General features: G+C 43.2%; 1 protein-coding gene across 1 annotated transcript; it reads left to right on the top strand.

Annotated features, from left to right (window-relative positions):
* Positions 1-99,894: 99,894 nt before the first annotated feature.
* Positions 99,895-556,243, top strand: OLFM2 (olfactomedin 2). Its single transcript, XM_078659181.1, has 6 exons — positions 99,895-100,214; positions 277,818-277,967; positions 369,914-370,069; positions 435,977-436,196; positions 488,983-489,089; positions 555,405-556,243. Exons 1-6 carry the CDS (start codon positions 100,086-100,088, stop codon positions 556,077-556,079), a joined length of 1,437 nt encoding a protein of 478 aa, XP_078515307.1. The 5' UTR covers positions 99,895-100,085; the 3' UTR covers positions 556,080-556,243.
* Positions 556,244-576,716: the final 20,473 nt, after the last annotated feature.

Raw genomic sequence — 576,716 nt, 5'->3', positions numbered from 1 at the left:
AATCTAAAATGTGTCGTCTCACGTCTATTTTGGATGCAACAATGCATTGCTAAGATAAATAGTGCAAAAAACACAAGAGCCTTGAGAAACAGCCACTCACTCTCCGACCATTCACATGCTCCTGTGATAACTTTTTGCCATGTCATTAAATAAACACCGGATAGGGCAACCCAATAATCCACCAGGAGACTTGGTATGAATTTTTACATTTACAAAAGGGGCTCCTGAAGGAACAATTTTTGCGGGAACCAACTTGACAAGTAATAAATAATGGCTGGTATCAGATGAATCATCCTATAATTAAATTACCGATTTTTTTTATATATATTTTTATTTGCAGTTAGAATACCACACAAACACAAATGGCAAGTCACAGTTAATTCTCCACACTCCCCAGCATCCCCCACCCACCCCCCCACTATCCATAATGCAAACATCATACACAGTATATCTGGAATAGCCATCCGCCGCACATAATACATGGCTGCAGCAGACTCCGGCCCCCCCCTCATAGGTCCCCATAATGTCCGGTCCCATGACCCACCGCCTAGTAATGAGAATTAGGGTCTAATCAGCAGGAGTAGTGATATGTCAGCCTGATCCCAGACCCCCATCAGGGCCATGATACTTCCTCCATTTGCCCCAAACTTTGTAAAACTTTTGGGGGCAACCCCTAGCCTTATAGGCCACTCTTTCAACCGCCATGTCATATCCATCCCTCTCCTCCAGTCCCCCACCTGGGGGGGCGACGGCTCTCCCCAAGCCCGCGCCAGGTCCCGTTTTGCCACCACCAGTTCCAGCAGTACAAAGATCAGGTGTTGGCAACTCAAATCCACTTCGGTGGGTATTCCCAGTAACACGAATTTGGGGTCCACCGCAAGCATCACCTCTAGCACTCTGCTCAGTTCCCCCAGTATCTGCGTCCAATAAGTGTGTATGATGGGGCAGTCCCAGATGTTATGATAGAAGGTTCCTCGTTGATGTCCACACCTCAGACAGCAAGGGTCAGTAGCTCTACCCATATGATGTAGCCTGACTCTGTCATAGTAGACCCTATGCAATACCTTATGTTAAATGAGGCGTAGTCGGGATTTAATCGCGACTTCTCATGGTGCATCAGCGCCGCCTCCCAGTCCAGTGTGTCCTTCTCGCCCAAATCCTGTTCCCAGACTGCTCGTAGCCTCCCCAGCCTATCCAGTGTGTTATTATTCAAGGTCCTATATGTCAGGAATACTAGCTTATCGGGTACTTGCTCTTGCAACAAGTGCCCTTCTAACAGGGCAAAGTCTGGCAATGGGGAGGCGAGGGCTGCCTCCGCCTTCCAGACATATCATGACTGCGCATATATGATGAACTGAATAGGGCTCAGTCCATACTCCATCTTCAGGGTCCCATATGTTTTAAGCTCTCCCTTTGCCACTAGGTCTCCCAACGTCAAAATCCCAATATCAGCCTACCCTCTAAAACCAGTGAGTTTATGGAGTTCCCTTAACCAGTAGCATGTCCATATTGGTGTCTGCTTGGTCGGTTTACGCGACCACCCCATCATCTTTGTCGCCCTAGCCCATACTTCAATAGTTATCTGCGAGGCCGGGAGTAACCGCCTCCTTCTGACCCCACCATATAGATTGTGCAAGCTAGTGCGATGTGCCATGGTCGCCCTGTCCAATCTATACGTCGGGTGATCCGCAGGCGCATGCAGCCCGTCATTTATCAGTGCTAGGTGTTCAGCCTAATAATATGCCTCTACATCCGGTAACAAGATCCCCTCCATTTTATTGAATCCTTTGTAGCGTGTCCAGGGCTATCCTCGGTTGTTTCCCTAACCATAGTAAAGCTTGCAGTTCTGCGTTTATCGTTCTAAATGTCTGTCTGGGGAGAGGGTATTCATTCCGTAGAGCGAACAGAAATCGAGGCAGCGTGATCATCTTGAACATTGCCGCCCGGCCTAGTATCGTTAGGGGGAGGGTCTTCCATCTGGCAGTATCCTCTGCAAAATTCCTGATCACTCGCTGGATATTTTTCTGATAGGAGACATGTTTGTCGGTAGTCAGGTAGATCCCCAGGTTCGTAAACCCTGCTTGGGTGACCTGGAGGGCGCCTAGCAACGGGGGCCAGTCCTCTTCCGAGTGCGGGCTACATAAGATCGGTTTGTGCCAGTTGATCATGGATCCCGAGAAGGAACATTATCTATCTAGGAGTTTAAACAGCGCAGGGACTGTGACAGCCGGGTGGGTCATGTATAGGAGATTATCTTCCGCGTATAGCAAAATCTTCTTCTCCTGTAGATCATCCTGTGTTATTTGAAAGACCCGTACCTCCTCCGTTTGGTGGACCTCGCAGGCCACGACTTCCACTGTGAGGGCAAATAACAATGGAGACAGGGGGCACCCCTGTCGGGTCTCCCTCCAGATGGGGAAATCTTCGGACAGTATCCCATTCACTTTAACCCGGGCCCTAGGGTCCGTATAGAGAAGTCCTACCCATTTCCTGAAATTGGGGCCGATACCGAATTTAACCAGGGCCGCCTCTAGGAAAAATTACTGAATATTTAAGATGTAAAAAATAATGTAGCAATATGTGTCTAAAAAGGCATGCTCTGTGTGAAGCAACGTCAAAGGGGAGAAGGTTATTTTGCTAAATGATATTTGAGTGCTAAATTATTGATAGTGGTGGTAAACAAACATATGGTCAGGATACAAGCGCTCACTCATATTGACCACATATGCATTTGCAATGGTCTGTTGGTGTAAGTAGCCTTAGTGATGTAACCACGCAGCCAATAAATGTCCATTCAATAATCTTTATATTCATTATGATGGATCAACTATGTGGGGACAAATTTTAGCCAGAAGGTTCGTTGACTTTTGGGTTTTGTTAGGCAACAGTATGTGAGACCATCCTCGGGACTAAGGGCCTGAATCCCAAAGGTAATTTACTCTTTTAAGCAAATTACACTTTTTGGCTATTCCCAAAATTTGACTGTAAATTTACTCCAAAATTGTAACTTTGACTCGAACTTCCACAGATAATACATCGAGTTGTGGCAAAGAATGATATTGCAGACCAAGAAAGGATGAGCAGTTAGGTGTGGTGAAGAGGGACAAGGGTCATTTGTTACTAAAGTTTTACGCCGGTGCATGTGCGACACAACGCAACCCAAAAGACGGAGTCAATTTAAAGGTCTCTTTTCGAGGACCTTAGTTGCATTATATTTATTTATTTATTTGTGTATTTTATAAAGCGCGCAGCGACCCCAGTGGGGCATCCCGGCGCTAAAAAAAGGCTCTGACAACAGGGGGGATCAGGAGGGAAACCGAAATAGGAGGAAAAGAGAAGGGTTTTCAGGGATTTACGAAATACAGGTTCTGTTTGGGAGGAGCGAAGAGCTAGCGGGAGCTGGTTCCAGTGCTGAGAGGCACAAACCGCAAAGGTTTTTCCACCCGCACAGGAACGTTTAAGTCGGAGGGTTTCCAGCAGTAGTAGGGAATTGGAGCGTAGTGACCTGGATTTAACGTATGGACGTAAGGTGGTCTTCAAATGAGCCGACCCAGTGCCCTTAGATGCACGGAAGGCCAGCGTCATTGCCTTGAAGACGCACCTTTTCGCAATGGGTAGCCAGTGAAGTTTACGGAGATGTGGAGAGATATGGTGTCTGACGGGGATTCTCTCCACCAGCCGAGCAGCGGCATTTTGGACTGTCTGTAGTTTGTGACACAGGCCGGCTGTGATTATATCACACGAGCACCTGTGCAAACCTAAGTAAATGATGGCCTAGATGTGGATGCATAGGGGCTGTGGAAGGAGAGAGTCCCCCATACATATTGAGCAGGGAGTTACACATTTTGCATTTTTCCAAGAGAGACAGTGTGGTGATGCCATTGCGCCCCATGGTGGACACATGGAGTAGTGACTGTGGTAGCATTCCTTTCAACAATCACTAGCTCCTGGGCCCCTGATGTGTACCCGTAATAGTATCATTAAATACCTAAAGACAGCCCTGAGCCCGCTTTTGATGTTTACCAAGAAAGCCACCGACAGCTATGCTCCTGGCAGAGATGCGACCATCTGCTCAGCAGTGTTAGAATTGACAAGCTATCAGGCTGAGCCCCTTGTCTTAGTAATCAGAGATTTTCTCTACATGAACCCTGCTCCCACCCACTTTAGATGTAGAAGGCAATTTGAAACCATGCAAGGCGTAATTGGGCATTGAGACATTCACTGGCGACCCCACGAGTGCTATCACTTTACGCATTTATTGAAGCATTTATTTAGTAATTGTAGTAGTCTGTGTTTAAGAGCCTTCAGGGATAGGAAGTGAACAGCGGGAAGTAATCCCCCCACACAATGGCAAAAATACAAAAATGTAGGCGAAATGGAAAGGATTTTTGTGACACTATGGGGTAGATGTGCAAAGCCTTTTTGAGGCTGCAAGCAGTCTGAGTCACAGATTCGGCCAATTCACAGAATCGGGCCGATTGCGAACACAACGAGGCATTTCCAAATGTCCAAACCCCAAATTGCGATTCGGCAATCTGTTACTGAATTGAAATATGGGTTTGCAAATCGATGTTTGGAAGGGGCGTGTTTAGGGCATCCCTTCCAAATACCAATTCCCATTATTATGGATAAATGTTTAGCAACCAAAAGGCGTCACAAAACATTCACACTTTATCGCCAATACAAAGTTGGTGGCCACCCAGTCGCAAAAGGAATGGGGACACCTTCCCTTTCAGAAAGGCCGACATTTTTGGGGGGAAGAGCATGTAGTGGTCCTATGGACCAAGGCCTGATCCTAACAAATTAATGCTAAACGTTTCATTTTTTTTTCTTAAGCGCGTCCCATTTTTATTTTAAGGAAAACAGACTGGTTAAAAAAAAAGATTGCTTTATTTAAAAGGAATCAAAGACATGGTGCTCTGCTGAGCCTAGCAGGCCACCATTCCTGTAATGGCTGCGAATCGTTGTGGGTCGCAAATTGCGACCTCGTTGATATTTATGAGGTAGGGCTATTTGCGAGCCACTACAAATCTCTAAACGAAACTCAATGAGTTTCATACATTAGGAACAATGATTTCCAAATTGCAATTCACAAAAAATCGCAATTAGGAAATCTCTATTCATAATCTTTGTACATCTTGTCCTTGGTGCCCTCAGCCAGTACATGGGTTTTGACAAACAAACGGACCCCTTCCCTGCCATTGGTGTATTTTCATATCTGTAGTTAATAGTTACATAGCACTTCATAAGAAAGGACATTTTTTCAACAATAATACCTTTTTGTGAACCATACTTTCCCAAAAAAATGCACACTTTGAATGTGGCAAATGTGTTGTTAAATGATCAAAGGGAGGTGAAAGTGTTGGAGTGGAGGTTCCAGAAAGGGCCATTTTCATTGGGTGGCCCAACAGCAAAAGAAGAAACAATCATTGACAAAGCCAAGAGCTCTTGCAGTAAATTGACTTTGTCAATTTTTTTGTTATGTTCAGCTCGGTCTGTGCAGGTAATCGCAGTGAGCAGTGGGGCAGGAGGGAGAGAAGTCAACAAACGAGGGAATACGGAAAATTAAATAAATCCTATTCTGTAGTTTGCCAGCATCACCCCGTGTCCTGCCCCACCCCGCTTACCTGCACGGACCGCTGCTAGTTATGTTGCACAGCAGCATGGTTGCTGTGCGGCACGACTGAAAGTTAAAAAAAATGTTGATGATTTAGCCAGCACTGGCCACATCACAGTGCTTTTTTTAAATTGATGGTGGGGAGGAGGGGTTTAACCAGATTATATAGCAGTGCTGCTCCTGTGCAGCATGGTGAAACTTTAAAAAGAATACGTGGACGTGGCCAGTGCAGGATACATCCTAGTGCTTTTTTATTGCTGGCAGGAGGAAGGTTGTGGCAACAGGCAACAGGGAGGATGGAGGGTTATGTGGAGGAGGGCAACGTGGACAACAGTAGAAGGGTGGGTGGCAGGGGCAACTCAAACAATTGGAGGGCATGGGAGGGGCACATCAGGTGCAAGGGACAGCAAAGACACAAAAGGGAGGGTGCAAGGTGCAACCCAGAGAATGTACGGAGGATGGGTAGTGTGGGTAACACAGACATTAGAGGGAGAGTGGGTTGTAGGGGCAATATTTACATTGAATGGATGGAGGGCGGGTGGGTGCTCAACACAGACAACAGAGAAAGGGGGTCAACATGGACAAAAGCGGAAAGGCAGGTGGAGGGCTACATGACAGACAGCAGGCGGCCAGCAAGCAGGAGGAACACAGAGGTGGGTGAGGTAAAGAGGGAGACAGCTGAAAAAGACTCACTCGTGTACTGCTTAAACATGAAGAAAAAAGTAGCACCTAAAAATGAGTAGAGGAAGGACACAAGTAATGCGACTATGCTTCAGGGAAGGGACACACACACAAAGAGGAAGGAATCCTATGTCAGCTGACCAGTAAGAAACAAGCAAATGAGAGTGACTTTACCGGTTGCAGAGATAGCACATTTGTACTTTTGGTCACGACTAAAAGTTCTATTTTTGTTTTTGTAGACCAGCCAATCAGACAGCGTAATTTAGCAAGTCCTTAAAGGTTACCCACCTTATTCTTCACAAAAGGTCCATAACTCAAACCACGCATACACTGCTGATGACATGATAGATGGTATCACAAATGACATGGATGGCATCACTAGTTACATTATAAGTTACCTTTACATTCATATTATCTTTGACATTACCCCAGATATTTATATGTTTGGATATATGTTAATTTTTTATGATGACGTATGTTGTTTGCTATTTAATGGTATAATGTTGTGAGGTGATAAGCACCACATTTCAGTTGTGAGTTATGGTTTGTAAGGGGAGAGCATAAGTTCCCACCCTAAATAAAATGGCTATTTGCAGGGATTTTGTGGTTTTGTTTAGTAGTCATGAATTCACTTAACTTCGTTTTTTAAAGAGCAATGTTGAGAGGTATTAAACATATTCTGATGTCTTATACGCAGAAAAAACAATAACTTATCATTAATAAATATTTTTTCCCCATGAATTGTTGGATTGTTCTATGCACTTCATACCCATTTGTTATATACAACCCATCTGCACAGTTCAATAGCTGTGTGCAGTGGGGATCAACTGCAAGTCCTGGCCTGCGGTTGGGTCCTAGGCTCAACAAAGTGCAAGTCCAACTTTGCCAGCAGGGTTGACAGCAGGGTCTGGCCTATGCCCAGGCCGTGCACCCAACCTCTTGTGCACCCAATCGCCAGTGAAGAAACCCGTTTTTCACAACTCATCTCTAATGAAAGCGACCTCATTGCCATGGCACAGAAAAAAACATTCTCAATACCCGGTTAGTGAGAGAAACCCTCACCCTTAATTTATGCTTGTACTAGCCGCAGCATATGGTTCTTCACACATCATTGTAACAAAAGCGTTCCCATTGGGCTCATATGTTTCAGAAACTCTTAGGGCCTCATTTATGAGGTTTTACCGTAGGGCAGCGGCGCAGGCCTTCATGCTGCACTTCCCTACGGCAAAAAGAAAGGGCAGAAATGCACTGTGCCTGTCAGATACGGTGCATTCCTGTCGTTTTCCCCTGTGCCAGCACACAATGGGCTGCCGTGCACCAACGCAGACACCTTTGCACCATGTGGCGAGGAAGTCCGTGTTACGAGGATGATTATTTTTGACAGGAAGTGAAACCTTCCTCCACAAAAACAATCACAAGAGGCTTTTTTCTCTTTCTATGTGTGCTAATGCAAAACACAGAAAAAAAATAAAAACGAGGAGAAATAAAGATATTTCTCCTTGCTGTGCCTCCCTTACGCCTCCCCTAGAGAGCCGTAGGTTTTTGGCACTGCCTCAGAGTTACGATTTTCTCGTAAATCTGTGGCAGTGTCAAAAGGCCATGGGTGTTGCTGGGAACGTCCCAAGCAACACCCACTGCAAGCCCCTTTAACGCAGAAGACTGCATTTAAGGGAACAATATTTTTGAGGAAGCATTAAGCCAAAAAAGTGGCTTAGTGCTGCCTTGTAAATATGGAGCAGGCTCCTGCGCCACGAACGTCACAAAAAGTGACATTCCGGCAGCGCAAGAGAATAAAAGGGCACATTAACCAAACACAATTATTAGGATGACCTTCTTTGCCAGCAAATGAGATGATATAATTCTATTAAGTGCTTTCAAATAACAGCTATCAATTGGGATGACGCCACGCTCGTGAGTGTCTTCAGGCAGGTGCCACTGTTTGCAGGAAAGAAATGCAAGCAGTGTAAAACCGTCTCTGGGGGCAAAACTAAAGAACGGTTAAGACAGGACTGCCTGAAAGTGCAATCAAAGCTGGAAGAAGGAAGCAATGCAGAGACACATCTGTGGTCCGAGAAGGGGAGCCCCAAGGGTCATCTGATATAGACAGGAAACTCTAATAACAAAATGAGGGTGAAAGTGCAGTGTCAAGCATATAGGCTCAGTGGGTAACAATCCCTCAGGTGGAAAATAAACTGAAAGCAGTACAATTCAAAGTCTTCAATCTCTGGCTTTCTTTTAAACAAAAAAGAAACAGGACAAAATGGCCAAATTGGCCAGGAGAGTTTCTACCATCTTGGATTGAGTATTGAAATATAGATTAAAACCGAAAAGACTTGCAACTTGGGTTTTTTCAAGAAGAGCACATGGGGTGACTAATTCCCAAGAAGGAAAAGAGCTGAAAAGAAGAAGGTAGATCTTTCAGAAAAGGATCGGTGTTTGTTCCCTAAAGAATGGGGCAAGGTAACTCGTGTGTACAAAAAGAGAGGCAACGGGAGTGTAAACATTTTAAAACTATCCCACCTGCATCTTTGACTTATTTCTTGGAGAGTTCAATGGATGCAGGTGGCCATGAAGAGCATAAACATGTGTGATGCAGGCGTGCTACACCAGTGACCTACTTTTTACAAAGGCTCAGATGTGGAGTCCTAGAACAGGGCACTAGAGGTCAAAGCCATCACCTCAGAAATTAGAGGGGGCGAGCCACTGACAGCTCGAGTCAGCCTGGCTCTGGCTCAGCTCGATGTGTGTTGGAACCTCGAGCCCATATAGAGTCTAGCTTTCATGTGGTTTGTGCGGATCACTGAAATTATATCGACTACCAAAATATCGAGTAACTAAAATATCGAGGAAAAAATACCGAGGGACATAATATCGAGTTCCTATCTTTACAAAGGTAAGTACAAAAATATCGAGTTTAAAATATCGAGTATTAAAAATATAGAGAGTCAAAATATCGTTTTTTTTATATGTCTTTAAAATAATTAGAAAAGTATTGTAATAATAAATATATTTAATATAAACATTATTAAAATTATTAAAGAAATGTAACATTATTAAATATTTAATGTAACTTTAAAAAAATATAAAAAATATAATACATATATATATATATAAATACATATTTATATGCCTTTAAATTAAATTACAACTAATATATTAATAAATATATTTAATATAAACATTATTAACATTATTAAATACATGTAACATTATAAAATAATTAATGTAACTTTAAAAAATATATATATAAAAATTAATACATATATATATAAATACATATTAATTAATATAACATATATAATAAATTTACTGTAGCATAGCAAAAGGTTTAAATTTAATGTAACCCTCCAGTGGGTGCTAAATTAGGGAGATCGTTGGATAGCGTAGGGGTAAAAATTACTATTCCCACTCCAGTGGGTGCAAGAGTAGGGAAAGGGTTGGATAGCGTAGGGGTAAAAATTACTATTCCCACTCCAGTGGGTGCAACAGTAGGGAAAGCGTTGGACAGCGTAGGGGTAAAAATTACTATTCCCACTCCAGTGGGTGCAAGAGTAGGGAAAGCGTTGGATAGCGTAGGGGTAAAAATTACTATTCCCACTCCAGTGGGTGCAAGAGTAGGGAAAGCGTTGGATAGCGTAGGGGTAAAAATTACTATTCCCACTCCAGTGGGTGCAACAGTAGGGAAAGCGCTGGATAGCGTAGGGGTAAAAATTACTATTCCCACTCCAGTGGGTGCAACAGTAGGGAAATCGTTGGATAGCGTAGGGGTAAAAATTACTATTCCCACTCCAGTGGGTGCAACAGTAGGGAAAGCGCTGGATAGCGTAGGGGTAAAAATTACTATTCCTACTCCAGTGGGTGCAACAGTAGGGAAAGCGCTGGATAGCGTAGGGGTTAAAATTACTATTCCCACTCCAAAGAGTGCAACAGTAGGGAAAGCACTGGATAGCGTAGGGGTAAAAATTACTATTCCCACTCCAGTGGGTGCAACAGTAGGGAAAGCGCTGGATAGCGTAGGGGTAAAAATTACTATTCCCACTCCAGTGGGTGCAACAGTAGGGAAAGCGCTGGATAGCGTAGGGGTTAAAATTACTATTCCCACTCCAAAGAGTGCAACAGTAGGGAAAGCACTGGATAGCGTAGGGGTAAAAATTACTATTCCCACTCCAGTGGGTGCAACAGTAGGGAAAGCGCTGGATAGCGTAGGGGTAAAAATTACTATTCCCACTCCAGTGGGTGCAACAGTAGGGAAAGTAAATACTTCATATATATATATAATTAATAGAAATATGAATAGCAATTAAAATTAATTACCAATACCAATTAATTTGTATTACCAATTATATTTTATTTAATTAACAATTAATAATTAATTAACAGTTATAATTAATTTACATATTTAATTAATTATAATTAAATTACTTCCCACCCTATTCCCCTAAAAACCCACAACCCACTACAGAAAATTATTTACTAAAAATTAATTTTTTATCAATTATTCAATTATAATTAATTACCAATTATATTTTATTTAATTAGCAATTATTAATTATTTAACAATTATAATTAATTTACATAATTAAATAATTATAATTAAATTACCTCCCACCCTATTCCCCTATAAACCCACAACCCGCTATATAAAACAATGTACTAAAAAACTTTTTTTATCAATTAATCAATTAAAATTAATGACCAATTATTTTACAATTATTTACCAATTAATACTTAATTAACAATAATTATTATTGTACATATTTAATTAATTATAATTAAATTACTTCCCACCCTATTCCCCTATAAACCCACAACCCGCTATAGAAAATAATGCACTAAAAATTATTTATTTATCAATTATTCTATTATAATTAATTACCAATTAGATTTTAATTAATTAACATTTATTAATTAATTAACAATTACAATTACATTACATGATTAATTAATTATAATTAAATTACTTCCCACCCTATTCCCCTATAAACCCACAACCCGCTACAGATTTATATTACACAATTATTAAAAAATAATAAAAACTTACCTTATTTTCTATCTAGTCGATATTATGTCTAGTCTATATTTTTGATTCGATATTTTGGCTATTATTATCGATATTACTCGATATTTTTGTAGTCTATATTATGTCTGGTCGATATTTTGGCTGCTCTATATTTTTTACTCGATATTTTGTCCAAACGATATTTTGGAATCGATATTATGTCTGTTTACCGGTTTGTGCATGCCTGCCTCCTCATTCCACCCAGGATGTAGCGGTGTGGTCAGAGCTGCTGAGTGTGGACCTGGGGACACAGGTTTAGTCCTGGGCGTCGACTCAACAAGCTGCGATGCTGGGCAAATTACTTAATCTATAATTAACCTATAAACAATGCTTGTCTCGTTGTGTAATGTAATGGTGCTACTCTAGAGCACTCAATATTTAATGCTGTTTTTTAAAACTGCAGAAAAGTGCACTTAGAGGTAAAAACATAAGGGCAGATTTACGTTTCCTGGCACATCCTGCAAATCAGCAGGGAGGTGCCAGGAAAGATGCGTGATGCAAGTTTACCCTTGCGCCCCCACAGATATGCTGCATTTACAATGCGGAACATCATGGGGCAGGGATAAACAGATGCGTGTCGCATCTGCCTGCATTAGGTTGGCGCAGTGCTGGAGTTGTGTCGTGGGCGTGACTCAACTCCAGCACTGTTCCAACCTAGCCTATCCTCAAAATGGTGCGTCACACCTAACTCCTGCTTCAAGCAGGTGCAAGGTTTTGAGGCAGCGGCGTTGGAAAAGTCACTCAGTGAAATCTTGTAGATTTCACTTAGGCACTTTTCCGAGGCGTTCCTGCGATGGAACGCCCACCCTGCGCAGGAACGCCCACATAAAACCTGATGCAGGTTTCAAGTGGCACATGGCTTTACAACGTGATGCATTTCCCGAGATGCGTCACGTTGTAAATAGGGCACAACGTGGCGCATGGTTAAATCCTCGTCACAAAAGTGATGCAAAGTTGGAGCAAATGTGGCGCACGGGGCTCGTAAATCTGCCCCAAAGTCTTAACATAAGGAAAGGCAAATAGTGAGCCATTAGCCTGCTTATATGTACAAAGAAATACTAGAAAACATGGATAAATTACGGCTTCCCCACTTAAATTGTGTGATCTTAAGCAAGTATTTTATTTCAACAAACCTTTTTTATCTTCATTATCAGACTACCAATTGTACAAAATCATCCCATTTAATAAGTACTTCACAGTGCTATAGTGTGCTTTATTAATGTCAAAAGGAATGCACTTTTTTGAATTAGAAGTAGACTTTATTATATTTTATGTGGTTTGTTGCATGATTTTTACATAGGGTATATTTTCCAGGGCTTGACTTGTAGATGGGCTCTAAGATCCGAGCAAGGCCCTTGGCTCGGCTAGCTCTGTTACTATGTTGGCTCGCTCACCTCTATCAGAAACAATAGGCGGTACCAGTGGCATAGTGCCCAGCACTGTGTTGTCTAATTGTTCTTTCTTCTTCTATAGCACTCTCCTTCTTTAAGCGACCCAGGCAGTTGATGAAGTACAGCTTGGGGCATATTTATGAGCCCCGTGCATTTCCGGAGAGCCACTTTGCGTGGCTTTGAATGGCATCATAGATATGGAGTAAGGCAAGGCAGCGCAAATCAGTGCGTTGCTTCACTCTGCTCTAGGGAGGTGTTTCATGGGCGTTGCGATGGGTGTTCCCTGGGGATGTGCCAAAACCTTACGCATCCCCAGGGGAGGGTCAACGAGGAGCAATTACTTTATTTCTTCTTTCCATGTGTGCTGCATTCCTTCCCTTTCATTTTGACATAGGGCAGCGCAGGAAGGTGACTTGCTGTGCTACCCTTTGACAAAACCCCATGAATGAGAGCCCTAGAGTCTACCCAGAATATACATTGGTTCTCTTTGTGGCTTCTACAGTAGAAGAATCTTACACGAACAGACTTTAAGCCGTACATCGAGTACAGTTAAAGTCAGGCGAGCATTCAACATTGGACCTCAGACACCCTCCCTCAATAGTTGTACCTTGCATTGCCAAGCTGTACCTTGTGTCAAGTTCAGTTAGTCAGGAAAAGATATGACATTTGGCCTCTGCCAAATTATTGAAACAAAAAATGTCTTACGTGTCATAAGTGTTATAATAAGTGTCCGTTAGGAAATTGGGGGGGGGCAGATTTGGTTAAAAATTGGACTGAGCTAATGAGCCTCATATTACAAATTATCATTGAATACAACAGCAATATAACAAAACCTGGCACAAAAGTTTGGGGAATCTCACCTGCTTTTAAATGCATGACTCAGAGGACAAATGCAGTTGGGGCATCCAATATATTGCCACATGCTAAGTGCTTGCGGTGTGCAAAATTATACTTCAACCAGCATAGTTGACGAAATTTCAGATTTGTTGCTAAAATGTAAATTACACATCTTGTGAACTGCTCTGTTTTCTAAGCGACAATTCTCCTGCTTAAATTCTAGGGGGCATATTATCGCCGTTTTAGGGGCAGAAAACTGTCGCTAAAACGGCGATAATGGGCTTGATAATATGCACTATGGAATTCCAATTGAAGCCCATGTTAGATGTCCTTCACATTTAACATGGGCTTCAATTGGAATTCCATAGAGCATATTATCAAGCCCATTATCGCCGTTTTAGCGGCTGTTATCTGCCGCTAAAACGGTGATAATTTTATCGCCTGTCTTGATAATATGCCCCCAGGTTTTTATAGAAATGTAGTAGGTGAAGGATATCTGGCATGTTCACTTATTTTACTGAAAAACCTCAACAAAAATAAACTTACAGAAAATTGTTCACCACACAGCCTGTTTGCAAGCATTTCACCACGATGAATATATTTGCAGATTGCATTACACTTGCACATTTTTTCCCTTTGAATTCTGCTAAATCGTTGTCCCGAAAGATCGCCCACCCACGCACCAATTAATTGCAATTTGCAACCCTACTTGGTACGTTCTTACCAATTTATTTTATATGCACCAGGGGGCAGTGTTGCGCAGCGAATTCACAAATGGTCAAAATATAAAGGAAGTGAAGGAGCAAAGAAATAAATCTTTCATAAAGCCGGAAGAAAATTGCATTGTGTATTGATATACTTGTACTCCGAGGTGAACAATGTTTTAAAGAGAGGAGAGGCAATGAAACCTGTCAGTAACAGAGGGGAACGCCGGCTCGTCCCTGGAATAAATGCCAGTTTTCTTAGCCCAGCCGGCAGCTAAATCATGTTTTAATCTCGAAAGCTGCAATAAACCTGTTCGATGAGATCCCAATCGACCAAAAAGCCAGTTCGAAGGGGGAGGGTCGGGCTGTGCAAAGCCATGCTGCATATGCTTACCTTAAGCTTGATTGATATGAGTGACGCGGCTCGAGTCAACCCCCTCCCATCAGACTATTTGTACAGTGATTTAATTCTGACAGCCGCCATTTTTCCACATGCATCCAAATTCTAGTAGATGTAGACGCTTGTGCAGGGATTGATTGACGCACGTGCCAATAAAAAAAGGCCTACGTTCCCTTTGTATTGTTTTTGATTATCCAGCTGCTATCATTCATTTTCGTCAAGTTTTATGTCTGTAACATGGCTTTGTTGGTTGCACGCCCTTTGCTGAGATGAACGTGTCACCTTAAGTTTATAACTTGCAATCCCGGATCTCAGTCTCGCAGTCTTGTGGAGTGAAGCTGGCGCGAGGGCTGTCTCTTGGCGCTAGAATGAGGAGCGACTTAGTATGAACTAACAACATATAGAGAGCTTCATCCAGTAGAACCTGAGGACTGAATATAATAACCTTTTGTGTCAAGAGTTCTAGATAAGGGCACTATAATTATCTGTGGCTTGACCTCTGTTTGAAGGACAGCATCACCCCATCTTCTCTTGACAGGCTTCGAACTTTAACCAAATGTAGGGATGAGACGTTGTGCAGAAGTTGGATTGTTCATATAGCAGAGAAATGGGTTTGAATCCTGGCTTTGGAATTTCACCAAAAAGGGCATATTTTTTAAAATAAAAAATCTGATAGATTTTCACCTTTTGCAACTAGGATCTCAGGAACCCTTCCAGATCATTTGTGTGCTCTTTATGCTGTTATGAAACTATGGGTATTGCAGAAAAATACCACAAGATTTATGCGCCATCTTGGAAGAAGGTACAACGGTCAATTAGTGCTTGAAATTTCACACAGGTAAAAACTAAGGGACTTATTTACAAGCTCCTGGCGGAATCCGTACATCACTTTTCCCTTGTTAAAAACAATGCAAAAATGGCGCGAGAGGCTTGTAAATAAGCCCCTTGTGCTGCCAGTACATCACTTTTTGTGACCAACCGGCAGCGTATTTCTCTGACCCATATTTACAAGGATAGGAAAAGCCGCACTGCGGCACCCGTACTTAACTTTTACCATGTTAAAAATTATGCAAAAGTGGCGCAAGAGGATTGTAAATAAGCTGCTACATGTTTCTTGAAGATACAAGGGCAGATTTACAAGCCCCTTGCGCTGCCAGTACGTCACTTTTTGTGACCAACCAGCAGCTCATTTCTCTGCCCATATTTACCAGGACAGGAAAAGCCACCTTGCGTGGCTTTTCCTGTCCTTGTAAATACGGCCCCTTTACACGCAACACTCTGCGTGAAAGGGGAGTTCCATGGGTGTTGCTGTGGGTGTTCCCATGCAACACCCATGGAACCAGACACGTCCAGATTTACAAGAAATCATGACTGAAAATGCGTCTGAATGCTACGCCTCCCCAGGGAAGGCATAGGGAAGCGCAACGAGGAGAAATGTATTACTTTCTTCTTGTTTTTCCTCACATAGAACGAGGAAATGACCTCTAATGATTGTTTATGTTGTTAAGCAGTGGAGAAGTGTGGCTCAATGGTTAGAGCGGCAGACCCTGATGCAGAGGTCTAGCCAGGGACCAGGGTTCAATTTGTCACCTCGGCGGGTCTTGACCTCAAAATTCCACTGACCTGATAATTCTCGCCTTGGTGCCTATTCCAATCATGGAGTCCCACTCTGCATCTCTGGGCAATAACTTGCTTAATCTCCACAACAGCCCCCACAACGCTAAGGATGCCGGGCCTCCACCTTGGGGGTGCCCAGGAGTGGACACCTCACAGGGAAAGCCAGGATGGGTTCCACAGCAGTATTCGTACAAGCGCCTCGAGACCCTTGCGGGTGAGTGGTGCGCTATACAAGTATCAATTTACATTTACAAGAAGGTGTCCCTTCTTGTACATAAACAGTCCTTTAAATCAATTACATTTTACATGTTCTATGTGTGCATATGCAGCACACATAGAAGTTTTAAAACGCCATTTCTGATTGTTTATGTGCAAGAAGGGACCCTTCCTGCACATAAACAATCTCCCCACGATGCAGGCATCTTTGCACCATGATGCAAGGGTGCTTGCGTCGGCATATGACAGCAGTTTGTGCAGCAGTGCAGCGGGAAGCACAGAGATGCAACACGTTGTAAATATGTTGCAACTCTGTGCTTCAAAATGAACGCAGTGCGGCGCAGCAAAATGTTCAATTCACCCGGCTGATCAAGAAAAAGGACATATGTATGGAAAGAATTGAAAACATCAGTGTGCTTCGTCCGGCCTTGTAAATCTGGCATCAGGGTACGTAAGGCAATTGGTGGAGTCGAATCGGGATTCTCCACTGATTTGCCCTTCCCTCCAACCCCATCTGTAACAGAATTTTACATCAAAATAAATGCAAGCATACTCCAAACCCTTCTTTTTAACAGATTTTTAAGTCCCTACTCATTGCACAACCTCACTCTTCAATGTGTAGTGTCGCTCACTCGATGTAACAAATGACCACATTAACATGACATGGCATAGTATAACACAGCAGTGTGTAGTTTAGTGCCCCATTATATAAAATAACATAACACAGTGTAAGTTGACTTAACAGAACATTTAAAATGTCTGATAGTGTAGCGTAATACGACAGAGGATGAGAGGATGAGAGAAGAGACATGAGATCAAATTGAAAATGAGGCAACAGATAGGGCAATGAGGATGAGACTGAAAGAGATGAGATGAGATATGATGAGATGAAATTAGAAATAAGAGACTAGGCAAGAGAAGAGAATTAAAATAAAAATTCACAGCGTCATGGCTAGGCCTGGAAGGAGTTTGCAGAGTTTTACTCATCGGAACTCCGCAAAGGGACAGAAAAATTCTGCCGCACTCCGCGGAGTTCCGCTAACAGCAGAGCATGTTAAGTTATGCTGCTCGCGCTGATTTTAAGCACTGAGAGTTTGTCCCGCGCTGTAAAATCAGCGTGAATGGCACTCTGTGTCATGCCAGATGGTGCTCAGCTTTTTGCCGCTCGAGTAGACATTCTACATAAGCAACAGCTTCTTCAACACTAGTGGCAGATTTCTCAACCACTCGCATTAAGAAATCTCACCGAGTGGAAGTCAAGTGTGACTTTTCTCTAGCGAGCGCTCACTAATTTACAGTTGGCAAGCCACGTAAGAGAAATAACTCCACTCTGCATAGCTTCATGGAGTTTTATGGAACTCATCTTTCCACATGGAGCGCAAAGTGGGCAGTAGCGGTCGGCAGTAGGTGTTTCTGTAGGGCGGTGATGTGGGCGGGGGGTGGGGCAGGGTTGGGGGTAGTAATGTATGGATTACGGAGTATTACAGGTAAGTAAACATTTAAATAAATAAAACAAATTTCGATGCGCGCACTGCATCACATTTGGTGATGCAGTGCGCGCAACGAAATTCGTATTATTTATTTAAATGTTTACTTACCTGTAAAACTCCGTAATCCATACATTACTACCCCCCCACCCTGCCACTCCCCCTGCCCACGTCACCGCCCTACAGAAACACCTACTGCCGACCGCTACTGAAAGTGGGCAAAGCTCAGCGAACTCCAGCGGTGGAATAGAATTCTTCACCCACCCCTATTCATGGCATAAGAGATCTGTGCTCAGAAATCTGTTGATATATGATTTGAGATGAAGTGTATTTCGGACGAGTGGCTTTCATATGTATAATATTCTCCCATTTATTTAAAAATTTCCATTTTGACTCTAATGATTCTAACTCAGTGGAGCAAATAATACAAATATGGTGCCTGCTGCTATACTGTGATAAATACATTTAATTGCAATTTCTATCTGATCAATGTGTAATTGGAGATTTGTCAAGAACGAATAATAATGGAGATCAGGGAATATTCATGGCAAATTAGTAGACGTTTCAAATGTTATGGTTTTGACAGCTTAGTCCTAATAGAACTGTTGATGGGGCGCATGTAAAGCAAGTAAAAGGCATCTGACAGAATCACAGTTAATAGAAAAACAGCTAATTGTTTAATGATGAACACAAAATGGCTGACTGTGATAGGGCAAGTCGGAAAAATAAAATATGAATTATAAATGCAATTCTTGCTCCCGTGGCACTTTTGGAAAACGTAGGGGAGTTAAACTGTAACCCTTATTTGGGGGTCAGTTGAATTTTCATAAAACATTTTTTGTAGTGAACAAGCTGAGTGGCGTTTCTACTCTCCAGGTGCGTTTGTGAATGAGTTGGGTAAGACTCGTTGGGGTTTCACTGCATGTCTTCCATCTTTTACAAAAGGCATTGAGGGTATCTGCTGAGGTGGCGGGTTGGGCTAGTGGCTTAATTTAGTGCTATTGTAACTTTCAAACGATGAAGTAGGGGGCATTAATGGACTAGAATCCTACACCCATCTCCATGCCAGTACATGTGTGCACACTGAACATCGCCATCAGAATATAGATGGGGTGCAATATTTAGGGCAAAATAATAAAAATTAAATATTGACGGGGAAGTAAGCCTAGATGTTCTATTCTATGCCTAACTCCACGAATATGTAGATGTGGAGTTAGGAACAGTAACTCTGTACTGTACTATATATGCTTATCTTTTGATATCTAGTCCCTCAATATTCTGTCCTCAATATTCTTGTGCCCTGATATTCTGGTGGTCCATATTTAGAAGTACAACCCAGTTCAAAGACTGCTCAGATCCATTAGCTTATGAGTCCATTTTAATTCAAAGGAGTGGAATCATTTAAACAAGTTCCTTGTGGAAATGTACTTGTTTATATGGATTTTTAAAGACCCCAATATTCCACATAATACTGCGTGAAAAAAAATAACTATTTTGTCCCAGGGTGAGAACAATTCCCTCCTTCCATTTCCAGTGAAACAATATTATGCCCCTAGGTTTCAGCACTGATTCTTAGCAGGGCCTGACTGGCCGTATTGGGCACCAGGCATTTTCCCGGAGGGCCTGAAGGGTTGGGGGCTGGTTTTGAAGCAGTGAGGGCCGGTTTTGTTACTGGGGGTGCAATATCGGCCCCCTGTAACACAAGCATTGGAAATGCAATAGGTCTCGCATGAGGCGGTTTTATACATTTTGGTTATCCATTCGTTGTGGGCAAGAGATGGGGAGATTACCAGTGACGGAGGGCAGGGCGCAGACCTTTGCAGCTGTGAGCGCATTCAATTAATGAAAAACAAAAGAAGACACGGCCGGCCGGCCGTGAAACTGAAAGCACGGCCGGCCGGCCGGCCGTGAAAAAGCCTTTGATGAAGCAGGGGGTAATTAGGGGAGGAGAATGGCTGGGCTGAGGCAGTGCGCAAAGCCTTTGATGCAGCAGGGGGCGGAGCAGGAAGAGCTGCTGGCGGCACCAAGCTGACGATTTCATGCTGTGCACGCGCATTTTAAATAATTGCGCTTGCGCATTGAGTTAAAAGTACACATGCACTGCATCAAATCGCCAGTCTAGGTAAGCTCTGTTTAAGCCCCTATAGTCTCGCTCTGCTCAATGCGCATGCGCATTGACAGGCGAGACCTAAAAAACGAAGTAGTGCTGCTTCTTGCTAGCACCTTCCCCCCGCCCCCTCCTCCAGGCCTGTTGGACAGAATTGTCAGGACTGATTTGTGTTCCAAGTCCAGCCACCATGATTCCTAGGCTTGAGAAACATTACTTGGCTGTACTTGGCTCCGAGTCTGGTGCACTACTTTGCTCTTATTTTCTTAGGGAGTTTTAACCTGCGGGTGGGCTCACTTGGTAGGTGGTTGCCATTTGAATCTTTCTCTATTTTGGAGGATCACACTTTCAAACAGCTGACCTCCCATTCCACACCTTCACCGTGCCATGACCAAGAGCCGGTCTGTGTCAAAAAAACACTGAAACACATTTTCTGTGTGATCCTGTCGAGCACTACCTAACAATAAAATACTATTGTCTCCGCTGACTGTTTTCCTAAATGCTGACATGGAAACTGCCTACACTACCATTGAAAGCACATGGCCTCTAAAGATTATTGTCAGCATTTACTGCTGTGCATTCCTTCCCTTTCTCATGACTTTATTGGTTCCTTGTGAGTTTTGCCAATCACCATTAACTGCTACTGTTTGCTACCTAACTCTTCTCAGTGACTTGGAAATTACCCCCCAACGACAACACGGCATTAACACCCAGATCAATTCAGGAACCACAGCATTGCAACATCATAAGCATTCGTACCACCCGTCTGATCGTGACTCAAAGGGTTTTACACAGGATTACATTATCTACCCTATCACTCAAGTCTACAATAATATCATCCATTTTTGTTGAAAATTAATTTGAGCTACCATGTCTTACAATTTACAGATTCTTACCATTTGTACTGCATCTTCATACATATGTTTGTCAATTTGACTGCGTAAACAAATGAAATCATGCACATTTTCCACTTACTAATTAACTTTATAATGATATATGAATGAACCCAGGTTCTGTTAGGGTTAGACGCGCTTCCCTTGGGCCTTATTTATGAAGGCCTTGCGCCGCCGGTGCGTCACTTTTTCCCATTTTAAAAGTGACGCACCAGCAGCGCAAGGCCTTCATAAATAAGGCCCCTTGTGTTTAGATATCATGGTTCAGACGTTGTCATGGCAGGAGCCACATTTCTGCTTCTCAATGCCTCCAACACTGAACTTATCATGGTTATTCAACTTGTCCCTCTCCCACTCAATGCTCTTAAAACTCCTTAAAAAAAGAGCTCTAAACCAAACAGGGTTGCTAAAGTTGAACTGAGAGTGACATTGTGAGTATGACTGTATGTTACATCTTAAGACTAGGAACATATCTCAAAAGCCAACAATTTATTAGCTACATATATAAATTTGACCTAGTTTACAAATGTTTAACCGGGCATAGAAAATCTTTAGGGCAAAGACCAGAGCCCAGCTATTCTGTATAATGCCCACATTTAGGCCAGAGTGGTGTTCCTGGGAGAACCCTACTCAGGCTATGCCACAGCCCAGTGTTCCATACCTTGGATTGCTGTACAGGAACACCAAACCTGGCTTAACAGAGAGAACATATTTTCCCAGTAACACAACCAGATCTTTGGAGCCAGCAGTGAGCACAGGCTCAGGTTGGGCCCTACTTCACCTTTGCAATGGCAATGGAGAGAACAGGCAGTGCTTTCCAGAGCAGTCGCTACCATGCTCCTCATCCCACGGCATACAGAGTGCAACACACTGTGGCCCCGTGAATCCATTACACCATCTGCTCAGAGCATGAGGTAAATAGGAGCATTACACTTATTGGTTATTACATATTTCAGGGAGCTTAACTTATGGACCCTGTTAACCCATGGAGATAAATTGTCTGGAATCTATCATTCTGGTGCAAGTATCTCCCCAAGTAAGTGAGTAACTCAAAATTATGTTGTTATGGCTTCTTAATATCTGCAGAAAAATCACATGGTATTGCCACAACCTTTTGACTGATTACTATGGTTGAAGAACATTCTGGAGCAGATGTATCATTTTTTCATGCAATGCAACAAGCCACATTGCTGTGCTGCGCTGTGTGAAAGGGAAAGGCTGCAATGTGCTGTATTTACCATTATACAGCACATTCCTGTCCTTTAATAATGCTTGTTGACATTTGATTACCTAGCACCAATGCAGGCACCCTTGCGTCATGTTGCAAGGGTGCCTGCTTTGTAGGCATGATTGTTTTTGTGCAGGGAGGGGCACCTTCTTACACAACAACAATCCTCAGAGGCATTCCCCTCTTTCTAAGTGTGCTGAATGCAGCACACTGCAGCACACCTAGAAAGAGGAAACTGCAAGGAGAAATAACAATGTTTCTCCTCTTTGTGCCTCTAATGGGGAGACATACAATTCTGATGTAATCTGAGGTCTACCAAAGATGGTAAATATGTGAATGTATCAGAATCCATGGGTGGATGCATGAGAACACCCACGCTGACCCCATGGAACGCCTCCCTGTTATAGAATAACGCAGGGCACTGATTTCCTCTTCCTTGCGTTACTCTAGATTCCTCAAGCCACTCAGGAAACTAAAGGTGGCCTTGCGTGTCTTGATAAATCTCATTTGGGTTTTGTGTTGATCTTGCGTCCCCTTGCGCGATGCAATGTTGATGCAAAACCTTGATAAATATGCCTATCTGTATATTCGCAGTCAAAGCCTACAATGACTTCCCCATACCTCTATGTCCCAGGCCTCCTGTGCTCTCTATTCATCCCATAAGACCTCTAAAGAGAACTAATATAAACTATTAAGTAATCAAATTTCTTGATTAGCACATAAGCCATTGGGTGGAGAACCTGTTAGAAAATCCATACGAGCCATTGTGTAGCCATATACACAATAGTATGCTATATTATTCTCTGTACTGCTTTGCAAAAGCAAGATCCAGTCCCTCAATAATGCAAGGGAGGGAGCGATCTGTGCACAATACCTCACCCTCTCCTGTAAATTTTAGAAACACAGCCTTTCCTCATCTGCTCATTTATTAAGAATGCCTCTGTTCCTATATTTTATGTTGTATTTTAAAAGTCTCGTATTCATTTTGCATGATTCTCCAGCCCTCTCCAGTTTGTTTTGCCTAGTTGTGTGAAATCTACCCTGTCCCTTTATTAAGAGAAACTCACACTCTCCTGTTTATTATATAAGGCTGTTCCAGTCTCTACATTCATTTAATTAATGCTACCGCAGTCAATTTTATTTGGGTAGGTTGTCATAGTTTTTTATATGAGTGTTTGGATAGACTGTTTTGTGGGGTCATTTAAACCATGACAGGCAGTCTCTCAGCCCAACAGTCTATTAGTGCTATGGCATACCATTCCCTATTTAAAGTCTGTTAGAAATGGGGTTTCTAATTGGCAGTGGTTTGACCCTTCTCTATGTAGAGACCAGTACTCTAGTCAGCATAATTGTAGTACACACAAAGTTTACCTGTGCCCACCCTCTGGTAGCTTGGCTCAGAGCAGTTAGGCTAAACTAAAGAGGCAAAGTGCAAAGTATTTGTGCACACACACACACACACACACACACAATCACACTCAGTAACACAGTGAAAACACAAAGGTACTCCATGCCAGTTTAGAAAAATAGGCAATATTTATCTGAGTAAAATAAGCAGCGAGGTGTCAATTTCACAGGGTCATCGTCACACCACAGAACCACAAGTGCTGCGGTGGAGTTGGGCGCCATGGACGTCGGTCACTGCGTTGAGTGGGAAACTTGGATTTGGTGCAGGCAGGCAGGGGTGCAGTGTCGGAGAGCAGCACCGGTTCCAAGGTCACACTCAAAGTCGATGTGCCTTTTTCTTCATTTTAGCACAGAAAACCCACTTCTCAGGGACCAGAAACTGGATTTGGCACACCTTGACATAATAGGGCTCTCAGCAGAGCTGTCCATGTGCCGCACGTGAAGTCTTGGATGGCATTGAGACTTCCAACAGGAGGCAAACTCAACTCAAGCCCTTGAAGAGACTTTATAAAGCAGAATGCAGAGAGCAAAGCCCAGTCATCTCACTCCCAGACAAAAGGCAGTTGACAGCAGGCCAATACAGCAAAGCAAGCAGCATAGTGACAGTCGCTCCTGGCAGTACACTAGCTCTTCTTCTTGGCAATCCAGAAGTGTTCTGAGTATATGGTGTCAGAGGTCCAGTACTTATGCCCATTTTAGACTTTGAAGTAGCGAGACTTCAAAGGAAGGTCTTTGTAGAGCACGAGACCTTGCCATTCCTGGCCCTGGATACAGACACACTACAGGGGGTCAGGGGGAGGCAGCTCTTTGTGTGGAGACAGGCACAGCCCTATTCAGGTGCATGTGTTAACTCCTCCCATCACTCTAGCTCAGGAAGACCCATAACCCTGGAGATGGCCCATCAAGATATGCAGAGCACACTTCAGCTCCCTTTGTGTATGACTGTCTAGAGTGAATATAGAAAGCCCAGCTGTCACCCTGACCCAGACTTGTATTGTAGGAACAGGCAGAGACACTGAATGGTTAAAGTAACTTTCTAAAAGTGACATATTCAGACCTGTAATTTAAAAAACAACTCCACTAAAAGATGTGTTTTTAAATTGTGTGTCCAGAGAGATCAAACACCAATTTTGTATCTGTTCCTAATATGAAGATAGACTTGCAAAGTGTTACAAGGCAGCTCCAATGCTTACCTATGGGAGAGAAAGGCCTTGCTGCAATGAGAAACAAATGTAGCAGTTTTTCACTACCAGGACATGTAAATCTTAAAAGCATATGTCCTACCTTTTAAATACACTGCACTCTGCTGATGGGGCTATGTAGGGGCCTGCCTTAGTGGTGCCTTACATGTAGTTTAAGGGAAGGTTAGGACTGGCAAGTAGGTAAACTTGCCAGGTCGACATGGCTGTCTAACACTGTGCACACAGGTTTTGCTGTAGCAAGCTTTAGACATGTTGAAAGGGCTACTGATGTGGGTAGCACAGTCAGTGCTGCAGGCACATTGGTAGCATTTGATTTACAGGCCCTGTACACATGTAGTGCACTGTACTAGGGAGTTATTAGTAAATCAAATATACCAATCAAAGAGAAACCTCTCATATTATGTTTTAGAGGAGGGAACATGTGTACTTAACATTGATTAGCAGGGGTAAAGCGCCTAGAGTCCTATAAACCAACAAAAGAAGGTCAGAAAGATAGGTGGAGCAAGCCAAAATGTTTGGGGTAATACAGCAAAAAGGGCCAGGTTACAAAATGACTGACTGCCAGGCGTGGAGATGACACCACCCTGGTGGGGATCAATGTACCCTCAGTGGAGTTGTGGTAATGGTAGTAATGTTTACCCAACAGCTACCATGTTTGATGTGCCCATTCTGCAAAGTTTTGTTGTTAAGACAAACTCCTAATGTTCTAATGTGCGGGAGCCCTAACTGGAACCACAAATGTTTGCCTTGCACTTCCCTAAGTCAGCTGTGGCAATCGTTACTTTGGCCTGAAAGCCATGAAACACATGAAATGCAAATTTGTAATTTCAGGTTACAATTTAGCTCAAAATGCATTATATCAATTATTGAGGACAGGATGCATTTTGCCCTACAAAATCATTTAATAAACCCAAAACAAGAGTCGCTCGTGTTCTGTTGTTCCTGTGTATTTGCAGTAAATATTTATAAAAAATGAGGCATTCTCATAAATGTTTTGCTGCAAGTGGCACACAATAATGAACACTGGCATAATAGTGTAATTTCAGGAATTTTGCACAAGTATAACAAATAATTCACCAAATTAAGCAAATTATGCCAGTGTAATTAAAATTTCACCCACACCTACTTGGATTGTCATGATCTGTTCTTTTTTTCCATGCATTGGTACATGTAATTACCAGCCCTTTGTGCGTAGACCTTGCCCTTCTTTCTGTAATTTCTTCAGCTCTATGCCTTCTCAATATCCCTTGCTACTAACACACACACATACCCACCTCCTGCTGCATCACATCATTTTTAATTGCAATTCTCACCTTGCATTTTAATGGTATTCTCACTCTTTAGGCGGTAACAAACCCATTTTCTTTCAGCAAAGCTGTCACCAGACCCCAGATAAAGATTGTCAGCTCTCACTAATGTGGAAGAATTAAATTCTTTATCAACACACATGAAACCGATTCTGCATTTCATTAAATCACTAGGCAATTAATTTATTATAATTGGATCACTGCCAACTTCTAGAAAGAACGGTGCCTCTTAACACATTGCAGAGAAATTTGAAGCCTTTGAGAATTTCTGGTGACACATGGGCAAAAAAGGAAATAGAAGGTTGAAGGCACTAGTCAAACTGTCTTTTAACCTTTTAACTATAATAGACTGATTTTTGTGGACAGATGCTGCTGTTGTATTACTCTTTACACTAGTTCACTGCTAACCAAGCCCCAATGCATACGCTCTGACAACTAAAACTTGTAGAAATTGACTTACTCCTAAATGACTTGTATAACTTTTTATAGTACTATTGTGGCAGTTTTTTGAAGTGACTTTGTGTTCATATCACCCATAAGCATATTGGTACTAACCGACAACAATTTTCATTCTCAATCTCAAAATGACAACATCTTGAATTGCCCAAAGAATACTACTGTAAGGGCATACGATAAATGAATTATTTGAAAATGTCTTAAATTGTTATCAATCAGGTAATTTGAAATGTCATCATTGATGTCAGAAATTATGTCATAGAACAAATAATGAGTTTTGTCATTTGTGAGGTCAGAAGCAGTGCATGGCTGGGGCACAAGTTATTTTGAACGCTGCTAACTACAACAGGTGAATTTCTGTGTTTTTTTAATTTAAAACCTTAATGTTTTTTCAGTGGATATCTAGTGTTTTTAAACATAAAGTAATAAGTAATTTTATTTTATTTTATTTTATTCATTTGAAGAGTGTCATATAACACGAACAAGATCCTTTCGGGTGACAGAACACTTTACAATAATAACAAAAGGATGTTATGATACAAACAATGAGCGACAAACATATAGATGGAATAGGTCATGTAGGCAAAAGTTATATCAGCCAATAATAAGAAGAACAGACAGGAACACATAGGCCCCCATTAGGATGGCGGGTGGACTTTGCCCACCCGCCACCCTTGCGGAAAACGTGGCCACCCGCAAGCTGAGCGGCGGTCCCGCATTGCATATTAGGATGCGCCTGCCACAGTGGCGGGCGCATCATGCATTTTTAACATTGTGGCGGGCGGTGCTCTCAGCAACGCCCGCCACAATGCTAAAAATGCATGTATGCATTTGCATACACAAAGCAGCAGACACCGCGCGGTGCCTGCCGCATTGTGTATGCAAATGCAGGGTGGTACCACAGGTACCCCCCATGTGCACCCCCCACCCCCCCTTCACCATCGGGGCACGCAGGGGGCCCCTGAAGTGAAGACCGCATGCCTTTCCGTGGTGGCATTGACACCACGGAAAGGCATTTGTTTGAGCCCATCATAATATGGCTGGTGGTGTCTAATAGACACCGCCACCATATTAAATGTTTTCCACCCCGGTCGAAGGCGACCGGGGCGGAAAAGCGGTGGACAGTCTTTCCGTCCGCCGCGCCCCCCCCCACGCCATCCTAATATAGCAAGGGGGATCCACCCCCCATCCTAATGGGCCCCATAGTGTTTCGAAATGCTGGCATGGGCAGAGTCCGGTAGGTGTCAGAGTGCTGTGTAGATGATTAGGAAATGGAAAAACAGCACAGATCTCAATGTTGTGTGCAGAGGTGGGATAAATAGAATGTCAAACAGGCAGGTAAGTGTCACGTCTGAGGAGAGAGCGTTATGGCCTCAACGTGAGAGGAATCTGTTGGCTAGTATGAGTTTCACTTTTCTGAAGATTGGATGTGGAGGGGTTGCACCTGGTGGCTGGAGGAAGAGAGTTCCAGATTTTAGAGGCAATTCCAGAAAAGGATTGATTGTAGGTTTTATTTTTGTTCAAGGCATTAGACAAACTGTCTTTTAACCTTTTAACTATAATAGACTGAGGGGACGTGACCCGCAACTATCACTTTTAAAAAATGGCCGCTTTTTTCAACTTGATTGTCGGTGAGCATGGGGCAAGGAGCTCCGAAATGCTTTTGACTGAGGCCGAATAAATAACTTTTGAAGCACCCCACATGGCATCGTCATTCCTGGCTTGCTAAGGAGTAATTTACGAATATATTCATATATATATAGACACCAACTACGCCCGACCCCACCATTATTTACTCCTGATAACATTGATATCAGAGACGCCAATCGAACGGGAGGCTGCCTGGAGCCAGCTACTAAATCCGAAGAGAAAACTGAAACAGGAACGACCATACCGAAAAATAAGACAGAAGGGGCAAAGAGACTTACGAATCATGTGAATAAAGAACAAGACCAACTCCAAAGAGAAGAGCCGACAACGCGTCCAAATACTGAGCCTTCCCACGCGGAACACACAATGATGCCGAATGAATTACACATTGTAAATGAGGAAATAGATAAGTTAGGAGATACCAACCGTACTCCACCTATCCACAGTTCTATGTTAAAACCAGGTGGAACCTCAACCACAAAAATACGCCTACCTTCACAAAAACCAGATAACGCACACAACACCTCAAGAAGGTACGGAACGGACGGCCGAACGGAAGATAGAAAGGATAAGAAAATGACTGAGGCACTAAGAAAAGATCAAAATCAGAGAAAAGCGACATACAACACCCGGACACACAGGCCAACTGTCCTTAAGAGACCAACCAAGAACCAGAAGGCTATTAAGGATCTCCAGAAACTAGTCTGCAACATGACTAAAGTCACAACTAGTACTCTACAAGCGATGGAAGAAATACTGGAAATGACAGCAAGCACCCATTCTATGATCACGAATATTCAAGATCTTGTACATTCAATACATAGAAAGAGCAACGAGATAGACACGTCACTAGCAAATAGGATCAACCGACCAAATAGGACGAAGGCCTTGTCGAAGGCGGAAACCCTTGCCTTACTCCGAACATATGATCCATCAGATCCTGCGCAAGAAGAGAACATCAAAACAGTTCCGATAGATCCTAACAGAACGGCAAGAAAGAAGGATAGGAAACCCAACCATAACAACTTACAACAAATTCAGCTTAACTCCGAATACGAAACACTGAACAGTAATAACTCTGGGAAACAACTGACCTGCCTCCTACTAAACTGTAGATCGGCCACCAAACATGCATCAGACATAGCAGACCTCATCATCAACAAGGAAATTGATCTGGCAATACTTACAGAAACGTGGCTATCGGAATCATCATCTCCAACTATGGATCTCTTAGTACCACCTGAATATAACATTGTGAGACTAGATAGACCAAGAAAATCAGGAGGAGGAATTGCCTGCATTCACCGGGCAGAGATAGCGGTCAACCAAATACAATCTGACCCTCTAGAATCTTGCGAATACTTAGGACTCAACATAAAATCAGCAACAAATCAAAGATGCAATATACATGCGTTCTACCACCCACCAGGAGAGAACGCGAAGTTCATAGAACAGCTAATGGAGATCATTACGACCAACTCTAATAGGAATGCCAATAACATATTCTTAGGAGATTTCAACTTACACTGGGATGACTGCAACGACAAACTAGTCAACACGCTCAAGGATTTCCTTGATGAACTAAACCTTAATCAAGCATGCACGCAACCTACACACTCTAAAGGAACTACACTTGACTGGATTATATCAGATAACAAAAATGCATCAATCCTCTCAATAACACCATGTGACTGGTCGGATCACTATGCAATAACATTCCGGATACCCATAGTGAAAAAGGGCAAGATGGTTCAACCTGCCAATGTCAAAAAATGGATTCGAGACACAAGAGAGGCTAATATTGAGCTACTAGTTGAAAGCTGTGAGATAGAACTAAAGCCACCTAGCAACTTACAGAATGCAAATGAGTTGACAGAGCATTATATAACATCAGTCGGGAATATAGTCAACAAGACCTTACCACTAAAACTAAAAAGAATAACGGAGAAGACGAAAAATCCATGGTTTGACGGATCACTGAACGAAGATAGGCGCAAACTAAGAATGGCAGAAAGGAAATGGAGACAACACCCATCAGCCCTCAGAAAAATTAGAAGCCAATACAACAAAAAGATCATCAACTCCAAGAAGGAATTCATAAGATCGGAACTGGATAATGCCAAAAACAGACCACGGAAACTCTTTGAAATCCTGAAACAACAATCAAACAAACTTTCCAAAACTGCTCTTCAAAACGTAAAAACATCCCTAAGTAGCGAGGAATTTTCAACATTCTTCACGGAAAAAGCCAAAACGCTTGAAAAAGAGCTACTAAGCACAGCGAATAACCTCCACATACAACCTCTGACTGCGAATGACCCCAACTCAACTACATTGGGTAACAAAACAAAAAACAAGGCAAACTGGAACACGTTTGAACTATATGATCAGAACACGATCGCCAAAACGCTATCGAAAATCAAACCTAACAATCACTACCAAGATCCCCTACCCGCGAAATGTTTAAGAGAAATTAACCATATTGTGGTTCCAATCTGGACAAAAATAATAAATGCATCATTATCACAAGGGACCCTTCCAGACTGTCTAAAAACTGGTCAAGTTGTTCCATTGATCAAAAAACCGACTGCAGATGCTACAGACCCGAATAACTTTCGACCAGTAACTAACATCCCTCTATTGGCCAAATTCATTGAGAAATGTGTGCAGGGACAACTGAGCCAACACATCACTAAGTTCTCCTTACTAGATGAATGCCAATCGGGATTCAGGTCAGGGCATAGCACGGAAACAGCGATCCTCCACATTGTTGATGACGCACTACAGGCTCTTGATCGAAATCAAGCATGCCTGCTAATTCTCCTGGACCTATCATCGGCATTTGACACAGTAAATCATAAAGCATTACTGGCCAGGCTACAGGACAGGATGGGAATATCTGGAAATGTGCTGAAATGGTTCGAATCTTTCCTACGGAACAGAACTCAACGTTTCCTGGTTAATCAATCATTTTCTGCATCATCCCCTAACTCAATCGGAGTCCCACAAGGATCAACATTATCCCCTGATCTATTTAATTTATATGTCGAACCTCTTACAACAATTCTCAGAAACTCACAGATGTCGTATCACATGTATGCGGACGACACGCAAATATATATAAAGATCGCCTCCCTTTAAGACATCGAGCGAATGAATGAAACTTTAAAAAGGGCACTGCATTGGTTAACCATCAATCATTTGAAGCTAAATGCTCAAAAAACAGAGTTCTTACTAATCTCACCACCAAGATGCGTTACGGAAATAAAGGAATGGACCAAGTTGGTGACCGCGCTTAACTGCTCCCCGACTCTAGTCAATTCAGCCAAGTCGCTAGGAATTACTCTAGACGAGAATCTTGACATGAAAGCTCACATTAATTCTATGGCAAAAAGCGCGCGCTTCCACCTGAACTACCTAAGGAAATTGAAACCATTCATCTCTGAAGCAGATCTGAAACTGGCAATCCAATCTTTAGTCATCTCTAGAATTGAATATGGTTGCACCACCTTAGCAGGTTTACCAAAAACGTCCACAGCACCACTAAAAGCTTGCCTCAACGCTGCGGCGAGACTCATCACCGGATCAAGGAAGTTTGACCACATATCCCCTCACCTGAAAGCATTAAACTGGATACCCTATGAGGCCAGAATCCAACTAAAGATAGCATGTATCACCCACAGAGCACTCCACCACAAAACTCCTGGATACCTATCTAAGAAAATTGAACTATCAGGAGTTAGCAGACCGGCTAGAAATGCCAAAGAACTGGTGCTACGTCCAGCCATATTCAGAAAGAAAAAAACTTATGACAGAGCGTTCACAGGAGCTGCCCCCAGAATCTGGAACTCACTCCCTCCAAACATTAGGAAGATTCCTAATACCGCAACATTTAAACTGAAGTGAAGAGCTTCCTAATGAGTAAATACCTCATATAGACTAGCGAATTCTATCCTCAAACCAAATACTACCTCATAAGAAAGGGAAGGACTGACGGGAATTAGTTGAAAGATAAATGTTGACTCGAAACTGAAGACTCTCCTTTGTAACTAATATATATACCAATTGCTACCTCATGTCAAAAGGAACTCATATAGTTACCTCACATAGTAAACTATATAACCGCTACCTCCTATGTACGACGAAATGGACAAATGACATAACCTATGCTGTTTAGTGAATTCGTATTATAATCGACTAACCTGAGTTGAATGTATGTATATGGCAATCCATATTGTGCCAGTGTATAGTAACCTGAGTGGAATGTATAGTAGTTAAATAAGCATCAACTATAGCCATATATTTATCTACCTCATAGCTATTTGTTGTCTAATGGTTAACATCTTATCAATACTTATCCTACTTCTATGTGAAGCGCTCTGATACCCACGGGTCTTGTTCGCGCTATACAAAACTTTCAATAAATAAATATATATATATGGAAACCACCAACTTGCTCGGCCATACGCAGTCCCCCTGCCTCTCACTGCTGGTGCCTGCCGTGGCGGACAACCACCATTCACCAAAACAATCCTTTCCAATCGAAAAAGAAGGCGGCACACCATGCATCCAAAGGGTTTATTGTGCACAAGGAACGACGCGTTTCAGCCTGTCAGCTTTCGTCAGCGGCCATTTTTTAAAAGTGATAGTTTCGGGTCACGTGAAACTACACACCCATAAGAAGTGAAAATTGACCTGTAGTTCTTTATGGTTCCCCATATTTAGATACCAAGTAATGCCTTTTTAACATGTCTTTTTTAAAAATACATCGTGTACTCCATTGCAATTAATAAAGGTTTTGTTAGCACATACAATTTTGTAAAACTTTATGCACTTCATTTTATATACACTGTATACATTTTTAAGAACTTGGAATGTACAAGTTTCCAAACCGATGCCTTTTAATTTAGCCCAATTGGACACTAACGCATCCAAAATTGCTCCCCGGTGGGCTATCTCACCTATAATGTGGAGGGGAACTGTTTACATCTCATGTCTTTGGTCTATACGTTTAAATCGTTTTTCACCTGACATTTTCACCTAACTATAACCTCACTTTAAACTTTGTTTTTCTCAGTGCTATATACTTCAACAAAGCCTGTATAACTGTGAACAGTGGGCTAGTGAGGGATTCCTGATCATTTACAACTGTAAGGAGATAGGTAGTTGAAGACCTTTTCATTGTATGGGTATAGAGCCCAGGAGCTGGGAGATCTGTATCATTGAGATGTTCGCAAGAAGGGTAACATGTGAAATAACATGGCTTCCCGCACCCGCCATGACAGCATTATCAGCAATTGAACATAATCTCAGTGTCCTTCGGTGCAGGTCCCCTAGGCAGCATGCTAAAATGAAAATATCTGGAAGATTAATGCAGTCTGCCTGTGGATTTCAGTGGGGAAATGAAGTAAATATTATTTCCGTCAGAACGGGTCTCACTGTGTTGGTCTTAATATAGCTAGAGGTGCAAGCATCTGAAATGCACTAGCTCATCATTTTGCACAGGGCACATTTAAGGATGGCCTATTCCGTACGTGTGAATGTCCTTTATTTATAAAAATGACTATAGTGGGTAAACAGTTTTTTAACCACTTTCCTAATTTTCAGATGAGAATAATTGGAGTTTGCAATGAACAGCCATTATAATGACTGTAAATATTAGCCTTCCCTGAAGACAAAGGAGAAACTTCACATAAATCGAGTGCAAAAGTTAAAACTATGAAACTATATATAACAGATTAACAAGCAGGAAATGATGCTATGAAAAAGCAACACATGCATGGCTGCACTTGGGGGCTAAAATCTGACAAATTAGTCTGCTGGCTTGTTTTTATTGTTACCACACCACTGTAATAGGAAGCTCAAGCTACTGACCCATATTCACAAAACAAGGACAAATGGCCAAGTCAGACATAACACTCACGATTACTTCTTTCAAGACTCATAGGCCAGCTATGGGATCACATTGCCTCCAATACAATTCTTACATAAAATAGTGGCAATGGAGCAGGATTCAGATGCTCTTGCATGGCTTAAAATCAGCTTCCATTGCTGCATTGGCAGCCATTTTATGGGATTGACAGAAGCCATTAATAATCAACAAACATGCCATCTTGAAGAGTTGGCAGTATAAAGGTTACAAGTTATAGAATTGGAATGCTTAAATTAGTTAATTATGTCTTTCATTTTATGAAACCATTAGCACGTACAAGTTCTACTCGACATTGATTTTGTGATAAAAATTCTAGCTTGTTATGGATTTCCATCTGTTGTTTATAGTTACACACCATTTAAAGATGGCAACAGCCTCAACAGCAAAGGACTTGCAGACTTTCACCCCTTTTTTAGGTTTCATCTGCACAGCGCTTGCAATGTGCTAGTGAAAGCTGTTGTATCTATTATAAATCTTAAAATGTGCTTACATCCTGCCCTTGCTTTTCATTGGTTCATGTGCTTGCCAATTACTTTTCCTCCATTTCTGTTGGCTGTAGCAAACTATTTCCTGTTGTTCCTCTTTGTGCTTCTCTGATCAGTCTCCCATCGGCCAAGTATTGTGTTCATCTGCTTTGATTGAACTTCTTTTAAGCATCTCAGTCTGCTGTCACTACAAGAGCTACACCCTTGCTTTAAAGTTACAGTGCTGTCTAGGGGCAGGCATGGCAGAAGTGTAGACTGCCAACTCTGCATTGGCCTGCAATTAATCCTATAGAATCTCACTTGCTGGGCGCCATCTGCCCATGGCACTGCAGGCATGAGATGACTGAAGGGCGTTGGGGGCCATTTCTGCTGGTGAAGTTCCACCATACGACTATCTGACCCTGGTGGTTGCCCATGAGCCTGCGGAGAAAATGGCATCTCTGCCTCACTGTTGCATCGGCAGCCAAGATGTGAGGATGTGAAGATGTGCTGCCTGCTCCTGGTATCAGCACTCAGATCGGAGAGCTGGAGCTGTCTGCAACTGAGCAGTTCTCCTGAGGTGTCGAGCTGGGTTGATGATCTGACCGCAGAGAGCCCTGAACTGGAGAGAGTGGTCAGAACCAATGGCGGACTGGGTGAGTTCGGCTCGAGGTGCCGCAGGGTTGACGGAACATGGTTCTGCATGGCCTTCGGTGCCATCCCGCTTCCCTGCGCTCATTAGAATATGGCTGTCAGCGCCTTGAGAGCGGGCGATCCCCCTGGGCTGGATGGCTGCACCAGACTCCTGAGCGCCAGAGGCCGTCAATTTTGGAGCAAGGGACTGGAGACCCAGGGCGCTGCTGTGGGAAACGGGGTCTGGAACGGGGCCAGCCGGAGTACCTACCCTAGACTCCAGAAATGCTTGGGTGGCTGGAGGCTTTTCTGCTCACCCGAGGTGGGCCACTCTAGATGTTGATGGTTGAGATGGGGTGAGGACTAGGTTCCCTGGGGTCTGGGATTGGTAGCTCAAGGTAGGCTCCACTAGGGCATTCTCCCCGATAGATGGGCCATGCTTTCGTTCCCTCCATTCCCTTGACACTACACCACGTGGTGGAGCACTAGCACCAGAGGATAGCACTAACAGTGCTGCAAGTGGGTCCTACAAGAGCGCCACAACCCCTGGACTGAGAGTGCAAATACTGTGGAGGTCCCTCACTTGTGAGGGTCACAGAGGAGAAAGAGCCCCTGATATACTGAGGCGGTTAACATTGGTGACAAGAAGCCGTCCCCAGGCACGTGGACAGTATAGGAATGGTCACCCAGTAGCAAGGTATGCTCCTGAGTGGCACATGCCACATACTCAGCAGGGCCCTCATGCATGGCCCCTGTCCCAGCTTATGCTACCTCGGAGACCGGGTAGGGCCCTCTGAATCGGTGTGCTTGGTGCCGGGGAGAGCCAACATTGGTAGCAAGAGGCTACGCCTAGAGGTGCAAACTGTGCAAGCTGGGCACCCTGAGGCGAGGAATGGCACTGAGCGCCTGAGTGATCGCTGACTCATGCATTCCAGGCATCACTCGGGTCCCTGGTGGAGCTGGGTGGTGTGTGAGTGAATGCCCCTACCAAGTAAGGTGGGTGTTGGAGGACACTTATTGAAGTGTCGGAAATCGGTGTCTACCATGAACAAATGCAGGGCCATATCACTGGGACTGCACTCATTGCCGGCAGATTCACAACAAGATTTGTCTGACCTGGAGGCTCCATTGGACCACTATCCACCCACCTGGATAGGATAGGATCACAATTCACTCTCCAACATAAAATAGGAAAGATCTCTGTTGAATTAGGCGTTCTCCGTGCAGACCATAAAAAACTGGCTACTAGGCAGTAGCGGCTGCTACCATATGCATCACTCAGCACCAGCTCAACATCAATCAACACCACCTAAGTATCATTCAGCATCATCTATGCATCAACTCCGCAACAGCGCAACACCACCTTAGAACCACTACAACAGCACTAAGCACCACTTCAATCTGCCCTTGGAATATGGCATCTATTCATTCTTCCCTAGTGTCTGTCCGCTGCTCACATTACAATTTAATAACTAGCTCCCAAAGTCCAAACTCCCATTAATTTTGTCCTCCACACAATAGCAAAAAAAATATAACAAACAAGTTTTACAACACATACAAAAAATATGCCACTATTGCAAGGACAATAAATATAAAAAAAAAGTTTTATAATAAATGTTTTGCATAAATAAGATTGTTCAATTGTACACAATGTCTTCTTGGTGATATAGAAAATAACAAAAAAAAAATGAAAACACTTTTACATTAACAATTATCAACATGCTGCCCAGCAGCTATAATACTCTACAACATAGCTAACAACCGTTAGCATAAGCCAATAGCTCTAGCTAAACACGTATAAGGCCCAAAGTCGCTTGTTTAAATAGAAGATATTTCAGCCTAGCAGTGCTGATCAGAGTGGCCTGAAGTTAAAAACGTGTTCTTTACTCCGGCCAACCACGCTTTACGCCGAACTTCGAGGTTCTGTTCTGGCATAATTCTAAAACGGATCCTGTTCACCCATTATAGTCCTGGATTGTGCTACAAAAGTCTCATATACCGCCATAATTGTATTGTATATTGCCAACTTCAGTGGGGAAAAACGTGATATTCTCGTGACTTGTATTCAGACTATTGTTGCTCGAGACTAGTGAAACGTTGCTCTGCCTCAGGGTCACTCTGTGGGGCATATGTACAAGCCCCTATCACCATGGGAACGTCACTTTTGGTAACGTTCCCATGGTGATAGGGGCCTTATGTACAAGGCAGCGTTAAGTCACTTAGCGTGGCTTAACGCTGCCTTGTACATAAGGCACCCTTTCACACTATGGTTAGCGTGAAAGGGGCATGCTGTGGGTGCTCCATTGCAACACCCATTGTATTTGACTCTGCCCCCTATGTACAATGGTGGCGTACATAGGAGGCAGCACCAAATTTAGGACCAGGAAAACCCTGGTCTTAAGGTGGCGAAACTAAGAGAAATGCATTATTTCTCCTCGTTTTTGCTTTTTCCATGTGCGCTGCCTTGTGCAGCACACATGGAAAAGGCACAATGCCATGGTTTGTTTATGTACAGGAAGGTATCCCTTAAAAATACCATTTTGTAACTTTCGTGTGTGCTGCATGAAGCAGCACACATGAAAGTTACAAAATGGCATTTTGGGATTGGTTTCATGCAGGAAGGGACACCTTCCTACACATAACCAATTCCTCCCCTGCACACAGACGCCCTTGCACTATGGTGCAAGGGTGCCTGCGTTGGCGCTAAGTTGTGAAACTTAGCACCATCGCAGGGGGAAACACAAGGCTGCACCACATCCTTGTAAATATGGTGCAGCCTTGCGTTTCCAAAGTGGCGGAGAGTGTCTTTAAGCCCAGGAGGCTAACGACACGCTCCGCCACTTCGTAGTATATATGGCCCTCTGTTTCTAAATGTGCAGTGCCCTCTAGTGACGCATGTGATACAAAGCACGTATTTCTATTATATTTTCGTGCCAGCTGCATTCACTGATTTATTTATTTATATCCTTTCTCTTCTCCTATAGTCAAATGTTTTTCCAAGTGAACCATTATGTCGACCAAAAGCACTATTGTTCACTTATTGTCCGTTGATGTGTCGCTCTACCAGTGTTTGAAAGTGCTCTGTATCGCGTTCGGCTGCCGGCAGTGCTTTCTTCAAGTGCTCTCTCTAGGAACACACGTTTCCACTGTCCGTCTGCTCAAGCACGCTACATTTGTTTTAACAAACTCTTTATTCTGCCCATGTTTACACAAACCTCCCTGCCCCCGCATATTACTTTCCATGATCTCCCTACTCTCCCCTCCTGCTTTACACCACCCCCTCATATTGTTGCCCACCAGCTACAGTATCTCCTAAAAGCCTGCGGAGGGCGCTACGTGTGGACATTTAAAGACAGTGGGGTAAATTTACAAGCCTCTTACGCCAGATTTGCACCGCCGTTGTGTCACTTTTGTGACGCAGAGGCAGCGCAAAGCCAGCGCCATGCTGCGGGCTATTTACTACGTGACACATCTAGGGAGATGCGTCACGTTGTAAAGCCCTGCGCCACATGTGAGCTTTCCTGCACAGGGGGGCGTGTTCCGGCGCAGGAACGCCTCTGAAAAGTGGCTACGTGAAATCTACAAGCTTTCACTCAGTCACTTTTATGGCCATGCTGCGTCAAAACCCTGTGCCGGCTTGAAGCAGGCGTAAGGATTGACGCAGCATGTTAGGTATAGAGCACCCCGAGCCTTGCTGGAGCTGCGTTGTACCTGCGACGCAACTCCTACAATGCGGCGCCTTTCCGCGGGGGGTTGCAACACGTTCCTGCCCATCCGTGCGCCGCATTGCAAATGCGGCGCATCAATGGTGGAGCACTGGTGGGCAGATGCGTCGCAACTCTTCTGGCTAAATCTGCCCCAGTGAGTCAGTACTTAGACACTCTCAAGAGGCATTAGGGCAAACATATGCCCAGAAAGGATCATGTGTGGATGCATAAACATTTTGAAATGCGGACACTCAGTTACACAGTACCATAAATTGAGTAATCGGATCCTCCGGCATTTACATCGATTAGAAGGGACACTTGGGACATGATGCGCTATAAAAACAATTTATTATCCTACAAATGGAAGACGTGCCAAGATGGAAGCTCTTCCAATTTGTAAGAATGATATGAGTGTTTTAGTGCAGAATCCCATTGAGAATTTCATGTGGAAACCTAGAGGCAGAGATGAAAATTATAATCATGATGTCAAATTGTCAGGGGATGATCAATTAAAAAACAGCGAGTATTTTGTGGCTATGTCACAATGTCACGATGCATATTGCAGAGACTTAATGAAATGTTGCCCATGTTTAACCACCCCAGTGTACCCTTTTCCGAGAATGGTTCAGCATTTTAGTCTTTATATGTTCCCCAGCACTGTATTTATTCTCTCGTTGGAGTTGTCTTACGCCTAATTGGACAGAAGACACAGATACATTTACATGAAGGCTGGGATAAGGGGCCCTAGGTGATCCAGACTGTCCAATGGTATAAGCTCTCCTTCGTCACCAGACAGTAATTGCTCCGACCTCTGATTTGACATAAAACTTTTGACAGTTGCATAAATTACAATTCTTTGTTCATTTTTCCCTCCTTTTCTCTCTCCACCTTTTTTCATTTTGTTTCTTCTTGCTTTCTATTTGTCTTTCTTTGCTCTTTTGTCTCACTTTATCCACCTTTATCTCATGTTTCCTCTTTCTCTCTTTTACCTCATCTCAACTCCTTTCCTTATTTATTTACTTCCATTTTTCTCACATTCGATTTTCATTTTGCGTTCTTTCTTTCTCACTTTCTATTTTTTGCTTCTTCCTTATTTAATGTTTCATTCTTTCCTTCTTCATCACTTTGGGGCAGATTTACAAGGCCCTTGCGCCACTTTTGCGTCTTTTTAACATGGGAAAAGTTGCTCAAAAGTGGCGCAAGGGCCCTGTAAATAAGCCCCATTGTATCTATCTTTCTTCCCACTCCATTTCATTTTCATCCTTTCTCTGACTTATTTTATCTTTCCTCCACTTTACTTTTATTTTATTTTATTTCTCTTTCTTTCATTCTCACTACTTTTCTTTCTTCTTCCCAGTCTGTCGGTCTTTCTTTCTCCCTCCTTGTCTCTTTCTCTAATGCCATGTCCTTCTACCTTTCTTTCTTTTCCTCCCTACCATTCTCTCCCTCTCTTTTCTCTCTATTTTCTTTCATACTCTGTCCCTTCCTTCTACCCTTCTTTTTAACTCCCCTACTTCGGTTTTATTCTTTTTACTGCCCTACTCTTCTCCCTCGCTCCCATCGTCCCTCACTTTCTCGATTCTTCCCAACCTCTTTTTCTTTCTATCTTCCACGTCCTGTCCCTTTCCTTGGCTTCTTCCTTTCTTTGAGTGTTTAGCCTCTTAAAACAACGCTTTATGGCTCCAGAGACATACTTATTTTAGAAATGTATGAAGCCTTTGTTTTACTTGCCAAACAAATATCGGTAATGATCCTAGTTATGGGTGCAATGAATGCTTGGTTTTTCATCCACCTTTTACCTATTCTCCCCCAAGGTGGACCAATTTCAAGCCTACATATCAGGTACACAAATTGTTATCATAGTTCTACCCCATTTACCTAATCTCTTCACTGTATATAAAACCTGTAACAACACGCTATATTGCCTTACTTAAAAAAGAAGACACAGCACTTCAAGAGACTTTCAGTACCTCATATTGCACAACTATTCACCAAACTACAACTTACAACAAATAAACTGATTATTATCAATCACATAGGCGAAACCTAATGGATTGACAAATGTTTGTTTTATTAGTTATTTCTGTAAAAGGGAATTATTCGCTTCTCATCTAAGAATGCTTAAATAAAATAGGATTTAAGAGTGCAATGCCAACCTCCCACAAAGTATTATGATTAGAGTTTTTCCAAATATATCAGAGGTGCATATCTTCACAGTATCGATTTTAGGGTTAGTAACTGTTGGGCAAGGTGAGCACATTGGTATATCAGCAGTTAACAAAATGTTTAACTCTTAATATTGAATATGGCACCACTATTGCAGCACCGTTTTTTTTAAAGAGGGGACTCATTGTTTGTTCTGACCAGTCTCCATGCAAATGAGGAAATGGCCTCTATTTCATGGCTGTTGTGTTCCAACCAAGCACAGTGATAATTGCTGAGCCTTTAGAGTGCACAATGTCTTGGAGTTTTCCACTGTGCCTTCCCAGAGTCCAAGAAAAACAAAATAAATTATGGGTCTGATTATGGGTTTGGCAGTCCTGGAGAAGGCCACCACACCAGCGCCCCGCTCCAAGACCACCAAACTCGATGGCTGGCCCCCACCAGATAATGAGTAATCTTGTGGCCTGACGGGTGGTCCTTTGGCTTTCCCACGGCTGTGCCTATGAAAAAGACACAGCAATGGGAACGCCAAAGCCTGTTCCTGTACGACATGCACTGAAAAGTACATGCAGTGGAGGAAAGGGGGTGACTGTATACACGGGTGCACAGCATGTGCCCCCCTGCAAGCACCCCTCAGACCTGAGGCAACAGGGGCCCCTGTAGGACCTTCTTTGTTTCCTCACCGCCATAGTTTTCATGGTGACTTTACCACCATGAAAACTGTGGTGGTGAGCAAACTCCTAATATGCTCGGTGATGCCACATGGCCACCACCAGCATATATGGGGAAACTTCCTTTACAGAGCGGATGTTACAATGCATTGCCATTACAACACGGTTGTAACAATGTATCTACCATTACATTGCAATGCCATTACAACGCATGGCATTACAATGCATATGCTTTTACCACGCATGCCTTTACAGCGAATTTCGTTGTAAAGGCATGAATGGTAATGAATGGTAAAGTGAATGGTGGAGAAGTGTGGCTCAATGGTTAGAGCGGCAGACCCTGATGCAGAGGTCTAGCCCGGGACCAGGGTTCAATTCCCCTCCTCGGCGGGTCTTGGGCTAAAAATTCCACGGACCTGATAATTCTCGCCTCGGTGCCTATTCCAATCATGGAGTCCCACTCTGCAACTCTGGGCAATAGCTTGCTTAATCTCCACAACGGCCCCCACAACGCTAAGGATGCCTGGCCTCCACTTTGGGGGTGCCCAGGAGTGGACACCTCACAGGGAAAGCCAGGATGGGTTCCACAGCGGTATTCGTACAAGCGCCTTGAGACCCTTGCGGGTGAGTAGTGCGCTATACAAGTATCAATTTACATTTACATAAAGGAATATGTGTTTTACATGTAAATATAAGGTAAGTATAGGGTTTAGGGTGAGTTTGGATTTTGGGGTGTAGAGGTATAGGGTTTGGGGTGCCAAGACTAATTTTAGGGTTCGGTGGATTTTGGTTTTGGGGTGCCAAGGGTAATTTTAAGTTTTAGGATGGGTATGGATTTTGACGTAGTAAGGGTAATTGTAGGATTTAGGGTGTGTTTGTGTTTTGGGGTGGAAGGGTTAATTTTAGGGTTCAGGGTGTGTTTGTGTTTTGGGGTGCCACAGGTAATTATAGGATTCAGGGTGTGTTTGGGTTTTGGGGTGCCAGGGTTAATTTTAGGGCTCAGGAATGTTTGGGTTTTGGGGTGTTAGGGGAAATGTTAGGATTCAGGGTATGTTTGGGTTTTGGGGTGTCAGGGTTCATTTTTGCGTTCTGGTTGTGTTTGGGTTTTGGGTAGGGTTGGGCATAGTTCGCGAAGTAGCGCTACGCTTAGCTACACAAAGTGCACTTCGCACTACGCAAGCTACGCGTAGCACTGCGCAAACTGGGTAGTAGCATGATCGCTCTGTGCAAGATGTCGTTTTCAATGATTGCATAGTGCAGACAAGCATCCGGCACTGTGCAATCATTGAAAATGCCATCTTGCACAGTGCGAGCTGTACTTTTCTGCCGCTCGAGTAGATTTTTACTCGAGCTGCAGCTTTCTCAATGCGGACCGGTAGTTTCTCATCGTGAGCGGTCGCGACATTGCGTGACCACTCGCAATGAGAAACCTGACTTCCCTGCGTTGAGAATCTCGCCGGGAGGTTTATTTTCCACGCTCACGATCGGGAACTTGATGTTGCTGATCGCGAACAAGGAAAAAGTCTTGCTTGCTCGCGGTCGCCAACTTGACGTTGAGAACCGCGAGCAAGCAAAAAATGACCGCTGTACTATGCTACGCATGTTTGCACTGTGCTACGTGCAGTTCGCGTAGTGCGAAGTTGCACAAACTTCGCAAGCTACGCAAGCGTAGCGTAGTGCTTTGCCCAGGGTTAGTGTTGGGGTGCAATAGTTAATTTTGGTGTTCAGGGTGTGTTTGGGTTTTGGGGTGCAAGGGTTAATTTAGGGTTCAGGGTGGGTTTGGGTTTTTGGGGTGCCAGGGGGAATTTTAGGGTTCAGGTTATTTTAGGTTTTGGGGTGCCTGGGGTAATTTTAGGGTTCGTGGTGGGTTTGGGTTTTGGGGTGGAAAGGGTAATTTTAGGATTTTAGTGGGTATGGGTTATGGGTATTGGGGTGGTAAGGGTAAGTTTAGGATTTTAGGAGGGTATGGGTACTGGGATTGTATGGGTAATTTTAGCTTTTTAGGGGGTATGTGTGTTGGTGTAGTAAGTGTATTTTTAGAGTTTTAGAGGGTAAAGAAATATATATAAATATATCTATATATATAAATATATCCAAAAGAAACAGGTTTGCCCATGTAAAAAAGCCATCACACAGGGAAGTTTGGTTCCATTCTTTAATGTGGACTGCAGGCATATCGCGCTCTCTCCTTCAGTTCATTCAAAGCCAAACATGTTTCGGGCAGCACTCTGCCCTTGGTCACTGGCTGAAGCACAAGTCCCGGCAGCTTGCACATATTATTTAAACACTCAAGACCCGCCCCAGTGGGCGTGTGTCGCCTTGCCTTATGGTCTTGGAAGTTCTCATTAAACCACAGTGGGTGCTGTCATGTTCATGTGCAAATTAAAAGTTTCTTACCCAAGTGGGTTACCTCTGGGGAAAAACGATCCAATGTGCCCCACTGGGGCGGGTCTTGAGTGTTTAAATAATATGTGCAAGCTGCCGGGACTTGTGCTTCAGCCAGTGACCAAGGGCAGAGTGCTGCCCGAAACATGTTTGGCTTTGAATGAACTGAAGGAGAGAGCGCGATATGCCTGCAGTCCACATTAAAGAATGGAACCAAACTTCCCTGTGTGATGGCGTTTTTACATGGGCAAACCTGTTTCTTTTGGATATATAAATATATATATATGTAATCTTTTTTTTTTACTTACCGTAAACACTTTTACCAGGTGTATGCCGTTACCATGCTTGCCTTTGCGTAGTAATGGCATGCGTGATAAAGGCGTATGCGTGGTAAAAGTTTGCGATGTAATAGCAATGCGTTGTAACAACACTTGCATTGTAACTGCGTTGTAATTGTATGCGATGTAATGGCATGCGATGTATCATCCTATATTTGTATATTAAGGCCTCTGATCACTGTGCCACCGCCACAGGAGCATGATCTCCAGCACTTGCAGTGGTCCTGTGGCAGTCCCACCACTGTATTCATATTACTGCGTGTGGACCACCAATCTTGTGGTCCAGGGATAGCCACCAGGGGTTCAGCGGTCGATCAGAAACCTAATTTTAATCATTGACAAATACCATCATAACTAATCATATCGCTCCACAACAACACTGCAAAACAAGACACAGATTTCTTGACTATGTTAATTACGTTAGTGAGCAGATTATATCACTCATCAGCCCTATGGGTCGATTCAGGGCTTAATTTGAGCTGGTGGTTGCCAGTGGGGGGGCACTTGCACTTATTCTTGGGGAACGGCACTTATTTAGCTTTATCAGGAAACCATCACAAACAGAAAGCAGGAACCTGCAAGAGGAAGAAAAAGGGACTGGGACTGTCTGATTGTGGATTAAAGACTACTGGTCTTAGTATTCAGCGCACCAGCATTTAAGTCAGCAGCTGCCAGGCACCGGCACTCTTTCTTTTACAAATTAAACACTGGGTGGATTAGGTCTCGTTTGTCACTGAAATGTGATTATAAATAGTCCAGCAAAATAACTAGATTTGCTCTATATTTCAGGATCTACATTCCCCATTCTCATTTTTAGGTTTAGCATTCAAGACCTCTTATATGTACTTTAGTATATAATTATATGCATATCTACTTTGTGGGCTCTGGAGATCAGACCTAGGATTGTCTACTTCCGCTTAGGGACTTTTTTTCTATTCAATTGCCTCTATTTAACTGCCTTGCTAGAAAACGACTAGTAGAGGCCAGTAAAATACCAGTATTGCTTTCTGCTTGTTCAACTGTCTCTATTTAACTGTCTTGATATAAAACGACCAGTAGAGTTCAGTAAAGTACCAGAATTACTTTGTGCTTAGTGACTTTCTTTTTTTTATTTTCCTGGCAAATGCCTCTAATTAACTTTATTGATAGAAAACGACCAGCAGAGGTCAGTAAAATACCAGAATCATTTTAGCATTCTCTAGATTCCAGTCCATAGAAATTGTCTTCCACAAGCACCTGTAGACAATTTTTTTTCAAATCTTGTATGTTCAGTGATATGACCACCAAAGGCCCTGATTTTGTATTAAAAACAGAGCTTTGGACTATACCAGTTCCCGCTGAAAGGCAATATTACTCTCCATGTGTCCCCATACCTGGTTTATTTTACAGCCCTCTCCGCTTAAGTCAACCTCCATTGTGCATGTGAAATACTTTTCTGTTAAATGTAGCTTTTTGTGGTACAGATGACGTAGTTTGGTTTGTGATATTAACACTGTATATCTTTTATATTACTGCTATTCCAAAATAATATATAATGTGCTTAAGTTTAGGGTGTTTTTTTAATATGTAGGGGTGGTAGGTCTTTGTGTCAAAAGTCATATACTTTTTTTATGAATTACTCGAGTTGTAGCTTGGCGAGATACTTGAGAATTGCTGAAACTAGTACCTTATTAGGTTTAGATAGACCCAAAGTAATATATGTCTCGGACTTGTATTTTGCTTTCAGCCCTGGCACTTTATATTTTACATATTAAGCATTGTAGGCTTTTATTTGGGATTTGTGTAGCTGGCATGGAACTTGCATAAGCAGGTTTGGTTTGCGTGTTTTCTCTTCAGCTAAATTCACACTTATTGTGCTTGTGTCGCTATAAAGGTGAATATTTTTTTATTTAATTGCAAATAGTTTGGAGATAATTCATTCAAGAGAATGAGTATTTAGAGTATAGTTTTTTTATCACGTTTTTTTACGTTTTTTTGGGCATTTTTAAAAGTTTGCTTTTAGCTCCGGCACTTCATGTTTTACAAATTAAGCACTGGGTGTAGGCAGTGCTTAATTTGTAAAACATGAAGTGCCGGTGCTAGAAGCAAAGCAGCAACTGCCACGTTCTATTCTGCAGCCACATAAGACCCAAATAAAGGCCTACATCCAATTGGTTAAACATGAAGTCCTGGGTCTAAAAGAAAAACGTTAAAAATGCCAAAAAAGCACGTCAAAAATGAATCAAAACACTAAAAGTGCCCAAAAACATGTCAAAAAGCGTAATAAGACACTACCCCTAAAATACTCCTTCCATTAAATAAATTGCCTTCAAACTATTTGCAATTAAATAAGCAGACTTGCTTATGAAGAAATGAAACAAACAGCAACTGACACGTTTTTCTCTCCAGTACTCAGTCATCATACAGTTCCGAATTAAAGGCCTACAGAGCCAGTGCTTAGTTTATGAAACATGAAGTGCCGGGGCTAAGTGCAAAATTTGTAAAAATAAACAAAAATGCGATGTCAAAGTAGACTCTAAATACTCATTCCCTTGCATGAATTGTCTTCAAACTATTTGCAATTGAATTAAAAATAACTCACTTCTATATCAACAACCACAAACCTGTCTATTTGGCCACATTAGACTTTCTTCAGCTCTATCTGCCTAGATGCTTCCCGAAAGGCATGCAACCTTTGATAGAAATACGATAAGTGTAAATGCAGATTAGGAGAAAAGCACCAAACTCTTATAGATTTCACTGCGTCACTTCTATGACCCTTTCTGGCGTCAGAACGCCCCCGCCGCTGCATACATTATACCATGACGAGCTGAGCTCGTCATGACCACACTCGTTTCTATTGACCTTCAGCACAGCAGGGGAATATCTCAAGCAGCCCAGGTGTTAAGGGAAGGAGTATTTAGAGTGTAGTTTCTCATTGCGTTTTTGATGTGCTTTTGGGCATTTTTAAAGTTTTGCTTTTAGCCCCAGCACTTCATGTTTTACGAATTAGCCAATGGTTGTAGGCCTTTATTTAGGACCTATATGGCTTCAGAGTGCCAGAGCTTGGAACTTGCTACTTGTCTGTTCTTTGATAGGCAAGTCCGGTTTGGTGCTTTTCCCTTAATCTGCATTTACACCTATTGTGTTTGTATCAAAGGTTGCATGCTTTTTTGCGGAGCAGCTAGGCAGAAAGAGCTGGAGTAAGTCTAACGTGACCAAATAGGCAGGTTAGCATAGATTAGCATTATAATATTGCTCTTTGTTTAAAAAAAAAGACAGTAAACTCATCAATATGGCGCGATCGATTGGCATTGCCAATGCTTGTTAGAATTGTTGATAGTTTAAAAGAGGGTGTCATTGCTGCTAGGGCGCTCCATGGACTCTGCCACCCCCATGCATTGAGTAGGCTTAGGCAGAATTTTGGTAATTCAGGGTTACTTTTTGACGCAGAATTATGGAAAATTACGCAATTACTCCTGCTTGCATAATTAAGAGTAATTTGTAGGGGAAGATCCTACCACAAGAGCACATTTAGCAAGCACAAGCAGCTGCTCATGCAAGCCATTCATGTTATGTTGCACTAAACGCTATTTCCTAGCGCAAAATTAATCTTTGCATCCATTTTGAATGCAAGGGTTCATTTTTGCTCTAAGAAATAGTGCTAAATACAGAATTACTCTTCTTATGCAATTCAAGTGAAATCTCATGGAAATCTGCGTGATTATGCTACACAGAATTATGAGAGTTACGCCCACCCCTGGCGTTGAGGCTACCCCGATACGCACTTGGGACATCAGCACCCATGGTTAGTGGCAGGAAAAATAAATTGCAGAGACATGGCGGCAAATTGTTAAGTACCTGAAACGTTGCCTCTGCTGTCTCCTTGGTAATTTGATGTGGTGCATAAGGATGCACCAGGTGCAATAGCTCTCCACTGCGCGCGCCGCATTATTATTCACAGCGCGGTTTTATGCAGCACAGCCCTGCGGGTCCCAGAAACCTCAAACCATCTGTGATTGTGGAAAAATGGGTTTATCTGATCTATTGATGTCAGGCTGTGGGTGAAGCCTTAAAAATTGGTCCTGGCAGTCCGATGCTCCTCGCAAATAATGTGATTATTTGATTGGTGCAGCAAATCATTACGCACATCGATTGGGAGCCCCACCGCGAGGTCTGTGTGACAGATAGGTACCAGGCCAGACACATTTTTACATGACAGTTATCATCTGAAAGTGACAAGAGAGCGGACACAAAACGGCATTTTATCAACGAGGGGGCAGGTATGAGTCATAATATTTAATCAACAGATGGCCCCGTGTCCTGGAGATGCTCAGCCTAACAGATTATGGTCGAAATGCCGTATAGCTTGATTTCCCTCTATTTGTTGCATACTGCATTACAATAAAACATGACATGCAATCTCCGTCGTTAATAAGTCTACTGCAAACGAAATGACGATATGCTAAACATTTGCCTGCGTAATGTGCTGACTTTAAAAAATATTGATTTCCACTTATTGCAGATATGCCCCAAAAATTCTTTACAAGCATCTACAAATCGTTTTGTTTCTCCCATGTGACTCAGACGAACATCCTTCATAAGTTATTTATACGTGCATTGCTTTTGCATGCCATCCAGCATTAGAAAACAGACTCAACTGATTTATTGTAAAATGTCCATTTAAGCATGATCTTTTCAGACATTCTCATTCTCCCACTAATCTTATTCCCCTGTAAACTACCTTTGTGGGAATGGTACTTTCTTAAGCCATATTTATGTATCCCACCAGTAACAGGGCCAAATCCGGATGGGCAATCCAGCTTTTGATTGTTCAAGGCAGGAAAAAAAAATACTATCAGTTTCACTACAAAAAGAAATTGCTGTCTTTGAATTGAAAAGACATGTAAGTAACTCTAAAATGCTGAATAAGGAATGAGGACACCATAATTAGCACCTCGTTTTTCTGAAAATAGAAAATGCACCAAAACTGAAGCCTAAAGCAATAAATAGTGTCTTATTGGCGTTCAGAGATTAACCCTTACACTTAACGAAAACCCTACTGCAGAATCTTGTTTTTGATTTATGTAATTTTCACTCCAAGTTAACACGGAAGACAATGGGCAGCCGTAAGTGTCCACTATGAGATGTTTTTAATTGTGTTTATTATACTGCTGTTAAAATACAATTATTTCTAGCAAATATAATTTTAAGTATTATTCAATTTTGATTTGCTATTTTAAGATGCCTTAATTTTGATTAACTTTTTTTTACGGTAAAGACAGCCAAGAGAGCCTTTACTTAGTTATTATGTACATGGTCACGATTGCTGTAGATATAAAAACCTGCATTCTTTATCATGCTACTTATAAGCAGGGCCACTGGAGTTATGTGGCAGAGGAGAGGCAAATTATGTGGCATGGTTTACTAAACTATGCAAATTATGAGGCGCAATGTGGCACATTTTGTGATTGTATAACCTCATTATTTTTGCATTTATATGCATATTAACTTTATATGAACAAACGTTTCACCTCCTTAGTACTAGCCTGACACCCTAATACAGCAATCAGCAACAAGCATATGATGAGTCACCATTTGCAAAGGGCCTTCCACTGCACAGCAACACACATTGCTATGTTTTTTTAAATAACTTTTGATCCGTTTTAGCCAGAAACATTTTTGGGGGTTAAAATCTGCAGACTATGCAGCAGATAATGGTTTATGTGGCAAGTGCATCAAACCTGTAATTATGCAGAAAACATCCCCACCGCAAAATAACATTTTTCGAGTGGCCCTGCTTATAGAGTTTGCCAATCGTCATTATTTATTTAATGCATGTAATGGATTTCTGTTATCTTTTTCCTGAGGACTTTAGATAATTAAATGAGATTGCACTGTTTATTATATGAAATTCGAAGAGAACACGAATAAGACAAGTCAAAAAGGAAAAACAAAACTGAAAAATAGCCTTGATGAAAGAAGTTAATAATTTACATTGTGTCCTATTCAGTTGAACTTATGTACACTGAATATAAAACAAAAAGTCATGCTCAGTTGCAGCCACAACCCCAGAGAAAAGAAACTATTATGATGGCAAGTCCACTATTCTCTGGCTGTAATCCACACATGATCCCATAATAACAAAGAACACTGAAAAACCTGGTACTTGAGATCAGAAGAATATTATCTTATGTAGAACATTGACCTGACAGTAAACAGAGGATGTGACACTAAAATGTGCTTCAAGCAAAAGATCCTGGGTGATATCAAATGCAATATTTGTGGCTAGAGTCGGAATATCAGGCGCCAAAGTTCTTCACCATCTCCAAAGAATATGAGATTAATTTGAGTCAAGAATGAGTTAGAGACTGTTCATCTTCGCTGCCATTCCTAGGTCTTACTGCATCTCCAGAAGGATTAAAGTATTATTAGAACATTGGAATATTGAGAGCACGATTGAAGATAATGGAGTGACTCAGGACCAATAATGGCTGGTATAGGCCTTTAGCTCCAAAATTCAAGTGTTTGTCTTTCTGTTTGTCCCCGCTTAGTTTAGAATACTCTACCTTCAGTGTAGGGAATGGTCTAATAGCCTTATGACCCTTCTGCCTCAGGTTGCACAGTTTGTTGAAGGCCCTCATCCTCGTTAGAGGCCCTTGTCAGTGGCTCAGACCCAGGTTTCGGCTCTTAACCCCTTCGCTGCGGCGGCAATTCTGCCGCAGCGCTAGGGGGGAGCGCGCGGCGCTCGCATGCTCGTGACGGAACTGCTCCGTCACGAGCCTCGGGTGAGCTGTGCTTGCGACGGAGCAGTTCCGTCACGGCACCGCCCGCTCAATAGAACACGCCGCGCAGGAGCGGCGGCCGGGCCGTGACGGAACCGCTCCGTCACCAGCACAGCCCACCCGGGGCTGGCGACGGAGCGGTTCCGTCACGAGCATGGGAGGGGTTAAATAACCAGAATAGCCCTCAGCAGTGAGCAAACAAAGCTCAACTAGTGTGCATGTAACAGTGAAACTCATTGAGTGGTTAACGCATGCCAGAATCTCTAAATTGTCGTAGAAAGGACTGCTTTATAATGAGAAACTATATATGGCACAGGATATTAAAACAAGATGATGAAGAGGGGAGCAGTCTAGTGGCAATTAGAAAAAAACACCCCTTAAAGCTTTGCAGATAATGTCTACCAACAGTGATCAATGCGAGGCAAGAAGCAGTGTTACAATCACCATAAGGGTATATTGTGAACCTGTTGTGTTTTACAAGAGCCTGATGATCCAGCAGGTATGTTATGAGAAACTCAGATTTGTGTCTTCATGCGAGCTGTAAATGAGCTCCACTACTTCCTAAAATTAAGATCCACAAACTGTTTCTCTAAATGTAAAGTTGGCTCAAGGCAAACAGGACAAACATGGCAATGTCTAAGGGCTTTATTAAGAGGTAGGATGGTAATGTGCACCCACCCAAAAAATGCCTCTTGTCCCTTTTGCACCCGGTTTGGTTTTAGTGTAGCTGAAGGCATGTTCCCCCAATGGACATGATCTTTCCAGCAGATTGCACGCGGAATGCAGATATTGCATCGATCCAGGCATGTGAGTTAAAATGTATTTATTTAAAATATTTATAAAGTGCAATGTGACCATTCTGGTATACTGGTGCTGGTGGAGACTCACCGGGACATAAGAGAGGGAGCAGGATGGGGGCAACAGGAAGACTGAAACTGAGATAATATCGAGAGTGATAGAAAATGCTGCTAATAAGAGTGCTACAGTATAAGCTGACATTACTTCAGAAAGAGCCATGTTTTCAGGGCTTTTCAAAATTGCAGAAGATCCGTCAGGGATCTGATGGGGGCAGGAAGCTGATTCCAGAAGTTGCCTGCCCTCATTGTAAAAGGACATCCACCATACCTGAATTTTGGAATGCACACAAGGTTGGTGGTGACAGAGGGAAGGCACCTCCCAGGGGAGTATCTTTTTAGTCTGTTTTGTAGCGGCACTGGTCCACTATCCTGAGGGCTTTAAAAATAATGCAAAGTGATTTTAAAACTATGGGGCATATTACCAACAACTAGCGATAATTATCGCTATGTTGGCTTAGCGGCAATAGTTTTATCGCCGAGCTGCGGCGATTTTTATCGCTTAGGAACCTTGCTATTATCAAGGTTTATCTCCTAAGCGATAAAAATCGGCCGAAATGCATGAATATCGCTGAAAAGTCAGCGATATTCATGCATTACCGAGCTAATGCTCTTAGCCATGTTATCCACCTACCATTGGATAACATGGCTAAGAACTGCTCAGGGGCAGGTGTTAGCTTTTGGAGATATTCGCGCTTAGCGCGAATATCTCCAAAAGTTGGTAATAGGAGATAGCGATGTTAGCGACTGTTTCCAGTCGCTAACATCTTGGCACGCCCACTTTGCAAGTCATTAGTGATAAATTTCCCTGACATGCGAAGCGGGGCCCAAGAAGGTCGCTATCTCCTACTAGCTGTCGCTAACTGGTGTTAGCGACAGCTAGGTAATAGGGAGATAATTTTATCTCCGCTTTCTTGGCTTTTAAAGCCAAAAAAGCGGAGATAAACCCCCTTGATAATATGCCCCTATGTGTTGACGCAGCAGAAGCCAGTGCAGATCTTTCAAGGCCATGGAAGCAGATGATCTCCTGGGTCTATTTAAGGCCAACTTGTTAGCAGAGATCTGGACTCTGTGCAAACTATTTAAATGGTACTCTGGTGCACCTAACAAAAGGGCATGAACATACTCCATTCTGCTGAAATTAACACTGTGAATAATGAGGGTTTAATCATTGGAGGTCATCAGTAATGAAAAACAGAAGTCTACATCTTTATTCACATGTGTTTCCATGGACAGTTTATTATTAAATGTAGCTCCTAGGTTACGTACAGAGTCAGAAGAGGATAACTCTACATCCGAGAGCCAGAAGTTCTAAGGCATTGCAGTCGGAACTTTGCTTGTGGAACAATACAGGAGCTCAGTTTTATCCCCGTTAAATTTAAGGGAATTAAGATTGAGTCAGCTGATGAAATCATTAATACAGTTATGAAAAGCAGTGAGAAGCGCTGGATGGCTGTTGTCTAGGGACAGCATTGAATTTGAATTTGAATTTAAAAAGCTTATATAGCGCATCATACACCGTTACGGTTTCATGGCGCTTTTGACGGCATGCAGAGCAGACAGGGAAAGATCATTAGTGTGGAAAGGCCTGAGCAAACAAAAAGGTTTTCAGGCCCTTGCGAAAGAGGGAATATTGTTTTATCGCTCGGAGGTGGTCAGGCAGGGAGTTCCAGAATACAGGAGCCAAGATGGAGAAGTTGGAACCTCCCCATTTTTTCCTAGTGAAACGAGGGACCTGCAAAAGGGACCGATCGGACGAACGAAGATGTCTGACGGGAACATAATTAGTTAAAAGGGAAGAAATGAAAGCAGGGGCCGTTCCCTGTCGTGCCTGAAAGACCATGCACCCAATCTTGAAAAGAGATCCCCTTCAACAATGGTGTAGAATGGTGGAACCGGGGAAGGCCATACACCAGCCGGGCTGCTTGGTTCTGCACAAGCTGGAGTTTGCGTAGACTATATGCCGGGATGCCGTTGTACAGGGCATTGGCATAGTCTAGCCGGGAGATGACCAAGGCAGACATAATAAGTTTAAGTGCCAAAGGGGAAAAGAACCGGGAGACAGCATTAATTGAGTGTCATCTGCATAGTTCACCACACTGAAATTATGAGATTTAACGAGAGTGATCAGACGTCTCAGATAGATGTTGAATAATACCAGACTCAAAGCTGTACCTGGCGGGACTCCTTGAAACAATAATTCTAAAAGTCAGAACACTAGGGGGAAAGAGCAACTGCCTGAGAAGACTCAGATAGATAAGAGTATATCTATTTTTGTACCGTGCCACAATCATCAAAAGAAGCAAGTTAATCCAAAAGTGTAATGTGGATCACCATATCAAATGCGGCTGAAAAATCTATGTAGATCAGGACAACCGATTGGCCTCCTTCAGTCCGCATTCTGAATTGGTCCAATGCCATAAACAAGGCTGATTCTGTGCCATGATTTGGCCTAAAGCCAAATTGCTCTCTTTCAAGGAGAAGATTGTCCTCCAAATAATGAGACGGTTTCCGGTTTACAAAATATTCCAGAATTTTGACTAGATATGGCAGAAGAGAGATAGGCATATATTTACTAAGGACTCCTGGGTCTAGGGAAGTTTTCTTATTTTTTCTTTTTCTTTTTTAGTAAAGGAGTAACTATCACCTTCCTCCAGGCTAAAGGGACAATGCTATAATCAAGTGACTGATAGCAAACTTGCTTTAGCGATGGAAAGAGTTCATCTGCTATTTAATTTCCAGACCCAATAATGCAAAGGGTGCAGAGAAGAGCAGAAAGAGGTAGATATTGCAATGGTATAGAAAAAATCCTCTGATGAGGTTTCACACCATTCCAACTTGCTCCCGTACCGAGGAGTATCCTTACTAATAGGGAACGTAACCTCACGACTGGGATCATATGATGAATGAGGTATGCAAATAGTCCGCAGGGTCTTACAGATCTTGACATCAAAAAAATCTCAAAGTTTATCACAGAGCTTCTGTGAGGAAGTTACTGCATGACTCAAGCTCTCTGGATTGGCGACATTATGAACAATGTCAAAAACATTTTTTACTTTTTTAGGGCGGCCAGGATGGCATGAGCATAATAGCTTGCTTTAGCCTTTCCAATCACTCTTCTGTGTTCATGTACAGGAATTTTTTACGTTTTTTTAATCTTCCTCTTCAAAGAATCGGTGGCACCTCATTTCTAGTTCTTACAGGCTTGTTTAAGAAGTGTCAGAGTTGCATCACACCAGAGGGTAGAGTGAAATCTTGAGTGAGTGAGGACCAGGTTGGAAATATTCTCAATCAGCGGTTGCAAATAAGTACCGGAGGAGCCAGGAGGACCGTAACAGAGAATGCCAGAAACGATGCAACCTTTCTCATTTTTAAGATGAAAGCCCAGCAAATCAGGACCTGAGAGTTAATCAAGAACAAAGGTGGAAAAAGTTCCAGCTTTCCTTCAATATTTTAACAGCTCCACGACCCTTCTTTTTGATATGGGGATTATGGAGGATTTTAGGACCAGGGGACATGGCAGGCCCAGTTCAACAGCCAAATCAGGGGATGTTCAGGATTCAGTAATCAATAAAACATCCCACTTGTTGTTTTGAGTCAACAGATCAATCTCTGAGGTGTGTTTCACCAGGGATCTTGCATTGAGCAATCCACAACACCAAGTGGACTCACAATGAAGTCAATAAATAAAGGAGTGGGAATATGATTAATACATGCTTACCAATGTGCAGCAGTTTGTCCCTGCAATAGAGGATTCTGGTGCTCGAGTTTTTTCGGGGGTCGGTAGGGAAACCGGCAGCATGGCTGGAACTTTGCGTGAATAGTGCTTGGACGGGCGCAGACGGCCTTGCCTTTAGTGTGCCACTGTATTTCGCGCTGCACGGGCGCACCTTCATCTCCTTTAATTAGAAACCCCCTTGGGCGACTATGCCTTCATACAAGATGGTGGCCACTGGTGTCTTGCCTCAACTGGTGAAAATGCTTTAGTGCCTCACACCGTTAACACAGCCAACGTAATGAGGAAAAAACAATACTGCATTAAAAGTTTCATGTTAAAACAGTGTGATTTCTAGGCTAAGAGGGTTCAAATGAACTTGTGCAAATAGCAACAATTAGCAGCAGAGCAATATTTTCAATAGTAGCATTTCACAAGTGAGGTAGCCCCATGAACAGCATTTTAGCTGGGGCCACTTTTGTGTTCCACACCCATGTAAGCTGAGGTGAGTTTGGACTGAAAAAGCCTAACCCCTTCGCAGCGGGGGTAATTCCCCCGCTGTGCTGGGGGCGCCCACATCGCCCCCATGCTCATGGCTAGCTCAGATCGTCATGAGGCACAGTGCCCGTGTGCTCATGACGAGCTGAGCTCGTCAAGACCACACCCGTTTCCATGGAACGTTCAGCACAGCAGGGGAATTATCCCCGCGTGTGAGCGTTCCACGGCTCATGATGAGCTGAGCTCGTCATGCGCACACGAGCACCGTGCCTCATGACGAGCTGAGCTCGTCATGAGCATAGAAGGTGTTAAACACATGATGCTATTGTGCTGATATAACACGGAGGGAAGCTGGCATTTCAGTTTTGCCAAACTTCTCCACTTAAAAAAATTATTCCAGTTGACAAATTGGAGCATCTCTTAACATGGCAGGTGGTCTTCCACTTAGAGGGTAGGTGGGCCATCCACAATGCTCTAAATTGTCTCATAGTCTTTTCTATGGAGCCAAAACCTCACCAGAGTGATGAAGGTAAAGTCATTTTAAAACAAAACTATAGGAGCTTTAATAAGCTTAGTATGGGCCCTAGTGAGATGCAGAGTTGCGGATCACAAATCTCAAAGCATATACTTATGGTTCATATATTTTATCCTACAGCCCTGGTTCTTTTAGTGTCCTTTCTTACTAATAAGTCTCACACTGTTAGTTGTGGGCAGTTTAGGGCAGATTCTATTGTGCCACCTTGTAAGGTTCTGCACGGCTCTTCTCACAGCCTTATCTTATTTAATCTCTAGGTTGCCCCCTTATCCAAGCCGATTAGATCTTTCGGCTTCCAAGCACTTTTCTATGTGTACGATACTCAAACCATTGTCCCAATATCAGATGACATACCTGAGCTGGATGAAAGGTTCACATGCTGTATGATCTATGAAAACAATTGGATGAAAGATAATTGTTTGAAGCTGAATGCCGACATGGCAGAGATCCTGATTTTCGGAGCGTAAATGTAGGTATGGTATGAACTGAGGTGGCTGCAAAACTCTGGCCTTATGAGAGATCTGTCACACCTCACATGAGAACTGTGAGCTTCATGCGAAGATCACTGTCCCTACAGTTCCTAGGAATCCATTGGTGAAATATGTCAGGCCATGTGGGCATAAATTAATATCTGAGTTCTTCCATTACATTTGTCCAATTTCTTTATCCCTTCCAGTTTTGCAATAGTGAGCCACTAGATTACCTAATATATTTTCAAGCCCTCGTAATACATATCATATACACGTACACATGTTTCAGCTTTTGTTGTTAAATAACATCATCCGCAGGCCCAGGCAACAATTTAATGACTACGACCGCAGAGACCAGAGTTTCAGTACATTCGATACGACTGTATGCCTCACCAGCAATAGTAACTTTATTAACCAGTCCTTCCAGTTCATGAAGAAAGCACAAATGTTGCCAAGAATACAACCTTGATTTAATAGATTTTCAAACGTTGAAAAACCCCTAGCCTAAGTGTTGACAAGGGGTAAATAACATGTTGGCTTCCTGTAAGAAACTAAGTTGTTGGATGACCAGCAACCACAATCCTTGTCATGAGCTAACCCTAAATTAATCTGTGCTCAATCCTCTGATAGCTTGGTGCAGACCTGTCAGCCTTAACTTAGAGACTATAAGTAAAGTCTTGTGCAACACTTCAAACAGTAATAAAGTGAAAACACCACACAAAAAGAATCCCACACCACGTTAAAATAAGAACGACAAAAACCCAATCAGTAGAACCAGACATATGCAGTTTTAAAGATTTAAGTGAAAATAGCACCAAAAAGCACAATACGCCAACCGTGGACATCTGGTTGCACTGGATCAGGATAAAGTCACAAGTTCAGGCTGATTGCGATGGAGTGTGGACTAGCTACATAGAACCATTGAGGCCCTCTGAACAAAGTACTTTTGTTGGAACTGGCCCTTTTTGCAGGATTATCCCTAAACTTTTTGCTTCTTCCGCCATTATTTTTCCTGACCCGTGGCTGTTGGCAATAGGACTCTGCACACTTTACCACTGCTGATCAGTGCTAAAGTGCATATGCTCTCTGTGTAAATTGTTATTATGATTGGATATACATGATTGGCATATTTGTAACACCAAGAAGTCCCTAGTAAAGTGCACTGGGTGTGCCAGGGCTGGTGATGACAAATGCTACTAGTGGGCCTGCGGTACAAAAGGGGGTGGTGATGGACGGAGCATCTGAATCAATCAAACACTCACACCCAGTCAAAAGATCTGGGTTTAATCCATCACCGTTCTTTAGCCCACTCTGCCACCCCAGTTCAGACATTGCTATATGCAAATCAGTCTGACCCTGTGCCTCATGGGAACAGTCCAGCCTGAACTGCCAAGCCATATCTTCCCTGGACCGGAAACAAACTTCCGAGGACCGGTTTCTGGCATTCCAGCCGTCTTCAGCCTGGCTTGCTTGAATCCAGTGGCAAAGTGAGCAAGGGACTCATGTCTGAGCATACCCTGCCACACTTGTGGCAGCAAAAAGCGGTACAAAAGGGGGTGGTGATGGATGGAGCATCTGAATCAATCAAACACTCACACCCAGTCAAAAGATCTGGGTTTAATCCATCACCGTTCTTTAGCCCACTCTGCCACCCCAGTTCAGACATGGCTATATGCAAATCATTCTGACCCTGTGCCTCATGGGAACAGTCCAGCCCGAACTGCCAAGCCATATCTTCCCTGGACCGGAAACAAACTTCCGAGGACCGGTTTCTGGCATTCCAGCCGTCTTCAGCCAGGCTTGCTTGAATCCAGTGGCCAAGTGAGCAAGGGACTCATGTCTGAGCATACCCTGCCACACTTGTGGCAGCCAAAAGCGGTACAAAAGGGGGTGGTGATGGACGGAGCATCTGAATCAATCAAACACTCGCACCCAGTCAAAAGATCTGGGTTTAATCCATCACCGTTCTTTAGCCCACTCTGCCACCCCAGTTCAGACATGGCTATATGCAAATCAGTCTGACCCTGTGCCTCATGGGAACAGTCCAGCCCGAACTGCTAAGCCATATCTTCCCTGGACCGGAAACAAACTTCCGAGGACTGGTTTCTGGCATTCCAGCCGTCTTCAGCCTGGCTTGCTTGAATCCAGTGGCAAAGTGAGCAAGGGACTCATGTCTGAGCATACCCTGCCACACTTGTGGCAGCCAAAAGCGGTACAAAAGGTGATGGATCAAGCCCTGATTTTTTGACTGGGTAGGAGTGTTCTGCTTAATTCAGATACTCTGTCCATCACCACCCCCCTTTTTGAATCGTTTTGGCCACCATAAGTGTGGAAGGGCATGCTCAGATGTGAGTCCCTTGCTCACTGCACCATCAGGATTCAAGCAAGCCGGGCCGAAGACGGCTGTAATGCCAGAAACCAGTCCCCGGAAGCTTGTTTCCTTTCCAGTAAAGAATTGGCTTGGTAGTTTGGTCTGCCCTGTTCCCATGATGCACTGGGCCAGGGACAGACTAATTTGCATGTAGCCAGGTTCTGAACTGGGATGGTGCAGTGAGCTAAAAAACGGTGATGTATCAAGCCCTGATCTTTTGACTGGGTAGGAGTGTTCTGCTTAATTCAGATACTCTGTCCATCACCACCCCCCTTTTTGAATCGTTTTGGCCACCATAAGTGTGGAAGGGTATGCTCAGATGTGAGTCCCTTGCTCACTGCACCATCAGGATTCAAGCAAGCCGGGCCGAAGACAGCTGTAATGCCAGAAACCGATCCCCGGAAGCTTGTTTCCTTTCCAGTAAAGAATTGGCTTGGTAGTTTGGTCTGCCCTGTTCCCATGATGCACTGGGCCAGGGACAGACTAATTTGCATGCAGCCAGGTTCTGAACTGGGATGGTGCAGTGAGCTAAAAAACGGTGATGGATCAAGCCCTGATCTTTTGACTGGGTAGGAGTGTTCTGCTTAATTCAGATACTCTGTCCATCACCACCCCCCTTTTAGAATCGTTTTGGCCGCCATAAGTGTGGAAGGGTATGCTCAGATGTGAGTCCCTTGCTCACTGCACCATCAGGATTCAAGCAAGCCGGGCCGAAGACGGCTGTAATGCCAGAAACCGGTCCCCGAAAGCTTGTTTCCTTTCCAGTAAAGAATTGGCTTGGTAGTTTGGTCTGCCCTGTTCCCATGATGCACTGGACCAGGGACAGACTAATTTGCATGTAGCCAGGTTCTGAACTGGGATGGTGCAGTGAGCTAAAAAATGGTGATGGATCAAGCCCTGATCTTTTGACTAGGTAGGAGTGTTCTGCTTAATTCAGATACTCTGTCCATCACCACCCCCCTTTTTGAATCGTTTTGGCCACCATAAGTGTGGAAGAGTATGCTCAGATGTGAGTCCCTTGCTCACTGCACCATCAGGATTCAAGCAAGCCGGGCCGAAGACGGCTGTAATGCTAGAAACCGGTCCCCAGAAGCTTGTTTCCTTTCCAGTAAAGAATTGGCTTGGTAGTTTGGTCTGCCCTGTTCCCATGATGCACTGGGCCAGGGACAGACTAATTTGCATGTAGCCAGGTTCTGAACTGGGATGGTGCAGTGAGCTAAAAAACGGTGATGGATCAAGCCCTGATCTTTTGACTGGGTAGGAGTGTTCTGCTTAATTCAGATACTCTGTCCATCACCACCCCCCTTTTTGAATCGTTTTGGCCACCATAAGTGTGGAAGGGTATGCTCAGATGTGAGTCCCTTGCTCACTGCACCATCAGGATTCAAGCAAGCCGGGCCGAAGACGGCTGTAATGCCAGAAACCGGTCCCCGGAAGCTTGTTTCCTTTCCAGTAAAGAATTGGCTTGGTAGTTTGGTCTGCCCTGTTCCCATGATGCACTGGGCCAGGGACAGACTAATTTGCATGTAGCCAGGTTCTGAACTGGGATGGTGCAGTGAGCTAAAAAACGGTGATGGATCAAGCCCTGATCTTTTGACTGGGTAGGAGTGTTCTGCTTAATTCAGATACTCTGTCCATCACCACCCCCCTTTTTGAATCGTACTAGTGGGCCTGCAGCACTGATTGTGCCACCCACATGAGTAGCCCTAAAGTGGTGTTTCAGGCCTGCCACCGCAGCGCCTGTGTGCAGTCGGTGAACTGCCATGTCCTCCTGGTCAGTGTCCCCACTGACCAGGCCTAACGCTTCCCTTTTTGTGCACATTGGTCACCCCTATGGAAGGCCAAGGTACCCCCTCCGGGCAGGGTGCAGTGTATGTAAAAGGTAGAGCATGTACTAGTGCAGGTGACATGCTCTGGTAGTGAATGACAGCCATTTTCGTTTTCACTATTGTAAGGCTATCTTGCTCCGTAGATTAACATGGGGGATGCTGGCTACAGTGGCTACCAGCATTTCTTCTCATAGGAACAAGATAGGACATAAGAGTCTAGTATCCCTAAACTCAGAATTTAATAACACATCTTTTAGGAAAGGTTGTTTTTAAATCCTGTGTTTGAGAACAGCACTTTTAGAAAGTTGCTGTTCTCTTGTCTGACCCTTCTGTGTGCCTTGGCCTGTTTGTGTATTGACTGTCTGGTTTGAGAGTGACAGGGGCTGGGGATTCCCCAGGAGGCTGGCTGAGTCAGCCCTAGGCTGAATGACTACATTTGCAACTTGAGTGGTGGGAGGAGTTAGCACCTTGGCCTGTATAGGACTGTGCCCGCCCCCCACAGTGCTGGCTCCACCCCCTGTGGTGCGTCTGATGTCTCGGCCCTGCACTGGGAAAGGAGAGAAGGAATCATGTCAACAAAGCGCTCCAGGGCTGTGCTTTCCCTCCACAAATGCTGGCTCCACCTCCTGCTGGGTGGCTGACGACCCTGCCCCTCTCTCTGAAAGGAAAGGAGAAGCAAGGAAAATAAAGTGCTCAAGCAACACCCAGAACTGGTTCAGACCGGGCTCAGGGCCCACTTGCACAAAGAGAACAAAGACTTTTAGGGGTATAAGTACAGGACACCTGACAACAGAAAATTAGATCATCCTGGAATCAAGAAGGAATCTCTGCCAAGGAGAAAGCTGAAACTGAAGAAGGAAGACTGTCCTGCTGTTGCTCTGCTGGACTGACCTGTTGCTTTGCTGCCAAGGAGAGGGGAAGGACTTTGCTAGTGTGCTGTGTCCCCTGTCTTGAAGGAATCTCCAAGGGCCTGAGAAGAGCTGGCTCCCTGTTCTGAAGTCTTAGGAACAAAAGGACTTCACCCCCAGCTTCCCTGAACTCTGCTGAGAGAGTTCTGTCCTTCCTAGAGTGCTTGATCCAGTTGTGGGGCCTCTGGAAGTTGTACCTGTGCTGGAAAGCTTGAAACTAAGCTTGAGAGACTTTGGTAATTGAAAAGTGTCGCATTGCTCGTTTGCGGAGCGCATCCCCGACAGTGCGAGAAGATTCCCGCCGCTACAAGGGCCGAGATCGTCGCAGCGTCTGTTGCCGCTGCCAGAGCCGTCGCATCCTTCGTTTGCGGGATGCACCAGACCGGTGCGGGAAAGTCGTACATCGCTGAGAGTGTCGTCGCAGAGCCTGTCGTCGCTGGGTGAGATCGCCGCACCGCTTCCTTGCAGACCGCATCACGTCGCTGCGAGTGTCTTCGCTGAAACCATCGCGTCGAGGAGCTATGAGAGAGAAGATCACCGATGGTCCGCGCATCGTCGCCCCGGAGATTGTCGCAACTCCAAAGATCGTCGCATCGTGCGTTTTGCGAGAACAAACTTCCTACGGAACCTCCGCGCCGGAATCCATACAAGTGGCCTTCCTCCCCATACAGACCGGATTCGTCGCAAAACGCCCGCTGCTGCAACGGGGTTGTCCCATCACCTCCCCAGGGTCTCAGGAGCAACACATCGCTTGTTTTCCACCGCACCAGCTTCTGCTTTTGGAACTTTGTCGCAACTAAAAGGTACTGTGAGTAAACGTGACGCAACTGTGAACTTTTCACGCATCTGTGGTTTATTCTATCGCAACCTAAAGAACTTTATCGCAAACCTTAAGAACTCTTTTGAAAGCATATTCTTGAGCTTTGTATGTTGGATTTTTGTCGTTTTGGTCTTGTGTAATTAGATTAAATACCTTTATTTTTCTAATCTGTTGTGGAGTCAGTTTGTGGTTTTTTCACTGTGTTACTGTGAGTGTTGGTACAAATACTTTACACATTGCCTCTGGTTAGCCTAGACTGCTCATGCCAAGCTACCTAGAGGGTGAGCAGGGGTTATCTCAGAGGGTTTCCTCCTTACCCTGACTAGAAGCAAGGGTCCCTATTTGGACAGTGGTACCTACCTCTGCCAACTAGAGACCCCCACTTCTAACAACCTTCAATCCTAGTTTGCTGAGTGTTGCGAGGTTCTGTATCAAAGATGTTTTGTGCAGTAGAAGAGTTTCATTGGTTCTGAGATGCGACAAAGCTGCGATGCGTGGTCCTGCATCATCGTTTATGATACCATCGATGAAGGCTTACATTGTGAAGTCTGGCGTCGAGGATGTGTTGGGCAGTCGGCTCAATTTATTTGTTCCAAGGAGCTGCTGGTCTGTAATGCAAAGTCCAGAGACGTTGTCGAGGCTGCCATCGAAGAGGGATAAGATTGCCTGCGCCACAGATGCGTCAAGTAGTGGTGGTTCTGAAAAGGCTGTGGAGAAGATGCAGGTCTTTCCGACTGGTCCAATCCCCGCCATGCGTCAGTTCTGCTCTGAGTTGTGCGGCACAACAGAGGAGGTGAGTATGTTCTGCTGGGGTCACAAGGACTCGAAAGCACCTTAGGCCCACTTGTCAGGGTTCAGGTCTGCGGTGGCATGACTTGGCTGGGCAGACTCACAGACTGCAGATTTCAGGTGCAGGGTTGTTGGAAGCCTGTTATGTCCCTGAGGCTTCAGAAAAGGAGACCTGCCAACTAGCTCTTGGAGTCACTCTGGCGTTTTGTGTTCAAGAGATGTAGGTCCAGTCCTTTTCACCCAAGCAAGAAGGCAGCAGGTAAGTACAGCAGGGCAGCAGTCCTTTAGAGCAGTAGTCCAGCACAATGGCAGTCCTTTCGGCATCACAGCAGTCATTCTTCCTGGCAGAGTGTGCACAGATACAGAAGTGTACTGACAAGTTGGTGTCTAAGGTCCAGTATTTAAAGCCAGTTGTGCCTTTGAAGTTGGGGTAAGCTTCTAGAGGCATGCCTTTGAAGTGCACCACAGCCCTGTCTTCTTGGCCTGGCTCCAGACTAACTACAGCAGTTATACAGCCCTTTGTGTTGATGCAGCACACAGCCCTTTCAAATGTAAGTGGGGCTGTGCCCAACCCTTCCCTTTCCTTCTGCCGGTGATGGCCCATCCAGGCACACCTAAGCTCTCTGATGTGTGTGGCTGTCTAGGAGGAATACCCAAAGCCCAATTATCAATTACACCCAGCCATGTGCAGAGGCAGTCTGCAGGCGCCAAATGGCTGAGGCAGGAAAATGCCAACTTTCTAAAAGCAGCATTTTTAAAATTGTAATTTAAAATCTGACTTCAGCATTAGTAAGGATGTTTTATCACAATTGCAAAGACACCGAACACAAATATTTTGCCTGCCTCCCATTTGGAAATTACAACATATTAAATGTAACAAAATAACTCCAATGTTATCCTAAGGGAGAGGCAGGCCTTGCAGCAGTGAAAAACGAATTTAAGAGTTTTTGACTACCAGGAGATATAATAACTGTAAAGCACATTTCTACCTTTTTAAATACATAGCACCCTGACCTCTGGTCTGTCCAGGGCCTACCCTAGGGGTGACTTATGTATATTAAAAAAGAAGGTTTGGGCCTGGCAAAAGGCATATTTTACCAGGTTGAAATGGGAATTTAAAACTGCACCCACCCAGGCTGCAATGGCAGGCCTAAGACATGTTTAAAGTGCTACTTAAGTGGGTGTAACAATCAGTGCTGCAGGACCACTAGTAGCATTCACTTTACAAGCCCTGGACACGAACAGTCTCACTATACTAGGGACTTACAAGAAAATTAAATATACCAACTGGGTATAAGCCAATTCTGCCATGTTTTAAGGAGAGCACAAGTACTTTAGCACTGGTTAGCAGTGGTAATGTGTGCAGATTCCTAAAGGAAGCAGAAACAAAGTCAGCAAACAAGGAGGGTTGAAGGCAAAAAATATGAGGGCGTAAACTATGCCAAGGATGCCATGTCTAACGCTTCCCATTGAAGAAACAAGGATTTTTACTACAATAAACAGGGCTGTTACACCTACTATTACGAAGTTGACAATTTGCTAATTAAGAACAAAAGCTGAAAAATGTGTAGACTTATATGATCCAAGTTAGGAGTTGCTTGCATATATATATTGAATACTTTTCTGGATACAACCCGGATTCCTTGAACCACACTTCCAGAGCGATGCAGAAAGGCAGCAAACACGGGAATCTTCAGGCGAGTATTTTTATTGAGCTTTTTTTTCTCTTTTATAATCCTTGTCACAGCAAAGTGAAATAGTGCATGTGTGTCACCAAACAGACCTACGCATTTTGCCCGTAGCCTTAAACTGGGTTATAAATATATATATATATATTAAGTAATTAAGTGGCTCACTATTGCAAAACTCAAAGGAAAAAATAATGTACTAATGTAATGGACAAACGCCTGTGGAATTACTCACTATTCACAAATACGACTCATTAAGGATTAGTAGGCCCCACCCTCTGCTTGTAAGTGCACCACTTCACCACAGGCATATTAAGATATTATTCAAATACCTTGTTTGTGATACCAAGTTTGTCAGGACTTTCCATAACGAATTTACAATAAACTAAGGCACTGAAGGCCGAGAAAATCTCAAGGGGTTAAGAAATAGTCCTAGATTTACATTATCTGTATAATGTCTGTGAATTTGGCTGTACCATATGATACAAAAATGTCAAACCCTACAGAATTTTGTCTGGCTTCAATTTCCACATGGTACAAACTGCAAACTTTTTATCCAAATGTAGTAACACTGCCAGACCTAAAGGCTTTGTCAGTTATTGCTTATATATTACTATTTAGGCTGCCTGGCCTCAGCCACTGCTGTTTACATATTTTCATGCTTTCAGCGATGGCGTCATATTTACAGGAGATTATAATATTTTACTTCCTGCTGCAGATGATACTAAGTGGGTTACACACAGCCGCTGCATCCTGTGCATTAGCACTCATTACCAAGAGAGCTTTCAGTGTCCATGTCAGGATGCGAACATGATACGTCAGCGGCACACGCTTACTAGCTATTTTTTAAGACTAAAGTGCAATCCGGCAAGGGTGTTGGGCATTTTGTGTCATTTATTTTACTTTTATGTTGCATTTTGTTGTGACCTGGCTCTTTGTAGTTCAATCGTTTGGAGTGGTTTTCGTTCACAGAGGGTGCACAATAAGGAACTCATTGGGCCTACTTGGCCGAGGTATTGTTGGCCATGAATTTCATGTATGTCTGACAATATGTAGATTTACCCCGCCAGCTATTCATAAAAAGATACCTGCCATGTGCAAAACTGTTTCACCTGCGAAATTGTATTCTTCAACTGCCTATTATTATGCAGGTGCAGTGACATATTAAGGGTTAGTGAGCACTGGGCAAAACATGTTTTGACCCTCCTTCTGTCGGTTTGAAACAACTTTGAATTTATTACCCCTTTTCCAATCGCAATGAATCAAAAAATATTGAATTGTATGTTGAAGCTTCAGAAACAGGGGCGCCCAAAAACAGCCGAAAGCTCAAACTGCCGATGTCTAGCAGCCAAATAGTATCAAAAGAAAGTTTGATGAAGCGTATATACAGCTGTTGCTTTTGACAGCATTATATGTGGAATTCAAGGTCTGACCGGTTTGTTACCCACATTAGAGGAAAATTACAGTATGGGTGACTTGTTGGATGTATAGTGAAATAGAGTTTAAAATTCAAATAATGGATGTGCACTGACGGCCACATGCATCATTGTTGCCGTTTGCGATTTCTTAATTGTGAAAATTAAGGAATCGCAATTAAGAAATCGCAAACGGCTATGCATCAAGAAATCGCAATTTTTTTGCGATTTCTTAAATTTCCTTAATTGCGATTCACAATTTGCGAATCGCAATTAAGGAATCCCTTCCAATTGATTCCTATGGGCCTAGAGGCCCATAGGAATGAATGGGAAGCCATTCTCATTTTGCGATTCGCAATTAAGGAATCTCAAAATTAGAATGCTATTTCAAGGGTATGAAATTTAACTTTAAGAACATTTTTCACACACACATGCCCCAAGGGCATGTGTGTGTGTAAAATGAAACTTTAAAAAATGCACAAAAGTGCATTTTTCAAAGTTTTCGCAAATTGCCATGGGGTTCAACCTCATGGTAATTTGTTCCCCTTAATTGCGAAATCGCAATTTTTTAAAGTTTCATGCATTGCATTTAAGGAATTGCAAAATGCGATTCCTTAAATGCAATCGCAATTTGAGAATTCGCAAATAATTGCAAATTCTTAAATTGCGAGGGCCTTGACCCTTCATGCATTCCAAAAGCAGGTTTTGCGATCGCAAACGGCCGATTTTTGCGATTCGCACCGTTTGCGATCGCAAAATCCTTAGATGCATGTGCCTAATTGTGTTCAAAATTGTAGCTTTAGTTGCCAATTATTTGCAACCACAAATATATCTTCATGCATTACTGACATCCATTCTGTAACTGTGAAAATAAAAGCGGTACTTTGAGGATATTCAACATTCCATTGGTTAAAATCTAAAAACGTTAAACTTATTTCTTTTTACCTGCCTTGTCTCTCTTTTTCTCTTTATACATATCCTCTTCTCCGGCTATACTGTTGCATGTGACCCTGCCGACTAAGAGAAATGGAACAGGGGGAAGGGTTCAGGTGTGTATAGAGATAGAAAGAGAACTATATTGGAGACACATGAAGTGGGAGAGTGGGTAGAGATAGAGACGATGTTGTAAGATATGTGAGGTAGGAAGTGAAGTGAAGTAAAGAAAACAGAGAAAGGTGATGCAGCCTGAAGGAACAACAACATAATGTTGAAATAGTAAGATAGATGTAAGTAGGGAAAGAGATGTAAAAAAAGTAGGTACTGTTTGAGTATGATGGAGCAGTATAGAATGATAGAGATAGAAATAAGGAAATGTAGAGAGAGTCAGAGGAGTATAGTACTCCAAAAGGTAAGGACGAGAGAGAGGTAATATAAAAAGAAATAAAGGAATTACAGAGGTGTGCACTGTGTGAGGTAGAGGTTGACAGAGGGCTTAGAAGAAAAACAATAAGAGGCAATGCACAGAGTGAGAAATGAGGAGAGGAACTGCAAATGTGTCAGGTAAAGAGAGTAGTGGTGAAGAGAGAAAGGTTGAGAAATAGGCAAGTGGTATAAAGAGAAATGTAGTATAGATAGAAGAGGGAAAGGTGATGACGTGAAATAGAGAAAGAGAGATAAAGGTTATACAGAGGTAGAAAGTTGTGAGAGAACGAGCTAGTGAGGTACAGAGATCTATCAAAAAAGAGGTTAAAAGAGGTAGTTGGGATGGAGGGCTAAGGTGAAATGGAGAATGCGGTCCATAGAGAGATGTATGTTTGTGTGAGAGAGAGAGAGACAGACCGACAGAGAGGGGGAGTTGAGCATAGGTAATAATTTGAATTTGAATTTAAAAACATTTGTACAGCGCACTTATACCTAGCGGTTTCATGGCGCTATTGCGTTACGGAGGGTAGCAGCAGTAGGAGGAGGTTAAACAGAGTAGGCTTTAGTGAATAGGAAGGTTTTAAGATCCTTCCGGAACTGGGTGTAGGAGGGCGAGGTGCGGAGGGCAACGGGAAGGGAGTTCCAGAAAGTTGGAGCCAGGACAGCGAACCTCGCACCACCAGCCCTCTGTTTCTTAAATCGGGGGATAGCTAAGAGGGCCGCATGGGAGGAGCGAAGCTCTCTGCCAGGGAGATAAGGGATGACAGCAGAGCATAGAAATTTAGGGGCAGTCCCTGATCTGGCCTGGAAAGTGAGGCAGCCGAGTTTGAAGAGGGCACGCTCCCGCACCGGCAGCCAGTGTAGAGCTTTTAGTAGTGGGCTGGCCCGGTGGTATTTGGGAAGGCCGTGGATCAGGCGCGCAGCCTGGTTCTGTACCAGCTGCAAGCGGTGGATCGCGTAAGCGGGGGCCCCGTTGTAAATTATGTTGCCGTAATCAATACGGGACAATACCAAGGCCAGCACAATAATTTTTAAGGCAGGGAGAGAAAAGAAGCGGGAAACTTTCCTAATTATTCTTAAAGAAAAAAAACAAGAGGAGACAACTGAACTGATGTGTGAGTGGATAGAAAGTTGTGAGTCCAGAAAAATCCCAAGAGTTTTGACTTTAGGTACAGGAGAAGGGGGGACACCAAGTGAGGGGGGCCAAAAGGAAGGGGACCACGGACTGCAACCACCTCCAGTCAAGACCAACTCAGTTTTGTCTGGATTGAGTTTGAGGTGATTGCAGTTCATCCAGTCCTGGATGAATCTCATCACTGACTGGACGTTCTGGGCAGATGAGGGGGAATGGGAGAGGTTAAAAATTAGTTGGAGGTCATCGGCGTAATTGAACACCGTGACCTCCAGCTGCTGTAACATAAAAATGAGGGGGAAGATGTATAAATTAAATAAAAGGGGGGAGAGTGACGAGCCCTGGGGGACCCCACACTCAACCTTACGGGAGGCCGCAGCAAAACCGGTTAGGTGAACCGCCTGGGTTCTCCCGGCTAGGAATGACTCAAGCCACGAGAAGGCCAAGCCCTCAATGCCCACCGCCCTGACACGGCTGAGAAGAATGGAGTGGTCCACCGTGTCAAAAGCGGCGGATAGGTCTAAGAGTATCAGGGCTTGAGGTGTCTTGGTATCAATGCCTTCCCGTAGCCTGTCCATCACCGAGATCACCACTTTCTCCGTAGAGTGCAGGGGTCTGAACCCGGCTTGGCGGGAGGAGAGGCAGTCATTAGCCTCTACATGGGCACTCAGAGTGGTCGTGACGTGAGTCTCAAGGACTTTTGCTAAGTAGGGCAAAAGGGAAATGGGGCGGTAGTTGGCAGGGGAGGATGGGTCAGCGCCCGTTTTTTTTATAATTGGGACAACAACCGCTGATTTGTGTAAACTAGGGACAGAGCCCAATATAAGTGAGTCATTGAGAAGAGTCAGGGGCGGGATAGGACAAGCTGAGTAGATTTCCCTAAGGATGTGAGCCGGGGCGAAGTCCAAGGGGGAGCCTGACTTGACTCGGACCAACAACGGAGGAAGAGAGTCAGTAGTTAACAAAGGGAAGGTAGTCAGTTTGGGACCCGTGGGGGGAGGGGAGGGATTGACAAATGTGGGGGGGGGAGGGGGAATGTTAAGTTTAATTTTGGCAACTTTGTCAACAAAAAACTCGTTGAGTGAGTTACAGAGGGACTGGGAAGGGGGGATGGTAGGCGTGGCTCTGCCAGATGAAGCCAGTTCGTGAACAGTAGCAAATATTTCCTTGGAGTGAGACTCTGCTGCCATCACCCTGTTCGTGTAGAACTCAGTTTTGGCTTCGAGAATGCCCTTTTTGTAGACTTGTAACACGGACAAGTAAGCTGTCTTCTGCTCAGGGCTGTAAGTTCTTCTCCAGACTCGCTCAGCCCTCCGTGCGGCCAACTTCAGTTTTTTTAATTCCGGGGTGAACCAGCGGTTGGCGGCATGGGCTCGCTTGACCGTAAGACGCTTTAAGGGGGCAAATTCATCGCCTGCCACGGTCAGCCAGTTGTCAATGGCGGCCAGCTGCGAGGTGGCTGTAAGGCCCGATAACTCTGGGCTGGTGTCCGCCAAGATCGAGCAAAGGGAAGACATGTCGATTTTGCCCCATTTCCTGACCCAGGTGTTTTTGGGGAGTTGAGGTTTAATCATCGGGGCTAGGGCGAGGGAGAAGGTGATGATGGAATGATCTGACCAGGAGCAGGGGACTATTGTGGGGGGTGTTGACGGGATGTTTAGTACCCAGATTTGGTCAAGCGTGTGGCCGTGAGTATGGGTCGGGCTATGGACAAGCGGTGAGAAGTTAAGGCTGGACATAAGGTTGGTGAACTCCCTGGACTGAGGACTCTCAGCAGGATCATTGGGCCAAAAATTGAGGTCCCCCAGAACTAGTACTGATGAATTGTTAATCACCAGTGTAGCTAGAAGGGACTGAATGTCAGAAAGAAAGGAGGGGGTAGACTGAGGGGGACGATAAATTAGAACAAAAGTGAGAGAGACCAGATGCGAAGTCGATCGAGCTAGAAGGTAATCCACGTCCGGAATGGGAGGGGAGGGGAGGAGCTGAAAATTAAAAGTTGTTCGGGCTATTAGGGCCCTCAGGGCGATCCGCTCGGATGGCCGAATAAGTGGGTGGTAGGGCGGCTAACACATTGGGGAGGGAATCGTCCTTGAACCAAGTTTCTGTCAAGAATAAGAGGTCTGGTGCATGGGAATCAATATAGTCGAAGAGTTCATGCTGGTGGGTGACCGCAGAGCGAGTGTTTAAGAGTGTGGCAGAAGTGCTGGGTGCAGGGAGGATGGGGGCGGGGAGCGAAATGAGAGCAGGGGGAGTTGTAATAGGGGATAGGACTAAGGAGGTTATCATCGCAGGAGGCAGCCGAGGGGGAAAAGTAAACAGGTCTAGCTGCTTCAAGCGGGCGATGGTATGACAGCCGATGGCCCCAGGGGCCCAGTAGGAGCAGAGCTGGGAGGGCGAGTATATGCGGGGACGGGCAGCGTCCGGGGCCCCTAGCCCCGGGCAGCCGCGGACGGGCGCAGACGGGCTTAACTCTGGCGCGACTCCGGCGCGAAGCCGGCACGCCCGCTGCGCTCGTCCGCTGCGCTGACGCATGTGGTACGTTTAAGTAGGCGGATGACGAGGGGGGTGGGCGGAGTCAACAGGGCGGGTTGGGAGGCGGATTAAAAATCAGAAACAAGCCAGCCGCTCGTAGTCAGCGGGACGAGGGACTGCTTGTATTCAGCAGAGAAGAAGGTTAGGTATTTAAAAACAAATGCGCACGCAGCCTCGCGCCAGCCCTCTAAAAGTAGAGGTAGAGAAATAAAGGGAGCCAGAAAGGTGTAAGGAATGCAGAAGGATAAAGGACAAAGATCAGAGGTAAAAGGAGAGAAATAGTGTTGCAGAGGGAAAGTAGTGAAATAATAGTGAGGTAATTTGAAATTTTAGGCAGTGAGAGAGCTAGTGGAGGGGTAGAGGGAGGTACGGTACTGAGGGAGATGTGTGGGAGAGACACAAATGAGATAGGTGATGAACAATAGTGAGGTAGAGCAATGGGCTGAGAGAGTGTTGCATGACCTGCTTCTGTTTCTCATTCCGCTTTGTTGGCTGATGCGGTGAGATTGGAAAATTGGACTCTTGACACATCAGGCACAATTGTGAGGATGCAGAGGACACAGAGGAGGTGAAGCTCCTTGTCATGTTCACATTTAACTTCTTCAATAAACATAATTTCCTGCGCCTTGCAGATTCGTCTTTCATTAAAATAGGGGTGATGCAGGGCACAAGTCGTAAAAAAAGAAGTGGGGGGACGCTGTCACCGGAAGTGACGTCAAAACAGGAAGTGACGTCACGAAAGGTGCCGAGCTCCTCGTCCCAGATAGGCCAGAGTGAAGTCCAGCTGTTTGGCAGGGGGGACGGCGTCCCCCCCGGTAAAATAAGTGGGGGGACGCCGTCCACCCACGTGGTACCCCGACTCGAGCCCTGGGGTGATGAGTAGAGAAATGTACCCGCATGATCAGTGTGTTTAGCTGCAGCACATACCTGTTTTGTCAGCGTCGTTGCTGCTACTGCATATTTTCTTGCCCTTTTGAGAAGACGTTTGGGAGACACTTTCTGATAAATATTGGCTGATGGCAGTTATCAGTTCATTGTGGTAGGTCACAAGCATTTCTGTTGGAAAGTTTGTTGGGATATATGCCGGTTACTGCAACATTCCAGATTTGACTGCATGATGTCATGTGCATTGGTGTCAGCGTCACTACATGCAGCCACCGTTTTGTCTGATGGGAGTATGCCTGACCATCATTGAATGTTAGGTGAGGCTGTGCCTGACTTCTTTAATTACTGTTGCAGCCTGTTTACCGCATCTCCTACACTTAATTGCTGGAACTGAAGTGATTATAATTGCAATTTGTTTGTTGGATTTTCAACATTGCTTGTTTTCAGTAATTATTACAGATTATTTAAATACTGTGATATATTGTAATATTTTTTTAACTACTCAGTTATCCAGACTGTGCACATTTATTCCTGGATTATATTCTTACAGTGTTATACCCTATGCAAGCAATACATCCTCCACCATAATTTCTACAATTACCGAGAGAACCACCTATTGCTTGGAAAGAGTGATTCCGAGCTTTTAAAGTTTTTCTAGGAGCAATAGATGGCTTCAAATTTAAACCTCATAGAAAAATTGGTTATTTGAACATTCAACCATTTCAACAGTTTTTTACTAGATGATGATGATGATGATCAACTTGACAAATATAAAAAATCACTTTAAAGATTAGAAAAACATGTTTCTAAACTGCAGAATTTGGATGTCAGCAGACACAATTTTTTTTCAAGGGAAAAATCTGCCTCTGAGACTGTCAACATGAATGTGGCTTCTTTGACAGTTTTTGCATCTAGATGTAAATTTAATTCTTTCACTGACCAACCCATCAGAGACCAACTGGTTACAAGATAAACTAATGAGAAAATACAAGAGAAACTATTAACATGCAGCAATCCATCTCTGGAGAAAGTAATTGACATTGCTATTAGCATTCATGATTCGAGAGAGTCTGTCAAGCTACTGAATAAGAAAGCCGATAACACAGTGTGTGTTGTAAACAGTAATAAGTATAAAGTATTTCCCCCACAAGAAAGTAAAAACATTAATGGTTCTCGTTTTCATTGTGGGTCAAAGTTCCACATTGTATTATGTAAGTAATGTCCTGCTTTAGGTAAACAATATGCTAAATGTGGCATAACTGGCCATTGCTAGAGTTTGCCTTATGGGCCATAATTCTGGTAGTGACTCTGGTTTGAAAATCACCACCATTTCAAGGAAGACATTTTTACTATGAATCTACAAATAAATGTTAAATATTCCTGAAATTTGTCCTCAAGGTTTGGATTGTACAATAATTGATCTTGAAGGTTATTTTGATACTTCAGTTAATTTCAAGGGGAGAGAAGTCATGGCAAATGTTTATGTTTCTCGTTCTGGTCCTGATATCATTGGGTGGCAGCTCCAGTGGTGTCTGGTTCTAATTCTTAAACCTGGTTTAACTCAACAAGTTTTGGGGGTTGATGATGTAAAGATTGCGGTGTGAAATTCAGATTTTCAAAATGATTTCAAACGGAATTTCAATATTTTTTAACTAAACCTCAGAAGACTTCAAGTTTCAAATATACCATATGACTAAATGAATTAAGCATGCCTATAAAACCTAAGTTACAAGGGGTACCGTTGTCTATGAGAGAAGGTTTGGAGAAACGTGTTCAACAGTTGTGGTTGTATGGAAAAGGAATAGTCGATTAAGAATATGCAGTGACCTCAGTAGATTTAACAAAGCATTATGGGTTGATGGTCATCAATTGCCAAAACTGATTATATGATTGTCACTCTAGCTGATGCAAATTTTTCTTCTAAACTGGATATGCAATCTGGGTATCATCAAGTGGGTCTAGCAAAAGAGTCAAGGCATTTCATGGCTTTTGTCACTCCTTGTGGGATATTTCAATATTGTAGGATGCTGTTTGGGCGCGCTTCAGCTGCTGCTGTGTTTCAGTTGGTCATTGGTGATGTAGTAAAAGATCTTCAAGGGTTATTAATATTCCAAATTGACATACTCATTTTTTACAAGAGATGGACATGGACAGAGATTGGATGAGGTTCTCACTGCACTTCAACTCAGAGGATTAACATTGTGAAAGGATAAATCTGTATTTTATATGCAAGAGATTGAATATCTGGGACATGTGGTATCAGGCAATGGCATTGCTCCTCGTACCAGATTATTAAAGGCAGTCGAGGAAGTACCTGCCCCTAAATAGCGTGAGCTGCCTCGAGGGTTTCTAGGGATGTGTGAATAATATGCAAAGTTTGTTGAGAATTTGCTACAAAAGCATTCTTTGCTGAAAAAAAAGATCAAGAAATTGATATGGTTGGAGGGGCAAAATTTAGTTTTCAATAAGTTGAAAAGCTAAATGACCAATTCCCCACTTTTGAGTCCTCATTCTCATGGTAAACCCTCAGCATTTTTATTGATGCTATTGGTGTGGTGTTGGGATTGGTGCTTTCACAAGGCAAATGAGACTCAGAATTGGGTTGTGGCATTTGCATCACACACACACACACACACTCACACACACACTGAATACTCAGGAAAGATCATGCTTGACTAAGGGCCAGATGTAGGTTATCCCAATTTACCTATTCTTAAATACTGAATTTAACCGATTTGGTATGTAAGAATAGGTAAATGGGATGTAGATACATTTTCGGTAAAAAAGTACAGAATCTGTAAGATTCGGTATTTACGGAATCGGTATTTACCGATTCGGTAATTGCCATTCATTCCTACGGGCCTAGAGGCCCATAGGAATGAATGGCATTACCGAATCGGTAAATACCGATTCGGTAAAATGGGGGAAACATTCAAGGGTGCCAGGGTGTCACTTTGACACCCTGTTGCATGCCTGAATCATGCTTGTGTGCAGATGTGGCACACATACATGCCCTAAGGGCATGTATGTCTGCCACATGGCACAGTTGAAAATGCATAGATTTGCATTTTCAAAGGTATTCGTTATTTACCACCAACTTTTGGTTGGTGGTAAATAACGAATCCTTACTGGTGAAAAGCACTCACTTCAGTGCTTCCTACATTTCAGATTCAGTAATTTACCGAATCAGTATTTAAGAATTCGGTAAATTACAGAATTCTTAAATACCGATTCGGTAAATTACCGAATCTGAAATGTAGCCAGCTACATCCCAAATGCCTAATACCGGTCGGTAACGGCTGAAATTCGGTCATTTTGGCCGTTACCGACCGGTATTAGGGTTCCAACATCTGGCCCTGAGTGACGAATGCTTGTTTGTACATGGGTCAAAGAACATTTGAGAGCTTTTGTGCTTGAGCAGGCCAGGAAGCAGGTAGTAACTAATCAGATAACCACACTGAGATGTCCAATAACCGGTACCCGCTCTGATGACACGGAACTATAGGGGATATAATGTCACAACATTATAGGAATAAATAAGGCCAACAACAGCCCATTGACATGACATCCTTGAGAGACTTTCTTCAGAGATATGAATTGCCCGTACTTTCAGATGTCGAAAAAATGAGTATGACGAATCCGGCCTCTCAGCTGAACTTTAAAAAATCTTTTTGAGCACCATTTCGGATTATCTTTTGTAATTACCAATTCAATTTTAGAGGGTGGATTAATACCATTGTCTTTTCGAGAAAGTTTATACAGTCTGTTTTTTAAAAAAAAAGGCAAGGATAGCGAAGATCCCAATTCCTATAGTTCCATCCTGCTTTTAAATTCTGACTATAAAATAATACATTTAAAAAAAGGAAAACACACAGACCCACTGAAGACCCAGGAAAGATCATACTTGACTGAGTGACCAATGCTTGTTTGTACATGGGCCATAGAATGTTTTAGAGCTTTTGTGTGGAACTCTAAATGTATGTTATGCATGGATCATAAACCTTTGGTGCTGATATTGAGTGGGGACGATGTGGACTTAACTAAAGCCACAGCTAGATTGATCAATTTGAGTGTAAAGCTTTTAGAACATTTTGATGCAAAGTATTTTCCTGGTGGGGACAACTTGAAAGCTTACTGTCTTTCTCATCTTCCACAACAAGATGTTTTGAAGAGGTAAGTGATGAGATCAACAAGAGATTGATTGTTTAGTGGCTGTTGTGATTTGGAATACATGCATTAGGAAAAGTGTCAGCGAAGTGTGCTGGAGGAAAGCTCATGATGAGAACGTGGTGTTGAGAAAGGTTATGGAGCATTCTATTTAAAGGTGGCCTATGGAAGGCAGTTTTCCAATGGGTTTGCAACCATATATCAAGGTTCAAGCTGAAATAAGTGTAGAAGATAGGCTACTTTTTAAAAGCAATAAATACATTCCACCATATAAGCTGTAAAATAATTTGCTTAAAATATGCCATCAAAGGCATCTATGAATGACCCTGAACAAAAAAGATTGAGGGAAATCTATTGGTAGCTAGGCATGGAGTATGGACAGGTATGTTGAAGAATGGAATAATAAATGTATGATGTGCACAGAATTACAAGGGTCTTAAATGCATACGTCTACTGTGAGGAAAGTGGAGGCACCCAAAAGAGTTTGGGAGACTGTGAATGCTGAGTTTCTTGGTCCATTCTATCTTCTTCCCATAAATCAATGTTGTGTTTTAGTTATGATAGATGGTTTTTGTAAGTGGTTGGAAGTCAAGTTTGTAAATGACACCAAAAGTGTTGTTCGATTTAACTTGTTTTTGCCAGAGTGTGATTTCCGTCACAACTTATATCTGATAATGGTGTACAGTTCACGTTTATGGGAATTATGTAATTTTAAATATTACGGGGATCAAACCCAAGAATGGCAACTTGTATCACCCACAAATGAACCAGACAAGTATGCTTCAGAAAAGCTGATTTGGTCTAAGTCAGGTTACCAGAATCAAGAGTGATAAAAGGTAAACTCAGGTTTGGTTCACCTTGTTTTGTTGAATAAGTCAACATCAATTCTTCTGCTGTCATATTGAACAATAGGAAATGATGGAATTGTGAGTGAGTGGTCAATGTAAACAAAAAACCTAGTGATACGATAATAAAATAACTTGTAGATACACCATGTAGAACATGGTGTTGGCAATGATTCCAATGATTGTGGTGACGCTAATGAACCTTAGGTTTACCATCGAAGAAAATGCATTCACCCTGCCAGTTATAATGATTTTAATCTTAAATGAGCTTATTTAAAAACTCAAAGTGATTTTAGTACCTCTTGTATATTTGATTTATAAGGTATGGTTAAAACCACCTTATTTATGTATACATTTGTTTAGTTGTTTATAATGTTCTTCTGTTTTGGTGTTTGTTTTTTATTCATAATTTCTGTTAGCAATTGTTTCTTGGTTATGCAGTATAGTATGTATCTATTAGTGTTGTTTCTTTACGTTGCATTTGTGGATCGTTATGTATTGTATTGAAAGGGGGGTATGTGTTCTTTTCCCTGTGTCTCCCCCCCCCCCTTTGTTGACTGGCGCTGTGAGAATCAAGAATTGCAGCCTTAACATATCAGGTCTACTGGCGAGGTTGCAGATGAGACAGAGGAGACACAGTTTCCCATCATGTTCACATTTAACTTCTTGAATAAACATAATTTCCTATACCTGGTGGCTTTGTCTTCCGTTATAATAAAGAAGTAGGGTAATAGAGATGTGGAGAGAGAGAAAGAGAGATGAAAGAAACAGAGATGTAGCTGTGTGAGAAGTGATGTAAAGTGGAATGATGCAGGGAGTTCAGATGGGACAACAACAGTGAGGTACAGTGAGAGGGATGAGGTAGAGAGAGTGGAGGTAGAGAGAGAGGTCAAGAGTGATAGCTATAGATGTAGACACCATGACTGATAGAGGGGCAAGGTCATGAGATAAAGACAGAGAGATGAAGTTGAGTCAGGTACTTTGGGTATATTAAGAGTGAGGTGAGGCATGCGAAGGTGTAGTATAGCTAGCTGAGATAGAGGAATAGGATGAAGGTACATAAAGAAGTAGACATATAGAAAGTGAGGTTCAGAGAGAGGGTTAAGATAGAAGAGGTGAGGTGAAGTAAGGTGAGAGAAATGGCACAGAATTATGTAATTGCTACCACCTGCCTGAGACTGTGTGTTTTAAGGCTGAGTGGGCCAGGAATGCACATTTTACGACAGATGCATTTCTTTTTAGTGCAATGCTGTACAGCACCAAACGTGCTGTTCTGCATTGGGCAAGTGAAAGAAAGCAATATAGGGCCATATTTATTTAAACTGCCCTGCTGCTGCTCTTCCCAGTAGTGGTGTACACACAGGATGCCTAGCACCACAGAAAACCTTTGCACCATGTTGCAGGGATCTGTGTGTGTGGCCTAGAATAGGATTTGTACTGGAAGCTCACTTTTACAGTGCAATATCCAATGCCTATACAAAGTCCTAAACATTCCACACATTGTATGTGTGTTGTACAGTTCAGCGTGCATGCAATGTGTGGAGTATTTGGAGAAATTAAAATACTTTGCTATGTTAGCACCTGTTTCAAGGAGGCATTACTTTTTATGAAAAGCCCAGTCTGGCTGTATTAGTATTGTCAAAATCTAAAAATGAATCCACTAATCCCTAATCCCTTCAAATTAAACTCAAGTAAAACCACCTAGCTAGACACAACGTGCCATAAATGTACACCTTTTGTGAATTTGGATCCTAGGTTTTAAAGGACTTGTTAGAAAGAATATGGGCACCAATTTTGGATTGGTGATTAAAACTGCCTTAACCTTAGTCTGTAGAGATATGAAATCTCTTAACTTCAAATCCTTCAGAATATCACACCCAGACTGTCATAGGAGAAAACTTTTGTTTGCATCTGATCACCTACTTCCTGCCCTTCTTCCATCACTGAGATACCTTGAAGACACTGCCACACCAACAAATAGATCCATGAAAATGCACGTAAAGGCAAACCGTGTGCCAGATTAGAATGTTGTTGGTATAAATTGGTGACATTTCATAGTTTAACAGTTGTATGGGTTTGTAACATTGTTCGTGTTTATTTTAATTTAGTCTCTGATAAATTAATTTTGATACCTTTAAGAAAGGTTCTTTAAAAAAAATCTGAGTGGGGGAGTGCAGCAACATAAGATAAAAAAACTCATGATAATCTTTCACTTGTTCTTCTGGACACAAAAATCTTGCAAGATTCAGTTTGTAGATTTGGTCTCTCAAAAAAACAATGTTTGCAATGCAGACAATTTGGACTTAAAAATGCATAATTGTTATTTAAATAAAAGTCCTGCAAATTTGCCCCTGGTATAAAATGCTTTAATGGTCATATTTTGTCACCTTTAGTCTCTCCACCCAAACCACCAACCAACACATTACCCATAACCTGTACCCCCTCTTAATCTGATGATGCTTGACAGTATGACGACCACCTCCCTCCAGGTCACTGCAGACACTGGTTCTAGTACTGCACTTTTGTGTACTGGGCAACTGCTTTTTGGGTCTTGTAGAAATGTTGTGTTTTCACTGAACTAAGTAGACTAACTTGAACTTGAAGTCACTGAGTGGTATATGAAAAAGTAAGGACTGTGTACAGTGTCCATAATGACCTAGAGTGAGGTTGCTGCTCTTCTTATCAGGACAGGCACTTAGACTTTGAAATAGGCCTTCTTCAATCAACTATCCAAAATCGACTCCACAATTCCCACAACATATTGAAAACTCTGATGGAAGGAGGTGCCTTGGAGTGCAACAAACCCAACATCTGCAGTGCTGCAATTGTACTAGTCTCTAACAATAATTTTGACATGTTCTAAGAGTTATGAAACTTGGTCATAGATTAAACAAATGCCAATTAAATTAAGGAGAAATTAAATAGGTAAGACCACTGTGTAATTAATTGGTTCTCTAGTTGGCAAAGTTATGCACCCTGTCAAATTAGTGACCACTCAGGGTAAGTCAGATACACAACCTAATTTATCATGTGCTCGGCATCTGGTAGCTTAGAGCAGAGTAGTCAGGCTTAACTTAAGAGACAACGTGTAAAGTATTTGTGCAACACTTAAATCACAGTAACTCACCTAAAACACCAATTTGGAAAAATAAGGAACATTTATCTGATTAAAACAAGACTAAAACAACAAACATCCAATAAGTAGAACTCGAGATATCAATTTTTAAAGATTACATGTGAAAACAGTACATAGAAGTCACTAGAGGCGAAAAGGTAAGTGGGGTCAGAGGGAACGGTGCAAATCCAAAGTTCAGGCCAGCTACAGGACCCAGACAGATCCAGCTGAAGAGACACCTTGGATGGAGCTTTTGTCGACATTGAGAGTCTACTGAGTTGTCGTCAAGCTGCGCAAAGGGGGTCCCTTAAAGTGAATGCAATACATCATCGTCAAGCCGTGCTGAGCCTCGTCGTCATGCCGCACAGGCTGTGGATTCTCTATCGTCAAGCAGCCTCTGTGTCAGCATTGAAGGGCATGGCAGTGGAAATTCTCACACAGTCGTGGTAACGCATAGGTAGTGGGTTGTGTCCATGAGACTTCTGGGAACAGGAGGCACACCAGCAAGCCCTTGGACAACTTGGGTTCAAGGATGTAGAGAGCAGATACAGTCCCTCTCACTCCCCTGCAAGAAGCAGCAAGCTGCAGGCCAAAACAGCAGAGCAAGCCACAAAGCAGCAGTTGCTTCTACAGCACAGTAATCAGCAGGCAGCAGGCCCAATCTTCATAAGTTTCAATTTCAGCCACAATTTAACAGTCTATATGTTCATTCTAGTTACTTTATTCTTGAGCGTTTTGAAGAGTATAAAGAAGCTTGGGTAGGGTGGTCATCTTGCACATGGCTGCCCAACCTAGCTAAGACAATGGACACAACCACCAATGTCTCAAATGATTTTTAATTTTGTCTAATAACGTGTTCAGGTTCAGGTGGAGGAATTCCTCTGGGTCTTGGGTTATGAATACTCCCAGGTACTTGGAAACACACTAGCACACAGTCAATGGACATTCGTAGAATTGTTGTGTGGACCATTTTGCCTGAGGAAACAGTAGGGATTTTTTCCAATTGTTCATGTGCCCTGAATATTTACCATAGTCTGTTAAGAGCTGTAGGAGTCTGTCATGTGTCATCTTAGACTGCACCACATAGAAGAAAACATCATCCTCATGAAGCAAGATTGTCTCATACTATGTACCTCCCACGCATTGCACTAAGAGGTCCTCACAAATCCAACACGTCAAGGGCTCTAATACCAAAGCAAGTTTCATGAGGGCAAAGGGGACCCCATCTAGTTACTCGCTTTAGCTGGGTTGGACCATACGCCAGTACCCTCATCCTCACCATTGGCTTTTGGTACAGTAATTTAACTCACTATTTAAATTGGGCCCAAATCCATCCTCACCAGGACCTCAATCATGTAGGGTCTCTCCAGGGTGTCAGATTATTATGTGCCCTAGAGGAGAAGGAATACAGCTGGCCAGGTGTGATTTGGTACCATTGCCTCAAGATATCTACTTAGCATCTCATCCTCTTTTCTCTAATGGGTATCTCCTTTTTAGGTCATCCCACAGACGTAACTTGAGGTCCCAGCCAGTATGCTCTCTGACATTTTTAACAACAGAGATGCATTTGCATCTAGAACTGCAGATTCGAGTTTGAGAAATATGTATATGGAACAGAAGTTCCGTTTTTTTCCATTCTAGAGCTTATCCTCCTTGGGCATGGGTCAATGTCTGCTATGGCGTAAAGGGTGTTGTCTTTCTAAGCAGTATCCTGACACCCTTCGAGTCTTATATGAAGCTGGAGTGGTCCATTGGTTTGTGCCCTCCACACTCCAGGTCTTTAACGTCTTCACTTGAAGCACGACAAAGTCTGGTTTGTGTCGTTTGAGGTATTAGGAAACTACCCCCATTTTAATTTTGCTTCCTAGGCCATTAGTGTTTCCAGGACAAAATATCTAGCTGTGTCCACCCTATGTCTTCATGGTGTTCGTCATTAACACTTGGCCTGATGTTGGTCCTCCTTCATCTCTCTCTGCCTCTCTGTTTGTTCCCATATTTAAGGTATCTGGTGCTGGATGGCTGTAGAGACACAGAATGAAAGAAGTCCAGTAGTCCCTCCCAACTCCCCTGTCTACACATCCTTTCACTGCAGACTTCTAACTGACTGTGATCCCAACTTGCAGAGTGACTGTTTTCCCCCAATATAACATGCCTGTTGCTGCTTTGCCCTATCTCCTCGTTCATAGTTTACAATGTGTAGAGCTCCCAGCTTTCTTTAAATGCTGTGTTTCCTCTGGCTTTCATAGTGCCAATAGTCCAGTCTCCAAGTTGTGCTTCCAATTTAAACCTGTCTCTGGCCATATTCACTTTAGTAGCTCATCGCCAGGATCCCCCACCAGTCGAGTTTCAGAGAGGAACCTCTAGATCTCAATGTCTTTCAATAAGTCTGTTGATTGCCTGTTGTGTTCTCTGATATTCGTTCTGCATACATCAACACTGTTGGTGCCTTCTGCAGATGGTATGCTTTGGTTCCTTTTGTGATCTCTACTGTCCCTTATAGCCTCCTCCTCTGCCCCTCTGGGGATGGTATTTCTCTTTCTCAGTCTTGCAGTTTCTCACTGCCTTCTGGTGGGTCTCCATCTTTACATACATTTCCAGGCTTATTCTGCTGTTTGAAAGTTTATGGTATTGTCCCATGAAATGATGAACAGCCATGCTGGAAGCAGCATCATATATTTAAAGTCCTTTGCTTGCAGCACTTTCCAGACCATTCCAAAGCTGCACTTTGTTCTCTCGATCTTTAAATTCAAGTCTGAAAGGATTCCTAGTGTCTACATTCTCATACTGCAACATACCTTGCTGCTTGCAATACAGTGTTCCAATTTTGATGATTGAGAATGAGGGCAATGATCATACATGGTAGGGCTCCTGACCTTGGAAGCAGGATGAACGCTCTGTAGATCTTCCCTTTGGTCCTCCCTCCTAGCCTTCTCTGATGTGTAGCCCTTCTGGAGTCTGCCCACTATTTCTTAACACCTTGGATTCAGCTCATACTGAGGTTAATGTCGGTTTATTGCATTTATAAAATCAGCTCTTAGGAGATGGTGACAGATTCTATTTTAGTTCCAAGGGGAAGTTTAACCTCATGTACAGCAAGCATGATATCTTTCAAAGATGACTCTGGTTCTTCCTTATCTACTCTTGTGGCATCTGAGATGTTGTCCATTGTTACTGAGGAGGTGCCTGCTCACGGGTCTATGCAAATGCAAATTGTTCCATCTAGCTTTGCTGATGGTTCTTGACCCTCTGTCATGTCCAATAGATAGAAGCTGTCTACTTCATCACAGTCCAACCTCTGCAGGAGCAGTGTGTTCTCACTCCTATGTGGACAGGAGGGGGTGATTCAGTAGGCAGTTTATAAGGATACTCTGCCCCCACAGTTCCCTTTCTCAGAACAACACTATTGGGTGCAGAAGTGGGTAGATTGAAAGAAGGGGCTCACAGTACTTGTTGTTTCCTTTCTGGGGTGGGATATCCTTCGGCTTTGCTGTATTTTGCTCCCTTCCATGTTCTTGCATTTTTCCCCTCTTCATGCTGACCATCTTCTAAACCATTTGTCAATAACCTCAGATATTCTTTGTTGCTCCCAGTGTGACCCCCGTCCGACGGCACCTCCTTACCTGTTTGCACTAGTAGTAATTACCCCTCTGCTGGCACCCCATCTGTGGCAGTGCTTTTGACACGTTTGAAGGATGTGAGTGGAAATTTGGGAGACCAATATCACTTCTTTATGAGCATTAGGGAAAGGTATGCATCCCCACCATCCACAGTGATTTTAAATTATGCCATTTCAGATGTCAACAGTGATGTTACCAATGCTGTCATTGTACATGTCATCAGTATTGTAACATTTGAGTGTGCCAGCAGTGCATGGCGAGGGTGTGAGCTATAGTTACTTCATAGCACAAGTTATAGCTAGTTCAGTTAACTAGTGTATTTCAGTTGTTTTTTAAGTTAAAAATGAGATGTTGTGACTGCAGTTTTAACCTCTCTATACCGTCACTTTAACCTTTGTTTTTTTCAGTGACTTTCTAAGGATTATTTAATATAAACTATACTGTTGGACTTTGCTGTCTCTGCAGTGTCATCCCCAAACCTTTTGACTTCACCCTTCTGTTTTTTAACCCATTTTTGTTGGATGTTATGACTTGATCACTGCTAACCAGTGCTAAAGTGCTTGTGCTCTCTCCCTTAAACATAGTAAAATTGGCTTACACCCAATTGGCCTATTTAATTTACATATCAGTCCTTAGCAAAGTGCAACAACATGTAACCAGGGCCTAAACATTGAATGTGGTTAGTAGCCTGCAGCACTGATTGTACCATCCACTTAAATAGTCTTTTAACACATGCCCCAGGTCTGCCATTGCAGCCTGTTGGCAGATGTAAACCGTCAATTTGACTTGACACAATTAACCCCTTACAAGGCTTAAAACTCCATTTGTAATACATACAAGTTACTCCTAAGGTAGACTATAGACAGCCTTTTGGGCAGGTGCTTTTATGTTTTACACGGCCTGAAAGTCAATAACTCACAGATCCGTTTCTCACTACTGTGTGTCTTACCACTCCCATTGAATAGCATGGTATTACCTTATTACATTTAATAGGCAATACATTTTGACGGGGGGTAGGTAGGAAAGGCATGCTTGATGTCTGAGAAATTGAATGTTAAAACCCTCTTTAATGTCAAAGTCAGATTTTAAGTCACAATTCAGAAAATGCAACTTTTAGAAAGTTGCCATTTTCTTGTTCTGTTTGGTGCCTGCATCTTGTTACTAGGTCGTATGACTAGGCTTAGTTGGCAGCTGGTCTTTGTGCATTCATCCCAGACAGCATCACAATAGTAGGTCTACATATTGACAGGATTGGCCATCTCTGACAGGGTTGGGGTCAGAGCTGTCACCTACCACACTTGCACTACAAAGGCATTGGCCCAGCTCAAACATAAATGACTTGATACTAGCAGTTGTGCCTCCAAACAGACTTGGGCCAGATCAGGGAGGCAAGAAATTCCAGATACCTCTGTAGGGGAAAACATAAGAAGCTTCTAACACTTCAAAACTGGCACCTAGTATAAAAAGGGTATCTTCTGACCCACTCTTGAGATCACTTCTGGACCTATAGATGATTCAGAAGAAGGACAGCTCCTCTGCCCTACTTCTCTGCTGTAGGAAGGACAGGTGCTTTGCTGCCCTGCCTGCAAGAGGAAATGTTCTGCTGCCCTGCTACCTGAGGAAGAAGGACTGGACCTGCATCTTGAATTGAATTGAAAATTCCATTTGTATAGCGCATAACCACCCGAAGGCCTCGCAGCGCTAGAGACTGAATTCTGTGTGCGACTGCAGGGAGGGATTAGTGCGCTTTTGAGAACAGATGGGTTTTCAAATCCCTCCTAAATGACATCAGGTTGCTGTTTTTCCTGAGGGACAGGGGCAGGGAGTTCCATGCCTTAGCCGCTGAATAGGTGAAAGAGCGGCCGCCCCATCTGGCTCTCTTGATTTTTACTTTAGTTGCCAGGTGCAGTGAGGCTGAACGTAGGGATCTAAGTGGCACATACGGCGGTATTAGAGGGTACAGTACTGCCTGGCCAGTTTGATGAAGGGATTTGTGCAGGATGCACATGGCCTTGAATAATGTTCTTGAGGCCACTGGAAGCCAGTGAAGCTCCTTTAGGGCAGTTCTCGCCGACTGCCAGCGAGGAATATTAAACAGTAGGCGGGCGGCGCAGTTTTGAGTGACCTGCAGTTTTTTTGTCACTGTTGCCGGGGCCCCAAGATATAAAACATTTCCGTAGTCCAGGCGGGAGAGAATCAGGGCCTGGACCATGACCCTCCTCGCCTGGAATGGGAGCAGGGGGAGCACTTTCCGGAGCATTTTCATTAGCCCCACGCATACCGAGGCAGTGATAGTAGCTTGGGACGAGAAGTCTAGCGCTCTGTCCAACCAGACTCCCAGACTCTTTATCTGCTCTTTAGGAGGGGGAGTACCGAGACACAGAGGCCAGTCATCCAGGAAGGAGGTAGGGGAGGAATTACCAAGCACCATGATCTCGGTCTTCTCCCCATTAAGCTTGAGGTGGGAAAGTTGCATCCACCCCGCTACAGCCTCCAGGCATGGACCCAAAGTGTTCGACGAACCCCCCTCGTGGTCCAAAGAGACCACGAGTTGAGTGTCGTCTGCGTAGGTGACAATATGCACACCAAAGGGGAGAACGATCTTCTCCAGCGGCTGCATATAAGCATTAAACAGCGTGGGGCTCAGGGAGGAACCCTGAGGAACCCCACAGTTGAGAAGATGCTTTGATGATGTCGCCTCGCCTTCAAATACCTGGAAAAAGCGTTCCTCCAGAAAGGAGGTCAGCCATAACAGGGCCGCGCCCGACACTCCCAGGCCACTCAAGCGATGTAATAGTGTGGCATGGTTCACAGTGTCGAACGCGGCACTGAGGTCCAAGAGTATGATAGCTGTTTTACCACCCTGGTCCATTATGGCTCTCGCTGCCTCTGTAACCGCTAAAAGAGCGGTCTCAGTGCCATGTTGTGGGCGAAACCCTGTTTGGGAGACCTGAAGCAGTTTATTGGACTCCAAATATTCCCCTAATGCTTTGTTGATATGCCTCTCCAGCAATTTGCTCATCCATGGAAGCAGCGAGATAGGGCGAAAATTGGATAGGTTGTTAGGATCCAAATTCGGTTTTTTTAACAGGGCCCTTACCATTGCACACTTCCAGGCGACTGGTACAGAGTTGGAGGTAATGGAGGTGTTAAGAGCCTCCAGCAAACAGGGGCGGATGGTGTCCATTGCTTTTACTAAGGTCTGGGGAGGAGCAGGGTCATTTGGAGATCCTGAGGTGACCTTCTGAGCAAGAGAATCTAATGTATTAGGGTCCAGGAGAGGGAAGGTAGCCAGGGAGCAGGATGGAGACAGGTCTGAGTCTGAGGTGGGCAGTGGATTAGTGCCCCCATCATTTGCTGCTAATTGGGAATAGATGGCCTGAATCTTCTGTGAGAAAAAAGTGGCAAGATCCTCACAGCGGGCCTGCGCCCCCTCTGATATAGGTCTCTCCGCCGGAAGAGATATCAGAGATTTAGCAATCTTAAAAATTTCTCTAGGTGAGTTTGCTGCCATATTAATTTTATTTTCATAAAATTTGGCTTGAGCAAGTTTTATCTCCCTCTTGTAGTTCATTATAACTGCCCTGTATTCCAATTTTTTAGATTGAGAGCGGTCTTTCCTCCACGCTCTCTCCGCTTTCCGGCACGATTGTTTCAGGGCCCTAAGGGCGAGAGAGTACCAGGGGGCGACTTTGGGCCTTCTGATTGTTTGCAGGGAGCGTTTTGGAAGGACTCGATCTAGAGAGTTGGAGATCCAGTTATGAAAATTATGGACTGCTAGGTCAGGATTCTCCGTTTTTTGGGGAAGTTGTTCAGAGAGGGCCTGTTTCCAGGTGTGAATTGGAAGTGCACTCCATTTTCTACCCCAATGCCTAATATGAGGTGCAGAGGTAGTGGGAGTGTTGATAGACCATGTAATGGGAATTAGACAATGGTCAGACCATGGCAGTGGTACTGGTGTTTCCACCGAGAGCGTGTCCAAATTGCTGAAAACATGGTCCAGCAGATGGCCCCTAGTATGTGTCGGTTGAAACCCCTTTTGGGTGAGACCAATGGATTGGAGGCTAGAACGGAGGTCGTTAGCAGCGGCGTTGAGGGGATCGTCTAAATGCAGATTTAGATCGCCCAGCAAAGTGAAGTTGGCGGAGGTAAGTACAGAGTTGGCTGCTAGGTCTGTTATGTTGGCAATAAAATCACCAGAAGCGCCTGGTGGTCGATATGCCAAGATCCCAGAAAAGGTAGTAGTCGGAGACAGACATAATGAAAAATATAGGTTTTCACACGATGAAGAGGTGGAGGGGGTGATGCGACAGCTATATATGTCTTTATAAATAATAGCTAGTCCTCCACCCCTGCCTGTCTGACGATTATGACACTTGATGGTATAGCCTTGAGGAATGGCCCACACTACTGTGGGACTATTGTGGGACTGGAGCCATGTCTCTGTTAGAAAGAGAGCCTCTGGGTTGTGCTCCTGAATCAACAGCGCCAACTCAGTATGATGCTTTGAGAGAGAGCGGCAGTTGAGGAGGAGCAGCTTCAGAGTGTACGAGGGCTGTTGGTCCACTCTAGTAGGTGGAGAAAGACCCCAGTTACAGCCTTTGCAGCGCACATTGGTGGAATAGGGAGGGGCAATAATAGAACAAGAAGAAACGCTAGTGGGTCGCAGGGCATGTAGCGTAGGAGCACTATAAACAATGCGGCGCCCAGCCATAGTGCCTGGCCACGAAGCCCGAAGCGTCTGAACGCGGACTGGCGCAGACTGGCTTCTCTTTGGCGCCTCTTCGGCGCGTCAAAGGCGCTCCCGCTGCGCGTTCCCGCTGCGCTGGGGGTAGCTGCCTATAAGGGTTAGGAGGTGTGGGGAGACTAGACCGGCGACCTATCAGAAAATGGCTGCCTCGCAAGAAGGAATCAGGCAACACGAGCGCTTCCTCCTTCCACACAACAGCACAAGATCGCTGCGGTGGAACGGGGAGTGGCGCGACAGTTTACAGTGCCAAGTGGTAATGTTAGGCAATACATTTCGAAGTATCAAGTTTTTAAAAGAATTTTAAAAAAGTATTCACAATTTTTACAAGTATTCACAAACACATGCACTTTGACATAGGTGCATCACTAATGCTCCCAGTAGCGCGGTAACGTTTTTAGTCAATCTCTCGACCGCCTTAGAGATCCACCCTTTTATGCTCAGGGAGGTGCGGGGAGACTAGACCGGCGACCTATCAGAAAATGGCTGCCTCGCAAGAAGGAATCAGGCAACACGAGCGCTTCCTCCCTCCACACAACAGCACAAGATCGCTGCGGTGGAACGGGGAGTGGCGCGACAGTTTACAGTGCCAAGTGGTAATGTTAGGCAATAAATTTCGAAGTATCAAGCTTTTAAAAGAATTTTAAAAAAGTATTCACAATTTTTACAAGTATTCACAAACACATGCACTTTGACATAGGTGCATCACTAATGCTCCCAGTAGCGCGGTAACGTTTTTAGTCAATCTCTCGACCGCCTTAGAGATCCACCCTTTTATGCTCAGGGAGGTGCGGGGAGACTAGACCGGCGACCTATCAGAAAATGGCTGCCTCGCAAGAAGGAATCAGGCAACACGAGCGCTTCCTCCCTCCACACAACAGCACAAGATCGCTGCGGTGGAACGGGGAGTGGCGCGACAGTTTACAGTGCCAAGTGGTAATGTTAGGCAATAAATTTCGAAGTATCAAGTTTTTAAAAGAATTTTAAAAAAGTATTCACAATTTTTACAAGTATTCACAAACACATGCACTTTGACATAGGTGATCTTGAACCCAGGACCACCAGACTGACTCCAAGGGCTAGGTGGCTGGCCTCCTGTTTTGCGCTATAGTGGCACAACAAGCTCCAACATCCTTGAACCCAGCATCTGGACTCTACCTGCTATGAGTCCTAGGCCCACAAGTGGTGACTCCCCTGTCATTGACCCTTGCGAGGGGGAATAAAAGTACTCTGCCACCCGAGCTGTGGTCCACATCAGAACTGATGCAGAGAGATGCAACTCGAGGCAGCCCTCACAGCTTCTCATCAAAACCAACACAACGCAACTCAAGGACCTCACCTTGTAGCCCTTGCAGCTCCTTATCTGAACTGAAGAAGTGCAATGCAACTCAATACAAGACCCCGCATCACTCATTGGAATTGCCGATGCGTGCCACAACTCCCAGCATCAAGGGCATTAGGTACTATTATCAGCAGGCCTAACCTGGTTCCTGTATCAGGCCCGTGCTCTGTCCTGCTTGGCCTGAACTTGTGACTTTGTCCTGATCCAGTGCAACCACAGCTGGCGCTTTACGCTTTTAAGCACCATTTTTACTTAAGCATTTCAAAATTCAGAACTCCAGTTCTACTGATGGAATTTTTGTCATTTTTGTGTCAAATTATTTATTTACATTGACTCTATTTATATAAATTGGTGTGGGAATTTTCTTGTGCTATATTTTCACTTTGTTACTGTTTAAGTGCTGTATAAATACTTTACAGATTGCCTCTAAGTTAAGCTTGACTGCTTTTGTGCCAGGCTACCACAGGGTTAAGCACAGGTTAATTTATGGGCATTTGTCATTCACCCTGACAAGAATTGAGGTTGTTGTTTGAGTAGGGTATCATCACTAAGCCTGGGCGGCCAGCTACGCTCCGTGCACGGAGTGCACGGAGTGCCGCCTCCTACGCATTTTGCGTAGCCGGCGTAGCCAGGCGGCACTACGCGCGCTCCGCAGACGGAGCGTAGCCGGCCGCCACCCGCCTCCCTCCCGCCCTCCCTAAATACATAAATAAATGTATAAAAAGCTTTTTAAAACACTTACCTTGTCTGCCGCGTCCCCGGGGCTCCCTCTCGCCGTCCCGCGATGCGCGCCGCCATTTCGGATCCTAATGCGCATGCGCGGGCGGCCGCGCATGCGCATTTCTCGTGAGGAATGCGCATGCGCGGCCGCCCGCGCATGCGCATTAGGATCCGATTCGGTGGCGGCGCGAACGGCGGGACGGCGAGAGGGAGCCCCGGTGACGCGGCAGACAAGGTAAGTGTTTTTAAAAGCTTTTTATACATTTATTTATGTATTTAGGGAGGGCGGGAGGGAGGTGGGCGGCGCGGAGTGGGGCTACGCGGAGTGCGCGGGTGGGCGTAGTTGTGCGCCCACTTCGCGTAGCTCCGCGGAGCCCCACTCCGCACACTACGCCCAGGGTTAATCATCACCCTTAACCAGCAACCCAATTTATCACATATATGTAAACATAACCTCAGACCCGACATTTCCCTACCCAACGAACTAGCCGTTGGGCTGGTTACGCAGGGCGTGTTCCTAGTGTCATCTGCGTTAGGTGTTATTATCGCATAAGTCCTACAGTTAGCATGGGATAGTCAATCTATTTGATTTAGATCTGAATCTTCCTTATCCCCTGCTATGGACCAAAGGGGGAGGTTTCTAATCTGTATATTGGAGTGCTTAGGCGGGCATGTCCTAAACTCTATAGCCATTAAGTTTTCCGCCAATACTGCATTGCATTATTGGATTTCATAACCTCACTTTTAACATTTTTTTATCAATCGAATACTTAGTGTTTTAAAAAAAAATATAAAGTAACATTTTTATCATAACTTAATAAACCAGCCCCATGCTGTGCACGGCCATTGGCCGCATAGAATGTGGAGTTGTGTACAGGGCCTGGCCTTGACCGGGCAGCCAACCCCTGCCGGGCACAGTCATCTGCCATACACGATGTGGGGTTAGACGTAGGGCCTGGGCTGTGGCTGTTCAACTCAGGGTGTGAGGGTCTAAGTAGTCCATGGCAAACACATGAGATTTATTGACTTCAGGGGTCAAGATATAGTTACTTTGGTTAACTACAACTGGTGAATGTCAGTGTTTTTTTAATTAAAACGTTATGTTGCAACTGGCATTGACACCTAGCTATAATGTCACTTAGTTTCAACTTTGTTTTTTTATAAATTAATTTCTAATGTTTTTCTGAATACCTAATTGTAACTGTCACTTTAACCTTTGTTTTTTGTAGTGCTATTCTAAGTTTTTTTTTCTCTAAGTCACTGTCAGTCTATAAAAGGCAAGACTAGTGGTTTTGTTAAGTAACCCGCTGAGAGAGTCCACTGCGCCAAGGGAGCCACTCACAGCTTAGGTATGGTATGGCACCTCTTGCCAAAGCACTCCCTCTCCCCTTTTTGGGGTAGGATCCAGTATGTAGGCCTTGGAGTCTCAGAGACCCCCCTGAGAGAGTCCACTGCATAAAGGGAGCCTCCCGCAACTGAGATAGGGAAGTGATACCACTTCCCCTGAGATCCCTGTTTACTGGACTTTGGACGTTGCTTTGACTCGTCTACCGGTTTGTGTCCCCGTCACACTTCCCCTCCTCTTTCCATGCAGTGTCCTTCACCCTCCCCTCCTCTTTCCTGCCTTCATTACCTGTCTACTTCCCCAGCTCCTTCCCCTTCCCATGAATGTTTACCCCTGCCTGCTTTTCCCCTTCGTATTTGTGCATATTGTTGATCTAGAGCGGCTCAGGTTTTCTTTTTTAATGGATGGCCTGCTGCCAACCAAGGCCTCCACATGTTCCAGATATATTTGGGCTGTGGGGCAGCCCGAGGGCCTCTGCGGCCCCTGCCAGCTCCCTGGCCAGTCCCCATCATAGGTGCATGTGGGATCTGGCAACATGAATGCAGAATGTTTACTCTGCTCCCACATAGGAAGAAAAGATTCTTGTCTGCTTGCAAGGTACAAAAATCTAAACTTTGCTCCTGTCCGTCTGGAGCTTTGCTGCTCCTGCTGGATTCAGGAGCCATACATTGAGCCCCAGGGGGTGGTGTCCGCTGCGGCCAACGCCCCAACCCCCCTTTTTCTGGCCTGCTGCTTCTGTTCAAAGTAGTATAGTTAGGAATTAGTTGCCATAGGAAGAGCTTTTATTGGTTTGTTAATAATTTTATCACTATTTGACGAATCTTCATGAAACTTTACAAAATAAAGTTCATCCACCTCAGATACTTCCTGGAAAGTTTTGGGATGATCTGTCAAGTGGGAACCAAGAAAAAAGGGAAATCTCAAAATTCATAGGAAAATCGATCAACAATACCACGAAAACAACTCAACAAAATTACACCAAATTTGGCAGAAAGCTAGTTGTTGGACCACAAATCATGAATTTTTAATTTGGTGTACATCTGTTGAGTAGTTTGGGGAAATTAATATTCAAAACATTTGTATATCTGGACAGTTGGGTTTGCACTGCAGGTGTTTCGCAAGAGTCCCCCGATCATGCAACTTCAAATAATGGATGTGATTGGCTGAGTGGGTGTTTCTTATCATCGGCCACAATGCTCCTGCTGCAATTGGCTGGATGCAACATGAGGAGAAATGTTGCAGCTGACATTTTAGGACATCAGGACTCAGGCCACATGTCCTGAAAATAACAAAAAGATATTGTATAAGGTGGCAGGGCAGGTGTACATTTTGAGTTTCCGCATCCCTGCAGGTGTGCAGCGGGCCCTCTGGGAGTTGCCAGGTCCTGCAGCCAACCCCACACCTCACATAGTCTAAGGCAATATGCGGCAGGGATTGGCATACTTATGTATGGTAGTAAATTATCACTATACGTTTTTTTAAAACCTAGAACTTGACAGTGCTCTTAAAAAAACTCTGAAATTCACTGAAATAAGCAATAGTTACATTGACATTATATTTAGGTGAAATAGTTGATTTAAATGTAAGATTTAGAGGTCGCTACTTGGTAGTTATAGTTAGGACAACATTTCATCAGGAAATAGAATTTTTTTGTTTACTAACTATAATTATAACTCGCGGTCTCACCATACACTGCTCATTACCTCACATATTACATCACTCATGACATGCTCTATGACATCATGGATAGCATCACTAGTTTGGAATTAAGCTCAATGATCAATATATATTCTCTTTTCTTTAATGTAGCTATCCTGTTCCCACCTCTAGGATCAAGTGAACATGTTCTATGCAAAAAATCTTAGGGACATATTATCAAGGACCGGTGTTAAAATTATCGCTGTTTTATCGGCAGGAAACTGCAGATAAAACGGCGATAATGGGCTTGATAATACGCCCTTGTTAATTGCCATTACATATTTTGTAAAATGTAATCTCTCACCTCATTCAATCACATCGATCTAATTTTAAAGACTTATATTCATTTTTGTTTTGCAGGTTACCTACGCTCCTACCATTGGAGTCCATCTCGCCATTTGTTCATTATACTGTTATGTTAAAGTTACGTTTCTATTGATTTATTTTTGTTTTAATAAAAGTTCATAAAAAAAACTGAGTGTATACATCTTCTTTTTCTGACAACATTGCACTATTATTTAGTGTGATAATCATATGCTTAGAGAAGATTCAAAAATCAAAAGTAGAAATTATGTTTATAACTAGAAGTATAATACTGAGGCTAAATCTTTACCAACTCTTTACCAGAGTCTGTAGCTGCGATTAACGGTTCCTATTGAAAATTTTAAAAAGTCCAGCACACTTGCTGTTTGGATTAGCAACATTGTGTGGTGAACTTGTGAACTTGTGACCTGTGAGCTCAGTTAAGTGTTCCATGAACAGTTACTATGGTAACAGGCAGTAAGCAGTTTGGGGGTAGGGTTGAAAGGTACTGGCTGTACAGAAGCTGTTATATTTACCCAGGATCCTCTACATGACAAAGGGGAAAGCAAACTGAGACGACAGAACACTATGTACATTACAAGCAAAAGAAATACACAACTCTTCGAATTAACCCCAAGAGAGGGCTCGAGGAATAGCCACTGATGTTACAAAACCCCGTGTATAATTTGCCTACTCAACAATGGGCAATTCTTTATCGATCACAATCAGACACTGTTGCTTCACGATTTACAGATACTTCGTGCCTATTTAAATGGGACACGGGATTGTCGACATTCCAAAACTTAGGGGCATATTTACAAGGACAGCTTTCAAATTATCGCCACTTTAGTGGCAGCAAACTACAGCTAAAATGGCAATAATGGAGTTCAAAATCCTTTGTTGTCTTACCGGAAGATTTTTTCAACACTGCTGTTTGCTATGGCAGGGTGAGAGCCGAGGCACCCGCCCTGCCATAGCAAACTTTGTTTACATTTTGAAAGAGAGTACATGAAAACCTATTCTCTCTTTTAAAATGCAAATCAGAATGCTTTTCCCCATGGGGAGCTGCATATTAGCAGGTCCCCGTGCGGAAAAGTAATGACAGCTTTCGAAGGATGCAGGGAGTTGACTGGCACCGTAGGGACATTGGGCCTCCACCCACAGTCCCCAACGTTGTATATAGGCCCATGGGATGGGATCCTGAGGAAGAATAAAAATTAGTAGTAGGTGATATTTGTTTTTACGGTAAAATTAGGAGTCTGTAGTGGGCATATTTACAAGGACAGCGTTAAAATGTTCTGGTGTGAACCTGGGCTTCTATTGGAATTCTCACAAATTCTCAAAAGCCTATTATTAAGCCCATTAAGGCCGCTTTAACAGCACTTCCCTAACACTAAAGCAACGATAATTTTAACGCTGTCCTTGTAAATATGCCCCAATTTAGCGAGAAATACAGCGATAATTCATGTTCGCAAGTGAAAAGCTTGTTAATATAAGACTGTGGACTTAACATATCAATCCACCTCGCATATTGAACGTGCCTAAGTCTACTTCAGAACAGATGTTAGGATCTGACATAAACCGCAACTACCAAGAGTTTTGCTATCGGTCCTCAAATCCAGGGCCGCCTTGTAAATACAATGCTGTTGTCTCTCTTCTATGTTGTATTGTCATAGGAACACCTACCTTGCCACTGGGAACGCCTACATTGCAACTCATTAGAGATACAAGGCGAGCCATTACCAAACCGGCTGCTAACATGCGTTAATTCATCTTAGCATCGCCTAGTTAATTGCGGCAATATCATTTTTATCGCATTTTTGGCTTTTTTTAAAAAAATTGCCGCGAAATGGCACTTGTTAATATGCCCTCAAGTCTCACGAGTGTTCCATGGCATTTCATGTGTCTGCTTGGTAGCGTGCATTGTGGGACTTGTATTATGTAGAGGACCCATAGTGAGACTTGTGAATGGCTGCAGCAGTCTTCAATCCCCTGAGGAAAGAGCGCACAGCTCTGAAACGTGTTGGGAAAAGGATTCAAATACAGACGAAACTTCACCATCATATGCTAAATTAAAGTAAGGTGTTGGAACATACCTGCTGTGAGTGCTTCTTCATTTGCAGAGCCTTTGTTGAACATTGAATCACACGACAGCTTTGTCGTGGAAGGAGCACCACCCAGTCAATTAGGAAGGAGCCGTTGGAGAAGGGGGCCATCTGCACATGAACTTTCAAGTGCGAGATAGCGCAGCAGTGCCAAAAACGGATGAAGGGGACTTTTCCAGGCCGGGGCCCACTGGGGGCTTAATCATTCACAGTGAGGTCGAGATAAATCACTGTGACCTTTCAAAAATTGGGAGCCACGCTGCAGAATCCACTATGGGTCCTCTACATAATACAAGTCCCACAATGCACGCTACCAAGCAGACACATGAAATGCCATGGAACACTTGTGAGACTTGTGAATGGCTGCAGCAGTCTTCAATCCCCTGAGGAAAGAGCGCACAGCTCTGAAACGCGTTGGGAAAAGGATTCAAATACGGACGAAACTTCACTATCATATGCGAAATTAAAGTAAGGTGTTGGAACCTACCTGCTGTGAGTGCTTCTTCATTTGCAGAGCCTTTGTTGAATATATATATATATATATATATATATATATATATATATATATATATTGCGCTCCAAATTCTTCCCCACTTGCCAAAGAATTATCCACACTCACGGGGCTTATATCGAAAGGTTGTTTTATTTTCTCAACAACAGACAATATATATATATATATATTTTAGAATAGTACATTTTTACTTCCCTGTATATGCTTACATTCTCCATATTTTGTGCCTCTATATTTTGGGCATGTTATTTTAGTAGCAGATTATTTCTGCCATTGATATTTCAACATACAAGCCATGTTGCTTCAAAGCTAATTCCAGACAGTAAGTGGCTGCCACGAACGGTGGTGATGGGGTGGGGGGAGCGGAGGTCGGGCTAAAAATAAATTAAAGGATTTACCTGGGTGCTGCGGCTTCTCCAGGTGCAGGAAGCACACAGCCTCCAAAACTCCCCTAGCCAATCACGACTCTGCCTTACAATAGCGTGGTGATTGGTCTGAGTGCCATGGTCCGGCACTCAGAGAGAGACTGGGAGGCTGTGCATGTTCTCCACCCAGACTGTGTAATATATCCAGGTGGAGAACGTGCTATGTGTGCTTGACAGCCAAACTGTCATGCACACTTAGAAAGGGCCTACCACTCCTCCCCAGCACTGAACAGTCCAGCCCTGCCCCCCAACCATCCGAGCCAGTACGGTAAAATCAAATTATAATATTGCAATGTACCTTTTGAATTTCTCAGTGAGCAGTGGGGCGACGTACCTCCGCCTTAGAGGAGAAGCTGCCGCTGTATCCAGGCCTACATTTGTATAATGGTTGCTAATGCTAACCTAATTTGCTGCTTTGCTATTTCACTTCATGCATGAACAACGTCAGTTTTATATCCTAATTTGTGCATCCCTAACATGTGTGTCTAAAAACCTCCCATGCTGGCCTAGGTAATGTACTTTACTTCCGTTACGGGAGAGAGCACCTGCGTATAAACACACTCAAACATTAAATCAGATAACCTAGTATAACACAGAATACCTTAAAATCATAATACAACTAAAAATATAGTGTGGCAACATATCCTACTGAAATACAGCAAAAATACATCATAACTTAACATATCAAAACATAAAATATTGAAACACAATCTACCAGAATTTAACACAACAAAAACTACCATAAAAACGCTATAAAACTTCAAAAATATCACGAAGCCATAAGATATGTAAATATATCTCAAAAGAAAAGCAGCCTAGCACCGTGCGACAGAATTATTTGACGCCATAATATACAGCAACATAACAAAAACAATATAGCCCTGAAAACCATAGCAAACCGAAGTATACCAAAAATGCAATATAATACAACTTGTATCCAACTGAAACTATCACAAAGTGCGTTCATTTTGTAACACGTAGCTCCTACCAAGCCGTAACTACAGCACACCACAACACATTATACCCTAACGTATGGTGTTAGGTCATCCCAACTGATAGCATATTTCACATCACCCCACAGCGTAACATAACGTACTGCATCAAGCATAACATAGAAGGCCATATTATTCCATCCCATAACAACCCTATGCCCTTCAATCATGCACAACGTACACATATCATATAATAATTCTATACCATATTATCACGGGCACCATTAAATCAGTGAATGGCTACTTCTTCCTAATAAAATTGGATCTCGTCCTCAGAAAGCCATATGCACTGAATCTGAGCCCGCATTTTTAAGGTATATAAATGTGTAGCTGCCCCCCCCCCCTCCTATTTTTCGCCTTGAAGCAGGAAGGGTCCCACCCTCAGCACATCTCAGTTTTCCATGCCAGGCGCTCCAGCCATGTCAGACGTGAATGGCGTGAGAGGGAAGCCCTCTGAAACTCGAAAGCCTGAGCGCACCAGCCGCATCAAGGGACATTATTTCGGCTGAACACCCCCGCCTGAAGGAGGGGGCTCCTCCGCTGACCCCAGAGCACGCCTCCCTGGAGGGACCAGTGCCCCCAAGCTGGTGCCTGCTTCTGACCGGCAGCAGACTGACGTCACTTCGGCTGTAAGTGAGCGCAGGCTAGTTGGGGGTGGGGGGGGGGCTGTTTTTCCTCCCCATCCATCGCTGTACGCCTCTCGGTAGAGAGGGAGGAGGGGAAGGAGCAGACTGTGGGGAGAGCTCCCTCCCGCTTTCTCCCTCTCTCTCTCTCTCTCTCTCCCTCTCTATCTCTCTGAGAGTCCGCAGCATCAGCACCAGGGCAGCCGGCTCCCTTCATCCCTGGCAGCATCCTCTTGTGAAGGAAGAAGGCTCCTGGGGACCACCCCTTCCAGGGTGGGAGAAGAGCAAAAGCATGGGGCAAGGCTAGTGAGAAGACTCAAGAGGAGGAGGAGGGGGCCAAGGTGCCGGTGGCAAGTTTCTGGAAGAATAGGGGGGCACCCCTCGGAGGGGGATGAAGCAAGGGGCGACATGACGGTGCCGCTGCTGAAGATCGGAGCTGTGCTCAGTACCATGGCAATGGTGACCAACTGGATGTCCCAGACTCTGCCCTCCCTGGTCGGGCTCAACGGCACCCGCCCCGGAACATCGGAGAAAATCGTGAGTCGCTCCGCATTTTACCATTTATTTATAACTTAGTCAAGTCTGTGAACTGTGTTTAAAGCTGTATTAAGCTTTGCGGTAAACGGGCAGGGGCGATAGAGAAAGTGGGACATTGCGGGATAGGTCGATATGGTTGTGCTGAACCAGTCCCATGTGACTGACTCTAACCAGCCCCGCAGACTTCTCTTTATGAATAATTGGCGTATCAGGAAATCTCTCAGTTTCCCCGGTAAGTTCCTATCCTTTCAGCATTCCTACACATTAATGTGGACTGATGCGGTGACACTGTGAGAGCGCGTTGAAGCCGCATGAAGAGGGCGTATAGCACTGTAAAAACACCGGATAAACAAAACGCAGCACTGTAGAAGAATTGTAAACATGTCTGTGCCACGCACGTCACAAACATTGAAAATGTAGCTGCTTTCAAATGTGTGATGCTGCTGGAAGGAGGCAGTGAGTTCGGACACCTGCTGCTGTGTGGTAGACGAGGACCTACGAACACGCGAGCTATAGACATGCCTCAATGCCTCATAGGTGCAATACACACGTAAGGTCTCTGTCCTCGGGATGGGCAGTATTTTTATATAGCGCGCTTTCTACGGACCAAGCGGCCCTAGGCGCTATAATCTGCAGAATCACCGGATATCTGGTCTCTTCTTCCCCTGAAAGCTCATTTTATATGGGAGGAAGTGGTCTAATATGGGTTTTTAGATTAACCCTCATATAGGTAAAGATAATTATACCACGAAGGACTGGAGGTGGCAAGGTAGATTTATCAAATAAAGAATGATTGGGCGAATGAAGGACAGGGAAGAGGCGAGACGTATAGAAATAGATATGGATAGGAGAGATAGAAAGAGCCTAGGAGGAGATCGGAAATCAGACGAGGGGAAGGGTAGGCGGGAGAGAGGGACAACAGAAGGAGAGGGGGGATACGGGTTAAAGGCGAGGAGGGAGTTGAAGAGATGAAAGGGAAAAACTTGAGGAAGATATATAGAGGGAGTAATCAAAGGAAGGCTAGGACGGAAAAGCAGGAGGGATGGACAGGGAGTCGGGGGGAGGGCCAGGAGAGGAGGGAAATGGACGTAGGATAGAGGGGATAAACTGAGGCTGAGGGGAGGGCGGGGTCCTGGAAGAGGGAGAGATGGAGGCAGATGATGCAGACAGTGGAAAGGAGAGTTGCAGAAGGCACGGAAAATGTACAAAAGTGTGGGAGCTAAGAGCAAGGAGAGGAGAGAGGAACGGGTAGGCTGGGGGTACGATGCTGAGAGGAGAGATTGGGAGTGACGGGAAGAGGGAATGAGGGGAGATGGAAGAAAGAACCGAGGGGATTTAGGATGAGGGCGGGCGAGAAGGAGGGGGCGCGGATTGAGGAAGGTGAAGGTACAGATGGAGAGAGAGCAAGAGAAGCGTTTACAGACGGAGGGAAGGATTCAAAAAGAGAAGAGTAAGGAAGGACTCACGGACAGAGGGATACACATGGAAAGGAGATGCAGAGAGAGGGGAGGGAGGGACACGCGGGGAGAGCAAGGGTGAAGCAAACAGAGCATAGCACCAACAAGAGAAGGAGGGACATCTCGAGATCGAGTGAGGGTCAGCTTCAAAGAGAGAGAGGAAGAGAGATAAAGAGGGACACACTGAGAAGGGAAGAGAGCAACATGGAGAAGAGGAGGAGAGACATTTTAAAAGCAGGAGGGCCACATGGGGAGAGGGAGGGAGGGCGCTAGTGAGAAAGAAATAGAGAGGCAGAAGGAGGGAAGGAATGCAGTGAAATGAGAGAGGGTTGAGTATTGTGCTCGGCAGAGACAGGAACACACACTGACGTTTAGAGGGGCAGACACAGGTGGACCGACAGACAGACAAGTAGAGACGGACAGACAGAGTGTATTGCTGCATAGAACGAGGGGCGGTAACACATTTACATCTCAATAACATGCATAAATCACACTTTTTTAATACCCCCCCCCCCCCCTGTGTACACTGAATTGCAAGGGACATTAAAAGAAGTAAGCCGGGGATCACAATCTGAACCCGGCGAAGCAGGAGCGCAGTGATGAGCGCGTGAAGGCCGGAAGCACAGAGCGCAACCTCTCGGGAACCTCACGCTCTCTCGGGCAGACCGCCCTGCGCCTCTGTCCGGGGAGCACGGGGGTGCCGTGATGTGTTCCCATCAAGCCTGCCCCCAGGAGACCGTTTCAAAGAGAGGTCCTCATTTTAACAGGGGATTTGTCCGCGACTTTCACCCCTGGCCCTAGCCTAGAGGACACCCTGCCTTCCCTAGTTAAGAGAACAGGGGTGGCTGGGCGTGAGGTGATGACATCATATGCACCTCTGGGGGGCTCTGCCAAGGCGTCAAATTCGGCTCTAATTAGACAGCGGCTCTTCTCACCCACCCACTCTTTTCAGGACCCTCACAGGGTAGGTGTCGGATCACAGTGGCAGGAGGCACACGATCCTTTGCAGATGTAGGTAACAGACAGTCATCCAGCGAAACCTGGTCCTGCCTGGACACAACTGTGGGGCATATTATCAAGCACGACGCTAACATTATCGCCGCTTTAGCGGCAGAAAACTGCCTTTAAAGCGGCGATAATTGGCTTGATAATTATACGCCGTAAAGATTTCCCACAAGAACATGGGCTTCTATGGGAATTCACAAGGGCGTATTATCAAGCCCATTATCGCCGCTTTAGCGGCATTTTTCTGCAGCTAAAGTTGCGATAATGTAAACGCTGTTTCTTGATAATATGCCCTGTGTTTTTGAACGTGCTGTTGTGTCGAATCACATATATTAATACCAAAATGCCACATAGTTTAGTCTGGCCACCAACAAGTTATCGAAATACTCTCGATAATAATGATATTTGCTACAGTGGTTGGGGGTGTGAGCTTTAGAGAAGAAGACTTGCGTTCAAATCCCGGCTTCTACACCTAATCAAACCAGGTGATCTTTGGAAAGTCATTATAGATATCTGCAATTCAAAAAAATCTGTTAACATTGGAAGTGTTTTGTAAGGCTTACTGATAGCACTAATACATTCTTATAACAGTGGATTCGTCCGTATATTTTTCTCCAAACACTACCCTTCAATTATCTTTATCCACGACATCCTTTCCTTGTTTCTCTGTTAAACTGAGTTTTTATTTGCATTAAATGTTCTTATGTCTTTCAAATCTGGTCCTATGTTGAGAGGTGATACCTTTATTTCGGTTTCATGGAAGTGCATTTTTATCTGAACACAGTTGCAGTGTTTTAGAATTTCCCTCCCTCACTTGTTTTGGTATATTGAAAATAAATGCCGTTTTAATGTGCTAGCCATCCCTCCAACTATTTTCACATTGGAGGTACATTTTTTAACTTAATTCGGCCACAACTTTTTGAAAATTTTATAGACTTCCTGAAATCTAACTGAATTCTGCTTGCCACTTATGCGTCCGCACTTGTTGAAAATCCAACCTGCAGCCTCTGAATCCTTTCTTACACTCATTGGAAACATCACTTCGGGAATAAAGAGGATTTTCAATTTCCTAGATTTTTTATCCTAACCTTATATTCTCATCACAGTGTCATTAAGAAGGTTAAATCCCCTGGTTAGTTCAGATAAAGGAGCTGCCCTCTGCTTCCCTGCTCACACGTTTCACTACTAGTACCAGGCATCACCATGGCCCAATTGATTCTCAAATAATAGGATCACCTCTAGTTTTAGAAGGTGCTAGAAAATTCTAGGTGGTACCAAGGTGGCATGTGCAGGGCTCTAAAGGTTCAGTGCTTTGGGTGATGTATTTCAGGCTGCCATAGCATTTCTCTCTGTTTGGTATAGAACACATTTTTATATCATCCATTTGCATAATGCTCTCAATGTACATTGCAGTTGCTGAAACTGATAATCTGTTCTAAATCTGACACACACACACACACACACACACACGTACACACACACACGCTTACTTTCCTATATATATATATATTTATATATACATAAATATATATATATATATATATATATATATATGTGTGTGTGTGTGTGTGTGTGGGTGTGCGTGTGTGTGTGTAAATATTATGGTAAGTTAATCTTCCATGGTTTAACCACAGCAAGCAAATTGATCTGCAAGTTAAAGGTTATTTCTCTCTCGAAAATCATACCTCACAGTGCTTGATTCCTCATTCTGATTATCGAACTCATATGCAAATTTACTTGATTAACTTGCCCTTGAGATTTAAAAAGTCTGAGTAAGTCTTTCAGGGGTTTGACGATGTGTCCTGCAGTTAATCAACACGATTCTGAAGCAGCCACCCGACCCCTGAGCTATCTTAACAGCTAGTGAGATACGCAGGCATTTAGCTCGCCTTGCATGGTGGTATCTACACTGATATCAGGAAAATGTAGACTACAGTGGGTTGTCTTGAAATCTAAGCCCAGAGGGTGGACAATGTATGTTTGGTGGTTCTGAACAGAAAATTACGCATGTGTGGGTGTTTTGTGCGGCTTCCAACTGTTCATCTCTTCTCTGCATTACATCGCCCCTTACCTTCCTCTTAATGGAGAGTGAGAGTATGGTGGAACGGAGGAAGAATTCAAGTAGGCACTGTATCTAGATGATCTTATCTGTTGCCTTCATCCCTCCTTTTCCTCATCCTGCCATCTTAGCTTGCTGCCTTTCCCCATTCTGGTAGACACCATTTCATAGCTGACAAGAGGCTACTATGTGGTGCTTTTGTGTGTTTGCATGCGCAGGTGTGCGCATATGTGTTAGTCGCCTGTAGCACGAGGAGACATATGGGCCACACTCAGAAAAAGCAAACTTTCAAGTGCCACATAACAAAGTGCCATTAAGCAATGTCTCAAGTGCCACATGTGGCTTTATGACCCAAAATGGCAGCTTAGCGAGGGATGAGCGGACATTTTCATAGATGTGCATCCACTTTCATGAAAAGCTTTGGTCCATCTGTGCCCTCTTCTCATCTCATATCATGTCAATAATAATCTGAGGGTCTTCATTATATTGATCTGTTATTGATGAAGGGTAGGCTTCCCGGTGGGATAGAAACCTGGAACCTGCATTAACACACGGCGGAAACCAATCAACAGACCAAGCTATCTTACGGGACATGTTGGCGTCCTCCTAGCGAGCCAGTCCTGTCAAGGTTTACAGTCAGTGTCCCTCAGAGATGTATGGGGAAGCAGGCACGGCCCGTGCCGGGCGTTATACTGGGGCGGTGACGTCAGGCAGGGGAGGGTCAGGGTGTGGGGTTGTAAAACGCGGGATATGGACCATTAGAGGTAAGTACCGATAAAAATAAATAAAACAAATTTCGTTGCCCAGGCTGCATCGCCAAATGTGATGCAGCGTGGGCAACAAAATTTGTTTTATTTATTTTTATCGGTACTTACCTCTAATGGTCCATATCCCGCATTTTACAACCCCCCACCCTGACCCTCCCCTGCCTGACGTCACCGCCCCTGTATAACGCCCGGCACGGGCCGTGCTTGTGGGGAAGAATGTCACTCTTTTGCAATCTGCTTTTCCGAATGAGCAGACACTATTTGTCAAAGTGCAAAGGGATGCTGTGTGTGCACTCGCCTTCCATGAAAAGTTTAACTGTGGGATTTGCATCAAATCAGCAGCAGGTTAAGATATTCCACAAATGCATCATTGAGAAGATGTGAGCTATCCTCAGATGACACTGGAAACACTTGTGTCCTGTTACTAATAGCACTGCACATCCTGGCTGCTGGCACACAGCCTCCAAGGAATGCTGTTCGCCTCAGGCTGCCTCTTGCAAAGAGCTTAGGTTTTAATGAAGTAGAATATAAACAATTCCAAGCAGCAAAAAAACTGAGAGCCCTTCCAGCTAAATCTTAACTCCTCAAGATTCTGCAGTATATCTATAATATAAGATAGTTTTCAGGCCTCATTTTTTTATTTTTAAAGTTTTATATAGCACTAGCTTAACCCGTAGGTACCAGAGCGCTTTAAAAACACACAGTAAACAGCAGAAGGACATTACATTACATCGAAGGCTGGCAGTAAGGAAGCAAACCGAAGAAAAAGAAAAAAATACAGCATGGGAAATGAATATGCAGTGCAGCGGAAGCAGAGAGAGCAATAAAAAGAAGCAGTTGAGAATGACATAGTCCGGTCACCCACTATCCTTGAATGTCCAGGGGGAGAGGAGATAACTCGGATATAGTAGTCTAGGTAAGTTGACGTTGGTCCTGATAGTATTTGTTTAGGAGATGGAGTTTCAGCTCCCTTTTGAAACAGGAGAAGGAGGGGTTGCATCTGAGGACTCCAGGGAGAGCGTTCCATATCCTGGGAGCGTTGACAGAAAACGATCGGTATTGGGTGTTTTCTTTTTCATTTTCGGAGGAATAAGAAGGAGAGAGTTGGAGCTTCTCAGCATTGTGGATTGACCTGCTCTTATCAGTTTGTTATTTAGGTAGTTGGGGGCAGGAGAGTGAAGGGTTTTGTGTCTGATGCAGGCCAGTTTATAGATACATCTCCCTTCCATGGGAAGCCAATTGAGGCAGTTGAGAGCTGGAGTGATGTGTTCAAATCTTCTAAGTCCTGATACGAGTCAAGCGGACATGTTCAGCACTGCCCTTAGAGGGGCTAGGTGAGCTCTTGGAGTCCCTGTAAGGATGGCGTTCCTGTAGTCGATTTTAGAGAGAACTAGGGATTGGACTACTGTCTTGAGGTCATCGTGGGGTAGAAAAGGTTTCAATTTCTTGAGGTGTTTTAGAGAGAAAAGACTAGAGCACTTTTTGCTGCATTTTGAGGGTATAAGAAGGGTATGCAAATCTTTGTAATTTGCATTTGTGTAATTGTGCAAAACATCTGAGAAAATATGCGGAATTACACATAACTATGGGAAATTCGGCATTTAGCACCATATTCTAGTGTAAAATATGCCCCTTCACCCATTTTGGATAGCAGAACGCCCTTCACTCTAGCGCTGAATGCACAAGTTCCAGGCAGAACAGCCACTCCCATCTGCTCATTCACGTTGTTCCTGCATTCCAGTGATATAATTTTGCTGGGAACACAGCGTAATTACGCAAACACAGTGTAATGGTGACATTTTTGGAATATCTTTTAGCATGTGTAATGCAAAATTCCTGAAATTATACAAATTATGAGAGCGTAATTGAAGTATTGTGTGGGCCTACTTATAAGTCTCCTCATGTTTGTTTCTTGCTTAATGGAAAATCGTGCAATGGTGTATGCAATTGCCCTCTTTTAGGATATTGTTGTAAATCTAGAGGTAAATATGAACAAACTTCTGTTTTCTGACTTGTACCTTGTAAGAGTCAGGTTTTGCTAAAATCTAGCTCAAAGCAATAATTTTGATAGCCTTGGAAGGATGAAACTAATAAGCCTGGGTGGAGTTTGCAGAGTTCCGCGCTATGGAACTCCGCGAAGTGACAAAAACTCTGCAGGGCTACGCGGAGTTCCGCAAGCGGTGCAAAATGTTAGGGTCATGCCATTTGTGGTGATTGTGAGTGCCAGGTGTTTGTTCCACACTGTAATGTCATCGCAAGTGGGACCATGTGCAGAGCAAGAGTGTACAGCTTCCTTTCTGCTGCTCGAGTAGATTTTCTACACGAGCAGCAGTTACCTCAACGCAAATGGAAAGTTTCTCAACGTGAGTGGTCGTGACCTGCCGAGATCACTCGCATTGAGAAATTCGACCACTCACGTTTAGATATCTTGCCAGGAGGTTAATTTTCCTCGCTCATGCTCACCAACTAGATCTTGGCGAGTGAGAGCAAGGAAAAATCTCACCGGGAGCTGGATTTTCCTCGCTAACGCGCGCCAACTTGAAATTGACGAGCACAAGCAAGTTTTTGGAAACTCCCTGGAGTGCGGAAAAATCCGCAAAATCTGTTGACAGAGCGGAGCTCACCGCCCAGGCTTAGAAACCATGACTCAATCCTATAGTGATGGATTATGAGGTTTTCAGTCAATTTCTACAACAGATGCTTTACCAAAAAAGCTATCTTACAAGATATATGATGAACAGCTTTAATAATTAATCAGAATTCTTTTTAGGCATCCCTGGGATGCCTGTATTCACATCCTAATTATAACAGAAACTGCCTTCCTTCCACTTAGCCATATATTTTCTCTTTGATGCCACAACATGGGCATTGGGTTGCCATTCTTTTTACAATTATTTGAGATTGGGAGACTGACCTATGGAATCAATGACACATCCAGACATGTCTTTGTCTCCCAAAAGCCAACATCCCTAGTAAGAATCAGTCACATACGAAATTGTTGTCACTCTGTCTTTGTGGCAAGCTTGTCTTCAGGGAACAGTATAGAAGTACTCTTTTAAATATGTTTGATTCCCAAGTGTATGAAGATGTTGTTTCTGGCTCCTGTACCAATGTTTCTGTATATCATAACCTGCTGCAGAGTTCTGAATAAGTATGAGAAACCGAAACATATAAAGATTAAGAGTTTGTGTTGTTTTGTAATGCAGGAATTCATCCTCTGTCTCCTTTAGCAAACACACCTAGAATTGCAGTGCTGAACCAATGGCATTAAATAAACTGCAACAAGTCTCTAAGAATTACTTAATCACTGCTGGTAAATTTGAAGATGGATGATGTGCAAGTAAACAAACATGTTGCCTTATATGTGGCAAATATATATTCTATTGCTATATTATCTTATTAAAAAGCTATGAATTGAAGCTCATTTGAAATTGACTGATTCAAAAAGTGTGCTCCATATCTGCAACAAGGGTAAGGTATGGTTATTTTACAGATGTTAGCATAGCTCACATTTGAATGTGCACTACCACTTTATTCTACTTTTTGTGGATTGTTGTGTGCTCTGATTAGGATTAAAGTAAGAGTGTGTGGTGGCCTGTTGCCCAATACTGTCCTTGGTGCGTATTATTTACCAAGTTGAAGTATCCTTGGGCAAGTGAAGAGTACATTTTATGCGCTAATATTCCTCTGGGAGCAATATCACCTGCCTAAGAGGAGCAGTGGTGAGCATGACGTGTACTTTAGGAGATTGAACTTGTATTTTAGGTGGAAATTAAAGGGGAAAGGTAAAGTGTGAAAAGTGTTTTTCTTGTTTTAAAAGCAAATTGTTTAACCATTGGGACAGCCTCGCTAAAGACCTCATAGAAAGAACTGGTTTTAGCCAAAAGATTGCATGGTTCATCAATCAAAGCATGTCAATTACATGTGGATTACGCGACAGTCAATTTAAGAAACAGTCCCTGACAGTGTCACACCTCTCCAAATTTATTTTGATCAACTGGCTGTTGACCTTGACAATCGTGAAAGACGAATATCCTACAATTGAGAAAACAACTTTGCTGAGAATATTCCCCCAAGAGCATTATGGAATATAAATATTAATGATGACTGAGATTTAAACTCCAGTGGCAGAGTTGTGGGAAGATCGGAACATCGGAAAGTTGTACATTTTTTGAGCTAAGTGCAATTTCACTTGTCTGCAAAGTTTCTCTATAATTTTCTTGAACACTATTTAAGTTAAAAAGTGACAGAACAGCAAATCACTGGATAGGCGTGCATTGTTGAATTCATTAATGTTGAAAAGTGCCCTATTTTAAAAAAAAGAAACTACTGAAAGTCCTTTTTTGACGAGTGAAAATAACCATTTAAACAACAACGGTTATATGGAAGTGATTATAAGCTGACCTTTGACGTTTTCCTAATAAAACATTAACAAAAATGCCCTAAGAGAAGACTGTAACTAAATCATTGAATAAGAACGCAGAAACCCTCTCCTTCAAACTTATAAAACAATGGAATAGACTATGTACCCGCAGGCAGGCGTCGGCTGTGTTTCATATTTCAAGTATTGAACTTTCTCATTTTAGAGATAATTTTCAATTCTTTTATTCAGTCTTTTGAATAGGGGTTTATGACTCGCTTTCTAGATTTTAGGAATTTGTCTTTTGGCTAAGATCAAAGTATATCTATTCCCCAATTTTTGGTATAAATTTTATTCAGAATCATTTTTACATGCCGAAATATTTCCTCTGAGAAACTCAGATCTACCTGACAATCCTAAACCCATTTTTCTAAGCATAATTTTGTGGCTAACACAACAAACATAGCGGATTTGCACAGAGATAAAAGCACCTTTTGGGATATAATATGCTTTAAAGACAAAACTTTGTTGAGTGCAGCTTAAAGCAAACATAAACATTGGCAAAATCAGTAGATATTTGTTGTGAAGCTTATTGCCTTTACCAATGTTTTTTTATATTCCCAGATAGCCCCAGCAAATGAGTGTGCGACTGCTCTGGCATTGTCTTAATGGGATTATTTAAAATATTACAAAATGCATTAAAAGATGGCCGCCAGCGATGTGCATAAGTTCACAGTGGCCATCTTTGAATGTTTTTTTAAGCAAATCTCGTTCAAAGTATGGACACACAGCTTACTTTGAATGGGATTTGTTAGGATGCATCTAATAATGAGCAAGGGCTGACACAAAGCCATCTCTAAAAAAAGAAATGATGTATTGAGTTGCCTGCAGCCAAGACTTCATAAGCTTACTTGACAAAATCCCTTTACAAATCTTCCGTGTTTTCCCCTCATGCAAATATTAATTCCTCATTCCATTTGTCTATTTGTATCCTCACCAGCTACCATTTTTTCCAATCTATCTAAGCATGACTGTATCAGAGCAGATGGGAGTAAGTTATTGTGTATTCATTTGTATAAAAGAGGTTTGACTGGAATAACTCGTGGCATTCGTCTATTAAAAAAAAACAGTAAACATTTCTCATACTGCTGGTACTTTTCATTAATTTATTTGAAGTTAAGTTTGTATTTCAGAAATTCTAAATCTGCCCATGCATTTCTGATCTCCAATTATCCATGAAAAAAATCAAACAGTGGCCCAGTTCTTCCCACACAATATTTTGTTGTATTTCTTCACATTTGAATTCCCTACATAGCAAGATATTGTGCCTATCAAACCATTTTATCTCTTATGTTATTATAGAGTCCCCATATATTTTTGTGTATGCAGTATTTTATCCCATCAAATGCTTCTACCTTGACAAAAGAGGACGACAGTAGAACAAAGCATTGAGCCTTCCACTCGTTTCTACACCAGATGCTATTCATGTCCTCTCTGTTTTGCCAAAAGAGGGAATCCTTGGAGTGAAAGCTACATGGTAACTGGTAAATTAGGCATTCCAAACCTCCCTTTTAAAAACATAAGTTGCAGAATTCTAACATTTATTTCAACTTCTTATAACAGGACATACAGACATTGCAGACATTGTTAATGTATGTAGTTGATAAAACAATCGGCATATAACTTGTACGAAAATTCCTATTTTAATGGTCATTACCTTTTCACACAGTATAAAAGTAAATCAGTTCCATTCCTTCCAATCTGGATTCACCCTTTCTCAAGCAGGATAGAAATTACCCTTTATAAGTATAGTAAAATCCTTAGTTATTATCCACACGCCCATTCTTAAGCCAAGTTAATGTTTACACTTGGCAAAGTGCTACAAATAGCAAATGGGTGTGATTGCGAGATTCACCTGTATTTCCAGTTGCTTTTATGACCTGAGAAATCTTTATAACTTCACAGCAAGTCAATAAGTGGGATGTTTGGTATATCTGAATGTGGCATGTATAACAATGTTTTTTATATGGTAAAAACTCAAAAGATTAACGTATGTTCACAGAATAAACTTGTTCAGCAATATTTTTAAGGTTCAGGGGATACTTGTCAAATTCAGCACATATGGTGAAAAAGAAGACCCTACATTGTCTATCTAGCCAATTTAAATCTAAAGCACTTCACCCACTTGAGAAACAATTTGTATCAAATAGATTTCTAAAATCTCCCAACCCCACAAATGAACAGTTGACACAATCAAAAGTTATTTTACACTGATCCATATTCAACTCTACATATCCATTGCCAAATCAGTCACATCAATAACTTGATCTATATTAATTATTATCACTATTTAAACAGTCAGTTTTGCATAGGTCAGACCGGGCATAGCCCTCTCTAATCATGATATAAAATACTTAGAAAAATGAATATCCACAATTATAGTCCTGCATTCAATAAGGAATTTCAATTTGTTGAATTTGTTGCCTATTTTGATTTATATCGTTCCTTTCTGTAACCTCATTATAAAGTGCACTATGAAAAAATTGTAGTATATCTAAAACCATATCACAAAATGTAACAATAAATCTATTCATACCTTTCAAAATCTGATTGAATTAATTTGGTGTTATAATTCCAACCAACTAACTTAAATATCAATAGCCTTTGTCTTCTCTTAGGCCAAAGATGGAATTTGCATGATAAGCTGGTTTAAAATGTACTGAAGTTATTTGATCATTGTTTTAAACTTTTCTTTATAGCGAGGCAGAATAGTGGCAAAAAGTTCTCCAATATTAGAACTCTGCTAAGTCATTTGTGGAATTTAATCTCCCGGACTCTTCTAATCTCCATAGTAATAATTAATAGGCCATGTCTCCTCTCTCCTTTCTTCTAAATTGCCCATTGGATTAGAAAAAGACATAAAGCATACTCTGCAGATAAAGGGGCCGATTATGATAGAGGATTTTCCGCCTCCTCCGGGGCGGCGGAAGCCACCTCCGGCCCGGAGGAGGCGGAAAATCCTCTGCGGAGTCACCAAAGACCCACCACCGCATTACGATGGCTGGTGGGTCTTGGATTCTGTCCGCTGCTTTTCCGCCGCGGTCGGATTACAACCGCGGCGGAAAAGCTCTCCTTTGGCTGGCAGTGTCTATCAGACACCGTCAGCCAAATTAGGAAGCATTAGTAAACATGCTTTTCCGCGGTGGTTTTTCCGCCGTGGAAAAGCATGTGTACTTTTGCTTTTGGGGGCCCGTTGCGGGCCCCCAGGGCGTAGGCGGGTGGGGGGTGCACATGGGGGGTACCTATGGTACCCCCCAGCATTTACATGCACAAAGCGGCAGGCACCGCACGGTGCCTGCCGCTTTGTGCATGTAAATGTTACACATGCACTTTTAACATTGCGGCGGGTGCTGCTTGAAGCAGCAACCGCCGCAATGTTAAATATCCAGGATGTGACCGCCAGGGTGGCGGTCACATCCTGATTTGCATGGAGGGACCTCCGCAGTCCATGCGGACGGTCCCTCCACCTCTGGGATGGCGGACGGACGCAAGTCCGTCCGCCATCCTAATCGGCCCCAGAATGTGTTGCGTGGTGCATAGCTCTTATGTTGAGCACTGTACCTGGCTTTACCCAATTAACCATCTTTAAATCTGTGATCCACAACTGCGAACCATAGGTACTTCACCTCACTTCACGTTTCAGCAAATCAGGGGCCCGTGCACTACTGTTCCGGTACCTGCCGTAGTGCATAAATAAGACCCCAACTATAATTTTATCCAATGGAACATCAATAGTGCAATATTGCCAGACAAATAAAGGCCATTGGTTTACAATGCCAAAAATGATTATCTTTAGATAATCAGGTACCAACATACATTTGAAAGGTTTGATGATCAAAAGCAGATAGTAAACATATTTTTAGACAGAGTACAAGATGAGACGCTAACATATTTCATATTTGAACTAACTCGCAAATTGGATACCTTAAAATAAGAGTAAATCATTAATCAAGATCCTACTCCTCACCCAAGGAGAAAAATATAAAGAATCATGACATACCTCAAATATGTAGTATTGAAAGAAATTCACATCCTGTATTCAAATAAAAAAGTCATGCATTAATCCAGTAAGTGCAGAAATGTGTACCAGGTTCAATTCCTCCTAAATGTAGGTCATATTAAATCCGAATGTAATTCCAAAGTCTTATCCGTCAGTGCAGAAATGGGAATTAGTAACCCAAAAATTACTACCTATCAAAGTGACTGTACCATGTGAAATAGTGAAGCAAAAAACGAGTAAAAAAATGGGGGGGGGGCACATGCAATGACATAATAAACAATAAATCTAAAACAAAAACAAAGTAATGTTCGTCTCACATAATCGAGGGGGTGATGATACTCATGATCGTTAATATGAGAGCCATTGAATAGCTAACACCAGCCTTCCTCATTTCATATTCAATTACTAAGCAATAGAAAATATCCAATGTGTTTGGGTTTGGATCTTGTCAGAACCAATGAAACATAATTGATGCAAAGGAAACATATCTTAAAATAGTCACGTATCATCATTTGATATGCATAATATTTAATTGTGAAATCCCCATGAGAAACTTTGATCGTCCTGTGAAGCATGCAACACCTAATATCCTCAAAGAGTCATCATTTAGGAACGTTTGCATTGGTTATGGTCTAGCAAAAACACAATGCAAATGATAAATCACCGAACCACACAATGGTGGTCAAAGAAGATTACACTCGGCGAAAGCGTCACACAATAAGTGAGATGGTAACATGTTGATCATGAAAATGTCTCATTAGAATTTATTGTGATGGGGCGAAATTCCGTTGTCACAAAAACAAAACCAACACATAAACCTCATGTGGGGAAACATCTTCATGCTCGGGTGATGTATATAACAATATTACAGTAAGTACAACTATAGACCAGTGTTCCTACGACATAGTCCAGGCTATCTGCATAGTAATGCTACCCCATCAGACATCCCTAAAGCAGGCTGTACCTTAATATGTATCCTATTCATCATTGAGGTCCAACCAGTAAAACGGCATAGCCATCAGTACAGACTTATTTATTCATAGTCATTCGTTGGGTTGAAACAACAATGACCAATTAGCTGCTATGAGGCAGATATGGCCAATGGCATGAAGTGTGTATGTAAATAGTGACCATCATGGACTAATAATGGTGAAGCAAAAATAATAATGTAAATCATGCTATTATCGAATTTTAAACATACTTGACGGCAGAAATGAAAGGATAATAATATCCCGTCCATGTACACCAACCATATAGCTCAGGTTGGAGCGGTCCGATATTGAATAAGCCTAATAGATTTACGTGCCCGGAAGATGAAATCATTATTTAAGGTCCAAAATGCAACGGCCATCTTACATTGGCAAAACTTAAATTAAAGTTTATAATACAAAATTCAAGAACAGAATAACTGCTCTCATAAGAGATATGATATGGCACAAAACATATCATATTGTATCTTCTCTCAAAAGCAAAGACACCTTAGATTGAAGTGAAATAAGATTAAGAGGGCAACAAACTGATGCGATGTAAGACTGGAAAGTAGCACTCAACATAATATCAGTGGGCGGATATTCAACATACCAAATGATACAAATATGCCAATCATGTATATCCAATGATAATAACAATTTACACAGGGATCACTTACACTCTGGCACTGATCAGCAGTGGAAGAGTGTCCAAAGCATTCAAACCAGCAAAAACGAAATCCAGCACAGCATCAAAAATACAGGAGGTAGAGGCCAAAAAGACAGGGGAAACCACGCCAAAGATGCCAGGTCTAACAATATCATATTGTATCTTCACTCAAAAGCAAAGCCACCTTAGATTGAAGTGAAATAATATTAAGAGTGCAACAAACTGATGCGATGTGAGACTGGAAAGTAGCACTCAACATAATATCAGTGGGCGGATATTCAATATACCTAATGAGTTTATGTGACCAGGATATTCAAATCCCTACCCCTGGCGAATCATCCCACAGCCACCTGAGAGTGGCAGAAAATCAACAGAATAATATAGTATAGAGCTCAAATTCGCAATGAGACCCAAGGAAGAAAAGTAATGTGACAAAAATCATAATGTCACCTCAATAAGTGGCTGCTTGTAACTCAAAAATCAGCAGCCGTCTTGAAGTGGAGAAAATTGAAGATGCTGGTATTATGTGGAGCTAGGAGATATTACTTAAGGTGATAGTGTGAATAAACATAATATAGACAGTATAACCTTAGGCTCCCAATAGTGCAATATAATTAATAGCATTATGTAACATAATCAAATTTATATACATAAAATGGAAAGTGTATCCCCAGGCACCCATAATAAAGTCTCTCACCGTCAAATACCCCTGTCTTCGATAGATTTAAATTAGCACCATGTATATAAATAATAAAAAAACAGAATGACTCGAATATTTGAATGTCACATTGGACAACACCATTGGGTTATAGTAGAGGCAAGCCACATGGTATGTGTGTCAACGTGACAAAGGTATGTAAATGTCCCATTGTGACATTGGAAAGTGGCCATATATCATCCATATATATAAAAATTAAAAAAGGTGGCAACAAAAGTGATTATACACAAATCATTCTAGTAATACTCAGCCAGCTATGCAGATATTATGAGTGACACACAAATATCCAATTTCTCCTCTGTCAATGGTAGGTTCAGACATCAATGTGAAAACACTGCATGGTGAAAGAAATCATATAATCCGAAAAAAAATGAAATTCATTATATGTCTTATGAGCATCCAAGATCACCTTAAACAACAAATCCATTTGGATTCTGTTTGTCTGAGCATCAGTTCCCTGTTGCCTCCACGTACATTTTCAGTGACGTGATCAATTCCAAAAAAACAGAAAACAACATCATTAGAATGAGCCACTCTATAATGATCCATCATGGGATATCTAGTATCCTCATTTCGGAGTGCTCTGTGGTGTTCCTGAATCCGTGTCTTAAGGCTGTGCGATGTACTGACTACATAAATCATGTTGCATTTGCAACCAATTATGTACACTATAAACTGTGTATTACAATTGATTAAATGTTTCACATTGTGAATCTGTGATGTATAAAACGTAAAGTTTTTTGTCTCATTTATACCAAACTGGCATGACGAATGCCTATTATCAGATGATGAATATCGCTACTTATGTGTTGACAATGCAATATTTCCTTGCATTTATATTCTTCTCAAAGGCCATAAGGAGGGTGACTTTCCACCAGGGAGACCTATCATTTCTGGGGTTGGGTGTCCAATTAAGAGGTTGTCTGAATTTTTAGATATCAAACTGCAGAAATATGTGACCAACTTGACTTCTTATATATGAGACAGCAATGATATTCTTGTAAAGTTCAACAATTTTATGTTCAGATCCATCTTTAATAATTCCTTTATCTAACAGTTAAACAACCCAGCCAACTCATTTCGTCCATATGGGCTTCATCAGGGTTGGTATATTGATGTTTTGAGTGTCTCCCAAATCCAGAATCAAAAGGTCAATTGTTTTATTTTCAGGGGGTAAAGTACCCCCAAAGGAATCTTTATCCATAGTAATGCTGCATCAAATGCGGGAAAGCACCCATTTAATGGGAGAACATTCTCACCATATGAGACACTCAAAACATGGACCCTGATGATGTCCGTATGGAATTAACAAACTTGGATCTGAACACCAAACACACGACTCCAGATGGATTGAGTTTGATCGAATTGATCTAATATGCGATTGCTTTGGATGAGAGAATTGCACACTTTGAACCTTCATTGCTCTAAATTGAGTCATACTAATTGTGAATATTTGGGTTCTTTTTTCAGTAGTTGTTAGAGTGCCTTTTCAACACAGCTCCAGTTTTTCTTTTTCATCTATCATTTCCCTTATAGTTCTTTTAAGGTAGCCATGGCAACCATTTTTTATTTTGTGTTCTGATATGGTTGAAGTATTAGTTCCGAAGGCGAAGGCAAAATGTAATCAAAATATAGTTATATTACTGCTTTGCACCTCATCCTAGAACCGAGTGTTATAACTGTTGAGTTCCAGGCTCTTTTTTGTTTATTTTCCTTGGTATTGTCTGCTGTCTAGCTATACTTCGCATCTCGGGAGATAGAAATGCATTTTAGGTGGTTAAAGAAATGCAGTTTTATGAGCCTGTCTCATAAAATCAAAGTCTCTATTTAATATCACAGTAAGTTCTACATAAAGGCGCTCACTCACTCAATGGCAGTGCTCACAATGGAATGACAAATAACTCCAGTACTTTTTGGCAGGAGTGTCTGTACCAAGCTCAGAGGTTAAAAGGTTATCTTCCTTGAAAAGTTGAAAAGAGTGTTTTTTTGTCAGTATGTCATATACGTCTCATATAATATTGTGTCTCCAACGCTTTTTTAATAAAAATATCATCCCTTTGGGTGTACATTTGCTTTTATTAACAAAAATGTTTAGGACAAAATGTTATGTCATTGGATAGTTTTACAACAAAATTCTGGTACAACACCCCACAAAGAGCTACTTTCTTGATTTGCAACCATACAGAATGTGCACTGCTCTAGAGTCTTTGGGTCAGATTTACAAGCCCCTTGCGACACTTTTGCACTGCCGTTGCATTACTTTTGTGATGCAGCGACGGTGTAAACAATGAGGCCAATTTACAACGTGGCCCATCTAGGGAGATGCATCATGTTGTAAAGACCTGCGTCACATTATGCCTGCGTCAGGTTGGTCGTTCCCACGCAGGAAAGCATTTTAAAAGTGACGCAGTGAAATCTACAAGATTTCACTGCGCCACTTCTAGATGCCACCGTGTCAAAACCTTACACCTGCTCACTGCATCAAAACCTTATGCCTGCTTGAAGCAGGCGTAAGGACTGACGCAGTACAATAAGTATAGGCCTCAACATGCATTGCTGGAGTTGCGTCATGCTTGCGACACAACCTCAGCAATGCATGACTTTGGGCCAACAGATGCGTCAGAATTTCTGACTCATCTGTCAATCCTTGTGCCATTGTGTGCCGTATTGTTAATACGGCGCATCCATGGTGCCCCAAGGGTATCGCAGGCTGGCACAGGTAAACTGACACATCTCTACAGAAGCGTCCGTTTCTTGTAAATCTACCCCTTTGAGTTACAGGATGTAAACAACCTGTAGCTTGCAAGTCACTCATTGATTTCTGTAGTAGGTACATTATCTCACTGAGCTGCCTTAAAAGTTTAAAATCTTGCAGACAACATACACACTGTTCTAGAGTCTCTGACTGACAGGGTGACTTGACAACCATATCTAGAATTTGACGATTTACAACTTCTTTTCTAGGGGAAAGTCTGTCAACCACCTGTAAAAACCATACCATGTATACATATATTAAACGTATTTCCCAATCGGAAAATATATGTAATATATAGTCGTAAGTGCATTGTAAATGCGTGTCTAATCTAATCACCACAAGCATAGATTACAGGCCCATGCAAATAGTAAGCTTTGCCAGGGGAGCTAGAGAGGCCACCTTGCTCCATGATGTCAATGACTGTTCTTCTGGTTGGGACAATCTAATACATTGTGCATGTTGTAGTCTTGTTTTGCTTTTATTGACGTAATTAGACTAAAATATCCAGAAAAATGTGAGTCACAGAGCCCAATGGTACTTCCAACAATGCCAATGGACGAATAATCACCCAGCCTATTTGAAATATATATCCACATTCACATGCATGCAGTAAAAATACAATGTTGGCTTGCTAATCCTACTCAGTGTGTACTCCTGAGAAGTACTCTTTTGGCAATGCTGAGTAGGGATCTTTTGTTGTTATGTACGCTGTTTACAAGCTGTACGTACTCAACGTCGCCACCATGCAGCTATGACAACTAGGCTTGCATTTAGCTTTTCAAAACATTAAAAAATCAAGCCCCTCCCTCACTGTATTGTATGCCCCTCCTTCAGTCTATCAATGGTGCGATTCTAGCAGACGGGCTTGTTTGCGTAATAACAATCTGCTCAATGGCGGCCTAGACGCCATGGAGCCGCAGTAACCATGTCATCCTCTCCTTGGGAGACTATGATTGGTTGTTCGACAATTCCCAGAGCAGCGGAGTCGTGAATTTTCTCATTTTTTTACCCTATCTTCTTTACTCCCTGTGCCAGTCGCGCCGCGACACACGTCTGCAGTTCAGAAAAGAGGCTCGGTCTCCTCAAAGCTAGATTGGTCTTTAATCCAATGGGAGCCTGGGAAGCAGAAAGAGCTCATGCATATTGCTCATTGGAATCACAGGGAATTGAGAAATGAAATCGACAGATGTTTTTATATCAGATGTTTATGACAAAGGTATTGTATCCAGTTTCTGCTCACTGCTATGAATGCCAGAATGTAGCATTTGATACGATGAGAGGTACATGGTCGCTGTTGCTCTCTCTTTGAAACATTTGAGTTTTCAAAAAAAACAAACCAATGCTGATTCCAAAGCACTTCACAATCTTTAGTTCATATGTTAAGTGTTCACAGGTAGGGATCAATGGGGATTACAAGGTGTGTCAGTAGTGGAGCTAAGACCTGGAAGCTACTGACATCAGGTAACAGGATCTTGGGCTACTATTAGGCTATACAGCACCAAGACGTCAAAAAGGCGCAGGAGGTTCTTCATCCACATTAAAAGGGCAAAGAGATTATAAGGGAAGATTATACGAGTAAATTATTACTTTATGTGTGCTCAATCGACTGGAGGTGCGAGGTCTTTAAAAAGTTGATAGAGCGAAGGCACTGAATGTAGGGCTCGGAGAAATCGTATATTTTTTCTTGTGAAAGTTTGAAATGTCAGTGAAATTTTGATTACGTTTTTCAACAATTATGCTTTCATAGCAAAACATGATTTGCTAGTATCTTGCATCACCTTAAAACCTGAGCGTGCACCTTGTTAAAGAAAGCCTTGGCAGGAGGCTGGTTTGAGTAAAAAAGTCTCTTGGCAAGGCATTTTCTGTGTGGACCAGTCTCCCGCTGGTGTCTCATGAAACTTTTTATTGCAAAATGCACACTAGGTTAAAAAGAAAATATACATAAAAGTGTAATGGATTATTTCAAGAAATTTCACAAAGTTCACATAATGTAAAACGCGGAAGTGTTGCCATTTTGCCGGCGTCATTACAATTTCGGCCAGGCCTGCACCAAAGGCCATAGTTCTCACCAATGGTGGTGTTTCTCAGTGTAGCAAAGTGCACTTTTGTGTGGTCACCCCACTCTTTTTTCTCCATTGCTGATGGTGCACTGGAGCCTGCAAACCAGGCCCTAGTGCTTCCTCCCTAAAATATGATGCATGTGAATTAGTAACCCTTATTGGCAAGGACTTTAACACCTTCTAAGTCCCTGGTGAGTGGTACCAGTGGTACCCAGGGCATGGGATGTAAAGGGGTCATTAGGGCCTGAAGCACTGATTGTGCCACCCTGAGTGAGCCAAGTAAAAAGATGACAGCAGTCATGCCATGGCGGACTGCATGAGCAGTGCAAACTGCTCAAACTAGAACTTTGCCCTCACCATGAATTGCAAGGTCACAGCACTATTATTAATATATGTTAGTCACCCCTAATGCAGGCCTCCTGAGCCCTGGGGGCATGGTGCATTATATTAAAAGTATGGGCATAAAAAGGGCAAACCTCCTTCCATTAGGGGCTACTATAAGTGTTCAAGAGGTCCATAGGATAACACGGGCTGGCACTGAGCAACTTCAGGTTGCCACTTCCATTATGGCCCCACTGAAAAGTGTCATGTTTGGTCAAACAACTTGTCTCATCAAACTCAACTTTTCCCCCCCAAAGTCATTTTTAATGTGACATGCACCCAGCTGGCTAGCTTAGAGGATGCCCACCTTCAGGGCATTCACAAAGAGAAGGTGCCAAAGACTGCACCTGTGTCAACCACCCTGCAACAGCATGACTTCGATTCGTCCTGGACAAGAGACTGGTTCCAAAGGAAAGAGGACCTCCTCTGCAAGCCAAATGAAACTCCAATACTCCCTTGGAAAAGAGGTACTAGTCCCCTGTAACCTGCAGGCAAGAAACACACCTGGTTCCAAAGAACCACTGGCAAACTGTCCAGTTGAAGGAATTTCCCAGAAGTAAATGGTCTAGTCCATTGTGGGAAATGTAGTCCTGACCTCCAGCCAGTTTTAGGTTGCTACTGTTTACCCCAGACTCCAGCATGTCAAAGTGACTGTAGGATTAGCTTGCTGATGCAAAGGCATGTTGGTGCCCAGTCCGGCTACCACTACCTTTGTTCGATGCTGTGCCTCAAGGGAACCCTTCAGCATTTCCAACCTGATGCCTCTGTGGCACCGTTGTCGAGATTTTACACCCCCCTCCTCACCAGCACATTCTAAGAGGTAAAACCAGCGAACCCACAGCTCCCGCTTCAGCTCCAGGGACAGGCAGGACAACTCTGACCCGCACCCTACAAGACAGGTAAAAATCAACTAACTGTTCGAACCTGGTCCAGGGACCCACTAACCTTCACCCTCAGTGGTTTCCACTGAACTAGCACTGCAAGTGACTGATTGTCAGTGGTACATTTTCCCCATTGAACGCAATGTTAACATTTCGCAGGAGGGAAATGTACTGATTTATTTTCTCTTTAACCCCTTCGACGCTGATGACGAGCTGGGCTCGTCATGGAGGAGCCTCCTCGCACGCTGATGACGAGCCCAGCTCGTCACGTAAAGTGCGCTTTTCAAAATCTCAGCGTACGAGCGGAATTCCGCCCGCACGCATGCGGTTAAAAATCCATAACTTCAACTATATTAATCCGATTGTTTTTATTTTGGTGTCAAAATTTAAATACAAACCTGCTTTTTTCTTATAAATTGGTGTTGGATTTCTTTCCAGTTGTGTCAATTACTTATCATTTTGGAACTCTGAAATGCTTAACTTATGTACCCTCAGTAAAGCCTGACTGCTTTGTGCCACACTACCAGGAATGAGCCAGGGATATATTAGTGTGAATACAAAGGACCTTTTTGGGGTATTGTGAGACTGTTGCATAGTGAAGCATAACCAGCTTCACTGCATAACAATCCACTTTCCTACACTCAGAATCTAAGTCCATGTTCTTGAGGCTTCTCTTACTGTCTGCCCATCTGCCCATTATACATGTCATTGAGACTCATTCTTTATACAGACCTAGCTTTCCACCATAAACTCCCCACACTGTCTATCCCTACACTCCCTTTCAGTCATGCTCAGGTGGGTAGGCTGTTGCCCTTGGACTCTTCACCATAGGAAAAGAGAGGAAGCCATTCTGCTCTGTCACACGCTGGAGTCATGAGGGAAAGATACTTCACTTCACCCTCGCCCCAGACATTAAATAGCTCAACGGCTTATAAAATCCTAGCTGGCACTGTTCTCTAAACAATAAGGAAGTGCTTCATGTCTTTCTCTCTCTCCTTTTTGGCTCACTCTCTCATCATTTACTAGGTAACAATTCTTTTTTTTCAGCATGATGACCCTTCTTAGAACCTACTCTAAGGTGTTCTTCTTATGCATTTTGACTTTCACATTTAAGCTTTAAAATGCTGGTAGGCAGTGTTTAATTTGAGCCGGAGGGGGCCACTGACATTTATTATTAGGGACCGGCTCTTATTTTTCTGCATCGCAATTTTACCAGGTGCAAGAGAGGGAAAACAAACAGATTGGAAAGCTGGAGAAAGAGAAAAATGACAAAACCATCACAAAGGGAGAAAGTTAGAACCAGCAAGATTGGGAATAAAGATGCAGGGAGTGTCAGGTAGGACATTAAAGACAACCAACATTTGTATTAGTCGCACTGACATTGATGAGGTTTAATTACACCAACATCTGGGTCCTGAGCAAGGCTTTGGGCACAGGCACTCTTTAACAAATTACACACTGCTTGTAGGTCAGGGGCAGGCTCGGGTCTTTTACTTCTGCTACCAACACTTATTCTATCCTACTGCCAGTGGCTTTTCAGAGGGTATGACCACACAACAATTTTATTGAAACCCTAATAGCAGAGCCTGTCTTTTCCTTCTAGTGTACAGGGCATTTGCTCATCATGACTCTAGCCATGCCAGCTCTTGGCACCTTGAAAAGCTGGAGAGAGTACTTATGTGCCCGTCTGGATGAGTGGACTGATGTGAGCAGCTGGTGTCTTTTTGCATATGTGTTATTCTCCTACAACGTGTTTTGAGGAGATGATGATTGATGCGTAGTGGTGTGGTGTGATCTTGGGTTTTGAGGTGATGAGATGCATTACACTACTGGAGTTTTGATAGAACACACTGTGATGAAATGGTTGAGCTCAAGGGGCAGAAAGGACGAGCTGTCACAAGGTTTGCTTTAAAGCCAATTCATATTGTCTCTAGTGGTACCTGGATGCTGGTGATGTATATCTGAGGAGGACAACGTTTGGAAAAGATTCAAATTAATACGTATGCAGACCTGACAACTTGTGAATATATTTCACAGTGTGATGAGTGTGTGCTTTGGATAGGGTGTGGCCTCGTGCAATTACCCAAGAGGCACTCTAACCCCCATCAATCCCACAACCCCTTCCAAATAAGACTGTCACCTACGTCTTGGGAGGTTTTCACACTGCTTTATGGACATCAGCTGCTTTTGGCTTCCAAAGACAAGATGGAAAGCCACTATCTGCCGTGGTTTCCAGCTCATTTTCCCTACCACTGTGTGATATCAGCTCCTCATTGGTTGACCGTGTGAAGTTAGTCCATATTGTGCCACTGTGTGAGTTGGCAGGTCTGCATACGATTAGGAGTAGCCTCATGTTTCCCTCAAATACATACTCATTCCAGGTGCTTTTCCAGACTAGGGCTTGGTTTAGACTTTGCATGGTTCATGGAGCAGTTTGATACTTAGTAGACACCAAAGCATGCACTCCATGAAAGCTTAACCATCCAAAACAAGAACCCTGTTTTCCAACTTCTTACTGCGGGCATATAGCTTTATTATCGGTTGCACGTGACAGTATTGAGTTTAATAATACTGATCTTCACTCCCACACACATACACACACAGACACACATACACACCTATAAGGATGCAAATGTATACTGTTCACAGACATGTAATTATTACATTATTACTTTACGACTATATAACTTTAGCTTGCAACTGGGTAGTTGTAGTTAGGATCTTGTTTCTATAGGAAAAGCATTTTTGATTTGGTAATAACTTTGGCACAGTTGGACGAATATTCCCAAAACCTTAAAACAAAAGGGGCATATTACCAACAACTAGCGATAATTATCGCTATGTTGGCTTAGCGGCAATATTTTTATCGCCGAGCTGCGGTGATTTTTATCGCTTAGGAACCTTGCTATTATCAAGGTTTATCTCCTAAGCGATAAAAATCGGCCGAAATGCATGAATATCGCTGAAAAGTCAGCGATATTCATGCATTACTGATCTAATGCTCTTAGCCATGTTATCCACCTACCATTGGATAACATGGCTAAGAACTGCTCAGGGGCAGGTGTTAGCTTTTGGAGATATTCGCGCTTAGCGTGAATATCTCCAAAAGTTGGTAATAGGAGATAGCGATGTTAGCGACTGTTTCCAGTCGCTAACATCTTGGCACGCCCACTTTGCATGTCATTAGTGATACATTTCACTGACATGCAAAGCGGGGCCCAAGATGGTCGATATCTCCTACTAGCTGTCGCTAACTGGTGTTGGCGACAGCTAGGTAATAGGGAGATAATTTTATCTCTGCTTTCTTGGCTTTTAAAGCCAAAAAAGTAGAGATAAACCCCCTTGATAATATGCCCCTCAGTTTTTTCCACCTTAGCTCCTTCTGGAATTGTTTCATGATGTTTTTGTCAGGCAGGGACTGAGAAAACAAAGAGGGTCCCAATACGCATTTTCTCTGTGCCGAATCAGAAAAAAAGAGGCGAACAAAATGACACCAAATTTGGCAGAAAGCTTGATCTTTACCTGAAAGTGAGCCTTTTGTGATTTAGTGTAAATCCAGTCATTAGTTTTTGAGAAATTATGGTCCCAAATATATGTATATTTCATGGCGCTGTACCACTGTAGCTTCACCTTAGAGATTCATCATGCCTCAAGCTCAAACTAGGTGATCTGATTGGCTGGACATATCCCAAAGAAAACACTGTGGCTGACATGTTAGGACTTGGGTACGTGGTCCTTCTGTCTGAAAAAAAATATTAAAAAAATATAAGGGAGAAGCCCCTGGTTGTAGTGGGACAAGGGGGGGTCTCAGAAAGACCTCACCTGAGGTGCAAATTAAAAAAAAGGTTTTAGTTTGCGGTGCCACAGACCTCCTGAGCTGCTGCAGCACTCAACATGTCCACCATGTGATTCTGCAGCAGAACCGCAGATCTATGCTGCTGATAAAAAAGAAGAGGCCTGGCCCTGAGCCCCACCCACTGCACTGCACAGCTGAAGGCAATTCAAATGCAGTGTTGGCCCCCCCTGGGCATGTTGGGCGCAAACCACACACTGCGCATGGCCAAAGGCTGTGCGTGGGTTTGATATAGTAAGGTACAGTAAAAAAATGTACTTTGAATTAAAAAAATCACTGAAAAAAAGTAAAGTTTATATTTATTAAATCATCGAAATTCTTTGAAAAAACAAAGGCTTAAGTGACATTGCAGTTAGGTTAAAAAATCAGTCTCAAATTAAAATGTTAAACTAAAAAACACTGAAATTCACCAGTTATAGTTAACGGAAGTAATTTGAACTCCCTCCATGAAGTAACTATAACTCATGCCTTCACCATGCAGTGTCTGTACTCACACACATTACATCACTCATGACATGTTTAATGACAGCATTGATAACATCACTTATGACATCTGAAATACCATCATTTATGACAACATTATGCGTGGCAGGGGTCCAAGCATTGTTGCTCCAAGTTTATATATATATTTTTTTACTGCAAACAGCTCATTTGCAGTATGTTTTTATCATGAATGGCGCATAATAGTGCTGTTATGTGGCATAACGTGGCTCAATAATGTACTTTGAGGCATTTTGAGTAACATGAATAATGCAACATCACCCAAATTAAGCTAATCACACCCGCATAACACAACATTCTCACAGGCTTAGAGATAATCTATGTAGTGAACAAAAGGTGTTTTGCAGTCTTTTAACATAAGCTATTATTTTCGAGAATTGCAAGGCTTTTTGGATTAATCATCTTTTTGTTGTATAAAGATGATGCCTTCTGTGTTTTGTTTTCAATTACTAGCTTAGGCAGATAATGGCTCTTATGCATATGTCATTAGTAAATGATTTGAGCTTTCATTTACCTTGTTGCTCAAATTCCTCTTGTTATGCAAAAGACAAGAAATGAAGCCAGGCATGAATTGCCTTCCAACTTTGGTTTGCTTTTGCAGCATTTTTTATGCTAGGAAAGTTTGGATGGGTAACCCACACTTTTGACAAACTCCACCTTATAATTTTGCCTCTTTGACCAATCTTCAACATAAAGGGCAAACTTATACCGGAATGGCCTTTACAGTTATTATTTATTTGAAGCTCTGTCAGTTAAAAATATGAGTGAGGGAAATTTAAGTATCTGACCTATAATATTGGACAGATACATGATAGCAGGTTTCTGCATATGTTAATGTATATTTTCCTGACTTCCTGCGGACTCAGACACCATTGTTATATCATGGCAGAGTATTCCCTATCCCAGCACACTTTTGTTACAGATCTAGGAAGGCCATTCGTCCAGACTAAAGAGCTGTGTTACATTTCAATGTGGTATGTGTGAGTTAGTGTAAAAGGAATACGAGTTTGACCCTGGAATATTTTTGTGGTGTTTTATACTACAGCTAGGTGTTCCAAAGAACTTTCCATTGTTTCTCTCAATTGGGGGAGTGATTGTCCATTGAATGGCTCTAGAATTCTATATGCATGAAAATACAGGACTTAGGATACAATGTTGTGTGTGTCAATTAGGCACCCCTTATTTTGTGGAAGAAAAGCACAGAGAAAAGTAAATTAGGAGAGGCAATACAATATTTGAATTCAAGTAGACAGAAATATTGCAACACTCATATTGTTCTATACAAGAAATTAATAAATACTGAGTAATGAAATAAAAAGAAATTAGAACATTGGAGTGTTGGGAGCTCCATTGAAAACAATGGAGTGCTCCGGGCTTATAATGGCTGGTATAAGCCTGGAGCTCCAACATTCCAATGTTTCTTTATTCACAGCTCTGGCTGTGAGCAAAGGCTTCAGGGAGCCTGAGGGGATTTCAATCCGCTTGCGTTTCCTGAAGGTTTTGTTTTATTTGTTAGAACATTCTGCCCTTTAGTGGCAGAATATTCTAATAGCCTTATAGCCCTTCGTAGCAGGGCTATACCAGCAATTAAAGTCCTGCTGCCTTGTTAAAGTCCCTCGCGTTCGGCTCGGGCCTTTAACGCTGCAGCGGGCCTTTAATAGCCGGTATAGCCCGCTACGGCGGGCTATAAGGCTATATTAGTTGCTCTCCTTTTTTCCATGTGGTACTCAAGAAAGACAATCCTTGCACACCGGGTACCAACTTGCTGAGGTGCTCAAGACCCCTGTCCTTTTCCTCAGAATTACACCCATCTTCACAAAGCATGCACACACATGCTCTATACACACACAAACTTAACACACAAACACACATCTTATAAAATACGTCTGAAATATTCAAACTTAGATCTTCTTTTGGTTTGGGGGAATCGGTGTGTGGCCAGTTAGCTGGAGGTCATTGTGAATAGCCACAAGGCTTTTATCAATTGCTGAACGTTTTTTTAAATTGTTTGTATTTTTACAGGGAAAGTAAATAAGGAGTGGAAGTGTGTCTGTGTGTAATGCATTACAAACTTTATTAAAGTTGTGTACTTAAGAAGGTTAATGCTTTTAGTCCACAATTTGAAATAAAGGTTGAAATGTGTTTTCTTGGACAGAGTTCCATGTTTCAGAGATAATGTATAGTATATCACCTTTGTATTTCAACTAAATCCCACTTAAATATCCCTTATACACTTCAATGAAATAACTATACCTTGCACCTCTGTAATGCATTGCTGCTTATGACTTGTTAAATTACATCATTAATGTAATTGCTAATGACATCTGAAATGACATAATTGGTGACATCACTGATGACAGACTGATGACTTCATCCAATGACTGTGACAATATGCTATAGAATGTGTGCACTGGTAGTAATTCAACTAGCTACATCTGTAAGTATTTATTTATAAGCAATCAACCGATAATGGATGTAACCTTGGGCAATGTGCAAGACACTCCATAACTGACAACTCACCTACATTTGGTGGAGGTCCCCATCTTTGTACTGGCATTTACCCACCTAACAAACAATAAACCTCTGTAAACTTTAATAGAGTCATCCACTTTTTAAATCTTGAACACCCTACAAGCATGTGCTAGTTCTCTATTCATCTTCACGAGATCACCTTCTTAAACACCTCACATAATCCTCTATTTAGTGATTCAAGAGGTTGACAGGTATGTATTATCCATTGATAAAGTGGGGCATATAGATAACACTCCATAATTTGATAATGCACATCACACACTTTGCTAAGATGAGCAGAATGGCATACATCTTTAGAGTCATGATTGCAATCACACTTTGAGTTCAAACATCTTCAAGTGGTTTACAGCTACATTATACATTTTTAAACAATGCACAGTGACTTTAAATGTTGAGGAATGTTGCAGACCAAAAAATCCACACCTTATAAACTTATACTTTAAATATAATTTGCCAAAAACACTGTATGACACCCTATTTAGTATGCAACACTAAAGAAGGGGGGACATGAAGCGTTTTAGAAAAACTAGGTCTAGTACCATTGCTCCCAAGAACTAACATGTAATCACTATTTGATAACTGTTCCTAAAACAAAGAACCATAACCCACTTGGTTACATATGAGAGAAAGTAGAAAAAGGAAAGGAAGATAGTCTCTATATGTCGTTCCCAGTTGATGAAGGTAGGAGAATTTCTCCTTTAGAAATTAGTGCCCTCACACACTCTAGTGAGTGTCATGCTTCATCATCGGGCGTTGCTCCTCGTGGGGGTGGCGCTACTGTCCCCCACGGGCCCCCCGAGAGGGCTCTTTGTCGGAGATCTTTGTAGGAGACGCAGCAGTTGTGCATGTGGGTGTGTGGGCCTAAAGGAATTGGTGCAAGTGTGTTTAAATTACCCCACCGAACCCTTAGGTCAATTTTTATTCATGGGTCTGGGAGGTAAGGATAAAAGAATTATACAGGGAAGATGGAGCCCCTCTAATAACAAATACCATAGCGGTATTGTAACACTAATCCTTTTAGGCCCTCTCGCGGGGCCCGTGGGGGACAGCAGCGCCACCCCCACGAGGAGCAACACCAGATGAAGCATGACACTCGCTTGAGTATGCAAGGGCACTAATTTCTAAAGGAGAAATTCCCCCACCTTCATCAACTGGGAACCACATATAGAGACTACCTTCCTTTCCATTTTCTACTTTCTCTCATACGTAACCTATTTAGTATGAACATGTGCCCGCAAATACAGGTAGATAATCTATTGTCAATCAAATACAAAACAAAGTAATGGGAGGATGCTTGCAATAAGTCAAACCATTAGCAATCGCTCGGGGTATCATTCCAACCCACCTCTCTTTTGCCCGCCATACCATCAGAACCAGCTATATGCAAACCTGTCTCCACCCTGCTCCAATAGGAACAGTCCGGCCCTAATTGCCAAGCCAGGCCCTCTCTGAACTGGAACACAAACAACCTAAGACTATTTTCACCCTGGTCATGGCTTTTTGGGTGGGTTCAGCTTGTTTCCAGTGGCACAGTGAACAAAGGACCCACATCTGCACATTCCATTGTTCAGTTCGGTGGTATATTAAGCACACAAAAAGTGATGGGAGGATGCTTGTAATAAGTAACCATTGGCAATAGCTTGGTAGAGAATTCTGACCCACCGTTCTTTTGCCCACCGTGCCATCTCAGATTAGCTCCAGCTTTATGCAAAACAGCCTTGACCCTGCTCCAGCAGGAACAGTTCAGCCAGAATTACCAGGCCAGGTCCTCCCTCAACGGGAACACAAGCAACCCAAAACCGGTAATTGTAATAGCGTGTATATAGTACTATAGGGCTTGAATTATGCAATATTAGTGTTATTATTCAAGAATATAATGATACATATCATCAAAAAGTACGCTCACTATGTGCACGTGTGTGCTAATACACATGTGAGTGTGAGCAAATTGTCTGTTCAAGAATATTTGAATGAGATTGTGAGAAGGCTTGGGCCTGTGAGAGTGTGGGTTTGTGTGTTGTTCACCGTATGTTTGTATGTGTTTATGTGTTGTCTCTCTCTGCCTCTCCTCCTCAAACCAGTTGTTTACCTCCACCACATGCTCGCCTGTGTCCTTCACAATCTTAACACCTATGGTTGTGACATTGAATGGTCTAATAAATTACTCACTTGGTCCACCCCAAAATAAACAAGACCAGTGAGAGTGGGGCTTTTATCAATGCACCACTTGTTTTAGAGGCACCAGTGGCGGGTGGCGACCATTCCTTTGACAAGGTACTTCACATCCCATTTGCTGCAAACATTATTACGTTTAAGTCAGCCTTCAAGGGCTCCAGGGGCACATTCGTCATGGCAAAAATGTCCGGTAGCTTTATTATACTTTTTTTCCCTTAGCCCTGCGCCATCGGCAAAATTGATTTCCTGAAATTGAATCTGCCGACCATTAAGGGTGCCCCACGCAATCTTCTTTGTAATAAATAAGCTGTCATCATGGGCAGGAGTTTTCTGGCATTCTTCAGAGGTAGCAATTGTCCCCTGACTGTTAAATGCACACTGGAGCAAAGGGTTGAGCCTCAAATTGTGTGCACATTCCCTTGTGAAATCCTCATTAGGTAACATGGGAAAAATGCACAGCGGAAAAGTTACGCACCTGATGATGTCATCAATTGCACTAAAAATCCATGTTAGCGCTTTAGTAAACATTGTGCCTTGGTGCGAAAGTGGGCTTGTAATGCCTTGCATGAAATTTGTACTTGAGGTACACACCTCAGTAGAATTGTCATGCAAGGACTGTTGTCCACATAAATTGAGAAATTCTATGGCAATTATACGGTTTATTCCATATTATCATGCCTGTGCTTTGTTTATGCTTGGTTTCTGTTGATGTTAGGAATTCTCATAATGCCAGGTCATCCTATATTTCAAAGTTTTGCCTTTGCATGAAAACCTATGAGTATTTGTGCTGTTCCTGTTCCGTTTCGGCCCTTTTGTGTAAATTACAAGGGCATGGCGTTCCGTGGTAAAATATGATTTTGGCTCAGCACTCAACTCAACTTGTGGCTCCAAATATTTTTTGCACTGTCAAGTGCGTCACTTTGCTCTTTGACGCACTCCCATGCATGACTCAAGCGGCCGTGACAACATGTAGTAAATATGGGTTCCAGTGTCTGGGGTTTCTACTAGCAGGAGCCACATGCACAGTTGGACGTCAAATTGCTTTACGCCAAGTTTCCAAGTGAATGATAACACTGGAGGGCTGCAGTGTTCAGAAATATTTAGTAAGGGGGTGACCAACTGAAAGGATCTTCTACTGGACAGGAGAAGATTACATCTGTAAACCAGAGTACTCTACATACGGAACACCTTCAATAAGTTCGTACTCACATCAATATAAAATGTTAAAGCCTGGAGGCGGAGCCAGCAGCAGACCAAAAGGTCTGTGTAATCGTAGAACTCCTGTTTCCCAAGCTCATATTTTGTCTGCTCTAACCAACATCCTGATAGCTGTCGGTGGGGTTGAGGATGGCGCTATGATGGAGAAGTGAGTGCCACTGCAAAAACAGAAGTTCCTCTGAAACCCACAGCTGCTGGAGGACTGGTGGGTGGACTGTGGCCTTGGCTGAGAGCAATCGCTGTGGCACAAGAGACGACGGAGAGGCTCAGCGGACAGTGCTGTAAGGGCTCTGCAACAGCAGAAGTGCACGAGAGCCAGTGGCCAGCCCCAGAGATCCCCTCCTTCCCACTATCACCGGCCAACTCGATAGGCCTGAGAGAGTTCATGGCATCCCCCTGAGGTGGAACGGCCTTATGGAGGGGAGCTCCGATGTTGAATCATGCAGGCCTTGCCTCGATTTAACCAGTGCACAATCGGCAATAGAAGTGACTCCCTGAGCAGATGTTGTAGAAGCCCACACTGTGCTTGAACATTTTCCAGAAAGATGGCAGCAAATTTAGACCCCCAGACCATTTCCTAGTGAGTATAAATATGATTGTGGTCCTAAGATCTGCAAGATGAGTCTGGGAATGCATGCAACACAGAGAGGTGGGATGCTGCTATCCAGTGCAAGAATGGTAGTGGTCCCTGCCACTACGGTGCTGGTACTGCACTCAGTACTAATAAGATGGGGAAATTCTGTAAATGCATTGACCTCTAATGCCAACAGCAAGGTACTTGACTGAAAGTTTAATCTCCCAATGGGAAATGGCTAATAAGGAAAGTAAATCCTTGGCGTAAGAATTCTGGCACACATATATGGGGAGGGGGAGGGGCCGAGCAAGGTGCTACTGGTACAAGTCCAAAAAATTGTCATTCACTCTTTGAAGGCAGTCATCGGATCAGAGATGGGGTAATGAAGCTATACTACAAGAATGTAAGACTCATTACAATAAGTTATACACATGTAAGTCTAGTGTGGACATCATGTACTTTGGATAATACCTGGACGTGATAAACTTTGCCTGGCTGAAGTGAAGTATCAAATCCTACAATGGATAGCCCATTGGGGTACAGTGAATCATAAATGATGTTGAGAGATTGCCTGGTTGGAAGGTCCCTAGCTCACACAGAGTCACGGTAGAGTTCTACATTGTTTTCAGGATTATACTTGCCCCGAATCTAGTCGACGTATATCAGGAAGCCTCCAAGGGGTAGAATACCACCCATGACCAGAGAGGCTGTTAACACTTCAATCCTTAATCCTGGTGAGACTGGAGCGCCTACTGATTGCTATCTCCAATGACCCTAGATAGAATGAAGCTTGGTGAGTGGTGACAAATAGTCTAAACTCATCAATGAAAAGTCTAGTGCTACCGGAGGAATCTACCCCAAGCGATTGCCAGTGGTGAGACAAATTGCAAGCATTTCTCCCATCAGCTTTTGTGTGTTTCATGTACTGCCCTAAGTGGCATGTGTATGCCCAGATGTGGGTCCCATGCTCACTGTGTCACTGGAACCAAGCTGTACCTGGCTGATGAGCCCATAACTAGGGTGAATCTGGTCCTCGTTGCTTGTGTTCTGGTTCAGGGAGGACCTGGCTTGGCTGCTCCGGCTGGACTGTTCCCATAAAGAGTAGGGTCAAGGCTTATTTGCATATGGCTGGGCCCCAACTGTGGTTGTAAGGTGAGAAAAAGAATGATGGGTTGGGATGCCGCCCGAGCGATTGCCAGTGGTAAGACAAGTTGCAAGCATCACCTTTTGTGGGTTTCATCTGGGTTTATACTTGGAAGAGCAAATTCTAACAAGCTACAAACTCTAGTCTTACTCATGCACCAAGTTTGACCTGATGTTAGGGCTTTTCCCATGCTCCTTAGCTGCAGAGACATTTTTTGACCCTCTCAAGTGGCCTTTTCTCTTTACAGTGCTGCATGGAATGAGGATTAGCCCCAACATTATACGAGTCATTGAACTGCTATGCAATGAGCCTTTGGCTTGAGTGTGAATCAGTGGATGCATCACAGCCATTCTCAGTCTATTGAGGAACACGTAAGTGGTGATCCTTTTCACCTACCCTGTGTACTTTAGCTATTAACCCCCCGGCTACCATGTTGAGAGAGATTTGCAAAGAGTTACAGCATTCTCGGCTAAGGGAATACTGCTGTCTGCTGTACACAGGTGACAATGATTTTCGCAAAGAACAAGGAGAACAACCTAGTAGAAATCAGAAAGATAATTAGGGTTGGGAGCTATTATAAATACAAATTAATTAGGGTAGGTCAGAGATGTTCCCCTTCACGGACGTGATGAATAGGCCCTGTGATTCCCTGCAACTCAGGCACCCTTGCACTATGGCAATAGGATGTCTGTGTTGGTGCTAGGTAGCTATTTTTAGCGGAAGGGGAATTACAGGGGTGCACCATATTGTAAATAAGGCACATCCCTGTGTTTTTTAAATGACTCTATACGTCGCTACAAAATTTGCTGCAGTGCCGCACCATTTCCTTGTAGATATTCCGCAGTGTTCAATATGCCCTCTACTATTGGTCAATAGCTGTTCTGTTTGTAATGCCTGGATTGGTACAGCACCTGAGAATACAATTTGTATACTCCCAATGTCAGCATGCATCTCTGCTCACTAAAAATAGTTGCTATATACCTGTATGGAATGTCTTGGTATTTTTCTTCCCGTTTTATAAACTAATCACATGAGTTAAAAAATCGCCAGAGCCTATAGAATGTATTGCTTCCTTCTTCTTCACTTAAACTTTCTGCTGTCTGAAAAGATTTGCTGAAAGATATGATTTCAAATACTTGTAAACTTTCAAAAAGGAGTGCCAAATGTTGGCGTTAATTAGCCAACTGCACGCTACCGAAAGATGGCTACTCAGAAAATGTTGGTGCCTGAAGTACTTGCATAGGGCACTAACTCAAAACTCCATAAAAAAGTGGAACCTATGCATATTTTCGGAGGGACATCATTTTAATTATTATAATCTGAATCAACTCACAGCAGATACACTTACACTAACATGTTTTCTACTTGGGCCTCACAGGCTTATTTTCTTTAGCAAATGTTTCAGCCAGGCAGTAAAGCTTTTCTGATCCATACTTACTAATACGAAATATTGTCACACAAAACATAAAGGCAAAACATTAATTAACATAATCACTCTAAATTTGGAAACCCTTTAAACCTGCAGTTGTTTACAGTTGTGATTCATACATAACAATGCCCAAATGAAGCCCGCCATGTTTTCAAAGTAATGCAAACATCACCGCACTACCGATCAACAACGGATGGGTGAGAGAGTTAAATCCTTGACCAAGTCAAATGGACGGGCAACAGATACAAGAACATATCAGAAGAAGAAAACAGTTCGAAACATAGCAGGAAAGATATCTAATGTCGCCAGAACCTCCCATTGCTCTTATAAGCAATACCTACTCTTTTACTGACATAATTTCAAACACACGTTATAAATATTGGTGTTTATAATAAGCAGATACATATGCACTTTTAGCTATAGTAGTCTTCTGCCCAATCACATGATTGCATTGAAACATACATTGTTTATTCCTTTATGTGATATAATCTCACATCTGAAGTAGAAAATGGTCCACCCACTGTATTTTAAAACGTATGTACCACTGCATAAGCAATAATAATAATAAATTCTAGGCATGCAGCATGAGTTGGAAGAGAAGATATATCTGATACCGAGCACGGAGATACCAAACGTCTCACGGTGCTGCATTTCTCTCCCTACAACAAAGAATTTCCACAAAAGGAAAAGAGTGACATTTGCATTACTTTCGCATTAAGCACCCAGGGCCAAGCATTTCAACAAGAAACAGCCTTGGTCACGAATAAATAAGGCATTTGGAAGCAACCCTATAGACTGCCAGCCTTATCTATATATACATATATATGTAGATATAAATATAATTTTACATCCTTATCTACTTTGTCGTGCCTTCAGCAAGTTGCACCAGACTTGGTGAAAAGAGGATTTAAACAGGCAATCCTTGAGTATGCCAAATTAGTGCACATTGCTCAAATGGATCAGAAGTTATAATAGGGGTCCGATCATTTTTGACCTCACGAGTAACACAGGTTTTCTGATTGTGGATCGGCAGCATGGCAATTGTCCTTGCTGTTCATTAACCTCACAAAAACAGAAATGTCCACGCCCTTCTTGAACCTCAGACAAATGAGGGTGAAGGGCAGCTGATTGATGATCTGCCGCACTATTCACAAAATGAGAACAGGGCAGCTGGACAGCATTCAACTCCCAGCTCCCTCTAGGTGGGGGTGGGGTAAGTGAAATCTACCTTTCCCCACATATTTTATAATGTCCAAACAGTTCGTGAACATTGTTGGGTAAACTAAAAATGTTTATCCTTGCCCTCAGCATGAAGACTTTTTACACTTGTATGCTCCACCAACCCGTGCACAAGGAGGAGGTAGGCTAATAACCTCTTGGCTAGGGCAAAGCAGAGGCATAAGGAATAAATATACCCCCAAGCTACTGAGCAATACATGGAATATTCCGCAAACGGTGCCCTTCCTTCTGCAAGGTAGCGATGCGGAAATAATTAACACACTACCCTGGGCTGAGGCGTTGAGGTTAGGGCATGAAATGACATCACCCTCCAGTGGCTCTTGAACAAGGGGCAGGGAGGTTAAGGAACATCCTCATGCTTAGGAGCGGGCAATAAATATACTGGTAAACGTCGTTTACAACGCGGTGTTTACACTGCACGACCTTTACCACGCAGCCATTACAACGCAAGTTGTTACTACGACTTGCCCTGGATGGCGCTGTTGGTTAAGGAATATTGTAATTTTATATTCCAACACCTTCCCTACTGTTACGTGGACTGGTGTTGGAATATAAAATTATAATAATCCTCAATCCGCGCCCTCCAACACAAGTCGTTGTAACGACTTGCGTTGTAAAATCCGCAATGTAAAGTACCGCGATCAAAATTATCGCGTTGTACTGTCATACATCCAATATACTCCCTGAATTCAGGCAGGATGGGGAAGGGAAATAATCACCCCTCCACCTACATGATTGGGAAATTTGGGAGGATATGAAATAAATATATCTTGCTACAGACCATCAATGCCTGTGTATACCATCAGACACCCTTGCATGCCATCAGACACTGACAAACACTCAGGCTCCCGGGAACATGATCAATAAACCTGCATTCAAAAACATACACTAACGTTCAAGTACCTCTACAAGAACATACCCTCATATACCCAAACCGGACATACACACTGCTCAGCTCTTTGGATGCGCTTCATAACACAAAGCTACAGCATTAGACAAGCATAAATACAATCAGAAAGTCATGTACTCACTCAGGCAACCTATTCCACACCATAGTAACCCATGCACTCTTACACAGAGAACTGCGCACCAGGGCAGGTGTTAGCTAATAAGGTCATCCTTGACTAGCATCCTACTGCAGCCAAAGGAGAATAGGGATAACAGACAGCTGTCCCAGTGTTCTATTTACAACTATGATCAAGACACTGACTCATCTCTCAGCAATCACAACATACATTCACAAAAATAAAAATCAGGACGAAAAGGTGTAGGACAGCTGACCGTTGTCCACACATCCTCCCCGCAGCAGGAAACAAGTGTCAGAGCAGGGATCATCTGCCGTGGCCCGTCATGGACTGCTCCTGTTTGTGGACAAAAGGAGGATGTCAGCTGTTCTGTGATTCTGCTTCTATTTAACCAAGATGTTGATGGAGGACCTGGCAGCATCCCCATTCCTCTTTGGTCTGCACCATTTATCAAACTAAGAAGGCTCGGACAGGTGATGCTGGCCCGTTGCATAGATTGCAATTGCAAATGTGGATACAGGCCAGTTGTCATCAGTCTCAAGCCGCCTTCACCATACACAAATTAGGGTGTAAGAGGCCAGTGACAGGTATCATTCACCCTAGAGCTTTTGTCACCTCAAAGTTTACAAAGATCCATATCTTTATTAAAAAAAACTATGAAATTCGCCGAAAACAGCAACATTTAGATGGGATTTAAGGTTATTGGCAGGAATGAGTGGCAATAGCACAAAACATCAGAAGCTATAGATTTCCCAAGATCAGACACCACCTTAATCTTATCTCCCACCCATACCATACTCAGTTTTAATCATATATATTTTCACACATACAATAACACATTGTGTAAGGTACTATATAACAAATCACAGGTATTATTTAAAGATCTAATCCTCGACATCTACCAGGACAAAAAACTTGTTTTGTTGAAGGTCCTGGCTGATATTTTCCATCTTTTTACTAGTTTACTCTTAATGCTAGATTTGGACAATCATGGGGGCATATTATCAAGAGCAATATCGCCGCTAAAGAAGTTTTCAGAGCCCTATTAGCAAGCTGTCGCTAACAGCTGTTAGAAACAGTTCACTGGCAATAGATCCTGTTTTCTTGCCGCTTTGCATGTCAGCAATATTTATCGCTAATGACATTCAAAGTAGGCGTTCCTCAGTAACAGTAAAGGGTAACGGTCGCAAAGACAAGTTCTCCCTATTATCAATGCCCGCGTTGAGTCCAGAAAAGTAGCTCTAACCGTGATTACCGCCGTAAGCTAACGTCTGCAAAAAAACAGACTTAGCTACGCATATCATGGGAAGTGGATTCTATAGCTGAATCTACACCCCCCTATCATCAAGCTTTCCCCTATTGCTGCGGGAATATCGCAGGATTTCCAGCGATATTCCCGCATATCGCCACTTTTGCAGGATTTTTGATCGTCTCAGTAGTACGTGTTGATGATAGCGCGCAAACCGGGCGATATTTTCCAGAGACAGATGGCGATACATATTAAAGCGCTAAGCGCGCTTTCCGACATTTATTGCCATCTGTTGCTAATATGCCCCCAAGTAAGTTATGTCTTTCAAAAGATGATTCTCGAACTTTTCAGTAAAGACAAAATCAACAGGGTCCAGCATCTCTCCAGGAGTAGAGAATTCCTAATTCTCAGGGCATTGGTGAAGAAAGCTTGCAAGAGTCTTTGAGGCCTCTTATGCACAGTGATTTTGACGTGGACCTCTGACCAAAATTATAGACGTTTGCGTGACTGATGTAATCCTAAAGTTTAACACTCTACAAAATCAGTGATCATGCTCAAATACAAACTGCATCTTGGGGAGGCTGCAACTTTATGATCGGCACTTCCACTAACTGGAACAAGCACCCATTTCTTATCAAATCATCCACTAAACTTCTATCTTTCAAAAAGGCTGTGAAAACATTGCTATTTGCCATTATATAGTCGCCCAATGCACTAATAGTCTCATTTACATTCATAGTAGCTAGTGCCGAGAAACCCAAAGGTTTTTGTGCGCTTAACAAGTTCATTTAACATAACATACCATAACCACCCCACACACCTCCACATCAATAATGATAAATTGAGAAGTAGCGTCTTGCATTACACTTTTTCAGAGCTGTGCTTACATCACCATGCATGTGAGGCTCTGAAATCTACCAATCATGTACATTGGTGTTCAGCATTTTGCATTGTTGACTGACACATCCACGTATCCTAATGGGAGCAGGACACAGTGAAAACTGACTACATATTCCAGAAAAAAGGAGTTTAAGTGTATGGTGCACTATATTCTCTAATGCTCGTCAATTTCGATGGCTCGGTAATATCCGGGCCCATTGATGTTTTGAAATGTCACGGACCTTGTTTTCAACCTTCTTGTTTCCAACACAATTCTCAGCTGTTCAAAACAGCCAAATACTGGGTGCAACTGCTTGAGGAAGGGTAACTACCAGTCAAAAGGGACCTAGAATTGCGGATTTTTCCAATATTGGGTGTTACTCAGGAAACAGCTTGGATTCACTCAGAATACTCACTGACTCTGCACTGCTGGAGTTAATGTGAATCCCAATAACTTCAGCTCCTGGGGGGAAGACATACCAAAGGCTGGTCTAGGGCAAGTCACTTGTAATGTGGCCCACAAGTCTATTCACACTACTCAATGAATTATTCTTAATCTGAAGTGACAGAAAACATTCGCAGGATGGCTACTTCAATCCCACCTGATGTAGAAACCTGCACTGTCTGCAAATTTTGGGTGAAAGTAAAAAAACCATTAGAAAATACGGAGTTTGAGTGGGTCAAGTGCACCTCAATTTTCATCGGGATACTTTGGAGCTTAATTATGAGACCATGTGTCACTTTTACGCCACCGGTGCGTCACGTTTTGTGACGCACCAGTGGCGAAAAAAAATCAGCATATTGCTTCATATTTACAAAGTGACGCATCTAGGTAGATGCGTCATTTTGTAAACCCCTGCACCACAATATACCTGTGCCAGGTATAATGTATGCAGGGTGGGCGTTCTGACGCAAGTAAGCCTCGTAGAAGTGACGCAGTGAAATCTATGAGTTTTCACTGCGCCACTTCTAGGACGCAAATGCGTCAATATCTTACGCAAGCCTCACAGCAGGTGTAAGACTGATGCCGGCACATTGAAATGGGACTTGCCCATGTTAAATGACCCATTGCTGAAGTTGCGTCACTTTTGTGACACACTCCAGCAATGCGTCATTTTTGCACCTACAGATACGTCAGAAATACTCCTTGCGACATGATGCATCATATTGTAAATATGACACATCTAGCATGTCACAAGTAGGGCACAATGAAAAGTGACGCATTTCCATTTTCACACAGCGATGCGTCACTTTTCATAAATGAGGCCCATAAAAACAAGGCTTCAGAATTGTGATCACTGCACAGGTTTAGTGCTTTTGTTAGATGCAAATGTCCTGGTTTGATATGAAATGTTTGATCATTGTTTTTAGCCTTTTTCAAGATATTTCCTACTTTGCAAGATGAAGCAATCGAGGTAGAAGAGCTAAAGTGGTTTTCCAAAAGCCACATGATTTGGTTGTGTGGGGAAGCTGTCATTAGAACTCTGCCTACTTGTTTTATAAATGCCAACCTGAACTTAAATAAATGAAAGCAACGTTCGAAATGCAGGGATGAGCTTCAAATTTCAGCAAAAAATGTACATAATGGAAAGTGTAATATTTCCATGTAATTAGTAACTTAGGGGGCATTGACGTTCCTATCTCCACAGGAACGTCACTTTTTCTGACGTTTCTGTGGCGATAGGGGCTTTCCACAGAACGTGGCTTAATGCTGCCTTGTAAATAAGTCCCCCTTTCACGCTATTGCTTATCGTGAAATTGGTGGGCGGTGGGTGTTGCGGTGGGCGTTGCACCACAACACCCATTGATTTTGACGCTGCCCCCTATTTACAAGGGCAGTGTAAATAGGAGGCAGCGCCAAAATTAAGACCAAGGAAAACCTGGTCTTAACTTGGCGAAACTAGGAGAAATGCTTTATTTCTCCTAATTTTTTCTTTTTCGTTTTGTGCTGCCTTGCAGCACACATGGAAAAAGCAAAATGCCTTGGATTGTTTATGTGCAGGAAGGTGACACTCCCTGCACATAAAAATCCCTAAAAAATGACATTTTGTAACTTCCATGTGTGCTGCATTAAGTAGCACACATAGAGGTGGCAAAATGGCATTTCAAGATTGCTTATGCACAGGAAGGGGGACCTTCCTACACGTAAACAATATTCCCCCGCCTTGCATTATGGTGCACACTCACTTGAAAAAGATTAATGAAACTGATTTTATAAAATACTTGACATTTTTCAGTATATCTGTGTGCACATATTTGTAAATACAATCATATGCAGTGAGGCTAAGCATCTTAAAAGCCTAACAATATACTCTACAAGGAAGTACCTAACAGAATAGCATATAAGAGAAGGTGATAGCTTGGTGGGTTAAGCATGACTTGCAAAAACTGTGTAACAGGAAAAAGCAGTTTAAAATCTGTTATACCTTGATCGACCTTTCATTGATCTTAAGTTAATAAAATGGACTCTGAGAAGTAACAATAGGGCTATTAAATTTAAAGTAGTAAAAACCCTTGACTTCATGTCTTGTTTCCTTAATATTGCAAAATTAAAATGTATATTATTGGATTTGTGCCACGACTGGAGTAGGAACAACCCCTGTCTGTTCCATTTCACAAGGCTTTGGCCACATAAACCAAGAGTAAACAAGCAAAGGCAAACATTGTCTTCTTCAAAGTCAGCAATGTATCTATTGTGCCTGCTAATATCTTTGCATTAGAGACTCATAAACAGTCGTTTTTTTCAAAAAAATTCGAAAAGCTTACTGAAATTGTCAAAAATCGTTCTGCCTTGCCCCAGCAGAGCAGATCGAAACAGATTCACATAGGTCACTCGTCTGCAGTCTGCTATAGACCAGAGAAATCCCCAACCAGGACCAAAAAAGAACACAACAAAAGTCATTTGTGGTAACGTGAGCGGTGGTGCGTGGCGGCGAATGCTGCAGGCCACTGCTCTGCTCCACTTTCTGACCATCTTCTGCAGACAGTGCACGGGTCGGCTAAAAATAGCTCTGCTCACTCCAACTGCAGATGGTAGTTACTACCCAAGGTCTGCATGCTGGTCATCACCAGTCTAGGCATTTTGTGGGGTGCAAGAATGGTGGCAGAGGTGGGACACATAAGGTTTGATGGTTCCATATTAGATTTAATTATTTTGGGACCAGGTCAAAAATGTCTTTATTCTATGATTGTGGAAATTTTCTGCATGTGCTCCTGTAAAATGTGTGTGATTGTGTGTGTGCGTGTGTGCATGGTACACATGCATTTGCAGGAGAATGGTTTATGTATAACTATGTTTCCTGATGTCTTTGTGTGCGCTTGAGTACGGTTTGTGTGGCTATGATATGTGTTAGGGTGTGATGAGCACAAGTGTTGTTTGAGTATGCATATGCTTGTGTGTACAGTGGTGGCTGTCAGGGAACAAGGTTAGTGTGGTGGGGGGGTCAAACATACATTTTAAAAAATCACTAGCCCTTTTCTGGCCACTGTCTCTCCTCAGCTTTGGTCCCTTCTCACGCTGCCTTCTCCTCAGCTTCGGCAGAAGCAGGAGGCACACAGACTCTCTAAGCCAAACACAAAGCTGCAGTGCAGCATTATTATAGGTCTGAGCGCTGTGTTTCCATGCTTAAATGGGGAATGGGAGTCTGGGCATGTTCCTCACCAGCTGTGTAATGCAGCCTGGTGGGGATCATGCAAAGTGTTCATGACTGTTTGGCCGGCCTAAGACGGCCGGCCAAACAGTCATGTGCACTTAGAGTGTGCCACCACCCCTCCCACTGTGACCCCAGCCCCGGCCCACCCTAACCTAGCACCTTAGTGAAAAATCTATACTACTATAATACAGCAGAAACTTTCAGGCTTTGAGGCGGGTAAACTCGGGAACCACTGCGCCAATCTACACACCCAATACACCGTTGAAATCCGCAGGGTGTGTAGATGGTTATAGGCTACATAAATTAAAAAAATAAATGTTATTTAAATTTTTAGATAAAAAAAAAGTAGTCCCTCAAAAGTAGCGCCGGCCGCGGCGTGCGTGGTCACGTTAGGAGCACCGGGAGGAGCGGCGTCCGAGGAGCGGCGGACATGGAGCGGGGGAGGAGTGGTGACGTCAGGAGTAGAGGACCGGCGGCGGAGGAGGAGCGGTGGACATGGGCAGGGGAGGAGCGGTGGTGCGAGCGGACAGGCGGGAGCAGCGCCGCCAGAGGTAAGGGCACTCATGTAGGGGCAGGCGGGGGTCGGGGCAGGCGGGGGACGGGACGGGCCGGGCGGGGGACGGGACGGGCCGGGTGGGGAACGGGACGGGCGGGCTGCGGTCGGGGAAGCCTGAGGACAAGAAAGAGGAGGCAAACGGTGCACTACAAATGTCAGACAAACGGTGCATTACAGGAGGAAAAGGAGGAAAAAGTGACGTGTAGCCATGACGTCTGCACGAGGAAAAAGTGACGTTTGCAGGTTACAAAAGTGGGGCGGGCGAGGGCCCTGAAGCAAAGTAAATTACAGGAGGAAAAAGTGACGTCTGCAGGTTACAAAAGCGGGGCGGTAGGGGGCCCTGAAGCCTAATTGCTCCCGGGCAACGTCGGGACGGGCTGCTAGTAAAATGATAACAAGAGGGTTATTATCATTTCATTTTTAATTTCTCGTGCTCTGAGAGCAGTGGGGAAAGGATGTTGAGTCAAGTCCGAGACTCAACGTCTGCAGCTCTGGCCATTATGCCACATTCACTCCTCACTTTCATAGTTAGTAGTTGGTTCTGATTTTGGTGGTGCTAACAGTAGAAATGTGCTGGTGCAGGCTGCCTCCTGATGAGAGCCCCAGCACTTATTTTTTTACAAATTAACCGCTGATCTATGAGTGTTCATGTTTGTCGATGTGTGTTTGTGTGGGTATGAACAATTACAAAAATGACCTAGGTCTAGGGCAATCAATTTCAATCGATCTGGGATATCTCATGTCGCAATCAGTTACAACGACCTCCCATTTTTTATAAATACAGGGTAGGGGATACACCAGTCAATAGCCCACCTTAAAAAGCCCGTCTCCTTATCTAGACAGTGGAACAACCCACACCAGTCAGTGTCAGAAAAAATGTGAACAGGCACGATGACACCTCACGGGCGCACCACCAATGGGACCCCTGGTAGGTACTCACCAGGACGGCCCTATTATCATCATTGGTGCCATCGAGCCTAAAGAAAAGTGTCCAAAGGAAACAACTGTGTTAACAGTGATAAGTGCAGTGGAGACAAGACAAATAGCACATATAGTGATGTCACACAACATACAACATAAAAAACGCATACAGCATGAACAGATAACTTTATTCTTGTTCTTTTATGCTGTTTGCGTGCCTTAAAAAAGTGAATATGGCTACTACCTATAGAGCCAAGTTCTACTTGCCAACATGTTTCATTGCCTTTGTAATTTTCAGGCAATTTCTTCAGGGCATATACTTTTACACCACTGCTTAGGACACCAGGGTTGCAAACACCTCTATCGGCAATTTTCTCTCCTACCCGCCGAGAGGTGGAGACAGGTTTCAATTAACTCCTCTCGTGAGTTAAGTAACACGTCCTTCCGTTATTGGTAACGATATAAGGAGTGTAGCCGGCTTCTTCTCGTCCCTCGAAGCCGGCTACACTCCTTATATCGTGTATGTGTGTGAGAAAGAGAGAGAGAGTGCTCAAAGCTATTCTAGCTCATGGCTAGACTAAGCAGAGGCACAAGGCTTCCTCTAAAAGCTGCAGCAGTTTCCTTTGGAGAAGAAGGGTTCTGAATAAAGGTGCAGAATGCCACATTACCTAGGGTGACCAAAGTCTTTGTGCCCCGGTAAATGATTTATTTTAACTGTACTCAGAATATCTCTAGAGCTACGCAATACCAAATTAATGATGATCCCAAAACCAAAAGATGCGAGTTCCCCTCAGGAAATTCGCCGAGCCTCGAGGTCTCCATTGTGGTGCAGTCAGCAGCACAACCAATCTCACAACTTGGGACTTGTGGAAGAGATGTGTGCTTCATCCAGTACTGAATATCAGCAAGAGTGAATGCCACTGAAAGTGAGTTAGCGCTCCTGTTTGTTTGGACGCATCAGTGCATCACTTACCCCCATCTCCATGGTTACTGTTCAGTCTCGGAATCATTTACACAAGCCAGGTTCACCACATTGTTGAACTTCAAGCTGTGGTTTGAATGTAAAAGGCTTCCTAACGTAAACAAAAAATCAATAAAGTGAAATCCCTATTGATCGACCTAATAGGTTTAGACAGAATTGTCCTGAGCTAATCTAATAGAAACATTGTACATATCTTCAATTAGATTTCGTCGTTGTCACTGTCCTGCAGTCTCTGTGTGGAGTGGATAAGGGCTCAGATCGGTGGTCATTTGACAAGCCTCACCCTTTTTTGATGTGATTTTGGAGGCCCTGGTACAAGGTGCAAATAACAACAAACTACAGTAGAAACCCATAGACCTTGGGTGGGTGTGAGTGCAGGTGTGAGTGCAGGTAAAGCAAACAGCAATGCACAGCAAGGCATTCATTGCAAAGGTATAAATAGCTATTGGGAAATATAGTTAACATTACAGAGCACACAACAACTATAAAGAACAGATATAATATTTAAGAAGAAAAGACCATACACATCTGAAAATAATGCTATATGTATATGGCAATAATATAGGGGCATATTATCAAGGGCTGGTGTTAAAATTATCGCTGTTTTATCGGCAGGAAACTGCCGATAAAACGGCGATAATGGGCTTGATAATGCGCCCTTGTTAATTCCTATAGAAGCCCATGTTCTGAAGTTAACATGGGCTTCTATGGGAATTAACAAGGGTGTATTATCGAGCCCATTATCGCCGTTTTATCAGCAGTTTCCTGCCAATAAAACAGCGATAATTTTAACACCGGCCCTTGCTAATATGCCCCATAGTAATTAGACAAAAAGTTAAAAAAAAAAAATAAACAATTACATTTGTGCTTAGTGTCAAAGGAGTGAACATAAAGTGCTGCTGAGAGAATCACACAGCCCGAAAATGTGATCGAAGAGACTTTACAACTTAATCAACAAAGTAGGTAAAATTAACCCCTTCGACGCTAATGACAAAGCCAGCTCGTCATGGGTGTTACCTGCGCTACACGGATGACGAGCTGGCTTTGTCATAAACAGCGCGATTTTTAAAAATCATCGCACAGCGGGGAAAACGCGGTAGCGGTTAATTAATTCCATATAATTCAATTAGAATGCTCTCTGTAGGGAGGAGAAATTCCAAGAATAGTCTTCGTTGCAATTATTTTTGTTAGTATTTGAGGATCACCATGAAGACTAAACAATGTAAGCTGAACACATGTCGACGTTTTATGTCCCTGATTTCGCTTACAACATACACTAAACAAGAAGGTAGCTCAACATTGTGATATATGGCCTGGAGACTGAAAAGTATCTTAAGCCCCGCTAGAGGCAGTGAATACATGAAAGAGAAAGTAAGGGAAAAGATCAGAGGAATCTGAATGAAGCTAAAAAAGTGACAACGTGTGTGAAAGTGAGCACATATGTATGGAGGAACTTAAAAAACTATAGACGTTGAGATAACTGTAACATCCAAGTTGTGTAAAATGACTAAGGTGTTGAAAAGCAGACCTACGGAAGTTATGGAATTAATTAAGGAGGGAAACAGCTATAAGATAATACGCGATTAGCGGAAAAACAAAGCATTAACTTCTTGATGAGGGCAGAGTATATCTGGCACACCATCTCTGCCATAGGGACAAAGAAGAATCAATTTTTCTCCCCATAGTTCTTTGGCCAGGACGTAAAAATATCCACAATTCACTGCGTGAAAAACTGTTAATGAAATATATGAAACGCTTTAGTTACAAAAATCAATTGAAACAGGACATTTGTATGTGCTGTATTTTTTTCAATGTGCTCAGGCTACTTTAAAATAGGCCATCATACCAAAGAAAGCATCCATCTCTAGCTTACCCAGTTTAAAGAATAAACATGCCTTTTGATTTATCAACAATTTTTGCATTTTCTTTAAGACTGAATGATGGCTGAATCACCATTGACTGGTGAATAAAAATGCTAAATTAGCTCAAGTGTGTGGACAAATTCTGCAGCTTTCTCTGTGACCAACTTTAACAATATAGAATCCTAAACTTGTGAGATCAATGAAGTACGGCCAACTAAATATTGTTAAAGTAAAATTCCTATAAATGTCCAGATATTAAATAGGATTGTCCATGATCATGATTATGATGACATAATAGTGTGAAATTAGTTATAAAGGACTGTATACATTTACAAAACTATGATTTTTGTTTTAGACCATTTATGCCTTTGGTAAAAGTCTCTTTCAAAAACATTTTAGTACATTTTCCCACTAATTTTCAATTTCTAATTGTGTTATCCAGAAAATGTAGTGACAGCACACCTACAATATTTATTTATGTTGAAGAAAAAAATGCTAAAACATGAAAAGTAGTTGGAAAAAATAAGCTAGGATCCAATCAAGATAATACAGTTTTAGTAGTCGACAGTTTGAGCATTTGGCAGGTCCGGTGGTGAACAGCTGAAATGATAAGCCAATGCCCTTTTTTTAGTTTTTTTGTTTACAAAGTAAGCACTGATTGCGTTAAACGTCCCAGGGCATAGGCATTCTCATGTGCACGCGTTTGTGCAGAGGTTCTATGCACATGGATAGGGGCATTGGGTCCTTGTCAATGAGGCCATAACAATCTTACCCTAGCCATGTACTAAGAAACCGAGGGCGTTGGGCACTTTAGGAATAAATGCCACTCAAGGGTGAATTTGGGGAAATGTTATTTGACTTTATTAAAATCATTGAGAGATGTCCCTTCCCTTTTTTTTTTATACATTGCGTAATCTATGTTTCTTAACATATTAATGATAGGTTGGCTATTCGGACACAGACTACCAGTCAAGTCCGCTCACCTTTTTACCATCCCTGGTGGCTCCACAGCTTCAGCTATTTCTGTCCTTCCAGACATGAAAGCTTTGATGCGCCCTTCTGAGGGCTGTGCTAGAGCCACAAGGGTTCTCTTTATGGAAAACGCCAAAGGAACTGGTCAAGGGAGTACAACAAGTACAGAAAATCAAACACCCAACGATTTATTGACAGCAATGAGCAACTGAATGAAGAAGGACCCAATAACCAATAAGGCTGTGATGTGTTTGAAAAGCTTACGCATAGACCAAAGTGTTCTGTGTATTGGCGGCTTGGTGCTCCTTGAATACCTCTGCTGTCTATCGCTTTAAGAGTTCAGAATTAGTTCCTTCTCCCTCTGGGTATGATACATAATTGTGTTAAGTAAGTCTACCAGCTACATACGTGGGTGCATAGATCGTAAAGGCAAAGAAAAGCCTCTGGCACATCGTCTTGATTAGTTTACCTGCCGATTCAATTTTTTTTTCAGACTTCTGAATGCCCACACGTATGTCTTATTCTTTTTAAAGTCTACCTCTGACCGTCACCCATAGCTCTTACTGTAAACAGATTTGTAGTCATTTGGGTGTGAGACAAAAAAGAGAAAGACATAAGGAACATGAGAGAGAAGAAGAGAGAGTGATACAAATGTAAAGATGGAAAAAGAGGGAAAAAGAGTAGAGAAAGACTTCAACAGATTGAGAGATGAACACAGAACGAAATAGAAGGAAGAATTGAAGGTTTAGGGAACGAGAGAAAGTGTTTGAAAGAGAGGCAAATATCTAGAAAAACAGTAGTACTGTAGGAAAAAGGGAAATATATATATATATATATATAGAGAGAGAGAGACATTGATGGAGTGAGGGACAGCGAGAGAGAGAGAAAGATTGAGAGGGATTGAGATATCCAAAACGGGATGAAAAATCATGTTATATTTAAAAAAGGATCGAAAGAAAGCATTTAAAGGAGATCAAAAGATAGACAGTTAAATGAGAAAGCAACATAATGAGAGAACGAAAGAGCAGAGGAGATTGAGCGAGCTAAAATAAAAAGAACGAGTGAAACCGAAATAATTGCAAGAGCTGAGTAAAAAGAGAGAGGATCACAGATGTGGGAGCGCAAGAACCATTGGCGGATGAGAGGCGTCATAAGAGAAAGAAAAAAAAACAAAAAGAGGTGAAAGAACATTGATTATCTGATGTAGTGGAAAGTAAATGTTTCTGACAGGGCACACAGAAGCTTCACAAAGGCATTGACTGGACCAGCATGTTTCTGTCACAACCTGTCCTTCCGTCTGAACCTAACAAATTCCTCCTCCAGTCTCTTGGATTCTTTTGTCTCAAGGAAATGAACAGCTGTCTCCCATCACATCGAATAAAGGTCAACATATGCACTTTACAATTCACTGGAAAATGATCCAGCTATGTGAAAGAAACCAACAGCAGTGCAAGCCGGACTTGGCTTGAGTGAACTGGGAAGTCTTGAGAGAGGAGAGCAAAGTGAAGCAAGATACAGGACTCTGTAACTCAGTAACATTTTTCAATGAGGCATGATACAGAGAGAACGCTTTACTGATAACCAACCATGTCAGGATACGTCAAAAGACATCTTCAGGGCTGATCATGTAGCAAGGACAGGCACCCTTGCTGGCATTACAAGTGTTTCCAAAATCATCATAACCATCAGTTTGGCCATCACTAGGACAATACTCATGTAACACTCAAGACCAGCAACATCACTAAGGCTACCATCATGATTAGGCGCACCACTATTCAACTCACTAAACCTGTATCATTGTATTGTATTGTAATTGCATTTATGTAGCGCTTACTACCCCTGACGAGACGTCGAAGTGCTTTTTCTGCGAGTTGCACGCTACTCGATAACCCATAAAGGATCAGTGGTGAATTAGTATAGTGAAAATATGAAAGTAATTTGAGTGGTGGATATGTTAGTCAGTTATTTGGATTGAGAAGGATAGTGGAGGGATAGAAGAGGGAAAAAGGTTTACATTTATATAGCGCTTGCCACCCTTGACGGGGTGTTGAAGCGTTTTTTCGTTGAGTAGCACAGTACTTCAGAACCCAGAAAAGATTAGTGGTGAGTTAGTATAGTGAAAAATGAAAGTAATTTAAGTGGTGGATATGTTAGTCAGTTATTTGGATTGTGAAGGATAGTGGAGGTATAGAAAAGGGAAAAGGTTTGCATTTATATTGCGCTTGCTTCCCCTGATGGGGTGTTGAAGAGATTTTTAGACAAGTAGCACTCTACTTTGGAACCCAAAAATGATTAGTGGGGAATTAATATAGTGAAAATATGAAAGTGATTTGAGTGGTGGATATGTTAGTCAGTTATTTGGATTGAGAACGATAGCAAAAGGGTAGAAGCGGTAAAAAGCTTGATATTGTATAGTCCGTCACAAATAGCAGTAACATAAACATTGGTAACCTCTCCAAGATTACCACAGTCCCCATGGTCACCAGGAGTACCAGCATTTAAGAATGTTAGGACCACTAATGAATGACACATTGACCAACAGTGAAACCTCAATTCAAACAACAGAAAGATCACCAACATTCACCAGTGTTTGGACCAATAATGTTAAAGATGGGAACTATCATCATCACCTGAACCATCATAATTTAGCAGTTCTACCATCAGCATACACACATCACATACATTAAACAGTTGAGACTACCATCATCCCAAGTATTATGACTAGCATGGGTCAGCAACTTTCAGCATAATGGAACGCCATGACTACTAAGACCACTATGGCTAACAGAAATCTAAGCATAAGTAAGACCACCATGAACTTCAATGTACCCAGGACCACCTATATTCAAAACTCAGAATCCCTGTCATCACTGGGCCTTTAGCAGCTGGTTAGGATTTTCAATCCTCACCCAATAGTCAGTGACATTGTTCATCATTAGTCCACTGCTTCGTGGGAGTCCATGCTCATTTGAAGTCATGATGGCATACATTGTAGAGAACAATAGGGTCAGGTTGAATCAGAAATTACAGTTTGTCTTGTTATACTATGTTATGCAGATTTGTAGAGTGCACTATCACCTTCGAGGCTGACACTGAGCAGCTGTGAGTTTCGGCACAGCTAGGGCTTAGTGGGAGTACTAGAAAAGCCAAGTTTAACCTTCCTGCGGAACTCAAGAATTTATGTGTAGCAATAGGTCATTCCATGCTTTAGGAGCGATGTAGGAGAAGGGTCGACCACCGGATATGATTTTCTGTAGGCGTGGGATTTGTGCAAGTAAGAGTTCGGATGAGCGGAGGTGTACGGAAGATTTTTAACACCAGGTGTGTTTGTGAGGTATGCTGGGCCAGTGTTATGTAATGCCTTAGTCTTTCCTAAGGAAGTCATTAATGCTCTTTATGATCTCTTTAAGTCCCTGAGTGTGCATTCTAGTCCCACTCTATCAATGAGACCTGAAGTGAAAATGTGTGTGAGTAAGCAGATAAGCCTTATTAGAACATTGGAACATTGGAAGCTCCATTGAAAACAAAGGAGTGCTCTGGGCTTATAATGGCTGGTATAAGCCCGGAGCTCCAACATTCCAATGCTTCTTTGTGGCTGTGAACGAAGGCTTCAGGAAGCCTGAGGGGATTTCAATCTCCTCGCGCTCCCTGAAGCCTTTGTTTAATTTGTTAGAACATTCTGCACTCTAGTGGCAGAATGTTCTAATAGTTTTATAGCCCTTCGTAGCAGGGCTATACTGGCTATTAAAGTCCCTCCTTTTCAGCTCGGGCCTTTAACGCAGCAGCGGGCCTTCAATAGCCAGTATAGCCCGCTACGGTGGGCTATAAGGCTATATGACCACCCTCCCGCGACAAGATTTAAAAAACAGGGTCATGAACAATCCCTTCATGTTCCTCATTTTAAATATATTTGCATTTACTAACACTATTGAGTCAAATGCCTTCATTAGAACATATGCTTGGGCTAGGTACATATCAACGTCTTCTGAACATGACTATATAAATAAAGTTAAAGAACGTCACCCAATATTTATTCTTGGTAGTGCACACGGAGAATCTGTCAATCTGTAAACATAGTGTGTTTGTATAATACACCTCAATTGCTATGGATAGAGGATGCTAACACCTTGAGAAACCAGCAGGAACATGACTTTGGAGATGACTCTCTCCCACAATCCTACTGTCGGGTGGTAGATCTGCGGAAAAAGGAGTGGCCCCGTAATTTTTGTATAGAAGAGTGTATGTTGGTCAGCCTTACAGACTTTACATCATTTTCAGCCTTTCTTTGCTTATATCCAAAGACGTCTATCGCAAGTAGTTCTGAAAGCAGTTTTTATGAATGAATACAAACTATTAAAACATCGGAATATTGGGCGCTCCATTGAAGACAATAGAGTGCTCCCTGCTTCTACTGGCCGGTAAAGGCCCGCAGAGCAACATTCCAATGTTTTACAAAGGCCTCTCGGAGCTCGAGGGGATTTAAATCCCCTCGAGCTTCGATAAGCCTTTGTTTTATTTGTAAGAACATTCTGCCCTCTAGTGGCAGAAAATTTCTAATAGCCTTATAGACCTTGGTAGCAGAGCTATACCTGCTATTAAAGTCACGTGTCTTTGGCTTGGGCCTTTACCGTGGGAGCGGGCCTTTAATAGCCGGTATAGCCTGCTACGGCACTTGGGGTGGTTGGTCCTTGTAGCCTTGACCCCTCTGTGTGTCCCCTTCCCTTCTTTACCCTGTTTCTCCATTGCGGCATTGTGTAACCCTTCCAGGCTTCCTCGCTGTTTTCCCGCTGTTTTTTCTGCCGCTGCTGCCCTCGCGGCCCCGCCCACCGATCCAGCCCACCCCCTCACTGCTCCCGCCCCTACCCCTACGTGCAGCGGGTGCGCCACTGGCACGCCGGAGGCGCCCCAGAGGCGAGCCTGTCTGTGCCTGGACCGCGCCCAGCGCCAGAACCACTGGACCCTGCGAACGCCACAACGCCAGACGCCAATACGACGCCAGTACCCTCCATGCACTCAATGCCGGCAGAGACAACACCTGCTTCCAGGCCACCCCGAAACGCACCCATGGACCCTTCTCCTGCCGCACCTGCCACTTCACCTGCGACAGAGCCACCAAACCCCCAAGGACCGGACCCAACCACCTCCGCTGCATACTCCTCAACACCCGCTCCGCACGCAAACACGCTGTCAAGCTCTGGGACCTGCTCGACACCTCCGCCCCTGATGTCGCCTTCCTGACCTGTGGATACGGAAGTGCAGGTGTTCGGCGGTCTTGAGGGTGTCGTCTGCATGGGCGGAGACCTTGAGGGTGGACTTGTGGAAGATGGCTATACCTCCTCCGATACCGTTGGCGCGGTCCCTGCGGGTGATCTTGTAGCCGACCGGGATGGCTATGGTGATGTCAGGTGCTGAGGAAACATCAACCCTCATCCTCCTGGACCTGTCAGCCGCCTTCGACACGGTCTGCCACCGCACACTAAAGACACACCTCCAAGAAGCCAGAATCCAAGGGAAGGTCATCGACTGGACCTCGTCGTTCCTCTCCGGCAGAACACACAGAGTCCGTATCCCACCCTTCCGATCTGAAGACACCGACATCATCTGCGGCGTCCCTCGGGGCTCATCCCTCCGCCCAACGTTGTTCAACATATACATGGCCCCCTCGCACGCGTCGCCCGCCAACACAACCTCAACATCATCACCTACGCCAACGACACCCAGCTCATCCTCTCCCTCACCAAGGACCAGCACACCGCCAACACCAATTTCCACGAGGGAATGAGGGCCATTGCCGACTGGATGAGAAGCAGCCGTCTGAAACTGAACTCGGACAAGACGGAGGTCCTCATCCTCGGACCAACCCCCTCAGCCTGGACAACTCATGGTGGCCGACCACGCTGGGAACAGCTCCGACACCGACCGACCACGCACTCAACCTAGGATTCGTCCTCAACTCCTCCCTCTCCATTTCAAAACAGGTCAACGCCGTCTCCTCCTCCTGCTACAACACCCTCCGCATGCTCCGAAGGATCTACAAGTGGCTCCCGACCGAAACAAGAAGAACAGTGACACAGGCCCTCGTTAGCAGCAGGCTAGATTACGGCAACGCACTCTATGCAGGAATCCCAGCCAAACACCTGCGCCGACTACAACTCATCCAATACGCCTCAGCCCAACTTATTCTCAACGTGCCCCACCGCAGCAACATCACCCCCCACCTGAGAGACCTACACTGGCTCCCGGTCGACAAGAGGATCACCTTCAAGCTCCTCACCCACGCACACAAAGCCCTCCACAACGCCGGACCAGCCTACCTGAACTGCAGACTCAGCTTCCACACCCCCACCCGTCAACTCTGCTCCACATGCCTCGCCCTCGCCACTGTCCCCCGCATCCAACAAAAGATCTCTGGCGACAGATCCTTCTCCTACCTCACCGCCAAAACCTGGAACAGCCTCCCGACTGACCTACGGCAGACCCAGGATCTACTCACCTTCAGAAGACTCCTCAAGACCTGGCTCTTCGAGCAGTAGAGGCACCCCCCTACCCTCAGCGCCTTGAGACCCTCATGGGTAAGTAGCGTGCTTTACAAGTTCCTTGATTGATTTATTGACGGCAGGCTATAAGGCTCTATTAAATGTTTTTATCTGAAATTATTATAGATTTGCAGTGAGTGATGGTGTATGTAATTGACACATTTCTAAAATTAACTGGACTACATTTAATAACATGCGTCTCAGAGGTCAGGAGTTTCAAGTTAGAGAAACCCTTGCCAAATGCAGGTTCTATACTTGCAGTGTCTCCGATGAGCAAAGTCTGAAGCTTTGCTTAAAAATACAAAACATACTCAGAAGTGCAAGGGTTTCCCTGAACAAATTCCAAGACAGCAAATATGATCAGAACTAGTTATTAGTCATGGATGAAAAGATATTTCCCCTCACAGTGCAGACTGGATCCTTGCCCAGACCACTATTGAAATTCAGGGACGTGTGTGCATCAAAAGTCGATTGTCCCCCTAATGAAATTGTGCTTGATCTGAAAAGGTGGGAAGGGTTAAAAGGGAGATCACAAAGATTGGAAATGGTGGCAGCCTACTCAGATTAAAATTGGGTCTCTAGAGGCCAGAGGAAATTACACCAGGGTGAAAAGGGAACGGGCTTGGCAGAGACTCAACTGCTGAAGAACAAGCCAGCATATGAAATGTGCTTACAATACAACATGATGACTCTGCAAAAGCTGGGCTGTTTTCAGGGACTTATTTAACATTCTGAAGCTCATGAGCACATCCTAATGCTACTTGGGCAATAATATTATGCTCATATATTGAATACTTATATTTGCTTGAATTGTGTTCTGTTTTTCGGTATGTCAAAACGTAATGCTGAACATGAGTTGCTTGCTATCTTTTTTCCAATGCACCTTTACTTGTATCTGTGAGCTGCTCTCTAGAAGTTCCATTATATCCCACAGACATATGGTAAATAAGAGCTTTGTAATGCATGGAACCGGGAAGGTGGGTGGGGAGGGGGTTTGAAGAGTGGGACCAGCAATATTTGAATCGTAATTGTCCTGTCAGTGGACATGGTGCCCTTAGTTTGACTATTCCGAACAATGAAGATGGGAATCCTCCAAATGAGGGATGTCAAATTGAGTCAATGGCGTAACAAAACTTGAGGGGGCCCCCTTGCAAAGCACTCTGGAGCTCTCAGGCCAGCGCACTGTTCTGAGGGGAACCCCCAGAGTTCAGCGCTCCCTGCACTGAGGTGGCTCGGGGGGCCTTTGTTATACCATTGATTTGAGTTGATCTTTGACAACATTCACAGAGTATATGGATCACAAGGTAAGATGAAGCATATTCTAGGAGTTTGAGGTGGTGAGTATAGAAAGAGACTGTTGAACAAGATAGAGGTGTCAAGGAAGATCATTTAATAGAGGGGACATGTTGTACACCAGGAGCTAGCCTGCTTGCTGTCTTTAAGGGAGAGGGACATCATAAGAATAAATAAGTGTGGCAAAGGCGAGATTGTGCAAATATTGAGGCAGTGGGATGGGATGGGGTGCTGAAGGTGTGGTAACATCAAATTGCTGACAGATATGCAAGGTGAAAGAAAGAACAGATTTGGGATGCAAAGAGAAGGATGTAAGTATACCACTAATAGAGTTGGTTAAAAAATGTGAAGATGTCTGAAAGGACTTAAGTACCTGCTGGATGCAAGCAAGAAGTCAGGGTTATTCAAGCCGGGGAGTTTTCAGTCTCGTTTTGAACTTTGCTGGCTGAAGTTCACATCGTAGTTCCAACTGCTTGGGACTGCCAGATGGAACTGAGTAGAAGTGACCATTGGTTGGAACTAGGACCCTCCTGATGTAATCCATAATCACACAGTGCAGAGGAGTGTGCTCGTAAAGACCAACGACCCTCCTGGGATGCTGGAACATGAGGAGTTTGAGGAGTGCTGAGGTAGTTTGCCAAGTCCGGGGGACCCGTGCTTGCAACTGAAAACCTTTGCTAGCTCTCACTCCATGGAATGTGGTGTCTGAGTGGTGTTTGGGAAAGTTTGCTGGGTTAGAGGGACACGAGCTGGAAGCCTGGACTGTCTTCGACCTCCAGATCATGAGGACAACAAAGATGACATCGCAGCTTCCATCAAAGTTAGCCGGTTCCCACTCCACGGACCCACAACTCGATGTACTCTGTTGTTGAGAATATCGTGACTGGACCCGAGGGGTCTTTTTGTGCCTTGTGTGCCCCCATGACTGGCTACCTGGAACAACTGCAGTTCGTACCTCCGCCTGAGGAGAAACATTTCTACAATTTGGAAGAATGCCAGCTTCCTGTGTCACAGTCTATTGCCTATGGGGCGGATAGTGGTCCTGCACTACTAAAGGTGAAGCTGAGTGCCTGAAGGCCTAATGTGGAGGGACAAAACCCAGTAACTATTTCCTTCCACTTCAGGTGGTCCTGAGAATCTAATCAAAGTGTCACCAGAGGGTGCATCATGTATAGCTGTTTCTGGCTTTGATGCATTCTAGCCAGCTAGAAACCACTGTATTGGGGATGGCCATGATATGTTTGTGGCTACTTAGTAGTAGATTGAAACTTTAAGAAAGGCTAACATTTTTACTTGGTAGTATCTTGGCCGAAGTAAAATTCTGTATCCACAATTGGTGTTCCGTGATTCCTCTGTCACACCAAGACTGTGGCTGCAGTCTTTTTCTAGAAATATATATTACCATTCTTGGTAGAGCTAACCTTTACATTTTTGTTACGTTGTGAGAAGGAGATACTTTCCGGAGCGGGCATGAGCCTGGTCCCATCACTGTCTTGCTAACTATGAAGGGGCCCTAGAATGGCAACTGCCAAGGAGAGGGTGTGGAGCTTGGAGAATGTCTCCCCATGATCAGGCAATCCTACCCTCCTACAAAACTCTAACAAAGGCATCTGACCCAGCTGCCCATATTCAGAGTAGTTTGCAAAACTCCTGTTGGGCATAGCTTACAGTTCCTCCAAATATGAGCTGGAAAACCTCGCTGATTTGGGGTTTCAAGATCACCAAGTGATTTTGTCTCGTACAGGAAAGCTATGTGAAGTGAGTCCTTATCCTGTGACTTCATACTTCATGATAAAGTATGAAGAGAATTTGTATATCACAGCATAGTGAACTTCACTCATGCTCTGCAGACTGCTGTCCCAAGTAACAATGATAGGGCACCAGGCTGCACTGAGCATTTTCCTGCTGTCACCTGATCAGAGCAGTGAAACACAGTGGCAGGTAGTGAGTGGTCTCATCTCTGTTTCTCTAGTCCCAGTAGCCAGGCCAGCCTAAGAAATGAAGAAAAAGCATCACCTCCAAGTAAAGCTACAACCGGTTGCCATTTCCACCCCTGCATGCAGCAGGAATGTACCTGTTATAATGCAGGGGCCCTTAAAATATTTTTTTTAAAATCAATAACAATTAAAGAAGTTGATAACATTTTTTGAAAAACTTCACAGTGCTAGACCTTTCTCTGTTGAAAACCCAAATGCCATTTGGGGATTGATTCTCCCCTACATCCTGATTTCATTGATCACCCCCATGACATCAGCTCCAGTATTAGTATAAGTTTAAATGAAATCAAGGGAGCCCTTGCGAAAATATCTCCAGGCAAAGCGCCAGGCCTGGATAAGATTCCCAGGGACCTTTTCCCCAGCGAGCCAGCTGTCTGGGTGCCGTACTTCTGGGTCCTATTCAATGCTATATTGCAGGGTATGAGGATCCCACCCAGCTGGCTTGGTGCGGAAATAATCCCAATTTACAAAGAAGGCTCACCACTCTTGCCAACCAATTACAGGCCAATTAGCCTGATTGATATTTCTCAAAAAATCTTTGCGCATTCTGCTGCTCAGGCTACAAGATTGGATGGAAGAACAGAAGATCTTGTCCCCTTTACAGGCCGGATTCAGGGAAAAGTTATCTACCCTGGATCAAGTACTCAGATTACAGCTGTTGCACTGGAAAACCGGGTGTCTAGAGGGTGGCAGTCTCTTCCTAGTATTTGTGCACCTGAGGTCAGCCTTCGATCTGGTCCCAAGGGAAAAACTGTGGACAGTCCTCCATGAGTTGGGTTTCCCAGAATATCTAACCCATCTCATTGAACGGCTTCATGAGGACAATTTCGTGCAAATTAGTTTTGGCAAGGATGGTGAGCTAACTGCTCCCATCCTGATTAAGCGTGGTGTCCGCCAGGGCTGTGTCCTTGCACCCACTCTTTTTAGTTTATATATTAACAGCTTAGTAGATTCTCTCCTGGCTGAAACAGACCTAGATGCTCCCAAGCTAGGCTCCTGACTGATCCCGGCAATGATGTTTGCCGATGATACGTTATTAGTATCTAAATCGCCTATGGGGTTACAGAGGATTCTTCATAAATTTGACATTTTATGCAGAGAAAGAGGTTTAGAAATTAACCTGCAGAAAACCAAATTTATGGGGTTTAATAGTTCCAAGAGCACACATCCCAATCCCTTATTATATGGCAAACCTCTCGAAAGAGTTTCCTCTTTTGTTTATCTGGGGCTCACCATTACAGACAAAATGGATTGGGTGGCACACATTAAAAAGTCATCCCTTAAATTGGCTCAATCATCAGGTGAGATCATGAAGGTCTATTGCAAGTCCACCTTGAAACCAATTAGCCCAGCTGCAGCAATCTACGAGGTGCAAGTTCAGGGAGGGGTATTATATGGGACTGAACTATGGGGCCATTCTGGTCCCGAGAACTTACCACAGGTAGAGAACAACTTCTTAAGACATCTGTTGAATCTCCCACAGAGTACCCCGTTAACCCCACTCCGATTAGAATTGGGGCTTATGGCAATTTCAGAAGTACTAAAGCTCAAACCCTTAATGTATTGGCGTCGTTTGTGGGTAACCCCAGAACTTTCTTCTTACAGAGAGGAACTTTTAGAGGTAATGAATCTGCGGGGGGCAGCCAATCTGTCGTGGTTAGCATACATCAAACACATGTTCATTAGCATGGGGCTACGGGAATTCTGGGTTGATCCTGAGCTTGCCTGCTCCTCACTATCTAGCAAACAACTGAAGACACACTTTGAGGAGCCCAAAATGGTACAGCTCCATAGCTGTCTCCTCGAATAGGAAAGTTAACCTCAGCATTCCTAGAGTTAAAGGATAGGTTCTTATTTGAGCTGGCCCTAGATGTCATCAAGCCAGCTGCTGCTAGAAAACTTTACCTTCAGTATAGGTACGGGGTGTTGCCACTTCGCTGTTTTACCCACAAATAGAAGGGTTTTCAAGCCTCGAATAGCCCAGCTTGCGACTGCCCTGATGAGACAGTACCTCACGTGTTCTTCACCTGCCCTGGCTACCACAAAGCAAGAAAATGTTGACTGGTGCAGATTAGTAGGAACCTTGGAACTTGACACTGTTCGGAGGCGTTCAGGATTCTCAAGCATGGTACAAGTATCCCTATAGTCTTTTCAGTCGCAGGTTTTTTTTCCCATGTTTTGCACCCGCAGGCTTTTTCTAAAATCTCTCAACAGGTGACAGAAGCCTCAACAATAGAAATGTAACTATTTTACTTTTTACAAGATGGGTAGTCCACCCTCCCATGGTTACCTATTGTTGGTTTTAAATTTATAGTTTTGTTATTTTTCTTGGTCAAAAATTGGTCTACTCACTGCTCGAGGGAACTGTGAATCATTCAGTTTACTTCCACAATGTTTGTGAAAACTCTTTGTGTAGAAGTAACCTCTAGTGGGGAGCAATTCCAGTGTGAGGACTGTGCCAACATTTGTAAGATAAGATTGTGGTCATCTTTTTATAACTCTTTTATAATTGACTGATTTATTTATTTATTACTCGCACTATGCACTTTCCATAGATGAATTCTTGTTTATAGTTTAGCATATCCCTCTGCGATATGATTTCTTGTCCCCCATTTCAGGGTATAGAACATTTTAATAGGCTTGAGAATTTTCGTATTTTTATTGTTTACTAATAATGTATATATAGATATTCATTTAATCCTCATTCTCACAAAACATTTAATTGTATCATGAGGTCTTTTATTACTTCCATTTTTCTTTTTTCTGCTATTTGTATGTATTTTGATTGCACTTTTGAGGTCATATTGACCGAAATAAAGTTTATTGATGATGATGAAAACCCAAATAAAGAACAGTGGGACATTTTTTAAAGAAACATATTGCTTAGATTTCTGTACTTGGGCATCTCTCTCCGGAACTTTTGAGCCACATTGCCAAAAAATGAACTACAGATTAGGTGAATGTCAGTTTTCAGATAACCAAACGTATTTGGCTAATCACAGAGCAAACTGAGCAAGGAAAAAATGCAGCACATTAATGTATTGTCCTTACTTGTTCCCATAAACAATACTGATGAGCTTGCCATGCAGTGCATTAGAAAGAATTTAACAAAACTGATTACAAATGCGATCACCTGAGCAAGAAAATTGGCTGTGGCAAGGCCTTTCTCTCACACTCTCACTCTGCTTCAATATGTTATTTTTATCATAAATATGCTTGTTTTGATTTTGGCTGATAATGTATATGCAATCTCTGTATGTTTTATTGAACAGTGCTAAGTTAAAAGGCAGTGAAGCGCTGTTCAGGGTCAAAGGCAAGCATACAGTCAACCAGTGATAGGAGAGGAAGCTTGGTTGTGGATGGTTAATGCATTGTGATGTAGAGGTTTTCAAATAGCTGTCTCTTCAACTCTTTCTTAAATTGGAGAAGTGTTGGGGTGGTCCTTACAAAAATGATGATGTTGTTCCAGATCCTGGGTGCTTAGATAGAAAAGGCCTGCTGTCTTGTTTTTTACAATTCTTAGTTTGAAATCTGATGGTGTCCTGTCTGCGAGAGTACAGAGAACCACTTGATATGGTGAGATTGTCTACATGGTAAGCTGCAGTTCTGGACAAGAACGCTGATTAAATGATGCAGCTGGTTTTGGAGGTGGTGCTGAGCTGGAAAGGGGAGGTCAAGGAGTTCCAACAGGATATGGGTGATATGATAATATTTCTTACGGACCTGGATGAAATGTGTAGCTGTATGTAGGATATCCTTAAGGGATGCCAGTCCGAAGTTTTGGAGGCCATAGAGAAGGGGTTGCCTAGCATCCAGATTAAAGAGCATGAAGGTTTGAACAGAAGTACTGAAATATCTTTCCTTCCAGTATATTACTTGAGAGTGAGGTTGATCTCTAAAGTGAATCCAAGCAACTTGGCTTTCTCTGAAGGTTTGGTTCAAAGTCATTAATGTTCATGTCATTGAGCCAGGTGTGTACCATTTTATGCTGTTAGTTCTTAGCAAATAACGGAAATTCCATCTTGGGTTGCGCTCCAGATGCTGTATTACAGAAAGTGCCCTAGGAGTGCAACAGGCATGCGTGCCCACTTTGTGCATCCCCAGGGCACTTTGGTATTATAGAAGGGGCTGCAGATGCTTGTGCAGCATCTTCTCTGATACTGATAGCGCTGGTGCACATGTAGCTCAGTGCTATCTCAAGAGGGCATTCCCTTATTTGCATGGGCGTACCCTGCGCACCTTTTTATTGGTGCACCATGGCGTAAACATGAACAGTGTGCCCAATTCTTACTATGGGCCAGGTAGGTGCTAGGTATCTACGGGCGATATTATCAAGTAACGGCAATAATATTATCTGGTGTGAACCTGGGCTTCAATGGGAATTCTCAAGGGCATATTATCAAGCCCCTTATCGCCGCTTTAGTGGCAGTTTCCTGCTGCTAAAGCGGCGATAATGTTATCGCCGTTCCTCGATAATATGGCCTTAGGTCTGGATGAGCTGAAGGAAATCTCTAAGGCATTGGTTGTCTGGAGCTAAGGAGACTTTCAGGTAGAGCTGTGCATTGTCTGAATATTGGTGAATGTTGATGCTCTTATCTGTGAGCTGAGCTCCAGTGGTAACCATCAAATAATAAAAAAGTAAAAAAATAGTTTGTTGATAGAAAAAATTCAATGCTGGCGGATAGTGTTATTTAAAAGAGATTTTTTTTTTTTGCAATGCAGACACTTTGAAAAAGAATGGAAATAAAATTGCGCACCTGATTCAGAAATATTTGGTTAGTATGTTGGTCAGTGACAACTTATTATCCTAGTGATCCATTTTACTACAATACTCTGCTCATATAGCGGATAAAACAGGAGTTGATCTCTAGTGGAAAACAATGGCAGCCGACCAATATGGGCCCAGAAGGTCGCACACAGTGGGTTCGCAGGGGTGGAGTCACTGGCGCTACATTTGCATCTCAAAGCGCGGCTACCCAGAAGAGGCCTCGGTTTGAAGTGCCCTTCAGCCCGCGCACTAATCTCTGCTGAGCAGAGGATTTTGACAGAGGTTCATCACAATGGGATTAGGAGATAGGAATAAAGAACTGCAATCCCCTTAGCACGACAGTACAAAAAAGGAATTTTAAATTGGGAAGCAAATTTTAAAATGCCTTTGCTATTGAATTGTGACAATACTAAACACAGCTGAACTATGAAGTGAGTGCAAAAGCTCTTCTTTTCTTTGAACACGTTTCCATTGTCATTACAGTTTATCTCAGATGTTTCCAGTGCATACTTGATTAACCTGAGAATGAAGTAAAAACTCTCTAATGCTGTTTTCACCTTGAAATAATAAGGCTTTGCAGTTGAAAGAGCAGCGGAGCCCCAGGGGAATAACCACCTCTTTTTTCTTTTTGTGATGTTTGCAAATTGAAGGAAATATTTTTCCAAACGTGTTTTTGAAACGCATATTTTTTACATTTTAATTGTGTGGTTGTTTAAATTGAGTAACAGAACTTGGTCAGTGCAAAACTTCTGATATATGCAAAATTTGAAATATTTGTGACACACAAAGGGCCAGATTTGCTAAGTGTTTTACATCGAGTCACGTCACTTTTGTGCTCAGTACCGACGCAAAATCCTATTTGCCCTTTACTAAGCCACGCAAAGTCAATTTATGCTGCTTCATGTCGTTTAGTAAATACAAAGATAATGCTTAGTGCTGCATTGCATTATTTAGCCTCAGGTCGGCCTTCCAGGGTGGTATCATGAGCATTCATGCACCCACACATGTATTTTGAATCAAACCAAGATTTACAAAATGTGTTCCAAAATGGTGCGTCTATGGAACAGTGGTGGCACGTGGAAAAAAAACCTTAATTTCCCCTCTCTACTTCCTCTTTCCATGTGTGCTGCATAATGCATACATGGAAAGAAGAATATGCTTCTAAGGAATGTTTTTCTGCTGGAAGGTGTACTTTCTGCACAAAAATAATCCTGTCTATAACACTGGCAAAGCTGGGGGGGAAGGAGGAGGGGCGGTGGGGGTGGTCCACCCCAGGTGGCACTATTTTGGGGACGGCAGCCTCACAGCACTGGTGGTCTGTGGCGGCAGTTTTTATAATTTATTTGGGGACAGTAGTGCCAGTTTTCTAGTGGGTCCCAGGGCCGTCAATCTTGTAGCGTGCATAAGCGCTACCAATGATGGCCCTGGGCATCGTTTTTAGCCAGCCCCCATGCGGCGCTGAAAATGCAGCAGTGACGCGGGCCACCGCTGAGTGCTCTCATTGGGAGTGAAATCGAGCTTGGGGAGACTGAAAAGACTACGCAAGCCAGCGCCGTACAGCAGGCTGGGGAGCGCTTGAGTTGCAGCAGGAGTTGTTGCGCCCATGAGGCAGCCTGGAACCGAATTGCTGCAAATGAGCCTCGCAAAGTAAGTGTGCGCGACAGTGCCCCCTGAAGTGTGTATAATTTATCGGCTATTTAATTGGCTACGGTATTGTTTTTTTATAAATTAGCAGATGTTGCGTGGTCATGATCACCTGCCTGCCTGTGCCATGCAACAGAAGTTCACACTGGTCAGCAGCATCACTCAGCAGAGCAGCATTGGATGGCTCTCCGTGACAGCCCTGCTATGGTGTGATCTGTTCGTTAGACGAGAGTGACCCAGACATTAGTTCCATACTACAACGTGGCTATGGATTACAGATAGTAGTCAGGAAGGGGGGAAGAGGAGGAGGATTAGGGATACTATTTAAAAACTGCCACCAATGTAGAGCCTGCCCAGTCGAAATTCCAGACTGTGAAAGCATGTGCTTTGCACTAGACCTATCTGCAACTTCAACTTTTTCGGGACTACTTCTGTACCGCCCTCCGGGACAAATAGGAGATTTCATAGAATCTCTCCCCTCCTCTGTCGCCGAGTTAGCCATCTCCTCACCCCACTTCACAGTGTTGGGAGACATAAATATACATCTGGATGACCACTCAAATCCCCTAGCTAAGTCCTTCTTAAACAACTTTGCAGCCCTCCAACTTACCCAAAGGGATTCGAACCCACACATAACAAAGGCCACCTGCTGGATGCAGTACTGAGCAACGATCATAGGCTTGAGGTAGGGAGCCCAGTCCCCCTTCCTTGGTCCGACCACTTCTTGGTACCACTAATCTGGGACATCCCAAACCCCCTGGCAGTTCCCCCCTTGCTATACTAAAGGGCAGGAACTGGGCAAAGATATTAACCAACCAATGGGCTAACTCCCTTTCCACCACTCCTCCTCAAACAGGAGACAACCTAGATATACTCTACAAGCACTACACTGAATGGATACAGTCCTCACTAGACGCAATAGCTCCCCTGAAACCCCTCAAGGAAAAAAAACAAATGCAAAGAGTCACCTTGGTTTAACCCTAAACTAAAAGAGCTAAAACAGAACTGCAGGAGGCTAGAGAGGACATGGAGACGCACACTTAATGAACAGGACAAGAATAGGCACCGAGAAGCCATCAGGGGATACAAAGTCGGAATTAACTCGGCTCAGTCAGCGTTCTATGAAGAACAAATCGGGTCCGCATCTAATAGCCCGAGGGAAATATTTCGGATCGCCAAATCCCTGATTAGTACCCCTCCCATTACGCTAGACCCCAGCGAAGCCCTGGACCGCTGCGAAAGTCAGGCAGAGTACTTTTATCAAAAGATTCATACCATCTCCTCATCCTTCAACTCCACTGAATTGCACTCCTTGCAAACAGACATCACCCCCACTACCTCTGTCCACCAGTTAACAGAATTCCCACTGATGCAGGAAGACTCACTCAAATCACTAATGCAAAAAGTAACATCCGGATCCCCCATTGATCCTGCCCCTCCACGCCACCTGCTGAAGGTTGCAGACACCATTAGACCAACCATCTTAAAAATCATAAACAGGTCTATAACCACAGGGAACATACCAAAGGTATGGAAATGTGCACAAGTTAGAGCCCTGCTGAAAAAGCCCAACCTCGACCCTGGAAAAATGGCAAATTACCGCCGGATCTCGCTTCTCCCTTGGATAAGTAAGCTGCTTGAGAAGCACATCAACTCCACTCTGATGCACTACTTGGAAATGAATCATCTACTCCATGATTCTCAAGCTGGATTCCGCCCAAAACTGGGAACAGAGGCAGCCCTGCTAAAAGTAACAGAACTAGCCCGAAAGCACATGGATCAAGGCGGCACAACAGCAATTATTTTGCTAGACCTGAGTGCCGCCTTTGACATCCTACTCTCCCGCCTAATAAATCTTTGAGTAACAGGAAATGCGATCACGTGGCTAAAATCCTTTTTGAAAGACCGCACATTTCAGGTAGTGGAGGGGGCCACTCACTCTAAATTCTGGCCCCTCAATCAGGGAGTGCCCCAGGGCTCCTCCCTGAGTTCCACACTATTTAATGTGTACATGGAACCCTTGGCAGGAATCGTACATCCATTTGGGTTTGAAATCATAACCTATGCCGACGACACACAATTAGTAGTGTCCCTGAATCACCCAGACAGTACTCCCGACAATCTGAGTGGCTGCCTAGAAGCTATAACAAAATGGATGGCCTTATCCCACCTAAAATTAAATGGGGATAAAACAGAGTTAATGTTCCTGGGGAACACAGCAGCACCAAGACCTACCATCGATTGGCCAATCTGTATGGGTACTCCACCAGAACCAAAGGATCGGATTAAAAGCCTAGGTGTATGGTTGGATGACACTCTTAGCTTCAATCAACAGGCCACAATACTGTCTGCCACATGTTTTGGCCTGTTGAGGATGCTAAGGAAGGTCCTGCCTCTCCTCCCATTTCAAGCACAAAGAATAATGGTCCAGGCCATTGTCCTGTCCCGTCTTGATTACGGGAATGCCCTCTATTTGGGCGCCCCCCCCCAGCACAATAAAAAAACTCCAAGTAACTCAGAACGCGGCAGCCCGCCTTCTCCTTGGACTCCCCCGAAGACATTCAGGAGCCACCGCCTTGAGGAAATTACACTGGCTGCCCAGCCAAGCCAGAGTAAAATTCAAGGCGATGTGCATTATGCGTAAGGCCATGTGGAAGTAAGCCCCTGCAATGATCTGTTCCCTTGCCACCCCCTATCATCCGTCGAGATCTCTTCGCTCTAGCACAGCTTTTCTGGCCACAACCAAGAAAATCAAACGGGCCAGATGGGGTGGACGCTCCTTTTCACTGAATGCGGCCTTAGTCTGGAACTCCCTGCCACCCACAGTGCGTTGTGAACCCGACCCACAAAGTTCAGGAAAAGCTTGAAAACACTTCTTTTCCATTAAGCTAGATAGCAATCCCAACAAAACCTACCGTTCCACAGCGCTACGAGGCCTCCGGGTAGTAACGCGCTCTACAAAACACAATTTCATTTCATCTCATTTAATTTCAGGCACTCAAAACCACGTGGCTAGAACGTCACTAGTGACTCTATTGTGAGTCGAGCCAGGCACTTTTTAATTCAGTTTAACTACTTCTTCCTGAGATACGAGCAGAGTTGGGGCAGCATTCCTAATGTTTTTATAGTCTGCACTAGTGTAAGTGCTGATGGGGAATGGTAACCAGCTCTCGCCACGCCACAGTATCTTGCGACATCACTGACTCGACCCCCACAGCCTTTTGCTTACCTGCAGTGGCACACACTTCTACCCCAGCAATATGCCAGAGAGCTGCTGGCAGGCGGTATCGATAACCGGACCTGACCCCCCACCGGCCGCACCTGAGACTGTGTTTGCTCAGGGTTGAGCGAGAAAGAATCATGCAGCCGCAGCATTAGGAGTCGTAGCAGCCACAGTGACCGGGGCTGGCAGTCAATTCAACTACACAGTGCACTTTTTTCCACGAGGAATGCAGGTATTTTTGTGCACAGAGTGAAGCTGTCTCAGTCCCCTGAGTGAACCGCAATACCCTGCACCTGCACCCGTTTCTCTGTGTGGGTCTGCAATCACATGACCTTCATTTGAGGACCTGGCTGGCTCCACTAAAACAATTTCAAGGTCCTAAAAGATCATTTTGCTGGCAGAAACATTTTAATCTTAATTTTGGGTTGGCCTGCGATTTCATTGTCAGGGGACTCACAACTGTGACAGGTTGAGAGCAACAGCCCCGAAAATTCTGGTGGTACTATTGCGTGTTCATGGTTCAAAAGAATGACACCCCTAGTGCACAACTGTAAAAACTGCACTTAACAAAAGTCAACACCACAGCCTTTGTAGTGTTTGGAACTGGCTAAAAAAAACCTGACCGCCTAGACCCCTGCTCCACATTTTACTAAACTTTGGTTATCAGAGCTCACATCCCACCCCACACGTTCTATGTGTCGGGGCATTCAAGTAATCTTTCAATAGGGCTAGGCCCCCTTTAAAGGGTGCAGGGTTATAAATACAAGCCATAGAGACTGGCAAAATGGCAGCAGCTCAGCTGATGAATTCACATCAGTAGACAGATGCACATTTTATTAGAACTTACTTTATTGTACATTACTAGTGCACAGTACTTTTCAGGAGCCCTGAGCCGCGCAACATAGTTGAAGTTGCACTTAACTCACCGGTGAAGGTGGGGTGACTCTGGTCAGTGGTGACAGAGATAGTGTCGCTCATAGTTGAAATGTCACTCAGAAATACACTGAAATTCTGAAAATGTCACACTTAGCAATCTGAAACCTTGGCAGCTATGGGGTGCTGAGTGATTTGCAGCAGAATAACCCCTACGGTAGGGGCCCTGCCACCACTGTTGACTCTACACACAACCGACAAGAGCCTGAGGTAAGGGCTAAAAACTGTTGTCATAAGGGGAGGAAAGGATCTTTGGGGAGGGGTGAGCCTTCTCATTTTGGTGTTTAGAACTGCCCCTGAACATTACCCCAAAATACTTCTTTTCACAGGGCTCCATTCCCAACTACCTCAGACCAAGTGCCTCTAGTTTCAGCAGCAGCGAAATCGAAAATAGGTTTTGTTGGTATCTTTAGTTGCAGCAGTTTGCTCCTGTCATTGCTTGACTCTGTATGGTTTGAAGAGGACAGTATTCTGCTTCTCTATTCCCAAGATATTAATGGGTGTTTAGTCATATAACAAAATATTAAACCTTCCTTCATACACAAGTCCTAATTCACTTCTTCTGTCCTGATGATGGTCCCGTTCATTGGTTGACCGTCGGAACAAATCCTTTCCACTTACATGTCGAAGATTATTAAAGCTGATTTAAGAATAAAGCAATAATTTTTTGGTAAATCCATAGAAAGAGTAACACCATCATAGTGAGAGTATAAAGGAGGTCGGGCTATTGCCTGAAAGAGGACAAGTAGAATAAAAGCAACAAATTGGTCATAGGTTATTGAATCAATTTTGTCCTATATTTAAGGAAAATAATAGAAATAAACCAAAGATTCTGTGGTAGAAATGCGGTAGTCCCATTACCATCACAGATAAGACCGGGAGTTAAGTTTGATTGAGTAAAGTATACATCCTGTAGGTTGGCAAACAAATTCCAGAGCAAATACGTACCCCCGCAACCTGCCATGGGTGCCAATCTGAGGGATAGCCCCGGGCGCCAGAAGCTCTAGCTATGCCACTGGTCCATAATGCAGGTACCCTTAAACCATGGTGCAAGGTTGTCCGTGTTAAGCACCAGGCAGCCACTAGTACGTCAGCTCATATATAGGGAGCTGAACAACGCCATATCTTGGTAAATATGGCTCTGCTAAGCTCTTTCTAGTCTATTCAAACCAATGTATTAACTTGCCTTGCTACCATGTGTGAACTATCAGTATATATGTCCAAAACTTGTTAAAGCTTGCAAACATTTTCGAATTCCACCAGATAGAAATGTAACACATTTTGTTTTATAGTTAGTGACCTGTATAAGCAGAAAATGTACTGTGTGAGACATTTTGAACCAAAAAAAGACTTCAGGAAACATTGTCTCCTCACAATAGTCACCTTGGAAGTCTCTGGCATGATTTTGGAGCACATGGTCTTTCCTTGCATTTAATTCTCATATAGGATACCGTGTAGAGAATATTGCTAAATGTTGGGCAATGTCATCCTATTTTCACAACACATTCCCAAATTCCTTGAAATAAAATTGCATTTTCACATGGTGAAAGTAAGAAAGTACTGTACAAACTGTTTAAGTTGAGACCAGAACAGAACCATTACACTATGCATGCATATTAAATCTGTAGAAAGCCGTTCCATATAGAAATTCTCACAAATCATGGACACAACAACACGGATAACAACAGAAAAAAACACGAAGTCAAAGTAAGACTTAATATATTGCGTCAAGCTTCAACTGATAATCAGTGTGTGAAAACAACAGATTAAACAAAGGTTCACATAGAAGCTTGAAGTATAAATAGCACAAGGAATCTCAGCCTCGACTTCAGCCTAATAATTTGATATTTATTGCAATTGCTCGAGAATTGTACCTTCTCCGATCCTTACTTTGAGCTGGTGGTTTCTGTTGCTCAGCACCGGCACATAGTGAGACTGTTTGTCTAATTTAGGGATGAGCACATTCACAATTATTTATTGATTCAAAATACATTGACAATAATTAATACTTGCCCCCCAAGCCAGACTTATAGCTTTGGGAGCCTGTGATAGTCTTAATTGTCGCTCTTGTAGGAGTGTGATGGTTGATTGGTACTGACATTGGCAGTGCTGGCAGGGGCAATGGGTGGTGCAATCTGCAGTGGTCTCCTGAAGAGGGTCCTGGTGTAGTGTTGTGGTCTAGCCTCCCGGCAGTCACGTGATCCGCCGCAAGGCATTGGGGGAAGACGTGACGCTGGGCGGCCATTCTGACTGCAGCAGTGCAGCAAGCGGACCCGCTCTCCCCTATGACAGTTATAGTTAAATCTATAATAAAGTATAGTTGAACCTGCACCCAGCCACCGACTTGCCTTCCAGAGGGACTGGACTCCCCAATCCCACAGTGGCGACGAGGTGGAAGAACCAGTGTACCATCAGACCTCCGTCCAGGTAGGGGAGAGTTGGCACATGTCCTCAGAGGGGGACGCATCGTTTCTCACGCTCCTCCAGGCCCATTCTTAGGCAGCAACCATCCCGCCTTTCTTTATCGGCGCACATTCCGCTATGCGGCGCGTGGCCCACGCCTACCCCACACTCGGTGCGCATTTCGGCATGCGGCGTGCCAACAACGCTCTACACAGTACTGCGAGGCCTGCCCTCATGGGCAGCCACAACCAGGCCAAATTCCACCAAGAGCCACCTCTAGCGCAGCGAGGTCTGTGAGCTAGGGCAGCCACCATCAGGCTTAACCCCATTTGGAGCCAATTGCAGCACTGCGAGGCCTGTGCACTTAGGCGGCTGCCACCTGGCCTAAGTCCAAAGGGTCAACCAAGGCACCATGAGGCATACTGCAAGTGAAGCCAACTGTTACACTGCAAGGTCGGGCATGTGGGCAAGCGCCACGAGGCCTAGCTTCTAGAGTAGCCAACCTTAGCACACAGCGAGCTCAGCGTGTACCTTGGCGTGCACTATCCATGTGATCTGCACTTCAGGAGGGATCACTGAAACAATATCGATGACACAAATACAGAACTACCAAAATATCGAGTAAAAAATATAGAATGCAAAAATATCGAATTCCTATCTCCAAACAGGTGAATACAAAAATATCGAATCATAAATATCGTTGTAAAAAATATAGTTAGTCAAAATATCATTTTTTTTAAATGCTTTAAAGTAATTAAAAATTAATGAAATAATAAATATAATTAAACATACCTAAAATACTTAAATAACCTTAAAATTAATAAATAATTAAGGTAAGTTAAAAAAAACATACAAATTGATTTGTTAATACACATATATATGAACGTAATATTAATAAAACATTTACAATATTTTTACCGTAGGATAGCGGTAAGGGTAACATTCACTATTACCACTCCAGTGAGTGCAATAAAAGAGAAAGCGTTGGATAGTGTAGGGGTAAATATTACTATTCCCACTCCAGTGAGTGGAACAGTAGGTAAAGCCTTGGATAGCGGGAGGGTAAAAATTACTATTCCCACTCCAGAGAGTGCAACAGTAGGGAAAGCGTTGGATAGCGTAGGGGTAAACATTCAATTCAATATTATTAAAAAATCAATATATTTAACATCTATATTATATACTTCGATATTTTGACTTTCTATATTAATGTAAATCGATATTAACCTACTTACCTCAAATTCGATATTTTTATTGTCTATATTCTGTCCGTTCGATATTTAGTCCATTCTATATTCTTAACTCATTATTAATGCTATTTTATATTTTTAACTCAATATTTTGACTGTATACCCTTCAGGAGGGCCGTGAGCACTCAGCAGCCTGCAATTCAGCAAGCGGTGCCCTCTCAGCCCTAGCAGGGGTACACCCATCCAAGTCAGTGATAGTTCTGTTGTATTCTACGTACACCATGAGGTTACCCTGCCGTCCACACCACATGCACCATGTGTACCCAAACCTTCTCCCTAACTAACCCAGTGCTCTTCCTGCCTAAGCACAGCGAACCAGCCAAGGAATGGGCTGACTGGAAGGGGTATTTCTTGAATCACCTCTCAGCGTTGGAGGACGAAGGCAAAGAGGAATTCTCCAGCAAACGGCGGAAGAAAATCCTGTTACACAATCTGGGGCCGGAGGGTCTGCGCGTGTACAACCAAATGGTGAAGAAGGCCAGGGCACCATCCGACGGCAATGTTTTCCAACACCACAACACTACCCTAAACCCTAAAACCGTACTCCCCGCACTACCCTCCCCCTATCCCCAGTCTGGTCTCTACACTCAAACATTACCCTGCACGACCCCCTGACACTACCCTAAATCCTAAAAAACTACCCTACACTACACAAACACCACAACACTACCCTAAACCCTAAAACACAACCCCTGCACGACCCCCAGTCCAGCCCCTACACTCTAACACTACCCTGCATGACCCCCTGACACTACCCTAAATCCTAAAACACTATCCTATACTACACAAACACCACAACACTAACCTAAACCCTAAAACACAACCCCTGAACGACCCCAGTCCAGTCTCTACACTCAAACACTACCCTGCACGACCCCCTGACACTACCCTAAATCCTAAAACACTACCCTACACTACACAAACACCACACCACAACACTACCCTAAACCCTAAAACACTAGCGACAGCACTACCCTCCCCCTACCCCCTGTCCGGTCCCTACACTCTAACACTACCCTGCACGACCACCGACATCACCCTAAAACTTAAAACACTACCCTACACCACACTAACACCACAACACTACCCTAAACCATAAAACACAACCCCCAGCACGACCCCCCCAACCCCCAGTCCGGTCCCTATACTCAAACACTACCCTGCACGACCACCGACACTACCCTAAAACCTAAAACACTACCCTACACTACACAAACACCACAACACTACCCTATACCCTAAAACACTGCCCCAGGACGACTCCCCATGCCCCCGTCCAGTCCCTACACTCTAACACAACCCTGCACGACCCCCCCAACACTACCATAAATCCTAAAACACAACCCTACACTACACAAACATTACAAAACTACTCCGACACTAACATAAAACTAAAAAAGTAACCCCTCCCCAAACACAATCCCCTTACCTCTCTCTGGTTCCAGAGTCATCCAAGGGGCGGTGCACTTCATTGTGAGGAAACAGAACAGCCTCAGTTTCCTCACAACTATGTGGATAGTCATTACATCGCATGCATTGTAAAAACGCATGTGATGTAATGACTTGCGGGGTAACAGCCTCATTGTAATGGCTGTTTACCATGTATTACTCTCTTTACAATATTCTGATAATCAATATTTTGTCAGATTTGCAATTCTAACATACAGCCCTTGCACACTAGAACCCCTCACTGTTACTTTGTGGACCACCCTACTCTCTGCTGCCCCCAGCATACTCGCCCACCCACTGCATGTCTATACACCCCATTTCCCAGTACCTTATACCTGTGTTATATGTGGTGCAGTTTCAAACGGAGTTCTGTGTTTTCGAAGCAGGTCTCTTTTGAGGTGAGCAAGATTAGGTCAATGCTAGATTGTTTTTTCAGGAGGCAGAAGAAACAGAAACAAGTCCATACCTTTGATTATTGTACCCGAAAGTCAAGTAGGGTCATGAGAGACTCTGCAATGGGATCTCAGTCACTGCTGCTGTGCTGTACCGAATTTAAACTACAATAGGAGTATTTAAGCATTTCTGGAATTGTCAAAGGTGCTGATTGGTGTGTTGTTGTCCACTGTTCCAAATGCCATGGAGAGATCTAGAAGATCCAAGGAAATGCCAAGATCATGATCCCTTATAGGGGCGATTATTTATTAATCATCGCAAGATCACTGTCAGGTACATTTGTGGATGGGTGCTAGATTAAAAATCACGAAATGATGGTACTGCATTCGAGAAATGTACAGAGATGTTGAGTAACATTTGTTTCTGGGGTCCGTGCTAGTTCAGCTTGCAGTTATCCAGGATCAGTTTGTGGTCTCTTTGGACGGAGGGTTATGATGGTGTGCTCCCAGTCTTTCTGCTCTACACCTCGGGGTCGATTACGATTTGGGAAAAAAAAACGTCCGTACGATTTGTATCCGGAGCCCTCTCCGTACGAATCGTACCCGTCCGTCTGAGTCGCGAAGTACGATCCGTATTCCCTGAATCCGTCCGAATCGTCGCGATCCGTACGTATTGCAAGGCTGAAACCGTGAACCGTACGACTCGTACACATACCGTACGACTCGTACACATGCCGTACGACTCGATGAGTACGATCCGGACCGGGGTATGAGGACGCGATTCGTACGGTCCACGTCAGGTAAGGGCGAATCGTACGGAATAGCACACAAACACATACACACTGTACGGTCCGTACACCCCATGATTGCAGGGGTACGCACCGTACCCCTGCGATCATGGGGTGTACGAGCCGTACTCCATTGTACGATGGGTGTACGAGCCGTAAACCCATTGTACGATGGGTATACGAGCCGTACCCCCAATTGTACGATGGGTGTACGAGCCGTACCCCCATTGTACGATGGGTGTACGAGCCATACCCCATGTACGATGGGTGTACCAGCCGTACCCCATGTATGATGGGAGTACGGCTCGTACACCCAATGTACAATGGGGTACGGCTCGTACACCCATCATACAATAGGGGTACGGCTCGTACACCCATCGTGCAATGGTGGTATGGCTCGTACACCCATCGTAGGGTACGGTGCGTACCCCTGCAGTCATGGGGGGTACGCACTGTACCTGGGGGCCGTTCCGTACCTGTTTCGGCACGAACTCTGCTTTTACGGCTGTTTTCAGCTCCCGTAGAAAAAGGGTCGTACGGTGCGTACCCGACACGTATCGTACTTGCTGGGTCGTAAAAACCATCCACGAACCGTACAGATGTCTCGTACAGCGGGTTCCGAGGGAGAATCGTACGGAGATTAGAGTCGTACGGTCTCTGTACGACTCGTACGGAGTACGGCTCCTGGCACGAATCGTACTTCTTCGTATGTACGGGGGACGTTGCAGGGTATGATTCGTATGGGAAAAACACTCCGAACGGCTATTCGGAGCGGTTTTTCCCGAATCGGAATTGACCCCCTGATGTGAGGGAGGAGTAGACAAACCTACTGATAAAAGAGTGGACTGCCGTTTGACTGAATTTGTGGACCGTAGTATGGCAGGTTAGTGGAGGGAATGCCAATGGCCTTAGAAGAGAGGTGATCTTGGTGATGGCGTGAGATCAGTGCAAATTCACTAGCAGTGAAGAAGTATGACTAATCACTGGCAGTGTCACTTTGACTGCTACCGGCTTCCTGGTTAAAGCTGGCTCAGGGAATCCATTTTGCAGTTGCAAGCGGCCATAAAAACTATGAAGCTGGCCGTCTTTCATATACCACTGACAAGGATTATGGGTAAAAAAAATGCTGCTGTGCTAATCCCCAGCAGAAACCGTGGTATAACACACCCTGACTAATTGAAACCACAAATGTAAAATGTAAATGTAAATCTGCATTTGTAAAGCGCGAACTACTCACCCTTACGGGTCTAAAGGTGCTGAGGGCCGTTGTGGAAATTAAGTGAGTTATTGCCCAGAGTCACATGGTGCTGAGCTGAGCTGCTGCCGGAGATCAAACCTTGAACCCTGTGCTCCGAAGTCAGCTGCCCTGGCCGCTGCAGCACACCTCTCTCACAAACAAACTCTTAAGGCTAGAAATGGAGCCCTTCATGGTGAATAGTCTGAAAATGTTAATGACACAATACCTCATAACAGAAAGCGACAAAAAGGCAAGAACATACACTTTAGATTTTAAAGAATGATTTCAGAATCTTAGATTCCTTGCATTTTAGAGAACACAGATTTTAACAAGATCATAAATGGTGTCAATCGATCTTGGTGTGGGCGAGTCAAGTTCAGCCCCTCATGAAAGACTTACCCCCAGATTCATCAAAGTCATGTTTTGCGAGACCTTAATAGCGAATTTTAAGGATTCGCTATTAAAGACTCGCAAAACGGGATGCATGTACAAATCTCAATATTTTTAGCGATTTCTACTGATTCCTTATTTGCGATTCGCTAATCGCAAATAAGGAATGGCTTTCCCATTCACTCCTATAGGCCTAAAGGCCCATAGGAATGAATGGAGAGTTATTCCTTATTTGCGATTAGCAATTAGCGAATTGCAAATAAGGAAGCAATTTCAAGGGTGCCAGGGTGTCCAAAGGACACCCTGTTGCACCCCTGAAATGGTAATGTTCACTGGTGTTGCGCACACACATGTCCCAAGGACATGTGTGTGTGTAACATACAACTTAGAAAAATGCACTAAAGTGCATATTTCTAAGTTTTTGCTATTTACCACGTAGTTAGACTTCGCGGTAAATAGCGGCCCCAGATTGCGAATTCGCAATTTTGAAATGGTACATGCATTGCATTTAAGGAATCGCAATTTGCGATTCCTTAAATGCAATCGCAGTTTGAAAACTTGCAATTATTTGCAAATTCTTATATTGCGAGTGCATGAACCCTTGATGCATCTCAAATGCCATTTTTGCGGGCGCAAACGGCCGAATTTTGCGATTCGCACCGTTTGCGCTCGCAAAAATGCTTGATGCATCTACCTGTTAGGTCCTTATTTAGATCTCGGCGGATGGAATACTCTGTCTCAAACGTGACGAATATCCCGTCACCCATATTACGAAATCCATAGGATATAATGGGATTGGACTACTCGGACGGGATCGCCGTCAAGTTTGTGACAGAGTATTCCCCTCTGCCAAGATCTAAATTAGGCCCTTAGATTGAAACCAGCACATGTCATTGCTGGGTTAAAACCAGTTCTGCTGCACACAGCATTTGCTGGAAATGAACAGTGTCTGCTGCAAAGCTCCCCCTCCTGCCCCACCTAAATCAATTGTAAATGTAATTAAAAGCAAGGCACAAATGCCCTGGAAGGATTTCTTTCTCGCTAAGCTTCCCGAACAGGTTATTGGATCGCATAATTTATGTACGCGCTTTCCTGATTCATTTACTTATTTATTTATTTTTCCTTGCTTCATTAAACTTTCTAGTCAAGAATTAAAAAAACAAAGCTGCTTTAAGAATTATTGAATTTGTTTTTACAAATGAATAATTTTAAATTGCATAATGCAGAAATTTGACGTATATATTGTGAAACACTGGTCGACTGAATGGACTGTTAGGATTCCACTCTGACAGAATCTTCCATCTTATGTGTTCTTATAGTGTAAATTCTTAGACAAGGACTTCCCCGCTCCAGAACCCATATCTCTGCCAAATACATTATATCACTTTGAAGTCAACTTTTTCAGTTGAAAATTCTAGACTTCATGTGAAATCTTGTGGTATCCAGCTAGAGAGATTATATAACTAGGGCCTCAATTAGAAGTAGGCGTAACATTGTGATCTCTACACAAACTCGTTTGTGCAGGAACTGGCATTATGAGTTTTGCGATACGCACTGCATTTTGACAATATTTCTCTGGTGAATTTCGGCAGAAGTCTGCCAGTTTACCCTATGAAAAACTGAGGAGAAATCTGATAGTGATTGGTGCAGAAAGGATTACATTCCACATGTAATTCATTATGTTTCTTCACGAAAAAACTCAGTATAATAGATATTTACTCCCCCTGGTCAATATTACACCCTTGGGGCAGATTACAAGTGAGTTTGAAAATGTTGACCCTGTGTCAAAATCCCGAATTGAGTCTCATTAGACAAATTACTGTGTGCTATGAAGTTTGCATTCTCTGATCAATGTGGTGGGTCAATCCTGCCTGAATTTACTGGAGAAAAGGGTGCTGAATTCTATTTGCCAAAATCATTTTCTTATTTCCCATTTCATTTACCCAGAATAAGTAAAAATGAATTAATTCAATACATTTTGAAACCAGGAGTTTTGAACTTTATCAGGTGCAATACATTTTGACCACCACTCCAGTTCACTCCTTAGCAAGTCTTCTTTTTGGTATTTAATGAGTGTGAAAAATACCTCAAGCAATATAGCTGTCTCATTATCAGGATCTTCGTGTTGGTATGTTACTGGCATGATAAATGCTTCATCCCCATCCAGCCTACCCATAATCAGAGTATTATTCTTGGGATATTTCCCTCTCCATGCTTCAGTCTTTCCCATTCATAACATTGCATGTTCTACATCACATGATGTACCCTGCTCACAGAAACGTGTTTGATGCACATAAGCGTGACTGAGCAGCAATGAAGTAGCTATAGTGTTATCACTGATTGACAACTCCTGGCTTTATGACACTCTGTAAAATGTTTGTTGTATTTCAGCAAATAGTAAAACAAATCTAGACCGCAAATCCATAATTGACAGTAGAAATTGTCAATTTAAAAACAGTGGACTCCGCTTATGAAGTCCAAACTTTCCTTGTCATAACCTGATGTTTGTCTCTGGAGCCTTCTTCACTGGAACCATAATAGGATAAAACTATATTGGGCCATGTCTTTGATAGAATGGGTCTTGTCTACCCAGAATTCCAAGAGGTGCCATACTATACAAGTGACCTGTGCACTGCTGTCACCAGTGCTACATGTTTGGGTCTACAGAACACTGATATTAGCTTAAATTGTTAATTTAATAGTGTGTAAGTGAAAGGCACCACACACTTGTTGAAGGCCCCAAGAAGCAGGCAAGGGCCGTTAACATGGGTGAGGGAACTTTAACAATCAATATAGCCAGAGGCAGAAGGGGCATAAGGTTATTCAAATATTTCATCCACTGGGGATATAATGATCTACAATAAATTAGAACACTAATGAGAGGCAACAAAGCAGAGCTCACATGCTAATTTGTTACATAAAACATCAAAAGGAAATTAATTTTAAAAACATGTGGTTGGTTCTTTGACTCTTGAATCAATGTATTCTTCATCGGATATAGATAAATGCAGCCAACGCATTTCACCTGGCTGGTTACAGGATCCTCAGGGCAAACTCCTGTGTCCAGCCGGACATACGGTTTAATGCAGACAGGTCATAAAAAATGACTACAGTATTCCACCAAGGCTCTTATAGCCATAGTAAGCTCAACAATTCTGTCAGCTGCCAGTAGGCAAACTAACAAAGAACAAGATTTTATGCCATTACTGTGAAAATGACATCCATCCATGTGGTGCGTGTTCAGCAATGAGTAACGCAACCGCCAGCATTCGTCGTTCATACGCTTGGTCACAGAGTACGAACGCCGCATGCTGATGGTTGGATTACTCATTGCCAAGTATGGCACCCAATGGATGGATGTCATTTCTCATAAAAATTGCACAAAATCTTGCTTGTTTGCCTATCAGCAGCTAACAGAAGTTTCAAGCTTACTGCGGCTATGAGAGCCTTTGTGGAATACTAGTATATCTGCTTTAAACAATGTGTCCAGCTGGACACAGGATTTTGCCCTGAGGAAGCGTTTAACCAGGCGAAACACATTGGCTGCATTAATCAATATCTGGTGAACAATATAGATAAAAGAGTCACAGAATCAACAAAAAGATTTTTTGATTAATTTCCTTTTGATGATGTATGTACCATTTTGCAAGTGTACTCTGTTTTGTTTCCTCTCGATTGTGTCCTAAAGTATTTAATTAATGGCTAATTGGTAGCTGGTCATCAGAGGTGGGCAAAAGTTGCTTAAATCACAAATAACAAGGGAACTTCTGGTAGTGCAGCAAAAGGGTCCCCTGGCTGCCAATACTTGTTCAAATAATGATATACAATAAACAAGGAAAAACAGGTATTGGAATTTTGGAGAAGAATGCATATACCAGTCATTATTAGACCTGAACCACTTCTCTATCCTCAATGGAGCTCGCAACATTCCAATGTTCTTCTAATTATAAAATTCTGTTTGATAAATGGGTTTTCTGAAACCTATCCTAAGGGTTGGTTTCCAATGAGTGAATTGCAGACACATTTATGACTATATCTAAGTGGTTATATCATACACATATGAACCAATTTCAGATTTTTGTGTACTCCCTAGCAATTACTAATTACTTCGGGCCTCATTGTGAGTCTGAAATCTGAGTGGTGATTGCGCATCTTGTTATATATAGTGCGTGCGGTATTTACTGGGTGTGCAAAAACCACATCATTTCAAGTTACTGACATTAGACTGGAGATAGTGTACATGCATAATCCTGACATTAAATAGCTTTGTGAATTTCATGATTTCTGTGAAAATGCACAATTTCTAAGGATCCCACACAGGAGAAAATGTCCGATCTGCAAGATGAACAGGGTCTTTATTATGTAGTGGTACTTGAACGAGGGGCTCATGGAGAAAACAGGGACAATGCACCCCACTACAAATAAAGCTCTGCCTTCAGCACAGCGGTGTACTTTTAACTGTCCTGGGGATTAGTGAAAGGCTAAGCTAAGTCTAAAGCTAAGCTAAGTCTTTCACTTTGCAGACAGCTCTTGGTCTGCAATTCAAAGGGGGAACAGAGATACCCTTGTAGGCAGGTGCAATGAGTGATTTCATCCCCCTGCAGAGTGAATGCCTGGAGGGTTCATGAGACTGCTTTATCCCCCTTGCACGGATCACTCTTCGGAGGTGTGCACTGAGTGTTTGCCACTTCTTTGTTGCGCACAGACAGTGCAGTGCGCCTTCTGATGGCCTCTTTGCCTCTGCGCCCACATCTACAATAACACATGGGCTCAGCTTCAAGGTGTTTCCTTCATTTGCATGGGCCACACCCCCAGGCAAATGAGGCAATGCCCACTTAAGATAGAGTAGGTGCTAACTATATTAAAAAGGGGATGCACAAGTTTTTGCAGGACCTTCTGAAGTACTAAAGTGCCCTGGCGGCACAAAAAGCAGATGCACACGCGTTTTGCACCCTCAAGGCACTTTGTGTAATATGGACCCAAGATTTGCCATCTAGACAGAGAGACAGACGAATAGTAATCCAGCAGAGATGGCAGCCACACCTTGTGGTTGGGAAGGGTATTGCTTGTTTTACAAAGGAAATTTGTTTTAGAAGTTCACTATTTCAGACCTTCTCATAGTGACAGGCAGCAAAGTTGACGAGCTGCCCAAGCTCAACATTGAACCATAGACGAGGTTTTAGATACACATACCCTACATCACAAATTTCGTAGGCTAGAATACAGTATGTTTAATCTTAGGTTGCAATGATGCCACTAAATTAACTTCAGAATTTATTCTATGTTCATGCGCAGCTGCTCTTAATTTTTCTCTTCGGAAGGACTTCAAGTAATCTCTTTGGAGAGCTTGTAAAGTGTCGAAAAAGGAAAGAAAGTCCCCCAACAGCAGGAGCCGAGAATTCGAAGATTTAGATGGATTTTACAGTTTTTTACTGTTTAAATTAGAACATTCAGACTTTGAGCCTGACAAGTATTCTTAAACTATGAGATTGCTATGGCTCTCATTATCAATGGCCCGGTATTTTGACGCAATAATTATAGCATGGATAAAATCCAACACTGAGGTGCTCGGAAGTATGGAATGTGATAATAATCATCACACAGTCCCAGTTTAACTTGCCCATCTTAATGAATGGTATTTTCTGGTAATTACCGGGTGCAGTACACATTGCACCCCTTCTAACTGTGATCCATGCTCAAACAAGTGTTTATGACATAGGATTGAAATGTATTCACCACTTATGATGCGGTCTTATGTCTCCCTGTCCCTCGAGCCCAAACTAGCATTCACATTTCATTCTCTGCTCTGTTTTCAAACTGTCAGAATTGAAAAATAGTAATCAAGAGGTTACACCTCACTCATTAATTAACTTTAATTTTTTTATTATTCAGGGATTCACTTTATTTACTGTTTAGTCATGGAATTATTTTGCATTCTGAAAAAAGTAGTACAACTTTAAAAACTTTGTCCTTGCAAATACTGGACATGCTATTAAAAAAAAGGTGAACTAAAGCAGAAGACAATTCTCTGGGATACAATTTCCTTTGGAGAGGCCTGGGTGTAATCCACTGTTCAAACTTTCAGATCTCACCAGGCCTGACCTAGAGCAGCAGTGTCCAGCATGAGTCCCAGCGGGTTAGAGGTTTTCTATATTTTCACGATATTTACTGACAATGTACATGTGTGCCAATCAAATATATCTTATGTTGACGTATGTGGCGATTCTAAAAACCCGGAGCATATCTTTCACTCCTGGACCTTGACTTTGTTGGACACCCATGTTTTAGACACTGATAAAATGATTGCTATTTTATTTGCAAATGGTAGCGCGTTTTTTATTTCTGTCTTATTTTAGAAGAGCGCAAATCTGCAAAATGTCACCTTATTGGGGAACAGCTAGTCTTTGCCACTGTTATCCCATGGATACAGTTTTACAACCTTTGTGATAAGGGCAATCACACTTCTGTACAGGTGCCTGCCCATAGCTTTTCCTTATTGGATGGAAATACCTTTTAGTATTAATAGTTTATTAACTCACCTCGAGTGCAGAATGTTTGAAAAAACATTCTAAATTGGGTAATCTAATGTCAAAACTCTTGTGATATCTTAAGGGGGCTCAAGGCCTTGGTTGTGTCACTCCCCTTCGTTATCCCTGTGATTTTGTTAAATGATGTCTTTATAGTTAGAATGAGGCAGTTAGGACCTGAGGTACCAAACGGTTTTACTCATTCTGTGTCTATAGGAAAATCTTTTAGTACATACAGGCCTTACTGCTCTAATAGGGGCCTGATGCCTTTACTGCAGCTTTAACTTCCTTCCAGACGCTTGTGTCCTAATGTATCTCCCTTCTTTCCCGCTATAAGGAAAGCAGCAGCCGTGGTCGGTAGGGGAGTACCTACCGGGGCGGTGACGTGGGGAGTGGGAGGGGCAGGGTGGGGGTTAGTAATGTAAGGATAATGGAGGTTTGCAGGTAAGTAAACATTTAAATAAATCAAACAAATTTTGTTGCGTGCACTGCATCCCCTAATGCAATGCAGTGCGCGCAACAAAATTTGTTTGATTTATTTAAATGTTTACTTACCTGCAAACCTCCATTATCCTTACATTACTAACCCCCACCCTGCTCCTCCCCCTCCCCACGTCACCGCCCCGGCAGGTACTCCCCTACTGACTGCGGCTGGAAAGCAGATCATGATGGCTATCTAGTCTAGTTGGAGCCGGGGCCAGCTGTCATTGGCATTCACGAAGAGCAGTGGCACAGGGCTCCAAGGCAGCAGGCACTTCGGCGCTGCTCAGAACAAGAACTCATTTCCTGTCCTCGCCTCCTGGTACGGTACAATGAACCACGTTTCAGAACTAAATTGCACTCGTTCTCTGTTACAATTCTAACAATAGCAATGGTGAGAAAAAAAATTCCTACCAGACCGAAAAGAACAAAAGTGTATTCCTATCAGCAAGCCATTATTTGCATGGCCTTGAGGGAACCCTGGTCTCTGTAACTCCTGGGGCCAAAATCACAAACTGCCTTTTGTACTATGAAAAGTAGTACTTCAGTATTAATACAAAATGTAATTCACAATACTATGGCGGACAACCTCTGTCTCTGACTCTCTTGTCCTTTTTGTGATGAGATCTCTCCATTGGCAGAGATTTTTACTCATGTAGGTGTAGGTTTTAGTAGTATCTGTGGATGGTGTTGGAAATTCGGTTACTGGGTGAGGGGGTGAAACTCTACTCAAGCAGCAACCGCAATTCTTGCCAGGGTGAAACACAAGCAAACCCCAAATTAACCTGTGCTTAACCCACTTGCCACAAAAGCAGTCAAGCTTAACTTAGATGCAATGTGTGAAGTATTTATGCAGCACTTCAAACAGTACTAAAGTGAAAAAGCAACACCAGAAATATCGCTCACCACTTTAGTGCGAGACCGGGTAAAGGTCACAAATTAAGGCTGACCTCGATGGCGCGTGGGCTGGATACAGGGACCAGGTTAGTTCTCCTTGAGAAGTTACCTTCTCAAAGTCTGCACAAAAAGTACAGTTCACGGTTCCAAGCAGAAGGTCCAGGCAGCAGGTCAGCTGGGCAGATGTAGGCAGCCGCTGGAGCTTGTTATGTCCCTATAGCTCGAAACAGGAGGTCAGTCAGCTGACCTTGGAGTCACTTCAGTCTAGGATGAAATGTACAGGGTTAGTCTTCCTTCTCAACAAGTAGGGCAGCAGTCAGCAGGGCAGCAGAGTAGCTGGGCATCAGGTTAGCCGTACGTCTGGCAGCAAATTAGCACAGCAGTCCTTCTTTAGCAGTATTCACAGGTCCAGAGGTGTACTGAAGAGTTGGTGTCTGAGGTTCCAATATTCATACATGATGCCCTCTTTGAAGTAGGGGAGGTTTCTAGATAACTCCATTTGAAATCCTTGAAGTGCCCTGCATCCCCTGTCATGTCTCCAAGCTCGCTGCATGAACAATGCAGTTGTGACAAGTGCACTGTCACAACTGCATTGGTTTTAGGTGATGGGTGATCCAGGCACACCTAACAACCCTATTGAGTGACTGCCTGGGATAAATAAACAAAGTCCAACTGTCAGCTGCACCCAGTCTTGTGATTTAAGAACAGACATCAGTCATCAAATAGTAAGGGCAAAAATAGGACAACTTTCTAAAAGTGCCATTTTTCAAAATTGTAACACGAATTTACCATCAAAGAGGATTTTTAATTTCAATTTCTCAGACACCATACATGAAATATTTACCTGTTCTCAATTAAAAGTTAGCACTTAAAAAAAAGGTTTGCACTTATTGAATGTAATAAGACACCCCAATGTTATCCTATGGAAGAGGTAGGCCTTGCAGTAGTGAAAAATAAATGTAAGAGTTTTTCACTACCAGTACATGTAAAACTTAAATACATTTCTTCCTGCCCTCCGGGCAGCTTATGGCTTACCCTAGAGGTAACTTATATGTATTAAAAATGGAAGGTTTAAGCCTGGCAAAAGTTATATTGCCTGGTCGAAAATGACAGTTAAAACGGTACACACAGACTGCTGTGGTGGGGACCCACCAGTAGCAGTCCCCTGGTACAAGTGGCGCCAATTTACTAGGCACTTATATACAAATTAAATGCACCAATTGGGTATAATCCAATTTCACTATGTTTAAAGGAGAAAGCATAAGCACTTTAGATCTGGTTAGCAGAGTCCAAACAACAACAAAAAGGAGATCAGCAAAAAATGAAAGTGGCAAAAGATTGGGGGAAGGTCATCCTAAGACTGAAACGTCTAACAGAGGGACTGAGGTGAATAATTACTATTAATTAGGAGAGGATTATGAGAAACATGCCAATACAAAAATTACACCCACAAAATGTAGATAATTGCAATTCACAAAATACACTTCTAAAGTTACTGAAACCCTAAAAGTTTCAAAATAGTCTCAAATATACTCCTGCTCAGGCTTGGTGTAAGTCAAGCACCACACATGGCCAACGACTGGTACTGCAACACACTCCCTTAGACTGCAATAGAGGCAGGCAATTAAAACAGTACTTTTTAGAACAAATGTTAAATAAACTAATTTAGTTCAATACTGAAAGTTCTATAATTTTGTATTTGATACAAAGAATATGTAATTATTGTGCTTAATGATAAACTTAATTTAAAAATAAATTAAACTTGTAAACTTTGTTTAAAAAGTCAAACCGTGTTCAATTAAATAAATATATTTCCTTTAAAAATTTTAACAAGGGTGAGTATGTTGGTAAATGATTGTAAAAAATATATATATTTATAAATCAAATTCATTTACTTAATTTATTTAATTATTTAATACACATTTAATTTAATGAGTTCATGTACTGTAACATTTTATTTTGTTATTTCAAGGTTAATAATACATATTTTAAATTAACTTATATTGCTATTATACCTTGAATAATTTTGAAAGAATAACTAACTTCAATAATTTGACCTTTACTTTCCCATAAGGAGATTTCCACCTATGTGGATAAGATCACCCTCAGCCAGTGAAATGATACTAGTAGTAGCCTTACGCTTTAAATTCAGTTGTATTGGCCTGTTGCCCTTCATTTGAGGTGGTGGAGACATTTAAGTCGGCATCTAGGTGTAAACGAACAGAGTAAATATGCACATGAATAAATATACATCTGTACACTTCCCTTTGTGAATCAGGTCCAACGTGTCAATGACATAAAATGTACGGTTGGACGTACGGATAGGCTCTCTATTTCATTAATTCCACCCCAGACCTACCAACTTAATGTAACGACCCATCAACCCAGTTTCACTGGGCACCTAAGACAGTCTTCAACCCAGATGCATTATCTTGACTAAGCTATTCCTTAGTCATATCTAACAGGTCACTCATTCTAGGCCCATAGAAATTCATGGGAAGCCTTCCTTATTTGCGATTCGCAATTTGCGAGTCGCAACTAAGTAATGTGTAGGAATCGCACATTTTTTTGCGATTCCTACATGCATAAGCATTTGCAATTCCCAAATTGCGATTTCTTAAAAATCGCAATTTAGAAATCACAAATGCACAGTTTAATGCATGTGGCCCATAGTTCCTAAAGGAAACTGAAGTCACTGCTGTGGAAGAGCCCTTATGTGTTTACTGTGTGCGAGTATGGGGGCGAACTAAGATCCTGTGTGCAGCACTGGCACCGTCTGACTGCAGCCCACTTTTAAAACTCATACCACATACTTTATCTTGCCACCAACGTATGTGGCTTAATATTCTACCACAAGAAAATAATTTGAGCTCTGTTTATTAATGGTCTGTGACACCATGTAACGAAGCAGTACTTTGGGCCAAATTCACTAATGCTAGCACAATGCAAAGTAACTCAAAGTAACACTAATTACTATCCTATGGAAAAGGTGCTGCACTCCAGAAAGATGAAGTCACAGCACGAAAAACTACTTTTGCTGCTTCTTATTAACCACTTGGATGCTGGTGACTGAACCACTCCGTCACCAGCCACGGGTGGGCTGTGCTAATGACGGAGTGGTTCCGTCATGGCCCCGCCGCCGCGCCTGTGCGGCATTAATTCCGTGCCTGCGCTGAGCGTTCCAGTGAGCGGGCGGGGCCGTGACTGAACCACTCCGTCACAGGCACAGCGCGCCTGTGGCTGGTGACGGAGTGGTTCCGTCACCAGCATGGCGGTGCCGCACGGCCCTCCTGCCCCCCAGCGCCACGGCGGAATTACCGCCACGGCCAAGGGGTTAAAGTGTGGATCTGGGCAGGTTTTTAATGCTATTTCTGAACTTCTAAAATTGCCTGTCTGAGCTTTTACGTGAAAAACGATTGCCGACTCGGGGCAGATGCAAAGAAGAGGAAATGGTTCTGATTCACAAAGGTAAATTACATTTTCCAGTAAATTTACGCTTTGTAGTAAGTTTACTGCTTTTGATATTTGCAAACTCAGAGTGTGAATATACTAAAAAAGTGTAAGTTACATGTCTCCACCCCCAGAATAAAATGCTTGGCTTTCTCTCGTTTGGGGAGGGTTAAGCCCCTCTCCAATCTCCTCCCACTTCTACCTATGTCAACCCCTTGAGTAAGAAATCTGCTCCTTTCCTCCTGACCCCCTGTGTCCTTCCCAGATTCATGTAGGCTGGTAGACCACACAGGCATTGCTTTCATTGCATTACACAACATGGACCATTTTGCATTTTGCTACACTGAACCCCGCGATATGAAGCGCCATCTATCACACTGCTCTATTAATATCTCTCAGAATGCCATCCCAACCCTTTGCACGCTTTGACACTCCTCCAAGCAAAAATCCAATTTCCCTCTTTGACATCAATTTTGTAGTAGCGTGACAACACTAGCTCCGAGATTTATACCGCTAAGAGGATTTACCGATCCAGCGAGGTGTGCAGAAAAAAATACCTTATTTACCAGCTGGAAGGCTTGAACTTGTTTAAGTACCCAGCAGGCTGATGATTTTTTTGAGCTAGTATTTTTTCATTATGGTTGGTAAGATGATGGTATGCATCAGTAGTGGGGTGAATACATTAATGAGGATTATAAACCTCGAGAGATAGACATGAAGGGATACTGCATTTCCATCCAGCGCGCTCTGCGGCTAAGCCAGAGATGCAATTCTCTTTTTGATTTCCCACAACCTCTAACTTTTCTCCTTCCTGCTGTTGCACCAGCCATGATGATGTACTTCACTTTCGCAATTTTCTATAAAAAGCCAAATAAATTATCGGCAGGGAAATGCACTGATAAGCTCTCTAAGTGCTTTAATTAGTAATTAGCTTTTACTTAAAGGTCCAATTTCATTTCTTTGTTTTGTTATAATACAAAAGTAACATACAAAAATGTTTAAATGGCATTTTTAACGAAACTTTTTAAGCTAGCCTCTACCTTATCGCTTGAAAAAGGTTTGATTAAACCTCTCACCATCAGTCTTAGAGCATTGTGTGATGAATAGAAAGATATTTGGTGAAATGGGAGAGGTAAAAGTGTATGTTCTGTTACTAACAGCTAAACCTCATTATCACCAGTCAAACACTTACTTGTAGAAAGCCCAGCAGTACCGCACCCAATCTCTTCAAAAGGCCTTCTGAGCAGACTGGGGCTAACAGAAGGAGACTTCTTGTAGGCCTGTAGAAGGGGTGGATTTATAAAATCCAGCATTTGCCATGCAATAGGCCTTGCATTAGTTAGTGACAGTTTGAGCTATTGGTGTTGCAAATGAAACACTTTGTTGGATTTATTTTTCAGTCCAAACATATCCCAGCAGTAGCATAAGCAATAAAAGAAATTCCACGAAGCAGGGAAAGTGTGCAGTACCACAGGCTGTATCTATGAGTTCCAGTGGAGTTGTGAAGAGACCGATATAAGCCACCCAAGGTACAGCGGGACAATATCAATAGATTGAATTATAGCAACATTGGGTATAACTCACTTCATTACAAACATATGTACTAATAATGTGCCACCCAGAGCATGCTTTATTCAAGTGACTGGGAAAAGTATATGCACTTCATCACAATGTGGAAAGTCTGTATTCAGTAAGCTTCAGAAAGCAAGCTCTACAAGTACAGGTTCACCTTTAGAGGGGTGCACATGGACATGCACCAAACTGATTAACTAATATAATCGATACAGGGCGGAAAATCCCCCACACACCATTCCACCCAGTGACGAAGGGGTACAAACTTAGGCAGTTACGTGCTGGTTCAAGCTTTTCCATCGTGGGCTAATGATGTCCAAGTAGCCCCCTTTTCAATAGAGTTAGGTAATGTTCTTCTAGGCCCCACGCTTAACTTTGAAAGTTAAAATGCAAGATCTGTAGCACACACATTCCCATTAATGACAGAGAGGAACTGCGCAGAATAGACAAACAACAGAGATACAACTTATCTACAGCAGAGCAAATATATGGGCGGACTGCTTGAAAACATGAGTACTCTGGGCGGATCAGTCAGCTGGAGCAAGTACTGCCAGCGGTGGTGGAAAATGATGTTTATTTTTTTCCCTAACAAAATGAAGTAATAGTAATATAGTCCAGAGTACATTCTTCAATTTGTATATTTGTTTATTTGAAGCAAATTCAATAAACCCTGATGAAGCAAAAGAAAGCAGCCGATACATGTTTCACCCTTAGGGCCAATTGCACCAAGGGCTTTTTCAGGGCATATGTCTTGTATAGTCAAGTGACCTGAGGCATTTAGAAGCCCAGATCCCTCAAGCCCAATTCCAAACTTCTCATCTGCCTCACTGCAAACGTCTTTTCCAGTTTTACTTCTTTGCTGGTGGGAAATCGAACAGGTTTGGCGAGGAAACACGGAGGTCCAGAAGCTGCCACTCAAACAGTTTCACTTAAGCCACGTGGGCTTCTGCCTCTTCTTCTTTGCAAAGGTTTTGCTGTTGGTCTGCCCTTCTTCGGTGATGCTCTGCACCCCCTCCGCTGCTGCTTCCGCTGCCCCGGACCTCAGAGTTTCCTCGCCCGCTAGGATATTATGATCGAATTTTCCCCAACTCTAATATTACGAAAGAGTGAGAGGTTGCTGGTTACTTCTGTTCGCGTTCTGTAGCATTGAGTCCTGTGGTAGGTAGCCAAAATATCGAAATTAAAATATCGATATACAATAATATTGATGTTTTAATTTCGATGGTATAGAATATCGATGTGCAATAATATCTATGTTATTAATATCGAAATTTTGTTTAGTGTTATGTATTTTATATGTTTGTTAAACATGTTTTTAATGTATGTTTAGAAATTGGTAATTTTGTTTACATTTTGCGTTTTAGTATCAGAGCGGGTTGTGGGTTTATAGGGGAATAGGGTGGGAAGTAATTTATTTATAATTAATTAATTATAATGTTTTTTAATATTGTTGATTAATAATTAGTTGTTAATTAATAATTAATTGGTAATTAATAATTATTAATTAGTTAATTAAATTAATTAGAGTTAATGTAGTAATATTGTTTATTTTTTGTTATTGTTAATTATTAATTAATTGGTAATTAGTTATTATTACGTGATTAAATGATAATTACATTTTTTATGTGATTTATTTATGTGTAGTGGGTTGTGTGTTTATAGGAGAATAGGGTGTGAAATAATTAAATTAAATTAATTAAAGAGATTGCATTTATTTATTGGTATTTATTATTAATTAACTGTTAAATAATTAATTGGTAATTCGTTTTTTTAAATCAATTTATAATATTAATTACAAATAATTTATTAATAAATATTGTTTATTCTTGTAAATTTCTCGTTAATTAACTATTAATTGGTCATTAATTATTAATTGGTAATTATTATTTGTCAATTAGTTAATTTATAATTACATCAATTTAATAATATTAATTGTTATTAATTGATTAATTGATATTTAGATTAATTGTGTTTTTTTGCATGTGTAGTGTGTTGTGTGTTAAAGGGGGAGTAGCGTGGGAAGTAATTTGTTGTTATTTTAGTAAATATTGTTTATAAATATTTGGTATTTAGTAATATACTTTTGTGAATAAAATATTACATCTTTTTTTTCTTTAAAAAAATATGTAATTGATAAGTATGTTAATATAACGCCTAAGCTATCCTACGCTTTCGCTACTATTGCACCCTCTGGAGTGGGAATAGTAATTTTTACCCCCACGCTATCCAACGCTTTCCCTGCTGTTGCACCTTCTGGAGTGGGAATAGTAATTTTTACCCCTCCGCTATCCAACGCTTTCCCTACTGTTGCACCCTCTGGAGTGGGAATAGTAATTTTTTCCCCTACGCTATCCAACGCTTTCCCTACTGTTGCACCCTCTGGAGTGGGAATAGTAATTTTTACCCCTACGCTATCCAGCGCTTTCCCTACTGTTGCATCCTCTGGAGTGGGAATAGTCATTTTTACCCTTACGCTATCCAACGCTTTCCCTACTGTTGCACTCTCTGGAGTGGGAATAGTAATTTTTACCCCCACGCTATCCAATGCTTTACCTGTTGTTGCACCCTTTGGAGAGGTAATAGTAATTTTTACCTCTATGCTGTCAAACGCTTTCTCTACTGTTGCTTCCTCTGGAGTGGGAATAGTAATTTTTACCCCTCCTCTATCCAACGCTTTCCCTACTGTTGCACCCTTTGGAGTGGGAATAGTAATTTTTACCCCTACGCTATCCAACGCTTTCCCTACTGTTGCACCCTCTGAAGTTGGAATAGTAATTTTTACCCCTACGCTATCCAACGCTTTCCCTACTGTTGCACCCTCTAGTTGGAATAGTAATTTGTACCCCTACGCTATCCAACGTTTTCCCTACTGTTGCACTCACTGGAGTGGGAATAGTAATTTTTGCCCCTAAGCTATCCCACGCTTCCCCACTGTTGGACTCACTGGAGTGGGAATATCATTTTTACCCCTACGCTATCCAACGCTATCCCTACTGATGCAATATGTGGAGTAATTATATATATTAATTTATATGTAGAGTTTTTAATTTATTTTAAATGTATATGTATTAGTTATTATTTGTTAAATATGTTTGAATGTTTATATCTATAATTTGTTAAATTATATGTCTTTTTAAATTATTTTTACATTATTATTAATACATTTTAAAAAACGATATTTTTTACTTCTATATTTTTGTACTACGATATTTTTTTTCAATATTTTTGTACTTACCTTTATGTAGATAGAACTTAGATATTTTTGATGTTGATATTTTTGCTTCGATATTTTTGTATGTCTATAGTCTGTCGATATTATGTCATAGATCCAGTCCTGCAGAAATTAATTCTATTTTCTTTGCACAAGATGCATCTTCTGACCCATTTTGGAAGCAAAGGTGCATTTTGCTCTAAAAAATATTGATAAATGCAGAATTAAGCTTCTCATACTATTTCCTATAAATACAAGTCATTTTGCGATAATTGCAAGTAATTACACTAGAGAGAATTAGTGAGTTATGACCAACCCTAGTCGCTATGTGTCCAGCTCATCCTTCGGTCTAATTGCTGTCTGCAGGGGTGTAGGCCAATGGAACTTACTTTATTGAATTACCCTTACGTAAGACCCAGCACTCTTTAAGCCCATGTAAATTACATGTGTTTGTTTGTGCAGGTGGATTAGAGCTGATTTGAGAATAAGCACAAATTAAGCCTGTATTGTGTCACAGCGTTTAGCAGCTTTAACTGTTCATCAAAATAGCACTAAAAACTAATATATTAAAAAACACTAAAATAAGAACATGAAATAATGACAAGAGCAGAGAGATTCAAGGCCTGCATTAACAGGATGAACTGTGCTCTTGGGGATGGGTACTATATTTTTTTAAGTATACTATCCTCCCTACATAGACATGAGATAAGGGTGCCACGCAATGGTCACAGTTGACTACTTTTTCTTCTATTTACTATACTATGTTGAACATTGAGAGTTGCTCTTCTAATCAGAAGGGTACGAATGATGGCGGCATCTACTGGTTGACTGCGTTCAAAGTTTGAAGAAAGTTTAGAGCAGGGGCATAAAGCAGGCAAGGGCAGTTGGCTTGTCTGACTGCAGGTAGCCATGTTTTGGGGGGCAGCACAAAGATTTACAGCACAAAAAGGGGCCGGTTGTTAACAGCTGTTAATTGCCCTTTTCCCTCAGTAGACACTCGCCCACCTTTGTCCAACAATTGAGGGTACAATTTGTATTTCTGCCTGTCGGAAGTGGCATTAGGAGAGGAGTAGATGCTAATAGCATTACTACTCACTTGCTACCAGGCGTTAACAGCTGTTAAATGCCCTTTCCAAGATGGGGAGTTGACAGCACTTGACGTCTTCATACGAAAATCCTAAAAGCCTTTGAAGCTGTCAGTAGAAGCAATGCACGATTTAGAATGAGGCTGCCTATCACCTTTCAATGTTATTTCCTATGCTGTCATTGGCGGTAGAGTGGGTCATTTGACGTCACTTCTCCCACGCCCGTGACTGTGAAGCAATGTGGGCACAGGCTTACATCGAATGTACGGTGTATAGGAATGCCGACAGACCTGAGAATGTAACTTCCCACACACAATGTGTTGTTGGCACGCGTCCAGTTACTGCCGCCTTTCCTAGCAGGCTGAGTGGGTTTTTTTTCCTCGTGGGTCAGCAAACTGGGCTGCCGGTTGCTATTATTTCGCCTTTATTGGATGTCAATGCTGCATTTGTGTGAGCTAACAGTGTGGGATTAACCCTGGAATGTCATTGTCGTGTGTCAATAAGCGCGGCCTCAAGGGCACCCCGGGAGCGGTGCACCATGGAAGTGTCAGGAGTTGGGCGCTAAATAAACAAGTGCCTTTTCAGATAGCCTGTCCCCAGGGAATTAAACCAATCTCTTCTGAAGTACCTGCCGCCTCTCTGATGCTGGTATGATGGAGGACGGGCGCAGGAAGCCAGTTTAATGTGACGCGGTGGCGTGCTACAGGCCCTACTGAGACCAAAATGAATGCTGGGTTCTAAGGTGCAAGGTTCTGTTGCATTTGCACAGTTATTGCCAGGTCGCTGCATATCCTACTTTAAATATCTGTTCAATTTCTGTGGTGGTGTGTAAATATCGGTGGCGGCTGTGCAGGTAGGAGTGGTTGGGCAGGGTGGGGGCAGGGCAGGGGGGAGGGAGTTGACAGACGATGAGGGAAAATAACATTTAAAAAAAGAAAACCACTTACCTTGCAGTTGTGCCACTAAGAAGATGTGTCCACAGAGCCTGATTGGTTGCAGTCTTAACATTCACCCTTCAACCACACAATGTGACCTTTCAGCTTGGGTTAGCAGGACAGTAGGTGTGGTGGTCACTCTACGGACAGTACTTAATTTGCAAAAAATTAATTCTTGCGGGGATCCAACATTTTTCTTAGGAGCCCACCGCTGGCACTGCCAAATCATGCGGCTGCCAAATATCAGGGCTGTCTAGTTTTTATTCCTCCTTGTGCCTCTTCTTTCTCAGCTATTCACCCCTGTCTATTTCTTCACTCCTGCAGGTTCTTTATCTTTCCTGATTTCTCAATTTCTCACAGTTTTCCTATTTTTCCCTGTCACCATCTGTCTCTCTTTTCTGCCTTTCTCTCTCTTGTTCTAGGTGAAAGTTTAAAAACTAAAACCTACTCCCCAAAAATGAGTGTCAATGTTCACCAACGGCAACCGCCGGCCTATTTTCTTTGCTAAAATTAGATTTTTTTGAAAACAATCTAGGTTTATCATGAAAATTAGTAAACGAAATGGCGTTTCTGCATACGTGGAAATCTACCTGGCAGTAACATATCAATGACTAGGTTTCAGATCTCCTAGCCAAGAAAGTAGTCTCTCCATTTTGTACAGCTTGCACTTCTCCACAAATAATTCCACTTCTAGAGTAGTAGCACAAATTGGGCAAGTGAGGGAACAATAGCAAGCAGATTCAGGTTTGTAGAGGCACAGTCTGGAAGTTGATCTCAATGTGTGGTTGTGTACTGGAAGCAGGTCCTGGTTGTGTAATGATTTTATTTTCCAATCCGTTGCCAACAGGAAAAATCTGCTTGAGAGACAGGAAAAAAATATTAATGACCCCACCACAGTGGAAGACAGCTTCCATAGATGTGAATTGTCAATAGTTTTTTTTCTTTTTTTTCCCATAATGAAACTCTCATTTTGGGAGGTTTTTTTTCATAAGTTTAGCAGCCCGTCATCCTGGCTGAGGGTGCCATCGCTCAATTGTCTCCTACTTTGTCAATGTACACAAATATCTGGGGGACCTGCACACATCTCTAGATTTGGTGGACGAACTGTCCATCTGGGTGTCAGAGTCAGGACTGGCTTTAGCGCTGGTGGCGCCCGGTGCAACAATCACTTTTGGTGCCCTCTAACCCCATGACTGCCTCCTCGGATACTCTTATTATCATCGAGCAAAAGTGTCCCTCATCTCTTTAACGTCTTAATCACGGCGTTTTTTCCGCGGTGCGGGTGTTCTACTGAGTGGGCGGGGCTCCGTCGGCCTGCACCCGCGAGCACGGAACCGGTTAATAATAAGTTATTGCTAAACATAGCCCCCCCCTCGAGGTAAGCGCCCACTCCACAGGTCAGTGCCCAGTGCGGCCACACCGGGCACAGTGCCCTAAAGCTGGCCTTGGTCAGAGAAAAGAACCTCGTCACACATATGGGCTTTCTTCCACCCCCCAAATTCTTAGGCAGGCACTTAGAGTGTAAGTTATGTAATGAGTATATAAGACTGTTAGTGACTCAGGCTATAGAGCAAAGGGGGGATTGGCCACCTTCATAAACCTGGGATTGCTTTGTAATATCAGCACATATCATATAGATAATTTAAACATTCAGATGCTTGATTTAAAAAATGGCAAGAATGCTCTGACCCTGGTCAACTTCTATAATGCTAGTGGTACTGGTGGCTGTGACATTATATCGCTAACAGACTTATTGAGAAAAAACGCACACACTACATCCCGGAACCTGTTGATAGTAGGTGACTTCAATGTTCACCCTTGTGGTAATCCAGGCTCCACCCCAATGGGCTCCTTGGGCTGTAACAGTGTCGAAGGCTTTCACTTTTCTCACACCAGGGGTGGTAAGAGCCTAAATGACTTAGTAAACGGGAATAATTTAACAGTAGCTATGTCCATGGTTCCCGATACTAAAATCTTTGATATTCCGACTTTTAAAGGACATGGTCAGGGATCCTTTATAGATCATATACTTCTATCTTCAGATCTTGTACAACGGGTCCTGCAATTTACCATTCTCCTTAGTGTATACAGTGATCACAACCCCTTATCTATTGGCATGGGTGGGTTTTTATTCACCAAACGACCGTCTGGTATTGATCGAGGTACGCTGAGTTGTATAAACGGCAGACGCCGTATCAAATGGACAATGATAAATCAAGACAGTTTATATTCTAATATAAACAGTGCATGTGAGAAGGAGCTGATAGCATGCTCATCTCTTGATTCATCCCCCATGAATATTTTGACCGGGTTTGCGGGCATGGCATCCAAAATTGGTGACATGCTATCAGCACCAATAAAGGGGCAAAGTAGAAAGCAGGTCAAATGGTTTGACCACAACTGCTCAAAGGCAAGCAGAGATTTGAAGAACGCTTTAAAAACTAAACCTAGACACCCTGACCTGATAAAAAGTCTTCGTGTGTCTTATAGGAAAGCACTAGCCGTAAGAAAAAAGGAAATTAAGGCTAATACTATAGAATCCCTCCTTGATCCTACAGTGTTGGGGAATAGTAGCAAGTTTTGGCAAATTATCAACAAACCATTGTTTGATAACCCAAATGACACAGCCCTAGGTACAAGCATCTCAGAAGGGGAGTGGGTGTCTCATTTCAGCACAATTTTTAAGAGTAATGAGCATAGGACAGAAAATGCCTTTTTAATATCACCCGTAAACCCATTATGCTTCACAGTAAATGAGGTTGTAAGGGGGATTCAGGGTCTAACCAGTAACAAGGCCCCGGGCCCGGATGGTTTACCACCGGACCTGTTTAAGTCCAGCACCCCTTTTTGGGCTCCCGTCCTTACGGCAGTAATAAATGCAGCTGTTACAACGGGGTGCCCAAAAACGTGGGGCCTATCGACCATAGTCCCCGTTTTTAAAAAGGGTGATCGCAGCAGTCCATTATGTTACAGGCCAATATCCTTAATAAATTCAGTAGTCAAAGTGGTAGGGGGGTAATACTTAACAGGCTATCTACATGGGCAAAAGACAATAGTATCCTGTCACCCATACAATATGGGTTCAGACCTGGTCACTCGACCATCACGCAATGTCTGAACCTATATTTGATTTTAAGTAAATATACCCTGGCTAGACAAGGTACTGTCTATATGGCATTTATGGACCTGTCGTCCGCCTTTGACTGTGTGGACAGAAGCTTATTATGGGCCTCTTTGTTTAGAATGGGTGTGGAGAGGAATCTTGTCAACTTCCTAGCCGACTTGCACTCGGATACTGAAGCTAACGTCCGTTACACTCAAGACCTTAAAGTAACGGACGATTTCAGAATAAATCGGGGAGTTCGACAGGGCTGTATTTTGGCCCCATTCCTCTTTAACATGTACATAAACGAACTGGAGGAATTTCTTTTAAATACAGAAGCAGACTACCCCCGTGTTGAACACAAGGGGGTGCCCGTGCTCCTTTATGCAGACGATGCAGTACTTATATCTAGGACAGCAATCGGTCTCCAAAAATTATTAAATTCCTTCTTTAAGTTTATGGAGTCACGTGGCCTTAGTATAAATAATTCCAAGTCCTACGTCATGAAAACAGGAAAGGGTTCCCGGAAAATTGACTCCTTTAGTATAAATGGGGAGAAAATCCCTTTAACTAACACTTTCTCATATCTTGGGGTCCTCTTAGATCACAAATTAACGTGGGGCCCCGCAATATCCAAAAAGAAGGGCGAAGTAACAAGGGTAAACGCGGCCATTCTTGGCTTCGGGAAAAAAATTGGCAACTGCCCCACGGCCGCACTACTCAAACTTTATCAGGCAAAAAGTGTTGCTGTTGCCTGTTATGGTAGCGAGGTCTGGGGCTATTGCAGGATAAAAGACCTAGAGGTCGCAGAAAACAACGTCCTGAAAAAGATATTGAGGTTGCCAAGGGGTACCGGGACTTATTCGGTACACGAGGAGTTGGGGGTTTCATATCTAAGTGACAGAATAGCAGTCAACCCGGTTTTGTGCTGGCTGAATTGTTGGCTTAACACCGACATTCTGCTTACACATGCCTTGTTGAAAGATGTCTTTTCGCTAGACGGTAGGCTTAAAATTCCGTGGGTGAAATATATAAGGGATTGTCTGTCGGCAATAGGCCGTTCTGATCTGTTTTATGCCCCTAACTTGATTACAGTAAAAAACGCCATATTATTGGCAAGATGTACCGACAGAGAAGAGGCTGAGATACAGAAGGGTAGCGTCAGGAAACATTTATTACTCAAAACCTGCCCACAAATGGAGCCTTATCTGACATGGCCTATGTCTAGCTATGAACGGTTTCTGTTAATAAGGTTCCGTTTTGATCTATATCATCTTCTACTGGCGGTACCAAGTGGGGCACAACGGGGAGAAGTGTTGCCAGCTTGTGGCTGCGACAGTAAGTCTCCTCAAGATCTGGCACACTTTCTTTTTATCTGCCCTTATTATTCTATCCCACGGAAATTATACCTTAAACCATGTCTTAAAAAACTGAATTTTTTACAAATTAAGCCTGCACTTTATTACCTACAACTACTGAATTGTGACTGTACCTTATTTGTCTGTAACTTTTTAAAAAAAGCTATTTGTTTTAGGAAAAGTATGGACGGATAATTACGCTGTGAATATTTTAGGTGTTTTTTAACTAATATAGTAATTTATGTTTTTAATCTTATATTGCTCACGCTCATAGCACCCGCTGTACCTTCTCTTTTTTGTACTGTATTCTGTGTCCTCTATTTGCCACATGAAATGTATTGTCTGGAATTGTTTTTAAAATGTGTATTTACGAACTGTACTTTTATGATTGTATGTTCTACAATCGAATAAAGACTTTTGAATTTGATTTTGATTTGACTCAGGCTATAGACTACATACTGAACACGTTTGATTTCTAGTGACAGGGGTTCATAAGCTACAAAAGAATATAAAAAGACTCTTGTTGACTCAGCATACGAACTGTATAAAAATAGTACCTTCTGGTGACTGATGGCATCCTCCATGTAAAGAATGTACAAACCTTTTGATCAGCCTGGGCATAAGCTATGTAAAGAATAAACAAGCCCATCTGACTGAGTTACATAAAAAATTCATAAGATGCCAGCCGATTGAAGATATGAACCACATAAAGAAAACATAAGTCTCCTGTCATCTGAGCGTAAGAGCTATGTAAAGAATGAATAATTCTTCTGGAGCGATCTATGTCAAGAATAGGAAGCATATATACTACATCTAGTGACTGAGCATAGAAACTATGCAAACATTATATAAGAAAAAAACGTATTCTGGTTTCGAAATCCAGCCGACCTCTTCACATGCAGTCACAGGCTCTCTTCTGAGCTGAGCATCCTTATTGGCCTGAGAAGCGGATATCGATCCAATTATAAGCCAAAGTCAATGTTTTCCTCAAGGACACTGAAGCCCGATGCCACCTGAATCTGACGCCAAGAAGCATTGGAGCATATGGACAAGAAACTGGCGGAGCGCGGTGTAACGCCAAAATTGATAAAGCTCCATCAGTTTCAAAACGCATGGACGCGCCATATTAAGAAAAATTCGGCGCACCCCTGCGTTTACCTAGCGCTGGCGCTGAAGTAGCTCTAACAACCGCGCAGGCACACTAGCGCTATTTTGTTAGGGTGCCTGCTTATGTGCAGGAAGGGACACCTCTTCCTGTATATTAACAATCTTAAAGGGGTTTTGCTCTATCCATGTGTGCTGCAGAATGCCGCACATGGAAAGAGCACTATATGAGGAGAAAAAAATGTTTTTCCTTGTATCACCTTTTAAGACTAGGTATTTCCTCGTCTTATCTTTGGCAATGCCTCATACCTTGTATATATGGAACAGCGTCAAAAAGCAATGGGTGTTGCGGCAGAGCGCCCACTGCAACACCCATTGCCCGCCCCTTTCACGCTTAGTGCTGCATGAATAGGGGCATTATTTTCAAGGTGTCGTTAAGCCACATTAAGTGGCTTAACATAGTCTTGAAAATAAGACAAAGGAGTTAACACACCAGAACGTCCCTAAAAGTGACGCTCTGGTGGTGTTACATCCTTGTAAAGATGCCGCCTTGTGTTTTGTATTTTACCAATGTAGAGTGTGGCGTGCAGCGTTTTACTGCGCTTTATACCTATTAATCAATTATTATGAGACAGTGGTTTATGAAAACACATGGGCATGGTCCGCCTTACCAAATCCGACCTGGGCCTACAGGGATGCACACTACTTTCTGTTTTCATGCTGGTCACATAGCTTCGTGGGTTGCAGCACCCAGTGCAGATCAGTCTGGAGCATGCGTGTCAAAGGCTTTTTATTCGCAGCGGGGGCGACTCTGTGTTTCATCTTCTCAGGATGATAATATAATGAGCGCTGAGTTTGGTAGTATGGACAGCAGTTAGTTGAAGTATCTCAGTTTATGTTGGGCCCTATATAATGAAAGACACTTCAGCCACACTTGACGAAAGTCTACAAAGTCTTCCTTCAAGCAAGGAATTTAAGGTGTTGCAGGTCACCAGTGACCTTCCAGCTGGGATGAGTGCAGACAGGGGTAGGAATGAGGGCCTAGTGTTTGAGGCGCTGCTTGCTGCCCTCTGGTCCCAGTTTACACACAGACATCCCCACTCTCATACACCTCTCAGAAGAATAAAAATAATAGTTCTACATTTTATTTATTTTGTATAAGCTGCAAAGCTGCACTTAACTCGTTCGATGCTGATGACGGAACCGCTCCGTGATCAGCTGCGGTGGCGCTGTGACGTTTTTCTGGTTGCTTTTCTTTGCTTTAGATCGTTTACGCTCTTTCCACAAATTCCACATTTTGGTCCCCTTTTCTTCATTTGAGTTTGATTCACACATACTTGTTTCACCTAAGGTTCTTATTATTCTACAGCAGAGCTCTCAGTACTGACTAGTGATATATCATGTATGAGAACTAACATGAACTAAAAACATCATTTTGTGTTGTATATTCAGACGAGAATTACATCGGAGTCTTTCTTACCTGAATTATGTTTTATGTTCTAAATTGCTACCCCCCTGAGGAAGGGTTCAGTTTGAACCCGAAATGCATTGGGGAAGGATACTATTTTGCATTTGTTAATGACATTGTTATTGGATCAAAGCATTTTGGATTGATTAATTGAATTTGATTTCATGTTCTTTATCATAGAATGAATTTTGCAGTCAAAAAGTGATAATATACTGCAATACAGATATAAAAATATGATGCAATATCATTTTTGAGCACGTTTGATATACTTTATGATAAAAATTGAAGTAAACTTGTGAAAGGTTCATTAGGCCTCTGGGCCTATGTAGCTGTGCGACACGCAGCCTTTGGTTTCCAAAGACTCATTGTATTAGCTGGAAAACTCAAACATTTTTTGAACCTTTGTCCACTGCCACCTCTCCCTACATCCACATGGAGAAAAAGCGAGGTAAAAATGTAGGGCCTCATTTCTGAGGCCCCTTGTGACACTGGAACGTCACTTTTTGTGATGTTCCATGGCGCAGTAGCCTGTTCGATGTTTACGAGGCAGCGGTAAGCTACTTTTTTTTGGCTTAAAGCTGCCTCTTACTTATTGTTCACTTTAACACAGAAGTCTGCTTTAAAGGGGCGTGCAGTGGGTGTTGCTGGGGCATTCCCAGCAACATCTATGGCTTTTTGATACTACCCCAGATTTACGAGAAGTCATAAGTCTGAGGCAGTGCCAAAAACTTACAGAGGAACAATGAGGAGAAATATCTTTATTTCTCCTCGTTTTTCCTTTTTTCTATGTTTGTTGTATTTTGCAGCATACATTGAAAGAGAAAAAATCCACTTGTTATTGTATTTGTTCAGGAAGGTTTCCCTTCCTGCACAAAAATAATCACACCTGCAATGCAGGCACCCTTGCACCATGGTGCAAAGTTGCCTGCGTTTGCGCATCCCAGCTCACTGTGCCCCGGCACAGGGGAAAAGGACAGGAATGCACTGTATTTGATAGACACGGCACATTCCTGCCCTTTTCTTTTGCCTTAGGGCAGCACAACAGGAAGGCCTGCGGTGTTTCCCTATGGCAAACCCTCATAAATGAGGCTGGTAATTTCTAAAGAGATTTCTGATACTCGATCCTTCTCTAGGGGCTACAATTTACCAAGCAAGGAAATAGACATACGTAGTTAGAATGATTTGTCCAGGATCACACAGTGTGATCAATTGGGGAAGCCACGATTAGAAGTCAGATGAGCTGGTTGTACAATGAGCAACTTAGCATGCATGGCAAGAGTTGTAACAGTTCCCAGCCACGAGGGAAGGATTTGGTGTCCTCTCTTTGTCAGCCTGATTCCTACATCTACAAGACAGAGCTGTTAATGGTTGCCAGCAGTGGGCACGAGTTGATGCTTGTATCTCCTTTAACAGCTTTCAGCTCATCAATCAACCAACATATTTATAATGCACCAGGGGACAGCTGAGGCCACTACATTGTGTCAGTAGGCGGTAAGTGACAGTGAGGGCGATTGCAGCCTTCCCGTCTTCTCTGATAAATGCATCTTGAAAAGCATCTCTCACCCTCTGCCTGACTTCAGCATCCCATCCACGCAGCAGTCACTGTGTTCATATTATTCCAGTATTGACCCATGTGAGCTACAGATTACATCATCTAGACACAGCTAAGGACACCCAGAACTGCATGAAGTTAAACCAGTCTGATAAACATAAAAAGATGTACACCTATGATCTACAGCAACTTTTCATACTTCCGGGAAGGGCAAAGCAAGTTTATATGAAGAGCAGAATGTGAATGTCAAATAATATACTGCTTTTAGCATGACTGATGTACATTCTGGACTTTGTGTCCTCATCTCAGAATAAATACTTTCCGGCAGATGTCTCTAAAATACAGGTTGCTTCCGGAAATCCTTGGACAAAAATAAATCCGAAAGAAATGTCCAACCATGTTCCCAACCTTTAATTTAACTTTCATTCAAGGCAACTGGCATTCCACTCATCCTGTCTCTATGTGCTGATTCAAGGTACACTTGACGTTCGGTGAATGTTAATGTGAATGAGAAGTTGTCATTTTATATAATCGAGGGGCATATTGTCAAGCCTGGGCGATAAAATTATCGCCATTTTATCTGCAGAAAACTGCAGATAAAGCGGCGATAATGGGCTTCATAATATGCTCTATGGAATTCCAATCGAAGCCCATGTTAGATGTCTTCACATCTAACATGGGCTTCGATTGGAATTACATAGAGCATATTATTAAGCCCATTATCGCAGCTTTATCGGCAGTTTTCTGCCGATAAAGCAGCAATAATTTTATCGCTCAGGCTTGACAATATGCCCATAGTTTTTAACAGCAATGCCCATAGACTCCTAATAGTGACCCAATTTCTAAACCTTACAATGACACAGTTTAACCTCAATGCAAAGTCCCAGTCTGAGCAGCACAGAGGTTGGAGCACTTTTGACGTAAGCCCTTCTTTCAGTGTATTGTGACAGGATGCTGCCCCAAACTTTCCAAAGTTATCATTTCTAACTCACCTACCACATCTCCGTTAAATATCCCATTAGAGAAGAACAAGCAAATGGGAGAAGCTCCAAACATTGAACTTTCCATCTGCTTAATGGAGTTCACTGCTTTCCTGAGGGACTGAAACAGAGAGAGATAAAGCGATTGGCCAAAACTAACACTGCTGTTAGGGGCTGAGCCAAGAACTATGGCCGGCACTCGCTTACTCCAGCCCCAGGGCAGTAGCTACAGTGTGTTCTCCATTTTCTTTAAAAGAAGTAGGGCTGATATCCTCTCATAGCCTTGCACATTGAATGGCACATCTTCTGATACAAAGCGGTTGATCCCCGGGGACATGGATATCCTCCCTTTGTATAGATTTGCTGTCTACATTAATGAAATGTAACATTTCTCACTTTGCTGATGCAGGTCCGACTGGTACCCAGAGAACACTGCAGCTAAGAGCAATAACTGGCCTTGGCACAGAATGTTTGACTCCCCTGGCATTCTCCCAGGTGATTTATCTTGAAGCTAGGCGAGGTCCATTATCAGTAATAGGGCCTTCTTCTAAAATAGCCATGTAGAGGGAAGGACTCTCCTAGCTTGCCATGGTGCTCTTTGCTTTTAGGCACAAATCTGATTTCCACTGAGTGCTGTCGACTGGCGCTTAGGTTCTTTGAAACTCTAACTTACTGGAAGTAATGCAAGAACTATCAAACCATTTGTTGATGTTCGGCTAACACAACTGACCTTGGCATTGCCTCTGCGGTAAGTTAAATGCTCTTGTCCAATATTCTTCAGACAATAATAAAAACAAATGTCGTTTCCATTGCAATTTAGATAGACACTTATAACTATAGGTGGCCCACAACATGGTGTAACTCTTGCTTAAAATGTGCAAGCATCAAGCATTTACAGCACACATCTTTGTATTCTTCAATTTTTCCTCTGGGGCCTTGCCAGCTGAAAGAGTGCAGCTGACAGTGATTTCTTGAACAGGCGCTACATTTTTAGTTGGGCCATTCCGCTCTGACTTCTGTGCAGTGTTGATTCCAAGACCTGTATCTCTCTCAATTGTCCATCTTTAATTTTAGTGGTTTAGCTTAAGAAGGTCCCTGTTGGTGGTCTTGTCTTTGGTTTCGACTTGAAGTGTAATTGGAGGTAAGATATTCCATGATATGTTGCACCGACAGACTATTTGCAAACGGATTAAAGATTGAGTTAAGAAGTGCTAACATTACCAAAGTACATGTTGACTCATGTATGTGGTTCATGGTTAATTAACAGGGCCACTTGTATCCAACAATGTACCCATCTTGAAGACAGTAATGCCAGACACATGTGAAACTGTTATTATGCCCCTTAAATATGGTCCTTCTAAAATTGTTAATATATTGCTTAAGGTTAAGATAACATATCAAAGCATGTATTCCCCACAGCATAATCGAGCAATACAAAGGTGTGTGTTTTGACTGTGGAAATATGAGAGCTGGTGCTATGTTCCCTGTGATAGAGTGAGAGATGACAAGTGAAAGAAGCAGCACCATAAATAACAAAACAGAGCATGAGGCTTCATTTTAAGCCTGATCAATATGAATAAGACATGAAAGGTCAGGGCCATGACCTTGTGTCTCTTGGGAGATAAACCCATAATTGGAAATCTGACAATCATTGGAAAGTGAAAAACCAATATTTATATAAACCACTCTGATTGCCCATTTACCCTCGCCATGTTTGCTCTTTTTGTCTTCAAAACTATCTATCTACTGCCTAATTGCAAACCCATAGACTTATTTTCAAGATGATTCCCAGCAAAGCTGACTATAGCTCTGTCTAGTTATTTGTCAATAAACTAGTGAATCTGCATCTAAATAAATTATTAATATAGGATACAAAGATAATGCATTGGAGCTTTAAAAATAAACTCCTCTGCCAACTTGTAATCATAATATATTTATTAGGAGGCAGTGGACTACACTCAGAATTCCTTTTCATTGTCATATATAAATATAATTCCAATAATTACTACAAAAACTCCAAAGACACACACATTCAGTACAGAACAATAGTTGTAAGATTACCTTAAGATCAGTTTTGTCTTGAATGAGCAGTACATTTTGGCCACTAAAACAAGAATAATCACCTATAATGTTGTATTAGGCCTCAAACATTTTTTTGCCTTTTCTTCATCATTATTAAAAATGGAATGCACAATTTTTAGGTTTTTTAATGACTAACCATTAAGAAAGAAAATGATTAAAAAGAGCAAATATCCTAATTTTAGAAGTAGATTTGTAGCCTTATAAGATTTAATGTATACATTAATATTCTGTCTTTATTTTAACTGAACTCATTTTATTTTGATGTATTGTACTTGATTTTATAAATATATACACTAAATGAATACTTCCACTCTACTATTTCTATATTGCTAATAATACTATTACAAGAATTTCCAGAAACAAAATACGAAGCACTCTATAGATGGTACATTTTGCTACTACGGTAATAGGTTATTGGTTTTTGACAAATTGGAGATATTGTCCACATTTATAAGCAAAACAAATTCTCTTGTGATCTTCCATTCACTTGCCAAATGAATACATTCACCACCCAAAAGATAGTCTTTCTAACTCAACATGAAGGGCACAATTACGAGTATGATGGTACACCCCGCCGCTGGACCGCCAGACCTGCGTGAGGACCACCCACCCTATCATGACTTTTTAAATCATTGGTGGGCATTTCCTTTGCCATTCCCACAACGGTACCTATAAAATAGGCACCACAATGGGAACGTCAAAAGAAGTTCCAGCACAACATGGACTGAAAAGTCCATGCCATGCTGGAACTTCTGTGCATGCACACAGGAGAGCACATGTTGTGCTCCCCTGTGTGCATCCACAAGGCATGAGGCACAAAGGGACCCTGTATAGCCCCCTTTCGTTTCTCACCGCCACTGTTTTCATGGAGGAAAGATCTCCATGAAATCAGTGGCGGTGATGAAAGTCATAATATGATTGGCGGGATTGCGGCGGACCCGCCAAGCATATAGATGCCTATGGACCGCTGGTCTAAATCTAGGGAACGGCGGATCCCTGGCGGAGTCAGCGGTCCCAGGATGGCACTACCACTAGGGTCGTAATGTGTTGGTCGCAAAACCGCCACCACAAGCCTGTCGGTCCTCGGACAGCCAGACTCATTATTTGCCCCCAAAAAACTGGGAACATGAATCAAGGGAATTTTCTATGCATTCTCAATAACTAGCCATGGGTGTGAGTTGAACAAATGTACATTTGTTAACTGAGACTATTAGAGGAGCAGAGCTCATTAACCTTAGATAGCCAGTTGAGACAAAGATCCTTCCATCACATTTGATGATTGATTTAACAGTTTACAAATTCAGATCAATATCTAAAAAGGTTACGAAAAAATACAATTTCCCAACTAAAAAAAAGGTTTGTTATGAGCCGAGAGTCTGAATCAAGGCTGAAAATCTGTAAAACGTCTGTCTCATTTGGGCAGAGTGATTGCGGAGTCGTGCAGAGATGCTAATAGTTACTTTAAATTGGCTGAATAAATCTCTCCTTATTTACAAATGATGCCTCTCGCAATCCACACTGTGAGATTTAATTGCCAGTGATTGATAAATGCTGCCTGTCTAAGTGCCTTGTGTCTATTTCTGTAAGAGGGATCCATTTATAAACCATGGAAGAACATTAAAACTCATTGTGCATCACAGGCACTTGGTGCTTGCTTTTCTAGCAGGATTAACATTCCAAGCACTGTATAAGTCACAAAGTGCTACATGTGATTTTCTCAGTATGAAAAGTGTGGCAAACAAAAGATGTGAACAATCGAGTACATTTTTCACAAAATGTTATGAAGATTCCATTAAAAGTTTGCAAAATTACACTTTTGTAGCAAAGTGTGGGTTGACAGTTTCTCACAAAACTTTTTTTATCTGAGCTTGCACTTCCTGTAAATTAGATACCGGCAAGAACCAAGTCCAAGCTGAAATTATCTCATTTTCTGGCGGAGTCAGTCTCCCATTGGTGACTTTCAAGAAGAAAGCAGCTAAAAAATATAAGGTGGTTGAGATAACCGAAGAGAGGAGTTACTGCAAAAGCTACAGAGCTTGGTTGCTCCTTTGGATCCAAGTGAGACAACTAGAGTCCTTAGTCCATTTGGTGCTGATTACATAAGAGCGATTCAAAGTAATAAACACTGTAATTACTGGGGAGTGGAAAAAGAGGGACATTTTATTTCAGAGACCGCTCTGTTTGCTACGGAAATGGACGGAAATGTTCATAAGTATGTGTTGGTTTGTAGCCATTGTTGTATACAGTGCATGAGGGCTTAAGGTAAAACCAGGCAAAATGTGACTGCAATGTAATCAGAGAAATGTTCACATCATTACAAGAAGTGCTGCATCAAAATCAGAAGTTTAGTTTCAGAGGATTCTTCCCCATTACCGTAGTCCAACATTAGTATCTGGAAGACCTCATACAAAGTTTAAAGTTCCACCATGAATCTTGAAGGCAAATTTACAAACAGGAAGCCACACCTCATAAAAAGAACTGCCACTCCCTAACCTGATATCTGTCTTGGAAGTCTCAGCAGAAATCCAGATTCAAGCTGGGTGATGTTTCCCATCTCCATTTGCTGAGGTTTTATAGAGGAAATACCTAGGAATAAGTTCAAAGGAAATGGCCTCTCTAATTAAATTGGAGTAGAAAGTGGGGATCCACTATTTGAAAACAAATATGTGTTGAGCTGGTGGTTCACAAGTGTATGTAAATCCAAAAGTATGCAGTTCCTATCAAAAAAATGTAACAGAAAAGTGGTTGGTGGTCAACTGAGAAACCAGACTGGGGATCTGATTGCTCAGGAACAGTGGCCCGTACACACACAGAGGGGTGTCATGCTTCGCAGCTCCTCGTTGGGCCTGCGTGGCAATGCCCAAATGGGCCCCTCTAGGGGGAAATTTACTGGAGATCTTTTGATTTTGCTGTTGTGAAGTATGAGAGGCAGTGCTCTATGTCATTTAGTGTAGATTGGTGTGATGTGAGTATAAAAATAACTAAGAGGTACCTTGGCGAATTTAATATGTATATAAATATATTTACACAACTCTTTGAGATGTATTGGGCCATTAGATCCACCTCCAGCCTCCCATTGTGTATAATATACCAAGGGGACCCACATATTAAATGTGCCAGGGTGCCTCTCTGTTGAAGAGCCCCCTCGAGGGGCCTCTGGGGCATTGCAGCGCTGGCCCAACAAGGAGCTACTCTATGATGAAACATGACACCCATCTGGGTGTGTGAGAGCCATCACTCCTGAGCAATCAGATCCCCGATCTGGTTTCTCAGTTGACCACCGACCACTTTGCTGTTGCATAGCCTGGTTGGGAGCTCGTATGTTGGAGCTTTATGCGCTCCTAGACCCCCTTTTGTATAGTGGGCCACAAGTGTAGTTGGTCATCAAGTGTTTAAAACATAGGAGACATTTTGCACCTTGCAACCTGCTGACCAAAGGCTAACATTTGACTCCACTTAACTGACTACAGTCTCCTACTGATATTAATAGCCATAACGTTTTTCATGATTGCTACTGGTCAATGTCAAATGATGCATTGATAACGTGGTGATGTCTAGTTAACAGTAGTCACTTTACAAAAAACATACCAACACTATCTGTGTCTCTTTCTGGTCAGATAAATGTAAGAATTTTCAACCAGCGTGTCCAGTTTCCCTTTCCTGCCCCTCAGTGTTTTCATGAGTCACTTGGTGTTATATAGCAGCATGGATTGATAGTATTCTCTGTTGCCACTTCTTCTGGGCTCCATACTGCATTAGGTGGTATGCAAAGTTAAAAAGGTGAAGTACATACAACCTCAGAATTTGTTTTGCAAGATTTACAGGATTTGAAACTTCTGCTATTAAAAAGGTAGCTGGTTCCCGCCACAGGAATCTGTTCTCACTGCAGGAAACAGTGCAAATCGGGGTGATGCTGAACCTGGGCAACTCTATCCCAATTCAAATCCCCTCTGCCCAATCTCTAAGGCAAAGTCCAGATTCTTTTTTTGTTCCCACACCCACTGCTCCTCTTCTGAGGCAAAGCCATTTACGTTTTACCCATCACCAACTACACCAACAAGGCAAAGGCCATCTGCCTGGTCACAGTCTTGCTGTTTGCCGATATCCTTAACTTCTACCTCACCAAGGAAACATCCCCCTCAGTAGCCCTGGTGCCTCAGTCCACAGTTCATTACCACAGCAAAGAAAGCCCATAGTCAGTCCTCCCCAGCATACAAGTGTCAAGCTGCTGCACATCTTATGTTGGGAAGCTCTGCATTTTCACCCTGAGTTTAAACGTTGACTTGTCATATGGGATGAAAGTTCTACTCCAAATCTAGGTGCCCCAGTCCCCTCAGTCTGTGTGCCGATGTGGCCCTAACTCCTAACACTTTGTCATGTGCATTATGCTGTTCTCACAGCCTGTTCATGTGGCAAGGCTCCTCACCCAATCTTTATATCCCTAGCAGGCTCCTCTCAGTATCTATATATTTGCCTCTTGCTTCTAACCTTGCTTGTCTAATATTATTGTGAGTGGGAAATTCAAGTAATTTGCTCTTGTGTAATTATACAATTTGCCTGGAAAATTACGTTAAATATGCACTAAAATGTTGTAATGAAAAACACTGCAGCTTGTGTTCTGGTCGTTTTCACTGTTGCAGTGCACCCTTCCCGCCATTTTACCATGAAATCAGCGTAATTATGAAACTGGCATACAGCCATCATATTGGGACTTTAAGTAACAAGCCTAACGTGAAATTCCCCAAATTCTACCAGAATAATTGACATTTTCCCCAGACCTACTGCCTATGTCTCCACGATCTGCACACACTGTCTTTTCATGTGGCCAACTCCCCTCACCCAAACGTTCTATGCATTTAAGGTGCCTCACAGTATCTTCCATGTCTCCACTTTCAAGAAGGAAAGGTCGATGGCCCTATCCTTTTTAGGCAATGCGTTGAGAATCTGGAACTCACTTCCGCCTCAGCTCCGGATCACCACCTCTTCCCAGGCCTTCAAAACCTAACTCAAAGTTCTCCTCCTTCAAAGACACTTCCAAATTTAATTCACACCCTCTCTATCATCTTAAGGGAGTCCTTCCATTATAGAAAACTCTGTTCTACGTGACTATGGAAGTGCATTCCCAATGTGTTATTGTGGTTTGAGAGTCTGCCATTTATTGCAGTATTATACTTCTACTTGTATTGTGTACTCCTTTGTAACATGCACACGTCACTTGCCCTCTTGTAATGTATCGTTTGCAACCTCTTGTACTTTGTTTGCTCCTGATACATGCACAACGGCCACCATTGCCTCATGTAACGTAACGTTTGTTCTTGTGTTTTGAGTATCTACCATTTAGTGCAGTATTATACCTCTATTTGTACGTTGTATGCTTTTGTAATATACACACGTCACTTTTTCTCCTCTTGTAACATATCATTTTTTACCTCTTGTATTTCGTTTGCTCTTGATACATGCACAATTGTCACTATTGTCTTTTGTAATGTAACGTTTGCTTTTGTAACATGCTGACTTGCAATTTTTTGTCATGTTTCACTACTGTTCCTATTGTGAAGCGCTCTGACACCTTCGGGTAAAGTCGCGCTAAAAGCGCATAAATAAATAAATAACAGAGCTCCACACATTGTCTGCTCGTGTGCCTCACGTTTCTCACATCCCCTATGCAGGTTCAATATTGGGTCTTTAAAGAGAACACTAACGGTTGCACTGCATTGGCAGAATCTAGTACTGAATAGAGCATTACATAAATTTGTTTGAGATCTATAAAAAAAATGCATGTTTTTCTTAAACCATGTCTCCATTCATGCTTCATGTACCCAGTGCACATTAAATTCGACGTTCAGCCCACAGATGTAATACAGCAGCAAAATCCAATTTCCTTCCCATTGTAGCAAAGCAATGATCCATGGCTGCTCATAAAATGTGATACAATTAGAGGAAAGGGAGGGAGAGATCAAAGGAAAATGAGAGGCAATTAGGGCAATATCAATAACCTTGTCAATTTTCATCGATCATTGAATTAGGGTGGGAATCATTTTCAAGTGCATTACAGTTCCCATTCTTGTAATCTAAGGGATGACAAGAAACGAGGAAGGTATGCATAAAAATGAAACTGTGTCATTATGAGGAATCCTATATTTCGACATAAAACATGGGGGTGGGCTTTCCTTGCACCATCACCACATAGACAGATCATTCTATGCTGCCAAGATGCTGCCTTTTCATTCCTGGACTTTAAATCATTGCCATTTAGGAGCAGCACCATAATTTACTTGAATTGGACCATTGAGACTAAGACTTGGCAAAATAGCCCATGTAAAACCTAGTACTTTAAGAGATGTGGCCTGTTGACATAAAAAAACAGGGTAACCCTAGTCATTAGAATCCAATGCATCTTGTGTACGAGAGGATTAAACATGTGCCTATCAGCTAGATTCATGAAAGGGCCGTTTTTCGAGTCTTTAATAGCGATTCATAAGGAATCGCTATTAAGGACTTGCAAAACGGGATTCATGTAGGAATTGCTAAATAAATTGCGATTCCTACACATTCCTTATTTGCGATTAGCAAATTGCTAATCGCAAATAAGGATGCGATTTCAAGGGTGCAGGGGTGTCCAAAGGACACCCTGTAGCACCCCTGAAATGTGAATTTACACTGATGTTGTGCACACACATGTCCAAAGGACATGTGTGTGTGTAACATGCAACTTAGAAAAATGCATTTGAATGCATTTTTCTAAGTTTTAGCTATTTACCACGAGGTTTGACTTTGTGGTAAATAGCGGTCCTAAATTGCGATTTCGCAATTTCAAAATGGTTCATGAATTGCATTTAAGGAATCTCAAATAGAGATTCCTTAAATGCAATTCCTCGCAAATGTGCGAATTCTTTATTAGCGAATTTTGCCTTTGGGATGATGAATCCCAAATGCAAAAATTGCACTTGCAAAGGGCCAGATTCTCAGAATCTGGCCCTTTGCAAGCGCAATTAAGCTTGATGAATCTAGCTGTATATGCCTGTCCCCATATTTGTGTTTTATGTAGAGAGAAAAGAGGCTTGGAAATGTTTAATTACTTCCAAAGTTGTCCCAACTGTGTTATACTGGTGTTAAGAAAGGCTCATTTAACTTTGTTTCACTGGTTTGTTTATCTAACCAATCAAAGAGTTACACAAATACCTAGAAAATGATGTTGTATATTCATCATCACTACCACACAAAACAAAATACCCCCTTTAATAATGAAGTGGTATGTTTGGTCCTGTATCCAACAAGTCAACATGGTTCAGCCCTATCCCCGGCCCGTAAAGCTCCTGGCCTCCTTCAGAACTAGGATCCCTGTATTTCCATTGAATAAGCCCCTGACTTCATGCCTGTGCATCCAGCAATCAAACATTCAATACCAATGTACTGTTTCTGCTGGCGAATGAAGTATTCACTTCTCATATATAAGGTCCCTTACTTTGGTAACATCCGTCCTCATGGAGGAGTAAACAAGGGGAGCCTTGTAGTCACATATTTGTCAAAGGCCTCATCCTGTGTCTCGGACCTGTTTGGCATTTCTTCTTCCTACCCACAAGCTAGATTCAGGGAGAATGCAGACATAGTTAGTCCTCCATTCTCTCCCTCTCAGTCCCCCATTCTCTCCCTCTCAGTCCCCCGGTCCCCCGAACATGCAGAGGCAATATTGTGGTAAGAGTATATTCATAAATCTCAGTCACTGAAAAAATACATCTAAGAAGTTGAAAATGCATCTGTTTGTCATGGCCTTATTGTCTGTTTCAAACTGCAGCCAATTACAGTCAACAACCGCTTTTTGAAATGGAGGCTGGGATGGTCTAAGTCGGTGAGTATGAGATATCCAAGAATTGTCTCTACATTAGGTCTAGACGAAATTTAAACTATGCTGACATCATTGGCATATTTTCAGGAATCTCCTGCATTGGACCTGACATCCTTGGTTTGGTTTTTTACCAAACGTTTTGCCTCCATTCCTCCTATTTTTGCTGATCTTGTGTATTTTTTTTTTACTTTAGGACTCCCCACATTTTACTATTGCTAACCAATACTAAAGTGCTTATTCTCACTCCTTTAAACAGGGTAACATTGGCTTGCAACCCAATTATAAGTCCCCAGTAAAGTGGTACTACGTGTCCCCAGGACCTGAAAATTAAATGCTACTGGTGGGCCTGCAGCACTGATTGTGCTACCCACTTAGGTAGCCTTTTTAAACATGTGTCCAGTCTGCCATTGCAGCCTATGTGAGCAGTTTTAAACTGCCCTTTTGACCTTTTGTCATGCCTAAATCATCCATTAAATACATAAAGTCACCCCTAGGGCAGTGGTGGCTCCTCTAAGGTGGAGGAGCATTGCCCCACTGCTTTTAAGCAGTGTAGATAAAGGAAACATAAAATGATAATAACAAAGTTATTATCATTTTATGTTTCCGTGCTACTTTGTGGGGGGGTGGGACTACTCTGCGCTCAGAGCAAGGGAGGAGTGGTTTGCCCACTCTGAGTGCGCAATGACTATTTGGCCAGCCCTCTGGCGCTGGCCAACACTCATGCACACTTCACATTTTTTCCATATAGGCTGCATTACAGCCTGCATGGAGAACATGCCAGACCCCCAGTCCCCGTTTGAGTGCTGAACCATGGCGCTCAGACAAATCACAACATTGCATTGCAGCGTTGTGATTGGTCAGGGGAGCCTGGGTGCGTCCTGGTTCTTGTTTGGCAGAGTCTTGGCGCAGAGGAGGCACGTGGCAGCGATAAGGTAAGTTATTTACTTTCTTGTTTTTACATCCTCTCTTACCTCTGCTCCCCGCCCCGCCACCCCGAATTTGTGCCGGCATCCACTGCCCTAGGGTGCATGATAAACAACCCAGAGGGCAGCTTGTAGTGTAGGTAAAAAGTTGAACACATAGATTTAAGCTCTACGTATCCTGGTAGTAAAAAAATAGTTAATGTGTTTTTCACTACTGCAAAGCCTCCATCTTCCATAGGATAGCATTGGGTTCCCTTATTACTTTTAATAGGTGGTAACTTTCAATTGTTAGGGGTTAGGAATGTCGGGTTTGGGGTCTAAAGAATTGTAATGTAAAGTTCTCTTGACTTGTAAAGTCAGATATTAAGTCACAATCCTGAAAATATCATTTTCAGAAAGTTGCCATTTTCTCGTTCTAACCATTTGGTGCCTGTAGCCTGCTCCTAGGTCACATGACTAGGTGCAGCTGGAAGTTGGCCTTTGTGTATAGCTCCCAAACAGTAATACAAAGAAGGTATTGGCAGGATGGGCCCTCCCTGGCTTGATGAGAGGGGGAGCTGTCACATACCATTGACATCACATCACAAGGGCTCTCTATCAGCACACTCACAAAGGGTTTTGAAATAGTCTTTTGTGATCCCAGACAATGTGGGACCAGGCGAGGGACGCAGGAAATTCAAAGCACCTACATGGGTGCAAACCTCCAGATCATTTCGCTACTTCAAAGTGAGTGCCAGGTATACATACTGGACCCTCAGACCCAGCTCTTCAGTATACCTCAGACTCAGAATGGCTACTGTACTGCTATGCAAGCAGGACTGCAACTCTGTTTTCCTGCTGCCCTCCTACCCTGCAGAGCTGCAGTCTGAGCTAAAAGGACTGGACCTGCATCTTAAACCTAGGACCAATCGAGTGACTCCAAGGGCTTGTTGGCTGGCCCCCTCATCAGAGCCTCAGGGGCAGAAAGGGCTCCAGCCACCTTGAACTTCACACCTGGATTCTGTCTGTTGTGAGTCCTGCCCCCTTCCCAAATTGTGCCATCCAGGTCTGAACGGTTGGAAGTGGGCCTGAAGGTGCTTGGTCACCCCAGCTATCGTCCTGTAAGCAGAACCGAAGGAGCAAGATGCAACTCCTTACCGTCATATCAGAACCACAGCAGCACCAGACCATGCATCGCAGCTCGCAGTCTCCTCAGATCTGCTGTTGCTCTACGCATTCTTGAAGCAGGCCTTTGCATCGCACGACGCAGGACTCCACATCATGGACTCACAGCTGCCTCAGAACTGCCGCTGCACAGCGCATCAATGCTCTGAAAACTAGGATTTAAGGTATTTTGCTCCCCGTATCTGCCCCATGCTCCATCGTGGTCAGCCTGAACATGTGACTTTGTCCTGGTCCAGTGCAATCAGATAACCACAGTTGGTGCTTTGTGCTTCTAGACACTATTTTCACTTAAAACGTTAAAATCTCATATCTCTGGCTCTACGGATTTGATTTCTGTCATTTTGATCACAAAGAATTATTAAACTTATGCTATTTTTTAAATTGGTGTGGGATTTTTCTTGTGTTGTGTTTACACTTTATTACTGTTTAATATGCTGCATAAATACTTTGCAAATTGCCTTTAAGTTAAGTCTGGCTGCTTTGTGCCAAGCTACCAGAGGGTTAAGTTCAGATTAATTTGGGGTTTAATTGTGTTTCACCCTTACAGGGACAGTGGTTTCTACTTGGAGTAGGGTTTCAACCCCCTCATCAGGTAACCCAATTTCCAACATCTTGTTGCACATGCAATTCTCAAAATTATGCCATTATGTGGTGTAATTAAACCTGTGTCTGAAGCCAAATTATAGTGTGTGAGCGTGAGAACAATGTGAACAATTAGAACATAAGCAACTGTTTTTTTACAATTTTATTAGAACATAATTTGTCCTTACATCCAAAAAGTGATTCAAGAAGGCATTTTGCAGTAAGATATGGCGCTAAATGACAGATTTGCATTTTGTTTAATTACGCATAATTTCCCCCAAATCACACATTTTAAGCACCTCTACTCTGACCCTCCTTCAGTATTTAGACTAAGTTTGAAGCCATGGATTGCAGATATGATGGGAAGTTAAGTGGCCTTCTAACTAAGCAATAGAGCTTGGAAATCGAAATGTAGGTTATAAACCTGGCTATAACTCCTTGCATGTGGAGCACATTTTTGCGCTGTGAGGGCGATTGAATAGTGGGCGGGATTTGGACGGCCCTCGGTCGTCTTCCGCACACGCCCACCGTGACGGATGTCCGGGGGCCGTCGAAGCATGCAAGGGGTTAATACTTAACTAACACACAGTGTTATTTTGGTAGAAATCATTAAACCCCTTCATAGTTGAAGTCTTGGTGCCTACTCCTGTGCAAGATTACTTTTCAGATGTTCACAATGAGCGTGTCAAATCTGCCAGGTATATGTCCCTTCACATTTATACCTCATAGCCATAAAATATGTATATGGACATTGAAGTGGGCAAATCTCTGAGTTTAAAACTGAAAATATGAATAAAATCAAGTGCACTAACCGGAGTGCTCATTACCTTTGACCCCATAATCCACACTGTCCTATGTACAGCGCATTACCTACCAGATATTCTTGCTGCAATAACCATGTTCTCTGTTAAGCAGCCCACAGCTTTTTGTAGGCAGGCTAGCACTAAACCAAATACTTAACAATTAACCCCTTCGGTGGCTGATGACGGCTCCCGGCCGTCATGAGTCACGGTGGGCGTGTGCTGATGACGGCCGGGAGCCGTCATGACCACGCCCGCGATCGGAATGTCCAGCACCGGTGCGGAATTCCAGCCGTGGCGCCATGCTGGTGATGGAACCACTCTGTCACCAGCCACGGGCGTGCTGTGCTTGTGACGGAGTGGTTCCGTCACTGCCCCGACCGCTCAATGGAACGCTCAGCGCAGGCGCAGAATTATTGCCGGGCAGGCGCAGAGGCGGGGCCATGACGGAACCACTCCGTCATTAGCACAGCCCACCCGTGGCTGGTGACGGAGTGGTTCCCTCATCAGCGTCCAAGGCGTTAAAATAAAAAAAAGCGATGGAAGGTTGTCTTGGCGACATTTTTAGTCACTACTTTCTGACACCACAGTTTGAGATAGATATTGAGCAAATGTGGTTTAGGTCATAACAATAACACGCACTCCACTTGCAAACCTCTGCATATATTTCGTTTTCTTCCTTTATGCGTTGCCTTCTGATTGTAATACCCCTAATGTCTGCTAATATACGATTTCACTTCGTCTGTGGTACTGTCTAATGATTTCTGCATGCCTTTGTGGCTGCAGAATGAAGTTGTTGAAATACAGTATTCTTTTCTACTGGTCCAATACATTAACATTTTTGCAGCCTGCAGTCAATAAAATATGTTTTTTTTCCATGTAATTCCTCAATACAATGTGATCTTCTGCCTAAATAGAGAACTACACACATTCAATTCATATATGAGGCCTCCCACTTGAGTTTGCAGCTATCAAATCAGCCCTCACCTGAAGCTCGCTCATTACAGACCGTTGAGTGTGAAATGGACAGCAGGGAGTGCTAATGACATTATTGACAGCAGTGACAGTCAATAACTGAGGTTATTGCCCCACACCCTGCTGATGAATAAATGATACAACTTGGTGTGCACATACTAATTAGCAGTTACGTTTGTTGGAGCTCTTATGCTCATTGTCATTTGTGTGGGGCCATTGATGTAAAAACTCTACTGTACAATAATTCAGATTCACAGTTTTAAGGCTTATTCTAAATACAAGGCCACAAGAAATCTACTGTAGCTGTACAGAGTAGTTTAGTGTGTGTCTTCTGCCTTCATTTCCCTAAGTGAACTTTTGAGTTTCTGGCAGTTGAAATAATTATTAGGGTGTCTATAGAAGATTTTGCAGGTGCTCAGAGTAAATGATTGCCCACCTCTAGTGAAAATTCCAGTTGGTCTCTTTCTCCTGGATTCAGTGGCTCGCATATGGATTTTTCTTTGTTTACTCAACTGCAATTGGTAATACTCCACTTGATTGTACTTGCGTCTTCAACTGGTCATTGATGTCGACTGGTTTCTGCTTAAATTTGTTTCCAATAGAATTTTGCTTTTTTTCATTGAGCACAAATGGCCAAATGGCCATAGGCCCACGGTGCTACAAACTGGATTGGGTAGAACCTGTTGACATTGGGTCCATTAAAATTTCTATCGGAGACAGAGACCACTAAATGGCAATTGCAAAGTTATTTGATTTAGGGGTGTATGAAGTTTAAGCAACTGATGAAGTCATGAAGGTAGACAAAGTGTATCGACCCTACACAACTTTGCCATTGACTACGTTTTGTTTCATCTGGCAGTTTGGTATCCCAGATAAGATGAATGGGACTTTAAGATTTCAATATTTATCAACCCAGTTGTAGAAGATTTCCACTGTGCCACTCAGGACAACACCATATCCTGAGTGGCAGCAACATAATGAAAGCTCAGAGGGTCTGTACCTATTCTGTTCTCTTCTGCTAGAGTTCCTGCCCTCAGCAGTACAGAATGGATGGTGCCTGACTGTTGAGCAGCAGAAGACCACTCGTGGCCGTGAGTGAAACCGGTAATGTTTTCCAACTGTTCTGCAGGATCCCCTTTATATTCAATTTGTAGAAAAGCAAAAACTGTGATAGCGTTGAACTGCGAAGTTGGCAACATTCTGAATAAATTGCATGAAGTTGCAAAACATTTGGGGCCTGATGCATCAAAGGGTTTGGCCCATTCTGTGTCTATGGGACAATGCTTTAGTACGCATGGCCCTTGATTTCCAACACTGGGCATCCTTCCCCAAAGTAAGGACCTTGCCTGCTACCTGACTTAATTCCAGCCCACATTGGAAGGATTCAGCCACTGTTGGAAGATGAGATACAGATTTTCTAAAAACTCACCTTAAGAAAACGTGTGTGCTTGTGCCTCGGTGGCAAAGGTGAGATTTATTTACATGAGATTTACTTCATTGTTCAGTGAAAAAAATACAACACGGGGTAGAGGAGTGAATATGAGGGAAGATCTGAGAGCTCACTCTTTAAACCAGTAATACTTCCACCATTTCAGATCGCTCAACTTGGTCTTTTCCTGCAAATTGTGGTCAGCACCGTAATGTAGAATGGTAAGGGCCAGGAAACGCAGAGTGAAATTAGACAGACGGCAGGGTAGGGTGAAGCTGGACTGTGGAAAATGGTCCTAGTTGCCACAAGTGATGTGAAAGGGAGGTGAGTAAATTTCGAGGTGGTGGGATTATCACACTATTCTGACATCACGGCCTCTTAATGAATGCATCTGTTAGCAAGAGGGACTAGAGAGTCTGTTTAGAACAATGCACCAGCATAAACATTGGTGAAAACAGTATTTAACCCCTTCCATGCGTCGGACGGACGACGTCACGGTGGGCGTGTGCGGAGGACGGCCGGGGGCCGTCCGAACCACGCCCACACCATAAATCACCCGCACCGCGGCGGAATTTTTGCCGCGGTCAAGGGGTTAATAACATTTCAACTCTGGCGTCTACATGAAGGTTTTCCCTAATTGTGCTCACTCCTGTATTTGACCCATCATTTATGAGGAGCCGCACCATGAGCAGTTGTGCTGGCTCATCAAAGAGCTGAGCATCTGTTTCCTTGTGTTTTCAAAGTCTAAAGCACATACACTTAACTAGGAATTTCTCTGATGTCATTCATGAGCTACAGACATCAATGCTCGTAAACAGAGAGGACACTGGACTCTCAGCTTGTCATTCAAACAATCAATCAATCAATCAAAACATTTATAGAGCGTGCTACTCACCCGTGAGGGTCTCAAGGCGCTGGAGGGGGGTTCTGCTACTGCTCAAAAAGCCAGGTCTTGAGGTGTTTCCTGAAGTGAGGTGGTCCTGGGTCATTCGTCGGTGTGCGGGGAGGGAGTTCCATGTTTTGGCTGCCAGGTAGGAGAACGATCTTCCTCTGGCGGTGGTGCTGCGAATCCGTGGGACGGTGGCGAGGGCGGGGTTGGCGGATCAGAGCTGGCGGGTAGGAGTGTAGAATGAGAGGCGGTTGTTGAGGTATACGGGGTCCATGTCGTGGAGTGCTTTGTTTGCGTGGGTGAGGAGCCTGAATGTGATCCTCTTGTTGACAGGGAGACAGTGCAGGTTTCTTAGGTGGGCGCATATGTGGCTGTGGCGAGGTATGTCGAGGATTAGTTGTGCGGAGGCGTTTTGTATGCGTTGTAGTCGTTTCTGAAGTTTGGTACAGCCCGAGGTTTATCCTGTTGGTAACTGTCCCAGCAAAACTCTGCATAATGGATAATACCACAAACAAAAATGGATGCAAAACCAAACTATGCAACTTATTCCCTGAATTTTTACACTCAGATGAAAAATTGAGATCATTTTCATCCGAGTCCTCGTGAAAACATACTTTTTGTTGAGATTTTGTTTCATTGAAAATGTACAAATGAGATTTGTGATCACGTTACTGTTTAATTAGTTACTCACAGCCAAATCGATCCCCTCTGCCCATTTCACTGTCAACTATTAATCCTGCAGTCCAATGCAGTCTTTAGCTCTAATGTTCCCTGAAAAAATTCAGGGTACACCAGGCAGATTTGCTACGCCCAAATAATAACTGTGACCTTTTTTTGTCAGAAATAAATAAACCTGGCGGTGGCCTCTTACTCCTACCAAAGATTTCTGTTTAGTTGGGCAGGAGTGCTAGGAAATCCGACATATTGTCAGGGATGTCTGATCTATGGATGATTTTGTGGAGCCTCACTCCACACCCTGAAATTATTAGGCACACAAACAACTGTAAGTATTTGACATTAAACGTATTATTTATAAAATCATCTGAGTAAGAACTAACATAATAATTATCAATAAAGCAGCAAACAAAGCAGTTATTGGATTTAACATGAACTAGACTCCAATCCGTTTTCATCATACAGACTTTGACAATTAGTCTAAACACATGCCATCATTATTAGTAGTTGACCATAGCTACTACGTTTTCTATAGCTACATACCAATTCATATCTGGCCTAGCCCCACACACCTTATTCCATTTGACCTGAAGTCAGAAAATCACCTGTCAGCATCCTTCTTGCAACCCTTACTCCCTCTTAAACACTCGTCATTTTTGTAATTTTTTAATGGATAGTGGTTTATAGGGGGGTGGGGCTGCATGCTCAGCTCCTGTACTTGTTACAAAAGATTGCTAAACAATGCGTCTATTTTAGTTTCAGAAAAGAAAAATGGAAGTTGCTGCCTGCATTATCTTCTTTGGTTCCCTGTCTGAACAATTGCCAAGATAATTTTCAGTGAATTGTGTAGAGTGCTACCATGTACTGCTAAATGTTGCAGAGGGTTGAAAAATCAATTTGAGTCGCGGTATTATTATCAACGGACCCAGGGTCAGATGTATATCTGTTTTTAGCGATCGTAAATGGAAAGGGCACTGTTTGCAACCGTTAAAATGGGTTGTGGAATGTACAAACCATATATTGCGAGCCGCGAACATATTACAGACTAGCAAAATAGGGTTTGCGATTCGCTTAAAGGAATGGGCGTGCCAAGGTAGTCCCTTCCTAAAAGTGAGCCGCAGGGGTTTAAGGTTTTGCGACCGCAAATGTGGTTGCAAGACAATCGCAGTTACCCCAAATTTCAAATTAGTGGTAAGCCAGTCACAAATGGGAAGAGGTCCCCAGGGCACTCCTTCCCCTTTGTGTTTGGCAGCGAAAATATTTTTTCAAAGCAGGCAGTGTATTAATAAGACAGGTTGCAAATAGTGGGTGCTAATTGTGCTCTATTTTATGCCAGTAGCATGTCATTTTATGATGTGACCTATGTACCAAAAGGTCTCATAGCAAACTGCTCAGTCACAGGTCCACAGAATGGCCTTTCTAATGAATATTAATTAGGTACATCGCAATTTGTATCCCCCTGTGATTGGTTATGAACACAGGGATGGTGGCCTGCAAGGAACAGCAGACCACAATCCCTCTGGTTACATTACCAAATGGGAAACATTTTTACAGCATAGCTTGTTCATTACAGAAGCTAGTACTGCATACAAAATGTGTCCTGTTTCGAGAGATATCATGTGGAGCTGCCTCTCCTAAAGGGACAGCTTCTCCTCCGTGAATAAGTTGCCACCTCCTTACAGGTGTCAATAGTTTTTCAATAGTTTGAAACTGTAATTGTTAACACATCTCACTGATACTTCTCATTGGAAATACAAAATGCAGGGGACACCATTTTCATATCATACCCTACTTTGCAATGATTTGCAAAACACTTTTAGTAATTCAGAAAAAAAATTCTGAATTGCAAAAATGGGTATAGTATATCGTAAAAGCATTTTGCTGTTGGAAACCCAGAAATGTTGTGAATTACAGGGTTTGCAACAACAAGATGGTTTTGTGCATCTTGTTAAACATGTGGAAATCAAGTTAATCTTTGGTTCTTGTAAACTCATGTGAAAACGAAGCCTTCTCATTCATTGTAACGCACAAAACAGGATTATATGATGGTGCAGAAACGCGTGTACTGTATGCAACATAAGCAAACACATAATAAACATTTGACACATTTAACTTCTTTACTCATTCCCTTTTCTTTTTTCTATGCCTGGCCTAATCTTTCATTGTTATACGAGTTCAAATGTTTCCCATTCCCTAGAATGTAGAATACTCATGCCATTATGCCCATACATTTTTTTGTTTTCTATTTGGAATTTGATTTGCATGAAAAGCTCATTTTCACAGCAGTAACCGTGTATGTTATTCATGAAAATAAAAGCTTCTGAACTAGCCTGGTGCTATTTTTGTTAATTTTACAAACATGTGGTTCATTACTTCTCAACCCCTCTGTGATATTCTTTCAATGCTTAGCACTCATGTTAAGAACCGAGCACTGAATTGTTTCGCCTCATATCTTTCTGATTGATCTCTCTCAATTTCATTGTCTTCATTTCTATGCACTTCAAACTGTCAGAAGGCTCAGTGGAAGTAACTTAATTGCTCCTTATGTGCCACGTCCCTAGAAAACATCATCTCATCCTTCAATATCTCCTATAATTGTTATGCTCCTGAGACACAAATTGTCTTCTTCTTATTACCCATTCTCTTTGATCCAAAGTCTTTGACCCCTCACAGCAGTTCATCACTGGAAGGCAATTCCATCACTCATGCTAAACTTTTTAAAGACTAAACTCATTTATTTTCCTGCTAATTCGGCACATCCTCATCTTAAAGTCCTTATTCTGCTTCCCCTAACACTGAAACTAAGTATGGGCGAATTTTGCGGATTCGCGGTCCGCAAATTCACGTGAAATGGCAAAAAAATCCGCGAGTTCGCGGGAAAATCCGCAAACTCGCGGATTTGCACAAACGTGTGTCTGTAACTTTGCCACCGCGCTGAAAGGTGCCAAGGTCCCTCGAGTGAGCTGTCCATCATAGTGAGGAAAGGACGGGAAGACGTTGCATACCCTAGTGTGTGTCTGGCGGGGCCAAATGGGCGGGGCTTCTATGCTAGTTCACATGCCTCTTGTATATAAAGGGTCAGGGACCGATCAGAGCAGCAGATGAGAAGAAAGCAGCCTCCTGTTCACAAGAATTACACGGGGATTGCGCTCGAGAAACTCGTGGATGCAAAGACCTCCATCAAGGACTACATCTAATTGTAGGCGGTAGATATGGGGAGGAAGCACACCTGGACCGTGCTCACTAGTTGTTTGGGCTGATTATAATGTGCGACTGAATTTGAGCTTCAACTCGGGCACCTGCTTATATCTGTAAGTGTTTCCTGTTGAGGTTTAATTTTTGTGACAGGAGCATCGTGCCAGAATAAATCCTGCCTGCATATTTATCCACAAAGATGCCACCGTGTTGTGCCATACCTCTACTCAACTAGAGTACTTTCTACTGGCTAATCAGTAAGTGCTACCTGGTTGGGTAAATGTATAGTGCTTTTGCTACACTACAGCTGCGTAAAGGGCAGGAAGAGTTGTCTCCAGTGACCACGTGTGTCTGTAACTTTGTCACCGCGCTGAAAGACGCCGAGGTCCCTTGAGTGAGCTTTCCATCATAGTGAGGAAAGGACGGGAAGACGTTGCATACCCTAGTGGGTGTGTGGCGGGGCCAAACGGGCGGGGCTTCTATGCGAGTTCACATGCCTCTTGTTTATAAAGGGTCAGAGACCGATCAGAGCAGCAGATGAGAAGAAAGCAGCCTCCTAGTCACAGGAAGTACATGGGGATTGCGCTCGAGAAACTCGTGGATGCAAAGACCTCCATCAAGGATTACATCTAATTGTAGGCGGTACATATAGGGAGGAAGCACACCTGCCTAGCCTAGACCGTGCTTACTAGCTGTTTGGGCTGATTATTTGAACTTCAACTCGGGCGTGTGCAACAAAATCCACCCGCAAGCGAATTTGCGAATTTTTCAGCAATTTCGAGAGATTCGCGGATCGCGAAATTGCCGAAAATTCGCAAATTCCTCAAGCGGAACGGATTTTGCACCCATACTTAACTGAAACCTTGGCATACATTTCAACACAAACAGGAGTCTTAAATCCTTCACAAATTTTGCAGCCACTGCTGTCAGATTTCAAGTATTCGATACTTCCAAAATTAATTCACCATATTTAATTTCACACTTCTAAAATTTTATCAACAGTTGCCTTGAACAAGTCGGAGGACTTCAACAGCTTGTTGGTTGGCCTCCCAAATTAAGCTTTATTATTTCTGGACGAGCTTATAAACGGTGCCACCAAGGCCCTCTTTAATCTCTTGAGGCACACCCACATGTTTCCATCATTACCACATTGGCAGGCTGCCAGCTAGAAACTGAGTGGAAGAACAAACTGCTCATCCTATTCTTCTAGGCAATAGAATCGACTTGTGTGGAACTATTTTTACATATTATCTCCCTGATATTAACTCAATACACCTCCTCAATGCTAATTTAAACATCACAGTCACTTCTAAATCGTCTTGTACTACATCTGTGTACTGTTTTTTAAACTACTTGGCCCATAGCAGTGAAAGTGGCTTTTTCCAGATCTTCAGCACCCCCTTTCCAACCTTAAAAACTATCCTTCAGAAGATGCTGGAGCAGTAAGAGCTCCTTCATGGAGGTCTCCATAGGCTCTTTTTACCAAGGATTCATATAGCCCTTATGATAGTATTTCTTTTTCCACTGACTGTGACCACCTGAGTGCCAGATCGTTGGTGCCGACCACACAGGTCTCATCATGGCAGACCCTGACTGAAGCCTCAAACACCCCCCTACCCAGTGTTGGCAGAGACATTGCAGGACAGGACCGGACTGGGAATGCAAAGTGGCCCTGGCAATCTGGCAATTGAGTCAGACCGGACCTGCCAGGGGGATGCGCGTGAAAAACACTGCAGCTGCTTTTGTTAAGGTAACCCAGTAACAAAAATACCCCCGAGGGTTCCAAAACCAGCCCCCACCCTGATGGTCCACCGGGGAAACGCCTAGTGCCTGCTAAAGCCAGTCCGGCCCTGTCACAGGGTATACTATTCTCCTCCAGAAAGAAGTGAATAGGGCCACTTGGCCTCCTCTGCGCTCATATCGCTGAAAGCATCAACGCTATTCCTGTACAGCTGGAGATGCATATCACTAATTTCAATTCCAACACCTGGTGAAAAGGACATCCATTGGCAGCACCTCACTATCATACTGATTTCAATTGCTACCTCCTGCTAGCTGCAGTGCCTCACAGGGGCAGATTCAAGCTAAATGGTAGCTCTCTTGAACCCTAGCCCAGGTCGTGTTTTACTGCCTATAAAGAAGATGAAAATCCTACTATCTGTACTGAAATGGGCAAGGATGTTGTAGTAAAGGAAGATGCAGAGTCCACTGTAGAGTTAAGTTCCTTTATTATAAGTTCTTTCTAAGATATTAAGTATAGAAGTAAGACCCGGTTAACTCAGGCTGAGCTGATAACAGCTGGCTCCTGGTGGGGTCTTACTTCTATACTTAATATCTTAGAAAGAACTTATAATAAAGGAACTTAACTCTACAGTGGACTCTGCATCTTCCTTTACTACAGATGTCATCTAGCTTCAAGGCCCTTTTTTCTACAAACCTAATTCTTAGACACGCCCATGCTCAGCTAGGAAATCTAAACATGTAGACCACAATCACAGCTTCAATCATTGGACTGAATAGGGTAGTCATATTGGATGTAAAAATGGCCACCACTGATGGCTTTCACTTTCTCCTCTCTAATTCTATTTTCTTATTGCAATCAATTACCATTTATATAATTTAAGATTCAAGTGCAAGAGGGGCATGAAACTGCAAAGATGGGAAGAGCAATGCCATTGGGTCCCTTACTGGTTCACCTCATTCCCTGCAAAATGGACTTTAGATGAGCCTGCGCAGAACCACTGATGATAGGAACTTCGGCATAGATATGGGATAGGCTACACGGCAGGATGCTTGATTTTTACAGTGTCTTTAGCCTCTTGGCGTACTTAAACTGCCACAAAGTATTTTGTTTTTGCCTAATCGTAACATATACCCAGAAACCAGTCTCTGAAATACTATTTTCCAGTCCTCACATTTCTACATGCCAAAATACTATTTGAATTTGTTTATATGTGTGCTATTTGGTTACACCTATATAGCTGTGTTAATTCTTATATGTAAAGAAATCCCTGTAGCTTTTCCTTTGTAAACTGTCAAGTGCTCCTGTATGGGTCTTATTCACTCTACTGTCATGGCGGCTCCTTTCAATGTACTGAACGTTTAGTAAAGCTTTACCATTTGTTTAAAAAAAAAAATACTATTCGCCCCCACACCATGTGATTTTTCTTCTAGGGTGTGGGGGATCCTTTTGTTTTTTTATGTCCCTCACCACCACATTTTTCCTGTCAGGACCTAAGGTAGGCAGACTGAGAGTTTGTTGAGAAGGGTACACTGTCATATTTGAAACAGAGCACCCTGTCAACCAGACTATAAATTCGGCCCTATACCATCGCTAATCACTTCATATAATGCCCACAAAAATGGAAAATGTATCACCCAAGCTGCCTTTAATCTTATGTATCATAATATTGTTGGAATATTACAGCATGCCTAGGTGCATTGCTATGGAATGTTTTAGAGTTTTTAGTAATGTAAGTTTGTTATAATGATTGCTTTTGTATTTTAAACCTATGTATGCCGTTTTATATGTTTTTATCTTTTATGATTATGTTCCATAATTGAATAAAGATGTATTCACTTGAATAAAAACGTGTCTAGTTGAAATTTCTCTTAGGCCTGTGCATTAATATGGCCACTGCAGTAAGCCAAACTATAGTATCAAAATAAATGGCCTCAAGTGGACACTTGATTGGATATAAATAATCTTAAAAAATGTTTACTGCTTGGGGAAAGGGAAGACCCCAATGTTCAAATGTAGTTTCATCTCATGATTTGAACATTCATTCCCTGAAATCAAGGCAACCAAAATAAAATGCAATGCAATCACTCAAAAAAAAAAACATGTTACTTGCATTAAGGCTACTACAGGTCTGATTACAAATCTGTTGATATGCCCCAACCCTTGTGCCATAGACCCCTGTTTATGTACAGGTCAGAATTATGAGTTGGAAGGCATTTAATGCATCTGATAATTATTGGATGCATAAAATACCTCAACCTTTATTCGATTTCAGTGGGTCAAACATCCTGAAATTTAACAGGGGAAACGCATATTGTATTTACTGTATCATTCCGATTTTAGTGCGTTAAACACCTAAATCTCCAAGTTATTCCCTATAAGCCTGTAATACGTGCTATTTATCGTACCCGACAAAAAACAAGCCCAGTGGTATTGTTATTACTCAGGCAAGATAAATGGTCCAACCAAAAAGTTGAACCATGTGCACAAGACTCCACCCTGGCTCAAAACTCCTAGAGCCCTACTGCTCCTGCGTCTGGCTAACTCTAGATATGAAGCATGGCCCTCTGTTCTAGGCCGACCATTGCTCCCGGCCCTGCTCCTGGCTACCTCTAGATATGAAACAGGCCCTCAGTCCTGGGCAGACCATTGCTTCCGGCCATGCTTCTGGCTACCTCTAGATATGAAACAGGCCCTCTGTCCTGGGCCGACCATTGTTTCCGGCCCTGCTTCTGGCTACCTCTAGATATGAAGCAGGCCCTCTGTCCTAGTCTGACCGTTGCTCTTGGTCCTGCTTCTGGCTTCCTCTAGATATGAAGCAGGCCCTCTGTCATGGGCCGATCATGGCTCCCGGCCCTGCTTCTGGCTACCTCTAGACATGAAACAGGCCCTCTGTCCTGGGCCGACCATTGTTTTCGGCCCTGCTTCTGGCTACCTCTAGATATGAAGCAGGCCCTCTGTCCTAGTCTGACCATTGCTCTTGGCCCTGCTTCTGGCTTCCTCTAGATAGGAAGCAGGCCCTCTGTCCTGGGCCAACCATTGCTCCCGGCCTTGCTTCTGGCTACCTCTAGATATGAAACAGGTTCTCTGTCCTAGGCCGACTAGGTCTCCCAGCCCTGCTTCTTGCTACCTCTAGATATCAAACAGGCCCTCTGTCCTGGGCCGATCATGGCTCCCGGCTCTGCTTCTGGCTAACTCTAGATATGAAACAGGCCCTCTGTCCTGGGCCGACCATTGTTTCCGGCCCTGCTTCTGGCTACCTCTAGATATGAAGCAGGCCCTCTGTCCTAGTCTGACCGTTGCTCTTGGCCCTGCTTCTGGCTTCCTCTAGATATGAAGCAGGCCCTCTGTCCTGTGCCGATCATGGCTCCCGGCCCTGCTTCTGGCTACCTCTAGATATGAAACAGGCCCTCTGTCCTGGGCCGACCATTGTTTCCGGCCCTGCTTCTGGCTACCTCTAGATATGAAGCAGGCCCTCTGTCCTAGTCTGACCATTGCTCTTGGCCCTGCTTCTGGCTTCCTCTAGATATGAAGCAGGCCCTCTGTCCTGGGCCGACCATTGTTTCCGGCCCTGCTTCTGGCTACCTCTAGATATGAAGCAGGCCCCCTGTCCTAGTCTGACCATTGCTCTTGGCCCTGCTTCTGGCTTCCTCTAGATATGAAGCAGGCCCTCTGTCCTGGGCCAACCATTTCTCCCGGCCTTGCTTCTGGCTACCTCTAGATATGAAACAGGTTCTCTGTCCTAGGCCGACTAGGTCTCCCAGCCCTGCTTCTTGCTACCTCTAGATATCAAACAGGCCCTCTGTCCTGGGCCGATCATGGCTCCCGGCTCTGCTTCTGGCTAACTCTAGATATGAAACAGGCCCTCTGTCCTTGGCCCACAAGGGCTCCCGGCACTGCTTCCTGCTACCTCTAGATATGAAACAGGCCCTCTGTCCTAGGCCAACTAGGGTTCCCAGCCCTGGTTCTTGCTACGTCTAGATGTAAAACAGGCCCTCTGTCCTGGGCCGATCATGGCTCCCGTCCCTGCTTCTGGCTACCTCTAGATATGAAGCAGGCCCTCTGTCCTAGACCAATCATGGTTCCCGGCCCACACTGCTTTCTCTTCTCATTCTGCTCCCAAGTCATCTCTGGCAAATCTCACAACTCTGAAAGTTTCAGAACCCATTCTCTTTAATTGTTAATGTTGAATTAACAACAGTTTAATTAAACAATTGTCTAATGCCTGTATTTAATAGTTCAATTAGGAGAATACCGATTCTAATTGAGAAGTATCTGCGTGAAATCTGTTCCCTCTAATTAACCTCCAGGTTTTTGTAAATTATTTTGCATAATGGTGTGCCGAATTAAAGAAGACTTCAGCTATCATGAGCAAAGCTGAAATTAATACCTTTGTTCACAAAGAGAAACACATCGGACAGACAAATGCGGTTCATCAAAAAAGCATCGTCGTCTCTGTGGGGAGAATAAAGAAGGGTGCTTGGGTATAAAAGGTGAATTATTCATCTCTCTGATTTCAGTGCTCCATGTATATTATCAATGTTTGGTGCTTTGTGTGACCGCTTCATGTGGTTTTTTTTTTATTGGAGTGGTTGATTTGTATAGTGAGCGGATTGTGCTTTGTCTAAGAAGCGTTGTATTTTTGTTATCTAATCTAGGTACATGGTTTGATTAATTTTTATACTTGGCATTGGTAGTATTTATCATGATTCTAAGTGCTTTCTTCGTTTAGGGGAGTGATATATTTTTTGATGTTATTTAGCTTTGTTTTTTGTGTGAATACTTTGCTTGGCGCAATTGTTGTATTAGGTGGTGAGGTATTTGTTGTGCTCCTTGGTTTTGTGTACATCATATGTATGTTTTATGTGACAGTTTTGCTTATGTGGCATATTCAGTGTGAGTGTTCTGGTTTGTTGGAGCATATGACTGATATGTGTGCTTGGTATCAGTGGCATGTTGATAGTAAGCGCAATGGGATGCAAATGTTTCCCAAGGGACAGATTTACAAGCTCCTTGCGCCACTTTTGCTTCATTTTTAACATGGGAAATATTATGCAAATGTGGCGCAAGGGGCTTGTAAATCTGCCCCTAAATACTTTCTATAAGTAAGCAGCTGCTTTTAATATAGTTTTGGGAATGTTTGGTGTATGTATGGAGTGAGTGCTTTGTGTAAGCTTATTTGTGCAGATCGGGTGTTGTGTATTTTTGATGTAATTGATGTGAGAGTACATCAGATGCCCAAAGGCAACTGCCAACCCCTAGTGGAGCCATTGGGTGTCTTCCACACAAGTCGATCCTTTTGCACTCTCAAGGAGGTACCCACAGCAAGCAGTACACAGGACTGAGTTCCACCCATCTGTGGCATGGCAGAACCCTCTTCGAACTCTAGGGTAGAACTTCTGCAGCTGAGTCCCTGCATCCTACCACTACAAAGAAAACTAGACAGCAGTAAACGCATGCAATCTTCGATTTACATACACCTAATGAATAAATGCCTAAATATGTAGTTAAGGGATGTGTTAGTGGTTTGTGCTGAATGAGTAATTGGTGTCAGGGTATCTGTGCAGAGGGATATGGGAGTCTTTAACATCCTTCTTATGTCCCTTGTTATTTTTTTTACAAAAATGCGATTAGGGCAAATTTTGCAGTCATTTGGCACAGTCAGGTTGTTTAGTTTGAGTAAGCAATGTTCTCTGTCTGCATCAGCCAGAGCTGACAGTACATCAGGAGGAAGAATGCAGCATGCTGGGATCTGCCAAGCCTCCGCTCTGCAGATGAGAGCCGAGAGCCTCCAAACAGACTTTCATTAGCATATGCAGAATACATTTCAATAATAAGGTCATTTTCTAAATTGCCAAACTTGTCCTTTGAGCAGGATTTTGGCAAGCAGGCAAACAGCTTGCCCCGATTGCGAACAATTGATAAGGCTAGCAGTCGTACAAGCTTACACCGCCTTTAGCATGGGGCCAACTGATCAGTGATTGGGAACATGCTGGTCTTTAATGCACAGTGAATTGTATTAGTCTGTGCTTCTGTGCTTCATAAACCACTCAATATCGGGATTGCCTGATTTCTAAGCGCTCCAAATTGTTGCAGGTAAAAGTAGAGAGAAAAGAGGAGTGATTTTCCCAGGATCACACAATTTATTCATGTCAGTCACAGAATGCTGGACTACTCATACTAGAGAGCGAAAATCATCTGCCTGTATCAATATCTTTTCTAGGGGGTGTGTGAAATGTGCAAAATTTGCTTCGGTGTAATTGCATGAAATTTCCCGAAAATAATGTTAAATTATGCATAATTACGCAGCATGAACATCTGCCATTTAGCCCTATATTTTAGCATGAAAAATACAATTTCAGCAAACAACAGCCTCTTGCATTGGGTCTTTTTGCTTTGGTCAAACACTCCTGCACTATAATTTTGCCATTCGTGTCAGGGCTGGCTTTTAGCATGGAAGTGCTGGGCAGGGCCTCAATCTTCAGAAGTACTCACTGTCTGGAAGAAGGTCCTACAAACAAGAGGATTCCTCTTAAATCGCTCCAATGATTCAGATGAAATTGCTTTTAATACTTTTATTACTTGCCACAGATGACATTTTTAGCACCCCATCAAGACCTACCTTCCCCTCAATATCTCTCTGTCAACACCTGCTGCCTAGGGACCAACAACCCCATTTGCCCACCAACAACTTGGCACCAGTGTGATGGAGCTAAGGTACAAGGGAATCTGGCAAGTTAGGGGAGGTGCTGTGATGTTTGTGTTCCAAGTCAAGTCACTGCTTTAGCTCTCCCGCCAAGCCACGGCAAAAGCTCTTCTTCCAGTAAACGAGAGCATTAAAAATCCTCTTGTTTGCTGGAAGCGGAGCAGAATTGCTTTCACACACAAAGTGCTGCCTCTTGAGCAGCTCCCTGTGTGTGAAAGCAAGGTCGGCTCCTGCAGACCGGGCCCCAGGGGATGGAGTCCACTGGGCTGAAATTGGCCCAGGGAGGAGGGCCATACAGCCCTCATCCCTATTATTAGTACATTGGGCCCCAGGGGATGGGTTCCCTGGGGCTAAAATCAGCCTAGGGAGTAGGGCCGGTTGATCCAACACCCCCTTTCCAAAAATGCCTGGCCCCAGGCGATAAGGTCCCTGTGGCCCTTCCCTAATAACGCACACAAAAAAAAGCCCGCCTGGCAAGTCGCCAGGGGCCCTGCACCCTTTCACCACCACTATGCAAATGCAGCACCTGGTGGACTGTTAGTTGGGGGATGAAGTACCCTTGACTCCAGAAGGTCCTTAGGGTCAACTACCCCTTCTGTTACCTCCAATATGTCCGACACAGTGGAATTCCTGAGAGGTAATTAGAGGCCCGCCCCCTTTCTCCATCACGCTACAAAGGTGCCTCCTTGTGTACTACTGCTTGAGGGATGAAGTCCCCTTGGGTGCAGAGGGTCTTTGGGGCCAGAAACCCCTTCTGTTACCTCCAGTAAGTCCGACACTGCTCAATTGGTGAGAGCTGGTAGGAGGCCCCACCACCTCTCTTCATCACTCTGCAAATGCAGCTCCTGGCCCCCTACGGTTGGAGGATAAAGTCCTCTTGGATATTGTGGGACCTTGGGGGCCAATAAGTTCTCCTGTTACCTCCAGTAAGTCCCATACAGCGGGATTCCTGACAACTGGTCCGAGGTTCCGCCCCATTTCTCCACTACTCTGAAAAACATGACTGCTAGTTTAAAAAGTATATAAATTGACTTAAAAAACCAAAGGTTACAGGGACTTTAGTGGGCAATTGGTTTGCACCTTTGTCCAAATAGGGACCCTTCTTCCTAGTCAGGGTCAGGGGGATACACTTCTAAAATAACCCTTGCTCACCCCCTTGGGACCTTGGCATGAACAGACAGGCTTATATCAGAGGCAGGGTGTAAAGCATATGTGCATGCATACAGTAACACAATGAAAACACTACAAATGGACACCACACCAGTTTAGTTTAGAAAAATAATCTTTATCTAAGCCAAACAAGACTAAAATGACAAAAATCCATAATACAGTAATCAAAATATGACTTTTAAAAGGCAGAAACAGTTCTGTCCATAGCAAACTATAGACGTGACTCGTTCAACACAAAGTAGTCAAAATCATAACAAAAACAGCTGCAGGGAAGGTGATGTGTCGGTTCCTTATGTGCAGGGAAGGTGATGCGATGGTTCCTTACTCCAGGAGAGGTGATGCGTTGGTTCCTTGCTACCATGCAGGGGAGGTGATGCGTCGGTTTCTTACTGAAGGGGAGGTGGTGCATCGGTTTCTTACTCTGCGGAAAGGTGATGCATCAGTTTCTTACTGCGGCCCCAGCACTGGGTGCGATGCATTAGGATCTGGGATGCGTTGGCTCTCAATGCGGCAATGGCACTGCATTGGTTTCTTCCGCTGTGGTCCCACAATGTGTTGGTTCCTGCAGCCACACAGCATAGCCTGCATTGGAATCGGTGCGGTGGTCTTTGACTTCGTAGATCGGTGCACTCGATGCATCGATTTCTCCCACTATGGGCAGGCGCTGTGTCGGTTTCTTCTGTGATGTATCGGAAACATGTGCGGATGTGTCGCGCTTCTTGTCAGTGCATTATTTTTCCAGCTCCCAACAGCAGGAAAACCCTCCAGAGGCCCAGAACAACAACAAGCACCTCTTGCCAGGTCAGAACTCCCAGCAAGGAAGTTCAGGGGAGCTGGGAGTGAAGTCTTTGTATCCCTGAGACTAAAAAATAGGAGGCAATCTCTACTTCAAGCCCTTGGAAATCTTCCTCAAGCAGGGGACAAAGCACATAGCAAAGTAGTCTTTGTCCTTTCCTTGGCACAAACAGCCATTGCAGGCTGGCGCCAGACAGCACACAGCAAAGGGGCCTTACTTCTTCAGTTTCTCCAGCTCTTCTCCTTGACAATGCTTCCTCTTGAATCCCAGAAGTAATCTAAACATTTGGGGTCTGGCCCCACTTTTTATAGCACACATTCCTTTGTTCTCTGGTGGCAGGGAAGCTCTTGGCCCAGCCAAACCCAGTTCTGTCCTCTCTGGTTCAGCTTCCCAGCAGAAGGTGGAGACAACATAGTGTAAGACAGATTGGGCCTATTCAGGTGCAAGGAAATCTCTTCCCCTACTCTAAATGCAGCCCAGATGTATTCAGCCCAGCCCTAACTCATTCAAGAAAGACAGGACACACATCAACCTCCCCCAGTGGCTGTCTGAGAGAATGCACATCCCCAGCTCCTGTGACTCCAAAGCAAGACAGTCAATACACAAACCTAGAAGAGGCACACTGGATGGCTAAAGAAGAAAATACTCACTTTCTATGAGTGGTATTTTGAAATACAGAATGAAAGAATCATCCTTACGAAAAGATGCATCTTTATATTCTGAGTTCAGGCATACTAAATTTTACCTTCCTATCTAAAGTTATATTTATAAGATGTTATAAATAAACTCCCATTCTATCCTATGGCACATATAGACTTTCAATAATAAAAAAACATAATACACTGTATTTCATTATTAAGGCTTGTCATACACTCCAGCCTGCCCATGGGACTACCTTGGGCCCAACGTATGAGTGTCTTACATGTAAGAACAGGGAAGGTTAGGGCCTGGGAAGTAGGTGCACTTGCCAGGTTGAGATGACAGTACCAAACTGCGCACAGGCACTGCAGTAGCTGGTGTAAGTTACATTTACAGGCTGCTCATGTGGCTGGTATAATCTGTGCTGCAGGCCCGATAGAAGCATTTGATTTACAGGCCCTGGCCACACTCAGTGACCTGTACTAGGGAATTACCTGTAAATCAAATATCCCAATGACGGAATCACCAATCCATAAATACAATTTAGAGGGAGAGCATATGCACTTTAGCACTGATCAACAGGGGTAAAGTGCACTGAATCATAAAACAACAAAAACAGGAGGTTCAAAAGTAAAATGTCTGGGGATAAATCCGCTCAAAAATTCAGGTCTAACAGGAATGTTATAGTTAGGAAATAAAATTTGAAAAACATTAGAAATTCTCTTAAAGAAATGAAGGCTACAGGGACATTATAGTTAGGAAATAGAATTTTAAAAACGTAAAAAACCCACAGAAAAAAACAAAGGTGACAGGGTTGTTATAGATTGGCTCGGATTTTACTCGTACAGAACCATAGAAATTCAGCAGTTATAGATACATGAGTTAACTATATTTTCAGCCCCCGCAATACACTGCTTATGACCTCACATATTATATAACTCATGACATGGTCAGTGACATAACTGATGACATCTCAAATACATCACTATATAGTTATATATATAGTTTTATATTTATATATATATAGGTATACACACATATAAATACATATATGTGTATGCGTGTGTAGGGCATAGGTTAAATTCAAATCTGTAACAATAGTAAAGCAAAAGTGACATCAATAAAAAAATATTTTTACAGCCTCACAAATGCATCAAAAAGTTACGTTATACTGTGGAAAAAACTCTCCTAAGATACATAATAGCTTTTGATTTACTGTGCTAAACCCCGGGTTTGATCAAACAACTCTTGTTACACTTAGACATTCTTTAAAACGCAGTTACATTTAAGTTGTGTTTTAAAACTGACAAAAATCATTTTACATTATTATATATAGATATCTATCTGAATATCTATAAATATAGATATATTACCTACTGGCAGTCGCCAGTAGGTAGTTATAGTTAGAACCTAGTTTCCATAGGAAAAAGCATTTTCTGATTTGCTAATAACTTTGACGTCATTTGACGAATCTTTGCAAAATTCTTCCTAAAAAAGTGGGGGTGATTCGTAAAGCGGGTACTGAGAATAAAGGGGGGTACTAAAATGCATTTTCCCCATGTTAATTTCCATAGGAAATTTTGCAACGAGCTACAGCCTGAAGTGCTGAACGGAATTACACCAAATATGGAAAAAAGGTAGAGCTTGGTTCAGAAAGCGACCTTTTTTTAAAATGGTGTAAATCCGTTCAGTAATTTTTGAGATAATTAAAAAATAAGAGTCAAGAAAACAATTCCCCATAGGATTCTTTGTGCAAGGCTACAGACAAAACTACTGAACGGAATTACCCCAAATTTGGCAAAAAGGTAGAGCGTGCGTCAGATAGCAACCTTTTTTTAAATGGTGTAAATCCGTTTATAAGTTGTTGAGAAATTAGAAAAATAAAAGTTTTGATATCTGGGCGGAGCCTAAGTCCCGAGCACGAGCTTTACTCTGATCGGCTGCCAACACTCCAAACCAGGAAGTGTTGGCAGCCATCTTGTGACTCGGTAGAAGCGAGTCACTAGAAAACAGAGAAACAAAGATATAAAACAAGAGAAGGGGGCAGGGTAGAAACACTCTGACCCCCTAGGCCTGCTCAGGGGGTCCCAGAAGGGCCCCAGGCCCCAAAAAAGCATAGAAAAAAAATCTGTGCAATTTGAGCGGGTTCTCACGTTTTATTTTAATGAGGCCTCTGGATGGGCTAGGTTCTGGGGGCATTTCTTAAAAAATAATAGCAGGGGCTTGCTGGGGTTGGGGGGCCCGCTGGGGCCCCCGCAGCCCCAGGGCTTCACTCATGTTAGGAGGGGTGTTGCACTGCCCCCGTCCTTAGAGCCTTCCATGTGCTCATAACTTTGGGGTCATTTGACGAATCTTTACAAAATTTACCAAAACGTTTCTCTTTTTTGATCAGCTGTTATCTTGAAAGTTTGGGTGTGATTGACCAAGGGGGGGCTGAGAAAAATGGGGGTCCCAAAACATGTTTTCTCAATGCATATCCCATAGTAATCTTTAGACAAGACTACAGGTCAAACTGCTGAATGGAATTATGCCAAATTTGGCAGGGAAAAAGTCTTCGTCCAGAAAGTAGGCTTTTCTTTAAATGGTGTAAATCTGTTCAGTAGTTTTTGAGAAAAATCTAATTTGACAGATATCGATATTTGGGAATTGTGACATGTGATTGGCTGAGGGGTTACGAGCTTGCGATTGATTGGTTGTGAACGGTTGAAACTAAGAAGTGTTGCTATCAATTTTGTGATTCAGTCTGTGAGCTGGCATCTCTGCCTCTACAAGCCATCGGGCCCGTAGTACTACCTGTTAGGCAACACTCAAAATATACCGCAGCTCTGATGTGCGAGATACCCCTTTCCGGTCCCTCTCCCCACATCACCGGCTCGCAGCTCGCTCCCCACGTCACAGGAAACCAGGATCTCGGTATGTTATGATGTACGTAAAACACACCTCAGTGCACAGAAACCCCTATCCGGCTAGCTATAGTATGTCATTCGTTTTCTGTACTACAGCGGAGCTACCAATGATTAGATACCCTAGAACAATGCGACTGAGGTCCTCTCAGAATTCGTGGGAACAATACACTCTTTTGGTTAGACACTCATACCTGTTCAAAATGTGAGTAAGCAGAGACTTTGTATAGTTTAAAACGTTTATTTCAACTAACAAGCAAACTTTCAAAACAGCTTGACGGGTAAAAAACAGACGTCGAAAAACACTCATTTAAATTTTCTTGACCTGCCAGTTGTAGATATGGTGAAGGGAATTATGCAAAATGTTCCAAAATATTACATGAAATTTCTCATTATTACAGGACATGCCATCTTGGGCATTTTTTTATGTGTTTCAGTGTGAAATACGTCCTCACACTCATTTTTGACGCAAGGCCACATTTTGCTATTAAAAAAGACCACATTTTTGCAACCATACAAGCAACTGACACTTCCGTTAGGTACGTGCACTTTTTTCCTGTGCTCCCATTATAAAATGTTTACCCGTAGAAATCCTCAACTAAGCAGTGTTGCCTAATAGCATTTTCTCAGGCATTTTGCATAACAATTGTAATGCGCATTGACAGAAATTATGCAAGATTACTCTTCTGCAAATGAAATTTCACCCATGCTTAATTATTTGTCACAGTTGCTTTCATATCCATATGGTTAATAATATTCACTCTGAGAGTCACTGAAAGGCAGCAAACTCTATTTGTATTGGTAAAAAGGCCACCAGATCCCTTGGAAGGCTTGAAGATTTTGTGGCAGGGAGATTTTTACTTTATCTTACTGGCCTTCATGCACAACAGAACTCCACATGCATGATCACAAAACCCTGCGGTGACGCCACTGGGCAAGTGAAGACTCCACCATTAGCCTTGTAAGCCCTGTGGGCTAAACACCAACATGACGACCATTCATTCAGACATCGCAAGCTCAGCGAGCCGTCTCTTCCAGTTTACATGCCAATGAGATTTGCTGCCTTGTCCCCCAAGGGTCTTGGCTGATGCACTGATGATCACAGCAGTATTCCAGCTACCTCCTGAAATGCCTGGACATGCCATGGAAGGCTGCACAAATACATATCACGATGCCATACTTCCCAAAATATTCACAATCACATTTCAGATTAATAACAGTTAGCAACCTGATGTTATGAGCCCAACTAGGTAGAGTGTAAGTCAGTATTATATGTAGTTTCAGTAAATGTTTATAGAGCAGTATTGAAATATTACTGGAAGTGAACAGCTTGTGTTATATTGCACTGGGTTGTGACAGCACAAATTAAACAAATAGATTTTACAACATGCTTGCAAATGTTCATATACCATAGCCCATTAATTTACAGCAGTACCAGATAAATAAATGCTTTAGCAAGAAAGCAGCAAACATGTTTTTGGGAAACTACCATCTGTTTTATTGGTATTACACTTGATATTTGCTTTCCCTACCCTAATGTTCGCTGAACCATTTTTGCTGGCATTGAAACTCGGCACACATTATTCCTGCTAACCAGTGGTAAAGTGCTTCTGTTCTACCTTTCAAACATAGTAAAATTGGTATATACTTAATTGGCACATTTAATTTACCTATCGGTCCCTAGCCCATGGATCTGCATGTACCCAGGGTCTGTAAAGTAAATGCTACTAGTGGGCTGAAGCACCCATTGTGCCACCCACTAAAGTGGCACTGTAAAACATGCCTTAGGCCTGCCACTGCAGCCTGTAGTGCAGTTTAAAAACTGCCAATTTGACCAGGCAAAATAAACATTTATCAGTGCCTAAACCTTCCTTTTATATATTTGTAAGTCACCCCAAATGTGGGCCCTAAAAACTCATAGGGCAGGGTGGATATTTTTTTAGAGATAGGTCATGTGTACATATATTTTACATGCCCTGGCATTGAAAAACTCGTAGTCATGTTTCTCTGTGGTAAGGCTAGCCTCCCATAGACTGACACTGGGTTACCTTTTTACATTTTATAGGTGATGCATTCAGTTTGGAAACAGCTGGGGAAATTTGTTTCCCACCCACTTAAAGTGTAATTTGAAATCATCTTCAATGGCAAAAGTCAGATTTTAAATTAATATTTTGAAAATACCACTTCTAAAAAGATTGCATTTTTCTGCCTAAAGGAAGTGTGCCTTTCTGGCAGTGTCCTAAGTGACTTGCCTGTTAATGGCTCTCCTATGGTGTGATGTGTAATCTTTCTAGACAGGGGACACAAGTCCCTTAGGTGTGGTATGCTGGGTTCCTCTCCTGAGTAGGATGGTTGCACCAAGTCCTTCCTGAGCTTCAAAGGGTATCCTGAGGGCTGTGCCCAGTCCCTGTCTGGTTTCTGAAGATGCCTGTCCTGTCATTGGAAATGCTCCCATCTGGGCCTGCCTGCCCTCTTTTCACTCGCCATGCTGGACCAGACCCAAGGGAAAGGGAAGAACTGACCAGAACCAGTTTCGGGTTTGATAAAGATGGTGTCCCCCCACACAGGCTGGCACTGTGTATAAAAGTGACACCCTCAGAACCTCCCATCAGAACACTCCTGGACCTCTGAACACACAGAAGATGGCCGTCTCTGCTGTCTGAAGCCTGAAGGAAGACTGGACCTGTTTGCATTCAGTCCAGGACCCCTGAAGTGATTCCATGGGTGAGTTGGCCTACCTCCTGTTTGGGCTATGGTAACATAGCAAGCTTCCAGGGGCATTTCCCTGCAACTGCCCAGCTGACCAGTACTAACTCAACCTACCTGAACCCTGATTCTGGCGTCTGCTGGAGTGAGCCCTAACCCACAAGAGGTGCCTCTCTAGGTCCTGGACCCTTTGCAGGTGTTAGAGTGTACTCCTCCAACCCCAAATATGCACGAACTAGACACCAGGTGAAAGTCAAAGGTTCTTGGCTCTTCATTTTGAAAAGAACTGTCCCCAGTCTCCTTGTGAACGCAAGTCTACTTCACTGAGACCAGTGTGGGACCTGCATCCGACTGCTGAAGCGACCTTCCCAGACACAGGCACCATGCTCTTTGAATCGACGCAGACTTCCCACTAATGCAAAGTTCCAAACACTGAGTAGCTCTTGGTGCTGACAACAACCGCCTTGCAGTCCCCCGGCAATGCGGAGTTCCGTCCAAGGCTTCTCGCTTGATTTTGCACTTAGATAGGTACTTTGTTCTACTTGGTGCTCTTTTTACGTAAAACTTTACAAATCCCTGGCTCCCATTTTATTTATTGGATTTTGATTGTTTTGGTGTCATTTTAACTATTAAACAGTACTATATTTTTCTATATTTGTTTGGGATTAATCTTGTGCTGTGGTTTAACTTTATAACTGTTTGATTGCTGCATAAATACTTTACACATTGACAAGCCAGAATGCATTTGTGCCAAGCTGCCATGGGGTAAAGCACAGGTTTATTTAGTGACTTTTGTGGTTCACCTTGACAAGGATTGTGATTATTACTTGAGTGGGGCTTTTAATGCCTTCAATTAATAACCCATTTTCCTACAACATAGCAAAGTAAATTTGCTTAGGAACACTTATGATCTTGATTATGTTATGCGGGTTGCCCTCCCCCAGCACCCATTACATGGATTTGCACACAATTTGTAAATCACAGGACCAGATCTTGGCAGAGCTGAGGAAGTTTTTGATTTCTTCTGACATCAAAAGTATCAATGTCATTGAGCTGGGGTACTCCTTTTATGAGTATGCACTTACGTGATGATGCTCTATTTTAATCATAAATGTAATGCTATAAAATATGTAACGGAATAGTTTCCTTCTTTTTCTTAGTAGTCCCAAACACACTAATGAAATGAGAAGGATAGGGGCTGAAACACAAAAACAGATCGATACATACTTTCAAGCTAGTATTGATGTTGTAACAGTACCCCGTAATGGACGATTGTAGGAAGGCTTCTAATTGACAATATTTAAGAAAGAGTAAAACAACCTTTGCTTGCAATAGAATTGATCTCTGTGCTGTTTCTTCAATGTTTTGCTTCTTTTGAGTAACTATTTCTTATCTGGAAGATGTTATATCTGGGCTTTGAATAATTCTTAGGAAGAAAATAATACTATGCAATCAATAATAATGACATATTTCTCAGAGTTCCCTTTCTTCTACAGTAGCAATACCACGGATCGTCTTGATATGTTGTCTTACATGAATTCATTCTTATATAGAATACCACTTCAGGTGAGAGGAAGTGTTTACAAATACCTTTCTGCAAGAGGAGCCGAATGACTCAATTCAAATCATTATGTGAAAAAATAGAGCCTTAAGCAATTAATCATACACATTTAATAATATGTGCTACAAAATAGACCCAAGGATGATATCTTAAAATCATGGAAGGGGAATAGTAATTGCCTTGGATGTCGAATGGAAGACCTTTTAAAAATCACAAATTGATTGGTGGTAAATGGACTAATTTTCTCTAGACTTCAACTCTCTTTCGCAAATCATCCTTTGTGCTTCTTAGTATATATTTGCCAAATCTACACCTGGGGCACTGATCACCACACACTAGGTTGCAGCTAATTGTCAATTTTCTTTTGAGAGTTCCTTCTCAGCCCCAAATGCTTCTAATTAACCCCCCCCCCCCCTCCAAAATGCACCCAGAAAGACAAAGAGAACAGGGACTCTTCCTTTGATTTTACAACCAAAATCAAGTCTACAACTCCAAATAAGATTGTTCGTAAAAAATCAGGCACCACTTCTCTGTTCACAGGTTCAGATACTAGAGCACATGCTGCATCTTCATCTGAACTTTTTCATACCACATACCCTCTAAAGGATCCCAAAATGTTTCAATTTCTAATCGAGGAACTATCATCACAGGCAACAAGAGCTTGAATGTGTTCCACTTGCAATCATTCCTTATATGGTCTTGTTATTCAGCGTCAACCACATTTGATGATTTTTGCATTTTATGGCTCAGAAGGCATTTAGTCTATAATCAGGCATCTTTGTGATTCTGAATTACTAGGCTCAAAGTACTTTTTAAGCTTGTCTATTGTGCTTGAAAGCTCAGCTTTCTAAGCTGCCTGTACCCTACAAATGACCTCTTTGCATTAGTGACAGAAATGGGATTTACCAGCTTTGAAGTGACAAGTAATATGTTTCTGATATTTTATAGTAGACAACATGTTTGCACAGCATAATTTTATAACATGCACATGGAAGAACATGAAAATGGCAGTTCCCCAAGAGTATTCTTTGTTTGTTTATGCACCACTACATGTCCACAGATTCCTAAAAGTATTCACAAACAGGCCCCTTGTCCCTGCCTTGTTTGACTTTTTCATAAATGTCCTTCTGTGAGTTCTGCACATAGCTAGACAACATTTTATATTAGCTTGTATATTGGGAAGCTAATTTACTACAAGTGCTTAATGGTTTTCAATAAGGGGTTCTCAGAGGCATCAAATAGACAAAATGGAGGAAAGTGTAAGTTGTTTACGATGTCACTCAGAACCTCGAGGTGAAAAACATTGCCTTTATTCCCTTTTTACTCATGCATAATTGTATAGTATGTACGTACTTCAAAATCATCTGTTTCTGCTTTCAACTGCTATGCCGGGGCAGAGGAATAATAAGGAGCCATCCGTAACATACTAGTAATCAAAAAGGTCCACCTCCGAGAAGGCTAGTGTGTATCCTGTTGTTGTTGGAATACACTAGATGTGTTAAAATACCCCTGTCCTGACGAAGGGGCATGGCGCCCCGAAACATGTTGTCCCGCACAGGAAAGTGAGCCCACTAACTAGCTTAACCTTTCCGACATCACTTTTTTAACAATACCAGCCAGTGCCTATTAAATATTTTTTCTTTCCACTAGGCCAGGTATTTTTTAACATCACTTATCACCCCCGGCCCTACTGCCACTCACTTCCATTCACTCACATACCACCCACATTAAAAAGGTGCTCCAGCGTAGTCGCTTGTTGCAGCACTGCCCCGTCCGGCAGCCGAGCGGGAAGACCCCGATGATGAAGCATGACACCAAGGGCCCTTTTGGTGTGTGAGGGGTATTTTAACACATCTAGTGTATTCCAACAACAACAGGATACACACTAACCTTCTCGGAGGTGGACCTTTTTGATTACTAGTATCTTGTCAAGAGGAGGACGTGCCCACCTCGGTGCAAACCAGCACCACCTCTTCCTTCCCTCTTTTTTGATTTCCTTAGCCATCCGTAACATGACATCTCCTCCTTATCTGAAAGATTGTACTACTGAATATTGACACCAACAACATTGTGGCACAAGAAAATTCAGGACAGAAAATTGAGGGGCAAATTTTTGAAAAATAAGTGTAGATTCACGATTCCCAACTCTGTATGTACTTATCTAGAGGATATATGCATTGGAAAGGTACATAAATGGGGAGTTAAGTGTGGGAAATCTACACTTACTTAACTGCCAATAATGTATTTAGCTGTTCTGTCTTCAATATTGTGCCCATTCAATTTTGTGGTTTCTTTATTCAGGGTACACACCATCCCAAATCTAAAAGCAAAATTGCAGGGCATTTTGGCACCACCCCATCTCCCTCCCTCTATGTTCCTTCGCTATCTTCCCCTTCCTGTGCTGTGCTCTCTACTCTTCACGAGAGCAGGCAGACAGGGCGGCAGTGGCAGACTCTCACAAAGCACATTCAGCGCAGCCTGGAATTCCATTCGGATGCAGCAACAATGGAGAAACAGCTTTAATTTCCGACGGCTGCTAGTCATTGCAGTGAACAATTGACTGCCATACCTAACAATAGAAATATCTTGTGATTACTATTCTACAATACATTTCAATGGAAATACCCTTATTTATTATAGTATAATATTGTGTTACAATACAAATTAATTACAGAGCATGAGGGCAAAGTTGTTCATCACCCACACATACAAACCACAAAAGGTGTTAAAAATAGAATCACGTTTTGTCTGACTTTTAGTTCATCTGATTGAAAAGACAGGTGCCTGACACAACTAAAGTATGCAAAGTGTGATCCTTCGAGAAGCAGTTGTAGCAATTTCCGCTGTAAGTGAAGCATAGTGATGAAAATTCTTTTAAACAGATTATTCTCTGGTGGAAATTCATTTATAGAGAAAATAACCTTCCAGCTTTTTTTCAGGGATAAGTTCCACTCATCTCGACATTACAGCCGAAGTGTGTTTGGGTGATTTATTTATACAACATACCTCCTTCCTTGCCCCACCTTTCTTTCTTTATCCCCGGACCCCTTCAGAAATATCAGTCAGTGTATAGCTGCAAGTGTGTGTATGTGTGTGTGTGTGTGTCTGTCTATCTATCTATCTATCTATCTATCTATCTATCTATCTATCTATCTATCTATCTATCTATCTATCTATCTATCTATCTATCTGTCTATCTGTCTGTCTGTCTGTCTGTCTGTCTGTCTGTCTGTCTGTCTGTCTGTCTGTCTATCTATATATACATACATACATACATACATACATACACACGCCCACACACACACACACACACTGAAACAAAACATTCCTTGTATACATCTGTTTCTCTACATAGGAAGCCAGAATTGTGCAGGTGCGGGCTTTATAAGAGGAGAAGTATTACAAAGACTATTTCACTATGTTTCATAATACTGCAAAAAAAGCGAATGGTTCGTCCGATTGCGTTACTGAACTTAACAGGAAGATGTTATTTTGGCATTTCCTGCAATGAGCGTCCTATAGATGCGATGGAGATATTTCCTGTATGTAACAGAGGCCTTTCCTTTTGAGTACGAACAGAAAGAAAGGGCTTCAGTCAGCAGGTTTCTGAAAAGGTGCTGGATGGAGGTCAGCCGCGAGTTATGTGCTGATTCTGAGAAAACGCCACAGGGATATCGACTTTGAAATCTGGCCAGTGCACTCAGTGTTATACTAATCAGGCTGGCAGCGCAACAGAACATTCCAGATCGTGCGCGTGCCGCGATATGTAAAATACGAAGCACGCGCGCTAATCTGCATTGTACCGGGCGCCTGCTGAGACAGAGCATATGCCGATGGCAATACGCAAGAATTTCATTTCAGGTGCTAAAAAATGTTGATGTTTTTCCTAGCTGTGCTTTTCAAATTGAGAATAACGAAAATTCTATTACTTCCCTTTTCCATTATTTTTATTAAAGCGCATGATAAACTGAGACTGGAAACTAATCAGACTAGCAATATTTGTAGATTGTGCTAGGCTGCAAGAGGTCTTACAATCAGATTCCAAAGGTTCTTGTGCTCCGAGAAGTGTGATAAAATAATTGAATGGCATGGTAAGTACAAATAACACGCGCTGATAAAGCCTACAGGCAGGGTCCGCTAGGGAACCAAAGGCAGCTCGAGCAAAAAGAAATTCAAATAAACCCCGCTTTTCTCTCTCTCTCCCTCTCCCTCTCTCTTTCCCTCTCTATTTTATAGTGACCATTTAAGACAGTCACACGCATGTCTGTAATGATATATCCAAGTCCGCAAAAGAATATTCTCTAATGACTGTGTCATGGAAACCATTACATAAACATGCAGACTTCTTTAACCTACTCATCTAAGCTTCTCTTTCATATGATTGTGTGCACAAATTCCCAAGCTGGAATTTCTTACATTGGGAAACTGGAGAAAACACTGAGAGTAAGGTATGGGCTGGAAATATGGAACCCCAAACATCAACCGGTCACAAAATTGTAACCTCGATATCGAAGGGACACAATAAGTTTAAGTTTAAAATATTTATCAAGCGCAACATACACCTGGGCGGTTTCTTGGCGCTAAGATAGCAGGCAGCCAGCTGGGCAAAATCAGTCGCTAAGACATAGACTGAAAAGGCGAGCAGAGCTTAAGAAAGAAGAGCCTGAGTGAATAAAAAAGTCTTCAATGCTTTGCGGAAGCTGGAATACTGGGTGAGGGACCTAAGGTGGAAGGGGAGAGAATTCCAGAACATGGGGGCAAGAGTGGAGAATTTCGAGCCGCCCTGTTTTTTTTTCCGGTAGCGAGGGACTGCTAAAAGAAGTTGTGCTGAGGAGCGGAGGTCTCTGCCAGGGACATAAGCTTTGATGGCTGAAGATATGAAGAGAGGGGCCAGGCCCGTCCTGGCCTGAAACGCCATGCAGCCTAATTTGAAAAAGGCGCGTTCCCGAACGGGGAGCCAGTGGAGGGTCTTCAAGAGGGGAGAGGTATGATGAAATTTGGGGAGACCGAAGGCAAGGCGGGCCGCCTGGTTCTGCACCAGTTGCAGTTTGCGCAGGCTGTACTGAGGGATGCCATTGAACAGGATGTTCCCGTAGTCCAGGCGGGACAGGACCAGTGCGGACATAATTAGTTTAAGTGCAGAGAAAGAAAAGAAGCGAGAGATAGAGTGGATAGTGCGGAGAGTAAGAAAGTAGGAAGAAACCACCGAGCCAATCTGGGAGTGCATAGTGAGTTTGTCATTTAGCTTGATGCCAAGAGTCTTAACAGAGGGAACTGGGGTAGGAGGAGAACCAAAGGAGGGGGGCCAAAATAGAGAATTCCAGGGACTGGAGCAACCACCTGTCACCACAAGTTCCGTCTTATCGGGATTGAGCTTCAGGTGGTTGAAGTTCATCCAGTCCCTGATGAAAGATAGAATAGATTGGAAGTTAGAGATGGAGTCAGGCGAGGAGGACAGGTTAAAGATGAGCTGGAGGTCATCGGCATAGTTATATACCGTGACCTCCAGCTGCTGTAGGGCAAAGATAAGAGGCGAGATATAAAGATTGAACAGTAAAGGAGAGAGAGAAGAACCCTGGGGAACACCGCACTGGACCTGGCAGGGGGTAGCTGAAAACTCCCCAAGATGAACCGCCTGGGTCCGGTCCCTCAGAAAGGACGAGAGCCAAATAAGGGCTGAGCCTCCTATGCCCGCCGCCCTGACACGGGAAAGCAAGATGGAATGATCCACCGTGTCAAAAGCGGCGGACAGATCAAGGAGGACCAGCGCCTGAGATTTGCCTACGTCCATGCCCTCTCTGAGGGTGTCAAGTACTGACACCACCACTGACTCTGTCGAGTGCTTGGGCCGAAACCCAGCCTGACACGGAGCCAGCCTCCCATTCTCCTCGACAAAGGAGCTGAGCGCAGATGTAACATGTCGCTCAAGCACCTTCGCCAGAAAGGGTAGAAGGGAAATGGGGCGATAATTGGCCATCACGGAGGGGTCGGCTCCTGGCTTTTTTAAGATGGGGACGATGGAAGTGGATTTTAGTGATGGAGTGACAACCCCTTGAGCCAGTGAGTCATTAAGGAAGCCAAGAGGAGGCAAAGTACAGACAGAGTAGACCTGCCGTAAGATGTGTGCCGGGCATATGTCAGAAGGGGAACCGGATTTAATTTTGGGGAGGAGAGACAGGAAGAGTTCTTCAGAGAGAGGAGGAAAGGAATTGAAAAAGGCTGGGGCGGGGGGAGGCAGGGGGTCAACAAAAAGAGGGGAGGGAGGGGGGATGTTGGATTTAATTGTCGAGATTTTTTCTACGAAGTAGGAATTCAGCGAATCGCAGAGTTTCTGAGAGGGAGGGGGTTTAAGTGAGGTCCTGTCGGAAAAAGCCAGGTCGTGAGTGATGGCAAAGATCTCCTTCGGTTGATTCTCGGCCGCCAAAATTTTGGCCGAGAAATAGGCTTTCTTGGCCTCAGTGATGTTTTTTTTATAAGTCCCTAGGAGATGGACATAACGGGTCTTGGAGGTGGGGGAATAGTCCAGTCTCCATTTGCGTTCTGCCCTTCGAACCGTAAGCTTCAGTTCTTTCAGATCATTATTAAACCACCGATTGGCGTCTTTAGGGTGCCTAATCGAGGTACGCCGGAGAGGAGCCAAGCAGTCGCTTCCCTTCGTAAGCCATGAATCGATGGCTTTGGCTTGGGCTGCGGAGTCCAGTCCCGATAAAGAGGGAGAGGAGGCCAGAAGTGAAGTCGAGAGGTCGGACAGATTGACCTTACCCCAATTGCGAGCCCATGAGTTTTTGGTGTGGATAAGGGTCTTGGTCAGACAAAGACTAAGGGAAAACGAAATTAAAAAGTGATCGGACCAAGTGCAAGGGGTAACAGACAGTGCAGACAGGGAACAATTAAGAGACCAAACTTGGTCTAGAGTGTGGCCATGAATGTGGGTGGGGGTGTGGACAAGGGAGGTGAAATTGAGAGAGAGAAGGGTTTCCGAAAATTCCTTTGATGAGGCGCATTCCTTAGGGTCCGTCGGCCAATAATTGAAGTCCCCGAGGACTAGAACCGAGGCATAGTTGACGGGCAGGGTGCCGAGTAGATCTTGAAAGGCCGGAAGGAAGGATGGGGTTAATTGAGGAGGGCGATAGACGAGCACAATGGCTAGGTGAGGGGAAAGAGAGGTGGAACGAGCCACCAAGTAGTCGATTCCTCCCAAGGAGGGTTAGGGGAGAATCTGAAACTGGAGGTCAGAACGGGCAATGAGAGCAACGCCTCCACCCGCTTTCCCGCCAGGACGGTCGGCACGGATAGCGTAGTAGGTCGAGGGGAGGGCAGCCAATAGAGACGGAAGAGAGGCTTCAGAAAACCACGTCTCCGTTAACAGCAGGAGATCGGGTTTGTCTGTGTCTAAAAGAATGAAGAGTTCCTGGTGGTGTTTAATGGCTGACCTGGTATTAAGTAAGATGATAGATAATGGAGGAGAGTGGAGATCAGAGATGGTTGATGAGCTGGGGGCCGACGGGGAAGCGAGAGGAGGAGGGCAACCTAGTGGGCAGGCATGACAGGGAGAATTACAGCCCATAAGGATAGTCCGATGAATAGTACGAGGATCAAGGGGCCAATGGCCTTGTAGTAGGGTCAAGTCAGCGGAAGAGTATCGGATAAGAGGACCAGGGGTAACGGCCCCTAGCCCCGGCCGGCCGCGGACGGGCTCAGACGGGCTTAACTCTGGCGCGACTCCGGCGCGCCTACGACGCGCCCGCTGCGCTCGTCCGCTGCGCTGACGCCTGGTGGACGTTTTAGTAGCCATGTGGCCAGGGGGGTGTGGTCAAGGAGAGGCCGACCAACAACCGGACCCAAGATGGCGCCCGAAGTCAAAGGCGACCGGCTTCAGGCAGACCAGGAAGTAAGTATGGCAGGCTAGTAATCAGCGAGCCACAGGGGAGCGATATTTAAAAACTAGGCAACAGGTAAGAGGTGTCCTTACTTGTAGTCAGCAGGACGGGTAGGGAGATAGTAAAAAAAATAATGGTGCTCGTAATCAGCAAGGCGAGTGTGACAAAAAAAAAAATTAAAAGTGGAGTTTTAAAATTATTGCAAATAGCGGCAGTAAATGCGCGCGAGCCCTCTGCCACTGGGCTGCGTGCTATCACTGAGGGAAGGGGAGAAAGGCCCTTAGTAGCCGTGTGGCCAGGGGGGTGTGGTCAAGGAGAGGCCGACCAACAACCCGACCCAAGATGGCGCCCGAAGTCAAAGGCGACCGGCTTCAGGCAGACCAGGAAGTAAGTATGGCAGGCTAGTAATCAGCGAGCCACAGGGGAGCGATATTTAAAAACTAGGCAACAGGTAAGAGGTGTCCTTACTTGTAGTCAGCAGGACGGGTAGGGAGATAGTAAAAAAAATAATGGTGCTCGTAATCAGCAAGGCGAGTGTGACAAAAAAAAAAATTAAAAGTGGAGTTTTTAATTATTGCAAATAGCGGCAGTAAATGCGCGCGAGCCCTCTGCCACCGGGCTGCGTGCTATCACTGAGGGAAGGGGAGAAAGGCCCTTAGTAGCCGTGTGGCCAGGGGGGTGTGGTCAAGGAGAGGCCGACCAACAACCCGACCCAAGATGGCGCCCGAAGTCAAAGGCGACCGGCTTCAGGCAGACCAGGAAGTAAGTATGACAGGCTAGTAATCAGCGAGCCACAGGGGAGCGATATTTAAAAACTAGGCAACAGGTAAGAGGTGTCCTTACTTGTAGTCAGCAGGACAAGTAGGGAGATAGTAAAAAAAATAATGGTGCTCGTAATCAGCAAGGCGAGTGTGACAAAAAAAAAATTAAAAGTGGAGTTTTAAAATTATTGCAAATAGCGGCAGTAAATGCGCGCGAGCCCTCTGCCACCGGGCTGCGTGCTATCACTGAGGGAAGGGGAGAAAGGCCCTTAGTAGCCGTGTGGCCAGGGGGGTGTGGTCAAGGAGAGGCCGACCAACAACCCGACCCAAGATGGCGCCCGAAGTCAAAGGCGACCGGCTTCAGGCAGACCAGGAAGTAAGTATGGCAGGCTAGTAATCAGCGAGCCACAGGGGAGCGATATTTAAAAACTAGGCAACAGGTAAGAGGTGTCCTTACTTGTAGTCAGCAGGACGGGTAGGGAGATAGTAAAAAAAATAATGGTGCTCGTAATCAGCAAGGCGAGTGTGACAAAAAAAAAATTAAAAGTGGAGTTTTAAAATTATTGCAAATAGCGGCAGTAAATGCGCGCGAGCCCTCTGCCACCGGGCTGCGTGCTATAACGATAAACTCTATGCAAATATTACAAATATATACAACACACCAGCAAAGTAACAGGGTAAAACATTTTATTAAATAACTATTTACATAACTATTTTATACTTTTTGTTGCCCGATCCGGCTAGCTCAATCGATCGAGCATGAAACACATGCACTCTGATAGTTCAAAGTTTTGAGGAGTGCTTGTTAGACTGTCTGAAGCTTATTTGCACCTGCTACAGCTTCACTATTCTCAATGTAAGTGGGGGCTGTTTGAGGACGTGACAATGTGATGTGGTGCCTCCCTGAACCGCTTGACGGAGGCCCCCGAGGGACGGTGTGATGGCGCGGACTCGGAGGGGGCGCTTGGCTCCGGCCCCCTCCCCAAGTCGTGTTGCCCTGGTGTGGCCTGAAATCGCCCCCGACATAGGTGGCCGACTCCCGGGGTCAAGCGGAACTTTTTGCCTTTTGGTGACTCTTCCATTCTGGACCTTGTCCCACAATCCGTTTGACCTGAAGACACGCTGTAGTGGGGCGCCCCTTTACCGTTTCAGTTGCCATTCCGCCCGCTTTTGCTACACTGTGCCTCTTCCGCTATTCAGCTGTTTACCGCCCGCTCTTGCGACTACAGCGTTTCGCTCACCATGTAGTTGAGTTGCTCCCGCTCTTGCGGTGCAGCGATAAAATGGCGGCCGGCTCTTCAGATTTGGGCGTGGTCCACTAAAATGGCCCTGCGACACCTTGGAATTCGGACGCTTGTCTGCTAGGGGTTGGGCTCCATTCTCAAAAGCGTCCCCTCAGCCTTGAAGATTCTACAAAAGTCTTGGGGGCCCCCGACTCCCGCAGGCTTCTGGTGGGGAGCGGCTGCCACGATTGCTCGTGGAATGGCCACGACGGAGCTACGAGATGATGGTGCTCTCATGCTGACGCCAGCTTCAGTCTGAAACATCCAGAAACACTGTAGACTACCAATTGGATCAGTTCCGGTAGCGCCCCAACGTGACCCGGTAGAGAAGAACTTGCCCTCCCCTCTTTGACTGATGGTTCTTGTTGCCTGTCCCTTCTGTTGTCATTTAACAGAACTATTTAGCCTGCTGAAAGGGGTTGTGTTCCGACCGCTGGTTGGTGGAGACATTTTGACTATATTCTGGACCTGCGTTGTCGCGTAATGCGTCATATGACGCGCCGCGTTAGCGCATCCGGAAGTGCTCCGGTGCGCGAAGCGCAGCTTCCCGGAAGCGATCCGGGGCGTGGCACGCAGCGCGTAAAGTAAGCATAACAGGTCATGTGACTTGTTAATAAAACTTTTCATTGGTTTTCAGTTTACTTTTCTTATTCTAATGATGAAAGGCTTGGTCATATGACCTAAAAATTACGCTTTTTATTGCTTTCGAACATTATTTTTTCTTAAACATATATGTTATAATGTTCCAGGCTAATGTACTTTCCCGGAAAATTTACAACTGTCCTGCAAGTAAAATATATTCCTTTTTCGAGAAAAAGGGCGTTTCTTCGTCCCATGACGGAGCCGTTGAGCAAAAGAGGCTCGGCCTGCTGTCTTAGTCGCCGATACGCCTGAATATCAGATTCTTATCGATCATTTTATGTTGCAGGAGTAGAAAACACAACAGCCCTTGACCATTTATCTTTACTGCGTTCCTGCGTATTATACCTTTTACCCTTCATGTAATTGGACTGCTTTATTTTACTTGCCTTTTACTGATTCGAAAACAGTGACTATTATTAAAAACGTTACCAATGTAAATACTACTACCATGTTTTCTTTTAAAAACCTTTATTGTGAAAATGTCAGTATACAAATACGGGCCTATAACCACGTGGGCCGGCCACGGAGCAAACTGTAATCGTATATGATGAGGAGACATTTACACTGTAGAGGAACGTAACGGGCGGGCCATTAGGTTGCAAGAACTAAGGTGTCTAACAGTTGCGGAATCGGTGGACGTACATTTTATAATTAAAATACGACAGGGCCAGTTACAATAAAATTATCTAGATATACATTTGCGGGCAAGTACCGTGGGTGACGTTAATTCAAACTTTCAATAGTACAGTAATCAATAACACATCAGAACTTAATATCAATAGGGATGTCGAAATATTCAATCAATTCTCGTCCCCGCCCGCCATGTGCTTCAAAACTGCATACGTATCTCGTGATATCAAGGTTGTGCAACCAGTACACAACAAGGAGTTACGAGTCCCATTTATTCCGGCGCCATTTCGGGCGAGGACGGGCAGGTCCAGGATATAGTCAAAATGTCTCCACCAACCATCGACTATGATGATGTTCATATGCTGTATTTATTAGAGTAACACTCATCTGTCCACATGAAATTAATTTGCCACAATTACCATAACTATATTTTTTTTCGGTTCCTCTGGAGAGTACATCGTGGCAGATGAGGCAGGTAACGTACCGGGCATTTACCTTTTTTGCATGTAGAGGAAAGGAAAAAAAATTCGAGCGTCCGAGTTCTAAGGTGTCCCAGGGCCATTTTAGTGGACCAGGCCCAAATCCAAAGAACAGGCCGCCATTTTGAGAGTCCTGTTGCAGCCGCCTGTCGCTGTAGCAGCAAGAGCGGGCGAAACTCAGCTAGACGGCGCTCCACTGAAGGAACATAGACTTGCTGTGGACCTTTCATCTTTTCAACACACACCAGTGCGGCAACTTGCTAGACACCACCTCGGTGCCATCCGGATCTCGGCGCCCCACTGCAGATGAAGTGCCTCCACATGGAGGGAGAGACTCGTTTGCGCCGCCTCCCCCCCGCTTCTCAGAACTCTCAACTATGACACCACCTCGGTGCCATCCGGATCTTGGCGCCTTGTGCTGGTTCCGGCCTATTCACACATCGGTCCGCTACTGACGCCACCTCACAGGCCAACGGGGCACCACACGCCGACTTTCGGCGCAGCATTGTAGGATGTCCACACCAGTGCGGCAACTTGCTGGACACCACCTCGGTGCCATCCAGATGTCGGCGCGTTGTGCTGCCTTCGGCCTATTCGCCGCAAGTGCGCACGCAACTCAGCTGCATAGCGAGTGAAACACCAAGGGGCGCCCCACTGCAGCCGAGGAACCTCCATCTTGGGGGCGACGCACAGCATCACATTGCTTTCCAATGCAGTCAGATCCTCAAACAGCCCCCACTGACTGACGCGAACTCACAGGCCAACGGGGCGCCCCACGCCGACTTTCGGCGCAGCATTGTAGGATGGCCACACCAGTGCGGCAACTTGCTGGACACCACCTCGGTGCCATCCGGATCTTGGCGCGTTGTGCTGCCTTCAGCCTATTCGCACATCGGTCCGCTACTGACGCCACCTCACAGGCCAACGGGGCACCCCACGCCGACTTTCGGCGCAGCATTGTAGGATGGCCACACCAGTGCGGCAACTTGCTGGACACCACCTCGGTGCCATCCGGATCTTGGCGCGTTGTGCTGCCTTCGGCCTATTCACACATCGGTCCGCTACTGACGCCGCCTCACGTGCCAACGGATTTTCTACGCTTTTTATAGCCCTATTCCGCATAACAGGTCATGTGACTTGTTTATAAAACTTTTCATTGGTTCATTTTACTTTTGGTTTCCTAATGATGGAAGGCTTGATCACATGACCTAAAAATAACACTTTTCATTGGATTAAAACATTTTTTTTTCCCAAATGATGAAAGCCCCACCTTGTTTCTGGATGTTTCAGACTGAAGCTGGCGTCAGCATGAAAGCACCACCATCTCGTGGCTCCGTCGTGGTCATTCCGCGAGCAATCATGGCAGCGCTCCCCACCGGAAGCCTGCAGGAGTCGGGGGCCCCCAAGACTTTTGTAGAATCTTCAAGGCTGAGGGGACGCTTTCGAGAATGGGGTCCAAGACCTAGCAGACAAGCGTCCGAGTTCCAAGGTGTCCCAGGGCCATTTCAGTGGACCAGGCCCAAAAAGGAAAGAGCCTGCCGCCATTTTGAGAGTCCTGTGGCAGCCGCCAATCGCTGCACCGCAAGAGTGGGCGCAACTCAGCTGAATGGCGGATTTTGGCACAGTGTACCAAAAGTGGGCGGAATGGCAACTGAAACGGTAAAGGGGCGCCCCACTACAGCAGACGAGCCTCCACCTGGGGAGGCCCGTTCACGCCGCCTCACCCCCCCCCCCCCCCCCGGGGCGCCACACGCCGTTATTCGGAGCAGCATTGTAGGATACCAAAACCAGTGCGGCAACTTACTGGACATCACCTGGGTGCCATCCACATCTCAGCACGTTCTGCTGCCTTGGGACTATTCGCACAACAGACCGCTACTGACGAGGCCTCCCCCCGCACCCCCGGGACGCCCCATGCCGTTTTTCGGAGCTGCATTGTAGGATACCAAAAACCAGTGCGGCACCCAGGTAACATCACCTGGGTGCCGTCCAGAACTCAGCACGTTGTGCTGCCTTGGGACTATTCGCACAAAACACAGCTACTGACCATTGTTGCTTCTTTTTTCAAAAAAATGTTTAAATGTATTTACTGTTTTTGTTGCGTTGTATATATTTATAAGTTATTAAAGTTTTATAATCCTACTACTTTGTTGGAGTGCTATATATTTTTAATGTGACACATAATTGTAAAAACTTTGATGTACAAAGAGGCATCCCTGGAATCTTCCGCTTCAGGCTCGGTCCCCTCCCCAATCACAATACAGGATGGTTTTCAGATAGTAGGAACGCGTGTGGTGTGACGGATCTCATCGGGTGGGGGCCTTGATCTACTGTAACTCCTTTGAAGAGGGGTGATTCTGTACAGCTGGGGCCATAAACTACATCTGCAGGGCTAGGTGATAGCCTGGGACCGGCCTGGACAATCGGACACAGAGGAAGAGGAGTGTCAGAGGGTGCGGTAGTGAATAGGGCGTAAGGGAGGTGTCGGGCGGGCACAGGGTGTGATTCTCAGGGAAGAGAAGCGCAGATGGGGGGAGGTTTATTGCCCATGCATAAGACAGAGAGCGGGGGAGATGCTTGCGAGGGTGGGGAGCCATGCTAAGGATCGACAGCGTGCAGAGAGTGGGTCTGGTCAAGGCATCTAAAATGGCTGCCGTGCACGACAAAAGTGTGGCATTTGAAAAAAGGCAAGATGGCGCAGACAATGTTTATCAACACTTCCTGATTTCCTTCGAATCGAACGTTAACAGACGTTATCTCTCCCACACTACCGGTCCCCCTGGGCTTAAACGCCGAGATGGTAGGGACTGCATCCCGTGGAGATAGGCCGAGACGTAACTCAGCAGCAAAAAAAAAAAAAAAAAAGTCTATAAACATACAATAAGTTAAAAGTCAATCATTCTTGTTTCCTTGTAGTACGCTCCCCAGTCCGCTTTCCGTTACGCGTACCGGGCGCACCCCATGAAAAAAAACGATTTTTTTTTTTTTTTTGCCCCGCGGGGCCCTTTTAAAGCCTCCACATCAAACCTAGGGGGTCAGGGAGGATCTACTATGCCCCCTTATGGTCATTTGCCCATTCGCTTTGGCCTCCTCTTGTCTCTCGATCCTACCGAGAGACAAGATGGCGGCCGCTACGGACTGTTTGGAATGTTTACAGACACCGGAGAGCCAATCAGCTTCGCTTCGCAAAGCTCCGTAACGCTACCCGGGACGCTGTCACAGATATATATCTTTTTTTGAACGTTAATTTCTCAAAATCCACTGGAGCACATATATTGAGACCTAGCAAAGGCACATCGGGCTACCGGTCCCTACAATTTTGCCAAGTTTCGTGCAAATCCATTCAGCCGTTCGGGCTAAAGGTGAGGTCAACCACCCTATGGAAATTAACACGGGAAAACGCGTTTTGGGACCCCCCTTTTTTCTCGGCCCCCCCTTGACGAACCCCCCCCAAATTGTCAGGGGCTGCTCAGAAACAGAATGTTCCATTTTCCTGAAAATTTCAGCTAATTCCGTCCACAAACGCCAAAGTTATTAGACATAGAATTTTCAAAAATCCCATAGAGAAAAAATCCTAACTATATATACCTACTGGCGACCGCCAGTAGGTAATATATATATATATATATATATATATATGCGGTATGTTCTCCTTCCTGGAAAAGAGAGAGCAGAGACCCAGGGGAAAGGTATGGAAGCTTTACTGCAGGTTAAGGCGGATGCATTTCTGGCTGTTGTTGTGCCGTCTTCAGCGCCTGAAGCTTCCACAGGATAATGTCACTCAGCTGTGGATTCCGCCTCTCTTAAGACCCGGAGTTGCGGGTCTGCACCTCCCCCAATTGCGATGGTAACAGCACACCTGTGCAGTATCCCGCGTGGTGGGAAAGACTACATGTCCCAGAGTCCCTTGTTGGTGGGCTGATGAGATTGGTGTGGTGGGGGTGGAAAAAACCGTGGATTCCCTTGTGCTTGAGTGCGGATGAAAGCAGAGTGAGTCCATGAAACAAAACGAAAATGTGGTGTTTTGTTAGGAAGCTTATGTGTCCACAGTGAAGCTTCCACAGCTCCCCTATGACGCCTCAGCCACCAAATGCGGAAATCCATTAGACAGGGGCGACGAGGGCAGTGCCTGAAGCCCGGAGCGAGGCTGGAATAACCCCGCAACTGCCGTTATTCTTTCTGCATCCAGGGGCGGGTGACGGACCATCCAAATATCTTTGGTTCGACGAGAAGCTGAGAACAGCAATGCCTGTGATGTCCTAACCCAAGGTGAGGCGGGGAACTCTGCGATGGCGTCTCAGGCTGACGCTTGAAAATGTATATATATATATTTGTACACACTTGACAGTCACTGTCACAGACTCGTGTACACACTCACAAACTCACTCAGACACTTATACACAAATTTACGTACCCACTCACACACTTCTACATTCAGTCACAAACTCGATCAGATACTCATTCACCCACTCACATACCCATTCAGGTACTCATGCACCCACTTACAGACTGACTCAGAGAGTGGCAAACCCATGTACAGACCCACTCAGAGACTCATTCACCCACTTACAGAACCACTCATGCACCCACTGATAGACCCACTGAGACACTCATATACCACTCACAGATCTACTCAGACATGCATACACCCACTCACACACCCATACAATCACTGACACACTCAGTCACAGACCCTCTCAGATACGTATGCACTCAGTCATTCACTCATACACTCAGTCTCACACATCCACTCACAGATATACATGCACCCACTCACTCACCCACTCAAAGACTCATGCATCCACTCTCAGACCCACACAGACACTCGCCCTCTCGGTCACAGACCCACTCAGACACTCATGCATGTACTCATTCACCAATGTACTCAGAGACTTACGCTCTCACTCACAACCCAATTGAGACACTCATATACCTACTCATAGATTCACTCAGACACTCACACACCCACTTACAGACCCACTCAGACACTCACACACTCAGTCACTCACAGACCCACTCAGAAACTTATGCACCCAGTCACTCATACGTTCAGAGACTTATGCATCCACTCATAGTCCCCCTCAGAAACCCACATATCCACTCACAGAATTACCCAGACACTCATGCACCCACTCAATCACCTACTCAGGCACCCACTTAGACACTCATGTATGCACTCACAGATCCAGTCAGGCAGTCATATACTTGCAAATGCACAGAGGCACTCATGCACCTACTCACAGATCGAATGGGAGACTCATGCAACCATTCACAGACCCATTGAGACACTGATGCACACACTCACAGACGCAATGAAACAGTCACGCAATTTGTTATAGAACAATTGATAGACTGATGCACTGTTTCACAGATCCACTCAAATACTGTTACAGTGAATGAGAGACTTTCTGATACAGTGATGCATGCACTGACAGATTGCACTGAAAGAGTTATGCACTGTGTTATAGAGATATTAAGGGAGTTATACATGCTATTATAGAGTCATTTAGATAGCAATGTGTTTAGTGTGATGGTTATAATCCATTTTGCAGTTTTGAGTTTTGAATATGGTGGTGGCTCAAATTCACTTAAAAACCCGAAGGTTATAGGGATGTTTTAGTTAAGAATTAGCATTTAAATACCTTAGAAATTCACTGAAAAAAACAAAAGTTAAAGGGACGTTATAGTTTGAAAATAGAATTAAATAAATTATAAAAATTATATGCAGACCCGAGAGAACCTGCAAACAGGGTGGATAGAGCTGGTAAGCCCGGGGCCATTTGCTTCACTCTTATACTCCAGAAGGAGGCGTGTGGAGTGTCCATCGCATACAAGAGTAGTTGTAGAGTGCTGGACGGAAGTGAACAGACTACTAGGCTGGTCCGGGAAGTTGACTAGACAGACCCAATTAAGGGAGGGTGATCTCCTGAGGGAGGTAGCTACATTAGCAGGCTTCAGAAAGTGGAAACTGAAAGGGATAGAACACCTAGGTGATGTGTGGAGAGGAGAAGCACCACTTATCTTCGAATACTTGCAACAAGAACACACTTTATACCACAAGCAAATATATCACTATCTTAAGCTAATTCATGCCCTGTGGCGGCACATCCAGCATGGTACCCCCATTACAGATTATTCATCTCTGGAAGACAGATTGCTCCTGGACCCTATACTGGAAAAATCAACTTCCACAATATATCTTAAGCTTGTTAATAAAATTCCAGACCCCTTGGTGGTCCTGAGAGCAACATGAACATATGATTTGGGAAACATGGACGACACAGATTGGCAGGAGGCTATACAGGGCGCAAGAGAGATTGCAGTTCGGACATGATTTAGGTTGGTGCAACTCTAGATACTACATCGTACATACTACCTGCGCATGCTCCTATACACCTGGGGTAAAGCACAAACAGCGATCTGCGTTAGGGAGTGTCAGCAAGAGGGCACCTTTTTTGCACATTCTGTGGGAGTGTCTGGAGATAGCCAGATACTGGCAGGGTGTAACGGATGTAATGTATAAAGTTTCAGGAGTAACGGTCCCTACAGACGCCAAATGGCTCCTCCTAATGATCAAAGGCGACTGGGACTGGCTCAGGTATACAGGAATTTAGCTTGCTCTAGCAGCCGGGATTGCCAAAGGAAACATTGCAAGGAGGTGGGGAATGCCCTCGCCACCTTCCTGGGGACAATGGAAATGTAACCTTGATTGGGCCAACGGGCTGAAGAAATGTTATATAAAAGCAGGGGGTGTGTCAAAAAGTGGGAGAAAATATGGTCACAATGGCGTAAGTATAGAGCAGGGCTGGGAGTGGAGAACTACCAGCCACAGAGGCATTGCTAGGAGAATGTGTGGCCTTGATTTACTGAAATTACTTAATTGCCGATTGTATATACGAACTGCCATGGGTTGGGTCTTCTGAAATGAATCTGACCAGTGTCCTTGTATCCCCCTGGGCGTCAAATGTGGTAGTGTTAAGACGTAAACTGTGTACAAATTTCTGTAACTATTGAAATGTATGGTCAATTGAGCAAAAGTTAATAAAAATATATATTTTTTAAAAATAATTATAAAAATTCACTGAAAAAACTGGTTACAGGGATGTTATAGTTAGGCTGACTTTTCACTTGTACAAAACCTGAGATTTTCAGCAGTTATATTCACCTGAGCTAACTATAACTCACACCCCAGCAATGCACTGATTATGACCTCACATATTGCATCACTAATGCCATGGTCAGTGACATCACTCATGATATCTGAAATTACATCACTGATGACATTATCTAATGATTGTGAGTGTTTTCTAAAACATACTGTGTGTTAAACATATATACTAAGCTAACTCGCATGTGGAAGTATGGATAAGTAAATGGATGTGAAAGTGGTGTATAAAAGAGTGACTGGGTATATAAGAGATTATATACATGAGATAGTGAGAGTGTGAGTTTTTGTATAGGTAAGAAAGTGGGTGTGTAAGTGCATGTATGAGTAAGTGAGTAGCTGTGTGAATATATGTATAGTTGACTGAGTTGGTGTATCAGTGGTTGCAAATGGTGAATCAGAGGGTGTATGTGTGGCGAATGTGTGTTTGAGCCGAAACATGTGTCTATAATGGTGAGTGACAGGGTACATGAGTAGCTGTCTCAGTGCATCAATGGGTATGTAAGTGGGTGTATTGGTGAGTGAGTGAGTGTATGAGTGACTGTATGTGTGAGTGAATGGGTATTTGAGTGGTTGCATGGGTGAGTACGCAACTGTGAGAGAGGCTGTATGGGAAAGTATATGGTTCTCTCAGTTACTGAATAGGTGAGTGAGTATATTTATTAGTATATGTATAAGTAACTGAGTGGCTGTGTGAGTAATTGTGTGAGTGAGTTAGTGGATGTGTGACTGACTGTATGGGTGAGTGAGTAGATGTGTGAGTAGGTGTATGGTTAACTCATTTACTGTGTCAGCAGCTGTATGGGTGTCTGAGTGGGTGTGTAAGTGTGTCTATGTTTCTATGGCTGAATCTGTGACTGGCTGTATTGGTAAGTGAGTAGGTGCATGAGTGGCTGTATCTGTAAGTTAGTGGTTTTGTTAGTTATTCTATGGGTGAGTTGATGTGTTACTGGCTGTATAGATGAGTGGCCAGCTGTGTGAGTGTTGTATGGGTTCTATGAATTAATTTGTTAGTGATTGTGTGGGAGTGGGGGTGTGACATGTTTTATGAAGGAATAAGTGGATGTGTCAGTGTTTCTCTTGATGATACCATCAGTGATGTAATTTTAAATGCCATCACTGATGTCATCAGTAATGCAGTGACCATATCATGAGTGATATAATATGTGAGGTCATAAGCAGTGCATTGTGGGAGTGGGAGTTATAGTTAGCTTGGGTATCTTTAACTGCTGAATTTCCAGTGAGGAAAATTAAATCTAAAAGTGATAGTTATGGTCATGGAAGAGGTACCCTGACCCAATGGGACAGACACCCACGCAACCACTCACTCACACACCCATACAGCAACTCGCACACCTACTCACAGACTCATAAAACCACTCACACACACACTCACATAGCCATTCGCACACCCACTCACAGACCTACCGACACACTCAAACAACCATTCACGCACCCATACAGCCACTTACAAACCCACAAAACCACTTTGACACTCACACGGCCACTCACTTACCTACTCGCAATCCCACTCTCACACCCACTCACAGATCTACACATCAAGTCACACACACACACCCACACACCAACCACGGACTTTTACACCCAGGTCACAGGGACGTCATAGTCAGGAAACAGCAGAAGAAAGTAGAAATTCATTGAAAACAAGGTTAGAGGGACATTATAGTAGGGAAATAAAAAACTATGTAGAAATTCACTGAAAAAAACTAAACTTACAGAGATGTTACAGTTAGGTTCGGATTTTACACACCCAAAACCATAAAAAATCATTAGTTATAGTTATCTCAAGTAACTATAGCTCATGCCCTAAGGTAACTATAACTCATACCCTCCCAATACACTGCCAATTATCCCACATATTACATCACTCAGGACATCTTACATGACATCATTGATAATATCACTGCAGTAAAGTTATCTAAGGGCATGGGTGTATATATATAGAGGTTTCAGGGATGTTATAGATAGTTCAGCTAACTATAACTCGCGCCCCCGCAATACACTGCTGATGACGTCACATATTACATCATTCATGACATGGTCAGTGACATCACTGATGAAATCACTGATGACATCTCAAATGACACATCACTGATGACATCACTGATGACATCATCCAGTGACTGTGTGTTTCTTTAAAGTGTACATATGTTTTATATATATATATATATATATATATATATATATATATATCTCGAGCTCCGTGGTTCCAAACCCTTAGAAAAAGCACTCGCAGCAGGTTAAACTTCGTTTTCAAGTTTATTGCGCAGATAAATCAAACAAACAGACGCGTTTCAGCTCTTGCCTTCGTCAGTGTCAGCTGGCGGCGACAAGGCGGAAGTGAGATAAAGCAAAACCATTGAAACAAACAATGGACAATTCGCTGAAATGTGTGGGCGCCATCTTTGAATGGTAAATAACCCAAATTATAAAACAAAACAATCAGGCAATGTTTGGACTGATCAACACAAAGCAATTAATTAAGCAGCCCGACTATATAAGAAGGAGCAAATATCTACATACTATATACATGATATCTACAAAATTGAGCCCTAGATGGGCTGATTCATCTTGTATATAAGCAACCCATTCTGTATTAGTCAACCTGACCTACATTGCACTAAATCACTACAAGTTCTCAATGGGGAAAGGGCATCTCTGGGCTAATTATCTCCATATAGCCTAGAACTAACATTGTATTAACAGTAATGCTGTGTACCATTGATGACATGCATCCCTAAGTGTACTCTAGCTAAAAATAGCTAATTTCCTGATGTAATACTCAATTTAATTGCCCCACCACCAACAGAAATTCCAAGCTAATTCCAAAATAAACAACATTATTCTCAGGAAAGACACATTCTATTTCCAGCCCCTTAATATCAGATACTGTAACTCAGAGGTGTGATAAGAGTTCCTCCCCTGCATTAAGGCCTCCAGGTGATTTAGTCTGCAGGTCCACGATATATCTGGACTCTAGACGCCTTAATTTCATTTTCAGATCCCCGCCCCTTATGTTTTGTGGGACACAGTCTAGGCTGAAAAAGCTTAGGAGGGTCCTATCACTGTTGTGACACAAGGCAAAATGTCGGGCCATCGGATAGCTTTCATCTCTGTTAGCGATGGCCCTTTGGTGTTCCAAAACACGTAATTTAACCGCCTTTGTCGTGCTACCCACGTATCTATGTCCGCAGGGGCATGTTAGACAGTAAACTACAAATGTAGTCGAGCAAGTAATAAACTTGCTTATCCTGATCGTACTATTTCTATGTGGAACATCGTAGGACTGTACTCTCTGACTGTTGTTACATGCCTTGCATTTCCCACATGGGTATGACCCATGCATGGCACGTAAGTCTCCTTTAGGTTTCTCTTTTGCAAGGTGACTTGTGACCAACCTATCTTTAAGTGATCTTATTCTTCTAAAGGTGATCATGGGATGTTTTTGTAGGTCCTTCCCTATTACGGGGTCGGATCTCAGGATGCCCCAGTTTTTGGACATGATGGCTCGAACTCTATTCGGTGCCACCGAATAGTTCGTTACCAGCCTAATGATACCACTCCCACCTTTGGAGGTTGCTCTCTTCTTGTCAATCAGCAGAGTTTGCCTGTCAATGGTTTTCACCTTGTGTTCAGCTTGTTGGAGTGTTTTACCGGAGTAGCCGTGTGCTTTGAAGCGTGATACGCTTCTGCAGGCAGCTTCCGTAAAGTCCCTGTCAAGTGAACTGTTGCGCTTGATCCTCAACAGTTCCCCGTAGGGGATACTCTTGATTAGGGAGGCCGGGTGGCTGCTCCGCCCGTGGAGCACAGAGTTACCTGCCGTCTCTTTTCTAAAGAGGGCAGTCTGGATTATGCCAGCTTCAACAAAGACCCTGAGGTCTAAGAAATTCACTTCAGATTTACTAATAAAATGTGTGAATTGCAGATTCAAATCGTTCTGGTTGAGTATATGTATATACTCTAGAGCAGAAGACTCTGACCCTCTCCAAATAAGGAAAAGGTCATCAATGTACCTTCTCCAGCATATTATTTTATCAACAAAATCCGTTTTGTCATCAGCCCAGGCTACCTGCTTCTCCCACCAGCCCACGAATAGGTTCGTGTAGCTGGGGGCGAAGCAGGTACCCATGGCAGTCCCCCTAATTTGTCTGTATCGTTGGTTCTGGAAGACAAAAATGTTATTCATTAGGCAAAAGGACATAAATTCCAAAAGCATTCTGCTGTGCTCCAGGTGACGTGCCGGGCGTAGATTCAGAAAGGTCTTAGTGGCTGCAATCCCATCTTGGTGACTGATGCTCGTATAGAGACTTGAAATGTCCATTGTTATCATTATAAAATCTTCCTCCCACTCCACATCCTGTATCTGTCTGAGGAAGTCCTTAGTGTCTTTAGTGTATGAGCTCAACTGAGCTACCCATGGAGCCAAAAAAGAGTCAATAAATTTATTTATTTATTTATTTATTATTTATTTATTTCGGACATTTTTAGAGCGCGAACAATTACCCTTGGGTGTCTCGGCGCTAGACTGCAGTTATGTCAATCCCTAGAGGTGAGGATGCAGAAGGTGTACTATATTTATTGATTGAATAACCACGTCTTCAGATTTTTCCTAAACTGTAGGAGTGATGGACTGGCTTTAATGTGGTATGGTAAAGTATTCCAGATCTTGGGGGCCGCAACTAGGAAGCGGCGGTCACCCCATGTCACGGTTCTGCTACGTGGGACCACTAATTGGTTAAGTGCTGAAGATCGTAGCTTTCTAGCCGGGCTGTAAGATATTAGGTGATCTTTAAGGAAGCGAGGCCCCTGATCCTGCATTACTTTGTAAACTATGCACATCGCTTTAAACTTTATCCTGTTTTGAATGGACAACCAATGGTAGGACCTTAGAGTATCTGAGATGGGTGCGAATTTTGGTTTTTTGGACAGCAAGCGTGCTGCCGCATTTTGTACCATCTGCAACTTCTTTATGACTCTGGATTGTGCATTCAAAAAGAGTCCGTTGCAGTAATCCAGTGAACTTAAGACCAATGACGTGACCAGGGTCTTGGCGGCTGTGTCAGGCAGAAAAGGCAAAATTTTCCTGATTATTCTAAGTTTAAAGTGGGCCGTGGACGCTACTTTATTGGCATGAGCCATGAAGTTCAGCTGGTTGTCAAAGACAACTCCCAGATTTCTCACCTTGGGGGTTGGGCAAGGTGGGGTGCCAGATGTTGATGGCCACCAAATGTTGGGCCACGGTGGCAAGAGATTGCCAAAGATTACGACCTCCGTTTTCTCGGAGTTGAGCTTCAGGCAGTTTCCTGCCATCCACTCACCGATAGCTATCATGCCTCTTTGGAACCTTTCTGCCACCTCCTGTCCGTCCCCCTTAATGGCCAACACCAACTGTGTGTCGTCTGCGTACGAGGTTAGGCTCATCCCATGTGCCTTGATGACACTGGCAAGGTCCGACACATAGATGTTAAAAAGTGTCGGACTAAGGGATGAGCCTTGAGGAACCCCACACGGCAGCGACAGTTTGGCAGATCGAAATGGTCCAAGAGTGACCGCCTGCGTTCTATTAGCCAGGAAGGAGGCGAGCAGGTTTCTCGCTGCGGAGTGGATTCCCATTTTTTCGACACGGTTGACCAAGGTCTTATGGTCAACCGTGTCGAATGCTGCCGAGAGGTCCAAGAGCACCAGCAAGGCTGTCCCTCCTTGGTCCCGGATGAGTCTAATATCATCCGCTGCCTATATGAGGGCAGTTTCGGTTCCGTGACATTTACGGAACCCAAACTGGGTATCATCAAGCAGGTTATTTTTCTCTATGTATTCCGACAGCTGCTGGTTCATGGCTTTCTCTGTCAGTTTGGCCAGAAATGGAAGATTTGCTATGGGCCGGTAAATCTCGACATCCTTTCGGTCAATCCTCCTATGGATGACACAATCGGTCTCCCTGGTGGTTCTGTGGCGTCTTTGTGTATTTTCGGGAGGTGATAAAAGCTTGGAAGCCTGGGCTGTTTGTTTTGTAGAAAGATATACTCTTCCCTTCCCAGTATGCCTTTTCCGTGCCATTTGTCAATAAGAGAATGATAGCTATGGATGCTATCCAAGTATTCCTTCTCAGTCGCTGGTGTATAGTCATTTCGGTCCTGTAACTGACGTAGCGCTTCCTTACAGTAGTTAACTCGACTCTGGATAACCACGTTGCCGCCCTTGTCCGACGGCTTGATTACTATTGAGTCGTCCTGTTCAAGGTTAGTGATGGCCTCTCTCTGCTGGAATGAGAGGTTCCACCTGATTTTCCCTATTTGATCTTCTTCGAGTCTCGACAAGTTTCGTAAGTCCTGAATGACAGCTTCAGAGAAAATGTCCATAGCATCAGTTGGTGTCTGGGGGAGGAAGCGAGAGGTCGGCTTGAAGGTGCTCTGTTCACCTACTTGGCTTATACCTAAGGAAGTACCTCTTTCAACCACATTAATTGGCGGGACAAACTGGGAGCCACTTTCTTCTAGCAGGTCCTCTAGTACGGCCATACTCTCGAGATCATTAATATTCATCTCTGTTGGAATGGATTCAGTCGTACTTCCCACCCTTTGTGGGGTCACGTTGTCTCTCAAGGCTTTTTGTTTAAAGTACTTCCAAAGTTTTAATTTTCGAACAAATAGGAACAGGTCTATCCGGGTCTGTGCATATTCATAACGGCCTGTTGGACAGAATGTCAGTCCTAGTTTTAGGACACTTTCTTCGTTTTCTGTGAGGGCTCGTTGTGTTAAATTGATTATATTCAGGTTCTCATTTAGTTCTTCTTGGCCTTGGTCTGCCGACTCCTCAGCCTTCTGGTGCCTCGCCCTCTGTCTCCTCCCTCCGCGCCTTGTGATGCGTCTCCGCTTGCGAATGAGGATTGGTCCGGGGGGCGCTGTTTTCCATCTCTCAGCCAGGTCTGGCGGATTAAATCGCATTCCTCGCGAAAAGAAGGCGGCTCGCGTCTTGCTCTGGTTCCTTGCTCTGTGCCTGTTCTCTCTTCTTCAGATTGCTCCGCGCTCGTGGCTTCGGATTCAGAGGTTTCTCTAGATACAGGTGGTTTCTGTTGTCTTGCCCTCAGGTCTCGACGGGGCGCATCGTATTTTCGTGCGAACGTTAATATCCTTCCTTGTTCATAGTCGCGAGCATCGCGTTCGAACTTTTGTTGTTTTCTCAGTTGTATCTTTTTCTCATAGCTTGTGAGTCTTTTTTTCATTAGCTCCTTTTCCTTGTCTAGTTGTTCTTGGTCCGTCAGTTCCACGATTTCCTTCTCTAGTGCATCAATATCCTGCAATGCTCTCTCCCTGTCTTTCCAGGCAAACTTAATGAGCAATAACAGCATTCCCTCACATGAGTGCGCTATATAGTCGGCCCATTGACTTAACAATTCGGGGTCCGGATTCTCATATGCCGGGATTGTGTAGATGCGGAGACCGCGTGGGACCCTCTTAACCTCCACGTAGTGTTGCAGTGAAGTGGCCTCCCACCACTTGCGTATTTCTCGCTCGTATAGTCTCTCCAAAAGCTGATATTTGCCTTTGAGTACAGAATGGGCTGTGTCAGTTCCCTGTGAGGTGTCCCGTGCCTGCGGCCCCGGTCGTCCTCCAAAAATGCCACTTGCCGCCTCCCGGCGCGCTGTGTCGCTGAACATTTATTGCGTTATTAAGTTCCCTTTAAATTAGTTGCGCAGCCTGCTTCAAACGTGCCAAAGAATCTCGGAGAAAGTCGGTTATCTCCTACCTCACACAGCCCGTCCGGGTGAAACCGCTGCAGCAGTCCGTAACCCTCAGGACCAGTCCAGGTAATGGCGGCTTCTCCTGGCGGTGCGTTCTCCTTTTCTTGTTTTCGCTGCTCCAAACTCGCCTCTTGGAGACCGCACTCAGCCGAGTGGGTGCAAATTCAAACGGCGGCGTGCCGTTTCATATGTCTCGAGCTCCGTGGTTCCAAACCCTTAGAAAAAGCACTCGCAGCAGGTTAAACTTCGTTTTCAAGTTTATTGCGCAGATAAATCAAACAAACAGACGCGTTTCAGCTCTTGCCTTCGTCAGTGTCAGCTGGCGGCGACAAGGTGGAAGTGAGATAAAGCAAAACCATTGAAACAAACAATGGACAATTCGCTGAAATGTGTGGGCACCATCTTTGAATGGTAAATAACCCAAATTATAAAACAAAACAATCAGGCAATGTTTGGACTGATCAACACAAAGCAATTAATTAAGCAGCCCGACTATTTAAGAAGGAGCAAATATCTACATACTATATACATATATATATATATATATATACCAAGGTGTATTGAAGAATGAGTGGGTGTATAAGTGTCTGGATGGAAGATTTAGTAGGTGCATGACTGACTGTATAAGTGAGTGATTAAATGTGTCTTACTCAATGCATGGGTTAGTGACTAAACTGTGTGAATGTCTGTATCAATCTGTTGTTGTGTAAGCAGCTGCATGGGTTGGTGAGTAGCTACATGAGTGTCTATATGGGTTATTGATTGGTTGTCTCAGTATTTGTATGGGTGCCTGAGTGTGTGTGTAGGTGGGTGGAAGGTGTGTGACTCTTTGCATAGATGTGTGAGTGGTTGATTCACTGGGTGTATGGGTTCAAGAGTGCATGTGGAAACAGCTGTATGAGTGGATGAGTGTGTGTATGGGTATGTTGGTGAGTGAATGGATGTCTCAGTGGTACATGTTTAAGTAACTACATATGTAAAGGGCAGTATATGTGAGAGCTAGAGTGTATAAATTACTATACGTGAGAGTTAGTGATTGTGAGAGGGGCTGTATGGATGAGTGTGTACTTGTATCAGTGATTATATAAGAGAGTAAGTATGTGTTAGCATCTATATGAAAAAATGAAGGGGGTGTGTACAAATGATAGGTGAGTAAATGGAAGTGTGATTGATTCTTTGCATGACTGACTAGGTGTGTGAGTAACTCTGGATGAGTGGCAGTGTGTGAGTGTCTGTATAGGTGTATGAGTGCATATGATAGCATTGTATTGATTAGTGACTACATATATGAGTGACTGTATGGGTGAATGAGTGGATGTCTGTGTAGACCTAGGAATCAGTGAGTGCATATGTATTAACTAGTATTGGTGCATCTATGCTTTCAAAAATGGTAGTCTGTATTTTAGAGTAGCTGTATCTAAGGTTATATTAGGTTGTGAGGAGGTCACTAGATTTTCACGTGGATGATGTTATCAGTAATGTCATTTGAGATGTCATCAGTGATGTCATCAGTGATGTCACTGACCATGTCATGAATGATGTAATATGCAATGTCATCAGCAGTGCATTGCGGGGGAGCGAGATATAGTCAGCTCAACTAACTATAACAGCGGAATTTTGCAGGTTTTCTACAAGTGAACTGTCCCAACTAACTATAACGTCCCTGAAACCTATGTTTTTTTCAGTGAATTTCTAAGGTTTTTTAAATGCAAATTTCTATTATAATGTGCCTGAAACCTATGGTTTTTTCAGTGAATTTCAAAGGTTTTTAAATGCTATTTTTTAACTATAACATCCCTGAAACCCATTGTTTTTTCTGTGAATTTAAAAGGTTTTTTTAAATGCTAATTTCCAATTATAATATATTAGTAGCATTTGAAAAGTGGAGGAGAAAGGTGAGCATGGCCTCCAAACACCTTTTAGCAATCCCACTGTGTGGGATTTAGCGGAGGTAACAGGAGGGATAGTTAGCCCCCAACACTAACCTTGGGGGCCAACTACCCCTTTTATCACCACCAGTAAGTCCCACTCAGCAGGATTGCTAACTTGCTAAATCAGGCCCGCTTCCTCCCTGCACCACTGTGCAAAGGCGCCCCCTAGCGCATTGTAAGTTTGGGGATTAAGTCCCCTTGAATCTTGATGGTCCCTGGGGGCCAAGTAGCCCACAAGGTACCTCCAGTAAGCGCCACAGAGCTGAGTGGCAGAAATGTCTGCCGAGTCCACACCTCTTTTTACACCACGCTGCAAACGCGTCTTCTGGCGCACTGCTGCTCGGAGGATGAAGTCCAATTGTGTCCTGAGTAGGGGTGGGTGGAATTTGTGTATTCGCACTACGCAAAGCTCCGCAAAATGGTAAAAAATCTCTGCGAGCATGCAAAAGTTCTGCAAATACACGGAATTGCTTGTTCCGCCTATTCGCGGTGCTTTTTTCCTGTTCACGAACGCTGTTTGTGTGCTCGGGGAGTAATGAAATATCTCGCAAACACGCATTTTGGAAGCGCAAACAAGCAAAAAATTCCGCGACGCTGCGGATCACTGAATTTTTGGCAATTTGCGTTCTCCGTGGAACGCGAAATTACCCAAATTCTGCAAACTCCGCAACTGGAACTGAATTTACCGCCCAGGCCTAGTCCTGAGGTTCTCAGGACACAAGAGGACCTCATCGCCCCACCAGCATCGCCCCACTTGTGACTCGGTTACCGAGTCACAAGATGGCTGCCAACACTTCCTGGTTTGAAGTGTTGGCAGGCACTCAGAATTGGGCTTGTGCTTCGGAGGATTTGCAACTCCTCCTCGGTGCTCATATATATATATATTTTTTGGATTTAATATTCCCTACTGCAATCTGGGATTAAGAATTAATGCTAATAACTACAGAAACGCATGTACAAAGAGGTGTTTGCCATCTTCTGCTAATGCACACCTTTCTATCACTTTCACTGATTATAATGCACAGCACATGGATAAACGTTGAATGGTCACTTGCATCTGTTTCATAGCCGCAACTAGCCTCAAGTTATACTCAATGCCTTAGTCTATTCATGTATAGTTAGTGAATAACGCTTTATCTTCTTGCTGTAGATTACACTGTGGGATGAGGCTGTGAGAGTCTAATTTGAGGTGAATACAGCAGCTTTAGAGGGGCATTACATCTCTAGATTTCCCTCATTCCCTATTGAGAATTAGGCGCTGTCCTTTGTCACTGTCTTCTACTGGTTTCTTGCAAACACAATAACAGGAACAAAACCTCCTGGTGGAAATTGGAGATTGCAACACTTTACCACCAAGATGTACTAAGATTTCCCACTATGCAGAACAGCATCTAATGTTGTTGTGTCGAGCAAAGAAGAAAACATAGCACAAATATGTATCTTCTAAGATTGGCCTGCAGCTGATGTCTTACATTGTCCTAGTACATCAACAGACTGACTTGTGTGACACACATCTATGCACCATATTGTACAGGTGACTGAGCAGTGTCTGGCATAGCATTTGTACTAGAGGTATACTCTCCTGTACCATTTCCTATGTGATGCAAAGCAATGAATGGTGTGATGCATTGGATTTGCCCTGTGCACTGCATATCCCATACATTGGTTTCTGGGGTAAATCCATGCATTCCTCCTTTTTTGTGCCTGCTGCCTGGAGGCAACAGTTTTTATTGCATAGCTCAGTGTGTACATCTTAGTAGATCAGGCTGTGTGTAAAAACCTTAGGGTATTAGCTTTGATCCATCCACAAATAACGTCCTCTTTACTCAAAATAATGTAAGAATACATTGTGAAAAATTCACCTACAGCAAAAACACTTTTTTGTGGGATCGTACATAGCAGGCACAGCTTTACATAGCTTTGTGCTCCTTTAGTGCCTGCCAATGACCACCAGACTCATGGTGGCGGTCCTGACCATCCTATTATGACAAGCCGGTCGGGTTGTCCTGGGACTGCCTCAACTGCCAGGGAACTCCCATTCTCTGGCAGTTGCGCAGCGGTCCTTAGGCCACAAAATCCTTGGCAGGACTGCTGTGGCCCCGCCAAGCATATTACGTGTTTCCTCTCTGCCACTGTTTTGATGTCATTGAGCCTGACGTGAAAACCATTGCATAGAGGAAACAGAGGGAGCCCTACAGGGCCCCCTGGTGCTTCATGCCATGTGGATGCACACAGGTGAGCACAACATGTGTCCCCTTGTGCGCATGTTCTCCATTAACATGCACAGCATGGACTGCAGCAGTCCATGCCGTGCAAGAACTGCCTTTTGCGTTCGTGTTTTGGCACCACTCTTGGAACAGCAAAGAACCGCCCACCAGTCCAGGAAAAAACTCCTGAACTGGCGGGTGGTTCCTACACTGGTTTGGCAGTGTGGTAGCAAGGTGGAAATTGTGTATTATATTTTAATGTATCTATATTTAACATATGACAAACTCATTAAAATAAAATCTGCTTTGGGTGATGTAAAATGATGTTATGAGCCTGAAGCCATACGCAGGCCTGAGGCACCATCAGCAAATGACAGTTCCTTTGTAGCTGCGTGAACATTTGCATAATTTTCTTTTGCATAATGGCACAAAATGTCTGCAAAATTATGGAAAATTACTTGTAATTATGCAAAATGCTATTCTATCATTTTGCACTATATTTTTGTTAAAAATACATCTTTCATCAATTTTTGCCATGTTTCGGTGAAAATGTTTACTGCGAATGGTGCATGGTTACATTAATGTGGCGTAATGGCTTAATTGTGAGACTGCCACAAAACAAGGTTAATGCGAAATTCTTGAAATCATGCAAATTACACAGAGATAATTTCAATTTCACCCAGGCCTACTCCTTTGGTATGAATTAAAGGCTCGCCCTATTATTCAAGCCCAACAACTATACTCTTTACATAACCCTGCCTCTGTTTATAGGTTCTTAGGGGCATATTACCAAGCAATAGCGATAATTATCGCTATTGCTTGGTTAAAGACAAAACTTTACCGCTGAGCTGCCGCGATTTTTATCGCAGATAAACCTTGGTATTACCAAGGTTTATCGCAAATGCGATAAAAATCGGCAGCAATGCATGAATATCGCTGAAAAGTCAGCGATATTCATGCATTACCGAGCTAATGCTCTTAGCCATGTTATCCACCTCCCATTGGATAACATGGCTAAGAACTGCTCAGGGCAGGTGTTAGCTTTTGGAGATATTCATGCTTAGCGCGAATATCTCCAAAAGTTGGTAATAGGAGATAGCGATGTTAGCGACTGTTTCCAGTCGCTAACATCTTGGCACGCCCACTTTGCATGTCATTAGTGATAAATATCACTGATATGCAAAGTGGGGCCTCAAGATGGTCGCTATCTCCTACTATTAAACACACAAAAGGGGAGAGGGCCAAATTGTTTATACTCCAATACCCCAGACCCCCTAAAAAGGACTATGTTTACAACAACAGTGGATATACAGAGTTTTTCAAAGAAAGTAAAGGGAAATTCCCAATTTGGAAAAAACTGCCCTCACTCACATACCGAAGTATGTGACATGCTTCATCATAGGGCCTGCTACAAACGCCCTGGTGTAGCCACATCCAGGGCGGAGCATTAGGGAGGGGAAAAAATAATACATTTCCACGTTACAAGACGTACAAAACAATACGTAAATACGTACAATGAGTAACATACATAAGTGATACCGTGAGTAGAGGAACACCTCGTGGATCAAAAGTGCGACACAAATAAGTGCAGTAAGGACGTGTGTTAAAACTGATTAGGGGTGCCAAAAAGAAATAATTACTTTATTAGAACCAATTATGGTACCCTTATCAGGATTAAAAGAAAAGAAAGGATGGGAAAATGCCTTATTGAGAAAATGAAGTTTCTCAAGACTTCCCTCCTACCACTGCTCGAGTCAACATGTTTTGACCATAGATATGTGCCCTGAAAGGTCACCCTGGTCTTCTTCAGGACTGTCACAGTAGGATCCACCGGTTACCCTTGTCTTAATAAGATCCTTGGGTAGCCCAGCTAGATGTAGGTCACCAGGATCCGTACTCTGCTGGGTCTTTTTCTAAATTAGTGGAGGGAGTATCCCCATATGAATCATGGGAAGACAATCACGAGTTTAAACAAGTCAAAAACTCGAACTGATGGCCGCCCGGGGAGTTTCTTGCCCATGAACACAATTGTTCAGTACGGCAATTACCGCCAAAGCAAACCCGAGCTCCGAACCACCGCGTAGTAGTTCGGTGAAAATGTTTACTGCGAATGGTGCATGGTTACATTAATGTGGCGTAATTGCTTAATTGTGAGACTGCCACAAAACAAGGTTAATGCGAAATTCTTGAAATCATGCAAATTACACAGAGATAATTTCAATTTCACCCAGGCCTACTCCTTTGGTATGAATTAAAGGCTCGCCCTATTATTCAAGCCCAACATCTATACTCTTTACATAACCCTGCCTCTGTTTATAGGTTCTTAGGGGCATATTACCAAGCAATAGCGATGATTATCGCTATTGCTTGGTTAAAGACAAAACTTTACAGCTGAGCTGCCGCGATTTTTATCGCAGATAAACCTTGGTATTACCAAGGTTTATGGCAAATGCGATAAAAATCGTCAGCAATGCATGAATATCGCTGAAAAGTCAGCGATATTCATGCATTACCGAGCTAATGCTCTTAGCCATGTTATCCACCTCCCATTGGATAACATGGCTAAGAACTGCTCAGGGCAGGTGTTAGCTTTTGGAGATATTCATGCCTAGCGCGAATATCTCCAAAAGTTGGTAATAGGAGATAGCGATGTTAGCGACTGTTTCCAGTCGCTAACATCTTGGCACGCCCACTTTGCATGTCATTAGTGATAAATATCACTGATATGCAAAGTGGGGCCCAAGATGGTCGCTATCTCCTACTAGCTGTCGCTAACTGGTGTTAGTGACAGCTAGGTAATAGGGAGATAATTTTATCTCCGCTTTCTTGGCTTTTAAAGCCAAAAAAGCGGAGATAAACCCCCTTGATAATGTGCCCCACAGTTTGTATAGTTAACCGGCGCCTACATGTTTGTGAGCCACAGTAGGGGTCGAGATAGCTTTGTCATTTAGGGATCTCTATCTTTAAGATGCATTTATATAAAGTATGGGATTCTTCACTGTTTTGAAATTAGATGCATGTTTTATTTACCATATTGATTCTATAGATTGCAGTTCTTCCTGAAAAGTCTGTTAAACAAATAATGTAAGTGTATGGATCAGAACTACTTCCTGTCTGCCAAAGCTTAATATATATAATATCTTCTTCACAGACTCTCTTTCCAAGCCCGGAGGATGGTTGGCAGATTTATACGTCAGCACAGGCCCCCGATGGCAAATGTATCTGTACAGTTGTGGCCCCGGCACAGAGCACGTGCTCTCGGGATCCTCGAAGCAAGCAGCTGCGGCAGCTGATGGAAAAGGTAAGCTTAAGGCCTTACTTTATTTATCAATGTCTTTGGAGGGTTTTAATTCGGATTAAGTTGATATATAACATCCGCCATCTTGTTTAGCAGTCTAAACTTTTCAGATCAACAAATGTTTTAGGGGAGCCAGAGCGACCCTGTAACTTTAATGTGAAATTCTGGAAAGAGTAACAGAACAAATCCCAAAGTATCGAAATATTACTGGTGACTTGTTAAGGAATAACATGTCAAGTACAAAAATGCATTGAGCTTCAAAAACGAAATATGTCCGATTCTAAAAACACTTACGTGCACGTAGGTGTTTAAAAATGAAAAGGTTTTGGTCTCAAATCCTCAATCACAAGATTTACGGATGTACCTAACAATAAATTCCAATTCATACTGTAGAAAATCCGCAGGTAATTTGTATTTTTATGTGGGTGTATGGAAAGGAGTTTCTTCCCCATAAAATATTTTTCAGCCGGAGAAAAAACAAGAAACAGGTTCTATCACACAGGTCCCTTACTTTGCTTTCTGCGGATTTTCAGAATTATGTTAATGCTGATATAAATTGAATAATATTCAAGTCCTTTCATCCATATCAACCTTACTTTTCTTCTTGAAGAGTATTCACATTTCTTCTGTAAGGTAGATTTGCATGTATGGGTTTCTTCATTCCATTTAAATTCTTTCCATTGTAGTATTTTCTTTCGTTTATAAAGGTTATCACAAAACTTCTACAAACAAATTGTGTATTATAGTTTAACGTATATATATATTATAGATATGACAAAATTATTAAAATAATCTCTTCTTTGGGTGTTGAAACATGGCGTTAAGAGCCTGAAACCATACACCGGCCTCAGGCAGCATCAGCAAATGCCAGCTCCTTTGTAGCGGTGTGAAAGTTTACATAATTTGCTTTTGCTTAATGACACAAAATGTCTGCAAAATTATGGAAAATTACTTGTAATTATGTAAAATGCAAATCTATCATTTTGCACTGTATTTTTGTTAAAAATACATCTTTAATCAATTTTTGGCATGTTTCGGTGAAAATGTTTACTGTAAATGGTGCATAATTACATGAAGTTTCATTATGGCTTCATTTTGAGAATGCCACCAAACAAAGTTAATGCAAAATTCCTGAAATCATGCAAATTATGCCGAACATAATTTACATTTCACCCAGGCCTACTCTTTCGAAATGAATTGAAGGCTCTCCCTACAATTTAAGCACAACATCTATACACTTTACATAACCCTGCAGCTGCTTATAGGTACTTAGTTTGTATTGTTAACCAATGCCCACATGTTTGTGAGCCACAGTTGGAGTCGAGATAGCTTTGTCATTTAGGGGCCTCTATCTTTGAGATGCCCTTATATAAAGTATTGCAACTGAAAGGGCGAGATTTTGATCGATACCTTATATCTATTGATCCAAACCTCGATCTGGTCGACTGAACCTTTATTGCCTGTCTTGGAAGGAAACAGTACACCTATCTGCAAATTAGTTCACCCAAGAAAGGACTCTACTCTCAAAGATCACGGACAACTTCTAGGTTTCAAAAGTTTATTGTAAAGAAATGATAAGCTGCAAATACAGGCATCTCAGAATGAGATTCACGAGATACACAGGTCCAATTACATACATGTGCTCTCGAAAAGCCCTCAGACGAGCAACAGAAATCACTAACACAAGTTCTAAAAATAGCAAAGCTATCAGCATAGACGCATATCTCTCCTTCATTTAGGTTGGAGGAAAACAAACACAGGTTAGGCGTCCCTACCCTGTTCTAGATGGTATCCCTACTTAACCAAATCCCAACCTAACAAAGGTGTCAGCAATGAATGACCCCCAAGGGAAGTCACCCACTCTAAGTCTCTTGGTGAAAACCTAAAGTTCTCCAGTCGTGACCCCTCACTGCCTACCCATCCGCTCTCTAAAGGGTCCTCAGGTCTCTGCTCTAACTCCACCCAGGGGTGCTGTCCCTAATACAAAACAGTCAACAACATTTGAGACGCCCCTTGCGAAACGCCTCTCACGTGGTGCAACTTCAGGCTTTTTCCATGATGCTTTGTATTTGGGCCTCAGACGTTAGAGTTGACCTTGCTTCTCAGTCTCTTCTCCGGCCCGCTGATACCCCTTAAACATTCCAGAACCCTCCTCCATGTCTGGGCCGTCTACTGAACAGACCTCTATTCATTCACTTATAATTGAATCCCCCCTTTCCTGTTGCAGACAGATATCTGCCGCCAAGAACCCAACTCTCATAGACTTCTAAAAAGGCTTGCAACATTTCTCAGCCCAGACATGTACGTGTAAATAAATGCTAAAACATTTCAGGCCTACAATATTTCACATTATGATTATAGCATTCAATTTCTTCATTTAATTAAAGCATGTTAAACTCTTATTCTATTATTTAGAAAACATTACTCTAAATCATGGCCCATTAATGCAATGACCAAAAACGTTAAACAATCTGTGTCGTGAAAAGAAACACCTTCCCTTTTAGCTCCAGCTCTGGCCCTGAGGCCTACCACGTTCTGCGTTTTACCACAGACCATCTTATATGTTAACAGCTACACGACATAGATTCAAAATAATCACGTCTAATAAAATCATATAATGTCACACATTTCTGTATTAGTTCCACTTCTACTTAAATCTCTATATTAGCTATACATTTAGAATATAATTTCAGATACTATTAGCACTCATGGCATTTCTCTTCATGAATTATGCTCTCTATAGGCAAGTGTGATGTACTCATACATTTATATCAGTTTGCGCTCTCTCAGTTCCCCCCTTTGATGACCTCTCGGGGTCATCACTAACATTTAAACTGCAGTTATTGCTGGCATTCTCTGCGCTTCCAGAGCTCTCAGGCTCCTGTACTGATTATCTTGTATGGCAGCCAATCTCTGCAACTGTTCTCTTTGGGCCCTTTCTGACCTTCTTGCTCTGTACCATTTGAATACCCTCACCAATCCCCACAATATTATCCCACAGATCAATATTAGGATGATAGGCTTTAGGATATACCAAATAAAGCTTTTGCCTAAGGTGGAAAACCACCCTCCAACTGTACTCATTCCGTGGCCCACCTTTTCCCAGACATTTTCTCTACTCAAGTCTTCGATCTCTTTGTGTATATTAGTTATGTTCTTAATAACTTTCTCAAGGGGTTTTGAAAGGTCTGGAATGTAAGTGCAACATTCCTGAACCTTCAAAGCCTTACAGACTCCGCCCTCTTTTGCCAATAAGACATCTAATGCAAGCCGATTTTGAAGAACCATAGCCCTTATCGATTGCATCTCTCCTTCTACCAGCATTAAGGACTGAGCAGTGCTGGCAGACAACCTGTCGACAACTGTTGCCAGTCGTCTAATTTTAACATCATTAAGGATTATTCCCAAAAGAGGGAACATAGCTCCAAAGACATCTCCAACCATTTCTGCATCGCCTAAATCTCTCCTTCCCCTCGATGATGTCTGGCCCTCAATGATCAATAAGTCTTGTGCATGATATATTTTGGGGAAGACAATTGCCAAGTAACATGATCCATACCAGTTGTCAGGTAGTCTCACGTAAGCATTTCTTCCACATACAAAATACACATTTGGAATCACTTGCATTCCCTTCAGGAAATCCTTAGTGTAGTACTCTAAATTAAAAGCATGTTCACAGTCAACTTCACCCACGTATACATTTTCATAATACGTTTTGGCTCGGTGAAGACATAACTTTCCTCTCTGTGCTTTATCTAAAGCTATTGGACCACTACTACCCTTTCTCTTGTGTGACTTCTCTTCCTCGGTCCAATCTAATTTCCCTTGTCCTGATTTTTTCAAAATCTTTTGTCTCCTGTAACGATCATCCACCTGCCCTATGAACTTTTTCTCGACCTCTGACACCTTGCATGTCAGATTATTCCTACGGGCATGTGAAGTATCTAAGGTAATCCAAGGAATGAAGAACTTGGCCAATCTGTCTTCACTCTTCCAGTAATCCCATTTATTCATCTGCTTATAATTCGGGACTTCTGGCAACACAGAATCATAATTGGAGAAATAGTATTCAAAACTATCTCTCTCATAAAATATACTAAGCAATAAGCTACATGTAATGCCATATGTCAGAGGGAGGTGATGATATCGAATTCCTTCATCTACAGACGCAGGCAACTGCATGCAGACGTAGCAATCCTTAACCTCCATGGCATCCACGTATTCATACAAAAGTTTAGCATAAGCATTTGACCTAAAGTCTCCTTGGGACTCGTCTACATGTAACCTGCGGGCTTCTGCAGCCAATAACGCTTTCTCTTGAGTGTTTTCCCTTTTCTCACCTGCAACAGTGGGTGTAAGTGTTACTACAGAATTCGCATCAGTTACCTTTACCTCTTCCTCATGTCCCTTTACATAAGAAATTGTTACCACTAAAGCTATTAATATTATCACTCCTACTATTAGTGTACCTATTATACATTTAGCTCTGCGGTTCGGGGTGCCGGCCTCCATTTCGTCAGACAATCTAGCTTTTCCCTTTCTCTTTGCAAAAAAGTTCTTTTCCTCTCGTTCCTTTACAGTCTCTTTCAATCCTTTTTTTTGTCTTTAGAATCCACACAGCTGGAGGCTGACAGCCTTTTTCGCAAAAAGTCCTTTCACAGTTCAAAAAAGACAACCCTAGCCCTTCTCCATCCACTCAAGGGGTTCCCTAAAATTCTCTGCTTCCTGGGCGCTAGGTAATCTTCTTTTCTTCTGCTTGCTTTATTTACAAAGTCCTTTAACAATCGACTATTAGATTTGTGGTTGCAGCTTCAATAGCATAGTTCAATATTTCCATGCGAAGAGTATGCTCTTCATGTGCTGTTATCGTGGTACCAAAGTCGGGGAATTTCAATTCTGTAAGAAACATGTGTTTTAACTTGCTGAGGCGGGGAGGTCTGGGGAGCACGAATGTTAGTGACCCTTCTTGTTCGACACCGGGTACCAACAGTTGTATTTCCACGGTGATAATGGGCTCAGAACTGGACACCACCACCGCTCGGATCCTCCCTGTCTCCGGTTTCACAGACATTTGTCGCCAGATATGTCCACTCAGGTGTGGAGTATCTTCTGTTAGGCACACGCACTCTTCTTGACCTTCTTCGGTCTGGTGCTTCAGCGCCCTGAGCACCTTCTTCTGGGTCTGAGTCTTCTGATATCGGAGGAAGGGTTGCTTCTGGAGTTGACCTCAGGCTAGAACTTCTTCTTTGCGGCCAATTTGCTTCTCCACGTGCCCTTCTACTCCTTCTCCTTCTGGTCTGTTCTCGCTCTCTTTCAGACCTGTCAGGGTCAGACTCGTACTCCCAGCTGTCTTCTCCTTCTGTAGCGTCTTCCGTTTCGCTGTTGTACTGACCGTCCTCAGCTTGGTCAGACTCGTTTCCTGCTTCCACTGGCACCTCTACAGCTTGGCTAGCCCCCTCTATGGCTTCTTGGTCCTCAGCTGGACGTCCATCCGAGAGAGGAGCTGTTTCCAGAGGTGCTGGAACCCTTTTCGTATGCGACGCGTGTATCCAGTTGGGCAGGCCTCCCACCTTTACAGCTGTACTTGTGATCAGGATGACCTGGTAGGGCCCACGCCAACGAATATCCAAGCAGCTTCTTCTCACATGTTTCTTCACCAGGACCCAGTCCCCAGGATACAGGTCATGGCAAGGGCCCTGGCACGCTGGAACCTCTGCAGCCTGCACCGAGCGTTTCACCCTTTCTTGTCGTCTGTTCATATTCCTTTCATGCGCTGCCCTAAGCCATGCTTCAAGGGCTTCAAACTGGGTTGGTCTAGGCAAGGGTCTCTTTGAGGTCATAACTGATTTCAATCGATGTAACACCTCTAATCTGAACGTCCCGTACTTCGGGAACGTCAGTTCCTCATTTCCTTCAGTAATCTTACTCCACTCTGATATCCAAAGGATCGTATGCAACCCAGCATTTACTGCCATATAACGAGCTGGCGTACCCTCCGGCGGGGCTTCTTCCCCTTCATACGATCCTCGCCTCTCTTTCTTAAACAGCGCTTTCAACCATTTAAAACACTTCATAATTATGCGCACAAAATCCAGCCTCGCTACTCTGTTTACTTCCTGATGACAATCCACCAATCCTGTCGCGGCTTTGCTAGCTTGGCCTATCACAGCGCGGTCTTTCTCCTGTTGGCCAATCACGTCGCGACCCTGTATGACGTGTTCGCTAGCTGGCCTATCACAGCGCGGTCTTTCTCCGGTCAGCCAATCACTGCGCGACACCACCTGACGTCTCTTTTCTCCGCTTCGCAGCAGCACCCCTCCTTTCTCAACTCGTCTCCCGGTTATGCATGCGTCCCATTCATACACTGAAAAATGACTACTTCCGACCAAGCGGTCACTTCTCTCGACTGTACGTCCACAGTCTATCTGTAATTGTCAACACAACTGACGAGATGTCTATCGTCTCTCTGATAGGTTACTTACACACACAGTAACTTCCGACCAGCGTCCGTTACTCACGCACTCACTCTTACGTTCCCCCTATCTCGGTCTCTCGGGTGATCAATGGTACCTCATGACCCCCTTCACACTAGTTGACAATTACTCTGGGTGTCCGATACACCCGAACCACTTAAGCTCTCCTTGAACTTAAGATTTCCACCGGTTGCGCGCGCTCACAACCTGTTCCACAGTCACTCTACAGACATTCAACTCCGCCAGACATTACAACATAGATACAATACAAAAACACCGCAATCTAACACGCATAACCCTTTATACTCACTCTCAACCGATACTGCTGCTTTTTCTGTCTCACGTCATCCGGATCTTCATCTGCGGGCTGTTCTTCCGATCATCGATTTCTAGGGGCCTTGGGGTAAGCTAACCTGGCCTAGGTCACCGTCCTCAAGAAGGCAACCATCCTCTATAGCTACCAACTGAAAGGGCGAGATTTTGATCGATACCTTATATCTATTGATCCAAACCTCGATCTGGTCGACTGAACCTTTATTGCCTGTCTTGGAAGGAAACAGTACACCTATCTGCAAATTAGTTCACCCAAGAAAGGACTCTACTCTCAAAGATCACGGACAACTTCTAGGTTTCAAAAGTTTATTGTAAAGAAATGATAAGCTGCAAATACAGGCATCTCAGAATGAGATTCACGAGATACACAGGTCCAATTACATACATGTGCTCTCGAAAAGCCCTCAGACGAGCAACAGAAATCACTAACACAAGTTCTAAAAATAGCAAAGCTATCAGCATAGACGCATATCTCTCCTTCATTTAGGTTGGAGGAAAACAAACACAGGTTAGGCGTCCCTACCCTGTTCTAGATGGTATCCCTACTTAACCAAATCCCAACCTAACAAAGGTGTCAGCAATGAATGACCCCCAAGGGAAGTCACCCACTCTAAGTCTCTTGGTGAAAACCTAAAGTTCTCCAGTCGTGACCCCTCACTGCCTACCCATCCGCTCTCTAAAGGGTCCTCAGGTCTCTGCTCTAACTCCACCCAGGGGTGCTGTCCCTAATACAAAACAGTCAACAACATTTGAGACGCCCCTTGCGAAACGCCTCTCACGTGGTGCAACTTCAGGCTTTTTCCATGATGCTTTGTATTTGGGCCTCAGACGTTAGAGTTGACCTTGCTTCTCAGTCTCTTCTCCGGCCCGCTGATACCCCTTAAACATTCCAGAACCCTCCTCCATGTCTGGGCCGTCTACTGAACAGACCTCTATTCATTCACTTATAATTGAATCCCCCCTTTCCTGTTGCAGACAGATATCTGCCGCCAAGAACCCAACTCTCATAGACTTCTAAAAAGGCTTGCAACATTTCTCAGCCCAGACATGTACGTGTAAATAAATGCTAAAACATTTCAGGCCTACAATATTTCACATTATGATTATAGCATTCAATTTCTTCATTTAATTAAAGCATGTTAAACTCTTATTCTATTATTTAGAAAACATTACTCTAAATCATGGCCCATTAATGCAATGACCAAAAACGTTAAACAATCTGTGTCGTGAAAAGAAACACCTTCCCTTTTAGCTCCAGCTCTGGCCCTGAGGCCTACCACGTTCTGCGTTTTACCACAGACCATCTTATATGTTAACAGCTACACGACATAGATTCAAAATAATCACGTCTAATAAAATCATATAATGTCACACATTTCTGTATTAGTTCCACTTCTACTTAAATCTCTATATTAGCTATACATTTAGAATATAATTTCAGATACTATTAGCACTCATGGCATTTCTCTTCATGAATTATGCTCTCTATAGGCAAGTGTGATGTACTCATACATTTATATCAGTTTGCGCTCTCTCACAGTCTTCACTGTATTGAATTGTAAGTCTTTGAATGACATTTGCAGCCCTTTCCTAGCAATATTTATACTTAAATAACATATTTCAATATTAGCCTATGAAGCTAATAATCTCACAATAGCGAAAAATGAAATTGGCAGTTTTTCTCTCAGTAGGGTTTACAAAACTTCTTTTTTAATGTCTCTGCTTATACTTACAAGGCACTCCACTCCTTGGGCACATATGGGAGACCGACAAAGTGGCATGTGTAAAATTAAAGTTGATTATCACTTTGAAAGTACTTTTAATTCCCAAGTCAAATGTGCATAGAATTTACTTTTGAAGACAGTCTACAAAGCCGTCTGCCTTCAAAATTGACAGCAGGCAACACTCAGGTGCAGGAAATCTATTGCCCCCCATGCTATAATAATATATACAAGGGAGTTATGGGTGGTTTGAATCCCTCTTGCCTTAATGTATATTAGGGACTTACAGGGATCTGTCATTGCCAATTGCACTTATATCTAATTATCAAGTACCTTTTTCATCAGAGCACTGGCCCTGGGCCTGATAGGAGAGCCTGGGGTACAGTCAGAGCCAGTTACCACCAGTATCAGTCACACAATGGGCGTGAACAGGGCAACAACGATGACTTTCTCACAGATTCCCATAGTCTGCCAAACAACTGGCATTTTGGTTCCTCTCCGAGCTTTCTGTTATTGCATACAGATATATAACACATAAAATGACATACATCTAAAACCAGCCAGGACTGTCGGGTTAGTCAATGGTTGTTAGATGTTTAAGCTAAATAAGTAACAACAATATGTTTGTTGTAAATAATTAGTACAGAAAATGTTTCTGTTCAAATATTGTGAGACTGTGAATGTAAAATATTATTGAGGCATGTAGATAGGGTAGTGGTCTTCAGAGTATTTCATCCAACCCCAAAGCTTTCACTGTTAGACATATACACCCTTTTTTCTCTCCACATCTCATCCATCTGCATATCTCACACCTCATCTCTTTCCTCTTCAGCACCCTCTTTTCACTGACTCTTGAAGCATTTCCTCACAAACCTTCACTTTACCACCCCCAAACACAAAAAACCCACTCACCTGTAAGTGCTGTATTATCTCCTAATTTCACAGTGTCAAGATTTTGATAACAGCGTATTGCCTTCATACACATACACACACTTGCACAGAATCACAATTGCTATTGAAAAACGTCTAGAAGCTTCTCAATGGTCTTAGCTCCTAACCTATCAGACCAGGCCTTTCTGCTGTGCTGCCCTACAGCAAAAGGCTCCTGCGCCACCAGAGCATCACAAAAAGCGAAGTACCCGAGGCGCATGGGGCTTATAAATAAGCTCCAGGGTGTTTTTTGTTGAAAGAAGTTTCCCTTTCAAGCACATGGATAGTTACCAATTTAGTATAATACCTCATGTTATAATGGAAGGAAGTAAAGTATAAGATAGGGTTCACCTAATTGTGTTTCATTTCCATGAAAGAATGAGCATTGCTCTCGCTATTGTTAGACTCTACAGAAAGACAGGGAGACTGGGGAGGAGGTTGAATGGAAGTAACGGCCTCTGTCAGAAAGGCTACTACAACAAGTAAGAACAGCTCTAATGCATCCAAGAGTCTCCGGCCTTCAAGTCACACGCAATACCTTGACATTTGCGGTGTACATCTAATTAGGGCCTCGTGACGAGTGACAAAGGAGTTACTAGTCCCATTGGGGAATTCTACGTAATTTGTTGTCCCTGATATTTGTTGTTCTGTAAAATAGCTTGGAAAATGAGGAATTACGAGGGGAATCAGGAATGGATTCACTAATTCCCTCTATAATTCCTAATTTTTTAGGGTGATCCTATACCTCACACTTATAATTGCCTTGCTCCTCCCATCCCTTCCAGTGAATCACTATCAGGAACGTGCAAAGTGGTGGCGTAACAAAGGTCCCCCAGCCCCCTCTGCACAATTCCCTGGCTTGAGCGCCCCTGAGTAAGTCCATGGGGGGCCCTCCATGTATATTGCAGGGGGGGGGCTAAAGTTTCGTAACGCCACTGGTGCAAAGACAATTGTTTGGACACATTTATTTTTTTAGTGCTTCCACTGCATTAGGCATAACTGAGCTTTTGTCTCTTAACTACAACATGGTAAGACAACTCTGTTGACGCTGCCTCACTGGTCCCCAATGTCTGCATTAAACAGGGTGTACTAGAAATTGAAAAAGAAAAATACCACTGTTGTGAAGAAGTTCAAAATTTACAATCATCAAGGCCATTTACATGTGTTAAATATCACCGCTTAGGCGTTATAGGCTTTCCCACATTTGTTTCAAAATCGCGACTTTTGCAATAATGTATTTCGTAAAAGTAAATGAACATGGATAGAAACATTCTGCACATATTTAACATTCTGTAATGCAGAGCAAAAATATACTTTTACATCTTGAATTTAACAAAACGTAGTAGAAATAAAATTACGTTTGCCCACCTCTTGAATGTAGGAATGGGCTTTAAGATAGATATTTACTGTGATACTATAAATTATTTCTTCATGGGACTTTGAATGTGCAGTGCAAAAAGTGTGCAGCCCCAAACCGTCAATTTCAGCGTCCGCTGTGGACCCCCAAGGGGCATGATGTGCCTACCTTGTCCCCTATTGTGACATTGAGAATATTTTATTTTGACATGCGGGCTCTACCCTGCATCCTATAATTGACAGTTACGTGAGAATTGTTTCTCTTTGGCCATCCAATCAAACCTTCGGTTCCGCAAACTCTTCTTTTTGTGCGAAGAATGAAAATGGCCAATGAAGCAAAAACGCTTCCTTGTCCAATAAGTGCCTTTTAGTGTTTGTATATTTAGTCCACTGACAACTGTACACTCAGCCCTTGAATCAATAGAGCCAAAATAGCAAGGATATACAAAAGTATTAACCCTTTTAAGTCTTTTGACACCTTTTTCAAACAAGTTTTTTACCAAACAAAAAAAGCAGGCTTTCTCATACTTTTTTCACCTTCATGCTAAGTTCAGTATAAATGCGTTAAGCCTTTTTCACTGTAGCTGAGAACAAAAATTCCTATTGAAGATAAAATGAGAAAAAACATATTTTTAATGTTTTTTCCCCTGAACAGGAGTACACATGATTTGATTTTCCAGACTTTCATTGTCTAGGCTAAGTAATTGCCAAAATCGTGGCTAATCAATCGTTGGGTCAAAAGTTCTAGGTAATTCATGATTTTTTTTACCACGTTTTCTGGAAAGGGGCGACCATTCGGTCCCCCCGAACGTATGGTGGAGTACCCCGATCCCCCCGGGAAGCCATCTTGGGCGGGAGGCGTAGCCGGGGCGCGCCTTTTCCCGCCCTGGAGTGGGTTGTCCTAGACACTGACGCACTCGGCCACGCCCTCGGTGGCGGGCGGGGGCGGGTTGACGCCCGCCCCGAAGACGGATAAAAGAAGCAACAAGCCAAGAAACATCCTCTTGTTCCTGTGCTCTGAAGCTGCACCTCCCCACTGCACGTGAGCTCAGGACGGAACGAAGAGCCAATTTTGAGCGTTGTAATCTTTCTTTTTGTTTTACAGATATCCCGTTTGGGAATGCCTAAGAAAATCGAAAAGCGGGTCAGTACCGATCAGATGCTCCGCATGCTCATGAAGGAGGTAGCCGATTTGAAGAAGCAGATGGCGGCTAAGAACGGGGAGGGAGGACCGAAACGGCCTTTGCCGGGAGTAGTCCCCGGTGGGAGAGGCAAGAGGTCCAGAAAGGGGGCGCTTGGGGGTGAAACTCCGGTCCCAGTTACCCCACTTGAGGAGCCAACCCCGGTGCCGAAGGGGGGGAATCCGATCCCCGTGGTGGTCACCCCCGTGACCAGAGAAGATATGCCTCCCGAGTTAGCGGCACAATTGGCAGCGTGGTTGGGAAAAGATAACGAGGGCACCACGGCTGACGACGCCCGGGCAGTAATGAGACAACTGCGGGAATCTAGGGAGGCTGCGAAGACACCAGCTTCTGTTACCCCGCCAGTTACGGCGGCGGAAAATGCAACGGGCCCAGTTTCGGCGGCAAATGCAGCTTCTGGTTCAGGTAAGCGGCCATTGCCGATCGCGGGGGAAGGGTCCGTACCTTCACGAAGGGAGAAGGTGGCTCAGCATGTTCCACTGGAAATTAAGGAAAAGATTTGGGCGAATAAGTATGTTAATATTTTTTCTTTGCTTACCGACCATTACGAGATGGAGCATGTTAAGAGCCAAAAGGAGCTCATGCATCCGAGTGTTTGGCGCGCAAAAATGGCCGCCTTTAAGGTTGACGAAAACATTGGTACTTGGGGCAGAGCGTGGGGCATTTTTACCTCCATCATGGGTGAGCGCAGGCCCGAGTTGCTGACCGAGTTGCCTATTTATCAATCGCGTATCATGGAGTACTCCGTAGCGTATGGGGGCAATCAGTGGTTCTGCTATGACAATATTTTTAGAAAAGCTAAGGAACATGACCCAGTTTTGACTTGGGATTGTTACGACTCCGTGTCATGGCAAAAAATGGAGAGTACTGGAATGTTAAAAGTACCATTGTCAGTGAGTAGCGGGGGTGAATCTTCCCGCCAATAATCTGGGACATCCTTTCGGACGGGTGCAGGTAGCGAGTACCACTCGAAGACGAGTGGCAACGCAGGTAAAAGGGGGATCTGTTGGAATTTTAACAGAGGTAAATGTACGAGGCCCCAGGGGTCATGCAAGTTCAGACATGAATGTGGGGGGTGTGGGCAGCCATCCCATCCTGAGTCCATGTGCAGAGCCAAAACGGGTAATAACGGTGGTAAGGGAAGCGCCAAACAGGTCTGAAATAGTCCGAGGGGCGACTTTACCTACTCCGATTGATACCATGGCAATGATTCCTTGGCTCAGTGAATACCCGGATCATGCTTCCGCTGGGGTGTTGCGGAACGGGTTTTCATATGGTTTCCGCATCCCAGTGGGGGATTTTCAGGGTGTAGCTAATTGTACGAATCAACTATCGGTCTTACAGCATTCGGCTGTGGTACAGGCAAAGATTGGGAAGGAGGTGACTCGAGGTCGTGTCGCCGGTCCATTTGACTTGCCACCGGTGGATAATTTTGTGTGTTCCCCTCTAGGGGTGGTCCCCAAGAAGGACCCGGGTGAGTTTCGGCTGATACATAACTTGTCAGCCCCACGTGGTCTTTCCGTGAATGATGCGATAGACCCGGAGGTGTGTTCGGTGCGGTACGCATCTTTCGATGAGGCCGTCGCCATGTTGCAACGCCTGGGGCCCGGGGCGCTGATGGCAAAATCAGATATCGAGTCAGCGTTCCGGTTGCTCCCGGTACACCCAGACGATCAGCGTCTCCTCGGTTTTAGGTTTCAGGGTCGCTATTACATGGACAGATGTATGCCAATGGGATGTTCTATATCTTGTGCCTATTTTGAAATGTTCAGTTGTTTTTTGCAATGGGTCTTCACAAGGAAGACGGGTTTTCAACATGTTATGCATTATCTCGATGATTTTTTGTTCTTGGGGGCAGCCAGGGATCCAGAATGTGGACAGGCTTTAAATGAATTTTGTGTCTTGATGAACCAATTGGGTGTGCCATTGGCGCCAGGTAAGACCGTGGGTCCCTCGACTTCCCTCGAGTTTCTGGGGATCGAGCTCGACTCGGTAGAAGGTTGTTTTCGACTACCAAGAGAAAAGATTTTGAAATTCAGGGCATCCCTTGAAACATGTATCAGTGAGACTAAAGTTAAACTGCATCAATTACAACAAGTGGTGGGCCAGTTGAATTTTGCCCTGAGAGTAATGCCGATGGCCCGCCCCTTTTCCCGCTCGATTGCACAAGCCATGGTCGGCCTGAAGGAGGGTCATCACCGCACAAGGCTCTCGGCAGAGGTTCGCCAGGACATGCGCATTTGGTTGGCATTTCTTGCGGATTTCAATGGTCGATTAGTCTGGATAAAACCGGCGGTGTCCTCTGAGGAGCTGGGGCTGTGGACGGATTCGGCGGGGAGTATAGGTTTTGGCGCCATATTCGGCACACAATGGACGGCTCAAAAATGGCCGTCATGGTGGCATGAGTGCGGATTGACGAGGAACATTGCTTTTCTCGAACTGTTCCCTATTTTGGTGGCCCTGAAAACTTGGCCTGAGGGGTTCCGGGATCAGTCTGTGGTGTTTTGGTCTGACAACATGACCGTGGTTGAGTGTATCAATAATCAGGCAGCACGTTGCAAATTGTTGCTGAGACTGCTTAAAGAAATTGTGTTATTGTGCATGCAGTTGAATGTGCTCTTTAGGGCAAGACATGTCCCGGGGGTATTGAACCAAGCGGCTGATGCGCTTTCTCGTTTCCGTATGCAGGCCTTCTGGGGTTTTCTGCCCGCAGCGGACCCGGTGGCAGCACCCTTTCCCGAAGCTCTCTGGTCTCTCGGTGCCCCGAACTACAAAACCTCGTGGGAGAGAGTTTAGCGCCCAGGACAAGGAAGGCATACGAAGGGGCGTTCCGTTCCTACTGGTCCTTTTTGGGTTCTGCTAGGGGGGAGCTTTGGGGCCAGGAGGAGCTTGTCGTTAAATTTTTGCTGTCTTTACATCAGGCAGGCAAATCAGTAGCTACGGCCCAGAGGCATCGGGCCGCCATTTCCTTTATGGCAAGGGCTCATGGGATCCAGGACCCGACAGCGTCTTTCGTAGTCCAGAAAGCGCTACGGGGGTGGCAACGCTTGGAGGGTCGCAAAGCAGATGAGAGGCGCCCGATAGGTCTGGATAGGTTGGCCCTGTTATTTTCCGTACTCCCGGCAACGTGTTCATCACAGTATGAGACAGTGTTATTCCGAGCCGCTTTTGCGCTAGCATTCCATGGGGCTATGCGGGTAAGCGAACTAGTGGCGAGGAACGGGCGGGATACGATGGGGGGATTGTGCCAAGAGCACGTTCAGGTCAAGGGGGAGACAATGACTGTCTCGTTTGTCAGGTCCAAAACCGATCAGGGTGCGTTTGGGGACTGCATAATCATACAGAGGATTCCCGGGTCCCCCATGTGCCCTGTGGTTTGCGTAGAGGAATATTTAGCGCAGAGAGTGGCATCATGGGGGGGGACCTTTTTGAGACACGCTGACACCACCCCACTGACAAGGTTTCAGTTCCAGCGGGTGCTTGCGATGTCGATATCGGCCGCGGGCTTGAACCCCGGCGAGTTTGGGACCCATTCTTTTCGGATAGGGGCTGCTACAGAGGCTACAGCCAGGGGTCTGAGTGTAGAAGAAGTAAAACGTGTAGGGCGTTGGTCCTCGAACTGTTATAAAAGGTATGTGCGCTTGCACATGTTATGAAGCTGTATTGATGTACTCACGCTTCTTGTTTTGTTTGGTTTTCAGTTGCGCAAGCCTACGAGGCGGGGCGGACTGTGCAGTCGACCCGACACATGGGGACCAGCGGTCAGACATCACCGGCTGGGAAAAAGGAGGTGTGGGTCGTGGGCCACTCATACGTGAGGCGTGCCGCGGACATATTCAAAGCAGGTGACATGATTCACGTGGCTGGGGAATACGGGTACAGTGTGTCCTTCTACGGAAAGGGCGGGCTCTGTATTGACCAGTTTCAATCCTTTTTCGAGGGTTTGTTAGGGCGGACAAGGTCACCGCCGTCTATAATCATAGTCCATCTTGGGGGCAACGATTTGGTGGCCACTGGTAGACGACTTCTTCTTGAGGCAATGCTTTCCACAGTAAGTTGGTTGGCAAGGAGAGTTCCAGGGTGCACAATTGCATGGTCCCACATGATCCCACGAAAAGTGTGGCGGGGGGCTATTTCTGTTTCTGCTCTGAATCATTCAGTAAGGAAAATAAATAACAAAGTGAGTAGATTGTTTCGTTCAAGTTCTCTGCATTCTGTCTCGCATGGTTGTATCAGAGGGGACAGTATGTATTTGGGGGACGGTGTTCATTTGTCCCGGGTGGGGAATGAGTTACTCATAGGAGACCTCATAGCCTGGTTAAAGAGTTTATAACATGACCTTTAGGCAGGAGTTGTTGTGGGGGGTCCGGATAGCCGGTCAACTATCCGGCCTGTGGCGGTAAGGTCGTGATCGGTGAGCAGTAATTGGAAGATCCCTATGGGGGGGCGTCACCCATTACGGATGGGAGCGCTCGGGGGAGGTGGCCATTGGCCCCTCAACGGGGAGGCGGTCCCGTCTAAGGATAGGCCGCCGGAAGGAAAGGAAAGGTGGTCAAGGCCCCTTCCTGGATAGGAGGGGCTACGGGCCCTCCTGGGGAATTTCCCGGGGCCAGGACATCTGCGACGGCAGATGGGTAAGTTGTGTGGGGTTCGGGAGGGGGTTTACGCTACCTCTTAGACACCTCACACGAGTCCTCGGACGACCGTTAAATGGCGTCGAGTTCATTGGGGCCCCCGTCAAGTCCAAGGGAAATTGGTAGATGCACTTGAGGTACGCCTCTGTGCGGTTGGTCCTCTCACAAGTGAGGGTTGTATTTATGGTTTAGGGATCTGACACCGGTTACGACCTTGCCGTTGGCCCTTAACGTTAGGATGTACAATTTCAAGTCAAATGTTTTGTAGGATGTTGGATCGGCTAGGAGAATCTTTGTATTAGAGATCTGTTAAGGTTAGCCAAACATCGTAATATGGAAATGAAATTGTACATAATATGAAACTGTTATTTTAATGTTTTGATTTTGTTTCATATTTTAATAAATACGGCCGGGAGGGTCACTCCCTCCCGCCTTCCAAAAGTCCAGAACCGTTTCGGTTTCCCATTCTTGGGGATTGTGTTGAGAGGGGGTGGCGGGTATCTCAGCCATATGGAAAGGGGCGACCATTCGGTCCCCCCGAACGTATGGTGGAGTACCCCGATCCCCCCGGGAAGCCATCTTGGGCGGGAGGCGAGTCTCGGCTGGTATGCCCGAAGCGGCGTAGCCGGGGCGCGCCTTTTCCCGCCCTGGAGTGGGTTGTCCTAGACACTGACGCACTCGGCCACGCCCTCGGTGGCGGGCGGGGGCGGGTTGACGCCCGCCCCGAAGACGGATAAAAGAAGCAACAAGCCAAGAAACATCCTCTTGTTCCTGTGCTCTGAAGCTGCACCTCCCCACTGCACGTGAGCTCAGGACGGAACGAAGAGCCAATTTTGACCCACCCACCAGCCCCTGAGGACAGCTAGTTGTTTCGAAATAAAGTTTTGATCCTATTTTCTTACAGGTTGTGAGGATTGTCGTGATAAGTTTTTGAGTATGCAATAAAGATGGTCACTTTCAGTATGTTGTGCAAATAAAGGATTTTTGCAGTGGTGTTGATCAGTAATCATGCTTTTAATAGGCTATAATTCTTTCGTGATTTAGTAATTTAGGTAGATTTGTCGTATTTATTGTCAGGCGGTAAGGTCGTGATCGGTGAGCAGTAATTGGAAGATCCCTATGGGGGGGCGTCACCCATTACGGATGGGAGCGCTCGGGGGAGGTGGCCATTGGCCCCTCAACGGGGAGGCGGTCCCGTCTAAGGATAGGCCGCCGGAAGGAAAGGAAAGGTGGTCAAGGCCCCTTCCTGGATAGGAGGGGCTACGGGCCCTCCTGGGGAATTTCCCGGGGCCAGGACATCTGCGACGGCAGATGGGTAAGTTGTGTGGGGTTCGGGAGGGGGTTTACGCTACCTCTTAGACACCTCACACGAGTCCTCGGACGACCGTTAAATGGCGTCGAGTTCATTGGGGCCCCCGTCAAGTCCAAGGGAAATTGGTAGATGCACTTGAGGTACGCCTCTGTGCGGTTGGTCCTCTCACAAGTGAGGGTTGTATTTATGGTTTAGGGATCTGACACCGGTTACGACCTTGCCGTTGGCCCTTAACGTTAGGATGTACAATTTCAAGTCAAATGTTTTGTAGGATGTTGGATCGGCTAGGAGAATCTTTGTATTAGAGATCTGTTAAGGTTAGCCAAACATCGTAATATGGAAATGAAATTGTACATAATATGAAACTGTTATTTTAATGTTTTGATTTTGTTTCATATTTTAATAAATACGGCCGGGAGGGTCACTCCCTCCCGCCTTCCAAAAGTCCAGAACCGTTTCGGTTTCCCATTCTTGGGGATTGTGTTGAGAGGGGGTGGCGGGTATCTCAGCCATATGCACAGATGCTGGTGAACTGTTTACATTTATTCATGATTTTGCTAACATCCTATGCATTTTGGTCATTGGGGTCCTTCTCACAGTGAGGCAAGGTAAGTCTTTCTTCTCCATATTATGCGGGGCCGATTTATCATTCTTTCGTGTAGTGCAACGCAACAATCCACCTAGGTAAAACAAATCCTAAACTGTAAACTTCTAATTAATGAGTTCCTATATTGCCTTCGGCCATTGACAGTGGGGTGTTGGCCGAAGGTCGGACCTATGGCCAGACCCTTTGCCCATTTCCCCACAATTGGTCAGGACCCCATTTGAGAACAACCACCCATGGACACCCGCCCAACATTATTCCTTTTTTGAAACTTATTTTCCCGATCCCAAAGGACCACTGCAGGAGTCAGGCAGGGGCCATGGTGGCTTCAGTGAGACTCCCATGGGAGTTCACAGGACAACACTGACTCCCATGTGACTCCCATGGCACCACAACACCCTCAAAAATGTGTGCTTGATCGCCACAATCTCTAGGGGATCAGGCACCTTTACTTTTCCCTCTATACTTTTTCCTATCCTGTAATGAGAGCCACAGCATTTTTGTCCTGATTACTGCCAGATAATGAAAAAGTTAATACACCTGAGCTCCTTCCTGGAAAGTTTTTCGCCTATCCATCAATTGGGAGCCAAGAAAGTGTGGTCGTCCCAAAATTTTGATTAACCATGTGAATTCCCATAGGAAACTTCGTTCGCAGATACAGCAAAAAACAGCCATATGAAATTACACCAAATTTGGCAAAAAGTTAAAATTATTTATTCCATAAGCATGCTTTTTTGGAATCTGGTATGAATCTACCATTTTTGAAAAATTAACAGTTTAAAGGTGGGGTTGGGTTAGGCATGAAGAGGTTAAAAAGTTAGGTATATCTCGGGCCGTTTTATGGATACCTCGCACTTTCTTTGTTTGCGCATGTTTCACCTTTGGTGTACCTTTCAAAAGGTGCTTTGGGTGTAAACGAGGAAAGTGTGCCATACTACAATGAATGTACTGTACATAGGGCAGCTGCAAACTCATGCTAGTGTGGGGGCAGCACATTCAAATGAAATTCAGAGCAGTTTCTTAAAAGCTTCTCTGTGTTTCACTGTGTAGGTGGCCACCCACCTGAACTTTTAAGGGGAATTAGATATCCCCTTGCAGGACGGTGCAGTGAGTGACTGCAGCCACCTGCAGGTCCATGGACCCCCCCTTCAATCCCCCAGATGGTTTCCTTTAGGAGGCATACTGAAACTGTACCATATTTTTGTGGCACACTTTCAGTCCACCTCTTAAAGGCTGTCGCTGCTCCCACATTGGTAATATGGAGAGGCAACGTAATTCCCTCATTTGCATGGGGCCACGCATTCATACAAAAGAGGGAGCATCCTCTCATGATAGTGCTGGTTCAGCATGCGCACCAGAGCTATCTGCATTACAGAAGGGGATGTACAAGCATCTGTGGCCCCTTTTGTAATACCATTGTGTCCCAGGGGGGGCTCAAAGCAGGCGCACATACCTGTTGCGCCCCTGGGGCACAATGTATGATATGGGCCATGGACTGTTGGTGTCCAGATATGGTCTGATTGCCCCCACTTTGAATTGGTGTAGCAAAGCACAGGACTAGTCAATCCTGATTGGCTGCCCACAACCTAAAGAATTCGTTCTGTAAGACATTACAAGACTCAGGGGCATGGTCCTGTGTTCTAAAAATGAATAAGAAAAAAATGTATAAGGGGCAGGCAGTGCACACCCTGACCCAAGGAGCATGTAGGGGAGTCAGTCCACAACATGGGCAACATTTTGTGGCAGCCATTCCAGGCTTTCAGGACATAGTATTCATTGAAATGCAATGTAGTGAATGCAAGGTTTTGAGGGTCACAAAAAGGCACATATAAAGGGTGATAACAGATTTTAGGGCCTGATTTAGAGTGCAGAGTATCTCTTCCACCATACTGAATGTCTGTTCATCTCATTTAGAGTTAGGCCGACCTTCAGCATGCCAGCAACAAAGAATAGTCCAACAGAGAATACTCCATCTGCGCCGCTAACATGCACCTTTGACAGCCCAGCAGAGTAAAGGCTTTTGGAGGTTTTTGTCATTTGTCTGCCCCCATACAAAGAAGTCAAACAATTTGCATGTTTTTACTTTCACACACTGCCATCCAAATACTTTTTTATGAATTGCTGTACAGTCGGTACACAATGAACAAAAATTATAAGGTGCATCTCGGGTGTTAGCTCTGGTTATCACATATTTTGGGAGAATCACCAAATTCTACATATTTCTGTAACCAGAAGAGTCTATCAGCCATAACACACTATCGCTTTTGCAAATCCTAGCAAAGCAAACCTTTTGTTAGGAAAAAATATAAACTTTCACATATACTTTTATATATATATATATGCTGTAGTTATGGTTAGTTCAGATTAAAAAGCATGTTTTGCGTGGAGTACAGGCATTTATTGAATCTGCATGAAAAATTCTGAAGAGCTGGATGTGTTTTGGCATGTCAGTTCTTTCTGGAGGAAGGAAATAAAGACAAAGTCAAAAAATAAGTGTTTCCATTTTAACCTCTTGAGCCACTCTAAAGCAAAATCAGCTGGACGATATTTCAACAAGCTAGCAATGACTATACAGAGAGGAGTGGTTTTGTTTGGTTGGATGTAAACGTACTTAGAATTTTTGGAGTAGTTAGTAATGCAAAAATGTAGTGAGAGGGCAATTAAGTTTTAAATTACAGATATATAGGTATATATTGGTCATCAGTTCACAGATGGTTGTGATTGACTAAAAGCTAGTGGTCGATTGCAGTCATAGTCGCCTTTACCAGTCATGGGGTAAGGTTCCAGCATCTCAAAACACTACAAGGTCATATAAATGTGCCCTATGTGGCCTTGACCAGACTCTCAGCCCTAGGTGGGGGTCCTCTGAGTATCACATTGCATACAAAATATGGGCTGGTGTTTCAACTTTTGAACCGGGCGTTTAAAACTTGAGGTGAATGAGGCAGCTTGAAGTTTGCGACCATGCAACCTCGGTACATTCAGATTCAATTTAAAGTATGTTAAATACATTGTTTCCTTACTATAATGTTTGTTTAGGAGAGGGTTGAGCTCATACTGTGTTTTAGGAGATGCATTCAAATTGAGCTCAACCTTAAAAAAAAATGCAGAGCCTGCAGATACGAACCATGTCTGCGATCCATGGCCTCTTAGTGACAAATGTGGCACTTTTTCTAAGGCCCTCAGGCTTCTAATGAAATCTGCAAATTTTCAGGTACCGTTAAGAGCATATTGGTCTTTTCGTTGGTAAAAAAGTTTACATACACTTTCACTAAAAGAAAAAGTGTCTATTCCTTAGCAACATGGAGACACGGCCACCATTTTGTGATGAGCAGAAGGTCGACGACCTCACTATTCTGATACCAATAAGTAAGACCACGTGACAGCACAGCATTACTAACAACACACATACAAAGAAATAAGCCATCATTTGTCCATGATCTATGATTAATTATGATACCAGAAAGGTCACATGTCATGTCCTCAGCGAGATCATTTATGTCACTTGTGATGCCATCTGTCATATGGGCGACGTTATGAGCATTGAATTTGGTGTATAAGTTATGGGTTGCTTGGCAGGTGTGTGATTTATGTTTTGTAGAGCTAACCAGAAATGGTGAGTTTCAAGGGTTAAAAAAATGTAATTCATAACTGTAAATGAATTGTTGTATGTGTTATGTATGTGAATAATATGTTTAATATAAAGACTGGTAGTCCTTCCTGTAGACATTCTTTAATTGCCTTCGTACTCTGGCAGCAAAGTGCATTTTAAATTGCACCTTAACATTTTGCAAATGTTCTACCATAATCAGATTTGAAAGACATTGTCATTATCAAGTAATGGAATATATTCTTAACACTGGAAAATGGCTGAACTGGGAACACATTATAGCATTGCATTGAGTACTGAAACGCTCCCCCCATCTTCAGTGTTCATATGCAGGATTCCAGGTTAAACGCTTTCTCCTCATTTCAGGGCCTTGTCAACCAATTTGTTGCTAAGCATGGAAGCTGTCTACTGGTAAATGCAATCCATAGTTCACTCTGTCAGGCCTGAAGGACCCTGCTAATTCCTGCCAGCCCAGTCCATCATTTCTTAAAATATCATATCGAGCTGCGCACACCTGTGATCGTATATGTGCAGGGCGTTCGGTGAAGCATATCCGCTTTGCACAAATCCTTGCGGCTTTCTTGGATACCCATCAATCTCTGCTTTCGAGGGTCTAATTAAATGTCACCAGCCTGCAAATGGCATTCATGCAATGGCAATTGTAACTTTTAGGTGTTAGAGTCACGTCCCCAGGGTTGTATTCCTCTAGCGACACAATGTAGTCACAATTGGCGGGAGCCGAGACAAGTGGATAGCCAAACTTAGAAGCTAAAGGCCCTCTTGTATTAAATGTTGAGCTGGATACAACTCTTGTGAATGGCTTGCAGTCACATGATTATCATCATATGACAGGGAGGACCCCATGGAGACCTGCTTGTGGAGAGACTGCAAGCCCCATATTCCTTTTCCAGTATTTACCTGACAGCTGCAGTGGCGAAGGAGGCGGGAGAATGCCAGCAGGGCACGCACGCTGCATGGGACACTGTGGAGACCTGCTTGAGGGCGGAGTGCAAGCCCTATACTGCTTGGCCCATATTTGCCAGACTGCTACAGGGGGTAAGGAGTTGGGAAACGCCATTCGGGCACTCAACAAAAGGCTTCTTTTCCTCCAGCCGCGCGGGATGCCATGGGGATCTGCTTGGGGGCATACTGCAAGCCCTTTACTGCTTTGCCCAGCATTTGCCTAACAGCTTCAGATGGGAAGAAGGCAGGAGAACACCAGTCGGGTGCTCAACAAAAGGCTACTATTCCTCCCACTGCGCGTGACATGCCTGGACGAGGCTGAGCTGGGACAGGGATCTTGGTTTTAATTGTTCTGTTTGTTTTGGCCTCCCCCTGTCGACTTTGGCCCTGCAGTTCATGAGACAAGAAGGATACCTTCATACAGAAAGGTTAGTGTGGCTCTGTTATTCACTTGGGGTGCCGTCACAACAGCTTATTTTCCAAAAAAGGTTCGGCACTTAGATCAACTGCTTCCAGATAATGGATAAGAAGAGCCATTTGGAGAACAGGGGAGGAAATAAAAGCCCATGCTTTACTCCTTTCATTACCTCCTACTTCGCCACACCAATGGGTGCTATTTCCACTGAGCTTAACTTGGTGGAAGACCATATCGAATTTGTACAGAGACAAATTTCTGAACCATCCCCCTTGTCGGATATTCAATCTGGGGCATTTAAAGTAGCTTTCAATTCAACTCCTGAAGGCAACATCCAAAAGGTTGCACTCTCTTCCAAACCTAAGGCAGTGAAACGGACAATAGCTAAGATTCAGCGCGCTGCTCAAGAAGACTAGAGTTAGATGGTCCTGGGTTGTCTGGCCCTGTCGCATTAAAAGTTAATAAATTGCCGCCGCTTAAAGGGAAGCAGGTTGAAAGCAATATAAATAAGAACCCCAAAAAGGCTTATGGATAACCGGATACCTCACGTTTAGATAAAGTGAGGGTTTCTTTTTTTCCTGGTGTCACGAATCTAGTAAAGCCAAATCTCACTATCAAGGATAATAACAGGGCCACCCTCAAATAAGCAATCTATCTCTTGTAGCCAGTGTTGGATCATTGTTTAATTCTTTTCTGCAAAAGGTGATGGGCCCATTGGCCCGATTAAGCTCCTGTCTGATAAAATTGATCTCTTGGAATAGTCCCTAAACAGAGTGGCTTCAGATGAAAATAGGGACCCCAGACAAAATGCTCCAAAACCCCAAGAGATTTGAGGCAATGCCCTTTTGGGCTAATGTGCTGTCATGGTTGAACATCTTAATGCTTCCCCTTCTAATGCACGAAAGCTGTGTCCTCTTGCTTTGCCTGGGCAGGTAGAGACAGGCATTCATTTCTACCTCACCCCGGTTCAAGCTCTGTGGGGGTCATTTTGCTCATTTACATTTGCCTCTTGGATGTACTTCATATGTGTTGATTGTGAAGAGAGTGCCACCTTTGGAGGAAGATGTACAAGAGCCTCATTAACAATTCTCCATTCTGGTGAAAGAAATACACCGCCTGTCAACTTGATTTAGTTGACAAAATTATAATGGGCTGTAGAGTAAACTGGGTGGGATTATCAGCTAAAACCTTGAGTAGGGATTGTATGGTCCTTAATTTTAAAGATCAAAACTTTGTTTGTTTTTCATTATCATGCCTGGAATATCTGTCAACGCACCAAGATAAAATACAAGCCTTACCCTTAGGCTTCTTCTCTCGCCCACATCACACTTAGACAACTAATGTGAACCACTGAGAATTAAAAAACATAAAGGAATAGTGCAATTGGCCACAATTCCAACTTCAGATTGCTTTGAACCTTTATCATCTGGATAGAAAATGATTGATGGTGCAGGCCTTCCAGTTCTTCCAGGGTTCTCAGTCACATAGTCACTGTCACTGACTCTCAAATTGGTTCTAAGAAGGTGCCAAACTTTACCACCGACCCTATAGCAGAGAAGTCATCACTGGGCTTTTGTCTGTCATCATGGAATCTTGCAGTGATTTGAAAGAAATTGTGTAACTCCGATTGGCTCTACTCTACTCAAGATCTTGATATTATATATGTTGTGAAGAGACTTGCTCAACCGACCCTTTCCATGTCGAGGGTTTTTATATTATTGGTCTCCATTTAATTCATCTCCTGCAGGAAGGAGGAAGAGGAGTCTGGTTATTTTGGTTTCATATCTATTAGGAATCTGAAGATCAAGATCTTGATGTCTAATCCTTGCTACCAAATTCTGAGGTCATCAGCCCAATTTGATTAATGTGATCCTCATACATTTCTATTACAATTTTTTTGCAACTCATTCAATTGGTATTATTGAAGACCTAGAAACATGTTTTATGAATTTAAAACAACCTGAAAGAACCTAAACATCACTTACCTGGGCTGGGTATTTTAATATTGTTAAATGCATTTATAATGGTAATCATATATGTGTTTTTTCAAATGATTAGGGCGATAACATTTCTCATTTTGTACATTCCATCTACGGGGACACCCTAATTCGGATTGTTCTTACCCCTAATTTGCATTTTTCTTCAGATATTATCAGCCCAGATGCAATGAACCCTAAAAAAAGTTGTTGGAAGTGGTAAAAGCAGTATAATAGATTTTATTTTACTTTCAATCAATTTGAATTGTAAATTGTTAATTTATGAGATGCCTTCTCTACCTTTTAGCAGCCGCGGTCGGTAGGGGAGTACCTGCCGGTGCGGTGACGTGGGGAGCGGGAGGGGCAGGGTGGGGGTTAGTAATGTATGGATAATGGAGGTTTACAGGTAAGTAAACATTTAAATAAATCAAAAGAATTTCGTTGCGTGCACTGCATCCCCAAATGCAATGCAGTACACGCAACGAAATTCGTTTGATTTATTTAAATGTTTACTTACCTGCAAACCTCCATTATCCATACATTACTAAGTCCCACCCTGACCCTCCCCCTCCCCACGTCACCACCCCAGCAGGTACTCCCCTACCGCGGCTGCCTTTTAGTCACCATAATCCAATTATCTTTTTTTTTTCCCTCTCACTTAAACCTAGTAATATAATTGATATCAAGCCCCCACTGAACTATTCTGTGAATAAATGGATTCGTAGGAAATGGGGACCAGTTGAGTCTCACAAGTTTTTTGAAGATTTTATCAGAGACACTTATGAGGATATTATCTGGTGTCTTTTTTCCCCACGAGGACCCATTAAACTTTTGTGACAGCTTTACAAACATTTGTCACTCAGTAACCTGTGTGTTAACTAGGAAAACCAGATCAAAGGAAGGTGTCCTTCATTTCTGTTTTGATGAAGAGTCTTCTGGTGCCTAAAACCCTTTAAAAATCTGCCAATGTGACCCTACGAAACCCCAAGGACATTAAGACAGACAGGAAAATATGTAAGCAGGCTCTAAATATATGAAAACAGGAAATTAGAAGCAAAGCTTGGGAGGATCTGGAAGGTAGAGCTCAGATGAGGGACAACAGAGCTTTCTGGAAAATTGTAAACCGTCCTTTCTTTTCAGATCGCCCGGCTACAAGTATGGAGTGCCATATCCCAGAAGGCGATTGGATTGCTCATTTTTCCCAGGTATTCAACTCTAGCATTACGCTAGTGACTCAACCTACACCAATAGGGGCATCGGATTTCCCCCCAGATAGTGATAGCTGGTTTGAGGGATTGGATTAGCGTAGCTGATGTATCAAAGGCTATCTCAAGTAATGCGGCTGGGAAGGCCCCGGGCACTGATGGTATACCAATCGATTTATTTAAGCACAATCCATTTTTTGGGGCCCATTATTATCAAATGTAATTAGAGATGTGATTAAAAAAGGTCCACTTGACTCCTGGAGGGAATTAATTATATTGCCTATATTGAAAAGGGGTGGCTGGAGCCCCCAGCTTGTTACCAGGCTAACTGCGTTGAGAATACAGACGATTGTGTCTTCATCTAAATCAATTTGTAGATTTGCAAAAAGTTAGGTCATAAGCCCCTGAGAGAAATGTCTATTCTTTATAAAAGTAAATGCCTCTCTCCAGGAACATATGGAGCCACTGTATGGGGAAATGCAGGCTTGGGTAATTTACAGCCTTCTGAAAATATTTAGTTTTGTAGACTTTCAGCCATCCCCAAAACTAAGCCTAGTTTTATTTTACATCAGGAACTTGGTCTTAGTTACTAGGAGGACCAAGTTAGATTGGCCCTTATACTACTGTGGCTGAAACTTTGGTCTACTCATGGGACTGCATTTTCCCACAAGGTAATAGTAGACTGAATGAACTCTAGCAATATGACGATCATCTCTTTGTTGGCATATGTTAAAAATGCCTTTTCCAACTTGGGTTTGCGCAATATCTTTGATTGTCCAGGTAGCATTAACTCCAGGTCAAATACGTTGGTAAAAGAAAAGTTCCTGGAGGATAGGGAGAAGGTTAGAACTGCTAAGGTGCTTGATATGGCCACATTAGTAAGGTATGTGCCTATCTCCACTTCCATGGAGATGGAACCATACTTAACCTTCATAGCCAATATTGAGCATAGATTTTATCTTGCACAGTTATAGCTGAACATGGTCCATTTTTAGTAGCATTTCCCAGGACAGGATCCTGGTTTGCTAAGGTTCTGGGCTGCCCAACGCACTTTATCCTTTCTTGCACATTGTATTGTACTTTACAAACCAATTTCTCATGCCCCTTTTTAAGTAATATGAATGTAATGTGAAATCAAGATTTTTCACATTTTTTACAAAGTTTGCCTACCCCAACAATCTGTTTCTCTGTCTTAAATTTTAAGTTGAGAAATGTAGACTCCTTCATAGCATGACAAAACATTGACTAGCAAGAACAATATTGAAAAAAATACACTTAAAGTGTGACAATACAATGAAACAGGAATCAGAATGCTGTGTTAAACGGATTATTGTTTTTCTATGACATCTTTCATGTGCACTTCCTCAGTTGAGAAAATCATATCACATGACCATAACCATATAGTGCAAAATATTTTCTACAGTGGATAATAGTTATCACGACAATGTCTCATATTGATGTGAGAAATATTACTATGAACATCTGGAAATCAGCTGTCTTCAATACACCTTCCACTTGTAGTAGAATTAGGCATCTCACTGATTTATTTGTTGGCTGACAGCAATAGAGATGACTACATTGTTTAAAAACACTGAGAATATCCTTATTTTATAACATGCATGGTTTTGCCCTGTCTCTGGTTAGCTTTACATGTAAATGAAAGTAGTAAACAAAGGTATCCATGTTCTATTCACTAAGGTTAGATCCATTTATTGATATATTAATTATTCATCAGTTTTTGTTTTGTAGTCTTTCTTGTGTTTTGGAAGTGCAGGTCACAATCCTTTAGCATCTCTCTACAATATTTGCAAAGCATGACTGAGAGATCAAAATAGAAAGCATGTCGGTGAAATGTGACTACTGCAGATTCGTGTGCATATTACACATGAGCATGATGTGTTTGGGCTCATCAATGCATGTTGTCCACTTTTCAAAACGGAGACTGAAAGTTCCCATTTCCCATTACTTTGTACCAGGAGTATGTTGGGTTCCATGTTTGAAGCATGTCTTTGTAATTTTTGCTGACTTGTAAGTGCTTTACGTCCACAATCTGTTAGAAAAAATGCCTACCAAGTCACGCTTTTGGCCTTGAAAGTAATGCATTATATACCAATTATTTTAGAGGTCACGCTCACAAGGAGGCAATATTTCACAAGATCCCGGACTACCAACAGGTTATGATCAACTGAGAACTGGGTATGCAGTGTAAAGTTGGCCTTAAACTGAGATAGGCATTATTTCTTGTTCCTGAGTGATCAATCGTAACCCTTTTATTAAAAGGATAGCAATTGTCCTAAAATGCAGGATAGCAATTGTCCTAAAATGAAAAAGAAAAAATGGGTGATGGGTAAATTGTCTCTTGGTGAAAATTCTAAGGGGCATATTTATGAGGAAGTGGCAAAGCACACCGTTAGACTTCTGAAACGCAAGGCTTCACCGTATTTACAGGAGTACAATGCAGGCCGGTGTTCCTCCCTGTGCTGGTGCTAATTTAGCTGCTTAGTGCCAATGCAGGCAACCTAGCACCATAGTGCAAGGTTGTCTGCGTTGCACAAGAATGTTTGTGAATGTGCAGGAAGGTGTTCCTTCCTGCACATAAACAATCTGAAATGGCACTTTGTAACTTCTGTGTGGGCTGCTTAATGCAGCACATATAGAAGCTGCAACACATATTTTTTTCAATGATTGTTTATGTGCAGGAATGGACACCTTCCTGTACATAAACAATCAATGGCAGTTTGCTGTTTCTATATGTGCTGCACAATGCAGCACACAGAAACAGCAAAAATGTTGAGAAATAAAGCATTTCTTCTTATTTTGCAAGTTTAAGACAAGGTTTTTTCTATTCTTAATTTTGGGGCTGCCTCCTATTTACAACACCCTTGTAAATAGGGGTAGCATCAAAATCAGTCGGTGTTGTGGTGGAATGCCCACCACAACACCCATTGCACTCTCCTTTCAGGGTAAGTGTAGCGTGAAAGGGTGCCTTATATACAAGGCAGCGTTAAGCTACGTTAAGTTGATTAACGCTGTCTTGTAAATAAGACGAAGCCCCTATCGCTGGTTGTATGATGGAACTAAGAGTTCCTCAACCCGCATACCTAAACAACACGGTATGTATCACAACCGCATCTTAACCACGCATTGCTTTACCTAGCATGCCTTTACCATGATTTTTCATGGTAATGGCATGCATCGTAAAGGGGTATGAGTGGCTAAGCGTTCCACCCCCTTCCCCCTCCTCCTGAGCCCTAAAAATGACCCACATTCCCCTCCCTGAGCCCTAAAAACAACCCCTTAAAAAACTACCTCTACCCCTAAAAACTACCCCAAACCCCCACTACCCCTGAAAACGACCCCAAACCCCCACCCCCAAAAACAACCCCAAACCCCTACCCATAAAAACTACCCTGAACCCACACCACCCGTGAAAACTACCCCTAACACCATAAACTACCCAGAACCCCCACCCCTAAAAACGACCCCAAAAATCCACCCCTAAAAACTACCTCAACTCCCTATCACCCCGGAGAGCTACCCTGAACCACCCTACACCCCTGTAAACTACCCCGAATACCCTACACCTCTAAAAATTACCCCAAACCCCACCCCTAAAAATTACCTGAACCCCCACCCTTAAAAACTACCCTGCACCCCCACCTCTAAAACCTACCCAGTCCCCCTCCACCCCTGAAAACAACCCCAAACCACCAACATCCCTTAAAACTACCTAGAACCCCCACCACCCCATAAAACTACCCAGAATCCTCATCCCTAAAAACTACCCCAAACTGCCCCACCCCAAAAACTACCCCAAACCCCCACCACCCTATCAAATTACCCCGAAACCCCATCATCCCTTAAAACTATCATGAACCCCCACCACTCCATAAAACAACCCCAACGCCCCCAGACCCGGCCCCAGCCCCACTTACCTTTCCATGTCCTCTTCCTGACCTCCTCTTTCCCCACCCATTCCGTACTGTGCAGTTGCCTTAACCATGTATGTGCGTGGTTAAGGCAAAGTCGTTGTTCAGGCATGCATAGTTCCGCTTGCGAACTTCCAAAACTCATGGCTCTGGCTTTGTTGTTCCAGATGTTTCCCCCTATCACCATCACATCCTCTGAAAAAGTGATGTTGTGGTGGCGATAGGGGCTTGTTAATATTTCCCTGAGTTTTTTTATAAGTAGGCTATCAGGTTTTAGGTTTAAACCTATAATAACTGATAAAACCGTTCTGAAAGGAAAATAGACATCACCTGTGTAAACATATAAACACTGAAAAAACACCCTTGTAACCACAAACTAAGGGGTCAATTAGGATGGCGGACGGACAAAGTCTTTGTCCGTCCTCCATCCTGTCGGAGGACAGGACCGTCCGACACAGGGGCGGATGTCCCGTGCCTCGAATTAGGATGCACCCGCCACAGTGGCGGGTGCATCCCGCATTTTTTACATTGCGGCGGGTGGTGCTGAAAGCACCGCCCGCCGCAATGCAAAAAATGCATGTTTTGCGTTTCAAAGCACAACATGACAGGCACCTGCATGTTGTATTTTGAAACGCAGGAGGGTACCATAGGTACCCCCCATGTGCACTCCCCCACCCCCCTTCACCCTGGGGGCTCGCAACGGGCCCCCAAAGCCAGGACCGTATGCCTTTTCGTGGCAGCATTGCCGCCACGGAAAGGCATTCCCCTCAGCCCATCCTAATATGGCTGGCGGTGTCTGATAGACACCGCCACCATATTAGACCTTTTCCTCCGCGGTCGCCTTGCGACCACGGCTGAAAAGCGGCGGACGTTCTTACCGTCCGCCGCTGTCCCCCCGCCATTATAATATGGCAGGGGGGAAATAGGTGGCGGACGGATCGCCACCGCCTGCATGGCGGTGGTGATCCGTCCGCCATCATAATTGACCCCTAAGTGCCATACAAAGAAAGGAAAAGTTGAGTGAAAGAGACATTTTTATTTCGTCCTGAAAGGGCCAATACAATGTAACATTGTTATACAAGGTAGAATCAAGAAAGACTAGGCTAACATTCTTCTGCTTGAGTTTTGTTGTTTGGGGATGTCACTAAAACATTGTCTCTTCTTCCTTCTGCTTTTTTCAGTTTTGTGGTCTTTGGTCTAAAGATGCAGTGTTGAGAAGCATGCTTTAGGTCTTATTTAGTTATTATATAAACTGTAGAGAATCAGGAAATATTAAAATCATATTTGATATTTTGGCTACATTTGATTTTACTGATATGTAAAATGGCTGATTTCATCAGAATCTTTCCTAATATGTACCATCACATACACCCACAGACAGAGAATGGGTGAAACCTTTTGATACATCAGCCCCCTTTTCTAGTGAGTCAATATTGGATGTAAGTGAATTGCCAAACACCCCAATCTTTAAACATTCAATGCAAGATGGAGTGACAGGTATATGTGAAAATAATGGTGTCACCAATCATCTGAGATAGTGGTGAAAACATGACACCAGTCATTTGTTAAATAGGGTATGCAGTGTCACTTGTAATGCTGCTGAAAAAAAGTTCCTACCAAGTTCAATAAAGATTGGAGTTATATTGTTTGTATTTGCAGTAATTCAGCTATGTATGTGAAAAAGTTTGACGATGGTCTGTCAAAATCGATACCTGAGCTGAAGTGCTTCCCTGTCACTTGCAGGAAGGTATGTTGAAAGCATCTTTACAATCTTCAGAGTTAATGAAGAATGCTATTGAATTAGTAGTCCATTCTGGTGCAGTAAAAATGTATTTGGACCTTATATACCCGGTGCACACGCTAACTACACACAGTGCAGAAAGCAAGTAATAATTCAAATTAAATAAAAATTCCATAAACACCGGAAAAACGTTGTTTCTGTTGTTTTTAATGGCTTGAAAATGTTGTAGTGTAGTTCCTATCTTCCCAATAGGCTCTGCGCATTGGAATAATACCTACAATAGTAAAGGCCTAGACCAGACGTTAACTAGGTCTACTACTGTCGATACTAGACTTAAAGTTTTGGGTTTGCCAGCGTAGCTCAGAGTTCGCTAGAAACTTTCTCGAATGTTCAGGAAAGAATTAACTCCCCTGATTAGACAAGAAGGGATTTAGTTTCTGACAACCATAGAACATGACAACTTTGCTCTCCCCTAATCAAGAGTGTATCTCCAGAGTCGTGTGAGCACAAGGCAATTATTTTACTCAGTCAGTACGTGCATTCTTAGTCTCATCAGATTGTAGAGAAAAGGAAGAGACGGGCGTGTTCAATAAAAAGGTGTTATTTATGGATCAGTCTCTTTTCTCGTACAAGAGAAATGGATCGATATTATTGCAATACTTATAGTTAAGGAAAGTGCATACATTAAAAGCAATAGTATAAAATAATACTGTAAAAACATTGATATGGTTTCTGAGCCATATGATGTTTAAAATGATTAAAATATATTACATACACATATACATTTGACTAAACGTACTCAACTGGTGTTTCTAAATACGCCTACCCCGTGTACCTGACCTAAGTCTAATGCGTGGGCGGGAATAGAAAGTTACAGTTTAAGTTAAGTTTGTTTTTGCCAAGTGAATAACTAAAGAATTCTCTGTGAGGGGTTATTCAGTTCTGTACCTGGAAGTTAGGATGAAATGAGGAATGGTATCTCTTTCTCTGCTCTCGATATTCCAGGCTGCCTGCGAGGGCTGCCCGAAAGCGCCGGTGCTGGGTCTCTCGGCAGGATATAGCAGCGCGTCTCTCAGCGTGTCAGGAAGGCGGGGCTGCTGCCAGCGGGGTCTGCTCTGCTCAGGGCTTCGGCAAGTATGGCTGCTCCGTCTCGTCACCACGCGGGTGTTTGCATAGGGCAAGATCGGCAAGATTTATACCTTAAAGGTGCCGAGATTGACGTAAGGATGGACATAGATACGTCAATAAAGATGTCATACGACTTGCTCGTTAGCACATTCTTTTACTGAAGTTCTCTGTGAAATCAAAACAATGGCCGCACGGATTTTCCAGGTTGTCATAGGTTTGATTTGTTATGAGAACGTCGTATGCCTTATCAGGGGCTGGAGGAATGTCGCTTGTCTAATTAGATCTCAAGCGTTATGACCTAATCAGATAACACGTTCCTGTGCCGTAGTGTGACTGCGTCAGATAACGGTATCTGCATCATGGGGGCTTTTCTTGCCTCATGGGCTGACTGTTAGTTAACTTGATAGTTAGTTTAACCAGAATAGGGTCAGGAATAGGGGGATCGATTCAGAACCTATAGGAATACATGACACCCACTCCACGCTAACTATGGTCATATTTACTAATCTATGCATAGTATAACATAGTACAACATACTATAGAGTATAGTGTATACCTTACCACCCCAAAATACATAAATGCATTTTGAAACTTTCAAATATACTGAAAAATTGCAGTCATATATATTGTATGCACTCAAGCTATGAATTAAACGCTAAAGTAAACACGCATTTGTATACATTATTGCTTATTTGGTATATGAGAAATACACATGAAATGGCTCTTAATATGGCTATACAGAAAGAAAGTTCGAGACCATTTCATCACATAATAAAATATTTGTGAACATACCAGCGGGCAACTAAAGTTTATAAAGTATCTAAAAATAGAAATCTTAGTTCTCTAGGAATAGTTTCTTACTTTAAGCAGAAGATAAGTGTCCCGAAAATTTTGTAAAAATTAATTTGGGGCTGCTAAAAAATTGCTGTCCGTGAACTGGTGGGAAAATTTGTTCATGTGACTTTATTTTTAAAGTTGAAGGCCGAATTCAGGGAACGCCGTGTGCGAGCTTGCTCAAAAGTCTCTATTTCTGTTCTGGAGAGAACATCATATCATTAAGGCTTTCGAAAAAACTGTCAACAGCTTCATGGGAAAGTTCCACTAAGTCGGAAATAGGTGTAACCATGCATTCGTGCGCATGATTGTCTCCATTGACATTCTGATTCGCATTGCTGACAGAAGGTCGTACCTGATCGATGCTGCTTTCATCTTGAACTTCACTACTCTTCAATCGTAGTGGTGAAGATTCCACGAATGCCGTCATCAGGATTGGCAGCCTTTGAGGGCAGCACAAAGCGTGAACCTTGGTAGGAACCAACAATGTATCTGCATCCACTGGCGCATCCGATTGTAGCGTCAGACAGGTGTCTAACACGCATTCTTCTCCGCATAGCAGACACCTCAATACAGGTAAAACACACCTTTGCCACATTGGTCGAAATGATAGAAACCAAGTCATGTTCAGGTCTCTAAGCCGGGAGAGTCCCAGGATTTTTGATATCCGGTCCCGGTATCCAATGGCTAGGATTGTATCTTCCATTGTCGCGAGAGTTTGGTCTGTGACATGGGTTGCCATAACGAAAAATAAGGACTAAGAATAGGATTCCTGCAATTAGTCCCAGGATCAGGGGAAGTCCGCCAAAAATCGAATGGACGAAATCTGGAAAAATACCCAGTATGGCTTTGAATGGTGTTAATGCCATCGAAAATACTGTCTTAAATACCTTTGAGACCCCAGTGGTATCAGAAATATTTAAGATTTCGCTCAGGATTTCCGCGAAATGTACGGGGGAATTAGTTGATAATAATGTATGTATCTCTGCAGTCGTCCTTGCGACTTGTAGATCATACGTTTCTTTTGATGACGTGAGCCTTGTAGGCGTCTGAAGAAGCACTGTTTTCATTCTGCTTAAAGTATCTATTCGAATAGAAGTAATTTTCAAATTGGGCCATGCCCTTGCCTCCCTGTCTGGAAAGGAGCTGGGGAACAAAGAACGTCCACAGCACTTGACCTTCGCAGTCGTAGTTACTTGATAAGGAGTCCCGGGCGTAAGACTACAACATCTGCGGTCTACAATAAGAATGTAACTCCCATTATAGAGTCTTTGAAAGAATGGTTCTATTTCAGTTGCAGGTGCGCCTTGCTGGTGACATGAAAGGTTGTATGAATTCCCTTCACAGGCTCCATGCAAACTAATTCCGTTACACAGAAGCGTGCCGCTTAGTGACATAGCACAATTGTTGCCACTAAGAAACACTTTCTGTCCTTTATTACTGACACATGCATGTGAATAGGGCAGGTTCCAAGTTGTTTTAAGGTACCCCTTTCCCAATTTCTCGTACATGCCAGCCTGTATATATTTTTGGCAATATTGAAACCTGAAGGTTGAGATAGGAATATTTATGATTCAGTGGATTATCCATTCACTGACAGGTCGTTCTGACATTGTCATTGGTAATCTTTCTAGTTTTTCAATGCTCAAGATTGTATAATCAGCACCCTTTTGTGCCATACCGATTTGTCTATCAGTAAGGTTAAAGATTTGGAATAGTGACGTTGTGTTGATTAAACGCCAAGGCACATAGCCTGAACGCAGATTTTGTAACGTCCAGCCAAGCTGTACAATAGAACACAATTGTGACTGACCATGTTGTAATAACAGTAAGTCTTGCGATAATATGTCGATTGCTGAAGACACAATGCTGTCCAAAGAAAAAATTCTGGAGGACAGAGTCATTAACCCATTGTCCACTACAGAAAGTGATTTTTCCAAATTAATACGGTCAATTTCCCATATTCTCTCTGCTGTCTCAATTTGAGTAACCTTCCAGGCCTCATTGTATGCTGCATATACAGAGGCTGCTATGAAACGCTTTTGACGCTGTTTGCGTGGTCCCATTATGAAATCACGCAAGTCAGCACCATCAGTAAGTAAAGTTAGGTGTTGCTTAATTTCAGGCAGTGTGGAAGTTTGTAGCCATTGAAGGCATAATTTGCCCACACTGTAGGTTGTTATTATCCCTGGGTGATGTCTTTGGGGATATCTAGGGTCTGGCCTGGTCATTTTGAACCCCTGTGTTTTATTCAGGAATCTGTCTTGACAGTTATTTGTATCTGTGGGCCAGATCAACCATTGTTTCCAATCAGGATGTGTTCTGTTTTGGTTTAATATATGGTTTACGTCTATCTCTTCATCTGTATCAGAGCTATTGCTAAACATTGTTGGCTTTGGAATAGACGGTTTATTTAAATCTTTGATTTTGGCTAAGCCAAGACAGGTGGTTTGTTGAACAGTGTCATTTAAAAATATCATTTGTTCTGGGATCATGCAAGCTCTAAACAAAGCTTCTAAACCCTGTACTTGCCATTCTTTTGTACCCCAAACACTTTTCAAATCAACATTTTTGTCCCAATAATCAAATCCAAAAGTATTCATTTTTTCGAAGAATGAATCTGAATATATCAATTTTGTGTTGGTTATCATGGTTTTCATCCCTGTCTTGTTTGACAATTTAAAATAAAATGTTTCAGCATTACTTGTGTTAAAACCTGAAAAATATGAATATTTGTCGTAAACGGTTCTTGAGCTCCCTTTTGGAGGTGTAGCACAATGTTCCCATTGATTATAATTTAAAACATTTCTAGGTTGTGCAGATTTATGTAGAAAATGGTTACCATAGTGGTTATAGCAATACATACTATCATAATTTGTAGAACCTTGCAAATAATCATGTTTGGTAAATTTAGCAGACATTACTAAATCAGACATCATATTATTAATGCTCTCGAAGTCCCAATCATCAGCAAATGAGTTTGGTTTTGCAAAGTCACTCAAGGAGATTTTTGGTGTGGATATTTCAGGATCTCGACCGGACCATAAATTTCATAGTCAGTGTTGTCCCAGGCTCCCCCACCAGGTATCGGATTGGCTGTGAAGTTGGCTGAAGAAAGTTCTCTTTTCTCGACGTGTGAAGAGGTGTGTGGTTTGAGGATCAAGTTGATGTTCTGACTTGCTGTGTCCATTTTAGCATATTTTCCCTCAATGAAGCGTCCCAAAGTAAGTACCATGATGAGCCAAAGTATGAGGATAAATGCACCAAAACCCACCCAAAATTCAATCCATGGAGAAATCAGATATGTTTCTTTCAGTTGGTTCAAAAGTTCTTTAGCTTTATCTTTAAAGGTTTTTGATGATGGCTGTGTCTTTGATTCACTGAAGCCTTCAGAGGAATCATCGAAGTTGATGAAGTAGCCGGATGCAGTTCTGTCAATTGTTCCAATTGCTTCAGGATTTTTGTTTCTTGCATTTTCACTTGGTACTTCATTATAGATTGGTGTGTCTCTGCTAAATGTTTTTATTTGGGTTTTCAGAGGTCAGAGTTCTATTGCATTGTTGCATAGTCCTTGTTGTTCTTCTGTAGGCGTTTCGAATGTGATGAGCCTCTTTGTTAGGACCTCTGTACTGGTAGCAAACCTTGGTGTTCTGCTACTTATTGGGAGTCCACTTGGCCTACTGTTTGTTATCGGCCACATGTTGTGGTTTTACCAGGTCGATGGATACAACTCGGTTCTCCTTTTTTCCAGCAAGTGGCGGTAGTACAACTGATCTTGTCCCGTTGACAGACAAGACAGGAACTGCTTTTCTGTAAGAAGGCCCAAATTCCTTCTTTACCGCGATCTTCTCCCTGACTAGATCCCCGACTTTTGGAATCCAGACAGGTCTTGCTGGGACAGGTGGTGATTCTTCAGTGGTTGTTGGCTGTTGTTTCAACTGTATGTTGCTCAGGTCTTTTCTTGTTTTGTTTAAGTCCTGCAAAATAGCCAAACGGTCTTTGACATCAAAGCTTTTTTCTTTAACCACTGAAGTCTGACTGTCGAGGTCAGAGATAATCATTCTAGTTCCAAATAATAATTCGTACGGACTGAATCCCTTCAGAGAATTTCTTGGCAAGTTATTGAGACTACGTTGGACACTTATTAGATGTTTGACCCACCCAGCTCCCGAACCTAATACCTTTGCCGTTATAGATTGCTTTATGTCACGGTTTTTTCTTTCAACAATTCCGTTCCCCTCAGGGTGAAATGGACAAGAGTACCGCAATTGCACGCCCATGCTGACCATGGCCTCCTTATAAGCCAGAGAGCTAAAAGCAGGACCATTGTCCGAATGCAGCATGCCAATTGCGTATGTGCCGATAAAGACTCGCAAATCTTTTATAACAGTTCTGGCGTCAGCGTTCGCTGGGGCCACATCCATATGAATCTCGTGTATGAATCCACTGCGACCAAGATATATTTATAGTTACCATCCCTTTGTAAGGGACCGCAGTGGTCTAGATAAACACAGGCTAATGGTTTATCCGAGATTAGAAGGGGCGTCTGCGCTGGACGTCTCACCGTTGATACTTTCATTTTTTGACATATTTCACATTCTAGAACATAGTTCCTTGTTTGTCTTCTCATTTGTGGCCACCAGTATCTCTGTTTTAATAATGATACTGTGGCTGAGACGCCAGCATGGATAGAAGCAAGCCCTTCGTGTGCCGCTATTATTAGTCCTAACCTATGTTCCATGTTTGGAATTGCCCTATCCCCCACTCCAGGGATTCGAGCAAAAGGAACATTGTTTGCATCAGTTATGTATGAGTATTTTACTGGAAAGCCTTTAGGAAGTGGTTCTATCGAATCCTTTTCTGAAGCGCTGACAGCTTGTAATATTTCGCTGTCTATTTTTGTTTTTGACCGGGTGACGGCAGCTACGGAAGCCGTTTGCACAGCTGCCTTCGCGGCCTCATCAGCCAATTAATTCCCTGCAACGTGAACGCCATCACGTTGATGACTCAGTGTATGTATCACGTGAGTCTTTGGTAGTTCTTTTTGTAAAAGAGCTACTTGTTCCCAGAGCATTTTATGCTTGATTGTGCCACCTTTCGCATCCTTGAAACCGTTCTGAAGCCAGATCTGCAAGTATTCATTATAAGACTGAACGCAATAATACGAATCGCACACTATGAGTGTGGGGAATTCTCGATCGGTATTTTCAAGCGCCATCTTGAATGCTAGTAGTTCAGCTCGCTGAGCTGTACAAACTCCTAGGGATTGTGTTTTAGTGAGGGTTGGATTAAATTTCCCTTCGTGCCAGCGACCTTTAACGATCGCGCACGCAGCACTGTAAGCTTGCTTACCCCCCACTGCGGGTTGTGCTGATCCGTCTGTATATATTATACAGCCGTAGTGGTCTAGAGGCAGAATTTCGGTTGGCGGAGGACATTCAAATTCATATTGGAGAAATTCTTGTGTTTTTAAGTAAGGATCAAATTCGTACACCACGTCTGTTGCAGCAAGAGAGTTAGCCCATTGTATCCATCTCGGATGGAGTGCTTTAGCATTTGGAATGCTTGCCTTTGTTACCGCCTCTAAGGCTGGTATTGGTGCCACGATTACTATTCGTTTACCTTGTGCCAGGGCTCGTTCTTTTGCTATAGCTGTCTGTGTTGCTGTAAGAATTTTTTCCGTTGGGCTAAATTTCATTTCAGCCTTAGTGTACAAGTGTGATTTGAATGCAATTGGTACCTTTTCTCCCTCATTAGAGGTTAGGTATGTGAATCCGCATCTCCCTGGGATGACTCGAATCACAAGATTGCGTGTATTATCACGTGTTTCTAATTTTGTTTTAATTAGCATGTCTGTTTGTAAGGATCTCAAAATTTCTGTGTGTGTTTGAGTCCAATTGGATCTTTTAAAGTCTGGTTTAATTAGATCATAAAGGGGTTTGACCCTTTCTGCGTAATTTGCAATGTATGTTCTTCCGAAATTTAGGAAGCCTAGAATTGACTGTAGGTTTTTTAGTGTTTTAGGAGCTTGGATTACGGCACATTTCTCTAGGAAATTGTCAGCCAGGCTTTTGCCTTCACTTGATAACTCATATCCTAAGAATAGGACTGTCAGATGGGCAATTCTGGATTTTTTAAAGTTGAATTTGTAACCCTCTGCTGCGAACCCAAGTATTATGGTGTTCACTCTTTTCAAGTGAGTATCCAAGTCATCATCTGTTAAGTAAATGTCATCGACATAAGATAATGCTTCATCATCATATAGTTGTAGTAATTCTGTTACTCTCGCTGAGAATACCCCCGGGCTGTTCTTGTACCCTTGGGCTAACCGACAGAATTGTTTTTGAGTTCCATTTACTGAGAATGCAGTTAAATATCTGCTCTCTGGTGCTATGTTTTGAAAAAAGAATCCATTGGAGATGTCCAAGGTTGTTTTGTATTTTTTGCGCACTATGTTATTCATTAGTGCAGCACTGTGTGAGTTTTGCACTGCAAAGGTTTTGCAACATGTGTTAAGGTGTCGGTAATCCAAAACTAGACGATATGAATTGTCTGGTTTGGAGACCGGAAACAAAGGGTTGTTCATTTGTGAGGTGCAAGTTTCAATCAACCCCTGGTATTCTAGCTGATCTAGTATTTCATTTACCTGTTTTTTAGCTTCTTGCTTAATTGGGTACTGCCTTTGTGCAGTAGGTTGTGATTTTAACTGGATTTTGTGAGGAGGAGAATCCTCATCCCATCCTACGTGATTCTTATATAAAGCAGGTGCTAGAGCCACTGCCCACTTTCTAGCAAGTGTATATTTTTTATGAATCGGTATATGATTCGAGAAGGCAGGCATAATTATTTCCTCGCCATGAGGGCACTCCCTAACAAACTCTGGTGGCCAGTCTTTTTCAGCTAGAAGGATATCATAGCCCTTGGAGAGATTATCCCAAAATAGTCCCCTTATTTTCCTAGTCTTATCTCCCTCTATACGTAATGTTATCTCGTATATCTTGTGGGGTTTGCTAACCCTGGTGTCTGCAGTTTCCACTTGAAGATATTCATTCGTGTCCACTGTCTCCAGATGATTCATAAGGACTTTGCGAGCTATGCTCACTTCTGCTGCGCTGTCTAGCATTGTCTGAGCCCACTCCCCGTTTTTCAGTTGTATCCTCAGTATTCTCGGCATTGTTAACTACCTTGATACTGGCTACCTTCTTTTTTGGAAATTGTAATTTCTTTTTTAGCTGAGCAGGTTCCTTGTCTTTGGACTTGGCGTGCTCTTCTCTTTGTTCTGATCGTCCTCTTCTTTCCGATTTCTGCGAGGAAGTCTGAAAAGATTGAGAGGGACGTGTATCAATGTCTTGATATCTATCAGGTTGTTTAATATTATCCCTATTTCTAAGGTTATATCTATTCCCAGAGGGGTCACTCTGCGGTGACCTTTGTCTTCGGTTTGGAGATTTTTCTCTTCGCCTAGGAGACTTTCCTCTGGACTGGAATTTCTTTTCTTTTGGATTGGATTGTTTGTTTCCATCCCAGTTCTTTTTTGGTGAATTATTATTAAAAAATATTTTTTCTGGACCTTCAGTCAGTTGCGGTTTTACTGGTATTCCACCTAAACTATCTCTACCTAGCTCTTCATAGGATTTTTCTATGATTCTGGCAATTTCAGCTGGTTGGTCTGCTATACCTGTCTCTTTTAACCTTTGGCGGATCGCCACGTTTGCTGCTTCACCTTTTATATTGGCTAATAATATAGCCGAGACCTGCTTGAAGTCTTTCAGTAATTTCATACCAAGAGTTAAAGCTGGTTCTGGACCGTATTCATCTTGAATTTGTTTTAGCACATCTGGTATTACCGAAATGGATGGAACACCGTGCGTTTTTGTGTAGATTGAAGCAAAGACTGTACCCCAAGTGTCACAGTCCTCTATGTGTGGTGCGATTCCCATTGGGAGACATATAGTCAGAATCCTGTGTTTTTCTAGCGGGGTGGTGTCAGGAAACACCGCCTCTATTTGGGTGATTTTCTGTGCCAACCAGAATGGTATCTGTTCCCGTTTAGCCGGAACTTTACCTAGGCAGGATTGGATGTTCTGTGGTGTGATTTTATTTGTGTTCCCCTGGTGAGGGGTCAGCTGTGGAAGTTTAATCGCTGGCTGAATTGTTGAAGTCCGCATTACATACTGGACTAATTGTCTATGAATTTTTAGTAATTGTTTTAGCTTTATTAACAGCTCTCCTGTAGACATCCCTTCGATGTCTGGATGTGGTGTGTATCCGGCTAAGACCGGCCACGTTGCTCCTGGTCTACCTAAAAGACCGAGCCTGGTGATGTGATTATTATGTTTTAGGGCGCCATCAAATAAGAGCAAATGCTCTTGAAATTTGAGTGGTACTTCCACCTCCTCGAAAGGAGTGTACGTTTCAGGAGGTTCCTCTATTTTGTAATAGTGGAAGTACTTTGTTACAGCATTTGCTGCTGGAAAATGTATCCATGAATAGTATACCTCTGTCTGCCGATATTCGTGTGCCTCAATTACGAATATGACTATATCCCCGTCTGCAGCCTGCATGGTAGCATCAGCTGCTGCGAGTTCAGTTGCTAATCTAACTGCCTCTCTTTCATCATCACTCTCTGCCATTTTACCGACAGGAAGCTTATGTCTTTTGTTTGCAGATCAGGTTTCTTATGGAAACAGAGATTAGATGCACAATATTTTGGAACTGTTTATCCTTCAACGTTGACTATACCAAGAACCATACATAGGAGTTCCCTCCTGCGAGGTTTTGGAGGATATTACCTTTCACCCACTCCAGACGTCTTTGGAGTATTTGGGAAAAGGGGTCTGAGTGAGAAAGCACGACTGAGTTACTCTAAATGTCTTACGTTAGTTTTATCGCCCTTTCCAAACGCGTTGGGCGCCATGTAGTGTAGTTCCTATCTTCCCAATAGGCTCTGCGCATTGGAATAATACCTACAATAGTAAAGGCCTAGACCAGACGTTAACTAGGTCTACTACTGTCGATACTAGACTTAAAGTTTTGGGCTTGCCAGCGTAGCTCAGAGTCCGCTTGAAACTTTCTCGAATGTTCAGGAAAGAATTAACTCCCCTGATTAGACAAGAAGGGATTTAGTTTCTGACAACCATAGAACATGACAACTTTGCTCTCCCCTAATCAAGAGTGTATCTCCAGAGTCGTGTGAGCACAAGGCAATTATTTTACTCAGTCAGTACGTGCATTCTTAGTCTCATCAGATTGTAGAGAAAAGGAAGAGACGGGCGTGTTCAATAAAAAGGTGTTATTTATTGATCAGTCTCTTTTCTCGTACAAGAGAAATGGATCGATATTATTGCAATACTTATAGTTAAGTAAAGTGCATACATTAAAAGCAATAGTATAAAATAATACTGTAAAAACATTGATATGGTTTCTGAGCCATATGATGTTTAAAATGATTAAAATATATTACATACACATATACATTTGACTAAACGTACTCAACTGGTGTTTCTAAATACGCCTACCCCGTGTACCTGACCTAAGTCTAATGCGTGGGCGGGAATAGAAAGTTACAGTTTAAGTTAAGTTTGTTTTTGCCAAGTGAATAACTAAAGAATTCTCTGTGAGGGGTTATTCAGTTCTGTACCTGGAAGTTAGGATGAAATGAGGAATGGTATCTCTTTCTCTGCTCTCGATATTCCAGGCTGCCTGCGAGGGCTGCCCGAAAGCGCCGGTGCTGGGTCTCTCGGCAGGAGATAGCAGCGCGTCTCTCAGCGCGTCAGGAAGGCGGGGCTGCTGCCAGCGGGGTCTGCTCTGCACAGGGCTTCGGCAAGTATGGCTGCTCCGTCTCGTCACCACGCGTGTGTTTGCATAGGGCAAGATCGGCAATATTTATACCTTAAAGGTGCCGAGATTGACGTAAGTTGTCATAGGTTTGATTTGTTATGCGAACGTCGTATGCCTTATCAGGGGCTGGAGGAATGTCGCTTGTCTAATTAGATCTCAAGCGTTATGACCTAATCAGATAACACGTTCCTGTGCCGTAGTGTGACTGCGTCAGATAACGGTATCTGCATCATGGGGGCTTTTCTTGCCTCATGGGCTGACTGTTAGTTAACTTGATAGTTAGTTTAACCAGAATAGGGTCAGGAATAGGGGGATCGATTCAGAACCTATAGGAATACATGACAATGTGTAACCACTAAAAACCACTGTTTTTTGAGGTATTGAAAAAAATAAAAAATAAAACACTATAATTGACCAAAAATAGAAACTGAATAAAAGGAAAGCCTATTTATAAGCCAACACAATGGATCCCATTTGTTTAAACTCAAAAGGATGGAAGTTAGGGAGAGACCAAGATGTGTACATTGAAAACGAGAAGCCTACCTCATGATCAAGGTTGACTATGCTCCAATAACACACAAGGGGAGGTTTAATAAACGTTAGCCTTGTTCAGTTAATGTAGTGTAGGCATCCGTTAACCAAATACCAGGGCTGCAGTTCTCACCCTACTTACCCTGTTAGTGAGTGAAAGAGTAAGTAGTGCATGATGGGGTCTTTCACGAAACAACATTTTGCTGCATGGCTACGAGGGGCAGGGAACAATTTCCATAGTGAGGTGTCCTTGTACTTTGATGGGGTGTAGGAACTTACAGCAAGCTGCTGGTGGTGACTGTCAAGATGCACTAATGTTTCCACTGTTGCAAGCAGGATTGGGAATGGTTTCCTGCCATCACCAAAGTCTGCTATGATATCCTTCCTGTTTTTTTTAAAGATTGCAACCATCAGACTGTGTGAGTTTTTAAGAATTACTAGACATTATGAGTTGGGGGACTATCCTGGTTCGCAGACCCCTAGTTGAGACGGGCATGTGTATCTGTGACTTGCAGGCTGAATGTAGGTGCAGAGTCAACTCTGGTGTCCTCCCAGTGTCAAGAGTGACAACTCCCTTAAGAAGCCATGCAGCTGCAGGAGAGGGAAGGGTTGTCTGTGGTAGAAGGCACAAGGCTACTGCACCTGTGCAACCTAGGTTACAGGTTTTATTCTGGCCCAGAAAAGATTACAAAAGAAATCAGACCACTATGGATTACCGTAAATTAGGTGAAGGATTCAGTCCAGTGCTTAGATTACTGGAGAGAGTCACTTATAAACACAGACATTCATGAAGTGAAATAAAGCATTGCGTTAATACGTAACCAAAATGAGTCACTGAAAGCACTTCTAAATGGAGAAGTTGGTGACACCATTAAATTAATTGAGGAGGAAATAAATAAATGGTGCAAAACCGGACATCCTCCAATATTTTATATGATGCTAAATAGCACCTTGGTTCAATTGATCACCACCAGATTAGTTCTCGTAATCCAGGTGATCTAATTAAAGGACCCTGATTTCAGCTCGATTGTTAAGCCACTGCCCCTTTGACTGAGGTATGTTAGGCATGGTTATAAAACAGCCTGCAAATGGATTGCAACAGACAAGCTGGAGAACTAATAAATACGAGGGGAGGGGAAGAGGCTGGCACCGTGCTCAATGAATCAATAACTCAGAGCGTTTCACAATCAATTTCGCATTCAGAAACGGAACTGAAGGTCTCATCTATTTTTTGAGTGGCTTACGGAGGGCAACCCCTGACACAGAAAGATGAACCACGTTCATAGGAGGTGAGGTGTAGTGTACACTTTGCAAACGAATATATGAGGTCAAGAACTGACAGGGAATGGGAAACAAGTAAACGCTTTAAAATACCAGATTGCATCCTTTTATCATTCAGCACAGATCGGGGGATTCTATTGTCAGTGATGATGCAGAGACAAATGAAGTTCTCTCAGAAATATGAGCACAAAATATGTATTGCTGGACTCAGGTTTATCAAGTAAAACTGGCATATGTCATTCAGTACTAATTTTCCAGATAACTACTCTAAGCACTCCTGGATTATCAGGGGCATAATTAAAATGTGGAGACTGAAACTACAATTCCCAAAATGCTCGGAGTTGTTGGCTAAAATAACAAGGACCCCGAGCTGCTGAAGATTTGCACTAGCACTTGTTATATCCAAACGACCTAGTGTAGCTTAAGCAGACACAGTTGTATCTGTAAGGATAGTGGAGAACATTACCCCTGCCACCTTGACAGTACTCCGCCCGCCAAACATAGAAATGACACCCAGCCCAGCGGGTCATCTCTGAAAATTGAAGGGAACCGGCGATACAATGGTTTCTCTCAAAATACTAAGGGGCTTATTTATGAGCCCATTGCGCCATCAGTGTGCCACATTGCGTAGCACACCGACTGCACAACCTGCTGCATGAAATTTACAAGCATACCTAAAGCCACCCTGCATGGCTTTACGTGTGCTCGTAAATATCGCCCCATTTCATGCAACACGTTGCATGTTAGGGGCGTGACATGGGTGTTGCTATGGGTGTTTCAATGCAACACCTTTGTCCACTGATGCATTTCCAGATTTACGAGCCATCATAAACCTTTGTTTCTCCTCATTTTTTCCTCTTTTAATGCATGTTGCATTGTATAGCACACATTGGAAGAGATGAAATCACCTCAAGTAATTGTTTTTGTGCAGGAAGGTGGGAGTTCCTGCACAAAAACAATCTCCCCACGACGCGGGTGTCCTTGGTGCCTGTGCCGTAGCACAGCAGCAGTTTGTTGCTGCACCGCGCTGCATTACTTTCCCATCAATAAGCCCCTAAATGCGTGGTATATTGCCACCAAACGTTTCGATGGCCATCCACCAAACTTTCAATTTTGTTTTGCTTTTAAAAAACAAATTCCAAAAGCAGGACTTCGTTTAAAAAAAAGATAAAACTAATGACACCTAGACTCTGGAAATTTTCTTCCAGGATGTTGTTTTTCCCTTATAGCTGGCTTATTCCTGGCAGGAATGGATAAGAAGAAAAACCTTATACTGTGGTCCATAAATAGAGACTTGAGAAGTCAATGGGGGTTCCATTGACAGAATACCCGAGGTATGCCTATCTCTAAATGAGGTGAGAGGGCCGAGGACTTAGTGGGCAGGGTACTCAGCTGCATTTGTGATACTTTGTCTAAATCTAAGGGCCAGATGTACTCATTTTAGGAATACTGATTTCCTAATTGTGATTCTGTCCGAATCATCATTAGGAAATCGGTATTCCTATTGAATGAATCTCTTTTAAGTTTAATTATCAATTCCAAATGGGTCACAAATCCCATTAGGAATCACAGCCATCACAGGGATGGTGGACTGCTGAGGTCAGCAGGCCACCTTGTCTGTAATTTCTTTTTAATAAAGCAGTCTTTTGTTAATTTTATTTAAATGCAGCCCATTTTCCTTCAAGGAAAATGGGATGCATTTAAAAAGAAAACTGAAACTTTACGGTTTCATTTTTTAATAGTAGGCAGTGATCCTTGGGACCACTGCCTGCTCTTCAAATATGTTGTTTTCATTCTCAAAGGGGACAGGGTCCTCTGGAGACCCCTTCCCGTTTGTGAATGGGTTACCACCTCCTTTAAGGATTTGGGAAAATATGAATGTTTTGCGTCTGTAAACCAGTTGCAAAATATTCATACATCTAACTCAGATTCGGTATTTGGAAGAGACGCCCTAAACACGCCTTTTCCATATACCGAATCGCAAACACAAATTGCAATTCGGTAACATGTTACCAAATAGCGATTTTTGTTTTGTGCATATGTAAAAGCATATTTTTCTGCATATTTCCAACCATAAAAATGCTTCATTCATGCAGCCCTTGATACAGTACAAAGTTTGGGAAATCGATGCAAACAGCTGCAACCAATCCACTTTCATGTGCAAAAGCTATTTTAGGGCAAAGATTGACCCTCACCCAGCGCCAAAGTCTATTTGCATCAACCCTATTCTAATGAATGCAAAGGGGGTATATCTGGAGAGGGCCAGTGCAAATGCCAAATGTTTTGACATACATCAAGATCTACTAGAGTAATGAGATTTGACTTTAACCCAACTCCTAACTCCAACTATAAATAGGTGCAGCAAGGGTTCAAGCAGTTTATTGCCTGATATATAATGTGAACCAAGTCTTGAATCACACATCACAGATCACTAGGGAAAGAAAAGGTTAAATATGGTCACGAAATTGGGTCTAGGAAGAACACCAATTAATATGTTTTAGAGCATATAGTGCCCAGATCAAGGTGATACACTGAACTTTATATTATTAGCATGCAAAGCGCAAAAACCCCAGATATGTTAAAGTAGTTAGTATCATACTAAGGGGTCTCAGTAAAAACATCCTAGTTTTTTAAATAGAAACACTGAATTATAGTATAAAAATGCACAATAATATAACAAAAATTTGTAGGTATATGATGCTTTCAGGCAATGATAATCGTTCATCCGATGGTGTCGTTGCCATCCCCGGCTTCTTCTCCCCCATTCCCACGATAAACATTCACGCTGGTACATAGTAAATTCAATGTTGCAAATACGGAAACATGAAGGAAAGTTTTCATGAGAACCTTCTTACCTCAGCCATTAGCTTCATTCAGTGTCCCATTGCAAATACAAAGGGCTAGTCAAGTGCAATGAAACAAATCTATCGACAGTGTCCTGGTTAAACATACATAAAATATATCTAAATTATGCTTCATTCGAACAGTATATTTATTATGAATCTACAGCAATGTTCATTGTTAAAGCAGGCTTATCTAATGTAGTGTGATGAAGCAACAAAAACATAATTTTGAAGTCAGCACTTTCTTTACTAGGAGGCTGGTGCTAAAATATTCTAAATACATGTCTATTTAACTGTGTGCTAGAGTGTAAAGAAAAATGGTTTGAGCTTAGTTACAGAAGCACATTAGAAATATTAGCCTACTAAATGTTATTCCTTGCACGTTTAAAGCAAGCACATATTCCCTACGTGTGATTATTTATGATTTCTTTTTAGCAGAGTTTAAATGCATTCTGAAGCGATTCTTACAATTTGAAGCAGGCACATTTTCCTACGTGGTTTTTTTCCATGCAAAATTATTTCTTCAAAGGTTTAAATACATTCTAAGGTGAAATTCTAACACCATGTGCAAGTCAAAATTAGATTTTAAAATGTATTTCTCACTTGTCCTTTGCACAGCCCAAGGCTGCAAAATGTTACATAAAAGTCTGGTGCTGGAAAGACAGTCAACCTGGACCCAGGACTGTCTGGAAAACAATGGACCAGTCCCCCAACCTTTGTGAATGGCACGTGGTATGTGGCCATGTTTTCATGCATTAATCCTGAGATAGAACTCATGGGGCGTGGAATACAGTTATCCCGTGTGTGCACAGATGAGTATTTCTGTCCAGAGTAGAGTGCTCTGGGAATGATGCTTCAGCCATGGCCATGCCCTGAGGACAGCACTTTTAACCAACCATAGTATCCAAAGGACATGCCCTACAGCTGTGAGCTATGCATAGTGAACACAGGGCATTGTCACAAACTCAGGACAGCTGTCTAGAGTAGATTATTCTACTTATACTGTGTGCATGGTATATGCTCCCGGGGTTAACATTTTTGGGGGCATTACAATTTAGTCCAAACTGAATCTAGTGTAAGTCTCAGCATTGAGAGAAAGGTCTGCGAATCCAAATAAGCAATTTTAGAACAAAGCAGGGTAACATGTTGGTTCACATTTTGTCTAAATCTGCTACTATATAGCTGCACTCTCAAGCACAGATTTAGATATCAGACAAATACATTTGGTATTGATTACAAAGAAAACAAGATGTGTTCCCTTTCTCACCAGATAACTATCCTAATCTTGTATATTGTGTGGTAAAAATTGCTGCCAGCGTGTAAGGGATGAGGAGATAAGCTGCAAGGTTGTGATGAATGACATCAAGTGACCCACATTATGTAATATCACAGCTGGCTTGTCACTACTGAGCATTCCATTGGAGTAAATTGTTGATAGTTCAGCATTCGCTAAATCTCTGAATAGGTCCATTAACATTTATTTCAGCTTTTTGCTCTGGGGTATTGTGACTGGAACTTTACGTAAATCCCACTGGGTGGTTTGGTTTGTGTCCAAGAACAGCCGAACCTCTGGCAGCACTAACCTATCAGGAGTGGTGAATTCCTCCAACCCCATACACATGGGAGCCTTATAATGCAGTGTATGGAAGCAACTACAGCAGGAGAGAGCAGAGGCCAAGTGTTTCTCAGCTTCTCTTTAATCTTCAGTGCAGAGCCAAATGTCCTTGAGGGCTTTTATTTGTAATCTCCTTTCAAGGTTTTCTCCTGTGCATGGTTCCTGTGCATAAGCAAAATGCCTGCACTGTGTGAAACCACACATAGCACACTATACACTCAACTTGCACAAGCAAACAGATACATGGTTGTTAAACACTGGCTGTACCTGTGCCCATGCAATGTGTTTCTGCACCCATAGCCTTCCCTATCGATGCATGCATAGCTTCTGTGTATATCATCACAAGATCATTTTAGGATTACAAATTCAAACAATGTTTATCAGGGACCTCCCAATTTAGGGGTCCATTATGATGTCGGGCGGATTTCCACCGCCAGGCTGGCGGTGGCTACCGCCAGCCTGGCGGAGGAAATCCGCCCGACATCATCAGCACAATTCCCCTCCGCCATATTAGGATGGCGGAGGGGACCGTGGCGGTGCGAAACACCGCCCGCCTGTTTTCCGCCCCGGTCGCCTAGCGGCCGGGGCGGAAAACCTGTAACATGGTGGCGGAGTCTTGTAGACACCGCCCGCCATATTACAATGTGCTTTTCACTATGCATGCCGCCACGGAAAGGCATGCGGAGACTCCTGGGAGTCCGTGGCTTGGGGGGTTGCACATGGGGGGTACCTATGGTACCCCCCCGCATTTCAAAGGGCAACATGGCAGGCACCGCGCGGTGCCTGTCATGTTGCACTTTGAAAAGCAAAACGTGCACTTTTCACATAGCAGCGGGCGGAGTTTTCTGCTCCGCCCGCGCAATTGCAACCATACAGGATGCGCCCGCCTGTGTGGCGGGCGCATCCTAATGCCCTGATCGGGACCCCCACCCTTATGGCGGGCGGTCCCGGGTCCCGATGTGATGGCGGGCGGACTAAGTCCGCCCGTCATCATAATGGACCCCTAAGAGTTTGTCAGACAGATGTCAAATATGTGGGGGACATTGTATCTACCACATTTGTGGTCCTTTTGTTTTGAGTTGGGGAACCACTATCTTTCTGTTAGTAGAATCTACACTGGCTCCACCAGAAGAAACATTTAACCAACAGTCCATCATATATTGAGTTGTTGGCCAGAGTACCTCAGAATATCCTCCCTATTTAGTGCAGTTGATCTTACATACTTAGGAATCCATTAGGATGGCGGGCAGATTGCCCCCGCCAGGCTGGCGGTAGCCACCGCCAGCCTGGCAGGGGCAATCCGCCCGCCATCCTTCCCTGTATTCCCCCCGCCATATTACGATGGTGGAGGGGACCGCAGCGGTGGGAAACACCGCCCGCCTGTTTTCCTCCCTGGTCGCCTTGCGGCCGGGGCGGAAAAGGGATAACATGGTGGCGGTGTCTATCAGACACCGCCAGCCATATTATAATGGTAATTTTGCAATGCCTTTCCGTGGCGGCATTTCCGCCACAGAAAGGCAGGCCGACTTCACTCTGGGGGCCCCCTGCGGGCCCCCAGAGTGAAGCACATTAGGGGGGTGCACACTGGGCGGTACCTAAGGTACCCCCCTGCATTTGCATAATGAAAGCGGCAGGCACCGCGCGGTGCCTGCCGCTTTCATTATGCAAATGCTGCAATGCATTTTCAGCATTGTGGCGGGCGGTGCTCTCGGCACCGCCCGCCACAATGCTGACAATACAGGATGTGCCCGCCACTGTGGCGGGCACATCCTAATGGCACCCCCGGGACCCCCGCCCTTAAGGAGGGCGGTCCCGTTTTCCGATAGGGCCATCCTAATGTGCTTAAATAACAAAGCGAGAGAGTAAGGGATTTTACACTTTATCAATGTGAGTTTGAGAACTCCTGGTCCCCAGAATTACTTACAAAAACAATAAAGGAGTATCCACTCAAAAATAGAGAGAACGTAAAAATGTGTTCCTCTGGATAGGGGCTAGGGTGCTCAGTTCAGCACCATGTGCCTCAGCCTGTTTTTGGATAATACATATCCTTTTAGAAGACCCCTCACTCACCAACCTAGTTGGTGACATGCTTCATCATCGGGGTCCCACCCCATAGGCCGAGTCTACCCTAGTATGTGACCCCGTCCTGTTTGTTTTTTGTTTCCCTGTTTTTACAGGTTTTTTCTTTGAACAAAAGAATAAGCACTTATTTTACACGAGTCCACAATTTGTGCACTCTAATCTGGACTAGGGCAGGACGCACCTTAGCGTGTGTGGACCACCCAGTTCAGTCACATGGTCCTGACGAAAACCAATTAATGATATGATGGTTGAAACATGTAGACCCTTTTAAATTTTATTATTTACCACACTTCACATAGCACACTTAGCTATTTTTATCAAACACTAATTATATCACCGAAGCCTACCTAATTAGGCATAGGTGCAACACGTTTTTAATTAAGGGTTCAAGCACTCAAGAATAAATTACTTGCAGTGAGTAGTGTTGGCCCTTTTTAAACCACTTGTTTGATCGTCTTGTACATATAAAAGAAAAAAAACGAACCAGCTCCACTGTAATCAGGTGTCGCAGCACACCCTATAGGCACTCGGCCTATGGGGTGGGACCCCGATGATGAAGCATGTCACCAACTAGGTTGGTGAGTGAGGGGTCTTCTAAAAGGATATGTATTATCCAAAAACAGGCTGAGGCACATGGTGCTGAACTGAGCACCCTAGCCCCTATCCAGAGGAACACATTTTTACGTTCCCCATCCTAATGTGCCCCTTAATGTTCATGATGACTAACGTAAACAAACAAATAACCTATATGCACTGACAAGAAACTCATAGTATGACAGGGATATTACTTTTTTGTTTTCAATAGCAAACACTGCTTTGGGAGTTGGTTATTAAGAACAAAATACTTTTTTAAGATAGTGCATTAAACATCTTACCCACTCATAAAGGTTTAGTGCATTCAACTGAGCCACTGAAGAAGTGGCCATGATGACGGCAAATAGAAATCTGCTTGTCCGTCACAAATATCTAGTACGGAAGTCACTCTACCTCTAGAGTAGCACAGTACATCCCTTTTCTATCTTGACATCCTGGTGGACTTACACATTGGCTACCATATTCAACACAGAGGGTCATGAAGAATCAATAACTTTTTGAACCATAATCAGACTACTTATCAATTACACCACAATTGTGTCTAGTCAATGTAGATGAAGAAGACGTTATATAGGTGCTAGAGACAAGTTGAGATAAGTAGAAATAATATTGAGATCAGTTGGCAGTTTTGAAGGACTAAGGTGCAACCCCTGATCCACTAAATACCTCTCTCTTTCAACTATCTACTCAGTCAATACTCACTCATGCATTTATCCACAATTTATAGGTTGACTCACTCAGCCATTTACAAATACCAGGGTCCATATGGATGCACCAACCACTGATACCGCCACTCATCCAGTTGTTTTTCCATCTACCCACATATGTTTCAAAACGACCACACATGCACCCAAAAAGAAATTGTCAATAAATATTCACTCATTTTCACACAACCGTTTTGGTGTCATCTGAATGAGTGGGCAAAAAATGCCAAATGTGTTTGCCCAGAACTTAAGACAGTACTTAAACGGTGGACTTCAGAACTGGACACAACAAACCATATGTGGTCTGAGAACGCCTCCGCACGACTCGTCCTGGACATCCCCCGCCACAACCACATCTCCGCCCACCTGAGAGACCTGCGCTGGCTCCCCGTTAGCAAAAGGATCACGTTCAGACTCCTCACCCACGCACACAAGGCTCTCCACGACCTGGGCCCCAAGTACCTCAAAACCGCCTCACCTTCTACACGCCCACCCGCCAGCTGCGATCGACCAGCCTCGCCCTCGCCACCGTACCACGCATTCGCAGAGCCACCACCGGAGGAAGATCCTTCTCCTTCCTGGCGGCCAAGACATGGAACTCCCTCCCCATCCACCTACGGCTCACCCAGGACCATCTCTCCTTCAGGAAGCAACTCAAGACCTGGCTTTTCAAGCAGTAACGGGCCCCTCCCCCCCAGCCCCTTGAGACCCTATCGGGTGAGTAGCGTGCTATGCAAATTGTTGATTGATTGATTAATTGTGATGCAGTACTTCAGAGATTGCATCCAGTCCTGGGCAAAGTCTAGCATCCAGAGTTGGCTACAGTTTATTCAAATGAGACATTATTAAACATATTTGCACTGCACAGTGATGCCAAAGGCAAATTTTATTGCTGATTTTTCAATAGTCCAGTCTTCACCTATCAGCAAAACTTTAAAACCAGTTTAGTAATTTTGTGTAGACATTTTGAGATCATACAGTATGGGAACTCTACGATGCTTGCAAAGAATGGAAGTTTGCACAGTATGTGTGTGTAAGCACATGTCCATATATGCCCTCATGCCTTTTGGACGATTGAGCTGATACTTTCTGTGTCCTACTGTTGTGTGTATATGAGAGACATTTATACTGATCCTCTGTGGCGTACCTGTTTTATTACAAACTGAGGCCCAGATTTATTAGCCCTTGCGTTTCCATTGCAGCACACCAGGCGATGCAAGGGCTTCAGTGAGATTTACTAAATCATGCAAAGCCACCTTGCATTGATTAGTAAAATTTGAGTAATGCAAGGTAGCGCAAGCCACTGCCTTGCATTACTCTACCCTGGGGAGGCGTTCCATGGGTGGAGCGTAGGGGCTCCCATGCACCCACCCATGGATTTTGGTGCATTCCCAGATTTCCCAAGACATGTGGAAATGTGGAAATGCTTCAAAATGCTTTGCCTTCCCAGTTGAGGTGTAATGAGGAGAAATATGTTTGTTTCACATTGTTATTTCCTCTGTCTATGTGTGCGGCATTCTGCAGCACACATAGAAAGAGGAAAAAGCCTAAGAGGATTGTTTTTTTGCAGGAATGTGTCTCTTCCTACACAAAAACAATCCTGGCTGTAATGGCACGAATGTGCCATATGTTAGTAGATATGGAGCATTCCTGCAAAATGAAGTGCAGTAAGTTTTCTTGCTGCGTTGTGTGACTTGTTAGTAAACTTGCCCCTCAGTGGTTATGCTTAATAACTAGCATGCCTACAGGCAGTAGAGACCAACACCAGCTAAATTAATATTCTTATGCAAAGGCTGGATATGAGATGATCTTTCCATGATATGACACTCCCACCTACTTCACCAACTAGCCTCTGGCAATTGACTAGCCGCCCTAGGTGCAGAGACAGCAAACTGAACCTAAGACTCTCTCCCTGTGATTGAGTCAATTGGTCCTTAATCTTCCTTTGGTACTAAACCTTGCTTAGTTAAAACATTGAAATATATGATCAGACATTGTACGCCAAATACTAGCAGCCCCATGGAAAATGCTCCAGGCCAGTGGTGGCTGATAATTCTAGCAGAGGGGGGCAGAAGGCCACACATACACACTCACTCACACCCATCTATTCACATGCACACACACACCCATTCATAGCACTAACTCACAGATACACATCCATCCATACATACACACATGCATGCTTGCACCAAATATTTAAAAACATAACATACCTGCAGCAGAGTCTTGGGGAGAGAAGACTTGCTGGTTCCAAGAGAGTTGTGACTTCCACGTCCTATGGTCAGCCAATGCGAGGAGGCTGAGGCATACTTATCACAAAGTGGGATAGGATCAGTAAGAGCTGCTGGCCTTTCACCACTTTGTGACGAGGGGACAGTGATAGACTCTTGGCCCAGGGCACTTCTGGGTATAGAACTGAAGTGCCAAAGACCTTGGCTATAAGTGATGTTCCCCCTGGTCATGAGGGGGAGGACCTTGAGGCACTTTGCCAGGCTGAGGCGGTCGTACCCGCCTGGCTGTGACATCTTCAGCTCAGGCACCCGGACATTAGCGCATTTAGCACATGTATAGCTCCTGGCTTCCTGACCTGAACGAGAAAAGTATCTGTCAGGCTGATCTTTACTCCACCTGACATACACTCTTCACAATGGGAAAGGGGGAGGGACTACACCCTTCAGGAAGGGCTGCTGCTGTATCAGGGAGCACATCACTAGCTACATTAGTGCAGTAACAACTAAAACCATTCATCTCATCAAAGTTTACTATCAGCAGTCAGAACACACAGCCTCAAAATAAGTGGACGTGTTCCCAGAACAACAGACTATGTGAGGAAGAAATTGAAGAGAAAGAGATTCATGCTTGCCGAGTGAAATCCTGATAAATAAAACAAGCAAATTTAGCCTGGTACTAACATGATCATATAAACGCTTTGTTTTTCATCTAAAAACTTCATGCCAAATCACAAAATTAAGGATGTTACTGCCATATTAACAACTACAGGCACTTTAATGTTTTAAACGTGTTAAAGCTGGTTGAAGAACACGGGGAAAATAGGGAGGTTTGTTTCTGTATAGAAAATAAAACAAATACTGTGTTCTGGGCATTATGGAGATATTATATTATGTTTCAACTATTTATAATTTGTACATTCACTAGACTATTCATGACGCTAGAACGCAGGGTTGGAAGAAGAGATTAGGGAGTAAATGCCAGATCCTGGGCTGTAACAAAATAGTCAGCAAATTAGAGAGGAATAGATGTATGATAACATAGGCATGGTTTAATTGACTGACCCTAGCCATCACATCATCAGTTGGCAATTTGATTGTGTTTTGAGTTGGGTGACTGATTTGTTTGGATGTATGCCCGTTGTAGTATTTTTATTTTTTATTTTTTATTTATTTGAAGCTTATAAAGCGCACGGCTACCTCCGGCGGAAGTGTCCCGGCGCTAAGATTACAAGGGAGTCCCCAAAAAAAGTAGACCAAGGAGCATCACAGACAGAAAAGGAGATACTGAGCCTAAGAGAACTTCAACCCTAATGAACAGTAAACAACCAGGTCTTAAGTTGGCGTCGAAAGGCTGGTTCAGAATCAGAAAACCTGAGATCAAGAGGAAGGCTATTCCAGAGCCTGGCAGCAGTGACGGTGAAAGATCTGCCGCCACCACGAGAAAGCCTAAATCTTGGCACCGTAAGAAGACGTAGGCTATTAGATCTCAGGTGTCTGACTGACGAAGAGATCATAAGACGTTTTCTCAGATAGAGAGGGCCAATTCCATGGATGGCTCGGAATGTCAGGGTCAGAATTTTAAAATCAATGCGACGGGCTATAGGGAGCCAGTGGAGATCAGCCCGGTAGGTCTTAACCGAGGTACGGGCGGGAATGTTACCAATAAGCCGGGCTGCCGCGTTCTGGACAATTTGCAGGCGGTCAATTAGATATTGAGGAGAACCTGCATATAGACTATTCGCATAGTCTAGATGAGTGGTAATGAGTGCTTGGATGACTGTTTTGCGAGATGATAGAGGGAGGTAGGGGAAAATTTTTCTGATCATTCGCATTTTGGAAAAACAAGCACCTACCACTTTGTTGACCTGAACCTTTCCAGACAACGAGTTGTCAAAGGTAAAACCAAGGTTACGGGCTGCTTGAACAGGAGAGGGGGGAGGATTCAAAACGGTGGGCCACCAGAGATTTGCAGGGGGGGGAGACTTCTTGCCAAAAAAGAGAACCTCCGTTTTATCAGTGTTCATGGCAAGATGATTTGATGCCATCCATGTGCAAATATTGCCAAGGCAGTTTCTGAAGTTAGAAAAGGAGGAGTCAGAGTGGTCTCTAAAAGAAAAAACAAGCTGAGTATCATCAGCATAAGAGACCACTCTGACACCCCAGGACTCAACTACCCTGGCAAGAGGAGCCACATAGGCGTTAAACAGTAAAGGGCTCAAGGCCGAACCCTGGGGGACACCGCATAAGAGAGGCTTGTCCTCAGATTCAAAAGGGTGCAGCGAAACCCTCTGGGAACGACTGGACAAGAAAGATTTAGTCCAGGCCAGCACTGTACCTCCTACCCCTAACTGTTGCAGGCGGGTGGCAAGTATGGTATGGGATACAGTATCAAATGCAGCGGATAGGTCGAGGAGGACCAACATGGCCTCCTCGCCCCTATCCACTGATTCCCTAATGATCTCAGAGACTTCTACCAGCGCCGTCTCCGTGCTGTAACCGGTTCTGAAGCCGGACTGGGAGTCATGTAGGAGCTGGTTAGATTCTAGATACTGCGCCAGCTGTTTCTGTACCACCTTCTCCAAGATTTTAGCAGGTTTGGGCAGGAGCGAAATTGGCCGATAGTTGCTAAATTGCAAGGGGTCAGCACCAGGTTTCTTCAGTATGGGAATTAGCCTGGCCTGCTTCCACACTGAAGGAAACTGTCCGCAGGATAGGGAGGTATTCCAAATGGAAAGGAATGGATTTACTAGAACGGGGGCAAGAACGCCCATGACCTTTGCCGGGACAGGGTCCAGGGGAGAACCAGACTTAACGCTGTGTAACAAGGACAGCGCGAGGTCTGGAGTCAACTCATTAAAGGAATTAAAAGAACAGGGAGAAGAACATGAATGATCTTCAGGGGAGTTAGAGGATACCGGGGCAAAGGAGGAGGAGAGTTTGACTATTTTCTCCTGAAAGTAATCAGAGAGACCATTACACAAATCTTGAGAGGGGATACATTGGGATTTTGAGGCCGGGGGATTAACAAAGTCCTTCACAATAGAAAAGAGAGTTTTGGAGGAATTGTGCGCCTGTAAAATGAGAGTCGAAAAATAAGTTCTCATAGAGGAGCGTTTCAGTTTGTGAAAGTGATTCCGGGCCGATTTATGTCTGCTTGAATGTGTGAAGGGATGTGTGGGACATTATGTAGAGTTGTGATGGTTTTTTTATGGATATAGAATGATTGGTTTAGAAATGTATTCGAACTGAAAATTTGAAAATAATAAAAATTACATCTTTTTGTTACCATTTTTGTGGCCTTTTGATATAAAATACATAATCCAGTCTCCTTCAGATAATTCTTAAAATTTTGGGACTCAAGTAGAGCCCTCATAGTTATCAGATCTTGGCAGCAGCTTTGTTCTTGTTGGTCTTATGGTTTAATTGAGTGCCCTAAAGCACTGAGACAAGCTCAGTGGAGAAGGTCAGCTGGAACAGAATTTAAAATTTGGCCACGTAAACCAACAACCACCAGCTCAATATTGATAGCATTTAGGGATAGTCATTCGAGTAGAGGAGGTAGAGGGGAGAGATCTGCCAAGAACATATCTTTTCAGATGATTACTCACAACAGCCTGGCCATGAAAAGTTCTACGAACTATACGTAAGGTCTGAAATTGAATTAATAGTTTAATATGGAGCTAGTGTGGATGGGAACTAAGGGCCAGATGTAGGAGCCAAAATACCGGTCGGTAACGGCCGATTTAGGCCGTTACCGACCGGTATTTAAGAATTGGCATGTAGGGGCATAATTTTACAGAATCAGTAAATTTACCAATTCGGTAAATTTACCGATTCTGTAAAATACCGAATCGGTATTTTTACCGATTCGGTAAATCCCAGATGTAGGTGGGACTCTTCTGAGTCCCAAAGGCCCTACAAATTCGGTATTTTACCACCCAATCCAATTGGGTGTTAAAATACCGAATCCAGGTGTGCATGCACATGTGTGCATGCACACCTAGCCATGTGACAGACAGACATGCCCTTAGGGCATGTCTGTGTGCCACATGGCGCACATGCCTATTTTTGGGGTGCCAGTGGGTGTCAAAGTGACACCCCCTGCACCCTTGCTGGAATCGGTATTTATCGATTCGGTAATTACCGAATCGGTATTTCCCATTGATTCCTATGGGCTTCACAGCCCATAGGCATCAATAGGAAATACCGATTCGGTATTTACCGAATCGGTAAATACCGACTATTAACGATTCGGTATTTCAACATCTGGAAATACCTACATCTCCCCCCTTCATATTTACCGATTCATAAATACCGAATCGGTAAAATTCGGTATTTATGAATCTGTAAATAACATTTACCTACATCTAGCCCTAAGAGGGCAGATTGAGGCTTGCAAGATCAGGCAAAAGGCTGCATGATGAATTGTTTGCCATTTACTTAATAAGTAATTTGGTGTCCCAAGGTAAAGAGTGTTAAAATATTCTAGTCAGTATCCAATGAGGGAAGAAACAGGCAGTATCTTAAAATGTTAATTTAAGAGTGGTAATATTTGTCTTAATGTCCTCAAATATAAGATGGAGGTCGGGATGATTTAATGTGCTTGGGTAGACATGGAAAAATGTCATCCCTTTTCACTCCTATGCTTTTTATATGAGAAATCACTTTTTACATGAGAAATTGGATGAGGAAGAGAGACTAATCCTGATGACCAGTGAGTATCTGGTCTTTAGACTTATTTGCATCATAATCCAGACAGAGGAAACGCCATCGAAAGAGGATTACTGTCTGGTTCGACCGGCTGGAAGACTCGGAGAGCCGTTTGGAACTGAGTGGAAATGACCAGCCGGATTATGTTCCGACCGCCGACATTGTAATAGGGTGGTCAGACCACAAATCGACCAGGTCTGTCAGAAAGCCTCCAACTGCGGTTGGAAAGCTTCTGACTAGTAGTTAGAGGCTTTTCAACCAACCAACAACAAAAAAAACAAAAAAACAACCAACATCATAATTGTCTCCTTAGTGTCCCAGTTCTCTCTGCGTTTTATTTCAGTCATTTGCTGTCCGCCCAATTTCAAACAAATGTCACAGTTAGTTGAAAAGAATGCCTACATGGAGGATTTCTACCTAGCCAGAGCATGTATGTTCTAATAAATGTTTCACATGAGAATTGTGTAAGGAGCTGGCATAGATATTGAGATTTGGAGACAATGCAGAACCCTGAGGACCCTCATGTTTAAATTGACTTTTTTATCACAGTGAAGAGGTAGACTGACTGACTCAAAGAAATCTGTAAGGAAAGACCTCAGCCATTCCATAGATGTGAGCAGGGAGGAAGATATTGAAACAACGTTATGAATGATAGAAGATCGTTTCTGTCGGCTCTTCCATTCTTTGCACAAACAGAATTATCTATCTGATGAATTTGGTCCAGGAAGAAAACTCAGAGCCTCAGCAGCTTTCTGCCTAGTGGGCAGATGCTGTGGAAGACACCCATTGTTGTTCCTCAAAATACAGTTTTCTCAACCCTACTTTTTCGAAGCACTCCACCCAAAAACTTTCCTGTTAACTTTAAACAATGCTCACCACTGTATGTTATAAATGTAGAACAAAACTCAGATTACCGCCTAAATGTTGTGAACATCAGCACCTCTTGTGTTTTTTTTTCCTGATGCATAGGTAAAAGCTCATAAATAGAAGTTAGTGATAACAAGGAAGGGATTTAAAGATTGCTTCAAAATTCTGTCAATTCTATGCTACACAGTCACTCGAAAGGCTGTAATTTAGCTAGTTGCCTGTTTCCATATGGCTTTCGACTAAAAGCAAACACAAAGGTGACATGGTGGGCCAAAGATATCACATGAAATCTAAGAGGATAAATATTGATTTAAAGTATTTTGATCAGTTGTGTAGTGAAATGTATCGCCAGTAGATGAAGTGTTTGATATAAGTCATTGTAGCATCTTAGGACCTGATTTAGAGTTTGGATGCCAGGATACTCTGTCACAATGACCCTGCTCACCAAACTCTTAGTCTGCCTACTCTATTTTGAGCCCCAGGGTGTTAGGGCCATTAGTTGTTTCTCTATTCCAACAACAAACTTTCACTTTTACATCTGTCATCAATTATGAATGCACACAAAACTTTTAAATGCCTTTGTAAGAACATCAGTGGCACATCCAAATCTATATAGTTCACAGCAACACCAGGGGTGAGCTCTAAATGTAGTGGGCGAAGTAAAAGAAGGGTGGCGGACGTAAAGTTTCTTCGTTCCATCTGCCAACTTTTAAAGCAGGCCCTTAGTTTGATACTGACAATGACCACACATACGTCCCACAGTGGTGTTTTCTTTTGATAAGTAAAGATGCATGGTGCTGTCATTTAATGGTATTTTCACATATAGTATGTCCTTGAAATTCCTACTTGCTTATAGCAACATCATTTGCAAGCTTACTGAGAAAATCTTTTAAAGTGAACGAGGTGGATATTGTTTAACGTATCTCCCTCCTTGCTGATTTGTTCTATCAACTATTCAATTCCATAGGAGACTAGAGGCCCTCCTCACCACCACCATCACTTTCACAATTATCTAACTCCCCATTCTTGACTCATCCACAAAAGGGAAATTCTGAAATCAGAATCCCTAACAAAAATCATAAACAGTACATTCTACAATCAATGCTAAAACCACACCATAAAAGATTTCTGGAATCTTAAACCCCACCAGACATCTAAAAAAAGGAACATTCAAGAATGTGTACCCTAACCAGACCTCAACAAACAAAGGGACATTCTGGAATTGATAATCAGACCGACCTCAGCAAGCAAAGTGACATTAGAGAACTAATCTTATCACACACCATAAAACAAAGTAATAGTCTGAATCCAACACTCACTAACTCCCTGGTGAAACAAATGGATATTCTGTAATTTGTTATGTTGGAATGCAAGGTTTTGTAAGGTGTTCTGATGCTTTCTTTTATCTTTAATTGGAAAGCCCCCAGCTTCATAAATCTTTCCTCCCAGAAAACAAGCTTTATGGCTTTTCATTTAATTTTAACCAAACACAGACGCATACAACATTCTTAACTAATTTACAATTAAATTCTAAAATATGTCTAAAACGTTTCAGAGTGAGTCTAAAATGCTTTTATTTAATTCGTAATCATTGATTTAAACATATTTAATCAACTCAGACACCATTTTAAAGATTTTACTTAATCTCCAACATAAAATATAATCATAATATTACATTATATAAGACACCATTTCTTTAACCTCGCATAGCTAAGTATTCCTAAAACTGTTTAGCAGTAAATGTGCATGTTACTAGGCAAGAGATGAAGAAGTGTTTGTACTGTTAGAATACACATTGTATATAACCTCACCTGATAAGTGGTATTTGACCAAACTATTTTACATTTCAGAAAGGCTTATTTTACAAATCCCTAGCACACCGAACATAGATTAATTTCAAATATACAATTTTTTCACATTAAAGACTTATATTGTGCTCCTTTAATGTGAAAAATTGGTATATTTGAAATTAATCTATGTTTGGTGTGCTAGGGATTTGTATAATTTGTTAGGGATCTGTGATCCTATTTGGGGGTAATTTGGAGGATTGACCCTTCCCTAGGCACCCAATACCAATACAAATCATATCACATAATATTACCGAAATCGAGAAGCGCCATAAACTGTCCAGGATAGAATCATCCCATCCCGTACTATTTCAGAAAGGCTATTTGCCCAATCCTTAATATTCGCACACAGTGCCTAATTTCTTGTGAGCATATATTTCATTGATACTTCTGTGGAAGACCACGCTTAGTTTTTGATGTAAGATGGCTGTATCTCTCAATTCTTTTACAATACATGAGATTCACCTCCTTGCTTGAATTCTTTATCAATACTTTGTTTTCTGTGACTATCAACTTTGGTTACTCTGCTTCAAGTGTCTCACATTCTCTCTAAGTATCAATCGATTTAGGATCCATGCTCTAGTAGTACACAGCAGGTTAGGTGTCACATCACTCAAATGCTTTTTTATAGTATGCCCTACAGGACTTCATTCTGCCAAGTCAATTGTAGGCAGCTAAGATAATACTGTAGCGTACTTTTTATACATAATTCTTTTCATGGCCAGCTCAAATCTTAACGCAGTATTAGGTGTCCCTTAGCACCGAGATTACCAATTTTTCTAAATTGACATCTGTTATTATATTTGTATGGGTCTTTCAGACCCACAGAAGAGTAAACTAATCAACTTAGCTTCTTATATATGTATAAACATTTTAATAGATCATCTGTCAATTTGGAAATCAACCATACAAAGATTTCCAGCTTTTCCTTTTGCAAGGGTGACCGTCCTCTTACTATGCTTTGTCAGGGATAAATTATTTGCGAAGTTTTCTCTGCTGGAGTGGTAATCTGTTTAAATCAAATGATTTATCAACTCTATCTTACTCAAACAGGGTTGATCCCCACTTGGTGGGGTGTTCATGCTTTTGTCTCTCTCCGCATTCATCTAGCTCAACGCCGAATAAATAAAACAAGTCTAAAACAATAAAACTCCACACAGTAGCAGAAATTCAATTTTAAAGATTTTATGGAGAATAGAGCCCTAAAGCACAAAGCGCCGACTTTGGATTTGGCGTGTTATCAGGAAGGTGTTTTGGAATTGACGTTAAAGAGAGTGTGGTTCAAAACAAGCCCAGAACATATAGGTGATGGACGGAAATATAATCGGAGAGTGGATTAAAGTGAATTGGTCCGATAGGAGTCTTGAACATTAAGTCTCAAAACACTGCAGTGGGAAAATGTACCACCATCAACCGTGCTTCAACAGAAAGGAACGAGGAAGTATATGACAATACTGTCCAACCTGAAACTAGAATAGGTGGATTTTTGAAAAGTTATGCACTCAACTGTCCTAGTCCTGATGAGGCCAGAGAATATTGTGACTGAAATGCGTCAACAGTTAAATTGAAGACACCCGTGTAATTTAAAACATTGTGAAATAAGTAAAGAGTACTACAACAAGATTGAGGTTGGAGTAATAGGCCTCGTAGTCCCTCTTGAAGGGTGATTTTCTGTTTAAAGGAATGCTTGTGGTGAAAAATTATTTGAGGAGCATCCTTATAGATTAATAGGGCAACGAGAAAAAAGAAAATTATACCTGTTTATTTGTTTGTTTAAATGTTAATATTCTATATATGTTTTTGTGATGTAAATGGTTGTATATATATGTGAAAAAAGACGAATACATATTAACATAGATATAAAAAATTGCAACATAAACACAAAAAAAGTTTTCCTTCAAAATCAGTGTTAGACTCAGTTGGATTGGCTTTGACTCCTGATTTAAATATAATATAGATGTTTCAAATGAATAATACTCATAGGAAGGGGTAATTGAGCTATCTCTTCATCCTATTGTATATTTTGGTTATTTATCCAGAGGCATTATTACTTTTATATATTTCTGTTCATTTACCCAGAAGCCGGAGGGTTATTGGGGTATCCCCTGACTTATAAAGACTTTGGATTTCTGGTCCCACCAAACTGGGACAAAGTAACAAGTTCAGCCCGACCACAATTGAGTGCAGGCTGGCTCAGGGACTCAGTTAGACCCGCTGAACAGAGTACCTTAAATCCTGGTTTGCATCAAAGATGCATCGCAGAGTTGAAGCAACTCATCAGTTCTGAAATGCAGCAAGGCAATGATGTGAGTGCTTGAGTCATCGTTGAGGATCCCGTCAAAGGGTTTGCAATGTGAAGTCTAGCATCGAGGTTGCAATCTGCAGTTGAGGCAGTGCATTGTTTCGCAGCAGCTGTGAGGCTGCGATGTTGAGTTCCGCGTCAAGGCTGCCATCAATGAGGGATTGCCAGGGCCTGCACCGAGGAAGCACTGTTCAGTGGCGCTTCCGAAGCATTGCGGGCTGCAAAGGCAATGTAGCTCTTTGCAATGAGTCCAATCAATGCAGAAGCGGAGATGTGTCTGTTTGATTGGAGGTGGGTCATGCAGCAGAGGAGATGTGTCATTCTGCTGGCTCCACCGAGACTGACAGAGCACCTTAAGACCACTTCCAATAGTCCAGGACTGAGGTGGCACCACTTGGTTAGGTGAACACACAGACTGCACATTTCAGATGCAGGTTTAATGTTGTTGGAAACCTGTTGTGTCCCTGAGGCTTCAGATTAGGAGGCCAACCAACTAGCCTTTATAGTCACTCTGAGTTCTGGGTTCAAGAGATGGAAGTACAATTCTCAAAAGGGCAGCAGGACAGCAGTCTTTCAGAGCAGCAGTCCAGCAGAGTGGCAGTACTTTCAGTAGCACAGCACAGTGAGTATTCACAGGTCCATTGTGTAGTGAAGAGTTGGTGTCTGAGGTCCAGTATTTATACCCAGGGCCTTTGAAGTGGTGAGAAGCTTATAGAGGCAGGCCTTTGAAATTCACAATTGCCCTGCCTTCCTGGCCCTGGCTCAAAACTAACTATAGGGTGTATGCAGCCCTTTGTGTCTAGAGAGGACACAGCCTATACAAGTGTAAGTGGGTCTGGGCCCAGCTCCTCCCTCCCATCCTACCTGGGATGGCCCATCCAGCCACATCTAAGGTGCCAATTGTGTGTGACTGTCTAGGAAGAATACACAAAGCCAGACTGTCAACTACACCCAGTCATGTGACCCAGAGACAAACGGCTAAGGCAGGAAAATGACAACTTTCTAAAAGTGTAATTTTCAAAATTATCATTTAAAATGGGACTTCAACATAATTAAGGATTTTACATTACAATTCAAAGATAGCAAACATGAACTGGTAACCTATTCCCGATTGGAAATTACATTTATAAAATACAATAAAGTAACTTCAATACTATCCTATGGCAGAGGCTGGCCTTGGAGTAGGGAAAAATTAATTTAGGAGTATTTTGCTACCACGAGATATAAAACTTAAAAGCACATGTCTGACCTTTTAAATACACTACACATTGCCCTCAGGGCTATTCAGGGCCTACCCTATGGGTGATTTATACTTGTTGATAAGGAAGGTTTGGGCCTGGTAAAACGTTTATTTGTCCAGGTCGAAATAATAGTTTAAAACTGTACATATGGCTGCAATGGTAGGCCTGAAACAAGTTTCAATCGCTACTTAAGTGGGTGGCACAACTAGTGCTGCAGGCCCACTAGTACCATTTAATTTACCGGCCTTTGCATAAGTAGTGCCCATTACTAGAGACTTACAGGTGAATTAAATATGCCAATTGGGTATAGGCCAATCTTACCATTTTTATGGGAGCCCCTACATCAACAAAAATGAAGCCTGCAAACAGAAGGTTTGAAGTCAAAACATTAGGGGGGGTGGCCATGCCAAGGATGGCAGGTCTAACAATAATCTACTGTAGAAGATTTATACAGATTAAATTGTAAAGAATTTAAGTTCATTTTTGCAATTTCTTTCCTTTTTAGATGCTGAAGCTTTTGAGTTCATTTTTACAATTTATGTACTTCTTTATAACACCTTGTAATACATCCCAACCAAATCAATTATTTACTCTCATTTTCTTGTTATCCTTTGCTTTTGTTCTTCCATTTGATTAAGTATTACTTTATAATTTTGATACCCGATAATTGTCTCTTTATTCCCCCTCTGTTTTTGTTTCTACATTATATACCTGTATTGATTTGGATGTATGTCGTTACAGCGCATGCTTTTTCCACGCATGCCTTTACAACGCAGGTTTTACAACGCAAGTCGTTACAACGACTTGCGTTGGGGGGCGCTGGATAGTGAATAGTTTAATTTACTATTCCAACTACAGTCCCCGTGGATAGATGGGGAGGTTTTGGATCGTAAATTAAACTGTTTCCTATCCTACAACGCCCTCCAGCGCAAGTCATTGTAAAAACTTGCGTTGTAATTCCTGCGTTGTAAAGGTACTGCGTGGAAAATATTTCGTTGTAAAGGATGTTTCCCATTGATTTAATTAGATGAACTACTCCAGTTACCTTAGCCCTGATTTCATCTTTAATGTCTCAGTATCCATGTCCTTCATATTCCTCAATTCTAAAGCCAAATCCAAAATGCTTATTAATTTGTTCTGAGAATTTAATTTCAGACCTACGTCTTTTTTAGTATAACAGGCAAAGTTTCAATTACATTTACTGTATCTACTAATTGAGGCTCAATCATTGGAATTTCTGTATTACCACATTCAGTTGTTACCAGAGCATCTTTTGGAGCAGACACAATTTGAGGTTCCCCAGTCCTATTCATAATCAGCCTATATTGGTTTAGTAAGACTTAGAGAATCTGGGATAAGACATGATGAATTTCCCCATGAATTTTGAGGAGAGTTAGAATGATGGCAACATTTTCTGAATTGAACCTATTAATCAATTCATTTCGGTATATCTTTCATAATGTTTCCAATTCTTGGTTAATCTTACACGCATCTGCTCATTTTATGTACATTTGTTCACTATTGTATACTTTTTCATTTTGGTGAGCCAAGCATTGAATGATGGTAGAGCTTTTGATTGCCAGTAGTTGGTTATTGCTGAACTTGCTACTTGGGTTGCAATAAACCACCAGCATTTGATTGGCATATTGGTTGCTAAACTAAATTATATCACCCCTGTTCTTCCTTAATGATTCCCTAATAAATTCTTGGAAATGAATTGGCATTAATGACCCAATATCCAACTTTCTTTAACCTATTTTTACCAGAGGTTTAGTTGGTTTGTGGAATTTTCAGCGTAAATACGCACTAGTGGTGGTTCTGCTTGAATATTGGGTAAGGATAGATTGCAAAAAAAACTAAAGCTGTTCTTACCTTTTATTATAAGTAGTTACAAGTTAAAGTCCCCCAATCAGTTGTAAAATAAATTGTCATAAACTTGATTTTGAAAATGACCATGGAGACAAGGAACCATAATAATGTGTGCATATTGATAATAAGTTATAAAATTGAGCAATGCAAGCCCTCTTTCTTACTTGGGGAGCTGCAAGTTCTTCAAACTTGCGGCATTGCACTCTTGCCAGAGAAAGCTACCAATCATACCTTCCAATCTATTAAACAATCTTTCATACAGTACACATGATAAAGTGGAAAGACGACATACTATTAGGGGGAATATACTCATTTTAATAAGTGTGTCTCTCCCTATTATTGATATTGGGAGATTATTCCATCTTTCTAAAAGGATTTTAATCTTCTTTTTAGAAGGTTTGAAGGTTAGTTCGTACAGATCTTCTGGGTTGTCATAGACCCAAATACCTCTTTGTAGGAGTGTTTCATAATTAATTGTCAGGAAAGGTTGGAAGTATGGGAGGGAAGGTCTTAAATAGGAGTATCTCTGTTTTACTTTTATTATTTTTATCCCCTCGAATTTGAAAAACAAAACATCCTCAATAGTCTGATATAATGCGCCTTAGGGATTGCTGGGGTCTAAATATAAAACCATGTTGTTCTGCAGAAAGCTTTAGTTTTGCTGCCCTTGGGACTGCTGAGTCATCTGTTTGAAGTGATCTTTTTGCTATTACTAGAGGTTCTATGTATATTGCAAAGATAAAGGGAGAAAGAGGTAACCCTTGTCAGGTGACCAGTGCAGTAGTAACTTAAATATAATTGAAGTGAACACTGGATTGGTAACACGGTGTTCATCATTTTGTTTTAATTGACGGACACCAGAATCCTTACTTTAAATCTGACATTCATCTAGATCACAGATCTATGCATCTTCCATCAAGAATTATGCATTGAGTATATTTTTTTGCAAATGCTCCTCCTTCATTATCATCAATATTTATTGGAGGGAGCAGCCATTGTTTTATGGTCAAGATTCAACTTTGATGACAACATTGAACATAATGGCATATCATACAGGCCACCATTCAGTGGGTCATCTAATTTAGTGTCAGGTAAGATAGCTTTGTGAGTTGAATGATTGCTGCTGACCTCCTTACTTAATGTCACAAGCTGAAGTCTTGGCAAAGCCAGCCAAACCCTCATCCTCTCATAGATCTGTAAATTCAGTACCATTAATTGGGTAATAAGATACCCTATTCACTGGTTAGAGACTGCGCAAATGATGGCAAAGCACTGTGCTGCACAACGTGAGAGGACAGGTTATGTTTTCTGGGTCTCTCTGTTATATCTAGGCCATAATATTCACAAGACGACACCTATTCCACTAAGTGACTTTCCTTCACTCTCACTAGTGATCCATTGGGGAATCCCTACAGTATAATTCTATATACAATTTCTATTCACTACAGTTCATCTGTGTCACAAAATGATCACAGGTGTCAAACCAAGATAAACAAATTGGTGCCCGTAAGTTATATTCTAAATAAATCTGGCAGCCTCACTTTCTATTCCATATTCGAATTGATTTACACTTTGAGCCAACAAATGCTAATTTCTAAATCAACGCAGTCTATCCTACTTTCCGAATTTGCATAATTATGCTGTATAGTTGTTGATTACAGCTATTAAAATATCTGATACAAATGTCATTTAAGATTCCCCTAAATTGCTGTATGATCATTAAAATGATTTATACTCAGTAAGAGCTATAAGGACAGGTAATTAGTCGTACAGGGCCAGAAACATGCAATAAGTTGGCATTTCTGCTGTACTAGATTTTGTGTTTACAGCGATTATTCATGCTCCAAAAATATTCGTGTTTTAATGAGCTCCATACATGATGACTGCTATATATGTATAAAAATATAGGAGACTGTAATCTTAACACAAATATTTCTTCACTAAGTAAATTATAACTTTAAATTATAGACATGAAGTTATGTGCAGTCCTACCTTTAAGAGGTGCTCTCAGAATACTAGTATGTTACGATTTGTTAGTGCACTACAACCAGGGCTACTGGAATTGCTTGAATCTGTGGCAATTACATTTTACATATAACTATGGATTTACCATGCTTTACTAATAATTTAGCATCTGCTGCACAATTCTAGATTTCATGAAAATAAATTGTAACTCAAACTGACCAAAGGTTACAAAAAAACCTGGCCTGGGTGAATTTTAAAGTACGCCAGCATAATTTGCGTAATTTCTGTAATACGTTAATTCTTGAAATTATGCTATTGTGTAAAATCACGGAGTTATGCTGCAGTTCATGGCAAAATTATAGCATGGGAACAATGCGAAAAAACAGATCACAAGCAGCTGTTGTTTGCAGCAATTGGGTTTTTTGCACCGTTGTTTATAGTGCGAAATGTTGCATCAAAAATTGATGTGAGGATGTATTTTGCAGTAAATTATTACACTTAGGGCCTGATTATGAGTTTGGCAGTCCATTGGAACCCGTGGTGGCGGTCCGAGCACCGCCACACTATGGCACCACCCACCGCATTTTGAGTCTGGCGGTCGGACTGCCACAGGACTGCCGCCACTGCCAGGGATCCGTGATCCTGAGACAGTGGCATAGCAATCAGAGGCAGCAGTATGTTGGCGGTGCCACTGCAGCACAGCCAAGAATATAATGAGTTCTACAGTGGTGAGTCTGCCACCTAAAGGATGACGATGAGGCAAGTCAGGGGGCCTGTTGCCTCCGTGCATATGGGTGCATGCAGCAGTGCACATCTTGTGTCCCCCTGTATTTTTGAACCCCCAGTTCCTACACAGAAAAGAATGTCTAACAAGGTGCATTTCTTCCTGTACAGGAACATGCTGCGCCGATCCCACAGCCATGCATTTCTATGGTTCTCCATAATGCGAAGTGCCCAAAACTCCGCAAACTCCTCGAACGGAGCGGAGTTCACCGCCCAGGGTTAGTTTTGATTCTCTAATCTTTAGTGGTCCACAGCATGTGCAATACTAGTTCATAGTTCGTCACAGTATATCACCACTTTTGTAGGACATCTGGATCAATAACGCAATATTGATACACACAATATCGATTCACAAAATATAAAAACATATATTGTTCATAATAATATTGGCTTCGTATATTTAAAAATGAAATACACAAATATCAACAGGAAAAATATTTCTATCATAAATATTGAGTTTTACTACTATTCACAACAAATATATTGTAAACAAAAATATGATAACCTTTAAATAAACATATAAGAAGTCAAAAATATCAATTCACACAACATGGACAACATTAATAGTAGGAACATTTTTAAATTATAATTATAAAATATAAAAATAAACATCAAACTACATATGAACATATTTTATCAACTCAATAAACCTATAATATTACTAAATTAAATATAACTCATCCTAAATCAAAATAAAGCTAAAAATATCACAAAATCAATAAAACAAATTATTTGTAATACCTACCGACATTTAAAGTGTTTAGAGTGTAAATGTGTATATGTATGTATGTGCGTGTGTGTGTATATATATATATGTATAAATAACGGACCGACGGCACTTGGAGCACCGGGTGCCATGTGGAATTGGTAAATCCAGAATTTTGGGAATGGACATTACCAGGTACTGTGGTGCGTCTCCCCCATAGAACCCACTTGGGGAATGCAGTATGAACATTTCATGAATATTTGACAGCACCCACTATGGATTTGTTACGGACTACCATACCCAGCAAGCATTGAGGCACGACCATGTCATGAATGATGTAATATGTGACATCATCAGCAGTGCATTGCGGGGGCGCAAGTCATAGTTAGCTCAACTAACTATAACGGTGGAATTTCTATGGTTGTGTATGAGTGAAATGTCCAGCTAACTATATCGCCCCTGAAATCTATGTTTTTTTCAGTGAATTGCAAATGTTTTTTTCTTTTTTTAGTTCAAAAAGCTTTATTGAGCAGATAAAACCAAGTAAAACATCATTTCAAAATCACAATCAATAAGAGGAAATGACATCATATAATAAGAAAGTGAAATGTAAAAGTAGCAAAAACCCCCAAGGGGGAACATAAGCAATATACTAAGGGAAAAAGCATTTTTTAAGATTTTTGGAGATGGAAAAGGAGAGAGAAGAGGAAAGAAGAAAGAAAAAGGAAAAAGGAGTGAAAGAAAGACAAGAAGAGAAAAGGGGAAAGAGAGTAGGAGGACAGAGAGAAAGAAGAAAAAGTAGAAAAGGGAGAAAAGGCATATTAGGGTGAGCGTCTGGAAAGAAAATCAGTTAAGGGTAACCATAACATATCTCTTTTGATTAAAAGAGAAGTAGTTGTAGCATATGCACGATCAAGTCTATGATGATGACATAATAAATTCCACCATGCAGTAGAAGAGATCATTGAAGTGTCTTTCCAGTTAGATGTGATAATTTGCAAAGAAATAGCTATAAACAAATCTATAAAGTTGCGAACATTACGTGAAACACTCCAAATAGGAGAAGAACCACCTAGAAAAATATGAACAATATCAAAAGTATGATTTGAGATAAGAATCTCATTCAGCTTGCAGCAAATATGTTGCCAAAGAGAAGCTACCAAAGGACATTGAAAATACATATGAAACAAGGTACCATCAGGGTGAGAGCAAGACCAACAGTGACTAGATTCTAGGACTTTGAACTTAAAAAGGTCATGTGGAGTGAAAAAAAAGTCTATTATAAAAGAAAAAAAGGGTCTGAGTGGTGCTATCTGAACGAGAAACTGTGTGGATTTTAGACCAGATAGACTCCCAAATAGGAAAAGAAAAATCTTGGGCGAGATCCTTTTCCCATGCAAGTTCAGGTTTGGATTTAGGGCGATCAGAAATAGGTTGGTAGAGGATCTTATATATGGCAGATGCTTTAAGTGAGGGAGTCAAAACTAAAGGAGTGGAGTCAGTTGGGACAACATCAGATAAGGTGGTATGAAAAGAAGAGTGTGTAGTTAAAGCTACGGTAAGGTCAGAAAGTTGAGAAGAGTGAGTGTTAGAAATATGAGATGTGGTGCAAAGAGTGGGTAAATCCATTAAAGTACCATTGACACAGAGATCTTCAAGATAAAGAAAGCCTTTGTCAATCCATTCCTTCCAGAAGAGGGCCTTATTATTAATCTTCAAGGAGGAATTATACCATAACGGGGTAAGGGAGTGTAAGTGCGCCTGAGAGAAAGTAGAGCGAAACAATGAAAGAGAGAGTGCCCTAGAGAGTTTAAAGATGGGGGAAAGAAAACGTTTAGGGGGTTGAGACAAATGAATAGCAGCAGAGAAGGGAAAAGGCGACAACCTCCTTAATCTCTTCTTTCCTCACTGCTGGCGAGTCCAAGGGCTCCTTTACCCAGGCTATGCTATGTTTACTTCCCAAAAAAGATAAAGATCCTTCCCTTTGTAAGAATTATCGACCTATCTCCTTAATCAATACGGATTGTAAAATCTATGCTAAAATTTTAGCTTCTCGTCTCTCTTCTTTTGTCCCAGACCTCATTAATGTTTATCAGTCAGGTTTTGTTAAGGGTAGATCAATCACAGATAACTCTAGAGCTCTCCTTAATATTATTCATCTTGCTTCTAAAATGACGACTCCTCTTGCAGGTATTACTCTTGAGGCTGAGAAAGCTTTTGATAGGGTTAATTGGGATTTTATGTTTGGGGCCCTTCGTTGGCATGGTATTAACCCTCACATCATTAAACTCATACAATTACTATATTCCTCCCCTTCTACGTCCATCTGGGTCAATGGTTCTCAGTCGTCTTATTTTCCTCTTCACAGGGGTACTCGGCAAGGTTGCCCCTTGTCTCCCCTTCTTTCCATTTTAGCATTAGAACCCCTCCTTGAGAAGATTCGCCTTTCTACTTCTTATACTGGCTTTGTTTATAAATCATTAGATATCAAATTCACAGCCTATGCTGATGATATTCTACTTTATATGTCCAATCCTGCTATTTCTTTACCAGCTCTTTTTTCTTTACTCGCGGAATATTCTTCTGTTTCTGGCTATAAGTTAAATATAGATAAATCTGAAGTTTTACCCCTAAATAAGTTCTGTCTTCCTCATATGTTTCAAGACTCCGGCTTTGCATGGAGCTCTACTAGTATCAAGTGCCTAGGTATCTTATATTCTTCATCCATTAAAGATTCTGTTAAGGTCAATCTTAAAAATATTCTCTCCAAGCTTGCTACCCTAATAGAAAGATGGTCCCCTTTATTTCTATCGTGGTGGGGCCGTTTGGCAACTGTTAAAATGATGCTTCTTCCTATAATTAATTTTTATCTTTCTATGTTACCTATTTCTCTTCCGGCTTATTTTTTCACTCAGATCAATCGTGTTCTTACTCGTTTCCTGTGGAATAATCGCAAGCCCAGGTTATCCCTCTCCCGTCTTCAAATGCCAAAGCATCTAGGTGGTGTAAACTTCCCCAACATTTCTCGCTTTCATTCTTCTTTCACTTTAAAACAAATTTGGTCTTTTCTCTCAGATCTTCCTCCCCTTTCTGCTACTGCTTGGAGTGCTTTAGAGCAAGCCCAGTTGTCGCCTTTTCCCTTCTCTGCTGCTATTGCAAATGTTTTTTAAATGCTAATTTCTAACAATAATGTCTGTAAAACCTATGGTTTTTTCAGTGAATTTCAAAGGTTTTTTAAATACTAAATTCTAATTATAATCTTCTTTAAACCTATAGTTTTTTCAGTGCTTTACATTTTATTACATTCTCAACCTGATGACAACAGCCGATATCGCCAGTCCTTCTCAACAACTTTAGACTCTGCATTGGCACTTATATGTTGCTACCAAATTCTCCCAATAAACACCAGGGCTCTTTTTTGATCCACCCAAGATCCAAACATGTAACCTAGGTTTATAATAAAAAAAATCATAATTTTTTTTGGGTGGGAGTCGCGCGCCCAGGATGACTAGGAGTCTCGCACCCCTTGAGTTAACACTGGGGGCCATGCTGGGAGTCGCGCACCCCTTGCGTTCACACCAGGGGGCCCCGCTGGGAACCGTGCACCCGTGGATTTCATGCCAGTGGGCCACGGTGGGAGCCACGCACCCTTCGCGTTCACACCAGGGGGCCACTCTGGGAGTCAAGCACCCCTCGCATTCACACCAGTGGGCCACACTGAGCGCCGCACTAGGGTCGTGACTCCAAATGTTTTGGGGGAAAAAAATGGCCCCTACCAGTAATTTATATTCGCCCTGGGGACCCCATCCCCCGGGGCCTATCCACTTTGATGTTGACCATGGGGGAAACCCCCACAATCCTGCCAACTCCCCGCATCCTCCGAGAGCCAGCATTGCTTTTCCAGAATGGGGAGCTGCTGATATAAAGCTCCCCATGTGGAAAAGCAATTCTGCTTTGAGTTTTGGAAGAGAGAGCAGGTTTCCCTGCTCTCTCTTCCAAAATCCCAACCAGACTTTGCTATGGTAGGGTGGGAGACGTGCTCCCGCCCTACCATAGCAAACAGCAGTGTCCTGGGGATGGGTACCCCGGAACACTGCAGGTGCCCTGGGGGTGTCTGTCCCTAGGGCCATCGAAGGCTCCAGGGAGGGGGTGCTCCCCTGGACTCGGGGTTTCAAAATGGACCCCCGCATTTTAACAGTTAGTGCCCTGTGGAGGTGGTGGTCCCCGGGGCATGTCGGGGGGGCTTGAGCCCCCAACACAGGTTTTTTAACACACAGAGCCCCGGAGAGGTGGCAGTCCCTGGGGCTGTGGGGGATGCAGGGGCTCCCGCAGTCCCCCGCTTTACATTTCCCAAATCCCCCTGGACCTGGCCCACCAGGGGGGTTAAAATTAATGAAGCGAGGAAGCACTCACTTCTTTTTTTACATTTTTCGTCCGGATCTGCGCACCCAGCAAATCATTTTTTGGCCCTGAGGGTCCTTGTGGGACTCCCTGAGCAGGCCTAGGGGGTCAGGGTGTTTCTACCCTGCCCCCTTTTAATTTTTTTTCACCTTAGTTTCCCTGTTTTCTTCTGACTCGCTTCTACCTAGTCACAAGATGGCTGCCAACACTTCCTGGTTTGGAGTGTTGACAGCCAATTAGAACAAAGCTTGTGATCGGGAGGGTGCGTGGATCCACTGCGCCTCTATATATCGGTCTCTTTCTGAACCAAGGGCTACCTTTTTGCCAAATTTGGTGTAATTCCATTCAGCAGTTTCAGCTGTAACTGTGTCTAAAGTTTCCTATTGGAACTTGATTTTCCGACCTCTATTTTTTGAGTTTCTCTGAAACTACTGAACGGATTTACTCAATTTAAGAAAATGTATCTTTCTGAAACAAGGGCTACCTTCTTGCCAAATTTGGTGTAATTCGGTTCAGCAGTTCTAGCTGTAGCAGTGTCTAAAGATTCCTATGGGAATTAACATGGAGAGGGAACACGTTTTGGGACTCCCCTTTTAAGACAGGAGCTGACTGGAGCGGGTCACGAGTTTTGAAATATATATATATATATATATATATATATATATATATATATATATATATATATATATATATATATATATATTTATTTATTTATTTATTTATATGTTTACATATTTATATATATTGCTCTTCAGCAACCCACTATCTTCACAAACCCTGCTCTGAATACAGCTTGCCTCATCAGAGACTCGTTCAGCCCCTTTTTCTCCAGAAATTTTTCTAATTCAGAAGGTAAATTTTCCACTACTGGGAACTTGGTCGCTGTACTCTGACCCATGCTCCATGGATCTCGACCATAACTTTTGAATTTGACCAGGACTAGCATTACCAGATAACTGCATTTACTGTATTGTGGTTTTAGGCACTATTTAAAATGTAACCTTTAAAAATTCATAACTCAATTTCTCCGTATTGGATTTTTGTTGTTTTGGTGTCATTTTATCTTATACGATTGCTTCTATTTTTTAAAATTGCTTGGGATTTTTCTTGCACTGTTTTTTCACTTGATTACTTTTTGAGTACTACATTAATACTTTAATCATTGCCTCTAAGAAAAGTCTGACTGCTTTGAGCCAAGCTACCAGGGCTTAAGCCCAGCTTTATTTAGTGACTTTTGTGGTTCACCCTGACAAGCCTTGGGTTTATTAATTGAGGTGGATTCTCACCCCTCAACTAATACTCCAATTTCTTACCCAAACGTGCACTCTATTTTGCTGAAAAGAGTGCTGTGGTGCCCCTTCAAGAGTCACGTCATGAAAGCAAGGATAAAACTCTTGGTATTGTTGCTCCATTAATGAAGAATGCTTAATTTTGAATGGGAAAGGATTCCTTAATGTACATCATCCAACTCTGGTGGCACAATCTGCCAACTAAATGAAATTGCTAATAACATAAGGGCCTGATTACATGTTTCACGGTCTGACCACCAGAATGCCATGGGCATGGCCACTAGTAGACCACAGCGCTGGTGGTCCTCACAGTGTTAGCGGTCATCAGGCTGCCATATTTCAAGTTTACTGTGGTGCTGACAGCGTGGCTGCAGGGGTCTTGTGGCAGTGGTGATTATTTTTCTATATGTATTGATGCCTGTGTGAACATTTCAACTGCATATGCATTGAGTGCAAACATATACATGTGGAAAAATAACATCTACCAATTGCCGGTGGCTGGGACATATGTGGGCAGTCCAGGCAATGAATATATGGCACAAAAAGTACTCACCTGTATATTGCCGCATGCAGAGTCGTAATCCTTGGGGTGAAGATGCTGCTCTGAAGGGTGGACCTGAAGAAAGGGATCGAAGTCAAACTTGGATGGCAAGAACAGAAAAGTGGTGAATACACACCCCAAATCCTTTATTTCCCCCAACTGGAAGCTGGTGGTCCCACCGCCATGGTCGGCTCACTGGAAAGCGAACTAGTAATTTGGACATCTGTTAAACACCTCTGTACCAGCTTATTGCAGCTGCTTTTCCCCGAATGCACCCCAACGGTCTGCGGTGTGTTGCCGGTGTTGGCAGTTCAGTTGCAGTCTTTGCAATAGTAATAAGCCCATTGCGTTATACGGGGATAGGACCTCCAAGCTCATGATAGTCAGACCGCAGGTATGGCGGTTCATGTACCGCTAAACTCATAATAATGCCCTTAATGTTTTTACATAGCCATGTCTTAAGCAAACATTAAAGTGCTGATGGTAAAGAACATTAATTCCTCTGAGCTAATTAAGATGAAAGGCTTATTCAGCAAACACATGATTTGGACTTTTGATCAATAGGTTGGACACTGATCTCTGTAGCAGGTGTATTAACCTACTAGACTGTAATGAAACGTTTTATGTGATGTCAAGAAAAAAATAAGAATAAAATGATCTGCTGAATCCACTCTCTAGAAAGATTTTCATGATTTGAAAGGTTGGAACTGATGAAAACCTTTCATTTATAAAACATTGTGTTTAAGTTGTATTTTCCTTCCATCAGATAGATCCACATCATCCTTGTTTTTTTCTTTTTCCATGAGATACACTCAGAAGCCACTCTATTGTTTCTCCTTTCCTTCCTATATTTGATTTTATTTGCCAAGAAAAGTTGGAATCCTCCTTACAATGTCCTAAACCAGCTACAGCTTTTGTGTCATCATGATCATTGGCTTCTAGACAGCTCAAAAATTATCTTACACCCTAGTCTCTTTCAGAATGGCTTCCTACTCCAAGCTGCTCCAAAGTCTATTCATCCCATTACTATTAACTCTCCATTCCCTTTTTTTTAACTGCCTCCACTGAGTTCCTTTTCCACTTTTCCTCACCGATTTAATATCCTGTCCTCTTCCATGTCCATCTTTCATCAGTCCTCCTATGCCCCAGCTTTCTATGTTCAGTCTTTTTTGCACAACTTCAAATGCCTATTTTCAACAACAGCCAGACGTTTTGGTTTTCGCCCGGGCCTTTTCACTGAAATCCACGCCTAGAATTGAATGTCAGGTCAGTGATTGTTTTAGGCTACTTATTGTCAAATGGACTTGTAATTAAATTGACTTCTCATCACCCATGTTTTAGTAAAAGTTCCTTTTAAAGTGTGGGTAGTGGAATGAAAGCACAGGTGAATCTCAGTAAAACCGAATAAACTGGCACAGTGTTCTGCTGCCTTTTTGGCTAGTGTCGGCAACATTTAAATTATGTTGTACAATTTGCACTATTTTGGGAATTTGCATAACACTTGTTGTGAGAAATTCCCAAAAATATGCCACAATTCTAGTTAATGTTAGCATCTGCCAGTCATGGTAAACAATTTACAGCGAATGCATGATTTGCTGTAACAAATTACAGTGAATGCAGTGGAAGAACAGAACACAAGCAGCTGTTGTTTGCAGTGCTTTGTTAAATGCATAGTCATGCCAAATATTGATGTGAGGATGTACTTCATGCTAAAATATAGCACAAAATGACTGTTTTGTCTTTCACGTAATTTTGGTAAACCCTCATGTGATTCTGCAAAATCAAATCGCGCAAATTTCATACACTCCTACTTTTGGCTATGTTCTCACAATAGAAATACCACATTCATACAGATGTATACACATACCTGATTGAAAGGTTTTGACCAGAACTTGTTCTCCTATTCATGCCAGACATTGGACAGCTTGAGATCTCTGTACAGGCTAATGCCACAACCATATAAACTGAGGGTGAAATCTCACCGCTTAGCCGCAGAACACTTGGTTTCCACACCTGGACTTTTCTGTTGCAACCCATTGTTTTACAGTATACTGACAAAATTGATTCATAAAAGCAAACCAAGACTACAACTGCCAGAATAGACTGCGTTCTCAAATTAGGAGTGATCTGTAACATGTAGAGAGTGGAAACATTAATCTTACTTTTCTCAATCAGTTGAAAAGACTTGGGAGTGGGCCTGCAGCATGGTCTGCATTTGCTGACCAAGAGTTGGAAAGTTAAGTCTGAGTACAGAGCCTTTGGGAGAAGCACACATTTTAACTCATCACAGTGGCCACAGAGAAGGCTAATTATAAAAACTCAGAGTGAGCTGCTTCCCCAGCTGTTTGTTCCATGTCCCTGAGCACAGTCAAGCGGAATTGGATGCCACATTATTAATTATAACATTAACTATTCATTATGTGCACACCACAAGCTGAATTGTCTTCTGTAGCTTAAATAATAGGTCTTCTTTGTATTGAGCTTAATTGTGTTTCATTTTATCAAGAAGATAAAAGCATCTGAGTTGCCCCTAACTGGATTTAGATGCACCAAGAAAGTTACACATCAGGAAAGCAGATGCTGAATGTCCTGCATAACAACATAATTTTGATTTATTTTGCACAATGCAACATTCTCCCTAAATGTGTCATGGTGCTATGATCTGAGGTGCTGACTCTAAGAGGCCGATTACAATGTATTTCGGAAACTGTGCCGAACAAATCTTAAGTGCCAGAGGAATAGGTGCTTCTATACTGTCCTTGCACCGTAGATTGACGTGAAGATGCATTTCGTGCTAAAATAAAGATCAAAATTACAGATTTGTATTTCACAAAAGTACACGTTATTTTGTTGTAATTTCGGTTGATTAAGCATAAGCAACTTACGTGAATTTTAAACACCCTTGGTGTCACCCTCTTCAAATGTGCACAGTGTGATGTAAATAAAAAATCGTAAATCATACGTTCTTATATAGCGCCTTTTCACCGGAAGGTCTCAAGGCACTTGCTTTGGGAACCCGTCCTGGCCTTTCCCTGCGAGATTACCCCTACTGGGCATCCCCAAGGTGAAGACCAGGCATCCCATCGCGGTGGGGCCATAGTGGAGATTAAGCACGCTATTGCCCAGAGTTGCAGAGTGTGAACCCACGATTTGAGTAGGCACCGAGGCGAGAATTATCAAGTCTGTGGACGTTTTGAGCTCAAGACCCTGCCACGTCAGGGATTGAACCCTGGTCCCAGGTCTGACCTCTGCATCAGGGACTGCCTCCTCTAACCGATGAGCCACACTTATCCACAATGTACTGAGAGAATACATAGAAGACTGCCTATCCAAAGGTATCATAACAATAGGGGTGGGCTAAATCTTTGCCTCCAGGGAAACATGTTATATTCATGAAAATTCCAAGTATTTCCCTGGTCGTCTGCATGAAAATTACATGCAAAGGCACACCTACAAGAAAAAATCATGCAAGATACCAGCAGGAGACTGCTTCAAACAGATAATGTTTTGCGACTATGGCACACATCAGTTTCACAGCTCTAGTAAAGCAATCTCTCCTACAACCTATCTCTCATGGTTAAAAGAATACTAAAAATGCATAAGAGGGAGGAAAACAAAAAATATCTGGAAGTATATAAAACCCAACAATATGTACATGCAAGGGATTGTGCTTGCGTAGAAAAAATGTGTCAAACAGAATGTTAAAGTTACCTGCTTCCAGAGCGATGGTCTATTGTTAGCTGACTCCACAAATTGGGAGAGGTGCCCACCTAGCCAAAAAACGAAAGGGTCAATACATAATAGGAACAAGAAGGGATTCCCTTCTGTCACTCGCTCATTCTGACAAGCATTTACACTATTTTTTATCATATAAATGAATACCAATGCACCTTTGATTCCAATCACTACACTGTCTGAAGACTGAACACAGTTATATGTGAAAGTGTCTTATTTATTTAAAAACTAAAATATTTTCAAATACAACATTTTTGTCTGTAATTCTGTCACACTGGAAATGCCTTAAAATCCAACATAAAAACATCATCAACACATTCATTATTCAATAAAATATTTTGTTTAAATTAAAAACACCAATATATGATTAAAAACAATATTATGAAATTTCCTAATTTTTACACATTCGTGTCACAAGCTGTCAACGCAGCGTTTCAGTGGATATAACTTGACACCCCAGCTTCTTCAGGACAAGATATTTAAAAGAGAAGTTTATCTTTAGACCTCCTAATCTACTTCACCACCTTCTTTTTTAGACTGTTCTGGATGGCTGGGCTTCGATTGGAATTCATAGAGCATATTATCAAGGCCATTATCGCCGCTTTATTGGCAGTTTCCTGCCGATAAAAGCGGTGATAATGTATCGCCTGTCCTTGATAATATGCACCTGAGTGACACAAAAGGGATCCCTTCTTGTTTGTACTATTATCAGCTGAGTCGAATGGACAGGTCCCTGGCAAGGTTGAGAAAAACCCTAGAAGCCTTTAAGGAAGAAATGTTTGGGCCCTGTTTGGTGACAATACTCATCTAAATGACTGTGATTCACATGGGAGTAGGGACTCAATGTGAATGTTTTTAACATTATTGTTGTTCCTGTTAATCGTCATTTCCCTAGATTTTGTTAGTTGCCATTTTGTATTGTCATTACTCCTTCATGCTTCTATGATAAAGCAGATATTGTTGTGCAAGAGGTCAAGTGGCCATCTCGCATTTATGAGGCGTGTCTTGTCTTGTCTCGTACAGTTGTAAAAGCGTGATATTCTTGGTGAGTCCCAGCATGTAATTTACTTTTATTTAGAAAACGAGTTCAGAGGTGATGCTACCTATATTGACAACTCGTTAAGGATCGCTAGAATCGCAGTAACCTTTGGAAGATCTAAATTCAAAGCGCAACAAAGAGACTATGAGGAATCTTGTAAAGATTCATCAGTGGGACTAAAGATCTAGAGATCAATATGGCTGCTTGATTCATCATACACCATCATGGCCTCAGATTTCCTTGCACATTAGTAATGTGCCAGTTGGGTCAGTCCCCACAGTAAATGTTCAATAAGCCTAATAAAAGTTTAGCTTGTCCAATATCAAAGATAGAGCATTTTGTTCAGAGGGAACTAAGGGACATTTTTCAGGCCGCTAAAAGAACATGGCTGCTAAAGGTGCAGTGCAATGTAAGCAAAAGGCAGTCAGATTACTACTCACTAATTAGTCATTCACATCCGTCTAACAACGTCCCCAATATGCAATTACGATTTCTGGTCTCTTAAGCAAACTTGCAGTAGTTGCTTTAGCATCCTGTATCACTAATATCTTAATACCAGTTAAAACGAATCTCCTCTATGTCCCACTGTTGAGTAAATATACTCATGGTGGTATTGCGGAGGGGGTGCGGATGTGACCTTGTGTCTACACTGCAGACTGTGCCCAGGAAGAAAAAAGAATCTTGCTCATGAATTGCAAACTAGGCACCTTATGGATTCTTGACAAATGCCTAATCAACTTAGAGAAGAAGTACCATTGGCTGCCAGAGGTGGCAGCACTTAGGAACAGCTCATTACTGAATAATTAAAGGGCACTTAAAGATACTTACTTAACTATTACCATACATGTGGATGTGCCACGGAAGATCCCAGATATGGAGACCAGCTGCCCTCTCCTGAATGCTAATGCTAGTCAATATTCAAATGGATATCTATTCCTTGGCGCGTGGCTTCCATCCTCATTCGACACATGGCACCATTTTTAATTATGACTGGCCAGTCACTGTCACACTGTGGCGGACCCGGGGCTTTGAAGAGCGCCGGGCGGATTTATCTTTCATTCATGAGCTTCCTGAAATACATTCGCCGGTCCCGAGGCGCGGCGTATTTCAGAGTGACAGTATAAACAGAATTTAAATGAACTACCGATGAAATTCTTATTACCTATTTATAGCTGTGAGGAGTCACCAATCTGTTTCGCACTATCCGCTAATTAAGGAAGCCCAGGGCGGCTCTGAGGAAAACTTTTAATGTGTTTTTATTCTCCTGGACACACAGCTTGGAATACCAAACTACTGCACTAAAAACAGACAACTGCTCCTTTTCAAAAGTACCAGACTAGAGGAGCATGCATGCAAATAGGCCTAAGTCCTACGAGGTAAACACGATTTTTGAAGCCAAATACAGCTTTACTTTGGATTTCTCCCGCCTAAAATTGCATTTGTTTCAATATGACCCTATGGGAAAAATACATTCCCACGTTTTTCTTTTTGAAATCTCCCACTTCCCAGTTTGAAAATGTTGACAAGTATGGAAGAGTTACATGAGATAAACACATCGGTACATTTATTAGCCCATTTTATAACCATTTTATAAGTTTTATTAACTTTTGCTCTTGTTGAATTCTCCACTCAACAAGAGCAGGGGTGTGCGAAATGTGTGTAACTTGCTTTCGCGAAATATTGTGGTTTAGGTAAAATTATACATAATTATGTGTATTGCAGATCTGTAATGTCATGCTGTTCATCTGTTGTTTCCATGCTTTTGTTGTAAAAGTTTACGAAGAATGGCACATTCACTATACATTTTAGCTGCAAATGACCCATGATCATGCACAGTGACGCAATGGAAGAGATTTGGAAATGTTATGCAACAAGTGGAACACATAACTCCAGGAATCATGCGAATGACACTGGTATATTTTGAAGTTCACCTACGCCTAATGTTGAAATGAAATGCTGTTGGTGCTTGTTTGCCCTATTCCTGCCTGCCAATCTTGCACCCTCTACAACTCAATAGTCACAAGGCCTGCTCTCCCCTCTTCTGACCTTCCAGCCCAGACCTCTTGCAGAGTCCTACCAGCCATGTGCTAACTTTCATCACGGATCATCTTCCAGATATCTGACTACAGTCCTTACCTATGGGAAGGCGTGGCCAGATTGCCAACATGGCAGCTGCCTAGATCTAGAGCTCCGTGCGGACAGACCTCTGCTTTCACTGACATCATCCGTCTCTGCCATGCCCTATTGAGATGGTTTGTAGTGCTCCCTGGGTTCCTTGAGTGCGGCAGATCACAAACAGAGTAGGATCGATGAGGGTCTCAGATCCAGGGCTGCAGAGAGGACAGACACCTGTTGGCTGGTGCTGTGGTGCTCCTGACCACAGGGGGAATGGCTCATGGGGCAGATTTAGATTCAGGGCCTGTGGGGGACTCAATAAGTGGGAGCCGGTAACTACTGGAACCCCCACTGAGTCCGGAGCTGATGCCCGCCCTGCAGAGTTGCTGCTCGGACCATATGCGGCATTTACTGGGACTGGCTCCGGGTTGTGGCGGTTGCAGCACAGGCAGATGAGCCCCTCAGACTGTGCTTGGCCGTCTGGGTCTGCTGGCGAGTCAGGGAGGTGCTGACCAACATCGGGGGTGCCGGACCTGCTCGCTGGAGTGATCACCCACACTAACCTGCACAAGAGGTCTAACTTACGAGGGCCCCATGGGGCTTAAATAGGAGATTGAAGCATTGACTGCAACCTTATTAAAACCTGGCTGAGACGCTAGTGCAAGGGCTGCTTATCATCCCTTTTCTATACTCAACATGGATTATAGGACCCTTAATAAACTGTTGCCAACCAGGATATTGCCGGATTCCTATCCTTAATCCACGCAGACCAATATGGATTTATTTCAGGACGCAGCAACCTTTTGAATATTAGGAGGCTATGTACTTGATCTGAGCCTATGCCGCAGACTGATACCCTCACTCAGCTTGCGCCGCTTTTGGCTTTGAAAAGGCGTTCAATTCCCTTGACTGGACATATATGCACTCAGTTCTCTGCAATTATAGGTTTAAGGATTGTATACTGGTAAGGATTTTGTATGCAGCAACCACAGCCAGAATGAAGACAGGGTTCAAAATGTCTGTCTCATTCAGACTACATGGAGATAAGCAGCAAGAATGCCCACTCGCCCCCTTACATCTTTGCACTCACTAATGAGCCACAAGCAGAGACTCTAAGCCGTGAACGGGCAGGGCTGGGCATTTCTATAGGCTGGTCCACACAAGTGGCTTTGCTATATGCAGATGACCTACTGGTCTACATCTGGGATTTTAGGGTGGATATGACTGGGATTGATGAGATGTTGTGTCGCTTCCACTCGGTGTCCAGACTCAAGGTTGATTGGGGAAAATCATATACTTTTCCATTGAGGAAGGACGCTCCTCCTAGAGCTCTGTCAGATAGATTGGGGCCTATGCAGCATGCCGACCTGCTTCCAATATCTTTGAGTGCTGATATACCGCTCCCTGAAGACACAAATATAATTTTAGATTGCTATGCTCCTATGAATGATAGGCAGAGCAGCAATAGTGACAATGGTTGTGGTCCCCTGACTGTTGAATTATTTCATTTACTGTTCCACAGTTTTGCCCACATTTGTTTATGTAAACTGGATGTGCTCATAAAGGAGCTGCTATGGTACAAGACAAGTCACTCTGTCAACGCTCCAGCTATCTGTGGAAAGGGGAAGGCTGGGAGATCGCAACTGTGAGAAGTTTGATGTGTGACCCAACAACAGCCTTGCTTGAGTCAATGCCTACCCGTGGCTCCGTGGTGGGAACATTTGGGAACAGTTTCCCACACCACAGTGCTGCAGGTAGGCGTTGACTTGAGCGAGGCAGTGTTGACAGAACTAATTCAGTTGCAACAACCTTCCCACCCGTTCTAGAGGCTCATGGAGCATTGTCCTTGCATCAAAAATGTATGTGAAAATGCAATGCAATCTGAAATGTTGTGGTAGGTGGCAGATTTGCATTTCGTGTCATTTCACATCCTAAAAATTTCACGTAGTTATGCAAACTAAGCAAATTATGTGAATTTCTCGCACCAATATTTCTCTCACCCTTGCAGGTAAATTTTCATCCTTGCTTTCCCCTTTGTAACTCTAAGCCTGCTGTTTTTTTTACTCATTTGGTCTCCCTTTTCTCTCTTTCTCCCTCTTCCCTTAGTTCAAAGTCTGACAATGAAAGCAGGTCCTGGTCTTCAAAATAAGTGCCAGCTCCCACCATTTGTAGAAGTTAAACACCCCCGCAATGTAATCCATGCTCTGCCAGCAATCTCCAGCCCTCGCCCAAACAAATTCTCCCTTTCAGCCCTGACTCCTGAAAAGAACTGCCATGTGTTAGTCCACATTGATCATGGCTTCTAGCAGGAAGCCCACTGTACACCACTGTGCACAAACACCTAGGGGCATATTACCAAGGGCCTTATCGCCGCTTTAGCGGGAATTTTTCCTACGAAAGCGGCGAAAATTTTATCGCCCTATTACCTAGCTGTCGCTAACACCAGTTAGCGACAGCTAGTAGGTGATAGCGATCACCTTGGGGCCCACTTTGCATGTCAGTGATATTTATCGCTAATGACATGCAAAGTGGGCGTGCCAAGATGTTAGCGACTGGAAACAGTCGCTAACATCGCTAACTCCTATTACCTACTTTTGGAAATAATCGCGCTAAGCGCGATTAGCTCCAAAAGCTAACGCCTGCCCAGAGCAGTTCTTAGCCATGTTATCCAATGGTAGGTGAATAACATGGCTAAGAGTATTAGCTCGGTAATGCATGTATATCGCTGACTTTACAGGGATATTCATGCATTTCGGCCGATTTTTATCGCTTTGGAGATAAACCTTGATATTTGCAAGGTTTCTAAGCGATAAAAATAGGCGAAGCACGGCGATAAAATTATTGCCTCTAACCAAGCTTAGCAATAATTATCGCTTATAATTGGTAATATGCCCCCTAGTTCTGGTCTGTACTCCAAGACAGAACCTCTACACAGCTCTGCTAGCAACCTACAGTCCTGCTTCACCTTAATACTACCTTCCAAATCCTAGCCAAACCTTCCAAATCTCTATAGCCGTGGCAGCAACCCTTGTCCAGCTCTGCAAACATTCTACCTTCAAGCACCGAATCACCCACACAGCTCTTTTCATTTATTCTAAATTGCAGTTAGAGCATGAACATCAACCAACGACACAAATATTTATTCGCATAAAACATACTTATGTATCGCAGACCTAGCTGTACAGCAGTGGAGCAATGTGCATCATATGGGGAAGAGGTGGACAGGGTGCTAGAGTCGAACTGCAAGTCACAGCCTGCATAAGGAGGGAAAGGGCACTTTTTAGCTGCCATCTAGTTATACAGTGGATTTTGCATCAAGTGGATGTGGGTGATTTCTTTGTGAGGTTGTTTTTTATATCTTTACTGAAGTTGAGGAGTGCTGTTGCTTATTTAAAATACACATTGAGCAGCAAAAAAATGGTCCTTCTGGTTTTTTCGTCTTGATCTCGAGCCTAAAGTTGTCAAGTGTGTGTGCGTTGCGTTGGCCACCATCGATTTTGGTTCTCTCTAGCAGGGACCGTGATATTATAGATGAATGTTTTGAAGATAATGGAACAGATCTTGAAGGCAAGGCGAGCCTTCAAGAGCTTTGAAGGTATCATTCTGTTGTACCGGCTCACACTCTTGAAGAATCTTGAAGCCACTTGGGGGACAATATTTAGTGTGATCCAGTATGTGCCAGCAAGCAGTGAGTTCCTGCCATCCAAAAGGGTTAACTATGGTGTTAGAACAGTAGTTTAGAAGTATGGCTCCGAAACCACGGGATTCTGGATCATCGAGAAATGGTGGCAAACTGTGAGAGCTTTCTTGGTGATGTGGGTCTTAACCCTGAGGCTGATGTTAATATTAAATCTGAGAGACATGGACCTTTCAGCAAGTTAAGGCGTGAATCTGTCGAGCTTCATTGCTATTGGCAATTCTTGTAATACACACTGTCTACTATTAGTATTTGTTTATTTATGTAATCGTTTATTTATTTGTGTGTTTCTGTAATTATAGAACACGTGATAACCTTAAAGTGTCCTGTTGTCATGACCTACAATAGATCACCTAAGTTGATTAATAGATTCACACTTCAAGAGCCAATTCTTTTATTGTTTCTTGAATCTACAGAGCACTAGAAAATTAGAAAGATGTCTCATTTCTAAAGGCAGAGACTTCTGAGACTTTGCTACCTGGAAGGTTAGGTGTCGGTAAGAGCCCGAGTGGTGGTCCATGTCTGCTTGGGAGAGGAGCAGTTTGTGGATATAAAAAGGGCCTACGTCGTGAAAAGCTTTTGACTCATTTAAAGGGGGTGCACTTGGGTATTTGGATGCAGTGCAGAACAGGTTTTGCTTCAGTGGAATAAACCTTAGTGTAAGTCGTCGAGGACCAGGCATTAATAGTTGTGTAGCATTTACTTAGATAAATTATGTGATTGTCAAATGAAACTTTCAGGTAGATACAGGTAGACTGATTGCTCTTGATGCTTCTACCATCCAGAAGATGCCACTAAGTTTCATGTATAGGTTGAATACGGCAAGGGCAAGAGAAATGCGTTATGATCTTACGGTGGTCATTTGGAGTGGTATCTTTGGTAGCAAGGGGGGGTGGCGCAGCAGCCAGAGCAGCTGACTCCTGAGCACTGGGATTTCTGTTCGATCCCCGGCGCCGGTGGCAGCTCATCTCAGCATCATGTGACTATGGGCAATAGCTCACTTCATCTCCCTGACGGCCCCCAGCACCTGGATACCCTTAGGGGTGATAAGTCACGCTTTACAAATGTTGAATTCATTTGGGATAGTTGTAAGAACTAACTGTCCTGTCAGCAGGCCCGGACTGGCCGTTGCGGGCACCGGGCAATCCCCCGGTGCGCCGCAAGGGTGGGGGCTGGGTTAGGGCCCCTGGGGGCCGGTTTTGTTACCGGGCCGTTTATGCAGCATAGCTGCAAAAACGGCCCTGTAACAAAATCGGCCGAAAACCGGCCCTAGCAAAGAGCGCGGTCGCACCACCAACCCCCTCAAAGTGGGGAGGGGGGGCCGGCCGAGCACTTTGCCAGGGCCGGTTTTCGTTCCCAGTCCGGCCCTGCCTGTCAGCGACTAGTGATGCACCCAAAGAATATAAAGAGTGGAAAATCTGCTGTAGCTCTACTCACACTTAATACATGCCATACAGACATCACTTGTAATTGAAGGACTGCAGCACAACTGCCATCATCTAAATTAAATCACTAAACATAGGCAGTAAGTAAACAAATGTGAAAAGTGCAACAGTTTCCAACGTCAGTGATATCATAAATGACATCATTTGTGATGTCATCTGTGAAGTCATGTGTAAGGTAATAGGAGTGCTTCGGACAGGACTGTTGCATGTCCATAACTAACCATAAATGTGGTATTTGATTGTTGTTTAGGGTTTTGAACAAAAATGCCTGTTTTGGTAGAATGTAGACATTTTGTAATGTTGATTAGTTATTGGCCTATATCAAACAATCACCTACATCTTCATAAAAGCTCTCCGTGTTTTTCTGCTTTTTAATACTATACTTTAACATGTTATCTTAATTTACCTGCACCTCTATCCACTCCCCCACCCCCCAACTCCTGCCCTGTGCTCACTGTATCTTCCCGTAAACACTGGACACAGCGCAACCCTTACGGGTACTAAGTACAACGCCCTTTACCCCTCCGCCTGCTACAGAGCCCACAGCGCACAGGGTTTAGCGCCTGGCCACTCTTTAAGGCCATTTCTCTTGCCCCCGTGATACGCTTCCTTCCGCACCCACTAAAGAGCACTCCTTACACAATGTCCTTTTTTCATTCTTTCCCACATCGCCTGGGGATGTTCCATTTTCCATCTGTACTTTAACACCTCCGCTGCGGCGGCTATTCTGCTGCAGGGCTAATAGGGCGGGGGGGCCACGCGGCGCCCATGCTGGTGACGGAACCGCTCCGTCACCAGCCTCGGTTGAGCTGTGCTCATGATGGAGCTGTTCCGTCATGGCCCCACCCGCTCAATAGAACGCGCCGCGCAGGCGCAAAATCAGCGCCGCGCAGGCGCGTCGAGCAGGCCATGATAGAACCGCTCCGTCATCAGCACAGCGCTACCGCGGCTGATGACGGAGCGGTTCCGTCATCAGCGCAGAAGGGGTTAAATGCCTTTCTAACAATAAACAACACAAAGCAAAACCACTACTTATGGATCATCCTTTTGCCTGCTTTCTGATGAAAACAGTTTTCCATCGCCCAACCCTATACCTTTATCCAACATGGGGCTGGGATGTGCTCACCTTGCACCACCACGGTTTAAGTTGTATAAACTTAGAGTAAACATTGGGTCCTTGTGTAATGAGAGTGCTATACACTGGTTTATGCTGAGACGTGGACAGAACTCCCCCAGACCCATCCCTTGATTTTCATTGATCACTATATAGCGTTTAAGTGGAATTCTCATGGTGCTTGTTGTCTTCACAGGTGCAGAACATCTCACAATCCATGGGTGTGCTGGACCTCCGGACCTACAGAGACCTCCAGTACGTCAGGAACACGGAATCCCTTATGAAAGTCTTGGATTCCAAGCTCAAAGTGGCCACGGACAGCCAGAAGGCTCTCAACACAAAGGGCTTCCAGGTAATTGACCAAGTGAAACGAGAATATTGGGCTACCCAAGTGCAAATCATTGGATTCAATGCGAGATTTTTTTTAACGAAGTGCAGTATACCCAAGGGATAGAGTCAACGAAGTTAGGCAGTTAGGCTAGCATCAAAGGATGTTGCTCAAATAGTTTGGGGCGTCTGGCCCTGAGACATGAATCGAATGACTTTTGATTTATTAAACAGGTTTCAACCATTGGAGAAATTCCAGCTGATGACTTACAAATTGCTTAGAACTATGTAAAACTGTGAAATGTCACGAAAATTGCAGAAAATATACAAAGGAATATTTTGATTATCTTATGCGAAATCTGAGTGCGAGAACACACCATGTACTCAAAAACCAATCAGAATTTGAGCCCGGGAAATGGTTTGAGTGAAAAGTCAAGAACATTTCATGTTGAATCTGTGTCCCACAGAACAAAATAATGCGCACTTTGCCAGTGTAACAAAAACTTTGGAGATGCTTGAAATGGGTCTAGCTTCTTGGTTCCTGGATTGCAGCCGTATATTGAACTGTAGAGAACATTCAGGTTGAATCCGGTGGCTACTAGGACTTGGTTATGTGATTGTGTTAACTGGTTGACATTGGTCACTTAATTTAGCCTTATAGCCCGCTGCTGAGGGCTAAACTGGTTGTTAAAGGCCATGAACACAAGTTATAGGCCCAGCCCAGGCGAGGGATTTAAACAACCAGTATAGCCTGTGGAAGAAGGTCCATAAGGCTATTAGCACATGCTACCCACTGAGGGTACAATTTTCTAAATGAAAAAGGGAGAAACATGAAAACAAGCATGTTAATTTTGGAGCTCCGGGCTTATACCAGCCACTATAAGTCTGGAGCTACTTCATTTTCTTCAATGGAGCACTCAGCATTTCAATGTTCTAATATAGCCTCAGAGCCCGACCTAGCGAGTTCTACCGGCCATTAAAGGCACACTCCAGCGTTAAATGCCCGAGCCGAAGGAGAGGGCCTTTAACAATGGAGCTGGCCTTTAATGGCCTGTAGAGCCCGCTAGGAGGGCTCTAAGGCTATTAGAACATTCTGCCCCGAGGGCAGAATGTTCTAGTTGGTAAGAACAAAGGCCTCTAGGAGCCCAAGGGGATTTAAATCTCCTTAGGCCCGAGAGAGGCCTTTGTTCACACCAGCAGCTATGAATGAAAAACAACGTTAGAATGTTGTTCTGTGGGCTTCTACCCTACCGGCCCGTAGAAGCACAGAGTACTCCATTGTATGCAATGGAATACTCAACATTCTAATGTTCTATTTTGAACTATAGAGAATAGCTAGGTATTCCTTGCATGTTGTGGATATGTCCAGTATCCAAAACAGCTATGTTTCTACTGGGTCCAATAGTAAATGGTCAATTGGAATCTTAATTCATGAAACAACTTCTTCCTTCAAAGATGGATGTTTCTCTGTAGTACCACCACAAAAGATTTTTTTGTTGCTGTTCATTACTGTACAAATATTATAATGGCTCATTATATCTTAAAAAAAACAATTGGCTGTGACATATTCTAGCACTTTCAAAATAGCTAATACTCAAAAGGACTCGCCTCAAATGGCATAATGGTTACAAAAAGACGCGGTCCACTATATTATTGTTCAAAAAGTCAATATATTTCTTAGTAAATATAGTAACAATAGTAGTAGTGGCCAAAGTAGAGTTACAAAGAACATCATTAAAACTAGTAGCACTACCCTTACTCGTGGATTGTATTAAAACTAGAACTAGTACGAGGCAATCGTAGCAATTGCACTTTAGCCTCATAACCTTCTACCGAGGGCTATAATGGTTGTTAAAGGCCCTAAACCCGAGTTATAAGCCTGAACTGCAGGCAAGGGCCTATAACGATGGAAACGGCCTTTAGCAACTGGTATAGCCTGAGGAGGAAGGACTATAAGGCTATTAGAAAATTCCACCCACTAAGGTTAAAATGTGCCAAATTAAAAAGTGAGAAATAGAAAGACAATAATTCGAATGATGGAGCACGGGGCTTATACCAGCCATTATAAGCCCAGAGCTACTCCATTGTCTTCGATGAAGCTCTCAACATTCCAATGCTCTAATAGCAGCTATAATGTGATCAGTACTAGTAGTAGTAGTAGTAGTAGTAGTAGAAGTAGTACTAGCAGCAGTATATTTACAACTAGGCATAACAAAATTATTGGGTTTAGTAACAGCATTATCAGATTAATTAGCCAACATACTTGTAGTGGCAGTAGAAAAACAAGTTGTTGCTATTCTAACGGTTGCATGAAAGGACACTTCGTAGTACTATTCTCCCAACAGTAGTACTGATACTAGTTACATGGTTATATGGTTATTAGAATCAGTAGTTGTTGGGGCCGAGGTAGTATTACCACTATTTCCACTAGAAGTTGTGATGGTGGAAGTAACAGTATGATTATAAGATGTAGCACTGCTAAAAGCATTAGTTGAAATACATTTATTAATAATTACAATATTACTTTTACATTTTAGCATCAGTAGCAATGCATGATCCCTCCAACTAATTCTAGTAGTAGTGCTCTAAGTTGAATTAGTACTACATGTAATAACATTACATTTCTAATATGATCAATAGTCTACAAAGCAATGAATTACTAGGTCTGTGAGAAGTGGTACACATAATAGAAGGAGTTGGAATAGTAGTAATATCAGTACTACTTGTGATAGTACTACTTAAATCAGTGCTAAATACCATGTTTCATTGGTCTTGATACGCGGAATTCCCAAAATGATCCCACTATGCAGCTTCACTAATTATGTGCCATTAGCAATACAAATTTAGAGAATGCACACAAACAAACAGAATGTGAACAGCTGTTGTTCGCAGGCCTTTGTTTAAATGTATCCTTGTGCCACAAATTGACACACGGATGCATTTGATGCTAAAGTATAGCACAAAATGACATATTGGCATTTCGTGTAGTTACGCATAATTTCACAAAAATTTGACAAAACTCTGCAAATGCAAACTATGCGAATTCCACACAGCCTACTAATATTAAGGTGCATGTTAGTGTACCTCTCAAAATACCTTTATAGGCAGCAAGATTAGCAGCGTTTGGCATACCAGAGTAATTGCCATTCCACTGGGTCATGATGTAAATGTATCTTAGATATGATCCAGACATTGGCCGACATCACTGGGGCAGGAATAGAACCTGTGGCATAACCTCACTTTCTGGTTCGACAAAGGTGACAATGCTCATTATGCATCGAACATTAATGTAGCATAAATCAGCAACTCAGCTATCTCGAGGCACTAAAAGAAGAGGTGTCGAAATCAGGTTCTAGTGTTGGGGTTGAATTTTGTGCTGTAGGCCTGTAATTCCCAAAATCGTAGACTTTGCACATCAAGCGGCAATGCACAAAATACTACGATGCAAATTGGAAATGTCTTTCTAGCTGGAAAAGTATAGTTGCAAATTATCATCTGAAGAGAGCCTATAAGTGGTGCCTCCCTCATCCTACCGTGTATCAGTGCTTTGTGGCTCAAAATGATAGCAAAAAAACATTAACAAATTACAGACCTGTTTGTCCGTGATGAAAAGTTTCAAATGCTGTGAACCACACCTGTAACCATCAGTGTCTGGGGGGCCGGGCAGTGGTCCTGGGGATCACAGTATGCTCCTCGGTTATGAGAATGTCTGTTTTAATTTTCTGGTCCCCCTGTTGGAACAGTGGCTGGAACTCAGGCATTCTGTGAGAGCAAATGCCAAGTTGGAGGTCTGCTGTTCCACTAAGGCTTCTATCCTTGATTGTGCAGACATTTGGATTGAGCAGCAAAAGTAATATTACCTCATGTGTAGTAATGAGGCAGGACTTTTTGAGATTCGTTGCGAATGGTGTTTTGGCACCCTGACTGGTTATACATCAGTGGCAGGGCACAGGGTGACCGATTTGAACGTTTGACCTGCTGCTCTTTCTCTGATACATGAATACTCAGAAGGTGTTAAAACCATAAAGCTAACTGCTTTGAAGCCACGCTATGATGCGCTGTAGAGTCACTCTTTTCATAAAAGCCGAGGGAGCTGTCCAGGTGCTGAAAGGACCGGTGTACTGGACTCCCAAAATGAAGAAACTGTCGGAAGCTTTCTAGGTGCTGAAAAGGCCCAGGTGCTGGACTCATTAAGGCTCTGATGACAGTCGGACCTGAAAAAGATGTGCTATTTTTTTCAGCCCAAATATTTCATCACATGGATAAGCAGCACCCAATTCTGACTATTGAACGAAAATGGGTCATATCATGCTGACTTTGGTGCTTCCTGTACCAGGTCTGCATGTCCCGTTCTTTACCCGGCAGTATTCCCCCAATTAATTACGTCAGGTTTTCCCCCAATTAATTACGTCAGGTTTTTCGGTAGAAATGTACATGGGGACGATGCAGGTGCTTATTAAAAAAATCGTATATGAGATGTATGCGATAACAGGAGTTACAACAATGTCGAAATGAAATAGGACGCCTGTAATCGGGGCTTTAACCTCAGAGACCTGTCCGTGTGCTGGTAATACCAATTCACAGGGTCCATTCATTTAACCGCAGAGCCCGATGGTAGCTGTCCAGGTGCTGAAAGAACCAGCCCTCAGGATTTACATAGCCATACAGATAGGGGAGCAGACTTTGATAGCCCCCAGGCTACACCCAACTGCTAAAGTGTATGGCAGCCTGCTAATATTAATATGAATTATTCGTTAATGGGCGCAGAGTAGACCTCATGTTATTTGGAAGTTTGTTCAAGAGAGAAACACACGTGGACAACCACAATTGACAACTCAGCGATGGAAGCCGTGAGAGGACATGCATATACAAGCTCTAGCAGGATTACAAGAAACACAGCTGGGAGGACAGGCCTACTTTGTCTTGTAAAGACCCCACAGCTTGTCCACCTGTAAACTTAAAGAGAAACAAAATAATGTAACCTTGAGCTTTTCTTTTCCCAGGCACCCAAGCAAAGATCTTGTGGCCACATATGCATGACACCTTTTCCCTACTACTGCTCAGTCAGCACACCTAGGTTTTGTTGCATTTTTGCACACTAATGGGAAAAAAGGAGCCAGGAAACATTTTGATCTCTTTCTGTAGTTGCAAAAGGTGGGACATGATGTTTATTTATAATTTTGGGTTTATGGCCTTAAGGTTTCATTAACAACCACCCTGGATTGCTTATTTTGGGGACCATGTGATTGTTTGGGAGGAGAGGTGACCCTTTCTCTCAAGTCACTGTGGGTGCTATATCAAAATATCTTGTTCCCGCACATTTGGAGCCAAGTGCCACAACGAATTATCAGTGTCACTCATACCTGTAAGCATACCCTGGTGTGTTTAGTACTATTTCCCTGGTAGCTAGAGCTGGGAATCATCTTCATACGACTGACAATAGAGGTTATGATATAAAAATAAGTTGAATGGGCTCATATACACTGTAAAAATAGGAAGAAGAAAATTGATCCCATCAGAATCATGCAGGTGAGACCCACTGGTGACAAGAGGAAAGGTCAGAGCTCAATGCCTGCTACAGTCCTGCCAATACAGTGGCAGGGGAAGACCAGTGATACTCATTTAAGTTGCCACAAGAGGAGTCAACCACCAAAGAAGAAGAGCAGTATTAACGTTTCCATTATACATGGTCAGCCTTACCACAGGATTATCGGGTACATGGTGTAGTAATTTAGGCAGGTCGAAGTCTTAATCCTGTGGCAATACTAAAGTGTGCCCTCGTTGGTTACTGACCACCCACTCTAGGAGTACGTGGCCACAGTTAACCCGGGAATTCCTCTGTAACTGCTAAGGATCTTTATGCACAGGCAGTTATTCGAGCAAATGAATGACCACAACTTTCTTGTGTAATTCAGGGACTACCATTCCTTGTGGGGAGGTAATGACAACACAATATATAATGGGTCATCACATTAGAAGTTTTGGCACTACCCAATGAAACACAGAATCTACATGAGCTGTTATAAGACACTAAAATAATATTGTTTTTAGCGGTAGATGCCATGCTTTTATTATTGCCAGCTCTAAATGCCATGTCTGCAGTACCATGCCCTGTTTTCCAGTTCACATCTGAATAATCTTGGCCAGTTTCAGAGGCCTCATCTGTGATTTTGTGTTAATTTTATGGACACATTTGGAGACCTGCATCCTTTACTACTATGGGCAGTTTTAACTGGGAGCATTTATGTATTGGATGCCAATGGAGCTCCTTGAGGTGGGGAGTGATGTGACTGTTGAGTGGAAGATTGAGGGTGAGTCTGACTGCCATGTTCAGAATGGTCTGTAGTCTTCTGGTGAGTTGTTTGCTGATTCTGACGTAGAAGGTGTTACCGTAGTCCAGGTTGATAGTGATAGGGACATTTGTGATGAGATTGCGGGTGTTATTCGCAGCCATTTTAAGATTTTCCTCAGGAACTTCTGAGTGTGGAACCGGGATGCTATAACAGCATTGACTTGCTATATCATGTCAAGTTTGCGGTTGATAGTGGTCCTGAGAGTCCTTGAGTAGGTGCTAGGGATGGGTACTAGTTCATCCAGTCAACAGGTAGAGTCCCCCGGTGAGATATTCTTCTCTAAGATCATGACTTCTGTCTTGTCAGTGTTGAGTTTGAGACAGTTGGTCTTCATCCAGGCAGCGACCTCCGTCTTGGAGGCAGAGAACTTTGTTATGGGCTGTTTGAGATGGAGAGGATGTTGATGTCATTGGCTAAGAAGATGATGGCTAGAGCCATCGTAAATGCTTTGAAGAGGGTCGGGATGAGAGGCTATCTTTGCAGAACTCCACAGTTGAGGTTGAGGGCATCTGAAGAGTAAGGGGTCAGAATGACTGCTTAAGTCCTGTCAGTCAGGAAGGAGCAGATCCAGTGGAAGGTGGGTTCTTGGATTTAAATATCATGTAGGCGCTGGATGAGGATAGAATGGGAGACTGTTTTGAATGGTGCAGAGAGGTTCATGAGGATGAGTGGCGCAGTGTCTCTTCTTTCTAAGGATCAAGTGGATATCATCTGTGGTGGTAATGAGGGTTTTTTTGTGTTCTGGTTGGGTTTGAAGCCTGACTTTGCAATGTCAAGTAGTTGAGGTGGTTGCTGAGATGGCCGGTAAGGCATCTGTTGATGAGGTTCTCTAGGACTTTGTCCAAGTATGATAGCAGGGAGCAGCTGTAGAAGTGAATTATTTCACAATGGCGAATATCTCTTTGCTGCTGTTGGTGCCTGGGATTGATGTGGTTTGTAAGTGTGATGTGCTTGATGTTCCTGATTTGTTGGTGATCTCAGGGCAGATTTCAAGTTTTATTTCTGTAATGTGTCAGCTGATTCTCCATCTTTACTCCAGTTGTTTGCAGTGGCCTTTCATCATCCTGAGATTGTCTGCGTGCCAGCTGGCTTGAGGTCTGAATCTTGAGGTGTTAGACTTGACAGCCTCAAGGAGGTCTTCCCCCAAATGTTTTGCCTGCTTGCCTCAAATTTTGCTGAATTCTTTTCACTGGCCTTAGGACTCTGAGCACGTTACCATTGCCAACCAGTGCTAAAGCGCATGTGTTTTGCCTCTAAAAATAGTTTGATCGATTTATCCACAGTTGGTATATATAATTAAACCAAAAGTCCGTAGTAGAGTGTACTACATGTGCCCAAGACCTGTAAATTAAATGCTACTAATGGGCCTACAGCACTGATTCTGCCACCCAAACAGGTAGAACTTTAAACATGTCTCAGGGCTGCCATTCCAGAGCCTGTGTGTGCAGTTTACACTGCCATGTAGACAAGGCAATTAAAACCCCTCACCAAGCCTTCAACTCCCCTTGTATGACATATAAGTCATTCCTTAGGTACGCCCTAAGTAGCCTATGGAAAAGGGTACTTTGTAAAAACAAAGGTAGGACATGTACTTTTAAGTTTTGCATGTCCGGTAGTGAAACACTCCTAAATTAGTTCTTCACTACTGTGAGGCCTACTCCTCTAATAGGTTAACGTTGTAATTCCTATTCAACGTTATAAGCTGTCATTCCTGATTGTGAATGAGTAGATCTGTCATGTTTCATATCACCAGAATGGTAATGATAAATCCTCTTTACCAGTAAAGTCGAATTTATCATTACCCTTTGAAAATGCCACTTTTAGTAAAATGCAATTTTTCTGCTTTTAGCTTTGTGTCACAGCAGCCTGTCTCCAATACACGTCTGGAATGGGTGACAATTGGACTCTGATCATCCCTTCTAGACAACAACACACAAAGGTAGCTTAGGTGTGACTGAGTGGCCAGCCATATCCCGATGGGTCATCCTGGGCAGAATGGAAGGGAGGAGCTGACACTTACACCTGAATAGGCTGTTTCCTATCCCCACACAATGGGCTGGAGTAAGTCTGGAGCCAGAGTTGGGATGGATGATCTCTGTGCACTTCAAAGCCCTTTTGAAGACACAACTGGATATAAGTAATCGGTCTCTGACCAGCCAAACCAGTACACTACTGGACCTGTGAAGAACTCTGCCAGAAAAATGGACTGCGTTGCTTCCATAGGGACTGCCACTCTGCTGGACTGCTGCTCTGGAAGAACTGCTTTTTCTGATATGCTGTCCGGCTGTCTGCTACCCTCTTTCTTGACTGAAGAAGGACTGGACCGATCTCACTATAAGCTAGAGTGCGTCCCCAGGCATTTTGGCTTGCCCCTTTTTCTAAGTCTTAGGGACATCAAAGACTTCTCATCAACGTGTCACAGCACCTGGACTTTGTTTGCTGCAAGTCTTGCCCTACCATGTGGTGTCAATTCACTCCTGGGCCCTTGGAAGTGGGTATGAAGTGCTGCAACTGCCAGAATTCACGCATTTATGACATTGCGCTGATAAGAAATTTTGCATAATTCTTGATGCCATGGCATCGCCACTGCTCCATGGATCGCACACATCACATCACTGACTTTGTGGTGCATTCTCTCCAGGTTCTGATGCATCTCAGACTTTGTGCAGCTCGGACCAATGCATTGTGTTGAAGCCTCTGTTTCGACAACAACTAACTGTCTTTTGATTTCCGCATCTCAGCTCCTTTAAGGTCACATCTAAGGTACTTTGCAGTGGGTCAAGGCTGGTCCCTGTACCCCGTAGCCAAACCAGCACAGTCAGCCTGAACTTTTAGATTTACCTTGGTCTAGTGCGACCAGATAGACCTAGTTGGCGCCTAAACTTTTAGGCACTACATTTTCATTTATTTAAGCTATTTCTCTAAACATGTGTAGAGTCTTTTTTTGGTGTTTTCACTGTGTTACTGTTTGAAGTGTTGTACAAATGCTTTACACATTGTCTCTTAAATTAATCCTGCCTGCTCTGTGCCAGCTATGAGAGGGTGAGCACAGGTTAATTTATGGTGTGCATTTGCCTTACCCTAACTAGGATTGTGGCTCTTGCTTAGACAGGGTGCTTACCTCTGCCAATCAGAAACCCAATTTCTAACGTGTGTTTTTATGCACTTGAGGGGGCCCAACAGGCAGTCATCCAGCTGTTGAAGTTGATAATGGATTCCTGCAGGCTGCTTATGTGTTTGGGCCAGTGTGCAGAGAGATTGGTGGTTCACTCCATCTCTGGAAAGTTGTTCCGTTGTGTGGTTCTGTAGCGGTGTGGGACGGGAATTCTGAGCCTGACAAATAGGTGATCTGTCAAGGATATTGATGGAGGCTCGTCATCTGAGATGTTGCAGCAGTGAAGATCGGGTCTAGGAGGTGGCCAGCGGAGTGTGTGGTTTAATTCATGCATTGTTTGAGCTTTTCTAGAAGGACTGTTGAGTTAGAATCACTGCAGTTATACAGGTTGGAGACCAGGTCTCTGAGGAGGATGTAGGTGCTGGAGTCGGGGCATGACAAAGTTGATACTTCGTCCTGGTGGTCTGTAGATTAGGGTTCTGCTTAGGGTGAAGATGACTGTGATGTGAAGTCTGTAGTAGATGTTGTTGGTGGATGTGTTCATGGAAGTGATGCTACTTATGGCGTCCTTGAAGATGATGACAATTCCACCACCGGCCTTCTTGTGATAATCCTGCCTGATGATCATGTAGATCGTGGGCATGGCTGTGACGTTGCTAGGAGCTCTTGCAGGGTCCATCCAAGTTTGTGTGAGAAAGCATGTCCAGGGCATGATAGTGCAGAAGACAAATCAGGAAAGAGCCCAGTTGAAAAAGTGAAAACTATTAGGCATGAGTGAGAGTGGTACAGAGAAGAGCATGCAAAAAGAGCGAGAGTGGTGACATAAAAAGAGCAAGCACAAAAAGGAAAGGGTGGCAAAAGATAAAAGCAAGCAGACATAAGCAAGACAGGAAACAGTGAATGAAGAGGAAGCAGTGGCAAAAACGACAGTAGCACCCCTGAGTGAGCAAAAAGAAGAGGAAAGAGAGAGAGACAGTGGAGAAGGTGTGAGGCGGGAACCTTGGATTCACAGGAGTGGACTGGGAAAGTGCTTACTTGGTTGGAAGACCAGGGCAGGTAAGTGCTAGTTAGGGCTAGGGTGACATCTGCTTTGTTTTTATAACATTTGTGGGATGCTCATTTATATGAATGAGCTAGGATGTTTTGGGATGTGAGAATAAAATTACAAAATGTATTGCACAATTAGACACACCAAAAAGCAGTTAGTAATTTTTTGCATACAAATATTAGAATCAGTTTAATGTAAATCAGATTACAAATGAGCTGTAGATCAGAAAAAATAATAACAAGCAGAGAGATTATTTCCTGTAATGAACTATGTGCATATAAATACGTTGCAATGAACCTCTCATTGCTGTTGATCACCGTTCATTTCAGAGAAACAACAAAAACGAAAAGCCATTTCTCATGTTCCTTTTTAAACTGCAGATGCAGGGATTTTCCACGACCTGCCTTTCACCTAGCCTGCTAGCTCTCCATGGAGCCATTATAAGACCCCTGCTCACTATAATAGGTTATTAAATTTGAGCAACTGGGTCATTTTACTACAGGTGACTTGGGGTGTCACAGTTTGACTGTAGCAAGGAACGTAGAGACAGATTCTTAGACTGGGTTTGTAGGCTGACATGTATTAGATATGTAATTTTTAATAATGCAATTAAATGCCTCTTTGTGTCATATCTTGACACCACAAAAACATTTTGTATATGACAATCCAAAGAGCAAAAAATTATATTGAAGCGTGTATTCGTCTTAGTCAAAGTCTCCGTCTTCGTTCACTTGGGCTCAGCCATCTGTTCAGCATTTATATATATTCCACCCACAATAACAGGTTTTTCATGTTATGCTGCCTTTGCCATCCCACTGCTCAGCGTAAGAAATGAGGTAACTGATGCCAGCTCGGTCCCAAGCCTTTAAAAAAAATTCTGAAGCTCTGCCAGCTGCAACCCTTCAGATGCGACATGAATCTGATCATCCCAATGAAGTGAAATTGATTAAACATTAGAACTGTGGTACGAATCTTCGGATGGAGGTTTGATAGTGCCTGGGCTGCCGCCAGCAGGTGCATCGCCTGCCAAGTAGAGCCGCCAAGGACAAAAGTGCTGTTAAACATCATAGCACTTGAAAGGTGGAAAAGGGGAAAATTGTAAAGAGGAAATTGATCAGTCTTGACAATGCGGTGGGTGACTATTGACTTACAATTATGAGACTGTTGGTCCTTACAACCCAGACAAAACCACTGATGGAAAATTTTGTTTGGTTCGTGGCAAGCAACTGATACAATCCTCTTGTCGCAATAGGCTTTCCTGTTGGTGATTCTTGCTTATGTGAGGTAAACTATTACTAGCTTGAAACTTAGGGCATTCCACTTTTGGCCAACCAGCCATTTTCTAGAGCACTGTTCAGTTGCTCTTCTCTCTCTTGTGTATGTGCTACGCAAAGTATTTTTTTTCTGGCAGAGGTCTGTTAGGTGATCACGTTTAGGGGTGTGAAAGATTTTGTGTAATTTGCTTTAGAATAATTATAATGCAAAATGTCCAGAACATTGTGTAAAAATTACATGTAATTAAATAAAACACAAACGCAAAAAAATAAGTCATCATCAAGTGTGAGTCTGAGTTTTCAATCCTAATCTCAAATTTCTTGATTTTCTCATTTGTTTTCATTGTAAATGCACTCAGGTTTCATTTAATTGCTAATCGCGCGTGCTAATTGTTTTTGCACACCTAGCTGGCCTGTCATTTTCTCACAGAAAGAATGACGACTACTCCTGTCGACACTAACCAGGTTAGTCAGAGTTAAAAAAAAATGAGATTACAGTGTTTATTTCCGACGCCCGAATTAATCAGCGCCAGAACTCTGTTTACCAGTATTGCTGCTTCCTGGAGATTAAATGTATCCGAAGGCCGCCATTTACGTAAAGCAATTAACAGTGATGGCGGTACTCATTTTGAAATATCAGCCTGATGCATAACACACGGAGGGAGAGGTGCTGGTTCCCCCTCGCTAAAAATAGAGCGCTTCTCAGAAGCCACACGTCAGATGCGGCTTGCTTCGGCCAAATAGCTCTTCCACCCCCTCACAGGTTTCAAAGCCAAGCAGTGGAAGTACAGGCTGTCCTGGGCACAGAGTGGATGGGCACTCGGGGGTCTGAAAGCACCGCTTTTGTTGTCGAGATAATGTCCGCATTCACGCTGCCTGGCGATGCTCCCCTTCTGCTAATTGGCGGGAAAAGGGAAGTCGGCTAGCAGAAGAACAGAGGGATACCACGCCAGCTTCGGAGGCGTCCAAGCCAAATCTAGGTGGGGGGTCTCAGTGAACTGACTCGGCCAATATGAGCTGGGCTGGTGAACATAGGTGGAAATCTCCACCTGCTCATGACGAATATATGATTTTTCAACTAATACAAGTTCCACGCATGGCATTACCACGCGAATTTTACATCGCAAGTGGCTTTACCACGCTGGAATTGACAACGAAGGATTGTACCACGGTAGGAACGTCTTACCTGCACGTCTTTCTCCTGCAGCCCCTTACTTCCATCTACCATGGAAACAAGCGTCAAAACACGTCTTCTAAAATAAATAAAGGACTGTTTTTTTTTACGTACACTGCACGTCTTTGAGGGAGGGTCATTCCTTTTTCTTCATCAATACCACAGAGCGTTTTTTTTTTTATCTAACTCGCTCGCTCGCTTGTTATTTTTTGGGGGGGAGACCCCCCCAGCCCCCCCAGCCCACGTCTTCTAAAATAAATAAAGGACTGTTTTTTTTTACGTACACTGCACGTCTTTGAGGGAGGGTCATTCCTTTTTCTTCATCAATACCACAGAGCGTTTTTTTTTTTATCTAACTCGCTCGCTCGCTTGTTATTTTTTGGGGGGGAGACCCCCCCAGCCCCCCCAGCCCCCTCCCAACCCTCCCCCAGCCCCCCCATCACGACTGGACGGAATACCACGTCTCCCCCCAAGCCACGCTGAACGTTTTTTCGTGGTCAAGACGGTCGTTGAAGGCTCCCTCGTTGAAGAGACGTTTGCGGGGTAAGTGGATCGTTTAAAACGTCAATCGTGGAAAAGACATCGTTGTAAATGATGTTTCCCCTCATGACGTGTCAAAATGGCGGACTGTTGTTTATAGCTGAAAGGATACTGTGCTAGCTTTGTGTCACGCCACGCTGTCACTGGAAGGCTACAACGAACAACTCCTCAGTGCCTTATTCCTCATCTGCCTGATGCCTCTCTCCTAGACATAAGAATATCAGATGTTACACACCTACGTTGCAGAAAACACAACACAATTATCAGTTCATTTTCTTTGCTGAATCTTGCATCTCATAGAGTCTTGAAATAATAGCTTTTTTTGTGTTCTAACGAAGTTTCAACAAAAAAAAGAAATACCATAATGCTTACAAAAATCGATTAATAATCAGAATGGAGGCAGACTAGATCAAAAGGTAGTTAACATTGATTATGCTAACATGCTATACTTAGTATGCGTCCACCGATGACATAGCTTCGCCTTCATGGCATATGTCCACAGAAATGGAAGACACAGAAAGTTTTATGAGATTAATAAAGTACTTAAGGATTACTGGAAATGTATTCGTTTTCTCCGAAATAGAAAAGACAGCGAGATTGTAAATTCCACTTCCCTGAGCAAAAAAACGCCTCAACCTGTGCTGGCATTTACTGGTGGAGATGAGAAGCAACGATTGAGAGGAAGATCTGAAAGGCCATGCACAGGCAGAAGGAGTAAAATCATCTTTTGTGACTGTAAATGATATATAATGCTCCATGATCACTGAAAATGGCCTTACTTGGAAGTTACAGGGGGACAGGGAAGCAGGTCTGGGATACATTTTCTTTAGGCTTGTGGAATTTGCTTAGTTACCGAATGTCGCTTTATGCAAAATATGCAACAGTGACGGTGCACCTAATATTCTTGCACTGATCACCAACGAGGTTGTCACATTCTGAATGTATGGAAGACTTCATAATTCATAAGCAGATGCATCCACATAGGCTGCAATCTCCTGACCAGTAAAAATATTATCAAAGTGGCAACATTGTAAGCTCCTTCATCATCCCGGAAATAAGCACGGCTTCCATTGAGTAGCTTGCGTTTAAAAAGTTGTGATATAAGCACAAGCTTTGGGCATAGAATCCGAGAAAACTGAGGCCCTGAATATAACTTACATGCTTGGCACTAGAGAAGGAGAAACGCAAGTAGTCCCAGGCATAAGCAGCTCACTGCAAAATATCGCAAACAAAAGTATTATCTCATAAAATAACGAAGAACAAAAAAATGAGAAGGCAGGTGTAAATAGGTAAGTGTAGATTTACAATTCTTAACTCCACATTTATGTACCTTGAAAAAAAAATTATATATATAATATAGATTGTTATGTGTATATATATACACACCATCACACAAATCCAAATGGGCATTGGAATATTCCATTATATAATCCATTTGATCCACTCTCTGGCTTAGATGATAATGAATGACTGGCGTTACCTGATTCCCAACTAGGATGTACCCATGTTCAACCGATTAATCGTAAAATAATCAATGAAGCTACCACTGTAACATCCACCTCCATTACTAGGGCATTTGAGCCCCCACAAGTAACATCTGGGAAAAATTGTTTACCACAACCAGATTTGCCTCCTAGTTTAGGGGCATCTCTCGTGCTCTTGAAGTCTGCTAACAGTGAAGAAAAAGGGGCTGTTTCCATGAAACCTGTACAAATATCGGAATCTTTACCCCACTTAGTTCTTAATTGGAACGTGGCAGGCCTGGCAATTAAAACTGGTTTCCTTCCAACCATGGTTGGAATTAGTGAATAATTACACCATCCTTTGTTTCCAGGAAACATGGGCATTAAATCCTGTCCATCTCCTTGGGTTTCAGACCTTCCATTCACCAGCTTTAACAAGCCCCTAGGGGAGAAATAGGGACGGTTTATGTGTGTATGTTAGTATCTCCAGTGGACTCACTGTGTTGAAACACATTCCCTCTGAATTCTATCAGATTGTTATGATCAGATGGGGTATCTCTGTCAATTTGATTTTAATACATTTTTATAATAATGTGCCCGTAAAAAACCTATCTCGCATCATAGATGAATTGAGCCACATGATTATCACTCTAAAAGAATCTGAAGGTGGGAGTGTGTCCTTGTTTGGCTGGGTGATTTCAATTGTAATATCTGCCAGCACGGCCCGAAGGGACTTTGCGGCCTCCGGTCCCTGTTGGATGATACTCCGAATCATTTCACCCTTTCTAAATCGGGGGATATTTTAAATAATTTTATTTTTTATTTTCACTTGTCATATATTAATGACTTATGCTCACCACCCCTACCTTTTCAGCCAACGTTTCATGGGAGGGGCTGTAACACTGTGATAGATTTTACTCTCTTCGCCAAAACACACGCCCATTTACTGTCATGGAAAAACTTAGATGATATTTATGGCGACCACTATGCAATCTCATTTACTATAAACAAGCCCCTACATAAGCAGGCACTTAGGGACATCTGTCCCATCTATCAACAACCTATTTCCCTTGGGTGCACCAACGGTTACACCCTTAAATGGGATAAGGTTAATCCTGCTGGGCTTCTTGATAAATTATTGATGTCAAGAAAGGAAGAGATTGACATATGCTTATCTCCTTTGGAAGATCCCTTGAAAATCTTGGATTCGTTTTCAAGGATTCAAGCATCCTTAAAGCATCTACTCTGCCGTCAGTTCAGGTCAGGCCCTAACAAACCTAAAGGGTGGTTTGATAAGAACTGTACATCTGCGTTAAAATCTCTAAAAAAGGTCTTACACGCCATACCTAGATCCCCATGTGAGGTCCGACAGGCTAGACATCTGTATCGCCGTGCAATTAAGAATAGGGAGAAAACCCTGAAGCATGAGGCCTGGCAAGCATTGATATCCGCCTCAGAAAACAGAGACTCAACAGCCTTTTGGAATGCTGTAAATGCTTCCTCTGCCCGGAATAAAAATTCTGAGCCGATAGATATAGCTATAAATGGGGATACTTGGGTGGCTCACTTCCAAAATCTGTAAGACAACCCACTACCCATTGAATTAACTTCCCGGGCTCTTCGCGAGTCTCGATATAATAGTAGATCTTGCATCGGAACCCTCCCCTTGGATATTGTTTTTACATGTGAGGAGGTCACTTTGGCTATAAGGGACAGTCCATCAGGCAAGGCACCGGGCCCGGATGCGATACCTATTGATGTTTTTAAAGCTGAAATCGATCTCTGGGCCCCATTATTAACCATTGTGATGAATTGTGCCAACACTCATGGACTTATCGCAACGTGGTCAGAGGCGATAGTTGTCCCCATATTTAAAAAGGGGGACAGGCATGATTCATCTTGCTACCGCCTGATTTCCCTTCTTGATGCCTTAATGAAGGTAGCCGGCCGCATAATTTTCAAGCGTGTCCAACAATGGACTGAGGAGGGTAATATTTTATCTAACCTCCAGTATGGCTTTCGCCCTGGTATGGGAACGGTTGAGTAGAGTCTAAATTTGTACTTTTTAATTTCTAAGCATACCCAAGCCAAGAAAGGGAACCTTTTTATTACTTTTATTGATTTGAGTTCAGCCTTCGATTGTGTTGACCATAATCAGCTATGGTCAACACTTGAGGACCCGGGCATGGAACTTTCAATTGTTAACTTTATTAAAGAATTATACAGAGATGCTGGGGTGAGGGTGCACTTTGGACAACGAGGGGAGTGCTCGTCAAGATTTTCCATCAAGAGGGGGGTGAGACAGGGGTGCATTTTAGCGCCCCTACTCTTCTCCCTCTATATTAATTCTATTGGCGACCACCTTAAGGGTTTTCAGTATGACTACCCCTCAGTCCGGGGCAACCCCGTCCCCATCCTCTTGTATGCAGACGACGCCGCCATCATGTCACAAACCAGGTTGGGCTTACAGAGGGCTGTCTCAAAGTTTACACTTTTTATGAGGGAAAAGGGACTAAAGGTGAACATATCAAAAACTCTTTCCATATCCTGTGACCGTGGAACAAAGAAAGCACCTTGTCCCATTTTCATCGAGGGTAGAAGGGTAGAGACAACAGACCAATTCCCCTATCTTGGGTTCTCGTTTGACAGGAAGTGCTCCTGGCATACAGCAATTAAGGCTAGAAAATTAGCATTCTCAAGGGCGATTGGAGCTTTGCAGAACTTTGCGGCCAAAATTGGGGGTAGACCCGTCAAGGAGTTGATTTTAATATATAAAGCTAAATCTGTATCCACGGCCACTTATGACTCTGGCATTTGGGGGATTGATACATTAACCTCTATTCAGCTATCTAAAAATTGCTTTCTTAGATACCTTCTGGGGGTTCCTAAATCCTCAGCTAGCTATCCTATACACATAGAAATGGGTCTCCCCTATATCTCCGATATTATAAAGACCGAGCCTATCCTGTTATGGCATACGCTGTGGGTTACTCCCGAGACAGCCTTTAATCGCAGTATAATTTCAGACTGTATAAACCTTGATGGTATAAGGCAAATTAAATGGCTGTCTTATGTGGAAACAATGTTGACCGAGATTGGTCATCCCGAGTTTTTTAAGAACCCATCCACCATGGAAAGAATGCCTAGGAAAGTCCTGCGAAAAGTGGCAATGGACCATTTAGCGAATAAAAGATGGTCTATAGAAAAACTCAAACAATCTGTTTTGGCTTATCAGCAAATCACCTCCAAACCGGGACTACAACTGTACCTTGCATGTGACCTTAATTGTTACTTCAGAATGCTCCTCTCAAGGTTTAGACTGGGATCTTTTTATCGTTTAATTACTTTCCCAGCCTGTAATGACTGGTCGAGAGATTTACCGCCCTGTCCCTCTTATTATCTCGCCCCCCAAACTAATATGCATAGTATTTTATTCTGTAAATTTTATGAGGTTCCAAGAAAGATCCTACTTAAACCAATTTTTAAGGAATGGAGCCTCCGGTCTTGTAGAAATGCTTTTCTTAGACTGCAACGACTAGAAAATATGGAAGTGGTCGGCACCCTAGTAAAAATTTTGAAACTCTTGGTAAAGTTTAGGAATTCGATGTAACATATGATATATATTCATGTATCTTGGACCATTTTAACTTTCTAGATTTTATTGTATATGTTTCCTTTTGGCTTGTTACCCTATTGTTATTCTTTGTTATTTAATGCACTTGGCACTTTGAGATTATACCTCTGTTTTTTAAATATATGGTGTACTCGTGATGGTAACGTAACTGGCACTTTGTGATATATATCTGTTTTTAACAATGCCGCTTTTATGATATTACTTTGAATATCGAAATAAAGCTTTTTTGAATTTGAATTTGAATTATATATATATATATACATATAAATATATTATAATATATACATATATATATATATACATACATATATATATATATATATATATTCACTGAAAAAACCATAGGTTATAGACCATATATAGTTAGGAATTAGCATTTATAAAACCTTATTTTACTCACACAAAACCATTGAAATTCCATATATAGTTAGTTGCACTAACTATATATCGCGCACCCGCAATCCACTGCTGATGATGTCACATATTACATCATTCATGACATGGTCAGTGACATCACTGATGACATCACTGATGACATCTCAAATGACATCACTGATGACATCACTGATGACATCTCAAATGACATCACTGATGACATCATCTAGTGTCTGTGTGTTTTTGTAAAGTTTAAATACGTTTTACATATTGAAGAATGAGTGGATGTATGGAAGACTGAGTGTGTGTGTGGCTGGCTGGGAGGTGTGTGACTCTGTGCATATCAATGTGTACTTGCATCAGTGATTGTATAAGAGAGTAAGTATGTGTTAGTATATGTGTGAAAAGTATGGTGTTCTGTGTTTAACTATAGATGAGGAAATCGAAGTGTGATTGATTCTTCACAGGACTGACTAGGTGTATGAGTGCATATGATAGTGTTCTAATAATAACTGACTGTATGTATGAGTAATTGTATGGGTGAATGAGTGAATGTGTGTGTAGACGTACGAATCAGTGAGTGCGTATGTAGTAACTGGTATTGGTGTGTCATGATGTCATCAGTGATGTCATTTGAGATGTCATCAGTGATGTCATTTCAGATGTCATTAGTGATGTCATCAGTGATGTCACTGAAGTATGGTGTTCTGTGTTTAACTGTATAGATGAAGAAATGGAAGTGTGATTGATTCTTTACAGGACTGACTTGGTGTGTGAGTAACTCCATGGATGAGTGGCAGTGTGTGACTGTCTGCATAGGTGTATGAGTGCATATGATAGTGTTGTAATAATGAGTGACTGTATGTATGAGTGATTGTATGGGTGAATGAGTGAATGTGTGTGTAGACGTAGGAATCAGTGAGTGTGTATGTAGTAACTGGTATTGGTGTGTCATGATGTCATCAGTGATGTCATTTGAGATGTCATCAGTGATGTCATCAGTGATGTCATTTGAGATGTCATCAGTGATGTCATCAGTGATGTCACTGACCATGTCATGAATGATGTAATATGTGACATCATCAGCAGTGGATTGCGGGTGCGCGATATATAGTTAGTGCAACTAACTATATATGGAATTTCAATGGTTTTGTGTGAGTAAAATAAGGTTTTATAAATGCTAATTCCTAACTATATATGGTCTATAACCTATGGTTTTTTCAGTGAATTTTCAAGGTTTTGTAAATGCTAATTCCTAACTATATATGGTCTATAACCTATGGTTTTTTCTGTGAATTTCATTGGTTTTTTAACAGCTAATATCTGTAGCTGTAAAATGTATTCTTCTTTAAATCCAAAAATATATTTTATATGTTTATGAATAATTTTTTTTTAAAATATTTTTTTTTCTTCGTTCCCGCTTCGCGAATCGGGAAGCTTCCCGTTAGCTGACCTTGATGCCGCGAAATAGACCGCGAGCCGGTAAACGTTTCTTTACCGCAAGTGGCGCGTTAGAAAACAACATCGTGACGCCTCCCGTCCGCATGACGTTTCACGTTCTCGCGTGATACGTCATATGACGTGCTACGTTAGCGAACTGGTACGCGAAGCGAGTCGCAAAGCGCAGGTTTCTGGAAGCAAACCGGGAGGCCCTGCAAAGCGCTTAACGTAAACACAGCAAGTCATGTGACTTGGTAATAACACTTTTCATTGGTTCATTTCACTTTTGGTTTCCTAATGATGTAAGACTAGGTCATATAATCTAAAATGAACACTTTGGATTGGTTGAGAACTCTTGTTTTTCCCAAATGATGAAAATCCCTCCTTCTTTCCTCACTCTGACTTTCATCATTGTGAGAGAAAGACCCTTTGTGATCACTGAGCAATGGCTTCTTTAGTAGCTTCAGCTGGTGCTTCCCCACCACCTCCACCACATCCAAGGAAGAGTGGACCACCTGCTCAAGTTATAATTCAACAAGAAGAAGAAGAAGAGGAACAGGACGACGAGCACGAAGAGAGACAGTTTTTGCCTGAGCAGCCCAGGACGTCTCACCGGAAAGAAAACTTCATTTGGCAATTTTTTAAAATTCCCAAAGGTCAGAAAAAAGTAAATGCAAGATACGTAACTTCCCTTATATGTCAAGATAGACTGTCCAGAGGAACCGAGAAAAAATACAGTTTCGGAAACTACACAATGCATCGCCATATGACTAGGTGGCATCCTAACAACTACAGTGCTGCACAGTTTCGGAACGACCTAGATAATCTCCCTATTATGGCCAGAAGATCTGTTGTACCGGAAGTAACGGGACCAGAGGGCAGGGAGATGGTGCCAAATATACAAATGAGATTTGGTGAAGTAAAACACATCTGCGTATTTTGCGATGGATTCATTTCCTACGGAGAAAGAAGCATCACTCTGATCAACAGAGCTATTGACTATCATATGCAAGTTTGTACGAAACGCCCAAAATAATAAATACTTCTTTTTTTGTTTTGTTGCTCCTGTTGAGCCCTTTACAATGAATCGTTTTCATTGCCCCCTCCAAGAAAAACCCAAAAAAACTATAAAACTGTTCAGAAAAATTCAAAAAAAGTAAAAAAATGTTCCGAAAAATAATAAAAAAAATATAAAACAACAAAAACAATAAAAAAAAAAGTTCTTTTCAGAACTACCTCCCCGTTATTAAAAAATTGGTACAACATTTGGAACTGTGCCAACCTCTATTTCTCTTAGTTCGCTTCCCAGTTCGCTCGCCGGTACGCGAACCGGAAGCGAACCAAAAACAGTAAGTATAAGGGAAGGAAACAGACACTTATGTTAAAAGAAAGACAGCTATAGGGGAGTAAACTAGAGATACTATTACCCGTAATCCACTGCTGATGATGTCACATATTACATCATTCATGACATGCTCAGTGACATCATCAGCAGAGGATTGCGGGTTTTTTGGCAACGTGCCTTATCCACGGTTTAATAACGCTGCCTTTTGCTTTATATAAGTTTTCAAATTGTATGAAATATATACCAATAGGTCGTTATGAACCTTTAGGTAGTGCTTTTCTTCATGAGGTCTGGTCGCTTCCATACACATACAGATGTTTCAAAGATGATCAAGAAGTTTATCTGAATGGAGAGGAATGCACTGAGACGCCAGATCATTCACTAATGTGTAGGCACATACAGTTACACGGTTCATGCAACAAACACCGACCAAATATGGCTTGCGTGTTGCAAGGCACGCCAGTTCCTGCTATCATCCCCACGTTCAAGTTGTTGGCAAATGGTAGTTATTTGATGCTCAATAATGAAGATTGTTCTGAGTTAATTAAAAGTATTCCTTTTATCGTAACAGTAAGTGAACGGGTTATTTGCTGCAGAAATGTTCTATTTCCTCCCACACATGAACATAGGGAGTTTTCAATCTGGCCACAAATACCAACCTTGGGACAGATTTCAACGGCATGGCAAGAATAAGAGCTCTTTTGTCTCAGAGAGAGGTGGCCTTGAGTTCGGCCCGTGAAACTTTCGTGCTTCACATAGCGAACACCCGTACACAGGTGCAGACCCTTTTCAATTCAGATTTGCCTTTCAATTTCAGCAAGATGGTTCCGACTATCTTTAACGCATCCTCCACAAAGGCCCTGGCGCACTTTTTTAAAGTTGTTACCAGTGGTCTCGTGACTTCATTTGAGAAAATCTTTGGAGTCATCCCTGCTTCCTTTCATTCTATTTTCTCCACTCTGGTTCGTAGATTGGCATTTTTACTTGCATTACCAGCGGACGCTCTTGTGCTTTTTTACATTTTTAAATATGGATGTCCCTCCTATGCAACCTCCCACCCTGCAGCTGCTGACACTGTTCCGCAATCGCATGCTAGAATATTATGGCACAATGCCGTTGGCGATATTAAGCACGGCATATGGATTATCTTTTCGATTCTCCTACTTCACCTGTGTCCAGCCTGTATTTCACTGCCTGACCTGTGATTTCGATTGGGCCATTGATTTGTGTCTCTGCGGACCGGTTTCTCCTGACGTCGACTTTAATCAGCTGATGACTCCTATCATTACTCACGAGTTGGTTTGTCCTGGCGAAAGGATTATGGCTGTGGCATTGATGCATGGACTACTTGGTCCCTGGAATTTACTGGCGGCAGCACAGTCTTTCTTGGAACAGAGCTTTCTTGAAAACCCACCGAGCTGTCCTCTGATGGTGATAGAGGATCCGGTGCTGGGAGAGCACGTATGTTCTTTTCCGCTTTTAAATTGGATGGCTGAACTGTTTTCGGATGAAGACGGTGACTTCCTATTGGAGGCTGTTGCAGCTTATTTTGCATACACAGTTATGTCATAGACCTTTTTCATGTTTGATATGCTGAGTACTAGCATTTCATTGACAATTCATTGACTTATTTGTCAAGTTTTTATTATTTACCTTGCCTATTGGCTTAAGACTCGATAAAGTACTTGGCTGTTTTATTTTTCTGTAGCATTAAATTTTCCTAGTTTTTAATGCTTTACCTTGCGGACCGTCCACATATAAACTTGCAATCTGCCCTCATGAGATGGCACTTCTATTATCTTATTCAGTTCGTTTCCGGATCATGGGGAGGTGTCATCTAGGTCCTGGATATCTTTACACCGTGTTAAGTTAGCATGGGCTCATTACCGGTTTAAACGCCATTTTTCCTTTTTTGCAACTTCTGCACACGACACTTAGTTGTTGCTTTAGCTTTCCACCTAGTAGTTCATCGTGGTTTACATGAGAATAATATGTTATTGCTCTACTATCTGCCTTGCTTGTTAAACTATATCTGTACAGCGAGTGCTAAAGTTTCAAGAACAACACGATACAGAATTGTTATGAGGTCTGATCTCCACGACTTCATACTCATAACATAAGTGCAACTTCTGCCAATTCTGGGCATGAGGCGGGTTTTATATTGCTTTGCCGAACACACATACACAACAGTTGATGCGGTTCACATGAAGAGAGAGCTGGTGTATGCTGATGTGATTCCTTCAAATCTAAGACACTAAAGTATGGGCACGCCCTAAACCAACACAAAGAGACCTTCTTCGCAAATAATATAATATGTGTATTAGGGAGGGTGAGATATAAGCAGCCGCGGGCCGTGGAGGGAGTTACGGTGAGGCAGGGAGGCGGGGAGGGGGAGAAGCAGGGTGGAGCCCTCTCTACCTTGCCCCTCCCCCTCCCCGCCTCCCTGCCCCACCGTAACTCCCTCCACGGCCCGCGGCTGCTTATAAGTGTTGCTAACTCTTATTCATTTACAGCATGTTAACATACTGTCACCATTCGCTTTTTATGTACTAGTAACTATGCTGGTAATTTTGCTACTGATAATATGTGTACTTGTATTCTCCACCCTGCTTCTCCCCCTCCCCGCCTCCCTGCCTCACCGTAACTCCCTCCACGGCCCACGGCTGCTTATAAGTGTTGCTAACTCTTATTCATTTACAGCATGTTAACATACTATCACCATTCGCTTTTTATGTACTAGTAACTATGCTGGTAATTTTGCTACTGATAATATCTGTACTTGTATTATCTAAGATACTACGCCTGAGAAGACGGCATTAGTAAATAAACATTTCAAATACACATGTGTTCTTCTTAACTCCATGTTCTGGTTTCTAAGAAATATATAACGACCGACTGTTCATGAGTTCCACGTATCCTGAGGTACTATAAGTTCATATTCTGGATTGTCTAAACATTGAGAGTTTGTTATATCCAATGTGACACTGTACCTAGCTTGCTAAGGAGTTTTTGATTACTAACGTGAGTTTTGGGACACCCTAATTCGCCGAGGTTCCAATCCTCTGTCCACAGTTCTGTGTGAGAACAGAAACCCTGCGACAGGGGCACCCCCGACCCTTGCTGGAGCTTCATCACACTTGCGATACAACTCCAGCAATGCGCCACCTTTACGGCACAGATACATCACGCATCTGTGCTGTTTTTGCCCCATGATGCGCCGCATTGTAAATGCAGCACACCATAGGTGACGGAACAGCGGCACACAATAACTAACACATCCCTGGTGATGCGCCAGTCATCATAAATGTATCCCTATGCTTCTTATCTTGTTAGAGATGAACCGCCATATGTATCATCAAAGTTTTTTGCATTTCCTAAATAGCGAACTTTAAGGAATAAATAGCGATTCTTTACCATTCCTAGTTTGCGATTAGCTATTTGCTAATTACAAATTACCCATTCATTTCCTTCATTTCCATAGGGCGGTTGGACTCACTTTTAGCTCGAACGGCTGAATGGATTTCCACGAAACTTGGCAAAATTGTAGGGACTGGTAGCCCGATGTGCCTTTGCTATGTCTCAAGATATATGCTCCAGTGGTTTTTACGAAAATTAACTTTGAAAAATATATATTGGGCTACATTGGCCTATATATATGTTGGAGCCCAAATGTAGCCCAATGTAGCCCAATGAAGCCCAATGTAGCCCAACTATAGCCCAGTGACAGAATGACCAATCAGCTTCGCAAACCTCCGTTACGCGAAGCGGAGCGCTGTTACAGATATATATCTTTTTTTGAACGTTAATTTCTCAAAATCCACTGGAGCACATACATTGAGACCTAGCAAAGGCACATCGGGCTACCAGTCCCTAATATTTTGCCAAGTTTCGTGCAAATCCATTCAGCCGTTCGATTATTATTATTATTATTTTTTTTTGCCCCGCGGGGCCCTTTTAAAACCTCCACATCAAACCTAGGGGGTCAGCGAGGATCTACTATGCCCCCTTATAGTTATTTCCCCCTTTGTTTTGACCTCCTCTTGTCTCTCGATCCTACCGAGAGACAAGATGGCGGCCGCTACGGACTTTTTGGAATGTTGACAGACGCCGGAGAACCAATCAGCTTCGCTTCACAAAGCTCCGTTGCGCGAAAAGTACGCGTCCTGGGACGCTGCCAGGTCCGCTGTTACAGATATATATCTTTTTTTAAACGTTAATTTCTCAAAATCCACTGGAGCACATATATTGAGACCTGCAAAAGGCACATCGGGCTACCAGTCCCTACAATTTTGCCAAGTTTCGTGCAAATCCATTCAGCCGTTCGGGCTAAAAGTGAGGCCAACCGCCCTATGGAAAACTCAATGTTAAAAACACGTTTTGGGACCCCCCTTTTTTCTCGGCCCCCCCTTGACGAACCCCCCCCCAAATTTTCAAGGGCTGCTCAGAAACAAAATGTGCCATTTTCCTGAAAATTTCAGCCAATTCCGTCCACAAACGCCAAAGTTATTAGACATAGAATTTTCAAAAAACCCATAGAGAAAAAATCCTAACTATATATACCTACTGGCGACCGCCAGTAGGTAATATATATATACATATATATATATATATATATATATATATATATATATATATATATATATATATATATATATAATCAAATCCTCTCCAGTCAAGAAAAGATACGAGGCCACTTCCGGGAAAACACAGGAACCGTGTGATCAAGAGCACTAGTTGCTCGAAACGCGTCGCCTGAGAGGTTGAAATAAATCTCCCTTACTGCAGCCTTGGGTCCGTGTCTTCATTTGCAGGAGTTTTGCTGGTTTGAAGATTTTGTTTTTAATATATATATATATATATATATATATATATATATATATATATATATATATATATATATAAATATATATATATATATATATATATATATATATATATATATATATATATATATATATATATATATATATATATATAGAGAGAGAGATAGAGAGAGAGAGAGTGTCAAGGTGTATATATGTGGAGTTATATATAGTAAAACTTTTCGTACCTATAGAAACGTACCCCCACGATAACTTTGGTCTCAATATCCTAGACATAATATTTAGTACCATAATATTTTTGGTACCAATGTTCTGTTTAAACACTGGGACAAACATGAAAGTCCAAAGAAAAGGATCTTTCTCAAAGAGGATAATTTCACTTTTGCTGTTGGTGAGTTTCAAAATGTTAATAACCTCAACATCTTTACAGCAGATAAATAGGTTTGACCTTGGAAAAGTGATCATGCTATTGAGACATTGCAGAACACGGGAATGGCCGGCCCATGTAGAACTGGAACTAATTGGAGGAGATTAGAACAACCAGTTGCTAGTAATTAGCACTGAATAGGAATCCTGTAGCAAATCACAGATGAGAAACCAGTATTGAAAAAGGGGGGAACGGGCAAGCACCTGGTGGTTGTTTTCAGTGAGGAAAGAAACCAAACAGGAGGAGGTAGTCTCTTTAAAGACAATGGGCATCACATGGTTAGGGGCGATGGTGAGATCATCAGTGCAGAATACTGCTGATATGTCCAACAGCATAAACAACCCAACATCACTCGCATTCTCAAGACAACACATTTCATGTATTTAAGTAACAAAGACCAACATCCATTTGGCATATTTCCAGAGACAAAATTAGGACTCAAAATTTCTCAAAAGAGGATTAGATGAAATAATTATACCATTTAATCAAATACTACTCTCGCCAGAAAATAGCATCTCAATAACCCCTTCCATGCTCATGACGAGCTCAGCTCGTCATGCAGTACACTGCTTGTGTGCTCATGACGAGCTGAGCTCGTCATGAACAATGTATTTCAAGGATCTGCAGCACAGAGGGGGAATTGCTGTAGCATTGATAGTGTTAAGTTGTGTGTGACATCCTGCTGTTGCGTTTATACTGTTCCTATGTACCTGGTTCCTAGCTGCTCAGCCAGTGTGAGTGTTTTGTTTGGAATGTTGGTGTGATGGACATGTTTGGAATGCTTGGTTGCCTGGTGCGACTGTTGACAGTTGAAGATGGACTGAGCAGGAGGGATGCTGCTCCTGGTGGGGTTGCTGATACTGATGTACCTTTCACCTTTCAGCTGTTACTTGGACTAAATAAATAATCTATGAAATTACTACTCACCAACGTCTTGTACGTCATCTCTACCCAATGTACTTTCTTCATTACATTTTTGGCAACGAGGATGGGATACGACCTGGAGCCAAACTTCTGCTCTACAAGTGGTGTTAAGGAACTTAAAGATGACATGTCAAAGAAGTCTTCAATGTGGAAGGAACCCACAGAAACGACAGTCACAGACAGCACATAGTACAATTCCAGGAGTAAGTGGTTAATAAATGATCACACAGACAACACAAGTACATTTCCAGAAGGAAGTGTTAACACAAAAGAAACAGAATGCACAAGAAACAAGTGAAACTGGAGCATCACGAGTCAGCCAGTTTGTTTGGGGAAAGCCTTTGCAGCTACAGGAGTAGCTCCCTCAGTTCCTGCCTTTGTGGAGCCCTGGGCGGACAGACAGCAACACCGGAGGCTGGCCGCAGTGGAGGTGAGAGGCACGGCGAGCGGGACTGCGAGGACCAGCATTCTTGCTGAACACCGCCAGCTGGTTCCTCTTCCCGCCCGCGCCGCGCCCCCTCCCAGTGCCACGCCCCCCGCCTGACTGTATTTCACCTCTCGCGGCCCCCGCTCCGCGGGTGTCGCTCGAGTCAGCCAGTTTGTTTGGGGAAAGCCTTTGCAGCTACAGGAGTAGCTCCCTCAGTTCCTGCCTTTGTGGAGCCCTGGGCGGACACACAGCAACACCGGAGGCTGGCCGCAGTGGAGGTGAGAGGCACGGCGAGCGGGACTGCGAGGACCAGCATTCTTGCTGAACACCGCCAGCTGGTTCCTCTTCCCGCCCGCGCCGCGCCCCCTCCCAGTGCCACGCCCCCCTGCCATTCATTAGAGCACTTGGTTACGCGCACCGCGGGACGCGCGCGGGGCGATCTCCGGGGCGAAGACCGGGCAAAGAGCGGGCCGTTGTAGGCCGTTAGAGGCCGGAAGAGACCGGACCGGGCCACCCCTCTAACGCCTCCGCTAATTTGCTCCTTATCCACCTCATCATGGCATCCAGAGCTCTAAGGAGTAAGTCGGTACAACATGGCACAAGCACTTTGGAAAAATTTTTCCCCAAGGCGAGCTCCCAAATTAGCAAGTGTCACTTATCTACGGACTCTCCTCACCTAGAGATGGGTCCTGAAAGTGTGTTCCTGGACCTTGAGGAATCTGCCTCAAATGATGCTAGTACACCCATCACTACGGACGCTACCCATATGTCTCTGCTGGATAGCATCGACCAGACCATTGAGTCGGTACTTCGGCAGCTAAGAACTCCGGTTACGCAGAGGGATCGAGATTCCCCACGGCCAGCAGGGATTTCCGACCACTCTGGTGTTCTGGATAATATGGGTTTAAATACGCTGGAAGCGGGTCAAGTGGTCTTGACAACAGTCCCTGTTGATAGTGGGGTGACTCAGCCCTTAAAGAGGAAAAGGCCAGCTGAACTAAAGAGGGCAAAAAGGGCAAAATTTGTAGCATCTGAATCAAGCCTCGAAGACAGTACAGATATTTCGGTCTCCCCTGAGCTCATTCCATCTGGGACTGGGTCGGATCTTGGGGCCTCGCCAGCTCCTGTGTTATCACCAGTGGTGGCGGGCCCATTTATCTTTGGTGGGCTGTCTTCTAATAGTTCAGATGTAGTAATCAATTCCCTTACAGCCACTATTAAGAACTTGTTAGCTCCCATCTTAGCTAGACTAGAGGCTATAGAGAATCTCCTTCAGCCCCGGGGAAATATTCATATTAGGAGTAGCCCTGGTGTAGCTTCTAACATTCCTGTAGCCACCGGGGAACCATCTGGGAATAGTCTACCACCTTCTACATTACCCCAGGCTTCTAGTAGGGCACTGCCTAGCGCAAATGGTGTGTCTATTTCCCAGACGCGCACTTCACTACCTCCAGTGCCTGGGCCCCCTGTTCCGGCACCTAGGAGATCTAAGCCACCCCCTGTGCCGCGGCTTGTGCCGCAGACAAGGGCGACAGTGGGTCCTACAAATGCCCTGAGTGATGGTTGTGTCCCCCCCCTAGATAGACGCAGGGAGGTCAACCTGCCCCCAGAAGCTGTCCCATATACGGCAATCATGGTGGGAGTTCCTGAGCTAGCTGGTGGTGTTAGGGAGTCTCAGGACTCCCTACGTAATAAGGTCATAAGCTGGCTCAGTATCAATAGACCGTTGCCTCCAAGCTTGAAGGGTGAGGTTCTGATGGTTAGGAGGATCCCGTGGATTGGCCCTACCAAGAAGAACAGGTCAGGGGACTGTATCGTTTTAAGTTTCAGGAGCCCGCATGTTGCTAATTACATCTGCAACTGGCTTGTAAGGCCTGATAAGTCCGCAATAGAACTTGTACCCCTTGCTTACTTCTACCCTAGTGTTAGCAACACGGTGGGAGGGAGTGAGAAGGGATGGACCAGGGTGGGCTTTGCTGTAGATGGTTCTCGTTACAGACCAAGGCCCTCCTTGCCAATTGCTCAGGCAAACTTCACTCATCACAACAGGTTTTCCTGTCTGGACCAGGTTGATTGACCACAAACTCGGCCAATCTTGTCTGGCCATGGGAATGGGGTGGATGAGGTGCAAAGCCATGTGGGTTTGGCTGTGATCCCTATGCCGGAACTAACCCGGCTCCAGGCAGTTGATGAGCGAGGGGCTGACACGATTGATAATTCATGCCAACTGAGTCCCCCACTTAACACCAGGCTAGCCCATAATCCCCAAACAGGGGCAGTAGAGTGGGCTGGTCGCGCTGCCATCGCTGTCGGCGGAACCGGCGCCTCAGACGTCGGTCCACCGAAGGCTACCCTGCAACCCCATGCTGGAGCCAAGGGCAGCCTGCCACTTGACCCAGGACTGAGAATTCTCTCCTGGAATGTGGCAGGATTAGCGAACAAGGAGGGCTCTCCTGAATGGGACTCCCTGGTGGGTGGATGTGACATTGTTCTCCTTCAGGAGACTTGGGCGAGGGCCGCTCAGACCAGGAGAGGGTTTGAAGTATTTGAAATCCCTGCCAAATGGGCCGGGGGGGGGAGGCCATCTGGTGGTTTGGCAATCTGGATTGCGAGTCACACTGGCTGTCAGGTGGAGCGGGTACTCACGTGTTCGCAGGACATCCAGTGTGTGCGGCTCACTTGGCCTGGTAAAACTCCGTGGGCCATTGTCAATGTCTACTCGCGCCCGGTCGCCTCGTCAAGTGAATCACCTACCTTAAATGATTTGGCTTCCTTCCTGGGTCAACTCCCGGGTGAACACAAGGTGGTACTTGGAGGAGACTTCAATTGCCACTTTGAACCCTTGGAAGGGTTACTCGATGGTGCCCTTACGGCCGAGGACGACCATTGGGGGGTTCCACCCTCTTCTTCCCCTCACCCTAAAGCCTGGTCCCCTCTAGCCTTACAGCTCATGTCCCTTACTTTGAATGGCGCGCTGAGGGCGTGTAATGGTCGTACTCCGTCCGATACCCCCTCGGTGTGTACGTTCAACAGGAGGGGCCATGAGTCGAGGCTAGATTATATTATGGTGGATATCTCACTCTGGCCCAAAGTGCGGGACTTTAGGGTTATTAAGAGGACAGACAGCGACCACAACGCTCTCTGCTTAAATATTGTGTGCCCTTCGCCCTTGACGGACTCATCCCCAGCTGGCCAAGGGGCTGATATGGGGGATTTGCTCCTGACCACAAATAGGCGCCGAGTTAAGTGGGGGAAGCTTGTAAATTCGGAGGAGTCAATCAAGAAATTATACGAGCTGGCGCTCCCTAGCCTCATGGAGGTGGAGACCCTTCTGAACGAACCTAGAACCGCTGATTACTGTGAGAAACTGGGAAACATTCACCAGGTTCTAGTGAGGGACTTGGCCGAGGTATTTCATCCGGAGGTCCCAATTCGAAAGAAAAGGACACCTCTTCCCACCTGGTATACCCCAGACTGCAGGGCTGCAAAATCTGACCTTATTGCAGCCATAAAAGAGGGGTCAGATAAGGCCAAAGTGCGTGACCTGAGGAACCACCATAAATCAGTGCTGGTGGCTGCAAGGACCGAGTGGGATTGGAAGTATTGGCAGGACCTCTACGATGCCCTCAAATCCAGGGATCCCCGGCAATTCTGGGCCCTTGTAAACAATGGGTCAGGGAAACTTAGTAATGCGATTGAGCCTAATATAGCCCCTGCGGTATGGGAGTCCCATTTTGGGGCTCTCTACCTAGATACCAGTTCCTGCTCGGCCGTGGAGATGCAATTGCCCTTGGGTGCTGAGGAGTCCGGAATGGAATTATCCCTGGGGGAAGTGGAGCTTGCCCTAGAACGTCTAGCAGTGGGGAAGGCGCCAGGCCTGGATAGGTTACCCGGGGATCTATTTAGGCATCACCCGGATATCTGGGGCCCATACCTTCTCGTTCTATTTAATGCCATTCTTGGAGGTATGGCGATCCCTGGGTCGTGGTTGGGGGCAGAGATCGTGCCCATCCACAAGAAGGGCTCTACTCTGCTCCCTTCCAACTACAGGCCTATAAGCCTCATAGACGTGCCCCAAAAGATCTTCGCGCGCCTCATTCTGGACCACCTCCTAGATTGGGTCGAGGCCAATGACATCTTAAGCCCTCTACAGGCTGGCTTCAGAAAGAACACGTCGACCATGGACCAAATCTTTCGCCTCCTTCTTCTGTACTGGAAGACGGTTACGCTAGAGGGAGGTCGATTGTACATGGTCTTCGTGGATCTGAGGTCAGCCTTTGACCTCGTCCCGAGGGGGAAGTTATGGGAGGTTCTGCAGAAGCTAGGAGTTCCCCCCCACCTCCTTAAAATCATCACTAGACTCCATGAGAACAACTTTGCGGTAGTAAGGTGTGGGAGGGATGGCAAGCCCTCGGGTAAATTCCCGGTCCGCCGAGGTGTCAGACAGGGCTGTGTTTTGGCTCCGACACTGTTCTGTCTGTACATCAACAGCGTCATTCAACACCTTGACGCTGTCGGGGACAATGATGCCCCGGTTTTGGCAGGAAGGAGGGTTCCGGCAATTATGTTTGCCGATGACACCCTCCTTCTTTCCAAATCCCCCATGGGGATTCAGAGGATCGTGGATGGTTTTGGTCACTTTTGTAGACAACACGGGTTGGAGGTGAACACGGAAAAAACTAAGTTCATGATCTTCAACCCTCCGACCAAGACCAGACCCAGCCCAAAACTCGAGGGAACCAGTCTGGAAAGGGTTTCTACCTTTACATACTTGGGGGTCTCACTTCAAGAAAATCTGACTTGGGATTCCCAGGTGGCAAGATCTAGGCTGAAACTCTCCCAGCTTTCGGGCGCACTCCTGAGGGTATCTAACAAGTCCACCTTCAAGCCTGTTAGCCCGGCCTTAGAAATGTACAGGACTCAGGCAAAGGCGGCTGCCCTGTATGGCAGTGAGCTGTGGGGCCATAAAGCTGGGAAGGTCATGGCAGGGGTGGAAAATTGTTTCCTCAGACGTCTTCTTGCTCTCCCGCAGGGCACACCACTCCTCCCCTTAAGACTTGACCTGGGCCTCCCGTCAATTACAGAGGACTTGCGGGCGAAACCGGTGAAGTATTGGCATCGGTTATGGTCCACTGAGGAGCTGCATCACTATAGGCAGGACCTCATACATGTCTTGAGACTGGATGTCAATGGTAAGATCCCGTGGCTGGCACTTATCAAATCGGAATGTGTCAGCTTGAATTTGCCAGACCTATGGGATGACCCAGCGCAGGGATGTAGAAGGATCTCGCGCAAAACCCTGGCACAGCTCTACAAGAACAAAACCCTTGCTGATATGGACACTGCACATGATAGTGGCACCCTGACCGGATGTTTTATTGTATCCAAAAATTCTTATGTTTTTGAACCTTTTATGGATTTTATCTACCCTCTTCTGGCGAGGAAGTTGTTCCTGCAATGGAGGTTTGGTACGCTCCCTACTAAAGTTTTTACCCACAAGTGGTCGCTTGGGGGCGACAAGCTTTGCCCATGCTGTAAAGTTAAGGAAGAAGATGACTTGCACATAATGTTCTGCTGCCATGTCTACAGGAGTCCGAGGAGGCGCTGGCTAGCCCCTCTATGTCGGAATCTGGGCTTCAGTAATTATATACAAGCCTACAGGGTGCTGAAAACGAATACCCTGGGCCACATTGTGTTTGCGGTTTCTAAATTCCTAATGGCAGCATGGATAATAAGGAAGAAAATGTCTGGTTAAACCATTTTACCACGCTTTTTTAAACTTTGCAGGTTCAGTTGGTTTTTACTGTATATATTCTCTTTTATCTGTATGTATTTTTATTGCTTCTTTTATGGCCCATGAGGCCGAAATAAAGAATTTTTTGGATTGGATTGGATTGGAGCATCACGCCTTGCAGCCCCACCAGTGTCCTTCATACCGGACAGCCTCGGCCTAGGCGTGTCGTGCTCACTGACATTTCTTGGTCTCACAACTGTTGCGGCTTGCTACACCAGTTTAATGTACGCTTATTTCATCATGGACTAGTTCCTACACCAACCTCGACAACATGCAGATTGCCTCACTAACAGAATGTCAGTGTGCTTTGGGATTATGTCTGCCAGTACAACACAGTGTAATGATAATCCTGTGTCTTGGGAAGAAACTGACTATGATGAAATGAGTGCCTTCACAACTGGGAGAAGCGCCAAATGAAGTTCAGTGTTGATTGCCAGCTTGCAGTCTACTACTGTGTGCCTCTCCCAACTTTGGGCCGCCTCATTGTGTGAAGAAATGTTGGTGTCACTTGTGTGTACTATGTTTTTTAGCTAGTCTTCAGGGTCATGTTTTATTGTTCCGTTCAATATTGGAAGTTTGGCACAATGGTAATTGGTGTTTGAAACACAGCGTGCATGCCTTAGTCGTGCTGTGCTCGCGGCGCGTGTTCATTGTGTATGCAGCTTACCTAATCCACTCATCCAACCGGACCAGCTTGGGGATCCTCCACGATGACATGTTTCCAGTGGTGACATGCAGCTGCAGCTCCAAAGGTATTGTCGGACGCTTTCCTACATGAATGCAACGTGAGCCACCTGGCGAGCGTCATTAATTTGTGCCGCCATCTTGGGTTAGGCGGCAGCTCTCAACAGGCTTGGCAGTAGCATCTTGAGCCATCCGGTGCCACAAACGCATATGTGCCGTTATCATTTTTTTTAATTAAAGTTGCTCTGCCATTTTTATTTGTATTTTTGCCGCATTTTCCAGCCGCTGCAGCCTAGTGATCATCCTTTGGTTTTTTGACATGAAGACTCTGCAGTGGCAAGATTTCTTCGACGGTTGGATGCACAACACTTTTTCGTGCTACTTAACTTCTCACCAAGATAATGAGCGTCTTTTTAATGGTGTTGGCAGCTATTTCAGCTTGACTTTTCTGCCTCTTTCAAAACATTTGTGTTTGTAGCATTCGAGATATAGTCCTTTTGGGACACATAACTTGAAAATGTGTCTCTTTATCTGGCGTACGTGTGACCAGTGTGTAGCCAGTTTAACATTTATTTCGGGTGACAGGTCGCTCACCGGCGAATGTTTTTTTGTCTGTGGTCATTGTGTTTTTCATATGGCCATGTTCTACAGTGTGTTATTGCATTGTTTTATTTTCAATGTCTGTTTTGACTTTGTTCCATCATTCTTTATTGGTTCTGGCCTTATGTTTCTTCTCCGCATTTTGCTTACCCTACATCGGATTGTTGTTGGATGTTGTCAAAGGGTGGTGGTCACTCATTCTCGTGGTTAGTAGTATCACAATCTTTGAAGGCATAGTTTTAGGTGGTTTTGGTCTGTTTTTTTGTCTGTATCCCTTTCTTGAGGGATGGGAATGGGTTATAGTCCCATTTACACACTGTAAGTCACATGACCTTTACAGGATGGGTGGCTTAAGGGGTGTCACACTCTTTTACACAGGTAAAGTGTTGTAGTCCCATTTTTACGCGGTAAGTCACATGACCTGTGTTTTCTCTTCACAGTGTTTTGCCATGCTTTCCGGTGCATGGTTGGATGCTTCTTTTGCATCTTTCATGAGTTTATGCTTCACTTTTCTTTTCATGTGGGGGTATATCCCTTAGTTCTTGTGAGGTTGGTTCTTAATTCATTTCGCTTTGTTTTTAATATTAAAGGGGGAAGATGGGTGATATTTTGTGCGTATCTATTCATTCTTCTTCCCCTCTTTATTTAGTCTACATTCCCTCTCATGATGTGGTGTTTTACGTTGCATCACTGGGTTCTGGACTAATACCTTCATTAGCACATTGTTGTGCATAGTTGTTTCCTTTTGGTATGGTTTAATACATTTTCATTTTTAAGGGGAGAAGATATGTGATATCCTGTTGCTGTTCCAAGCTGCTGGAGTCAGTGTGACTGTTCTGTTTCGAATGTTGGTGTTCATCACTGCCTCACCTCAGTCATGAAATGGATGGAGTCAAACCATCTCAGGTGTAACAGCTCCAAGACAGAGATTATGCTGTTTAGGAAAGCTAACAAATTCAACCCAACCCTATGGTGGCCCATTAACTCAGATCCACCGCCCGCCACAGTGGACACAGCCAAAAACTTAGATTTTAAATTTGACCCTTCGCTGTCCTTTCACAAACAGGCACTCACAGTCGCAGGTACTTGCTTTCAAATAATAAGAATGTTGAGGAAATTCTTTGATCTGCTTCCCCTGCACGCTAGAAAAACGGTTGCAGTGTCCCTAATTTTGTCTCGCCTTGACTATGGCAATGGGCTATATGCTGGAACAAAAAAAAATGGTGATAAAGGGACTACAAGTGATCCAAAATGCCGCTGCCAGGCTAGTACTGGGACTCCCCAAATGGCCATCTTCGACCGATGCCCTAAAAACCCTCCACTGGCTACCAATCCATAAAAGGATCTTGTTTAAGATCCTAACCATCACCTACAAAGCCACTATTGGAAGTGGGCCACAATACCTGAGAAATCACCTTAGATCCTACAAAACTAAACGAACTCTGCGGTCTTCCAACCAGAACTTGCTCACCAGTCCCCATTTCAAAATGAAAACCCGAGGGGGGAAAACCCTGGCTACACTGGGAGCAAAAGCTTGGAATCTCCTGCCCACCCAACTAAGACACACCAACAACGAGCCCATGTTTAGAAAGTTATTAAAAACTTGGATCTTTAGCACTTCAGACCAGGAAATCCTAGCACTCATCTGATCCCCCTGCAACCATCCTTTTCTCCACCCTTTCCCCTCCCGTTTTCCCCTCAGTCTTCTGTCATCTAGCGCCAAGATGCTCCTTGGAGTGAACGCTGCGCTCTATAAAAACTAGTTTCATTCATGCATTCATTCATGGACATGTTTGGAATGCTTGGGTGCCTGGTGCGAGTGTTGACAGTTGAAGATGGGCTGAGTAGCAAGTAGGATGCTCCTAGTGGGACTGCGGATACTGATGTACAAGTCACCTTCCAGCAGTTACTTGGATTTAATTAATAATCTACTAAATTACTACTCGGCTATGTCTTGTACATCATCTCTACCCAATGTACTTTCTTCATTACAATGTGTTAGATATCACTTTATAGTTTCAGAGTTCATAGGAATTCAACTTGATATTTTTTTTAACTTGGGTATTGCAGGAAGTTTTTAGTGTCTGAGTCATATCAAAAGCCATGGTCTGATAAACTGCATTGGATTATACAATGAATGGATAGACTGATGGACAGATGGACAGTCATAGAATGGATGCATTGACTGATGGCCAATGTTACATTGTACACAAATACGTTTTGTGTGAGGTTCTGTGCATTAGTTATTGAGAGACATAATTTAGGGTATACATTCTAAGGTTTCTTACAGTGTAACCCACCCACAGTTAAACAAGAGTTAGGGCCTTATTTAAACTCTGGCGGAGGGCATCCTCTAGGGCAGTGTTCTTCAATCTGTGGGGTGCGCCCCCCTGGGGGGGCGCGACACCATCCCAGGGGGGGTGCGCACTCCACGCCAATCTGACCTTTGTTCCCTGCAAGTCTTCTTGGAGGACTCCGGTGTGTGGGTGTGTGGAAGGGGGAGGGAGGGGGGCTCGATGAGGCACCGTTCCCGTAATTTTGTCTTAACCACATCGCTGCTAGGCATATTTTCCTCCTGTGCTGAGGACCAATACTACTGTGTGTGGTCATAACGAGCTCAGCTCGTCATGAGCACAGGAGCACTGTACTGCATGACGAGCTGAGGGGGTTCATTACAGAGCTGACGGCTTCAGCTGCAGTGGGAGGCAAGGGGTCTCCTCTGTTAAAACAAAAACAAACTGACATGCTTTTGATTTTAGCAGAAAATACCCCTTGCCTCCCACTGCAGCTGAAGCTGTTAGCTCTGTGAATTAACCCCCTCCTGGGAGAGTTAGCTATTCTCAGAACAGAGATAATGTTTCCAGAGAAGCATAAGGCATTGGCAAAGTTGGGTCTGACCCAGGGCCCCAGCCTTTCAAAGGGGGGGGGGGGGGTTGAAAGAGCCAGCTCTGTTCTACTGTCTTGCCTCATGACCTTGAATCATGTTCAAACACAATGTTGTAAATAGCGTTTTTCAATCATTCATTTTTAATGTGGTAAAAGTCTTTTACAGACATTTTGCAGACAAAAGGTGTTTATGCGTCATGCGACATCCATATAAAAAGTATATTTTAGAACAATACATGACCTCACATATGAGAAATAGAAGGGTGTGACAGATTATTTGCAGTAATATTAGTGAACTGCTGTAGTGTTACATACTGAAAACACACATCACTATCCCTGAATATCTGATGTACACACATTTAGGGGCAGATTTACAATTACTGGCGCATCCCTGCAAATTAGCAGGGATGCACCAGTAATTCTGTGCCGCAGCTCCGCCACCCATGATGCGCCGCATTTACAATGCGGCGCATAATGGGGCAAAAACGGCACAGATGCATCACGCATCTGTGCCGTAAAAGCAGTGCATTGCTGGAGTTGCATCGCAAGCGCGGCGCAGCTCCAGCAATGCTTTGGGGGGCCCTATCTGGGCAATGCTGCATCAAGCCTAAGGCCTGCTTCAAGCAGGCACAGGGTTTTGACGCAGCATTGGCCTAAAAGTGACTGAGTGAAATCTTGTAGATTTCACTCAGCCACTTTTAGGAGACGTTCCTGCACAGGTACGCCCCCCCTGCACCGGAATGCCTCCTTATGGCGCAGGGCTTTACATCGTGACGCATCTCCCAGATGCGTCACGTTGTTAATACCCCGCACCATGGCGCATCTTTTGCACCGCCGCTGTGTCACAAAAGTGACGCAACGGCTGCACAAAGGAGGCGCAAGGGGCTTGTAAATCTGCCCCTCAGTATTTGACCAAAGAAAGCATGAAAGAGCTGAGACTGGATCGTAAAATCAAAGCTGGTCTGAACAGGGGCCCCAAAAATACATTTGGCCCACAGGCCCCAAAATCCTTAAAATGTCCCTGAAAGTTTCTTTTAAAATTACACAGACAGGCGCGCAAAATGCCAGCCAGCCATGTGTTGTTTAAACAGCTTGCAAATTGCTAAATATAGTTATAAATAAGAAGTATGTATTCCTTTGTAATGTTAACGAGCTCTCGGTCCCCCCTTCTTTTTGTTGATTCATTTGTAATGTGATTTTTCTATCTTTGTTCCCTTTTATTATAAGTCATGGATCATTCATGCAGCTCTAGAAAACAATTAAAAGTTCTTTCTATTTATATTTGCTGTTCAAAGTATGCACAGACAAGTGCTGAAAATACAGCTTTAGGTGACTGCTTATTTTTATACAATCTGTGACATCAACATAATGAGCTGGCAACCCTAGTTATAAGACTGAAAGTTTATTGAGGGATCAGCACATTATTTATTTCCTCCACCCTGATCCCTGGTTCCTGCCATAATAGCAAAAGTTTAACACATTTGAAACCCTACGCTGCCGTCAATAACATGCTGAGTTACTTCAAGTGTCTGGGAATGCACCCTGCATTCAGACCACTCACTCCGCATTCTCACCCTTCACTCTCACCCAGCACTCACACTGATCCCGATGCACTCACATCATTCACCCACTTACCCTCCACTCACAGTGATCACTCTGCACTCACAGCGATCACAATGTGCTCACACTGATCACCATGCACTCACACCATTCACCTGCTCACCCTGCCCTCCCACTGATCACCTTGTTCTCACACCATTCACCCACTTACCCTCCACTCACAGTGATCACTCTGCACTCCCAATGCACTTGCGCTGTTCACCCTGTACCTCACCCTGCAGTCACACGAGCACACTACTCAACCCTCACTTTGGGAGAAACTGCTATCAAAACTCTCTTGCCTTTCAGCTCGTCCTATTTATGTGAGATTGGGTTCTTAAAGACTAAGTACCGTTCAAGACTGGATGTGGAGCACAACCAGAGGATCGCAGTAGCAAAAATCCATCCACAGATTGACCGTCTCTGAAAAACAGGCACTCCTGTCGCATTTATGTTGGTTGTGTTATTATTAATCCATGTCATGTGTAAAACAAAGCATCCTAGTAAAAACAATTTGCACACATTTATCTTGGAAAGTGGTGGTTTGAGCTGTGTAATAAGCCTCTGTCATTTCACCGGCCCCACTCCCAACCCTGCAGTTTACTAAACACTCTTATTGTATTGAATGTTATGCACTGAATATGCCCGGAATGTGCGCATGGCGAAATGTCTGTCAGGTGGTGGGGGGGCCCAACATCTAAAAAAATTCAGCTGGGGGGCTCAACCTACAAACGTTTGAAGACCTCTGCTCTAGGGGGAGGAGATCATGACCTTCACCAACCTGAAAGAGCATCATTCACACTATTTATAGTTCACTTACTGCATGGTGCACTGTAAATGCATCCAACACCATTGATGGCTCACTTCACAGCACTGAAGGTTTGCAGAGTTGGCACCATGTTTAAAATACCCACTTGGCAACTTGTTGTGCAGCTAAAACAAACTGTCATAGGTCGAAAGCTCATTGTGGGGCTTGTGCTGTTTTCATCCTGCCAATGAAAAGGAGTGGCAGGGTGACTGCCACTGTGACACGGCGACCCATTGACAGACAGACCACAAGGTCATAGGTTTACACCGACAGAGCCAGTGGAGACTTTACCAGTGAAAACCTTGTATTTCCTTTTCTCCTAAATAGTGCACGGGAGTATGAGTTTGTGAGGCGAGAAAACTGCTGATTTACATCAGTTCTCCCACTCCGCCAAACTCTAAATGACGTCCTAAATGCCTCTTACAATCTAACAAAATGTATCATGATTTTAAAACATGTACCAGCTTTCAAAAACAAAGCTATTAGAACCAGCATTAAATCTGTGAATCAATAAACATTAGATAAGAACAGCCATTCTGCATATTCGGCATGGATTGGCCCTGAAGTCAGCCATTTGTGGTGGAATTCAGCCATCGATCTACTGATGTGTGTACGCCCACATTGGTCAATGGTTCCTGTTACAACTCAACTCCGACATACATAATTGGTTTCAAATCTGATAGTCTTATTACAATGAGGAGCCCGTCAGCCAATCAGCTAGTCGGAGGTCGCTCTTAATCACCTATGTACGCCGTAGGGATTATGATGTGGGTTTCTGACAGGGTTTTAAATGTGAGTTTTCTAACATGAAAAGCCTATCATAAAGCGACTTTGGGGGCCTAGTAGGGCCCCCTTACCACAGCAGTCTTCAGTTGGAGGCCTGGGGGACACTTATGGTGCCCCTGTTAATCCCTGCACAGAGTGCCAGGCACCATCAGGTGCCTGCTACTCGGTGCATGGGTTAACAAAAACACCCATGTCTCTATGGGAGCTTGTGCTAAGGCTAGTTTACAGATGCAGCACAAGCTCCCTTAGAGAAATGGGAGTGTGCGACCACAACATGTGCTGTTGCATCCTAATAATGCAGTCAATCCTGATTCTGCAACAGTGTTGACAGAGGCAAGTCTGCCCGGCATCATGAGGAGGGCCATAGTTGCGTGCCTATGTGCATTGCACTTGATTTCTTTGGCAATTGTTTTATAGTTCTATCCTTCACTGTAAGCCTAATGAATACCACTTAAAATACAGTTCTTCCAAACAACCCTTGAAGCCTAAATAACAATCAGTCCGATTCCTGACAGCTAGGCAAAAAGTCTACCATTTGCACAGGAAGAACGACTCCTATCTTTGAAGCACAATTCTGGCTTTTATGAGCAAGTCAATGAATTTCAGAAAAACGTGTTGTTTTTAAGAGTGTTCACATGAGTAAAATGTACACATATAGAATATCCACTAGGTGGAAATTTGGGTAGACAAAAAATGATATTATGAATGCTCACTAGTACATTAATTTTCCATCTTTGTTTCTCTCCAAATTAAGGAACAACATGCCTTATGCCACTATTAAATTTTAAGGTATCCTTTACCTGGAAATCCACCATTGGCAGGAGTAACACTTCCCTGTAACACCCATAAACCCTGCCAAACTTAAATTGTTTGTTGCGCTAGAAATTCCAAGATACTACATTTTCTAATCTTGATTCTGTGAATCTTGATTGGGATTTACTTTGCAAATTACTTTTTTGTGCATCTACTATGTACAAATGTGTGCACATCACCAATTCAGGACAATCTGATGGACAATATTAAAAGGTGAGGCGAATAACATATTTGTGATGATTAGTGGACTATTCATTATAGGACACTGGATTACGATTGCAGTAGATCTCAGGTTGCTTATTTGTTAAATCTAGTTGTATTTGGATGAGCAAAGGCTTTTATTTCACATGGGTAACCTTGCAGGGCTTCTGGTTATACTCCTACCCACAGCTCATGGTGTGTTCTGCTTTTCCTAAGCCTAAACAATCATGTAGTATATTATCTACTCTTTGTTAGTAGGTGGCTTGTGACTCCCAAAAGGTGTATGTGGCTGCCTTCCTTGCTTACCTTTCTCTTGTGAGAACTCTGAAACCATATCGAGCCAGGAACACATATTTTGTACGCAAGTGTCTTCCTTGTGTAGATTTTTCTTGCACCTACTTTCTCACACATATTGTGCCAGTAAACAAGAGCATTTGGTATGTCAGTAAATTTCCTGCTTACCTGTTTTTTTGCAAGTGCCTCTACACAAACAACGCTCAAGTGCAAAATGCTTGTGAAAGTTCAGGTTTACATATGCAGCCCTCAAGCCGATGTAGGGATGCTTCAACTATTGTTTTAGTTTTCTTCCAGGACTGGTGCATAGCTAGCAATGTAACCACTGAATGCATTTTCACAACTTAGTGGAAACACAGCAGGAAAACGAAGGGTCATTTTCAGAGCAGCCAACATCACCTCGGATATTACCTTGCTGCTTACAAGGAGTCTGCTGCGCAATTTTCAAAATTGCCAAAATTGTCTGTTTATGGGATAGGTTAGCCATCCACTTGACCTGAATAAGTGCCTAACACTAGTCTGATGTACCATGAATGGCTCATCTAGGTTTTCAATGGAAAGCCTTGAAGGGCTGTTGCCTTTCGGAGGGTGTGTGAAGGATTTGGCTCATGCTGTCACTTGATGGCCTACGATTGGAAATTTGAGGTGTAGGAATCACTTCCTTCCAGTTGCCTCCTGTTCCTTTGTCTTTCAATGTGTACTTCTTTGCACAGTGTATTTTTTAATAACACGGTTCGAATATGTTTTATGGCATAACAGCATACAATAAAAAGAAAGTATACAAAATCAGAAATCTTGCCCTAATCACCCATCTATTTCTTCTTCTAAATCAGGCATCAACATACTGATGGTCAAAAGATATTGACAGCAAGCATTTACCCCTACATGAGCATATATCAAGACCTCATATCCACTCTCTCACTGAGGGAGGATCTTCATCTTCCAATCGAAGAGCCACGTTTCTTTCCGCAACCACCATCCCTAGCCAGAGCTGAGACAATTTGAATCCATTCGCATCTATATGCATTTTTATATGTAGGATAATCAGTTTGGGGTTGAGCTGTAACTTCCACCCCAAAACAGAGCCAAAGCAGGAAAGCACCGCTTCATATTTCATAGCGTCTTGATATTTATTTTTTATTAGGGCAGGTATGTTGAAAGATTCAAAGAAAATTGAAAGAGAAAATATGATCAGGTGGCCTTGGCTTCACTTCTTCCATCATGACAGATTTTCCGCCACTAGCAGGGGATTCTAGACTGCTGTGCAATATTGGATGTAGTCAAATATCAGTTTGATGTAAAACCTCAAAGCCCATATTCCCCAGTGAGAAGGGCCAGCATGCTTTGAGATGCTAATCTGACCTTTTCTTGAGCTCATCCTCCAAATGTAGAATTTTGCACCAGGCTGAAAAGACTCCTGGAAAAAAGAAAATGAGTTGAAAACTGTCTTAATTGGTCTATCAGGGAAATGTTGATGGCATAAATACCCTCAAGGGTATCATGAAATAAAGAAGCAGAAATCTAAAATCCAACCAGACATTACCAAACGAAGGGACTGTCTGGTATCTAACACCCAGCCATACAACACCAAACAAATGGACTTAGCACTGTTATCACGTAGTCAACCAACCATCCCAAACGCATCAACACAAGTGCATGAATGAATTCATGAATATAATGTTAGAAATGTGGGTCTCTAGTTGGCAATGGTTTGCACTGCTGTCCAAGTAGGGGATACACTTCTAAAATAAACCCTGCTCACCCTCTTGGTGGCTTGGCACAAGCAGATAGGCGTATCTCAGAGGCAGTGTGTAATGCATTTGTGAACACATACAGTAATACAGTGAAAACACTATAAAGGGAGACCAGACCAGTTTAGAAACATAAGTGATATTTATCTAAACCAAACAAGACCTAAATGAGAACAATCCACCGTACAATAATCAAAATGAAATTCTTAGAAGGTAAGAACAGTTCTGTCCACAGCAAACTATAGATGGGACACTTTCAACACAATGTACCATGGATGTGTTAAAATCATAAACAGAAACAGTTGCAGGGATGGTGATGCGTTGGTTCCTCATGTGCGGGGAAGGTGATGCGTTGGTTCCTTACTCCAGGGGAGGTGATGCGTTGGTTCCTTACTGCCACGCAGGGGAGGTGATATGTCAGTCCCTTACTGTGCGGGGAGGTGATGCGTTGGTTGCTTACTGTGCTTGGAGGTGATGTGTCAGTTTCTTACTGTGGCCCGGTGTCCTTGTAGATTTGGCATGCTGATGGGCTGCGTGGGAATCGGGGATGCATCAGTTTCTCGATGCGATGGTGGGGGCAACGGCACTGCGTCAGTCTCTCTGTCTTCACGATGTGTTGGTTCATGCAGCCGCACAGCAGGACTTGTGTCAGAATCAATGTGGTGATCTCGGACTTCGCAGATCGGTGTGCTCGATGTGGAGTACGGCAATTTCTCCAGCCGCGGGCAAGTGATGCATCTGTTTTGTCAGCGGCACAGTGACGATGTGTGGAAATTCTTCCCGCACGGCAGCGATGCATTGGAAATAGGTGTGGATGCATCATGCTTCTCTTAGTTGCTTCATTTTTCCTGCTCTCAACAGCAGGAACAACCTCCAGAGGCCCAGAACAGAAGCAGGCACCTCTTGGTAGTTCAGAACTCCCAGCAAGGAAGTTCAGGGAAGCCGCGGGCGAAGTCTTTTTGTTTCTGAGACTTCAAAACAGGAGGCAGGTTCTACTTCAAGCCCTTGGAGATCTTCCTGAAGCAGAGGACACAGCACACAGAAAGGTCCTTATCCTTCCCTTGGCAGAAACAGCCACTGCAGGCCGACACCAGACAGCACACAGCAAAGGGGCAGTACTTCTCCTCAGTTTCTCCAGCTATTCTCCTTGACAAAGGCTCCTCTTGAATCCCAGAAGTAATCTAAAAATCTGGGGTCTGGGCCCCACTCTTTATGGCACACATTCCTTTGTTCTCTGGTGGCATAGAAGCTCTTTGGCCAGCCAAAACCAGTTCTGTCTTCTCTGGTGCAGCTTCCTGGCAGGAGGTGGAGTAAGCATTGTTCAAGGAAGACCAGGTCCAATTAGGTGTGAAAGAAATCTCCTCCCCATACTCTGAATGCAGCCCAGGTCTATCCAGCCTAGCCATGGCTCACCCTGGAAAGGCAGTACACACCTCACCCCCCAAGTGACTGTCTGAACAGTATGCACATCCTCCCCCTCTGTCACTCCAAAGCAAGACAGATAATACACAAACCTAGCAGAGGCACACTGGATGACTAAGAAAGAAAATACCCACTTTCTAAACGTGGTATTTTCAAACACAGAATGTAAAAATCATCCTTAGTTAAAGATGCCTATTTATATTCTGAGTTCAGGCATACTAAACTTTAACTTCCCATCTTGCCCCCTTGGAAAGTTATATTTATAATATGTTATAAAGAAACTCCCAGTCTATCCCTTTGGGTCAGATAGCCTTTCAATAGTGAAAACCGAAATTCCCTGTACTTTACTATCAGGACATGTTACACACAAGCACTAAGAGATCTGCAGGTGATTATGCGCTATATAAGTAACAATTAACATAACATAACATCAAACCATGTCCTACCTTTCACAGACACTGCACCTTGCCCACAGGGGTACTTTAGGCCTGCATTAGGGGTGATTCACATGTCAGAAAAGGGAAGGTTAGGGCCTGGCAATTGGGTGTACTTGCCAGGTTGACATGGCAGTGCCAAACCGCGCACAGACACTGCAGTGGCAGGTCAGAGTTACATTTACAAGCTGTTCATGTGGGTGGCACAATCAGTGCTGCAGGACCACTAGCAGCATTTGATTTACAGACCCTCAGTCTTAGCAGTAAATCAAATAAGCCAAGCATGGAACCACCGATCCATAAACACAATGTATAGGGAGAGCATATGCACCTTAGCACTGTTCAGCAGTGGTAAAGTGACCAGAGTCATACAACCAACACAAACAGGGTCAAAAACAGGAGGCCCAAAAGCAAAAGGTCTGGGGATAAACCCACTGAAAATTCAGGTATAACATATAACATATGAAGAATGAATAAAATAAAAGGTAAGACTATTTGTGGAGGAAAATTGTGATGGAGTTTTATTAACAAACGTTAAGGTGTGAACATATGGGTAAATCAAAAGCAGCCAGTGATAATACAACCTAAACTGGTTCCAGCCTGAATAACCAAGAAAAAGGAGGGCTAAATACAAATGTTGCATTGCATCAAATGACGTCCAATGGGTTTGCCCCACATCTGGAGACCATATTCTAGGAGAAAGTAGCTCCATCAAAGTTGGAGTCATCACAGACCACACCCCCAGCTGCTCAGGGTTACCACTATCCCAGGGAATACAAGGGCACCAGCCCTTTCACCTAGGCACCACGGAATGATTGAAAACATATTGTCATGAAGCATTCTCTTCTGGGCACATTTTCTTGGTGCAATGATGCAACAGTGACACCTTTCAAACCATTACAACTTAAGATAGTACGGGTGGAAATACAAATTTTAAATGATGAAGAGGGAGAGTGCATGCTTGCATCAGAAGGTTATGTAGTTATAACATACGTATCCAACAGTGGATGCTGAAATATTTGTCTGAGAATTTTGGTATGACTACCATTTTGTGGGACAGTGAGAAACTTCATTACTGGGTCCATACACTCATTTCATTGTGCCTTTTAGGATACTATATTCAATGGCTACATGGATTAAATCCGAAAGACTGTCATTTTGAGAAGTGTTTGCCGGTAGATTCATTGGGGTAGGTGCCAAGCATCACACTGGCTTTTATACAAGGAGGACATATTTGCAGTTGGCAAACCACAAGGAGGTCGGAAATGAGAGGAAGGGGAACCCCAAGCCAATAGTAGAGGGAAGTAGCATAATCATCACAGCTGGTGTACAGGCCAAAGGCCAGGGGTCAACCGCTGCTTATAAGGGGTGAAATGTGCAAAGTGGAAAGGTGAGAATACGTACAGAAGTCCCAATTGTTTTATTCTGATTTTACTTTTTTTGATCAAACAATTATAATTTGATAATCTAGATGCAAAAGGGTGTATTGATTTTAATGGAAAGGCTCAACGAAAATGCAAAATAAGCAAAGCACATTAACGCTACAGGAAAAGCTGTTAAGTTCAGGTTGGCTGGGCATCTCATTCCCTCGCTTAATAAGAGTCCCTGAAAGAGCACATGCAAGAACAGTGCATTGCTCAACTTCATACACGAATGATGAATGAAGAGTCTTCCCTCCGTGATGGTAATGGAGCGCAATGAATCCAGTACTCAGCTGGGCTACGCAACCTTGGGTCGCACATTTGCAAGTATTCATCATTTAAGATCCCTGCTGGCCTTGCCAGAACTTTACGTGTTACCGCGGCATTAAATACGTCACAGGTTAATGTCTTGAAAGGATACAGGGGGCAACTAAGGCAATTTAATACCTATTAGTATTACATATTTATTGTGTGGGCCTTAAACTAGGGCCAAGTAGCTTCTGTAAATTTTGGTACTTACATCCTCCTTTTATGGCGAAAATAATCATCCTAGAATCAGGGTTTTATTTGAGCCGGTGGTTTCCGTTGCTTGGCACCAGCACATAATTGTCAACACCAGCCCTTGTGACAGCCTGCCACAAGGTGGTGCTGTCTGGCTCATCTAGAGATGACCACGATAACAGTTACTTATTTATTCAATATACATTAACCGTGGCTATTGCCTGCTGCCCAATCCATTGCTATATCCTTGGGGGCATGAAATAGTCCGAATTGTTACACTTGTAGGAGAGTGATGGTTAGTTGTTGTGTAGTTACTATCATTGTTAGTGCTGGCTGTGGCAATGGGTGGTGCAAGCAGCAGTGGCCTCCTGATGAGTGCACTGGCACTTATTCTTTTTCAAACTAAGCACTGCTCAGAAGTAGAGCCAGGAACATCCTAGTTGGGAGACGGTACACCAGAAAGAGCCCTCCACTCCTCCAGCTGTGAATTAAAATGAGAATGCATCAATTAACAAAAAGCCCTTCAGAAACCAAGGTGACACATGTATGTGTCCAATTACGTGATGTTCTGTGTGATTTATGTTATTACATATATTTGACATATTAGATTGGTTTGATTGGTTAGTTGTCTACAATATTGTCATGGCACCCTGGGAGCACCTCAATGGCGGGTGTGGATAGGGCAATAGGAAGAGAAGGAAAAATAAGGATGAATGGAGGGGACTTGATAAGTGGAATGAACCCATAGGCCATTTTTGCCAAAGTATAACATTATGAAGAATGTTGGCAAATGATTATCTGAGGAGTCAATTTGCCGCATGACTTAACAAATGCACCAGGAAACGGGGAGTGGTAACTGTTCTACAGCCTTCAGAAAGAAAACCTACTTTAGTCAAAAGTGTAGTTGGCATAAGTGTGCTGTTTTTATTTTTAATTCTCTGTCGTAGTTTGTACAATTATTGCTAACAAATGTCTATAAAAGAAATATTTAAGAAAATGTTTGCTCTTCCAAACTACTGTTAATCCTTCTTAAAGGCTCCAAAGCTTCAATGTGATGATTTGTGCATCCACAATAAACATTCAGCTAGAATTATTGTGAGTTGTCACTGGATGTCACCTGATGGGTGTGCAACAAAGGTGCATCCTCATTTCTTCACTTACAACCTAATGTACAGTAAATTGCATATTGTTGTGAGAGCTCCACAGAATCGTAGAGCTCAATAGGCTACTCCACAATTTCCAGTCTAAGTTGAAAAAACAAGGGACTCTATAATCACCTTGGCTATCATCTTAGAGGACATCCACAGTGTAATGATTTGGGTTATTGGATGAAAGAGGTGGAGCCCCACTCAGGCAACAACCACAATCCTTGTCAGGGTGAAACGGCAGCCGCGGCCCGTGGAGGGAGTTCGGTGGATCAGGGAGGTGGTGCGGGGGAGGGGCAAGGTGGACAGTGGTAAACACCGGAATATGGACATTTGCAGGTAAGTAAACAATGTAAAAAATAAAACGAATTTCATAGCGCGCGCTGCATCGCATTTTGCGATGCATGGTGCACTACGAAATTCGTTTTATTTATTAAATTGTTTACTTACCTGCAATTATCCATATTCCATTGTTTACCACTGTCCATCCTGCCCCTCCCCCGCACCGCCTCCCTGCCCCACCAAACTCCCTCCACAGGCCGCAGCTGTGAAACGAAAGCCAATAAATTAACCTGTGCTTTACTCTCTGGTAGCTTGCCACAAACAAGTCAGGCTTAACTTTGAGGCAAGGTGGAAAATATTGATGCAGCACACAAATATTGATAAAGTGAAAACAAAACACAAGATCAATCCCAAATCAATTTCCAAAAATAGGGTACATTTAAATAAATACAATTATACCAGAACGACATCAATTCAATCAGTAGAACCAGAGATATTAGATTTTAAGTTTTTAAGTAGATACAGCAACAAAAATTCTAAAGCACCACTCAGATTTATCTGGTCCTGCTGGACCGGGGGAAAGTCATACGTCTTGGCCAACAATGATGGAGTGTAGGTCAGATACAGACCATATTAGCTTTGCTGAAAGAGTTACTTTCTCAAAGTGCAACGCAAAGAGTTCTTTTTGTGGAGGAGGAAACCGCAAGGAGTAGGGAGAGAGTTGTGGATGGTCATCTCAGTAGCAGAAAGAGCTGGTCAGGTGATGCAGATGGTTGTTGATGGATCTTCAAGTTGGTGGTCACTGCAGGTTGTTGCTGCTGTATCAAGTAGTGCAGATCTCACTTTGCCAATCGTCACTGGCGGTCACTGTAGTATGAATAGTTGGATTCACTGGAACTTCACACTAGCAGCCATTGCGGGCAGCAGAGTCTCTGCGCGAATGGGCCTGTTTGCAGTCACGAAGAGCCCAAAACTTCAGGATTCAACCATTCTCCATCGTGTAAGGGCAAAATGAAGTCACTCAAAGAGAAGTTAACTGGTAGCTTAGTTAAGCGGACTCTTTGCCCCAGGCTGTATGTTGTAGTGGGCGGAACCAAAATGTGAACAACAGACCAACAGATGACGAGAGGTGGCTAAAAGCCCCTTTAATTAAGTATATAATTCATATTATTTTAGTAAAATCAAAATGTTTTGGCTAATACCAGACCTAAGAACATAGAGATAGAATATAATTCAAAGCCATTGGTACAGTCCTTAATGAGAATTCCATTTTGTTTTTAATAAAAAATAATACAAATTGAATATTTAACAGTGGAGGGCCTATTTTCACAAACATTCTCAACTTTAAATGTATGATAGATATCTTCTTTTGCATTTTCTGACATATCATTGCTGTCATTTTGCTACTTATTCATGGCTAAACAGGCACATTGTATAATCAAGGAAGCCCCACACCCCCTGCTGGTTTCTGCAAATTGAATACTATTTACAGAAACTCTTGAATTTTTAGTTTTGAAACACCATTATCCATTTAGATGTGCATCCTGCTGAGTAGATTATAGGCCAGTAAGAAACTATTTTACAGACATTTTGACAAACAGCCAAGGCATATATTATTGGCAGGCAGATCTACAATGCAAGTCGGCTAGCAGTGATGTGCAAATCCTTCACAGCACCTTTATTTGAAGTATGCAACTGGAAATGTGGCCGCTTATGACACTCATTGACAGAGACACTCGAGGGACCTAACCAACACACTCACATCATAGAGCCATTATCAAGGTGCTCACGTTTGAGTGATCTTACTGATACTTTCACATTGGAGGCACTCAGATCATGACCTTTTAAGATTTAGGGTCCTCGTTCAACTGATTACTTCTGAGGAAGCCTCTGCACTGTCCTTTCAACTGAAAGGTCCCAGACACACATCTACAGGTCAAGACTTCACATCTTGATCTCCCTGACATAGACTCTTCTCATCTGAATATCTTGATGTATGCCTTCAAAAAATACTATAGGCACTCTAACCAACACTGTGAAATGAGGTCCTTATTGAGGGCCCAACAGCCAAGGGACTCTTGACAAAAACCCTCACACCCTACAAACTATGAGCTAGGGGTTTATTATGATGGCAGTCAGTCTGTCTGACCATCGCAGGACAAGCAGGCTGTGGTCGAATGTTCGTTGTTATCCAGCAGTATTTTTCCCCGCAAGGAATCACAATGCGGTCGTTACAACGACCGTGTTGTGATTCCGCATACCATTACTCCGCAAGTCAGAACAACGACTTGCAGGGGGTGGGGGGGGGGGGGGCGACGCTGAATGTTGGAATAGTATAATTTACTATTCCAACTGCAGTCTGTGCGGACAATAGGGAAGGTGTTGGATTTTAAATCCAGCACCTTCCCCCCCCTCTGCAAATCGTTGTTCGGACTTGTGGAGTAATGGTATGCGGAATCACAACGTGGTCATTGTAACAACTGCGTTGTGATTCCCTGCGGGGAAAAAGATTTGTGGTAAACGTTGATTATCACTGTGGTCTGACCGATGCAACTGCTTTGGGAAAGTGTCCCTCATCATGGCGGCTTGTGCTGCGGCCAAAGAAAAGGAACGCAGCACATGCTGCCTTGGTACAGAGCACCTTCTGCACGTCCATTGTCTTTGTGCCATGCATGCACCATGACGTGCATGGCGCACAGAGCATGTAGTTGAGAGGACAATGCATGTGCCCCAAGGGCCTTTTTAGTGTGGACCACGACAGACGGAGGCCCTGTTTGGGGGCCCCCATGAGCAGTTCTAACAGCCTTTTCATGGCAGACTTAACGCCTCGAAAAGGTTTTTGGGAACGGATATCCTAATGCCGAGGGCAATCTCCCCCCCCCGGCTGCTGTGGGTCTGACCGACAGAATTGTAATCCGACGATCAGACCGAATGGCTGTCAGTGGTCAGACCACCAACATTGGCCTGTCGGTGTGCAGTCCAACCACCATCAAAATAAGGTCCTTAGATCCAAATGAATGGCCTTGACTGAGACTGTCATATCTAAGGTATGCTGCTCAAGACTTACACAATCGAAGGGCAGTATGTAAAACCATCACACCTGAGAGACTGTAACTGTGGCCCTCTCAACCAAGGAGAGAGAGCAAAGGAGTACATTCTGGTAATCCAGTTGCATTGCCACTTCCTTTATTTTCCCAAACTAGTTAACCAATAGGGGAGCAGGGAAAGATTTCCTGAGCATAGATTGTTGTCAATTCAGGCTACACGGTGATCTACAATTTTAGAGCCTGATCTGTTGCAATCGTGCTATATTGTTTCCAATATACTTGAGTTTCCCTATTTTTTTCCTATAGCATGCCCAATAGAAGTTTAATTATATTTTTAATTGAATTAATGCATACTACATGCTGAATTGTCTAATTTGAACCACAGATCACCTTTTGGTAGCTTGCCAGATATAAAGGATTCAAATTGGGAGAGAGAAAGGAGAGGCAAGGAACTAGGGACATTCAAAATTCAAATGAGGTGAAGAGAAAAGTACTGCAAAGCCAACACAAAAAAATTGCCAAAGTAGTAAGAATGCAGTTACTAGAGAATATGAGGAACCAAACATAAAATATGGTCAGTTCTTACAACTTCTCATCACAAGGCTTCGAAGAGCATTGCTAATGGTCTTCCAGTGAACAGGACAGAACTGTGGAAGGAATATTTTAATTTTTTCCTCTTGGAACCCAAACAATGTCAGCTGATTTCACCTCAGGCTGCTTCTTTTCCTTTGTGCACCCGCCGTTTGCATGAATGCATCACATGTTAAAACCTTTGTTCTAAGTTGTCCTAGGCGGCCTTGTGAGGACGCCCGCATTTAAAATCTGATATCCTACATTCCTAGAAGTGTGCATCAGAGAGTTTAGGTATTAGCCTCGGATGTATGACATTACACCGCATGCTTTTACCACGCATGCCTTTACATCGCAGTTTTCACAACGCATGCTGTTACAACGCATAGCACTAAGGGGTGCTGGATAGTGAATAGTTTAATTTACTATTCCAACTCCAGTCCCCGTGGATAGTAAGGAAGGTGTTGGATAGTAAATTAAATCTATTCTCTATCCTAGAGCGCCCCCCAGCGCAATGCGTTGTAATGAAATGCGTTGTAATAGTTGCGTCGTAAAGGCACTGCGTGGTAAACGTTGCGTTGTAAAGGATGTTCCCCATTAGCCTCTTTGGTACGTTAATTGAAACACTTTTTTCCTACGGATGCCTTTAAATGATCCACCTGACGATCAAAATTGTAATTAATGCAAAGGGCGAAAGCACAATTGATTGCAGCCACAATGAATAGTGAAGAATGTGCTTGTAATGTTCCAAGTGTGACTCTAGGCAAACAAGTTATGTGCTATATGTAGATGGGGGTTGAGAGATCAAAAACAAGTACTACATTAATTGAAGCATCAGGAAAGATTTAATTCTAAAGAAAGTGGCAATTCCATAGAGCAGGTTTCTTTAATGGCAGTGCTTGAGTTAAATGAATATCAGAACTGGGACAATGAGAGTGGCACGTTGGGATGGCCATGTGCGAGGAAATGGATGCCAACCTTCTAGGATCAGAGGTTGACGTATGATGGAAGCCGTGTGATGGAAGAAGCAAGATGCAGGCTGCCTGACATTCTTCACCACATGCATAGTTTTTTCAGATCTGGAAATGGCAACAGACTGGAGGTGTCCTGCAGCAGATGTTCACAACTGTGTCCTGTAGAATGATCATACACTTTTGGCCAAATAGCAGGAGAAGATCGAATCTGATGACGTATATGGATTACAAGGACCACTGAGGATGCCCATTTGGCAGCCGCTGTACTGGACGCCTTGCCCGTATGTGGGCAAAGCCATGCGTCTCTGATAAGCTACAATGGGAGAAAAACATATGCCAGTAGCTGGTTTTTACTCTATTTGGTGCGGGCTTAAAAAGCGTTTAACTAATCCAAAACTTTAATACTTTGCGTCAAATGGCAAATTCCTTAGTAATTTTCTTAATTCGCAAATCCAACTTACTTCTAATCCAATGCCTAAAGTCTGATAAAAGCAAGCATTTAAGCAGGCAAAATAGACACATGATGGATTCCGCTTGCAAGGCTCTGCAACTACCATGAGACCTGCCCAGTGAACCACTTTTGCATAACGGTGATTATATTACCATGTCATAACATAGGTTATTGTATACAAATCACCTAAATAATTAAAGAAATCCTGCACTCTATCTACTTTGCATTGTTCTATTTTGGACTCTGATGTTAAACCACTATTAACATTCTTGGGAGAGACTGATTATGATGTAGCTCTCAACAGAGCTATGCCTCTGTAGCTGTCCCCCAGCAGAACCACCTCATGTTTTCTTCACACCACATGTTTCCCCAGAAGCCGAATTCTGCTAGTCAAGACCCGAGAATCAAACGCAACAAGCGGCCATTGGCCGCCATGTTTTTAAAAATAAAATGAGGCACTGAAAGCGATTTTACTTTCAGAGCTCGTTAGGAGTCTCAGACCTCATTACGTGCCCAGGCCTCATTACCCAATCTGTTAGATGTGCAGGGTATTTTCCTAAAGAGTTCTTAGCAGCAAGACGAGCTATGGAGTTAGGTGCAAGATTCAAGAAAACAGGGGAAGCCAAAACCACGTTTAAAAGCAGTGCCTTCTGGCTGAGTCTGTGGTACAATTGATGTGTTGCGAAGTCGCCTTTATCCAATTAGTTGGAAATGGTACAAATGAACCTTAGCGACAGAAGACGGATTGTCTGTTTTCTCTCCAACATCCTTATATTTGTATTTATTTGAAGTTTTAAGTGGGTAGTAGTGATGTGCTAACTGCACTAAACATACATAATTTCCATCTCTCCTGGACTGTAAAATGGAGGCGTAACATGAAGGAGTGGATTATGGATGTCGCTGGCCTGGAGGAAAAGGAGACACGTGGTTAGGTAATATTTCAGAGGTGCACGAAGGAGACCAAATGTCTGCTGAAGATTCAGTACCAAATAATACCAACATCAAAAAAATCTATGTGAAATGTTCAGGAAAAAAAGTTTTCTCCTAATATGTATGAGTGGTTTTGGAGTAAAGAGACACATTTAGTTAACATATATCACATTATTTCATGGTCTGTTTCTTGTCCCTTCCACTCCAGCAGCTGGAGCATTCCTCATACTCACCTCGACTTGAGGAACGAGGTCCTGGTCCCGGGAGAGTTACCTTATCATCTCCTGGATAAGCAAAAGAAAATTAGGGCAGCCAGGCTCCGCCACCCATCACGCTCCAGGAATCAGAGACAGACAAGACCGGCAGACATAATAAATCGATAGATAGATAGATAGATAGATAGATAGATAGATAGAGAGATAGATAGATAGATAGATAGAGAGATAGATAGATAGATAGATAGATAGATAGATAGATAGATAGATAGATAGATAGATAGATAGATAGATAGATACATAGATAGATAGATAGATAGATAGATAGATAGATAGATAGATAGATAGATAGATAGATAGATAGATAGATAGACAGACAGACAGACAGACAGACAGACAGACAGACAGACAGTAGGATGGACGGACAGCTGGACGGACAGACAGACATACAGGTAGGTAGGTAGGTAGGTAGCGAGAGAGAGAGAGAGAGAGAGAGAGAGAGAGAGGTAGAGAGAGAGAGAGAGAGAGAGAGATTGGTTAATTATTGGTATGGTACCAAAATCTTGAGTTTTTTATATCATGCTACGAAAATATTGTTGCACAAATATCAACAAGCAGAATATCCAAAAGGCGAAAAGTTAAGTACATAGAGGAAAGTGAATGTACACGTATTCTCTATCCTTCAAGAGCTTCTCTTTCCCCATGTGGTGTCTCTGATTTGTTACTCTTACCTGGGGTTCCTGCAGGGTTACATTGTGGAATAGAGTGGATCTGTTTCTGCAGTTTATCGAGCACTCTCTAGTCTTCGTGCAAAAACCTGGGCTCCCTATCTCATCTTGCAAAGATTAAGGTTTTCTCCGGTCTCCTTTTCCTTCTATAGGGCTCAGTGCTTGGCTCAATGTATAATCACAATATATACTTTTATTTGCTGCTACACTCGAAAGATTTTGAGATCTGTCTAAAATTCATTGGCCCCAATTTGTCTAAATTGTTTGCTTGATCTAGTATGGGTAAGCATTTACCAGAGAAATTGAATGGCTACAATTTGCCTGTATATAACATCAAAAACTCACATTTTCATTTTTATGCGAGGGCGGGTATTATAAAATAATAACAACAAGCACTAATGGTGAGTGCAGAATACTGTCTTTGTCATTAAATAGTAGGATTCTCTTAAAATGTGCATCATCAACACAATGTTGACAGATGTTTGTCCCATTAGGATATTTTTCTTTTTAAAATAAATATTTCAAGAAATAATTTAAAAAAGGAACAAAGTTTAGAAGGTATGAGAAGGCAGTGAAGAGAAGAGGAACATGGATGGATTAGATGAGGTTGAGTGTGGTTATTCCACAACTTATAAACAGTAAATCAATGGACACGCTGATTGAATAATATTATGCATGCTGGCTTAGATAAGTCTTCCTACAGCAATTAAAATAATAACAGAATCCATTGATGACATTTAGCATTCGTTTTTTTGAGTTGTATGTTAACACTTTACGTAGAATTTTGATTGGATGTTGGTTTACACCCCACCAACGTGCCCTTCCTTATTACCCCTTCCCAATCTGACATTTTCTCCAACGTTCTCTCCCTCCCTTCCACCTTCTTTTATTTATCTCAAGATATATGCACAGAGAAAGAACAACAGTTGACCTCATGTATCCTTTCGCACCATTATCTTGTCATTGTGGGGGATTTTTTTTTCTTCAATATTTTGTTCTTAAAACAGCGCTAGGCCAATTTGCAATGAGGATTTTTGAATAGAGTATTTAATCAAAGGAGTAGCCGCATTTGCTGTACCAGCATAGACATGAATGCAATTGTTATCTGGCTCCAGACAGCGCTAGCAACTCCTCTGCTGGAATCCCATCTCCAGTAGCATGTCTCGAAGGGAAGCAAAGGTGACACCGACACTATGAAGCGGGAGCCAATTACTTCTCCTCGCGGTCTGCGTGCTTCAGCGGGAGAGTGGATTCTCTCTAATGCCTCTCAGAGGCTGTACCTGCATTAGAAAAGGTTTAAATCCAGACTGAGAGGATGAGCAGAGCCAGAGAGCATTTGTTATTCTCAAGACCCTCTGGAGGATGCTGTCACCACCTTGCTATTGATGAAGCCGCAGTCGAAACGTGATGCGTATCCATGCTTCGCAACCAGAGCTTCACCCCCTATGAATCTTTCATGATTCAAATTAAGAATTAATCGTTTCATCACCATTTGTGTGTGTTGGGGGTATTTGTTTGCAATACCTATGGGATGAGAGAAGTAGTCATTTGCCATTTTGGAACAAAGGCTAGGGACTTGAGCAAACACAAATTCATCTTCATGCCGACTGCCCCATTCTTGATGAGAGGCATTATAGCCTTTCTTACTTTGTGTTGTTAAAGCAACAAAATGTATTTTTTTAAGTAATCCTAAACAATTGTGGATCAACATAAAGCAATGTCAAAAGCGTACTCTGATTAGGTGGAAGCGCGATAGGCTGTCACCCCTATATTAAGAGCTTTCTGAAATAAAACCCTTGCTGTTCACTGCAGACTCTTCCGGGGGAGGTACAAGGTCACATGCCTAAAACTTTTGTGGAACCCTTTGTTGGCAAACCTAAATGGCTGAGCTCAGTCTGCACTTTACAGAATCACTAAGGAGTAAAGGACAGGGAATTGCGAATACCGCTCTATGCAAAAATATGCATAGAATACAACTTTTGAATGAGAAATGGCTCTTGTCAAAGACGTTGCGGAAGAGAAGAAATGTCAAATCTTTTGTTATGAACAGGGACAAAACTAGTACATTCTGATAATATCCTCAGATTGAAACCTAGAATGAGACAGAAAGATAATTGAAAAACCTTACATTGAAATTCATGGAGTAGTGTAGGAATGTAGTCTTTAAAGTGTGCCAGTACAGTGGGCAGGCACTTCCCCGCTACATCAACTCCTCTCAACCAAATCCATCCAGATCCCCGCAGCCTTCTTTTTTTCAGTGAAATGAAAAGCCGCCCATAAATCGTATGTGGAAGCTTATGAAAAATGATCAAGATCAAATTGAGAGCAATCGCTTTACACATAATCATGTCTGAAAATTAAATTGCGTACGGGGATCACAATAATTGCAGCAGAACTATACAATCAGGCAGTGAAACATGTTTTATGTTTGCTATCAATTTGATAGCGATTAACAATTTGCAACAGAAAGAAAGCATCAGCAGTGGAATTGTTTCTCTTCTGTACACAAGCTTGAGCGGCGTGTGCGCAACCATTCTCAAACGCAATACAAGTCAATGGGGCATAGCACTAAAGAAATGTAGTTTGCCGTTATAGGATGTCATACAAGTCAATGGGGCATAATGTCATTCGACTGAGCTTTGTCATTATCAAATACAATGTAGATCTCTAGGTTCATTTCCATGTATGTTACCGTAAATGATTGCAATACAAATCTATAGGGCAAATTATCCTTAAGGACTGTGATATTATACACAGGAAATAGCTTTCATGATGGTGTCATATACATTAAAAGCGCTCTTTATGCATTTTCCTTCATGCATCACTACACTGCATTTTCATAGCTTACAACAGATGCCTACACAAGGTAAACTCAGGCTCCTTTTAGGATAGGAGAGGATAAATATTTATAAAGCGCACTAAAACCAGACGTTGTCAAGGTGCTGGGTGAGACAGAAGAAAGACTAGCACCAGCCAGGTAAGAGGCAAAGAGACAGGTCCTTAAAAGCTTCCTGGAGGTCTGGAGTGAATCGGCCGTGGTAATAGAAGGGTGCAAAGAGTTCCAAAGTTTAGCGGCTGCGAATGATTGTATATATGTAGTGTATCATGTATATGAATGTGATTTAAATGTATTTGTAATGATTGTTTATGTCTTGTACATATGAGGTTTATATATGTATTTTTGTTTGGATCAAATTGTGCTCTGCCCCGTCATATGACACGTATATAAGTTTGAAAGATGGAAATTAGTTTGTTGTAAATAAGAATTGGGATCATCAGGGTAATTAACTGTACTCTGAATGAAAATAAATGTTTGATTGGTCCCTCTATACCTTCTTTCTTTGGATATACATTGTTGATGTATTTTTGCTCAGGTATTTGAGGGTGATTTGGGCAAAACCCCTAACTTCTATGTACCCGCCAAGGAAAATTAGCAGCCACCCCATTTTGACCTTCGAAATCTAGGAGAGACAAGTTTTTTTGAGTGGAGGATCTCAAGGCTCTGACAAGAGTGTAATGGAACAAGGTTTTGAGTTGTTATGAGCCTATGCAATGCATAGCTTTGTACACCAAGTTCAGAGCCTTGAAGGTGATGCGCTTCCTAATCAGAAGCCAATGCAAGGCAGGGATTCCTTCCCTGGCGGACTGGTGTTTAGGGATGTTAAGAATAAGTTAAATATTGGTGACTATATACATCAAGGTATGGTGAGCAGGTGGACGAGAAGAGCAACGTTCTGTTGTTTCAGATAGTATGTAAAAACACAACCCTCTTTCTAAAATTCACAATTTATAACATTCACACACAGAAGGGGCCTTGGTAGGATGTCATTGTTCCAAGTTATTGTAAAGCACTGCTCCTGAGAGAGGCTACTAGAAGGCTCGAGATGTTACTCAGCACAGGGAACTAGATTGAGCCTACTAGTCACAAAGGATGGCTCATACCCATGGGTCGAAGAACCAAAATAGCTCTTCAACTAATTTGGCAAAAAAAATAGGTTAATTTTTCCAGGTTATACACAAGTCTGATATTGGATTTATGTATATATGAGATATTTATATGGATTTAATTAAATTATCAATTATCCACTAACGGGTATTTTACAAACACAACAAATGCAGGCAAAGGTATTTCTTAGAAATAGCTATTTCTTAGATAATAGCAAATTTTCTTTTTCTTAAAACTTTTAGCAATGCGCATCAATCATCACAAAACATTGAATCTTAAAAGAGGTTTGCTTTACACTGGTTAAAAGTAGGCTAGTGTGAAATTTAAACTACAGTGACATTTCTTTAATATGGAGAATTTTGTGTAAAACTTGTTACGTGAAAGTCCCGAAATTACACCATTACGCCACATTGTGTAATTAAGCTGCCGCTCTCAGGAAAATTGTAGAGTGGGAACAATGTGAACAACCAGAATCGGAGCAGATGTTGTTCAAGGCAATTGTGTTTGTCACGCCAAATATTTGAGAGAAAAATGCAGCCTTGCTAGGACGCTTTTGATTCTAAAATTTAGTGCTAAATGACAGATTTATATTTTGTTTAATTACACGTTATCTCACGTTAAGTTACCTGAAACTTCGTCTAATTTTGAGGAAGCAAATTTCATCCCAACCCCAAGATAAACGAGGTATAAAAAAGAAAAAAACCCTGAAATTTGCGTGGGACTTTCAGAAAGGGCTTTTTCAGGACACTTTTCTCTAAAAATGTCTGCTCTGTATTTTATCATACCAATCTAGTTCTGAACCGGTGCATGAGAGCAAAGAGTTCTGCTCATTCTGTTTATTCTTGTGTTCGAAAAGGCTTAGAACCCTAAGAATTAATCAGTCAAAGGGTTTTCAACACGTGTGACATGCTTGAGGGTGGATCTATAATTGATTAAAGTCCCTTGCAGGGAGGACCAATGTGGGCTGCCTGAAGGATAAGACATGGCACAGGTGGTGGGTGAGAGAGAGGGGAAATCAGTTTCAAAGCGGAATAGAACTGGATCAGACTCAGAGGAGGCTCTTGATAGGTCAGAAGTAGCATTTCCTGTCAGGAGGCCAGCGCTCTCATTGGGGAGGGTTCATTGCAAGTTTAGTGAGAGTCAATATGTTTCAACTCATAACAGCCTGCCTCTATCTTAGTTCTACCTATCTCGCTTGAGCTGTACTTCAGTAACTTCATCAATAGGGTTTGGGCCCTGGGATGAAAGCTCAATGACCCATAGAGGGGTCAGAGTGGGGGGTTCCGGGAAAGAACGATGAGTAGGACTAGAATTGTGCAAATCATCTTGGAAAAAAACACTTGGGGGTCATTCATGCTTGACCATGGAACCTGGAAAAGTAGGTAATTTCCATATATCCTGATGATAAACCAGCTCACAATCACTAATGCCAAAGCCTTGTGAGTGGTGCACTATCCGTTGGGCTGTGCCTAATGTACTTTTTGCCCACACTTATTTGCAAAAATTAACATGAAGACTTCAAACCGTGAGTTTTATTTGCGTGCATGTGACAATTCTCTCAAAAAGCCTCTAACGACCAAGAGATGAGCTTGTGTGTACATTGGAGTCATTGCAGCATTTGTTCAGCTGAAAGGTGGTATGTTATTCGCCCCTTTCTTCCGCGCTTTAATGTGTTCTTGTGAACACTGATGAAAATTGTCTGCCATTTGATATCATGCTCGAGGCATCCTTTTCTGTGACTCACATACAAAGTTAAAATTAGTGGTGTGTGTGAAAATTCATGCAGTGTTAAGGAAACATAAAATTACGGCATTTAGCACTATATTCTATCACCAAAATCTATTCGCACATTTATTTTGGATGCTAGGATGCATGTGTGTGGAAACATAATAAAACAAAACCACAAGTGCAAACGACTGCAGCTCGTGTTCTAGTTATTCATGTTGTACTCGTACTCGTGCAGTATATTTTTTCCACATACAGGGCGTAATGATGCTACATGGCATGATTACATAAATGCTTAAATTCAACTGTAATGTCCAACTACCAAAATGACTCATGTTAGGCCAGCATAATAGAAAGTTCACAAAGGCCTAATTAAAATGTTGCAACTCTTGATGCTAATGTCGTTTGTGATGGGCATTTCAAACCAATGTTTTATTTTTATCAAAAAACATTCCACAAGCTCATATTTTAGGTGGATTATGGGTGTCCAGCATCTTGTGCAATTTTAGCTGATGGGCAGTGTGCAGTGAAATAGCTCAATAAGTTGAACACCAACTGTATAGACCTGTGCTTTGCATAAAATTCACATGATCACATCTAGGAAGGTTGACTTATCCCTTCTTCCTTCAAAGGTTGCTAAAATGAGTCCCACTGAAATGAGTGATAGTAACATCTATCATTTAAGTGTCAGGACCACAGAGTTTATTTCATGACCTACATACATTTTATTATTATATCGAACAGCTCAACACTACCCAGCAAAAATGTCTGCTAAAGAACAGTTTTTTTCTCAGAGGTTTTACTGATGGAACATGGCAGTGTTGTTTAGTCTCTACCAGAGTTATTTCGACAACATGCCCTGAAACTCTCTGGCTGCACCATTAGAAAACGCTGTAGCAGATTATGAGCACAAGTTAGGACTACCAGTAAGGGTCCTGAAATAGAAAAAGTCAACATTTTTGTAGTTGTGATACAATGGTGTTTCAAGACTAGTGTCTACTTGTCTACCCATCCATAGACACAAAGGAAAAACAAATTACAAACTGCACAGCTACTACTTTCTTCAAAAAGCCCTCCAGCAGAGCTACCAGACTGTTTGCCCAGTACCTTTCACAAATGAATTCTACATTTATTCAGGGCTAAATCACAGACTTGTCTGGAGCACTTATTCTGACAGTGCAGTTTAAAAAAAAACTCTGGATTCTGTATATTTTAGAGCGATATGGACCCCTTTGAAGAAGGATCCTTTGCTCGATGTGGATGTCTGTGCAAAGATTAGCATTTGTTTGATCACCCACTACACAGGGGCGGCACCTCCATTAGGGCAGAGGAGCATCGCCCCACTGCTTTCTTGCAGTGCGAGAAGCAAAAACATAAAATGGTATTTTAAATACCATTTTATGCTTCTGCTTCTCACACTGCGAGAAAGCAGAAGATAAAGTATGCCTGGTTGGAGGCGGGTGGTTGGATGGGTTCAGAAGGAGTGGCTTGCCCACTGTTGTGGGCCTTGACTGTTTGGTCGGCCCTCTGGGGCCGCCCAAACCAGTCATGCAAACTCTACATTTTCTCTATGTAGGGTGCATTCAGCCTGCATAGAGAAAAAGGCCTCCCTACAGGCGCCTGACTGGGCACTGTCCGCAACAATCACAACGCTGCCATTGCAGCATTGTGATTAGCTTAGGGAGGGGAGGGAGGATGCCTGCTTCCTGACGCGGGACCTGGTCACGAGCGTAGGCAGCATGGGACCCAGTAAGGAAAGTTTTTCATTTTTTCTTTTCCCCTGCTCGAACCCCCATGCAAGCCTCCCCACCCACGAGTAATGCAAGCCGCGACTGCCAATACATTTGACACAATTACACTTTTCTGTCCTAGTCCTGTTTTCATTGAATCATGTTCTGTTGGATACTTGAAGCCCTCCATATCCTGAGCCATTTAACAAATGCAATTTAACTCTATAAGTGCAAACCTTGCCCTTAATTTTTCACTCAATAAACTAGAACTGAGTGGCTAAGCATAAACTAATGTTAAGTCCATTAGAACTGGTCTACAGTTTTAAAATAGGGTAAGCATAGCCTTAAGACATTATTAAATCATTTGTGGATCTGCTCTTTGTGTCACTGAGGCCTACGATACCAGTATTTTTCGGTCTGGAGAGGGTTTCTAGTGTTGCCAAGGACTCACAATATCCTAGCAAAATATATTACAAAATGTCTCCTTTCGTTACTGTTTTACTTTCTGCCAACTATGACACAGCTTAATGGTCTTTAACAACCATGATAGTCCTCTGTAAGGGTCTCTGGAAATTAATTGCAATAATACTAATATCCAGCAGTTTGATAGATCTCTACTTTGCAAGGGAAGAAGTAAATCTTTGAATGCCAACATCATAAACCTGTTTACCCTTTACAATAGAGAATACGAATTTCATCACACAAGATCTGTGTAGTTGCAGATGTGGATTTTACCAAGTTTACCACTTCCTGAATCATTCAGCACTCACTGGAGTTAAGATTACAACCTTGCTACACATGGAGAGCAGCTACCACATTGGAAAGTGAAATAGGTGTGTATGTGTGTATGAGAGAGAGAAATGGATTATTAACCCACTACCAACCGATTGCTAGGTGTCATTGATAGTACAACACAACATGTGATTAATTGCTTCCCTGTCTTGGATAATGTGACACAGAAAGCACTCAATGAAGCTGGAAAGTCATATTCTTTGACATTAAGGCCCCGATTACGAATTTGACAGATGGCTACACAGGCACAAATGTGACGGATATCCCGTCCGCGGTATTTAAAGTGCATTGCATCATAATGAGCTGGATATCTGTCACATTTGTGGCAGAGTACCAGTCAGCCAAACTCTGAATCGGGCCCTTAGCAGCTTCTTGAAGTAGATGGTAAGCTTTGAAAAATAGCAATATTAATTAATTCAATGTTAAGGGTAGTTTCAGCATGAATGTTTTATATATATACCTACCAGGGAAGCTTGGATATCTATTTTGATGAGAAATATCCTTTATTTGAAGTTTTTCATTGATAGTATTGAAAAAGTATTAAGCAGGTACACGCTTAATACACACTAGCGCTACAGAAAGATTACATTTTGCTCAGTAGTGTCACGATTAGGAAAACAATTATTTCAGACAGGAAACGATTTATGCTGCAATACATAGTTCGAATGGAGTGAGACTCCCTTTCTTCCGCAGGCACAGGAATACCCTAAACTGGCTCATTTTGAGTTTTCTTCCTGCTTGGTACATATTCACCTCACTTTATGAACCGTTTGCTCAATGTGCCCATTGGATGCACTGTTCTACACAATGATGCTTGTGTTGGGTAGGCATATTCTGGTTGCTGGGACTTTGCATGAGGAAGCCACTGCTTGGTGTAGAAGGGTCAAATGGGAGACTAACACAGGGCTTCAGGACTTTACTAATATTGCTTTTGGCTAATCACAGAGCTACCTTCAGAGAAGATTAAACAGAGAGACTTATGTACTAGCACACGTAGTTTGAGAAAGATCTGAGCTATCTCTCTTTTTGACCATTGGACAGGAGCTGAAGGACAAAATGAACGAACTGCTGCCGCTGATCCCGGTCCTCGATCAATACAAATCAGACACCAAGATGATCGTTCAGCTGAAGGAGGAGGTGAGGAACCTCTCAGGTGTGCTGCTCGCGATCCAGGAGGAGATGGGGGCGTACGACTATGAGGAGCTGCAGCAGCGCGTCCTGCTCCTGGAGGCACGGCTGCATTCCTGCATGCAGAAGCTGGGTAAGTCAAAGAAAACACAATTTTCAGTTTTTTTGTTTTTGTTTTTTATTAGCTTTATTGTGTCCAATCAAAGAGAAGGAAACCTCAGAACTGAGAGTTTTCAGCCGTGGCCCATGCAGGTAAGAGCAGTGGGGCCGGGTGGGGGGCATTTTGATAGATGTGGACTAGGGAAAATGAATTATTTATTTAATTTACCCTTGTCACCGTCCAACGAAATCCCGCCCATCCGCACGGCCCCACCGCTGTTACCTGCACACGATGCAGCTGGAGTTATTTGGTTATTATTTTTGTTATTTTTAATATTCATATTTTGATAGTAACATACTATTCTGTTGCAGCCTTCTAGGCATTTATTGAGTTGTATGTCAGAATATTGGGTTCAGCAATATTGTCAGACACGAACAAGATGACAAAAATATTATTGTTAACAAATATGTTGTCCCATTGGGTATACATTTTCTATTATTAATGCAGTCGAGTCATATTTTGGCAGATAGTATTTAGGGTACAATAAATAACTCAGATGATATTCTGCCACCAAAGCATTTGCTTCCAGATTAAAAAAATGTACCACAAACCACAGAACATAAGTGACTGTGGTTTGCGGTACTTTTGTTTATTACACTATGTTTAGCTTGAAATGTGAACACACATCAAAAATGTACACAAGGAATCAGTTTGCGCTAAAATATACTGATAGATAGCAGATACGCATTTTGTGTGATTGTATGCAATTTGTCATAATTGTGACAGAATTTCATAAAATTAGCAAAAGCAATTGTGAAAATTTCACCCCCCCCCCTATATTTCTCCCTGTGCATGGAGGTCAATGTTGTTTTTTCCTGCCGTAATGCATGAAGCCCTGCTTGTGAGACAACTTTAGGGAGAGATCTACACTAGGTGGACTGTTGTAATTAGGGCATACCTCTTGATGCATTGAAGGTGAAGGCCCTGAGACAGGCACTGCTGCTGCAGATGATTGTCAAGTGATGCACACCCCGTATTCCAAAATGGTGCAGAAGCATTTGGGGGGGGGGTGGAAGCTCCAATGATTTTGTTGGTGCTTCCATCCCACCAATCTCTGAGTGAACCATACGATACAACAGGCACACCCAGCCTTGATAATTGCCGCCAAACTAGAAGCCTCTTGGGTGGAGCCCCTTGGGGCCGGCACCCTGAACAGTGAGATGAAGTGAGATTAAAATAAATCAGCAAATCTTCACTCTGTGTTTAGAAACCATGACTTGGATATGGTGAAGCTAAATTTCAATCATAAGAAGTGTTGTCCCCCACTTTTAAAGGTATTGATATGGGATTCAGCTTGTTGGCTACTGCAGAAACTTTGAGTTGTGGTTTGTAGCTAGATAATGTTTAGCAATTTGTACGGGGAGATGCACAGGGTCGGACCGGCCTATAGTATAATCAGGCAGTGAGCGATGGGCTCTCTTACTGGCCAGTGTGTGGGCCTGTTTAATGGTCTGCTGGGACAGCTTTAATTGTTGATTTCTCTGATATAAAACCAACATTGCCTGCAGCAAGGTTAAATCCATGCGTTCATCTATACCTTACAAAACACTTATGCAACATGTCTTGACAAGTTACAAACTGCCCCATTTGCAAACATGGGTCCTTTCTTTAGCTGTCTAACACACTAATGTTGACTTTTTTGTGTGTGATGCCTGGGCCTATTTTCTGGCCCAGTCTGATCCTAGAGATGCATATGAAGGAGGTGCTGCTTCTGCTTGCTATCTCCAATAAAGAATGTTTATGTAATAATTTTCATGCAGAAACTGAGCAAAAGATGTCCCCTACCCACATATACCCACTCCTATCTTTTCCAATGTGACTGGTTGAATACATCCTATTTCACCCTATTTCCTCTTTTTAATCGATCGGCTTGGTCCTGTCCCTGTTGCAATGTCATAAACGTGTGTTCGGAAATTCAATGCAAAGTTGCATAAAATTCAGGCGGGCCTGACTGTGGATCCATTCAGAGACATGTTAGTCACATCCATGCGGTTAGATAAATTGGAAATGTCTGCAACCTAATTATCTGAATTTGAAAGTGCAGTGAATCCCAGCCCGGTACTATTATATTGCATGAAAAGAAGAAGGGGGAGCCAACCAATGACAATAGAAACAGTGTAGCAAAGGACAGACAGGATGGCAGCTGGGGTGAACTTCTCCTATCTTCCACATGTACTATGTAAGTCTGTCGAATTTCTTTCATTAGAACATTTATAGTTCTCTGAAGAAGAAATTTAAAAAGACGAGTTAAAGTAAAACTGTGGAGGATCACAGACGCTTTACAGAAGGGTATCCAACGCTGGTGTACAAGATCAGAACCATGGCAGATTTTCAGGTTGGCCGTGGAAATGATTTCCACTTTAACATGCTGAGCTGATTTACATTGTTAAACTTAGACTTGAAGTCTAAGTTTAGACCTGAAGTCTAAACGTAGACTTCAAGTCTAAACTTAAGCTTCAGGCCTAAACTTAGGCTTCACATCTAAGTTTAACTTTGTGAATCAAGCCCTGTGACTTCAGATCTAAGTTTATCTTTGTGAATCGTGCCCTGCAATTTCAGGACTAAGTTTACCTTTGTGAATCGGGCCCTTAGACTTCAGGTCTAATCTCAGACTTCAGGTCTAAGTATACCTTTGTGAATCAGGCACACAGTATATAAATTTACACCATGCATTTATGTTCTGTAACTTATCAATCAAATCCATACAGGCGTATATCAGACGTCCTTGCCATAGGCCACATATTGCTCAACTCACCCTTGTATGCTAGTATATGGAAAATACCACCCTGCCAATGTTGGAGCTTGGTTTAAAGGGATATGTTGCAGGACAAGAGAAATTTTCAATATACTTGTAAATTCTTGCCAAAATCTGGTGTTTACTATTTCAGAACTGTCTGAAATCTTCAGACGATTTCTCATAAATAACATGTTGTGTAATGTTGTGCTTGATCAGAAAATAACACACAAACAGTACAATCACAGAAAGCAAGTATGCCCTGGAATCAGGGGTGGGCAGAGTTTGTGAAGTTGCACTATGCAGAATTCCGTGGAGTTCCGCTCTGCCCTGTCGGGTACTGAAATCAAGGACTACTCATGATTGGGGAGGGTGGGTCAAAGAGGCATCAAAACATAACCCATTTAACGAGTAGACCCCATAATATATTGTACTGAAAAACAGATTGTCCCCAAAAACATACCCCCCTGTAGCATGAATTGCCTCAAGCATGCTGCACAGTGAAGCATCAACAGATATTCCATATTGAAGAGAACTCCATGTATTCCTCCATCATGCCCCCAAAATGTACTACAGGCCATAGAGGCACAAAAAATATGACCCACTTAAACATGTCATGCCCTAAAATGTATGAGACATACATTAAAATACACTAAAATATGCTACAATGAATGAGATCAAGCACAACATGCACCCACTTCAATTGACAGGGAGTCTGAATTTAACCATGTTTTAATGAAGGAGAAGTTGCCCCAAATATACTCTATTGGAAGAAGGCATTCTAGCCCAGAATCAGGCGGGCATGAAAATGTCACTGCAATCAAAAATGAATCTGCCATTCCTATACAGAATTGTGTACTCAAATATAGAACCCACAAACTCCAATGTGACAAAACATTCCCTATAATGTACTGCACGAGTCATAAAGTGCACCCCAAAACATGCTTCCCCCGACCCCAGCCTCACTCAGCATGAACTGCGCATGAACTGCTCTAGCACTGGGGTGAAGATCTCGCTCTCCATTTTCTGCGCTGTACTGCTTTAGGCAACTGGGAGGGAAGGAACAGCCCGAACTGGGTGCTGGCCACAGGAAGCAGCTGCATGTCAATCCAGTGTACTGTGGGGTAGGGTGCAAGGATCCTCTCCTTGGGGTATGGCGTGCCTGCTCCTCCCAAGATGTGTCATGCAGCGGCAGTATTGGCACAAAGAAGCAGAGATTGATCGCTGATTGGGTACCAGAGAGGCGCGTGGGAGCGGAAGGGCAGTCAGCACCCCCAATGGAAACCCCACACTGAGGCGGCCTTCTTCGGAAAATAGGGGCCAGTATTCTGCATGTACTAGGAAAATGGTAACAGATTGTAGGGGTGGGCGGTGGGGACAAATGCTGCTACGTAGCGGAATCAGAGTTTCTGTGTTTGCCAAAACTCTGCTTTGCCAGCGGAGCATGGAGTTGGAAAAACTCTGTTGGCGATGCGGAGCGCATTCCCCAAACTTACCCGAAATTCAATAGACACACGAGATATTTGCAGAGACTTCACAAGATTTGTTGTAATTTTACATAATTTTCACAAAATGTCACGAAGTTCCTTTAACATATTTTGATTTTACCCGTTCTTACTCTCATATTTGGGAAGAAAACAATGCTATTTGCTATAATCTAACTTTCTTTAGGCAGTTGGCATGGCCAAAAGAAACTGGCGATACAAAAGGGGATGATGGACGGAGCGTTTGAGCAAATCAAACACTCAACCCCAGTCAACTGATCTGGGTTTAATCCATCACCATTCTTTAGCTCACTCAGCCACCCCAGTTCAGACATGGCCATATGCAAATCAGTCTGACCCTGTGACTCATGGGAACAGTCCAGCCTGAACTGCCAAGCCATGTCTTCCCTGGACTGGAAACAAGCATCCTGGGACCGGGTTCGGATTCATAATCCTCATCAGCCAGGCTATCTTGAATCCAGTGGCCAAGTGAGCAAGGGACTCACCTCTGAGCATACCCTGCCACACTTAGGGCGAACAAAGCGATACAAAAGGGGATGATGGACGGAGCGTTTGAGCAAATCAAACACTCACCCCCAGTCAACTGATCTGGGTTTAATCCATCACCATTCTTTAGCTCACTCAGCCACCCCAGTTCAGACATGGCCATATGCAAATCAGTCTGACCCTGTGCCTCATGGGAACAGTCCAGCCCGAACTGCCAAGCCATGTCTTCCTTGGACCGGAAACAAGCATCCTGGGACCGGTTTCGGATTCATAATCCTCATCAGCCAGGCTATCTTGAATCCAGTGGCCAAGTGAGCAAGGGACTCACGTCTGAGCATACCCTGCCACACTTAGGGCAAACAAAGCGATACAAAAGGGGATGATGGACGGAGCGTTTGAGCAAATCAAACACTCACCCCCAGTCAACTGATCTGGGTTTAAACCATCACCATTCTTTAGCTCACTCAGCCACCCCAGTTCAGACATGGCCATATGCAAACCCTGTGCCTCATGGGAACAGTCCAGCCCGAACTGCTAAACCATGTCTTCCCTGGACCGGAAACAAGCATCCTGGGACGGGTTTCAGGTTTATAATCCTCATCAGCCATGCTATCTTGAATCCAGTGGCCAAGTGAGCAAGGGACTCACGTCTGAGCATACCCTGCCACACTTAGGGCGAACAAAGCGATACAAAAGGGGATGATGGATGGAGCGTTTGAGAAAATCAAACACTCACCCAAAGTCAACTGGTCTGGGTTTAATCCATCACCATTCTTTTGCTCCCTCAGCCACCCCAGTTCAGACATGGCCATATGCAAATCAGTCTGACCCTGTGCCTCATGGGAACAGTCCAGCCCGAACTGCCAAGCCATGCCTTCACTGGACCGGAAACAAGCATCCTGGGACCGGTTTCGGATTCATAATCCTCATCAGCCAGGCTATCTTGAATCCAGTGGATTCAAGATAGCCTGGCTGATGAGGATTATGAATCCGAAACCGGTCCCAGGATGCTTGTTTCCGAACTGTCTGAACTGGGGTGGCTGAGTGAGCTAAAGAATGGTGATGGATTAAACCCTGATCAGTTGACTGGGGGTGAGTGTTTGATTTGCTCAAACGCTCCGTCCATCATCCCCTTTTGTATCGCAAAAGAAACTGGCAGCAGTGTACCCATTCTGAAAGAAATCAAAAGTGACCTGACTTTGTATTCAGGAAGAGACATGCCAGCCAACAGGTAAATTGGAAGAGTATGCAAAAGTAAAAGGTCAGAGATGGACAGAGGTGTAGGGCGGGAGAGAAAGAGAAAAAAAGGTAAGAGAGATAGAGAGAGAGATCAAAAAAGAAAGCAAGATAATAGAGATAACAGAAATGAGGGACTGACTGCCAAAATAAACATCGAAAAGCGTTGTCTAGTAATTTTTAAATCTCAGGTGTATTTATTGATGCCATTGTTTTAAGTGAATTGACATTTGCTAAAATCATTTTGTAAGCACGATTTATGCTCTCAGAATGATTTGAACAGTTCAATTTAATTATTCTAAGTACTTTTATGAATATGTAAAATGTGAAAGTAATATTGAAAGGTAAACTTTTATTTTGTCAGACAATGAAAATAAAATTAAACGAAAAAACATTTACATCCACATTTCGTTAAAGAGACCGGACCCCCCTCACATTGCCTCTCATCCACTATCCTAGGGTCTTTGAAATCTGGACCATGGTGGCCCCTCCATAGGAGAGTAAAATAATAGGTAGGACTGTTATTAACATTTCAAATGAGTAACTATTAACGATACCAGAGAGTTCTAGGGATCAACCAAGTCTGCGCCTTTGAGGCCAGTGTTTATTTATGTATTCGCAGTTTAATAGAAAACGAACTGGACCCCTCAGGGTGACCAAGACCAATAAAGAAGATCCATTTTTATACACAGGCGGTTTTCCCATAACTGATTTCTTTCTATTACATCTTTTTTTGCTATTCCTATTTCGTGTATTTATTCATATGTATAAAAACACACACCAATACATTGGCAATCATTGACAAGCTAACATTAGAAGAACGGAAGGCTGGCATGTGACACAACAGAAGATCAAACAACATGGCCGTAATAGTCCAGACTGGGTCTGACTGGGTATCAAGTTAGGCACATGCTGTCTTTTGGGGGAGGTAATATGCTGAGGCACAGTGGCAGAACATTGCCCTGCAGCCCCTGCGGAGGTCCAGGGGGCCGCCTCTGGCATTGTGCACAGGCAGCAGGACCCCGGCCCTAGAGCTCCTGACTGTGTTCAGGTGCGGGGGGCCCTTTTTGTATTTCCAGGGAGACCCCATCAAGTTTTGTTATGCCACTGCTGATGCATGTATATTTACAGGGCCAAAGTCGAGGGTATACATGCGCATACAAAAGCCGTCTACCCTGCCAAGAGGTTGGGCCCCACAGAAATATGCAGAACTGGTCTCGGTGTCTGATGACACATACACATGCAGCAGCACCTGCACATTGTCTGCTTTGGTTTTGATCAGCAACGTGCTGGCCCCACAACTACGGCCAAAATTAAGGGGCCATCATTCTTCATTTTTTGGGGAGTATCCTGGCTGGGAGCTATCCGGAGCCTTACACCTTAATTTAAAGGAGAGAAAACAAAAGCACACATATTATCACTTCAAAGGTACATAAGGGAGGCATGCTTTTGACTTTATTCAGTCCCTGTATATAAGACATATTCATGCACTGTAAGAATGTTAGATGAGTTAGGCTGTCCCAGTATTTACACAAATAACAACCAATATATATATATATATATATATAATTTTAGTGCTACTGTTATATATGACAGTGAGCGTTGCATGGCAGAGAAGCCACAGCCCATCATAGCTCACTGTAATATATTAGAAGGATTCCAATTCATGAGCTGCAGGTAACATAACGATCTCTGTGTTAAAAGCAGTAACCAACATACCCATTTACTTAAAATAAAAATCTGTCATCTGTGTGTTACATAATGTGCTTTGCAGGAGATATATCAGCTCTCCATGTGACTTTGGTGTAAAACTGCTACTAGACAAAACACAGATCTCTCCAGCAAATATGTTAACCGTCAGAGTTATTTTATCATTATTCCCTGAAATTTTGTTGCCACACTAAGATCTCTGCAGCACATAAATCCCCTTAATATATTTTAAAATGCAGGTTTTGCAACCAATTAAGCAGATTTACTGCCATCTTTCTGCTTGTTGCCAATGGTTTTAAAAATCAAATGTGTAAATTGAGGCCCAGATTTTGCATTAGAGTTGTGTCACTTTTTGGATGTTAAATCTCATTTGTTAAATATTGTAATTGGCTCAAATGTGCTCATGATAGACCTGCTGAACATATTTGTGAGGTATTAGGATCTGATGTCACTTCTTGTAATGTCACTTCCAGAGAGGTCATGGGTTGTGATACCATTTCATGTGATGGCACGTGCGATGTCACGTGCCATCACGGTACACACTATGATGTCATGCGCCTTGATGTCAGTTGCATACTGCTTAACTTGGTTAGTTCCCGGCTTAATTTTTTTAAGAATTGTGCCTTGTATTAACTACTGGTGGTCGCCAGTAGGTAGTTATCATTAGAACCTAGTTTCATACAAAAAGCATTTTTTGACTTGCCTATAACTTTGGCGTCATTTGACCAATTTAATGAAATTTTCCGAAACAAAATGTGTCACGGTAGGTCTTGGTTGTCAAGGAAAGATTGGGGGTGATTGTGCAGTGGGGACCAAGAATTTGGGGCGTGAAATAAGGATGCGTTTCTAATGTTAATTCCCATAGGAGCCTTTAGCCACAGCTACAGCCCGAACCGCTGAACGGACTTACACCAAATTTGGCAGGGAGGTACAAGTTGGTTCAAAGAAGTGCCTTTTGCTTATTTGGTGTAAATCTGTTCAGTAATTGTTGAGAAATGTAAGTTTAAGCTATGGTGCGAATGCACACACCAACGAGAATGCTCTGATTGGCTGGACGAAACGTGAACGGAAAGTTGCGCCCGCCTTGTTAATGCTCTGGAACAGTTCCTGGTGCTGAAAATTTGTGAAAAAGCTAACATAAGTAGTCAGAGTAGCGGTACCCTGACCATGTTATTTGAGAAATATGGGTGTTAGTGACACAAGTTATGTGTCCAAAATAAATTTGTACGATTGCTGGGATATTGTGACTATCAACGTCGTAGCGAATATTGGTGGCAATATTTAAAAAAATTTGTTAATTATTAATACACATTGGCATAGACATATTGAGATTTTGATAAATGTTTTTATAGAGTTACTTATATAGTGAGTTGTCTACTGTTATGGTTTGAATTTATTATTTAGTTATCATTTTGTAATGTGGTGGTGGCTATTGAATTCTTGCTTTTGCTTTCCGCTTTCGCGGCATAACCGTGGGGTTCACGGCGACCGACGTCATTGTAATCTCTGGCATCACAGCGAAAAGAAACAATAGGTTGTGGAGATGGTTTTTATAGAAACTCTCTGGAAAAACATGACTTTAGAGACTACTGTAAGAAACCCCTAGTGTGTAAAATACTGTAATATGTTTGGATATGTGTGTTTTAGAATTTATGGAAAAGGCACAATCGTCGCGATTAATGAGGTCATCCCAACATCCTCAATAACCACGATAACGGAAAATAGGTTTAAAAGATGGTTTTTAAAGTAACTCAGTACAAGAATATGAGTTTTAAACATGATTTGAAAGAAGTATGTATATATTAATATGTGTAGTGCAATTTTCAGAATGGATTTCTTTACATATTATTTTTAGATGTGTTGGTGGTCAGTGAATGTTTGCTTTTGTGTCCGTTTTTGCAGCGTGTCCGGTGGAATCGCAATTCCCGATGTCATTGAGATCACCGGAGTCACCGCGAAAAGATAACATTTGTTTTATGGATGGTTTTTATAGAAACTCTCTGCAAAAACATGACTTTAGAGAATACTGTAAGAAACCCTTAGTGTGTTAAATACTGTAGAATGTGTGGATATATGTGTTTTAGAGTTTATGGAAAAGGCGTGATAATTGCGGTTAACGAGGTCATCGCAAAATCCTGAATAACAACAAAACCAGAAAATAGGTCTTAAAGATGGATTTTAAAGAAATATAGTACAAAAACATGAGTTTAAACATGCTTTTAAAGAAGTGTGTATACAGTAATATATTTAGGGTAATGTTCTGAATAAAAAATGTTATGTATTATTTTTGCACGTATTGGTGGTCCTTAAATGTCTGCTTTTGTTTTCCATATTCGCGACGTGTTCATGGGGATCGGGCCATCGGTTCTTTAGAAAAAAACTTCACAATATGACAAGAGCCATTGTGTTGGTTGTGTGTACAATGGCTGCTATACATAAGACAAGATGCAGAGTTCAAGGTACTTAGAAACACCCTGTTGCCTTCATCTGTGAAGTGCACTCCATCATTTCTATAAATAGACATGAGTGAAAAACAGCAATACATTTATGCACTTTTTTCCTGGAGTCCTTCCTGGCTTCTTTGAAGTTTTTGCATTTGAGATTGTTTGACAATCATTTCTATAAATTCCATGCATGGCAAACGCAGATTGTTGATATAGATGTGATGGTCTCTGAGGACTGCAGAAACAGTTTTATTAGCATGTTTCCTGGCTTTGTCAATCTGTGGACAGAATTGACTTGACCACTTCCATTTCTGTCTTTGACATATGTTAGAGTACACCAAGACAGTGGGAGGGAAAAGTGACATCACTTCTGCAAAGGTTCCTTTCAGAGAGCCCTACCAAAAAAATAAAAGGTTACAGGGACATTATAGTTAGGATTTAGCATTTTAAAAACCTTCGAAATTCACTGAATATACCAAAGGTGACATGTGCGCTATAGCTAGGAAATAGAATTAAAAAAAACTTAGAAATTCCCTGAAAAAAACAAAGGTTATAGAGATTTTATAGTTAGGCTTACATTTCACTCGTAAAAAAACAGAGAAATTCAGCAATTACAGTTATCTGAGCTAACTAAAATATGAGCTGAGCAACGCACTGCCAATGACCTCACATATTACATCACTCATGACATGGTCAGTGATATCACTGAAGACACCCTCCATAGAATCTCTGATGCACCACTCACACCCCAATGCAAGCTTTCATACTCTCACTCCAACTTCCACACTAACATTATCAAAACCATTGACTGACCCATACCAGTATTTATACACCCAATCACTGATTCATAGGTCTAGACACACATCTACTCAGTTACCCATACAGGCACTCATACAGCAACTCACTCATTCATACAGTCACTGATATATCCACTCATACAGCCACTCACACACTGCCAGTCACTCAAAGAGCTACTCACACACGTACACACTCACCTATAGAGTAAATTACACAGCCATACAGTTATACAAACACTCATTTGCTTATTCATACAGATACTAACATATACTCACTCACCCATACAGCCCCTCATACACATACTCACTAACCCATACAGCCACTATCACAATCCCTCACTCACACATACAGTCACTCATATACTCCAACACTTAGCTATACTGCCTTTCACATATCCAGTTACTCACTCATATACCACTGACACATCCACCCATTCACTGACACAGTCATACACACACTCAGTCACTTATACAACCCTTCACTTACACACTCACGAACCCATACAGCCACTTAGACCCCAGCTGACGGACTGATACAGAAATTCAGACAACCTAATAAGTGACCCATACATTCACTGAGACATCTAATCACTCATTTGTACAGTCAGTCCATTACCCACTGAATCATCCATACAGGCACTCACACACCCACTGATTCATCAATACACCTTGATATATGTCCTTAACACTCCTAAACATTTTAGAAACACTCAAAGTCACTGGATGATGTTGTCAGTGATGTCATAAGTGATGTCATTTGAGGTGTCACCAGTGATGTGATCAGTGATGTCACTGACCATTTCATGAGTGATGTAATATGTGACGTAATAAGCAGTGCAATGCGGGGGTGAAAGTTATAGTTAGCTCAGCTAACTATAACGGCGGAATATCTCTGGTTCTGTACAAGTGAAATGTCAGCCTTACTATAATGTTCCTGTAACCGTTGGTATTTTCAGTGAATATATATATATATATATGTATGTATATATTCCTTGTACTTGTCCCAGTGCAACGGAATTTCCTTCCAAAAGAGACAAAGCAAACCCAAGTCAGTGCTGCTATGACGCGTTTCGGTCCTCCCTGGACCTTGATATATATATATATATATATATATATATATATATATATATATATATATATATATATATATATATATATATATATTTATATACCAGTAGGTATATACGGTAGTTGAGATTCAATTTCTACCAAGCCACCATTGCTTGATTTGTAAGTGAAAGTACTATGGACGCTGATGGTTTTGGCACAAGGACTCAGCCCTAAAAAGGCACCTTTTGGCATGAAAATGTGCAGACTGCCTGTCAGTTTTGTGTTCAGATATCACACACACACACGCACACACTAAGTGGTTGGGCTCATCACATGGAGACCTCTCTAGGTTTATCTAGACTTTCTTGGGCCCTTGCAACCTGGCAGGATCCAGAGGAGTCAGTTCTGTGGCTTCAGTGCTCATGTCTATCTCAGAAGCCGCAGCCTGGCCAGAGGGAAACAGAGACCTCATGGCACATGTGGGACAGGATGGTCCAGGTGGTGGAAGGCAAACTGGAGGCCACCAGCAGATAGTGAATGTTATGCAGCAGGACACAAATAACGGGAAAATACTTCTGTGCATCAAAAGGGGTCTATATCCTTCATAATCTGGTGCACCTTTTCATATTTGTTTCATGCAGCATGAATGTGGTGCTTATGCATTAGAGGGTGGTAACAGCACTGACTCTTGAAATATGGTTTGAAAATAGCAGTTCTGTAATGTGAGTGAATGCTGATGCACCAAACCCACCCAATGGGACATGATTTTAGGAAGCCAATACAGTAAATAAAAAGAATATTCACCAGGAACCCCCAATTCGTAAGACGCACAAAGGTAAAGTAACCAGGAAGGGCGGATCATGAGGTATTGAGTCTGAGTAAAAAGGAAGAGAGTTGATTCTAGTCCAACCACGATTCACTTTGTTTTAAAAAATATATATTTTAATACTTACTGAGAGAGGCTGTGTACAGAAGAAGTTGTGGAATTATCACAGTGCACAGTAAAACCAAACTGATCAACAGTTGCGGTGAACAATTACAGTATTCTTTGACATTGAGTTCGAGGGGTCCAGGAACCCAGCATAAGAAAAAAAGCATGTATAGAACTTTTTTTTACAAAGGAACTTATTTTTTTTTTATTTTTTTATTTCAAAATATTTTTATTGAAAATAAATTTTACATATCCATAGCAAACATTCTTAATACTTGTACTGATCTTGCAAGATTGCGGCCTGGCGGGGCCTGAGAGAGGAAAAGGAAGAGAGAAAGAAAAGAGAGGAGGGGGGGGGGTTATCGTTCCAAGTATGCGTCGAGAGCTTCCCACATGTTCTCCTTGGCAGTGTGATTTGCCGCCTTTTGCTTGGCGGTGATATTATCTGCCCCCCGGAGGAAGGTTACCCAGTTGAACCAGCGCTTGAAAGTGGCCTTGCTGGTGTCCTTCCAGTTACCCAAAATCGTTTTCACTGCAGCCGTTAGAAGTACATCGACCAGGTTTCGTACTTCTTTGGACTGGAGTTCTGTTGCTAGGAAGGCAGTGGCTACCCCGGCTAGTCCTCTTTGTATCTTACTTCCCGGTATTGTGTCTATGACGTTATAGACCTTGCCCCAGAAAGCTTTGACTTTGGTGCATTCGTATAACATGTGAGATAGATCTCCCGTGGCCATCTGGCAGTTCCAACATGTGCTGCTATCCCTGGCTCCAACCCTCCCTAGTTTCGCTGGTGTCCAGTGCAACCTGTGGAGTAGCCAATATTTGGTTTGTGCTAGCTGTGGCGTGATTTTGTTTTTGGACGCTGCCGTCCATAGTTTGGCTCTTTCTACTTCGTTGAACTGTCTCTGTATGGTCTCCTCCCAGAATGCCAGCGTCTTGTTGTTTAGGGTTGTGGTGCGTGGTGTAATTAGCTTGTAGATTTGTGCTGTTTGGTGGCCCGTCTTGTTTAAGTTTTGCGCGTATTGTATGATGGTGGGTGTCTGTTTCGTTAGTCCTGCTTTGGTGACAGCTGCTTTTATTTTGAGGAATTCGTAGAACTCCTTGTTAGGTAGGGAGGTTGTCTGCTGTAGTGCCGTGTAGGAGAGTGGGTTGTTCCCTGCCTCTAGTTGCGAAGGCGTAGTGATGCCTCTGCTTCGCCATACCTTGCTGTCTAGTGTTTTCCCTTTGTATGTGACTTTGGTGTTATGCCACAGAGATTCCCATTTGGTGCCTTTGATACTTACTGCCATTTCCCTGTCTACTCTTAGCAGCGCTATCTTTGTGTTGTGAATTATTGCGTTTTTGGCTTCTGGGTGCTTGTGGGCCGTGAGGGCCATAATTGGGTCTGCGCCACCCAGAATACACCTTTCCAGGTCCAGCCATACCGGCATGTAGTCTGGCGTGGGGGCAATCCAGTGTAGTCCCTGTTTGGCCAGGGATGCCTTCTGGAAGGCTTTGTAGTTTGTGAGGTTCAGTCCGCCTTGTTCTTTTTTGAGTCTGAGTTTCGCTAGGCTCATTCTTGGTTTTTTCCCTCCCCAGAGGAACATGTTGATGCTTTTGTCTAGGCGTTTGTGGAATTCGGATGTGAGTGTGAGAGGCAGCATGGAGAGCAGGTAGTTTAGCATGGGGGTGACCATCATCTTTATTGTCTCGATCCTTCCCCACCAGCTTATGAATTTGGGGCCCCATGTGTCTAGCTTGGACTTAATTTTTTTTAGCATCGCTTCCTCGTTGTGGTCCAGTGTCGATCTTAAGTCCCTACCAAAGAGGAGGCCTAGGTATTTTAGGGGTTTCGTTTGCCATGCTAGGCCGGATGTTCCCAGGACAGCCTTGGTGGTGTGGCAGTTCATAGGTTTGCACTCGGATTTCTCCCTGTTGAGCTTGTAGCCTGAGACATGTGCATACTCCTCTATTGTTTGCACGAGTGCCTTAATTGACTCTTCTGGGTTGTTTGTGGTGATCAGAATATCGTCTGCGTATGCCGCTAGCTTGAAAGCTTGCCCCTCTATCTGCACCCCCGTGATCCGGGCATTTGACCTGATCATGTGGAGGAGTGGTTCCAGGGCAAGCAGGAATAGACCCGGTGAGAGGGGGCAACCTTGCCTTGTCCCTCTCTCTAGTATGAGTGTGTCCGATGTGGCTGCGTTAACCACCACTCGCGCCCGGGGGTTTTTGTACAGGGACATGACCATACCCCTGTACTTTTCGCCTAGTCCAAACTTGAGCATGCATTGGTTGAGGAAGGGCCATGAGACTCTGTCGAAAGCCTTTTCCGCATCCAATGCGATCATGACCGCCTTCTCCGCGCTGTTGGCCGTGCGGTTGATTAAGTGGCATAGCAGTCTGGTGTTATCTTGCGAGAGTCTGTTTTCCAGGTAGCCCACCTGAGATTTGTGTATGAGAGCGGGGAGAAGTGTATTTAGTCTGGCTGCCATGATTTTTGCATAGATTTTGCAGTCCACGTTAATTAGAGAGATTGGCCTATAATTGTGAGGGAATTGGGGGTCTTTCCCTTCTTTGGGGATGACAATAATGTTTGCCTCAGCCATTGAGTCTGTCATATTGCCTTTTTCTGCACATGCTTGGAATACTCTGACAAGCGTGTCCTTGAGTAGCGGTTGGAATTGTTTATAGAAGGTGGCTGTGAAGCCATCCGGTCCTGGGGCCTTGTTAGGTTTTAGTGAGTCTATGGCCATCCCAACTTCCGCTTTAGTTATGTCTTGGTCTAGGGCCTCTCTTTGTTCGTCGCTTATACTAGGTAGGTCCAGGCTCTCCAGCAGGCTTGCCCCGCCGTCCGCATCTAGCGCTGTGTCCGCGGTGTATAGTTCTTTGTAGAACTTCCTGAATGTTTCGAGGATATGCTTATTAGCTGTGTGTGTTTTGTTGTCTGCGTCTGTTATTGTGGCGATGCAGTGCTGCCTTTGCTTGGCTTTCAGGTAGCCTGCTAAGGCTTTCCCTGCTTTATTGGCCAAGCATAAGTTTATGGATTTGTATTTGTTGATCCACGTGGATGCCCTCTCGCTTAGGATTCTGTTTAGCTCATATTTTTTCTTTGTTAGCGTTGTGAGTGTGTTCCTATCTGTTAGGTTGGCCGTGTGGTTCCTTTCTAACCCCTTGATCTGCTCCTCCAGTTCCTTAATTTTCTTGTTTCTGCCCCTGTTCATGCGTGCTTTGATGTTTATGAGTCTCCCTCTTATTGTTGCTTTAAGCGCATCCCATAGTGTCGCTGCCCCTGTGTCTGCTGTGTCATTAAATTGGAGATATTCTTTGATCGCTTCCTCTATTTCGGTGATTTTGGCAGGGTTTTCGAGTATGTCACTGTTAAGGCGCCATCTCCTGCTCGGTGTTTCGTTATGCTTGCCACTCAGGGAAAGGGATATGTGTGCGTGGTCTGAGATTGTGATTGGTCCTATTTCCGTAGTATCAGTCAGGTGTGTGTGTGTGTTGGACATGAGTATGTAGTCTATCCTGCTGTATGAGTTGTGGGGGTGCGAGTAGAAAGTGTATTCTCTGGCACTCGGGTTTTGTAGCCGCCATGGGTCTGCTAGTGAGAGTTCGGCGCATAGGTTTTTGAGTATGTGCTGTTCTTGTGAGGTATGGCTAGGTCTGTGTGGGTGTCTGTCTGTGGCGTTGTCCATCGCCTGGTTCATGTCCCCTGCCACGATTAGTAGTTCGCCCAGTGGGACCTTGCTAAGTTCGGTTTCTAGATCCTCCCAGAAGTTTTTGTCCCCCGTGTTTGGCCCGTATATATTGGCTATGTGTACTTTCTCGTCGCCTCTATTGATTGATGTGATCAGCCTCCTTCCCATGGTGTCTGCTGCGTTGTCGTTAACCTGGAACTTCCCTTTCTTACTGATTAGGGTGATGACCCCTCCCTTTTTGTTGACTGCCGGTGAGCATAGTACTTCGCTTATCCAGCTGGCTTTCATCCTGTTCGCGTCCTCTAAGGACACTCTAGTTTCTTGAAGGACGTATATATCCGCCTTCAGTCTGTTTAGGTAGTCTAATGTTTTTCGTCGCTTGACGGGGTGGTTGAGCCCTTTGACGTTGAGTGACACTATTTTTATGTCTGAGGCTATCTGTGCCTGGCCCCTATTGTCGGGTAACATCATGGTGTGATATTTGTGTCGCTATGCCTAAGTGCCCCAGTTATGTATCGCCTCTCTGCTCTATGCTTGCTCGCTAGCAGCCACCACACATAAGCCCCCCCCTGGGGTGTTGGATGGGATGAGGTGATGTGTGCGGGTATAGGAAAGAGGAGAAAGAAAAGAAAGAAAGAAGCGTACTTCCGCCAGGCACCGATTGTCCATGCTGCAGGGCCTCCCCCCCAGCCCTCTCCCCCCCTCCACCCCCCCTCCCCCCTCCCCCTGTCAACGTACTGTAAACGTGCGACAGCAACGGTTCCCGCCCTCCGCTTCCCCGGTTCCTTAAAAAGTCAGAGAAACCCTCGCCCCCTCCTTGTCCCCGTGCTGCGCTTTTAGGCAAAGGATATGGTTGTCAAGTGTCCAAAGCCCTGTTATTCTCTCTGTGTGGTTGTCCATGTTCCGCTGGGCTTAACAGGTTAGGAGAGTTCAGTGTATCTCCACATGTCCAAAAGATCACATTGTTGAGGTAGTTCCTTCTTCCGGTTCTTTTTATCCTTTCCTTGAGGTAGTTGTTGTTCGCCTTCCGCTGTGGATCGTTATTTGCCGCCTGCTGCTCCTTTCTCTTCCGTCTCTGAGCTATCTGATGAGGCTCTTCTTTTTGCTGTCCCGGGCGTTGTTTGTTCCATCTCCTCCAGCTCTGGCTTCCTGAGGTACCTGCGTAGTTCCACTGGGTCATCGAACATACGTGTGTCCTGCCCGTCTGTTATCCTCATTCTTGCTGGGCCAACAAAGCTGAACGTTATCTTTGCTCTCTTCATAGTGTCTCTCAGCGCGAGGAACCCCTTCCGTGCTTCCACTGTGCCCCTTGAAAGGTCTTGGGTAAAGATTATCTTCTTGCCTTTCCAGATGGGGGTTTGCCCTCTGCGGGCAAAGGCGAAGATCGCATCAGTATGGCTCGATCTTAGGGGTTTGCAGATGATCGTTCTAGGCCCTTTCATGTGCGGTTGTTTTGTGGCAGGGATCCTGTAGGCCTTGTCGATCTCCAAGGCTCTTTCGAATTTTATGCCTGTCAGCTTGGGTATCAGTGTTTCGAGTAGTGCTGCGCATGATCCCAAACCTTCTTCCTCATCTTCTGGTATGCCTAGAATCCTGATGTTCCCCCTGCGATTTTTGTCTTCTTGTTCTGCGAGCCTTTTCTGCAACCCACTGGAGACTTTGGAGATGTAGCAGATGTCTTTATCCATGATGCCTGATTTATCCTCTATGCCGCTGATCCTTCTCTCTGTCTCCGCTACTCTGCTTGCCGTTTTGTTCTGGTCTGCTCGTATGGCTGTGAGCTCTAGCTGGACATTGTCCATTGAGATCTTTGTGGCCTTAGCTAGGTCGTTGGCTTCAGTTATTTTTTTGACGAGCTGGTCCATCGCAGACTCTGTGCCTTGCAGGTTTTTCATTTTGATCGGTGATTCCAGGTCTTTCCTAATTTTTTTATTGTCGCCTTTACAAAGGAACTTATGAGCAAACTAACAACCTATGATGGCATGCATGTTGCTGCGGTGCTACGTGGGCAATGGGGAATGTCTGGTGCTGTTGTAAGGCCACTATGAAGAATGTATGAAGTAGTCAACTTACACATGTCATATTGGCAGGTGGGTGGAATCGAGTTTTGTCAGTCCCCTACGGAGCCAGTCACTACAGTAGGGTAGAATAAAGCGTAGAGTGTTACTACGTGGGCCACAGTACCCCTGCAGGCCACACAGGGCCTAACAAGTTAAGGGGGTTGATGGTGGTGACATGCCCCAGGCACCCCAACTTCATCGTGCTCCGCAATACCTTTACCCAAGCCACATTTGTGTCCATTTGAGGCTTAAAGATCTTCTGAAGCTCTGCCATGTCTAGGCGGCAAAGTTTCCAACAGTCAAGTCCCCACGACAGACAAATGCCACCGGGCCTCACAAGCACTCATAATTTTGGGCGGCGGAGGCCGAGGTCGGTGTGCAGCATGTAACCTCTCTACCTGTGGGCCTGGAAACAGCTGCACTCAGAGGCCCCAGGATCCCCATACGTTGCAGCCATCATACACGACTCACCAGTGCTCCTGTGAAAAGACAATACTTCAGTTGCTGGAGGACACCCAGCACAGAGGAGCAGGGGGACTGTAACCACGCACAGAGCAGATCAGCACGTAGCGGTACCGCGGGACATCCTCCCTAGTGCGTACCCAAAGTATTCCCCCCTGCCAACAGGTCAACAAGGCCGTAGCCTGGCTCCTCGCACCAGGCTGCGATGTCGGCACAGGAAGTTGCATGGTCTGCTAAAGCCCCATTTAGACCACAGTAGCCCACCACCAGAGCCAGGTTGACTTCGAGGCTGCTGCAAAGGGCTCAAGTTGGGTCAGGATCTGCTACAACATACTTTGTGGTCAGTGAGTGAAAGGAGCTCACAAAAATACGGCTGCTCCAGGCTCCATCTTGGCCACGCCCCTAAGTGAACCTTGCCTTAATTATTTTCTCGCTTACTTAACTGGCTGAATACAGACTACAAGTGTAATCACATGTCACAGGTTTTGAATCAATACAAAATATCATAGAGGATTAATGTGCCTGCTGCTGACTTTTTATGTAACTAGTATATCTGCAAAAAGCAGCTTAGCAGATTAATGCATTTGTTGCAGAGAGGCTTTTTTAAAGTATCGGTCACATGTTCTAATCCTGGTAAAATAGCTCTGGGATCTGTTCACTTATAACAGCTGCAACTAACACTCAAGACATAAGTTTGAATCTTTGTAGGGGTTAACTCAATGTTCCATTCTTCAATGGTTGTTAAAATGGGTGCATTTCAGGTACACAGCAGTAAGAATTAAGCAAGCATTAATTTTCATAAACACTTGTATTTCCTGCTATGTCAAGTACATGGCCATTAATGTAACTATTTTCACAGCCCTACATATCTCCTCTGCAGTAAAGCTTGCGAAAGTAACAGGGGCGGCTGCTCCTGGAAAGTGGTAGTGAGGCAGGGAGGTTAGAAACAGGGGAGGGGGTTAAAAATAAAGTTCACTTACCTGCCGGCCAGCTGGCCAGCCGCCTCAGTCCTTTCCATCCTCTTCTTGGCTTCTCAACAAACAGGAAGCAGGATAGTCTCCCCATAGCCAATCATAACGCCGAAATGCAGCATTGTGGTTGGTCTTAGCACTGTAGTTCGGTGCTCAGACAGGGAATGAGCGCCTAGGCATGTTTTCAACCCAGGTTGTAATGCAGCCTAGGTGAAAGCATGAAAAGTGAGCATGACTGTTTTGCTGGCTCAAGACGGCCGGCCAAACCGTCATGGGCATTCAAAGGGTGCCACCAGTCTTCTCTCCCGTGCTGCCTAGCCTAGACCCTCCCTGCCCAGCAAAACTGCCTCAGCACGAAAAAAAATTATAATAACCTCACGTTATTATCATTTTAAGGTTATCATCATTTTAAGGTTATTATCATGTTATTTTTCCATTTTTGCAGTGCTGAAAGGCAGTGGGGTGACGCTCCTTCGCCTTAATCTGAGGAGCCACCCCAGGAAAGTAAACTGTGTTTATCTATTTTCTCACTTTTGTCACAACTTGAAGGCAGTACGATACTTTCGGCCAGATTCATCAAAGTAAAATCGGCTCGCAAAGGGCCAGATTCTGAGAATCCGGCGCTTTGCGAGCGCTATTTTTGCATTTGGGATTCATCATCCCAAATGCAAAAATCGCAATTACAAAAATCGCTAAATTGAGAAGAATCGCATTTAAGGAATCTCAATTAGAGATTCCTTAAATGCTATTCATGAAACTTTTTAAAATTGCGACTTAGCAATATGGGGCCACTATTTACCGCGAAGTGTAACTTCGTGGTAAATAGTGAAAACTCAGAAAAATGCACTTTAGTGCATTTTTCTAAGTTGTATGTTACACACACACATGTCCTTTGGACATGTGTGTGCGCAACACCTGTGTACATTTGCATTTTAGGGGTGCTACAGGGTGTCCTTTGGACACCCTGTCACCCTTGAAATCGCTTCCTTATTTGCGATTCGCTAATTGCTAATCGCAAATAAGGAATGACTCCCCATTCCTTCCTATGGGCCTTGAGGCCCATAGGAATGAATGGGAAAGCTATTCCTTATTTGCGATTAGCAATTAGCTAATCGCAAATAAGGAAGCAGTAGAAATCGCAAAATTAATTGCGATTTCTACATGCATCCCGTTTTGCGAGTCTTTAATAGCGATTCCTTAATAATCGCTATTAAGGACTCGCAAAAGTGGACAATGATGAATCTAGGGGTTTGTTTCCCTCGGTGGTCGACTAAGGGAGAGAACATCCAGCTGGACTGTATTTCACGTTCAAAAACTTGTTTCCAGCCATGACATGACCAGGACAAAAAACTTATTAAATATCCGCCAGGAATTTTGCATCTGGCCCACAAAACAAAAAAAACGGCCCGAGCACTGGACCATTGCAGTTGGCACATTTGGCAGTCTCAGACTGCCAGAAATTCCAGTCCAACACTGGTGAAGTAGGGCGCCGCTGCAAAGTACCCTATAACACACTCTCGTAGGCTGCAGCTCCATTAAACTCACAAGGTCTGTGTAGGGGCATCTCTGCATGTTTCCCGGGAGGCTGCAGAGCTGTTGCATCACATGGCCAGCGTAGAAACCCCCATCCAGCATAAAAGTAGCTGCCAACCCAGATTTAGCTTGGATTCTTCTCTATTTCAGCACTGAGTACACATTCCGAACTACGATGACAATTGTTTGCTGCTTTTGAGGTGAAGAGAAATTGGCTCCGCTTTCATTGGGCGAGACACAAAAGTTGTATCTGTTGAAGTTTAAGGATTTAACCCATCAATCAGGATGTTTCTGGGGTTAGTAATATGCTCCATAACGTTCTTGTTCATCCATGTCTGTGTCATGTCCTAATAAGGGAACTTGGTATCTATCCCTATCAGACATTAAAATATGATTTTCTGAAAAAGAATGAGGACAGATAGAGGTGAAGAGGTGAAGAAAAGGTTATCCATCTGTGTGGTTCCACCAAGCTTCCAAATTTAAGATTGTCTTCCACACTAGCAGCCAATGCCTGAATTAAAAACTGAACTGGATCTTCAGTCTTGCAGTTTTCTAGGACCATTTGTCACAGAGGACTCCTTCGAAGAGTTGCAAACGATTTACTGGAGCAATCTGTACATTTTGCTAGTATTCCATAGAATGTCCAAGATCAGTCTATGAATGTATGAAAAGTGCTACATTTTTAGGCAAGACATAAAATACATTTGCATGCCACTGTTCAATACAGAATTCGTTTATGCAGTCGGTGGTTATCCTGAAAATGTTATTTTTATCTGACCCTCCTCAATCTATGTTAAAACGCCAGCCACTGTCTATCTGACACTGTACAAAGACGTTAGCTGCCAAAATGCACTGTTCAGTATTCAAGAAGGAAATATATAGAGAATTATAGGTGACTAACAGCGAATAACAGGGATGCTTTTCACCGTGGGGTTCTGAGTGACCTCAAAATGATGAGAGCGAAGCGTGAGGAATTTATGATGCCACCTAGAAGCTCATGTGAAATACTTACTTTGTGTTCACTGTGTACCCATCTTTAGTTTTACGTTATATATGCCCCTCCAAATAATTCTTTGGCACTTTTTTTCAACATCTGTGCAGTGGCCAAGGAGTAATGTGGGAGCCATAAATCAAATGGCATCCCATCCCAAAGGAGAAAAAAATCAGTTCTCGTGCCACCTGTCCCCACCACCATCTACATTTCCTGTCCTCTCCTTCCAAATTGGAATTAACATGACCTGGTGTCCTACCACCCACCCACACCACCCTCTCTTCAACCATTACCCAGTGCCTTTCACTCACCTAAATACATATAAAAATGGTTATGCTACCGCAACCCTTCCCCACCGTCCTCTCCATATACCCTGCCACCTCAAAAAATTGAAAAAAATACCTGGCATCCTGCCACTCACTCCTATCACCTTCTGGCCCATCCCTCTTCCTCTCTGCCGCAACCCGCTCTCTCAGCACTATGAGATGAAAGCAGGCACTGAGCTGACAGAGGCTCTGTGAGAGCCACTGGTGAAAGCTACTTTTTTTCTGTAGCCTGAGGGTCTACCTAGGCCAGCAATGTAAAGGGAATGTGGTGGTTGGCACAGACACAGCAGCACCACCTACGTTCTCCTGCCTACCTTGGGTCGGTCAAGTCCCAAGAGAGGTGAAAAAAGGCGAGCGAGACCACCATTTTGCCACCTTGCGTGGTTCTCTCTAGACATTTGAGTTGGGGGAACACAGAGTTAGTGAGCATTTCCCCTGTTAATGTAAAAATAGTAATACACATATTTTATTTCCCAGTCTTGCGACATCATAGCAGTGAAAAACTAGGAAACTGAAGTGCTTCTGCTTCGCCTGTCACTGAACCAAAAGCCACTCAAAATGCCACAAATGATCAATAACCGGGACCAACCAGAGAGTCCCATGCGACTGTCAGGAATTTCAGCATTTCCTTGCTACCTCTGTATTCTTGTTTGGGTCTGTCTTGACAGTCCTTCTGAAAAACATAGATTATTGCCAATGTATTAACCACTTGACTGCTAGGGTGTTCCCACTTGGTGCTACTGCTAAGTGCTTTTTGGATGTTTGTGGTAGCTTGCGCTTGCACATTTGTAACTTTACATCCTTTTTCCAACATCCTGTGGATTTTAAAGCTACTCAGGGTCTATAGATTCCCTTGTAGGGAGTTGACAATATAGAGAAAATATAGCTACATTTCGTTTTTTGTGGGAAACATGGGAAAAAGTACTGGCAGAAAAGGGTATTTTTTTTTGCTAAAACTGGCATCAACAAAAGGTTTGCTGTGCTAGGATCACCATATTCGCAGGTTTCAGGAACCAGCGGAGTAGTATCAAACAAAACAAGTCTTCGCACTACAGTTTTTCATTTTACTAAGAGGTAGTCCATTTTTCCGAATTCTTGTGGTTTCAACCTACTTGCAGTTTGTGGTAGAAGCAGATGTGAAAGTCATGGGTGATCCCAGAAAGGTATACGTTCTGAAAATTAGACAATACTCTGAATTTAGCAGAGGGCATTTGTGTAAACCCCTCCAGGTTTTCCTAAAGAAACAAACTTTTACAATACGAAAATAATGAAATGAGCAGGAAACATCTGCCATTTGTGACAACGTTTTCATCTGTAATATTTTGTCACAATTGCTTATTTATAAAAGCAATATACCATTACATCTGATAGACCCTACTCATTGCATGGATATATAGGGTTTGTAGGTTCTCCAAAAGCATGTGTTACCCATTGAGAGAGCGCAAATCTGAAAAATGTATAAGAGCACCATATTTACAAGCACGTAGTATTAGTTTAGATATAGATTGCACAAGAGTGTTATATTCATAGAGTGAAAATATAAGAGTGTTTAACTAGAATAGGGATACATATATCTGTGTGGAAACTAAGGTAGAAGTTTGTAGTAATGTTAGAATGATGTTGGAATCTTACGTTATGCGACTGTGTGAAAAAGAAATGTAACTCTGCAAACCATGAAAATGTGTAGGCCACATGGCATTTCACAAGAAACGAAAGATGCTGCTACACTTTTAAGTAACTTGGATACTAATGTCATTTTACTGCAAAGTATTATTAATCATAGAATTGAAATATATGTTTTATATAGATGTGTTACATTATAGTAATGTGTGCTAGTTAGAATACTGTTTAAACAAAGAAATTAAATGTGCAGAGTGGAGAGGCCTGTTTCATGTAATTTAGTAGGCCTGAATAGATAAAGTCGCTTCTTTGATCTGCATGTGCTCGTTAAGGAGAGGGTGCACAGAGCACAAACGAAGACATAGTTTATGACTTAAAGATATGGTGGAGGCTGGAATTTGGGGCCCACAGTAGAACTGTCTATTTGCAGGTGCGAGGAGCCCTAATCAGCTTGGTGATGAATGGGCTTTGTTCAGAGACTCCTGGCACAGGCCTGGAGGAGGCTTCAGGAATTTCCTGGGGGGTACCGACCAGCGGAGAAGAAGCCTGGGAAGCAAGATCAACTTTAACGAAGGGTCCGGAGGAGCACCAGCATGGAATTTACCGCCAGAACCGATACCACGTGAGGGGCGTCTCTAGGGGCGTTCCTATTGGAAATGTGATTTTGTATTAGGGACAGCACCCCGGGGAGGAGAGAGGGCAGAGGGTCTGAGAAGCCTAAGAAAGCGGATGGGCAGGCAGATAGATTGAACTTAAGAGAGCGATTCACCAAGAAGACTAAGAAAAGTGTGTGATCTTCTTTGGAAGTCACCACTGCTGACACCTTTTTAGGTAAAGATCTTGTTAAGTAGGGATGTCACTTAGTCTAGTGTAGGGATAGACTAATCTGAACTTTTCCTTTCTGTAAATGACTCTTAAGTTGCAACTTATAGCGATTCTTGCAACACTCATGGTATTTGAGATATTTTTGATAATTTCCTTTTGCCGATTGAGAGCATTCAGAGAATTTCTTTTTATATTGATACCTGTATATCTTTTGAATCTTATTCTGAGATGTTTGTATCTTCAGATACTTTTGGCTTTATAATAAATCTTTAAACTTATTTGTAGTCAGTGGTTCTTTAGAGTGGTTTAAGTTGTTAATTGATTAACCTAGTAGTGGATTGCCTTTTACTCAATGACAGGTACCAACGATTCATTCGACTTGATTTAGGATCTGGATTTATAACCATAGATCAGAAATCCCGCATTAACAGTTGGTGGCAGAGGATGGTTATCTTCTTGAGGAAGGTAATCTAGACTAGGTTAGCTTACCCCAAGGCCCCTAGACGTCGAGAGATGAGCTGCGGAAGAATCGAGTGCCGAAGAGGGTGCTGGTGGCGCGAGAGAAGCAGCAGTGTCGGAAGAGAGTGAGTATAACAAGGGTCATGCGTGAACAGATTGCGGTGTTTTGTGTTGTATCTGTATTGTAATGTCTTGCGGAGTTGAATGCCTGTAGTGTGATTGAGAGAGGGTTGTGAGCGCGCGCAACCTGGTAAACTGGTAACCTGGTAAACGGGTGAACTGGTGAGAAATCTTAAGTTCGAGGTAGAGCTTAAGTGGTTCGGGTGTATTGAACATCCAGAGTAGTTATCGACCAGAGTAAGGAGGTCATGAGGTACCATTGACCGCCGCAGGACCGAGATAGGGGGAGTGTAAGAGTGAGTGTGTGAGTAACGGACGCTGGTCGAAAGTTACTGTGTGTAAGTAACCTATCGGAGAAGGCGATTGTCTAAACGTAAACGGAACGACATTTCGTCAGTTAAGGTGACAACTACAGATAGACTGTGGGCGTACAGTCAAGAAAAGTGATCGCTTGGACGGATGTAATCATTTTTCAGAGTATGAATGGGACGCATGCATGACCGCGGAGACGAGCTGAGAAAGTAGGGGAACTGCTGCAAAGGGGGACGAGAGACGTCAGCGAGAGCCGCGCTCTGATTGGGCGGTTGGTGTGACGTCGGCTAGAGCCGCGCTCTGATTGAGCGGTTGGTGCCGCGCTCTGATAGGCCAGTTAGCGAGAACAGTGCTGAGATTGGTGGATTGTCATCAGGAAGTAAACAAACGCGGAGAAAAATAGAAATCATGAAGTGCTTTAAATGTTTGAAAGGGATTTTTAAAAGAAAAAGAAGTGACTCTTATTACGGGGAAGAGGCACCGCCAGAGGGTACACCAGCTTACTATATGGCAACGAATGTTGGGTTGCATAATATTCTGTGGATTAGTGAATGGAGCAAGATTTCGGAAGGGAATGAGGAACTGACGTTTCCTAGGTATGGAACGTTCAGGTTAGAGGCGTTACATTGGCTGAAAGCAATTATGTCCTCATTGAATCCTTCGCCTAGACCAACACAGTTTGAGGCCCTTAATGCGTGGATTAGGGCGGCACACGATAGAAATCTGAACAGGCGCCAAGAAAGGTTGAAGCGATCAGTAAGGGCAGTGCGAGATGCCCAATGGGATGCGGACGCCAAGAGATGGAGGGTACAGGCTATTGAGGTGGATAAGTTGTACACAGTGAGAGAGGTGGCAGGAGAAAAGAGCCTCATGGAAGAGGATGAGGAGAGCGAGTCGGAGGACAATTTGATAAATAGATTGCTGATAGATAGACCGCCTCCGAGAGTTGGGGGGATTGAAAGTAGAGGACTCGTAAGGGAAGATGGGGCTGCCATTGAGGGGTATGTACCACTTCCTATATCGGAATGGACACCTACCAAAGGCGAGGAGACACCTCAACATAGTACAGCACAGAGTGTAGTCGGAAGGTTTGTGGTACAGAAGACACCAACCACTGAGAAGGTTGAGTCTTATGGATTGCCAGACGCTCTACAAGTACCCGTTACCATAGGTCCTATAGTATCGATTTACAACCCCGAGAGAGACAGAGAGGAAGAACAGATATGGTTAGGCAGAGAAAGGGTTGAGATGGAAAGGAGGAACAACACGACAAATGCCTGGAGGCAATTGCCAGGACCAGTAACGTGGAACACCCCATTCGATTCAGCAGTGGGTCCCACAACAGGACAGGAGGGTCAAAGAGGACCGATGGACCTAAGGGGACCACGGCCGAAATCCTTTAAAGAGTTAAGAGCTGACTTGAGAGAATGGGATGGGTCTACAGAAGCACCGAGCAACAGGTCAAGAGCAGAAGCTGAATGGGGAAGTCGAGGCAACGGGACAGTATCTCACTGCGGGGCTAGCGAAAGCAGTCAGGAGCGTGAGGGTCAAAGTCAGGAGAACAGAGGAGTTATACGTCCTATAGATGATAGGGACCAGCAGGAGCGAAATGGTAGAAGCACGGAGTGTGAAGAGATGTCTCGTCTCTTTGAAAAGGGTGGAGACCAAATGGTACTAACATACAGAGATAGGTTTAGGTGCGCTCATCACGCACTTGGAGAGGATGTACAGCACTGGAATAGAGGGAACAGTGAAAGATCTCGCCATACATCGAGTAGTCAGAGATCACAGGCAAACTGTGGGGAAAGGGGGAGTAATGGAATGTCTTGCCATGCACCCAGAGAAACGAGGCAGGATGGGGAATGTAGGACCATGAGGCCCAATGGAGTTTTTCATCATCCACCCAGAGAGGACGGAACTGCATGGGACCTGGAGGGGTGGGAGCATGGGAGGACTCCCCGTAACTCGCCTGAGCCCAGACGTAGGACTCGGAGCTGGGATGGGAGAGATGTGAATGGACCCCCTAGAGCTAGCATACTGAAAGCTGCAGTAAAGGCCAAAAGACTTGATGTTACCAGCTTAAAATCAGATGTGGATGAGATCATAGATGGTACGTTGGCCTTAGAAAGGATTGATTTGTACGAACAAGATGAGTTGCTGTTTATAGCAAAGGACATTACCCGAAAGGCAAGAGCAATTCATGAGAAATTGTCTGAACTGGCAGAGAAGTATATGGTAGATTTGTCCAGAACAAAAACATTACAGAGTAACCATAGGTTGCAGTATTCGGACCAAGATTTAGATGAGAAGAGAACTACAGGATTAAAAACACACATAAGGGAACTGATAACAGGAATAAGAGTGTGGAGGGATCTGGACAAATGGGAAGAGAGGTGGGCCAAAAGGGGTACTGTCAGACGGAGCACGAGTGTGGTGTCTCCGTAAGGAAGGGTAATGCAGATGGAGGCATTTCCTCTGAGAGAAATATCGAATGGGAACTATGTACATGTGCCCTGGAGTAGAGGAGATTTAGCTGCATTTACCAACTCATTTCCGAAGTTGAGGGACAATCCTGTTGAGTGGTACAAGCAGGTAGAAAGGTTTGTGAAGATCTCAAAAGTACTGTGGATTGATTTGAACACCTTGTTTGACATTGTGGTCCCAGGAGATTTGTGGACAGCATGTAAGACTAGTGTTGAGTGGCCAACTGTAGAATCAGAAAGGAATGCTGTTACAAATGGACCGTCTGAAATTGTAATGCAAAAATATGAAAGGGTAATAACTTGGCTGAAAGATAAGGTGACACCACAAGACATAGATTGGGTAAAAATAGACCGAACCAGACAGGAACCCAACGAGACAGTTCATGAATTTTATGAGAGATTGCTGAAAACGTTTAAACAATACAGTGGACTCGATGTAATGGACCCCAAAGATATAGGACAGTTTGTATCAAAGTTCGTTTTGGGGTTGAGACCTGATATTTGTTTAATGATTCAGCAACACTTAATTTGTTGGCAGAACAGACCACTGGATGAGATTTTGAGGTATGCGAGGTACTGTAGTGATAAAATAGATTCTAAGTCAAAGAAGCTAAAGGAAAAACTAATGGTAGTGCAGATGCAGTCAGCTGGAAAGGGCGGACAGCAGCAACAGGGGACAATGGGACGGAAATCGAGTAATCAGAATAAGGACAGTGAAGATAACTCGAGACCTAGAATAGACTTTGCCACATTGAAAAAGACGACAAAGTGCCATCAGTGTCACCAGGTGGGACATTGGAGACGCGAGTGTCCCTATAACCCTGAGAACGGAGAATTAGAGGTAGAGGAGGAAGTTCAAGAGGTTCCAGTTCAAGGGGTGACAGTGCCAAGGAACAAGGTGGCCAAAGGGGGGACTTCGGCTCCACGAGCTCAGTTTCCGCAGCCACCAAAGATTGCGACAGGGGGAAAGGTCTTTAGACAAATGCCTCTTTTCATAGATGAAGAAAGATGTTACTACATTGACCCTTTGACGGGACAACGTGTAAGCAAAGAAGAGGACTGTACCCTCGGGGCAGTTCTAGAAGTGGATCAGAGAGGGCCATTTGTGGAGGCAGAGGTAGCAGGGTGTCCCACAACATTCTTGGTGGATACTGGAGCTACTCGATCAACTCTGAGATCTGCAGTGGTTCCTGATCTACCAATGTCGGGGGAAACAATTCAGGTGGTTGGAGTCGCAAACAAGAGAATGACTAGCCCTTTGACGGAACCAGTGTCAGTGAAAATAGGAAACTACATGAATGAACATCAGTTTGTAGTATGTGATTCTAGTCCTGTGTGTCTGTTAGGAAGGGACTTATTATGTAAATTGAATTGCACCATATATTGCACACCTCAGGGAGTGGAGGTACAAACCACAGACGATGATGCGACTTTTAAAGTTGTTAATTCGAGAACATGCATAGAACTGTATCCTACTCTGACTGTGGAGGAACTTCCTTGGGATTTACGCGAGGCAGTATCATCAGAAGTATGGGATTTTACCGGAGAAGAGATAGGATTGATCAAAGGGGTAGAGCCAGTGAAGATCATGGTGAAACCAAATGTCGATTATCCAAGAACGCCTCAATGCAAGCTGTCCCAAGAGACGATTGCAGGAATAAAACCTGTGATCGATTCTATGATTCAACAGGGAATTCTGAAGGATATCGTGGGTAGTCCATGCAACTCCCCGATTATGGGTTTGCAGAAACCTAGTGGGAAGTTCAGAATAGTTCAAGATCTTCGAAAAATCAATGAGATAGTTGTTTCATGTTGTCCAGTGGTACCGAATCCATCAGTGATACTGTTTCAGATACCATTCCAAGCTGAGTGGTTCACAGTGATAGATCTTTGTCAGGCCTTCTTTTCAATCCCATTAGATGAAGAAAGCCAGTACCTTTTCGCCTTTAAAATGGAAGATCGCGTCCTAACATGGTGTAGGATCCCACAGGGGTTCACAGATAGTCCTTCAATCTTCAACCAGCTGTTGAAGAAGAATCTTGAAAGTCTAGTACTGCCACAGAACTCAGTTCTGGTCCAGTACATAGACGACCTACTTGTTGCGTCAGAAACCGAGGAAGCGTGTAAGACAGATTCCATCGCCCTACTGAATCATTTAGCTGAAAATGGGCATAAGGTATCTCCGAGCAAATTGCAGTACTGTCTGACAGAAGTACAGTATTTGGGTCACAGGTTGGAAAAAGGAAAGCGCAAGGTGTCACCAGACAGAATAGAGGCAATAATGAAAATGAGTGCGCCTACGACGCAGAGAGAAGTCAGGATGTTTCTAGGAATGGTTGGTTATTGCCGACAGTGGATAGCTAACTTTTCACTGAAAGCAAAACCCTTACAGAAACTGACGCACAACGAGGTGAGTGATCCGGTACCATGGGACAATGAGTGCTTGATGGCGTTCCTACAGTTGAGAGATGACTTATGTCGTGCTCCGGCTCTAGGGATGCCAGACTACGAAAAATCATTTTCACTTTACTGCTGTGAGAGAGAGGGATGTGCTTTGTCAGTTCTTGTGCAAGTTCATGGAAATGGCCGTAGACCAGTCGCATATTTTTCGGCTACATTAGATCCGGTAGCCGCAGCGTTGCCCGGATGTCTCAAATCCGTTGCTGCAACAGGTGTCAGCATTGAGCGTTGTGAAAGCATAGTGATGGGACACCAGTTAGTGGTGTATGTACCTCATTCTGTGGAATTGTTAATGACCCGGACCAAGACACAGCACTTGACCAATAGTAGGCTCACGCGCTATGAGCAAGTTATTCTTGCTGCTGAGAACGTGACCCTTAAGAGGTGCTCTGTCTTGAATCCTGCTACGTTGATGCCACTTCCTAATGATATAGAAGGCGAAAAATGTGAAGATCACGATTGCCTTGGTGTGACTGAACTATGCACGAAGCCAAGACCAGATATTGTGGATGAGCCATTGATCGACCCTGATGAAATGTATTTTGTTGATGGCTCATGTTTAAGAGACGATACTGGTCGGTTGAGAGCAGCTTATGCTGTTTGCACCATTACTGGAGTTGTGGAAGCCGCTTGCCTGGAAGGAGTACACTCCGCACAGGTAGCAGAAATCATTGCATTAACCCGTGCCTGTATAGCAGGCAATAAAAATAGAGTCACCATATATACTGATAGCCAATATGGTTTCGGTGTTGTTCATGATTTCGGACAATTGTGGTCTCAGAGAGGTTACATGACCTCCTCTGGTTCGCCAATTCGAAATGGAGAATTTGTGCGGCTGTTGTTGGAAGCATTACAGGGTCCAGCCAAAATTGCCATTGTAAAGTGTGCAGCACATACAAAAAACACAGATTTTGTGTCACAAGGAAATAGATATGCAGATGAAGTTGCCCGTTACTGTGCTGAGCACGGATATTCTGTCACGAAGGTGGAAATAGATGGGGCTCAGGAGAAGACAGAACTAAATATGATGTTAGAAACTGTAGACACTTGGGAGGATTTAAGAGTAATGCAAGAGAATGCACCAGAATCAGAGAAACGGGCATGGGAAACAGCAGGTTGTGTGAGAAGCGAAATGGATTTTTGGGTATCAGCAGATGGAAGGGCAGTGCTACCTGAGGAGTTGGCGAGTCCAATGGCACGACAGATACATGGTCCAGTACACTTGGGAGGGGATGCCATGTTGAGGGTATTCAGGCAAACTTGGTATTGCCCTAAGTTTAGGATTGCAGCAGAAGCAGTGTGTAAACGATGCGTTACTTGTCAGCAGTTGAACATAGGGAAAAGAACACCAGTTACACTGAGTCACATTGAGAGGTCTGGGGGGCCTTTCAATAGAATGCAATTGGATTTTATTGAGATGCCAAAAGTCAACCGCCTTAGGTATGTTCTGGTGGTTGTATGCATATTTTCCAGATGGGTTGAAGCATACCCTACACGCAGGTGCGATACACTCACAGTAGCAAAGTTGTTGCTTAGAGAGTTGATACCGCGCTTCGGGGTGCCTGCCTCTCTGGAATCGGACAGAGGAACTCATTTTAACAGCGAAATTGTGAAGATGCTTTGCTCTGCATTGAACATTGATCAGAAATTGCATTGTAGCTATCGACCAGAGGCCTCAGGTATCGTGGAGCAGATAAACGGGACACTGAAATGTCGATTAGCTAAAGTATGCTCATCAACATCCTTGAGTTGGCCTGATGCTCTTCCTTTAGTCCTTATGAGTATGCGTAGCACACCCGACAGGAGGACAGGTCTCTCTCCACACGAGGTGTTGATGGGGAGGGCAATGAGACTTCCTTCTGTCCCAACTGCGGCATTGTTGAACATTACAGATGACCTGATCCTGGATTATTGCAAGGGGTTGTCTGACGCCATTCATTCTGTGTCTCTTCAGATACAGGCTGCAGAAGTTCCGTCTTCAAGAAATTTGTGCCACGATCTGTGCCCAGGAGATTGGGTCCTGGTGAAGAAGCACGTCCGGAAGAATTGCTTAGACGTGCCCTGGAAGGGACCCTATCAGATTATTCTAACTACGAACACTGCCGTGAAGTGCGGAGGACTGCCTAATTGGATCCACCCATCTCATACTCGAAAAGTTCCAGCACCCCTGGAAGAAACGGCTCCCCTCACAGACGAAAATCCAATTGTGGAAGAAGAATCACAAGAGGGGATCAGTCAAGCTGTGGGAGTGTCTGAAGAAGTTGGGAGTGCAACAGATCTAGAAGAAGAAAGGCAGGACGGCAGTGAAACTGAAGTTGCCACTGAAGGAGAAAGTTGTTGTGACTACGACTCAGACACAGACCAGTACCAGAGTGATCAAGAACAGAGTGTGAGGACAAGAAGTAGGAGAACAAGACGTGGAGAAGTTTGTTGGCCCGAAAGAAAGCAAAGGCCGAACTTAAAGCTGACTTCAGAAAGAACTCTTGCTCCTATATCCGAAGATTCAGATCCAGAAGAAAGTGCACAAGAGCAGGAACAGGAAGGTCCGAGAAGATCAAGGAGGGTGCGAGTGCCTTGCAGAAGATACGCTACTCCTGAGTGGACCTACCTCGCTGCAGATGTCCGAGGGACGCAGAACTGGGAGGGTGAGGGAAGTGACCCTGACCAGAACTGACCCAATCATCACAGTGGAAGTAAGGTTCCTGGTACCAGGAGTGGAGGTCGAAAGACTGCTGACACTCAACATCGTCTATCCTCCTCTCTTGAGCGGAATAGGAAAATTGATCTTAGAGACAGTTGAATTTCCGTGTTGCTGTTCAAGGTGTCCAATACTTGAGGGAATAATTCTTCGTATGGAAATATTTGAGCGAGTGGTGGAAATTCTTGGAACACGCATAGTCTCGGACTATTAAAGACTTTGTAAAGAACTTTGTAAATACAGATTGAAAGATAACCTAGCGCCGAGTGGAAGAAGAAAGAAATTAGGGACTTCCATTTTAGTGGATGGAGAAGGGCTAGGGCTGTCTATTGCTACAGAACTCAGAGACTGTTCTGGCGGAGGGAACTATCAGCTTCCAGGTGTGGACTCAAAGAGAGACATTGTGTAAAGAAAAGAGACATTGGAGTCCAGTGGGAGACTTTGGCTGAGAACCGAAACCAGAGCTACACTGTTTCGAGATCATGGAGGCTGGCAACCCGAACCGCAGGGCAAAATGCATAGTAGGCACACTTTTAGTGGTAGTGATTTTTCTTATAGTTTTAGTAGTTACTATATCATATGTAGTGGGACATGAAAACGAAGCAAAAGCAAGAGTAGAAGCTAAAAGAGTATCGACACAGAGGCCTACTACTGCTGTACAAAGTAGAGTTAACACAGAGAAGGAGAAGGCTTTGTTAGATGCTGAGGTTAAGAGATTACACACTGATGAATCCCAGGGGAATTTTAAGTCAAATGCTTATGCTAAATTGCTGTATGAATACGTTGATGTCATGGAGGCGAAGAATTGCTATGTCTGTATGCAATTACCAGCCTCTGTAGATGAGGGCATCAGATACCATCATCTTCCATTGACTTATGGAATCACATGTAGTTTGCTGCTGAGCATATTTTATGAACGGGATGGGTTCGAGTATTACTTCTCGAACTTCGATTCTGTGTTGCCAGAGGTGCCAAATTATAAACATCTCAATAAGTGGGATTATTACAAGAGTGAAGACAGATTACAGAAATTTTTCCTACCATGGAGAACATTAGACACTTCACATGCCCGAAGGAATACTTTGACTTGTTCCGTGTCAGAAATTGAGAAAAAGTTTATAGGGCAGGTGGATACTCGATACAGGAGACAAAAGGTTCTAAAGGCTTCAGGTCAATGGAAAACAGATTGGACTGAAGAAGAAAGAGCACACAAAAGCAAGGGTAGCAGTGGTCCAATAGCATTAGATCGAGAAAAGAAAGGGAAACTATGTATACATAGGGGTCAAACCTATTACGAGAATGTGTTCGTGGGAGAAGTCAGTTGTGAACATGCTTTCCAGTTGGAGTATTACTCCAAAGACTTCTTGAAGGAGAGGCAGGTGATCCCCAATGTATATTTTGTTTGTGGAAGAAATGCATATGTGAAACTACCAGATAATTGGTATGTATCATGTTATTTGGCGATTGTCTTCCCGAAAATACATCATGCTGAAGAATTAGAGTCCAAAAAGGGAGGAGCTCAAGCAAGAGGAAGGAGAGATGCAAGCTCTGAAGTAATTGGAGACATATTTGGAGCTGCATTTCCTCTTTTAGGGTTAATACTGAATGACATCAAAATTAGAAGATTGGCAACAGTCGTAGATAGATTATCTGCCAGTACTGCTAGATCTTTAATGCTGGTAGAGGGAGAGATGCAATCGATAAGGGCAATGGTTCTTCAGAATCGACTTGCTCTAGACGTTCTGTTAGCCAAAGAGGGCGGAGTCTGTAAGGCTTTGAAGGTCCAGGAATGTTGCACTTACATTCCAGACAATTCAAAACCTCTAGAGAAGTACATACGAAACATTACTTCAATTCATCGTGAGGTTGAGGATTTGGCGAAGGTAAATGCGTGGGAAAAAGTAGGACAAGGAATGGGAAAGGTTAGAGGTTCGTTTGCCAACCTGGGAAAGGGTTTTGTTTGGTACATACTGAAACCTATCATCATAGTAGTGATTTGTGTAATCACTTTGTGGGGATTGGTGAGACTGTACAAATGGTATAGAGCAAACAGGTTGCAGAGATCCATGCGAGAGCAGGGGAGAAGATTAGCTGCGATGCAAGAGAATCAGTACAGGAGTCTGAGGGCTCTAGAAGAGATGAAACGAGGGAATATTGCAACGACTTCAGTTTGACAATCTATACCTAAATGAGGGTGTTGCGATGATGATGACTACTGGAAGTCATCAAAGGGGGGATTGAGAGAGCGCAAATCTGAAAAATTTATAAGTGCACCATATTTACAAGCACGTAGTATTAGTTTAGATATAGATTGCACAAGAGTGTTATATTCATAGAGTGAAAATATAAGAGTGTTTAACTAGAATAGGGATACATATATCTGTGTGGAAACTAATGTAGAAGTTTGTAGTAATGTTAGAATGATGTTGGAATCTTACGTTATGCGACTGTGTGAAAAAGAAATGTAACTCTGCAAACCATGAAAATGTGTAGGCCACATGGCATTTCACAAGAAACGAAAGATGCTGCTACACTTTTAAGTAACTTGGATACTAATGTCATTTTACTGCAAAGTATTATTAATCATAGAATTGAAATATATGTTTTATATAGATGTGTTACATTATAGTAATGTGTGTTAGTTAGAATACTGTTTAAACAAAGAAATTAAATGTGCAGAGTGGAGAGGCCTGTTTCATGTAATTTAGTAGGCCTGAATAGATAAAGTCGCTTCTTTGATCTGCATGTGCTCGTTAAGGAGAGGGTGCACAGAGCACAAACGAAGACATAGTTTACGACTTAAAGATATGGTGGAGGCTGGAATTTGGGGCCCACAGTAGAACTGTCTATTTGCAGGTGCGAGGAGCCCTAATCAGCTTGGTGATGAATGGGCTTTGTTCAGAGACGCCTGGCACAGGCCTGGAGGAGGCTTCAGGAATTTCCTGGGGGGTACCGACCAGCGGAGAAGAAGCCTGGGAAGCAAGGTCAACTTTAACGAAGGATCCGGAGGAGCACCCGCATGGAATTTACCGCCAGAACCGATACCACGTGAGGGGCGTCTCTAGGGGCGTTCGTATTGGAAATGTGATTTTGAATTAGGGACAGCACCCCGGGGAGGAGAGAGGGCAGAGGGTCTGAGAAGCCTAAGAAAGCGGATGGGTAGGCAGATGGGATTGAACTTAAGAGAGCGATTCACCAAGAAGACTAAGAGAAGTGCGTGATCTTCTTTGGAAGTCACCACTGCTGACACCTTTTTAGGTAAAGATCTTGTTAAGTAGGGATGTCACTTAGTCTAGTGTAGGGATAGACTAATCTGAACTTTTCCTTTCTGTAAATGACTCTTAAGTTGCAACTTATAGCGATTCTTGCAACACTCATGGTATTTGAGATATTTTTGATAATTTCCTTTTGCCGATTGAGAGCATTCAGAGAATTTCTTTTTATATTGATACCTGTATATCTTTTGAATCTTATTCTGAGATGTTTGTATCTTCAGATACTTTTGGCTTTATAATAAATCTTTAAACTTATTTGTAGTCAGTGGTTCTTTAGAGTGGTTTAAGTTCTTAATTGATTAACCTAGTAGTGGATTGCCTTTTACTCAATGACAGGTACCAACGATTCATTCGACTTGATTTGGGATCTGGATTTATAACCATAGATCAGAAATCCCGCGTTAACACCATTGTGTCCTGTGATTTAGGAGACTATTCCAAAAATATCTTCTTCCTTGCACAATATCTTACATTTGGAAGCCACAAAAGTAGAGAAATGCTATTGCCATTAACAAATGTTCTACAATTATGTGTTCCCACATGTCTCACAATAAAAATAGTACCTCGTTTGTGTGGCTGGGCCTAGCTCCTCTTATGCAAAATCTCTCAAAACTCAAGCTGGAGGCAACACATTTCACCTAGCAAAATCAAAAGTTTTCTATAATTTGGCTATGTGCTGAATTTAGGGCCAAAGTTCAGCCGCCAACCATTAAAAGGTACTGTACCCAGACATTTCTAAAATCTAGACACCCAGGGGAGTTCAGGGTGATGTGACTTGTGTAGTTCTCAAAAGAATTTTAAATCCAGAAGCCCCTGCCCGCTCAAACTTTGGCTAAAAACACATATTTTCCTCACATTTCTATGAGGGAAAGTTCTGATGGACTTTCTACCACCAGGCGTTAGATTAGGGGCACCCGCACCCATTCTTTCTTCTTTACAAAGTAAATCCCTGACGTTTAGAGGACTTTCTCATTCCATATTGGGGGGGAGGTGGGAGGCAAAAATACTTTAAGACCTGTGTTGAGCAGGGTACATGTCCCTATAACATGATAAGCCATTTCAATTCTTATTTAAGGAAAAGATAGCCATCAAGTTCTTAAGAGATCAAGAAAGGTCTTCAATCTGCTAAGCAAAGCCTCACATTTTGTAGCCAGGTTTAGATATGAGTCATCTTCATTTCAGCTGGAATCAAAACAGTGTAAAGGCCCATACTGTCAGAGGCAAAGCAAAGCTCTTTGACACACCACATAAAAACAGTAGGGGATAGAATCCTGCATCAACACAAACTGGATTCTTACAGAAGGAAGGGAGTAAATCCAATTCCATAAAAAATAAGAATTCAGATTTTATATCTGAGGTAGCTGGACATGGCCAGAAGCATGAACCAGCTGGATGGAATTCTATTATTGAGGTGGACATAAAGGGTGAAGAGAAGAGTGATAGCTACACTAAATCTGACAAATCCTTCAGATTGACCTTCATATCACTCTACTTGTAAGACACATTCTCAAAATCCTTCCAATAAACTGGGTTGGTGGACAAACACCTCTCGTGCAGCATCACCAAAACACAGTAAAGAAAAGTTCCTATTAACCTATCACTCAAACAATCCCATTCACCCCCACCCCCATCAGCTCAAGGTCTGACATACCAGATCATCAGTACACATTAAGAGCAGAAATAAGAAACCAGCACTGCATCCACAAAAAACTCCAGCCCCTTTGTGTTCTTACAACATCTCCTGCCTTGAACTCTCCATTTGCAGGCAGCCCTAATGGGCACAACTTCATTAAAGCTCCTCTATCTCTTTATTTTTTGAATGATAGAGCCTGGAGACTGGATTCTACCGCAAATCCCTTTATAAGCCATCCCACACCTCTCCCCAGATTAAAGATCTGATGAAATGAGAAGGCTCACAGCTTTCAGAGCTTCTCTATAGTCTTTGTGGCAGGACATGTTGGTTGTGCACTTTAGGGAGGTTTCTATCTGAGAATCGTGAGGCATTCAGCCTGCAAAGGGGAGAAGAAAGGAGCCGCTAATTGCATTAATGAACTGAAATTTCAAATTACCCTTTTCATGTAACGCAGGAAGGGATTGAGTTTGTCATGACTGATTTCCCGCAGAACACAGCCGCTTTGAAATATGAGAGACTGGCTTACCTGGAGCATGATGGAGAGATTTAAAGCTAATGGGAATGGTACGTGCTGTGTGCATTTTAAAACACTGCCCGCCAGAAAAAGATGTCTTCACTGGCTGGATTTGCTGGTGCATAATGTGTGCTAGAGCTTGTTGGTGGTCAGGACTGGTGATTATTTATGAGTCCCAGGACTTATTTTTCATCAACAGAGTAAATTGTGTCATCATTAAATGAGAAGAGAAAGAAAAGAGAGAAATATGAGAGAGAAAAAAGGCAGGAAAGAAGGAAAAGATTTCAGTTACAAAGGGAGAATGCTGGAATAAACAAAAAACTGCAAATGTGAAATAAAGGGCCCGGTAGTGTACAGTGTTGAGAAAGAGAAAAGAGGTGGAATCAAGACTAGGCTGATGCATTCAGCGGCATTAGCTTTGGACTCCGAAAGTAAACTGAAGTAGGATTTGCAAATCTTGTTTAATGGCCTGGTTGGTTAAACATCTGCATGAGAGATAATCCTATAATTGTGGGACAATAACTTTGTCACCCTGAGACTCAAATTCTAAATATTCTAAATGTTTTTGCCTAAAGCAAACAAATGGTGCTACATTTCCATCCAAAAACAGAAAATGCCTTTAAAGTTCTTGCAAGCATTCATCAAATACCAAAATGATGAAATGTAACTAAATGAAAAAATAAATAAATAACCCACTTACCAGTGGCCACTTCCCTCTTGCTTCTGGAAGGAACAGGAAGCACCCAGGCTCCTGACTTCCCTAGCCAATCACAGCACTCCAATGCAGTGCTGTGATTGGTCTTAGCACCATGGATCGGGCTCAGGCAGGGAATGGGAGCCTGGGGCATGTTCTGCACCCAGGCTGTAATGCTGCCTGGGTGCAGAACGTGCAAAGTGTGTATAACTGTTTAGCTGGCTAAAGAAGGCCGGTCATAGCGTCATTGCGCACCTTGGAGTGGGCAAACCACTCCTCCCCTGCCCTGGCAGCCCTGCCCCACTCACCCCGCCCGCACTAGAAAAGGAAAACTGAAATTATAATAACACTAGATATTATCATTTTAGTTTTCTTTAACTACTGCTCACAGAGCAGTGGGGCAACGCTCCTCTGCCTTAGCAGAGGAGCGATCACTGCTGAAATCACTGAAAATAAATGATAAGATTTCTGACTCACTTCCACTGACCTGTTGGGTTTTGCAGGGGTTGTGTGTATCACTCCTGGTATTTAATACATACATGTCATAAGACTCCAATTCTCAAATAATTTCCATGAATTTCAGCTTACACGCTGGGTTTTTCGGAGAGGTTCTAAGATATTGACACTAGGGGGCCTATTAGGATGGCGGGCGGACCCTAGCGGTGCTGGGACCAGCCGCCAGTGGTGAGGCGGACCCGCACCCGCAATGCGGATGCCACTGCCACCGTGGCTGTAGCATCCTCTATTCCCAGCAATGTGGAGGGCGGTGCTCAGAGCACCGCCCGCCACAATTCTGGGAATGCACGTCATGCATTGGCATGCACAAGGTAACAGGCACCTCACAGTGCCTGCCACTTTGTCTGTGCCAATGCAAGGGAATACCATAGGTACCCCATATGTGCCTCCCAACATCCTGGGGGCCTGAAACGGGCCCCCATTTGCGAAATCCGCATGCCTTTCGGAAAGGCTATTCCCTGCATGCATTATAATATGGATGGCAGTGTCTAACAGACACCGCCACCATATTCAAACCTTTTCTGCCCGGTCGACTCATCGACCGGGCGGAAAAGCGGAGGACGGTCTTCCCATACACCATGGTACCCCCGCCAACATAATCAGGTGGGGGTAAATTGCATGCGGGACGGGTGTAATGGCGGGCGGATCTCCACCCCCATACGGGTGGTGACGATCCGCCCGCCATTATAATAGACCCCTTAGTTGGCGGGCTCTGAATGAGAACAAAAACAGAATTACTGCCCTAAGCCACTTCACACACACTGACGTCATTGAGAAAGCGATATAAGCAGAAGTTGCTGACTGAAAACTTAACTGCAGTGGTTAGAAAATAGGGATTTTGTTTACGATTTGCTCTTTGTCGATGACAAACTCTTCTGTGACTAATGAAAGGGAATTTTTTCTAGATACCCAATTTGCTCTTTCGGAAGGGACACTCAGACTTGGAGGAGATGTTTATGGTTTCTTTGCAGCTGGCTCATGTTTAATTAAAAAAATTCACAGAGGGAAAGAAGTAACATTTTAATTGGGACTTCAAGTTGTGTCAAAGCAGCAAGGAGCTTTTCGGTTCTACTTGAGTTGTCAGTGTCACAAATAATGAATAGAGCAGGGACAGAGACGAAATCCTCCACACAATAAATCCTATTTTCAACAAAGCCTTATTTTATAAAATGGAAAGTGCGACATTTGTTTGCAGGTTAAGGTTAAGTTTGGTTGAATTGGGTGCAGGCTTTTATATGGGTTTATTTTAGTCATTTTTTTTAACACACAGTTATAAATGGAGAACCTAGCAGTTTGGTGTGTTTCGCATATTCGTGGTAAAATGCATGCAAACAACAAAACGTGAGCGGGTATGGTAGACGGTGCTTTGATTAAATGCATCTTTACACCAAAAATTGACGACCAGATGCTTTTCATGCTAAAATATAGCGTGAAATGACATATTTGCTTTTTGCATAACTTCATGTAATTTTGCCAAAATTTTGGGCCAATACACTAAAGCAAAATATGTGAATTTCACGCCCCTGAGTTATTACCCATAACTCACAAAACTCTCATCAGTGATCTTAGACTCATACACCGTTGGTTGTTATACATAGCTCGACACAGCTCGCCCTAGAGCATATATTCTAAACTAAGATTGGCATAGAATTCCTCAATAATCTCAGAAGATATTAGATCCTCTTCTTTCTAACTGTAAGCGTGTTCCCATTAGTCTCCTGTCCCAACCTCCCTTCTTCTCGCTCATGTAATTCTCATTGATTTCTCTGCAAGTCAGCCAAGATCAGGATCGCTGCATTTCTCTATGAGTATGAGGGCGATCATTCACTACTGTATTCTACTGATACACAAATTATCCTTTCTGCAGTAATGTGTCAAACACAGTAGTAAACCACTATATTGATCGCTTCTTCACTAATCCACTAACTTGTGCATTTTGCCATATTGTGCGATCTTGGGCAAAATCCATCATCTTTCTCTGGCGCGATTTCTTAATCTACAACAAGTGGTAGTGCATAGAAGGAGGAACCATGCTAGTACTAGGCTACAAACACTTGTAAGAATATTTACGATTACAGATGGTCCCTGAAATCTCCTTATATATAATTAATTAAGAAGACAAGTTTAGTGCTAAGTTAAAAACCTGAGCTATCCAAGAGAATCAGAATTAAAATATTTTTGAATTTGCATTAAATGGAATTAAAAGTCATATCTTGCGAGAGAGAGAAACTCTCCTTCATTTGAAGTGATATATATTTCTAGTGAAGACCATTATGCCTTCATACTTCCAATTAGAAACCTGAGAGATGTCAGCATTAGTGCAGTTGGAAAGAATGACAGATCTACAGCTAGATGCATCAAACAAAAATCCGCTCGCAAAGGGGCAGATTCTGTGAATCTGCCCCTTTGTGACCGGAATTTTTGCATTTGGGATGTATCATCCCAAATGCAAAAATCGCAATTTTAGAAATCGCTAAATTGCGATTTTTTGCATTTAAGGAATCTCAAATTGAGATTCCTTAAATGCAATGCATGAAAGTTTTTAAAATAGCGCATTCGCTAATAGGGCACGCAAATTACCATGAAGCACATGCCCTAAGGGCATGTGTGTGTGCAATATGTGCACATATCAATTTCAGGGGTGCAACAGGGTGTCCTTTGGACACCCCTGCACCCTTGAAATCGCAATCTCAATTTGCGAATCGCTAATTGCGATTCGCAAATTGAGATTGTCTTCCCATTCATTCCTATGGGCCTCTAGGCCCATAGGAATGAATGGGGAGGTATTCCTTAATTGCGACTCGCAATTTGCGAGTCGCAATTAAGGAATTCTAAGAAATCGCTATTTTTTAGTGATTTCTTGATGCATTCCATTTTGCTATTCCTTAATAGCTAATCAGTATTTTTTGCTATTAAGGAATCGCAAAATGGGTTGTTGATGCATCTGGGGGCTAATTCTTTAGAGTATTACCACAATGGCATCTAACTGTGAGCCAGACAGGAATGTTATACTGAAGGCTTGGAAAAAACTGTCAGATATAAGCCCAAGCTTTGAAAAATAGAATCCTCTGACAGTCCTCTCAAATTAGTCCTCCAAAAACCTAGTACCCACTACTCTATTCGAACAGTAGCAGCGTCCCCCCCAGCGCCTTGAGACCCTCACGGTTATGTAGCGCGCTCTACAAATACTATGATTGAATGATTGATTGATTCTCTATCGTATCAAGAACTGAACCAAACTGGATTTAAAAGCAGTGTTACAACTAACAAGTCTATAGGTATCCCCTCAACAACACCATAAAAATTGGTTGCTATGGCCCATCTGAGACTGGAGCATTTTCTGTTGGATTAAATTAAAAAAATTACAAATTTGTTCTGCTGGGTGGGACGAGGCATCTGCTGAACTTTAGTGAAGTAAAGGAGTCTGGTCCAGGCTTATTATGCATTTTTTGCTTTGTGTTGCCACTGTCTTCTTGGGAGGGGAGGAATACCCTCATAAAGGGCAAACTTCATCCTTTAGTTGTAAGTCAGACTGTCTCACTGTACCCACCTAAGCTGGAGAAGTAAAGTAGACATTTAATTTTCAGCCTGACAAATATGGGCAAGATTTTGAGTTACACTAGAGATGCACTATCTGTTCCAGCGTATTATGTCTATTGTCAGCCTCATGAGACTCTGGAGTTAAGTTTGTAAATGATCCAATGCTGCCTCCAATATGAAAAACGAAGAGCAGTGCGGCTGGCTATATTCCTGGGTCGGACTGGAACAGGAAATAGGCTCAAGCACCAAACTAAAAGTGAACACTTAGGGCGAACAAAGCAATCTCCTTGATTTGCTTTGCTTTGTTCGCCCTAAGTAGGCAGGAAATGCCCAGACGTGGGTCAATTGCTCACTTTGCCACTGGATTCAAGCTAGCCTGGCTGATGAAGGGTGTTACCCAGAAACTGGTCCCAGGATGCTTGTTTCAGGTTCAGGGAAGACCTGGCTTGGCAGTTCGGGCTGGACTGTTCCCATGAGGCACAGGGTCAAGACTGATTTGCATATGGCTGTGTCTGAACTGAGGTGGCGAAGTGAGCTAAAGAATGATGATGGATTCAACCCAGATCTGTGACTGGGGGTGAGTGTTTGAAAAGTCTCAGCGCTCCTTGTGTTTACTAAACTAAAAGTGGCCACCATTAGCGAATCCATGAAGTAAAAAAGTGATCCACATTTGCAAATCATGGCAGTTTTGAACTTGTAAAGACATGATGAATAGATGTTTTACAAGGTATAGAAGAATGCATGCACTTGCCCTTGCTGCAAGCAATGTTTGTGGCAATATTGGGAAATCAACAATAAAAACTGGCCTACCAGACCATAAAACAGGGCCCCAAACAGCCTCAAAAACAGGCCATACACTGACTTGTCAGACCAACCCTTCCTGCACTGCATGATTGGCCTACAGGCAGTCTGACCCTGTTAATCACAGTCTGGCGCATTCCCTGTCCTGTAAATGTAAATTGAACACTTCATGTTCTCTCTAGAGGAAAATAGATCTGCTTTTGAAAAACCCCAGAGCTTTACAAAGGAGTCAAGATTTTACTCCCACTTTTCTGTCCTCGCAGTAAATAGCAATGGTATTTTTCTGCTAAAAACCCTTGTGTATGCTACTCTTGCTACATAAAAGATTGACAAATTCTGGAAGACACTGCTCTAAAATATTCATGAGGAGTTCTATGTTCTCCAGTAAAGAGAGGCAGCTTTTAAAGGGTCTCTAAAACATTCCTTTAAGCAAATACAGAGGAGTATATTTAAAACACCAAGGGCCCGATGTAGGTAAATCTTTTTTACCACTTCTTAAATACGGATTCATACCGAATCGGTATTTAAGAAGTGGTAAAAAAGAGGAGGGGAGATGTAGGTATTTCAGATTCGGTAAATACCGAATCGTTAAGATTCGGTATTTACCGATTCTGTAAATACCGAATCGGTAATGCCCATTGATTCCTATGTGCATTGAAGCCCATAGGAATCAATGGGCATTACCGAATCGGTATTTACCGATTCGGTAAATACCGATTTTTGCAAGGGTGCAGGGGGTGTCACTTTGACACCCTCTGGCACCCCGAATTCAGGCATGTGTGCCATGTGGCACACAGACATGCCCTAAGGGCATGTCTGTCTGTCACATGGCACAGGTGTGCATGCACACATGTGCATGCACACCTGGATTCGGAATTTTACCACCCAATTGGTTTGGGTGGTAAAATACCGAATCTGTAAGGCCATAGGGACTCTGAAGAGTCCCACCTACATCCCGAATTTACCGAATCGGTAAAATTACCGATTCGGTATTTTACCGATTCGGTAAATTTACCGATTCGGTAAAATTACCGAATTAATATGGCCCCTACATGCCAATTCTTCAATACCGGTCGGTAACGGCCGAAATCGGCCGTTAGCGACCGGTATTTTGGCTCCTACATCTGGCCCCAAATGTGTATGAAATTAAGAAAACATTCCCAAAGTGCAAACTGAATTTTTTTATGTCCAAGATAAGCCATTATGGGATGATCTTTGACAAATAGAATGCCAAACAAAAAATCTGATGTGAGCCAGTTGACTAGGTCCATGTGAAGAGCTTCAGACATCTCTAAAACAAAGCAAAGTTTCATCTTCTAAAGATCAATGACACATGAACAAATACACCACTGAAAATACTGAACAGCACATCCAATAACAAGCCGTGAAATTGAGTCATTTCTGCACCAAAATGATAACAACCGTATCGGGTCAGAATAAAACTGCAACACGCATGGAAGTGCAAAGAACAGCACTTAGGTGCACACAATCGACCTGCCCAAAAATAATGATGCCAAAATGATGCTCACACAGCACTGCAACACTGGCATGCATTCAACTATCAACAAAATCAACCCTTATTGCCCTTGTGGATTTATGCAAATGCATAGTAAGCTAATGAACTGTGCAATAGAGTCTCATTTCATATGTGGAAGTAAATTCAAGATTGGATAGTATATAATGCACACAACACACATTGGCGCATAATAAACCAAAGAAAATGCATATAAGAACAATAACTTAGCATTTGACACCAGCAGCATATGTATAATTAAATGTTAGTTAGATTAATATTCATTATTTGAGACAGACAGTGACAGATGAACTGGTGACATAGTTTAGCCCTCATGTATTCAATGAATCCAGTTCATTTTCACTGTGTCTCCTAATCCTTTTTGACAATTTTCAGTAGTTATACTTTGTTTGAACAGCCTTCTTCAGGACACATAGTTAATCACTATGTACAATAGTCAGTCATGCTTGAGCACCTCACATGGGTCAGATATGGGAGAGGATCGGTGGATCTTTGGATAAGCAACTTTGTGGTAGTACCAAGTCAATTGTGACGTTGGGAACAGCTCCCACTTGGCTCTTACATATAGCAGCTTACTATATCAGGCTGCTGTAGTGATTTGTACCTACTATTTTTTTGGCCATGCATCGATTTGGACTCTATTTTACCCTTACAAAGTAGATGGATTTTTTTTACTTTTTCACTTCCTCTACCTGGAAACAATATTTGGTTTTCGATGACAACATGGCACTATAATAATTTCTTGCAACGTCTACATAACGTTTAGCCTCAAATAATTATTGCATGGTTTAATTGACACCAAACCTACAAATTAACAAATACATTCTGATAATAGGAGTCTTAAGAGCACCAGCTGGCAAGAAAGCTTTGCGAGTTAGTGTCAACTGCTGTCATCTGTGCTTTACCTGCAGATCACAAACCTGGATCCCAGCAAGGTTAACTGAGCCATATATCCTTCAAACATCTCCAGAGTTTGGCCCATTGTTAGAAATGGGGTTCTCTAGTTGGCAGTGGTATGCACCCTGTACAAGAATGGATCCTTCCTTCTAGTCCGGAACAGGAAGTTACAGACCTAGATAACCCCTGCTCACCCCATTGGTAGCGTGGCATGAGCAGACAGGCTCATCTCAGAGGCAATGTGAAAAGCATTAGTACCCAAGCACACAGTAATCCAGTGAAAACACTACAAAAGGACGCCACACCAGTTTAGAAAAGAAAAAGTATCTTTATCTAAACCAAACAAGACCAAAATGACAAAATCTAACATACACTTATCAAAATATCACTTTTGAATTGTTTTAGCAATTCTGTCCATAGAAACTATAGATGTGGGTGTTTTTCATAAAGTACCTTAAAATGCGTCGAAATTCACCAAACAAAGCAGCCGAAGATTAGCGAGGTGTGGGAAAACACTGCAATGGGTCAATTTCTGCATCCGAGGGGAGGCGATGTGTCAGTACTGCTGCACACAAGAGAAGTGTGCGTCAAATTCAGTCTGTAAGGGGAAGATATGCATCGATTTCCGGACAGCTCGAACTTTTGACACAGGTGAGATTCTTTGAATAATCCAGGCACTGTGGGTCTATGCAGTGGCGATCCAGGTGCTGCGTCGATTTCTGCAGCTGCAGACTGGTGATGCGTCAATTCTTTCAGGTGCATGGCAGGCTTGTGTTGAAGCTGGAGTCTTGGACTTCACAAACTTGGCGCTCGGGCTGTAGCAATTTCTCAGGCTGCGCAAAGGTGCAGAGTCAATTTTTTCAATTCACCTCGGCGATGCGTGTGTTTTTCGGCTGCAAGGCACTGAAAGGGGGCTATGTGGATTTTCACGTGGAAAGTGAGCAAAACAGACTCCAAGGGCCCAAAAACTGGATTAGGCACCACAAGGCAGGTCAGAATTCCCAGCAGTAGAGTTCAATGTTGCTATAGGTTACGTATTTGTGTCCCTGGGACTCCTTATCAGGAGGCAAGCTCTACATCAAGCCCTTGGAGAATCTTCTCAAGCAGGTATCACAGCAAAATCGAGTCTTTGACCCCTTTAAGGCAGAAGCAATAACTGCAAGCCAACACAGCAAAGCAACATATAGCAAATGGGCAGTACTCCTCTTGACAGCTCTTCAGCTCTTCTCCTTGGCTGAGGTTACTCTTGATCCAGAAGTGTTTTTTAAATTCCTGGGGTTAGAGCCCCAATCTAATACTTCTTTTTCCTTTGAGGTCAACACAAAGAAATGTTTATCTTGCCCACAAGAGCCAGTTCTGTTCAGTCCTTGCCAGGCACACTACAGGAGGTGGAAACTGCATTGTGCAGGGCAGCCACCGCCTATATAGGTACTAGTGACAACTCCTCCCACCACTCTAGCTCAGAATGGATTATTGGCACATGCAAGGCACACCTCAGCTCCCTTTGTGTGAGTGTTAGGAGTCAATGCAAAAACAAGCCCCTGTCAATCTAAAACTAGAATTTGATTCCACAGTCAGGCAGAGGCACAAGATGGTTAAATAAGAAAATGCTCACTTTCTGAAAGTGGAAAAGAGAACTAGGATACGTTTCCTAGACAGTGGGTGCAATACCACAAATCACGGTAACAGTGTGAACAATGTAAACAACAAAATGTGGGACATATTTATCACAGTTGATCACAACTTAAAACCATGAACATGAAAAAGAATCAATGAACACTGTTCATAGTCCAAAACAATAAAAAGCATTGACTGTTGCTCAATCTGTTTTATTTTCAAATGATGCAGGAGCAATAGTATTCTTCAAAAGAAGCTGAACTCAATGATGACATACGATGATGCAGTCAAAATGATTGATCCCAATGCATTTTGAGCATTACAAAAGCCCTTCATCAGTTGAATCTGTAAACAACAATGTCAAAAATAGTCAAAAGTATGGCTTGCAAATACCAACATAAAGTATGAAAAGAAAGGCTCAAACATGGGCAGGACATTTGATCAATGAACTAGATACAGAGAGGAACTTTACATGTAAAACTATGTGACCTTTGCCAAGACTGAAATAATGCTGAACCCCAAAATATAGATCTAAAAACACAAAAAATAGATAAGAAATACAGAAAGAAAGCCAGAGGGACGCATACTCCACTGTGTACATCTGTGACAACACTTTTCATAGGAAACAACCCATGCCCTGCATGTCCATATTTGAGTACTAGAAAAAGTTAATGAAAGTGGAAAGATCCCAGATACAGTTTGAAAACACCCAATAACTCATGTAATGACCAAACATGTGCCACGAGTCATACCTCAAAACGCTGTGGCCAATGGCTGGCCATTAATATGGTCCAAAAAACACAAACTGAAATGAAAAGCCTTTGTCAGAAAGTGCATTACACCAATAAAGTAACGATTGTCCGCTTAAAGCATAAGCCCAATTGCTCACCGTGTCTAGAAGACGAAATCCTCTGTAACAGACGTTTAGTTGAATGGATGCCACGCCGGGTTTTAAACAAATGCGGAAGTGCCGTGCAAAATGTATCCATAAACACAAAGGAGAGACTCACAGGCGCTGTGAGTGCCCGTAATCAATAAAGATTAAAAAAAAAACAGAGTAACTTTACAAAGTGCACGAAGCTACACAAACAGTACTTGAACAAGGTAAAAGAATCATAAAGAAGATATGAAAATGCCTAGTACTACACAGATTGCAACAGTGACACAATGAAAATGAAGTTACCAAACAAAATTTGCTGACAAAAGAATTGCTACGATAATGACAAGAACATCAATGGTGAACATGATAAATACATTGATACCCTGGGCCACCAAGGATCCTCGGGTAAATGCTGAAATAAACATGATGTGGACTAGTATACCAATGTAGAGATGATGGCAACCATGACATAAAGAGATAATACATATTAATGTCACATCACATGCCCAATCATAAACACACACAACATGGTAAAGACAACAAATTCAAGTGAAGGTCACAACTGTAATACACTATAACAAAAAGTAAGTGCTGCATAAAGGTACAGTGATACATGATGAGGACACATCACGTGCCCGGTCAAACACACATGCTAGATGGTACAAGCGATACATGAGAACAATGATCACAAATGTGGTGCTCCTATGAGATGAAGGTTCCAACTCTCTAAATGAGATAACATGGTGAATTCACAAAAACAGGATAACTCAAGTTGATCATTGAGACCCTTTGGTATAAGTGTGTCAAGAAACCGTATCCAGTGTGTCTCACGTTGAGACAACAGTTTGGACATGTCCCTGTCTGGTTGAATCTTTACCACCTCCAAAATGGTGAATCTTATCTGAGCAATAGTGTGTTGATGTTCATACAAATGTGATGCTAATGGTGAACTGAGGATCTTGGTTCTGTTCCTGCTTTTGTGCTCCCTTATCCGGGTGCGCCGGGTGCGTAATGATCCCTCCTTTTTACCAACATAGTATAATCTGCATGGACTCCTAATCGCATAAATGACATGCTGACTGTTGCAGTCAGCTGTGAAATTTAAGTGGATGTGTTTCCATGACCATGGATGAGAAATGCTTTGACCAATGTGTACTTGTTACAAGGAGAGCAGTTAAAACATGTCATTATTCCTTTGTGTACAAACTTAGTAGCATCTAGAGGTAGGGTGAGAATCTCCTTTAAATTCTGCGATCTTTTGAACGCAATAGGTGGAGGGTTAGCAAAAATCCCTTTGAAGTCAGGTTCAGACTGTAACAGATCCCAACGTTTCAGTAGAATGTTCTTAATTTTATGAGAGTGTGTGGAGAAAGTTGAAACAAAGACTTCTCTGGGTGTCACCTGCCTGATCTGTTTCTTCAGAAGATTAGTTCTGTCAAGGGATAAGGCCCATTTCTCTGCTTGATACACAAGTTCAACAGGGTAACCACGTGCCAAAAATGTCTGCATGCAGTGTGCTCATGCATTGTTCAGGGTCTGAAGTGATGCGTCTGGTAAATTGAGATCAAGGTAAATAGTGCACCTGAGATAACTACCTTGTGGAAAATTGGTTTAATTTGGCTACTTTGAGTTTAGATTGAGTGCATCCCATCTGAATTAACATTTTCATTTGTTCTACACTTTCTAAAAGTGGCATTTTCAAACACATAATTTAAAAATCACCTTCACTAAAAGATGTAATTTTAAATTCTGAGCTCAGGGATCCCAAACTCCAAATCTCTATCTCTTCCCAATTAAAACATACACTTGCAAAACGTTACAAGGCATCTCCAATGATCACCTATGGGAAAGACAGCCTTTCAAAAGGGAAAAAATAAATTGGTAGTATTTCAGTATCAGGACACGTAAAACACGCAGGTACATGTCCTACCTTTCACATACACTGCACCCTGCCCATTGGGGTACCTTAGACCTACCTTGAAGGTGACTTATATATAAGTAAAGGGCCTGGCAACTGGGTGCATGTGCAAATTCGACATGGCAGCTAAAAACTGCTGGTGCAGACACCACAGTGGAAGGTCTGAGACACATGTGGAAGGCTTCTTGTGCAGGTGGCACACTCAGTGCTGAAGGCCCATTAGTAACATTTAATTTACAGACCAGCAGCACACACAGTACTCTTTACTAGGAACTGCCCAGTAAATCAAGTACGCCAATCACAGGTAACCAATCAGAATGACAATTTCCCCTGGGAGCACTTGCACTTTGACACTGATCAGCAGTGGCAAAGTGCCCAAAGCATCTAAACCAGCAAAAACGACATCCTGCACAAAGTCAACAATACAGAAGGTAGAGGAAAAAAGTAAATGGAACCACGCCAAGAATGCCAGGTCTAAAATCCATTTTGTTGGTGTTCAGTAATTACTGTTACGTAGAGCTCCAGTAAGCAGCTGACTTGAAGAACAATGCTCCATATAATTTATTATTATTATTATTTTATTTATTTCTTCATTGATTTTTAAACATCTATAATTTCTTATTTTCAATACAGCTTGTGGGGATAGAATGGTTTAATAGTAGGAAATCAAATTGTTAATTATAAAGCAAAATTCAGATTATATATTGAGTTCCAAATTTGTATTATTATAAGCTGACCCCCCCCCCCTCCAGCCCCCCAATACACACTCAATTACAGACTCCAAAAATACAAAGCATTTGTAGATCTTTCGCACGGTTTTGTAGACCTGTTCAGCATGCGGCAATTCACCTACTGAGAAAATCTGATTTATTAGGCATTTTCTTCCCCTCAAGCATTTTGTGACAAGACAATTCAATATAATATTTTAAATAGAACGTATACAAGTGGTTGTTTGTTTACTATAATGTGTGGAGTTATTTAGGCCTTTCTTACTAATAACATCCATAGTGTTTTTTCAATCTAACCAGTTTTGTTTGCTTTTTTTAGGATGTGGGAAACTCACAGGCGTCAGTAATCCCATAACTATCAGAGCATCAGGGTCCAGATTTGGTGCCTGGATGACAGACACAATGGCCCCTAGTTCTGACAACCGGGTAAGCGCTTAACAAGATTTTGAATCCGTAAGAAAATGATGAATGATTCAAAGGCTTGTTTTTAATTGTTTATAAATAAATTATCTTAAGGCATGTCTTCTAGAGTGTTTGTTGCTAAAACACTTAGTAGATTAAACCTATTTACTGTGTTGGCAGCTTGAATTTTACTTTGTGCATTCTTTTCAATAAGTTGTATACATTTTTCAGTTAAAAATAAAGATTGATAAGTGGAATCGAAAATGTGATAATTCTGAATATGTCGATGCTAAGCATTTTCTATGTTCTAGAAAAAGGTTATACTGTAAATTCGTATCCCAAACATTTATATTTATTTGTAAAAAAAAAAACAATACCAACAGAAAAAAATTAAAGGTTTCTAGATGGGGTTCTTAGGATTTGTTTGCCTACATTTAACTAAAAAAAATAACCTAAAGTAATACATAATTGAGGAAGTCACTCCCTGCTTCGACCAGAGGCTTTCAACTGTGGGACCACCACTTGGGGGATCCATGGATGTGTACTGGGGGCGCAAATGAGTCTTGAATTACTCGTAAATGATGAAAGCATGAAAACATGAATGGCGAATTTCAGAGATGTCTTAATTTACGTATAGCAGAACATTTGCATAAAAGAGTGTGCAAATTGTACTACTGAGTGCCAGGGGGAAGAGGCAGTGAGTGTATGACAGGGTCACAGGTCGTTTAAACTTCAGGCAACTGCATGCAAAATAAGACACACATGCATCAAATAAAAAATAATTTCAAGGTAAACTAATAAAAGGGAAATATACTCTTTTACATAATGAAACCTCAGTTGGCTAATGCGGTCGCTAAAGATGTCTGTGTGAGACCCAGAGTGTAACCAAATACAATCCTGATTGTGTGCTGAAGAAAAGTGACTTGTCTTTTTATAGTGCTACGAGGTCCCAGCCTTTGACAGAAAGCACCGTCAATGTAATTATTTCAAAATTGTATTATACATAAAACAGGCTGCTGCCAAATAGTATTTAAGATAACAACAAGTGCTTTATAAAGATACAATATTGCAATAAGAAATCAGACAATATCTAGCAAAATATATTGTATGTGTGCATCAAAAGGTTGAAGTCCTTTTAATGAAGATATATATATATATTTCTTCTAAAAAAGATTACATATTTGCCACCTTGAAGCTTCAAATAATTCCAATAATTAAAACCTATACTGGCTTCAAAGCAGCCTTAAAATATATGTGAATAACCAATTGCACACAAATACATTTCTTTTAGGTAGAAAGCACCCTAGTGTCGAGACATGTTTCTTCTCTAGCTGTCTATCCTTCTCTCTGCATTAACAGCACAGGAGCTCCCCCCCTACCCTCAATGAGTGTCCACTAGGCCCCAGTTATGAAAAGGGACGTGGAGGGTGCATTTTCCTTGATACACATGGAACATAGCCCAAGCAATCGAGGGGGTGGAGGAAGAAAGCCTACTTAGGTCATCAGGGCTAGGAGTGATGGCCCTGTGGACTTGGCAGGGTAGACAGTCTGTTTTACAGAGCTCTAGGTATTATTGGTGGTGCAGCTGTAGAATTAAGGCTGTTTTAGTCTCCTTTTTGCCTGCATGAGAAGCACAGGGCATACTTGTTGAGCCAGTGTTGCTTTGGGCATTAGAGCAATGCCCGAAGGGCAGAGAAAAATGATGCAAAGGAGGCACTTGATTTGGGCATCAGAGACAGGGCAGGGAGGTGGTGGTGAGAGGTGGGAGGGCGAGAGATTGGGTAAAATGGGAGCCCATGTTGTTAACAAAGGACAGAGGAGACAGCTTTCTTGTAGGGCAGCAGCTATTGCTAAAGCTCCGAAACTCATTGATTTCCTTCTCTTCAGTTGGTGAACCATTTATAAGTTGCCTGAAAGGTAAGAGGGAGTTAATATCTCTTTCAATTACCATAACAGATTAATAAAGATTGTCAGGCAATAAAGCATAGACTATGAGATAAATTTAAAGGGTTTTATTACAGACTCCAAAAAAAAGCTGATATAGATGAGTCTTCAAAAGCATATTATGAAAATATAAAATTACAACAATAAATCTGAATTTCCTAATGAAATTCAATTTAAACAATAGAAAGCTACATCTAAACACCAAAAGCTCAGAGGTGGTTATACAGAAAATGAGAAAGAGAATCTGAAGATTATATTGCAGAATTCGATCCTCCTGCCTAGTCATTCTCATCTCTGATACAATCTGACTTATCCTATTCTATATTAACTTCAGGAAAGCCCTAATCAAGCTATGGAAAGCAAGGAACAGGTGTCAGCATAATGGAGTCTTTCATGAATGTTCTCTAAGTCTAACGAATATAGCATGAAGCCACACAGTGAGAGAACTAGCATAAGAGGTCTGCTCTTCGTGAAATCCTAAGGGTCTCTGCTCTCTAGCTAACAATGCAACTCCAATTATCAAACAAAGTATTCAAGGTAATAAGTGTCATCTTCTCCAGTACATTTCCGTTTTCCCTGTAAAACTGACCAGCATTCAGCTTTTCTTCTACACCTTCAGGTGGGTACAGTCATTATACCTTGAACATCCCTTCTCCGCAATGAGAAGTAATCTCCCACCTCTTAAATGCGTCATCTTGCCCAAAGCTTCCTCCTGTACCTTACTATTGGTACAAATAAACAATGCTTTTCTCTAATTAACAAAGCCTTGTCTCTGCACCTGGAGAGTAGAGACCATGCAAGCAAAGCAATTCTCACATAAAAGTTAAACATTGAATCCCAGGAACGTCATGCCTGGTATAATGCTCTGGCCCTCATTTCGAGGCTGGCAGTCCATGGACCGCCATACTCGTGGGGCGCGGCGATAGTGGTCTAGCCACTGCTACATCAGAAGTCCAACCGCTGTATTATACGTTTGGCAGTCAGACCGCTATCTGACCACCGCAACTGCCAGGGAACTGTGTTCCCTGGTGTTGGCATGGCATTCCGGTGCCCAGAATATCCTGGTGGTGCTGCTGAGGCACCACCATGCATATTTTGAGTTTTCCCACTATCAGCTTACATGGCGTTCTGCATCGCCATGTAAAAATTGGCAGTGGGGAAACAAAGGATGCCTTACATGTCCCCCCATGCCCCATGCAGGTAGGTGCATGCAAGGGGGCACACGTTTTGCCCATCTGTGTGCAAGCACACCCCCAGTTCCAGCAGTGCATGGACTTTTCAGTCCATGCTGTGCTGGAACGCGCTGTGGTGGTCCCATGGTGGGGCAGTATTAAATGCTCATTGAGCCATTTTACTGCACCACCACCGGACTGCCACGCTGCCCGCCCACCAGACGATTTATATTGTAATCTGGCATATGGGCAGCGTTCTGGGTCGGTGGTGCAGGATCGGGCGGTGATGAACTCTCCCACTCCTGCACCGCCAAACTCGTAAAAAGGACCAAAGTTAGCACAGCATGTAAAGTGCACTTGACATTTTGAGTATGGGTGCACGCACATTTACAATTAGTACATATATGGAATATCAGGTGGAATAAAGCATGACCACATATAACTGTGTATCATCTTAAAACAATCGTATAACTATGAATGAGAACCACTCTTTTACTAAAAACCCATTATTAGTATGCAAACATTAAATGGTTCTATTAGGTTTTTATCCTGGAGCAGTTCAGAAATACATTTGAAATCCCATGTTTATTAGAATGATAGGCCACACGAAGTGCCAAGTGAGGAGACTGTCTTCTTTTCAGGTCTACAGCCATTATTAATGCAGCAGGTGGACTCACATTGGGCCCCACAGCACCCAAATTATGGAGAGTATTGTTTTTGGTCAATTCTGTTAATGTTTAATGCCATTGCTCATTTTATAAGTCTCACATTTGGTGTGGATTACTAGCTACAGAAAAGCCTCCCAGAAATTATCTCATGATCCCTACCTTCATCGATCATCCCTGCAGCTCCTTCGCCCAAATCCATGCCGTAAAGTTTTGTTGGGCGCGTAATTTCAAACCATTTTGCTTAAGGGGGCTGAGTGCACAAAAGTTTGAAGCCCTATGACTTAGACTGATGTGTTTCTAATTTTTTATTGACATTATCTTGCCTTCCGGACGTGATTTCGCGTTTGCCCTTTGTCTTAATCCATTAACCTGAATATTTACGTTGCTATCTTGTTTATGATGATCTATAATTTAAGAACATATGTGTAAATAGATATATCACTCACAGTTCATACTAAGGGATTCACTCCACTTTCCCAATAAATTGCAATACCTTTATGGCATACATTTCCTTATGTAGGTCACAGTTGACAGTGAAATATGAATACATCAGGGCGAGGAGAGGTTGAGGCATATAGGGGCTTCACCACATGGTTAGAATGAGAGCCTTCTTCGGTCCATATCCAGAGAATTCCCAGTAGATAATCATAACATTCATTCTGAATGAGAGAATTTCTGCAGACGCTTCTTTCAGTATGTCTGCAGGCATGCGTGCAGAAACTGTAATGATATGTTTCATTATATGCGTTATTGAATTCTTCAAGATATGGTCTCCTAGCCCTGTCAATCAAATGTACAGTTAAGTATGATTTTTAAAATACGAGCAAGAAGATTACAGTGGAATGCCTTTATTTAATTTCCTTAATGTGAGCTTCCTCCTTTCAGTTACCCCCCAAACCGGTGTAATATTAATGTTAGTAGCAGTATATTTGAAGCTCTTTTGGAATTATAATCCAAACAATCCATATAATGTTGTCAAAATTCGCGTTTAAGAACCATTAAAACAAATACTAACATGTAATATTTACAAAAACAATTAAACGAACAATACAAACACATTACATCAAACAGTAATATTTAGAATCATCATCACCAATATCACTTGTAGTAACTTCTGAATGATGAAAGGGTGAGTCATCTCGGCCAGTATACGCACAGCTATCCTGCAGCAAACTCTTTGAGTGTACCTTTTTTCTGTCTAGGGATGTCGCAGGGATTCCATCCCTGACTCTGGGTGGTATCCACGCACAAAAAAATAGGGATTATGAGTTTTCTACCTGGAATGAGGAATAACCACACAGGACATTTGGTCAGAGCAAAGGAAAATGGTCAGCAGCAAGGCACATGAGGAAATAGTGATGTGGGATGGTGCCGTAGGGTTTGTGGCTGGCTTGATATTGGCTAAGGGATAATTTTTCACTTCACCATACTGGCAGTGTGGTGCAAGGAATGAGACTGAGTAGATCTGGCGGTCCATTTTGAGCTCGGATTCCAGGATGATTCCCAGGTTGCATGCGTGGTCCATGGGGGTGGGTGGGTTTCCAAGGATGGGGGCCACCAGTTGTCGTTCCAGCCGTCAGGGTTTGGGCCCATGATGAGTACTTTTGTCTTGTTGGTGTTTAGTTGTAGGCAGCTGTTTTCCATCCATTTGGCGACGGCTTCCATGCCTTCTCGAAAGTTATGTTTGGTGGTGTTTGGTTCGTTGGATAGGGAGAGGATGAGTTGGGTGTCGTCTGCGTATGACACGATGTTGAATCCGTAGGTTCTGATGATGGGGCGAGCGGAGCCATATAGATGTTGAAGAGAGTAGGGCTGAGGGAGGACCCCTGACGGACCCCCCCGGTGGTAAGTGTGGGATCCGAGAGGAAAGGGGGAGTCTGTCCCGCTGTGTTCTGCCAGAGAGGAAGGAGCGGATCCAGTCAAGGGCCTTGTCCTGGATCCCTGCATCATGGAGTCTGCGTATTAGGGTGCGGTGGGAGACTGTGTCAAACGCCGCTGAGAAGTCGAGGACGATGGGAGCTACTGTTTCTTCTCTGTCCAGAAGGGTGCAGATGTCATCTGTTGCAGTGAGGAGGGCTGTTTCTGTACTGTGGTTTTTTCTGAAGCCGGATTGGGAGGAGTTGAGGATGTTGTGCTCTTCGATGAATGTGGCGAGTTGGCTGTTGATGGCTTTCTCAATGACTTTCGCTGTGAACCGGAGCAGGAAGATGGGTCAGTAGTTTTTGTGGTTGGTGGGGTCTGCCAAGGATTTGTTCAGGAGTGGGTTGACCTCGGCATGTTTCCAGTCATCAGGGAACGAGGCGGAGGCCAGGGAGCGGTTGATTTGTGGTAGAGCATGGGTGCGATTGTGTCGGCAGCTCTGTTGAAGATGTGGTGAGGCAGGGGTCCATGGGGGCCTGGAGTGGATTCACTTCATCATCTTAAGTGTGTCTTCGGTGGTGAGGGCTGTCCAGTTGTCAATCGCTGGCCTCAGGGTGTCGGGGTGGTTGGTGGGGGTTCAGTGTGTTGGTTGTCTTCGTCGAAGTTGTTGCAGATGCTCTTGATTTTGTGATGAAAGAAGGTGCTGAGTTTGTCGCAGAGGTCTTGTGAGGGGGGTGTCAGTCGACTCACTGGTGGGTTGAGCGAACTCCTTCATGATGTTGAAGAGTTCTTTGTTGTAGTGTGCTTGTGTGGAGATTCTGGCTTCAATCGCTTTTTTTCTCGTTTTTCTGATGAGTTGGTGGTGTGCATTGGTAGCGGCTATGAAATTGTTGTGTTTCTGGCCTGGAGACACTCGAATTGTGGGTGATGGAATGCCACTTGAATTTATCGCTCTGCGTGAAATCCCACCACTGATAATTAGGATCTTAATCTAGGCCCATCAGTGAGTGACACCACCTGAGGAGGCACTTTAGGTGGAATACTAGTGAATAGATCTTGGTGAGTATTTTCATGTAACGCAGAAGTGAAAAAAGACAACACATTACATGATGGACTTGGCCCTTTCTGTAGGGTCACACCCAAATGTTTTGCCTTCACTCTTCTGTTTTCTGTACCCGTTTGTGTTGGCTTTTAAGACTGTGCACCAGTGCTAAAATGCTTGTGCTCTCTCCTTTAAACATAGTCAAATTTGTCTAAACCCAATTGACTAACTTAATGTACTTGTAAGCCTGTAGTAGAGAGGTACTACATGTACCCAGGGCTTGCAAATGAAATGCTTCTGGTGGACCTGCAGCACTGACCGTGCCACCCATTTAAGTAACATTTTAAACATGTCTCGGGCCTGCCATGGCAGCCTATGTGTGCAGTTTTAAACTGTAATGTCGACTTGGCAAAATAAACCATTTGCCAAGCCCAATCCTTCCTTTTAATACATAAAAGTCACCCCCTGTGGTTGGCCCTATACATCATAGAGGGCAGTGTGCAGTGTACTTAAAAGGTTGGACATGTACTTTTAATTTTTACATGTCCTGTAGTGAAAACCTCATGCATTTGTATTTCAATACTGCAAGGCCTATCTCAGCTGTAAGGTAACATTGGGGTTTCCTTATTATATTAAATAACTGATAACTTCCAATTGGGAGCAGGTAGACAAGCCTCATTTGTTGTCTATGGATTTGTAATTAAGAGCCCTCTTTAATGGTAAAGTTGGTTTCTTAATCACAATTCTGAAACTACCACTTTTGAAAAGCTGACATTTTCCTGTCTCAACTATTTGGTGCCTGCTGCCTGCATCCTGGGCCCCCTGACTAGTGTAGCTGGCAGCTAGACGGCGATCTTTGTGTATTGCTCCCAGACAGTGAGAAAAAGGGAAGATAGGTGTTGGCAGAATGGGCTACTCTGTGTTAACGAGGGGGAGAAGCTATCACCTACCACACTTGTACATCACTATGGTCCTACCTGAGCGCTCTCACAAAGGGTTTGACCCTGGTCTTTTGTGACTCCAGACAAGCAGCTTGGGCCACCACAGGGTGGAAGGGGATGCCTGCCACCTCAGAGGGGTGGAAATCTCTAGGAGCTTCTCCTACTTCAAAGTGGGCACCAGGTATAAATATTGGATGTCAGACCATAACTCTTCAGTACACTTTCGGACGTGTGGAAGACTCGGCCAGGAAGAAGGACTGCTGTGCTGCTAAAAGGACTGCCACTCTGCTGGACTGCTGCCCTTAAGGACTGCTTCCCTGTTGTGCTGACCTACTGCACTCTTGCCTGGGTGAGAATGACTAGAACCTGCAACGTATACCCAGGACCACCAGAGTGACTTCAAGGGTTAGTCTCTTGTAACCAGAAACTGGATTCTGCAACTGTGAATCCTACCCTACCAATAGGTGCCCCCAGTCTTGGATCCTTGGAAGTGGACCTAAAGGTGCTCTGCCAGTCTATCTGTGGACCCAGTAAAATCTACACATCTCCTCTGTTGTGTGGCGCAACCCGAGCCGAACCAATGCCTTGCCTCTGTTGCATGGACTTTCCCGGTTCAAGGACTTTGCATGGCCATCACAGTCTCATTGGAACCAGCTAGTGTGCAACACATCCTTGACACAGGGCTTCTCATCGAAAGCCTCCTCAGCAACGATGCAGGACCTCACATCACAGCCTCGTAACTCCCTGGAATTGATGCTATGTGACACAGCTCTGACGCAGACCTTGCATCACCTCAGCTGCACAATGCATCCTCAACACAGGACTTTGCAACCAGCTTTTGTTCAGTGGGTCTAACTGGGTCCCTGTTGCTGGCCTGTGCTCCATCCTGGTATGCCTGAACTTTAGACTGTGCCCTGGTCCAGAGCAACCACATTTTTGGTGCTTTATTTCCAAAAAAAAAATTCATTGCATATCTCCAGTTCTACTGATTGGATTTTTGTCGGTTTGGGCTTGTTTCATTTATTAGACTATTTTTCTAATCAGGTGTGGGATTTTTCTTATGTTGTGTTTTACATTTATTACTGTTTGAATTGCTCAATAAATCATATACACATTGACTCTAAGTTAAGCCTGACTGCTCTGTGCCAAGCTACCAGAGGGTTGAGCACAGGTTAATTTGGGGTTTGCTTGGGACTTCACCCTCACAAGGATTGTGGATGCTGCTTGAGTAGGGTTCACCTCCCTCCTGAACTACTAACCCTATTTCATACACTACTCATCTGAAAAATCTCACTGATTGATAGTTCTGTCTGTTTGGGGTGGTTTGTTTTGATTAGCCAGTTTGAGCGCGGGATTAGTAGGTGGAAAGCCCAACATTTCAGAAATATGTGACATTTTGAAAAATACTCACAGTGAAAAAAAATGTGTTAAAAAGGTTGCAAATCTATTCTATGGAAAAAATCGTCGCATAGTTTTTGAGTGTTTTGCAGTTCACTGTAATGTTTCGCCTACTGCTACTAGTGGGATTGGGAGCACAAACAGTTACTATAACTAACGTTGCACTATTATAGCCAGGATGCATTCTTTTGCTGTAACTGCTTCAGCTGAGGTAACGCCATCGGAAGGAGACACACGACAGTAACAGAGTAAAATGTTCAGCAGAAATATAGCACAGATTTAACAAGCTGGCTGTACGTCGGGCGCAGAACGTTTAATGGCCATTTAACGGTTCGATTTCCAAATAACTTCCAGGCTAAATTTATCACAGTTATTACCTTTTATACTAGTCTTTGATAGAGCAGGAGGGGTGGGGAAATGGCGGCTTCCAAAGATATTTACTGTACTGCATGAGAGAGCAGCCATTAAATCAGAATGTGTGTGTGGGGGGAGGTTAGGTGTGTGTGTGTTTGTGTATGTGCGTGTGTGTAACTGTGTCTGCCTACATAGAAGTACAATCCTGTGCATTTGATCTGTTTAAGTCTGCAAACATTGTGTGAGTATACATGCGTTTATGTCAATGTGCTTTGGCAGTGCATGTGAGTGGTTACATCTATGCATGCAATAATGTATATTTTGTTTGTTAGTGTGTGTAAGAGTGTGTGTATCCGTGTGCATTCATATGCAGGTAGTGTGTGTGTGTGTGTGTGTCTGAATGTATGTGTGCTTGTGTGCTTTCCAAACAAGACCCAACCTATGCACTAGGAATGGATATCATTTCATTCTCCAGGAGACATTTGGGGCCAATCTGGTGATGACAATGTATGTGTCTGTCTATTATTACCTTACTGAAGAACTGATAAACATTGCAAACAAATCACCTGACCACCATCTGTCACCGGTGACTGTTCTAAGAAACTTTCAGCCATGATCAAATATGGCCTGTGCCAATGTGACCTTTTAGAAGATTCCTGGTCTCCATCACCTACGAATGTCCAAAGGGCACAATAACTACTTCGGTTGAGAGAGATGCTTTGGTTTGATATTCAGCCGTAGCCGATAGTGGGAATACCGGCCGGGCGGTGACGTGGGGAGGGGGAGGGGCAGGGTGGGGGATGGTAATGTATGGATTACAGAGTTTAACAGGTAAGTAAACATCTATACTAATATAATAAAGAGAGAGCCCAAACCTTTGAGGTGGGTAATCTCAGGAACCACAGCACCAATCACAGCACCCAATACAGCGTTGGAAAGGGCATTTGCAGCAGAAGGACATAGGCTATGCAGACGCCCACCATATACATTTAAAAGGTAACCGTGCCAGCAAAGTAGTCCCTTGTGGGCGTGTCTGCGTTGTGCTGTGGGCGTGTGCTGGGGGCGTGACAAACGCTGGGGGCATGTGGTATGTTCCGCCTTTCATACCATGTCTCATACCGTGTGCTGTGGGCGTGTGCTGGGGGCGTGGGCGTGTGCAGAGCGTGGGATTACAGAAAAAAAGCGAGTGTTGTGCCCAATATTTCATTGTTTTTTCTTCCCAGGTTCTGTACATTCCAGCTCCGGGTCTCCACCCTGCTCCCTTTAAAAAACCCTGCACCCCATAATCATAACCCATCCTTACTCCTTAAAATACCCCAACACCCTTAAACACTAACCCATCTTAACCCTATAAATATACCCTGAACCCCAAAACCCAAACCTATCCCTAAACCCTAAAAATACCCCTATACTCCAAAACCCAAACCTAGCCCTGAACCCTATAAATACCCCTGTACCCCCAAACCCAAACCTAGCCCTGAACCCTAAAAATACCCCTGTACCCCAAAACTCAAACCTAGCCCTGAACCCTTAAAATACCCCTGTACCCCAAAACCCAAACCTACCCCTGAACCCTAAAAATACCCCTGTACCACAAAACCCAAAATTAGCCCTGAACCATAAAAATAACCCTGTACCCCAAAACCCAAACCTATCCCTGAACCCTAAAATACCCTTGTACCCCAAAACCCAAACCTACCCCTGAAGCCTAAAAATACCCCTGTACCCCAAAACCCAAACCTAGCCCTGAACCCTTAAATACCCCTGTACCCCAAAACCCAAACCTACCTCTGAACCCTAAAAATACCTCTATTCCCCAAAACCCAAACCTAGCCCTGATCCCTAAAAATACCCCTGTACTCCAAAACCCAAACCTACCCCTGAACCCTAAAATACCAGTGTACCCCAAAACCCAAACCTAGCCCTGAACCCTTAAAATACCCCTGTGCCCCAAAACCCAAAACTACCCCATAACCCTAAAAATACCGCTGTACCCCAGAACCCAAACCTAGCCCTGAACCATAAAAATAACCCTGTACCCCAAAACCCAAACCTACCCCTGAACCCTAAAATACCCCTGTACCCCAAAACCCAAACCTAGCCCTGAACCCTAAAAATACCCCTATATCCCAAAACCCAAACCTAGCCCTGAACCCTTAAAATACCCTTGTACCCCAAAACCCAAACCTACCCCTGAACCCTAAAAATACCCCTATACCCCAAAACCCAAACCTAGCCCTGAACTCTAAAAATACCCCTGTACCACAAAACCCATACCTATCCCTAAACCCTAACACTACCCCTGTACCCAATAACCCAAAACTATATCTAAACCCTTAAAATACCCAACACCTCAAAACATATACCACACTACCCCAAAACATATACCCCTATGCCCATACTTACCTTATCCAAACATTTAAAAAAACATGCTTTTACCATTCATGCATTTACAATGAATTTCGTTGTAAATGTATGCGTAGTAAAAGCATATAAAATGTAATGCCATGCGTTATATTGGCATTGCGGAGTCATGGTACTTTCGTAATGAAAGTATGCGGAGTGATGGTATGCGGAAAGAAAGTTGCAGAATAATGGGTGTTTACCCTCCCCCGGAAAGTACATTGGTGGCACGGCGGCCCACATCTCCAGAAACATACTCATATTTTTTCACCACCCATTTGAAAAATGCACAGGTCTCTCTCATTGATGGCCAGCACCGACATACACTTTTAGACTCACCTCCTGCCACAAGTTCTAGAATTGCGAACTTTAGAGCTGGGGAGCTACGTTCAAATCTCGCCATCAGCTCAACATCCTGTGATTCCAGGCAAATCGCTCTGTCTCCCCGTGCCTACCACAAATGAATGTGTTCCTCTGTAATGTAAATTGTGCTCATGCCATGTTGTCGAGTTCGCGCTATATAATATTGCAAGGAAAAATAAAGTAGGGAAACTCAAGTTCACACACTACTGAACGCGCACTCTTAAGTGCATCAGCAGTGCACTGTGAATCCGAGCATTTCACAGGCCTGTCACAGATAAGAAATGCTATCAAAACGAAATTCTACAAAACAATATACTACTGGCCGGCAGCAATTCATACCCGGACAACGTTGGGACGGGCTGCTAGTAAATAAATAAAACAAACTTCGTTGCGCGCTCTGCATCGCATCTGGTGATGCAGTGCACGCACCGAAATTTGTTTTATTTATTTATATGTTTACTCACCTGTTAAACTCCGTAATCCATATATTACTACCCCCCACCCTGCCCCTCCCCTTCCCACGTCACCGCCCGGCCGGTACTCCCACTACCGGCCGCGGGTGTTGATATTCCTACATCTAGTTACAAATAGCCAGGTGTTTCTGCATCCAGATTTCCTTGAGGTAGGAGAAGAGGGCAAGATACTAGGTGAAAAATCCAGGAGAATAATTCACTTTAGGATCAGGTTGCAAGAACCCTTAGCCTCAGCCTGATCCCCTGCCAGGGTACAGGGGGAGCAAAGAAAGCTTCCACCTACCTGACGACAAACTGAACCGACCCCTGACAAAATATTCCCACCTCTTGCCCACAAACCCATGTTTGCCTGGGACGTTAAATCTCTATCACACATGCTAGCTTACTGACAAGAACTGCCAGTGTTCCAGCAGTTTCCCGCTGGAGCTCAACATTTCTACATGCTACTACTCATCAAGAAAAACAGTCTCGACCCAGGAGACCAGCCAGCCATTGATCAATCTCAAACCGACTGTTCCTTGGAAAACTGAAAGAGAGAGCAGCATACACTCAGATTCATGACGTTATTAAGCATGGGCGGATTTTGCGGATTCGCAAATCGCGAATTTGCAGATTTGCGAATTTGCGGATTGCGAACATCCGCAAAATCCGCGAATTCTCGCGTATTTTGCGTATTTTTTGGGGGGTGTGTGTTCGCACGGGTTTCTGCAAGTTAGCGAGGGTTTTGTACAATTTCGCAAATTGCGAACTTACTTGTCGGTTCGCCAGTTTTGCGAACTTGTTGTTTCTACGTGCCCAGCCTGTTTGCAAGGCTTTCTTCATCACTGCCACCCTCTGTCACCACTGGCACTCTCTTTGTTCACCCATGCCACCCTCTGGCTCACCCAAGTCACCCTCTGTGTCATCACAGCACCCTCTGGTTCACCAGTGTACATTATTGTGGCAAAGCAAAGCACTGCCATCCTCTGTCAACACTGGCACTCTGGTTCACTCATGCCACCCTCTGGCTGGCACACCCATGCCACCCTCGGTGTCATCACAGCACCCTCTGATTGACAAGTGAGTGTACATTCTTGTGGCAAAGCAAAGCACACCTGCTAAGTGCTTTAAGTTTTGCAAACAACAACACCTGCCCTGCCCCAACTGACATTAATGAAGGCTGGCACCTGCTTGTCTGCTCCCTTTCCTTTTTGTTGCAATGTAATTTTTTTTTAACAGGATGCAATGGCATACTTGTAACTATTCTGTGACTGTCAGAGCAGGGTCACACAATAGTTGCAAGTAGGCAACCGGATTCTGGAGGGCCCCTTCAGGAAGCACTACAGGGAAATGGTTACAAATGATGAGCTCGAACTTTTGCACCTGCTCGTTGGTTTTGCTTTTGCAAAACTCGTTTTTTGGTAATTTCGCCCAATTCGCGAGGCGCGGCGTCGTGCGAACTCGACCGTAGAAGACGCGAACTCGTGCGAGTTACCCTAAGGTTGAGTACGGGCGCCGCCATTTTGTTTTCGTGACGTATTTCCGTTTCCGCCCGCTATGTGTAATCTCGCGGCATGAGCGCCTTGCGAATGCAAGTTCGCACGAGTTCGTGCAAGTTCGCACGAGTTCGCGAGAGAAATCGCGTGCGAACTTACTTACGCGCACGTGATCGGGCCGCCATCTTGTTTTTCATTCATTCCTTCCTATGTGTCTGGGCATGGTGTTTCTATCCTCTATATCTCCACAATATAAACAAATGGATAGAGTGAGTCTGGAGGAGGAGGATAGACGACCAGGACTGAGTTGTCAACTAACTGTTGTGAACCTGAGGAATGCTGCGGCATCAAAATCAAGACAGTTCTGCTGATGGGCTTGTTGTTTGATTGGATGATTACAGTTTTGTTGTGAATGTGATGAAGCACTTGCTAAACAAAGAAAGACAGACACACAGGAATAAAAGTGAATAAGGACGAACAATAAAGTTAATGAATCATTGACTAATTTTCAGAAATCGCTGTCAGGGAAGCAGAGCTCGTCCTCAAACTCTGCAAATTGAGTCGGTAGTACTTCTGGTAACTGATGAAAACTTCCCTCAGGTAGGTCGGTGTCCTCTTCTTCCTGCGTGCATTCTCGTACTTTGTAATCTGATGGTATGAAGTGCTGGTTCATCTTTATCATGGTGAGCCGCTCCACATTTGCAGGCAAGAGGCGGGACCTTTTGCAAGTCACAATGCCACCAGCAGAACTAAAACACGTTCTGAAGACACGCTTGCGAGTGGGCAAGACAAGTAATTGATAGCCAGGTTGGTGAGCTCTCGCCATATCTTTCTTTTCCCATGCCAATACGCCAATGGGTCCTCAGTAATATTGACCGCTGTTGAGTCATCCAGATAGGCCTGCACCATTGAAACAATGTTCTCCCGGATTCCTGTACTTTGCACTTCTGTGTCCTTTCTGGGACAAGGAAACCCTAGCTCACTTAGCCAATCCGCTTCAGACATATCGCCTGTGACTGGTGCAGATGATACGGTTGCTGGTGTGGTTAACGGCTCAGAGGAAAAGTCACTCACTTCTGTCACAGGCACAGATGCAGAAGTGTTTTTTTGGGACGCCTGATGGCCTGCTGATTCACTAGTAGTACTGTCTTCAAGTTCTCCTACAGTTTCCTTCCGCTCTCTTTCAAAACGAATGGCTGACTGAGCTAGCCAACCTTTGTACTCTGTAACATCTGATTTTTCAAAAGGAATTATTACTTTGCCAAACAATGGCTTTTTGTAACGTGGATCCAGAATAGTAGCACAAATGTAGTGCTGTTGTTTCTTGATATTTACAAGTCGTTTATTGCTAACTAGGCGTTGTAATAATCTCTGCGCCAACTCATATGCTTCATTCTTTCCAGCATCTTTTAATTCTGAAGACACCACATTGACTTGGTGCTCGAGCTTCAGCAACAATGGGATAGCTTTGCTCAAAGAACAGTCCTCCCTGCTGACGTCACGTGTGAAGACCTCAAAAGGACGAAGCATGTCTGTCAGGCTTTTAACTAGCTGCCATTGCTCCACCGCTAGCATCATTTCTGTCGTATCACCACCCAGGTTGTAGAAATACTCATTGACTACTGGAAACAGCTCATGCAGACGCTCAAGCATGTAGAAGGTTGAGTTCCAACGTGTTGCCACCTCCTGGATAAGTGCTTTCACTGGCATTCTACGTACTTTTGCTGGCGCCTCAGCTCCTTCCGGGCCTTAAAAGAATGGTTGAAATGTGTGCATATTCTTCTGCAGATGGTCAGTATTTTGTCGACTGCAAGTTCTTTTTTCAAGAACTTTTGCACGACAAGGTTCATACAGTGCGCCAAACACGGCACTCTAAAATAGTAACCGTTCTCCATGGCCTTAACTACATTGCTGCCATTATCAGTAGAAACATAACCAACCTTGCAATTTCTTGGGGGCAGCCATTGCGAGACCTTTTTGTTAAAGTCATCCAAAATGTTGGCTGCAGTATGATTTTTCTCCATGCCAAACATGGCTAATGTTGCATGTTTACGAGCACCCTTAAAAATCTCGACCAAGTCACCACCTGCATTTATCTGTTGTGCAACCCCTGAAAAAGAGACCCAGTGTGCAGTGATGCACATGTAATCAAGGGCTTGGCAACTGGTCCACATGTCTGTTGTCAGGTGTATAGTGTGAACAGCACTCTTCTGCAAAGCTGCCCCAACCAACTCAAGCACCTCTTTATGTAATGCTGGAACAGCAACCCTGGCAAAATAGAACCGGCTAGGAACCTTCCATTTAGGGGCCAGTGTTGCCACGAGTTCAAAAAAACCCACATTTTCGACAAACGAAAAAGGGAGAAGGTCCACCGCTAGCATTTTAGCCAGCTTAGTGTTATACAGGCGTACAATTGGGTGGTTGCGTTGAAATTGCGCATCAGAGGAGAACATTTTTGAAATGGTGCGCTGGACAAATTTACTGGGTGATGCGGATGCCTTCTTCGACCCACTTCTGCTCAGTGTTGACATTTCCCGCATTGGTGTGTCTCCCAGACTCTCAGTGTGCCTCCTATGTGTTCCGGAGGGTGTGGTGCTGCAAGGGGTACTGGGTGCAACCGGACAAATGTCTGACGGTTCTTCTACCTCCCCGTCATCTTCAGATGAAACACCTAGTATGGGTATATTTTGGCCACTTGCCCTTTGGGATTGCTTTCCCTTGATGTTTGCTAGGTGCGCAAACCATTTGACAGCGTGCCTTCTTTTAAGATGACCTATCTGGCCTCCGGTTCCATAGTTGGTACCAGTCTTACCACGGCTAACTCTAGTCTTACAAATGCAACAAACGGCTATGTTATCATATTTTGCATGGACACTAAAAAAGTTCCAAACTGGGGACTGGAAACTTCTGGTTTTGCCACACGAGATGATACTGCCAATGCCAGATGAAGCAGGGGTGGATGAGCCTTGCAGACATCTACTGGGTTGTGCAATTATTGCAGCAACCCTACTTGAGGGAGTCGAGCTGGATGGAGTCCCCCTCTGTGGAGAAAATATGGGAGCTGTAGGTTTTGTTGAACTTGTTGTACTACTTGACTGCGTTGATGGTGCTACCAGTGCCACGTCGCCAGGGTCACGCTCAGCATGACGTCGGGATAGGGTATAAATGTCTGTCTGCTGCATGGCCGGTGTGGCTGGAATGACGTGTGTGATGACATTGCTGTCATCCTGTTCATCAACATCAGAATGAACCACTTCATCAAGTCCGGCGTTCAGATCCATAAGTATGAGCTTTCCGGGGCCCTTCCTTTTAACATTTGACACCTTTCGCAGCGAGTGGTGTGCCTCCCTCTCAGACGTCGGAGATGGTTGCCAATCTAGATCCAGATCATCTGATGAGGCGGGGCTTGAAGAGGAACTTCTACACACACTCCTTGATCTTTTCCTTGCTGGGGAGCTGGGAGAAAATGAATCATCAGGAGGAGTGCCTTCGTCTTCCTGACATGATACCCAGGCTCCAAAGTCAATTTCCTCCTGTGCCCCTACTCCTGGAAGAAGAACCATTGTGGGCACTTGCACCGCTCCATGCGCCGCTACATGGGCCTCTTCACTGACCTCTACTTGCAACTCTCCATGGACCTCTCCTTCTCGGCCTTCTCCTTCTCGGCCTTCTCTTTCTCGGCCTTCTCCTTCTCGGTCTTCTCCTTCTCGGCCTTCTACTTCTCGGCCTTCTCTTTCTCGACCTTCTCCTTCTCGACCTTGTCGACCTTCTCCTTCTCGACCAGCTCCTTCTCGACCTTTTCCTTCTCGGACAGCTCCTTCTCGGCCAGCTCCTTCTCGGCCAGCTCCTTCTCGGACAGCTCCTCTCGGACAGCTCCTTCTCGGACAGCTCCTTGCGCATGTACTTGTGCTTGTACTAGTAGCCCATGCAGTTGTTGTTGCGGCTTTGGTTGTTGAATAGTACTTGTGAGATGAGTTACAACCTGTGTTGATGGTGTGCTGCTACTTTCTTGCGATGAGCCAACATCACTGGTCGTTGGTGATTGAACCACTAAACAGGCTACCTGTGCAGCACTCATGGTGGACTTTTGTTTTTTCCACAAAAATTTAGTGGTAGTGCCACCAGTCTCCTTGGTAAGTGCTGCCACTTGCTTCTTCTTCTCCTTAGTAGAGACATCTTTCTTGCAAGAGGAGCTACGGGCACCTCTTTTTGGAGCCATCTTCTTCAGATGTCGGAACAGCAGGCCGCAGCAGGACTTCTTCCTGGCACTGATGCTCAATGATGATGCGGAGTTATTGACTTTGTGCACCTAAAAGCAAACGAAGACAGAGGAACATCAGTAAATATATGTTGCATATGTAGCGCTTCAATAAATAGTTTGCAATTAGGCATTTATGAATACACACGTGCACACCACACAATATGGAAATTTCAAAATTAAGAATTGCTAAATTTTTGGGAAACAGGAATTTAACATTGATCCAAGATAGCACACACACAGAGGGTTACATTTTCATGTACCACTGACTCCCCCTGGACACAATGGGTGAAAGCAAGGCAAAATGGGTGCAGGCCTATGGCACAAAGCTCACTGCCTGCCTTCAAAATGGCCGCTTGACCCCCATCCACATGGCCTGGACCATGCCTCAAAATGGCCCCCACCAACATAGCCAGCCCCCAACCCCTACTCCAAAAAGTCAAAAAACACAACACCAATCAAATCACCACAATCCAATGCCATCCATCAAGTTTCAGAAGGTTTATGCTGCCTGCTGGTGGTTTTCTGGTGCAGAATTGCAATTTTTGCAATTTCGCGAGTGCGAGGTTGTTGCTTCACGACGCGAACGTGGCGGAAAAACTAGCAAAATCAGTGAACAGACCGATTCTGGGCCCCGTGGGCATGATAAAATCACAACACACTGGGTGCAGGCCTATGGCCTAAAGCACACAAACTGCCTTAAAAATGGCCCCTAGACCCCCACCCACACAGGACCAGGCAATAAAATGGCCCCCACCCACATAGCAAGCCCCCAACACCACCCCAAAAAGTCGTAAAACATACAAATATCACCACAATCCAATGCCATCCATGCCCTGGCCAGAATCATGTTAAAATTCAACAAAACAGTTGTATCATGCATGCACCCATAACTAAGCATGGTAGTTTTCAACTCATGTGCAGAATTGTAATTTTTACAATTTCGCGAGTGCGAGATTGTTGCTGCGCGGGACGCGAGCAGTGCGAACACAGGCACATTTTTTTTTTTAAATCCGATTTTCGCCTGGGCATAATGAAAAAAATCAGAGCAGACTGGGTAGCCCTAGGGCACAAAGCACACTGCCTGACTTCAAAATGGCCGCTTGACCCCATCCACATGGCCAGGACCTGCAAGACCATGCCTCAAAATGGCCTCCCACCAACATAGCCAGCCCCCAACCCCACCCCAGAAAGTCGAAAAACACACACACAAATCACCACAAACAAACAACATCAACTTATCAACTTACTTGTGAAATCAAATTTCGAATCCAAAAGTAATCCAAAAGGCCTCAAAGCCAAATCTCCAGCAGCATCCACAAAAAGCAATCCTTCCCAGTCAAGATCGAATTCAAAGTGGCCAGGAAATGGACTAAGCAATGGGAGGAGCTTGCTGGACAGGAACAGGAAGTTGGAGACTGGGCCACTTCCTTCACCCCTCCCCAATTGTAATTTTTGTAATTTCGCGAGTGCGAGATTGTTGCTGCCCGCGCCGCGGACCGCGAGCAGTGCGAACACAATCAAAAAATCCGCCGCGCGCGGATTTGCGTATTTTCGCTACATCCGCGAGAGTTCGCGGATTGCGGATTTACCGAAAATCCGAAAAATCCGCGAGCGGAACGGATTTTACGCCCATGCTTAGACGTTATTGAAGAACACACCCTTATTTCAGGTCAATAAACCAGGATGAACCCTGGAAGAGGGACAGAATCCCTTTAATCATTTTCTGTGTTGACTTAAAGACAATGTTGGACAGGCCCCGCATACCTGTACTCCTTCTATTTGACTTGTCTGCCACATTTGACACAGTGAACCACTTCTCCCTTCTGGGGAGACTACAGGAAATTGGTATGAAAAAGAAACTGCTCTGCACTGGGTATTCTTCTAAACCTCAGCATTTCAAGCATCATCTTGCTTTTCCCACCAGCAGCAAGGAAGGGGTGTCTCAAGGACCAATCATTGTACTCTTTAACACTTGCCTTAGAACGCTCACAGATATGGTCTAATACTTCAACCTAACATACTATGCCAATGGCACTCAGATCATCAGACTTTAAAACTTAAGGGATATGGACAGATCAGGATTTGGCCAACATTGATTTGCCATCAGGCAATGATGCTAGATAACCATCTGAAACTCAACTCTCTAAAACAGAAATCCGGAGGAACAGAGGGGCATATTACCAAGCAATAGCGATAATTATCGCTATTGCTTGGTTAGAGACAAAAATTTACCGCTGAGCTGCGGCGATTTTTTATCGCAAATAAACCTTGGTATTACCAAGGTTTATCGCAAATGTGATAAAAATCGTCCGCAATGCATGAATATCGCTGAAAAGTCAGCGATATTCATGCATTACCGAGATAATGCTCTTAGCCATGTTATCCACCTCCCATTGGATAACATGGCTAAGAACTGCTCAGGGCAGGTGTTAGCTTTTGGAGATATTTGTGCTTAGCGCGAATATCTCCATAAGTTGGTAATAGGAGATAGCGATGTTAGCGACTGTTTCCAGCCGCTAACATCTTGGCACGCCCACTATGCATGTCATTAGTGATAAATATCACTGACATGCAAAGTGGGGCCTAAGATGGTCGCTATCTCCTACTAGCTGTTGCTAACTGGTGTTAGCGACAGCTAGGTAATAGGGAGATAATTATATCTCCACTTTCTTGGCTTTTAAAGCCAAAAAAGCGAACACAAACCCCCTTGATAATATGCCCCAGACTTTGGAGCAGCTACCACCCTGGTTAGTCTGGTCTATGGAACTGGAGCCCTGCAACATCGATAGAAGTGAGACAACTGAGAGTCACCATTGGCACCAGCTGGTTTCTGGTTTTCCAAGTAAACTAAGTCACAAAAAGTTAATTCTCAAGACGTTTCAGGGCAATCGCCTCCCTTGTTATGTTGAGTCTTCACTATGCAAATGGACTTTAGCCGGGGGTTGCACTTTCATTACTGCAATGACTACAAAGAAACTGTCAGAAAGACAACTAGTACAGGTCCAATGGTGTGACCCCATCTTACTAGCCGTGAAAGCATTTAATGGTCTACTCTTTACCAGTTTAATTTCAATGATTTGTGTATCTCCTGCTGAGTCAAAGACAAAGGGCCAGCTTTCATCCAAATAAATTGCAAAATATATAAATATATTTACTGAATTGACTACTGCATTGCATACTGGCACCAAAGCAACTAGTCATGCACTTATTAAGGAACTCATTGGTAAAACCTCCTTAAATGTACATACAGCTAATCTCTGGAACTCTCTCTTGGTGAAGATAAGATTCAGTGATGGCATTTCAGACTTGTCTCTTCCAAAGATCATGACACAATGGCTAAACCTAACGATTTCGTAGTATGAGAAAGAAGAATTTAGAATGCCTACACTGCACTTTGCACACTTTGCATGCCATATACTAAAGCTACATTGTAAAACTTCAGTGACCTTGGAATGGCGCCCTGTCCCCTCCAACATTGACAGTCCGACATAATGAATCTTAAGACATACCCTGAAGTGCACACTTCTCCTCAAAGTGGCAGCACTCTAGCTAAGGGCATCTAAAAGAAGAAATGCATTGTGGGATGACATTCTCTGTGCAAGTTTATGCGGCTTAAAGTTTTCATTCAGCAGAGATACCATGGAAAACCACCTAGAAATAAAGTAAACTGTGAGACCCAGGCCCTGTAGATAGAACTACTAATATAAAATGAACCTTTAGTACTTCTAATATCACACTATCAAGTCTGTTTCAAGTTCACTAGAATTAAAATGTATGGGAGCTATACCTGTCTGGATTAACAGTGTTGCTGGTGTTCAGAATTGCCTATACATTGACTACAGAGAGATAAACGGTTAAGGGGGGGGTTCGAGGGGAAAAAAATTATTATAGACCTACTGGTACCTAGTCCCCCAACTAGACACTAAAACACACGGAAGGTACAGAAGGTCTCAGAAATACAGAGGGAGAGAAAAGAAAATAGCAAATCTCTCTATTGGGACCTAATAGTGTCCTATTTACATGCCCAGAATACACAGTTAGTCTGGAAACAACCAAGAAAACAAAAACAAGAGAAGATGCACAAGGAGAGGAAAAAGATACCCATCAGCCCACTCATAAGTGGAATCTCGTCATCTGGGTATATGTTGGTAAATGGTGTCCTCTAGGGTCTGCCTTGGAAACAATCCATAGGACTGCCTAGTGATGGACCCAGAACATTTCACCAACAGATGACAGTATATGAGCGGGAGGGGTTGAGGTTGCAGTGCTCAAAGAAAAAGAAGAAGAAAAGGAAAATAATCCAAGTGATTCTAAAAATACCTACGATGATGTCATGAAATACTTTATTAGGGCTGACCATCAAAGTGGTATGGTTAAAAACAGTATGCTGATAGCATGTAAGGAATTGCTACCCACCAATGTTGTTATTCGGTCAACATGTTTCAGCCTCAAGGGCTTTCGTCAGGACCTATGGTGCTACTGCAACACTTACTTAAGTGATGTGAAAGTGGGATCTACATCTGCTTTCCAAACTGAAAAGAGTGTATCTTCTCCTGCATAGACACAATACAAAAGACAGAAACAGAGACATGGACAAATTATGTCAACAAAAAGAAGTGCACAGACTGCAAACTCTCGTTTCTATGGTCTTTATAATATGGCTATGAACACTTGAAAGACACTCACCCTTATTGTGGGGAGAGAAAACCTCACCTCACCTGGCCACTGCTCAGGAAGAAAGGGAGGCCACGCACTGGAAATAAACAGAACACTTAGAAAGTTATAACCAGTGGTAGTAGAAACACAATCCAAAGACAAGAAAAACTGGATTCAAAACACATAAATCAGAGACACACATGGTGACACAATGGCCAGACTGGTTTCCTCTTGCATCAGGAAAGTATACCACAAAGCCTCACTGACTGCACTGCTTGCACAAACCTGTAGACCTATAAAGTACAAAGGCCCAGGTAGCCAGCCGCAGTCACTGGGAATAGAGGCGCCTACTCCTGTGCTTTCCACCTAGTACTCAAAGACCAAAGACCAAAGCAATAATGCTATTGACTGTACCACCACCACTGACCTCTCCGTCGTTGCCTCGGAGTGAAAACTGAGCCGAGGGTGAGGCGACGACTGATGGTCACACGCGATGTTAAATACACTGCAGTGGACCTGAAAGGAAACTCCTTTGTTTCAAAATTTGATTGGCTCATGTGTAGGCCAATGGGAATCGGCTCACAGGCAGCCAACCGTGACCTACACTGATAAGCCTGCAGTGGACCTGAAAGGAAATTCCTTTGTTTCAAAATTTGATTGGCTCATGTGTAGGCCAATGGGAATCGGCTCACAGGCAGCCAACCGTGACCTACACTGATAAGCCTGCAGTGGACCTGAAAGGAAACTCCTTTGTTTCAAAATTTGATTGGCTCATGTGTAGGCCAATGGGAATCGGCTCACAGGCAGCCAACCGTGACCTACACTGATACGCCTGCAGTGGACCTGAAAGGAAACTCCTTTGTTTCAAAATTTGATTGGCTCATGTGTAGGCCAATGGGAATCGGCTCACAGGCAGCCAACCGTGACCTACACTAATAAGCCCACAGTGGACCTGAAAGGAAACTCCTTTGTTTCAAAATTTGATTGGCTCATGTGTAGGCCAATGGGAATCGGCTCAGAGGCAGCCAAACGTGACCTACACTAATAAGCCTGCAGTGGACCTGAAAGGAAACTCCTTTGTTTCAAAATTTGATTGGCTCATGTGTAGGCCAATGGGAATCGGCTCACAGGCAGCCAACCGTGACCAACACTTATAAGCCTCAGCCACATTAACAGGCCGACCGTGAGACATACCTCACGCGCATATGCACACCAGTCAAATCGTACAACACATCATCTTCTAAAATCCAAAAGATGATCAGGAAAAGGTGGCGCATTCTGAACAGCTCCGGTGAGACCATTCCCCTTCCACTCTTTTCTTTTAAAAGAGGGAACAACTTGAGAGACTCTCTTGTGCATACACGACCTCGGCAAGAAGTATGTGAACCCCCGCAAACTCTATGGGGTCTGCCCCCGGTACGAGGACATCATCCCTGCGGGAATTGCTCAGTATGCCCACTGACCAGCAAAACACTTGAAGTGGACATTGGGACCTCGCGACCATGGCAATTGAAACACCACACTAATTGCAACAGTGAGAAAGTGATATACCAGATTACCTGCCCCTGTGGACTAAGGTATATCGGCATGACCGCAAGAAAAATCAAATTGCGCGTGCAGGAACATATGAGCACCATGAGACGCAGAAAACAGGCAACACGGCTCACCACTCACTTCCTTGACAAGAGACATAGTCCAGATGAACTGAGATGGTTGGTTCTAGAACAACCTTACATACCTAGTCACGTCACGGATGTTTCACTTTTCCTATTGAGGAAAGAACAGAAGTGGGTTTTCAAACTTCATAGTGACACAGAAGGATTGAATGATGACATTCCTTGGATGCAGCTGTGATTGCGCAGATTGTTTTTCCGAACACAGAGTCCTTGTGCTAACAGCCTTTGGCATAAGGGTTACCTCCACTGATCTCTAACACCCTCGCTGGGTAGGGTTCCCCTTCTCATGTTCTATATATATTGAATATATGTAGCCAGTGTCTATATCAGTTTAAGCCCCCGGTACTATCCGACTGGAAGTTGGCAAACGGCTAAATTAGCGCGCGACCTCTAAACATTGCCCTCTAGCAGTATAAATAAATAAACACACCTAGCTCTTCTTATGGCTCTTCTTTGGATAGAATACAATACACCATCTTACTGCCTTACGATTTGACTGGTGTGCATATGCGCGTGAGGTATGTCTCACGGTCGGCCTGTTAATGTGGCTGAGGCTTATCAGTGTTGGTCACGGTTGGCTGCCTGTGAGCCGATTCCCATTGGCCTACACATGAGCCAATCAAATTTTGAAACAAAGGAGTTTCCTTTCAGGTCCACTGCAGGCTTATTAGTGTAGGTCACGTTTGGCTGCCTGTGAGCCGATTCCCATTGGCCTACACATGAGCCAATCAAATTTTGAAACAAAGGAGTTTCCTTTCAGGTCCACTGTGGGCTTATTAGTGTAGGTCACGGTTGGCTGCCTGTGAGCCGATTCCCATTGGCCTACACATGAGCCAATCAAATTTTGAAACAAAGGAGTTTCCTTTCAGGTCCACTGCAGGCGTATCAGTGTAGGTCACGGTTGGCTGCCTGTGAGCCGATTCCCATTGGCCTACACATGAGCCAATCAAATTTTGAAACAAAGGAGTTTCCTTTCAGGTCCACTGCAGGCTTATCAGTGTAGGTCACGGTTGGCTGCCTGTGAGCCGATTCCCATTGGCCTACACATGAGCCAATCAAATTTTGAAACAAAGGAATTCCTTTCAGGTCCACTGCAGGCTTATCAGTGTAGGTCACGGTTGGCTGCCTGTGAGCCGATTCCCATTGGCCTACACATGAGCCAATCAAATTTTGAAACAAAGGAGTTTCCTTTCAGGTCCACTGCAGTGTATTTAACATCGCGTGTGACCATCAGTCGTCGCCTCACCCTCGGCTCAGTTTTCACTCCGAGGCAACGACGGAGAGGTCAGTGGTGGTGGTACAGTCAATAGCATTATTGCTTTGGTCTTTGGTCTTTGAGTACTAGGTGGAAAGCACAGGAGTAGGCGCCTCTATTCCCAGTGACTGCGGCTGGCTACCTGGGCCTTTGTACTTTATAGGTCTACAGGTTTGTGCAAGCAGTGCAGTCAGTGAGGCTTTGTGGTATACTTTCCTGATGCAAGAGGAAACCAGTCTGGCCATTGTGTCACCATGTGTGTCTCTGATTTATGTGTTTTGAATCCAGTTTTTCTTGTCTTTGGATTGTGTTTCTACTACCACTGGTTATAACTTTCTAAGTGTTCTGTTTATTTCCAGTGCGTGGCCTCCCTTTCTTCCTGAGCAGTGGCCAGGTGAGGTGAGGTTTTCTCTCCCCACAATAAGGGTGAGTGTCTTTCAAGTGTTCATAGCCATATTATAAAGACCATAGAAACGAGAGTTTGCAGTCTGTGCACTTCTTTTTGTTGACATAATTTGTCCATGTCTCTGTTTCTGTCTTTTGTATTGTGTCTATGCAGGAGAAGATACACTCTTTTCAGTTTGGAAAGCAGATGTAGATCCCACTTTCACATCACTTAAGTAAGTGTTGCAGTAGCACCATAGGTCCTGACGAAAGCCCTTGAGGCTGAAACATGTTGACCGAATAACAACATTGGTGGGTAGCAATTCCTTACATGCTATCAGCATACTGTTTTTAACCATACCACTTTGATGGTCAGCCCTAATAAAGTATTTCATGACATCATCGTAGGTATTTTTAGAATCACTTGGATTATTTTCCTTTTCTTCTTCTTTTTCTTTGAGCACTGCAACCTCAACCCCTCCCGCTCATATACTGTCATCTGTTGGTGAAATGTTCTGGGTCCATCACTAGGCAGTCCTATGGATTGTTTCCAAGGCAGACCCTAGAGGACACCATTTACCAACATATACCCAGATGACGAGATTCCACTTATGAGTGGGCTGATGGGTATCTTTTTCCTCTCCTTGTGCATCTTCTCTTGTTTTTGTTTTCTTGGTTGTTTCCAGACTAACTGTGTATTCTGGGCATGTAAATAGGACACTATTAGGTCCCAATAGAGAGATTTGCTATTTTCTTTTCTCTCCCTCTGTATTTCTGAGACCTTCTGTTCCTTCCGTGTGTTTTATACATTGACTACTCCTTTCTTCATCTGCTACCTCCAGCCCAACTGAAATGTACTGTTGTTTTGCCTGTGTGTATGTTTCATGCCTGTGCTGACAGCACCACTGGCACAACGTGAAACTGGCTGTACACATGGTACTGCATTATTAAACTAATTAGGCGTGGTCTGAACTGGAATGTATTCTTGTACAGCCTGTGTCTCTGCCTAAATGCTGACGGTACCCTTTAGTCTGTTATGGCTCATTTGAAGTGAAAGGCAGTGTGCGCTCTCATTTGGATAAACAATGCCAGCGGCTAGCATGCAATGCGATGCTACTCTAACCTGCTTGCACACACAAAAAAATGACATATATTTCATGTACACATGTTTCTGTTAACAGCTTTGTCTGATTTGCATGTATTCCTGGAGTGCCCCATTCAATGTAAAAGTAGAAACTGCAGTACTGTTAAGACGAGCAGGTCTTCCAACAGTGGCCGCATGCTTTTGCAACCGGCACTACCTCCCCTGCCCGCAGTTGCTACTGTAATCCTCGTAACAGCTTCCAAGACATTACCATGGACATATCTGTGTCACTCGAAGAAGGACTTCACAACTTAAAAGGAAATGTATTCACAATTAGTCCATTTTGCTTCACTATCTCCTGGCCTCTCCAATGGGTTTGGCTTTGCCCCATTGTAGGGTGCCGGGCGGCTTTGGCAGTAGGTCTCCAAAGGACACCCTACACTTTCTTTGTGTTTTACTGATATTTTAGTAGGCACGGAAAGCAATTTTAGCCCCCTGCTGTAGTCCCTGAATTTTCCTCAAGTACCGCCGGCCTGGGTTCACCTCCGGATGCGCCCCAATGAATTTGTCATTTTTGCTATTTTATGGTCTTTCTGAGCTGCATTGATGTCTAGGAGATCGCCTCTGTTGTCCTAGGTTATTTTCTTTTTTTAATGATTGGCATTTGTATGTGTAAATGTATTATTGAGATGATTTTATATTTATACATATTCTATACTTTTATGGTTGTTTTTGTCAAATGAATTAAGATTTTATAAAAAAATAAATAGTCCATTCTGCTATGACACCTCTGGCATAGAGTGTAATTTGCTACACAACAATTACTACATTGAATCTGGTTAAGCCTCTCCTGAATGGAAATTGATTTGAACTGATTGCGTTCCTTTATGAACAGCATAACTAGAGTAAGAGGTAATGGTTGGAGCAACCAGGTCTTCCGTTGGTGCCCTTGTCTCACCTCTTCAGGCAGCACAAATTCTTCCCAAACATCTGGAATTTCTCCATGCTCATGCTTGGGATAACCATGACTGGTGGTATAGAGCCAATTACTGTGGGTCGGTTTATGCCACACCTAAGACTAGTGGTACCAAAGGGGGTGGTGATGGACGGAGCATCTGAACCAATCAAACACTCACACCCAGTCAAAAGATCTGGGTTTAATCCATCACCGTTCTTTAGCCCACTCTGCCACCCCAGTTCAGACATGGCTTTATGCAAATCAGTTTGATCCTGTGCCTCATGGGAACAGTCCAGCTCGAACTGCCGAACCATGCCTTCCCTGGACCGGAAACAAGCTTCCGAGGACCGGTTTCTGGCATTACAGCCTTCTTCAGCCCGGCTTGCTTGAATCCAGTGGCAAAGTGAGCAAGGGACTCACGTCTGAGCATACCCTGCCACACATTTGTATGTGTAAATGTATTATTGAGATGATTTTATATTTATATATATTCTATACTTTTATGGTTGGTTTTGTCAAATGAATTAAGATTTTATAAAAAATAAATAGTCCATTCTGCTGCGACACCTCTGGCATAGAGTGTAATTTGCTACACAACAATTACTACATTGAATCTGGTTAAGCCTCTCCTGAATGGACATTGATTTGAACTGATTGCGTTCCTTTATGAACAGCACAACTAGAATAAGAGGTAATGGTTGGAGCAACCAGGTCTTCCGTTGGTGCCCTTGTCTCACCTCTTCAGGCAGCACCAATTCTTCCCAAACATCTGGAATTTCTCCATGCTCATGCTTGGGATAACCATGACTGGTGGTATAGAGCCAATTACTGTGGGTCGGTTTATGCCACACCTAAGACTAGTCATCAAGATACTAGGAATTGTGCCTCCTCCACACAAACATATATTCTGCTTCACCTTATGATGCATACAACAGATGATGATGGTGGGTCATATTATTACCATTCTTATGTGCCATTTATGCCACTCTGGGGGAAGTCTCAAGTTTAATAACAATGCTAGGGACATGCATGCAAATTTCTTTGAGTTGCTTCTCCACCACAGTGTATGTCCAATATCCTATACTACATGTGGTTGTAACTGCATCTCAAAGGGTGCCACAGTCAACTGATATAAACTAAGTGTCACCGATATCTCTATGGATGGTGTGTGCATGCATGCAAGGCAGTAGCTCTTTTCACAGTTTATCCTTCCTACATCTGTGCATAAATGCAGCTACTCGCCAATGCCTATATGCACAAAACAAAATTACCGCTCTTCTAAGTCATAATGCAGTCACACACTTCTTCTCCAAACTTCCACACTAGCACCTAATGTTTATGCATCCTATGCCTCACTCATTTTTACTTCAGATTCACACATAAGACAGGGACAAGTGTCCTTCTCTGGTGCTTACAGAGGATACCATACTCTAACTCTAGAGCCTACAAGATAGGTACTCACTGTTCCAAACACCACACTCCCTTGGGGTAGCATGGAATCCATATGTAAGTGTGCTTTGTTACCTTAGCAGAGGTATGAGGTGCTATATAAATGCAATTGCAATGTGGCATTGCATGTATCAGTTACAAACATATCCACCCCTACTTTTTCAAACTAAGTATAGGTGAAATGTACAATATAGTGGTTAACTTTCATATCGACACTGACTAAAAATACAAGATGTAAGGATCCTTCAGATTCTCTAGAGGGATTTGTAATGTGTGTACAGCTGTGGATGGAGGCACTGTAACAGTTAATGAATACATTCAGTAGAGATAATGAGACAGGTATGGAATAGTAAGCCCTCTGGTGGTGACTACAAGAGTGCAATGAGAAGCCCTCTGGCAGGCATGAAAATTCTTAAGGGACAGAACCGTGGGGGCAAATTTACAAGCCCCTTGTGACACTTTTACACCACTGATGCATCACTTTTTATGACGCAGCCGCTGCGTAAACAATGCACCACATTACGGCCTATTTACAACGTGGCGCTTATAGGGAGATGGCTCACCTTGTAAAGCCCTGAGCCACATTATACCTGCTCCAGGTATAATGTATACAGGATGGGCGTTTCCATGCAGGGAAGCCTAGTAGAAGTTATGCAGGGAAATCGACAATAGCTCACTGTGCCACTTCTAGGATGCCACCGTGTCAAAAACCTATGCCTGCAGGCATAAGGCGGTACACAGTGTTTTGGGAATAGGCATCCCCGTGCATTGCTGGAGCTGCGTCATGCTTGCAACATAACTCCAGCAATGCGTGACTTTTGCTCCAACAGATGCATCAGAATTTCTGACGCATCTGTCAATCCTTGCTCCATGGTGTGCCGTATTGTAAATACGGCACATCCATGGTGGCGCAAGGGTTTTGCATGGAGGCACAGGAAAACTGACACATCTGTACAGATGCATCAGTTTCTTGTAAATCTGCCCCATGATGTCTGAGGCCCTCATTATGAATGGCCCGGTGTTGCAGCTGGTATTTATCAGACCATATAAAATCAGACTTCACTGGATCAGAATTTACCGGGTGCAATAAATAGCACTCATTTACACCTTTGTCCCTGGTAATGCTTAGTCTGCCAAAATGATGTACATGTACCGGTTTGACCTGCCGAAATATATCTGGGGAAAACTGCAGGAGTGCTGTGCTAGCTGCCAAGTGCCAAACTCATAATTCCGGTATGTGCGGTAACTGTAAGAACCGCCCATACTGGAATTATCCGGCCCACTCTTAGTGACATCCTGTGTATTTTTCATAGTTGGGGTTAGCAGCTGAGAAGGATTCGATATTTTCATCCTGCTATTTCCATTTACAAAAACAGCGAGGTTGACCCCATTTAAGGCTCTCTTTTATTCGGTTTGCTTTTTTAGTGCGAACAGGTGGAATGTTACAGTTCTTTCGGACCATCTGGAATGAGAGAAGCGCCAGCAATGAGCAATTAAACGCTCTGCTGAGCAACAGGAATTTTATTCCACCTTCTGAATTAGCGCTGTGGGATGGTTGGCCCCAGATGCAAAGGCGAGCACTGCACACGCTTGTGTGTCCAAACATATGACTGTGCCCTACAGCGTTATCTTCAAAGGAGGAAGTAGGTGAATTCAGCCTCCCAATCACGCCATACCTCGTCGCCAGGCAACGCATTCGCCTCACTACTTTGGTCCACGTATTGTACTGCGGGCTCTGAAGCCTCGCCAGATTAACGCGTCGATTTTTGTACACTCCCATATTAACAGGTTTGAATCCCAGTGGGTTCGCTCATCCTTTCGGAGTTGTCTCAGGTAGGGCAACAATAAACAAGTTGTTCAGCTCCAAGAGATCCTATGCGACGAACATGCCTTCAAATACATATTATGTTATGTAACAAGTAGGAACTATTTTGCCAATGTAGTGATTTGTGTTGGCTTTCACAAAGTAACATTACGTATCCTCCGGCCCCACAAAACCTTTTAAATAATCATCTTCCAGTTGCACACTTCCCAAATCTCGGTGCGTGACCTTTTGCCACACCATGTCGGCTCCTGTCATATGATTACCCGGTGAGGAGCCAATATCTCATGATGAGCACACAATTACCTGGAAACCCCTGCAGAGGCAGGTTTCCAGCTAATTGTTTGGAGGTTGTGCGCAGTCGATGTCCATTACGGGGTGCTAAACCTTCCCAGGACATCAGCTGCGGTTTTAGACGCTTGGGTTTTTGGTTTTTGAGGTGGGGAGTCGGTAAATTAATAGTGCCTTGTTTGTGTTCGGCACTAAGACCCGCCCCCTCCTCACTATGTGAACATTTTTCTTATTTTGTCAGGTCTGCATTTGGTAATAGCGCCCCCTGATGGCGAGTTCCATTGCCGCTAACCTGCATTGTGAGTTTTTGGGACACGCATTGTAGGCCAGCATAGTCTCAAAGTGCAGTCGAAAACGACGTGATGGAGATACATAAAGTGCCACAAATGCATCAATTAAATATACAAATTATCCATTTTACCAGCATTACAAATGTACTAAATTGAAGCACAGAATAAAATGAAGGAAAAGGCAGATTGGAAAGTTTGACATTCATAACTGCTGCACACAAAACATGGCCGAAATAAGAGCCGTCATGGATCACAAAGCCACAGCATTGCTTCTTTACCCACATTGCTATCAGTAGTCAGCTTTCTGTTCACAATATAGTTTTCCAAACTGCACATTTGCCATGGCTTTTGCTATTTTCTATTGGGAACAACCCAATAACCTTTCTTGATCCTAGGCACTCTCCTACCTTGACCAACACACCCTTTCCCTGTGCATTTCTATTTCATTTTATTTTCTTTAAAACGTCGTCTTTTCTATTATACTTTTCAATGCATACGTCCACCAACAATGCTGGACTGCTTTAGGTGGCTAAAACAGTGCAGTTCATATTCTGTGGCACTGTTCTCTCTGTCATACTTTCACTTCCGGTGCATGTCTTGCATGATCAAATGGTGAGCTTTGTGCTCTGTCTTTGCACAACACACCTGCAACTACCTCCTGTTGAGTGTAAGGTTCTTAAGCCAGAACATTGTTTCCAATTATTTCACTTTCAGTGTATATGAACACGTACTTGTAAATAATTGACTAGTTAACTGTGAGGAGATACTAGCCAGAGGTTTGAAGCACATGGACATCTCTAGTGTATGGAAGGTTCCATGTTTAAATATCGATTACAAAAATATAGATGGAAAAAATATCGATGGAAAAATTTCGATTACAAAAATATCGAATCCCTATACTTAAACAGGTAAGTACAATAATATCGACTCCAAAATATAGATCTTAAAAATATAGATGTAAAAAATATTAATTAAAAAAAATAACATAACTTAAAATAAATTAATTAAAGAATATTAATATTATTAACAAAATAAATTAAATGTTATATATATTTTAACTAATTATAACAAATACATTTAATTTAATAAATATATACAAAAAAGGTGTACTAATACATATATTTACTTAAATACATTTTATAAACTATTATCTTTATTTAATTTATAAACTTCTTTAATTATATAGAAATGAAATAAACATATATAAATATATTTAAATAAAATATTCTATATTTAAATAAACAGGTAAGTACAGAAATTTCGACTCCAAAATATAGATAAAAAAATATAGATGTAAAAAAATCGACTTAAAAAAAACCCATAACTTAAAATAAATGAATTAAAGAACATTAATATTATTAACAGCCGCGGCCCATGGAAGGAGTTGCGGTGGGGCAGAGAGGCGGGGCGGGGAGGGGGAGGGTGGGGGGTGCTAAAAACCGGCATATGGATATTTGGAGGTAAGTAAACAATTTAATTAATAAAACAAATTTTGTAGTGTGCCCTTCATCGCAAAATGCCGTATGGAACTATCCTGATCTATAGATGTAAAGGCCTCAATCAGTGAAGAATGTTATTGGCAACAGGGCTCCACAGGAAATAGGGCAGAGAAGACCTTATCTTCAACAAACCGGATGGAGGCGCATGCTGATGTCAAGAAATTCATGTCCAAATTGTGATTGGCTGTTGTCAGCCTTTATTGTTACAAATTAAATGGAGGTGAAATTAGTCATCTTTCGGGGGCTTAGCTACCTTTAGAGGAGCAGGTGCAATGGCTGCAAGGCCCAACGCTGTGAGGGGACTGTTGCACTCTAAATATGTTTGTCTTTAGTATCCAGTGAGGGGTGGGAGCCCACTTTCCATGCTTGTAATAAGGCCTATGGTACCCTTGCAACTAAACGGCTTCCTTGGGGTACAGGAGTAGCATGAAGATGGGCTGATCCCTCAAATTTAGAATTCCCGTAACATATGGAACAACTGTTGATCCCCTTTAGCAGACGCCATCTTAAACGCGATCCCTATCCTTTGCATCGTAAGACATTATTGTGTGTGTTCCTTTGGTTCCCTAAAGACAGATCAGTGAGCATCATTTTAGGGACTAAACAGGAAGCTAAGCGCGGCCAAAGAGGGAAGTGCATTGCAAAGCATTCAAAATAATGTAAATTAACATAAATGAAAAGGATGACGAGCAAAACCCTTGTCAATCTCCCTGTTGGTCAGTAGAGGACATTTTTCCATTTATATGAAAATAGGAGCACCACAAATACAGTTAAGTAGATAAAAAATTACTTTTATTTCAGCCGCAGGACACATGGGCTGATTATCCTGTATTGCCCTTGAAGACTGAATGCCTTTTTAGTTGGAGTGTGTGAAATTTGCATAATTCTTTGTTGTGTAATTACATTCTGTAACAATGACATGAAATGCAAATTCCGCATTTAGGGCCATATGTATGAACACATTTTCCCATAGACACAGAATGGGTAAAACCCTTTGATACATCTGGCCCTTAGTGCTACATTTGATTATGAAAGGCATGAAAGGCATTCTCGCACCCATTTTGGACACAAGGATGCATTTCATTCTAAAATATTGGGCCGTTTGCTTTGTTCCCATGCTCTCTTAATAACTTTTGGCCACGAATGGGGCATATTTATGTCACATGATGTTGTGGCAAATTGCGATCCCCTCCAATTGGTTGCCTTTACAGGGATGGTGGCACGCAAGGAATAGGAGGCCTCTATCAATGTGAAAGTATTTAAAAATAGTTTTTTTTAAAGCAGCGCTAGTTCCTTAAAGGAAGCAAATCTGCTGTGAAAAATAACCTATACATTTTAGATTTCGAAATATTTCAATGAGAGCAGGAAGTGGTCCCTAGGAGCCCTGCCTACCCCTTGAAGCTGTCCTTCCCCTGTGTAAGTCAATACTATGCTGACTTGGGGTCTGTAACTAGTCAATGGTTTGTGACCAGGATTAAGTTCACAAGTCATTAATGCATAGGTTATTTTTTGTGTTTTTATTCTTTTTATTAGGTTTTGCAATATAACATTCACATTATGCGTGGGTGCTCATCCCACCAGGTGACACAACATATATTGTTAGTTTGCAGCTCAACAACCAGTGGGACATCTTGGCCACCATACAACACACGAATTTAACTGGTAGGTATTACACTTTGTTATTACACAGTTCAGTGGTGTGAAATGCTCAGAGTTTCAAGGGGGGCCTTCACCTGCAGAGTAGATCAGTGCACGTGACAATTCCTTCCAGAGCTCGAGGTCATCTTGCCACTAGAAGCATAAGCTGTACAAATCTCTTCTTAAATGTATACTTGTTTTTGTAGTCTATACCTAGTAAACATGCGCGCAGAACCAACGGCACATAAGTGACGAATGTGTCTAATATTGATCCACCACCTCCCCTAGTATGCAGCAAATTTGGGGCACTCCCACACCAGCTGGTGATATGTGGCCTCCTGGTCACTACACTGGGAGTACTAGGGTTAAGGAAGTGTAGCATTGTCAGTGTCACTTATGTGCGGTGCGGTGCACATGGTTAAAATGGAGTAAGTGGAATCTAGCATTGCTTGATACCTCTTTTATCAATAGTAACACTTGTCTCCATTGTATGTCAGTGACGACTTGGTTAAATTCTGCCCAGGGCACAAGTCTTAAAAAAAGAAGTGGGGGGACGCTGACGTCACGACAGGAAGTGACGTCACGAAAGGTGGCTTGCACTCAGTTGCAGTTTATAGTTATCGAGCTCCCAGTAAAATAAGTGGGAGGACGCTGTCCACCCGCGTGGTACCCCGACTCGAGCCCTGATTCTGCCTCCCATTTCGGGCATGAGTGTCTTCTCTGATACCCGTATAGAGCTGAGTTATTATTCCACATCCACAGTCCGCCTGGACTAGTATTTCCAGGCTAGCAGCCCGCTTCATGCTAGCTTGTGGGTTCCCCCAATGTTTACGCATCATCTCCTTAATAACATTATTTTGTAAGTTTTGTCCATGAGTGACCTGAGAGCGCACCTGTGCTGTCTCAAGGGACGCCATTGCTCCTGTTTCCCATATGTCACCTAGTGTGAGGCAGCCCCCCCCCCTTTCATTCTGTCGTGTACATGTTGCTTTCCAGCTGGGCAATCTCCCACATACACCACACAGATAGTCCTGTAGCATACAGCATGTGTGTGCCGCACAGCCTACAATATCTCTGCCACAGCTTTGCGGCGTCTTGTATTATGCAGATGCAAAGGTTATTGATACACAGTTTGGAAAAGATGCCCAAACACAACACTTCCAAATTGAAAAAAGGTAATCATTTCTAAATCCGTTTTGCGTTTCTATATCACTGAATGTGCTCAGTACATTAGAAAAAGGTTGTTTACACTTAGCAGATTCTCTGATTTAGGAAATCGGGGAGTTTGTGACCAGTCAAAAGTTTTGTACATCTTGCCAGCGGTGCTTTGTTTCCTTAGTGGAAACTTATGAATTGACTCCGTATTACTTAGCAATACTATACAGACAAGGAGTCAATTATTTATTCACTTTTGACGCAATTATTTGTTTACAATCTAGTTTATTCTTCACATAGTGATCCGTAATGCACGTTACTTGGAAATAGTAAATTGTGGATTATTTTTTAGTTATTAAAGAAGTAAATCAAAAACTGAACAGTGAAATGTAATTACATTTATAAAAACCAAAACGAAATACCTTGCTTTTGTTTGTATCATGTAAGAGATTCGCCAGCTCACGTTCCAAGGAAAAAAAGGTTTCATTGGCAGTGATTAAGAAAAAAATGATTCTTTTTTAGTGCTTTGTAGATAGCTAAAAGGTAGAAAACATCCACCCATCTTTAGTACCAAGATACGGAGAAAGTTGCCAGTATTCAGCATTATTTTGGATTGACTATCAGCATATCAGACATCAAATTATCGACTGACATAAATATTGTGTCCTCAATATAGTTCAAGAATATCGTCCCATTCGGTGAAAATATCATATTCTCCAAATGGATTATATTATTGAGGATTAGATTTAGCCCACAATGTCTATGTCAGGCAATATTCTGTCAAAGATTTCTGGCATCACACCAATCGTATATACATCCAGCTGACGAGATTCAGAAAACAGATATGAGATACAAATTAGCAGGGTACTCGTGGGAGCACTTTAGCCATCTTTTTTTTAGTAAATCAAATCCCATCTCCACTTTCTTATGACACAGAAAACCTACATGCTAAAAATAACCTTTGAAGTATTGTTTTCCTACCCTACTTACCATATGCAGGTCTTTGAACAGCCTATAAGAAGCATGTCGAGTTGTGACATGATGCATCATACGAGAAAGATCAGTGCCTGGAAAATAGGTCATGTTTTCCATTGTAAAACATCTAGATTCTAGACCACACCGGAGAGCGAAGCGCGCTAGTGGACTCTATTATTCGCCAGACTACACATGGCGGCTGCGAATACTGGTCCTTCCACGGTAAAGCAACTCTTTTTGATCTGGAAATAGAACGAGGTCGATGTCCGCCGCTCTTCCCTCTCCCTATCTGCATTTCCTGCATGCTCATCAGCCATGATGAGTGGGCGGCTGTTAGGCTTTTCCGACCGAGTCAAGGTAGTTACAGCAAATCCATAAGTTCAGCTGACCAGGAAATGCACTGGGAGACAACACATTGGCGATTCTTGTCAGGCATTGTCTCTGAGAAGCACGGATGAAAATGTGTATGCATGAGCGTAGGCAAGCCAAATGCATGACGGGAGAGCTAAAGCACAGCCCCGGCGAGATATGGAATGTTGCAAGGTTGGAAAGTTTTCTTGTAGGAGCCCTTCAAATGAAAAGAAGAAAAAATAGATGCACAGACTGCTATTCAATAACGTAAAAAAGGCTTGCTTCTGCTGTGATTCAATGCACACATGCCAACCGACGTGGTTCAGGCAGTGGCCGCTCCACTGCCATAAAGCCGAAAAAAAGGAAAAAAATAAAATCATAATAACGTTATGTTATTATAATTTTATTTTGTCTTCCTGCTGCAGCAGATTGCGTGAGGGGCTTGGGTTGCAGAGCAGTGGAGGAGTGGTAGAACACTCCTTAGTGCGCAGTGACTTTTTGGCCAACTCTCTTGGCCCCTCAAAACAGTCATGCGCATGTTCCCATTTCTCCATGCAGGATGCATTACAGCCTGCATGAAGAACATGCCACCCCTCCAGCCCCTGGCTGAGCGCCATGTCACGGCACTCCGACCAATCACCACTCTGCATTGCAGCGTGGTGATTGGCTGCAGGGAGCGTGGGAGCCCTAGTGCTTCCTGCTTGGTGTTTCTCCCAAGAAGAGGATGCAGCAGCGGCGCCCAGCCCGCTGGCCGGCCGGGAGGTTAGTGTTGTTTGTTTTTTTAAAACCGGATCACTGCTGCTTCCAAGCAGCAGCCGTGACTGGGTTCAGGCAGGAGACTCATCATTTTTTTAAGACAAAGATGGCTTTCATTTGGCAGTATCTGGCCTAAAATATCCTCTGGTTCTGTCTCAGTCAATGGGGAAAGTAGATTCCCCCAACTTCTATTTGAAAATCTCAATCTTTCCAATGACAAATGGTTTGCATGTATGACAATGTGGCTAAATCACTGGCATTGCTCCATTGGGTCACAACCGAAACAAGTCTTTTTCGTTCTGGCTTAAAGGCAGCCGCGGATGCTGCAGGTAAGAGCGGTAGGACGGTGGGTCCAGGTGAGGGGGGATTTCGAGAGACAACTACGAGGGAAAATTCCCTCGTAGTCGTCTCTCAAAATCCCCCTCACCTGGCACCACCGCTCCACTGCTCCTACCTGCAGCGGCCGGACCTGCCTAGAGGTATCTTTAGCTGTTTTGCCAGACTCTTGTTTTCCCAAAAACATACATTTATGTATTAATGTACATATACATATACAGGGCTTAGTGTCACTTTATTAGATATTGGCCTTTTGGAGTGCCATTCACAATTTGCTACTGTCCACAGGCCAGCATGTAGTGTGGGCCAGTGAGTAAGCAAACTCTTGTCATTTGCTGCATTAAGCTGTGAGTGACAGCATTTTTCACATTCACAAGTGTGCACGCACTTTAAAATGAGCAACATTAACATTGCAGTGCTTCACTGGTCTGAGGAGTGAGAAATAACACATGTACCAGGCAATTCTGGGTCCAGAACTATGTTTTTCCCACTTTCTGGGGCAATATAGGGCCACAATTCTGATATATTTAACCCCTGCTTATTATATCTGGCAAATTTGTGTTGTGGCTTCTTGGAGTCCATCATATAGGTGCTATGGGTTGGAAGAGGAGAATTAGGTGGGGGTAGGTTTTCTGTTTATGTTACATGGAGGTAGAGGCAGTCAGCCCCCACAGCCCTTCTGAAAAGTCAGGGTCAAGTGTCTCTGAATCCAGAAATATTGAGCCTAGACATAGCAAAACCAGTATTTCCGGGTCCAAATACACATGTAAAGTTAAAATGGAAAAGGGGCTGTATCCACGAGGGATACCTCGCCGATCCAGCCATATTGGGGACCCTTGAGTCAGAATGTATGACACAAGCTCAAGTGACAGACTCTGGATTCATGCTGCGTTCACAGTAGAAGGTATTGTTGGACCTGGCTCTTTTGGCAGGGTCACCCCAGGATTTTTGCCACCGTTGCTGAATTCATTTTTGTAGGCTTGAGGACTCTGTGCACTTTACCACTGCTAACCAGTGCTAAAGTGTGTGTGCTCATTCCCAAAAACATGGTAAAATTGGTCTACATCTGATTGACACATTTTATGTACCAATACATCCCTAGTATATGGTACTACATGTACCCATGGCCTCTACATGACATGCTACTAGTGGGCCTGCAGCAACTATTGTGAGACTCACCAAAGTAGCATTAAAACATGTCTCGGGCCTGCCATTGCAGTAGTGGAGTTTTAAAATACCATTTCCAGCTGGCAAAATAAACATTTTGCCAGGCCAAAACGTCCTTTGTAATCATTTTAAGTCACTCTTAAGGTAAGACCTAAATGCTCATATGGCAGGGTGCATTCTATTTAAAAAGTAGGAGATGTGTGCTTAAGGTTTACATGTCCTGGCATTACAGAACTCCTGAAGTCGTTTTCACTGTTGTCCAGCCAATCTCTCTCATTGACTAACAATGGGTTATATTATTACATTTAATACAGATACATTTGGATTGGCAGCATATAGAGAGATGCTGTTTACACCAGTGCTTAATTTGTGCCGGTGCTTGCCGGTGCTTAGCACCGGCACTTAATTATCAGGGCCGGGTCTACAAGTATTTAGTGGACCTAATTGATTGGATAGTAATTAGAGGAACAGAGTGAGTTCTGCCCTACCGTTAAGTGCTGTGGTTACTGTTACAGAGCAGTGTTTACGTACTGTTGTGTTGTTAGTTGTTTCTCACTCCGATTTTGTTCAAGTTCTTACTTTCTCAGTGAGTGAATCTTGTTGTTCAATCAATGCAGTGGCACTGGCGGCGCAGCGGCCGCGGCTCAGGTTTGCCGACCCAGTGGGCGGGACACTGAGTTGGGCGGGGCAGAGCTGTGTTTTGGACTTCTCTGGGGGTTGGGGCTGTGTGAGTCAGCAGGCGCAGAGTTTTTCAGATTGCGCGCGCATTTGCTGCCTTGTCACGCCCCAGCATACCCGCACGGCCGCACCTCACCCAGTTCCGGCACCTATCGTGATTCAATTATGGCCGCCGCCTTTCAAAGTCTCTGATAGCGTGGCGGCGATCTGGACGACATTGGCCGCATTGAGGCGAGTCTTGAGGAGTAGACACCAGGTGAGGCAAGGCATGGCAGTAGGCCTAATCAACATCGGTTAAAAAAATAAAGCGCCTGCGCAGCAACCTAAGCAGTACCAGGTGAGGCAGGGCCTGTCAGGCGCCGCGGCCTAATCAGTTAATGAATCTGCGCAGCAGCCTAGGGCAGTGCACAGAGCAGTGTCCGAGAGAGTCAGACTCCTACAATCCCACATAACTTACTGGTCCCGTGTTCCGGGTCCCTGGTCCCACAGTCAAGAAGAGAAACAGTGTGTTGGAGAAATTAAAGGAATGAATGATTGAATCTCAATATCTGTCTGACATTATGATTACCAGTTGATATGTTGATTGATGATGATTGCATGGCGGCCGCGCGCGGGTGCCCTTAGTTTGATGTTGCGGGCCGGCCCAGGCTGGATTTTGGTTCCAGCCTGTACAAATCTGGGGAGGTTAGGGCTGTGCGCGGTAGGCAGCGTGACCACCAGACTTTTTAGATTGCAATGCGAGCGCATTCGCTGCATTGCCACCCCAGCATACCTGCACGGCCCCCAAAACTGAGTCATCAACGGCCGTTCAGTAGTAGCTGAAAACCGATCAGCAGGCAGGCAGCGTTCACTATGTAGGTGAAAGTCCGCAAGCGCGATCGTCACCGGCCAGTCGGACAAAGTTGTTGCGGTGCAAGCAGTGTGCATTGGTGGCTTGGCGTGGTTGATCGGCGCTGAGGAGTAGCCCGTAGCCGATGCCAGCAGTAAATTATGGCCAGTGCTGCCAGTAACAGTGCCAGCCACCAGGTGAGGCAGGGCCTGGCAGCAGGCCTAATCATTTGAAATAAAGCTGCGCAGGCTGCTTTGGGGTGAGGTTCTAGACCGGGGAAGGACACTGCTTTCACGGCACTGAGTCCATTCACGAAGATTTTTCATTATCATGGACAGGAATTAGGGCTAATAAGGCCAGCAGCTGTTGGCCACGGGTGCACAAAGTGGCAGAAATAAATGACTGCGTAAGGCTGCAGGCTGTGTATTTAGTCAGTGTGTGTGTCCCGGGACGGCCGCCCAGCCCGAAAGGTAACTTGTGATTGCACTGATCACTCTGTTACTGTAACAGTAGCAGCTGCAGTACAGTACTGTAGCGTTGCCACCATCATCACACCGTTGCTGCCCGTGGGTGGCAGTGACATGGCCCATGCCAATTGCTTGCCAAACCAACTAACGTGGCTCTTTGTTGGGTGCACACACTGAGCACTTTCTCATAATGTTCTGTACCTGCCAATATTCTCATGGTCATATATACCAGTATTTAATTAGGAATCTGTACAATGTTCTACCTGCACCTCTGACCCTTTGCAGTGATACCGGATTACTTGTTCTGTCCATGAATAAGACACCAGTGCTTCCATTCATAATACCATGTTCCAGGTTCGACAAGGGTACACTCTGCCTCCACTGCTTCTGGGCCAACAAATGCACACAACTTCTTTTTTACTACTGATGGCTATTGGCTCATCATACAATGTGTGTCCAGGTCCCCAAGTCCTCGCCTTTGTACCATTATGTATTTCCAAAAGCCTTTATTCCAGAGCCATGCTTTTTCTCTATTAAATTATTTACAAATCTGTCAATTTTGCTTTACTCCACGTAACACAGACCTCTCTCACCCAATCTCTTTTCACTCTTCCATGTAAGACAAATCCCTCACCCAAGTTCTGTTTCAGTCTTCCTTGTAACAAAGATCCCATGCTTAACCTTTGTTTCACTCTTCCTTGTAATACAGATCCCTCACCTAAGCTCTCTTTAACTTTTCCTTGTAACATGGCCCCCTCACCCAGGCTCTGTTTCACTCTTCATTGTAATACAGATCCCTCACTCAAGCTCTGTTTCACTCTTTCAATCTCTGTTTCATTCTTCCATGTAACACTGTGGGGACCTCAGTTTGCCAGTATATTCTTGTTGTAAATGCACCTGCTGCCGAGTTCCTGGCCTCCAGTAATATCAGGCATCAATTAAAATGCCAATATAACTCTGGTGATTAATCGTCTTCCTGGAGAGAGACCGGAGTTGTGTCTAGGGGAAGTTTTGACTGCGTGTAAGGTAGTACAGAGGGTTGCTAAGTCAATCAAAAATAGGGAGGAGGAATGAGTGTCCATTTGCTTCCCCTAGGTACGTTTTCAGGTTATCAAATGCAAAAAAGGAATTTTCACAAAAAATGGACACTTGTAACAAGTCTAAACCATTGGATAGAAAATTTGTGGTATTCTCAAAAAACGCAATGTGTAAGATATTTGTGCGGTGTATATTTTCATCCGCCCCTACATTGCAGTTGTGGCAATTATCATCGAATACCGCAAAGTGTAAGGTGCCTGCCTCATCCAGAGGCTCCTCTGGTCTAGGTTTGCAGTATCCAGAGATCCGTGAATGGGGTAAAGCAAAAAGTGGAAACCCCAACAAAAGAAAAAAGGAGAAAAATGGGTAATTAAAAATTATGTCCACTCCCAGTAAACTTTAATAGTGGTGAGGAACTATAATGATTAAAAAAGGTTTGTACTTCTACTAGACCGAGCAACTGGATCTAGAAGTATAATGTAGTAATCTTTAAAAAGGTGTCGACATGTTTCAGCCCCCTATGGCTCAACGGAGTCTGTGGGGCTTTCGTCAGGACTAAACAAAACAAACAGTACACAGATAGTTACTCACACGATTTGTGTAGTTACTGCGATGGCAAACTGAATCTATTTAGTCAGTGGCCAAACATTCTCTTATACCTGCAAAAGAGAAACACAAAATAGGGATATACAATACATATATTTATGTATGAAATCACGGAGGCACCAGAGCAAAGTTCTGTCTCTTAGGAAATATTTATATTATTGTAAAACTTTTACTTCGTGGATCATGGAAGGTGGAGGGCAGGGAACTGGGTAACTGTTTGAATGACACATTTTGAAAGTTATAGTCATGGTAACGTCGTATATTACTCAAATGTTAAGTAAATACCATTCTAGGAATCATATGTTGTTAGCAAGTATGGTACAGTGCTTCATATTACAAGTTAGCCGTGTATTGTAAACTTCGCGGCCAGATATCGTAATACGTTGATTACCCCTCTAAAGTCTTGAGTCAGCCTGTAAGTGGCGAAGGGTACACCACAGGGGGACGTGGAGAGAGCGAGGGGGGATGGGGGGGGGGGGGCCCGGAGCGGGCAGCGTTCTTACCTCAAATTCGATTAGAGCGAGGCTTCATCAGGGGATACCGGTATACGGATAGCACAGAGCTATAAAGGAATGGAGACATATATTGGGATCACTCGCCTTACCTCAAGCTTGTTAAGGAAGTGGAAGCAGCGCCTTACTGTCGCCATTACCCGCATGGAGCGAAACTGCTTTTTTTGCTTTACCCCATTCACGGATCTCTGGATACTGCAAACCTAGACCAGAGGAGCCTCTGGATGAGGCAGGCACCTTACACTTTGCGGTATTCGATGATAATTGCCACAACTGCAATGTAGGGGCGGATGAAAATATACACCGCACAAATATCTTACACATTGCGTTTTTTGAGAATACCACAAATTTTCTATCCAATGGTTTAGTACAGAGGGTTGGCCTGCAGCAAAGAACGTTTACCATGCAGATCAAAAAGTGCATATAATGTAAAATAGGTCAGTGTGTTACTGCTCCTGTCAGAGAGATCCTTTTGTTACTTGCAGTTTGTAAATTAAAATCTTAACATAAAACCGCAACCTATTAACTAGGTGTGGTCATCAAAGAGCTGCAAGGAAACTACAACTTATATATTAGAGCTATATGTTTTTTTTTTTGCCCAACCTTTCATTATCCTAATCTTGCAAAAAGGGTTCATTTGGATAGAAATCAATTTTTATTTGAGAGAGCCCCTAATAATGCAGTTATATTTTAAATTCTGAATTTGTGCTTTTTCGGACTTTCAGCATTGTCAGTGGAGCTAATATAATAAGTGGGTGGAGCCAGTGGAGTAAGTGGGTGGAGCCAGAGAAAAGTAGGTGTGCCCTCCGACAAACATTTGAGCACCTGCACTTCATATTTTACAAATTAAGCACTGGTTTACACTCTAATGAATTGTAATTTATAATCCTCTTTAATGATAAAGCCAGATTTTAAATCACAATTCTGAAACTCACATTCAGAAAGTTGGCCTTTTCTTGTTCCAGTCATTTGAGCTTTCTGCCAGTGTCCTCAGTCACATGACTGCATTTGGCTCTGCTATTGGGGTTTGTGTTTTGCTTCCAGACAGTAACACAAAGGGGTAGTAGGTGTGGACAAAAAGGGCCATCCTTGCAGGATGACTGGGAGGAGCTGTATCTAGCTTCACTTACATTTCAAAATGACTTTGCCTCCTGCACACACATAGAAAACTGACACAAGCCTTTTGTCACCCCCAAACTTTTAGAGCCTTGACAGGGGAAGGGAAGAACTTCCCAGAACCAGATAAGAGAGTGAGACAGGGTGCCCCCACAACAACAACTGGCATTAGGTATAAATATTGGACCTCCAGAGCCACCCTTCAGAACAGTCCTGGTACTGTGGACATTGCAGCAAAAGACTACCCTGCTGCTTAAGGACTGCCCTGCTGCTTGAAGAACTGTCTTGCTGTCTGAGAGAGAAGACTGAACCTGCTTGCTTTCATCCCAGGCTAACCTGAGTGAGTCCAAGGGTCAGTTGGGTGACTTCCTGTGTAGGCTACTGGGACACAACAAGTTTCAGAGGCCTCCCTGCAGCAGCCCTGCTGCAACTGGACCTGCCTTGACTTGCAACAGGACCTGCCTGGGCCCTGCTGGCTTCTGCTGGAGTTCATCACTAATCCCTAAGAGGTGAAATCCTGATCCCTTAGCTAGGATCTAAGTGTAAACCTCCCAAGGAAAAGGTGAAAATCATGTAGTCTGGGTTCATCACGACCACGGACAGGCCCATACGTGCCAACACTCTGCCGCCCGCGGCAACCACCAAAATGAGGAACTACTGAGACCTGCTCTTCGTGCTACAGCGACCGCCACCGGCAACTGGCAATGCGAGAGCCACACTTCCCGCTACTGTAACGGCAGCCATCTATGCCGTATGCCTGTCCTGCTCTTCAAGCAACACGACAAACATTCACAATGCTCTGCCTGATCCTCACAGTCTCCTCCACCGTGAATGGAACTCTTCATACTGGACATTGAATGGAATCAATTATAGCAGAACTAACGAGGTCTCTGTATCCGACCCACGCTGCGGCGCGGTCGACTGGCACTTGTGACTTTCCATTGAGCTAGTATGACCAGATGACAGTGGGTGTAACTTTGTGCTTTTAGGTGGTATTTCCACTAAAAACTTTTAAACTGAATATCTCTTTTTCTACCGATCGGATGTTTTTTAGTCTGACATTTCATTTATTAAAATGTACTTTCTTTTTCTAAATTAATTTGGGATTTTTCTTGTTTTGTGTTGTCACTTTATTACTGTTTGTGGGCTGCATAAATACTTTACACATTGCCTGTAAGGGAGGTGAAAGAGAGATAAGGACCTTGACTATCTATGCTGAACTTGAGATATATACCTTGCAAGTATGTATTTTATCTTTAAATTCAATAAACCCCATTTTTAATATTCAAGGGACAAACTAAAATTAATTTTGCCACTTGACTAAAAGGTGGTATTAGGCAAGAAATGTTTAGGTTGTGCTGTCTAACCAAATCACCTAGAAAGATTCTAATAACTGTCTATAATAGCATTCTTTCTACAATGTCAATTCTAGTGATATAATTATGCATCACCAGCCAACAATAATTAGTTTCTCATAGCATTCATGAATGCTGATTAATTAATCTTGAGGTACTTACAGTATCCTACAATGCCGCCTTTTATCCAACATTGCTCACAAAGGACATTATCGGTATCAGATACTTTGCTTTGAATTTCTTCAAATTAACTCACCAGAATGAGTTTTGTAAAACCCAGGTGCTTCACCAGACATTAATCGTTGTTCTGTTGTTACTTATTGTGTGATAATTGTCATCAATGTTGTGTGCCCTTGTCTTTGTCTGAGACACATAATTTGAACAGGGGAGATTATTTCATGATCATGATATCTATGGCATTCAATAATGCTATATATCACACCTAGGGTCTCAAGTGGAGCATTTTATACTACCACAAAGGTATTGTTTCTAAGGGATTGTTTAGTCATACACTATGTACCTTTGGTAGCATTAAGCATAGGCATCAGTGTATTAAGGACGAGAACCCTCACTCTCCCGAAGGTGACATGCTTCGTCAATGGGCTCCCTCTTCACACAAGGACTGCAAGGAACCCAGTTGTGGGCTACAACGCCCATCAATATTGGGAGGAGCTGAGGTGCTTTTGATAAGCAGAATGGTAATATAGGTGGGTATGGGGTAGAGCGCAAAAAAGAAGGAGGAAATAACAGTGATTAAAACTATTTCCCAGTGGGCAAAACTCTTTTATTCTGGTGCCCCCTTTGGCTATAGCTAAAAAACAGTGAAGACAAGGGGTAACAATTACCCCATCTCAAAAGGGTCAACATGCTTCTGCCCCTAACTGTCACCCTGCTTCAACAGTGAAGAAGAAAAAAATGATTAAAATTGACCATACATTAGTCATGGATATTGCCTGGGTGTGTTAATCTCAACCTAAGGTTTCACCTATGGTATTCATAATTGTGTTGACTGATCCCATGAGGATATATAGAGCTGCTCTATGTTGCAAGTCGGGTCAGTGCTCCACAAACCCTGGCAATCACCATGTCTAATGTATGGTTGAGTTGAATATTTTTGTATTTGTCTTCACTGTTGAAGCAAAGTGACAGTCTATATCTGGTCCTGATGAATGCCATGAACTCATGTAGTCAGCTAGGTGCGGAAACCTGTTGACCCTTTTGAGATAGGGTAGTTGTTACACCCTATCTCCACTGGTTTTAGCAATATCCGAAAGGGACACTAAAATAAAACAGTTTTGCCCAACGGGAGATCATTTTATTCACTGTTATTTCCTCCTTTTTTGCACTCTGCCCCTCACCCACCTATATTACCATCCTGCTCATCAAAAACACCTCAGCTCCTCCCATTATTTATGGGAGTTATTGCTCACACAAGGTTCCTTGCGGTCCTTGTGAGAGGAGGGAGCTCAATAATGAAGCATGTCACCGTCGGGTGAGTGAGGGTTCTCGTCATTAATGCACTGATGCCTATTCCTAATGCTAGCAAAAGTTAATATTTTTCAATAATGCTACACAGTGATCCACCTCAATAGCAGTCATTTAACCAATCACTGAAAGATGATTGGCTATGCTCTCTTGAGAAAGGAGCCTGTGATCTGAAGGCTACACATACATCAATTTAGTGAGTGCACAACCCTCTGAGAACACATGCAGATCAATTGTCCTAACTGTTGGGATGGACTCTACTCGAACGGAGCCGGGTGGTTCAAAATCACTTTGTAGTGAAAATCATTGAGTTTGAAATGTTTGGCCAGTATTACACATACATTTTAATGGGACATTGCTCAAATGACGATTTTAATTCAGCTTACATTGACTAAAAAAATCAGTCACTTGTGCTGTAAAGGTAATATAAAGTATGATAATGAAGGGTGAAATTATTGCAAAATAAAGTTGTGCTTTGATTTTGAAAATTCTATTAACACACTCTTTTTATTTGTGGAATATAATAGATACTGTACAAGATATATAATGTCCCAACTCCTTCTTATTACAAAAGGCATGACATTTTTTTCAGCAAGTCATAGTTTTGTTTCTAAACTTGTCTTGAGTTTTGGACATACCCTATGTGCTTCCTTTGGGGCCTCAGCATGTATATCTTTCCTTTAACCGCATGCGTGCGGCATGTTTTCCGCCCGTACGCTGGATTTTGCGGATTCGCACTTTACATGACGAGCTGGGCTCGTCATGAGCGTGCGAGGAGGCTACCTCATGACGAGCCCAGCTCGTCATGAGCGTCGAAGGGGTTAAGAGCAGTAATGCCAAAGAGTATAATTCTTTCAAATATGTATTAGGTATGTGTTTGAGTGCAAGGAAATTAAGGATAATGACTTTGTATCCTAAAAAGTGATACAGAATATTTGGAATTTAAAATGCTAGTGTCACTTTGAAATAAGTGCTGCTTTCTGAGCATGTGGTTAGTGCTTAATTTGAGCCTGTGGAGTCTGGTGCTCGACACCTGCTCTTAATTGTCAACACCGGCATTTATGGCAGTCTACCACATGGTGGCATGTTTGTCTGATTTAGAGACAAGCACTAGCCAGCTGCACTAGATCAATGAAGTGGTTAGCACCCCCTTTGTCCACCCCCATCTGTACAGACCAAGGACTGCCCATATTGTTTAGCTCCTGTCAACAATGCAGCTGGGTTGTACAAAAACATCATCCCTGAAGGTCTGTGCCAGCGGACAGTCCCAGGACATGTGGAGAATGTTAGCCTGAGGTGCTGGACATCAGGGGCATGCAGCCAATGCCGCTGGGCATAGTTTACGCATCATAGCCATTGTCGGATAGGCCCTGTGGAGGATTTTATGTTGTATGTATTGGAATGAGGCAATTTAGGTGGATAGACAAGCATCCTTTGCCACTCTTTGGGAGCCGGGTCACCCAAAATCTCACTCCAACTGCTGGCACAGGGAGGCCCGGGGAGCAGTGGTTCTGTCAGGAATGCCCCGGCCGATCCATGATACGAGCTGCCTTCCACTGCCAAATGTGAAAAGTGTTTGTGTGGGTGGGTGAGTGGTTCTTTGTCAGCAGCACACCATAAATGCTTGAGATTGAGAACTAATCTTTTGTGTGTGAAAAGTGCACCACCTGCCCGCATGTCTGCTCCGACAGGAGATCGAAGGGGATAACTATTTAGGACAGTTTGACCCGCCCCTTCATGTGAGGGGAAGCGTATTCCAGAAAGCGATCTGATGCTTTAAAGCAGCGATCACTCTCATTAAGTTGCCCTCAAGTAGATCAGTAATGGAGAGGCATGAATTTACGCTAAGATATTGAAAAGTGCAGGTCTTCCACTTAATCTGGCGACCAAAGAGCATGATAGAGTGCGGGTGGCCGTCCTTCCACAAAAGGAACAGGCATGTCTTCGACCAGTTATCCCACAGGCCAGAGGGACTTTTAAATTCATGCAGTTTATGGCCAACATCTTGCTCCTCTCGCAAATGTCCCAGACATAAACAAGACGCCCCCCCATGTTGTCTTGTTAAATTTAAGGAACAATGGGGCATATGTAGGTAATTCACATTTTGCGATTCTCAAATAGCGATTTTTAAGGAATCGCTATTTGAGAATTGCAAAATGGAATGTATGTAATAAATCACAATTGTTTTGCGAATCTCTAAAATTCCTTAATTGCGATTCGCAAATTGCGAATCGCAATTAAGGAATGAGTGTCCCATTCATTCCTATGGGCCAAGAGGCCCATAGGAATGAATGGGGATACATTCTCAAATTGCGATTTTCTATGAGAAAATCGTAATTTGAGAATTGCAATTCCAAGGGTGCCAGGGTGTCCAAAGGACACCTGCTGCACCCCTGGAATGTGCATGTAAGTACATGTGGCGCACATGCATGCCCCAAGGGCATGTCTGTGCGCCACATGGCACTTTGAATTTTTAAGATAAAGGCATTTTAACAGGAAATTGCAAAATACCATCTACTTGGAGTAGGTGATATTTTGCGATTCCTTAAGCCAAAATCGCAATTTGTAAGGCACCCCTACATAGCATTTACGGAATCGCAAAATTGTGATTCCTTAAATGCTTGAGCAAAATAAGGAATCGCAATTTTTGTGATTCCTTATTTTGCTATGTGGCCCATACATACCAAAACGCCTTTTGCGATTCGCAAACGACGGAATTCTGCGAATTCCGGCGTTTGCGAATCGCAAACGACTTCCTACATATGCCCCAATGTACTGTAAGTGGAATAATGCCTAAATGCTCAAGTCTTATTGATGCCTTTAAATTGACAAAATTGTAATTACAAATATGCATGTCTTAGTTGTTGTCTCTCTTAATATAACATCTTGATGATATTATGTGCAATACTCTAGCAGGAGTTCAGGTTGTTTTTTAGACTGTTTTAAACAATATGATTTTAACATAATTGTATATTTGTTTTCTATTGATTGTTTTATTAAACAGATTTTTATAATTGCCTTTTGGGTCCCCTTTTAGACTGATTCTAAGGAATGTTTCATTGTGAAGATAGTGGAGTGTGAGATACTTGAATGTGTTGATTTCTACAAGAGAATTTTTCTGATGATACGTTGACTGTGCAGGGTACCCTGTCTCTTGGAGTAGTGGGGCCGCTCTCCTTTTTTGCGACAGACATAAACAAGAACATCCTTTGCATACAGTGATACTGAATGTAGTTCTTCCCTTAAAAAGATCCCCCAGGTTCTTCCAGAGACTTGTAGTCACTGCACCAACAGCTCCATAGCGAAGGCAAAGAGCAGTGGCGAGAGGGGACAGCCCTGGCGCTTCTACTGGCCCACTGAAAAGGGGCTGAGATTAACTCACAGCCCTGGCTGGCACTTAGTTGTTTTTTTTACAAATTAAGCACTGCCTGTTGTGTAAGCATAACTTTGTTTAATACTGAAACAAAGCATTTGCATAACAAAGTAATCATTCTTTCCAGGCTGACTTATTTACTTTAACTTGTAGCATGCGTCGGACGGCCCCCGGCCGTGCAACGTCACAGTATGTGTGTGCGGAGGACGGTCGGGACCGTCCGAAACACGCCCACTCATTAATTCCCTAGCACCGCGGCAGAATTTGCACCGCGGTCAAGAGGTTAAAGCATTTAAGGTTTGTGTTTCCTGTTGCAGTGATAATTCCCTTTACTCAATCCATTAACGGAGAATACCTCCACTATCTGGACAAAATTGTCAGAACTAAAATTCATCAATGCAGCAGTCAATAGCTGTAGAGTGATGTCAACCTTTTTTTTATAATGTCAGGTGTGATTCTGCATCCCTGAACAGCTATTGAAACAAATATGTATTTGTTAAACGATGTAAATTGTGTGGCAAATGGTGGTTTATATTGCAAGTGCGGCAAAATCATATTTAGGCATAAAAAGCTGCAGGATCAGATTTCTCTAGCCTCTGCCTTTAGGAACCAAGAAATCCGTGATATAAGATACCAAAGCCGTGTAAACCAATTAGAGGTGGGACCCGTCACCAGGCTAGGCACATGGCATAATTGTTGCGCAGCTGTAGCTGTGCTGCTGAGAGCAGGGTGACTCACAGACTTCAGACACATCAGAAATTACAACCATGGATGAAAAAAACGCAAATCAGAAAAAGAACAGAAAAAACACGTACAGCATATCGCTCCGACAGGAACAGCATGCAGTGTGGAGGGAGTCCACGGGAGCAGACGGGGATTTAACTGCTTCGGATTATGAGAATAGTGCAGATGTCTGTATTAATGTGTTTGCTCGCCAGATCTCGGCATACACGGTTTTGGCAGAAACTCTGATGTTGAAACGAGCTTTGTCATCCTGCCCTTCGCAGGACGACTTGTACCTGCCAGGGTTAATGTCCAGATTATGATATAGGATTTCAGACAGGCATTTTGAAAGCTATACTCATAAAGGAAATGAGGCCTGGCGAGATTAATTCACCTGCCCATGGTCACCTATTGTCAACAAGTGGGTATCACTATATTCAACTATTGTTTGCAATGCGTACACCACAATCAATTGATAAAGTTAGTTTCAGCAACTTCACAGAGGTCATAGGTCTGTGCACTGACTGCCAGCTGCTGATTGAAAGTTCTAACAGGGAAAACACAGCCTTCCATCCTTCCAATGTCGATAAGTAACATTAAGTTGGACAATGACAGCACAAGTCACTTGAAAGAAGGGTATCATTCCAGATCATGGTGTAAGCTGCTTAAGAGGTTAACTCGATACAAAATAATCAACTACAGTTAGCCAAAGGGACAGTGTCCAAAGCTGTAGTACGGCTTCTCGGCCAAGCCCCATCCTCTAGTGTCCTACAGGAACGTTTCTAGGAGTCTTAGAACTCGGAAATGGCTCTTGGGTGGCTTTGGCAGGACACACTTTGGGTACTTGGTTGGTGGTGTGCACTGTGTTCAAAAGCCTGGTCTACAGTGGGGCTACTCAGCTGCAGATTAGGAAGCAGTGGAATGAGGAGACAAAATGGCCCAGAATCACACAATTTGGACAAGTGGAGAAGGTGCAAGTCGGAAGAAGGTCTCCTGGTTCCTCACTCAATGGAGTATCCACTATAGGACTATTAAGCATCTCTGACTTTGACTTAATTAGATTAACACATCTGAAATCAGTGTTTTGTAGGTGGAAAGTTCAGTCTTTGGGACAGTGTCCATATTCGCGTGAATTGAGGTGGCCAGCGTAATCTGATTCCACCAGGTTACCCCATCACAATATTCTGCAAAACATGATAAAGTCTTGACAAATGCGTATGTTAGACCCTGTGCTAGAGTGTATCTCCTTCCATCCACAGACCTCTCAGATGAATTCCGCAGGGATAAACTGCAAACGCATGGTTGAGCAGCCACGGCCCGTGGAGGGAGTTTCGGTGGGGCGGAGAGGCGGGGCGGGGGAGGGGCAGGGTGGGGGGTGCTACAATCCGAAGTATGGATAATTGAAGATAAGTAAACAATTTAATAAATAAAACGACATTTATTAAATTGTTTACTTACCTTCAATTATCCATACTCCGGTTTTTAGCACCCCCCACCCTGCCCCTCCCCCACCCCGCCTCTCCGCCCCACCGAAACTCCCTCCACGGGCCGTGGCTGAGATTGAGATGGCAACAACTGGAGATGGTTTATTTTGCTCCAGGATACTGTCTGGACGCTAGAGCAGACACTCTCTTCTTCTATGTTTTAGTGCAGTTATGCATCCCCGAGCTCCTCCAGGGAAGAGCCGCTCGTATATCGTTTCTTTAAATCCTGGCTTTCTGCCATGCTAGCTCTGCACTGCAGATGTGACTGGAGTCCTAAATTAGAAAGACAGAATTCAGAAGTCAAAGAGAATAGTGTTCTACCCAGAGCTAAGCTTAACCCAGGAGAGGTTAACAACAACACTAGGGTCTTGATTTTGAGTGTTGTCGAATTTGGCGAGTATTTAAATACACCCAGAAATTTCTGATGCTGCCCGGTGAGGTATGGGTTCCATAACTACTTTCTGTGTCTGAGTTTTTAAAGTCCAACCTGGGCAGCGCATGCGCTGCTCTGCGAGGCATGCTGTATTGAGGTAGGGGCTTGAAGCTTCGCCCACTCTCCGCTCATATTTTTCATTGGCTTGGGTCATTGTCCAATGTAAACTGTGGCTGTTCATTGGTCAAAAGCTTAGTAGTCCCTCCTTAGTACCGCCTTATCTCATTTTGTAACCTCCCATGGCATCACCCCCTCTTACGTGTGTTGTTACTCTGTAGGCTTTAACTTGAGCCTCCAAGCTCTATTTTCTCAAATAGCTTTGTCCTGCCTGCAACAATAGGACATGCTCTCTCCTAACACTTAAAAAAAAAATTATAACATGCATTTGCAGTTCATAGGTCTCGCATTTGAAAGAGTTAAAGCTATTGGCATTGTAATTGACAATGCTTTTTATTCATCCGTTTTAAAAACAACACATAAATTGTAATTTACAAGGCCAATAACTCAAACTCTCGTAAATGTGAGACCTATTGCATTGCAAATGCTTGTTTTTAAATCAAATGTGGAATTGCAATTGGAAATACATTGTAGCTATTTGTACCTATTTCCACATGTATTAGAGTTTAATTCACATTTTTTGCAGATACATTCGAGCAGGTATGATCTGACAAGATGATGTACGAAAATTTTAAGGAGTCACCTATTACTGAAAAGTCATATTCCAATCCCTGTGAAAGTGATGCTTTTCCAGGGATCTCAACTATCCCCAAAACTCCAAAGCACGGCCTATGTAGTGGCATTGTCTTGCTACTGTTGCTATAAATTAGGAGTGTGCATAATTTGTGTACTTTGCTCTCATGTAATTTCCATTATTTCACACTATATTTTATCACGAAATGCAGTCTAATGTAAAAAATTTGGCGTGGAGACTCATTTAAACAAAAGCACTGCCAACAACAGCAACTCGCCTTCAGTCATTCTCGTTAATTCACTGTAATTTTCTACTGTAAATGACGCGTTTTGCTGTAAATATTTACTGTGAATGGTGCAGAGTTAAAGGAACAGGCATCACATGAAATTCCCCAAATTACACAAATTACTCCGGAGTACTTTAAATTTCACCCAGACCTTCTATTCTGGGTAGGTGAAACAATACATGATAATGTAAGGATGAAAGTGTTGTGACGAGAAATCTATTTTGTCAATAGACAGGCTTCTTTCATCCTATAGTCGAACCGTGGGCCAATAAGTGTGTGGAGGAGGTCTGAAGCAGTAGTAGGGTTAGGTGCAGTTGATGAGCAGCACTTTTCAAGAAATAGTCAAGGAGTACATTAATAACTACTCAGACAGAGCAACTCAAAAATATTGAGAATTTAAACAGCTAAAACATTTAAATCAACAGCAAGATACCACTTATCCCACAAAAAAAGTGAGATGCTGGTCTACCTCTCATTATTATTGTGCATCACAGCCTCTAAAAGAATTGTCCAATATGACTATCCTTGAGTCATTGTGTAATGAAAAAGTAAAGTGGGTTTTGTGCTATCTATAATTTCTTTTTTACTTTATGTACCACCATTTTCTCTTGGCTTTGCATATGTTCAAGTACAGTTCAACCATGCTCTTCCATGTAGTTGTTGCCGTCGAGAGTCTCTGTGCTTCACTTGATGAAGTATTGCCATAAGATAGTGGATTTTTGGAGATTAACACCGTAGTGCAATATCATTCGTAACAATTGTTTTATCGAACTTGATTAGGGGTGCAAATAAGTCCACTTACTTTCTAGGCATTTCAATTGATCAGATCAGTCAGACAGGCCTGGGACAGCATGGCCAGGAAGAGTTTTAATGTTTGGTGTACTTAATTTAATGATTTTATGAAATGGTCAAGATAATCCTAGCAGGAACATATATGCGTGGTTGTGTTTGATGATATTTGGGGTTTATTGTCCTTATCTTTTGAGACTGCAAGTTGCCTTGATTTAGTTTTCTGCTAGAGCATTTTACCTTGTGGTGTTAAATAAATGTGCTTTCATATGTGTTACTAAATTGGTTGTTTCTATTGATAACAAAACGCTAAATAGTAAAAGAAATATAAAAGTATAGCCTATTGTACAGGTTCGTGATATACAAATGCCACACACCTACTTAAATAAATCTGACAATTATTAACAGGTCATTCCTTAAATTACTATTTTGTATATATATCTAAATTGCATATTATCATCCATTATTCATTTCCTTGCAAGGGCTTCCACGAATAGTGAAGTACTTGTTTAAGTCACATTAGATGAAACAGTTTAAAAATATTAGCTTAAAACTAGTATTTTAGAATTCTAAAGTCCTCATCACTAAATCTGACAAATCAAAATACCCTCCCTGCTTTATCCAGACATACCATACAGAAGTTACAGTTTCCGCTTCCACCTTGAGAAACTTCATTGGCAGTGACACATAAGAAGAGTGGTAACATTATCTATATACATTGTTTAGCTATCAATATTGGGATTGTGCCATTGGACAGCACCTTTCTTGAGAAAAAACAGGCAACAGAAATTTGACAAGTGTTTCAATGATCTTTTTTTTTCAAGTGCAGAAAACCAATACTTTGGAGAAATCTCATTACTTCTTGTTAGAAATGGGGTCTCTAGTTGGCAGAGGTATGCACCCTGTCCAAGTAGGGACCATCACTCTAGTCAGGGTAAGTCAGATACACACCCTAAATTAACCTGTGCTCACCCTTTGGTAGCTTTGCAAGAGTAGTCAGGCTTAACTTAAGAGGCAATGTGTAAAGTATTTGTGCTACACTTATTACAGTAAAACAGGGAAAAATAGAGTCTAATTTAATGAACAAAACAAGATCAAAATGCAAAGTCCAATAAGTAGGACCAGAGTTATGAAGTTTTAAAGAATATCTTAAATTATAATTAGGCCTGGGTGGTAAATTCCGTTCCACTCGGGGAATTTGCGGAATTTGAGTAATTTTGCGTTCCACGAGGAATGCGGAATTGCAAAAATTCGGCGTTCTATGGCTTCACAGAATTTTTTGCTTGTTCGCGCTTTTAAAATGCGTGTTCGCAAGATTTTTCTCCCCGAGCACGCAAACAGCATTCGTGAACAGGAAAAAAGCATTGCGAACACGCGGAACAAGCACTTCCATGTGTTCGCTGAACTTTTGCATGCTCGCAGAGATTTTTTACCATTTCGTGGAGCTTTGCGTAGCGCGACTACACAAATTCCACCCATCCCTAATTATAATGCTTAGAGTCATAAAGCGCCAACCAGGGCTAAATGGTTGTGCTGGACTGGGTAAAATCTGAAAAGTCAAGCCTCCCACGATGGAGCGCTGGTCAGATACAGAAGCAATGCAGGCCTCAGTGAAAACCGCACAGTTTCAGAGTATGCATCGACGGCAAGAGCATGATGCATTGGTACCGAGTCACGCAGTTGGGTAGATGCGCTGTTGTTGGGCCTCGCAGTCGGATTCCACATTGTTGTTGAGCCACACAGGGATGTCCTCAAAGCGGTGCTGCATCAACATCAAAGGAGAATGGATTGGTTCCGACCGACCCAAAGCCGGCATGCATGGGTTCTTGAAGAAAACCATCTGTATAACCCCCTTTCAAGGCCGAGTACTAGATTGGCACCTATTGGCAGTGCTGGACTCACAGTTGCAGAGGCCAGTACTGAAGCAGAGTTAAAGGAAGTCTTTGAGGTCCCTGAGACTTCAGAACAGAAGGCAAGCCAGCAAGCCCTTGGAGTCACTTATTTCTGGGAATATAAACATGAACCCCAATCTTTCTTACCAGCAGGCAAGAGGCAGCAGGGCAGGAACAGCAGAGCGTGAGTCCAGGAAATCCAGGAGAGTCCAGCAGAGTGTCAGTACATTCAGCTGCACATCAGTCCTTCCTCCTGGCAGAGAGTCCTCAGGTCCAGAGTGTATTGACTTGGTTGTGTCAGAGGTCCAGTACTTATACCCAATTGTGCCTTTTAAGTGGGGGGACTTCAAAGGGAGGCCTTTGAAGTGCACAGGATCCATGGCCTTCCTGCCCTGGCTCCAGACTCACTAGAGGGGGTATGAAGCTCATTGTTTTGGGACAGGCACATTCCTATTAAGGTGCAAGTGTCAGCTTTTCCCTCCCATTTAGCTCAGGAAGGCCATGAGCCTGGTGATGACCCATCAGGATGTGAATGACACACCTCATCTCCCTTTGTGTGAGACTGTCTGGAGGGAATACACAAAGCCCAGCTGTCACCCAACCCAGACATGTATTCAGAGACTGGCAGAGGCACAGAATGGGTTAAAGTAGGAAAATGCCAACTTTGGCATTTTCAGACTTACAATTTAAAAGCCGACTTCACAGTAAGTTGTGATTTCAAAATGTGAGTCCAGAGACACCAAACTCAAAATGTCTATCCTGTCTCAATTGGGAATTACACTTATAAGGTACAATAAGGCAATCTAAATCTGAACCTATCGGCAAGATAGGCCTTGCAGTGGTGAAAAAATGAATTTAAGAGTTTTTCACTACCTGGACATGTAAAACCTAAAAGTACATATCTAAATTTTTGAATACACTGCACCTTGCCCCTGGGGCTGTTCAGGGCCTAGCTTAGGGGTGACTTATATGTATTGAAAGGGAAAGTTTGGGCCTGGTAAGAAGGTTAACTTTCTAGGTTGACATGGCAGCTAAAACATACTATCGCACACCTGAGACATGTTTTGAAGGGCTACTGCAATGGGTGGTACAATCAGTGCTGCAAGCCCACTGGCAACATTTAACTTACAGGCCCTGAGCACATGTAGTGAACTTTGCTAGGAACCTATTTGTAAATTAAATAGGCCAATTGTGGATAAGCCAATGTTACCTTGTTTTAGGGAAAGAACACCTGCACTTTGGCACTGGTTTGCAGAGGTAAATTGCCCAGAATCCGAAAGCCAGCAAAAATGAAGTCAGCAAAACAGGAGCTCCTAAAGCAAAAAAATAAATCAGGGGAAACCACGCCAAGGATGCATGTCTAACACACCTATTTTCTGCCCAAGTCAATAGAAAGATATAGAATCTACATTTTACCTATCCCAATTCCAGGAAATTCTGAGATGAAAATATGAATTAATTATGAATAACTTAGAACCATTTGATTCCATTCATGTCAACAAATGTCAAACAGTAAATGGGAATATCTAGTTATAATAAATACATAAGGGCTTGAGCCCTGTTACGTTTTCAGGATGGCCACAGCCTATGGAAATGATTTCCACTTAAAGTTCATTTTCCATAATTTTATTTTAGATTAACAACCTGAAAGTCTGGTGTGAATCTGCTCATGTTCGGCTTACAGTGAACAACGCTCTTGTAGAACCACTGGCAGCACATGCCGCAGTGATTCTCTTCAGTTTGGAGCCTCCAACCTTAACCAACCCTAAAAAGAAGAGATGTGAATGCTGCAACTCATTTATACCTTACAATGTCATTACTTTCAAAATGCTGGAGATACATAAGGATCCAGCAAACATTTGAGGCACTCATTTACTACAGCCTATGTTTGTGAATCTTCACATTACCTCACATTACTGCCTCATAGATTGGTATGAGTTGGCCATTGACTAAAGACCTTTTTTTGCTTGGAGTTTCCTCCAAGGTGGATAAAATGTTTGACTTCTGCTTGGATTGGCCTAATGGGGTTCCCATCCCATCTGTTGTGCAAACCTTTCCCCCTCTCACAACCCCAGAGTAATGGTTGCCCTCTTTACATTGACACTCTTTCAAGTGACTTGTAAGTCCTTGCTTAGAATCTGAAAGGCAAAACTACAAGTCCAAGCAGATGTTATGCTATTGACTGAAAAAGCTCACCTGGATGAAAATAACCCTCACAACATGGGGCAAAGAACATCCATGGAGACCATTTATAGGAGAAAACGCAGATGACATTGGCAGGGGAGCAATTCTATCAGTCGGCCATCTGGCTTGGTATTGTAGGGGTATTATTGCATAGAGGCTGAAAAGGGAAGCATGCCCTGGTACCAATAAAACCTCAAAGAAGTTGGTAGGAATTGGGTGGATTGGTACTGGTGAGGTGGGAAATTCCTTGACATTGGCAGTAGTACTCCGGCGTGGTAATGAAGAGGTTGGGATTATAGATTCAATAAGGGTGGGATTATTGGACCCTTGTGGTACTAGTCTAGAAAAGATACCTGGAGACTTGCAGTAGCAGTGAGCTTGGTACCCGCTAGGCAATGGCTCCTGGAGGTAGCGGTATGGGCCTGGCCTCATCCGTTTGAGGCGTGAATGCATGGTGGCTGGCAGTATTAGCTTGCTCCATATGAGCTGCAGTTGGTGACAGTTAGGAAGACAGATCTGCTACCAGTGAGATAAGGATTCTTGGATGCTGGCAGAGGGGATGTCAATGGCCTGATGTCAATGAGGTAAGGATGCCTGGATGTGATCTGTAAAGAGAGGTGTCTGGTAAGGATGTCTGGGTGTGAGCTGTAAAGAGAGGTGTCTGGTAAGGATGCCTGGATGTGAGCTGTAAAGAGAGGTGTCTGGTAAGGATGCCTGGGTGTGAGCTGTAAAGAGAGAGGTCTGGCAAGGATGCCTGGATGTCAGCTGTAAAGAGAGGTGTCTGGTAAGGATGCCTGGATGTTAGCTGTAAAGAGAGGTGTCTGGTAAGGATGCCTGGGTGTGAGCTGTAAAGAGAGGTGTATGGTAAGGATGCCTGGATGTGAGCTGTAAAGAGAGAGGTCTGGCAAGGATGCCAGCTGTAAAGAGAGGTGTCTGGCAAGGATGCCTAGATGTCAGCTGTAAAGAGAGGTGTCTGGCAAGGAGGCCTGGATGTCAGCTGTAAAGAGAGGTGTTTAGATGTAGGTGAGGGGATGAAGCCAGCATCTGGAGGGAAAGGTGAGTTAGCCTGCTGCACAACAAGAGTGGCTGTTTACACAGGGGACAGTCTTTGACAATAAAGTCTCAGTTATGAGCGTCTCAGTACATTCCAAAACCATTGCATTGTATCGATTCAAGCCCGGTAATTAACAGTTTCAATAAAGTCTGAAAGTAAGAAATGTCTGCAGAGTAATATTATCAGGTCAAACCTGTCAATATTTAATGGGGGATAGCGGCCAGAAAAATTCCATGGCATACGGGTTTGAAGTGCGGAAAGCATCAATATACGCATATTTTTCTACATTCAATGCAGAAACTTGTAATTGACAATATTTATCTCATTCCATAAACTACGAACCCCAAGGTATTGTTATATGCCGGATGTGGAAAGTGTCCCACCAATACAAGGACACTGGCAACTAGTCCTTAAAGATGCTTCTATTTAACAGAGAAACAGAAACAGCAATAAAGTGTAAAAAAAAAAAGTCAATGTTTTCCAGAGAAAAATCCTTCCTTACACCCATGCTTGCAATAATGGAAACTATTTCCTGGAGGCAACTGTAAATGGAGCCCATATTTCAGGGAAATATAATTACTGAGGTCCTTGCCTTCTATACAATCAATTTTGTTGTTATATATTTATATGTTGCACTAGCATTACATAAACTACAGACAGGAGGCTTCCGACAATAATTTTAGAAGGTTAAAGATGGATTGCTAATGTGTTATTGATCTTGTATGGAATGTACAATTAGTTTCGAAATGCCTTGACGATTATTGACTCTGAAACCACTTATCTGATTGCGGTGAACATACTGGAACTCTATAATTTCAAAAAATTACCGTGAATGCCCCCTTATTTCCCCAAATCACCTTTACCCTGCGACATTTTTAAATGAAAGCATCATCACTGGACAGTTTCGACTTATTTTATTCGTGAGTTCAGTAATGGTTTGTTCTAAGACAAATAGCTATAGATCCTTATTTTTTATATTTAAAAATCCTGTTTAGGTTTTTGAAAACACAGATAATTAGCTTTTTACTGACAACAGTTCCATGAAGAAGAATTATCCCTTGCACTAACCAAATGCTCCTGATGCACATCATCAGAAGAGTAGTTTTTCAGAACTACTCGAATCAAAAGTCTCATATCTATATTCATTTTACCTTTAGGGGATAGACAATGGTCTATGCTGGTTGTACAGGCACAACCCTAAATCAACCACGGGCAAGGATACAAGGGCTGGAATTGGCTGCCAGCCTTTGGCAATGTCAGTGCCTTTTTTGTTTTGACATGTTTTTTTTTTTGCAAACCTTTATTGTTGAGAGTGCTGCTGGGCCGTCGCGAGTGTAAGCATAAGACATTGCTATGTGGCATAAGGGCCAGAGCTGCTGACTTTGGAACTGGGAACCAGATTCAAGTTTCGGCGTCAGCTCAACATCCTGTCATTCTGGGCAAAACATTTAATCTCTCCGTGCAGACTAAAAATGAATCTGTACTTGTGTAATGTAACTGGTGCTTCAGCGCTACAATGCCATTGGGTCGAGTTTGCGCTATATAAAACTTAAAAAAAAAGAATACAGCATTGTTTTTTCTTATAACACACATTGCCATAGTAGTCCCTGGCTTTGTAGGGAACTACTTTGGGGGCTCATGTGCTCCTTATGGAAGAGCAGAAAGCCATCACTGACAGTTAAATGAACCAATGACTGGAGTGGGTTGTTCCACTGCCCCATGCTGCATGTGGTAGTGGACAAAGTAAAATATGAATGACACAACAACAGACGAATCGATGAATAGTGCTATGCATAATTTTATTAACATCGAAAAGGTCTTGGCTAAAGCCACACCCAAAACAGTACCTAATTGGCTAATCCAGTTGGCTAGGGTGGGCTAAAGCCATACAGTTATTGTATTTACTGTTAAAATGACTTATTTTGCTGCTATAAAACTACTGAGTGAAACTTTTTTCTCATGGAGACTGATAGGCGAAAACTACTCTCTGAGGTATTTAAAAATGACTTGTTTTAGTGCTTTCAAACTACCTTCTCTGAAATTGACTTCCCTTAAAACTAGACCTATTTAAAGTAGCTGATTTTAGAGCACGCAAATAACTTGTTTTAGGGTTAAAATGACGCGTGAAATAGGCTTGCCTAAAATTCCCTCGTAGTCAAAATAACCGATTTCCATTGTATCAAACCACTAACAGGAAAGGAACGCACCTCAAAATAATTTATTAATACAATTGCTTGTTTTGTGCTGCTTCAAAATGATGTGCTTGAGGTGATCTTGCCTCACACAAGTCTCAAACTACTAAGATATTTGTAAGACACCGATACTGAAGGTTCCAGTAGTTTCGGGGTTTTTGAAAGCTGCTCAAGAGTTGTTATGAGACCCTAAATTATGAATTCATGAAGAGAATGGAAAATGAAAGGAGGGAACAAAAATATATATATACATATTTTGCAGGTGGCAATAACTCCATAATTAAATTATAAAACAGAACAAACGTTCTTAAGTTCGGTCGGTCTTGCCTCTGAAATTAGTTGTTTTGATGAGCCTCATTTTTAAAGTTCTTGTTTTGAGGATACACTTTAACCAAATCCATCCAACCATTGAATGTCTTTGCTGTGCTGATGTTTATTGCTCACAGCTGTGATCGGTATGACAACAGTTCTTTTCTGGAGTTCCGCATTTCAGTAGTGTCGCCATTTTGGAGTGGGACAGGACATAGCATTAGTGCTGTATAACTGACTTTGGTTGTTAAAGTCCCTTGCCCACCTGACAAGAACATTTCTTTTCACAGTCATTTCTATTCCATTTTATAGCTTACATTTTACTTTAAGCTACTGAAAGGGGATACCCCCCTCCACGATGTTTGACAAGCCCTGATTCTAATTCTTCCTAATAATGTTTCTTCTTGCACATATGCTTCTTTTTGGTGACTTTCACATATATTTCTTCTTAGAAGATTCTTTCGTTTTGTATTTTATTATTTTGTATTTTATTTTCATCATAAAACCGATCACCACTCTCAACTTGAATGAATCCCCCAACTCCAAAAGCATGTTCAGAAACACCAAAGCACAACATACAAGGGCTCCTGCTGCTCTAGCATAAGGTCTATGAATATCTGTAAGATATGGGAGATTCAGAAGCCCATCGTCACATTCTACAACAGGTCTTATAATTTTCCATTACTCCTCTGAAGATACATTCTGTTTTTTTTTTTTTAAATGTCCACCGCTATGAAAGGTCCCCTTCCTTTGCATCCGCTCACTGAGTTTGACCTGGGAACTATCGCAGCCCACTCGATGCAAGGCAGACTGGAGCTTTTCTGACATTATGCCACACTTCCTCATCTCAACCAGCCTTTCACAGTCACTAGTGAGACAAGAAGGGTTTCGAGCTCCTAAAGGCTGGTTTACACCTGGAGGGAGCAGAACGGTGGTGCCTATTTCCAGGGTTTTGTGGAACTTTAGGTTCAAGCATGTTTGTGCAGGGAGATTTACCCTCTGCAATGAGTAAAGGACAAATGTTACAAATGCCCCAGGCCATTTGACCTAGGATGAACAACTTTCCATTATCACTTCATATGACACTTCGATTGTGTGGAGGCACATTGCAAGCAGGAAGGCATTAGAATACGTTTGTGAAGGAGAGGGGGCTATGAGCCAGTATACTATGGACTTTGTATGGGCAGTGGAGAAGTATTCAGTCTCATATTTTCAGATATATGATAATTGTGAATGGCAGACAGACTGTTTAAATGCTAAGCAAGTGGATAGCCCGGGGAACCGGGTGTGAGAGAGGAGCCATGAGGAGCATAAAACTGTACCAACAAGGGGATGTTTAGACTTTCTTCTGGCATTATTAGTTCTCGACTGAGGACTTTATGTTGGAGACCTATCTTTTCCAATACATGGCAAATACTTAGACTGGGCTTTGGGTCAGCCTTTGCTCATGATTGGATGTCATTGTTTTTTGCCTCACTTCCCAGTGCATGCATCAATATCTTTTATTCTTACTCTTATGTCTTGTGTTGTCCCACCCAGGAGCATTTCTCCCTCACAGTATTTTCACTGGCTGATGTATCCTTCCACTGCAGTCACACCTTACATCGCATGCATGTACAGGACTATTTTCTGACCTGTCTCTCCTTGATTCCATGCCTCCTCCATCTCCCTCTCTTATTACTTTCTCCTCACTCCCACAGTAAAAGATAGGTGACAGTCTTTGAATTCATTTTGATAAATTCTTGGCCTGAACAGTAGCTGCTGCTACCAAACAGGGATGGTGGGGTTAGGGGGTGTGAAGGGGAGACAGAGGGAGGGGTGGGAAATATAAAAAAATAAAAATAAAGCACTTACCTATACTGCCGGCCGCCACCTCTTCTTCCTCCATCCTTCTTCTGCAGGAAGCACACAGCCTACCAGCATCCCTTGACCAATCACAACGCTGCCTTAGCAGTGTTGCGATTGGTCTGAGCGCCATGGTTCGGCGCTCAGACGGGTGCTGGCAGGCTGTGCATATTCTCCACCACTCATCCCCTGTGATGCTGGGAGTGCTGGGAGCCTAGCTCTGCCCCCTGGCTTCAGCTCCAAGCTGCATACAGAAAACAAAATGATAATAACAAACGTTTTTATCATTTTATTTTTTTTGTATTCAGCTTGCAGTTCAAGCAGTGGGGTGACACTCCTCCACCTTAGAGGAGGAGACTCCACTAGGCCTGAATAGTATAATTATGAAGCCGTCTCGTCATCATTTTGATGACCAGTCAATATTAGGGTTAGAATATATTCCACTCAGCATTATGTTGTTTGACAGATACATCCAAGCTTGTCTTCTGAATTTTTCAAGTCATAAAGTCCTCTTTGATGGCTTTCAACACTGAATGTGCTGGGTACCAGGCTTGGCTTATCAACTGAACAACCTTTTTGTAGGATGTACATTTCAGGAATTGTGAAAGAAGTTCATGCGTTAGTTTACTGGTGGATCAAGAGAATCCAACATAGACATTTTTCAATAGGTGTAGTAATGCTATATTTGTAACACATCCCACAAGGCATTCTGAGACATTTTAGGTTGAACTATGTAAATAGTTGCAGTTTGTTTCTCTCTTAAAGGAATGATTTCACAAAATAAACATTGTGGAATGTCAAACTATGTATTTTACGAACGCACTATATAAATAATCTAAGTAAATAACTGATTTAAATAAAAATTTAAAGAATCTAACTATTGTCTATCTTTTATCTTTCAGGTGTGGTACATGGATGGATATTACAAAGGACGCAGGGTCCTGGAATACCGGACGCTGAACGACTTTATGAAGGGTCAGAACTTTGTCCAGCATCTCCTCCCTCATCCTTGGGCTGGCACAGGTCATGTGGTCTATAATGGCTCCCTCTACTACAACAAGTACCAGAGCAACATTGTGGTGAAGTACCACTTCCGCTCCCGCAGCGTGGCGGTGCAGCGCAGCCTCAACACTGCTGGCTACAACAACACTTTTCCCTACTCCTGGGGTGGCTCGTCCGACATCGACTTCATGGTGGATGAGAATGGCCTCTGGGCTGTCTACACCACCAACCAAAATGCAGGCAACATAGTGGTCAGCAAAATGGATCCATTGACCCTAGAGATCCTGCAGACCTGGGACACAGGATATCCCAAGCGCAGCGCTGGGGAGTCCTTCATGATCTGCGGCACCTTGTACGTGACAAACTCCCATCTGGCTGGCGCCAAGATCTATTTCGCCTACTACACAAACACTTCAACCTACGAGTATACTGATATCCCATTCCACAACCAATATTCCCACATATCTATGCTGGACTATAACCCTCGGGAGAGGGTACTTTACACTTGGAACAACGGCCATCAGGTCCTGTATAATGTGACTTTGTTCCACGTCATTAAGACTTCAGGTGAATGATGCAACTGTGCGGGATAGAACTTCTCCTTTCCTTTTTTTTACAGTTCATTATTACCATTATTTCTATGAAACACGCCAAGAGAGCAGACGTTTTCTTTCCTGTGGTGAGTGCGCATGGATTTTAGTTTCTTTTGTGACAAATAAACAGTATCTTTGACATTTGATTGCGTTTTTGTCTTCTTTTACTTCACTTGTCTTTCCAAAGGCCTTATTACCTGTCACTTCCCCCCATGGTTGCTCCATGTCATCACGTCAGCTACATCTTCTGGTATTTGCTGTTTCGCCTTTTGCCTCTTCTTTCTGAGGAAGTGTTTCATAGGGCCATATGTATCAACAAACCCTTTTGCGATTCCTAAATAGCAATTTTTAAGGAATCGATATTTAGGAATCGCAAAATGGTATGTATGAAGAAATTCGCTATTTTTTAGCAATTTCTTAATCTTGCTTATTTGCGAATTCGCATTTTGCGAATTCGCAATTAAGGAATAATTTCCAATGCATTCCTATGGGACAGGAGGCCCATAGGAATGATTGCGAAATATTTCTCAAATTGCGAATTCGCAATTTGCTAATCGCAATTTGAGAATTATTTCAAGGGTGTCTCAAAGACACCCTGCTGCACCCCTGAAATGTACATGTGTGAGCATATGGCGCACATACATGCCCTATGGGCATGTGTGTGCATCACATGCCACCTTCAAAAATGCCAAATTGTGCATTTTTTGAAGAATTCGCAAGTTACCATCAACTAAAAGTTGGTGGTAATTTGCGAATTCTTAACCATAATTCGCAACCCAAAAATGCTACATACATAGCATTTAAGGAATCGCAATATTGCGATTCCTTAAATGCTATGGCAAAATAAGGAATCGCAAATCTTTGCTATTCCTTATTTTGCGAATATTTCATACATACCAAAACATGCAAAAAGGCCGTTTGCGATTTGCAAAAGGCTTGATACATATGGCCCATAGCGCTATACATCTACTCTTTTTAACACTCACACAGATATTTCTGCTGCTCACAACCCCTGCTCACAACCCCTGTTTTCAAGTTATTATCTCTTCACAGAAACATAGATCATACTGTAAGGAACACCAGGTACAGGGAGTCCGTAAAATATCTGACATTGGCTATTTAAATAACAGAGAGGAAATAACTAGAGTGGAGAGAGAGTGACTGAATAGAGGGGAAGTAGGAGAGTGCCATATGAGTAAGATATTCAAATTCCTCCAGGGTACACATGTAATCCACATTTGTAAAGCGCACAATCACCCATAAGGGTCTCTAGGCGCTGGGGCCGTCGGGAAGATTAAGCAAGCTATTGCCCAGAGTCACATGGTGCTGGGCTAATCTGCCGCCGGTGCCAGGGATAGAACAGTGATCCCCAGATTCCGGAGTCAGTCGCCCTAGCCACCGCGCCACACCTCTTTCATGTAGTAAAGAAGGAGGACACAAAACAGGTGTTGAAATAGCTCATGACATAAATGCAATGAAGGCACTAAAGTATATTCCAGCATAGAATTGGTGGTGGAAAAAAAGATCTTTAGGTTCCTTTTGGGGCAATTGCTCAGGGGTAGCCTAAGTGAAGGATGGTAAATCCATGAAATTGTTTCCAGCAGCAGTGGTAGTTCACAGTGTGTGACACAAAATTCAATGTGTCTGATAAAGGAAGAGCAATGACCTAATTTGGAAAGATATAGCTGAATCTATTATTAGACCCCAAATAAGCAGAAGGAGTGATCTGGGGTGCATATATTGTGCTATTTTCAATATGTATCAGTTTTACCACAACAATGATAGTCATTAACCTTGCTCCTTCTTGTATTAACGTTGTTTACAATGTTTTGCTTTTCCATTGACCTCTTGACAAAGGGGTTGTTGTCTCAACATAAGTCCTTCTGTTTTTAAACACTCTATCAATTAAAAAATATTGCTTTTGGGAATTGTTAGAAATTGGGTTGTTGGTTGATTTCGATTTGAGCCCAGGTCAAGCAGGAACCACAATCCGAGTCAGGGTAGTGCAACTGCAAACCTCAAATTAACCTGTGCTCATCCTCTGGTAGCTTGGCATAACGCAGTAAGGCTAAACTTAGAGGCAATGTGTAAAATATTTGTGCAACACTTCGAACAGTCAAACAGTGAAAACACCACCTAAGAAGATCTCTCAGGAGGTTTAGAAAGGTAGAATATATTTTAATGAAATAAACCAAGAGCAAAACAACAACTATCCAATCAGGGAAACCGGAGATTTGGAATAATAAAATTTTATGGAAAAATAGTGCCAAAAAGCACAAAGCGCCAACAAGGCATATCTGGTTGCATCAGACTGGAACAAAGTCACAAGCTCAGGCTGACCACGATGGAGCACTGGTGGCTATGGGGACCAGTTTAGGTCCGCTGGACAAAGTACCTTAATTCCTGGTTGCAGAGTGTTGCATGGAACCAAAGTGAGGAAGAGTCGCGCGGTTGAAGTGATGCATCTGTTATGAGATGCAGGGAGGCTGTGGAGCAAGATCCTGTGCATCGACATCGAGAATCCCATCGATGGAGCTTGGGATGTGAAGTCCAGGTGTTGAGGGTGTGGCGAGCAGCCTAGGTGATGCGTCGGTTCTAAGGAGCAGTGAAGCTGCGATGCAGAGTTTCGGGATCATCGTAGAGCTGCCGCTCAAAATAAATATGAGGAACTGGGTAGGGGATGCCCTGAACTGCTGGCGATCCATCAGATCGAAGAATACAAGTGATGATGTGGACTTTGTGCCCCGTGCCCAATCCACACAACAGCAACGATGTCTTGGTTCTTCTCAAGGATGCACAGCCCAGTTGAGAAGATGTGCCTGTTCTGCTGGTAATTACCTTAGTCCCACTTCAAAAGGGTCCAGGACTGGAGTGGCACCACTTTGCAAGGCATACTCACAGATGGCAGAGTTCAGGTGCAGATGCAAGATTGTTGAAAGCCTGTTATGTCCCTGATAATTTCAAAAAGGGGGTGGTGATGGACAGAGTATCTGAGTTAATCAGAACACTCCTACCCAGTCAACAGATCAGGGCTTGATCCATCACCGTTTTTTAGCTCACTGCACCATCCCAGTTCAGAACCTGGCTATATGCAAATTAGTCTGTCCCTGGCCCAGTGCATCATGGGAACAGGGCAGACCAAACTACCAAGCCAATTCTTCACTGGAAAGGAAACAAGCTTCCGGGGACCGGTTTCTGGCATTACAGCCGTCTTCGGCCCGGCTTGCTTGAATCCTGATGGTGCAATGAGCAAGGGACTCATGTCTGAGCATACCCTTCCACACTCATGGTGGCCAAAATAATTTCAAAAAGGGGGTGGTGATGGACAGAGTATCTGAGTTAATCAGAACACTCCTACCCAGTCAACAGATCAGGGCTTGATCCATCACCGTTTTTTAGCTCACTGCACCATCCCAGTTCAGAACCTGGCTATATGCAAATTAGTCTGTCCCTGGCCCAGTGCATCATGGGAACAGGGCAGACCAAACTACCAAGCCAATTCTTCACTGGAAAGGAAACAAGCTTCCGGGGACCGGTTTCTGGCATTACAGCCGTCTTCGGCCCGGCTTGCTTGAATCCTGATGGTGCAATGAGCAAGGGACTCATGTCTGAGCATACCCTTCCACACTCATGGTGGCCAAAATAATTTCAAAAAGGGGGTGGTGATGGACAGAGTATCTGAGTTAATCAGAACACTCCTACCCAGTCAACAGATCAGGGCTTGATCCATCACCGTTTTTTAGCTCACTGCACCATCCCATTTCAGAACCTGGCTATATGCAAATTAGTCTGTCCCTGGCCCAGTGCATCATGGGAACAGGGCAGACCAAACTACCAAGCCAATTCTTCACTGGAAAGGGAACAAGCTTCCGGGCACCGGTTTCTGGCATTACAGCCGTCTTCGGCCCGGCTTGCTTGAATCCTGATGGTGCAATGAGCAAGGGACTCATGTCTGAGCATACCCTTCCACACTCATGGTGGCCAAAATAATTTCAAAAAGGGGGTGGTGATGGACAGAGTTTCTGAGTTAATCAGAACACTCCTACCCAGTCAACAGATCAGGGCTTGATCCATCACCGTTTTTTAGCTCACTGCACCATCCCAGTTCAGAACCTGGCTATATGCAAATTAGTCTGTCCCTGGCCCAGTGCATCATGGGAACAGGGCAGACCAAACTACCAAGCCAATTCTTCACTGGAAAGTAAACAAGCTTCCGGGGACCGGTTTCTGGCATTGTCCCTGAGGCTTCAAATCAGGAGGCTATCTAACTAGCCCTTGTAGCCACTCTGGGTTCTGGAATTTAAATAATGCAAGTCCAGTTATTCTCACCCAGGAAAGTAGGGCAGCAGGTTGACACAGCAGGGCAGCCATTCTTCCAGAGCAGAAGTCCAGCAAAGTGGCTGCAGCACAGCAGCCCTTCAGCAGTCCTTCAGCATTCCTTCAGCAGTCCTTCGAAAGTCCCTCAGCAGCACAGCAGTCGTTCTTCCTGGCTGAGTGTCCACAGCAGGTCCAGAAATGTACTGAAGTGGTGGTGTCTGAGGTTAAGTAGTGCCTTTGAAGTGGGGGGTGACTTCTAAGACAAGCCTTTTAAGTGCACAGATGGCCTTCCCTATCAGCCTAGCTCCAGACTAACTACAAGGGGTTAAGAAGTAATTTGCGTGGGGACAGGACACAACGTATTCAGGTTTAAGTGAGGCTGGGTCCATATTATCCCTTTTTTTGTAAAAAACAAAAGGGAGAGCAAGGGCTAGTGTCCACCTATGGTGGACGGAGAATACTCCTATTCCCCTGGTCAAGGATGTATGGAACAAATGGAGGAGTATAACCCTAAGTAGAACTGAAGGTTTACCCAAAGGAGGAGGGGGGGGAAGGAAAAGTTATTCCTTTTGTAAGAAACCCCTCACTCACCACCTAGTGGTGACATGCTTCATCATCGGGGTCCACCCTGGTGGCCTAATGTCACCAGGGTGTGCTTCGACACCTGTAATACAGTGGAGCAGGTTGTTTAGTGTGGGTGCAGAAAAATGATGTTAAAAATTGTCCTGGTTTAACTTGAAAAAATGATTTTTATTTTAAAGCAACTGGACAATGTTAAAAATAGATGGCGAGATACTGGTAAGGGAGTTATGACCTAAGTATCTCTATATGTGTGAAGGTGAGTTGGTCAACATGTTTCTACCAAATGGGTAAATACCCGGTATTCGTCAGGACCATGCACAAGGAAATGGACGGTATGAGCCCCCTAAAAGGCTCACCCTATCCTAAATGCCCTACTTTGAACATATCAAATTCTGGCGAAGATACATAGACGATGTTCTCACAATCTGGCAAGGCCCCCAAGAAACACTGATGGCATTCATAACCTGGCTCAACAGTTGTGACCCACACCTACACTTCACCCATAGCGCAGACAAAAACAAAATGGTTTTTCTGGACATAGAAATCCAAAGAGAAAATGACGTCTTGACAACTAAAACCTACTTTAAACCGACGGCCAAAAACAATTTGCTAAGATACGAAAGTTTTCACCCTCGCCCCCTGAGGGAGAACTTGCCATATGGCCAATACCTACGATTGCGGAGAAACTGTAGCAAGTTGGTAGACTACAAGAATCAGGCGGAAGATCTTACAAAAAAATTTAAAAATCGCAGCTACCCGTCAAAAATCATCCAGAAATGCCAAAAAAGAGCGAGGAATCAACCTAGACAAGCCCTACTAGAAGATACCATCAGAAACAACGAGACAACTCCGCTCACATGCGTCACAACTTACAACGCCATTTCTAATCAAGTGAGCAAAAGCATAAACAAACACTGGTCCATAATAAACTTTGAAAAGTTCAAATGGGACAAACCACTGTTCTCATACAGAAAAGCACAGAGCTTAAAAGACAGCCTTGTCAACACCAGACCAAAAAATACACCAACATCAAATAACAACCCCATGCTCACCCAAGTATGGGGACTCCCACCAGTGACGGGACACTCGAGATGTGGGGACTGCAGCGTGTGTCACCTCACCGACAACACCAAAACACTGAATCTGGAAGCAGGCAAAGTCTGGGAACAAAGAAAACATACTAACTGTAACAGCAGTAATGTTATATACTTGATCACGTGTACATGCGGTAAACCTTACATAGGTATGACCACATGCAAGATAAAACAGCGCATCTGTGAACATCGCAGTACCATCAGATGTAAGAAAAATAACACCAGACTCACGGATCATTTCCTCACGGTACATCACACCCCTAATGATATGAGGTGGACAGTGATCGAACAACTACAACCAGGTCCTAATGTACAATCCCGCCTTTTCGAAAAAGAACAGCGTTGGATATATAGACTTTCGACCCACAAGGAATGCTTGAACGATAATATCCCGTGGGCTTCTGTCTTGAAATAATGAGTTATCCCTTCGGTCACAACTGTGATATCCATACCCCTTCTGAACCTCTTTTAATACCCTTGATCAACAATTGATCTTAACAGTGCTTGTTGTGCTTCGTTCTGGAATCCTTTCCCAGGGCATAGTCATACTTTCATTTTTTCATGTTTATTCATATTCTAGCATCTCGAGATAAAGTCATTTTGATCGCCTCTGTGATAGCATAAAGCGTTCATGTGAATGGTTTCTGTATAATGTCTCCAACCATTTCAACCTTACTTGCCTGACAAGTACGCTCCACGCATGCGCATACTCTAGCTTGCTTTCCCTATGGAAACGACTGGCCCTCGCGGCCTTCCGTAGCCTAACTCCCTCAGTGTCACCACGTGACCATACCCGGAAGCAACGCTTCGGCTTAACAAGCACCCAGCCACACGGCAATCCTAGCCGAGCAGCGGAAGGTAGTAGTAGGTCATTAGGCCACCTCCTCAGCGGTAAACTGTAAGTAAAATGCCTCTTTTTCTCCCACAGAACTCCACTGATGTTTCTTATTGTGCAGCCAGTTATCACCGATGCTGCCAGACACATCGCGCTCCGGCAGTCAGCAATCACTTAACCTCGGGCACACATCCTTTTATTTTTTATAGAATACGTTGTGCCTTGAGATGAACCTGCCCCCTGCCCGACGAAGCTTTTGAAAGCACTTTAATAAGTAAGCCTGTCCCCTGCCATGCAGTGTCTAAGTTCCTCTTGATGTTACATGTCTGTGAGTCCTTGTGCGTCTTTTCTCTTGATACAACGGGCACAGTTTGCACCTTTATAATGAATGAACACAACTGCCTGGTTCATGCAAGAATCGCGCTACGAAAAAATGTTTTCCTAAGCAAAAGTATGATACTGCGATAGAACCAATATTACTGCATGCGAATAAGCACGCACGTAATGATAGACAATACTGTCCGGGCACCAGAAACTAGTCAGCATGGACACGAGATTACCACGCCACTGATCACTAGAATGTCTCCTATAATCACTGTGGCATGACGTATGTAAGCACTGAGAGACTGCACGACGTAACAGGCCAGTAAGAATGTTTGCGCCTGACGCTTGCTCACTTTTCTCTTCCCCACAGGTTTTTGCTTCTTTGGATTCTTGCTCATTTATATTATTTTTTCAGCACATTGCCACTGGCAATTTTGTCAGTAGGCACGTAAAGGATTTAGGATAGGGTGAGCCTTTTAGGGGGCTCATACCGTCCATTTCCTTGTGCATGGTCCTGACGAATACCGGGTATTTACCCATTTGGTAGAAACATGTTGACCAACTCACCTTCACACATATAGAGATACTTAGGTCATAACTCCCTTACCAGTATCTCGCCATCTATTTTTAACATGGTCCAGTTGCTTTAAAATAAAAACCATATTATCCCTCCCATCCTGTCAGGAGAGCCAACTCAGTCACACCTAAGCTCCCATTGTGTGTGGCTGTATAGGTGGAATACACAAAATCCACTGCCAGCTACACCCAGTGATGTGACCAGAGACAGGCTGCAAGCACCAAATGACTAAGGCAAGAAAAAGGCAACTTTCTATCAGTGGCATTTTCAGAATTGCAATTTAAAATCTCATTTCACCATAAATTAAGATTTTATATTAGGAATTCAGAGACACTAAAAATGAACCTATTATATCTTCCCATTTGGAAATTACGCTTATAAAATGTAGTAAGGTAATCTCAATATCATCCTAAGGGACATATAGGTCTTGCAGTAGGGAAAAATGTTTGGAAGCGTTTTGCCCTAGCCTTACATGTAAAACTTAAAAGTACACAGTAGCAGCTGCTACCTGACAAGGGTGGTGGGGCAGTGGTGGAAGCTGGGGTGATGAATGTTATTAGAAAGAAACAGACTCACCCTTAATGGCCGGCTGCCGCCTCTGCTCCGTCCTCGTCCTCATCTGTCTCCTGCCAGCGGCAGCAAGAAGCGCCCGAGCAGACTGGCTCCCCTGAGCCAATCACAACGCTGCAATGCAGCATTGTAATTGGTCTGAGCACCGTGGAACGGCGCTCAAACTCGAACAGGGAACCTGTGGATGTTGCTAACCAGGCTCTGTAATGCAGCCTGGTAGGAACATGCAAAGTGCGTATGAACTGTTTGGTCAGGCCAAGAGGGCCAGCCAAACAGTTCATGCGCACTGAGGGAGTGCACAGCACTTATTCCCTACTCTGGCCAGCAACGCCCCACCCACACTCCACACAGGCAATAGGAAAGTTAAAATGACAATAACAATACGTCAATGTCATTTTATCACTCTTTTACTCTTTTTTGGGCAGTGGAGCCACGCTCCTCCGCCTTAGGTTTGGGCCTTTGTGGCAGTCTTCTGTGTATTGCATATACATCAAAATATGGCGGGCGGAACTCCATCAACCCTACGGAGTACTGGAACCCACCGCAGCGGTGGCGGGCTGGCGGTCGAATCACCAAGATCTAAATCAGGCCCATCGTTATTTACAGTATTTATTCAAAGGGGTCAGGTTGAGGAGCTGGTGCAAAAGATAATCCTTTGTAGACTACCTAAATATCCAGAGTAGATAAATTGTCTTGGGAAGATTTCGAAGTGAGAATGATTGGTAAGTTAGTATCTGTTGTCATTACAGTTCTGTCTTTGGTAAAATCTACAATCACTATTACTGAGTTCTCATATCTTATTGAATCCTTTGAAATCCCCTGCCATGAAAACAGCTTTTGCCTAAAAAGTATAAAGGCTCAGGGAGATGATTCTGAGTGATTTATAGTGTAGGTTGCTGGCCACTGATGGCTATGGAATTCTTGTTCATATGACGTATCTAAGAAAACAACACTATTTTCCTCCCTTTTTCATTGCTGGAATTACTGGGTCTTGTAATGAGAATTGTTAGAAGAAATATGGTAATAAATTGAGAAATGTCTTTTTTCTTTTTTGTAATGAATGAAATCCTTTTGTAGTTTGTTAATCATATGATTGAATATTATGGCTTTAATTCCTGAATTGAATTCTCTAATGTATCTAACCATGTCTTCATTTCAGTCATTATACTGTATTTTTTTAAAATTCCATAATAAAGGCTGCCATATGACACTCTGCATACTCAATAGCTTGGTCCACTAAAATGAAATGTATATACTGGACTATCCAAAAAGATAACAGGAATGATTTTAACTTGAAGCTCTAAGGGAATAATGCCAGTTTTGAGGTATTGAGTTATTAATTTCTAACCCTGGGCGTAGGACTATGCTATGCTTGCGTAGTTTGCTCAACTACGGGCTGCGCGAATTGCACGTAGCACAATGCAAAAAAGTGTAGTGTAGTGGGCATTTTTTGCTTGCTCTCTGTCCCCAACGCCAAATTGGCAACCGCGAGCAAGCAAAATGACATCCCGGCTAGACTTTTTCCTCGTTCGTGATCAGCAACATGAAGTTGCCGATCACGAATGAGGAAAATTAACCTCCCGGCAAGATTCTCAATGCGGAGAGGTCAGGTTTCTCATTGCGAGCTGTCGTGTATGCTAGCGACCGCTCGCGTTGAGAAACTACCAGTCCGCGTTGAGAAAACTGCTGCTCTAGTACAAATCTACTTGAGCGGCAGAAAACGACTGCTTGCACTGTGCAAGATGCCGTTTGCAATGATTGGACAGTGCGGGCAAGTATCCGGCACTGTGCAATCAGTGCGAACAGCACTTTCCCTACTGTACTACGCAGTTTGCGTAGCTTTCGTAGTGCGAAGTGCACTTCGTGTAGCGACGTGTAGCGACGCATAGCGCGACTATGCGAACTACGCCCAGGGTTATTAATTTCCCATCGGATGCTGCATAGTTCATTTGTTCCCTCTTCAATCACTGATTTGTAAAACAAGTGTTACCTGCATTAGTCATGGTAGTGCTAGTTGACACGATTGTCTACCACGACATGAAAAACTCAAGTATATGTAACAAAGTCCAAGACATCCATGATCTGTCTCCTGTTTCTCCTGTAGAAGTAGGAGGCAATCAAAGACAAGGTAATGAGAAAGATTAAGACCCACAGGACTCTGCCCAAGGGTGTGAAAGTATGCATTCCTAAGCTGAAACATAAATTCTCAACATGTGAAAGGGAGACTTGGGGCCATATGTAGGTAAATCCCAAATTTGTTTCTTTAAATGTGGATTTTTAACGAATTTTACTGAATCGGTAATAAGAAATCGGTATTTGGGATGTAGGTAATAATTCGGTAACAATTACCGAATCTGTACAATTTGGTAAATAAATACTGAATCCCCAACACCGATCTGTAAATACCGAATCGGTAAATACTGAATCGGTAAATTCCAAATCGGTAAATACCGAATTGGCTATTCCAATTCAGAAAAAAAATAGGATTCAGCCAATCAGGTGCAACCACCCCTCCTCCCAACCAGGAAGTGGCCACACCCATGCAGGTGCAAGCAATCTGAAGCTGCTGGAGAGGCTGTGAGAGCAGAGTAGAGCCCTTGAGCTACTGGAAAACTTTACTCCTGGGAAAGTGAAAAAATGGCAAGCAAAGACACTGAGAGTGAAGGTGCAGAGAGGAAGATTAAATTCAGCACCATGGAGCTGCAGGTCCTCGTGGAGGAGGTAGTAAAGGAACACAATAAATTGTTTGGGAAGCAGTCCCTGATGGTGGCAGAATCTGCCAAAAGGAAGATTTGGCTGGCAATACAGTTAAAAGTTAATGCCATCGGAGTGACCACACGGGAGATTGACAACCTGAAGAAGAGGTGGTACGACCTCTGGAGCTTGACGAAGCGAAAGATGGCTGAGCTCCACAAACAGGCAAACCTGACTGGAGGAGGGAAGAACAGGGCACCTGCCCTGACTGAGCTCGAGGAGCTGGTGGAGTCCACCATCGAACCAGACAGCGTCTGTGGTTTGGGAGAGGCAGACAGCTCAGCCCGAGCTGCCACCAGAAAAGGTAAGACGCATCCACAGCAATCACCCCCACCCCATCCCCTTCCCTTTCCCATTCCCTTTCCCCGTCCCCTATGTGGTAGTGTTAACTCCACTCCAGTACAGGTAGAAACATACACCTGCAATGCATTATGGGAGATGTAGTCATAAAAACACCTACCATGTCAGACAGCACACCAAGCAACAAGGCATGCGACACACATCAGTGATAAGCAAGCTGAGGCAATAGCAACAGTGATTCAGAGATCAGAATTTAATTGTATAAGCAGGGATGCAGGACCACAGAGCTAATGTACGAATTCCTGTCCATAGGAGAGACATCTCGCAGGCGTACCAAGGAGAAGGAGAGCAGTGCACCACAGAGGGAAGACACACAGGAGGTGAGCACAAGTGCAGAGAATACCACCCAGGAAACTGCTGCACCACCAGCACAGCCAGCCTCCCAAGTCCTTCCAGCGTAACCACAGCTTCAGGGCTCCCCAGAGCGTTTTGGCTCCCCTTTACTCCTGTCCTCACCTGAACTGCTTGTGTCACCCGCTGTCACAATACCTGCAGTCCAAAAAAGCAAGAGGCATGTAGTTGCCACACTAATAGAAATGGAGTATTCTGCAGGAGACACGGTGGGGGTTGATACATCAACCGTGGCCAGTGAGGACAGCACTGCTAATCAGCAGTCCAGCGCTGAGGGGGTCCGCACAGGTGTCAGACACCGCAGGGCCAGAGACAGCAGTGAATTGCAACATGGTGAGGGTCCCAGTGTCTTCTGTGGACTGGAGAGTAGCATGGTCAAAGTACAGCGCATGCAGGGGAAGGCCATCCAGTCTGTACAATGCCAGATGAGGCACCTGAATGAGAATATGACAAACATTGAAAAGGGCATCAGCTCAATGGTGAAGGGGAGTAGAGAGATGGCTGCGGGCATGAGAGAGATGGCTGCGGGCATACGGGACATGTCCCAGTCTGTGCTGCTCTTGTGCAGCAAGCTTGACCAGGACTGGGCAGCAAGGTGGAAGGAGAGGCAGTGGGCAGAACAACATACAAGGGCAGTCAACCGCCTGGCCACTGCCACTTCCCTGCTTTGCAGGCGATGCGTAAACATGCAGGAGGGTCTGGCACACAGCAGCAGTGAAGTCTCCAGGGGCCTTGTGAGGGTGACAAGTGCTGTTGAGGTGCTGCTGACTGCGCAGTCGGCACATACTGTTGCTCTGGATGTGGGTGAGAGCGAGGAGAGCACCAGTAGGAGCAGCATGACAACCCCCCTTATTACTGACACACGGAGGAGCAGCATGCTCCATGGGGCTGCTACTGCCCACGCACCGAGTGAGGACAGCCAGCCAATGTCATCCGGCACCGGTAGGCGTGGCCGCAAAAACTGATGCTGCCCACACTCCCTGACCTGGAATGGGTGAGTAACCCAGGACTTCCAGAATGGATGGCTACAATTGGTCTTGCACATTTGTGCCTTTGTGTACTGGCGTAGTGCCACAAACATTAAAATACGTTGTGTACATACTACACCTGGCTGTGTCTCCTTACTTACTTAGAAATAGTTCCATGTGATCTCTGCCTGTCTCTGTCTCCCATCTGTTGCTGGCACCACTCCTGCTGTGTTGGACTCAGACTGTGCACATTCATCATCGTGGTCCTCATAATCACTTAATTCCAAATCTGTACCTTTCTTTGTAGCAAGGTTGTGCAACATTGCGCAAGTTGCGATGATCTTACAGCAGATGAGGGTGAGTACTGACGTGCGCCTACACTTTTGTGGAGGCAGTGGAACCTGCTTTTTAACAGCCCAAAGGTGCGCTCAACAACGTTGCGAGTAGATTTGTGTGCCACGTTGTATAGTCTCTCACTCGGGGTAGATGGGTTCAGGTAGGGTGTCAGGATGAACGAGCGGACGGCATATGCGATATCACCTATGTGGAAATGAGAGAGCCATTAATCACATGCGCAACAACACCTACATCTGCAATATCTTTCAGGGTGTGTCACAGTGTTTTACCTAGCAGGTATCCTTCTCTGAATTCCCCCGCTGTCAGGCGTGTGTAGATCCCACTGTTCTGAAAGATGTAGGAGTCATGGGTGCTTCCTGGGAATTTGGCCACAATGTCTGTGAATATGTTGTTGGCATCAATAGATTACCTTCACATTAATTGAGTGGGTGGATTTTCTGTTCCTGTAAATGTACTCTGTGGCTGCAGGTGGGCAGATTGGGATGTGTGTGTCATCAATGCAGCCGATGACATGTGGGAAGTTTGCCATTTGGTAGAAGTCAGTCTTGGTCTTTAACAGTTCCGCATGTGTGTCAGGGAAGCTTATGTAATGATGCATTCTCTGCATCATGGCCTCCAGGAACTTCCTGAAGAAACGGGACCGGCAGCTCTGGGACACACCACCTATCGCAGCTATCACCCCCTGGTAACTGCTAGATGCAAGCAGGTGTAGGCTACAGAGCACCTGGACATTTGGTGGTATGGTGTGCCACCTTGGTGTTGGGTTCTCCAGATGTGGGTGAAGGTCCCTTATCAAGTCCAGGATGGTGTGGGGGTGTAGCCTGTACCTTTCATGGATCTCTGCCTCAGTAAGTTGAAAGAGTGTGATCCGCTGTCTGTAGACTTGCTCCTCCCATCTCCAGATCCTCTCTTCTGCTGCCTGTAGCCGTAGCCGCCTTGCTATAACATAGAGTACCGCCATTGTGGTCACACTGTTGCATTTTGGGGCCTATTTTATGGCCTGCACCTGGTTACCACCTGCTTTCAATCCATGATAATTGCCGACTCTTAAATACCGATTTTCATGTAATTCGGTATTTTAGAAGTTATCTACATCTCAAATCTCATCTTTTCCGTTTCTTATTTACCGAATCGGTTAATAAGAATTTGGTAATTACCGATTCGGTATTTCTTGTTCAGTAAAGATGAATCGGTATTTACCGACTCATATTTACAGAATCCTTATTTTTTACCTCCTACATCTCGAAGGCCTAAATACCGGTCAGTAACGGCTATTTTACAGAATTTCGGCCTTTACCGACCGGTATTTAGCTACCTACATATGGCCCTTAGTGTTTGTTTATCTAAAGATAACAAAAGCTTGTCTTAAATTGTTTCATCGTAGAGCTTGTACTCCAGGGAGATGTTATGTTAAGTTATAACAATTTTTATAGCACACTACTACCCTTAGGTGTCTAGGCGCTTACGGTCTGCAAACTGTGAAAGGGAACACATTTTTAAAAAGCCATGTTTTAAGGTTTTTCCTAAATTCAAGCAAAGATGGAATCTTCCTAAGATCAAGCGGAAGAGAGTTCCATATCCTGATAGTGCTATGCCTAAAACTCCTCCCCCCAGTTCAACATCTTGACTGTGGCGATGGGCATAAGGAAGGCGTTGGCCGAGCGTAATGATCTACAGAGAATACCAACTACAAGTGTGCCAAAGTAATTTTTGTCCTCCTCAGTAAAGTGTGCAATACAAAGTGCCTTGAATTTCACACGCTGGCCAACTGGCAGCCAGTGCAGATCTTGAATCCCGGCCTCAATGGACTGGTGTTTGGGGACATCTAGTACTAATTTAGCAGCAGCATTCTGTACCGATTGTAATCTTTTAAGTTGATTGGACTGGAAGTTAATATATAAAGCATTACAGTAAACCAATTTTGATAAAGCCCATTATGATTTTCTATGCATATTTAAACACTTTTTAAACATAAGTTTTATCCAAGAACCGAAGGTTTATGGGAGGGAAATAATGATTTGACTATTCGATTGCGACAGGAAAATGTGTCTGGGGTCTTGTAGCTATTATTGAGTTTCGGAAGAATATGAATTCAGTATTTCTGTGTAAAGTTCTCCCCACAAAACCATGGTTTAATGGTGAGTATAAGAGTGTATTTGTGCGAACTCCATTATTCAAGCAGATCTCTCATTGTTAACAAATCACAGAGGCCATCGCAGTTCTCATTGGTGCTGGTTGGGTGCTAATTCTTTACATTGTATTTAATAGAATGAGTTATTTTACATGGATCTAAAAATATATTTAAATAAAGGGCATGAGGCATTAAAAGAGTGGTCTGCCCAGGATCACACTCACTGCCGTAGTAGAGACAGTTAGGGACTTATTCATAATTTGGTGGACGGAGGTTTAGCAGTCAGAGCGATGGAGTAATTTACTCTGTCACCTTGACTTAACCTCCACCCTCCTAATTATAAAATGATCTCCAAGCTGGAGGTTATTTCTTAAATCATTGCCAGAAACCGCCCTCACTTTGGTTCCTGTCAATGCTTTTTGCAGTTTGAAGATTGGCTCCTCCAAGCATGATGGAGCCGTATGGCAAGTTGCTTTCTTTTTTAGTATAAAAAGAAGAATCCTGAAGCAGGATTTTCTTTTTGAAAATATAAAAAGTCAAATCTGCCCTCACCATGGGAGTCCTCTCCAATGACAAGAGGAGCATTTTGTAGCTTTACTGCCCCATATTGCCAGGGTTTTCCTTTGATGGCCCATGTTCTGCCTGGCCATCAGAGAAGTTTAATTACCATGGAGATGGAGTAAGATATAACTCAGGCCCTCAGATTATAGTAAAAAAATCATGGTTCCAAAATCAATGATCTAGCTACAACCCATCATCCAAATTTGTGCATGTTAAATACTATGTCGAGCAATCACTTGTTGATACTATTTCTCCTTTCAGATCAAAGAAAAAGGCCAGGCTGCTGCTCCCACTGTGTCAATAACATAGTCTTAAAGACATAAAATTGGACAAATTATGCAAAAATCATCAAGAGGCTTCCGGAGCATAGTCACTGAACAGCCAATGACTTTCCGCCTAAAAGTAACATGTGAAATCTAGAATCAGATAGGGTAAGCATTGTTTAGGATATTTTAGGTTATTTCTCTGTGAAATGGTAGGATCTGCACTTAATAGTGAGATGCTTTCAGACAGCCAAAGATCAGGGACCAATTAAACTGTTGCATGCTATACTTCAACAGTCATTCCTTCGATATTTACCTTCATATTTGGAATTCTTGCTTCTGGCATTTTACTTTGTCTCCCATTGTCCTTTCTCACTTTGTTTTCTCCCCAATACAAAGCCCCTGCATTCACTACTAGTGTAGAATGTGACAGGGGAGGAGGGCATGGAAGGTAATCTGTGTTGACAAAAAAAGGAGTCCATGTATAGGGTAAACCCCCATAAAAACAAAAGGCAAATAAAAGAAATAGAAAAATAAAATAACTCCTGCAAGGAAAACAGGCTGCACAATCCTGAAACGCCTTCATATTAGGCCCAGGTGAATTTTTCAATATGCCACTGTAATTCCAGGCATTTTGCATTATGCTTGTTATTGGAAATTCCCAAATTATGCCATTAAACCATGCCATTTAATTTCTAGACCTGGGCAGCATTTTGATTAGGCCAGAGTAATAGGAGTATTGTTGGTAATTTCACTATACTCTCTGACATTGAATTACCGATAATTACACAATTATTCCTGCTCGCATAATTACTAATAGGTTTGGGGGGACAATCCTACTGTTAAAGCACATTTAGGGAGTGCAAGTGGCTACTCATGCACGCTATTGGTGTTCCGCTGCATTTAGCACTGTTTCTTAGTGCAAAATGTATCCTCCATTTTGGCAGGGTGGTGAGCTTTGCATTAAGAAAATAGTGCTAAATGCCGGCAGTAAATTGGTGGAAAATAATACCCCGAGTATTGCTAGAAATTGAGATTTGTGGTTGGCGAGTGTACACCCTGTCCAAGCAGGAGCCACAATCCTAGTCAGATACACACCCTAAATTAACCTGTGCTCACTCACTGGTAGCTTGGCACAGAGCAGTCAGGCTTAAGAGACAATGTGTAAAGTATTTGTGCATACTTTAATTACAGTAACACAGTAAAAACACCGCAAAAACACACCTCACCAGATCAGGAAATAGAGTATATTCATCTGAGTAAAACAAGACCAAAATGACAAAAGTCCAATATGTAGAACACAAAATATGAATTTTTAAAGATTAAATGTTAAAAAAGTGCTTGGAAGTCACTAGCTGTCAAACGGTTACTTGAGGTCGTGAGGGACTGTATCAAATCCAAAGTTCAGGCTGACTGCGATGGAGGGCAGGCGGGCTACAAAATCCATGCAGTACCTTGTGTCTAGCAAAGCGTGGACATTGAGAACACAATGCATTGGTTCCAATTCAGAAAGTCGGGCCACTGCATCGTTGTCAAGTTTCGCTTATGATGTCGAATGAACAGCGCTGCATAGTTGTTGAGCCATGCAGGGATGACCTCAGAACAGTGCTGCATCATCATCGAGCCTTATAGTCAGGACCTGCATCATTGTCGATTCGTCACTGCGTTGTGAAAAAGAGATGCATCAATTTTTCTCACATAGTCGAGTGGATGCACAGGTTTTTGTGGGAAAACAGCTGCAGAACACACTTCTGAGGTCCAGGACTGGAGGGGGCACTTCTGGCAAAGGTAAGATTCACAGTTGGCAGAGTTCAGCAGCATCAACAGAGTTGCAAAAAGTCTTTTGAGTCCCTTAGACTTCAGAAAACAGAAAGCAAGCCAGCAAGCCCTGTGAGAAGCTTTAGTTTAAGGATGTAGAGAGTAGGTTAGTCCCTCTCCCTCCAAGGCAAGAAGCAGCAGGCAGCAGGTCAACAAAGCAGAGCAAGTTGCAAAGTGGCAGTCGCTCCTGTAGCTTAGCAATCAGCAGGAAGGAGGTCAACACAACTGTGCAAGTAGCAAAGTGGCAGTCCCTCCTACAGCACAGCAACTCTTATTCCAGGCAGAATGTCCTTGATTTCAATGGAGTGCTGATTTTGTGTCAGGAGTCCAGTACTTATATCCAAATGTGCCTTTGAAGTAGAGGAGACATCAAAGATGCCTTTGAAGATCACATGGTCCCTGCCTTTCCTGTCCTGGCTCCAGGCACACTACCGCACGGTATGCAGATCTTTGTTTGGGGGCAGGAACAGCCCTATCTAGATGGAAGTGTCAGTTTCTCCCTCCCAATCTACCTCAGGGAGGCCCATCAGCCTCGTTATCGGCTATCAGGACGCAAAAGTCACACCCCTTCTCACTTTGTGTGACTGTCTCGAGGGAATGCACAAAGCCCAGCTGTCACCCAACCCACACATAGTCAAGGACAGGCAGAGGCACAGAATGGTTAAAGTAAGAACATTCTAACTTTATAAAAGTGGCATTTTCAGGCTTATAATTCACCATAAATTGTGATTTTAAATTTCAAGTCCAGAGATACCAAACTCTATTTTTCTATCTGCTCCCAATTGGAAACTACACTTAAAGTGTGTTTAAGGCAATCCCAATGTTAACCTATGAGAGAGTTAGGCCTTGCAGTAGTGAAAATCAAAATTAAGAGTATTTCACTAACAGGACATGTAAACCTTGAAAGTACATGTCCTACTTCTTAAATACACTTCACCCTGCCCATGGGGCTACCTAGGGCCTATCTTAGTGGTGACTTACATGCAATAAAAAGGAGTTAAACTTTACAGGTCGAAATGCAGTTGAAAACTGCATGCACAGGCTCAACAATGGCAAGCCGGACCCATGATTAAAGGGCTACTGAGTGAGTGGCACAATCAGTGCTGCAGGCCCACTAGTAGCATTTAATTTACAGGCCCTGGGTACATATTTTGCACTTTACTAGGGATGTATAAGTAAATTAAATATGCTAATTGTGGATAAGCCAATGTTACCATGTTTAGAGTACAGAGTATATGCACTTTAGAAATGTTAGCAGTGGTAAAGCACCCAGAATCCTAAATCCTGCCAAAATGAAGTCAGCAAAGGAGGAGGTCAAGAGGCAAAAAGTCAGGATAAACCACACCAGGAATGCCAGGTCTAACAAGTATATTTACTGAGCTACAGTGACTGCGTACACTCGCTGTTACATTTAGCACAATTTCTTAGCGCAAAATACATCCTCACATTTTTACACTAAGAAATAGTCTAACCACTGAATTGCTCTTCTTGTGTAATTCAAGTGTAATCTCAGAGAATTCTTAGGTAATTTTGCGTGATTACGCTACATGGAATTACACGGGTTATGCCCACTCCCAGTAATTTCAAGCCAATTTTGGTGAAATCACATTGTCAGAACAACCAAACAAGGAGAACAGAAGGCAGGCATTGGTGTTGGCGGCACTTGTGTTTTCTGTGCTACTTTATATTGTAAAATGCATCCTTCCATACAAAATTAACAAGAAGATACATTTTGGGCTAATATATAAAGCTAAATCAGAAATTTGCATTTTGTATAATTTTGCATAAGTTTTCCAAAATTTTATATAATTATTTGTGTTGGGTTGAACTCTACGGAAATCCACAAAGTTACAGAAAAACTGCGAGATTCCACAGAATTCCACCAACAGGTGGAAAACATGCTGCACACGCTGCAATTTAGCACTGGTAGCACAAGCAGCACTGAAAATAAGTGCAAATGGCACAATGCGTTGCGCAAGAGCTTGCAGCCATTCAAGTTGATGTTTCCGCCGCTTGAGTATAAAATCTACTTGAATGACAGCAAATCTATTCGAACTTCAGCCCTCTGACCGCTACCATTTGTGTCCACCGGCCCTATAAAATTGGTACAGAAGGCTCCATGGAACCTGGAAATTGCTACAGGGGCTGGCAAATCTTGCTCGCAAGTGTGGGTTGTGGAACCTCGCATTGTTCCTGCAAGGCGCAAATGGCAGAATAATTCCGCCATGCACCTTTTGGCGGAATTTGGCAGGAACTCCATGTTACAACGTTATGCGGAGTCACCCAAATTCAGCCATACCTTTAGTGCAGGATGTTAAGTTCTCCATATCATTACCGCAACAGGAATAGTTCTACATATCATTAGCTGATTAGAGAGGAGATATAGAATACTGGCCAGAACTACCGACTTTGGACTGGGGAACCAGGTTTCTCTTCCAGTGTTACCTTAGCAGTGACCACTTATCATCCTGTGAATTTGAGCGAACCATTTCTACCGCATACTTCAGTGAAATTAGTCTGACTTTAAGTATCATAATCTGGTGCTCACCTAAAGGGCTCCAGTGACCTTGGGCCGCGTTCTCCTTGTACAAACCAGCAAAATACTGAAAAGTCCCTTTCCAATATCATTAACTCAATATGTTTATTTCATCAGACCTTTTCCTGGCTATGCAGACCAAAGTACCCTTATATAGACTTTAAACTCCTTCATATATTAAATCTCCTAATATAAACCATATTCCTCACGTATTGTAACGT

This window comes from Lissotriton helveticus, chromosome 1_1, assembly GCF_964261635.1.
Source record: "Lissotriton helveticus chromosome 1_1, aLisHel1.1, whole genome shotgun sequence".
NCBI classification, from domain to species: domain Eukaryota; kingdom Metazoa; phylum Chordata; class Amphibia; order Caudata; family Salamandridae; genus Lissotriton; species Lissotriton helveticus.
Note: the sequence above shows the minus strand (reverse complement) of the source record. Positions and strands in the feature narration are given on the sequence as shown.

Bases quoted from the DNA above. Each gene is read 5' to 3' on its own strand.
- OLFM2 (XM_078659181.1), top strand. From the start codon at position 100,086: ATGACGGTGCCGCTGCTGAAGATCGGAGCTGTGCTCAGTACCATGGCA. The intron at 100,215-277,817 runs GTGAGTCGCTCC...TCTTCTTCACAG, and splicing joins CCGGAACATCGGAGAAAATC to ACTCTCTTTCCAAGCCCGGA. The intron at 277,968-369,913 runs GTAAGCTTAAGG...TTGTCTTCACAG, and splicing joins TGCGGCAGCTGATGGAAAAG to GTGCAGAACATCTCACAATC.